At 41.9% G+C, this 527891-nt stretch overlaps 3 protein-coding genes across 6 annotated transcripts; 2 read left to right on the top strand and 1 right to left on the bottom strand.

The window, feature by feature from the left end:
• Window positions 1–74639: 74639 nt before the first annotated feature.
• On the top strand, window positions 74640–131334 carry TMTC4 (transmembrane O-mannosyltransferase targeting cadherins 4). Its single transcript, XM_054974964.1, has 18 exons — window positions 74640–74720; window positions 80018–80233; window positions 89186–89301; window positions 91464–91680; window positions 95090–95177; window positions 99798–99895; window positions 103356–103448; window positions 106805–106966; window positions 110124–110326; window positions 112322–112493; window positions 112574–112705; window positions 119010–119089; window positions 119912–120019; window positions 120128–120269; window positions 123144–123258; window positions 124608–124720; window positions 126457–126526; window positions 127051–131334. Exons 2-18 carry the CDS (start codon window positions 80072–80074, stop codon window positions 127194–127196), a joined length of 2217 nt encoding a protein of 738 aa, XP_054830939.1. The 5' UTR covers window positions 74640–74720; window positions 80018–80071; the 3' UTR covers window positions 127197–131334.
• Window positions 131335–141985: 10651 nt separating this feature from the next.
• Window positions 141986–169409, top strand: GGACT (gamma-glutamylamine cyclotransferase). 4 transcript variants are annotated; one of them, XM_054974229.1, is made up of 2 exons: window positions 141986–142078; window positions 167617–169409. In XM_054974229.1, the coding sequence occupies exon 2, from the start codon at window positions 167634–167636 to the stop codon at window positions 168117–168119; it is 486 nt and encodes a 161-aa protein (XP_054830204.1). In that variant the 5' UTR covers window positions 141986–142078; window positions 167617–167633; the 3' UTR covers window positions 168120–169409. The 4 variants fall into 4 exon arrangements, with proteins under 4 accessions (XP_054830204.1, XP_054830205.1, XP_054830207.1 ...); XM_054974230.1 differs by lacking the exon at window positions 141986–142078 and adding an exon at window positions 146135–146214; XM_054974232.1 differs by lacking the exon at window positions 141986–142078 and adding an exon at window positions 154132–154158.
• A 902-nt stretch (window positions 169410–170311) lies between these two features.
• Window positions 170312–494577, bottom strand: PCCA (propionyl-CoA carboxylase subunit alpha). Its single transcript, XM_054973482.1, has 24 exons — window positions 494451–494577; window positions 484323–484406; window positions 481521–481568; window positions 481352–481420; window positions 448640–448753; window positions 446667–446720; window positions 397924–398055; window positions 390726–390762; window positions 385186–385264; window positions 366134–366236; window positions 362514–362608; window positions 358568–358718; window positions 341565–341708; window positions 340245–340319; window positions 330257–330325; window positions 328673–328748; window positions 313381–313491; window positions 309111–309213; window positions 284961–285063; window positions 254320–254418; window positions 246828–246881; window positions 192084–192224; window positions 174303–174380; window positions 170312–172236 (listed from the first exon to the last, which is right to left on the bottom strand). Exons 1-24 carry the CDS (start codon window positions 494535–494537, stop codon window positions 172168–172170), a joined length of 2175 nt encoding a protein of 724 aa, XP_054829457.1. The 5' UTR covers window positions 494538–494577; the 3' UTR covers window positions 170312–172167.
• Between the last annotated feature and the right edge of the window lie 33314 nt (window positions 494578–527891).

Here is a 527891-nt window from a genome sequence, read left to right as displayed (position 1 = left end):
GATCAGTTATGGCAGTGATTCAGGATAAGGTGCCATTGTTTACTGACACCCATTCGCTTCTTCCTCAAAGCAAAGCCAATAGCTTTTCTCTACCTCATTGGAGCAGGAAATGCTTCAGAAAAACCTGGGAGATATCAGCTTCGTGTCTCTAGAAACATTTCCCAACATTTTGAGGAATCTTTCAATGTTTTGATTTGCCCTCAGCTTTCAACTGGCAGCCATTTTATGATTGGTCCCATCCACTGAAGCTGTTTTGTGCTGGTGCCTACAACTTGTTCTTAAAATTCCATAAGTGCCCACAAGCTCAAGTAAATTGATGTGTATCTTAATCACAACTGGGTTAATGGTTGGATCTGAGCCTGGGTGGCAGTAAAGAGTAGGGAACCCATTCTCCAGGTAGGGGCGGGGGATCCCTCACTGCCAGCCTCCGACCTCGTCATTCTTGGCATGATGAGGAAGTGCTCCAGAAGTAAGTCCTCCCAACATGCACCCCTCTAAAGCCCCCCTGCCCCCCCTGGTTTCAAGCCAAGGGGACCTGGGATCAGCTCCGGATCTAGGGTTGCCCATGCCCAGGGCAACCCTTTGCTGGCCACCTCGCGTGCGCAGCGCGCACTCCCCGCCCTGCGAGACGACGTCACTTCAATGATGTCATCACACAGGGCGTAATGGAGGCAGCGTGCGGGGCTGGGAAGCCACCCGCGCCATTCGCCTCCCCGCAGGCGAATGGCGCAGGCATTCTCGCAGCCCCCTGCGCTGCTTTCACCTGCCCCGCAGGACAGGGAGCAGCCGGCTTGGCGCGCACCCCCTGCCCTGCAGGGCAGGCAAAAGCAGCACGGGGGGCTGTGAGGCTGCCCACGCCATTCGCCTGTCCCGCATGACAGGGGGCGGCCGGCTTTCCGCACACCCCCTGCCCTACAGGGCAGGCAAAAGGCAGCACGGCCACCTGCACCTTTCGCCTACTCCGCAGCATGGGGCGGCCAGCCACCCCCTGTCCTGCGGGGCAGGCGAATGGTGCGGGCAGCCCCGTATCCCCCCATGCTGCTTTTGCCTGCCCTGCAGAGCAGGGGGTGCGCGGCAAGCTGGCTGCCCCCTGTCTTGCAGGGCAGGCGAAAGGCAGCGCGGGGGCTGCGAGGCTGCCTGCACTGCTGCCTGCACCCTCTGACAGCTGGCAGCTGCTCCCGGCGCCCCCTCCCTGGTGGCGCCGGGGGCAGACTACCCCCCTGCCCCCCCTCGATCCGGCCCTGCCTGGGATCCCTAGTCAAGAGTCAGCTGAGAGTGGGCTCCTTGGCTGCTCCATGAAAGGGAGAATCCCCACCCAAAGGACCTAGCAACAGGGCTGTTTGGTTTATTAGTTTGTGAAGGATGAATCAACCGCACTCCCAGGTTGCTGGGGACAGCAGGGAGGGCGCACACCTGTGGCATCTCTAAAGCCAGTCTCTTTTTTCCCAGGATCCCTGGTAGGGAAGTTGGATGTGAGGCAGGACTTGGTTCTCATCATGTGCTGCCCTGGTTAACGCTGAAAAGATTGCTGGGAGCTACACAAGAAAAATGTTGTGTTCTTGTTTTTGTCCAAATCCAGGTGTTGTGCTTTGTCTTTTCCTCCCTCTCCTTCCCTTACTGTCGGCACATTTCTATTTTGAATGCTTTTGACTAGTTTACCTGAAAGAGATGGTAGATTAATTGCTCTGTGATTTTCTGTATCCTCTTTAATACCATTATAAAAATTACTAGTCCTCCAGTAATGATGTCAATTTTAACAGTGTGGCATAGGGGGATTTGGGGGGGGCGGGGTTAAGAGATCAGCAGTTTCACTTTTGAGTTAAGAACTCTCAGGTGTATGCCATCTGGAACCATAAATTTATTTGTCTTTAATTTTACAATTAGTCCTGCAGTTTCTTTCAACTCACTTCAAACCTAAGCATACTAAGCCTATTGATTTCAGTGAACATGGAAAGGTGTAACTTTGCTTAGGATTGCTCTGTCAGTTTTTCTGAAGTCCTTCCTCCCCCCAAAAGTTGTGTCCAAGATCCTCTGAACGGAAGAACAAATGTAAGGAATTCCTTTAGTTTCTCTGCAAATTCTGTGACCATCCTTAAATGCTCCTTTCACCACTGGGTCGTACAATGGTCCTCCCCTTTCTCAGTTTAGAGACATTTTTATTAAACAATATGCTCCTCAAATTATTCTTTTGTTTGCTTTGTCAACCTACCATTGTTTTTCCAGAGTTTGTGCTCTTTTAAGTTCTCTTTGTTTAGGAAAGATTTTTACTTTTTAAAGAAAGCTTCTTGAGCTTTTAGCATCCTTTACTTGTTATCTATGCTGGTCTCTTCTTTGATTTGTTTGTAACTTTCCTACTTGGTGGTACATCTTCCATCTATTTCAGAAACGGGGAAGGGGTAAGAATTGACTAGTTTCATTCCACTATAAGAATTTCTATATTGCCCTGCAGCCATCTGAGAGGCCTGCAATCTGAGCTTGGCTGCATGCAAGAAAACAGAGCTGGGCTTTGGGATCAGAAACGGATTTGCTGTTATGCATCACCAAGGACAATATGTCAAGCAGCATATTTATCTGTGAAGTGGAAGAGAAAATAACAATTGCCGGAGCAAGTCACCCAGCATGTGTTCTCTGGAGCAATACAAATGACTGATGCCTTGCAGTAATTATTGAGCCAGATCTGCTCAGATAGGAAGTCACTAGCATATTCATTTTGGCTTGTTAACTGATTTGTTAGCTGTCCATAGTGCAGGACGCAGAACAGAGAGTTTGCTGCTGCTGCTGCTGCTGAAATTCCCTAACAAGCTTTCTGCAAGCCTCATAAACACAAAGTTGTCAAGATGCTGTACGTCACCTCACAGGCTCTATTCACAGTACTTTAATCTCAGGATGATAAAAAACGGTAATGCTTCAGCATGCTCTCACGGGTAACAGTGCATGTTTATAACCAACAGCTGATTAGGAAAGGCTGTATTTGCGAACTCGTTACCAAAGGTGGCAGTTGATTAATTTTCTTTGCTTCAGGAAAGCATGAATTCTGCACAAAACTTTATCTGCTTTGTTTTAAAGTCAATGTTGGCATTTTTGAACTCCTCCAGAACTTGAAATGACTGATAAAGGACTAGATAAAAGAGGAGCAACAAAGGAGACACTGTTATCTTACTTCATTACTTTATTTACACCCCAACAGCCTACTTCTGTTCCAGTCCTTTACCCAGAGAATTACACTTGAAAGATTTATGACGGGATTCACACCTAACCTCTCTCTGCCTCAACTCCTCCTCCCCTGCTTCTGTAATTTCCCCTACAGAATCCCTCCAAATGATCTTCTCTTCACATGTCTAAAGAAGAGAGCTCTGACTAGGACTGTCAGGTTCCCTTAACCCGCCCCCCGCCCCCCACAGGAGCAGGGGGACCCAGCACTCATCTTTTCTCTTTCCTTGTGCATACACTTTGTGCATGCACACTCCCAGTGCAGCACAATGACATCACTTCCAGGAGTGACGTCATTGCACAGGCAGGAACGCTCTTGGGGCTTGCACAATGATCTGACATTGTGGCACCACACTGGCAGAGCGTCCAGGAGGCCTGTTCTCCCACCACTCCCCCACCAGCTAATAATTACTAATAATTACTAATAACTAATAATTAGTAATTATTAATAATGAATATTTATAGCATACTTTCCCCAAGCAGTCAATAGATTTAATATGTGTTTCTTCATTATTTACCATTTGGTGGGGTCTTCTATATGGGTTATCTGCCCCGAGTTTAATACTTTGGGGAAATTGTTTTTTTTCCATGCTTCCCCACAGCATTGTGGTACATTTGTAGGGTTTCCCTGGCTTTTCTCCGATCCTTCTCAAACCTGCTTTGCTCTGACATTTTAGGAAAGTTCACAGTAAAGCCCAAGTGGCTGCTGTGTGGGTGGGTACATTTGGATTTTCTGGCTCACAGGGCAGCCATTTTCCATGACCCTGTCCCCACAACAGAGGAATATTGTTTTATCTATATACTATTGTAACAGTAAGTATAGCAGGTTCTCTGAATTCCCAGCTTTCATTTAAAAATAAGTCTCCACTCCCTTCTCTTGCAAAGGTATATGGGAAAAGGCATATCTTCACAAGGGGCTAGAGACTTACTTAAAAAAAAAAAAGCTGCTGGAAATTCTATGCTACATGTATCGTTACAATGGCATATTGATATAACAATATTCTTGAGCAGACTTTTTTTAATTGTAAAAGCCCTCAAAGCTCAAAGGAGGGGGTGGTCACTTCTGGGAGACTGAGACAGGGAAACTGTGGGGATACGTGCTATGTGGAAGCCCTCTTGCTGTTGCACCTTATCTGCACCATGAACAGGCAAACATTGGCCATTTCCACATGGTTTACCTTTTGCCGGGATGCAGCGTGTTCTTGCACGAAATCGTGTGATAACAGCATGATCTCACGCGAAATTGCACGATAACAGCATCTTCCTGGTGCAATTTCGCGCACGAAGACACTGTATCCTGACAAAAGGTAAGCCGTGTGGAAATGGCCAATGTTTGCCTGTTCTCTCTCCATGTGGATGCCACCTGTATGGTATACAAAATTATCTTTATATTACAGAAAGAAGGCTGAAACTGAGATTGAGGGAAAAATCCTAAGGCCATTTTTATTCAATGGGGCTTACTCCCAAGAAAGTGTTGTTAGGATTGCACCTGTTGTGTCATAGATTTTTAGTGTCTGAAGGTGGCCCAGTGTAAAAAAAACAACAACACCTAGTCACATGGGACCCCAAAATGTTCACTTTGTTTTAAAGGTCCCAGACAATTTTAAATAAGGTAAAAGAAATGTAACCCAAGATGGGACAAATGGTGACTTGGAGAGAGCTTTACTAAAGCAAAGCTTGGAATAACACAGTGAAACATGATTGTAATTTATGTCCATAAACCACATGTGTATATACCACACCTATGCAGTCTGCAGGGAATGTCCTTGGCAGACAAGATCAGGGTTTCAGTGGAGGGCAGACTATTATCTCTGCTTTTTGGATAACCAGCCTCTTTTGACACCAGCTAACAATACATGATTTTTGCATGACCTTAATTTTTAAATTGCGTATTTTATCCTGGAACTGCACATTCTGTGCCTAGCTGCATTTTTAAAGCCCTAGATTACGGGCTGCACCTATATAGACTGAACTAGCTTTAGTTGAAAATAGCTCTCTTCATGTCGTATGGGATGGAGTAAATAGGCCACAATTGGCAGCATTTTTGGAAGGAGAGGCAAAACCTGACTCTTTAAATAGATGATAATCCCAGTGATGTCCTTGAATACACATCTTTATTTTTTCATATAGAGTTGCATCCACAATGTGTTAGGTGGGTTTTCATCAAGAGAGATAGTATAGTGGGGAAGGAAAAGCAAAAAGAGCCACCAGGCCTCTTGGATTGGTGGAGAACATCCCACATGGCCCAGAAGTGATATCAGCACACAGAGGTGATGCTCTAGCCTTTGCTCCAAACTCTATGATTCTCTCTCTCTCTCTCTCTCTCTCTCTCTCTCTCTCTCACACACACACACACACACACACACACACTGCCAGTAAGTCTCCTGCTGGTTGCCAACTTTGATCTGGCACACTTCTGTGCTGTGTGTGGATCCTTATATGACCTCTTCTTTGCTATGATTATCACGATTTCTTAAAAATCCAACTGATAAAATTTTAGATTAAAATACATAGGAAAAGTAGTGGAATTGCTGTACAATACATTTGAAATCTAGTTAAATAAACAAGGATATTTTCCTGTATGTTTTAATTTTCAAAAATGCTTTCTGGAATTAATGAAAACAATTATCAAGGAAAGGTATTTTTAGAGTAAAAAAGAAATGAAATCGTTATGGTAACGTAGTTTATTTTAACATGATTTAATGCATATAGAAGTATTGAACAAATATTTTAATGAAGGCGCAAAATGGAAAAAATAAACATTACACATTTATTAATAAACATGGCAAGTTGGATTAATTATGAGACGCTAATAGTGCAATTTTATTACATTGCACAAGATAATGCAAATTTCATTCTCGCTCTTCAGGGCAGGCCCACATTGGGCAGGCTAGCAGTTTGGAACAGATTTAGCTAGCTCTCAGGGCCAAGCTACACATGACGAAAGGCACTTGCCTGGCAAGTGGATTGAGTGGAGGGCAAGTGAACAGGGAGAAATACACTTGCCATTCAAGTGTCATTTGTCACTTGTAGCTTGGCCCTAAGAGTGTTGGAGAGGGCACCTCTCCCCCTCAGAGCATGTGCTGAGCTGGTTTCATGTTGAAACAATCACATGATCTGAGGTGGCGGCATCCCCTCTTTCCCTTTTTTTTTTTTGCCAACATGAAGATCAGATCTCCTGATCTAGCTGCTGCTGTTTGTTCCTCTAAAGTAAACTTTTTTCCTCAGCGGTTTCCTCCTTGTCATTTTCTTCTTCATTTTAATTTTAATTTTATTACTTTTATGTCTTTGTAATCATGGCAGAGATGGCATTGTTTAAATAATGCAAAGAATATGGCACCAAAACGATTAAAAAACAGATGATCATTTGTTGTTGTGCCTTTTGTGCCTTGGTGAAGACTATAATGTCTCCTGTTATAAGCACTGTTAGCTGTTTACCCACGAGAAAGAGGGGTTAGAACCACCCAACTGAAGGCCTCCTTGGGGAAAAGCAATGTCCAGCTCCTCAGATCCAGCAGTTAAATTATCTGCCCCAGCAGAGCTCTCTGACTGGCTAAGTCAACTCCGAGAACCTTGAGTCCAGCTCCAGAAATGACTGAACATGTTCATGGGATGATGCGTTTGGCTCTGATGACTCCACTATTGGTTGAGATCCGAAATCAATCACAGCCTCGAGAGCCTTCCATTCCAACAGGGACTATGTCAGAGGCAGTGATCTCTTCTTCAATTCCAATCCATACTAAGTCATCAACTCCAATGGCACATTCCACTGGTGCCACTGACCCACAACCTATAAAACACAAAGACAAGTCAAAGCATAAGACCAGGTCAACTTGTCCATGCATGTTGGATCCATTCCGTCTCTCTGATTTGATTCCAGCATTGGGTCACCAGGTAGCAGTGGAGTTCCCTACGACCTCACTTCCATACTTGCTAGACTTTTCCAGTTCTGAGATCGTTTGTGGGTCACTTTTGCATATTCCTCCTCAACACCACTATTCTGGATTGGGTCGAGAATGAAGCATGCCTTACCATCATCACTATCATCTGCAAACTTGTTATTCTTGCTGCTATCACTGGACTGGGGGAGGTCTACCACCCCAGAATACCATCTCTCCCTGTTCTTCTTTGGTTCTGAAGAAGATGTGTCTAGGTCTTCTTCCTGGATGTCACCTCCACCAGCTCACCTCTCTGGATCTGATTGTGAGGTTGTGCTTGTCGGATCTGAGCATAGTGCCTTGCATTGGACCCTTCATCAGATGATGCAGGTGATGATCAAGAACCCATCTGTCCAACAGAGTACTTTCAACTATATTCTGAGGACATCTCCTCCTTGCAGCCTAAAGCAAAGGCTAACATCCTCAAACACCTTTATGCCAGCAATCCCCTCTTTGGTGTTTCGGGTTTTAAAAATTCATTCAGGACCTTTGTAAAAAAACGGCTTCTATTCCACCAACTTCTAGAAAGGCGGAGGAGTCTTTATAAAACCAAAGAAGATGCCAGCCATTTCTATTCATACATCCTCCAGCTTCCTCTCTCATTGCTAAGGAAATGCAGGCATGACATCAACAAGGCAGTCATTCTGCACCATTCTGCATTCTGTTGTGAGAGCAGGAAACTTGATGCTGAGAGACACAAAATTCTTCAGCTGCACTTAACATTAGAGTTGCCAACTACCTGTAAATCATGGGGGGTTATCAGATCTTCCTCTGGGATGGCTTGGAGCCCAATATGGATCTCTCCCTTGAGGGCAAAGTCATCCAAGAAGAGGCTTTGCTGCTGTATAAAAAAACAGCTAAATGCCAGCTGCCACCTCTTTGATGGCTCCACTAGAGCCCTCATGTCCTCTGTCATCCTTTGGAGACATACCTGGTTGTGATCCACTGCTCTTCCACTGGACACTTGAATGAAAATCAAAGATATGCCATTCAAGAGCTCACCTTTCTTCTCTGAGAAGATGGATGAGTACTTGTTCTAGAAAAAGAAGGACAAACACAGGACTTGTTTCAGGTTTTGGGGAGCCCTGGGCAGAGAGTGCTCAGGGCCCTCCCATGCTCAATACTAGGCTCTCCTCCTTGCCCTCCCACCCACTTGTGCATCCTTTGCACACTCACAAGCTCTCCCACCACCTACAGTCACGGTTGCCCATACTGCCTGCACACCCTTTTCCCAATGGTGCTGGCTGGTGGGGCCAGCTAGTAGTGGTAGACAGCAGCATAGCGAGTGTGATGATGTCACTTCCTCAAAGATCCCAGCAGTGCCAGTGGTAGCTCTAGGAATCACCAGACACTCTGTGGTAAAACCATAGTATTTCTGGTGATTCTTAGAGCTACCACTATTGCTTCCAGGTGTTCCCCAAAAGTGATGTAATCTAGCCACTAGCTCATGATGCTAGTGAGTTTTTAAATTATCTCCCTGCAGCCACATGGAATTATGGCAGGCAGAGGGGGCTCAGGCTAGGGGATCCCGGCCCCAACAGGGGGTTGGCAGGCCTATTTTTTATACATGCCCCTTTCACTCAGGATATTTAGGCATGCGTCTTCACACTCAGCAGGAGCAGTTATTTTCTCTTATGTCTGATCAATATGATTTTGAATTGTGTTTCTTGTGATTTATATTACTGTCACGTGATTTATATATTATCATCACATTTTTATCCTGACTACCTTCCAAGGACTTCAGGGTATATTGTTCTCCACTCTTCTTTTATTCTGAAGTAAGTTGTTAGTACATTGATTTTTGTAAACAACTTCATATTAGCACAGTGCATTTTCTTACATAGTTGCAGGTGATCCTCTTTTATTTCCTCCACTTACGTTTTGAGTAATTTTTCTCCCTTTCTACCTCTGTTCTCTGTCTTGTAGGGATTTTTTTCCAGGTAGGTGTATGTGTGTGAAAGATATTGGCTGAGTAGCAAGGGAGTTAATTATCTAGCAGCTTTCCTGGCTATGTTTCTCTTGCAGTTGAACAACATATTCAGGAGAATTTGGACAATCAATTACACTGGGAGGTTAGCTGTTGTATGAACTTCATTAAAAGATTTCTAAAATATTTTGAGGCATTTTTTTGGTTTGTTATGGATTCATTTGTTTAAAAGACTGTTCTATACATTTTGAGCCAATCCCTTATTTAAAGAGGATAAAATATGATCCCAAGGAAGCAAACCAACATGTATTCTCTCTGAAATGTCCTGTGGAATCTGAAATTGTAGTGCTTTCTTACTAATGATTATTTTCATCACAAGTTAACAAGATGACCTAAACTACTAGTCCATTTTCAGGGTGTATTGACTGAAACACTGCACTTCTTTCTGTTGAATATTAGTGTGAGTTCTCAACATTACATTTTAGAGAATTGATCCCTAAAGAAAGTAAAAGCACAAATCGTGCGAAGTTGCTAATTCTCCTGGCATTTCTACCCATGTTCAAAAAAGTGTACACAGATATGTCTTCTTCCTCTGGTTGAAGAGAGTCAATAGTATTAAAGAGAACTGAATGTGGCGTGGTAGGGCCATCATTAACTTTGACAGATATACTCATTTATTTCATTTTATTGTCATCTCTGATTAAACAATGGTTGTGAGTTTTGAAGCACTCCATCAGCCTGTTATGATTGAAGTATCATTTCCTGTGGTGTACACTGTTTTGGAGTGTTTGCAATAGGGGTGAGCATAATGGAAAAAATGAGCCAAAAATACACGCAGAAATCACTGGCTCAGCTTGTTAAAGCGGCTTCGGGAACACTGAACCAAATTCAGGGAACTAAATTATAATGAGTACCTCCCATCAAAATGTTTGTGAGTTTCATTTTGTTTCTTAACTTCCAGAAACAAATAGGCACTAGGCTCACCTGCAAGAGCAGCAGCTTGTATTCCTGAACAGCATTCACCAATCAGATCCCAAGGGGAGAGAGACTTTACCTTATTAATTAACTCTGTTGGAGGGAAGGAGAAATGAGACCAATATGTGCGAGTGCATCTTTCCACCCCCACTCCATCGCTCCCCGGGAATGGCATTTTCTCCCTTCCTGCCAATTGGGTTCTCGCAAAGGGAGACCCCTCCCCTCCAATCAGTTTTGGAAATGTTTGGAAGGGAGACTTTAATCATAGGCTGCAATTAGAAAGACACTTCCCTGGGGGTAAGCAATATTGAATTATATGAGACTTACATCTGAGTAGTCTTGTTTAGAATGGCTTCTGTAGTCTTGCAGGGCTCCCTCTTTTTCAGAGTTAAATAGCAAACGTACCTTTTCTGTCTTTCCAAAAAAAATCCTGCCTGCTCCCACAGCAAAAAAAAAACCTTACAGGGAAAACAGGTCTGTTTGAGTGGAGGGAGTGGATCAACCAATCATTCTGCCTGCCTGCCTGCCTACCTGCACTTGGACAATGGAGAAGACTGGCACAAAGAATGCCCTGTTTTGCAGCATCAAAAAGGATTTGGATTTGCCTCTCATTGTAGGAACAAAACTAAAAAGCACAAAGAAACATAGCAGCAACAGGCAAGTTATTGGCCTTATAGAAAAAGAAAAAAGTGGGTATGAAGCAGAATTGTTTTTAATGTTGCTACACTGCACTGGTTGGAATGCTCTCCTACTTGGGAGCAGACTGCTGCAGCGGCCCCACCCAAAAACACTCACCTTTTACGGGTCCATTGTTGAGTGTGTGTGTTATTGTGCTCAAGGAAATCCTCAGTGGATCAATGATTTAGGCTAGGAGGGGGACTAGTGTCCAATCAGACGTGATGCTGAGCAAAAGCCCCACCTGGCCCCACACATTTTCTAAAAAGCACTTGGTGGGAGTCAGGAATAGTGTCACTGGGCAACATGGTGACCATGGGTACCACGTTGTGGTCCCCTGTGGTATACCCCAGAGTCTAAGAGAAACAGAAGTCCCAGTGAACACCCCTCCCCTAAATCCTCTCCCTTTTCCAGGCAGCAACTCCAAATCTCCAGGAATTTCCCAAGGTAGAGTTGGCAACCCTAACTGACTGCATTGCCATCCCATAAGCACTCTGATTAAAGTGCAGGGGCGAACAAGGGTCCATGATTAATTGGGCTCCATAGCATTATGACAGTGGGTATCATTTCTCTCCTTGCTTGCTCTCTGTCTCCTTGTGGAGACAAACTCCCACTGCAGCTAGCTAATGGCTGGTCTATACACTGGCATACTCTGCTCTAGTGTGATTTTTTTATTACCTTTCTGGCGTGCAAAATGTGGTGCTTCCTCTATAAAACCCAACAATTGCTAGTAGGGTTGCTCTGTGGAATGTGTTTGTAAAATATTTGTAATCAGAATTGGTGATTAGTAACACTACCTATGGTTGCATGGATGTTTGAGTTTTTTCTTTCAAAAATAAAGTTTTAACATTTTTTCCCTAGTGGCCCTATTCACCTTTGTTGTATTAAGAACAATGTTTATTGCGTGCAGACAAAGGCCATCACAACCATCCCAACACTTGAGTGACTGAAATATTTTTAAGTAGCAAAGATGAAGAAGAACACCTCAATTTTTAGCTTGTGGGAGCAGCAGAAATAGGGCTTTGGGAGATTCTCCCTTCTTCTGACTGGTTTTTTCATCCAACTGAGGGGATCCACACAATCTTTTTATGATTTTTGGGGACCAGATCTGTTTTTGCAGTATACATCTCCCCTCAGGTACATGATGTTCTCAGATTAGCAAGGAAAAGGCTTTGGGTTCACAGCTGTGAGGTAAATTTTGTTGTGAGCAAGAACATGGTGAATAGTGAGGCAACAGTTGTATGTAAACAACAAAGAAGATTTATTTGTTTACAAGTTAATTTTAAAGAACATATCAACAGCACAGATCTCCGAGTCCTGACAATCAAAAGAGACACCTAGATGAGACATACACATTTAAGCAAGTTACGGCTTCAGAGTGTTGTTTGAATTCTTTTTAATGCTTGTAGGTACAAACAGGTTTTCAGTGACTAGTTACGAGGGTGGACTAACTGAACCACAGGATTTCTTCCATACCAGCCTGCCTTTTCCCAGGCGTCACAGTAAAATTTATTTATTTATTTATTTCTACCTTGCAGGAACTCACGGCAGCTTACAATATAAATAAAATAATCATCAAATGAAGAAAAACAAAATTTTAAAATACAGTATAAGACTGCCAATAAAAATAGAAACAAAGTGAATTAAATTCAGTCCTCAGTGACAACATCTTCAGCTACCACCTGAAGATCAACAATGAGGAAGCTAGGCACACCTCCCTGGGGATGCTATTGCATAATCGTGGCACTGCTACCAAAAAGGCCCACTCTCCTGTACCCACCAGATGAGCTTCTTTAGCTGATGGGGCAGTCAGGAAGGCCTCTCCCTGTGGGGGAAGATGGTTCTTCTGATACCCTAGTCCCAAGCAGAGATGGGTACAAACTTAAATACGAACCAAAAAACCCACGAACCAGCTCGGTTTGGGGTTCATGAACCAGGGTTCGTGGAAGCTCTTTTCCACAAACTTACACAAACTGGACTACTGGTTCATTTCGTTCGTATTAAAGGGCCAGTTTAAATGGCCATTTCCCCAGGGGAAATGGCCATTTAAACTTTTCCTGCCCCTTGCAAGCGGCAGGTCCCTTTAAAATATCAGCAGGCAGTCGGGAGGGGGAATCCCCCCTGCAGGGCCCTTTAAAGTGACAGGGCCCTTTAAACAGCCCAATCCCCAGCCCCAAAACTCCCAGCCCCAAACCCCATCCCAGCCCCGCCCCAACCCCAGCCCCTCACCCCCTCCCAAGCCCCAGCCCCAGCCCTCCACTTACCTTCCATCTGATGCTGGGGTGGTGGAGGACTCCTCTGCTGCCATGCAGGCCCATGCGGCAGCAGAGGAGGCGGAAAAGGGCCCTCCCACCACTCAAATGGCAGCCTGGGTGGGCCTGCAGGGCAGCAAAGGAGGCCTCCCCCACCCCAGCATCAGAGGGAAGGTAAGTGGGAGGCTGGGCCTGGGGGTTCAGGTTTGGGCCATTTAAAGGGCCCTGCCTTGCAAGTGGCAGGTTCCTTTAACCTATTAGGTGGCAGGCAGCAGGGGGTATTCTCCCACTTGCCATTTGATAGTTTAAAGGGTCCTGCCCCTTGCAAGTGGCAGGAAAGGGCCATTTAAACCTCACGAACCATGAACCACAAACTGGTTCGTAACTGGGCCAGTTCTGTGCCAGTTCGTGGTTCGTGAAAACCCCACGAACCATGAACCCCATGGTTCGGTTTTTTTCTGGTTCGTGCCCATGTATAGTCCCAAGCCATGTAGAGCTTTAAGGAGCAAAACCAACACCAGGTAGATTCTGGCCTTTACTGTCTGCCCTGTATACTCTCTGCTCTCTTGCTGAGGCAGTCTGAAACAACTTTGTCTGCCCTCAAGGCAGAACTGAATTCTTTCTCAAGCTAGCCTGCTTTGTCACAAAAGACAGATTCTGAGATTTCCAAAGTCTCCTGAGACAGGTTGTCTCTCAACTAATCTCAGGAGACACAAACCCTATCTGATCTGAGCTGACACTGTGTGACACCATTTTCTCTTTCACTCCCCCCTCCCATCTGGCTCCTCTATCCCTTCCAGCAATCCTGGCTGTATAATTAATATAATGCAAAAGATATAATATCTGATCAGGCAGAAAATCCTAAGGCAACAGCTGTTAATCAAAGAGTTAAAGTTTTTGCTATTTCTGCCGGTAATGATAAGACAGCTATGTTTACCAGTGGGATTGTCTAGCACACCAGTTAAAATTCCAATGTGTCCCAGAAGCCTGCAGTACAGAACTGAAGCAAATACTTGTTTTTGCCTTTCTGAAAATTAAGCAGTCTGTAACTTTCTGCATAAAGAGAGAGAAAGAAACCTTCCAGTACCTTTGATTACAGTCTCAGCAAAAGCGGTGTAAAAGGCGCTTCAATGAAGTCTGCCAGCAGATGACCTGCTTCCAGTCCAGAAATGGCACCAAAGTGAAATTGACACATACAGGAGCAGATGTTAGACCACTCGTGAATAAAAATGAGGTCCATCACAGTTTGAACCCTGATTCTTGGGAGACAGGCTTTACTTTCAGGCAGTGAAAACAAAGAACAGATAAAGATTCTCTCAGAACCTGCTAAATCTCTTTTAACACTTATTAGCACCATTTCAGGTGAGAGGGTAAGGAAGATAGCCACAACATCTCTATTATGATCCAGCTATTAAACCTGCAACACATCTTGAACTTTGTTAAAGCAAAGCATTACAGCTGCAATATGTGTGGATATGAGTATGTGTTCTCACTCTTCTGTCCTTTTTTATACTGCCTGTTTCTACCTCTAAAATATCCTCCATGGAAGGGACTGAAGAAGTTTCAACAAATGCTAGTGCAGAAAGCAAAGCTGAAATGCTTAGCCTTAGACCAAGGCATTTGTTTCCTGTAAAATCTTTTATTAATAAACATTAAATTTTCTTTACCTTTCAGTCCCCTACCTTGCTGATCCACACAATGGTCACCTCAAGATTTGACTACTTCAACTCACTCTATGCTGGGCTGTCCTTGTCCCTACTCCAGAACTGGTCCAGAATGTGGCAGCGCATCTTCTGATCGGGGCCCCATTCCAGTCACATATAGCATCGTTTTTGTGCCAGCTGCACTGGCTCTCCCAATGGAGATCTGGGTACTGGTCTTTAAAGCCCTTAGCAGACTGGGACCAGCATACCTGCAGGACTGTCTCTTGCCATATATTCCCCAGAGAGCCCTTTGTTCGGCAGATCAATATCTGCTGGTAGTCCCTGGCTTCAGGGAGGTTCGTCTCACCTCGACCAGGTCCAGGGCCTTTTCAGCCGTGACACCAACCTGGTGGAACTCTCTGTCTGTAGAGACTCAGACCCAGCATGATTTACTATCCACCAGGCCTGCAAGATGGAGTTGTTCCGCCTGCCATATGGTGGTTGAGACGAGTATCCTCCTCCCTCAATTAGCCTCCCACCAGCGGGGATATCCCCCCTGGTCTGCTGAACATCAAACAACTTGCCATCCCATGAATTTCTTGTATATAGAGGAATTGGGCAATAAGAATGCTGCAATGTTTTTACTGAAATGTTTTAATTATTACGCTGCCTGTTTTATATTTCCTGAGTGATCTACTCTGAGCCTGGTTTTCAGGGAGAGCAGATTACAAATGTAATTAAATAAATAAATAAATATAGCCATAAAAATTGGTTATATATCTATTCTTATATAACTATTTGCTCTATTGACATTGACTCACATTGATTGTATTTAAATAATCCAAAGAGGGCCCAAGAAGTGAGATCGGATAATTCAATTCAGTGTAGCACCAGAATAATCTTTAACCTACATTTTGTAAGGGTTTACTATTGATGAGGCCAGTGTTTTTTAAATGATAACATGGAAGACTGAACTTTTAATGGGGGGAGGGCAACTTTAAACATAAACACACCTACAGGAGGCCAGAACATGTTCTTCCTGCATGCTTCCAGTCATGGAGACTTTGTTCCCACTCATGTTGTAAACGTCAATCCCACCCATGAATAGAATATTCCAGGAATTGGTAAATATATGGGCAACAATAACCGTTAGTTGGATGAAGTTCCCTTATACTAAACTCAGGCTATTGGCCCACTGACCTCAGCAGTGTCTGTTCTAATTGGCTGTAATTCCCCAGAGCCTCAGGCAGAGAAAGGTTAAAGTAGTCAACTAGGGTTGCCAGGTCCCCTTACCCTCCCAGCAGGAGGGGGGACCTGGCACTTACCTTCTGCCTTCCATGTGTTTCTCTTTGCATGTGCACGAAGCATGCGGTCCCGGCACTTGCACGATGGCATCACTTCCAGGAAGTGATGTCATCACACCATTCACAGCTGTGCTTACATGCTTCATGCGGAGCTAATTCTAGCCTATTTGGGGCCAAAATTGGTCCCAGAGAAGCATAGCAGCACACCCACGGCCAGCATGAAGACATCACTACAGGAAGTGGCATTGTCACATCCCTGGAAACATGCAGATCGTGTGTGTTCCTGAGGTGCCTGTTAGTGGCAGGTGACCTCTTGGGGGCTAGCTGGCAGATTGGCAGGCAAAGGGGCAAACCCCCAGGAGTTTGCTCATCACTAGTGGGCACCTGGGAACCCTATTGTTAACCATTCCTGAGGTAAAAGTAGTCAGCATTGTTCTCAGGGACCATGTAAGGAGAACTTAAATTTAAGGTCTAAATCCTGGTAAGATGGCTGAACCTCAGTTCAGAGTTGTAAGTGCTGGTGGGATTCCAGCCTAGTTAAGAATGTGCTGGCTAAGCTAATTGAAGACACTCTCAGAGCAGACTCTGTTCCCTAGAGATTCAGCCTTGAGAGATTGTCTCACAGAGCCACTATTTATTTATTTGTTTGTTTGTTTTATTCAACTAATACCCCACCCTTCCCACAAGTGGGCTATCTACACCCCCAATTTCCCATACAGCTGGAACGCCAATTAACAGCTTTGCCCTGATTGGCTCTTGAGTGGTACGGTAAGCTTGTGTCTGGATTCATACACCGAGTGAACCCAGAGACTGAAAAGTCTCACAAACAAATGCACTCCTCTCCTCCCTAATTGCTATGAGTGATTGCTATCAGTGCCCAGAATCTGGAGGCTGAGGGTCCTGGTTCATGCACACTATTTATAAAGTAAATCGTGCATCTGGTGGGGAAGGGGGAGGAGTGCATGGATAAATGGATCATCCATTGGTAAAATGGGGCAAAGTATGGCACGGTAGGGAAGGTTTCCTTAAAGTAATTTAAAGTTACTTTATGAGTGCTGTTGTCCAAAATGTTGAATGTCTATCTCTCTGTCTATCTAGTACTGCTCCTGCGGCTATTGCCTTAAGCAGAAATTAAAACAGGAAGAACCTTACTTAGTAAATGTCAAATGTCAAGAGTAGGTTGCAGTGTAGTCCTAAAGGGAGTTATACCTTCTGAGCCCATTGGCTTCAACAAACAGAGTTGTATCTTCTGTGGATGGATTTAAAAGGATGTACTCTGTTTAGGATTACATTGTTAACTTCTTACAGGTAGAAGAGTACATTTTCAAAAATATCCCTAAAAATAAAAGGACTAGAGGGTTTTTTTAAAAAAACGAAACATTAAGATTTGGGGAAAGAATCTTGAATCTTCCAAAGAAGTCCAGGTCACTCCAGCCTCCTCCTTTGAGACTACCACCTTCATATATAATGCAAAAACAGCAAGCAGGATGAAATAAGCCCACAGTCTCAGCTAGCTGCAACTGAGGGCCAAGCTACACACGACGAATGACACTTGAACAGCAAGTGGATTGAGTGGAGGGCAAGTGAACAGGGAGAAATACACTTGCCGTTCAAGTGTCATTCGTCATGTGTAGCTTGGCCCTGAGATCTTGTATAAACAGTATTCACAGTCAGGACTTTTAAAAAAAAAAAAGATCAAACATTTTATTGAAACAAAAAATGCTTCATTCTTCAGAGAAACATACTAGTCTTGATCCAGAATAGTACATTCATCACACCTATGTGCGTATTCCTGGAACATTACTGCTCCCTTCCCCACAACAAGCTGCTTTTAATGCTTATTTTACTTTACTTAATTGTAGCGGGCAAAAATGCCCTTGAAATCAATAGGTCTTGCTTCCATTCTGTACACTATGTTTAGGACTGTGAGGTTAAGAATAACTAGACGGAGGGATATGGGAATAAGATATACTGCATTCTTTCAATGTAAAATCCATGGATATAGTAAGCCCGGTAGCCTAGAAATGCTCTTCTAATTGTAATTGTAATTTTGCAGAGTATATTAACCGAAAATAACCTATATTATCTGATTCATTCAATTCAGTGGACTTCTGCGGGCGATGGGCTATGTTGTACACGTGCATCCTTTCTTCCTTCACAGCGGCTTAATGTTGTGGTCACATATGCAGATCTGCCATGGAGAATTCTAAAGCTCTTTAGAGATGTGGATCTGGCATGTCTGTCTGGTGGCAGTCTGTCAAAGGGCTCACTTTCCTCTACAAAGCAGAGCCAAAGAGAGCCTTCTCTTACAATGTTGCTGTCAGACTAGAAGCCAAGTTATGATGGGCTTTAAGGATAAATGTGTTGAGGCAGCAGAGCAGGAATGTCTTTCCCTCAGAGCCAAGCTACAAGTGTCGCCTGACACAGGTTGGACACTTACTTCAAGTTTTGATGGGAAATGTAGGCATCCTGGTTTTACAGCTGGGCTCTGCATTACAGCTCCAAGACCAGGATGCCTACATTTCCCATCAAACCTTGAGGGAAGCTGACAAGTGTCCAACCCGTGTCAGGCGTCACTTGTAGCTTGGCTCTTAGTTCTCTTTCTACTGCCATAGAGGAGAGAGGTCTCCCCACCCCCAACTCTGATCTTGTGTTTTGCTCCATAGTTAGAAGAGAATAAAAGTTCTTTCTGTTTCTCTGCAGAGCCAAATTTATTGCCTATGTATCTATGCAATTATGGCTCCAAAAGCCTTATATTTAAAATATACCAATTGTGGGGCAAAATTCTCCCAGAACTTTGGGCTTTTTTTTAATACACAAAATCCAAACAAATGTTATAGGGAAAGTTACAGCGTTATCTGTAATAGAAACAGATTATGTGGTGTGAAATTAGGATTAAGCATTTGGCTAGTCAAAAAAAAACTGATATGGTTAATCAATCATATTTGACAATATTGTGAAATAACACTCAAGTATTTTAAAGCATTGTTTTTATTTCGGTCAGGCAGACAGACAGTTTAATCACATTAGGCTTGATATATATGCTAATTACAAAAACAAACTAGTTAGCAGCTGTTGTGAAACTTCCTTTTCTAAAAATTGTGACTAACGTTAGGTAGATCTGCATCTGAAGATACAGGGTTGCATCCATGGAAGTCTGTTTAGTCTTTAAAGATGCCATAATATTTCTGTTGATATTAGGTAATTTTTCTATAAATGTGACAATTCATTAAACAGCTCTTCTCTTCAGTTTTTCTTGTGAAATACCAAGGTCAATTAAAAAATTAAACCCTTACCCTTAGCTGTTGCAAGAGTACCTCCCCTCTGCCCTTGCTTACAAATTGACATCCTAATAAAATTAAAAACAATACGCTGACTTCTACACAGAGAACTTCTTAGCTTGATGGAATCTTTGACTGCAACTGCAGCTCAATAAAGGGGTTGATTGGTCAATTGGCAAACATGTTAGACCAAAGTGAAATAAAATATCCTTTGATACTGGTAAAGTTATTGTATTCATTTTGAAATTTTGATTGGGGAAGGAAAGCTTACTTGCCGATCAAACAATACCATCTGTTCAAATGTCCATGAGTATAAAACACGAATCAGATATTATGCTATGAGTACCAAGTAGGATCAGAGGAATGGGCAGGGTGGGGGGAGTACAAATGCAGTTTCAAAAATCAATTTCCTTTGCTTAATCACAGTTTTCACAACATTCTCTGAAAGAAGGGATCCTTGAGATCAAGCATCTGGTGTTTGAACTTCAGTAATGTAGTGCTAAGTGCTGTAATCTTCCGAGAATGTGTGAAACCTAGAATTAGTACCACTGAGCTGAGTGTAATCACAAACACTGAAAAACATCAGCCCTGCGCATAAATCAATATCCAATTTTCTCAACCATCTCACACAGCCTCACTTTGTTCTCACCACAGTCAGCTTGGGTACTCTGGAGAATAAACATCCACACAGAATCTTCTAGTATCTCAAATAATCTGAAGCCCTAAACTGCAGTTTACTTAGCTTGTGCATTAATCTAGCTTTGCTCTGAGAAGGAGATCTAGTGATCCATATACATGTGATATACGCAAAGGAAAGAGAGATGTCTCTATCTAATCTTGCAGATTTTGGTGACTTAGTTGGTACCTTACTTCAGTGGGGGGAAGGGTAGCCTTTTTCAGTCCTTGTGACTGTGGCATTCTTACCTTGGATTGTGGGAGAGAATTATACACATTATTCCTCTTGATATTTGTGTTCAACATTTTGTGAGAATAGGACAATATACATATCTTCCAGCTATGGTACATACACACTTGAAGCCTTAATGATCTGTGTTTCTCTGATCACATTCCTGAAGCTCAAAAATATCTCAGTTGTCCTAGGCACATGTTGTGGCAAGCATGCAAATGAAGAGGATTACAAAAAGCGCCCTCTCCCACTACATGAGAAAGGAGTACCAAAATTGTAAGAGGTGAAAAGCACTTTGTGGGTGGGAGAGAAAAAACCTCTAGAATGTTTTTGCTCAAAGCATTTTTAAACTGAATAATATCATGAAATGAGCCCCGTGGCGCAGACTGGTAAGCAGCAGTACTGCAGCCCAAGCTCTGCTTGCGACCTGAGTTCGATCCTGGCGGAAGCCAGGTTCAGGTAGCCGGCTCAAGGTTGACTCAGCCTTCCATCCTTCCGAGGTCAGTAAAATGAGTACCCAGTTTCCTGGAGGTATAGATGACTGGGGAAGGCAATGGCAAACCACCCCGTAAAAAGTCTGCCAAGAAAACGTCATGATGCGACGTCCCCCCATGGGTCAGTAATGACTTGGTGCTTGCACAGGGGACTACCTTTACCTTTTAATATCATAATGCCCCTCCCCCTTAAATCATTGACTGGTAAGGTAATAACAGAAATTATAGATACAAATCCATTTCTGAGCTTTTCAATAGAATGCCTTAGGCAATAGACAGACAAAGCCAACTGCTTGTGGAATGGGATAATTGGCCTTCAAGGTTAGGAAAGTGTGGTGAACAATAAAAGAGGGCCTTTTGTGGAGATTTGGCTTATTGAGATGTACAGAAGCAAGACCACTGAAATTAAACACTGAAATAATTCCTGTATTAGATCAGTCAGGCCTTCAGACTTTTAAAGCAAGTGTAGTGTTTTTTGTGGGGGGGGGTAGTGTAGCATGCCCCCAGCGCCTCCAGTTTTAATAGCAGAGCAGGAGAGAGAGCCATGCACGTCTCCACATTTTTCTTATTAGGCAAAGCAATAGTAATGCCACTGAAGTCCCACCCACCTACTTTCACAGTAAAGGCTGTGTTTGCACATTGCAGCTTTCTTGTGCCTTGGGGTATATGAAAGAAGAAAAGGTGTAATCACACCATTTCTGAATGGAGCATATTTAGATTTTTCTAAGCAGATTTCAGACAACTATGAACTCATTTGACATGATGATCAGGGATATTCAGCCTGCTTAATCTATTGCTAAGTAATAGCTGCCTTGAGGACCCCTTTGGTCAAAAAATGGTGAGATGAAAATATTTGGACTGTAAATGCATTCCCCAAACAGCACATTTGCCCAGCCCTGTGAAAGCCAACAGAAGAAAATTCTGTGGCAGCTGCTCCACACTGGGGAAGTCATAATGCCTTAAGAATTAATATACTGCCTTGTTTCCAAATTAACATGGAACATCAGCGTCCCCAGTGCATTTGGACCATGGGCTTCTTTTATCGGAGATGGCAAGTCTCCCCTTTTTTATAAGTGCAAATCCCTTGTGCATCTACTTGTCTTCTAAGAATCCTTACAGGTGCTGCATCTCAAGACTCAAACACCTTTCTACCACTCTTCCAACACCTCTGCTCCAATTGACAAGACAAGGACAGCGCATCTCACGCAGGTAAGCAAGGGAGAAGCTTTTCAATCTTAAAGTTTGAGGAATATGTCTTCCCTGCCACTCCCCCCTCCTGCAATATGTGGTTACTGTTTAAAGATATAGAAATCCTTCCTTCTTCAACAGCTGTAGTAGTACTCTCCCCTGCAAAGGGCAAGTATGTGCTGCATAGAAAGTGGGTGGCTGTAGCCCCACAGATACCTACATCAAGTCATCTTTCAAAGAAATCAATGGAGAACATTCCCAAGGAACTCAGCTGTGTAACATTTTCAGAGGCACTAAAGCACACACACACACACACACACACCCTTTGAGGCTAAGATGAAATCCAAAGCAAATCTGTTTTGAAAAACCATTTTTCCCCACTCAAATAAACTGAGACACTTCGCAAAGTGCATAACTCACAGGGAAAGCACCCACCTGTATATCCTCCCTCTTACAGACATGCTCATAGGAAAAATTGTTTACAATAGCAAGATTGTTTATAAAAGACAAACAAGCTTAGTAATTTCTAAAAAGTTGGCAGTAATTTCTAAAAGTTGGCAAGTCATATAAGGGGTGACATGTAACACCTCTTTGGCACCTCTCATTATCTGCTGGAAAACTAGAGGAGTACAATCCTGAAATGATAAACGAAGTGTTAACACAAACAAAGTCATAATATCCAAGGTTTTTTGAAGCTATATACCCCTTTGTCTCACTATCTTTATCTACGTTGCAATTTCCAGAGAGGGACAGTGAAATGAAAGTAGGTGAAAGGGTATATGGAATGAGTCAGCCAGACTCACTTCCATAATTCAGGGGAACCTAACTTACAAGAAACTAATAACTAAAACTATATGACTATAAAAATTGCCTAACATCCATATATCGGGCACTCCACCCATGGCTACTGCTTCATATATATGTGTGTATCATATATATGTGTGTGCTGTCAAGTTGTAACCAACTTATAATGATCCCCATTGAGGGATTTTCAAGGCAAGTGAACAGCAGAGGTGATTTGCCATTGCCTTCCTCAGCAGAGTCTTCCTCAGTAGTCTCTCAGTAGACTCTCAGACTGGAAGTAATACTAGAGGGGTGGGGGGATAGGAATGGAAGAGTGCCACATTCTCATTTACTTTTCTGTGCCACTTACTGAATGGTTGAGCCTATGCGCTGACTGCTGCTTATGCAACCGCTGCTTCCTTCCCCTGTGTTCACTCTGTCAAAGCAACCTTCCATTGAGTATAGATCAAGATGGGTAGCCATGTTAGTCTGTAGCAGTAGAAAAGAGCAAGAGTCTAGTAGCATCTATAAGACCTATAAGATATCTGGTATCTGAAGAAGTGAGCTGTGACTCACAGAAGCTCATACCCTGTCACAAATTTTGTTGGTTTTATAGGTGCTACTAGACTCTTGCTCTTTCCATTGGGTCCTGAGACGAAGATATTCCCCACTCCCAACACAAGGCAGACCTAGTACAGTTTTGGCCCTCCAGAATGGTCCCTAGTACAGCTCTGGCCCTCCAGAATGGTAGAAATGTATTGGTATCATCACTACATCAGCATCATGTAATGTCAGCATTGTGGTAATGTTGCACTGTTGTAGAGACCTCATTATTAGAATATCTACTTATGCTGACATAGAGATTTAGTCATTATCCCAGGCCCTTCTTCTGGCATAAATTGACTATCGTATTGCATTGTTAGGCTAGACATATTAAAGCTATCAACACGGTTGCTATTTCAACCTTAATGTATTGCTTCCAACCCCCCATAATCTTTCTATGCCCTATCTTTCTAAGCACCTTTGTAAGTGATAAGGTATTTTTAATATTTCATTTGGAGTCATTAAAAAGTATAATAACAGAATAAATGCCTCCGTCTAGTAGCATCCTAGAGACTAACAAAGTCCTAGAGTCCTAAAGACTAACTGGAATCAACTAGAGACTAACTGGAGACTAACTTGAGTCAAATTTCATTTTCTTGGATGCACAGAAGTAGACATATTGGACTGGTTTAATACCCAGAAGAAGGGCAGGGGTTGTTACAAACAGGCTGTGGTAAAACAAAATCCAATCAAAAGAGTAATCGGTTCACTTGGAGTAGGTGTGAGACATTCCCAACCAACAAAAGAAGAGTAGGGTAAATGTCAGCTCTAATGCCAGATGAAATTAGATAGTGGAACAAATTGACAAATGTAAGAAGTGAAATATATTAGATAGTGGCATGTATAGTGAGTTAAGAATCCATGGTCCCTGTTAAGCTGAGGGGGGCGGGGTAAATTGTCTTGAATTTTGAAATGAATTCCATACTTTTGTGTGCATCCTACCTGTGAGGTTATTTTGAAGGTGAATAATAACTTTTAAATCAGCATCCATAATAACCTAGGAGGTTATTTTATTTATTTCACTTCATTTATACCCTGCTTTTCTCCCCAACAGGAACCCGAAGCAGCTTACATCATTCTTCTCTTCTCCATTTTTTCCCTCATGACAAACCCTGTAGATAGGTTAGGCTGAGTGTGCGTGACTGGCCCATGATCACCCAGCGAGCTTCTGTGACAGAGCAGGAATCGAAACTGGGTCGCCCAGATCTTAGTCAATCACTCTAGCTACTAGTAAAATCTCTGGTTAAAATGTTCCTTAACTGGTTTGTGAACATTGTGATTTTTTTATAATGTCACATTTGTCTCCATCTATTCTTTTTTATAGGGATATTCCTGTTTATCCAATGCAGAGAGTAGAGGACATTGCTGATACAAGATGATATATATTAACCTGATGGATAAGCAAGTGGATGAGCCCAAACGGTATGGCTGGTGTTATTGGGTCCAGTAATAATATGTGGAGATGAAGTTGGTTTGTTGCAGAGTACGGTTTCTCGATTTGTGTCTCTGTGAAGTGAGCCAAGATCTTGGTGACCGGCTGTTTTAAGTTGGGAGGCTATGAGAGAGATGAATCGTTGTCCATTAGTAGTTTGGAAATCATTGATGATGCATTGAAATGTCTTGTGACAATCAGTGGCATTGTAATCCTAAGAATTCCTGTGGTAAATCTTTCAGGTGAGCGTCCACGTCTGAGGGACTGTCATCATAACATAGTGCTTGCCTGTAGACCCTGGACTATTTCATATGCTCTGAGTGATATGCTTCGAGCCAGGGCCTTTTTTCAGGGGGAACGCGGGGGAACGGAGTTCTGGAACCTCTTGAAAATGGTCACATGGCTGGTGGCCCTGCCCCCTGATCTCCAGACAGAGGGGAGTTTAGATCACCCTCCATGCCGCTAAGCAGCGCGGAGGGCGATCTAAACTCCCCTCTGTCTGGAGATCAGGGGGCGGGGCCACCAGCCATGTGACCATTTTCTCTGAGGGCAACCCACTGAGTTCCACCACCTCTTTTCCCAGAAAAAAAGCCCTGCTTCGAGCTGAGTAGCTTGAAGCATATCAGTTTGTGTGTCAGTTGTTGGGTTTATGATATTAAATGGTATTTATGTGGTGGTACTGAAAATGTACCTCATGTGTGGACTGGCCCATGCTCAGTGGAGTGAAAGTTATTGGTGAAATCACTCAAGAGCTTCCTTACCAAATGATGAAAATAACATCAATAAATCTCAAGTATAGAAGTTATTGGGAAGGAACTGAGGAATTATTGCTCTAAGCCAGCCTTGAACGTGTTTGCATATTGAGGTGCCACGCAGGTGCATATGGCAGTGCCATTAACTTGCAAATATTTAATTTGTAGCCAGATTTGAAGTAGTTGTGGTTAAGAACAAAGTGGCAAAGTCTGGTAGCAAGGTCAGCTGTGGTACTTTCAGAGATAATATTCCTGATGGCTTGTAGTCCAATACATGCCTGTATGCTTATAAATGCTTTATGGCTCAAGCAGCAAAAGAGAACCCCTAATTGATCCATATCCAGAATCCATTTCTCTAGTTCCTTCATCTCATCTTTTATTTTTGTCCAGAGACTTTTCTATGAGCTTGTTTATTATGGAGAAAATATGTCATACTAGTTCTACATCCTTGTTAAGGATTTTCTGTTATTGAATAAAGCTGATATTCAAGTTGAATATGGAGAGTTTCAAAATCAAATGCAGAATTTTGTTTATATAAGGTATATTAAAAAGCAAATATAGAAGACAATCTACATTATTTTAAAGTGGCTACTCTATTGCTGTATAAATTAATCGGCTATTTTGCTTGGGCTGAGGACTTCTCTTACATGATTGAAACAGGCTGTCAAATGAACCAAATGTTTGTCTGATGTTTTGTCCCCTGCTGAAAACTATATGTATTAATATTACTTAATAAGTTATTGAATAGGTGGTGGCTTATATTTGTTAAGCAAGTGACCAAGTCTAATTTTAATCTTTGATAGAAACAATTGTGATGCTAAAGGGCCTTGATTAACAATCACTTGTGGACTCTACCTAATATCCAACACTTCTGAGCAAGAATTTTATTATACATTTGCAACATTACAGGTTGTGTGATCCTGCACAACCCTTTCATTATCTTCTTAAATCGTTCCAAAGAGTTGGATATCTCCAAATCATGCAGGGGCCTCATTATTCTTTTTTTATTTGTGACAAAGTCTCAAACAGATATGCCATAAAAATCAAAGGGAGTGCCTTCTATTCAGGATTGGTTTTCAAGGATTTGGGACACTGCGATAATGGGTAAGATACGTGCACAAGCCCTTGCAGCTACAGGAGGCCTTCCTTCTAAAATCTATCTGGAACACTGGTTTCACGTTAATTCTTTCTGTAAAAATGGAATAGATTCATCAAAAAAAGAAAGAAAGGAAAAAAAAGAAAAATCCTGCAAAATGCTCCCTCAATTGTTGTTTGCAATACGTTTTAGCCTATTTTACTGAGATTTCAAGCATACTCTTTTTGTTTTGATATGTTATTGACATTTCATATTTGTGTGATATCTTTAATGTATAAAATATCTCTTTGATTTTCATCATATTTTCCACCCTTTCATTGTTTCAGGACTTTATTTTGCTGGTTGTCGCATGGAATGTTAATATCTTGTAAATCTAAGGCAGAGTTTTATATTCCAGTTCAAAAATATTAAAGAGCTGTTAAAATGTACAGGCAACATCTAGTGAAATACCAGGAACCAAAGGGATAATACTCAGTTAATAACTCAGTTAAGTTGCAAATGGACAAGGGAAGATGATCTTCACTAGTAGCACTGGGTTTAACAGAAAGCAGGGGCAGAAAACATTCTGAACTGCGCACATTTGCTCAGTTTGTAGACAACTGGTATCGCACAGTGACCGACTGGCATAGGATGTCCCCCAGTTCTAATCTTACCCCTTCTTCAAACTCTAGATAGCCGTAAGCAAGCCACTGCCTCTCAGTCCCACTGTCCACCTGCAATGCAGGGAATGACCTACTTTACAGGGATATTTTAAAGATTTCAACATGTTAATTCAATGTATTTATTTTGAGTACTTTATAGTCCCCCTTTCTGTCTTAAAAATATCCTGAAAGCAGTATACAATAGGTTGCCAGGTTCCCCCCCTCCATGTCAAAACCAGGGGGTGTGGGGAGGCCTGGTACTTCTTTAAAAATTGGTCCAAAACACTTTATTTTGAGCCAATTTTTAAAAAAATTAGCCCTGGCACAATCCATCACTTCCAGGTCACACTGGGAATGACATAATCACTGGGGGATGCAGGGGCAGGTGTCTGCCACCCTGCCTTCCCCATTCCCAGCCAGGTAAGCAGTAGCAGGGGGCAGGGGCTGGCAGGAGTGGAGGATCCCCCACTAAGGCGTGGAACCTGGCTTTTCATCTAGCATTACCAGTCCCCCAGTCCCCCCTAGCATTACCAGTTCCCGCCACCGCTCAGCTAGCTGGTACAGGGGTAAGCGTAGAAATGGGTCCGGGAGCTCAAATCAGCTCCCCTTGGGGGCCTTCCCTTCCTTGTTGCGCCAGAAATGACATCATTCCCAGTGTGACAAGGAAGAGCTTGGGGTTGGGGTTTGTGGGCTTTGGGCCGTTTAAAGTGCCCTGCTACTTGCAAGCGGCAGGAAAGGGCCGTTTAAACTATCAAATGGCCATTTCCCTGCCACTGCTAAGTGGCCAGAAAGGGGCATTTAAACCCCACAAACCACGAACTGGTTCGTGAACTTGCCTCAGTTCATGGGGGTTTCTGGTTCCTGGTTCGTGAAAATGCCATGAACCACGAACCCCATGTTTCGGGTTTTTTGTGGTTTGTGCCCATGTCTACTCTCCATCCCTTCTTTTCATACTTTTCTTGCCCTTTTGTGGCTTTATATTGTGCAGTAGCATACTCTTGTGCTGGCATATTGCAGCATAATTAGCTAATTTGCAAGAGGATACATATTGGGTTTTAGTTAAGGCATGTTAACTAAAACAAACTGCACACAGAAGTTCCCCTGGCAGGAAGACTGATAGCAGCCTATCTATCTAACTGACTCTATGGTTGTTGCCTTCCTTCTTCTCTGCTGGCAGTCCTAAAGGCCTGAGCAAGAGACATCGCCAGTCCCTTCTTCTAACAGATACACAGTGCAGATACACAGAATTACACTCTTCTAAGCTAATTAATTAATTAATTCCCTACAGTTCAGCCTGATTTGGGAGGATTAGCTGAAGGTAGGAAGACAGTGGGTTCAGTCCAGCCAGTTTTTCCTCTCGGGGTCCAATTAGATGATACATGAAACATGAGTTGGGTTGGGAGAAATTCAACTAGCATTTAATGTGTGGCCCAGGGCTCACCTTAAAAAAATACTGGGGGCAGGGGGAATTGGCTTCCAAACATGGTATGGTGGCAGGAGGGGCTTTAGAACTCCCTCCCTTCCACCCCTCTAGAAAAAAATGGTGGCAAGTGGGCTGCTTGTCCCTCTGCGAGTTCCATATGTCTCCCAAGCAGACACATTGACCTGGCAGCGAGACAAACAGCCCACCCACCACAGCCATTTTTTTCCTAGCAAAAGCAGTGTGGCGGAAGGAGAAGAATGCCCCTCCTGCTACCACACCTGGGAGCTGATTCGGCCCCCCACACACACTATTTTCCCAGGTCACACATGAAATGCAAGTTGGGTTGGCGTTTTTCTCAACCCAACTAGCATTTTGTGTGTCGTCTAAGAGGACCCTTGTCTCATCCAACCCTCTTCCTCACTACACCTATGTCCCACATGGATTTTGTCTATATAGGTCCCCCGTTTAGCCTTTGATCCCTCCTCAGTTTTTCACCAGCAGAAAAACTAGACAGATCTAACCCAGTGTCATTCCAACTGTGTGGCACAGGAGGAAACACCACTACCTTGGCTGTAAATAGAGAGTCACATCTACATTTTGAAGTCCTGTTTTTGCCAAACACTAAAACAAAACAATAATATGAAATACCCTAATTGCATATGATCCTTCAGTACTCCTCAGTGCTCACGCTGAAGGGCTGTGTGATACATTATGGGAAAAGAGATTTAATTTCTTGAAGTTGAATTGTTCACTGCACATAAAATTGGTAATTCATGACAGGTTCACCCAAACAAGCAAAAACAGGGAAGCCATTTAAACTGAAGTGCTATTTTTTGTTGTTGTCTGTTAGCTGTGATAAAACGCACACAGTCTTACAGTGAGAGGACTGAGGGGAAAGAAATGCAAAATAAAATGAATAGCTGGAAAGTTTACGCTGCATTCCCTATCAGTCGGTCAGAAGTTGGCATCCTGGGTTTGATTCCATGGCAACAGAAAATGTTTTTTTTCTCCTTTCCATTTTCTCCTGATATTTTTGTACAATGCAGAGTAAAAGTATTTTCTCCTACTTAAATTATAATGAAATGGTTTGACATAAAAATTGCCTCAGCAATAATAGGAGCCATTCAGCCACAACGCTATCATTGTACCATCCCTAATGCACATGTTTAAAACAGAATACATTGCTTATAATTGCTTAGTTATCCCTATTAAAATATTCATAATCTTTATATGAAACTGTAGACTATCCCATGTTTCACAGATGAAAATAGGGTCACTCATTTAACACCTATTTTTAAATCAAAGTTCATTCATTGATTCTGCAGCGAGCCTGGACTGTGTGGTTTTCTGAAGCACAGTGTATAAGTAAATAGATAGTTTCTTTTTATTTTTAACTAAATAATATTTAATAGAATGTTTAATTTTACCGTGACCTAGATAGGCTCATTATGGGATGGCTGCTGCTCCAACATACTCTGAATGCAATCCTAAGCAGAGTTGCATCTTTCTAGCCCCGCTGATTTTAACAGACCTAGAAAGGTATAACACTGTTTAGGACTGATGTCAGCGGGCTTAGAAGGGCGTGGCTCTGCTTAGGGTTGCATTTTCGGTAACGTTTTCCTAGATAAATGGCTGAGGATGTAAAAAGGAAACAGTGCAAGTCCTTTTTGGGTGAATCTCTCCAGCTGCAGTATATAAAAATGACAGGTTATGCACCATGGTGCCATTGAGCCCTGTAGATGTATACATATCCACTAGCTACGAAATACACATCTCCTCCCTCTATTAATGTGTAACAACAACAACATTTGATTTATATACCACCCTTCAGGACAACTTGATGCCCACTCAGAGCTGTGTACAAAGTATGGTATTTTCTAGTGATCCAAGACATTGGGATAAACATGAATGGCAAGTATAGTGTGTTTAAAGTTACCAGGTGTCTGGTTTTCCACCGGATAGTTCATTTTTTTATTGGACTGTTTGGGAGGAAAGTGGTTAAAATACTGAACATATAAGTGTTTGGTATTTTTTGCATGGGGGAGGAGCGCTTGGCAACAGGCCTGCAGGAGCTGGCAGCAGTGCCAGCAATCCTTCCTGTGCCACTGCCTCCCCTCCCCCCTGCTGAAGGGACTTCCTCAGGAATCCTCTGCCTACCCCACTTGCCAGGGCACCTGAATGGCACCACCCAGAAGGGGCTGGACGGCAGCCCACGCTGGAAGCAGGGTGGCATGATGATGTCACTCCAGAACTTTTTCAAAAGGTGCCTCCCCCTCCTCTCCTCGGGGTCCGGTATTTCTCCATACCTCATCTGGCATCCGTAAGTGTATTTGTATGCCCATATAAACTCTTTCTGAATGAGTTCTATGGGATCACATTAGGAACCAAACTTGCAAGATAAATGTAAGTGAAGAAATTTCTTTAAGTTGAAGCCTTTCAAAAGGCAGAACAATAGAACTAGGTTTTTATAACTAAACACATAGGTGTAACAGAGAACAGAATAATTCAAATAATGTCTTTGAATTTGGTTAAGCAACTGGTTATTGCTTGATAGAACTTTGTGGAGAGCAAAGTCCAACTTTTCTAGTCCACCCAAGTGCCAAAGTCTTTCAATGCAGTCCTCTCGGAACAAGAAGCAAACGGCATCAGAAAAACCAGGCTTCACGTTTCAACTTAGAAATTTCAGCCCTGCAATAATATTATTCCAGTAGTAATACCAAACTAAATTTAACTCTCTCCCCCTTTAGTCATTAATTTTCACATACATATTTCCAGTTATTCAAGATGATAAGAGCACAAAATTTTACCAAACACCCCAGCAAACAGCCTCTTTCTCAGCTGCTCTCCTCCTGCTCTACTGGGCTAAACCAACTAGCTTATGTGGGTTACACACAAACGAAACATTTGAAAGACTCTTCCCCAAATCTACCTGAAAGGCAGAACACAGACAAAATAAGGACAGTGATTTAGTACAGAAAATAAAGGCTGCTATAAAGTGACAACTGGAGTGCGTGAAAATGCATTTTTTTTCAGTGTATTCTATCCCTGAAAGTATGCCAGCACTAATATGAACAGTCTTCTAGAATTATGGTTTGTCCTCTTCTTCCACTGCCCCTGCTCTGTTGTGAACATTTCAATTGTAAAATGGACTGGAGGGGATATCTGGAGCTACTGTGAAGGACATGCTACAACAGTTTTGGAGTGAGTGGCAGCAACAACAAAGTCCCATAAAAAAAAGATGCCAAATACATCACATAGCTGGCTTCTAGTTTGCTTCATTGCCTGGTTTCAAGAAAGTGAATTTGTATCAGTCACCAAGTTGACCTTAGCTTGCCAAACAAACTAAATCATGAACACATTGTCCTTTCTGTCTCATGCTTTTCCATTCCTTTGGGGATAATGGCCTATATCCCATCATCAATTTCCAGCAATGGAAAGACACTTCTGTATTTTTTGAGGACATAATTTCTGCCAATTCCCCCTTATATTACAAACCTTCCACTTTGTCCTGCGCTGTTCATGAGTTTCTACTAGCACCCAGAACAAAATTGGCAGGAGAGGGGGTGCTCAGAGGGCTGCAACTCAAGAAGGAGGCAAGGAAGTCCCGTTCTGCAAGCTCTTCTCTGCTCACAATTCTCTAAGGATAAAGCCTAGTGAATTTTAGGGAGAAAGTCTTCATCTCCCATCCTTAACATAACCATTGCAACAATGTCAGAGTAGAAAATCATAATGTACAACACGAGAATCCATCATTTATTACAGTAAGTTTCTAAACAGAACACAGTCACAAATAATTTGACAGCTATGAAGTATATTCCTTCCATAAGTAATAAAAGAAAACTTTGCACAGTGTCAAAGTACAGTTAATAACATTACCTTATCCAATATAATATTATCCTCCTTTCATGAATGAACATTTGGGCGGCCAAGCACATTTACTGTGATAAAAGTAATGTAGTCTTCCCAAATTGTAATTATATGTATTACATCACTGCCATTTTTGGTATCCTAAATTGCTTGCCATTTTAGGCCTTCTTTTTTGTCTTTATGCAGCTGTGCACTGTTTATCAAAAAAGAATGAATGTCTGCCTAACAGCTGAATGCATACTGTCAAATTACGTATGCTATGTAAGTGTTGATTTATTACCAGTTAATGGGATTAAATCTAGTTGATTTGGTCTTTTGCAAAAGATAAATCTCATCCAGAAGAACTGATATGTTTAAGTGCTATTTGTGGTCAGGAGTTGGGGAATCAGCGCCCTGCCCCCCACAACAGCATGGGAGACTGCCTTGGAGTTAACCTGATGTCTGGATGTGTTTTTGCATAGCCCTCTATTCACATTGAGCAATGCCTACAGACTAACCTGTATAAATCGGAGTGTACAGATTGTGTGGATTGGATCTATCAACATTGAGCTCTGCGTGCACAAGCTGTTCTGCAAATATGACATCCAGTTCATGGATGTTGGGCAGACCCAGGGAAAAGGGCAAGTGCTGTTGTGAAGGGGAAGGTTCAAACAGGGAAACACAGAAACATAGAGCTGGAAGGAACCCCAAGTGTCATCTAGTCCAACTCCCTGCCCAATGCAGGAAATTCACAGCTACCCCCCCCCCCCACACACACACACTCCTAGTGACTGCTACTCTATACCCAGAAGAAGACAAAAACACCTTCAGGATCCCTGGACAATCTGGCCTGCAGGGAAATCCTTCCTGACCCCAAAGTGGCAATTGGCATTACCCTGGGCATATAAGAAAGAGCCACGAGAGCCAAGCACCAACTCATCCCTTCCTGTCCTCCCCCTCCCAATCTGCCTAAATTCATACTGAGTCATAGAATCAGCATTGCTGTCAGATGGCCATCTAGCCTCTGCTTAAAACCTCCAAGGAAGGAGAGCCCCCCATCTCCAGAGGAAGCTCGTTCCTCTGCTGAGGGACTGCTTTAACTGTCAGGAAGTTCTTCCTAATGTTTAGCTGAAAACTCTTTTGACTTAATTTTAACCTGTTGGTTCTGGTTCGACCCTCTGGTGCAACAGAAACAACTCCCCTCCATTCTCTCTATGGCAGTCTTTCAAATACTTAAAGAGGGCTATCATATCACCTCCCAATCATCTCCTCTCCAAGCTAAACATACCCAGCTCCTTCATCCTTTCCTCATAGGACTTGGTCTCATCTTTGTATGTCCTCCTTTGGACACATTCCAGCTTGTCGACATCATTCTTAAATTGTGGTGCCCAAAACTGAACTCAGTGCTCCAAGTGAGGTCTAACCAAAGCAGAGTAAAGTAATGCCATCACTTTGCGTGATCTAGGCACTATATTTCTGTAGATAAAGCCCCAAACTGCATTTGCCTTTTTAGCTATAGCCTCACACTACTGACTCGTTTGGCATATGATCTACTAAGTCCCTTAGATCCTTTTCACATGTATTACTGCCAAACAAGTCTTCTCCATCCTATAATTACGCCTTTGCTTTTTCCTACCTAAATGCAGAACTTTACATTTATCTCTGTTGAAATTCATTTTGTTGGTTTTAGCCGTTTTCCAGCCTGTCAAGATCATCCTGAATCTTGATTCTGTCTTCTATTTTATTTGCAATCATTCCCAGTTTGGTATCATATGGAAATTCCCCCAAGTCATTTATAAAGATGTTGAACAACACAGGGCTCAGGACCGATCCCTGAGGCACTCCACTTGTCATTCCTCTCCAAGAGGATGAGGAATCATTTACAAGCACTCTTTGGATGCGACCTGTCAACCAGTTACCAATTCACCTAACAACAGTAGGATCCAAACTACGTGTAATCGTGATAAACTAAATGGAATTCCCCAGATCCAACAAAGAAGTAGCTCTCTCAAAAGAAGAAATAATCACTATCAAATCAAATCAAATACTTTTTACTAATAATCTTAACCTTGTTGAAATCATTTTAACCTTTTTTCTTTTTTTGTGGTCTTTTATCTATGCTGGTCTTTGACCGTACAATAAAATTTGATTTCATTTCATTTCATTATCAGTAATATACAGCCATTAAACAAAACATACCAAGCAATTCTGAATCTATAAACTGGAGTAATATCAGCTCAAGTCAATTTAAGATTTTTAATTATACTTATAATGTGTAACATATATTACAGTTAATCACTAATGTGTATAATGCCAACTCTATACAGTATTGTACTTAATAAGAAAAATTGTACCTGTAAGATATATATCATATAACTTGTTTATCTGTATTAACAACATCTTGTATTTATGTTTGAAAAATAAAAATAAATTTTTTTAAAAAAAAAAAGAGGAGATAAGGTTAGTCTGACATGACTTGTTCTTGAGGAACCTGTGAGGAAATTAGGTGCATCCCACTTACTCTGGAAACCAGGGGGAAGCACCAAGGATTGTGGAAAGAACTGCATACTTTATTCTGTAAGGAAGTGCTAGTATTATACAGATGACAAGATAAACAGGAAAAACAAGATAGTATGTTAAAGACAAAAAGATTTCCAGGATATACACTTTTGCGAGCCGAGTTCCTGTGGAAATCTTGTAGGTCTTTAAGGTGCTGTTAGACTCTTATCTTGTTCTTATACTGCAGACCCACCACAAAGATAGCACGCGTTGCTTTTATGTCATCTTTCTTCCAGTTAGCAATTTGGAACACAATGAGTCAGGTCATCCCTCTATCAAGGTCAGCAATGTCTGCTCTGACTAGTAGTGGCCCTCTGGGGGGTCTCAGAGGTCTTTCACATCCCATACTGGAAATGCTGGGGACTGAACCTGGGACTTTCCCATGAAAAGCAGAGGCTCTACCAATGAGCGATGGCTGCTCCCCAAAGTCTGTCCTCCAAACAATGTTTCTCTTTTGCTGAAGCACAACAATGAAAATGTGGAAGGTGGGTGAAAAGCCCCTATGTTCCCTTTGTCCCTAAGCAGTGGATCTTAGAAATCATAATGGGGCAGACAGCAAGAGGCAGTTGCTAAAGAATGCAAAGTCTAAGCCACTGAGGACTTTATAATTTCTAGGAGCCTGGAACCTGTAGTGGCTGATACAGCCACTGATACAGCCACTACAGACCCACCACAAAGATAGCACACGTTGTTTTTATGTCATCTTTCTTCCAGTTAGCAATTTGGAACATAATGAGTCAGGTCATCTGTCTATCAAGGTCAGCAATGTCTGCTCTGACAGCCACTACAGAGTTAATGCAATGTACTTCAGCATCCCTGTTATGGAAAGACCATCACATTCTTCTCCAATATATTAGTCCATATTATATTTTACACTAATTAAAGTAAGTCACATTTAAAAATCAGGAATTGATTAATGTTTATAGGATGGCATTTAAGAAAAGTTAGGATACATTTCAGAGCTCTTTAAATCAATGGTAGTTTCATCATTAGTTTCAGTGCGATGACACTTTTGTTTCACATCCCATTAGCATGCAGATTTTAGGATGAAAATTTGCATACAAAAATGTCAGGACAAGTTAATGTTCAAAATAATCCTCTCCTGTTTTAAAACCTCCCAAATTAGATTTCTGCAGCATTTTCTATTACTTTTTCATAGCAATTTTACTGATTCTCAATGAGAAAAGCAGGCTATAAACACACACACAAATAAATAAATAAATACTATTGTCATCATAAATAGTTGTCATCTCAACAGTGGCAGCGTTTACTTTTCTTATTCACCTACCTCTAAGATTCAAGGCAAGTTACAAAGGAATAAACAAAACCAATAGCAAACTAGAAAACAATAAAACACAATAAACTATCATAAAATACCCTGAAAATAACTCAAATTTAAAGTGCTATGAGGCCGCATCAAATGCACAAAAGTGCCCAGACATCTGAAAAAAACCAACGACAGTAAATACAGATTAGACCAAACATTCTCAGATAAAAGGCAACAAAATTAGCCCTTGTTCTGTCCCCACATCCCTCTTCTTATTGGAAGCAGTCTGCATACTCCTTGAATATTTCGTGGCTATTTCGCTTCCTTAAAAAAACTGAAGTCTTATGTTTTGACTTGCTTATTGGCCTGAAAATGATATGTTAGATGCCCTACTGCCCTCTATATGTGCCTGGCCCTGAAATACTGTTTATCCTTTGCTGCCTGAAATAATTACAGCTTTTCTATATGAAAAACATGTATAGATTAGTGGAGATGCTAGGCTCCATTGTCAAGATCATAATTGGTAGATGTCTGATACAGCCTTGTTTTGACCCACAAACCTCTGCCAAGACATCTGCTGGGATAAAAAAAAAACCTCCCACATACTAGATTTCTTTGTTGGGTCTTTTGCTTGAGTGAAGCTCATTAATTTAATAGCAATACCCACGTTAGTCTATAAATCCACATTGTAAATTGTATTTATGCAACTTATGCTCAACATTTCCTGGACTAAATTAATGTATATGAATAAATGCAATGTTTAGACTTTATAATCGCTGGAAAATGTATTTTAACGTCATGAGCTTTTGATGGACAGAATGGGTGTTTAGAGGAATTTTCTAGCTGGAAAGGGGGTCCTTTCATTGCCAGTCTCCAGGTGGGACTTGAAGATCCCCCAGAATTGCAACTGATAACCAGATAAAAGAGATCGGTTTCCCTGGAGAAAATGGCTGCTTTGAAGGATGGACTGTATAGCATTATACCACCAGCAGCCCACTGAGGTCCCGCCTCTTCCTAACCCCCACCCTCCAGTCTCCACCCCCAAATCTCCAGAAATTTCTCAATCTGAAGTTGGCAACACTACGGGGTCCTTTTTAATGAAACCTTCCAGACCTCACATAGATTCACCACAATCAAATATTATTGTATCAATTAATCTTAAGAATGCAGGAATCACAAGCAGGATTTTTTTTAGTAAAAGAAGATATTGGAGAATGGAAAATTATGTGAATCTGTTCTTCTTTTCTATGAGGCTTTGTGCATTGGTCTTGTTTCTGGCATGCTAGAAGATGAATGTGATTATACTGGCAGGAAATCAATGATGATTGAGAGAAAATAAATTCTAAGTACTACCAACTGGCCCAATAGAAGACACTTATCTTGCAAATGGTCCCAAAGCAAGCCACATGAACACCTTAGCTTGATCACAAGAAAGCAATTCAGAATGATACTAACAATGGGATACATAGTTATGGGTGGGAAGACACTTTCTACTTGGTGCACAGAATAATAGATAGGGAGGAAAATATCCCTACTGAGACTTCAACACAAAAAAATGAGCCCAATGTGTTTATAGTACTAAATTCATAATGGAGACAAAAAAGAAGCCAAGTTTTCTATTGGCTCAGCCAGTAAAATAGTTGCTCATTACAACATACAGAGCTAAAGCAGTTTAAAGCCATTTTAAATTTAGATCAACTTTTGGTGAGTAGTACGGCCAAAACTCATATTATGCTCATAGCAGGGTGCCCCATGCTACATTGTATAGCATCTGCTCCAAGGCATTCTTCCAGCCAATAAGCAGTCATTTAGTAAATATGCAGAACACTCTGTAAGAGGGGTTCTTTTTTGTTTCGTTTTTGGGTAATGTTGTTTTCCTGAGATGTTTGTTCCACGTACAAAGCATGTTTCCACATTTCATACATGGGTTCAACTGAGCATAGATTTACCAGCTGTCAGGTGTAAATCTACCACAGTAATAAGAAGGAAAGGTAGAACTTATACACAGCTGTTAGGTGATACATTTGAGAGACCTTAACTTTCCCACTTTTTAAAATGTTATTTAGTTTTTGCATAAAAAATCTGTCCCACTATCAAGTACTTATCTCTCGTGGCCCAAGGCATTTTCTGGAGCACCTAGGAAAACTTGATCAACTGGTACAATCAGGGCCAGCGCTTCCATGGAGGCGGGTCCGGCAGCTGCCTTGAGTGCTGAAGCGCCAGAGGGGGCACTGGGGGTGGGGGCGCGCTCTGTGGAGCTGGCAGCGGCAGCACTTGGCAGCTGAGCGGGAGGGCTGGGAAGCTGCCTGCGCACCGTCCCTGCTGCCTGCTGTGCCTGGTCCACAGCTGCTGCACCCAGGCGGGAGCACGTGCTGGCGGCGGCAGCAAGGGCAGTCTGAGCAGGCAGTCTCCCAACCTTCCCGTTTAGTTGCCCCGTGCTGCCACCGCCTGCACACAGCTGTGGGCCAGGCGTGGCAGGCAGCCAGGGCGGCGCAGGGCAACTGAGCAGGAGGGCTGAGAAACTGCCTGCTCAGACTGCCCCATCCCAGCTGCCTGCCGTGCAAATGGGGCTGGCTCGCAGCAGCATGCTGCATGATGCTGCATCACATGCAGTGTTGTCATCACACAGTCTAGGTGTGTGCACGCATCTGGGGGCAGCAACAGCCCTGAAGCTGCCCCCGACCTCAGGCGCCAGAAACTCTGGCACCGGCCCTGGGTACAATCTCTCTCTGTTACATACTGTCCATTTTCCTGTACAGTTTTGCCTTTGATAACCCAGGTGCTTGATGGTTTGCAGCAAAGCTGTATGCACAGAGCAAATCCATGTGCATACAGCTTTGCCATTCACTTGAAATGGTGGCCATATGTATCAAGAGGGTTGCAGAACATGTTCTCATTGGGTTCCCAATATGCATGGTTGTACTATCTGAAAATTACCTGATTGACTGGCCAATGGTCACTAAATGAATTTCTCAACTGAGGGAATTTTAAACCGGGTGTCCCAGGTCCTAGTCTGACACACTACCACTACAGCACACTTTCTAGTTTTGGCCCTTACATGAGATTAGTTGAATTCTAAACCGCATAATTAGCATTCATGTATGATCTATGTCCTTAGAGAATCTCTTTGGGAAAGGCGGGATCCTCAAGAGAAAGGTAACAAGTCATGGTATCACAATATAGTTGTCCCAGCAATTTGTGACTCTACTTGTTAGTCAGTATGGTGGGAAGAAGCAGGCCAAGAGGCAGAGTGGCAAAATGGGCCCAAAGGTGCCCATGTTACCAGCCAATTACATCATTTCCTGTGAGACCTGGAAGCAACAGCTTTGCACCAGGGCCAACTCTTTAGAACTCAGCCCAAATTTGGGGGGCTGAGTTCTAGACAATCAGACCATGCATAATGTAATTGAACAGCACCACAGAGCACACCTGTGTGCATCAGAAATTGGACCTGTCAACCCTATATCGGAACCACCACCTCTGATACATGACACACTGTTTGCCTATCAGTGCACCTTCTATAAAGAAAATGTATAATGCTGTTACTCTGTAATGTCCTGGCGCAGAACAGTTTACATTAATCTTGGCAAAAATATGACACAGTAACATGACTCAGAGGGCTCTTCCCTGTTTGTGTTGCTTCTACAAATCTCAGGCTCATGTTCCTATCTTTCACTTCATCGTATGTCACTATGTTAAATGAAGAAACAGAAAACCTACCGATTTCCTTAATCCTCTGGCACTGAGTGACACACATGTGTTCCATTCTTTTGGCAGTTACTTCAGGGGCATATGCTGTACAAGGCCAGAGATAGCCGCCTCAGTGCCTCTAGCTGTCAACAGCGCTGGGCCACTGTTGCAATCGCCTTCTAGAAGTTCAGCTCTCCACATCAGCTTGAAGCCTAGTCTTACGGCCAAGCAGAAAGAAGCAGCGGACACGGAAATTCTGGTCAGTGTAGTCAAATGAAAATGAAAAATTATGTTAGGGTGACCTCCTGAGCACCTCAGTCTCTTTTCCTGGAAAGGCTCCAAGTCTGCAAAACAACCACAGGACATACGGGCACAGTGAAACATGCAGTACAAGACACAAAAGAGTTATTAAAGCTTGTTCCTCTCCAAGGGATTGTTTTAGAGCCAAGAAAGTCGAATGGAAACAATGGGAAAGGAGGCCAGAAAACTTTACAGAACTTCTAATCTATAAACCAGCAAAGAAAGGAGGACAAAACTAATGTCAGAAAGCTGCCAAGGATAAGGAGAGGAATCCCTCCTCATTTCAATATCTCACCGCTGTCGCTGAACATAAGCTTCAAGGACCAGCAACTGGTAGCCCCAGTCCCAATCTAATCTCCCCCCAACAGGAGCACCATCTGGCCCTCTCCCAGTTGCCAGTAGAAAATTAAGGAATGAAAGCCACTAACTGCACAAAATGCCGCCATGAAAACTTACTAAGTGAACATCAATATTCTCACAAACTATGCAAAAATGTTTTGTACGTGTTAAATGCAAATAAAAATAGAATTGCTATTAAAATATTATATATCTCCTAAACACATTCATCAGTAAAATACATAAGCATGAGTATCCCATGGAACTAACAAAAATTCATAAACAATTCTTTAGAAGGTATATTGAAAAAAGTGTCCAATGTTCTTCTCTGTATGAGCTAGAAATGGCCAATGATCTTCTCCTTAATTAAACATAGGTGAATATTGCTCGTTGCCCTGAAGGAGAAGTGTCCTTCCTGCAGAGAGCACAGTACTTTATATCCTTTGAATCGTACCAAGGGTAATTTATATCCCTTGCAATGCGCTAAGGAACTTTGTGGCTTCACTTAAAGAAAAAACGGCTTTCTGTTGCGCAGAATAAATTTTCCTGAGAGTGCACGAAGGAAAAACTTCTGACTCTGTTGCTGGCCGATTGAGCAGGAATCACAATAATATTTCCTAGAGATGCACTGAGGGAATCCTTACAGCCCCGTTTCAGAATTCACTTTCAAAGCAAGAATCACACAAACCAGTTCTTCTTTACCAAGGCACCCCTTCATCAAGCCATTCTCACAGTTTAGCCATTCTGTCTCTCTGAAGGTGGGCGCACTGAGAAAAGGCTCATGAAGAAGATCTTAGTGAACAGGATGGATAGAATGGGAGGAAGTGATTTTTAAAGTACCATGGCCCCAAGCCATACAGGGCCTTATGTCCTATACCATCACTTCAAATTATGCTCAGAAACTAGGGTTGTGGTTCCCCCAGTGGGGGTGGATGGTCCTACATTCTTTCCCCCCCCAACATTCACCTGGCTGGCAGGAGGGAAAGGTGGGAGAACAAGAATGACATCATTGTGTCACCCCAAGAGTGTTCCCATGCTTTGCAGTGGGCCAATTTGGCCCGCAAACAGGCCCAATCTGGCCCATTTGGGGCCCAAATTGGCCCAGTGAAAAGTCTGTGCATGCTTCCAGGACTGCGCAATGATGTCACTTCCTAGAAGAGGAAGAAAAAAAGTAAGGTGAGTGCCAGAACTTCCCTCCCTACCAACCCTACCCAAAACAGATGGACAGCCAGTGCAGATCTTTCAGCACAGAGATGATACAATTAAAGGCAGCCCCACGCAGAGGCCATTACAGTAATCTAACCTAGCCATGACCAGAGCACATATCACCATGGTCAGATCAAGGTTTTGGAAGAGGGACCATACCTGGTGTATTAGCTAATACTGACAAAAGGTGCTACACATCATGGAGGAGACCTGACTCTCCAACCATAGAACAGGATCCAGCAGCACTCCTAAGCTATGAACCTACACCTTCAGTAGGAACCTCAGACAGTCAGGATTACCAGGTCCCTGTACCTTGAAAACAAGGGGGCAGGTCATGCCATGGGGTTGCTCTCCTTGCATGCACATACACAAAGTGGGCACATGTGTTACCGGAAGTGGTCTCCTTGCAATAAATAAATTGTGGGGGGAATTAGCAAGCAAGGAGAATGGCTATACAAGAAGGGGTAACAAGCGGGAAATCTCCACCAATTTCTACCAGGTCCCTTCCCAAAGTAGCAAACGAGGCCGGTTCTTGAAGTCAAACAATAACTTTTATTAAGAACAAGTCTTCATGCACATACACACAAAGTTACTTGGGAGGAAATAATTACACACACACACACACAGAGAGAGAGAGAGAGAGAGAGAGAGAGAGAGAGAGAGAGAGAGAGAGAGAGAGTCCTAAGAAACTTAGCCAGAGATTGGGTATAGAGAGAGAGGGAGTAAGTATATCTACCTATCCTATAGAGTAGTACAGTCCACTGTGAGAGAGAGAGAGAGAGAAGCTTCAAACGTCCAGCATTCTCGGCCAAGAGAGCAGGAGGCTCAGAGCAAACCTCAAGGGAACGGCGCTTGTGGATCTGGAAATGTGTTCAATTTGAACGAGGCCAGAGCTCTACCTTTATAGGTAAAATGTGCCCTGAGGTGGAAGAGCCCACCTAGCCGTTAGAACAAAGACTCCAATGGTCAGTTCCTGGGTTTCACTAAAGATTTGATTGCCATGATAGGTAGCTGCCGGGGCATGTGAATACAAATGTAAAACTAGTTCTAGTGCTGCACAAAAAGGATAGTTTGCTGATGAAGTCCACCGGCGCTAAGTTAAGTACTTTTAGGGAGGGACTGTTCTTTCCCAGGAACGACTGTATATATTTATGAATGTCATTTGATTAGCTCCTCAATCATGGATAGGAGATCTCATCACGGGAGAAGGGAAAGGAATGTGTTAAGTGGGGATAACTCTGCAAGACCTTTGTTGCACTGGGCACCTTTGGGGCCAGAGGGACTGCAAGTCCAATCATTCCTTAATCACCCCGCATTCCTGAGTGGCATTCCATTCATGCCGGGGTCTCCCGGGTGGGACTCAGCAACTGTTAGAGGCTCTCTAGTGGCAATACAGCAGCCAGAGGCCTGAACACCTTTATTATCATAAGCAGCCATATCCAGGACTGCTTATTAAAATGGCGGAGGCCGGTCCAACCACTTACACATGCTCCACAGGGCTTCCAATGGCATCAGTTCCAATTCAGACAGGAAGGGCTGGGGCTCAGTGGCTGCTTTTTTAGGAATTGGCCCAAAATGTAGCATTTTCACTTTGTTTTGGGCCTATTCCCAAAGAATTGGCCCCACTGAGCCCCATTGCTTCTGGTGTGAACCAGAATTGATATCATCTGAAGCCCTGCAGAGCATATGCACGATTTATCTGAGTGCTCTAGCCAGACTCCTCACCCTTTTCACACTAGGGTTGCCAGGTCCCACTGGGCCCAAACCAGGGGATGGAGGGTCATGGGGGGGGCACACACTTATTTCTTGCGCGCTCAAAGTACACATACACTCCAGAAGACTTCCTTGTCGAGCCGAGGATGACATCATTGCCTGTGTGACAAGGAAAGGAAGGCCCCTGTGCAGGGCTGATTTGATCAAAATTGGCCCCCAACGCTAGCTTCATGAAATCGACCCTGCATGGGGGTCTTAACTTCTTTGTTGTTCTGGGAATGGCTTGCCATTCCTGGCATGACAAAGAAGTCTTCCAGAAATCGCAGGAGCATCCTCTGGAAGTCCCAGGCCCATTCCCCACATCTTTTCCCCCCTGCCGGCCAGGGGAAGTGGTGGCAGAAGGCAGTGGCTGTGAGGGAGGACCCCACCCCCACCCCACTTCACACAAACACACTCAGCCAGCTGAGTAGCAGTGAGAGCTGGACTCTCACTGGTCAGCAAGCAGGGAGCTGGCAATCCTACATCCAATTCAGGCCTACTGTTCAGGCCTTGGGCCGCTTAGTCATGGGCCAACAGCACCTCAGTCTTATTTGGATTCAGCTTCATTTTTTTGGCCTTCTTCTATCCCATTAACTTCTCCAGGCACCTGTTCAGGACTTCCACAGACCTTCCTGACTGAGGGCCAAGCTACACATGACGAATGACACTTGAACAGCAAGTGGATTGAGTGGAGGGCAAGTGAACAGGGAGAAATAAACTTGCCATTCAAGTGTCATTCGTCATGTGTAGCTTGGCCCTCAGCTGTTAAGGAGATACAGAGCTGAGCGTCGTCTGTCCCAGAGATTTCATGCAGAAGTTAAATATCATGAGGAACAACATCGACCCCTGTTTGACCCCATAGCATAAATGCCTTGGGGCAGAAACAGCATGGCCATTTCCATCTTGAACCTCAGCTGTATTTGGTAAGTCACTGTTGGAAACAAGGTGCAGGATTAAATGGACCTTTGGTCTGATTTAGCAGGGCTGGTCTTAAGACTATATTGCTTAGGATTTGATATGCAAATCAGAGCTCTTTACTGAAGCAGCCAACTCTTCTACCTACATGTTAGAAATAATAAACACAGCTAGGTTGCCGCACTAACTAAAATGCAGTGAGAAAAACATCAGGTAGAAAAATGTGTGTCTGTGGCAAGGGAGGAGGCAGCTGTTAAATTACTTCGAAAAATTTGGCCATAGAACAGTTAGCGATTTCTACTACTGACTTTATTGCCTGATAATATGCAATCTATTTGTCAGCAGATGCAATGGGAAGCAATCTCTTTTTCTGCATTAAAATTAATTTTAATTGTCTGTATTACAGAGAACATTGCATCATTATTAACAACACACATTTCCGAATATGCAAACAGTGCCACGTTGCCATAATTATCAGAAACAATGAACTTCAAACACTTCACATAGTGCTGGAATTCATTGATGGGAGACGGTACACAATGTTATTCTCCCCTCTGCTTGGCTCTGAGCAGTCAAGAATCATGCATAATGTAACAACGCAAGCTGTAGCTGCTAACAGCAGGCTGGCTCATGAGATATTTTACATTTGTTTTTATTATATGCGGAAGTGGCCTTTCATCTCCTCCCCAAAGAAAAAGCCAAAAGAGGAGATATTTTTAAAACATAATGGGGAATTAACAAATGTTTTCATCCTGTGATTCCAAATATGGAAGAATTGATGTACAGGCTACTGAACACAAACAATGGAAGGTTTTCCTATGGCATTGGCAAGCTTTGCAAAGAATAGGGACATTAAGAATGTGTGTGAAATGTGCAAAAAGAGGATGTTTATCTCCAGACAGTAGTTATACATGTTTATGGACTGGCACATTAGTGGAAAACATAATTAAGCAATGTCGGGGGAGGGGAGATTATATGATACTGCCATCTCTTACCCAAAGGAGCATGCTTGCCAGGTTTCAGATAGATAGGACAAAGGGTCCTGGTTTTATAGATGATTAAATCAAAGCATATTTCCAGCTGTAATATCTGTCTTTGTTTTCATCCAATTGGGATGCAATTTTCAGGGATTGGACCACTTATGCGGGGACTCGTGGCTGCCAAATTTCAGAGAGATCAAAGCTTGGTTCCTAGTTTATAGGTAATTAAATTCAAAGCACATACCAGAAATAAAATAACTGTTTTGCTCTTTTGAGTGTTTTCTAGATGTAAGGTTCATTGATAATTCATTTATCTGGTTCTCTCTGGATACTCTGTCTCACCTTCCACCTCACCACAAAAGCCAGAAATGTAACAGAGATTGCCTGGAGCTTACAAAAAAATGTGAGAAAGAGGAACTTCCAACCTCAAATTGGGATATTTCACCCTCCAAAATCCCCAAGATTCTGTAAACTCTCAGGGGCTTCAGCAAGTTAAATTCCTCCCACTCTTGACACTTAGCTGTATCAAACTTCTATGCTCCTGGAGCATATTAAAGTCAGGCATTAGGATCAGGTTTCTGCCATGTGAAATATAGAAATTTATGTTTAAATAAGCTTATTTTTTCATCAATCAATGACCATACAAGAAGGTTAATTACATTTCAACCTTCCTGTGCTTTATGTTTCTCTGCACGAGACATCTTATACGAGGACGCTCAAGTGTAGGGCGATGCAATGTTAGCCAGGAAGCGTAGTTTAAAATTTTTACCTCTCTACGCAGAGCTGGCAGCAATCCCTCCTCAGAAGGTTCATTAATTTCATTTTTGTCTTCCCAAAGGGGAGTGAAATTGACAGAGCCTGTGTGCACTTTACCTGGTTTGTGTGATTTCTGTCAAAGCTTGCAGTGTGAGCAGAGAGTAGTAGAGTCTGAGGAGCAAAGAGGCTGAAGGGGTGTAGTTCATGTGAGCACATGGTCTGTTTTTGGAAAGGAAAACAAGGAGGGGGTCTTGTGGTAGGAAATTTGTTTTACATCTCCTCTAGACTGGCTTGCCTGAGAAAGTGTGACAGGGACAAGATACACAATCCAGCATTTTTGTATAAAAGAAAAAGATATAGTTTGCCTTAGGCCACCTCTTAATTCTCTCCTTGACTGCTCTAATAATTGCCAAGAAGGAGAATGGCTCTCCTACTGAATAACAACAACAACAACGTTAGATTTATATACCGCCCTTCAGGACAACTTAATGCCCACTCAGAGCGGTTTACAAAGTATGTCATAATTATTCCCACAACAAACACCCTGTGAGGTGGGTGGGGCTGAGAGAGCTCCAGACAGTAGCCCAAGGTCACCCAGCTGGCTTCAAGTGGAGGAATGAGGAATTGAACCCGGCTCTCCAGATTAGAGTCCCACGCTCTTAACCACTACACCAAACTGGCTCTCACCAGTGCAGCACTGCAAAGGCCTGTCCTTTTCTGCAAAGATTCTTGAGCACTTGTTTCTAGCCTATTACCTACCACAGTTGTGCTTATTTGAACTGGCACAATACAACATTCGGGACTAGATCACATAACTTCAGTAGCAAACTTTTAAAAATATTTTGATTTATTGTGAATTAATTGCATTGGGACAATAAATGTAAACATGACCTCTCTGCAAAAATGTCCATTATGTTTATACAGAAACATGTATTTTAAAATTAATATGTCAAAAGCTCTTTCTCAGAGTCAGATCACATCAAATGGGCCTATCATTTGGCTGACATTATTGTATTATAAAGCCCTTTGTTTATTCATTAGGAAACAATACATCTCCTTTCCTCTATGAAAGGGGGTAGCATTCATGTCACAGGAGGAATAAGTAGGTTAAACACAACTGAGGAATAAACAGTATTTGCAGTACTGCTCCGAGGAAAAAATAGCACAATTCAAGCATATCCCAAGAAACAGGACAGAAAATAAGATGGAAAAAATAAGGAAATCATAAGACTCTCTTATTGCTGCTTCCTTGCTGCTGTTGATTTGAATCGGGTTTTTATTTGATTTGATACCAGTAGTATTGTTGTTTTAGAAATGCTGTGAACCTCTTTGAAAGCACAGTAAACCTGTAAAAATGGTATAGATATCTGGTTAAATAAACAAATACATATTTTATACAATTACTCAAAATTCTGCAGGTAATCGTGATTTTCGTTAGTTTTTCTTTATTTATCTCATCTTTTGCCACTTGACATGGCGTAAGACAGCTTTTTGCAGTAGACATTAGCAGCTGAACATCAGAGGCTGCCACCAACCAAGGCTACTTGCTACTGCCACCCTTCATTTTGTACCACATGCCCCAGGACTAGAGATGGGCACGAACAGAAGAAAAACGAACATGATGTTTGTTGTTCGTTGCCGTCCATGAACAGGGACTCATGAACAACCACGAACATGGCCCTGTTCACAAACATGTTCGTGGTTGGCTGTTTGTAGGGGCCAGCAGGCTCTCCTCCAGCCATCATCCAAATCAAGATCCCTACTGCACCACTCCCAGAAACCTTACCTGAGCAGGCAGCAGGAAAGGTATCAATTATAAATAATACCTCGGCCCAGAGCCTGGCAGCAGCCCTGGAACTTGAAGGGGTAGATCCCTATCCCACCACATACAAAGAAAATTCAAGCTCCAATGCACTCTCTCTGTCAAAATGCCAACAGCAACTGTCTCTCCACTGTCTGCAAAGTCAGAGCTGGGAGTCCCCCTCCCCCCTCGTCTTTGCTACCATGTTGTAACAAATTTGGAGCTCCACACTTGAAAGGAAGACCTGCCTATCAAGCTAAATTTGGCTTAGATTGGGGTTTCCAGGGCAACAGCAGAAGTTCAGACAGAGTTCAGACAACCCCTGCCTAAGTTGCCAAGGGAATTGATTGCAGGTGCCATACTGACTGGCTTGACGAACAGCAACGAACAGCAACAAATGAGGCTTGCAACAACCACCTGTTCATTTAGAATGGGGCCTCACGAACAGGTTGTTCGCGAACAGCCGATTGGGCTGTTCGTGGCTTTTTTTTTTATGGAATTGCTGTTCGTGCCCATCTCTACCCAGGACCAGAAGCATATAACATCATTCCTCATTATCTAGTCATCTTTAAAACACATGTTGCACATGCCCAGTAGGGCCTCCGAAACCCTCATATGTCATGACAATTCAGGAAGCCATGTTGCATATGGGTGGCTTGCTAAGATTTGTTTAGAAATGCCCAGAGAATGAAGAGAGAAGGAGCATTCCCTCTTTGCCATGGAAGCATGGTGGATGTCCTTGAGCCTCTCACATACTCTCAGCATAACCTTCCTTTACAGGGTAGTTGTGAATATAAAATGGTGAGCAATGTAAGTCGCTTTGGTTCCGCACAGGGGAGAAAGGCAGGGTAGAAATGAAGCAAATGCATGGGAGAACAAGAGGCTGATGCAAGAGTAGGAACAATGATTCTCAGATATAGGCTGATGGTTGTATCATATAACTCTGAGTTTGAAAGCTATGTGCATACACATAGTTGGGAATAAGTCCCATTGGATTCAGCTGGATTTATTTCCAAGTCACCTTGCATAGAAATGGACTGCAAATCACTACATTCATTCCTTAGAAAGGCTTTAGAGATGATCTGTGACTGAAGATACCACCAAAATGGGGGAGGGGTGCTGAATTTTGTGGGAACACAGAACTTATACTTAAATGACAGATATACCCAATTTTAAAATGTTATTGTCCTAGCTGCAAGTCTCTTATTTCTGTTTACAAGCACTTTTTAAGAAGACTAATCCCACAGTTAGTATCCAGAGGTCTTGGCCCAGCTGAAATCTGGAAAGCACTTAATTACATATTGTATTTCCTAGCAAACATCTTTCTCTGGCTGTAATAAATGGATAGCAGGAATGTGCAGCCAACCTGACCCTTAAAGCATGTGTTAAGCAAGCACCAATTAAATTTATTCTAGGCTGACTAAAAATCACCTAATTGTATTTCATCTTTGCATATGGAGTAAGGTTATGAGAAGAGAAACAAGGACCTTTCAACTTCTGGTCTGCAGATTTGTCTAACAACAGATTTTTTAAAAAACAAAGCACTTGAATAAAATGATGTTACATTTATATAGATGAACAAGCTGAGATAGAACTCATGTGCAACTTCTCAGGCTTATTCCACATAGTGCAAACACTACATATCCTTCCAACATGGGTTCTTTCTGCTGCCCTGTCTTTCGAAGCATTACCCCACCCCCATTATTGCAGTTGATGTCAGGCATTTGAACAACAGAAAAAGCAATTACAACTGTTTGCTTTCTTACTGGAGGTGATTTTACACATTCTTTGGTGAAAGGAATTTGGTAGTATGTTGGTACAGTAGGCTTTTTGTTCCCAATCCATCTTTATGAGGGAAGAATAAGAGTAAAACTGATTAGGAACCGGAAAGAACCGGAATGCAGGTGCCTTAGGATAGCTGGGGTGGGCAAGGGGCGGCGGGGGGGGGGTGGTACTTGGGAATTCTTTGTGAAAATACAAAGCCATCTAACCTGTTAGTACTTGGGATGGCATTGCTCAGTCACAGGAGTCATCTTTTTGTGAAGGTGTACCACATCGATTAGAAGCTCACAAATCACCCTGCCATCGCAACATTTGTGATCTCTGGAACTAAAATGCGCCAGCCAGATTGTGGAAGCTGCAACGGCTGACATGTTATATTGCTAATGTGAACAGATGGCTCCTGGGAGAAAAGAAAGCTTCCAGAAAGGGATGAAAGTTAATGCCTGAGGGCTCGTAAGGCAATTAGGTATTCCCCATTTCCCTCAACAGTGAGAAGTCTAGGGGTAGCTTTAGAGGGTTTTGTTTCTTTGGATGAGAGAATGCTGCAGCGTGCAGACTTATCTTTATAATGTCTGTTTTGTTTGCAAATATAGAAGCAGAGCCTATTGGAAGCAAGCAGACATTAAAAACCAGGCAGCAAAAGCATTGATTCCCAGTCAAATTCTGCATGAATCCTTGCAGCCTTTCAGGGTAGCTGCTGTACACCTAACTAGCTCTCCGTTCACTCTCTCCTCTGCTTGCATCCAAATTCAAACCCACTCTAAATCATTTCTCTATCTTTACTGCAGTTGGAGGGTGATGTATTCTGTAGAAAATGGAGAAACGGATGACGTCTTCAAGGCTATTACTATTCTATTATCAAGTCCCTGACTCTTCATCAGTTGTTCAGTGATATGACGAAGCTGAAGTTGGTTCCCAGTTCCTTATTTGCAGTTCCTAGTTCTTTATTTGCAGAGCAAAACACAAATATTGTGGGAAATTAAAAATCTCTGTACCCCCAAAATAAAGAATGTAGGAGCACATATCATAAAGCTCCATATTCAGTGGACTCTGTCCTCTAAGTGGACATATACTGGGTCCTCCTACAAAGCCTAGTTCCTGAGTTAACAGCTTCAAAATAGAATAAGCAATACAAGCCCGCTGTACCCTTGAACAATCTTTGGATGACCCCAGATCACACAGCCCTCCACTCATTAGACTGTCCCTTTCAACAATATATGTGTTGGTGCCAATCCAAGCACTGGTTCTGGAGCTATGACCTCCTGTTTCGGTTGCCTCCCGGAAGGTAGTGTTGGGAACAGCTGTGAATAAGGAACTGAAAGAGATACAAGCCCTTTGTACCCCCAAACAATCTTTGGATGTCCTCAGCTCACACAGCCCTGTACTTAGTAGACTGCCCCCTACAATAAGATATATTCTGGTGCTAATCTGGTTCCAGACCCAGGACCTCCTGTTTGGGTTTCCAGAGGAAACAGCAGTTTGAAGTTTGAAAAATTTGTGCTTGGAGTGTGATGTAGAAAAATACTCAATCTAGACTGATGCCCTTGAGAAAGTATCTTTATGAAATTAGTGGTTTAGATAGCTGGCCCCCCCATTGGGCTGGGGGCATGTGGACGTTCTCCTGGGCTCCCCGAGATTCTAGTCCCATCTGGAAAAGAAGAGACATCTATGTTACTATAAACTTACATTCTGATGACCCGTTTTCTGCTACTTACCTTTGTCTTGTGGATGGCTGCACGAGAGGTTCTTCTACAGAGCACCTAAAAGAAAAAAAGAGAATCAATGTCAACACATTATTGTACTTGATTAAATTATTGTGATAGATGGCCGGGGATTCTTGAATGCAGGAAATGCACTTTGAATATGCTGCTGTCTAAATGTATTTGGGAATGATTGTTATTGATGGAATGTTAACAGATTTTTGTATGGATTTTAGGAGTATTTATTATAGCTATTTATATTTGCACATAGTCACTTTGCAAGTAAGCGTTAAGCTATTTTGAAATATTTATAAATACCAGGGCTTTTTTTCAGGGGGAACGCAGGAGAACGGAGTTCCGGAACCTCTTGAAAATGGTCACGTGGCTGGTGGTCCCGCCCCCTGATCTCCAGACAGAGGGGAGTTTAGATTGACCTCCGTGCCGCTGAGTGACCATTTTCTCTGAGGGCAACCCACTAAGTTCCACCACCTCTTTTCCCAGAAAAAAAGCCCTGATAAATACCATATTTGGATAGCCCAATGAGTGACAGCAGGTGGCAGAGGCTGGAAGCAGGGAATCCCCCACCTCTATCAGAGGAACGGCAGCCCTAACCTAGGCCATCTCCAATTTGTATTTAGCCTGGTGTGTTTGCTGGGGGTGGGGAGTGGGGGTTGCAAAAGCTTGCTGCTCAAATTTTGGAAGTTGTTTGTTCAGTGGGGTTGAGTAGAGATTAGTGGCTCAAATGGAAGTTAAGTTGATTTTGGTATCCTGTTACAAGCTTTAAAGAAAAAGAAATGGAAGGGATGGGAATATTTCTGTCTTTGGCCCTTTTTTGTCTCTATGTCTATGTACTGCAGGGGGCAGAATATATAAAGCTGGTTCCTTAAATATGGAAACTGAGGTGATTCTGCTGTCCTGGACCCTACTTCAACCCAAAAAGTGCTCCCATACTTTCAGGCCAGGGTATCTGAGAAACCAGTACTTACTCTGGATTCTCAGATTCATATGCAGAATCAAAAAGAGTCCAGTAGCACCTTTAAGACTAACCAATTTTATTTTAGCATAAGCTTTCGAGAATCAAGTTCTCTTCTTCAGATGCCTGATATCAGGCATCTGAAGAAGAGAACTTGATTCTCGAAAGCTTATGCTAAAATAAAATTGGTTAGTCTTAAAGGTGCTACTGGACTCTTTTTGATTTTGCTACCACAGACTAACACGGCTAACTTCTCTGCATCAGATTCATATGGTGATTCAAACTGAGTATCTAGTATGTGAGTGGTTAAGGGTGTTGGTGATCTTGATTGCCGTCCCTGAAGAGGTGTTTCACATGAAACAACTGGCAACAGCTGGTCCAGGTTGTTGGGCGGGGTAGCACGAGCTTCGTGAATATTTACTTGATTGGAACTATACCTGTGGGAAAAGAAATCCAGGAATAATAATTTTGTGCCGTTTGGAACTCTTTACTTTTGGCTTTGACTGATCTACTTACCTCTGCATACTCCTACATCACAGTGGAGGACTGCACCTGTTGGACTGAAAACGCTTTGTGGGGCGGCTTGCCTGTGAATGTGACTCTTTAATGAATGTTTGTAAGTACAGTGTATGGTTAAGTGCTGTTGAATTTGTAACTGCTTATCATCGTAGATTTCTTGATTCTAATAGCTTTGTTGATTAATTTCCTTCTTCTTTTTTGCTCCCACTGGGGAACTGGCAGCCCTACTAGGAAACCACAACACTTTTGCCAACATTCCAGGTTTTGCTTTAGTCAGTAAAAGAAAGGGCAGGGCCCTTTCCAGGACTATTTTGGCCTTTGAGGGGACCAGGCCGAGCAGCAACCAGTAGGCAACGTGCTACCACTTGGCTTGCAAGACCCACCAAGGCCTGGCTGCTTTCTCCTGTTCAACAGCAGTCACCTCAGAAAAGCTAGTGGGATGTAGTGGTAACATTTTCAGAACAGAATCTCAAATCCCCATTCTGGCATGGAAAGTCACTCCGTTACCCTGGGCCAGTTACATATTCTCAGCCTAATTTACCTCACAGGCAGGGATAGATTGGCCAAGATACCTCCCAGTGGGCTGATGCTCTCCACCACCCCCACCCCCACCCCCACCTGGGCTCAGCCAGACTTGGAAATGGAGAAATTGACACCCCTGGGTTTCCATAGCATCCAAGGAGGTACGTACTAGCACTTAAAAGTCTCTTGCTGTGGGAGCCCAACCTGTGTTCTTCTGTGATAGAGATGTGTACATTTTTCTATGTGTGATTGTTGACTGTTGCCACGACCATTCAGCCTCCCTTTTGTTGGCATGTGTTACTGTCTCTTTTCCCACCCATTCTGCCAAGCTCAGGAAGGTCTGAAAAGCTCCTGTCTGGGAGTTGTTCCAGAGGGTATTTGCAGGAGAATAAACAGCAGGCCACTTCACACGTTTTAATATTCCTCAAGAAGAACAATGGCTAACTAGCTTGGTTACAAAAATGTATAGTCCTGGCACAAAGGAACAGCTCAGAGGGGGGAAAATGATCCAGTCAAGCCGTACCAACTCCACAGCTATTATTCTAAGTATTTCAATCAAATCAAGATGCCACTGAGCACAATACTCTGTTGTTTTTTGTGAACAAAAGAATCCCTAGTGGCCTCGTGACTTGATGAAGTTTACACCTCACTCATATCTAACCTCTCCCCTTTCTCTCCCCTTATTTGGGAAAGGTGCTGTAAAAGCCCCTCTCGGGCATGCCTCCTCTTGTGCCTCAAAACATCTCCCTGCCCTGATCGGAAAATTCTTCTGATTTCACCTGGACTTCTCCTCTCTCTCTCTCTCTCTCTCTCTCTCTCTCTCTCAGTCTGGGAAAATCAATTTTTTTGTTCCTTTTATTCTCTTGCTCAGCACTCCAAACTCTGCTCAACTTGGATCATGTTTTTATACCCTGAGCGTCTAGTTCACTTGCTGCTCCCAGAAGCTTTCCCTTCTGGATCACCTTTGGATTATTGCCCGAGCCATTGCCTGGATTCTCACTTGGCTCCCTTGTCAAGTGATCCCTCCAAGAACTCTGAACTTCTGAGTTTCTATATGTCCAAAGTCTGCTTGGATCTTTGGATACTTGAACACTTGTAAGCCACCACATATGACATCCTCACATTAAAAAGCGTATTTTAGTAATCTGTACTGGAACGCATTTGAATATTGCTTTGACTACATGTACTACATGTGCTCATTTAATTTGATTATTTTGATAAATTCTTGCTTCTTTCTTCCAAACCCCCTTCAAAGCTTTGTGTTTTGAAGATCTCTTAAGAGTCTCTCTATGTGAGACATCTGACACATGAAGAACACACGCCAGGAAAGATCGTTTAAAAAGACAGCGCTGGGGGCAAGGCAAAGGCTTTACTATACACTGGAGCTGTGTGAAGGGGCTGTAAAATGCCAGAAGGGAAACTTCAGCCCATTATAACCTCCCCAGGTCCAAGTGTAGCTCCGGAAGGCAGCTCCAGCCCATTTCTATTCCTCGCTGCCCTCTAGTTGCAATACCACACAGTTTTAGACTGGAGAAGTGAAACTGACACCTTCACCTCCAGCAAGGTGTGAAATTAACAAACCCTCTGATGAGCAATCTCCACTGGCTCTGTCTTTTAAAACTATGCTTCCTGGCTAACAATACATTTGACGAACACTTGCCAAGGTGTCTCATGTAGAGAGACACATAGAAATGCCTCTCTTATTTCCCTTATGTGAGATGACAAAACCTAAACATACAGCTCCTTTCAAACAGGAGTGAGAAGTAGTAGAACAGAAGTTTCTCTCTTTTGCTCGGCTTCCCTAGACTGAACTTGGATCCAAGTAGGCCTCATTTGTACAACTTCTAGTATGCACATATTTTCTCAAGCACACATGGTTAAACCCTTGACGTGCATGGGTGGGATTGTGGCAGCAAGGCCAGCCTTGAACCTTTGCATATTTATTGGAATGTAGAATAGGGGGCATGGAGCCCCATGGCACAGAGTGGTAAGTTGCAGTACTGCAGCCCAAGCTCTGCTCACGACCTGAGTTCTATCCTGGCGGAATCCAGGTTCAGATAGCCGGCTCAAGGTTGACTCAGCCTTCCATCCTTCTGAGGTCGGTAAAATGAGTACCCAGTTTCCCAGGGGTAAAGTGTAGATGACTGGGGAAGGCAATGGCAAACCACCTCGTAAAAAGTCTACCAAGAAAACATCTTGATGCGACATCCCCCCATGGGTCAGTAAAGACTCAGTGCTTGCACAGGGGACTACCTTTACCTTTAGAATAGGGGGCAAAGCTCAGTGATAGACCATCTGCTTTGCATGCAAAAGGTTCCAGGTTCAACCCCCGACATCCCTCGTTAAAAGGATCAGGTGGTAGACAATGTGAAAGATCTGTATCTGAACCCTGCAGAGAGAATACCAGAAAGAATAGAAAGTAAAGACCTTGATAAACCAATGATCTGATTAAGCAACTTCATGTTAATGTGTATTTATTTGCAAGTGTATGAACAGAGTGCTCTCTCCACTTAACTGAGAAGTCCAGACAAGAGAGACATACAACTGTATTATTGCATTTTTATTATATTTATTATTTTTATAATACTTTTAATCATCATCATAATTATTTAGATCCATGAAGGGTGGGTGCTTACACATCATGAAGGAACATGCTGCGTGTGTGTTTTTCTTCTGAAGGAAACAAAAACAGTACAATGTTATTCCTTTCCCCTCGAGCATTACCTCACTTTTTAAGGTCCCCTTTTGAATTTTTAAAAGTTTTTTTTTCTTCTTTGGAGGAGGCAGGTTCCTTCAGTTCATATCTTCTGCATTATTTCTTTTTTAAAAAACGTGAACAGCCTTTTCATGCATTGCATAGTGATGTCGGGCAGAAGCACATGCAATTGCACACACACATACACACATTCATTTGTACATAGCAGTGTTGCAGAATCATGCTAAAGGGAAATTAGCTCCTGCTTTCTGCCTAACAGAATTGCCTGTAGGAACTCTAAATTTGCCTTAGGGCAATTGAGGACGATGGCAATTGATTCTGAGAAGAAATACGGGAACAGAGCTGAATGTTGTGAAGGAAATGAATACCCATCCACTTCCTGGAACAGATGCAGACTTGTTCTGGCTTTGCTTCTGTAGGGCAATGGATCCTTAGGGGATGTTATGGAGAGCCTGTGAAGCTGCTAAGGGAAGTAGCTGAGGAAAAATATGTCACTAGGTGAGAGAGATGAGCCATCATCAGGCTAGTCATATAAATGCGTTCCTGTGATGATAAGCCATGCCTAGAGTGAGCGTGCATTTTTTTAAAAAGCTGTAAGATCCAGAGGAAATAATCCTCTGTGTGTAATAGACAAGAAACATTAAAAGATAATTCCAGTCAGAAGAGACACTACAGAAAATGAGCAGAAGGAAAGACAGCGGGAGAGTATGGGGGTGGCAAACAGGAGCGGGGAGAGAAGGCTAGAACTGGAACATGAAAACAGGTGACTAAACTGTGAGCTGGAGAATTTGGACTGTGAGGAAATAACAGTGTGATATAAGGAGTAAGTTATGTTAATGTACAAGTTAGGTAGACATCAATGAGATTGAAGAAAAAAAAAACCTAACGGAATTGTTACCAAAGTTCCAGCTATTGAAAAGGTTTCCCTGCATGGCTTTACCCATTATTTATCATTCATATATTTTTGCTGTAAGTACAATCCACTTTCTCCTTTCATACAGTGAATGACTCATTGATTCCTTTCCCTGGCAATGTAAATCTTTACAAGGTGGTAAAGTAAAGGCACCAATAAAGAATTTCTTCTCCCCAAACCAGAGTTTGCATGACATCATAATCAATGGGCCCGTAGTGATAAAATGCGAAGCCACAAGTATAAGTCTACAGCCTTGTTCACAGTTCCCCCTCAGTGGCAATCTGCCTTCATATGGCATTAACGCTGAAAAACAAGAAAAAAGCTGAAAATTTGTTGATTAAAGGACAAAAGTGAATTTGCTGTCATGATGATGATACTTCATGACATATTATACAGTGCTCAGAGCCAACATCAACACCTCTCTTTTTATTTATAAATTGTGCTGAATATTGACATATTTTTGGCACCCTATACCTTGACTAAGTGCAGAAGTACACAATTTGCCTTAGCCTCCCGCTTTCAGAATTGAGCTAGTTGCAGATCAGTACAGAATGTTGCCACCAAGCCTCCCTCTCGGGCACCCTTTCCCATTTTGAAGTGAGACCAGCTTCTTTCTGTTAATACTAGTAGACCAAGTAAACCAGTTTCTGCCCGTTATCACATCAGAAGATTGGGAGGTAGCAGAAGGAGTTGGTCCCTAATCTCATCACTGAATAAAATAACTGTTCTCGAGCAAAGCCTGGGCCTGAGCAATCAGACCATTAATCAAAGCCAAAAAAATAGCTATGCCCATATTAGAATTTTCCACAAACAGGAGAGACTATCACCTGTATTTCACCTGTATTTGTCCATTGACTTACATTCCAACTTGAATAGCCTGATGAAACCCCACGTAACCGAGTTCTCTTCTCCTAGCAGACACCCCCTCCCAGCCTCGAGACGCCCTATTTTCAGGACCTAATACCACACTCTTAATTTCCTTTGTTCATTCAATTGGTATATCCAAAGACCTACCTTGCACCCTCACCTCTATCAAAACATGGGAATAAAATTGCCTTTCATTTTTTACTCTACTGTTGTGCCCTATAACTGGAGCCAGAATATGTTTCAAAATTTCATGTTTGACCTGATCCAAATCACCTGTATTTGTCCATTGACTTACATTCCGATTTGCAACAGTTTCATGTGTCTCTTGCTCTTGCTTTTGGATCACTTTTCTGGGTTATTGGCTGCTGGGACACTTGGAACTGCCTACAGTATTAGATCCTTCCTAGGCCGGCATGGATAGCCAGTGTGGAGTAATGGTTACAGTGTCAGACTAGAACCAGGGAGGCCCAGGTTTGAATCTTACTCTGCCATGGAAACTCACTGGATGACCTTGGGCCAGTCACACCCTCTCAACCTAACCTACCTCACAGGATTGTTGTGAGGATAAAATGGGGGACAGGAGAACTATTGGAGCTGCTTTGGGAACCCACTGGGGAGAAAGGCAGGGTACAAATAAAGTAAATGAAAGTATAGCCAGGTCTTCTCTACCCTCTCACTCTACCTCATTGGTCTCTTGCCTCCCTTTTAAGGAACAGAGTAGCTTACACATGTGCTGTTGCATGGAATATTTAGTTCTTAATGTGGGCTATTATTGACATGTGCTTGATATCATTTGAGTCTGATTGTTTTCCAGACCAGTTGCCTGTTCCCCTCGATAAACTTGGTTTCTGTTCTGTTCAAATTCTCAGTATTCCTTCCAAGCTTGTAGAGGAGTTCACCACTCTGTCAACAGATGCCTTATAGCTGATTGAGTGGGTCACTGCCCAGATTGTGGAGTAAACCCACAGCACCTTTAGCACAGAAGTGAGATATGGTGGAAGAAGGCTATTTTGGTGTAGGTTTGAACCGCTATCATGTGTCTAGTGTACCTATGTCTCCCAGAACACCCACAATAGCAAGAAAAGGTAGAGTTTGAAGTGTGAAAACAGAGGGCCCTTCTGCCACTTAATTGTACTCCCACCCCACCCCCTTGAAGATGGGGCCCATTTTTTCATAGCAAAAATATGGTTAGCAGAGGAATTATTTACAGCTGAAGATATGAGCAAGAACAAGTAAGCTTGGATTCTGCAGACAAGTTCCATTTACACTAGATAGTCTCTGCTGTGGAGTGCTGTGGTCCTAGCTTATGATTAATTTACTAATGATCCAATTAAACTAATATTAAAATCAGAATGTATTGGTATGTATGTGTGTGCACAGCTGGCTTGTGGCTTTGCTTTTTGAAGCGAACTAGATACATGATAGTGTGAATGTGATCCAAAGCTACACCAAAAGAGCCTGAGGATAAGAAAGAACCACTTCTTCTGCCCCATCTCACTTCTATGCTAAAAGAGCTGCTGGTTTAGATTCTGTACCTGGCTAAAAGGAAGAAGAGAGATAAGCAAAGGGGTCCAGATGGAAGACAGAGGGAGAGAGAGAACATCATGTGGGAGGCTAATGGACTATTCACATTTGGGCAATCAGTTGCCAACTGAGAAATTTTGTGTGTGTGGGGGGGGGGTTCCTCAGCAAAGGGCCTTGGCCACTAAACTAATATACAGCCTAAAAGAAACAGCTCTCAGCCTAAATAGCAGGATGTGCTGACTAGTCAACTTTGAGTCTTGCTGAACCTCTCGTTTTGCATGGAAGCGTGCTGAAGTTTAGGCCTTGCAAAAATAAGCAAGAACAATGGGCAACTACCATAAAAGGAAACAAGGTCAGGACTATTTAGGAAAGGCAGCCATCAAGGAGCCAGTAATAATGCTGGACTGAGGTATATAGTTGTGCCATGTCCCCACTTTGACAGAGCCCAGCAGGGCAAGATGAAATGTGACAGTTGATTATCAGGAGGACTCCCACCTCCCAAGACATCTAATCACTTGTGCAATTTATCTTTAATTGTAATATAACCATTGATTAATTATTTTAAAAGTTAGGTAAATGCTATGGTCTCTGGGTTCCTTGTCTAAGGGACTCAGCAGTTCTAAACTGATAACCTTTATTTAAATAAAATAATAATAAATAATAATAATATTTGATTTATATACCACCCTTCAGGACAACTAAACATCTACTCAGAGTGGATTTCAAAGTATATTATTATCCCCACAACAAATACCCTGTGAGGTGGGTGGGGCTGAGAGAGCTCTGGAAGAGTTGTGACCGACCCAAGGTCACCCAGCTGGCTTCAAGCAGAGGAATGGGGAATCAAACCTGGTTCTCCAGATTAGAGTCCCGCCGCTCTTAACCGCTACACCAAACAAGGACAAGAGTTCATTTTCTTGTGTAGTAGTGTGGGATTAGCAAATTTATATTAATCATATAGCTGTGATATTAAGCTAGCAAGAAGCTTAGGATGGATTCTTTGTTTTAAGTACCTGGTCTCTGTCTTTTAGCCACCCCCACCCCCTTTCTCCCTGGTTGCACATGAGAAGAGAAAATCTGGCCTTGGACAGATAACTGAACATTCTTGGGATGCAGAGGCAGAGACAAAGGGAGAATTATAAGTTTCCCCTCCCTCCTTTTTGGAGGGAGAGAGTGTGTGTGAAAGTAACGAGTAACTACCATGGAGACAAGGAGGGTAATAAAGCTGTCGCGAGAGTGAGAAATGGAGAATAGCCTATCCATAGGTGTAAAGAGATCACAGGTTTTGTTTGAATGTGAGTTTCGTTTCTCCAAAATGATGTCATGAGCCCTTAAAAGAAGCATGTGCTCCTTTGTTCTCTGGTACATTCTAAGCTCATTTTGTAAGCTGGTACCCTATGTTTGCAAATATACTCTGTTACAACAGCCCTTGTCTGTCTCATCTCTCTTTTGCTCAGAAGATTGGAAGGGGCAAAGGGAAAGAGCACTTTTTTGTGCAACAGTAGCACGTCCATTTGTGCAAAATCTCACTGTGGCAGTGGGACAGGGGGCGGTGATGGGTTCCACTGCCCCACCTCCACCTGCTTCTCCTCCTCCCCACCTGCAGAGCTGGCCCATGGAGGAAGGGTGGCAGCTTCTACTCCTCCTCTCCCACTCTCCTCCGCTTCCTTGCCCACCTGCCTACCTGGTTGGCTGGCTTACCTATTGGCAGCAGAGAGAAGGCAGTGGTGGTGGTGCCCCCCTCCACCTTCATTTCTCTTCCTCACCTACCTGGCTCATGCAGTGGCGGGTAGCTGCTCCTCCCATCTCCAAAACAGAGCTTGCGACTTAGCGTCATGAGACTTCTGAATTTCCTAAAAATTTATTTTTTTCCTGCAAATTAGGGGTTCCCCCAGGTTGGTAAGATAATGTCTTCCCTGTGTGCCTGGCTCCATTCTTTGAGTTTTTCTGTGTGTAAAGGGGCCAGGTTCTAAATTAGAAATAGGAGATGGGATCACATAGAAAGAAATCACTAATGCCTCCCGGTGGCACAAAGGCAGTAGCACAGGCCGGAAGAGGCCTAACCATCCAGCTGAAGGGGGGAGCTGCTCCAGGAGAGGGGAGGGCACTGCTCAGGATGGCAGCAACAAAATGGCTCCATCAGGCTTGGAAGATCCTCCAGGGTCATCTAGTGCAGCCCCCAGAGAAATAAAAGGCAAGCATACAGAAAACGCACACACACACAGTGCTAACAAAGAAAACAGTGAGGAAATGGGAAAGTAGTTTCAGGGACGGCTATGGTTACCAGTCTTGAAGAGGAAGGATCCCTAGAAGCAGTGAAGACAACCAGCACTTCATAGAGAGAAGAGGGGAGGGCTCAGACATATCTGAGGGTACATGCATGGGTTCAGAACTCTCTCTCACACACACACACGCTCACACACACATTGCTACGGGTGAGGGCAGCCCAGTTATCGTGTAAAACGTACCCTGGGCAGAATTGTGTCTTCTGCCCCCAAAGCAATAGCTCAACAGCTGTGTCTGGAGGTAGACAACTTGGGAAAGGTCTGATTGTATATATCTGGGAGGAAGTAAAATAGTGGTTGATGTCCTCTGATTACTAGAAGGGAAGAGTTATCAGGTCCCTGAATAACTGATTAGGAAGGTGCATGAAAGACAGAAGGGTGTGGGTGAGATAACCTCAGAAAATTTTGTCTTAAATCTTTGCAATCTCTGGAGTATGGGGCAACTAGCCAGTCTTGCCTCATGACTCATGTTCCAGTAATTTTCCAACTCCAGCTGGGTTGGGAATCATCCTGCCTAGCCGGGGAGTATGACTTGTGCTCAGAGCACATGAAGAAAAGGGGTTCATGATATTGTCATATTCATAAGCTTTCCTTTCAGTGTGAGGGAGGGTCTGACTGCTAACACCCCACTGACCTCAGCTGTGTTTCAGCTGATAATTGTATAAATAAGCAGCAAGGAAAAACATTCAACCAGTGATTGAAAATATGTACTTTTTTTTTAAAGCCTCATTGTTTAGAGATCTGCTCAGGGCCATGTTATTGATGTTATTTCATATATATATATATATATTGACTTTGGCACAGCTTTAAGGGAAACATAGTCACCCCCCTTCCTTACGGTCATATTTAATTACCTGACCTGATCATTCATGATGACTCACCTACTGGGCAGATGCACAAGGCAAGGAATGAAACTCCATCATCACAGCTTGTACACATCTGCAAAGCTGTTTGACAGCTGTTTGAGATGGACAGGTGAACAGATGAGATAGTTAGCTCATGAGAGATCATGGCTGACAAACATGTTGTGACATGTAATGATATACTTTGTAAACCACTCTGAGTGGGCATTCAGTTGTCCTAAAGGGTGGTATATAAATCAAATGTTGTTTTTATTGTTGTTGTTATGTTCAACTATGTAACACGTTCTCCATTGAGTTTGTGGCATCTGTACTCCATGTATTCATCTGAAAGTTGGAACAGAGTGTATGTACAAATAATGTCTATGTGTGTACGCTTTATATATGCAATCAGGAATGCAATGTCTAGTGCCCAGAGTGAAGTTAGAGCAGAACCACAAGTGACAAAAGGCACAGATTGGACACTTGTCAGCTTCCCTCAAGTTTTGATGGGAAATGTAGGCAGCTTGGCGGAATGTTGGACAAGTGACAGTTGAAAAGTCCATTGGACAGCAGTCGGAGAGCCAAGCTGTGAGACTAGGATGCCTACATTTCCCATCAAAACTTGAGGGAAGCTGACAAGTGTCCAATCTGTGCCTTTTGTCACTTGTGGTTCTGCTCTGAGATGACCATTTAAAACAGGGAAAGAGCTGCCGCACAAGATGTCTTTCCATATCACATCTCCTATAAGTGCCTTTCCATGTGGGCAAATCTATATCGCAATCCAATTGTTTCGTCATAGGGAATTTCAGAAGAAAATCAGCCTCTGTTTTATAGATTACAGCAAAGCTTTTGCCTGTATGGATCATGAAAAGCTATGGAGAGTGTTAAAAGAAATGGAGGTGCCACAACATCTGGCCATTTTGATGCGCGACCTGTACTCTGGACAAGAGGCTACTGTCAGGACAGAATATAGGGGAACAGAATGGTTTCCAATTGGCAAAGGTGTCAGATAAGTATGCATATTATCTCCTAACCTGTTCATCCTCTATGCAGAGTATATCATAAGGAAAACTGGATTAGATCTAGAAGAAGGTGGAGTGAAAATTGGTGGAAAGAACATTAACAATTTGCGATATGCAGATGACACCACGTTACTGGCAGAAAATAGTGAAGACTTGAAATGACTACTGATGAAGGTTAAAGGAGAAAGTGCCAAAGCAGGATTACATCTGAACATCAAGAAGACAAAAGTCTTCTTGTGAGGAATTACACAATTTTAAAGTTGACAATGAGGAAATCGAAATTGTTCAAGATTTTCTATTCCTTGGCTCAATCAGCAACCAAAAGGGAGACTGCAATAAAGAAATCAGAAGAAGATTGAGACTTGGAAGAGCAGTTGTGAGGGAACTAGAGAAGATCCTTAAAGATAAAGATGTCTCTCTGAGAACCAAGATCAAGATAATTCAGACTATGGTATTCCCCATTACTATGTGTGGATGTGAAAGTTGGATAGTGAAGAAAGCTGACAGGAAGAAAATTGATCCATTTGAAATGTGCTGGAGGAGAGTTTTGCAGATACCATGAACAGCCAAAAAGACAAATAAGTGGGTACTAGATCAAATCAAGCCTGAATTCTAAAATGACAAAACTGAAGCCATCATACTTTGGTCACATCACAAGAAGACAAGATTCTCTGGAAAAGTCAATAATGCTAGGAAAAGTGGAAGGCAGAAAAACTCAAAAGTTTTCACCGCCACCAAAGGATTTTTCCTTTGACCTCCTTGATTTAACTTGCAATATAAGAAGGCTTGTTATAGATGGTAGTTTGACAGAACGGTCAGCACCCAAGGGTGGTTATGAGGTAAAAACTGTTTTTTTCTTAAACAAAAGTAAAATTTATTTTTAAGTACATACACTTGATGGTTGCAAAGTTTTGATAAGCATATTGGTTTCAGAATAGTTCTTAAGCTTGTTAGTTTTAAATTTAATTATATCTTCTTAAAGATATTTTCACAGACTCGGTCACACAGAAGAATTTTCCACACAGCTCTTCACTGACAAACTCCACACAGACAGATTCACTCATGCTTTTCTACATAGCTTGCCTGAACTAGATAAATCAATCTTTCACTTAGATAAACACAGAGACCCTCTCAGGAACACACACAATTTCCCTGACTTTGACAGAATATCTCAGGACATCACACAGATTAACTGAATTTGGCAAAATGAGACTCCTTTCCGGCTTCCACACAGGTTGCTTGCTTTACCACATTTTCTATCAGCAGAGACTAAAAACTGCACTTCACGCCCCACTAGGGTAAAGTGACAGTCCAATCAGATTACACTGCACTCACTCAACCATCTCCCCTCTTTCCTTCCTTAGAGGTCTATATTTAAACTCACCGCAACAACTTTTAAAACCTCACAATAGCAAGCAAAATCAAACACAAATTATATGCATTACATGCAAAACATTAGAACAGATCAGAAACTGGGTGATAATTGGCTCATCACTTTTGTCTTGGGATTTTTTTTGTAGCAGGCAGGCAGATATTTTTATGCCACCTCTCCAGAGTCCTGCTCAGCGTGGTTTACAATTAATACTATAATTTTTTGTTATAAAAACAAATATGCCATTAAAGCGAGCTAAGGGACCTAAAAATAGCCATAAAACAGACCTCAGACAAGAATCATACCATAAAATAGCTGGAAACATTAAAACTTCTAATTAAAAGCCTGGCTACAAAGTAGGGTTGCCAACTCCGAGTTGGGGAATTCCTGGAGATTTGGAGGTGGAGCCTGGGGAGGGGAGCAACCTCAGTGAGGTATAATACCATAGAGTCCACCCTCCAAACCAGCCATTTTCTCCAGGGCAACTTATCTCGTTTGGAGATCAGTTACAATTCTGGGAGGCCCCAGCCTCCACCTGGAAGTTGTCAGCCCTACTACAAAGAAATGTTTTGACCTAGTGCCTAAAGTACAGTAGGCACCAGGCAAGCCTCAAGGGGAAGGGTATTCCAAAGGTGGGGTGCCACTACAAAAAAATGCCCTGTCTTTTGCTGCCACTGGACTCACCTATGAAGGTGGAGGCACAAGAGTCAGGCTTGAGAAACAAGTCTTAACTGGTGGGCTGGACACTATAGGAGGAGATGGTTTTTCAGGTACCATGGCACTAGGTTGTTAGGGGCCTGAATTTTACCCAGAAACAGATGGGTTCATTGGCATACCTCTTGCTTTGCACATGAATAGGGCAGACCTGCATGGCAAGATGTGCCTCTGTTATCTTTACATGTTTTGTCACCCAGAGCCACAGTTCATATTAAGTCTTGTGTCTGCTAGAAAACTAAGGGTAATTTATGTACAGATTTCTTTTTCCATCCTGCTGAATTTCTCCCATCTTGCTTGAATATGGAAGAAAAATGGCCTCACTTCCCCTACCCAACAGCCTGCCAAAGAGCATCACTTCAGAGTGGCCATAATGCACCAACCATCATTTTACTGAATATAACTTGGTCTGCTCCTGGCTTAGATTTTCAGTCCATTTAATGGCTTAAAAGAGAGTAATCTTAAAATGACATCTTCAAGGAGAGTAATGGAGAAAATGAATATTTATGGCAGAATTTACAACTCTTGAAAATGCTTTTATTAGGAAGATTGCAAGTTTTTTCCATATAAAACATAACATTTCAAAAAATAATGTTAAGTAATGTAAAATGTGCTAGAATATTTGTTTTTGTTAAGTTTATTCTGGCTTTTGTCCAACCCTCACTAAAAACAATAGGAGACCTTGCTGCTGAATGTAATGGAAGTTGAATCCCGACTTTGGTTCATACCTTTGATAAATTTCATATGTACTGCTTGACGGAAATTTGGAAGAAAACCTGCAACGTCTTTGAAAAACGATTACAATGTTCCGTATTTCATTAAATCTTCTGCCCAGTCATCTTTTTCTATTGTGTCAAAGGCTGGTGATAAATTTCATTTCATTGACAAAGAAAAGTTGTAAAAATCTGATACCATGGTTTTTCAAAAATCAATGTTCCCTTCTTAATGTAGCTTGCTAAAAATCCTTTCCTAGCACAGCAGTTTACATGATAGAAATATTTAAATGTCTCTTCTGCATGCAACCCTGTCCCTGAATACAAAGAACATAAATATGTCCCCAGATAATGCCTTAAATGTTTTTTTCATGTCCATTTGAAACTGAATTCTATGCATGGTGAAAGGCTTTTTGATGACAACCACAAGTTGTAAAACCTAAACAATCCCTAAGAAGTTGACTATTGATAAAGCTGCCATACCAAAATTAGAGCATTGATCCCTACAGCTCAATATTGTCTACCCTGGCTGGAAGTGGCTTTCTGTGATCAGAGAAAGGTCTCTCTCTCTCTACACCCAGTACCTGATGTCATTTAACCACTAGTCCAGTTCGCGCTACGCTGAATGTATATACATGTACAGCGCACACCTGATTTTTCTTTACATGTGCATTGAGCAATTCTCATTCAATGTCTATACAGCTGAATGTGTGATTTAAACCCCACATTTATCCATACTGGTCCCTGACTTCATTTGTAAAGTTTGATTTGATTTATTAGATTTCTATCCTGCCCTCCCCGCAAACAGGCTCAGGGTGGATTACAGCATCAGAAACATCAATAAATACATAGACAACAATAAATATACTATAAAATACAATATAAAACAATAAAAACATAATAAACAACAACTTCCAAGATGCAGCTTTCAAAAGGCCAAGCAGATACATACAGGACTATCGTGGAATTCTTCCTTACAGTGAACACAAGTTGGCTCTTCCTTACAAACAGATGTTCAGAAGCACATGCTAGATGCATGTGTGTTTGCTGCAACATGTGAACAGGGCTACAGACGTAAGGAACTGAAAGTGAGAGCATATTTTTCATGTAGGAGATCTATCAGTGAGCCACTGCCCCATCCCATTATGATATAAATTGATTCCTCTTAAATCATAAATGCTTTCTAACAATGATCCATTATTAATAACTAGCAACAAAGCCCATTGTGGGGGAAAATACAACGGACTCTAGAAAGGGGAGGGTGGGCAGACAGGCATTTGCTCCTTCTCCATCACTGATTCTAGCTGGTAAAGGAGGGGGTGGGCATTGACATCTACTCCACGCCTGATCTCCCTGATCTCGGCCATGTGAAGGGGTGGTGGGCTTTGCTACCTGCTCTATGCCTGATACATGCTGGGTAAAGGGGGGCATTGCCTCCTGTTCTGCGCCTGACTACAGCTGGGTGAAGGGGAGCAGGCAATGCTGCCTGCTCCGAGCCTGATCCTACCTGAGTGAAGGGGGGTGGGCATTGCCACTTGCTCCACGCTGGGTGAAGGGAGGAACACCTGCACCTGATCCTGACAGTTGAAGGTGGATGGCGGGCTAAACTACCTGCTCTGCTCCTGATGCCAGCTGGGAGAAGGGGGTGCGGGCATTGCCACCTTCTCCACTCCTAATACCAGTTGTGTTAAGGCAGGGGGGCATTGTCACCTGCTCCACTCCTGATCCCAGCTGGGTGAAGGGGGGTGGGAATTGTCACCTGCTCTGCTCCTGTTCCCAGCTGGGTTAAGGTGGGGGGTGGGCATTGCCACCTTCTCCGCTCCTAATACCTGCTGGGTTAAGGCAATGGGTGGGCAAAGCCACTTTCTCTGCTTCTGATCCCAGCTGGGTGAAGGGGGTGGGCATTACCAAGTGCTCTGCTCCTAATAACAGCTGGGTTAAGGTGGTGCGAGGGCATTGCCTCCTGCTCTGCTCCTAATACCAGCTGGGTAAAGGAAGGAGTGGGCATTGCCACCTGCTCTGCTCCTGATCCCAACTGGGTTAAGTTGTATGGTGGGTATGGCTACCTGCTCTGCTTCTGATGCCAGCCGGGTGAACGGAGGAGGGTATTGCCACATGCTCCACTCCTAATACCAGCTGTGTTAAGGCGGGGGGGGGGCATTGTCATCTGCTCCACTCTTGATCCCAGTCAGGTGAAGGAGGCTGGGCATAGCCATCTGATCTGCTCCTGAGACAGCTGGGTGAAGGGGGGGGTGGAAATTGTCAACTGCTCTGCTCCTGTTCCCAGCTGGGTTATGGTGGGGGTGGGTGGGCATTGTCACCTGCTCCGCTCCTAATACCTGCTGAGTTAAGGCAGTGGGTGGGCAAAGCCACTTACTCTGCTTCTGATTCCATCTGGGTGAAGAGGGGGTGGGCATTGCCAAGTACTCCGCTCCTAATACCAGCTGGGTTAAGGTGGGGGTGGCATTGCCACCTGCTCTGCTCCTAAGAACAGCTGTGTTAAGGTGGGAGGGGAAATTCCACCTGCTCCACTCCCAATACCAGCTGGGTTAAGGCAGGGGTGGGCATTGCCATCTGCTCCGCTCCTAATACCAGCTAGATTAAGGCAGGGGGAGGGTATTAGCACCTACTCCACTCCTAATACCAGCTGGGTTAAGGTGGGGGTGGGCATTGCTACCTGCTCCGCTCCTTATACCAGCTGTATTAAGGTAGAGGGGGGGTACTGCCACCTGATCCTCCTCTAATACCAGCTGGGTTAAGACAGGGGGAAGACATTGCCACCTGCTCCATTCCTGATCCCAGCTTGCTGAAGGAGGAGTGGGCATTACCAGCTGCTCCGCTCCTAATACCGGTTGGATTAAGGCAGGGAGTGGGCACTGCCACCTGTTTGCTCCTAATACCACCTGGGTTAAGACGGGGGGTGGGCATTGCCACCTGCTCCGCTCCTAATACCAGCTGGGTTAAGACAGGGGGCTGGCATTGCCAACTGCTCCATCCCTAATACCAACTGGTTCAAAGGGGGGGCGGGCATTGCCACCTGTTCCGCTGCTGATACCAGCTGGGTTAATGCGGGGGTTAGGCATTTCCACCTGCTCCGCTCCTAATACCACCTGGGTTAAGGCAGGGGATGGGCATTGCCATCTGCTTTGCTCCTAATGCCAGCTAGGTTATGGTGGGCTGAAGGCATTGCCACCTGCTCTGTTCCTAATACCAAAACCACATGACATGCCTACTAACAACCACAATGATGTATTTAATCATACAAATACATAAACCACATTACACAGTAAAACACATATACAATAAAACGACTACTCATACAAATGATTCCACACCTCACATATGGAACACCATTAATACAGTTGCTAAAATACAGGTACCTGTAAGTAGTTTTTTTAAAATACAGTAGAAGAGAGGAGTGAGAAAGAGTAAAACCAGCACTGTGGTGGCAGCAGATGTCGAAACAATCTTATTTTAATCTGCATGATCTAACCAGATCTCCAGAGGCAAGGCAAAAGCCCTGCTGGGCAGGAGCCCCACCTGCTTCCTCAAAACCCTTGGCAGGTGCCAGGCGAGGGCTTGGAGGTCACCAGGGAGACCATGGCCATCTTGTTCTAACTGCTATACTGGCTGTCCAGGATCCTGCAAAAACTATTACTGATCTTTCTGATCTTAATCTGACAGTGTTAATTTTTTTTAAGTGAATATTTTCTTAGATATTTTAATATAGATGTGGGACTTGGGTGTTTATTGATTCATATGAATAGAGGAGCTCAACATCTTACTTTTACAGTGCAGTCCTAAATAGAAAGAGTAAATAGAAAGAGTATGCCATCTGACGAAGAGAGCTGTGGCTCTGAAAAGCTTATGCTACAATAAAGTTGGTTAGTCTTAAAGATGGTACTGGACTCTGCTATTTTGCTACTACAGACTAACACGGCTAACTCCTCTGGTCCTAAAGAGAGTTACACTCTTCTAAGTCCATTGACTTGTTACAGCACAGTGTTTTACGGTCGGCTAGAATGAATGAATGAATCTTACACTTTTCCTTTCTTTAGTCATTTATTTCCCACATCCTTGTTATCATGGCCTGTCTAGCAAGAAGAAACCACACGGGGCTGCTTTTTTTAGCAGTTAGGCCATACTCTACAAACTCAGCAAGTGCGTGTTAAATAAATAATGGCTTCACGTGTCATTTTGCTAAAGATACAAAAGTAAGCAGTCTTAATTTATGCATGAATCCTGAACCTATGCTTGTTAACTCTGAAATATGTCCCACTGTGTTCATGGGACTTACTCTGAAGTAAGCGTTTAGAGGGCAGCAGCTTTGCACAAACACATGGAAAGCTATTTAGGATTCTACAGAAGTAAATGGCAAAACTCCAATGCATTTTAATGAATCTGGATTCCAGCCATGTAAGGTAAAACTTAAGGAACTGGGCACAAAGCTCATTATGAGGATAAATAGGACAAGCGTAAGAGTACATAAAACTACCCATAACAACAGAACATGAACACCAAATGTGTACAGATTTGACTTTTTGCATTTTCAGACGTAATCTTTATTGAGATGCAGTAAGTTTCCAGAATATAATTCCTTCAAATTCCTCCTCAAAATCCATCTTTTTTGTGAAGTCTTTGGCTCAAGTTCTAAGTCCCCCTCTCCAAAGTACGTGTCAGTGAAAGGAATATTTTTTCTTCTCCTGTTTATCCCCAGCTCTAGCTTCCTCTCCTCTCTGTTTTCCTCATGTCAGATTTTAGAGAGTAACTTCCTTGGGGCAGGAACTTCTCCTTTCTTGTTACTCTATAAAGAAAGGGAAATCACCTTTCCCGCCCTTGCCCCTTTGGTTCCAGTTCTATTTCCCTCCCCTGGTTGGGTGTCATTTTGGGTTGCAAGTGAATATGCAACTCAGTGTTGATTGGGGGGAATGTCTCCATATGCACTGGTGTGGATCTTAACGCTTGGGGACCCTAATGTTTGGGGACCCATGGACCCGCCCACCCCCTTTTTGTTACAAACCACACTGTTCTGTAAACCTGAGGGTTCTACTTGGTTAGCAGCACTCTGTATTGTCAACTCTCAGTTCCTTACTCACAGGTGAATTAGCCAAGCAAACCAATAGTGTAGCTGGGTTGCCATGTCTGAGAGCACTTTGAGCCCCCTTCCCCAAACTTTTGAGAGGCCTGTGAGGAGAGTCTCTGACTGACATGGTTGTGTATTCTGGGCCAGCTAATGCTCATACTGGCCTTTTATTCAAGCAACCTCCTGCCATGTATTCAACTAGGAACTGAAAATCCAGAGCTCTTCTTATTACAGGACTAGCTTGATGCCTGTGCTTCGCTACGGTATTTAACTACTTTAAATCCAGTTATAATATTTATGGGTATGTAACATTTTTTGGTTGGGGGGGAGGGGGTTGAGTTGGTTTTGTAGTATAATAGCATAGTACCCGAGCTTCACAAAAGCGTTTGAATAAAATGGTGTGTTGATACCGAAAACTGATTAATTTCAAAAGGTAACATTCCTGCCACCTTCAGTGTCTGCCCCTGGGACGTGTTGATCGTCATAGCAAAGCAGGCCTTGAGGTGGAACTGCAGTCTCTTGAATTCGAAGGGGTTGTCTGATGGTATGCATGGTATGGACACTGACTCCTCCCCCATCCAAGCACTGCCGGTGATCAATGTGGCCTTGATGACATTCCTGTGGAGGGCTTTCAGTCACAGTCTGGTGCCATTGCAGAGTTGAGGTTCTGGAGCAGCATCACTGGAGCCCCCACTTTGAGAAGCTTGTGGGCTGGGAAGCCAGGAGGGTTGTGTGTGTTTAGGAACTCCATGGGGTAGTGGACCATCCATTTGCACCGAGTCCACAGATCTGTACTCCGTTTTGAGTGAGTTGTGTTTCATTAATGGTGGTAGCCTTGTCGTTCTTGGGGGTCAGAATGGCACACTTGCACAGCCAGTCCATGGACTTCTCCATGATGGTGGCAATATCTTGGCTGTTAGGTCTGCTAGGGTCGTCACTACTGTGCCCAGGCCTGCAGGGATGGTCACCTTTCCCTTGGACTCAGGACTTGCTGGTACTTGGCTACTGCTGCTCACTGCACCATAGGAGTATGATATGCATAATTCTTTGCTGCATCTCTAAGTTGCTTCTTACTTTTAGCATCGGTATATCTTGCACAACGTCTGCCAGGAGGCTTCTCGGGGACAGCAAGAGGTGATGGCTGCAAGAGGTGTGAGGTGGAGTTGGACTGAGGGAGGAGTGGTGTGGTGGGCAGGTTCATGTGACAGATTTGCATTGAAATGGCCCCTAGAAAGGTCGTGCACCATCTCCCCATGAACATTTAAAAACTCAGTTGCCATACTTTTACATAAAATCCCTTTTCAGAAGTCTTGTACTGCCTTTCTTCAATGGTCTGCAGTTTCCTTTACCTGATTTTTACCTCAGAACACAGAGTTCCACAGCTGACCCATCAGCCTGCCAGCCACACATGAAAGCCAGGCCCCACAGGGAGATTGGCAACCCTAGAGAGGAAGACTGGGAGGTGTATTTTTACCTCAGGACACCTTCAGTGACTACCAACAGCAACTGCATTCTCTTTAGAATTTCGGGGTGATGACCAATCAGGCCGCATATGCAAATGACCTCAAGGAAAAGTGGCTGAGTTGGCAGTTGGCAGGGGTGGGGAGAAGAAGCCTGCCAGCCATATAGGGAAGCTGTATCCCTATGGGAAAACACATTTTACCCCTTTTTACCCCCTTAGGGGGCGAATTTCTTAAAATCCCTTCTTAGTAAGCCTCTACATCACAAAAGGAACGTTCTCCCCAAATTTCACGTTTCTAGGTCCAGGGTTTGGGCTGGGCATTGATGAGTCAGTTAGGACACTTGTCTTTATACAGAGAGAAAAGGGGACAATGGAATACAGCATATTCATGGCCCTCCCCATAGGGTGATTTTTGGGTCTGACATGGACTTGACACACGAGTCATTTAACGCTTCTTAAAACTCCTTCATGTACTCACTCCTGTACTCACTTCAGGGCCGTTTCCAGACGGCCCCCCGCCTCGCGAAACGTCGCGCGTCGTCGCGCGTCGTTGCGCAGAAAACGCGAAATATCGCGTTTTCTCGCATGAGTTTTGCGCGACGTCGCGCAAAACTCGCGCAAGAAAACGTGATATTTCGCGTTTTCTGCGCAACGACGCGCGACGACGCGCGACGTTTCGCGAGGCGGGGGGCCATCTGGAAACGGCCCAGGACAGCCTACTGAGGGGTAAGATTGGGGTCCAATAACATCTTAAAGACCAAATAGATTTCCAAGGTATGAACTTTCGAGAGCTCATACCTTGAAAATCTAGTAGAGGGGTTTTGCTCTTCAAGGGCAGACTAACACTGCTGACCACCTGAAACTACATTTCCAGGGGATGAGCTTTCTAGTCAAAGCTCCCTTCTACAGATACATTTACAGTTCAATCCTAAAAACACTTTCCTAGAAGTAAGCCCCATTGAATAGGCCTGAATAGGATTCTGAGTAGATTTGCTTAAGATGGCACTGTTAGAAGAGGAAATGGATATGGTTTTCTCCAGCCAGATGATGGGAGGGGTATTCAAAGTAAGGGTGTAAGATATAAAGATGCCTTGGTAGGTATGTTTCCCGCCCCCCTGCCCCAGAAATCCCCCCTCCCCCCCCAGCATTAACGGAGAAAGTACAGGTTCTCATGCCTTAGGAATGGGAAGTACCCCCCCCCCCCCTTTTCCCTTGGCGCTTTAGCCGCTTCAGCTTTTCCGAGGAGGACGATGCCCCGAAGGGAGAAAGGCCCCTCCGGATGAATTTCTGCCTTCCATGCGCTGTTGAAGACACGGAGGAAGCAAAAACCAGGAGTCCACGTGAGCGGGAGGCACCCGAGCTCCATTCTCACGGAAGGGTTAGAGACTCTGACCCGGGTGCGCACGGTCCGAAGAAGCGCGCAAAGGGCTCCGCCTGCCCCCCAAAAAGGGCACCGCCGGACGCTAAGCGAGCCCTGCTGGGCTCGCTCTTTCTCGCTCTGCCCTCCGTCGCCTCCGCCCCCCGGCTGGCAGCGCTCCGCCTTGCTGACGTCGACTCGGTCTCGCCAATGAGCGGCCCCGCTCCCTCGAGGGGGCCGGGGAGGGAGAGGACGAGGAAGCGAGGCCAGCCAATGGGCGCGCAGGCTGCCCTGCCCGAGCGCCAGGCTAGGCAGCTCCTCCTCCCTCCTGCCGGCCCGTCCCCGCGGCTCCAGCAGGAGGGAGAGCGGGCAGAGTTGCGCGCTCGGGCGGGAGATGCCGCTCGGGCTCCTTCTAGCTGCAGGTAAAGGCGGGGCGGGGGCTGGAAGCAGCGGGGCGGGCGGGAGCGCGGCGAGGCGGGCTCCCCTCTGCCGGGCTGGGTCCCCGGGCTCCCCGAGGGCGCGCTCGATGCGGCAGGCGAGCTCTGGGCTTGCCCCGTCTCTGCCACACTCCCAAGACAAAAGGAGACGCGCCGGGCGCAACAAAAGGAGAGCGGGGCGGGGTGCCCATCCGGATCCGGCCCCCAGGACTTTGGGGAGACTTAGCCGCGGAGCTTCCCCTTCCCGCGGCTCCGAACTCCGTCGGAGTTGTGGCCGCTGCCCGATCGCTGGAGCGCGCCCAGTTCCTCTGTATTACCTGGCTTCCCGAGCCCGGAGCCTGGATTAGGAAACGAGCCCCATTGAACTTAGTGGGACTTGCTGGGGAGACGTGCCTCGGGTGTTGGGCTTGCCCGTTTCCTACGCGCGATGGGCCTGCGTGTATTCCTGTGGTCGTGTGGAGCCGTCTGTGCAAGACAGCATCGGCGCTTTTGTGTGCACGCACGATGCTGGGCGTCGTTCTTTTAAAATAAAGTCAGTTGGGTTCCTGGCAGGTCCACTGCTACAAATTCAAAGAGAGATACAAGTACCTGTGTTGCATTACGGGGAGACGTTAAAGTCGACTGTATGGATGGTTTTGAGACTTCACCACTTCCTGGGATGACAAAATCCTTTAAATGGCCTTCTTTCTTTCTTACCGGGGGGGGGGCGTTTAAATAATATTTTATGGGTTTTTGATGACACGCCGGGAAGCAGCAGAAAAAACCTGAATCGAAAATAGCATCACCAGACAGGCTGCAACACAACGCATGCTTTCCTGGGAGAAAGCTCCATAGAACTATTTGGAAATTGCTTCTGACTAGATGGCATCGGAGCGCCATGCGTGTAGTGTTCTTTTATCTGTGTTGTACCTAATAATGCAGTTTCTGAAAAGAAATTGACAGAAGTGTGTTCTTCTGTGTGTGTACCATTCTGCAGAACTTCTGCAAGTTCCAGTGAGGGAGGGTTAGTCTTCTACACATGCAGATATCTACATTCCCCTTTGTTTAGGAAGAGATGACATCTCCCCCAAATAATTTGAGAAGGAAGGATTAAAACTTAAGCAGGCCGATCTTTAAAAGCTATTCTGCGTGTTGATTTAAAAACAACAACAACAACTGTGTTTTATATTTTAACCGAGGGTGAGGGGGTGTGAAGAAATGCTAGGTTGGTTTTAAGTCATCAGGGAATTGGGGCATTAGCATACTAGTTGGAAGGTTCTTGTTAGCTGTTGTGTGTCTCTTCATGTATATTTTATAGGCACCTTTATAGGGGACATTGCTATAGTAACGCAGGCTCAGTCTTGGACTGAATTAATACTTGGGTCAGAGCATCTAGTCCGGTTGGTATTTCCAGGCAAGTCCATTGCTTTGGGTAGGCGGGGCCTGAGATCTTATAGATGATATCTCCCTTTCTCTTTTGGTTTTTGGAATACAAAAACCTTGTTTTGCAGCACACACAAATATTACGTTATAGTCTTGTGTATACATCCTGGAAGTTAGGGGGGTACCCTCTGACTTCTAACCTCTACACCCCTCCTAGTTTCAAATTCTAAAAAAGGTGATCCAGTTTGTGAACAAAAGTATAAGTCACAAAGAAGTATAAATGAATAAACAGCAGTCCAGTATCATTTTACAGACAAACAACATTTATTCCAGCATAACCTTCTGTGAACCGGACCTCACTTCATCAGATGCATGAAGTATACATCTGTTAGGCAGATGCATCTATACAAAGCTGCAAACGACTCCAAAGTGGGAGTGTGGGGGCATTCGAAAGAGACCGGTTTTGAGGGAAAGATCCAATAAAAATTTTAATCAATCCATTCAAAGTGGGCAAGTAACTGTTGATAAACAGGTAAAATTGGATTTAATTTACAGTGTAATCTAGGGAAGTGCGGAGTGAGACATGATAAGCAGATCCTGTTCAAAAGTTATAGGGCTATACTCAAACTAATAAATAGCTGCAAGGGGCAGGATATTCAAGATATTAGAACCTATAGTGAGCGAGGAATTCAAAGTCCTAGTTAAGACTTTGCTGGGAGAGGCAATTATAAGCTCAAGATGCTGTGGGATTTGGTCTTGGGATGGGTTTTCACTCTGTTGGAACACTTCACTATGGAAACTTGACACAGGCAGATAATTGGGCCAGAAGAAATTTTGGAAGATCTATAGCCAGGATTAATTCAACTATACATCACATGAGCAAAGCCGAGTCTGCTGTCTGTACTACAGTACTTGCTTATGAAACCCCAAACTAAAGCAGTGAATTAATGGGATAATGGAGTTCCTTACTGTACAAAGAACCTTCCTCTGACTGGCGTAGTTCGCAGCGCAGACAGTTTTCCGTTCTTGACAGATGTGCAATTTTTAAGGCTGTGTGAGATGGAAAAAGCTTACTGGCCATTGCTCCTTATGTTAGGGCTGTGCTTTCTGTGTACTGCTGCCGATGGCTTCTCACGGACTCCATAGCCCTTTCCCCACTGCTTACCTGCTCCCGAGCCATTGCGAAATATTGCGCAGAACGTTGCGACATCGCGTTTTGCCGTTGCGACATCGCGCAAAACTCTCGCGAGAAGACGCTATCTTCCACGTTGTTTGCACGATATTTCACAATGTCCCAGGAGCAGGTAAGCAGTGTGAAAAGGGGCCCGTATGAGCACCTGGCAAGTACATGAGGAATATTCTCAGGACTCAAGGTGGATTGTTTCACCTGCAGCGATCCTATGGAAAAAGGAGAAGGAGAAGGTGGAGCAGATCACCTCCCTGCCTTTTTCCTTGATGGACAGCACTCTGCACGCCCTCCAAAAAGTCTATGCTGAGGACTGGGGAGGGCAGTCATGAACAAGGGGCTGCAGTGAGAAAGGGAAATGGGGCAAAAATGCTGCCTCTCTTTCAGTTGCAGAGAGCTTTAGTGCCACTGGCATAGCAAGAGTATTTAACCTAATTTCTCCTTGTTACTGAAGTTTCCCTGTACTGAAGTGTATTTTGTTTATAAGAATTCTCTGGGCCCCAGTAGTGGATTTTCAGGGTGTAAAGGGCCTGTGGGAAACTGCGCTTTTCTGCAAGATCCTACTCCCAGTGTGCCTGGGGAAAAGTAAGCTCTCTAGGTGCCCATTGGCTCTGTGGCGCCCTCCAGCACCTTTTCCTGCAGCCTGCCAAGTGTTTTTAGAAACTGGGCAGAGTCAGGTGGGGCTTTTGCCCAGTAGGGCTTCTGATTGACCAATGGAGAACTGATTGGCTGTGCTGATTTTAAAAACAAACATGGTACAAGATCTCATTTCTTGACCGTTAAGCTGTGTATAAGCAAGAAAATATTTTTGTTCAGAAAGGCATCCTGTTGGCACACTGCACATATGGCATAGGACTTCTTTGAGGCAAGGAGGGTAGTGAGTGAGGTATTCATACCTGGTGATCCAGTTGTAGATGCTGTCATGTTCCTATGAGATACAGGTACGACTGTTGAGGACAAGGGTAACCTCATTCCTCACAATTCCCAGCATCGGTGGGCACACCACACATATGGCAGTATTGAGGGATTCTTCCCCAGAGGTGGCTTTCTTACAGCTAGAAATGTAGTTTTTCCTGACTGGTTAGTGATGCAAAGTGAGAGAGGAGAGTAGGGAGAGGTTACTTTTGTGATGGGAACACCCAGGGCTTTTTTTCTGGGAAAAGGGGTGGTGGAACTCAAGACCGCACAATGACGTCACTTTGGGTCAGCTGGAACAAGGGGGGAGTTTTTTGAAGTTTAAATTGCCCTCTGTGAAAATGGTCACATGGCTTGTGGCCCCGCCCCCTGATCTCCAGACAGAGGGGAGTTTAGATTGCCCTCCGCGCTGCTCGGCGGCGCGTAGGGCAATCTAAACTCGCCTCTGTCTGGAGATCAGGGGGTGGGGCCACTGGCCATGAGACCATTTTTAAGAGGTGCCGGAACTCTGTTCCACTGAAAAAAGCCCTGGGAACACCTGTGACAGAGGCTACTGGCACCAAAGATCCAGGTCTGTTTGAATATACCTAAGCCCTGGATGGTTTGGATGGAGTTTGCTGCTACCTCTGTAGTTAATGCATCTGTTCTCTAGTGATATTGTCAACCTCAAAAAACCTCTGTTCTGCTACAAAAGCAGGAACTGTATATTGCATAAATGGAACTATGCAATATAGATTGTTGAGGAAAGAGAAGAAAAGAATATGTTGAGGAAGCATGGGTTAGAGAGAGGATGGAGTTTCCTCAAGTGTTCTATATTCCTGCCCAGCAATTTAAGATCTGCCTCACAGGCCCTGGGCTCCTTCCACTTCTGTCAGTAGTGGATGAAAGATTGACTGCAACTAGAAGCAGAGCCTTTACAGTTGTGGCACCCCGACTTTGGAATGCCTTCTCCCCAGCTATTCACAATGTGCTGAATTTGGCAAGTTTCCAGTGGCAGGAGAAGGCAGTTTTGTTTAGTCTGGGCTTTTTGTTGTTTGAGTTATCTGATCATTTGTGGTTGACAACTTTTTGCTCTGTTTTCCTGCTGATGTTTAAATCATAAGTGTGGCTTCATTTTTCTGGGACTGTTTTTTTAATAGGTATGAATTTGATTTTCATGAGGACCTGTTGGGTAGTTTGAAGAAGGAATTGTGGCTTTGGTACTTCTATTGTCTCTTTTGCATTTTATTCCAAATAATTATACACATGCGCACATTCAGACACTATTATGTTGTAAGCTGCCGTGTGGTTGAGAGTCACGATACAAATTGTCCTATAAATAAATAAATTTACTGGTGGTTTCATGGATGTAGTTGAGACTGGGTAAAGAAGGACAGGACTTAATGGATTTTAAGAGCATGAGAGTTTTTGATTATTCTTGGGCTATTCTTCTTTTGATACAATGCTTTTTGTTGATTTTCTGTGCTATCCTAAGCAAAGATATACCATTCTAATCCCAATTACTTCAGTGGATTTAGAAGGGTGTGGCTGTTTAAAATTGTACTATTTGAGTTCTAAATGAGTTTACAGAATGCATGCAACTGCACAGTAAGCTGCCAAGTAGCAAGGAAAATTATACTCCACATTTGAACTTGCCAAAGAAGCTTTTATGTGTTGGGCAGAGTTTGGTTCTTTCACCTCCGCACTCTCTGACAGGCCGTCAGTGTCCCATAATTGACTAACTGCAGTCCGTGTAGACTGATGAGCTAGCAAAACTCGTAATAGGCTTCTGCTGATTTTATATGTGTTAGCTTTAAAATATATGTTTCGTTTATTTCAGATTTGCAACCAGCATAATGTTGGCATTCCAAATTTTGGACAAGTATTGTACAGAATGGGACAGACCGAAGATAACTTGGACCATGACATACCACTATGGCCCCTTCCATCATACTGGGCTAAAGTGGTTGTGGGACTCCTTTCCCTCATCTGTTTTGTTAACAGCTATGATGGGGACTTTGTCTTCGACGACTCTGAAGCTATCCTCAATAATAAGGTTGGTGCTGTTCTGTCTCGGATCTTTGTTTAGGCTTGTAAATATCCCCGTGCTTGCTTGACTGTGGAATGTAAGAGCAGAACCACAAGTGACAAAAGGCACAGATTGGACACTTGTCTGCTTCCCTCAAGTTTTGATGGGAAATGTAGGCATCCTGGTCTCGCAGCTTGGCTCTCTGACTGCTGTCCAATGGACTTTTCAACTGTCACTTGTCCAACATTCCGCCAAGCTGCCTACATTTCCCATCAAACCTTGAGGGAAGCAGACAAGTGTCCAATCTGTGCCTTTTGTCACTTGTGATTCTGCTCTAAGAATCTCCCCTAGGCTAGCAGTCAGGAAAGCTTTTGGAAAAGACATAAAAATTAGATTTGGTGAGTGTTGCTTTGACAAAACCACAGATTGCTTGTATGGTAGACAGGATGATAACACTTTTCAAGGGTTAGTAACATTTGCAGATTTATTAGCACCTCTGTCTCAGCATTACGAAATGTCCTGTAGTAAAATTAAGTCTTCATTAGAGGGAGAATAGGAGTAACTGCCTTTTCTTTTTCCATATTTATATGTTGTGACCCAGGCCCATAGCCAGCTCTTCCTGCTAACTGCCACATTCCATGGGGAAATTCAAATAATTGAATGGAAAATCAACGGCTCCTTCATTACTAACTGAAGCTTCTCGAACGCTCTTACTATCCCCAAGGGTCCATGTGCATGACTCTGCATGGATAGCATCTGAGATTCACAAGCTGAGTTGTGACTTTTAAGTTCAGGAGCTGCCACATATTTATAATGAACACTTCCTTCTCAAGGTTGCAATTGCTTCAAAGTTCCTTCTCCGCAAAAATCCTTCTCATAATGATGGCAAGCTATCTTGAAAAACCCACCAATGAGCCCAGGGAAATCTTGGGGGGGGGGAGAGCTTGGGGGGGTGTTACACATGATAGGAATCTGAACTGATGCTGCTGGGATCTAGTTTTATTAGTTTAGTTTTATTGGGGAGGGTGCAGACATTTCTTTGATGCTGATGTGAGAGACATAAATACCTTGAACAAGCTGAAGTGAACCTTGAATGTATGACCCATCCATTCATTCAGTCAATGGAGAGCAGGCACAAGTGTGCTGTCCCTGCCTCCTGCCTCTGCTCAATCACTGGCTCATCAGTGCTGTGCCTCTGTGTGGAGAAAGCATGTGTGTGTACATACACCATGATTAGGAATGTTGTTTACTGAATGTTGTCTGGGGCAATAGGGTGTAAACACACACACACACACACACACCTTGCCTGGCCATTCTTCACGGCCTCATGTAGACACAGGAGATTTGGCATAGTGTGGGGTAAAGCGACACTGTGATAGCTGACCTCAAGCAGTTTACTTGACACAGCTTCCTGTACTGAATTATAACTTCCTCAAGCAATTACTGAGCGATTCAGTCGTATTCCTGAAGATGAAACACATGGGAAGGATCAATATCATGCTGTGTCATGCATTTTCAGATTCCGAGAACAGTCATAAGGGGGGAAACACAAACAAAGGCATTGCTTTTTCAAAACACTCAGGTTGTCATATGCCAAGGTGGCAATAGGGAAACCTTGAACCTGCAAGTAGACCCAGTAATGATCGGAAGAATAAAGTTCTCAGTTAGGAGCCCTCCTTGATCCAGGTCTACTTATGGAGAACAGATAGTAAAGAGGAGGCCAGGGGTGTGTTTTGCCCCTTTCGGAAGAAGCCATGCTTTGGTCTGCCGGGAGCAATCATTTGCCCTCAGACGAAGATTTCCTTTGGCCCCCTTCCACGCCATCCAGACCATCCTAAAATCACACGACCGGACCAGCTTCTTGGCTTCTCTTTAGCCATGGTGGCTTGACCTTGGCGTGTTCTTCCTTGCGATGTCCTTGCAGTGTCTTTGCTCCTCACTTTCCAATATCTTCTTTAAACATTTTTCTATTTTGAAGGGCTTCATGGGGTTGGTTGGGCTTCTTGTTTGTGTGCTTTATGTTTTCTGTTGTTATGGGTTTTGTAGTAGCAACTCTTTATATTTTTGGCTAGTAGTATGATTTATAAAGGGGGGATACAAATGCATTTTTTGGTTACAATATCAAAAAAGCACAGAATCCTGGTTTTATGTTTTCATTTAACTACTACTCTCCTATAAACAAGAGCCATTGTTACTGCTTTACTCAAAAGGTGATAAAAATGTGGAATTCTCTGCCTGAGGATGTAGTGATGGCCACAGACATAGAGGATTAAACAGACTCACAGAGAATCAGCGGCTGCTGGGCATGGTTACTAAAGGGAACCTCCACATTCAGGAGTAGTAAACCTCTAAATACCAGTGCCAGGAGGCCACATCAGAGGAAGGCCTCGGCTGCTGTGCCTTATTGTTGGCCCTCCAGAGTAACTGGTTGGCCACTGTATGAGGCAGAACATTGGACTAGATGGGCCACTGATCTGCTCCACTGGGGCTCTGTGATGAGAAGGAGAAGATTCCGCCCTCTTCTCTACCTGTTCACGGACCAATTGGATTTGAAAGGCTGAAGTGAGAAAATCAAGAAGTTAACAATAAGCAACCAAAAGACAAAAAGGAGAATGGGAGGGAGAATGGATAGGAGACAGCATAACTAGGCAGGGAGTCTAGTAGAGATTATGCATGTGTCTTGTCAACACATGGTGATCCCATAGAGTTTTCAAGACAAGAAACGAACTGAGGTGATTTGCCATTATCTGACTTTGCATAGCGCCCCTGGACTTCCTTGGTGATCTCCCATCTAAATACTAACCAGGGTCGACCCTGCTTAGCTTCCAAGATCTGATGAAATCGGGCTAGCCTGGGCCATCCAGGTCAGGGAGGTTGGGACTGTAGTGAGTGATTTTAGACAGGCTTGGGATGCTGTTCCTTTATAAAAACAGTGAATTGCTCAAGATGGTAAAGTGGCATAAAATAAGATAGTAAAAGCCTGGATCAGGGGTTGAGGCAGGCCCTTCTTAAGTGATACAGTGAATGGAAGAATTGTTGCTTGGAGAGTTGGATAAGAAGGCCTGGGTTTCACTGTTCTTTCAGCCATGTTCATTGTTCTTTCAGACTAGCCTTAGGCAAGTTTCTTGCAGCCATTAGCTGCAAGGTGGAGCACAGACAACACGGATAGGATTCTCTTCTTTAATTGTCACAAGGCTACCAGATTTGTTGTCTTGCAGATGATCACTGTTCCCAGTGCATTACAGCTTGTTCTCAGTTCTTTAGCACAAGTGTTCACACAGCAGGCTCCTTATACATCTGTGATCCGTGCTGGAATACCCTTCCATAATCCATTTGGCTAGCCTGTTGCCATTTCCATGCATGCAGTTTCCTCCCCTTATCCCAACGCTTCTGGATTAGAGATATTAATGTTCCATTTATCTGCTTCTTCTTTCAAAAAATGCATTAAGATTCCAATTTTGCTCAAAGATCGCTGAATAAAATCAATTCGGAAAACAAACTGGTTCTTGTGCAGCCTGCATTTGAAAATGGGAGGACTTAATTTATTTTCATTTTTTTATCACTAAGTGTTCATCTTAAAACTGAATGCTGTGTTTTATTCCTGTTGAAGTGTCTCTTTATTTTCTAATTCTCCTTAATTAAAGCTACTTCCGGAAAAGGTAGTCAATAGATTGCCCCTGGAACAAGGAGGAATCCCAGACATAATGAAGATCGGCTTCATTGATAGCACATCATATTTCGTTCTTTTTCCATGAGCGTTCCAGCAGGTGAAGTCATTTTGTAGATCTATTGATTATGGCTGACCCAGTGATGGATGCCATACTGTGATCCTTTTATTAACTTTTTGTCCTCCTTTTATACCTCCAGTGAGTGTTACTCTTTGGCTGTTGGCACTCTGCCTACCATTGCAGAGAGCAGTCTGTTACTGGATTTTATTGGCGTTCAAGGCTGTTTTCCAGATGCTTTCTTGCCATTGCAAGCAGCTCTTTAAAAAGCTGTGTACAGCAATGATTTGTCTTTTGTGTGTTTAAGAAGGCAGACATTTGAACAAGTAAAGCATTTCAGGCAGAATGTCTCTCTGTTACATGTATTAATTAGAAAGGGCCTTTCTTAGAATGTTGCACCCGATGATGCAAAGGCTGCTGTTTAAAATCAAACACTTGAAATTAGATATTCTAAGCAATAGAGAAACATGTCTGAGTTTTTCAAATGTCTGCTTGTTAAAGTGGATGGGAAAATAGCATCCCTTTTTTGTGGTACAAATCTACAATAAAAGGCCTTTTTCTTGTTACACAGACAGCTTTCCTATGTTCTTAGCTTTCTCTTCTGGTTTGCTTTTTCGTTTGGCTAATCCACATAACCACTTTTGAGGGCATATGTTCCAACTGTTGCAAGATGCACAACATTTGTCGGCCCAGACTGAATGAGGAGGCAACGAAGCTGATGTCAGACAGCTCCACCGTGGGCCAGATGCCAATTTATCATGCCATGTTTTCAAGTTATTCTATGCAAGTTTCACTTCTATTGATCGAATGTTGCTGGTTTTGTTCTAGTTATATTCAAATGTGAAGCTGTCTTGAATGTCTTGCTCTGTTGGCTAAACAGAGACATTTCAGAACAAATTAATGTTTCGCAGGAAACAAGTCCTCCAGAGTTCACTAGAAGTTAGGGCTGGTCAATGCATTCCTCTTCTCAATATGCTGCTGCTGAAAAGAGTCTCTGTGGTTGGCTTTTCCACTTCTGACTGTAGCGTGAAGCAGCATTTGCTATGTGAGTTGGTGCCATCATATAGGGACTTTCTCTGACCCTGCTCTCTTTCATCGATGGCCCTTGTTTTCTGCGAGAGTGCGTGTGTCATCCCTGTTTCAGCCACTGTGCTTACGCAATCGTTAGCTAGGGTAGATTTGCTGTGAAGCTGCTGCTTTGGATTGTATTAACATAGCAAAAAATATTTGGTACTTTGAGCTAGCCTACAAGTATGCAAAGGATTACAGTTCTAAGATTGTTAGCGGTGTCTCTGTCAGTCAGCACTTGGGCCCAGGTTTGAGTGTTGGGATTGACCTTCACATTTGACCTAGTACATCTGTAACTTCTGATTTTCTGTCTAGGCTTAGGATATGGGGAATGGCCAACAAGTTCAGATGTCCCTCCCCACTACCCTTTCATGTATGGATTCTCCCTTCTCTTCTTGGAGCCCACTATAGTGAGCATTAGATGAATACCAGTTTTAATGCTAATCAGAGGCTCGCTTTGCCTAGAGTTTGAAATGGTATTTTGAGCTGGGTTTTCAAACTCTGATTTACCTAACTATGGATAGTGTTCAGATTAATCATTGCCAGTGCTTTTTTTCAGCAGGAACGCGGTGGAACAGAGTTCCGGCACCTCTTGAAAATGGTCACATGGCTGGTGGCCCCACCCCCTGCTGACAGAGGAGAGTTTAGATCGCCCTCCACACTGAAGCAGAGATCAGGGGGTGGGACCACCAGCCATGTGACCATTTTCACCGAGAGCAATTTAAACTTTAAAAACTCCCTCCTTGTTCCAGCTGACCCAAAGTGACGTCATTGTGAAGCCCTGGGAGCGTGTACACCCTTTGCGCATGCGCATGTGGTACCAGGGGAACTACCTCCTGCCAAGAGTTGCCCCCTGTGCTGGCAACCCACTGAGTTCCACCACCTCTTTTCCCAGAAAAAAAGCCCTGATCATAGCTGAAATTGGGGAAAGGGCAAGGAAAGGGGGCATATATATAAAAGGAAGGAGTGTTTGCATACTGTCTCCTAATGATATTAAGAAGTTCAATACGGCTACATCAGAACTAGGCAATTCAGTTCCCAGTGGCGAAAAATGGTCTTGGTGAAAACCGAGTAATGTATCAGATGAAGTGGGCTCTATCATTGGAAAGTCAATGCGACAATCAATTTATTAGTCTTTTAAGTTATCATAGGACACTTTGTTTTCACAGATGGAAAACAGCACAAATTAGCTCTTGTTTAGGCAGTGGGTGTGAAGGTGAAATCCAACTGCACTATAGGTGATTTGGTGACTGCGTAAGCCAATACAGTCTCGTTGCCATCTGCTTGGCTCAGTGGAGCTTAACTGGCAGAGGTGCTAATTGAATCACCAGCGCAGGGCAAAATCCTGCCGTCCATTAAATCAAATAAAAGCTTCAGCACTGACTTCCAGGAGGTCAATTTAATTCAAAGTGTTTCTGAATCTCTTGTTTGCTTTGCCTTATTTTCTTATTTATTGAAGTTTTTTTTTTAAAAAAGCCTATGGATATCAGCTGTGCAAATTATTTCTGTGCTATAATACTCTAGGCTCCATGCATGAGTAATTTTTATTATTTGCATTCTATTTTGTGAATGTAATGAGGTTGCCTGCCGTTTTCCATCATGGCTAAAGTTGCTGTTAGCATGGAACAAATGTGTTGATACTCTTGCTGCTGCAGAGGTACTGGGTGAAGAAAGCGTCCTTAAGACATGAAGGTCCTGTGCACACTTTCTTGTGAATAAGCCATATTAGATACAGTGGAACTAACTTCTGAGTAAACATGTATAGGATTTATATCCCCATGGCCTCATGGTTATGCCCTTTGTACATGAAAGTTATGGGGTCTTTCTCTGTGTTCCACATGCCCACTTCTCTCAGTCATGGATCTAATGCAGATGGCCCATATTGAAATTCACAGTTCCTGGAGGCTGTCCCAGCTTTCCTTTCAAAAGAAACTATATAGAAATAATGGACCCCCAGCAGATATGATCAAGAGCAGTGCCTGTTGTCATACTGGAAGGCTACAGTCTCCTTGGATGGATGGCGTTGAAAGTTGTGGAAGGAATCTCCATCAGGCTGGAGTTTTCTGCACAGATTTTTTAGTTTTCACTTTGGATTTTCCCTCCTCCCTTTTTTTCTGGTGGTTTTGAGACAACTTTTACCCCAATCTTTTTCCGGAAGCCGATTTTCAGTTGATTTTCCCCTCATGCATGTTTCTTTCAGTTTTGTTTGTCCTGCCTACTCCCACCCACCCCCAACTCATTTTTTGATTATTGGACATTTGTCATCATCAAACCTCTTCTCACTCCATTTTCCTTTCCCTGTTCCTGGTTTTGTTTTTGATTTTTTTTTAATTATGAGTTTCATGTCATGATAGTGACCTACCGCTGTAGTGATAGGTACAGCAGGTTCTCTGAATTCCCAACTTTCATTGTAAAAAAAAGTAAGTCTCTAGCCCCTCCCATTGCAGAGATATGACTTCTTCCTTATATCTCCACAAGGGAAAGGGCTAAAGACATGCTAAGAATGAGTATGCTGCTGAAGATGAGCCAGTACCAGAGGCCCCCCTGCCTGCAAGAGAAATCATGCCACCGGTCCATGATTTAGCTTCTAAGCCCCCAGGCAGGTCTCAAACCTGGGCCTCTAGCCCCCCAGGACCCTCTCCCATGCTGCAGGAGCAGGGGCAGCAGAAGGCCCAGGATGAGGTGGCATAAAGGAAGCAAAGTGCCAGACTGGATGTGCACCACCTCCCTGGAGATCCAGAGCAGAGTGCCGAGAGTGGAAATTCCTCACAGGAGCCTGGCCAGTGCCCAGCATAGCCTTTAGAGCTGCAACACTTTCTAGCAGGTGCAGCTGAGCCTGATTAACACCCAGCATTTTAAGACTGAGACTTAAGAAGGTTGTCTTGCTGGATCAACCAGTCCGCTAGGCACAAGCTTGGCGTTAATCAGCTCCGGCCCCAGAGTCAAGGGCCTGGCACCTCTTGAGGAAACTAGACTGCCCCTAACTTTAGAGAGCAAGACAGACTCTATGACACTATAACCTCCCCCGTTCAAGCTCTACCTCTTACTCTCTCCATGAATTTCCCAACCAAGAGTTGGCTACCAAAATAGCATTAGTTCATCAAGAGTCATCTTCACCAAGCTGTAGTTTAACCACTCTACTATTTCCATTAATCTATCCCTATCCAAATCTTCTCATATGCTTGTTTGAGAATTTCTTTACCCTGTACAGCAAGATTGTTACTGCATCACTGTAGAAAGTCCCATTTTTTACAGGGCTTTTGTGAGATATCATGGGTTCCCCCCGCCCTGCCCGCCCCACACTATGAAAACACAATGGAGTAAATTACTGCACATACCCAGCTCGATGGGCATCGTGGGGCCTCCAGAATTTTGTCTTTCTAGTATCCCCCTAATTTTTAGAAGATATCAGTGATCTAATTTTCACCATATATGGTATTGTTTAATAGAAAAAATCATTAAACAGTACCATTTTTTATTTAATATGATAAAACTGACTGTATATAAAAGTCTAATATTAGATATATATATTGCTTTGAATATTTGTTGTAATAGTAGTAGTAGTAGTAGTAGTAGTAGTAGTAGTAGTAGTAGTAGCACTTATATACCGCTTTTCTAGACAGATTAGTGTCTCACCCAGAGCGGTGAACAAGTTAGTGTTATTATTATCCCCACAATACAGCTGGGGAGCTGGGGCTGAGAGGAGTGGCTTACCCAAGGCCACCTACTGAGCTCATGGCAGTAGTGGGATTCGAACCAGTAGAGTGCTGATTTGCAGCCGAACCACTTAACCACTGGTATTATGGACACATTTAGAACAACATGTGCTACTTTTAATTTTCTGTGTCTGTTGTAACACTTGTAATCAGTATTCTGTCGTAAATTGATTATACATTGTTGTATAATCAATTTGAAAATCAAAGTTAAGAAGTGACTTTGATTTTCAGATTAGTTTTACTCTTTATTGCCCCATGATAGGCAAAATTCTCAAGGACTGGAAGTGGTCTGTCTAAGAAACAAGACCAGAGCTGGGTTTATGCACAAGCTAAGAAAGCCTCAAATTAGATAGGAATAACAAAAACTGTGGAAGGACCTACTTTTTACAGAATTGCTCTCTTGGTTACCTGGATCGAACTTCAGACTTTGGGTCATGATGATAACATTATAAAATTTGTGTTTATTGCAGGACCTCAGGGCAGAAACCCCACTTGGTGATCTATGGCATCATGACTTTTGGGGGAGCAAACTCAGTAGCAATACCAGCCACAAGTCTTACCGACCGCTTACTGTACTAACATTCAGGTAAGACCTAGTGGGCTGCACTTAAGGCTGTTTTTCCTTTGTAAAAGATCACTCAAAGAGACATTAAAAAGAGAAGTCAGATTTATTAAGGATCTCCCTTTATTATGGGTGGGTGTCTATAATCTTTTACAGCTGTAGGGTAAGATGCCTGTAAGCACACCCATACAACCGTGCATACTTCTGTAGGATCACATTTGTCCAGACGTTCTCTAAATGGACCATCCTTTTGTGCTTTTCCCCTGTTATTGGAACAGGGAGGAACATTTAGCCAATATCTAAAATAGCCGTGAATTTTTGTTGGGTTGTAAAGGCATCAGAATTGCTGCAAGTTGCTCTGAGGAGCTGCATGTCTCAGATATTCATGCTCCTCTCTCCCCCATGCATACTTTTTTAACACTGTTTTCACACAATGCAGGTCTCTCTTTTTCTGTATCACTGAAAAGGAAAATCTTACGAAAAGAAAGAACAGTTTTGAGAAAAATGAACCTGCTGGCACGAAGTAGTGATTTAATAATGTTCTCAAACTCAAGGGATTGCTTCTCAGTCCGTAGTCTGTCCCTCTCTTGTCACAAAGTCTCTGAAGTTTACTATCTCCCCCTAGATGCATAACATTCTTTATGAATGTGTCCCCCGCCCTGCTGTGCCGAGTTTAGCACTAAAATGTGAAAATGGAAAACAAAGCATGATTTTCTGGAAAAAACAGGGACGATGGTGGTGAAATATGCTGGAGGGTTGCACATTTTGTGCTTGTCTATCTTGTCCTCTCCCCTTAGATCAACAGATGGGAAGATCACTGCAGGTTGAGCTCATACTGTATGTATCTCACAGAGATCATGTTTGTTGAATGGGTTATGCAGGGGTCAGAACTGCAGGGACTCATTAGCATATCTCATTAGCATATGCCACACCCCCTGACATCACCAGAAGTGTGTCAGAAGGCACCATCCACCCCTCAGGCCCCTTTCCCCAAAAATCTCCAGGTATTTCCTTAAAGCAGAATGAACTCAAAGCAGCTTACCCTCCTCTGGAGAGCCAGCCCTGCTTGCACGCACGCACACATGCACTCACTCGCTCTCTTTCACAAGTCACAAATGAACATAAAGCAGCAGAATGAATTCAAAGTAGCTTAAATTCCTTTGGAGCCCAGCCCCACTCGGCTTGCACTCATTCACTCATTTTCTCTCCCTCTCTCTCACGAGTCACAAATGAAAATAAAGCAAGCAGAGCCTGCTGCTAAAGACGAGGACAGCCAGGAGGAAAAGGAATCACGTGGGCGGGGCCAAAACCCACATGGCCTCTTTTCAGAGCTACCGGAACGCTGTTCTGGTGTATTCCGCCTCCAAATGAGCCCTGAGGTTATGCAATTCTTTCCTCCACCATCTAAAGCCCCTTTCAAACAATTTAATGCCTATGAAACATAAGTAACATAGAGTTATTAGGTGAGAGGGAATAAAAGCTGGTTTACAACCATATTTTCTAGAAGCCAATTTGGAGAGAGACTGCTATGGTGACTAAAGGGTCACTAAGAAGAGACCTTATTCTCTCTAGGTCTGTCCTTCTTCCCTTCTCCATTTTCCTTCTGAGAAAGTGCCCACGCCTACAAGAAGGTCAGAATGCTTCTGTTATCAATGCTGTGATTGCTTAGTGCTGAGGGAAAGGCACCTTTGCATGTAGTCTTCTAGAGCTGAACCTTCACAGTTCTGGAGTGGTGCCTTGGGAAGCCCTGGCTCATGTGAAATCCAGTTTCCACGCAGCTGGAGAAGAGTAAAAGGATACACTAAGAAAGGGGAGATGAGCAAGCGAGAAATGGGAGATATGAAAACGCAAATATTGAGTAGGAAAAAAACAAGAAAAGAGAATTAAAGGGAGAAAAGAGGGCTAGAGGAGGGAGGAGAGAGAAACCCTGTCTCTTGGTCTCTTCCTTCACCCACCCAGGTGCTGTTTGCCATTCCTAGTTTTAAGGAGCATCCTTGCATATAACTTGTTTCTTCAGTTCTGTCTGTATAAATAAGGTGGAGATCTTTCTATGCCATCTCTATGCAAAGTTGGTACAAGCTGGGCTTCTAAAACGCCTGTTTTCCTTCAGGAACTAAAAAAAAAGTTAATTTAATCTAAATGTTTATCCCAATTTCTAACTGCTGGGGTTTTTTTTTCTGGTATAGGATTAATTATTTTTTAGCTGGCGGCTTCCATCCATTTGGCTTTCATATCATCAATATAATACTCCACTGTGCTATTTCTGTCATAATTGTTGACGTCTTCTCGATATTATTGGGTGGGCTGCAGTACACCAGTAAAGGAAGAAGATTAAACTTGGTCCCCAAATCGTCCCTGCTGGCTGCTTTACTATTTGCTGTTCATCCAGTTCACACTGAATGTGTAAGTACCTAATTACTCAAGGATTAAGAAGCACTTTGAAATGTCTGTGTTCCTTTAACACTATCTAATCTGCACCATCCTTGCCAGTGCCCCTTTTATATGCAATCCAGGTATGTTTTTCTATATATGTATATAATCATTCCTGACTCTTAAAATCTTTGTATTGATGTAACTTTTTTTTTTTGCAATGGAGTAATCCTTTGGAGACAAATTTCACTTGCAAATTATGGAAACCCATTAGAATTTTTGTTAAAATGGCTCTTTGTTGTTCAAGATGACACAGATTGAATCACTGGAATACGGTAACATTCTGGTGTATTTATGTTGTAAGGAACAGAACAAAATGGTTTATAGGGATCTGCATTTAAAATATGTATTTGGGTTTCAGGAAAACCATAAATATTGGTATTCCTGATATTTTGGTCCCCCCATACCAGTTTGGTATTCAGATCTGCGTTTTTTTAAAGGATTCTGAAATTAATCAGGTCCTGTATTCCCTAAGGGGAAATTTTGGTGGGGTGGGCTCAAGTGGCTGTATTTGAAGCTAGTCACCCAAATTACAGCAGAGAAGGGATGCCTGTCCACTAAAGATTCCCCATGTTTCAAGTAGATTGAATCAAGGGGTCCAGTTCTGTGGGCCCCTGAACAAGGTGTCCCGAGCTACTCGCCCTTGTTTCCTGTGGAAGTGGGGGGAACCAATGCTTTCTCCAGGGCACAGAAGACTTAGCCAAATACACAAGAGGCCACTGACCAAAAGCCTTCCAATGCAAAAGGAAGCAACAAAGCTCAACAAAACCCGAGAACCCCAGCAGAACCAACCTGGCACCAGAAGTAAGGTACAGAGCAGCCCACAGCACACACTCCGAAAAAATCTCTCCCTGAAGCTGCCTGCAGCCAGGCCAGCAATTCTGTGGGCTATGAGAGAATCATCATGATTGGACAGACAGTTGAGCTCCCACTAACGTGTGGTGCTATTTGCCTGTGAGAGTTGCCTTCTTCCCCCTCCCTTTTTTGCCCTGGAAACCTCTAAAAGCCAGAAAAACAGGCTGCTAGAGTGTTTAAAATGCCTGTTCTGGTTATTCCTGAATATTTGGGTGGGGAGGGGCTCAGTACTGGAATATCAGTATGTCTGAGAATATTGGATATAGGACCGGTTTGCTGAATATACCCAGAAAATATTGATAAGGTGTTTCTCAGGTATATTTTCAAACCAGAAATACCAAAGCACTCATCCTTACTGGTCTGTATACTTAGCAGAACAGTGGTGATCTTCTCATGGTGGAGATACATACCTACTCCCCTCCTCTTTTCCATGCACATAAGAGGGATGGGGGGTGACCTCCAATTTGAGGCCTATAACTGCATAAGCAGGTCTTCTGATCTCTGCATTGAAACCAGTTGGCGGTTTTAATTCCAGAAGCCTTGCGTTCTAAGGTTAACTTGGTCTTCAAATTTTAAGTGATGTAGCTGCCCATCAAAAATCCCTCTCCATGTAGCCATAATGTTTGTAACCATGGGAATTATGTGAATGCCAGCGGGGGGTGGGGGTTCATGGAAGCGTAGTGCTGATGTGGGGACTTGATATGTGATCCAGTTGCACCGTTGACTGATCTGATTGTGGCATGGTTGTTTAGAGTTGCCAACTCTGGATTAGGAAATACTTGCAGATTTGGGGGTAGCGCCTGGGGGAGGGGCCTCAGAAGGGCATAGTGCTATAGTCCACCCTCCAAAGCAGCCAGTTTCTCTAAGGGAACTGATTCAAGTAGGCCAGGGATCATTTTTAATTCAGGGATCTCTCCACGCCCCACCTGGAGGCTGGCAACCCTATACTTCACCATGCATGAAATTGTGATTTTAAAAACCTACTACAGTATGCTCATAAGATTTAAAGTTAGTCTAACACTCTTACTGCTACTCCATGCTGGTAGAAAGTAAAATTCTTAATAGTGAGACTTTGGTGCAGTTTTGTAAGTTCATTTACTTCCATTTTTCTGTTGGCAAAAGTATTTGGAATAAAACACTGGCTTTACTCATACAAGTAAGGCAATCTGCAGGGGGAAAATCTGTAACCCCACCTGACCAAAGATGACAGAGTTTTGCCTCTGCCATAGTTAATACTGATAATCATGGCATAATATTATTAGGATTCCTTTCATATTAGTTAACCATGTGCAAAAACACTATGCTCTGAATATCTATTTGCTTTTGAGATAACAAGAGAAGTTGTTTTCAAAGTAAACTGTATGTTTTGACAAGTAGTCATGAAAAAGAATCTGATTTCTTTTGTGCTGGTAGATATAAACACTAGGGATTTAACATGTAAAAATGCTATACAAGCGCTAGTCTTTGTATTATTTGTAGCTGATAATCATGGTTTGCATTTTAATTTTGCAAAGCACAGCTTCTTGGTAATTCTTTACTGTGGTTTAGTGGATATTGTATCTGACCTACATTGCAATCTTAAGCACATATGCTCAAAAGTAACTCCCGTTGTGTTCAATGGGATTTTAACCCCTAGAAAGTGAGTTTAGGAGTGTGGCCTTGGATTGGGGACACAGCTTCAGAATCCTTGTTTTGAAATCCACTGGATGACATTGGGCTAATTGTTGCTTGTGTGTGTGTTGTGTGTGTGTAAAACACATCCCAAAAACCCTTAAAACCAACAAAAAAAACCCCTTCAAAACAATTAAAATCAGAGCTAAACATTTTAAAAAACGTTGGGCAGGAAGGGGGGATTGGTGAGGGAATACTAAATGCAACAAAAGAAAGCAGATGGCAACAGAAAGGGGTAGACAAATCTCCCTTGGGAGAGAGTTCTAAAGTTTTGGTGCCACAACTGAGGAGATCCTTTCCTATTAGCCAGCTACCTAATCTCAAAAGGTGCGGGAGGCACCTGAAGCAGACCTTCAGAAGGTGGCCACAGTGGGTGGCTAAGTTCATAAGGAAGTAGGCAGTCCTGCAGGTATGATGGTCCTAAACGACACGGGGCTTCTGCTAGGTTTTCGCACCAGGATCCTGTTTCACTTTTTATAGGTGCGCATGGAACTTAACATACACATCCAGATTCACAGGTTGCTTATATATTGTGTGTCCTGTGCTGTGCTTTGACTCCTGGTACGGGAGATAACTCTGCATGCTTGCTGCTTCTTAGGATGTTCGCAACCTTGTCAAGAGTAATCTCTCTTTCCGCTTTATGTTGATAGGTATGAACTAAGATTACGCTGGTAAATTTTTCCCGTTGAAATCATTTGGACTTAGCCTAGCCTACAGTTCACAAATCCCGGATTTTCAGAAGCGGAAGACAGGGCAGTGCAATATTTTAAAAGGAACGGCTCTTTTGTGTGCCTTTGTTTTAAGGAAAACTTTTACTTTAGCAATTAAACACCACTTCTTTTTTTCCCTTTTCAAGATTGCAGGGATTGTTGGCCGAGCAGATCTGTTGTGTGCCCTGTTCTTTTTGTTGTCATTTCTTGGCTACTGCAAGGCGCTTAAAGAGAGTAAGTATGTATGGTTTCTGAATGGAGCTGTCTTTTAGATCATAGAAGTTAGGTAACATTTTAACTTCTAACAGATGGTGTTAGGCAAAAAGGGAACTTTATACCTTCAGGTTCTGTAATGTTCCTGGTTCTTCGCCTTGCACATCATTTTTTTCTTGTCTCGTGTCAGTGGTGGCCCTTCGTCTGCAACTGAATCGACCACTGCTTTTCTAGGCTGAAGTATCATGGAAGTCGGAGGGTACAAATAGTCCTGTGAGGACTTGTGGAGGAGGGGAAGTTCCCGCTTTTTCTGCTAGATCTGTCCCCCCTCCATCCCTCTGCTGCTGCTGGCTCCATTTCCCCTCTTCTCCATGATGTTTCTGTTTCCCCCTCCTTATCTTCGTTTCCCCCTCCTGGTGGCCAACAGCACTACCTCAGTGGTGGGCACCATTTGGATTTACTACACTTGAACTCCATTTTTTCTTAAATGTCTTTATATGTTCAGACACCACTGTCCGTGTTCTTGGGTGGTGGGATCTGAATTATTTTTAACAAATTGGATTTTCTTGCAAACCTAGAAGTTCCCAGGATTTTGTGACTGTAGTTTGGATTGTGTTGTAAGCCTCTTCAGGAAGCTGTGCTCAGGTGGGATGCAAATTTAATAGAGCATAAATATTTGCAACAGTGTATGTGCATGGAGGCTCACATCCTACTGTGTAGACAGGCTTTCTATATTTATCTATATGTAAAGTAGCTCTAAGAGAGATTGAGAAATGTGAGTTAGAAGAAATTGATGTGCAATTTGTTGAAAAGCCACACGAGAGGTAATAAATAATAGACTGGACATTGCTGTCCAAATCCTATACTATTCAGTATTTATCGCACCTGCTTAACCTGGTTCTTAAGAGGCAGTAAGGTGGGTTCAGGTTTTGTATCCTGCAAACAATTTCAGCTGTGTCAGTTGATGGCAAAGCATTAAGCTCTTCTGAAATGTCTTGTGTAACGTTCTTGTGCCCTTTTCATACCGTTGCCGTGTCTCATTTCAAATTTATATTGGCTTGCCAGAACATGTTCTTTTTTATTTCTTTAATCTGAGCAAGCTCCCACCTTTAAAGATTAAATGTTATTGCCTTGCAAACATTTAACAATGCTGGCTTTCTTTTAGACTCGTTCGGGGGTTTGCCTAATCTGTGTTGGGTGTTTTATATGAGCCTTTATTAGGCTTACTCAAATTGATACATATGTTGGAGCCCATAATAGGCAAAGCATCCTCAACACATGTAGGGTAAGCAGGGTAATTGTTTTGGGGCCAAGCAGTCCGATGTGTACCTGGGTCCCAATTTTGCACCGTACTCTGATCAGGGATAAAAATGCGGAAGAGATAAAAGGCTAACAAGATACAGGGCTAGAAAGCTGAAATGCAATGAAGAGCAAAAACATGAACGAACATTATTGTGATATGGTAACACAATCCTAGCAGTGCTATCCTTGGCTGTTGCTTGATTGAGGTGAATGAGGAATCTTAGGGGAAATGAAGGGTGAAAAAAAAACAGCCGTACATTATTAGCCAGCAGACATGAGTCAGTCTTAGCTGGAGTCCTCTGGCAATGAAGTCAGAGGGTCTTTTGGGGTGCACATATCCTTTAACCATGCAGCAATTTTTAAACAATCTTCTATTTTTTAAAATACAAAAAATTATAACACTATGGATGGTAGGAACGTCACAGAAGGGCAACTCTCCCTTCTCTCGCTCAGGTGAAATAAAGGCTGTTCTAAAATCTATGTGCATGCACCATCCTAAAAACAAACAAATTCTACCTCTTTCTCAGAAAAATTAATTTAGTCTCATTCAGGCTTATGCACATTCATTGAATTAAATTTATTGACTAAAACTCGTACATAAATTGGCTCAGATGTCTTTAATCATGGGACAGCCCTAATACATGAATTCAGTTTGACAGTATTGTGGGCACCGTTTCCAAGTCAAAGTCAAGGTAATTAATAAATTAATACACTAAACCAGGTTACATGGAATCAACTTAGTAAGATGAGTTCACATCTGGATGTTCAAGCAAGCCGGCAGTTCAAATAGATCTCCATCCCACAACGGCTTCATTGGAGCATGAGCTGTATGGCCTCACAATGTGAAGTTAATCTAGTTCTATAAACTAGATTCTCTTATGTAAAATGACAGAGACACTTGTGGGCATTTAGTCTTTGGAACAAGAATAAAATGCTTGCTGAAAGTCTTTGGCATACATTAAACTTGCGACCATCTGGTGGGGGTGGCAGAGTGCCTTTCCACAATATGGTGTACCACTTTAAACCAGAGTCAGGTGCCAACGAGAAATGAGTTCCATTCTCTGACAAGAGATCGTGGTGGGAAGCGACGTAGTCGCAGGGAGTGTGCTTCGTTAAACTGATTAACGTACTTGGCATGTGCATTTTTTTTAGTAATTGGCATGCATTTGTTGCTTTACGTTTTCAAAGTTGATTGGAATTTAAAAGCGAAATTGATTATTTGGCATTGCCAGAATGTATATTCCGTTTCTATAACTTTATGTGATACCTGTTTTTTGGGGAGGGTGGGGGGAGAACTGTGTTCAAGGTTTCTTTTTTCAAAAAAAATGGAAAGCTTCTCTCATCAAATCTTTATCATGTAAGCAAGACAGGCTTCTTCAGGGTGCCGATTTTGCTTGGGTTTATGATGTGCTTTGGAATAAAGAGAAATATTTGCTGAAGAAATGCAGTTACTTTTTGTGGTTTTATTCTCTAAAAGTGCTTCTGATTTTGATTGTGGGATTCTAATGAGTTTGTCTAGTTGATGTATCTGCTACAGGGATCAGTGCTTCCATTTCAGATCTCCCCCAGTCATATCATTGAGTACAGTCTGCTTGATTTGGAGCCCTCGTTGTAGTCAGTCGTCCTGAATCTGCTGGAATATACTACATAGCACTGAAAAATCAGGGTATCCACACTAACCGGAGAACCCAGTTTTTGTACAAGTAGCAGTACGATCTCAGGATCTCCTACAGCTGGTTGCTTCTGTGGCTTCCTAACACTATTTGGGTTAAGGTTTCTGTGATGAAGGAAGAAAAGGATATGAGAGACAGTCTCCATTCTTCATTAACCCCTTTGTTTTCCCTCGCTTCTCCTTCTTGCTACGTATCTTGTAAAATATCGCCCTTCTTTGGACACAACCTAGCCCTAATGTGTACAGGTCAGTAAGGGCCAGGGTGCACCTGGAGGTGTCTTACGGACCAAGGTTCCTTGCCCAAGGTTCCTCATCCCTGTTCTCTTTCTCTTATAGGCTTGACTCTCCACTTCCAAATCACTACTTCCTTACTTTGGACTACCCTTTTTCCTTCCTGTGTTCTTTCTCCTGCTGTTCATCCCAGTCACGTAGGTCTTCGCTAACTTAGGGCCAAACTAGATGTCACAGCATCCATGGGTCCAACCCGTGGACTCCTCTGCAATTTTAGGGCTGAACTTGGGCCATTTAAAAACACTGCAAGGGGCGTGGCAAGACTGTGAGCTCTTTGTTCCCCCGAGCACCTTTTCAAGTGCCGAAACAGCTCCCAGGGGTCTGTTTCAAGCATGATAGGGGGAAGACAAGAGTGCCTAGTACACTGCAGTGCAGGCCCTTGTAATGCGTTTAAATGGCCCAAGTTCAGCTGTAAAATGGCAGCACCGTCCAGAGATTAGACCCATGGATGCTGTCTTCATTTGGTCCTTAAAGTGCTAGATATTAATGTGGTTTTTGATCAAATTTTGACTGTTGAATGTGGAATAGTCTTAGGATATGCAGATTATGGCAATTTTATTGCAGGATGAATAGTCTGAGGACTATGTCTTACAAAACAAACTAGGGAAGTGTTAATTAGTATTGAGCTCATACACTTTAAGTAACGTTACTTGGGGATTATTCTTCCTATACATTTTATATCAGTATCAATACTTAATTAGCCCCTCCCAGGAGAGAAGGAAGAGCATGTGGCAGTCAGGAAAGCATGTTGAATAATCATTCCTCTCTTTCCTGCCAAAAGACCTATTTGCATTTTGGACTTCGTTATTCATCCCTTAGGATAGGATAGAAAGTGAGAATTATCCCGTTTCTGTGACCCTGAAATTGGTAGCACTAGAAGACTATGGACGGAATTCAGGCTATTAAAGGGTTAAGGGGAAAGAACATATTATATGAAAAGTTTTTAGAAAATCCCAAACTATCACTGGAATACACCCAGTTTTTCTTGCAATATTTTAGTTCATAAAGCTCATCTTGAACGGTCCGGGGGGTGTGTGGAATATTGTAATTACTTTAAAAACTGGTTCTGAATTCTCAAGCGTTGTAGAACTCTGTAATTTACTAACAGAACTAGTTGTGGATCGATATTAGACTGTAACTTATTAATGGAATGAAAATGCCTACACAAATCTCTCTTAATTGCACATTGTAAGCAAGAAGAACCACAACACTTTCTTCACTATAAACATTCCAACAGTAATTAGCAAAAAGATCACCCTGAAATTAAGATTTTTTTTATTCATTCCAACTCACTCTACCTCTGGCTTGAGTTAGTTCTCTGTAGGCTTTCATGCGGTGATAGTTTCTTTCTTTGTGTCCCATTTCTGCTCTGGTAGGTAAAGAAGGAACCCATATTTCTATAGCCTGGATCTTGCTGAGTGTTTTCCTAGGCGCTGTGGCCATGCTTTGCAAAGAGCAAGGGATTACAATACTGGTAAGCCTTTATCCTAACAGTTTGAATGTGTAGCTCTTTCAAATCGGCTAATGTCATGCAAAATAAATAAAATCTCTTGATCTCATCAGATGCATATTTTCTGTAGCTTTACTCATAGCTTGTTCAGATTTCTCTACGGAAATGGTGATAAACTTTCCTAAATTAAGTGCACGCACAATTCCTGGCAAACTTCCTGGTATTTTTTAGGCCCACGGTTTTTAATAATTTGTATCAGTCAGAGAATCCAGGTTCAAAAGGAGTACTGATGCTGATTTCATCGTGTGGCTTGTTAGCATTTTTACTGAGGAATAATTGTAAGATTATAGCCATACAATCTGTCAGAAAATCTGCAACGGCTGTTTGAATGACATTTCATCATAAAAGCAGTTACTGTTTTCCTCATATTCTTTCTTTAGGAGTTTAATCATTTATGTCTGTTAACATGGATCATAGTTCAGCCCAGTTTCGATAAAGGTAAAACATGCCTATATGTTACACTGGATACTAGTGCATAACACACACACACATACACACACACAAATAAGTGTGAATGAGTATTCTGAAAGCTTTCAGGTAACCAGGTGGTTTTACAGGCCTTTCAAAAGGCTAGCAGAGAGGGGTTCTAGTGCACCATTTCTAACAAGTCTAACAAGAGAGCCAGTTTGGTGTAGTGGTTAAGAGCGGTAGGACTCTAATCTGGAGAACCGGGTTTGCTTCCCCACTCCTCCACTTGAAGCCAGCTGGGTGACCTTGGGTCAGTCACAGCTTCTAGGAGCAATCTTGGCCCCACCCACCTCACAGGGTGATTGTTGATTGATAATAATAACATACTTTGTAAACCGCTCTATGTAGGTGTTAAGTCATCCTGAATGGTGGTATATAAATTGAATATTGATGTTGTTGTTGTTGTTATTCCATCAGCGGGAAGCACTGCTGGAGTAAATGTGGCTCTGGGGAGTTACTGGCCAGACTTCCCAAAAGGATAGTGTTGTTGGCAGATATTGATAGGCAAATCTGAGGAGGTGCATGCAGTCCATAATTAGCATTCTTGTTCGTTAAATATGGGTTACTAGCAACAAAGCCCGTTGTGGGAAAAATACAACGGGCTCTAGAAAGGGGAGGGTGGGCAGACAGGCATTTGCTCCTCCTCCATCACTGATTCTAGCTGGTGAAGGAGGGGGGTGGGCATTGACATCTACTCCACGCCTGATCTGCCTGATCTTGGCCATGTGAAGGGGTGGTGGGCTTTGCTACCTGCTCCATGCCTGATACATGCTGGATAAAGGGGGGCATTGCCTCCTGTTCTGCGCCTGACTACAGCTGGGTGAAGGGGGGCAGGCAATGCCGCCTTCTCCGAGCCTGACCCCACCTGAGTAAAGGGGGGTGGGCATTGCCACCTGCTCCACGCTGGGTGAAGGGAGGAACAGGTATTGCCTCCAGCTCTGCACCTGATCCTGAAAGTTGAAGGTGGACGGCGGGCATTGCCACCTGCTCTGCTCCTGATGCCAGCTGGGAGAAGGGGGTGCGGGCATTGCCACCTGCTCCACTCCTAATACCAGTTGTGTTAAGGCAGGGGGGCATTGTCACCTGCTCCACTCCTGATACCAGCTAGGTGAAGGGGGGTGGGAATTGTCACCTGCTCTGCTCCTGTTCCCAGCTGGGTAAAGGGGGGAGTGGGCAATGCCACCTGCTCTACTTCTGATCCCAGCCGGGTGAAGGTGGTTGGGCATTGCCATCTGATCTGCTCCTGATGCCAGCTGGGTGAAGGGGGTGGGTATTGTCACCTGCTCTGCTCCTGATCCCAGCTGGGTTAAATTGGGTGGTGGGCATGGCTACCTGCTCTGCTTCTGATGCCAGCTGGGTGAAGGGGGGAGAGTATTGCCACATGCTCCACTCCTAATATCAGCTGTGTTAAGGTGGGGGGCATTGTCATCTGCTCCACTCTTTATCCCAGTCGGATGAAGGAGGCTGGGCATAGCCATCTGATCTGCTCCTGAGACCAGCTGGGTGAAGGGGGTAGAAATTGTCAACTGCTCTGCTCCTGTTCCCAGCTGGGTTGAGGTGGGGGTGGGTGGGCATTGCCACCTGCTCCGCTCCTAATACCTGCTGAGTTAAGGCAGTGGGTGGGCAAAGCCACTTACTTTGCTTCTGATCCCATCTGGGTGAAGAGGGGGTGGCATTGCCAAGTGCTCCGCTCCTAATACCAGCTGGGTTAAGGTGGGGGTGACATTGCTACCTGCTTTGTTAAGGTGGGAGGGGAAATTCTACCTGCTCCACTCATACCAGCTGGGTTAAGGCAGGGTGGGCATTGCCATCTGTTCCACTCCTAATACCAGCTGGATTAAGGCAGGGGAAGGGTATTAGCACCTACTCCACTCCTAATACCAGCTGGGTTAAGGCGGGGGTGGGCATTGCTACCTGCTCCACTTCTTATACCAGCTGAATTAAGGTGGAGGGTGGGTACTGCCACCTGATCCGCCACTAATACCTGCTGGGTTAAGACAGGGGGCAGACATTGCCACCTGCTCCATTCCTGATCCCAGCTTGCTGAAGGAGGAGTGGGCATTACCACCTGCTCCGCCACTAATACCAGTTGGATTAAGGCAGGGAGTGGGCATTGCCACCTGTTCTGCTCCTAATACTAGCTGGGTTAAGGCAGGGGGTGGGCATTGCCAACTGCTTCACCCCTAATCCCAGCTGGTTCAAAGGGGGGCAGGCATTGCCACCTGTTCCACTGCTGATACCAGCTGGGTTAATGTGGGGGTTAGACATTTCCACTTGCTCCGCTCCTAATACCACCTGGGTTAAGGCAGTGGGTGGGCATTGCCACCTACTTTGCTCCTAATGCCAGCTGGGTTACAGTGGGCTGAGGGCATTGCCACCTGCTCTGTTCCTAATACCAGCTGTGTTAAGGTGGGAGTGGGCATTGCCACCTGCTCCACTCCTAATATCAACTGGGTGAAGGCGGGAGGTAGGCATTGCCACCTGCTCTGCTCCTTATACCAGCTGGGTTAAGGCGGGCAGTGTATTGCCACCTGCTCTGCTCCTAATACCAGCTGGGTTAAAGCGGGAGGTGGGTGGGCATCACCACCTGCTCCTCTCCTAATACCAGCTGCATTAAGGCATGGGGTGGGCATTGCCACCTGCTCCACTCCTAATATCAGCTAGGTGAAGGCGGGAGGTGGGCATTGCAATCTGCTCCCATCCTGCTCCCAGCCTGGGCTTCCCACCATGGCACATTTTCTGGAGGGACATGGTGCCTTGCCTAGACTGCCCTCCATCACAGTGCCCTCTGGTGGTGCACCAGGGTATAAAGTGAGTTGTCTGAAACACTCTTACTCAATTATATAGTAAGATATGGAAGTCACTCATAACTTGATTGCAGGTCTACTTTCTAATACAGAATCAAAAGTCAGCATTAAGATACACATTGTTATCTCTCTCTTTTTAATCCTCATAGGGTTTAAATGCTCTCTTTGATGCTGTGGTGATTAATAAGCTCAATATTTTGGAAGTTGTACTGAAGATTCTACGTAAGGATAAGTCAATGGAGGTGATTTCATTTAACTTTAGATTTAAAAGGAATGCCACACATTCATCTGTGTTCTGCTAATGGTTAATGTCTAAATGTCATTATCAGTATCATAACTCTCTAATCTAGGACATCTTTCCAGCAACATCAAAGACAAATGACAATACTGGAGGCTAAAGAGTATTTTTTAGAGAATGTATTTCTGATCTAAGCCTCACATGCTTCATCCAGACAAGCACTTTGGCTGATAGACTAGAGCATTGTTTTTCCTTCACAAAATTGTCTTCCAAAGTGGCTCATTTGAATGAAAAGCTATACATCCAAAAAGGTACCTCAAAGAGGAATCTCCAGGGAGCTGCATTCAGGTGGGATGGAATGTGCCTCTTGGCCGGAACATGGCCACTGACAGCCTCTGAGCCATCCTTTGGACTTCTCAGTGGCCCTCATATGAGTGATTTGTACTAAAACTAGTTCACCGCATCCTTCCAAATCTGCCTGCCCAATAGTGCACCATTAATATTTCTCTCTTCCCAGAAAAAATATGTGCAAATGAAACCGTTCTGGAAAGAATGCAACGAAAGTGTGTTGGGTGTCCTGCCTTTGAAATGGGAAGATAGATCAGGCCAGTTTTCAGACCTGACATCTAGATTTTTGGCCCACTTTTGTGTCTTTATAGTGCTGCCTCATGGCTGCCTAAACTTCTACAGCTCCCTTGTTTGCTGGCTTCCTTTCTTCCCATCACCAGTTGTTCCCTCAGGCTCCTGCCTTTCATGACGCTGTATTCTTCAGCTGCCATGCTAGCTTCCCTTCTTAACTCATTCCCTTAGATAGCTGTCCTGTTAACCCTCTATTGATTTATTCCTATGCTTGTTCTCATTAGTGCACTCACTTTCTGTCTGTGTGTCTTCTTTGCCCTTCGTTTTTCTGAGGTTGCCATTTTATTTCTTTAAGTCACCCTGTGTCTGGGCCTCCTGCCTTTGGGGAGTACTTCTTTCCACACCAAATCTCTTTCTGTCCATAAGCATGTTAGTTATATTAAGAGCAGGTTGGCTGTACTGGGGCCAAAGGGGATATCTAGGCTTGAAGCCCATGATAAATTTCTGTTGATGGAAGGGATTTCCTTCAGCAAAATAAGATTTTCTCACTCCCCCTGCCACAGCCCAAAAGTTGTCTTTGAAATGCTGCTCCTGGAGGAAAAGATATCCTCAAGAACAGCATGGGAAGTGGAGCTGGATGTCTGCAGCAAGAAGAGGGAATTCATAAAAATTTTTAAAAACTTTTCTGTTATTAGAACGTTTCTGGATGGATCCATCTCCATGTCTAAATATAAATCTTCAAAGAGCTAAATTAATTTTCAAAAATGTTCAAAATAGAGTAGAATGCCAGTTTTAGTTTCAAGTCTGACAAAAATTTGAAATGTGAGTGCTTTGACTTGTTGACTGTCTCTGTTATTGGGTGTATGTCAGTTAAAAAACGCAGATTACTGTCAGATCTCTTTGCCATTACACAACAGTTGTAAAATTTTACAGCATGTCCATTATCTCTTATAGCGTGATGGCTATCAAATACAGTAAAACACCAACTGTTAAATATAAAATGCTGCTGAAAAGATTGTAAAGCACTCATAACACTGTAACTTAAAGATGGTTAAAACTGTGAGATCAGTGATGTGTCCAAGTTGCTCAATAAAATACTCAGCTGTTTCAGGTTCTTTTTAGGTGGTGGTTTTGAGTTCCTGGCTATCATACACCTGACCAAAACGCCAATAGAATTATCCATCCTAAAGTGATTTCTGCTATTTTACCTTTTAGACCACTCCTAAGCATGGTTACTTGGAAGTAAATCACACTGGTTTCACCAGGACTTGAGTTTCAAATATGCATTCTATCAGGCACCATGAAGAGGAGGTCAGGCAGAAAGCGCATAACCCACAGATCATTTTGGTTGTAACCATAAAGATACAACAGGAGCATACTTCAAAATATTCTTGCTATGAGGCTGAATTCCATCCCTTCCTTGTACGGCAATGCAAGGAGAACCCATACTCTAAACACGGGCTGATTGACAACTAAGGCCACTGGGAGACATCAGTGTCTGGGGCCACTCTGCAAAACGTGGGCATGAGGTGGAGAGCCACTGCAAGCTGCTGCCCACCCCACATGAGGCTGATGCCCCACTGCAAGACAGTGGGCCCCACCTCATGGTAGCCTGTGCTGCCCCTCCCCCCCCCAAGATGGGCAGGTGTGAGGTGGGCTGGAGTCACAAAGAGCCTGCTCTTTCCCTCCCCTCTCTGCTCCAAGATTAATAGGTGCTTTGTGAGCAACATGCCACGTCTGATAGAGGACGTAGCAGTAATAGCTTAATGGGAGCTGTGACTTTTCTCAACATTTTGCTAATATGGTAAGAGGCACCTACCAATTTTTCCTGCCATTAAGAGTATGTAAACCCTCAGGGTCAGAAGAGAGAACCTGAAAGAGAGGTATCACAACTCTTGGTCTTCCTCTGTCTCAACCACCTCATTCCACCGTTTGCCTTTTGGGTTTCTGCCCTGCATTGTGTTTTATGAAGAACCAAAAGGGACTGAGAGTTTAAAACTTTTTATTTTTTTAACCCCTCAGATTTTGGATTTCTTTCCCCAGTAGAACCTGATCCCTTTTGCAAGCCAGAAAATCTGTGTGTGATGGACAGAGAAACAGAATTGCCTGAACTTATCTTCCCTACCTCTTATCTGTTGACCTGAAACATGGATAGGTTTTCTCTAGGCAGCCCATTCACACCCAAAGAACATGAGTAAAATAAATCCTTAATAGCTAGGCATAAATCCTAGAAAGTTCAGATAGCTGCAAAAAATCAGTAGACAGATAGCTTTAGGCAAAATACTAGAAAGAAGTATGAAAAAGCACCTCAACACTTCTAAGATTGGTTCCAAGACGGAGCATCCTGGCACAGCCTAACAGGTCCTGTCTATGATAACAAAGTCCAACACCAGTCCAGGCTTTGGGTAGATTTTTCCAGCAGTTTTACAGATTTTCCAGTACCTTTTTAACCCAATTAGAATTGAGGGGTGGAAGCTCAAAGTTTCCCTCCAAGCCTGCTCTTGATCAATCACTTCAAAAGTATGGATAACAGATTAAGGCACCCAGGGAGAGATTGAGGGGGAGGGGTGCAAATTGAAGCTGGGATTCAATTTCCTTTGATTAGCTCATAGAGTATTACATATCCTTCCTGGGATGTAAGTTTAGGATTTAATTGTCCCATCCCAGCAAATAAATCAGTGTTATTTATCCTTTCATAACCTGTGGTACCATGTTTCTCCTTTTCTCTTGCTTTCTGAGTGGGAAAAGTAATATCTGACATGCCTCCCCCTCCCTCCCTAGAGCCTGGTAGTGTTTCGAAATGGACTTCTCTTCAGGACAACTTTTCTGCTCTGTGGCGGAGCCACCATGCTGTATGTACGCTGGCGAATTATGGGCACGGGGCCACCTGCTTTTACTGAAGTGGATAACCCAGCTTCATTTGCAGATAGTCTGTTTGTGAGGGTAAGTTGTAAGCTTATGGCTTTTCTGAGTTAGACAAACTCGGCTGTTCAAAAGAAATGGAAACGGGTTGTAAAACAAATGCTTTTTATGCTGAAGAGCTCAATTGCTGACTGGGAGAGAAGAGTTTGCAAAGAATTTCAGCCAATTAGAGTAAACAATACTGAGATGGATGGGCCAGAGGTAAGACATAAGACAGCTTCACGTGTTCAATATAAGTTTACTTTAGAGCCCTCAAGGAATTACCCTTTTATTGGCTTCAGCTTTAAATCTTGTAATGATTACTCTGCATTTATTTATTTATTTATGTATTTATTTTTATGTATTTATGTATTTATTTATTTATTTATGTATTTATGTATTTATTTATTTATTTATGTATTTATTTTTTCGATTTATATACCGCCCATCCCCAGGGGCTCTGGGCGGTGAACAGTTAAAATTGATAAAAACAAGAACTAAAATCAATATACAAATAATAAAACAAATTAACAAAGTGCAGTGGTGGGGAGAACCCTCCCCCACCCCAAAGGTGGGAGGCCGACATGGCACCGCCCCCTTCAATCACCGAATGCCTGGCGGAACAGCTCTGTCTTACAGGCCCAGCGGAACGATAATATGTCCCGCTGGGCCCAGGTTTCCATTGACAGAGCGTTCCACCAGGCTGGGGCCAGGACTGAAAAGGCCCTGGCCCTGGTTGAAGCGAGGCGGGCTTCCTTAGGACCGGGGACCACAAGTAAATAATTATTCGCTGATCGAAGCGATCTCCGGGGAACGTACAGGGAGAGGCGGTCCCGAAGATATGCCGGTCCCAACCCGCTCAGGGCTTTAAAGGTAAGAACCAACACTTTGAACCTGATTCGGAATTCAACCGGAAGCCAGTGCAGCTGGCGCAGGACAGGTGTGATGTGTGACTGGTAAGGTATACCAGTCAGGACCCGTGCCGCCGCATTCTGGACCAGTTGTAGTTTCCGGATCAGGCCCAGGGGTAGCCCAGCGTAGAGTGAGTTACAGTAATCTAGCCTGGAGGTGACCGTTGCATGGATCACTGTAGCCAGGTCCTGGGGCGTCAGGTAGGGGGCAAGTTGCCTGATCTGACGAAGATGGAAAAATGCAGACTTGGCAACCGCCGTGACCTGGGCCTCCATCGATAGGGAGGCATCCAGGAGCACACCCAGACTCTTTACCACTGGCAAAGTTGCCAGTGGTGTCCCATCCAGGGCAGGGAGCTGGATCCCAACATCTGGCAGCCCCCGTCCCAGCTGCAGGACCTCTGTCTTCACTGGGTTCAATTTCAGCCTGCTCTGTTTCAAACATGCCGTCACAGCCTCCAGAGCTCTGGCCAGATTGTCTGTGGTCGTGTCTGGCCGGCCGTCCATCAACAGAAAAAGTTGGATGTCATCCGCGTATTGATGACAACCCAGCCCAAACCTCCGCACCAACTGGGTGAGGCGGCGCATATAGATGTTAAATAACATCGGGGAGAGTATCGCCCCTTGGGGAACCCCGCACACCAAAGGGTGACGGGGCGATATATCTCCGTCACCCTTTGGTGTGCATGAGGTGGAGTTACGGGGTCTATTCAGGAAATAAGAGGGATGTGTTATTGTTACGAGCCCCTTTTTCAGTTAGATTTTTCCTTTAACCCTCTTCTTACACCCACTGGGTAGATTGCTGCCACCAGGAATTATATTCCAAAATAAGTAATTTAAATTTCCCTTTTAATAACGTACCCAAGCGTCAGGCTTCTTCGTGTGACTATGTGGCCCTGAGGATAGGAATGGGATAAATAGGAATGACAGATACTCTGGGATTAAAAAAACTAATAATAATTTTTTATTTTTACAAGCGTATCAGTTTCACTCTAATACTTAAGCTTGATGGTTTCAAAGTTACTTCTCAGTTCTAAAGTATCCTCACATAGGCTTAGTCAAACAGATATACAAAAACTTTCCCTTTCAGGTGCACACACAGTTTGCCTGCTTCAGATATATCAATCACTCACTCAAATATACATAGACTTCCACTCTCAGGAAGTCTATGTATAGTTTGCCTGCTTTAAATAGAATGAATATTTACTCTCACAGACACACACAATTCAGGCTTCCACACAAGTTGCCTGTTTTGCCCAGACTGAATACTTTTCTCTCAGAAACACACAGTTCAGTCTTCACACAGAGTGCCTGACTGAACTAGCATGAGAATTCCCTCAGGCTTCCACACAGATTGTCTGCTGTGCCCAGACTGAATGTCGAGTGATTCCGCACATGTTGGATAATGCACTTCCAATCCTCTTTATAGATCATTTGGAACGGATTTTTTTGTGGGCGGAACAAAAAATCCACCTCAAACGATTGATAATGTGCATTGAAAGTGCATTATCCAACATGTGCGGAATCAGCTGTTCTTTCTCTGCTCAGTAACCAAAAACTTCAGTTCACTCTGCCCACTCTCAGTCATCTCACTCATTCATCCGTCTCTTTCACCCTCCACTCGTCATCTGTACCACACCAAGCATTTAAAGACACACACACACTTGAAAATCATCACAGTTATAGTCCACCTGGTGTGGCCTTGGGCTGCAATCCAGTGGGTTTTCCCAGTATTGTCAATAGAATGGCTTGTGCTCAGCATTCTTTGGCTTTTGCAGGCAGCAAAGGGAACTGGTGGTGTGTCCATTTCTCTTGGTCAAAACCTACATTGTGTCTGAGGCTCAAATGAAAAAAAAAATCCCTGACTGCTTCAGGTCAATATAGTGATTGATCCAAATGGCTCGTCGAAGATCCAGAACTTGCAGATCACTGAAGCTTTGATCGTTGGTGAATGTCATTCATGTTGATGTTGAAGAGTGTGGGAGGGACGCTCAAGAAGTTTAAGCCACGCAGACATTTGGATGTCATTCAAATTATGTGTAATAGGAACCAGCAATAGTAGTAGTGTGCGTGCTACAAGAGATAACATTAGCCTATATCCAGTAAGTCTGTAGAGAATTAGAGTTAGATATTTAATAAGTGTCCTTTTTATTAAAAGCTTAAACAAAGCTCTGTGGCTTGACAAAGAAGTTGTGAAATTTGGTTCTCTCCTCACCCCACCCCTTCCCTGCCTCAACATCCCTTCCGTTCAATATGAAGTAAATGTTTGTTTTTCTTTTGACTGACAGGCTATAAACTATAATTACTACTATTCCTTGAATGCTTGGTTGCTGCTGTGTCCCTGGTGGCTGTGTTTTGATTGGTCAATGGGCTGCGTGCCCCTTATTAAATCAGTCACTGACTGGAGAATAATTGCACTAGCAGTCCTTTGGTTCTGCCTAATTGCTCTGATATGCCAAGCCCTGTGCTCTGAAGACAGCCACAAGAGAAGGTAAGAGACATTGTTGAATTTCAAATTTCTCCCTGGGTTGCATGCATTATTTTCTTAAACCCAGCACTGTTCCATTTGTTCGGAGTTGGTGTTTTTTAACAAATCAGTGAAATCAATACTTTAGCAAATGCAGTACAGATAAATATTTATAACTATGACTTCACTCTCTTCCCAATTTGGTTCCATTTTTTACACTGGCTATAGGGAGACAAAACTTGTTAAAAAAAAGGGAGGTATGGGTGGCTGCTTTATCTTTTTGAATTGGCATTTTGAGATCCTTAACTCTATAGGGGGTAAAAAGTAATTTGTGGTCAGAATGAAGTGTAATTGATGTATGTTGTTTTCCTTCACCTCTTTTTTTCCCCCCAACAATGTTTCTTTTGTAAAAAATAATAAAAGAACTTAAGGAAGAACTTGTGGGGGGGAAATGTAGTGATTCTGGCTGTTGATTAAAAAAATAAAGTGCTTGTCCTAGAGTGATTACTCTTTATCAGGAGACAGATACAGAGAAAATAATGGATGGGAAAAAACTGTTATTTTTCAGAAATGAAAGTTGCTGTTAAGAATGTTGTGAGTAGTAAAAGTGTACCTTCTGAGAATACATGACAAATACATGACACCTTCTGGTGTCGTTGACTAGATTATATAATATTTAAATCAAAGAATTGCTTGTTCCTGTTTTTAAATGTGCAAATTTTTCAGATTGTAAAAGCAAAAAGCGCTTGGGGCATGTTGATTTCATTCCATTTTTTCCTCGTTTTAAATTTTTAATAGTGCGTTTTTAAGCTTTCAGGCATCTCATAAGCATTTTTTAGTAATCTCATAACAGTGTTTTAAGTAGGATTACCCCATATTGACAGTGGGGGGAAGACCAGAAGACTGTGCTCCTATAGGTCAGTGTGTCCCCCAGGAACAATGTGGCGGGGGGGGGGGGGGGTGAACACAAAGCAGGAGCCTGCAACCTAAGCTTTCCTAAGGGCACCTAGTGAGCTCACAGCCAAGGTATGATTTGAACTTCTGAGTTTGTAGGCCACATGATTAACCATTTCTCTACACTGGTTCCCATCTCCTTCTTAGGTGCTCTTCTCTTGATGCAACAGCAATTCCAAAGGAATGGAATTTCTGTTTGTGGAGCAGGGGATAGCTGTCATTCACTGCTTTCACACACGTTGGATAATGCTCTTTCAACGCACTTTATCAATCGTTTGAGGTGGATTTTTTGTTCCGCACACGAAAAAATCCGTTCCAAATGATCTGTAAAGAGGATTGGAAGTGCATTATCCAACATGTGCGGAATCACTCCGTGTGTGAAACAAAAAATCCACTTCCAAAGGATTGCTAAAGTGCATTATTCGATGTGTGTGGAAATATACATTGCTGATCCCCCCACCCCTCCTGTTTCAGAATCCCACTTTGGCCCCTTTTCTCTCCCCCAGTCTGTTTCTGAGAGTTTACTAATCGGCAGGCGCACAATTTCAGGGGGCACAGAAGGCCACAGTGGGAGGGGAGAGGTAGAGAAGTTGCTATCCTCTAGTGTGATTCCCCTCATGCAGCTGAACTGGGCTGGGAGGGCGGGAAATGCCTTTCATTAATGGAAAATTTAGCCTCGATCTAATCTATTTTTACCCCATTCTACTGGCAGAAGCATTTTGTGTCAGTAGAAAATGACCTTTTGATTCGACCCCAATTTTTTCCTTTCTTGCAGAAAAAAACAGGAAGAACATGTATGTTTAGGGCTCCACACATACACTTGAAGTTTATAGACTGAGACAGTTGTATTTAACCTGTGGTGATGGATGAGACTACCACATAACAAGCATAAGGACATGGCATACGCGCATATGCTCATTGGAATGGCATAGGCCCCCATCCAGCATTAACTTTTAGCAGCACTTGTACATTTGTAAAGGCTGTTTGATAATAAAATCCCAATTTATGAGATGAATCCTAGAGATTTTTGCAGCTAATCTTATAAATATATTTTCTGTTTTCTAGAATCCTTACTTTGGGATTGGGATTTCTCATGATCCCTTTTCTTCCGGCAAGCAACCTTTTCTTTCGAGTGGGATTTGTCATTGCAGAAAGAGTAACCTACCTCCCCAGCATTGGCTATTGCATGCTGGTAACATATGGATTCAGTCTGTTAAGCAAACAAGCTAATAGAAAGGTACTAACAAAATAATCTACATTATCGGACAGCCAAGGCTTTAAAAGGGTGGTCTTTAACATGTGTTTTCTTTCTCCAAGAAATTGCTTGTTGCTGCTCTGCTGGGCCTCTTGTTGATAAATGTATGGCGTTGTATTATCCGCAGTAATCAGTGGAGATCTGAGGAACAACTTTTTAGGAGCGCTTTGTCTGTGTGTCCGCTGAATGCCAAAGTAAGTATTTTTCTCTGACAATAATCTGCCATGGTTGTTGGGGGTTTTCCGGGCTGTATTGCCGTGGTCTTGGCATTGTAGTTCCTGACGTTTCGCCAGCAGCTGTGGCTGGCATCTTCAGAGGTGTAGCACCAAAAGACAGAGATCTCTCAGTGTCACAGTGTGGAAAAGATGTAGGTCATTTGTATCTACTCAGGAGGGGTGGGGTTGAGCTGAGTCATTCTGTAAGAGTTTCCCAGGGTGTGGAATGCTAATGGCGGGAGGCTTCACTGTGTCCTGAGGCGGTTCTTTTGCATATGGATTGGTGCTTGATGTGCTAATCTTCTCTGCAGGGCTATTGTCGGGTGTGGAGTGTTTTGTTGGCCTGGTGTTTTTCAGAACTGGAGCCCATGCTCTGTTCATTCTTAAGGTTTCTTCTTTCCTGTTGAAGTTTTGCTTATGCTTGTGAATTTCAATGGCTTCCCTGTGCAGTCTGACAAAGTAGTTGGAAGTGTTGTCCAGTATTTTGGTGTCCTGGAATAAGATACTGTGCCCTGTTTGAGTTAGGCTATGTTCAGCCACTGCTGATTTTTCAGGCTGTCCAAGTCTGCAGTGTCTTTCATGTTCTTTTATTCTTGTCTGGATGCTACGCTTTGTGGTCCCGATGTAAACTTGTCCACAGCTGCAGGGTATACGGTATACTCCTGCAGAGGTGAGGGGATCTCTGCTGTCTTTTGCTGATCGTAGCATCTGTTGTATTTTTCGGGTGGGTCTGAATACTGCTTGAAGGTTATGCTTTTTCATAAGCTTTCCCATCTGATCAGTAATTCCTTTGATATATGGCAAAAACACTTTTCCTGTGGGAGACTGTTTTTCTTTGGTTGTTTGATTCATCCTGGGTTTGATTGCTCTTCGGATTTCATTTCTGGAGTAGCCATTTGCCTGAAGTGCGTGGTTTAGATGAGTTTGGAGCCATGGGGAGGAAGAATTGATGGAGTTTTTGAATCATCTCAACAACATCCACCTGAACATACAATTCACAATGGAGAAAGAAAGTGAGGGAAAACTCTCATTCCTGGATACCTTGGTCATCCGCAAAGCAAACTTTCAGTTAGGTCACAAGGTCTACAGGAAACCAACTCACACTGATCGGTACTTACACAAAAACTCCAATCACCACCCCCGACAGAAAAGAGGCATAATGAAAACATTAGTGGATCGTGCAAGACGGATATGTGAGCCGCGCTTTCTCAATGAGGAAATTAATCATCTAAACCACGCACTTCAGGCAAATGGCTACTCCAGAAATGAAATCCGAAGAGCAATCAAACCCAGGATGAATCAAACAACCAAAGAAAAACAGTCTCCCACAGGAAAAGTGTTTTTGCCATATATCAAAGGAATTACTGATCAGATGGGAAAGCTTATGAAAAAGCATAACCTTCAAGCAGTATTCAGACCCACCCGAAAAATACAACAGATGCTACAATCAGCAAAAGACAGCAGAGATCCCCTCACCTCTGCAGGAGTATACCGTATACCCTGCAGCTGTGGACAAGTTTACATCGGGACCACAAAGCGTAGCATCCAGACAAGAATAAAAGAACATGAAAGACACTGCAGACTTGGACAGCCTGAAAAATCAGCAGTGGCTGAACATAGCCTAACTCAAACAGGGCACAGTATCTTATTCCAGGACACCAAAATACTGGACAACACTTCCAACTACTTTGTCAGACTGCACAGGGAAGCCATTGAAATTCACAAGCATAAGCAAAACTTCAACAGGAAAGAAGAAACCTTAAGAATGAACAGAGCATGGGCTCCAGTTCTGAAAAACACCAGGCCAACAAAACACTCCACACCCGACAATAGCCCTGCAGAGAAGATTAGCACATCAAGCACCAATCCATATGCAAAAGAACCGCCTCAGGACACAGTGAAGCCTCCCGCCATTAGCATTCCACACCCTGGGAAACTCTTACAGAATGACTCAGCTCAACCCCACCCCTCCTGAGTAGATACAAATGACCTACATCTTTTCCACACTGTGACACTGAGAGATCTCTGTCTTTTGGTGCTACACCTCTGAAGATGCCAGCCACAGCTGCTGGCGAAACGTCAGGAACTACAATGCCAAGACCACGGCAATACAGCCCGGAAAACCCCCAACAACCATCGTTCTCCGGCCGTGAAAGCCTTCGACAATACATCAATAATCTGCCACTTTACTTTTGCATCACATTAGTAACTAGCCTTTTAAAAAAACTTGTGATCGCTTTTTTAAAGAAAAGTATGATAGCTCCTTTTGTTAATCCCTTATCGGTCCAAATTCCATCCTTTTTAAGGAATGGACAATATAGTGCAGGCCGACCAGCTTACTCCACGGAAATTTGGTCCCTGTGTATTGAACAGTTGTAGTAAAGACTAAGTGCCAACTTAAGCAGAGTTAACACCTTTCCAAGACCACTGAAGTCAGTGGTCTGAGAAGTGCCAATCTTCTTAGGATTGCACTGTTAGTATCTTAAGGCTGGTGAGCCTGCATCTTCTTTGATGCTTTGCTCCCCGGTGAAATTGTTCTAATAATGCCCCATGACAAACAGAAGCACTCTGCCACCCCCTGCTTTGATTTTTGCTTTGGTCTTCTCTGGACAACAGCCTGTGTTCTGGGATGCTAGTTACACTTAGGATAGCATGTGATTGCTTCCCCTGGCCATGAAATACTTTGACAGGGAGGATAAGATTATGAGTTGGATCCAGCCAGATTTTTCACTCAGTTTCTCCTAATTCTCCTTCTTAGTACGGCCCCCGTTGCATACAGATCCCATAACCTACAACATAGCCTTCAGTAGATCTCCTATGGGACCCTGTAACCTCTTCACCAGCGGAAAAGCTGGTTGGATCCAACTCTGTAATTGTAATGGGTTTTAGTGAAAGCTGCTTTATACCATTTCCCGTGCATGCAGGATCTCAGCCTAAGAATGGCAATTCTCCATCAATTACATGGGTTATTTAGAGTCAGTGGGTCGATTGCAAGTGTAACTGTTAGCTATGCTGTATAAATTGCTTACCTTTTTAGTTTTTCCCATCTGTGTATCGAGTGGTTTTTGAACTGCTTGCTTGAGTAACATAAATATATTGCTATTTTAATTGTAGCCAACAAGCAGAATGACTAGCTTAATCAACTACCAACAGAACTACAACACTTTATTGCTAGGTTAGAAGAAGGGCGCCAAGCGAAATTTTACTGACCGGAGCAAATTTATGATGCAGACGCACCAATTAAAGCAGTCTCTTTATTGCGAAAAACGCCACAGACACGTTATCTGAATTTATAGCTCTGCTTTCAGGCGATATCATCAGGAACAGCAGTAATGAAATAGCACCATCAACAGGAGTGCCACTTCAGAAGTTCACATGCTTAAGTTCCTGGACAGAAATGAAACAATTACACATTGCAAACTATGACTTAGATCCAGGCAGCTTTTTTGCTCAATCCCACCAATCTTCCTCCATATAGTTACTGTCCCATACAGCTTTTTGACCGTGCTGGTCTCGTTATCCCTGAAATAGCTTATTTTCATGGTGGCACTGAATGAGATGAATGCAAATAAGAGGATCGCAAAGTATTTAAGGTCTTTAGCTTTTCTTGCATGCATAATGTTTCGCTGTAAAATCAGGTCAATTCCTGCTTTTATGTATTATTTAAAAGCAATCGCAGGATATAAAAACATTGACAAGAGTGTGTTGTATTCTTCTTGTTTAAGAGCTGAATTAGTTTTCAAACCTGCATGGCCAATCCTATCCTACTGTCATTACAATTACTTATAGAGGAAGATGGAAAAGCTGCATTATTCATTTTTTAGCCTGTTCTAGAACATGGCAAGCAGCAGGCAACTATATTTGCTTTGCAAAAATTTGCTTTGCAGAACCTGAATTGATGTGTTCTGTGAAATCCAAATGGAGTAGTACTAACAGTATTCTAAAAAGATCTTCTCAGAGCTGCAGTTCCCTCACAGAATTTCTTTTTGTAGGGTTCCTTATGGTGTAGGAGAGACATGACAATTTAACATGCTGTGGTTTTCTATTTTGTCATTGTTTGTAAAGACACAGGGAGGAACTAATCTTCATGTGAGAGACACCATGCCATTTTAAATTGGTTATGGGAAGCATTACACTCCCAAATGTAGATATTCAGCTTCTCTCTGACCCAGCTGCACACATCGGTTGGGCTCAGTGCTTTCCCTTCTGTTGAAGGAAGGGGTCTTTCTGCTGGAAAGAAGAAGGGAGCCTTCTTTCGATGGAAGTCTTGACGCTTTGCAAAAAGGAACCATTTGGATTCACACAGACTCGAATTCTTTCCTAGGCAGTCAGAATTAGACTGGTTGTAAGCCTTCAGAGCAGTTCCCAAAAGAAGTTGCTTCAGGAGCTGAAACCCAAGCTGGGTCTCTGTAGCAATATTTTTCTGATACTCACGCTCTTCATAGAAGTTGTAGGTACAGCTGTTGCTTCTGTGCTGTTGGTTGAAGTCTCCCCCACCCCCGCTTTTTTGTTTAATTCTGAACTCTTGTTAAATTGAATTGGCTATACGGGGTTTGGGTGGGAGGATAATTAAGTATCATTTCATAAGATGTTACTAGGTAATTCATTTTTAGCAAGAAAATGTGTCAGTAATGAAGATGGAACTATTTATCTTCTTTCTTATACACTCTTCAGCAATGGAAGGACATATTGGCTTGGCTCTCCTGGAGGATTTCCATGGATGGAGGGGGGGGGTTCATTTTTGCTGATTCTCTCCCTCCTCGTTCATCTCTGACCCCCATCACTGTCTAAGTACAGCATTTTGAGAGGTATTTGGGGTTGAAGTAGTGTAAAGGAAGGGAAGTTGTACTTCATGGACAGAAATCCTCTGTGGGATCCAAGCCATAAATATTTACTGGAAAGTAAAAGTGGGCAGATCTGGTTTTATCTGACCTGAAAATCTTTTGGCACACGAAGACAAATTAATTAGACCAACAAACTAGCAGACTTGGATAAAGCCTGAATGTACAGAATGGAGCTCTGAGGAGAAGAGGCAGTTTTCAGATCAATTTTGGACCTGTCATGGACTCTGTTAAGCTCCGCCTCACCAATTCTTCATGGCTAGAATCAGAATCCTTCAAAGATTTGGCAGAAGCCCTAGCAGTTAATAATTTCTCTGACACAAAATATTCCACAAATCTTTCTGTTGCACATTTAAAATCAAACAGCACGACTACATCAGGATAATATCATAGGGAATTTCTACTCTATAAAATTCAACTGTATTAAAATGTATTCTGTAATCTTCAGAAAGGCTGGAGATTTGCTGTTTTACTTGGGAACTTTGTTCTGTGATGATATTTTCCTTCACTCTATGGTCATTTTTTCCACCTATATATGCCCTGATTTTTAGCAGTCCTCATTCTTGGCAGCCCAGGTTGCTGCTGGAGCATGTCATGGCACTCTCTAGGCCTTAATGGAGTTCCTTTCAATAGCCCTTGCTACTGCCATTGCTGAAGAAAAGGGAAAATAGAAAAGGGTTGCATAGTGAGTTGCTGTGGCATAGTGGTTAAGTGGTTCGGCTGTGAATCAGCACTCTGCTGGTTCGAATCCCACTACTGCCATGAGCTCAGAAGATGGCCTTGGGTAAGCCACTCCTCTCAGCCCCAGCTCCCCAGCTGCATTGTGGGGATAATAACACTAACTTGTTCACCGCTCTGAGTGAGGCATTAATCTGTCTAGAAGAGCACAGTTGTTGTTTGTTGTTATTATGTGTTGAGCAAAGGAGTCTGCACTCAACATGGGTGGCATGTACGTGTTAAAAAATGTAAAGTACATATTTTGGTTCCCTCTTTTTTGCCAGTGCTGGATTCGCTGAACATAATCCATGGGTTGGATCCAGCCAGATTTTGTTTTGTGCACTCTCATCCGTTTCTCCTCTTTACCACAGTCCGAGTCGGATGTGGTTTTTCTCCACGCAGGTCCTGTGATTCCCCAGCATAGTCCTTCCACGTGGTCACGGGGGACTTCTCCCTGTTTCACCAGTGGAAATGCTGGTTGGATTCATCCTCATGTTATTCCAAGATGGCGATAATCACTATGGTCATCTGTATATAATAATATAAAATACAAAAGAAAGTTGTTTTGTGCAAGTTGTTTTACATATTTTTTACATAAAGAAAAGAATTGCTTTATTACAGTGAGCAATCTTTAAGCAATAAGGAGGGATAGAAATATTTTAATAAATATACAGTGATGTGAGAAACTACGATCAATTGTAACACGGCCCTGCATTTACTTTCAGGTTCATTATAATGTTGGCAAAAACTTGGCTGATAAAGGCAACCAAAGCGCTGCAATCAATTATTACAGGGAGGCTGTGAGGTATGAACCACTTTGTTTTTTTAAAAAATGAGCAGGAAGAAGATGCAGGAGGGCACAATATCCTGCGAGCAATTTGGTTTGGAGTAATGCTGACTTTTCTTACAGATTCAGGTAAAAACTCAGCTGTAAAAACTCAGCACCAACAATACAGAACACTACAAAGTACAATACCAGGCCAGCTTTTTCTCATGTTTGATCTTCTTGCTGTAATTGAAAAGTATAATACATCCAAAAAAAGTTGATCTAAGATTCTGAGACTTGTAAAACAATAGTGCAAACAGATAATTTAGAATGTGGTATGAAATCTGATTATTGTGACTAGAATGGCAATTGTATATTATTGGAAGTGGCATGAAATCCCAGAAGTATTTGAATGGTGTAGAAGAAATGTAGCAAACATGGCAAAGGGCTTGTTGAAAATAATCCTTCTGAAGGATTTGATAATAAGGAGCTGTGTTTATTTCTAACAGTTCAGCTTCTTAACAAAATATGGTGTCTCTTATAGCTAAAAGCACAGTACTCTTAATAAGCTGCTGGAAGCTAGCCCTGGCCTAACCATGAAGCAACATGAAAGCTATTGCTTTGGGCAACAGATACCCAAGAGGGCGCCATTTCCCTGCCTCTAGCTTCCCTTTGTCTGTTTTTTAAAAAGGCTCCACTCTGGGGTAGGGGGTGGTGGTTTGATTTGTGCCTAAGGCTGCCACAGGTTGATATAAAATGGTCGAGAGGGCTGAAAACTGGTGACTGTACTGTGAAGTTGAAAGAGAATGAGTAGAGTTACCTCTTTCCAGCAAATAATTCTTTTTATCTTTTCAATCCCAGACTGAATCCTAAATATGTGCACGCTATGAATAACTTGGGAAACATCTTGAAAGAAAGGAATGAACTCCATGAAGCTGAAGAGCTTCTCTCACTAGCTGTACAAATACAGTAAGTTTTTAACCCCCCACCCCACCCAAAAAGTTCAGTGGTTGCACAAATGATATAAAAAGAATTTTGCGCTCCATATACTAAGACAAATATGGCAATTTTGATTAGGCCTGATTTTGCAGCGGCATGGATGAATCTAGGAATAGTACAGAATAGTTTAAGAAGATACGAAGAAGCAGAGGAAAGCTATTGGACTGCAATCAGACATAGGAAAAAATATCCAGATTGTTACTACAATTTAGGACGCTTGGTAAGTAAATTTAGTTACAATTATGCTAATGATTCATAAGATATTTTAAGCTGAAATGGATTTTGAACAACAATTCTAGGGCAGTTTTAATTTTTCTAGGAAGTCCAGTTGTGTCCAATCATGCTTGCTTCTGTGTAAACAAATGTAGGGTTGCTTGTTGCAGTTTTAATATCATAAAGCCCAGGACTTGCTTTAGGGCATTGATATCCTGGTCCTTTGCCATCTACAAGACATCAGACTCTAGCACCTCTGTCAAAGCAATCTGAGGGCCAAGCTACACATGACGAATGACACTTGAACGGCAAGTGGATTGAGTGGAGGGCAAGTGAACAGGGAGAAATACACTTGCCGTTCAAGTGTCATTCGTCATGTGTAGCTTGGCCCTTAGACAGTTCCTCCATTCTAAAACCCAGTGGAATAAATGACTTCATTGGGCTAAGACTGGTGAAGCAAATCTGCATAGAATTGCATTGCTGAACTATTATAAATGTTCTCCGTTGAGGGGTGGGGCACATATATATTGTGCAGAAAGACCAGAACTCTAATTCCTGTTGTTATTTGTTATTTCCAGCGTCTATGCCAAGTGCTATACATAAATGAAAAACAGAGATGTGGACCCTACCTCAGACCACCAGTCTTAACAATGCAATCCTTTTGTTAGTCTTATAGGTGCTACTGGACGCTTGTTCTTTTCTAATGCAATCCTAAATATGTAGCAGGACTAGGGATTTGCCCAAGGACTTGAAACCAAACAGAATCTCAAGAAGGAAAATTTATTAAGCCGGCTCGCTCAGATGTGATATCAAATAGAGTTACACCCTTCTAAGCCCATTGACTTCAGAAGGGTGTAGCTTTACTTAGGATGACACTGTAAAGAATTCAGAAGAGGGAATGGATTGTTGATTGTTCTTCTTTAATTTGAATTTAAGTTCTTGCTCTGATCCTGGGCAGCAGCCCTAGTTTGCTTGCCTTTTGCTTGAATAAATCAAGCAAAAATCTGATGTGACTGGCATGCTGATACAAACTTTTATATGAACATAGATGGAACATTATATTGTGCGTGTATTTATTTTTCCTCTTGTATGTTCAATGCACAGCTATCTGTTGGCCACCTGTATCTGCTTTCCATCATGGGAGCTCCGTAGAGCAAACCCAGAAACAGTTCCGTGCCCCTCCTTCTACAGGCCGCAGCTGCCTGTTAGATTGCGACCACAGTTCCCAAGTTTCCCTTGCCTTTCCTAAAGGACTAATTTCATAGATTTAATATTTCTCAGGAAAGAGGAAGATAAGAGAGAGTCTGTTTCTCTGATAAGAGAACTTTGAAGAAACAGTGGGTGTGTCCAACCATCAGTGGACTTTGCAGAGAAAGACTTTCCCGTTCGGCTGCCTTCCGCTGAGTCCCATGAAATTTTTCCCCTGGAGTAAGCAGACCCTTTGTAACAGCATCAGGGACAAAATGGGGGTCTGCAGTGGGAGGGAGGAACTGATGGAAATAGCTGCCCCCTTCTGAAAATGTAAGTGCCATTAAGTCTGGTTACATGTTGGTAACTTAGGTCAGACTGTTTTATCACGACCGTATAGTCATTTCAGTGGGTAACCTGTGTCCTGTAGTGTTGCTGCTTATGGCTGGTTAACATATCTTGCTTGATTTCTCCATGTCTGATACTGTATGCTTCAGGCCTTGACAAATTTCCTTGACTCCAGAAGCCAGCCCAAAAATTTAGAAGCGAGACTCTGTTTTTGGTCTTCAGAGTTTTATATATTAATTAGTAATTACCACATTTTCTAATTATTGCCACCACAAAATCAAATCCTAACCTCTTGTAATGTTATTAAAATTACGACAAAACATGTTGTGTAATCATAAATATAGTTGTCACCGCTACAACAAAAAGCTAACTTAACTTCTGTCCTATTTCTGATAATTCCATTATTGCTTTAAACACTCCCTTTAATTGAATATTGGAGTCAGCATAGAAAGCAGCTGGCTAAGAAATGAATTGATCCACCACCACTGGATGGTGTAAGTTTAACATATAATCAAGCAATGACAAGACTCTTATGCACATGTATTTTTATGCCATACAACAAAACATTCTGATGTGAAAGTGAAGTTCCTAGGTGCCATGGCAACCTGGCACCGGGGATTTATAAAGCCCTGGTATACTTAATAACTGGCATTTGAATGTGTGACTCTTCTGAAAACCAGCATGTCTGAGGTGATAAGAAGGTTCTGTCGATAAAGTTATATCTGTGATGACCCATTCATACATGCTTCAGAAGTGCAGAGAAATGTGATGCTTTGCCATGCTAGAGAACCAGAGTGGTGTTGTGGTTAGAGTGTTGGACTGTGATCTGAGAGACCCAGGTTCAAATCTCTGATCTGCTGTAGAAGCTTGCTAGGTGACTGAGCCAGTCATACTCTCTCAGCCCAACCTACCTTGCAGGGTTGTTTTGGGGATAAAATGAAAGAGAGGACTCAAGCCACCTTGAGTCCTCATTGGGGAGAAAAGTGGGGTATAAACATAAATTATACAGGGGTGCCAAAATGGCCACCTTTTCATTAAACTTCCTAATATCAAGCCCTTGAGATGATGAATTAGCCAGCAGCTTACATTCTTCCCCCAGCATCTCTGACTAATATCAGTAAGAGAGAAATATGCAGTGTAAATAGTCCTGTCTTTCCCAACAGTGGCACTCATAAATTCTGCTTGAGAACTTACCTACAAAGTATATAGCTTCTCCCTGTTCTGGTTCATTCATATACCTGATTTTTATATTCTTTGCCAAGAGAAATATGAGTTGGGAATGGGATCTGAGTAAAGATCTAACATATTCAGGATTGCATTTATTTGCCAATGATTTTACTTTCAGTATGCTGATCTAAATCGCCATATAGATGCATTGAATGCATGGAGGAATGCCACCGTTCTGAAACCACAACACAGTTTGGCTTGGAACAACATGATTATACTGCTTGATAATACAGGTAGAGTATGAGATTTACACTTTATTATTCAAGTAATACAGACTAGCTTTGTTGTTCTCTCCCTCTATTGTTTGGTAGAGTAAATACTAGTATGCCATTTATATGAGGGGACGATTCAGAATAGCCACTAGTTCTCAAATAGAAGTTTTTTTCTGTATCACTCCGCAAACTGTCTTTGAACTCTTTTCTGACAATCTGCTATTCGGGAATGGGGAGAGAGTTGAGCTTCTGTACTGTGGCTTTCAATGATCGGTTGTTTCTTCGCATTCCAGGAAATAGTTCTTGCTATCTCACGCTTTTATTTCTCTCTTCTTCTAAGGAGCTTGGGGTAGCTTATATGGTTAAAATACCCCCATCACCATCATTAGTTGCAAGCTTTGGAATCAGTGCTAAAATAGGCCTTTGGCATTTTGAAAAACATCACTGACAATAAATTGAAAGACAATAATAAATTGATAGTTGTGGTTGAGCAACCCAATCCAGCAATTAGCTCTGGGCATAGTGCAGCTTCCCCGCCTGCAATAGTTGTCTTTACACTGAAGTCAATACGGTAGCCACGTTTCAAGAATTGAATGTGTGCAGTGGACAGGAACTAGATAACATCCAACCATAGGGATGAAGTCTTCATACAACAGCTCTTTTGACTTGGGAGCAATTACCTGTGTGACAGAAACTTAGATACCATCACATTGTATTGCATCATCTTCATGAAATGATAAATGTTGTTCTCTGACTATCATTAAACCATTGCCAGTTGATCAGTCACTCACAGTAAACCTTGACATAATTAGCTTCCACGTTTTGCTTCGTTTTATGTTTCAAATCGGCGCTGCTGGCAGTCATCCTGTGCCTTTTTGGATCTGGAGTGGAGACCCCAGGGTGCCATCCGGAACGGCTTGGTGCCTTGACTTTCAACATGAGCTCACTACTTCTTCCATACTTAGAAGGAATTTTGAATTATCCAAAACCGTTTCTGCGCTCACTGAAATCACAAATTAAAGTGAAGTTGTTTAAAATTGGTACACATATTTTGATTTCAATTTAAAGATATGTTTATTAGCTAGTAAATATTTCGATTCCTAACATGTTTTAAATATGGGGTGTTTCCTTTATGACATCATTGTGCCACAATCCTGTTTTCGTGGCGCGAAGACATCAGAAATCGCGCCAGGAGGATGCCCTTGTAACGTGAGTTTAGCGTTAGGCCAGGACGTGTGGAAATAACCGTGATGAAAAAATCTGTATGTTCAGTTATTAATTGTATATCATATATGCAAAGTAGCTAAGCTTTAGCGGTGTTAAAAATTACTATCCTCCTTTTCCCTCTCTTTCTGTATGTATGTTCCTAGGTAACTTGGCTCAAGCTGAAGCTGTTGGACGGGAGGCTCTGGAATTAATACCTAATGATCATTCTCTCATGTTTTCACTGGCAAATGTCTTGGGAAAATCACAGAAATATAAGGTACCAGAAGTATTTCTAATTATTTCCTTGGGGGACACCTCACACTAAATAAGACAAAGACATGAATGCCAATCTCTTGTTGGGGGGCTAGTGTAACTCCCTCCCCAGTTTCCATCAGTAAGACCACTGCTGTTCTCTCCACCTCCCACCATAGAACTGTTTGTTGGGGCTGGGTCAATTGGGACGGTCATCCAAAGTTATTTTATGATTGAACTGTGATATATGATTTTAATGAAAATTTTAATGTACCTTTAAATATATTGTTACCTGCTCTGAGCTTGTTCGCAGGGAGAGCGGACTAAAAGTCAAATCCAATCCAATCAAATATGATCACATTGCTCCACTGATAAACAGTGGCTTTTCCTCAAATAAGAGTAGACTCACTTCGGCATTTACTGTGGTATCGTAGAAGAACATCTAAAACTATGCTCTCAAGGTCGAAACAATGTTTGTTTGCTTCAGAAAATGTATATGCCACCTCTCCAGAGACCTGCTTGAGATGGCTTACAACTAAAATAATAAAACAGAGCCAAAATATCATTAAAAAGCCAGGGTATAAAATTTTATCGAGAAAACAGTTCTCAGGCCAGAAGCAGATCATAATACAAATTAAAAAGACAAAACCCCTTAATATAAAAGCCTGGGTAAAGATAAATATTTTTCCATGAAATCTAAAGGAAAAGTGAGCCTCGAGGGGTGGAGGGTATTCTGAAGGTGAAATGCCACCATTGAAAAGCCCTGACTTTTGTCACCACCCACCTTACCTATGCAGGTGGGAATGCAGGAAGCAGAGCTTCGGAAGAGGATCCTACTTGGTGGGCTGCACAATACGGAATGAGGCTGTCCTTCCATGAGATCACCTTTAAAAACTGTTAAATCCTTCAACTGTGTTGTTGACAACTTATGTATTTAGTCCTGATTTTTGTGTCAACATTTATAAATGTTGTTTGGGAGGGATATTGTTTGTGAAACTCTCCAGTGGTTTCAGTACTTCCAGGTTAAGGATTTTATTTTATTCAACTTAAGAATTGGAAAATTAAGTACAACTTTGACCAGATTTGAAACAAATAAAACAATATTGTAAAGCCTTTTGTAAAAAAAAAAAAAAAACTTTCTAGCCCAACATTCTCTGTAGGCAAGTTCTGTTCCAAGAATGGAGGAGGAGTAACTATTCCATTTGTTTAATATCTTTTAATATATTTCTGATATGTCTTAACTAATTAGATTTTATGACAGTATTTGTGAGTAACTTTGTGGGAAGCTGCTGCAAATATATATTGAAAGGCAGGGTGTATTTTTTAAAAATATATTTTTAAAAAATAAATTTAAAAAATCTCTGGCTGCAATTTGCCACTAATATACCTGCATTGATTCTTTTATTGGGAATAATTTCATTTAAGTGCAAGTATCTTGGTTGAAAGTGGCAATTTCTGTGAGCAACCAGTTTATAATGCCATCCACAAGTGTTTTTGTGTTCTTACTCAAACTAGAGTAATTACTCTTTAATTGACAGAAACTACGAGAGGACAGCTGGATCAGGCTGTGAATTATATTGTATGTATATCCTTTAGAGAAAAGTAGAAGTGTGAATGTGCCTGGAAAAAAAATACGGTGACATAATCATGTTAATAGACCACAAAGCATGAGGTAATTGATGGTGTTTGGTTGTACTTGACATTGTGTGCACTACAAAAAAATAGCTGGTCCTGTTGATCTCTTTTTTTTTAATTATTCAGGAATCGGAAGCTTTGTTCCACAAGGCAATTAAAGCCAATCCAAATGCAGCCAGTTACCATGGTAATTTGGGTAAGACACTTTACAGTTCCACTAGTGTAAACTTTAAAAAAAAAATCAGACACACTGCTTGTACTTCTTTTCATGACCATTGTCTTAAAAACTACTGTTTTTGAAAGCATTCTTCTGCCTGCTAGATTTCTATACTGATGACTTGCTAAACAAATTGCCAACAAGAGAATGAAGTTCCGAGAATGCAAAGGCTTACTTTCATTGTGCAATCGACCAACCAGGCAGTGCATTGCATCCCAGAGGTGGCTGCATGGCAGTGGTGGCAAATTGGCTCTTTTGTGCCGTGCTTGCAAACCGCCATGAGCTCTCCAGATAAAAACAGCAATTTATAGCTCTAGCACAATCCGCTCTTGTCATTCCTTGGCCTGCTCAGCTCCCAAACGTGTCTCTTCCAGCTGGCAACAGAGCAGGCTGCCATGGTGCTGACAGCCAACTGAATGTTTTAATGTTTTCTAAGTAATTGGCAAGATTGTCTATTCTTCCAACCATGTTGCTAACAAAAAACTCCTCTTTTGCTGTTTCAGCTGTGCTGTACCATCGCTGGGGAAATCTTGACTTAGCCAAGAAACACTATGAAGTCTCTCTGAAGCTTGACCCCACAGCAGCTGGGACCAGGGAAAACTATAGACTTTTAAAAAGGAAACTGGACCAACTGCAAAAAAAAGGGTGATGTGCGAGGCTTCTTCTCAGGCTTTGAATGCATACGGCACACCATTTATTGGTAATGTGGCTACTAATCACCAGAGGGAAGCTTTCACTCACTCCCTGTCATTTAAAAAACAAAAAGAACCTATAATTATAGCACCAGCAGTGGATACTCAAATGTTTCATGGAGGTTAGCTATCTGAAATAAATTTATTTTTTAATGTTGAGTTGGAGGATGCAAAGGAGGGTGTTTCTGCTTTAAAATGTATGGCCCAGTTTTAAAATATCTGTCAGACATTTTACAATGGGATCACTAGAGCCACCGGCTCTGCGAAAGGCCATGCTGAAATGAAGAGGGTTTTCTCCGAGAGAGGGGACATACTGAGGATGTATGTATCAGTGGCATAACGTGAGTGCAGCACAGTATGACCATTGAAGGATACCACTGAAGAGTCAGTTCGCTTTCACAAACACAGAATTCTGATTTAAAGGCATAGGAATTCTAATGCACTGTTGGTGTGATGGGTGGCCCTGTGATCGTGGCACCATCTTCAGCAACAAATGCTGGCTTGTCTATCTATGCAGAGAGATTGTTTGCTTCAGTAACATGAAGGAGGTTGTTTTTTGTTTTTTCTCATTGGGGTATTTTTTTTACCACTGCGTGCTACCAAGATAGAGCTAGAATACCAGTAAGAGTGGAACAGGTATTTTCCACTTCAAGTGAGAACTTCTGTTCCAATTCAGAATCGAGCTTTAGTTGTTGCAGTACCATCTGAAGGCAATGAGTGGGGCGGATTGCAAAGGACTGCTTGATGTCTAAGCAATAAGTTTCTGCTGTCATCTGGCAAATATATTACAGTGGTTAGCCAGAGTTTGTTGCATCTCAATTGGGGCTGAGATTATTTTTGAATCAGTGTGGCTTTTTGCTCTGATTTTGAGCTTCTGTCTTTTTGGCAGCTGCTCTTGAGGGGGTATGAGCCAAAATCTTCCTTTCATTTCATGGATGGGTAATAATAACATCAGAGTTATGTCTTGGTCAGCTTCAGTGTTCCATAGACTTGGTTCAGACGATCCAAAACTCTCAGGCACAATATCCTGGAGGATGCAGCTGTGTTTGGAAGTAATATCTGACCTTGCGTCCATAGAGGTGACTCACATGAAAAGTTTTAGTGTGTCTGAATTGGGCAGTTGTGACCTACAATAGTAGTAAGGAATGTGTCTGGAACTTTACATTTTTTTAAGGTAGAGGGTATAGATAAAATTCAATCACCTCAAAATCTTGACTGTATAAACCAGTCCCAGATACATCGATCTTTTTTATTTTGAGTTTTATTAAGAGGCTTATAAACCGCTCATCAAGACAGTGGGTTGGATCCAGCACAGTGTTTCCCTGGATGTAAGGAATTCTGCCCGTGGAGCATGATATTATTAGCTCTCTCGTTCTGCAGCAACTTGAAATGCTCCCTGAGATTCTGTACTGCAGGGGAATTCTGAGTTACCAGGGCGGAGGGTGAGGAAGTCCTTCAGTTCATGGAAATGCCGTACTGGATTCAACCCAGAATTTGCCTGAAGTCGGTGAGACCATAAAAAGTCTTCTCTTCCATTCTCAGTTTTGTTACTGGTGCAGTTTGAAGTTGCTGGTATGGAAGGCAAAATCAAAAGCTGCCTTTCTGTGCTGACCTGGATAGTGTAAGGCAAATTTTGCTGCCAGGACTGTGAGGATTCTCCCCCCCCCCTCCCATGTTAAAAGTCCAACCTAGAAGAGAAACATCTGAATTCAGTTTTAAAGAAAGAAAAAAAATATTACAGTGTGTGACAGCATCAGCTACCTTTATGGGAAGGGGGGCCTGGGATCAGCCCCTCCCAGCCCCCAACATGTGGTCACCACTGTCAAAGATAACAGTACTTATTATCTCTGCAGCACTGGATGTGCTAATTTAGCCCTGGGTGATGGAGGCAGGAATCCAGCTATGGTAATACTGCACACATGCTGGTTTGGAGCATGCAGCTGTTTCTGGGATGTTTATAAAAGCATCATGCTCCTGAAATGAAAACAATTTCAGCTGTTGTATTGCAAGTTGTTATGGGAGCAATCCTAAACTTGTTTGCTCAGAAATAAGTTCCATCTTTTTCAATGGAGCTTAGTCCCAAGAAGATGCTCTTAGGAGAGCAGCCTCTGTGTTTCATGCCATATGAATGACTTATAATACAAAATGTAAGATTGTATATAAGCACATCGCTCAAAACAAAACTGTGTAAACTAGAAGTACAGATTATTGCTGGGGTTGTAAAAGATTTTTAAAAAAGATTTTCCCCTAACATGTACCACTTGGAGATTTCCTCAGCTGGAATTTCAAATGTAAATTCAACTTGACTTTTGAAAACACCGTTTTAGTTGATAAAATTCCACATTTGAATACTGTGATGTCTGATGTAATTAACTATCTTACTCCTTATCCTTGCATCTGCAGTTTACATAGAACATATCCCCATTGGCCTGCACTATTAGTTCTGTGTTTACCCTGTAGAACAACATTTTACATAGAATGTGAAATTTATAAAGGAAAGCTTTAAAGTTATTTGCTCTTCTAACTTGAGCATTTTACTTTTTATACACTGAAAAATAATTTTGTTTTTTACACCATTTGTAAAATAGATGGATATTTTCCATACGGTATTCCAGTTTGTTTGGAGTTAAGTTGTATGTCCTCTTTCCCAGCACTGTCATGTGAATGTAGTCTATTTTGAATGTGTTGACTATGCAAATGTTTTGAATGGAAATCATGGATTAGATTTACAGGTCATTTAACATGTTATGTGGGAGCAAATCTGTGCTTGCCACCAACAGAACATTGAACAGAGAGCTGCAAACAATGTTGTCAGGGCATCACATGTAAACTGTGGTTGCCAATCTCCAGGTTGGGCCTGGAGATCTGGAATTACAGCTGATCTCCAGATGACAGAGATCAGTTCCCCTGGAGAAAATGGCTGCCTTGGAGGGTGGACTCTCTTGCTCTACTCTGCTGAGGCCCCTCCTTCCCCAAACACAGCCCTACACAGGCTTCTCCACCAAATCTCGAGGAATTTCCCAACCTTGAATTGGTACTGCAGAAGCATTTTTATTACATGCATACATTGTTGTTCTCTGAAGTGAAGACAGCTTTGTGCATCTAAAAATGTAATTTATATAAATTGAATATTATTATGTTGTTATTATTGAAGTAAATTACTTTTGAAAATAATTGTCATTCTATTATAATTCACTTTATGAATGGTTTTAATGTTTTTAGTAAAAGCTAAACAATGCAAAAATTACATTTTTTTTTGCCCTCTGCATAGCAACCCTGGACTTCTGTGGTGGTCTCCAGTCCAAGTACTAAGACAGACTTGACCTTACTTAGCTTCCAAGATCTTATGAGATCAGGCTAGCCTGGGCTTTCCAGGTAAGGGTATACTGGGCAGAAAATCTACATCCCTGCCTCCATATCTAAATAATGTTCTCTACTCTTTTTTAAAATCAAAATCCCTATAGTTCTGGATACTTTGGCCCTGACATTTTCTATCATAATACTTTACCATTGGTGGTGTTCATAATCCCATCAAAAGCATTATTGTGACTTCACAGCATGTTTTATAATTGGCCCAGTCCCTTGGAAGATCCAGATGGGAGGCTGGTCTTAAAAACTTTTGAAGATTTGTCCTGAATAGCGACTAAGTACTATTTTTATTTCTGAAAAGGCTTCTTTTATGACTTAGTACAAAATACTTGATTGTACGGAGCTGTTAGATACTGTCTAATGTCATGAATTTTTCCATTTATGTAATGCAAGGTGTGTCATAAACATTTGCATTTTTAAAAAACAGACACAAGAGAACCTTTATACGAGAGAACCAATTGTGTAAAAAGTTTGGTGATACATTCAATGTATGTCAGTCTATGATGTGTTATAAATTTATTCAGGGCTTATCAAACAGTGTATATTTGTACAGTAAAAAAGCATGAGGAGTTCTAAAACAGTAGCTTGCAACAGATACTTTCCAAATAGTCCTTGTTTAATGTTTGCAACAGTCTGAATAGTCATTGTTTAATGTTTTAATTTTAATAAATGCATTCCATTTTCTATTACTAATACAAAGTTTGAAGAAAAATTATTTGTAATAAAGCCTCATCTATAGTTTACCTATTTGTTTTTAATAAACAAATAAACAAATTTAATAATTTATATTATTTATAGTCCACCTTTCTCAATAAGACTCAGGGCAGATTACACAGTGTGAGGCAGTACAATCAATTTCAAAGACATTTCAATAAACAATGTAATAAGGCATATAAATGCAAATTTGCAAAGATTTAAAACCAGCAGAAATCTAATAAGAGTTGAAGAAATGATGAAACAGCATAAGCAATGCTAAGACTGACATATTAAACAACATAAAACTACACAGTAGGATCATACTTACAGCAACAGACAATACATAGTAGTAGTCTATGGTCCTGTCTCTTTACTGATGCATCTCTTTGAGACTACTTCCTTACAGTACAGCCCTCCTGAGTTAAAAAAAAACCTCTTGAATAATTCAGTTCTGCATAGTTTGTAGACATCCAGGAGAGTGCAAGCTTTCCTGACCTCTTCAGGTAGGCTGTTCCATAAGGTGGGAACCACCACAATAAATGTACATGTACAGGTAACTGTTGGTTTTGCCAGTGTGCAAAGTGGCACCTGCAGAAGGTCCTGTTTAGATGAGTGAGTCTGCTGTGATGGAACATAAAGAGGTGGTCCCATCGATATGCCAGACCAAGGCTGAGGAGAGCTTTGTATATTATAGAATTGAGCCTGGTAACTGATAGGTAGCCAGTGGAGTGACAGCAATATGGGAGTAATATTCAACCTTCTCCTAGCTCCTGATAATGACTAAGCTGCAGCGTTCTGCATAGGGGTGTGTAGCCCAAAAAGATTCGGGTTTCAAATTCAGAAATACCATAATTCTGAAGCGGCTTGGTATTTTACTCGCTTCGGTATGCTCCGTAAATATTCGGAGCATACTGAAGTGAGGGGGGCAACCCCTCCACCCCATCCCCCTGGGCCAACCCCTACACCCCCACCCACTTTCCTGGCCAGAGGGAGAGCGGGAGGGTCATCAGCTGGGCAGCGGGTCGCCGCCACTGCCACAGTGGTGGCAGCACAAGGCTTCGACGGCCTGGAGCTAGCTGGCTCCTCTGCCACTGCACTGCCTCCTGAGCCTGCAGGGCGGCAGGAAGGGCCGGGCCACTGTTGCTGCTGACTGCAAGGTAAGTGGTGGTGGGGGCCCGGTGTGGGGGTGGGTTGATGTTTAAAGGGCCCTGCTGCTGCTTGCAAACAGCGGCGGGGCCCTTTAAACTCATCCTTGAAGCTTTCCAAAGCATTATGGAAAGCTTTGATTTGGGATTTCTGAATCGGGGCCAGCACGATTCAGATATCCCGAATCTTTATGGATCAGGTCCAATTAGGATATTTTACACGAATCGGAAACCCGAAGCACACATCCCTAGTTCTGCACCAACTGGAATCTCCAAGTTAACTTTTAGAGGGAAGACCTATATATAGCATTAGAGTAGTCAAGTCTCGATTTTATGATGCCATGGATACAGGAGGACAGATAGTCCCCTACCTTGACACATCCTATCTTCCAGGCTAGACTGAGTTTGTAGAAAGCATTTTTTGCAGCTGCTTTAATTTGCTTTTCTAGCAGTAGCACTGGTTCCAGTATAACTTCTAGACTCTTAACTGAGTCTGCAAGGGTCAGATGAACTCCATCAAAAGTGGGGAGTGCAATGCCCTTCAAGATTTCTGCCTTCCCAATGAGAATAATTTCCATCTTGTCTGGGTTCAATTTCAATTTGTTTGCCTTCAGTTATTTGACCACAGCCATCAAGCAGTGACTCAAGATCTCTACTGCATCCAGCAGTGAGTGGAATATTAAGATATAGAGTCAGGTGAAGTACAAATTAAAAACACTCAATTGAAGAATACTGATAAATGTACAAAGGTTCAATAAGCCCAGTATATTAATGAAGTGAGGACACGAAAAGTGATACCCCTTCACTTGACAAATCTCGACTGTGAAGATTATATATATTCTTGTATATGTACGCCCACTTTTGTGGCAGAGTTGTCAGTAAATGGGAATTATTAACCACACTTGATAGTGTTAAAGTGACATTGATTTCTATGAGAGAGTTAAGTACATTCTTAGCTTTGTCACATAGAAATCTGTGCTAAGCAAATCAAATATTTTGCTTTGAGTTCCTGGCTTAAAACATCTAGTTCATCTTCGTTCTTCTGTGCCTCCACACATGGGGACTGCGCAGGCGCAGGCCAGCCGCCGGAGAATTTTCTAGAGCTTCCATGGCTCCGAAGGGGCCGTTTGTCGCGCGCCTCAGCGACCGTTTTCCCGCCCAAACGGTCACGTGATCCTCCAGCGACCAACGGCCCCTTCCCTCAGTTCTCTTCTTGCCGCCGCTTGGAGAGAACGTGAGCTTCGTTGCTCTGTGCTTTTGTGCTTCGTGCTTTATTCTGACTGATTGCTTGGCTTTTGACTTCGGACTTCGTGACCTCGACTATTCTTCGGATCTCGTTTGGACTTTGTTGTGGACTCGGTAATTTGACTCGGACTGTTTGTTGACCTTCCTTTTGCGTGCCCCTGAAGATGGCCTCAAAGGCTCTCTTCAAGCATTGCCTCCAATGCCACACTAAAATGGCCAAGACCGATGGCCATGAACTGTGCCTGTTCTGTTTGGGGGAGACCCATAATGTAACGGCCTGTAAGATTTGCCAGGGCTTCACCAGCAAGGCCCGACAGGAGCGCAAGGCCCGTCTTAACTCCTCCCTGTGGCAGAAGGTCATGTCCGGAGGCGCCCCGTTGCCCTCCTCCAAGGCCGGCCCTAGCCCCTCTGCCGAACGGCATTCCGGAGCTGGCTCAGTGGCCTCCGCGAGGTCGGGGTCGAAACCGCGTCCCCCGAGTGCCTCGGCGTCGAGAGCGGCCTCTCCAGCGCAGGGACCGGTGCGGCCGCCCCGTAGCGCATCTTCCACCAGGTCGGATCCGAGACCGACATCGGAACCGAGGATCCGTCTACCGAGTCCCCGATCGGAACCGACGACCGGGTCGATTCCAGTAAAATCTAAGAGATCGAGGCCGAGGTCCCCTTCGAAGGCGAGGAGCGCGTCGGTTCCGAGGTCTTCTTCGGAACCGGCGAAGAAGAAGAAGAAGACCAAACATCACCGGTCGCCGCATCCCGCTCCCCAGGAAGAGGTCATCGTGCTTCCTCACACGCCTTCCCCTCATCTGGATTCCCCGGAGCCAGAGGACATCTCCGTGCCGGTGCCGGATCCGATGGCCTTCGAGACGGTGCCCGCAGAATTCTCTTCGGGACCGGAGCCGAGCCCGCGCCGTCGGATCCGAACATCGCCTGCTCTTCGGTCGCCGAGGCTGGAACCGAGCCCGTCTCCTCGTCGGAGCCGTCCGTCGCCTGCCCGTCCGTCTCCACCAGCTGCCGGTCGTGAGCGACGTCGCTCTGGGGACAGTGTCCGATCGGTCCGGTCCACTGCGTCCCGACATCGACAGGCCTCCTACCTCCCCTCGCCATACCATTGCCAGTGGGAAGGGGCACCTGCAGGGTTCTCCGTGTCGGAACCGAGGCCTTCGACATCGAGGTCGACGTGGGCTCCCCCTCCGCACCAGGTTCCGGAATCCCAGCTCGGTTCCGATGAGGAGGATGTGGAGAGCTTTGGCGGCTACCAGTCGGAGTCCTGGTCCGAACCATCGCCAGCTGAAGAGCTTGTACCATCTGCGGACTCGCCATTCGAGGACCTCCGCATCTACGCCGACCAGATGGCGAGGATGGCCAAGGCTCTCGAGATGGACATCTCCTCGGCGGTTCCCCAGACCAAGGACAAGCTCCTCAAGCGCATTTATGGAGACAACCCGGCATATGTTGGCTTCCCCATGCTCGAGGGTCTTGAGGAAATCGTGGAGAAGGTGTGGCAGGTGCCCTGCGATCAACCTCCAACATCCAAGAGGATTGAGCAGCTCTACAAGATCAAGCAGGGTACCTGGCCGGCGCTGGTGAAACACCCTCCACCTTCCTCCTTGGTCACAGAGGAGTTCAACCCCAGGCGATCGGGTCACTCCTCGGTACCTGCCGATAAGGAGGGCAAGAAACTGGATGCCATGGGCAGGCGCCAATACATTGTTTCTTCCCTAGGTCTGAGGATTGCCAACTATCAGACCATCATGGCAGGGTACCAGCTGTACCTCTGGGAGAAGTTGGCATCCTATACGCGAGACCTCCCTCCTGAGCAGAAGGCTGTGGTGTCCCTGCTGCAGACAGAGGCTGTGAGGCTGTCTAAGCAGCAGATGAACGCTGGAAGCCACGCTGCTGACACTGCTGCTAGAGGAATGGCTTCGGCGGTGGTCCTCAGGCGCCACTCCTGGTTGCGGTCTACGGCCCTGTCCCAAGAGGTGCGTTCCAGAGTGGAGAGCATGCCATTTGAGGGGGACTCGCTCTTTTCCAAAGCGACCAACGAGACCCTGAAGAAAAAGAAAGAGGACCGGCAGACGGCGCGGTCTTTGGGCCTGGCTCCAGCGGACAAGCCCTCCTCCAGGTCACGGTACGCTCCCCGATCTGGTCCTTACCATTACCAGGGCAGATACCATCAACAGCGGCCAGGCTACCAGCAGTATCCTGCCTACCAACAGCGGCCTTACCCTCCCGCACAACAGCAGAGGAGGCGTCGGCCCTTCAAGCCTCGTCCGGCACAACAACCGGCCCAGCAGAAGGATCAGCAGGGCACCGGGAGGCAGTACTGACGGGTCACGCCAGCCGTATCCCCGAACTTTTCGGACAGACTTAGTCCACTCCTCTCTGAGTGGGAGTCAATAACATCTGACTCATGGGTCTTAACTATTGTTGAACTGGGATACGGGCTGGAGTTCGTTGAGCTGCCTAGATGCAGTTCACCCCTGACAGCTGTCAATAACACTATGGCCGAGCTGGATGCGGAGATCGTGTCGCTCTTGGCCAAAGGTGCTGTGGAAGAATTGCCCTATGAGGACTCTGTAAAGGGATTCTTCTCTAGGTTCTTCCTGGTCCCTAAGAAGGATGGGGGCTTACGTCCCATCTTAGATCTGAGGGGCCTTAATGCCTTCCTCAAGGTGACCAAATTCAAAATGGTAACGTTGGCGGCTGTGATCGCCTTGCTGAAACAGGGGGATTGGTTTGCGGTTCTTGACTTAAAAGACGCATACTTTCACGTGGGCATACGGAAGGAGCACAGGAAGTACCTGAGCTTTGTTTACCGGCAACGGGTTTTCCGGTATAAGGTGCTCCCCTTTGGCCTGTCCACTGCCCCACGAGTGTTCACTAAATGTGTGGCCCCTGTGGTTTCCTTCCTACGGGAAGAAGGCTGTACCATCTTTCCGTACCTCGATGACTGGCTCATCGTGGCTGAATCAGAGTCTAGGCTGGTGCAGGACATTGGCTTGGTACTTAGCACTTGCCAACGCCTGGGGCTCCTGGTGAACTTGGAGAAATCCAAACTGGTGCCCAACTGCAAGGTGTCCTACATTGGTGCACTGTTAGACTCTGTGGAGGGTAAGGCCCTGCTCCCCTTGGAGAGGGCTCGGTCCCTAAAGGGTCTAGTGGCCTTGTTTAAAAGGAACCGGTTCCAGTCTGTGCGCACTATCCAGTGCTTACTAGGGCATATGGCAGCGGCCACCTCTGTGGTGCCTTTCGCTAGGCTGCGTATGCGCCCTCTACAGAACTGGTTTGTGCGGAGGTATGATGCTCTACTGCACCCTCCGTCCCTCAAATTCTCTATCCCGAGGGTCATCCTCTCCTCCTTGGACTGGTGGCTGTCTGACGACAACTTGTTTAGAGGGACCCCTTTCGGGTATCAACACCATGACATCACGGTTACCACTGATGCCTCTCTGTTGGGATGGGGGGCTTACTGTGGTGATGTGTCGGTGCAAGATGTCTGGTCTGACAGGGAAAAGACCCTCCATATCAATGTGCTTGAACTAAGGGCCATTCGTTTCGCACTTGTGTCTCTTACAGCACTGCTGAGAAATCGTCATGTCTTGGTGCAGACGGACAACACGACTGCCATGTACTACGTGAATCAGCAGGGGGGCACAGTGTCCATGGCCCTGTGCCGGGAAGCCACACTCACTTGGCAGTGGGCTATCAAGAACGGCGTGTCGCTCCGTGCTATACACGTGGCTGGGTCGGACAATGCCCGGGCAGATGCCCTCAGCAGGGTCCCTTTACTGGAACACGAGTGGGAACTGAACGTAGAGTGCGTTGGGCCGATCTTCCAGATGTGGGGTCATCCAGTGATAGATGTGTTCGCCACTGCGGCGACCACCAAGGCCCACACGTTCTGTTCCAGGGCAGGGAGCAACCCCCTCTCTATTGGGGATGCCTTCCAGTTTACGTGGACGCAGGGCTTGCACTACATGTTTCCTCCGTTCCCCTTGATTCCCAGGGTCCTGTGCAAGATAGAGGAGGACGGGACGGACTGCATCCTAGTGGCCCCCTTCTGGCCACGGCAGGTTTGGTTCCCGAAGCTCCTGCGGATGTCCCAACGGACGTATGTGAGTCTGCCCCCTCGGCAAGACCTTCTCCTGAACGGGAGCCTAGTCCACCACGATCCCAGGAAGCTGCATCTAACGGCTTGGCGGATCGTTCCTCCCCGATAGGCTTTACTGACGAGGTACAGAGGGTCCTCCTGAATGCTCGTCGGCCATCCACTAGGCGCGCTTATGCGGCCAAGTGGCGCAGGTTTGAGCTCTGGGCACTTGCCAGAGGAGTGGTGCCTGACAACAGTCCCTTGGGGGTTGTGTTCGAGTATTTGTGCCACTTGCGTGGCCTGGGCTTGAAGGCTTCCTCCCTCAAGGTCCACCTGGCAGCGATATCAGCTGCTCACACCCGAGTTGAGGGTGCTACGGTGTTTTCTCACCCACAATCCCGCCAGTTCCTTAGGGGCATGTACAATCTTTACCCACCTGTGTCAGCGCCAGTGCCTCAGTGGTCGCTGTCCTTGGTGCTCTCACGTCTCATGTTGCCTCCATTTGAGCCGATGGCTACATGCCCCTTGGATATGCTATCCTATAAGGTAGCATTCTTGGTGGCCGTCACATCGGCCAGAAGGGTCAGTGAGCTGTCTGCACTGAGGTCTGACCCTCCCTTTCTTGTGTTTCACCCCAACAAGGTGGTCCTGCGTCCCTGCCTTGGGTTCCTGCCTAAGGTGGTGTCCGCCTTCCACCTCTCGCAGGATATCTCACTGCCTGCATTCTTTCCTCAACCCTCCTCTAAGGGGGAAAAGGCCCTCCATACCCTAGACTTGAAGAGGGCCCTAGCCTATTACCTGGATAGGACGAAGGGATTCCGCTCCAGTCCTCACCTGTTTGTATGTTTTGGGGCCAAGGACAAGGGTAACAGGGCTTCCTCACAGACCCTGTCTAGGTGGATTGTGACGGCCATTAGCAAGGCCTATTCCCTAGCAGGGGTGGCTTGCCCGCTTCATGTCAGAGCCCACTCCACGCGGTCCCAAGCATCCTCTTCGGCACTCCTCAGGGGGGTGCCCCTGGTTAACATTTGTAAAGCAGCCACATGGTCCTCTGCAGACACCTTTGTCAGGCATTACGCCGTTGATGTCAATGCGGAGCAGGATGTATCTGTGGCCAAGGCTGTCTTACACTCCCTTTTTTCCTGAGGGAGTTTTGGAATGACTTTCTTGGCGTACCTGTTGGGTACCCTTGAGTGAAAGTGTGTATATATGTACCTGGGGGTGTGTATATATGTAAATATTGAATATTTATGTGTCCTTACACAGTATTTTTACATAGATGTATATATGCATATCTATTTATTGTTGATCTTGTTTGCTTAATAAAATTGTGTTGGACTTCACCCCCGCCTTCCTTATTGTGTGAAGCTTGGTACACTCCCATGTGTGGAGGCACAGAAGAACGAAGATGAAAACAGGGTTAACATACCTGTAACTTATGTTCATCGAGTTCTTCTGTGCTGACACACAACCCTCCCTCCTACCCCGCTGTGAACTCCAATGCACAATACTGTGATGGCTGTAACGGATATTGGTGTTTTTAAGGTGTTACGGCTGAAGTGTGTTGGTCAAGCGGCGGCAAGGGAGAACTGAGGGAAGGGGCCGTTGGTCGCTGGAGGATCACGTGACCGTTTGGGCGGGAAAACGGTCGCTGAGGCGCGCGACAAACGGCCCCTTCGGAGCCATGGAAGCTCTAGAAAATTCTCCGGCGGCTGGCCTGCGCCTGCGCAGTCCCCATGTGTGTCAGCACAGAAGAACTCGATGAACATAAGTTACAGGTATGTTAACCCTGTTTTCCTACTTACTTTTCAAGAGATCCAAATGACCTCAAACATTGGTTTAATGACCCCTTTCAGTACTGGGAGCCTTGAGAGTGATTCCTGAGATAACTGGCCCAAATTTAAATCCAGTAAAGTTGTCAAGCAAGAGTGGATTATATCCAGAGTACAAATTAAGGTAGCCCAACTCTTTTACACTATTCCCTGCTTGCCTGTGTTGCTTTTGGAGAAAGTTGCAATGATGCAAACGTTGACGTTCATTGGGATGAAAAGCTAATTTTAGGTAATTTTCATGGGAGGATTAGCCTGGTGGAGATTAGCGTGCAGGCTAGGGGAATGTCTAAATTGTTCCTTCTCTGTTCTTCACCCAATTCCTCATAGAGCCCTAACTTGTTCTAATAGTTTTTGCTGTGGTCTTAAGTCTTTTTCATTGCAGGATGCCTGTAACCTTTTAACTGCATGGTGAGTAGAGATCCAACAGGTGCAGCTTTTTCCATGATTGCATTCCCATGCTGTATAAACAAAGCATTCCCCTCTTGAATATCCTGCAGCCCTTACAAGACGCAAGATACGTACTTGAAGAAGCTGAATGAAAGAAATATGTGGCTCTTCATGGTAGGCCCATGTTCCTCCCCCAGAGGATGAGGGTTGTCTACTGCTTAGAGAAAAAATGTCCTGTCCCTTTAAGGTTCAAGCCCAGTAGCACTTTACTGACCAACAAAGTTTCCAGGGTATAAGCTTTTGAGAGGCAAGCTCCTTTGTCAGATACAGAAACTCTTTGTTGGTTTTTAACATGCTACTGGACTTTGCTCATCTACTGCAGACCAATGCAGCTTCCCACCTGAAACTGTCCCTTTAAGGGAGGCTCCATAGGACACTGTTTATTTAGCTCCATGCTATGAAAAGTTTCAACAGTCTATTTTCCACACATTATGCTTAGATTAAAGGGCCAGAACTTTTTCCCCCCAGGCCTGGAGAAACAGGGACAGAGATATCCAGAAGGAGCAATGTTGGTCAGCCCGTTCTACCACTTGCGATCACTTCTGACAGCCAGTGTAGAAGTTATTTTATATATTTATTTATGCTACATCCCACCCTGCAGACAAAATCCCAGACTTCTCTCCCAGGCTCTTAAAAAGTGGTGAACAACAAATTCAACTCAAACCTAACAAGAAGTTGGCTGACAGTTTCTGTAAGGTACTGGTTGAATATGTTTTGAGTGCAACAGGGTGGCAGGGCAGGTTCTGGTCTCTCAATTCTTCAGGTGTCCTGTGTCATAGCCAAGAAACACCTTTCCGTTAAAATAAATACAAAATAAAACAAATGATAAATAATAGTCCTAAATCAATAGTAACCATGCCTGGTGCTACTTTTATATCTTAATTTTTCTTTTGGTGGGGGGGCATTTGACCATCATGCTGCATATTTGCGCAGTAGTAGATTGTAGGTTAAAATTAAGACAAGGTTATAAGAACCCTTCAGTGAAATCTTTCCAAAGTGGTGACTCTGAACAGAGAGGATTCACTTGTTGGATTTCTTGCAGGTTCCACTATTGCGATAAGCTCTGCAGGTGCCGCCCCCTGTGGCACTGCCAGGGAGACACTGGTAAGCATCTTCCCCTCCCTGCTGCCTCACAAACTGCTTTTTGCTAATTCCAGAGGGGCAGCCCTTTTCTGTCCCTAACAGCACAAATGAGAGGAAAGTCTTGTGGCACTTGGAAGACTAACACGCCGGGTTCTAGCCTAGGAATAAAATCATGTTAGACCTCTAAAGCACCACAGACTCCTGAAGAAGGGAGCTCTGGCTCTTGAAAACTTAGACCCTAAAATCTTGCTGGTCTCTCACATGCGGAAGGATTCAAATTCTGCTATTCTACTGCAGACCACCACGGCTACTCCCCTGAAACTGTTTTATTTTTTAGGCCCATTACTTCAACTGAATTGGGATTCAGTTACACGATATTAAGTGGGACTTGCTTCTGAGTAAATCATACCTAGGATGCTGCTGAAAATGTAGGTGACAGTATCTGTAGGCGTTATTTTTTAACTGCTTCTGTGTCTCTCGGGACTACCTAAACCTCTCATCAAGCATACCCTTACACGGAAGTAAGAGCCACTGAATTCCACGGGATCTACTCCCAAGGAGGAGACTGACAGATATTTATGACGCGACGGCTTTACGTCTCCTGCCGTCAAAGCAGAAGCCTCCGCTACAAACGACGCCTTGTTCCTATCAGCCCTTCGGGTGCCCCGCCCCCTCTATAGCGTAAGCGCGATGGTACCTCGCGCCCTCTTCTCGTTGCCTAGACGACGGCAGCAGCATCACCAGTTTCTTCCTCCTTCCGCTAACGTCATCAATTCTGAGATAAAGTTCGTTTTCTCCGGAAAAGGCAGGGATAGTAATCACTGAAACCCCACCCATTCTCCCGAGCCACTCCCAATCCGGATATGGTTTAATGGTGAAGTTCTCTGATTGACAGCGGTTTGGTGAGCGAAACGAACAAGCCGTTAAAGTGGCGGGTAAGTGTTGCTAACCGGATTAAAGGACTCTCTAAATAAACTGCGATGAAAAGGCGGTTCTTGATTGGGCAATTTTGTCTTGAGCATGATTGGTGTAGCGCTGTTATGGGATAGGACGAAGGGAGGAGGGGGGAAGAGGCGAAAGAAGTCATTTTCCGACCAATCACCTCCTTCCAAGAGAAGCCGTTTAAATGAGTGGCGCGTGGTTTAGGGGGTGTGGCACGTGATAGTGAAATACGGATCGGATTGGTTGAGAGCTTCAGTACCTTTCAAAAGACTGCGGAAGGCAGAGCTTGTCATGTTCCCTGTCAGTCTTCAGAGAAGTTGAACGGGTTTCTTTTCGGTAGTAAAAACAAACACACATACTTTGAATTTGAAACACAAAGTAGTAGTAGTTGTTTCTAAAGCCCCCCCCCCAAAAAAAACACGAGTCAACAAGTTTCAATTAGTAGAGATCAATATAGAGCACAAACCATTAAAATTAAACAGCTACATCGATTTCACGGGAAGAATGTTAAAGTCCGCCTAATTTTCTCAATTAAAAAACGTGGGATTTATGGAATGGTCAGTCTGCATAGTCGTGCCCATGAAAGATTAAATTTTGCTAAAAACTACAGAGAGTGATTCAAATATAGAACAAGAAGCCCTTCCCAGCTGCCAACTTCCAGGTGGGGTCTGAAGATCTCCCAGAATTACAAATGGTCTCTGGGTGACCGATCAGTTCGCTAGAGATGGCTGCTTTGGAAGGTGGACTCGATGCCATAATACCTCACCCCCACTGACTTCCCTCCCCTCCATAAATCTCACCCTTTCCAGGCTTCACCTCCAAATCTTAATTCATCTCTGTGCCAGTATAAACAGTTGCTAATAAAATTAAAATCTGAATGACAGAGAAATAAGGACTGCTATAAAATACAGTGTTCAAAACCATGTTGAAAATTCACAATTTAAGCAAAGGTCACTTTTGCAAAGTTTGGTGTGAATTCATTGTTACTAAAATTTTCCCCTTAACAGAAAAGGGGTGTGCTGCTTTATATTACTAGTTAGAAAAAGTGTAAGGCACACTTTTTTATTACTGAGTATCATAGTCTGATGTGTTCCGATTAGTTCATAGAGAGATGGAAAAGAAGACAGATCCTTCTTCCAAAGTCTTACAGCCTAGAAGTCAAATGTTATGGGCAAAGTAGAATATTATATATTTTCTTTATCTAAAAGACATTCCAGAGATGAAGGGGTGGGTAAATCATCCAGAGGGAAAGACAAGAATATTTAGGTAACAAGACAATGTAGGAGGACAGACAAAAACTTCAGCTGCTTGCAGGGGAGGGATCTCAGCAGAGTATAAGGCCATACAGTCTACTTTCCAAAGCCTCCATTTTATCCAGTGAAACTGATCCCTGTAGTCTGGAGATCAGTTTTAATTCTGGGAGGTCTCCAGGCCCCTCCTGGAGATTGGCAACCTTTCCTGTAGTTCAGAGTTCAGCATGGTCAGCAGATTGGTGGTCCAAAGTGGATCTGCCAGTGTAGAAGACTTGTGATAGGTAGGTGACACAGCAACCACAAATATCTTTTTACTTGCCATGCCATTCAACTATGGCTCTTGAATAGCATGGAAATAACATTATCACCATCACGTTAGCCTGGTATGTATGCCCCCCCAACCCTAGTTGGCAGGGTCTCTAAAATATTAAACCCATGTTACTTTAGTGACCATTCTATTAGGTATAGCAGTACAGATAACTGGTTTCCTTCGTTGAATAGAATTTTATAAAACTAGTTTTATATTATTGCAAAAAAAATTATCAGCAGTGAAATTTCTAGAAAAAATATTTCTCTAATGTTGTTACAAGTATTATTTGGTCAAGGAGACCTGTTGTTCCTTTACGGCTCTTAAGTAATAGAAAGTCTATATGTGCTGTATAATGAGATGTGCCAATCAGTTGAGTCATCCTTGATGAGTACATTGAGTTGTGGGATGGAAAGTTGTTTTTATGATTTTTTTTAAGGTCTGACAAGATGTAATTTGTAGAGAGCCTTTACAGGACTTCAGTTCCAGACCCTTCTCTCCATGATCACTTACAGTAAAATTTCACATGGGCAGCACTTGTGCTTGCATATTCTTATAAAAGCTCTAGCTGTCATACTATTGTACTGTGCATTGTATTTCTGTCTTATGGATACTTTTCCCCTTGACCTTCTAGCTGGAACAATAGTTCAAAGGTAACATAATCAGGAATGAATAAACCAAGACAAATATATCTTATGTCCCTCCACAGCAGCTTCGCTCATCTGAACAGTCTCTTGCAGGTACTGGCCTGCACATGGGCGAAATCAACAGCAGCCCACACGCGGACTTTCTCTGTGGTGGCCCCCATCCTATGGAACGGTCTGCCTAAGGAGTTCAGGAGAGCCCCCACTCTCCTGGATTTCCACAAATAACGCAAAACCGAATTATTCAAAAAGGATTTTTACTCAGATCAGAGGGAAGTATTATAGGGAGGGGTCTCAAATGCTTCACTAATGAGTTAGGGACCATAGACTTCACTGCTACGTTGCCTTGCATATTATCTGTTACTCAAATATGTACTCTTATACTACCTGTACTTCATGTTTTTCTAATGTCAGTCCTAGAATTGATTATGTTCTGCTTCTGCAATTCTTCAACTCTCTATTGAATCCTTGCTAATGCTACGTCTTTGTAAAATCCCATGACATGGTTGTGGAAATGTCCTTAACACTGTATAGAAATATCCTTGATACTGCATGTAAATGTTCCCGATACTGATTGTACTAATCTCACACTATGTAATCTGCCTTGAGTCTCAGTGAGAAAGGCAGACTATAAATGACATAAATAAATAAAATATCTGATTTCATTATCCTGCTGTTCTAACAAACACTGTCTTCCAGTATAGCTCATTTGGATTAAAATTAGGGTTGCCAGGTCCCCTTGCAAGGGGGGGGATTTACAGGATTACGGTGGGGGGGGGGGTTACAAGTGATGCACTGACATCACTCTTTGTGTGCCCAGAAATGACATTAACACATCACTGAGAGTGTTCTGGTGTTTGGGCAAAACTCTATGGTTTAACCATAGAGTTTTGCTCAAACATCACTACATGACCAGCTTCCCCCAGTGACATGCTGATGTCACTTCTGGACACACAGGGAGTGACATCAGTGAGCTGGGATGCTGCTGACATTTCCTGCCTGTTTCCTGCCATTTCCTCACTGGCAGCCCGGAATCCCCCGCCCTGACTGGGGGAATGGTAGCCTGATTCAAATGCAGTACACAAATGCTGCCATGGAATGTATATGTGTATGTACACAATGAAAATACAAGCAAGCCCTCAAGCTTAAAATACGTTTTTAAAAAGGACACAGAAGGGAAGTGGTGAAAAAGCTAGAGGAGGAAGATCAAGTTGACAATGCTAGAACAAAAAGGATGTTTTTAAATACATTTTTATATCCAGTTGAAAGCAGGCTATGCTCACTTTCCCTTGCTAGTAGTTTTTTCTGGGAGGAAATATAAGGACACTTATGTGCGGCAGTGGATGGGACTAGATGGAGGATAACCACTTGATACGGATACTGAGCCAAACAAGACAAAGCCAAACTGCCACAAGCAGATAGCAGGAACTAAATCTACATGCAAGGTTGTTCTGGATGATAAAAGCAGTGAGGAAATCAAATATTTATAATACTTCTATATGCACTATGCTGAATGCATACGTTTTAGAAGACATAGGTCCTATTTTACAGCTGAAAAACACTGGAGGCACAACTTTGGGCTACAATGAAATGCAAGTAACACAACTAAACATGGCCATACACATCCAGATCGTGTGTATTCCAGGCTGCCATCTGACAGAAAACAGCCTTGAAGCCTTTTGTTTTGGGCCATGGCTGTCCGTCACCTTTGAGCTAATTGTTGTTGTGTTACATAGAGTGACCTCAATGTACAAGTGTATGAGAGCGAACAAAGTAAAGCTTAATCCAAGCAAGACGAAGGTGATGCTGCTTGGGAAGGCAAAGTGTTTAGCTGGTAATGATTACCACCCGTAGAGGAGGTTTAGCTCTCTATAGATCAAGTTCAGAGTGCTATTGGACCCCAGCCTTGTCCACAGAGAAATAAGGTAAGTACTGTTGCTAGAAGCACCTTCCTTCCACTACATCTGGCTTGTAAGCTGACTCTGTTAACCTAACATTGCTGATGATTAGGGTTGCCAAAGTAGAACAGTAAGCAGAGGACTGTTCTAGGTCCTTCTTCTTGTTGTTCTAGCTTTCTTTTTCCACTGAGAGGGATGTGTGTATTAATTTTTTTAAGCAAAATTTAAAATGGTACCCCCCTTCAGTCTGTAGTGATATTGTCTGTGTTGTGAACACGTTCGACTGCATGCATAGATTCTAATAATTAAAACAAAAGTGCGTGTGACAGATCACTGCATTTGTCAGATATCTCCAGGCATTTCAGGAAAGAGAGAAGTTAGGACGGTGCCTGGATTGACGTGATTAGGCTGAGATTCTGCTTTCCTATCCTGTTTCTTTCTTTCCCATCCCTGCTGTGCACTACTCCATAACAGCCATTTTGTAGCAGCACTCAGTCTAGGGTTGCCAGCCTCCAGGTAGTGGCTGGAGATCTCCCGGAATTACAACTGGTCTCCAGGCGACAGAAATCAGTTCACCTGGAGAAAATGGCTACTTTGGGGGGTAGACTCTGTGGAATTATGCCATGCCAAGGTCCTTTCCCTCCCCAAACCCCTCTTTCTCCAGGTTTCTCCCAGTTTCACTCCCCAGATCTCCAGAAATTTTCCAACTTGGAGCTGGCAACCCTAACTCAGTCACTAACCATTCTCAAAATTCCCACAAGGTCAACAAGGTTGGGGACCGTGATCTTCATCTTTAGCTGAACTCCTTAAGTTTCTTGGTGGGTGGAATGTAAATGTGATTATCTGGAAACAATAGAAAACACTATTTTTAAAACCATGCTTAAGAGGGGGCGGGGGCTGTGGTAATGATTCCTCCTTCAAACTGCTTCCACCTCTCTGAAAGAAAATAGTGCCTGATTCCTTCCTAAGTAATCTACCAGTAAATCTGGATTTTGAATTAACTGTTGTAGTAATCAGGCGGGTAGCTGTGCTGGTCTATAACAGAACAAGCTTGGGGCTCAGTAGCACCTTAAAGACCAACTAGATTTCGAGGGTGTGAGTTTTGGGGAGCTGAAGCTCCCTTCACCAGATACTTGATGTCTCTCTCTGTTTCTCTAATCAGCATGTGTATCAATAGCTCCCAGTTCTAAACTTTCATTTTTCTCTGGATGGACTTCAAACAACATAAAATCTGTACAGATTAGGCAAAAGTCTAACCTGGCAAAAGGATTAGGAAATCATAATGTATGCAGTAGATAGGAATTATAATTTCCTGATATTGTGGCTTGTAGTTGCTATAAAGTATTTTGAGAGTGTAAAGGGTGGTAAGAGGTAAAGGTAAAGGTTGCCCCTTGGACAAGCACTGAGTCATTACTGACCCATTACTGATATCGCATCACAACGTTTTCTTGGCAGACTTTTGTTACAGGGTAGTTTGCCATTGCCTCCCCCAGACCGAAACAATATTTAAAAACCTTTAATATTTTAAAACTTTGCATTTCTATCAGTTATTCTAATTTCCCCTAAATTTCCACTTTTGTGTTGAAGGGAGAAATGAGGAGTCCTCCCCACCATTACTTTTCCAAATTGTCAGATGTCAAGCTACAGCCAAACTAAATGGTGATCACTATCTTTCCAAGAAGTATTTTTCCCCGGGCATAACACAGCAAATAAGCCTTTTAATGCTGGATTGGCCAGAGTTGGGATTGGGGTGGAGGATAAGGGGGAGGAAGAGAAATAACCAGTTTGTAAAGTTTGGGACAGCTTTACAGATATTGCCCAGTGGTATCATACCAGTCGTTCTAACACTGTTTGTTTTCACAAACCAGGACTTGATCGTTTAGGAGCAGACAACTGCTGAGAGGAGACCATAACCTCTTGATTTCAAAGGGGCCGTGGCTTCCACTGGTGCCTTGCTGGCTAATGTAAGAAAGGTGTTTTGCCATAAAGAGTTTTGAGGTATTTGGTGAGGTTGGAGAGGGGTCGGCCCAAGCAGGAAGCCTGTGTCTGCCCCGTAAAGAAAATAGTAAGTTACAAAATGAAAGCATCAAAGAGCCAACAGGATGCAGTCCCTGGAGTCTGTTCTGGCATGTTGGTCCTTCTTGAAAGTTAGCACTGAGTGAAGTGTGACCTTAAAACTTACTTTATTCAAACAGACTGAGCTCAGGTTTAAAGTTCAAGGCATTTTGTTTTTTCACCTGTTTCCTACAGTTTTTTGAAACTTCTGAAGAATTAATGTGTAACTATATCTGGTCACTGAGCCAACCGAGGATTTTGTTTCCTCATGGGAAAATGATGTTACTGTATAGAAAAGGAAGCTATATTGCGTTACATTAAAAATTTTCAATGCCAGTATCTCTACCACCACCTAAATAGCACATATAGAATTCAATAATGATCTAATATTATGACACCAGAGTGGATTGTCAGAAAGATTCTATTTGGAGACAGAATGTAGTACTCATTTACTGTAGAAGAGGAAGGGAGGGGATATGGCTTGCTGCTAGAGAATCTGCTTTGCTTGCATAAAGTCTCAGGTTCAATCCTGAGCAGGGCTTTTTTGCTGGGAAAAGAGGTGGTGGAACTCAGTGGGTTGCCCTTGGCGAAAATGGTCACATGGCTGGTGGCCCCACCCCCTGATCGCCAGACAGAGGGGAATTTAGATTGCCCTCCAGCAATCTCAGCTCCCCTCTGTCTGGAGATCAGGGGGTGGGGCCACCAGCCATGTGACCATTTTCAAGAGGTTCCGGAACTCCGTTCCCCCACGTTCCCCCTGAAAAAAAGCCCTGATCCTGAGTATCTCCAATGGGAGGGGGGGGAGGATCAGATAGTAGTGAAAGACCTCTAGCACGGACCCTGGAGTCAGATTAGACAACGCTTACCTTGACAGACCTATTGTCTGACACAGTCTAAGAGCCAGACTACATGTTACAGCGGCCATAGGTCCAACCGGTGGCAGTTGACGCCATTATAGATGAGCATTTAGCAGTTTAAAAATTGATGCAAAGGCCCAAAATAACCCCCCATGACTGTTTCTGCACTTGAAAAGTTGGGGAGGGGACAAGATCACATTGTGCTATCATCCTACGAGTGATCGGGTCTCTGCACCAATTTTTATACTGCTAAATGGTCTTCTAAAAGGTGTTGGTGGCCATACGTTGGACCTGTGGCTGCCATAATGTGTAATTTGGCTTTAAGGCAGCTACATATATAGTCAAAAGCCCAGAACAATCTGAGATGGTTTGATCTGCAGTTATAGTGTTAGGTGATAATGCCCTGGAGATCTGTTCCATGATTTATCTATCTCAATAGTAGAGCTGCCAGTCCCCCAGTGGGGGCAGGGGATCACCTGCTCACAGCCTTTGCTTCCTGCCATCACTTACCTGGCCGGCGGTGGGGAAGGCCCCAGGGAACGGGCCCAGGAAGCAAAAAACCTCCCAGGCTGAAGCCAGTGCATAGTTGGCGTACTTCCCATGGGGGCAAGGATGTCACTTCCAAGAGGGATGTCATTGCACTTGGCGGCAGGCATGGTCCCGCCCTTCACAGGGGCCCAAATTGGCAGAAATTGGCCCATGTGAAGTGCAGGAGCATGCCCACCATCAGATGTAATGATCTCACTCCCAGAGGTGATGTCATTGCACTGCCTGGGGAACACGTGTGCGTTTTGTGCACACGCAAGCAGTCTGGAAAGATGAGTGCTGGATCCCTCCCACTCCCACTGGGAGGGCGAGGGGACCTGGCAACCCTACTCTATAAATAGATAAGCCACTTTTTGCACAAGAAACCAGTTCCAGGATTAAGTTAAGCAGGTTCATGCAGGATTGATCCTTGTCAACTCATATTACTAGGATCACCCCATTGGTTTTCCTGAAGTATACTTTTCTAACTGACTGGCTGGAAAAGTCTAGTACTGCATTGGGTAAAACCTGTACTGCATCTGTTATACTTGGTGGCCTGTTCTTCACTGATGAGGATTTTGTGAAGTGTACAGAAAGTTACAGAACCGTGCTTTTTGCATGCGCACAAGCAGTCTGGAAAGATGATTTCTGAGTCCCTCTGCCTCCCACTGGGGTCCAGTCTCTCCCTTGGCACACATTCTCCAGTTGTAGTAATGACAGACATTTGCTGGTGTGTATATAATCCAGTTTCTACTCTTGTATTACCCTATAGCAGGGACAAGTAATAGTACTGAGGGCAGAGTTTGTTTTTTGTGCCTCTCATTGAGTTCTCTGGAACACGGGCGGGGGGGACATGCTTGTCCAAATACTGGGATTAGGGTTCCCAATCCCCTGGTGGGACTGGGGGATTCCCTACTCCCAGCCTTTGCCCCCTGTCGCCTCTTATCTGTTTGGTGGGGGGAAAGATGCAGGTAACGCACACTCCAGAGCTTTTGTTGTTGCTCCTGGAATGATATAATTCCTGGTACAACAACGAAGGGGAGCATCCTCCCCCCGCAGAGGTATTTTCCTTAAAATCAAGCTGGAGCATGCGGCGCCCCCCCCCCCAAAGATACCCCTAGTCCCCAGTTTGGACCCCGAGGGACCTGGTAACTATAACTGGGGTCAATAGATCTCAGGGATAGATTTAGCCACTGTCAGTGCTGTCTCTGAGTGCACCTCTTTACTTTAATGGCTGCCACATTCATACCAGGCACACATTATTTAATTGCCTTGCTATAATACAAAAAAAAATCCCTTTGCAATACTGCAGTCCATCATAATGACAGGCATTTTATTAATAATATTGAGTGTCTAGGGTTTTTTTTCCAACACAGCCCTATATATGTTTCTCTCTCTATGCTTCACCACAGCATCTTCACTCATCTGCACGCAGCAGGTGCCACCCTGCAAATAGACAAAATCAACAGTTGCCCAAACACCTGCATTCACTGTGGTGGCCACCAGTGGTACAGTAGGGTTGCCAGGTACCCTTACCCCCCCCCCCAATGGGTGGTGGGAACACCCGGTGGGGTAATCTTTGAGCACGTCCGCTCCCAGCCTGAAGTGACATCATCGTGCTTCACTTTTAGAATTGGCCTGTTTGGGGCCCAAATTGGCCCCTGTGGAGCACAGGAGAACTCTCGCATGAAGCTTGATGACATCACTTCAAGAAGGGGCATCGTTGCGCCCCACTGGAAGCTCGCCCACCACGTACTTGCCTCGGTTGCCTGCTGGTGGTAGGCAGTGAGGCAAACCACGGGGAATTTGTCCACCACTGGTGGGCACCTGGAAACCCTATGGAACAGGGTTAACCTGAAGAGGTTAGGGAAAGCTTCTACTTTCCTGACTTTATACAAACTATGTAAAACTGAATTTATTCAGGAGTGCCTTTTTACATACTGTACTGTATCATTCAGAAAGATGCTTTGATAAAGGGAAAGAGACTGTAGACTATACTACATAGAGTCTCTTGCTGTAATTATGCTCCTACTAGGTAATTTTTGCACTGTCTAACATGTCATGTTTAAGTACTTGGGCTTTATTTCAGCATTGTTATAACTCTGTACCAGGTTTCTACTTGTTTTCAAAATTTTAGGATTCAAACCCAATTGCATGGTTTATTGGAAATCCCCACTGTTCATCGTATTGACTTATACCATGTAATCTGCTTTGAGTATCAGTAAGAGAGGCGGACTATAAAATGACGTAAATAAATAAAATAAATAAAATATCGTAAGTTCTGTTGTGTTCAGTGGCGCTCCTCTTAAGTAAATTTGTGCTGGTCTTTGACCGTAATAAATAAATAATTTCCTCTCAAGTTAGGTTAATAGGATAACAGCTTTTGAATGCTCTCAGCATCTTTGTAATCCTGACAACTACCCTGTGCATTATTGTTGCAACGTGGGGGTGAGGCAGAACGCTGCAGAGGTTCTTGTGATTTACAGAAGGCCACTGAGTACGTCCATGGCAACAATTCACAGTTCACAATATTAGCCATTGTGCTATGCCTGTCCCAGGCATAGCACAAAATGCCACTCCCACCAATAAATCACTATTCGGCAAGTAATGATTGAATTACTAGCTTGAAATCAATGCACAGTTTTGAAACGTGGTCACAGTTGATTTGGTGGGGGCTCCTTCCCAGCTTCTAGCTGACTGGGTTCTCAGCTGTCTTCTTCTCCCGTCTCACAATGTGCTTTTTATTTTCTGTCATTTTTGTTTTCCCCTTCTGAAATACAGTCCTAGCTAGGCAAATAAGCTGCACCAACAATTGGATAAGCTGTCAGTTGTAGTTAAAAGAAATTGCTTGAAGAGATGACATACAGATTTCACTCATTTCCCCAGGATATTAAACTTTAATGACTGTAGTATGAATATTTCATGAAAGTATTTTTTTAAATAGGGTTGTTTTGTCCTGGAGGATATTGTACATTATAAGGCCTGATTTCTGCCTGGGCAAGGTTGAAGAAGAATGGCTCATCAAGTTTGTTTCCTTGATTGGAAGGAAAAATAAATTTCCGTTCTCTCACTGGTATTCTACTTAAATAGATTAGTGTTGCTCAGGGCTTTTTTTCAGAGGGAACACAGTGGAACGGAGTTCCAGAACCTCTTGAAAATGGTCACATGGCTGGTGGCCCCGCCCCCTGATCTCCAGACAGAGGGGAGTTTAGATTGCTCTCCCCGCCACTCGGCAGTGCAGAGTGCAATCTAAATTCCCCTCTGTCTGGAGATCAGGGGGCGGGGCCACCAGCCATGTGACCATTTTCTCCAAGGGCAACCCACTGAGTTCCACCACCTCTTTTCCCAGAAAAAAAGCCCTGGTGTTGCTATTTGAAAGCTTGTTGTATGAAGCTATGCATCAAAAGCTACTCTTTAATTTTGCCACAAGGTGGCTAAATAACCTTTGAAAGGAGGTGAAAGGTTTTATACACAGGATTTTAAGAGCAAGATGTTTCAAACCAATAGTTTGACCAGCAGTTTTGCATTCATCATTTGCTGCCCAAGAGTGCAAACTTGTACGGTTTGGGCTAAGAAAAACATTGCACTTTTTAAAGAGAGAGACTTTTATATTCAAAGGTGCCTTTTCATATCTTCCACCACCAAAGAAGTGTGATTGTCCCATGGCCGAAAGGTCAAAGTTTACGAGTTCTAACTTGCCAGTTTTTATTCACGAGTGCGCTAATGACCATAGTCACAGCCACCAGTCTTGAGTTAAGCTTCAATTTCCTCATTGGTCTTTTCTTTCTATTAAACAGCATGTCAGCAACTAGGAGTCGTAATGGAAACCATATTCCTAAATGTTAAGCAGAGTACATGCACTGCTTTGAAGGTCTCCCCCTAGTATTAGTTGTAACAAAACGCCCCAAACCTCAGCTCTCTTGGTAGATGAAGATATGAGGAGGAGCATTCTGATTTGAGTTTTGTGAAGAATTCTCCAACGTCCCGTCCCCCCCGCCCCATGTCATTCAATACGTGCAGTCAAGAAATTGCTTAATGTAAATGAAGCATATCTGTTGCGGACAGATGCTCTACTTAGTGATGGAGATTTTAATGTGCATTTTTATTTCCCTTTTTCTTTTTTAACTTATTAACTCTGACATGTAACCTCTTGGTTGTGAACAATTTAATTCACAATTCATTTTTTCTGATTCAAAGTGAACATGAGTGCCCTAATCCCCTAATGGGAATTAATTGCATGTTTCAGTGCTTAACTCTGATCCTTTCTCAATCCCCACTGGGACAAGTTTCTTCCTGAAGGATGTGTTTGTTATTCAAAACACAATCTGAAAGGTAATGATTTTTTTTCTTCTAAAAGAGGAACCGGAGCAACCGAATATTAATGTTCTTTGCTTTGCTGAGTGAACAAGTTGTAGCCTCAAACCCATTTTATATCATGAAAAGTAAACATACAAAGTAAACTGTTGACAGAACAACACACGTATCACTTATGGCATTCTGAAAAGACAGCCTGCAAAAAAGAGAGAGAGAGCATGTGAGTTTGAGGGGAGTTTTGTGTGAATTGAGGGAAAACGGCATTCAGCTCTTCTGTGAGGTAAATAACCAAGACTTTGGTCAATGGCCAGCTGTAGTTTTCAAAGTGGCAGACTGTTCTTCTGGCTCAAAGGTTTCTCTCTCTGTGAGTTTACTAGTGCTTTTTCAGTGTGGAAAATGCATCACAGAGATTCCTCAGTACACTGGAGACCTGTTCGGTATACCACATTATTGAAGGGGTGGGGTGGGGGGTTGAAAAAGGGAAGGTCACGTGAGGCTATCTAGTGAGTTCATGGTTGGGGTGATATTTGAACTGTGAACCAGGAGCTTGTGCTTTTAGCTGCTGTTGCGCTAGTAATGGCAAATTCTGTACTGCCAGATAACTGCTATTGTGCCTGAGGTGGGGGGTGGGGGTGGAAAGACCTGTGTGAGCCCAGAATTACCTTCCCCTGTATATTTACACACAAAGGTTTTCCCACTGCAGCTCTGCATTCTTCCAGTCTTTGCAACTGGCATGGTTAGGTCATTCTATTATTCTTGTATGACGAGTGCCCTTTCCCACACCCTACCACCCACTGAAAACCTCTCTTCACAGGTGTGGGGCTTTCCAGGCAGTAAAGGGCAGTCATCAGACTCTACCTGTCTAACCTCTCATTTTTAGGCAGTGAGCCCTGACCCAAATCTTCATTATTTACAAGTTAGAACATAGGAGTGAACGTTTTCAAAACTTATATATATTGTGGCTAAACAGGAAATGATTACTATCTAACAGAACAGATTAATGCCAGTTTCTTGCTGCCTGCCTTAGCAGTATCCAAAACCCTTCTCCCCATCCTCTCTATCCAACAGACTCCAACTGTCCTCGGCCCAACATTCCTCCTGCTCTCATGGGTGGTCTCTCAGGAGAGGCAGAGCTGGAGCCAATCCTGTCCAACGCTCACTCCTCCCCCAGAGGCTTTCCCCTCCTTTTACACACACACACACAGAGAGAGAGAGAGAGAGAGAAAGAAATATGTACCATAAGATATAAATTTCACTCTCTTATATATATGTGCATATCCCAGTTAAACACATACTATAAAAACATGTTCATTATCTTACATCTACAAACATTACAACTGTTAAAAATCACATTAGACACACATTAAAGTTTATAACCTACTTACATCCTCTTCCATATTGACCCTCTTTGTCTCCACAGCTACACTGCTTATGTTAGCCCCTGGCTCCAATAGAATATCATATTTCATTCCCTTAACTCTCCCATCAGGTGAGTTTGGGTTATCCCATGGGGATAACAGCAGTTATTCCTGCCTCTTTTCCAAACATGCACCAAGGATCAGCCATGTCCTGGTAAAATATGACTTTAACAGGGAACCATATCTAACCCTTTCTTGGTCCATGCAGGTATACTTTATAAAGTTTTTATTAGGCTGTCCCTCCTCACTCCTGGTTGCTTCCTCTCCAGTATCTTGCAGCCTGGCTCTTCTCTCAGGATCCAACCCAACAACCTTATCTTCCCGGGACACTTGATGTTGCACACAGATGTTTTGCCATCTCTTTTGGTCCTGTGTGGTTGTGTCCTTTGCCGAGTGTGGCCTTTCTCCTTTCTCTCAGGAACAAACTGTAAGTTTGACCTCTCTTTTCATGCTGCTCAGGAAGATCTAATGTGGTCTTGGGAACCATCTCTCTAGCATTTCCTTTAAGTGTGCTAGAGAGCATTCCATTGCTATGTAGTGTCTTGGAGTCCCCCATGTCATCTTGCCCAAGTGCTGCAAGAGCTTCAGTAGCCACTTTCCTATATCTCCCATAGAAGGATGCATTTGTTGTTTTGAAATGCTCACATTCAAGATTCACTTTTTCCTTTTCCTCTTATTCTGTCATACTTGGTTCACAGTCTGTCATTAGAATATTTTGAGGTTCTTTATTATTGAATTTTAGTTGTTGCTGTGCATGTGCTCTGGTGCTAAGGACTGAAGGGTGATTCACTTGAGATTTACTGTGAGATGTTGCACTAAACTTTTTTACTGTTAGTCTTGCTTTCTTCTATCTTATTTTGGAGCAATCGAAAATTTGAGCCTGCTTGCTATAAATTGTGCCCACATGGAGGTGACTAGCAAATGGGCGTGCATGTGCCACCCTTAGCAAGTCCATCCTATATCTTTTTTGTATCATGAATTGCTTATGTGATTTAGATGTAATTTGTTTCCTTTTCTTATGGGACTCTGTACGATTTCCCGAGTTTGCCTGTAGAACTCTCTGGTTGTTCAAGTGACATGTGGGCATGATTTGTGTTAGCTATGTCTCTTAAGGATTCTAATATGTCATCTTGTTGATTTTCTGATATAAGCGGATCCTTGTTTCCCCTTTTGAATTACACTCTTCATCGTTGTTCTTCTGTGCAGGCATACATTGGGACTGCGTTGATGCAGGTTGGCTTTGGAGAGAGATTTTGGAGCTCTAAAAATCTGAAAGGGGGCACTCCGCCTCTACTGTGCATGCACTCGGCTTTTCCCACCCAAGACGGGTAGATAGGTGGAGCACCCCTATTTCCCTCAGTTCTTCTTTTGTCACCTCAAGAGAGGTTCTTCCTAGCTCCTTCATCACATGCACCTTTCAGTCTTCTCCTGTTCATGGGCCCTTATTTTTGAATACTTGCTGTCACTTCAAAAACAAGGGTTATTCATCGCCTCCATTAAAGTCCACTTAACTACTATCTCAGCTTTTCATGAGAGGGTTGATGGCAAGACAGTTTTTTCCCACCACATTTCTAAACAGTTTCTTAAAGGTATCTTTAATACCTTTCCCCCGGGAACATCGCCAGTCCCTCAATGTAACCTGTCCTTGGTTCTCTCTTAACTCACGCTACCACCCTTTGAATCCATGTGTTTTTTCCCCCTTTCCCTGTTATCTTGGAAGGTATCACTCCTGGTTTCTATGACTTGGACTAAATGGATGGGAGAACTGACGGGCCTTCGGGTCGACCCTCCATTTACTCAATTTTTTCCTGAGAAAGTTGTTTTACATACCAGCCTTGAATTCCTACCCAAGGTGGTATCAAAATTTCACTTACAACAAAAGGTTACATTACCTGTTTTTTCCCAACCCAACTTTTGAATCAGAATGTGCGTTACACAAATTGGATGTGAAGAGGACTTTATTGTATTACTTACACAGAACAGAGGATATTTGCAAATCCAAATCTATGTGTGTGTGTTATTTTGGACTTTGTAAGGGTCTTGCAACATCCTCCCAAACTTTATCTAGATGGATAGTGGCAGCCATTAGACTCTGTTACAGGAGGCAGGGGTCCTATGCCCCATGGTGATCAAGGCACACTCAACTAAGGCACAATCTTCGTCAGCAGTGTTTCTGCAAGGAGTCCCTTTTTGAGACATCTGCCAGGCGGCCACATGGTCTTCAACTGACACCTTTATAAAGCACTACTCTGTCGATACAAATGCCAGAAGAGAGCCAGCAGTGGGAATGGCTATCCTGGATTCATTGTTCGGCTGATCCACGCATACTTTCCCCCATTGGTGAGTAGCTTGCTATATTCCCAATGTGGAACTGCACAGAAGAACGACAACGAAAACAGGGTTGCACTTATCGGTAACTGTTGTATGTTGAGTGTCTTCTGTGCAGGCACATATTCTCTCCCTTCTGCCCCAATGTGCGTGCACTTTTTTGCTTCCAGCAAGTCAGGAGAACTGAGGAAAATTGAGGCACTCCACCTGTTTACCCATTTTTGGTGGGAAAAGTCTAATGCATGCACAGTAGAGGCAGAGTGCCCCCTTTTAGATTTCTACAGCTACAAAATCTCTCTCCAAGGCCAGCCTGAATCTGTGCAGTCCCAATGTGTGCCTGCACAAAAGGCACTTGACAAACAACAGTTACGAGTAAGTGCAACCCTGTTTTCTCCTTCAAATAATCCTGTTCTTTGATTCCCTCAGAGGTTTCTTTATCTTGTGAGATTTTATGGGTACCCACCCCTTTTTCTTCTGGAGATGCACCTCGTTGTATTTATATTTGTAGGCACCTGTTCACATCTTCCTTTTCCACGTGCTTGGCCAAGTCATTACTTAGGATCATGAAAACAGGGATCTCTGTGGGTGGTTCCATACGAGGTGATAGATCCGAGAGCTGTTGATAATGAACAACAATGTTTAACGTACAAAGAAATAACTAAAACTGAAGTATCTAAACTTAGAATAAAGACGCAAGAGGAACTATCACCTAACTATGATTGGTTCCAGTATAGACAGATTAGAGACTTATACAATTCGGACTCTGCAAAGGGGGGCATACGAACAGAGAATTCGGAACTAGAGCAGACCCTTCTTAAAGAAGACAAGAAAAGAATATCCAAGGTATACCAAGTACTGTTGAAATGGTATACTGAGGACGAGATAGTTAAAACACAGATGGTGAAATGGGCTATAAATTTCAATAAAGAAATAACAATGGAGGCATGGGAACACTTGTGGAAAACTACAATGAAGATAACGACATGTACTAATATTAAAGAGAACATTTACAAAATGATTTATCGTTGGTACATGACACCAAAGAAGATTGCGCTAGGGAACTTGAATACTTCTAATAAATGCTGGAAATGTAAGAAACATGAGGGCTCCCTCTATCACATGTGGTGGTCGTGTGAGATAGCTAGGCAGTACTGGGGGGAAATAATAAGAGAAATGAGTGAAATTTTACAGTTTCAAATAAATAAGAACCCAGAACTCCTGCTACTAAACTTGGGAATGGAGGGAATTCCAGCCCATCATAGGACGTTGATATTTTATATGACAGCAGCAGCTAGACTTTTGTATGCGCAAAAATGGAAAGTACAAGAAGTGCCAACTATTGAAGATTGGATCTACAAATTGCTGTACATGGCAGAAATGGACAAGATGACAAGAAAACTGAGAAATCTGGACTCAGGGCAGTTTAACACAGACTGGGAGAAGCTGAAACAATATCTGGAGAAGAAATGGGAGGTGGGAGGAAAACTGTTGCAGTTTGAGAACTACTGAAGTATAATAAAAGTCTAAAAGAGAGGGGTGACTTTACCGGGGGAGGAAGAGATAAATGTGAATTTATAAGCAGTTAGATTAACAGATTGATATATATATAGATATATATAGGTTAACAGATAGAATATGGATAGAAAATAATTAATGATAAGGTTTAAATACGAGGATTGAATAATCAACAATATTTTCTTTCTTTGATAAGATTTATATGCACCAAACTGAATGTACAGAAGAGTCAAATTGATTGACTAGGTGATGAGCTATATAGAATTACCATAAAAAGATAGAATGAGTAATATATAGAGAACAAGTCAAGTTGTTTGATTTAAATGTAAGATTTTTATGGTTTATGATATATAGGTATATGATATATAGAAATATTTAAAACTGGAAAATGGGATAAATTGTTTATCCAAGATGGAAACAAAGACTTACAGTTTGGGTGTATAACAAGAAAAGTAGTTAAGGATGTACTGCTTAATATAATGGAGAATGTATATCTGTTTTAGACAGAAGAATTTAATAGAAGCAAGGGAAAAGGGACAAAGGGTGGGAAAGCTGTTGGAAGTCAACAAAAGGGGGGGAAAGGGAGGGGGTTAGAAATGAAAAATTTTGGGAAAATTGAATGTAATGTAAAAATAACGGATTCTAACCCAATAAAAATTTTTTCAAAAAAAAAAGAAAACAGGGATCTCATCCAGCACACCTACTTTCCAAAGTCCTTGGCAGTCTTTGTATTGTATATTCACTTTGGCAACAGGCACCAGGAAAGCAGGACCTTTCAAGGTTTCCCCCTCAACTTTCTGATTTAACCACGTGGGGTTTAATAACACACACTTCAAACATGAATCTCTCCATGCCAACGCTCGGGAATCTATTCCCTACCACAGGTTCACTGTAATCAGGATCCATGCCTCCTCTCAGGGTTAATATCACATACACACTGGCATGTCCTATACTTGAAATGGTTTTAGAAATAATATGGAACTGATACGCTTCTTATAAAAAATAGTTTACTTTGTTTTTTTTTAATATCCCAGAGTATCTGTCATTCCTATATCCCATTCCTTTCCTCAGGGCCACATAGTACCACGAAAAAGCCTGATACTTGGGCATGTTACTAAAAGGATAAATTTAAGTTGTTCTGGAATTTAATTCCTGGTGGCAGCAATCTACCAAGAGGGGGCAAGAATAAAAAGGCTTAAAGATCAAATCTACCCAAGAGAAAGAAAGGGTCATAACAGGCTTTTTTATAAAATGTGTCATAATCATTTACCTCATCATCCCCTATTTCACTGGACACTTCACTCAGACCACCAGGGATTTGAGATCTTATGTAGATGATTCTGTGGTCATCAGGGATATTAAACTCTTTGCAGGCTCTATCAAAACTTACAAAATAAGCCTCAAAATTAGTCCCCTTTTGAAATCTGGGAATTCTTTCCATATCTACTCTTAAGTAGTTGTCTTCTTGACCCCTATGGGCTGAATTAGCTCCCCCCAGTTCAACTTCTCTCAATATAAGCTTTTGCAATTGTATTGCTGACTCTTTCTCCAGTTTGATCTTTTCCAATTCTTGTTGCATTTTGCATTTCTTCATTTCTTGTTTCCTTTTGGCTAATTCAAGTTCTCCAGCCTTCTGTCTTTCTTTAGCTGCTAATTCAAGTTATTCCTTGTTTCTCAGCATTTCTGAAGGATTTTGCTATCTCTCAACTTCATTGTCACTGCTACTCAACATTTCAGCATCTTCCTTTTTTCTCTGTAGCTGGCTATATTTTCTTAAGTAGCATTTTCGTGATGACTCCTTACATTTTACTCTTTATGATTTACCTCAGGAGTATCAAATCCTTTTGGAACACCTGTTCTGTTTCTTTTAAAGGCTCTGAGTTCATTATTGCTGCTTCTCCTTATATTACCTCAGAACGTTTACCTCAGAAGGCAACCCCTTTTGCCAAACCTGTCGGTTCTGTTAAACTGCTTAGGGTTTCTATTACAGCTTCTCCTTACTTTTTTACCATAAACTGTTACCTCAGGAGGGCAACCCCCTATTTATCAAATCAATCCTTTTCTTAATTCACTCTGTGATCCTCTCTACAACATCTTCTTACAATTACCTTTAATTTTTACCTCGAAAGGGCTTTTTGATCACGCTGAATTTCTTTACACACATGCGCAGCTTAAGGTTTCTCTACCTTTCTCAGGTGTTTACCTCAAGAACATCTTTGCTTTGGGGGTTGAATCCCACAGCTGCTACACTATATGATGAGCCCATTTCCCCACACCCTGCCACCTACCCTAAACCTCCACAGGTTTGGTGCTTTCCAGGCAGTAAAGGGCAGTCACCAGATACTACTTTAATTTTTAGGCAGAGAGCCTGACCCATATCCTCATAGGGTCCCCTCTCTCATCTCCCAGAAGCTCCTCCAGACAAGCAGTCCCATTCCCTATATTTAGTTCCCTTCACTCAGCTGTTGCCCAGAGCTGTTGGGGAAAGGGAACTTGGTGTTTACATTCCCTTGTATACACTGCCACTATTTACATTAACTATATTGGCCCATTTAACATGACCAGAGTGTCTGAGGTTTGTGTGTCTGTTTTAATTCCCCTCAGTCAACAACTACACTTCAGCCAGGGTTAAAACAGACCCTCTCCCTTTTATTTACAAGATGTTTTCAGAAGACATATATTGTGGTTAAACAGGGAATGATTACTATCTAATAGAACTGATTAACAAGTTAGCTTTTTGCTGCCTCCCTTAGCAGCATCCAAAACCCTTCTCCCCCTTTTCTCACTGTGTCAACAGACTCCAACTGTCCTTGGCCTAGCATTTTGCCCACTCTCATGGGTAGTTTCTCAGGAGAGGTGGAGCTGGAGACAGTCCTGTCCATCATATCTTGCTGCAGCAAGACAACAGAATTAGCTCACCTTAGAGAATTTTTTTAGTTGCAGCCTTGCATGAATCACTGTTCCGGACTTTCCAATCAAGGAGATATTTTTAGATCAATGACTAATTTGGAAACACAACTTCAGTTCCTCAGAGACTGGAGATTATTCTTATTCTTATCTGCTTTCAAAGTAAATGAAAGTAAATGAAAAATTAAAGCAACCTAAGGTAGGTGCCTATTGTACCATTTAATGAACCTCTGCTTAAAACAAGGGCCAGGTGTCCCACCCACTTTCTGAAGACTCTTTACATCTGGCAATTGGAGATCAAAGTGCTGTGCTGGGTAAAAAAACAGACACCACCTTTCGTAGAAGTTTGGTGACCGACAGCAAAATTTGGGGAAGTGTCAGATGCTCTGGGCTTTAGGAAGGCAGAAGGATCATGAGGGAGGAGGCAGGTGCAGATGGGAAGCAGAAATTTTTGAACAATAGCCAAGGAGGAAGCCATAAACCTTTTTCATTCCTTTAGTAAACAGTTTAGTTTAGGAAGGCCGTTTCCTAAAATGGAACATCAAAAGAAGAGCCAGATGCATGGTACAGACTAATGCCCCACTTATGATGAAAGCTAGAGTCCTATTTTGTGACAGACATCCCTGATGAGGAACATTAGATGTATTCATTCATTCATTCACTTCACATTAATTTGCTCATCTTCCCACGTTATATATGCCATGAAGTGCCTACAGCATTCTTCCACTTTCTAGATTGGATAAACAGGACATGAATTTGACATTAAAAATCACAACACTTAGAAAACCATGGGAGAATATTTTAATCTTCCAGGATGATACTCCATTGCTGAGCTAAGAGTGGCTGTTCTCAAACAGAGCAACTTCAAAGGAATGTTATGACTGATGTAAGAAGGCTGAAATTGAGTTCATTCACAAATTCAAAACAATGCCACCCCCCAAGGGCTGAATAGGGACATAGGAGTCTTCTCTCACTACAGATGCTAATTTTCTGCATTTCCTCCCCCACGCTAATCGAGCGAATTACATTTCACATTTCACAGTTACATTTACCTTCACATCCAGTCTTACTGCTTTGCACCCACCTTCCCTCTGACTGGGATAAAAGGACTCAGATCTAAATTCCTATGACAAAGCTTGACTCTTGAAAGAGGTGAGAACACCAACTCTTGTTGGTGTTTTTGGATTTGAACCTTGCTCATCAGAGACATTAAAAATTATATGATGGAACGAGGACCAGACATTCAGCAGCAAGAGCAGTAGTACCTATGGTGCAAGCCATGCTAAGGTTAATCAACTTGACTTCAGGGAAGCTGAAATTCAGCCCCTGCTTTAAAACTAAGGGATTCCAAGAATCAATGTAAGCAAAAATGGTAAGTTTGGATTGTCATCTTCAGGAATAAATAGGGAGCCAGTAATTGATCTGGGAAAAGTCATATTACACAAAATTCATTTCTAACATCAACACCATCTTAAAACTTAGTGCAAAAGACATGGAGGTGAGTGCTCCACCCCCTTGGTGGGTATAAAATCTTCCTATATTGAACTCTTTTTTTAAAAAAAAGACCTAAGTCTGTAGAGATGTTATTGTATGATGGCTTGCAAAACTTACTAACAGGAGCAGAACTTGCAAGTTGCAAGTGTGTGCTTTCCTCTTTGGCTTTCCATTCTTGTAATTTGTATTAACATTCTTAAATATGGATTCAGGAAGCTGATGTTACAAACATGCTTGAGTATATTACATGGAATAGCCCCATGTCGTGTTCTTTTTGCCAACAGCAATTAAGCAACTCTAAGTTTGTGTGATTTCCTCTGTGTTCAAAGATGGTGGCAGAGCACATATATGAGGAATCCTTTTATGGTTTCTACTTTTCTAATGCCTGCTTCTTTCCCCTTCCCTTGTGATTTCTATGCTGCTCTCTGCACTAGAGGGCAGGAGGGTGTTTTTCACGATTACCCTGAGGTGTGTAATGAAAAATGCTCCCACATCCCTATTTGAGATTAGACTACTGTAATCGGCTTTAACATGGGGCTGCTCTTAAAGGGTATGAAAACTACATTACTGTGGTTCCCAAGCCAAAGACAGCCAGTTTGGTGTAGTGGTTAAGAGCGCGGGACTCTAATCTGGAGAGCCGGGTATGATTCCCCACTCCTCCACTTGAAGCCAGCTGGGTGACCTTGGGCTAGTCATGGCTAGAGATGGGCATGGTTGGCATTACGATAGAAAAATACCCACAATAATGGCGTTCGCGCGAGTGGGACCCGGGGGATCGGTGCCAACCACGGCGACCAATCCAGCGTTCGGGGGGGGGGCTTCATCAGGGCTTGATTCAGGCCATTGGGATCTGATCAGAGATGCAGACAATCAGGCACCAGTAATCTATTCCCGGGGCAACGGAGCCAGGGGAATGCCTGAGCTGTGTTTGCCCTCCTTCCGTCGCCCTGGAAACCCGAATGGAAGCCCAGCTTTCCTTGATTAGCAGGGCTTCCTTCCAACCATGGAGCAGCAACGCACTCACCAGTTGGGAGAAGACAGCCAGGGGAGGGAGGGGGAAGGGGGTGTTCTGTAGCCATGGGCCCTCCAAGCGTTTTTTGCTTTTTAAAAAAACGGGGCTTTGTAGGAGGAATGGCTGTTTTTCTGTCTGTCACTCTCTGTTTTTAACCTGCTTTTAAAACACTGTATTTTGTGGGAAAACCTCATTCACGGCTCTGTGTGTGTGTTTAAAATATGCTTTTGTAAGACTGGCTGCTTGCTTTTAAAATCAGGTGGGAAGGAATGGAGGATTCTGTCCCTGCTTTTTTTTTAAAGCTGGCTGAAACATGTTGACGGGGTGTCTCTCTCTCTCTAGTTGGAGAGGCAGGGATGGGTTAAAATCTTTTTTCCCCCTCTGCTCTAAGTGTGTGTGTGTGTGTGTGTGTGTGTGTGTGTGTGTGTGTGTGTGTGTGTGTGTGTGTGTGTGTGTGTGTGTGTGTGTGTGAGTGTGTGTGTGAACATCCCCTCCCTGAGGGGAGGCTGCTCGTCACCGAGTTTAAAAACTTCCCCCCGTGCTCTAAGTGTGTGTGTGTGTGTGTGTGTGTGTGTGTGTCAACGTCCCCTCCCTGAGGCGAGGCGGCTCGTCGCCGGGTTAAAAACTCCCCCCCTCTGCTCTAAGTGTTTGTGAACGTCCCCTCCCTGAGGGGAGGCAGCTCATCGCCGCCTTGCTCTAAGTGTATGTGAACGTCCCCTCCCTGAGGGGAGGAGGCTCGTCGCTGGGTTAAAAACTTCCCCCCCTCTGCTCTAAGTGTGTGTGTGTGTGTGTGAACATCCCCTCTCTGAGGGGAGGCGGCTCATCGCTGCCTCCCCGTGCCCGCCGGGCCTGGCGGTTGCCACCACCACCCACCTTCCCACATAGCTGGGAACAGCGGGGCGCCCCTCCACTTTGGCCTCCCCGATCCGATCCATGGATCGGAAATGGGAGATGATCGGTGTGGATCGGTGATTTGGGGTCGTTGCCAGCGCCTATCCCCGATCAGCTTGATTGGTAATTTTTTTGGATCGTGCCCCCCTCTAGTCACGGCTCTCTGGAGCTCTCTCAGCCCCACCCACCTCACAGGGTGTTTTGTTGTGGGAATAATAATGACATACTTTCTAAACCACTCTGAGTGGGCATTAAGTTGTCCTGAAGGGCAGTATATAAATCAAATGTTGTTGTTACTACTACTACTACTACTACTACTACTACTACTACTACTACTACTACTACTACTACTACTACTACTACTATGTTTTTTGGGGGAAAGATGCTAGTTCTGACCCTTTTAAATGCCTCAAAGTACTTTAAAGAGCATTTACTTCTTTATGAATTTTCTTGTTCTTTAAGATCTATCAGAATTCTATCACAGATTGGCACAAGGCAAACCTCCACTGGGATGTCTTTTGTTTGATTTTTATCTTGTGAATCAGTTCATGAAGCAACCATTTAAATGATTGTATAAAAATGTTTTACGTAGTCATTCACTGCTTATCTGTATATGTAGCTTCACAACTGAACAGAACATGAACCAGGAAGAACTTGCCAGTTTGTGATCAAAGCTACTGGGAAGAAGTACAACTGTGGTCATGAAAGTGGCTGCTAGCTCCCCAATATTACAGTCCATACACTGAGGAAAGTGGCCTGCTTTATAATAGGGTTGCCAGCTCCCCTTACCTGAAAAGCAGGGGACAAGGGCGAGGTCAACAGGTGAGGGCCCATTTCATACTCCTTGTGTGCACTCTGGAGGTCCCAGTAATACCACTTCTAGTTGAAAACTGGAAACTACAAGGTCTCAGCAAGGCCAAAATTGGCACCAAATGTATAGGGCCGATTTGGCACCACTAAGACCACATAAGTTCCGATTTTCAATCAGAGGTGCATCATCAGGGCCTCTGGAGTGCACACGTGATTTCATCACATGCACCAGTGACTTCCAGCCTGCTTTCTCCCCCCTTTCTCTCTTGCCATTCAAATAGGCAGGGCTGGGAGAGGGGTGGAAGGCGGGGTTGGGGGATCCCCCACCAAGGGGTTGACATCCCTGAAAAATGGCAGCTTTGGAGGCTGAACTCTGTGGCACTTTATCCCAATCCTGCCTTCTCAGGCTCCACCCCCAAATATCTTGGGATTTCCCAACACAAGAGTTGGCAACGCTGCTTCACACTGTCTTCGTTGCAGTCATGGTGTCCAGGCATACAATTGCATGGAGTGATCTGATGGTAATGACTCCCTCCCTGGTAACTGTGGAAGTAGTCACTTCTAGGACCAACATATCTGTGGGATTGCCTCTTGCCATATATTCCCCGGAGGGTGCTTCAGCTGATAAAACATCTACTGGTGATCCTTGGCCCTAAGGATGTTTACCTAGCCTTTTCAGCCCTGGCCCCAGCCTGGTGGAACTCTCTCTCTGTGGAAACCATGGCTCACCGTGACTTAGTATCATTCCCCTGTGCCTGCAAGACAGAGATGTTCCGCCAGGCTTATGGTGGTTGAGGCAGGCAGATTATCCAGATGGCCTCCTGTTTGGGGGTCACTGATCTCCCCTCCTGTTGTTGTTTACTCCTTACAGTTCACCATCCCTCCCCCCGTCTACGGGGTCTGAATGAAAGGGGTGTGCAATACTGAGCGCCGCATAGTGATTTTATTGTATTTGTATCTATAATGATGATGAATTTTATTTTATATTGTTGTTGAACGATGTTGTTTCCCACTCTGAGCTTGTTTGTGGGAAGAGCGGGCTTTAAATTTAATCAAATCAAATCAATACGTAACATTACATAGCAAAATGAGATGTCAAACAAGAACCATATTTATTTTTATTTATATTTATTTTTGCAGTGGTCACACTTTTGCCTTTAGACTGTCATAGGGAGATTACTTAGTGTCTTAAACTGTATAGCTTCTTTTTAAAAAATAAATTTGCAAAGTTTGCTATGCAAAAAGCTTAGTGGGGGGGGGGAAGTATTGCAACAGTTTAGTAATGCTTATTTTTATTTTTAAGTTTCCTCTGTCGGAAGAATGGCCCGTGTCTTTGTCTACGGAACCCTTAAGAAAGGGCAGCCAAACTACCCGTATATGAAAGACAGGACTCATGGAATAGCCAAGTTCCAGGGCAGAGGAATCACAGTGGAAAAATACCCCCTGGTGATTGCAGGAAAATACAACATTCCTTTTTTGCTGAACACCCCAGGAACTGGGCACCGTATTGCCGGAGAGATTTATTCTGTCGATGACCAGATGTTGCAATTCCTTGATGAATTTGAAGACTGCCCAGACATGTATCAGCGTACTCCAATGAGAATTGAAATAGTTGAATGGGAAGGTACAAGCCGGGCACCTGAAGAGAGGCCAGCTGTCAACAGCACTCTGGAATGCTACGTGTACAGCACTACAGCTTACCAGCCCGAGTGGCTAAATCTCCCTTATTATGACAACTATGATTCCTTTGGGAAACATGGACTCTTATACGTACTAAGGGAAAGCAGGGTGGATAAAAGTCAATGATTTAAAAAGTAATCAGATTTTTTTTTGATAAAATGCTTTTTGAGGAGAAAACATCTGAAAGATAATTTTAATTGATAGTTTAATTATAGCTCAAAGGAATAGGGATTATAAATTCTAATTCTATAGTATGAGATAAGGTATTCATAACATTTAAGAAAAGTTTTGTAAACGAGTTTAAAACTGGAAGATAAACCGCTTATGTTGATCAAAGACACTGAATAAAATATGTAGCGCTCTGTGGTGAAAGGAAAACGAACGAGCTGGATCCAAACTTCCACCGGCAGACAGAAACTGGCAGAGCAGGACTCCCTGCCACCTGCCGCTCACCGAGCTCCCCCATGAAATTCTGCTCCTGGAGGGGGCAAGGGAGGAACCCTCAGGAGCCGTGTGAGGGCACAGTGTAGGTGAGCTCTGGGAGGGAGGCATCAGTAGGAACTTCCTTCCTCTCCTCTGTCAATGTAAGCTGGCAGAGGCAACTATTTGGATCCAACCCATGGATTCTGACCAGGAGACAGCTGATTTCAAACTACTGTGGTCAGGCTTGCAAACTTTTTTACTTGCCTAATCAAATGACAGATGAGATGTTTTAACTGTAGTTCTCGGTTTACAACTTTAGCCAGCTTTTTCTTTTTTTTCTGCTGTATTGGCAGTTTACTAGGGGAGGGCGGGGGAGACCACTCAAGCTCAGTCTAAACTTTTTTTCATTACTGCACAGACTTCACACAAGCCACAAAATTGTTCTTGGAAGAAACCCTTTAATCAAGTGCTGAGGCATGAACGAGTTCATGAAAGGGACCAAGCCACCAACAAAGATGTGTTCAGTAAACTCCCAAAGTCCAAGCCTCTGGGTTTCAGTACCTGACAGTGAGCCAAGATGGGCAGGCAACATTACCCATGGACCAGCCTTTCATGGCACGGCATTGTTCTGCTGTGGAGTAACGATCATTGCTCCAGAAATGTAAATAGAGTTGATGCGCTGCCAAGGAGTTCAGTCACTACAGATGCTAGCAGCAACAGAGGCGTGAGTAAAGAAGGAATGCATGTTCTCATGAGTGCTACTCAAATGGTGTTTCTGCTCCCATGGAGGCCTCCTTACTACTTCCTTCACTGGCTCCTTTCTTGGTCAGATTAGGTTTCTTTACCATTATGCTCTTTAGTCTATTTAGCTCCGTAGGTAACAACTGTACTTCGGCAGCATGGTTAACCATAGATTTCATTGCAAAATATACCTTGGTTGTTGTCAGGGCTTTTTTTCTGGGGAAAGAGGTGGTGGAACTCAGTGGGTTGCCCTCGGAGAAAATGGTCACATGGCTGGTGGCCCCGCCCCCTGATCTCCAGACAGAGGGGAGATCAGGGGGTGGGGCCACCAGCCATGTGACCATTTTCAAGAGGTTCCAGAACTCTGTTCCCCCGCATTCCCCCTGAAAAAAAGCCCTGGTTGTTGTTATTATTCCTGTTGATCGGGAGGTAGCATTTTGAAGTAGGATTCATCTTGGAGCTCAGCATTTCTAAACATACACATGGGTGCCAGAGTAAAGACTGGTGATTTGGCTACTGCTGCAACAAAGGCTCCATGTTCCCTGAAGGTAAACCGTTTTCTGTGTCTTTTTAAAAATGCAGACCTCAAGTGATCCCTTACAGTACCCATCAAGCACAGAAAAGCCCGTGAATGCTCACAAAGAATCCCTTCTCCTTGTGACATGGGACTATTTTCATGAATGGGATAAATTGTAGAAATTTGTACGCATGCAATTGCATTGGCACAGTTTATTTTACCCTTTCTTTCATCTTTGCTGTTCTGTCTGTATTCTGTATTTAACTTCCAATCTTTTAAATAAGGAGGATTTTAATTGCATTTGGGTAGCGATAAATGCTATTTTGACAAAATCCAGAATTTTATTAAAGTGTTACGGTAAGCTGTACTGAAACTTCTGGAGTTATTTTAATTAATTTTATGCTCAGGGATTTGTTTAAATGTAGCTGGCTGGCATACTACAAGAGATTAATCAGGGCTATGCCAATGTTACGCACAGATAAATATTAAATTAAAGTCTCTAAGCAGCCTTTGCTGGAATGTTCCATCTTTTGTAAAAAATATACACAGGTAGGGAGGCAGGAAAATGGCATCCCTTTCTCCTCGCCCCTTTCTGAAATCTTCTGGAAGCCTTTTTTTTTAGGGAAGGCTTGCCCTGGCAAAGTTCAGTATTCTTATGGTCTTGACAGAGTTTGGTAACACAGGAAGTGGGCGTTATCAGTGGAGTGTGATCTCAATGGTACAGAAGCGGCAGGGTGGGAAGCATCAACTTGTGATGGAAATAGTAATGTGGCCCTACAGCTGGGGCTAGACTGCATTTGTTGAACCTGTCTGTCAAACCTTCACACACACACACACACACACTTCTGTTGCTTACTATTCCCAGATCCTCACCACATTGGTATTGCTCTTTTGTGTTTAAAAAAAATGGCAAAAATGGACAAAAGAAAGGGCTCCTCCCCTTTTATATCCTGAAATGTGGCATAGTTCATGCAGCAAAAGTCAAAGAGCTATTCTGTAAAAAAACCCACGTATTTTTAAGAAAGGCATTGAAGCGGAATACCTTTATGTGGCAACACTGGTGTTTAATGTACAAGTGAACTGAGTTACACAGAATGGCTGGACAGTCAAGGAAGAAAAGAGATACTGCTGGTCCTAGGCTATCCTGGCCTGCTGACCATTCCATCTTACAAGTAAAGGAGGGAGTTCAGGTTGAGGTAGGCCATTTAAGAGAGTTTTAGGTGACACTGAGGCTCCCTGCAGTACCTGCTGCTGTTGAATATATTTTCTAAGAATTATGTTAAGGCATTCCTAGGTCTACCAGTATTCAATTATTAAGAGACTTGGAGCTCAGACTACAAGATGCAAAAAACAATCAGCTCTAAAAACACACTGTATAGTAAGGGTTGGCAATATCCATTGATTTCCCCCTTCTTGCAGCAGCCACACCACCACCACCCCGCCATTTCTCAGCTTCTCCCATTCCCCAGGAACAGCATCTTCTGGAATTGTGGGCTGCAGTGGTGATGCACAGGGGAGGAAAGTTCCATTATAGCACTGGAAAATTTAGTCTGGATCCAATTCGAGGTGAAGAGAAGCAAAATATGGTTAATGATGCGCCCCTTATGCCAGAAGTACAGATGTGGCAGAATGCTGCAGTAGAGACCTGAGAGGATGAAATGGACTATACCACATCAGACTGCAGGTGAGGAATACTGTTTTCTTAAAAGCCCTACTTTGAAAGTAGAAGCTTAGCACACAAGCGAGAGAATTTAAGCCCATCTTTCACCCTGCAGTGATATACTTAAGAGGAAATTTTTATTTAGGAGGACAGTTCAAAAACTGTGCCCCTCACCTGCAGTCTGAAGTTCATTTGATGTCTCATTCCACTGCATAGCTACAGGGTGCTTTAAAACTAAAGTGTCAATGTTGTGAAGGAGTCAGATGACGCATACAGTGTTTATATTCAAATGTATTGTTTTAATGATTGTTTGATACCAGTAGAACTGTGGACAGATGTACAGATATTTAGAAAAGGAGTGAAGTCGGAGAACCAGGGCAAATTTATTGCTGTCTTTTGCAGGGTTTGCCATACGGCCCGTAATCCTTTGTGCAATACAGATTTAAAGAACCCATGTCCTAGCAATGATTAAGTCACAATTCTCTAGTTACATTGGGACTCATTTGATTTTGAGAGTGGTGATATTTGGCAGCATGTCCCTCCCGTTTGTCATGATGTCCAAATACAGGATCCTAAAGCGAAGCTTGTTCCCACCCAGACAGGATTCTAAAGTTTGGATAAACCCTAACTTAGAACTGGAGCTTGATCAAACTGGGAAGAGTTGAATCATGTTCTGCCTAAGACACAAAGAGGGAACAGCAAGGGAAGGGTGAACACAGCAAACAGGCTGTGATCAGCCCTATGCCAGAAAACCTCTGTTTTAAATAGAATGTGTTGTGTTCTCTAAACACAGCCACAAAGTCCCATTGTGACGTGACATGAAAGAAATGGTTTCATTCTAGTTCCACAAGCTCGTCTCCTTCCCCAACAGTTTCACCAGCCTTGCAGTGCACAGCTTTCACCTGAAGAATAAAGGAAGAAATAATTAAATCTGTTCTGAAAACAGGGCCAGGCATGTTTCTTTTTTTCTTTTTCTCTTTTAATGCTGTTGGTTGTACACTACAAAAAGAATAAATGACAGATTCCCATTTACAAGATCTATGAATGCATGAAACGACTCAAGTCCAAAAGCATCTTCTGGAATGTAATCAAGCGCATTGTTCATGTCTTTGTACTCTGCTTCCATTCCTATCCAAACACTGAAATGAGGCTTCTTTTAACATCCCCCTCCACAACCCCCTCTTTTAACATTTCCCTCCCCCAACTCTCAAAGCAGTTACATACTACACATAAAGCAGGAGTGACAATGTGTTAATTTAGATTTGGAGCCTTAAAAGTTGAAATGTTCTGTTTCTTGGTTATCTTTGCTGCAGTTGCTTTAAAGCAGCAGAAATAAAAATGCAAATTGCCTTGGGTTGGGTGTCTTGCACAGAGAAATTGCAAAAAATTGGGATAACAGATTTCCTCCAAAATCAAGTCTAGAGTCTGATTCTTCTTGGAACGATTAGCCCTGTACTGGAGGCAGGAACTACACAGAGATGTTTACGCTACACCTATGCAAAAATCTGGGGTGCTGCACCAGTGCTTGTTTGTATGGGATGTGAGCACCCGCAAGCTGTCCAGCCAACGCAGATGCACTTGAAGCCCTGTGTTCAGAAGTTCCAGATTCAAATATAAACAATACTGATAAGCAACTCATAGTCTTCTCTGCCAAAGAGCAATTGCCTACTTTGACCTGTTTTGCATCATATAAACTTTTTCCACAAAGACCATAACTGCAAGGAAACAAACGGCTAACAAAGTTTCTTCCCACCAATAACAATATCATACAGTAATAATGAGTCGTGAGTGAGCTTCTTACTTCTGAAAGCATGTTCAGACTTTTAGGCCAGGAGTGGGGCACACTAGGTTCAAAGCCCCACATAGTCATGAAGTTCTGTAGCCTGACCCTCATTCTCAGCCTAACCTACCTCACAGGGTTATTGTAAGAATAAAATGGAAGATAGGAGATCTATATATGCTGCCCTGAGTTCCTTGGACAAAGGCCAGGTGAAGATGCAATAAGCAGGCAGCAATCATGCTTCTAAGTACTTCTCAGTATCATAGTGTTCATCTTTTAAGTAGCTCCGCAGATGGAGTTTCACTCTGCTCCTAACACATAAGCCTTGAACAGATGACATTACATGCATGTGTAAATCAATGCAAGGAGAGAGACAGGGCACCAACAAAGCAGTCTGCCCAACTGTCTACAAGCAACTGCCAGCTAGTGAGCATGAAGTCTCCATGCACAGGCTCTGTCCCTGTCTCCATGGCTAGGAATGCTCTGGAAAGTGGCATTCCAGACTGTGGGAGTGGAGCTTGTGAGTGGCTCGTGCTGGTGACCCTACACATAGATGGAGAGCGAGTCCAGCATGCTCTTCCCCTCAATACATGTTGATTTCAACATGCATAATGTTGTCTGCAGAGGGACATACACACACATATACAAGCCATGACCCAAATGATAAATGGGAAGGAGCCACAAGCTGCAGTTCTCTGAGGGAAAAAGCATTCCAAAGAAAGTCTGGTTATGTGCAAGTCCTTGGCCATGTGCTCTCTATTGTGGGTAACAGGTCCAATTGCGCATGACACATTTTGGGAGTTTCTAGTACATAAATGAAAACAGCTGAACTGTAGTCAAATTCTGAAATGAGGCAAATTATGGTTTTCTAGGGCCACATTCCAACTTGAAGTTAGTGTGCTTAAATGCTCTTAACTCATATGTTGGATTGTGGCCTAGGCCCAAATCTGAAAAGACGGGTTGCAGCCAAGACTAATTCGTTTTGAACAACTGATAAACATTTCTAAATCCAATGCCTGGTGTGCCACCACAGTTCCAGAACGATACCATGCAGTTCAAGACTGATGCCAATATTAAAAGATTTCAGAAGAATAATTGCATCTATATTTATCTCCTCCCCCCAAAAACGCAACCTGTCTTCAACATAGCAAGTACCCCGAAAGGTTTCAATCATATAATGAAGCATACCTTGCCAGTTTTAGCAGCAACCAGACAGTTCTGCATTTTCATAGCTTCAATCACACAGATCTCCTGCCCTTCCACAACCTGGTTAAAAACAGAAAAGAGGTTAAAATTCTGTCAAACATTGCCTAAAATTCGGTGTGTGTGTGTGGGGGGGGGGGTAACTAGTTAAGACTAGATCATTTTATTCTCACAGAGTACCTAAAGCCAACAGGAAAATGTCCAAATTAATAATAATAATAATAATAATAATAGTAGTAGTAGTAGTAGTAGTAGTATTTGATTTATATACTGCCCTTCAGGATGACTTTAACACCCACTTAGAGTGGTTTACAAAGTATGTTGTTATTATCCACACAACTACGAAGAAAGAAAGAAGAAATCCAAAAGTCGAATATCGTCCTTTTAGAGTTACCAATTAGTACTTGAGACGTCCCCTACTGGGATGGATGCCCAGCCCTTGAGACGCTAAAGACAAGCCCACCCTTAGGATCCTCCATTCTCCATCCCGCTGAACTACACACCCAATAGGCTTTAGAGCCTTTGGGTACCCTTCTTTCTTGGGGGGGGGAGTTCTCGCCTTTAAAACCTGTCTCTCTTGGACTCCGCAATGAGCTGGCCCCTTGTCACATAACCCATGTCTCTTATGCCTCTGGTTTTATGATGGTACCATAGCAACGTAGCTTGACATTTCTTGATCCGTCCCAGGATGTCAGTTAGACCAAATGGTGTTTATTGCCCTGTCCGCTCTGCTTTCCCAGAACTGGAATTGATATAAAAGGCCTGCAGATCTTATCATGACATTACCATGCCCTTATCATGACATGGCTGATTCGCACAAGCATATGGACTCTATTTAATCATAAGCATAGGAATCCTTGAAATTTCTGGAACCCTGGAAGTGAATGTGATAATTTCCACTACTGAAAAGTGTTCTGTTTGGACTTGACAACAGGTCATGTGAAAATTCTGTCAGTGGTAATGAATCTAAGAAAAATCGAAGGAAGAACTATGCAAGCCACCCTGAGCTTCTTGCAGGTAGAACGAGAGAATATTAATAATACTGATCATTAAAACTGATAATTTTTGGTGGCAATTTGTATGGTTTCATTTTGTGAACTGCCCCAAGCAGATCTTTAGAGAGGTAGCATACTCCTTTCCTAAACAAAGAAAATTTAACAATGTAATAAAATGTATAAATAAAATGTATAAAATGCCATTGTTGATTTGCCATTTCATAAGTTCAAAAGATATATCCTATCCCACATGCAGGATCTATAGTCAAGAGTTCAAACACCACATCAAAACACGATGCATTCAACTTTGGTGAAGATACAAGCTCAGAGCCAACAGATATTTAGAAGCTAATTTTAGATTCTTGAGATCTACAGAGTTGCAAACCTGAAGTCTACTGAACTTTATTGGGCTTCAAAGGGTGTAGCTCCTAATTAGGATGGCACTGTAAGGTGCCTTAAGATCATCCAATTTACATCATATGTAAAATATAAACTCTGGTTATGATCAGGGCTATGCATATTCCACAGTTACATGCAAGTGCATATTTTGTCACAGAATTCAGCATCCCGAGATTGATTCTCTTTAAAAGCATGGTTCAAGTTCTTCTAGCTGTGTGGAAAAGCTGGAAATCATGCACACGAAACTACCTGATTACATCTCCCAAGCCAGAGAAGAACTTCAGTCTGCCAGTCATCAAAGAGACTGCTCTCACACAATATTTTTTTTTTACTTTAAAAAAAAGTTACACCTTTTCAAATGGAAAATTGGTCTGTATTCCTATTTATATAATTTTTTTTCTTTTAAAAAAGGGCAGTGTTTCAGAGTCCTCTGTAGCACTTCACAGTTCTCCTTTGAGGTATGCATTCCTGAAGAGCTAGTTCTCCCCGCATGCGCTCTGATGGTCCTTAACAAGAAGGCTCGCGCTCTCTTCCTCTGCTCCTTAAAGGAGGCGAGACTTGTGACTGCCAGGGCAAGCATGTTTCCTGTGGCAGCTGCATCCCTGTACAATGGGCCGCCCGTTGAAACAAAGACAACCCTCCTCTCTTACCTCCATTCACAGGGCAGTTCAAGGCTGTATCTTTCAGGCAGGCTTTAGCCTGACTTGGCTGTAATTGTTTGGTCTGGGGATACTTTGGCTATTGTTTTAACAGGCCAGGTTCTAGATGGCTTTTAAACTGCTTAATATTATTATAAACCAAGCAACAAGGAAGAGTGAAGCAGAAATACAGTAATTAAATTAAAGCAGGATGACACAAGCCAAATCTTGGCATCATTTGTAAAGGCCACATATTACAGCTTCGCTTGGTGCAAAATCTGGCTGCTTTTTTATCCTGTTTTGGTGCAGACTACAGAGAGAGACAGAGACAGAGAGATGACATCAGCCCACAGTATCTCTCAGCTTTAGAGGAAGACACCAATTTGTGCCCGTTAGGAAAGTCTTATGCCACCAAAGCAAACACTCTCGTCTCAGTACTATTTCAGAGTCGCACACTCGCTTCCTGTTTCTGACTGTTTGAACTCTACTAACAGATGTACACAAGCTCAGGGTAGCCAGCAACCCAATGGGAAGCTCCATGGATTTCCAATAAAATTCCTCTAGAACCAGATGGCGTGGGGTAGGCACAGGTCCATCTTGTGCTGACAAGATATTTCTACCTGATAGGACATGCAGCTTTTCAGGAAGACGGGCAATTTGTTTCCTTGCGGAGAAGATCATTTTCCCAACAAAGTCAAACAGCACAATTTACAGGTGGTGTATATTATTTCTCCCCATATCAGATCTGAAATTAACTGTTCATTTTAAAAGCGGGGATGCATGCCGCCCCATGCAGGAACAGCAAGACCCTGAGGACAGAGAAAGAGAAAAACATACAGAAGCGCCCCACTTCCTTTGGAGACTTTATACTATTCCAAAGCCAGAGACGGTAGCAATATGAGATGCTTCCTCTAAGTGGTCTGATATATATTTGGTACAGAAACTAAATAATAGATATGTATAATTGTCACTGTGAAATTCGATCTTCAAGATTATACCACCCACTTATGCAATTTTATCACTGGAAGCACCATATTAAATGACAATGACAGAACGGATCTATTGCATGAATAAATGTATTTGTTACTCTAATTCTCATCATCACCACCAGACTTTTGTCTCTCCCCCAGCACACCTGCTGCCTTTATCCAGCAGCACTAAGTTGGAGTCTTTGTACACCTATTCTTTGTTGCCCCACCAACTGTTCCTAACTTCTTTCATCTTTTCTTGGCACCTTCCTGCATCTGATACCAAGTTGCAAAAACTATTCAAATTCATCTTCTCTTTCACTTCCCATCTCTCTAGACAATGTAGATATGTGACACTGTGTATGAAAAAATAAATTATGGGGATATGTGACACTTGTGTATAAAAAAATAAATTGTGGAAAGAAACCAGATTCTGTGACCCATGAGAGAAGAAAAACATTCACTGCAAGTGTAATGGAGTTCTAAGTTTAGAAAAAGGAACAACATTTAGCCTTGGGCCTTGATACATTTATTTATGCCTTGCATTTCTCCCTTATGGGGACTCAAAGCAGCTTATAAGACCGCTCTCACCTCCTCCGTTTTATCCTCACAACCTCAGCCCTGTGAGGCTGAGAGTGACTGGCCCAAGTAACCCAGTGGGCTTCCTTGACAGACTGGAGATTTGAGCCTGGGGGTCCCAAATACTAGTCTGATGGCACAGTGATAAAAGTGTTCTGTATTCAAGCTGTTATACATATTCCCAGGGCTTTTTTCCTGGGAAAAGAGGTGGTGGAATTCAGTGGGTTGCCCTTGGAGAAAATGGTCACATGGCTGGTGGCCCCACCTCCTGATCTCCCGTGGCGCGGAGGGCAATCTAAACTCCCCTCTGTCTGGAGATCAGGGGGCGGGGCCACCAGCTGTGTGACCATTTTCAAGAGGTTCCAGAACTCCGTTCCACCACGTTCCAGCTGAAAAAAAAACCCCTGAGTATTCCTCAGAGTGAGCTGGTGGAATTCTACACCAATCCCCACCCCCACTCCTAGTGCTGATAACCCCCTCAGGTAACCTTTAATTAATTAAACTAAAGGCTGAACTAGATGTGATGGATGATCCTTGTGTACCTTGTTCACACGTTTAAAAAAAGTGAGTGCATGTGTCTGTTTTCCAACAGCAAATGCAGGCTGTGCCTTGCTGCGTTCAGTTTCTTATAATGTTTTCCTCCCAACCAGGCTTACTTCGAATCTCAAAGCTGGGCTTGGAAGCATATTTTTAAGCACCAAATTTCAGTGAAATAAGGTGTGGAAAGTGGTAGGGTTCAATGCCCTTCATCCAGTAGGTTCCATTTTTGTTTTAAAATAGGCTCCCTTACCCTAAGTTTATGAATGGGTGGACTGTTTGTATGTTGGGTGTATTATTTGTGCTTACTGCCTATTTGCTTAAGTTACCGTGAACTTTTGTGTCTGCCCTGTGAGTGAGAATTTTAATTGCATACAAAACAGGGAAGCTTTTTCCTATCTGCCTGAAATTGAACAGGGGGAATCCTAAGGGAGATGGGTGCAGTTCCTGAGAATTTTATCCCAGATGGGTGGGGTAAAAAGTTATTGCAGGACAATTATTGGGGAGGGGCTGTGGCCCAGTGGTAGAGCATTTGCTTGGTCTGCAGAAGATCCAATTTTCAATCCCTGGTATCTCCAGTTAAAGGGATCAAGTAATAGGGGATGAAAAAGACCTCCATCTGGACCCTGGAGAGCTGCTGCCAGTCTGAGTAAATACTGAACTTGATGGACCACAGGTTTGATTCGGAGTAAGGCAGCTTCATGAGTTCAACTGTGTTTCCAGTTGGTATCAGTCGTAATTAATAAAAACTATAATCGAGAAAATTAAAATGTTTGTTAATATTTTTTAAAGAAACTAAAATGAACACGAATGAAAGTTTAATCACTCCTTTAGGGATCACCAAGGATGATCAGGAGTGCTTAACTTGAAATATGCTTCTTTAAACATAACTTTGAAACACTGACAGTAGTGGAGGTCAGGGGATCTTCTGTTTGATTCCCAGAACTAAATACTGGGAAATGTTCAAAGTTTGGACTTTCTACAGATAAACAATCCACATCTTCTGTCAGTACTGTGAGAATCAGCTAGTTCCTTTGAAATCAGTGGATCTTAAGTTGCCAGTGAATGTTTTTGGAACAAGATACCAAATTGTTTTCCTGTTTGAGTGAGAAAAGTTCACTTTCTTTCCTAGACTTTAGGCAGAATCTTAGACCTCAACTCCAAATAAAACAAAGCACAGTCATATTTAGCTATCTGCCCACATATCTCCTTCCTGTATTTTCTCTTCTTTAAAAACCGGGGCAGCAGTCTCTTTTTCTTGTGCTGCTTTGTAAAGAGCCAAAGAACAGTAACAATGCTCAACCAATATTAAGTCTGTGCAGAACACTGTATCTCATGCCTACATGGTAATGTGTAATGAACACGTACTGGACATGCATGACAATGGAAACCCACCCGTTTCCTACTGTACATACATGTACATACATGCAACGAAGCCAACACGCTGGGATGCATCAAATATCATGGTGAATACACAGTTTCATACATGAAAAAGATATCCGTATAGAATATTTTTCATGTGCGGACTTAAGAACACTTCCTGAGCAGCAATTTAACTCAGCCCAGGATACATATGAAAACACCACCGTATAGTCATCTCCCTCTGAAATACTGCTGCTCTTTTCTTTGAGATGAACCCATGTGGTTGGAGGCTGTGTGTGAATGATACAACCAAGAGGGCAGAGTCAGTGGATCTTACATACTGAACTGGCATCATACTCCCAAAATGGATGGGTTTAAGCATGCTGAACTGTGCATGCAGTAGAAAAGATTTTAGATTTACAGAAAATTGCAAAAGAGAGTACAAAAGATTTTAGGTTTAGTTAGGGATGCCAGGTTTCCTGCTGGGCAGCATGGGGAGAATGCTGGAGAAAATGGGGAGGGGCATCAGCATCATGCCAATGCTCTAACATTCATCCCGAATGCTATTGTTAAAGCACAGAGTTTGGGGCAAATGCTAGAGTGTCACGCAATGTGATCTCACTTCCAGGCCATGGTGGAAATTATGTCACCATGTCGTCAATGATCTTGTGAAGTTGCCAATAACAGCTCCTGCCCCCTAGACAAGTCTCCCACTGGTTGCAGGCCTCAGAGCAACCCTAGATTAAGTGATAGGCAACCTCCCTCACCCCATCTTAATTTGGAATGGCCTTGGTCTTTCTGAGATCTCTCAGAGAATTTACAGTGAAAGCTCAAGCTGTTTCTAAAAACCATGGAAGACTAGGCCTAGGGAGGCCCTTTCTATCACTGATCTTCCTGCTGCCTGTTTCTGCTGCCTGTTTCACAAATGCTGAATTGCCAACGTAATTGTTTTCAAAATTTCTACCCTCCCCAATAGTTGTCCAGTGATTCCCTGGGCTCTGTACATGACCTCACAATGTTTTTTTAAAAAATCACACACACACAGACAGGGGCCTGTAAGATGGGCTTCCCATGAAGTGCAGGGACCCCATCTGTATCCCCTTTAGTGTCACCGGCCTGCAGTCATATATAGTTTACACACACAAATGTCATTCTTTAGAGAGAAATTATCCAGTGGACTTCTGCAGAAAAAGTAACCTAGTTAGGAGAAAACTTGTATTTCCATAGATACTCAATGTTTAAGTACTGTGGCATTACTTCTAATAATAGCCAATTTGTTTAAAATGGCTCTAGTGGAAAGTGTCACTTAAGCACTCACATTTAATAATTGTTCTTTATGTCAATCCTTTGTAGCTCTCTTTCCCCACTGTGTTGCAAAGCAGCAAATCCTAAAATTAGCCCCCAATATCTCCCTTTCCTCTTTCATTCATTCTCTTGGGCTTTGTTCAGTTTCTTTCACTGCATAATTGTTTGTATCTTTTTGCCTGCTAGTATTATTTAAGCCGGAAAATGAATATCTTAGAGATCTCTAAAATATCCCCTTTCCTCATTTAAGGATTAAGGCTTTTTAAAATTCAATAACTTTTCTACACGTTTTTAAAAGATATTGATCAAAAGTAAAAGCACAAAACTCACGTTCTATAGTACAGTGTGCAACAATAAAATTCTATTCTGATTAAAAAATCTCTTTACATTTCAATTGTGGTTTTAGTGGTGACCTAAAATGGTAAAATAAAAGTTAAAAATCAAATCCTCAGAATTGTTGTTCATATGAGGTGATTATAACTGATTTCATTCCTAATTTTTCCTGACTTCTAGGAAAGTCATACTGAAAACACAAAACAGATACAGATATTCATCTAAAGAGGTTTACTTTTCAGGAGAAATAAAATCAAAACTGCTGGAGTTAAATGATCATTAAAAATATTTAATTTCATTGTTAACTGACTAGGAACAAAACTATATTTCATCCCCAAAAGAATCAACTGAACAATTTCCTGCATCAAAATTCTCTAGATTCCTGTTTATTTATTTACTTTTTAAAAACATATTGGGGAAAATTACAGGGGAATGAAATTTGGGATTAAGAATACAGTAACTGGTGGATTAGATCATTGACTTTAGGATTTATACAGTATTGAATGTTACAAGGTACTAAAGGAAGAGTCGCCAAGGCTTCGCTCCATTCCTAGAAAATGGAAGAGGAATGTGGTGAAGTCACTTTCTTACTACATGCAAGTCAGTAAGTAGCAGGAGTGTTAATTGTCCTCCTTTTTTACATTCAGAGGCACAAGGACGAGGGCTCTCCTGTGAGGGCAGAGCTGAAGAAATTTTTGTGAGTCCAGCTCACTTCCCGGAGACTTTTTGTGAATCATCTGATAAAGACTGAATGGTTGTGACAGGATGTCTTCAATGTTAGGCTTACAAAACAGTCACAAGCCCAGCCAGTCTTTTTGATAAACCCAATCGGCACTGATGTATTTCTCCACTCTGTCTAATTGGTGTAAAGTTTGCAGATCTGAGTCTCATATCTTTCACCCAGCTTGCTGCGTCCTCTCCTTTGACACCAGGTCAAGGTTCACATTCGCATCCGATTATCAAAGTGGCATTCATTAAAGCAGTGGCCTGCTTTGCACCAAAACGAGTTAGCTTGAAGGAAAGCTCGGCCCATTTACTCAGCAGATTTTAGCATTTTAAGGAGGCCCAAATGTCACACAGCATTGCTACGTTCTGAAGAGTTTCAGACATCTCCAGCTGATGATTAATTGTGAGTGATGGGAAATAAAATCCAGTAAAGCCAGCTGCTTGCCATGGTCGGCAAAATTACTATAATGGATATAGGCTGCCAATTTTCCAGTTTTACTGGCAAGTCTTCCAAGTGTAATTAAGGGAAGTTATAAATGATATGGAAATCTATCAAGTCCCATTTATTTTCAGAGGACTCTTTCCCCGGGGACTTTTATCTTCAAGCTTATAGTTTGCTTTGTTGTGCTAATGATTTCAACCACTTCTTATTTTCTATTAAATCCCCCAATATCCCACCATAAGAAATCAGATCCACTTCTTTCACAAAGCAACAGAACTCTCTTGGTCATTTGCCTTTCTTTTCTTTTTCTTTTTTTTTGTAAGCCAAGTTGGGGCCTTGTTCGCTTTGTGGAAACTCTAATTTCAAAAATGCTGTAGTGGGGTAGGGACACCCCCTCAGCAAACCAACAATAACCTTGAAGAAATTACTAACGTTTTGACAGAAGGGGGTGGTTCCTCCACCCCAGAAGAAAAGAAATAAAATGTCAGCATTGTAAAAAAAAAAAAAAGTAGCCTTGATGCTAGACATTTAAGCTGAGGGTCGTGTTGCTCACTAATGTCGTCTGATTTGGAATAAAAGCATGAAAATGATGTGCAAGGGTCTAAAATTGGAGAGGTAAAGGATGAGTGCACCGTATTCCATTTCTCAATTTCATCCTTCAGAACCACAAAATGGGGGGTTATACAGTTACTGGATGAGATTTACGGTAACAGCTGTGGTCCTCCCACACAAGGGAGGACCTTCTAATGGGGTAAGGTCTGTTTTGAACAGACGGGGAGTTACAAAACAAGGTTCCCTATTAAGGATGAGCTCTAATATCCCTAGATAAAGAACATGAGAGCAATAGTCAGATTGCCTTTGAGAAATTTGAAACCCCGTATTTCGTTGCTCAACACACACATACATACAAAAAAAACAACAACCTGGAGGTATTTTAGAAAGTGCAAAGTGTTCATAAATGACAGGATGCAAATGCAAGAGAATTTTTCTACCCTCTACTCTCTAGCCACTGCAAAGAATGAACAGGAAACTGTGCCAGTGGCATATGGCTTTCTACTGTGCTAAACATTCATACAAAAGACAGGTTCATCAGTCATTGGCGTATCTGGATAAAAAAAAAAAGCTCCTGATGGATGTTATTTAGCGCTTACCTGCTGCTAATACATTACCAAGGCTGGAAACCCACATGACATTGGAACGGCAGACCATGAAATACAGCACGTGCAAGAAACATACCATGTTTGCCAGCTTATCCAAAATAATAAATAAGCTATTTAAACCCTGTGCCTAACATTGGGCCCGCTGCAAGGAACCCTGGGTCAGTCCTACACAGGCCAATTAATGCACAGCATCTGCTGCACAGAAGCAGCGCACGAAGCACTTCCGAATGATTTCAGCAATTAAAAGAAAACTGTTTCCTGCCTGTTCTGACAGCAACTGTTTCAATGCAAGAGTGAGCATCAAATCATTGTGTGCAGCTGAAAAAAATTAAGCCTCTTTGGGGGCGGGGGGGCTTGAAGGGAGAGAGGAGGAAGAGGGTGGAGATGGAAATTTCTTACGGTATGGGATCATTCTTTTGTTGTCCTGCATTGTGTTTTTCTGCCAAATTAGACAGAAGGCTTGGAGGACTTGCAGGGCCTTCTCCTGTATCACCTTCTGGTGCACTGGGGCTCCCTAAAAAGATGGATCAATATCAACCCTGCTGACTCGTCTGCAAAAGTGAACACCCTTCAATTACATTTTTTAGACCTTTATATTTTAAAGCACAGGTGCTTGAATAGAATACATTTGAAAAGCTCATGCGGATGGGGGGCAAAGAAAGTCTCACACTTAACTCTTAAGCAAAACACAAAACATAACAAATTGGAGGGGATTAAAAAAAAAACACCCTACATCTCTGAGCCACTCAAAAGCAGCTCAAAAGCACAGTTAGAATCTTATTTTAATGCCACCTTCTTTCTGAACTAGAAGGCGAGTGCATTGAAAGGAAAGTCCACGATACCCACATATTCCTGTATTTAGCTACTCCAGGAGGGGTGGGGATAGATTGCCAGAACCCACCTGCATGTAAACTGTAAGAATTGCAAAAAATGATGGCAAACTTGTGTTACGAGGACATTGTATACGACATGGAAAATGCCTGCACTGTGTATAACCTGAGCAGGGCAACAGCAGTAGAAAAGGTATGAAATCAACGTCTGTGGTCTTTAGAAAAGAGTCCTGCCCAGTATTTTTTTTAACATTATCTCCTTGGGCAAACACTGCTCCTTGAGGTTCTCCCTATTTCTGTGACTGGCATAAGATGCCAATGCAAAGAACAAAATCACTATAGACCGGGCAAGCTCTGATTGAATTCCATGACATCGTCCAAATCTGGATAAAATAATTAATGCCATTTCCCCCTTTCCATCCAAATTAATTTTGAAACAGGAGCTATCAAGTTGAAAATATAATTAGCAACAATTAACAGTGCTTGACAGATGATTATTAAACTTTTTACGCCACTCTCCCTTAAAGAATGAATTCCGGCAGAGCGCATCTCAGATTTTCTGACCCTTGATTAACCAGAGGTCAGTGATGTTCCCCTGACAGCAATAATCACCAATCATGGTACCCCCACTTATCTCAAACACATGTCCTCCCAAAGGTTCTAGAAATGTCCACATGTCCCTTTATCTTGACAGTCAAAGGTACAGAATAGTTCCTTCTGAAGAAATATTTTGAGTGCTGAAAAATATTTATGACTGCGAGGAACATTAGAATGAAAACCTATTTATATTAAATAGGAGAAATGTTTTCCCTTGGGAAAGATAATTCATTTATGGTTTTTGTTCTTTCCCTGCCATATACTGCAGGATTTGAATTTAAAAACAAGCCATTTCGAATCTAGGCGTTTACAGAGGAATCTCTGGGTTAAATCCAGCTATGCAGCTAGACTCTCTCTGGTCAATTTTACGTATTGCATAAGATCAGGGCTGAAGAAAGCACCTCCTGTTCCCAGGCTCTGGCATAAAAGGCAGCAGTACCCAGAACTGAAAACCCATTTCCACTTTCTAGGTACCAGCACCACAGGGTGGCCTGGTCATTTGTTTTATATGGCATTGCATAAAGTTAACACCAATGCATCTCATTGGAAATGCTAGTCCTTTCTGAACAAAGAACTACAGTCAAGGAAACGAAAGGGTGCTGGGCTACTTTGGAGGGACAAGTGCAGCTAATCAATATTTGGTGCCCGTTAAATTATATCACAAAGCTATGTAAAAGGTATTTTTTTAAAGCGGCGGCTTAATTAACCATCTGATGCCTAGGCCTTCCCCTGCAGTCATTGTTTTGGCTTGTTGTACAAAGCTCTGCTAATTAGCCAGGGCCCAAAGCATTTATTTCAGACTTTAAGAGCTCTACAGCAAGCAAGGCGTTAAAAGAAACAGGGAAGCAGTTACAAGCAACAAGTAGTATATTAAAAAAATATACAACCTAACATTTTACAAGAAATTCACAGTCTCCTGGGGTGTGCTTAGTGAAGTGAGGGAAAGAGAGGAGATTGTAAGGTGTTTTTCGGTTTGTTGCATTTGAACATTTTGAAAGACAGAACGATGGCTGGACATTATCTGTAATCTCAGCAAGACATATTTTTTCCTAGGCTTTTTAAATTGAGTGTTATGGAGCAGAATAGCACTGGTCTAAAATTAAATAAGTCTGAAACCCTGCATTTACCATTTGACTTAGGAAAATATTTCAATACTCCTTCAACATAACAGAACAAATTCCCATGTGTTACTTTGTCAAGTCAGCATTTCAGGCTATCTTAAGTAAAACTTCGATTCAGAATTGACTTTGGTAAAATTTATCTGCACAACAGTGCTTTATTTTTTAAAAATTCCCGGATGGTAGTAGGTATCCTTTATGTTGCTGAAGAGTATACAGGCATTCTTTTAAACAAGTAAGTATGCATAGATACACCATTTTCAAATGTAAATTAGAACTTCAGTTTAAAAGCTCATTTGACCTGACCACCTTGTAATAGAAATGTAAACATTCTTTCCAGATTGGATCCATTAATAACTTTGGGCTTTCATTATTTGTAAAGCAATATGTAAATAGATGCAATAGACACAGACTCTTAACCTGTTTCAAACTCTGCAATGTGCAGCTGTTTGCATATTGATTTAACATCAGCTATACTGCTGTGGCCAGACCACTCAAAAGTTCCAAAATCCCTCCAGAAAATGTAAAAGTAACATAAATTAATCTGAACAATGTAAATTGAACACGAAATGGATAAAGACACTCCCTTACACAATCCATGCTTCCAGAATTCAGTTCTATGCTCCCAATCTTGAGAGCGCCATTGCATCTGGGATATGCACAAAGGGCTTTTGACCAACCTTCCCATGGTTAAAGTAAAACAGCATGGGCTGGTTCAGGTGGCCAAACTGGTACCTTCAAACTTTTGCTTTGGGCATGTCCCACCCCCAAGACAGTCCTCCTGATAAGATGTTTAAGCTATTTTCAGCTTCCTCCCTCCCTATCTCTGCTATCACGCCATGTGGCAAGCAGCTTTTTCAGCTCAAGTTTATTTTCAAAGCCTCCACCAATGCATTGTCAAAAGAGGGTTTCCAGTTGGAAAAACCTGCATCATGCTCCCATCTTCATGTATGATTTGACGGAGACTAATAAGTTACAAATCTTTTAACATCTGACTCTAGAACCATGACAATCGTCAACAAACTACCCTAAAGTGAATGGTTATTTAATTCTATGCAGTCTCCCCTCACCCTGACCTGGACAGCCCAAGCAAGCCTGACCTCATCAGATCTTGAAAGCTAAGCAGGCTTGCCCTTGGTTAGTAATTGGATGGGAGACTTCCAAAGAAGACTAGGGTTGCAGAGCCAGGCAATGGCAAACCACCTCTGTTAGTCTCTTGCCTTGAAAACCCCAGCAGAGGTCAACATAAATCAGCTGTGACATGACAGCACTTTCCACCTCCAATCTCCCCTCAAATACCATCACTTCTATTCCCTTTGACACAAATGAAATTTCTGTTAAAATGGAGTTTCACTGTAAATACAATTCAAAATGTGGAACATCTGGCCCAATGCCATAAATGGGAAAAAATTGAATATTAGGGGAGCAGAGAGCTAAACGTTACCATGAAGAAATATTCTCAGTACACAGGAGTGGTTAGATGGCTTCTGTACAACTAAAAGTGACTCTGACATGGGAATGCTGGGTGAAACACAAACTAAGGTTATCTAGTCATATATGGAACTGCTGTTTATCATTACAGTTTTACAATCACAGATCATCTGCCTTCCTAGACTGTGTTCCAGCTCTGATTTGTGCTATTAGTCATGTGCAATGACTAATGGCCACAGATGAGAAAGCACATCCTATCAGAAGGTGCATCCAGGTAGATGGACACACAGATATGGACCTGTTTCCTTGTGGACACATTTCCTGTTCTGCACTGGTTCATGGCTTCTGTTCTCCAGATTTTGTCAATAACAAACCCTGAATCTTGCCCATTAAATAAGTACTTAAGTACTCCTTAGGCTTTCTGAAAAGTAGGGGAGGGGGACACAAAATCGGGACACATTCAAACAGTGGGACAAAAACCCCAGTGTGTAAGAGTTCCCGTCCCTTGTACTTCAGAGCTTTGAAAAGCTACAATGAATAAATATATTCAATAACAAGGATTAAGTTCAGCCTTCCAGCACCTTAACCCTAAACATATTGGCCAGGATACACAACTGGAACTTGAGGGAGCCTTGAGTTATTCTCATAATAGCTACTCCTCCTATTCCATGGCATACTGCTTTTGAAACTCAGGGATGTCCAAAAACAGTTTGCAATACACCAAGCAACTCTGAACAGTTATTTTCAAAGAAAGTCAAACTTTCCTCTGGGTACATCTAAAGAGCTCTATGGATTCTTGTAATTTCAATGTTATCTCTATGCAGTGGTTGCATTCTGTTCTTAAATTATGCACATGTAAGTCGCTTTGATTTCAGTGGGCCCAATCAGTGTATAACTGAGAGCAGAATTACTCCTCCCTCCAGGAGACATGTATTTTGCATTAAAGTTTCTGGAGGTAGCTCGTATTTTCTCCCCCTTAGAGAACCTTCAAGGAACTGGAAAGCAAGGTTGAATTGTAAAGCCCCTCAATTCAGCAGTTCCAGAAGTTACTCCCCCTCCCCCCGCTGCCACCCCATTGCTGCTATGCAAACAATATTTTCACAAAATGGGATTTTTTTAAATATTAAAGTCATATAGAGAATGGGCAAGTAAACAGCAGTTTTTCACACAGACTTCAGATTGGTAACCAAAAAAGCATATGACTAAACAAAGGTCAGTTTCAAATGTTCAAAAACAAAGGCAGAGATTCTCTATAGCTCAAAGAGGACACCTGTAAAACCTTTAAAAATTGGCAAGCAAAGATAGTTACTCATCCTTCCTCACACTCTCCTGAGGTGGTATTTTTCAGTTTGATCTTTAATATTAAATGTATTTTAGTGGCAAAGTTCAGGTCCTTTTAGTGTGCGTACTGAATATACAGAAGCCTCCTTGTGAGACACTATATAGCAATGCCTCTAACCAAAAATATCTTCAGGCGGTCATATTTAGCAGAGTTCACATAGAGAAAATTTGTGGAAATGCTGTTCATGGCTCATGGCAGTATTAGTATAACACTTAAATGAAAACAATTTTTTTCCATTTCACACCTCATTATATTATTAACTGGTAAATACTTCTAGAAAATAAAAAGGGTACTTAAGTACTCCTTAGGCTTTCTGAAAAGTAGGGGAGGGGGGACACAAAATCGGGACACATTCAAACAGTGGGACAAAAACCCCAGTGTGTAAGAGTTCCCGTCCCTTGTACTTCAGAGCTTTGAAAAGCTACAATGAATGATCCTTGTCCTGATGGACAGCCAAAACATGTAAGCTGAATCGCGCCATCTCGCCGCTTATTCAGTCTGGATAGCTGATACAACCTCATCTCCTTTCAAAAAAACTTTTTGACACCAGTCCTGGAAAGGAAGGATTTACGCTAAACTCCCCTTTTCAATGCTGCAAACGTGTTTTCGCAATTAAAGCTGCACAATTACCATTGACAAGCCCAAGTCGGCAGAACATAAGCCCGTGCTGTTCAAATGCGCCTGCCTCTCAGTGCCTCCAGCAAAAACCCACAAGCGGGGGGGGGGGGAGAAGGGGGGAATGAAAGAAAGAACGCTCCCCTCATTATTTAACAACTTGTTTGGTATTGCACTGCACTTCTTTTGGAATGTTTGATTGTATGGGAAGAATGTTTTCCCCATTTTAATTTCCTGGCTGGAGGCCCATCCTCTCATGGTTTTGCTTCCATGTATACAAAATATGCACTAGGCACGAACATAAAAATAATGATACTACACAGCATCCCATTTTTGAAAAAACCAGTCTATTTTCCTAACTCATAAACCATGTCTAGTAACAATGTAGGGGACACTGCAAATATTTTAACTCTTATACATAGATGTATGCGCTTCATGTCTCATCCCTTGTATACTTGTACTGCTTGTGCTCATAAGAGAAACAGTGAAATTCATACTCTACATGGCAAGGAGAGGAGAGCAGTTCAGTTTTTTAACAACCAATCAGAAAACCATTAATTAGTAAAACCTGACTCTGTGTGTGTGTGTGTGTGTGTGTGTGTGTGTGTTTGATATGCCCCCTTCTTGAATACTCGTCTTCATGCATTGTGAAAACGCACCTGAAGATTCCTGCAGGTTCTTTGTTTCACGCAGACCACTTATCCAGCTATAATCAGAAATAACAAAATCTGTAACACCCCCCCCCCCCGCCCCATGCACACACACACCTGATTCCAGTTAGTTCCTTTCATACATAAAAATGCCACTTGGGATTTTAACTGAACTTTAGGGTCTTTAGTGTCATAGGGACAAGTAGTGCTTTTTTTTAAAAGTAAATACTAACTTGTTCTTTAATATATATATGATATTGCTCAAATGGGATCCAAGAAGAAACTTTAAAAAACATATCTGTATACAAGGAAAGGGTTCTCTCCAGATGTATAAAGTACACTATGGGAGAAAAGAAGAAAAGCTACTTCATGGAAGCTTGGAAAATAGCTCAGTGTTTAGGTTTATAAATAAATATCACTAACAAAAGGCCTCAGCTTTTAATTTCTGTCTCTTTCTTTTTTAAACAGCTGAACAGTAAACTGTCCACAAATAATTTTTAAAAATAGCCAACACACATAAACATTTTAAAGATACAGCACAACAAGAAATATGGAAATGGAATATTAAATGTTGCATTGAAAGCATGATATCCATGGTGCCTATAGTTTTTAGCTTTGGATCAGACTGTAAAATCAATGGCCTCTCAGTTTCTACTTTGTTTTGTACTGAAAGCCCTTGGGTTGAAAAAGACACATTAAACATCAAACATACCTCATCACCTGAGGAGCGCTATTCAGGCCTATGGCTTCTAATGCCCCATATGCCAGTCCTTTATTTACTCAGAGGTAACTACTAGCTCTTCAAACTTTCACCTGTTTCTTCACTTCATTTGTTGGATTGCGTATCAGTGATAAAATGTCTGTTTTAATCAGTGCACCTGAGTGCTAATTGCCCACTTGTATGTTTTTAGTCTGTTTCAATTCTCCCATACGTCTATTAAATGGAACAAAAAAAATTAAAGCTGGCATTTTTAACATTAACACAAAGTGATAATGTAATGCTGTATTTCCCCCAAAGGAAGACACCCCCAAGGTTATACACATTTTAAAATAACTTTAGTGTATGCAAATTAAAAACAGCCCACGTGAGGGAAAAAAACTAGGTTTCCTTTCAGATAGATAGGAGTAGTTAACATTTAAGACATCAAGTCAGAGGACCAAACTATTTTGTTTTGGTATAACCTGTGGCAATTGGCTACTCAATGGTTCAGTGCTTTGGTGTGGGGGGGCAGAATTAAGTGTTCTTTACTATGAACAGAAATTGTCTTCTTACTTAGTTCTATACCATAAAACAATATACAATTGAAATAAATTTATCTTCTGCCTGGTCAGGAAGGCCGCTCAACAACCCTGCAATAATTTTAGCTATCATTTTTCTGAAAATGGCTTCTGTGAACTTTCTAAACTATAGTTGTGCCATAACAGACTAAAGGAGGAATACATATGCTTTCAAGAGAAACCAGAAGGGCCTTTCAGACATTACAGTAAGGCAAACCCAGATCTGTCACTAAGCATTCATGTGACAGGAAGTTACAGTCAGTTGGAACTCTGTAACAACTGCACCCATACTGTGGGCATAGTTGACAACACAAGCCTGCCATATGCCAACAGTATACATATTTAAGTGTATGCCAGAAGTGTCTTTAGCATATACCTAATACACATACATACATGAAATGGCCCTTGCGCTCCAGAGAGAAATGTTCACAAATGGATATGAGGAAGAGGAAGCCACTCACCATATCTCCAGGCTTTACAGAAACGGCCACCACTGCTCCAGGCATGGGGGATCTCAGGATGCTACTGCTGTCCTCCACCACTTTCTCGGGCATGAATTTGCTCAGCTCTGCGGCAAGCTTGGTCAGGATACGTAACTTGTACTATGGAGGCAAGGGAGAAGAAAATAGTCACAAACATTGTAAGAGCAAGCAAGAGCAAAGAGGATATGAAATAATATAAGGGAGAAGAATTTCACCTCTCCCCCCAAAAAACTTAACAGGACCATTTATATTTACAATCTGATCTATATATGAAAACTATTATTTAAAAATATTGGGAGAAAGATGAACATATTTGGAAGAACTGAGTTGTTATTTTAAAAGCTCTGCAGATGGAATAAAGTTGGTTAGTCTTAAAGATGCTTTAAGACTAACCAACTTTATTGTAGCATAAGCTTTCGAGAACCATCGTTCTCTTTGTCAGATACTTATGCTACCATAAAGTTGGTTAGTCTTAAAGATGCTACTGGACTCTTTACTATTTTGCAACTACAGACTAACACGGCTAACTCTTCTGGAATGGTGAACCATGTTTTTCTTTTTAAAAATTAAAATTAAAATGCACTTCGTATTGAAGGTTTTATGAAACACACTCCAGCATCAGTAACTTTGAGTGGGCTCAGAAAGTAGAGCAAACTGGACCAAATCTAGCCTTTTGAAATTTTCTACAATTGGGAAGTATTTTGTAATTTCTCCACCTACTTCCATCCTTTCCTTCTTCCCTCTATGCCACACAACTTAACTAAAATGATTCGATATTATAATAGTACCAATTATACACTGTGGTTGACTTTTGGGAAAGCATTTTACAGGGAATATCTCCACCTGCTGCCAGTCATGCTTTTGAAATTATACTGATGTAAATGCAGAGCTATTGATGGAATCGATCCAAAATTTAAACCACAGAAAATGCGCGTAAGTCAAATTGTAGCTCCAGGTGAAAGGCTTTGCTTTAGCTTATTTTTTAAAAGTGCAAGGAATTTTAAGTTTGATCTTCCACAAGCACCCCATTGTTCGTAAGTGGAAACAACCTCCATCCAAATTGCCTGTAAATCTCCCACACACTCCCTCCCCTTCTCAGCTCTTGTGTGTTGGAGACACCCAAAAATATGAAAGCTGGGGGAGAAGCAATCTGAAAAAGTAAGTTCAATTTCCTAGTATAGTCCTCTGTTCATACAAAGCTGTCCACTTTGTCCAAGACCCTTCTGCGCTCTCATTCCTAAACAGTACATACCAACAACAATATTTATTTATCTAAGCCCTTTGCCTTTAAAAAGAAAGCTTATCAGCAATAGTGCTACAGATTCATCTGTGGTTTAAGGTTTCTCTGAAGTTTTTTTTTTTAAATCTGAAAATATGGACTTTGTAGCCATGTCAGGTTTTTTTGTTTTTAATTTGTATTTTGCAAAATCTACCTACAAAAAGAGACAGTGCATTGATATACCCAGTAGATGGCAGCAGGTCTCTGTGAGAAACTTTTTTGCCTTCAGTGGGCAAAAAGAAGAACAAAAGTATTTCAATCACTAGCTTAATCAACAGTGTTGATAATAAATGTTGCCACTAGAGCTGCATTTAATAATCCAATTTGCAATAAGCAATGGGCTTCAACATCTCAGCTTTCAGGGTTTTAAGGAATGCAATCTTGGAGCAAATTTCTAGCCCTCGATGCTAATGCAGTTAAAGCCTCATCACTAGATTCGATATATGGCTGTGAAGTTCAAATTTCCTATCCACGGGGAAGTTTTCCAATTGATCCACCTGCAATGAAATCCTTATACATGGCAAAGGATTCAAGGATAAGTTCTAAAGTGCACTCTTGGGGCCAATTTTAAAACTTTTTGTATTTGGAAATGCATACCCTCTACACACACACCCATGATCCAATGTAAAACATTCAATTCGTGTGCGGGTTGATGAAGCCTAACTGTGCAAATCAAGAGGGCACCCAAGAACCTGTCCAACCATCTGTGTAGCAGCTGTACATTGTAAGGGAATTATGAATGAGCTGCCTTTCAGGCAGCTTCTCCCTCATGTTCTGTCTTTTTATTGCAGAACCACTGAACAGTACAAAAAACTGTAGGCTTATAATGAACAACAAGATAATGCAACTATCAGACTAAATCAGACTAAATTATCTCTGGTTCCCCAATCCAATGGGATCACAAACAACACATTCATCCTGTGATGCCTGGTGAAGGCAGCATCCAAAGAGGGCAAATGGAAATTAAATCAAGCCTGGTCGACTGTCCTAACTATTTGGAGCAACTCCACTCCCTCTGGAAAGAATGTTAGGTGGATGAGCATATAGCAACACCTTTATAAAATTTCCATTCATTTTAGTGACCTTCACAAATCGATTATATGTTGCCTTATGTGTTGGATCAAGTCTGCCGTGCATTTTATACGCCATTTCTAAAACTAAACTCAGTGATCTTCAAAAATTCACAACTGAGCCAGTAATAGCATGCACAATTTCTTGCTGAAAAAGCACTAGAAAGCCCTCCAAGTCTAAAGAGAAACAAAGTTGTAGAATACAACTTTCCAAATAGCAATCATGGGCCATAATAACCTTTTGCAAAGCTATCTAATAGTCCAAAGTTGATTAATAGTCCAGTAAGTTGATTATTGCGATTACACCCACTCAGGTAAAGTGAAGGCCACTGGTGAAATATGTATGTCAATTTATTTCATTGACCGGAGGGAGGGGGGGAGCATCTTGGTCAGGGCACCCCCTGACCACTACTGTGCTGTAAGGAAATGGCTCAGAGCCAAGCTACAAGCGACGCCTGACACGAGTTGGACACTTGTCAGCTTCCCTCAAGTTTTGAGGGGAAATGTAGGTGTCCTGGTCTTACAGCTTGGCTCTCCATTTAATTGAAGTTTACAGAAACCCCCCCACCCCATCCAGCAGAGGGGAAGGGGGGCACCCAGCAAGAACCCGATGCCTGCACTCCCTTCCCGACCGCATATTCTCCCTCCCATAGACTGCCGCTCTGTAGACTTCAAATAAATGGAGAGCCAAGCTGCAAAACCAGGACGCCTACATTTCCCCTCAAAACTTGAGGGAAGCTGACAAGTGTCCAACCTGTGTCAGGCATCACTTGTAGCTTGACTCTCAGAGAGATCACTATACTCTCCTGCTATATATAGTACATATACTACTATATAGACTATACTACTGTATACTGTCTGTTGGTGAAGTATGCTTCTATTGAATAGTTTCCGCCTCTTGTCAATTTTGTTTCACACCATTTTCAGCTCTATATCATTTTTCTGCCTTTTTTTCTGTACTCCTTATTCTGTTGTATTGTTTATTGAATGTTGCTGCCGTTGACTGTATCAACCTACACTGTGTAATCCTTCTTGAGTCTCAGTGAGAAAGGCAGACTATAAATAATGCAAACAAATAAACGTACATTAATTTTAAAATTCACCAGTGATCCAACCCTATCTCCCAAGATAGGATTTTTTTTTTGGCACAAGCTGTACACCAGGATTTCCCCAAGAGGTGATATGGGAAGCATGTTTGGGGCACATACAAGAGGTGAGGCACTCGAATCAGCTGGTCAAAGAGGCAGAAAAGAATGTTACAAGTCACCTAAACAGTCAAGAAAAGTCTGGAAAGTCAGCTCTAACCCACCATTTTGATTTCCAATAACTATCATCTTCAGATTCCCAACCCGATCTGCTTGTCAGTTAAAATAACTTACATAAGGGAATCTAATTCCCACAGCAAAGATGGCACAAGAGCCTAGAAGGAACAGGATCCTACGGGGGGGGGGGTATGCTTGAAGCTTAGGGAGGAGGACAAGGTGCTGGAGATTATTTGAGAGCACAAGTTGCCAGCAGAATTGCCATACTCTGTGACAGGCCAAATAACAACATCTTCTGCTTGTTTCTTTGCTCCTGTCTGTGTGTTTTGCAGTCAAGATGTACAAATGTCTGCCAGCTTTTGAAGGATGTGATCTTTAAGTGAAATTACAGTGCAAATAAAAAGCTTTTTGTTCCTATTAAAATTTGTCAGAGTCATGTGGGAAAGCAAAAAAAAAAAAGCTTGCAGAGTACATTCTGCTGTCAATCTAATAAACATTCTGTGCAGAGGGACTATTTATCAAAAGATAAATTGTAGTTAAAAGTCATTCATTAAACCTATGGGGGGGAATATAATTACATCAAATTGTACAGTTTCAGTATCCATGGTAAAATGTCTGCCTTCTGCTTCTACTTTGAAAATAATTTTAAAAAATAAATAAACCAGCTTTGTAGTGGAAGAAACAAAAATCGCACTAAGCTCTCTAAACAGATACAATGTATTTCAAATGGGGTTTATGTTGAGCTTCTGCTTAGCTTGCCAGACAAGCTAAGGCTCACCTTTAAAACTTAGACCTTGTCCATTCAAAGATCAAGTTGTGTGTACCAAGCATAAAATGGTTCAAGTTTTCCAGAACTAGCCCACAACCTGGAGCAGGGAGCGGGATGGGGGGTGGGGTTGAAGTTTATTGGCAAGGAAATAGTTCCCAATTGTTGTGCTGTAAAAACATTGCTTCTCTCCATCACAGGCCCTACCAAGCATTCTGCTTTTACTATTTTAATATTTCCCTATCTTCTAGATTCCTTTCTCTGCAGGGCTTCTGCTTGGCTTGGAATGAGATGTGAGAGTCAGTAAGCTAAAAGCTTTCAAATGCAAGCCTTTGTTATTGATGAGCTGTTCCCTTTCCTTTTGTATTTGTTTATTGTTCTTTAGTCTGTTTTTTTGGAGGGGGGGATTAGCTATTGTAATCAAAAAGCCAAAAAAAAAAAAAGTCCAGAAGACTTCTTAAGAAAGGTCTTTTTGGGGCACAGTTGGGGACAAATGACCTTTGTGAATGTCGGATGGCCGAAGTAGCTCAGAGTAGGTTTCTCCTTTTTTAAAGTTCTATCCCATGTGTTTCTACAGTCAGCTGAATCCTAGTAAATATCCTCCAGCCAAAAAAAGCATTCCTATGTAAAATACTTTCTCAGCATTCACAAACAGCCTAACCAAGGGTGCCTGTGAGGATGTTAACATGTAGACTGGTTTGATGAGGAGTGGAAAGGAGTTTAAAAGACCAAAACAATTGAACAATGCCTGGCTCAGGAACAAAGATAACCAAAATCTTACAGATATCACCAAATGCACTTTTACTTTCTCTGAAAGGTAAGGTAATGAAGACCTTACACTGGAATTTAGTAATTCTTTTTATTTTGTGTTGGTGAGTGAGTGTGAGTGTGAGTGAGAGAATGAGTGTGTGTGTGTGTAAAAGCAAAGAGATCCACTGCAACTATTGTAAGGGGCTATGCCACAAAATGAAACAGGAGGTATAAACTGAATACAAGGGAAAATCTATAGAGATCACAAGTAAAATCATGGTACAGTAGAAAAAGTAATTTTGCCACAATCAGATCTCTTCTGGGCACCTTAACAGTGTCCCTCACTCATATCTCCAGCTTACATTATTGCAGAGGTTCAATCTGACAGTAAAAGGCAAGTTAAGAAGATGACTAGAAAGTAACTATGCAGGGTCTTATGGGTTAAGTAACAGAGACCTTTTGGCTACCTCCAGTGTAAAATGTAGCTGGACATAGAGATTCTATTTAAGGAAAAACATGAACCAGCCAAGATCTCTTGGTAAAATAAAAAACTGCTTATTTCTGATTCTGGAGGAGCCAATTGTCAAAATCCAGCACAAACTTATGCATGCTTAGGTTCAATGAAGCTGAAATGTGCGTAACGTTGTTAGAGGATGAACACTGTTCACATGAGCCATTCCACTTTGTGATCATGCCACCATGAGGCGAAACCCTAATTATATACTAGAAGATCCAGAGCAGAGGAGGGTTTTGATTCTTTGGCTGTAGATGGAATTCTCCACTCTGAATTCTTATAATATCAAGAACACCTACAGTGCAATCCTAAACTGAGTTACGCCCTTCTAAGCCCTTTGACTTCTAAGGTCTTTGAAGGGTGTAACTCTGCTTAGACTGCATTGCTAACAGCCTGTTTCTAAAGTGTATATTTTATGAACAGACCAAAATCATACACAGTATGGAACACAGAAGCTCATCCAAGATTCTATATTTTCTTCTTTACCTACAAAAAGAGTTCTAAAAACAACTGCACACTGGAAAGGGGGAGAGAGAAAAATACAAAAAGTCACTGAAAGCGCTATTGATCGAATTGCTAATTGAAAGTATATTTTCAAAAATAATGCTTAGATCATGTGTAACAGACAGAGAAGTGTATGATGGGAAAAGATGAGATTTGAAGAAAAAGAACTGCAGGTATGTGGAATTTGAAGATACCACACAAAGCCTCCCTTCTTAGTGGGAAAAGAGGTGCAGGGCTCAGGGGCCATTTAGCTAGATCTTCAAATGTCATCTGCCTAACTCATGAGCCTGGAGACAACAAAATCTTTTCAGAGTTAGTGTCTAAGAACACCTGCAACTTTAGGGATCTGGGGAGTTTTCACTAGATGTGGTTTCTTTTGCATGGATTTGGTGCACATATTTATAAAGAAATGTTCACCAACTTTCAGGAAAGACGGTAATAATTCCTACGTTTCTTTACTTTGAACTAAGAAACCTCCACCATTATTATTTTCAAACAAGTTACAAGGCAAGGTTTAGAGTGATCACTGTTTCAAAGGACACCCACTGCTGTCTGCCCAGATCATTCTGGTCCAGTTAAATATACTAAAGTCCATAACCAACTAGGCATGGCAAGTAGTACATTAAATTCTCAGAAAACAGTTCTCTTTACCTTTCAGTCCTGATGGTACATCTGCTTAATTGGCATGGCCCCTACATACCAATATAAATAGAACAACATATTTATGTGATTCATCATGGAGGAGAGGAAGTACCATAATCTTTGGAAGAGACTTTAAGGGTTAGGTATTGTCTCCATGCATCCCAAGGCTCTTCGCATTCACTTTTTCTCAGGGGAGATGCCTGCAATCGTGGCAGCTGAAAAATTAGCTACCACAACAGAATGTGCGATGGAGAAACGCATTGGTTTTATCCCTGGATATCTCAATTCATAGGAGACATTCTTTGAGTAAACATCCCTATAAAATATCATCTGGAAAAAACTGACTGCCCAAATGGTTTCCCAAGCCTCATCTGCAGTGAACCTTCAGAGCAAATTTCTATCTAAAGTATGGTAGTGTAATTATCTCACAAGAAATCCTTAGTTTGCATTGGGGGAAGCCAACCTCTCGCATAATGAAGAATTACTTAGTATAAAAGGAGCTACTAAAAACTGGGCTGCTATTTAATGGAGGCAGTCAGAATGACACTATTACTATGTAGTACTGGTCTCAGCAAAAAAAAAAAAAAACCCAACCCTTTAATTAAAATAGCAATTAATTTTGCTCACCCTTTGCACCTCTCAAACCACCATGTAATACAGTCTAGAGGGACACCCCCCTCTCCAAATCAGGATTAAAACCTCACAAAACAGAATCCTTCCAGTTTAGGTTAAGGTTGAGCAGTCAGAGTCAAAAGCATACAGGAATAAAGCTTGTAGCTGTCCTTCGTGTATGGAGTTACAACACAGCCGGACAAGGTAAAGTGAACAGATAGCAGTGAGAAAGCTGTCTTGAATAGCAGAGCTCTGTACAGTCTGCAGTCACTGGAGCAGCCCTGTTAGCATTCTGCTTTGACAACTCCATCAGCACAGTCTCAAGGTAGCTGTCAATCAGGATGCATCATTTAATACAACAGCACTCGGAGGATTTTCCTCCTGTAAGCCACATGACAGCACAACTACAGCTCTATTTACACCAGGCGCCTACTTCTGTTTACAAGGCTCTCGTAATTAGAAAGCATGCAACAGGCAGCAATATTATTCGAATCCCCATTTTTTGCCAGCCTCGCCATGCAATGTGTGATCTTGCTTCACAGAGTCATGCTAAATGACAAAAGCGCTATTTTTCTTCAGCCTCTGTGCTCAGACAGCACTTCATTTGCAGCTATCTATAATTAGATTAATGGTGTAGTGCGGCACAAAGCAGGCCCACTTCACATCAAGATAGCATATGAATTAGGACAAACACTTATTTCAATTCCAGGCAGAGAAAGCAGTGACTGGGGTATTTAGCATACCCTTTATGGTGGAATGAGATGTTAATTGTGTACCATTTACCTCTAAACTGCTTGCTTGTTGTATAAATCACTGGGCTAATTGATGCAGAGATAGAAACGTAGCCACAGGCAAGAAAGCAAGGGAATGAGAGCAGAAAGATGGCGGATAAAGGATTATCCAGCAAAACCATATGGAGATGAGGTTCTTTTGAAACTTGCTCATGAGCTGAAGACTTCTTGAAAAACTACCAAGAAAAGTGCCACACTGATGTGTTGAGAAAGAGTTTACCTCATGGCATAGGAGCAGTATCTTCAAAAGAGGGATTGTGCAGGGAGGGGGGCTTCAGTAAAAAAAAACACCCCAAATTTAAAAAAAAGTGTTAAATGAATTTCAGAGGGGTAGCCATGTTGTAGCAAACACAACAAAGAGCCCCAGTGGCAATTTTAATGATTTTATTGTGGTATAAGCTTTTTGTGGATTAGAACCCATTTCATGATTCGCATAAAGTGAGCTCTGTCAGCGTATGGTACAATAAAATTGTTAGTCTTTAAAGTGCCTCAGGACTCTGTATTGTATATTCAGTGAATACGTGTCTGAGAAATTAGGCAAGACACAGACTGGCAGGGTATAATGGGCAAAACTGAGTTTGGGTTAGTAAAGAGAAGGGTTCAACATAACATCTAAGTTGTACTTACAAAGTAAAAAAAAGTTTTCTAAATAGAAACACTAATTCCTGTTGGCAAACGTAGACTAAAAAAAATCATTAAAATATAAAATCCTTGAAGCAAAAATATTCTAGGAACTTTTCTTAATAAAGAACAAGTCAGGGATAGGATACTACGAATACTTAACAGAGAAACAAGCGGAGTGCTGGTACCAGAACTTTGGCATACCACACCAAAAAGTTCTCCTACCGAAAGATTGCCAGTCAGGTTTCCTATCATTAGCTGTCTACTCATTGGTCTTAACGTTGAAAGGGCTTTACATATTATATTGGTTGTTCATGGAGTAATCTCTCTACTGAAGAAAGTGCAGTTATCATAATGAGTGATACTTCCAGCCAAACGTGTTCCAGCTGGAGAGTTAAACCAGAACATGGAAGAATAAGATTTAAATTCCCACACTGCCATGAAGCTCCACTGGGTCAACCGTCATCTCTTAGCCCAACCTATTTCACAGGGGTGTTGAGAGGGCAAAACCGAGGAAGGTATGTGACCCTGAGATTCTTAGAGGAAAGGCAGGATAAAAATGTGATGAGCATTTGTCTGCCTAATCTGGAGAAATGGTGGTGAAATACTTTCACCTTTGGAGATTATGACATAATGAGTCCTCAAGTTTTGTCAGTATGAGGAGGCTCCAAGCAACAACAAGAATACCACCACCACCACCACATTTTATTGTTCTCAAAGAAAGGACCCTAAAACTCTTTCTTCTTATTTATAGGTCCTAATCTTTAAACTGTACACAATATACCAATAAATCCAGCTCCACTTGCACCACATTTCACATCACATTAAATATAATTTTTTTATCACAACCACAAGAAAAGCACACTAAGAAAAACAATTTCAACATCCCTCCGAATAACACTCCTATGGGACACTTATGAAGAGCAAATTTCAGCTTCAGCTTGCTTTAGAAAGTGTGGGGAATACGTTGTGTTATGCCGTAACACCCTTTCTTTGAAAGATTCATTACGTGGGTGACGGCATCGTATCTCAGCTGCACTCCTCCCTTTTATTGCATATGAACACAGAAATAGTGAAAGTGTTGGAAAGTTTCTACACAAAGTGCCCTCCCCTTTAAGGATCTGTCCAAGGGTCTATGTAGTCCAGCATCTTGTTTCACATGAACACATGAAGCTGTCTCATACTGAGTTAGACCGTTGGTCTGTTAAAATCAATACTGCCAAATCTGACTGGCAGCGGCTCTCCGTGATCTCAGGCAGAGGTCTTTCACATCATCTACTACCTGATCCTCTGAAGAAAACTGGGAGATACCAGGGACTTGTGTGCCAAGCAAATCCTCTACCAGTAATCCATGGCCCTTCCCCCAGAAAATGATAACTAAATTGTTTCCAGTCAGATACTTCCAGGAAGCCTACAAGCAGGGCATCAAGGAAACAATCTTATCCTACTGTTTGCCCCCCCCCTTTCCGGCACAACTCCCATGCCACCTCTGAATGCAGAAGTTTCATTTAGCTATAATGTTATTTATTTGCTTTAAAAAATTGTCTAGCCTTTCTGCCATACAAATCAGCTAACTTTTGGGGGGGGGGCAATAAAAATAAATGCAGCAATTCCAATTTAAACACATTCAGCAATTAAAACCATCAACAGTTACTAAAAAAGTTTTCTCATGATTGATACGTGATTAAAACTGTGAGTAAATAACACATTTTAAAATGCCAGGCAAATTTGCCTAGCAAGGGAGTTCCACAGCTGGGGTGCCACCCTCTGGAAGCCATCTGTCTAACTTTTCAAAGTGAAGGCATTTCAAAGCCTTTGATACAGATTCTGCAGGACCAGGGTTGGCCTCGGATAGTAATTAGATGGAGAACTTCCATGAAAGACCAGAGTCACCATGCAGAGGCAGACAATGGCAAACCACTCTGTTAGTCTCTTGCCCTGAAAACCCCAGCAGGGTTCCACCACCAAGCAGTTTTTAAGATATCTTGGTCCCAAATCATTTTGGCTGATATAGGTGAATACCAACAGTTTGAATTGGGCCAGGAAACAAAACAATGCCTCTTCAAAATGGGGGGGGGGAGAGAAATGTTCCCTTGACCAGTTTTGGTTAATCATTTGTCTGCCAAATTCTGTTGCAGCTGAAGTTTCTGAACAATCTTCAACAGCAATCTTCACATAGAACTCAGATCACTACTCAAGCTTGTTATCCAGAGCATGGATAATTGTGGCAAGGTAATTTTCACCTAGGCAGAGCTAAAGATAGTGCACATCCTGCAGCTGCTGGAAGATGCTTCATCCAATGGACGCTCCTTCAGTATCCAGCTGTAACACAAATCAAAAACCACTCTGTGTCATGCATGACCTTCAAGTAGAATGCATCTCTGCCCAGAAAAGGGTAAACTCCACCTTCAATGGATATTTGATCATTTACCAACAGCACTTCCATCTCGTCTGATTTAAAGCTTTTATTTATCAGCTCTCACCCAGCCCACTCTGGGCTCAATTCTACTTCTTCACTGATATATCAGCGATACTTCTACTCCAGATTTCCAACCTTACCCAGCAGTTTCATGAAGACTTTAAACAGCATGGAAAACAATGAAAGTCCTTGAGAAATCATATAGCATAAATGCTACAGGATGGGAAAAAAACCAGTCCACTAGGCAAGAGTGGAGCCATGATGCCTCCAGTTCCCAAATGGAGAGTCAGATGAATACCATGGAATAGAGATGGGCATGAACCGAAATACAAACCAAAATTCGGCACGAACCAGGCAGGTTCGTGGTTCATGAACCAGCAGTTCGTCAGAGCCCATTTCTGACAAACCGCCACGAACTTTATGGCGGTTCATTTGGTTCATTTTTCAGTTCGTCACTGCAGACAGCTTGGTGCCGATCAATCAGTTTCCTAGGCAATGAGGGATGGGCTTTCTGCAGACCTTCTGCTGACCCGTAAGTGACCTTCTGCTGACCCGGAAGAGGTGATTTGCTGGTCCAGAAGTGACATTTTCCCGAAACAAATGAACCAGTTCGCGAACCGGGGCAGGTTCCTGAAAGTTTGTGAAATGTGATGAACCACAAACCGCATGGTTTGCTTTTTTTCTGGTTCGTGCCCATCTCTACCACGGAATACTATGGCCTGAAAGCTGCCAAGAGACCAAAGAAAATCTACAATCACAGTCCTCCTCATCTCTCTCTCTCTCAGTACAGGATCTCCATCAGGATGATCAATTTCAGTTCCATAACCAGGCCAGGAGCTATATTGAAACAGGTATTGCAGCCAGAAGGGACTGGAGCTACCCTACCACCACTTGTTTTTGAGTACTTGGTGTAAGAAAGGACAATTTTCCACTAGATGGTAACTGGATAAATGGCTAAAGTCCACGGATGACTTTTCATAGACACCTTCTTTAACATTTGTGTTTTAAACCTGCTCCTCCTCCTCACATTACCTTAATCTTTTACATCAGGAGGGCCCTGGTTTCAACTAACACTCCTTTTATTTTCACTCATACAGAGCTTCTGGTGTTCTCTACTTTATCCAGGGTTGTACCTTGAGAACACCTTTCCTTTGGGATTTAAACCTCAATGCTAGTACAACCCATGGTGTTTTGCCGTCTTATGTGACCTATATATTGCTGCTTCCCAGGAGACCTTTGCCTTTGATTTTTTCTGCTTAACTGGTATTTTAGGAAGGCTTGTAGTATGTGTCACGGTCAGGGAAGGGGTTCCTGCTTGGGCACTGGGCTGAGCGGGAGGGAGAGAGCGAGAGTCCAAAGCACGCTGGGGTCGAGAGCCAGAAAGTCAGTCAGTCAGGGGAGCAAGCAGATGAGAGTCAGAAAGCCGAGCCGAGGTCTGAAAGCCGAGTCGTCAGTTCCACACAGAGACAAGCAAGGGGTGGTTGAGGACAAAGCCGAGGTCAGGACACAGGAGGTCTATCCAAGCGAGGGCAGGGTACAAGGCAGAGGTGAAGCTTCCAGGAGCTGAGCTGCTGGGCGCAAGGAGCGGTGAACAACGTTATAAATTCAGGACGGCATAAGAGGACGAGGGCCAGGTGTTTCTCATTCACTTGATTGCCCCGTCTCATCCTCGGCGTTCAGCTCCGCCGATCGCTGCGCTTGCAGGTGCGCACTCTTCCGCCGTTCCCAAACTGCCTCTCTTGCTCGAGCCCTCCACCTTGCTGCTGGCTCACAAGGCTTGGCTCTTGGTTTCTCCTCCTCTCTGCACAACCCCTCTTCTTCGCTATCTTGCACCGAGGGGCCGGGTTGCTGGTCGCTGGATGGCTCTTCAGGGACTGCAGGTGGGTCTCCCGCTGGCTCTTCCAGCCCCTCCTCTGAGGAGGAAGAATTGTCAGCAGGAAGAGAGCCTAGCCAACGCGGGTCTCTGAGAGTATGACAGAATGGTCAGTGTATGGAGGTAGCTGTAAGGTTAAAAAAGGGATCCTTTCTTGCTTAATCATAAGTAGAATTTATGTACATAAGCATAATGGCTGCAGAGTTTTGATAAGCATATTGCTTTCATAATAATTCTTAAACCTGGTGGTTTCAAAATCTTCTTACAGGTATATTCACAGACCCAGTCACAAAGACTAAATTTCCACACAGACTTTCACTAACAGAACAAATATTTCTCTCATCTACTCAGACACAGATTCACTCAGCCCTTTCCATATAGCTTGCCTGACCTAGAAAGAATGAGACCCATTCAGACTTCACACAGTTTGCCTGACTTAGCCAGAATAAACACTTTTCTCTCAGCACTCTGACTAAAAAAACAGAGTTGCACTTACCTGTAACTTCTGTTTATTGAGGTCTTCTGTGCAGGCACACTTGGTACTGCACATGCACAGGCCTGCCAGGCACATGCACATGCATTTCCCGCCAAAAATGCCCGCCTTCTGGGAGGACGATGCCCCAATGCCCTCAGTTCCTCCAGAGCCGCTGCCCCTTGAGGAAGTAAGGAGAGAACCTAGTGGGGTTGGAGGGAGGGCATGTGTGCCTGCACAGAAGACCTCAATGAACAGAAATTACAGGTAAGTGCAAGTCTGTTTTCATTGTTGGTCTTCTAGTGCAGTCCCACATGGGAGATTAACAAGCCACTTACCTAGGATGGTGGGTAGGTTCTCATCTGAAGAGAGATTGGAGCACTGCTTGGCCCACTGCAGCCTCTTTCCTGTTAGTGACATCCAGTGTATAGTGTTTGACGAAGGTATCTAGAGATGCCCATGTGGCTGCTCTGCAGATGTCTTGAAGAGGGACCCATCTGAGGAGTGCTGCCAAGGTTATCTGCGACCTCGTTGAGTGTGGGTGGATATTCAAAGGACAAGGTAAGTTAGAGGTTTTGTAATAGAGTTGTATGGCATGAATGACCCATTTGGAAATAGTTTGAGACATAGCTGCTTTCCCTTTTTTAGGTCCAGCATGACATACGAACATGTGTTCGTCCATCTGAAATGACGAGGTACGGTGCAAGTAGAAGTGGAGCGCTCTGCGGAAGTCTAAGGTATGTAACCTTTTTTCAGGTTCCGAATCAAAGGATGGGAAGAATACTAGCAAAACTATTGCCTGTGACAAATGAAAGTTAGTAACAACTTTGGGAAGGAATTATAAACTGGTCTCAACACCACTTTTTCTTTAAATATTTAAAGGAAGGACAGATTGATATGCAGGGCAGCCAATTCGTTAACTCTTCTAGCAGAAGTGATGGCTACAAGAAATGCTAGTTTCATCATCAGGAATCATAGATGGCATGAAGCCAGTGGTTCGAAAGGTGGAAGCATTAATTTAGCCAGGATGAGGTATAGGGACCATTGGGGTACTACAGGTGTCAGTCTGGGAAAAATGTTTAGCAGACCTTTAAGTTTGGCTGCGTGATGGGAGAATATCAGTGGGAGCATGAAATGCCGATATCGCTGCCAAATAAACCTTGATGGAGGAGACAAGCCCTCGTGCTTTAAATGTAGCAAGAATTCTAAAACGTGCATGAAGGGGCAATTGTAAGGGTCTATGTTCTTTTTGGCAGCCCAGTCTGCAAACTTGTCCCATTCGTAAGCACAGGATTTTCTAGTTGTCTGTTTCCTAGTTTTAAAAGGACCTCTACCACTCCCTCCAAAAAGGTGCCTGTTGGATGATCAACCAGGCAGGCAGTTTGAGTCTATGCAATCGTGATGATGCACAACTCGGAAAACTAGGAGGTCGGGAACTAGAGGTAAGTGTCTGAAGGTGTCCCTGGATAGATGAACGTCGGTGGAACCATGGTTGGTGCGGCCAGAAGGGAGTGACTACTATGGCATTGGTTCCGCCTGTCTGAATTTTACTTATAGTTCTCGCGATAAGTGGGATAGGAGGGAAGGCATAAAAGAGACTACCTATCCACGTGAGCTGGAAAGCATCTCCTAGAGAGGTGGTGTCTAGGCCTCCTTTGGAGCAAAAAGCAGGTGCCTTCCGATTTTCCTCCTTTGTCTGCATCAGGAAAGCCCCACATCTGAAAGACTTTGTGTATGTACTGGTCCTGCAGGGACCACTCGTAGTTGGGTGATGCCAGTCTGCTTAGCCTGTCGGCAATGACATTGTCTGTCCCTGGAATATGCACCACCTGCAGGGTAATGTGTCTGTTGCTGGCCCATTCCCACAGGTGAATAGCCTCCTTTTAAAGCTCCTGGACATTGTTCCACCCTGTTGGTTCACATTGAACATTGCCGTCAAGTTGTCGGTGAGGACAAGAACGTTCTTTCCTGTGACCGTATCTGAGAACGAGGTAAGGGCATAGCGAATGACTCTTAGCTCTAACACATTAATGTGCGATCTCTTTTCATCTGATTGCCACAGCCCGTGCATGAGACTGTTGCCACAGGATGCACCCCAACCTACCATGGAAGCTTCTGTCATGATGGTGACATCTATACTTGGTGACTCAAAGCTTTCCCTGGCAAAAAGGTGGTCATCCTGAAGCCACCATGTCAGGGCTCTAACCACTGATCTAGGTATGGTGAACCTCTTACTATGGGAATGTAAGAGAGGCTTATAAATAGAAAGAAATCATAGTTGAAGGGTCCTCATGTGTAGTCTCGCTAATGGAACTACGGCCATGGTGGCCGCCATGAGCCCCAGAAGGGTCAGAATAGCGATGACTGGCTGAAATCTAGTTCTGCATATAACTCGAACCATATCTTGTATTCTTTTAGCTCTATCTGGAGGTAGGAAGGCCCTATTGAAAGACTCATCAAAGATGGCCCCTATGAATTGGACCCTCCTGCTTGGCTCAAGGTGAGACTTTTTTAGGTTCAGAACTGGTCCAAAGTTCTGGCGTTGCTGCATAGTAAGTTGTACATGGGATTGGAGCTGGGCCTCAGAAGCTGGTGCTATGAGCCAGTCATCTAAATAAAGGTAGATGGAGCAACCCCGAGTCCTCAAGTAGGCAACAAAAGGTACCAAATATTTGGTGAACACTCTGGGTGCCATAGCAAGTCCGAAGGGTAACACCTGGTACCGGTAAATATGTCCCTCGAGGATGAACCTCAGGAACTTCCTATAAGAGGGGTGAATAAGGATATGAAAGTAAACATCTTTTAAGTCGATCACTGCAAACCAGGAATCTGGTAGTAGTAATTGCATGATTGTGTGGAGGGTAACCATTCGAAATCTACGGACAGAGATGTAGGTGTTTAGATCGCTGAGGTCCAGAATAGGTCTAAGACCTCCATCCCTCTTTTGAACCAGGAAGAATCTGGAATAAAAGCCCCAAGGGCTGTCATCTAGGGGAACACATTGGACTGCCCTTTTTCCAACAGTATTGCTAACTCCCATGTCAATTCTGAGAAGGACCCTTGAGTAGAGTGATGAGGGAGACTCAGAGGCGGGAAAGAATTCAACTTTACAACCAGATAAAACTATATCCAAAACCCAAATGTCAGAAGTAACTTTAAGCCATTCGGCCAAAAAGAATGATAGCCTGTCCCCAAATACAACGGGGTACCACAATTCTAGTCAGAATTGTTTGCTATGTTGGTTAGAATCCTTGTTTGAGGAGGAGTTGTAGCCTTGTCTTTGTTTTTGGTTAGACCTCTGTCTTTGATAGGTGCCCTGTTGGGCAGGACTCTGTTGGTTCTGTGGATACTGGTAAGGCTGGTATCTGTAATAACGACTTTGATAAGGTTGTTGCTTATATTGTTGTCTGTACGGCTGGTACTGCGCTGACTGCTGTCGTGGCGGCAAAACTCCATACAAGTGGGCAGTCTGCCTATCTCTTTTCTGGGACAAGTAGTCATCCGTTTTTGGGGAGAAGAAAGTCTGACCCTCAAAGGGGAGATCCTCAACTTTGGATCTGATTTCAAATGGCAGAGTGGTGGATCTCAGCCATGCGTGTCACCTGAGGACAATCTCAGATGCTAAACTTCTGGTGGAGGATTAATACTCTGGCCAGTATTAATCTGTTGGGTGGAAAGTCGTAAGGCCCCCTCCTGCAGGACCCGAGCAAGTGACCATTGGTCTTCAGGTAGACTATTAAGAAACGGTGTTATCTTATTCCATAGAAAAATCAGATAAGCTCCTATAATGGCAATGTAATTGGCTGTCTTTATGTTGAGGGCTGAAGAAGTACAAATCTTCCTGCTCAGACCATCTAACTTCTTGTCCTCTTTGTCAGTAGAGGTTAAATGGGAACCTTGGCGATGCTTCAATTGGAGTTCTTCCGTCACCAGGGAAGAAGGGGGTGGGTGTGAGAAGAGGAAGGGGCAGACATTCTCTCTAGTTTTATACCACCCTTCTATCTTCTCTGAGGTAGCAGGTAAGGAGGCTGGCTTCTCACATAATGAGATCAGTTCAGTAAAGCCTTCGATAATAGGGAAGGCTATGGTGGATGGGGTATAGGTATTGCAATATCTTGTCCTTAGGCTTTGGTTCCGAGGCCAAAATATCAAGGTCTAAGCACTTAGCCATACGAACCAATTGCTCGGAATAAAGGCGAAAATCATCACTTGAACAGAATGGTTGATCAGATATTAGTGCTTCATCCGCTTCCTGTTCCGAGGGTGTGCTTGGGCTTTTATCCTGTTGTGGGTCTGGTAGTCGAAATGACATAGAAGACTTAGGGAGGTAGTAAGGGTTTCTGTGTCTCTTAGGTGGAGAGGGTTCCTCATAAGCAGAGGATGGTGAGTTCTGTACGGCTCTCCTGTGTCAATGACGTAAGCAGAAGTGGTATGCTGGTGAAACCAGGGATTACTGGTATGTGAATAGGAAGGACAGAGAAGACTCTGGACCGTGGTCACAGCTCAGTCTGTCAGATGGCAGACTGGGTAATTCACCCTTCTCCACAGATGAGTAAGGGGAGCAAGATGCCAAGTGTACCAATGGGGTTCTCGGTGTTTGAGTAAGATGCGGTTCCGGTAGGAGAACCTTAGTGGCTGTAGACTTAGTCACTTGCGAGGTCTTGTGAGTATGAGACTTGGATTTGGCCTTCTTCTTAGGCAGTTCACTGGCTTGAAGGTCCGGTTCTGACAATGGATCTGGGAGTATCGTGGCCAGTGGTGTCAGTTCGTACTGACATGTTGAACCTGAGCGATGCTTGCACTTTTTAGCCTTAGTCAGATCCGAGGAGCTTCATGAAGGCAAGGCTGATCGGGATTGCCAGTTCACTGGTCTGCCATGTGGGCTTTAGATTTGATGGATCCATGGGATGTTGCGTGGCAGATGAAGTTGGTGCACTTGGAGTTGGGTGTTTATGACTCCTGTGCCCAGTTGGATCCAAGATCGCATCTGCAGATGTCTTCGATGGTTCCGATGGAATTGGATCTGAATGCATGGCTAGCTCTGACAAAGTGGAGGATTTTGCCACTTCAGTAGCAGGATCTGTTCCAGAGCGACACTTTAAGTCTCGCTTCCCTCTCTGTCCATGCTTTAGATGTAAATTTTTGGCAGTGCTTACATGCAGGCACATTATGGCCCTCTCCTAGGCCGAGGAGGCATAAATTGTGACCATCTGTTCGGGTCATCTTGGTAGAGCACTTCGTGCAGCGTTTAAACAAAGCCTTTTCTGCTATTATTTTGCAGATGAAGGTCGTTCTCATTCTAAAAGAAGATGACGATGGGAACGCAAGCTGTTCAGAACCACTTCGTTCAGCAGTGAAAGAGGAACTGAGGGCGTTGGGACGTCGTCCTCCCAGAAGGTGGGCATTTTCGGCAGGAGATGCACCTGGGAGGATGGACACCCCCTTCATGTTTTTTAAAAAATTATACAAACCTCATCATTTGGCAGGCCTGCGCATGCGCAGTCCCATGTGGGACTGCACTAGAAGACCGACAATGAACTGCAGTTCACTCCACCCCCCCCCAGGGTACAGCCACTATCCTATCACAGCACACTCCCCTGCTTCTTACTTCAGAAGCCTACATTTAAACCCACAGTAAACAAATATTAAAAACTTCACATTAACCAGAAGAAATAAAACTAACAAACGTAATTACATGCAAAACATTACACCTCCTTTCAAGGTAGCTGATATTACTCCCTCATGCAAGAAAGCATTAACCTTCCTAGACCCAACCAACCACTCCACTTCTTCTTAATGCAATAAGCCAAGGCAGGCGAGGATTAAGCATGCAGGTAGCAGGCTATACCACTCTTATCACCATGTCCATATCCTCAAAGTTGCAGTCACTAAGTCATCTAACAAAGTGTGAAGTCCCTTGAAACAGATGAGGAATTTTATCTGCAAAGTGCTAAGCAAACAAGTTGTAGCAGGCTACCAAGGATTCAATTTGATTTTTCTAGTTCTATAAATAAAGAAACACCATGTCATCCAGAAAAGGTCTGCTAGACGGCCTTGAGGATTCAGTCTTCTTTGCCGCCATCACCACAGCAGGCTTTCAAATGGGCTCTCGTTTGTGTTTGGGCTTGCCCTGAATTATTATTATTCATCAGTGATTTAAACTAACATTCTCTCTGCTTTATCATCATGGCTAATCCCTGTTGATAGATCTGTCCTCCATGAATCCATCTAACTCCTTTGAAAACCATCTAAGCTTTTGTCCATCACCACATCCTCTTATGCCTTATGTGAAATACAGGTTGGGCCTGTCGGAATCTTTGGTCCACCAATTTCATTTGGTGACCCTGGAATCTAATGCAAGGAATAGGGATCTCTGTAAAAGTGGGTGGGAAACCTCGTAATATCTCTCAGCAACGATGTCTGCTGTCCTTTTCAGAACCTTTTCTGGTTTTACACATGCTCTTTTTGAGACAGGATAACAACGGTACTCAGCATTTCGACTGTGGCAACACCATGAAGTTCTGTAATGGAACTATGATAATGACCATTTTGTTTTCAACCTATTTCCTAAGAGCCCATTAAAAAGGAGCTTGCCTTTTTCACTGCTGCACATTGAGCTGATATGTATAAGCATGATATGCACCATGAACTCCAGTATCTCTCTTGTATAGACACAGCAAGCTCCATTCTCATCAGGACTCCTGGCCTTAGGACCCTAGCCTAGAGTTGGCAGGAAGATCTGCTTGGAGTGGGGGGAGTGCTTCTATCCCCACCTTCACCTGTTTTGTCTGTTTTTATTGTATTTTTGTAGATCTTTATTATAAGCAGGAAGAAAAGAAGGATATGAAGGAAAGCGCAAAGTTGGGATATTGGGGGGGGGGGGTAACAATATACACCGCATTACATTTAAGCTTAATCTTATTCTGTTGCCCAGTTACCTGGTTTGGAGCATCTCATCATTTGTTTGGGTTTTGATCATCTTTGCTGTCTGCAAAGCTCAGCTACCTCACTACTGTCCCCAACCGTAAAAACCTTATGAAAGACCCAATTGTTTACTACCTTCCACTGAGAAACCCAATTACTCCTACCTCTGTTCTTTAACTAGTTCCATAAGACACCCATCTTTGTCCCATAATTGCTAAATGTTAATCAGGTGAAGGCCTTTGCTGAAAGTTTTTTGGGGATGAAGCATATAACGTCTACTGGATCACCTCTGTCTATATGCTTCTTGGCGCTCTCAAAGAATTCTAAAAGTCTGAATGAGCCAGTCTGTGAGTAAACAGAGATATGAAGTTTGGTAACAAAAGGGCACTAATGTGTATTAGTCCGCATGCTGTCTATGCAAATTTTTGATGCACAGCAATGATCATTGCTATTACAAGATGACAGGTTAATAGTTAAGTAATTTCAGTAGCTCCTCCCAAATGTATCACACAGCCCCAGTGCTGCTGTGCAATAAAGAAAGGAATTCCCTTGTGTCTGCAACAACACTCAAGTTCAGCAGCTGAGATTGTGGTCACTAGGCTAATAAAAGCTTGGTACATAATCCTCTTTTTATCATTAGCGAAACTGACGACTCCCAAAGAAATGCAAGCTAGATCTGGACCAGCAAGAGGGACTCATGAAATGGAAACAAATAGTTGCAGAAATAAACTATGTTATCTACTTGAAAATAACACCTCCCAAGCGTGCAGCTAGTTGATGAGAATGGAAATGCATGGAGAAAAAAGAGCTGTGAAGCCGTGTAACAGCCCTGTTCCTAATCATTAATCACTTTTTTCCCCCATGACCATTTAAACTAGCCCATTACAGCCTGCAGCAATAGGATAACACTCCCATCACTTGCATGTCAGCGATGCTGGTGTTAACAGGAGAAAATATATGGTTTGTTCACTTAGGCTCAGGTCCCACAGCATTTGCTACCTTTAATTGAAAAAGGCAGTTAAACATGAAGTAAATCATTCCATTAGCTTAAGCTATTTGATAATATCCAATTGATAGTGTCAATATGTTATGCTGACACAATCCATCACTTTAATCGCTCTTGGGCCCATGTATGGAGACTATCCATTAGTTTTAAAAAAGCCCTGGTTTTCTGTCTCTTACTGAGCAACAACAGAAGTCAATGAAGATTACTACTACAATAACCGCCAATATAATCAGTAACAATTTTTATTATTTTGGAAATGTATACCTCTCTTTGTAAAAAGTAAAAAAAGTTGAAGGTCACCATACACAAAGTAATGTAAAATCAATACAAGGTCAATTAAAACTTCACAAGCCATCACTAAGAGCAAAACTTGAACTAAACAAATTCCCATTTTGTAGACTTGGTCCCTGAGGGAAAGGAGTGCCATCCATTCAGAAATGGAAGAATATAATCTCAATAATCAATTACATTGTCTATCAACTGCACTTATATCTTGTCTGGATTGAGTTTTAGTTTATTCATTCTTATTTATCCTAGTACTGTTACAGTGCACCCACTGTTGGAGTAGAGATGGGCATGAACCAGGGGGAAAATGAACTGTGCGGTTCATAGTTCATTGTGTTTAACTAACCACAAACTTGTCCCGGTTCATGAACCGGTTCATTTGGTTTGTGAAAATGTCACTTCCGGGGTAGCAGCAGTTCACTTCCAGAGCTGCAGAAAGCCCCCCCCCCACGTTGCCTAGGATACTGATTGATTGGCCCCAGACTGCCTGCATTGACAAACCAAAAAACCAAGCCAAACAAATTGGCCTAAAAGATCATGGCAGTTCATCAGAAATGGGCTCTGATGAACCGCTGGTTTGTGAACCACGAACTGGCCCAGTTTGTGACGAATTGTGGGTTGTATTTCAGTCCATGCTCATCTCTAGTCTGGAGCAGAGAAAAAGGAAAAATAGGGCTGGGTTTCTTTACATATACTGATGAAATTTCATTCTACATTCCTGGTCATCCTCCCCCAAAGTAGTTTTATGTAAACAACATGAGACAAGATGGAATCTTATGGCATAGATGCCATGGGTCTAAGCAATAATATCACAACATTACTGATAGAAGCTATCTAGATAGACAGGATCAGAACTAACACAGAGTTCTAAACCCCAACCTAGCCAAACCCCACAACACAAAGAATTCTAGGGTAGCACTGTCAGCACTGTCAGGATAGCACTGTCAGCACTGTCAGGAAGAGGGCAGATCGATGTGATAAGTTGCTTTGGGTCCCCACATGGGAGAAAATCAGGATATAAAAAATAAATAAAACAGAATTAATGTAAGTACATATGCTACATACAGATGATTGGTTGGTGTGAGCAGCACTTGCAGCATTGCTAACTAGCACCCGTGCACACAAGGCTCACAGAAAGAACATGGGCATCTAGGTTTGACCAGAACCGCAGGTGACAGTGAAGTTTTGCTTTCGAGGAAACACTGAGTTTTAAAAGCTCTCAAGAAAAGGGGGGGAAATCATGACATCTGTTAAGGCAACAGTTTGTGCTGATATTACTTCATTTAATTAAAAGCTTAAAAATCGTTCAATGAAACAGCAAACTTCATTTGAAAGTCATATATGATTAGGAACACAAGACAACCAGACTGTCATATAAAACCAGCCCCACCCCATAATTCTTCAAGTTAGCACAACAAGGCATACCCAATTGTGTAGCTGGGTAAGTCATCTGTGTAATTCTGTTATCCTCACGTAACATCCTACTTAGTTGCTAACAGATTCACAGTGCAATCCTAAACAGAGCTACTCCAGTCTAAGCCCACTGACAAATAAGCGTGTGTTATACGCCCTTTCTAAACATTTCTTGCCTTGATACAAAGAAAAGGACCTTTTTTATCATCTCTTGTTAGACAGCACTCAGCAGAAAAACTTTGTAAAACTATGGAATAGGGATTCAGAGTTCTGGATATCAGCACTGAAAATTGACTTGAATTTTTCAATAAATCTTATGGCTAAAGAGAATATGATTAAAATGTTTTACCTGTGGCATTTAATGCCTCTTAAATTCACTAAACTTAGTCAAAGGGCTAAAGATAATTATTGGATTTCTGGAGTTGCTGATGCAAATTTTATACATATGTGGAAACTAAAGGAATGTGTACAGTTTAGTAAACTTACCTGTATATTGCATACTAAAAAGTTATAAATTTGATAAATCAAATGCTATTTTGACCAAGATGGTAAATTCAATTGAATAACACCAGTATGATTTGTTTATAGAATTGTATATGAATTTTAAAACTTCGTATCCAACTTTGTTTTACTGAATATTTTTTATTTAAAATAAAATAGAAAGCAACTCCACATTTGAATCACACAGGCTCTTCCATTTTGGATTCCACATTCCAATGTGGTAGTTGTTTTGTAACACACAAAAAGAGAGTCCTGTGACACTTTAAAGATTAACAAGTTTAAAGTGCTTTTGTGAGTTAGAGTCCACTTCATTGTAGCAAAGTTTATACTACGATAAATTTGTTAGTCTTTAAGGACCCCCCCCCCCACACACACCCTTTGGGATCAAAAGTTTCTCCAATGGCTCTATATTCAATGAGTAAAAACATGACTAGCCAATGAAGACAAGGGTAGAAAACAAGCCAATCATAGAAATGTAGGCAAAAACGTTTTCAAAACTCATACAAACACAGTGACAGAGCTCTCACTGAGCTATATAAGGCAGACTACATATTCTGTTAACTATATGAGACAGGAGTTCTTCACAAGAAACTGAAGGCACAGACTACCTGAGAAAAGGAGATGTTTAGGGACCTTAGAAACAGAGCTAGAGACAAGTTAGTTGTTCAGTGATTAGAAATGTATCCATGATAGGCCATTCCCAGAACAAGGAGCCTAGAGTATGAATGGGAGGCCTCAGCACTGCTGAAAGCAACAGAAAGCATACACGTAAGGATATGCACAGATGAATTCCTCTGCTTTAAAGAGCAGACTCCCATGCCATAGCACACATTTTTGGAAACTTCCACCAGGTTCAAAAGAAAATCCAATATGTAGAGATGAGGGCCATTGCTTGAAAAAAATCCAAAGTTCCTTCTGGCATACAAAATTAGGTAGGGATTTCTTGAGAACCTGTGGCTCAGTGATAGGGCGTCTGCTTTGCATACAGAAGGTCCCAGCCTCAAAGCTTGCTATTTCTTTGGAGAGCAGATAATATTGAGCTAGCAATCTGACTTTGTATGAGGCAGCTTAATTTGTGTTCAGGTCATTATACGGAACCTGTATTCTCTGTGGGACAAGCCTTTCCACATCCCATTCGTAAGAATAAAACAGCATAAAACAGCACACCATAAACAATACTTCAAGAGCCTCTGGGAGGAGTTGATGTTGCACAGCAGAGAAGACACGCTAGAGCGGAAGAGTAGCAAGATCTGAACATGATCACCTCAGTTCGGAACTGTAAATCCGTAGTGTAGTTAGTCTTTTGCATTCCAAAGTGCCTACTCTTGTCTTCCCTTCTTGTATACCAAAGTGATTTGATTTAATAATGACACTGTATTAAAAGCGAGAGCAATACACAGAAGATGAAATCCAGGGTGGCCACTAACACTGAATCAATAAACAACACTTGTGGCAACTGGCAACTCTTGACTAAAGCAGGATTGTTTATCATTCCGCTTCTTCTGTTTCTTCTTCTTTTCTTAGCAAAGTTATCCTGCTTTTCTGCTCCAAATAGAATATCCAGGGTGGCTTACAGTAAAACAAATAAAATATGAAAAAGGAAGATGAAACAATCAACAATGAGCAGAAATGGCCATAACTAGCAATGAAAAATATCAGTTTCCAGACACAAATTTGTTAAACATCTGAGTTTAAAAATTCTGAATTTTAAGATTCTGTTAAAATTCTGTTAAAACCCAAACACTTGGCTAGAAAAACAAAAAGTACTATTCCTTTAACAAAAGTAAAAAAGAACTTCTCTGGGGATTCTTGTTTGGCAGCAAGCCACCAAGTTCTTCATAAATTTCTTCATAAATGTAGTATTTGCACAACTATATTTAAATCCATGGAAAGAAAACATACAGATCTGAATTCTTACTATATTGGGGTAGGGTGGGAGAGAGAGCCTAATTAATAATAAACTTTTCCTCTTGTAGCCTTCAGCATGCCTCTGAATCCCTCCCTGAACCCACCCACCCTTACTACTTCACCCTTGCCCCAGGCACAGAGACACTGTCGGAGGTCTTCTCTACCCTTGTCTGTACACACACTATCTGAGATTCAGTGGGAGATCACAAGGCACAGTGGCTTCACAACTGTGGCTTCATGTCTTTGGAACCGGGCATCATCTCGTCTTTGTTTCCCTGTAAACTGCCTTCGGGATCTAACAAGATGAAAAGGCAGCTATAAATGTTTTTAATAATTTTATTATTTTATATTTTATAAAATTATTAAAAACTATAACAATTCAGATGTACGATTTGATGCTACCTCTGACTCAGACCAATACGAAGAGAAACAAAAATGCTGATGGCTGGATCACGTTAGAGAGGCGAGTGTAGCACACAGGAACATTTCTGTCAAATACTACCTAGGGGGCACAACATGGGTTCTTTCTCATGTAATCCTCGATATATATCTTTCAAGGTTTTAAATTTTCATAAATTGTTAGAATTTGGTTCATATTAGAAGTATTTAATTGGGGGGGGATTATGTAAAGTTGCAAATGTAAGTACGTTTGTAACACGAGAGTTTTCAACTCTTCCTTCCCTGCTGAGTCAGTCTCCAAATTGAAGCTCTTTCTGCCAAGCATTTCACATTAAATTATGGAGTTTTCTCAAGGGCTAAAGAAAACAGTTATTAAGAGTGTGAGCTTTGGCCGTTATTTCACAATTGAGTTAACCTCTATCTTCAGGGCAATATTTTGCAGCTGTTGTTTGAAGTGAGTCAGATTTTTGTTTTTGTTTTCCAATTAGACTTAATTTTAGTGTATAACAGAGTGCATAGATAAGTTGCCCATTTTCAGGAAGTCATCTTTTTGCCAGGTAATTGTAAAATTATACCTGATCGTATGACACTGACTTGGTCAAACAAAAGTGGAAATGAGAGGGAGGACAGAAGAGAGAAGTCTGGCTTTTCAGTTCTTGATTGCAGGGTAGATATGATTTATGTAGTCTGAACCCAACAAACAATGGTAAAGGGCCAAGAATCAGCTCTGATTTAAACATTGATGCTTTTCTAATGCATTTATTATTTGTTTTACTGTATAGTATTTTACCATGTGCTTATGTGCATATTTTGTAAGATTTTACATAAATGACATGCTATCAATTTTTAAATCTTTCACAGTTCAGCTGACTGATAAATTTAGGAAGCAATAACAAACTGAGGCTGGACATTAAGAATCTTAGCACTGAGCAGGCCAGGCACTACCAAAAAAAGAACATGTGAATCTCTCAAAGCAAGAATCTTCAAACCAGAGCCCTCTAGAACACTCAGCAAGAGAAGTCACACATTAACAGGCAGGTAATTGGGTGGAACATCTCAGTAGCATGACTAGTAATGCCACAAAACGCTACCAAATATTAGAAAAAGAATGATGAACACTTTTATTTTCAGATAAAAAAGAGTAGCTTGAAAGACTAGCATTTGCCTCTTAGAATCAAATGATTTCGTGACTGCTGCTGTTTACACAATCAATGGAATATAATTAAACACACTTCTCAAAACTAATTAAGTTATCCTCTGCTCTGCTTAGTTGAAAGATGGAGTCAATGTTATTTACTCTACCTGATAAACCTGTCTCTGCGCTTCACACAAGATTGATTCCATACCAGCAGGTAGTTATCAATGAGTGCATTTTCAGTGGAAAATGAACAGAATCAATATGCAAAAAAAGAGTATTCTTGGTAGTTTGTGAATGGTTACTGAAATGAGAACTGAGTTTCACTCAAAGTATCTCCTTCTATTAAATTTACTGACCGTTTGCACTATTGTCCATTGCACAATAACAAGGCATAACAACAAGGTCATTATGGAAGTAAACTGGAGAGCCAATGTAGCATAGTTGTAACAGTGTGTCACTAGAACAGAGGAGATCCAAGCTCCCCTACATAGCTCACAGGATGACCTTGGACCAGTCAGCAGCTTTCAATTTAACTTATCTCTAGTAATTTTTGTGAGGACAAAGGTGGGGAGATGGTCTGTGTATACTTCCTTAAATGCCTTGGAGGAAGGGCGGGATAAAATACATATATACCCTCCTCCCAACTTACAGCCTTCATATTGAAATCCAACCAACCACTGCTACCACAGGAATTAGAAAGGGACAGAAAATACCACCACCTCTTTTACAAAATCCTCCACAGAGCTTGAAAAAGTACAAAGCTCGGTGGCTTCCCTCCCGTCCCCTGCCAGCATTCCCACTTTGTTGCTGACAATCTCGGGATCCTCAAGAGTAGCTTTTCAGAGGGTGCAACAGACTGCAGGGAGAGAGATCTACTCTATTTATTACTTCTGTTCACAGTTCATAGTATCCAACTCATGAGGTTAGTAGCCTGAAATCTTCTTACCCCTCTGATATAAACAGCCTAGCAAGACCCCTTTAATAATCAGTTCCACGACAAATTAAATACTTCCTTGTATAATTTATCTAAATATGCAATGGAAAAAAAAATTCAGCAGAAGTGTTATTAAAAGTGTTCCCAGCTTGAAAATTACTCAGGTGGCAATCCTACAAAGTATTTATAAGAGAACCCTGAAGAGGTTACTGAAGCATTGAAAGTTCTCATGCCACGGGTATCCCCTTTCCCTTTGGAACTCTCTTTCTTGATCTTTCATAGGACAAGCTAATATAGCTCTTGATTCATATAGCCAAGATAGTCTTGAGGGGAAAAACCTATGTAAGCCTGCAGAAAGTTCAGACTCTGATTCTCTTGAGACAACTCTTAGAGAGACTGTTGCATTCCTCTTCGAGTTATAGCCTAGGTCAGGGCAGAAGAATGATAGGACTTATTCTTTTTTTTTTTTCAGAACAAAGAGGGGTACAGAAAGAAGGGGGGGGGACAACGGGGCCAAAGGAACAGTAAGATTTTGCACTACAAGAGTTATTAAAATACAGAGTACACACAACATATCTTAATCAGAGTTCATCAGCCTGATAGGACTTATTCTGATGGGCAGTGGGAAAGGGAGCTGCTTTGAGGAGCAAAGTCTGTATCTGCATGAAGAACCCACGTTATCTAGACTGCTGTGGGAGGAAAAGGTAGGAAGGGCCTACCATGGCACTGAGGGGCAAGAACAACAATGGTCTGTAGAGAGAGGAGCTGGAGCTATTCCCATCATAGGGGTGCTAAGGATGCCTCCCTTCCTCCACATTGTGAAGCCACGTAGACCAAGGTGGCGCAAGAAAGCTCTAACCTGCAAAGGGCAAAGTAGGAGAGAACGTGGGTTATATCATGTCAGAGGACACTAGCTGAAAGAGAACAGGCACTCTTGGTGGGGGGGGGGAGCCGGGGTGATCAGATTATAATCAATGATGTTCACTACAAGTGTGCCTTTTGCCACAAAAATAAACAGGAATCTTATTAAGACCCTGTTCATTTTTTTTCCTGCAACCATCTAACTCAGCTGGAGTTTTTGCCCCCAAAGGTTTTTCCCTGTCACTATTAGCATGTCCCTTGCTGTATACAGAAATCATAAACGCTTCCTGGCACAGTCTCCTCTAATTTTTTTTACTTTTTTCATTATAGCTTGATACAGAAATACGCTCCCTTTTGTCATCAAGTCTAGAAAGAAAAGTATCTTTTATTGCTGTATCCTTCCTACTTGCCCTGTACCTGGGAAAAGAAATCCCTGCAAAGAGCATTTATTCCTACATATTCTCTTTGGTACTGCATGTTGCCTGAGAGCTGACTAAAACCCTGTTTGGTGTAGCATCCTTTGTTTCAGATCTTCTTCTGGATGCTCTCTCCGTCTGTCTCTCAGGGATAGTCTTAGCCATGGGGCCTCCGGGGCAGTTGCCCAGGGCTGAGTCAGCCTCTGACTCCTTATGAAGAAGCAGTTGGTCACTGTTGTTCCATGTGACCCCTATGCAGCTCAGGTAGCCAGCCACTATGCATGTCAGCAATGCATGTCCATTGCCTCCTCGGGGGTTTGTGCTGGGCGGCAGCTGGGCAGCTCAGCACTTACCTTACACATACATCTGCCTGTCCAGAAGCTGGCCGGTATGCAAACACATCCACTTACTCCCTGAGGGTCTTGGGCTGCTACTGTTCAGCTCAGCAGCTGCCTGCCCCTTTTGGGACCTGGGTAGCAGCTGGCATCCTAAGTGCCTTTACTGCAGCTACCCTCAAGGGGTCAGGCAGTGGCTGACATGCACACCCACTTGGTGGGTCCAGACAAGGGGTATTGATTCTGGGGGCCCACCCTAGACCATGCCCATGGCTCCAGAATCACTAAGATGGACCCTGCTTTCTCTCCCTCCATGCTCTCATACACATACACGCTCTCTCTTTTCCTGTCTGTTTGGAGTCACTTGTTCATGTTTTCTGTGGTTGATACTACCATCTCATCCAGATCTGCTGTTCTCCCCACCAGCGTTGAAGGACCCCCCTCAATAAATTAGCCTTCAGGAGGAGGAATTCCCTTTTCCAGAATGTCTAACCAATATCCGAAGAAAGGTCCGGTCTGGAACTTGACTGATACAACAAACAGGATCAGGAAGTGTGGCACAGTGGAAAGAGTAAGACTTTATTAGAAATTTCATAGGGTTTTAGTATGTTCACACTATTACTAATTGTAAAGGGTTAGTAAAAAGATTAGTGTAACTAACTCAAAGGAATAAAAATAACACAAGGTAAGGTACCTGAGTGTTCACTATCTCAGTATTATTCAACTTCCACTTGACCTGCTTTACTTCACACTGGATCAATTCACCCGACCTGTACATTACTGGTCAGTTATGTATTAATATGTTCATGAATCTGAGCCATTTGGGTTTATTAAAGAAAATCAATATAGGCATTTTCATCAACTGCTCAGCCTTACTGCAACAAGAGCAGAATTCAAAAGTTAATTCCTAACAGTGTACAGTGCAGTACACTTACACCATAATTGTTTAAACTGAACCACCACTCAGTAAGTCCAAGCAACATGGCTATGATTTTTTTTAGCAAACCAATATACCTGAATATTATGACAACTCAGTCATTGAACTCTCACCTCTGTGCTTCCCTGTATCATATTTACCATCTTCAATGCACACATGAAATACCATCAATCAATTCCTAGAGTGAACTGACGTCACTTCTGGGTTTCCCCCGTCAGTAATGTAACTCTGTCAGCTGACGCTGCCCTCCCTGTGTCCCAATCCTCCCCAGACTCCAGGCAACCACTGGGACTCTCGAGGGACGAGGACATGTCAGTTGATGCCATTACATTACTTCTGGCAGTCCATTGGCAACTGTACCGGGGAGGGTAGAGTTTGGTGACGAGAAAGAGCTCAGCTGGGATGTGATGCCCTCCAAAGCTGCTATTTTCTCCAGGGGAATTCATCTCTGTAGTCTGGAGATCAGTTGTAATTATGGGAGAACTCCAAGCCCCATATCGAGGTTGGTAATCTCACCAGTGGTGCAATATGTTTGCAACATGGTCCTCATTGGAGAAAAAAATGAGACATAAATATTTAAATATATAATTTGCCATCTCAACTTGATATCTAAAAGGGCATCTCATATCTGCACGTTCGATTTCCCTGGCAGGAATGTTTACAATTCCTTAAAGGGAGGGGAGCATTTTTATCACAGGAGAATCAATCGCTTTTTCACTTTTTTTTAGATAAGATGACCCTATTTGGCAGGCAAATTAATTCTGTTCATTGTTCCTTATGAGTCAAAATGGCAAGACTTTATATGAGAACTTCAACAGACTCTTGAAATAAATTGTGAATTTGCTAATAATGTAACAAGCTGCCAAGGCTCTTTAAAGCTGTAGCTTTGCTTTTACAAACGAAAGCAAGCCACCTGAGACCTGAGAGGACAGGATATGAGCTACTTATAGCTACCAGTGAACAAGAATAGCAGGAAGGCTGCTTATTTTGTTGTGGCAAAGGCTTTGAAGCAAACAATTTATTAAACATCATAATACTCGAAACAAAATCTTTGAAGGCAGGTTATCCTCCTCGACACCATGTCCCGTTGTGAGAGAATTGCTTCCTTTTCCTTTTGGGATTTTTTTCATATGTGACACTGACACTCAAATTGTTTTCCTGAGCAACTTGGGTGAGCCACTTCTTCAGACATTAACAGGAATAATTGAGCCATCAAAGAAGAAAATATTAAAAAATATTTATAGTTTTAACTGTTTCAGCATCACAGTGATATTATTAACCATGCTGGTTTTTTCCCAGCAACTGGGATATAATTTCAATAAATAAGTCCCTTCTTAGTTGGAAAGTCAATGTTAATAATGTAATGCCACAGTGAGAGCATTTCACGGAGGAGAAGGACAATTTCATTTTTCACATTTTAATTAAAAAACTTACCATAACACCTCTAATTTACTAGTAGACATAATTCTTCTTTGTTCTGCTGATTAAAAACGTTTCTGCTTTTGCCACCTATCTCTTGGTTAAAGTCACCTTCTTTAACAATGCCATCAGTATAGCAAGTCTTAAAAATAAACTTGTAAGGAATTGTTTTTGATGCAAAAATGAATTAAGGGTGATGTCTTAAAATGGCCATCCAATATTTCGACATAATGTATAGGCAAGACAGCAGTTGTACATAAAGCCTACCCATCTACTGGAAAGTATTCGGGGCAAATGCTGCCTTGAATCGCTATGTTCAGAAATAGTCAAAAGCAATTCAACCCAGAGGAATTCTTTTTTTGGGGGGTGGAGGGGCAACCTGGTATGCTTAATATATTTATCTACTACTTCTGTCTACCATCCTTTCCCCAAGCTCAGATACCAAGTACATGGTGCTCGTCTTCTTTATCTTATCCTCACAACAACACTGTAAGGTTGGCTGACTAAGAGAGAGTGTCTGGTCTAAGGTCATCCATATTACCATCCTAAGGAGAGCTGCACCCTTCTTAAACCATGGAAGTCAATGAACTTTGAAAGCTGTAGCTCAGCCTAGGATGATACAGCCAGTGAGCTTTGTAGTTTTAGTGGAGATTTGAACCTGAGTCTCACCAATTCTAGTTCACCAGTCTAACCACTGCACTGCAGTCATCAGTGGAAGATCTTGTTCGCCGAGACAGATGAGAATCGTTCTCAGAATTAACCCCAATCCCTACCCCAAAATTAGGAAAAGGAGGTCATACCAGAATCTATGATCACAACAGAAACACAGAATAGGGTTTTTTTTAAAAAAAATGGCATTTGGGTTAGCTCTTATGAATGTGAGTTCACTCATCCACACAGGTAAACAACACTGGTATTATCCATCATATTAGTAGTATATTCACAGCTGTGAACTTTTGCTCCACCCACAAAAAAGGTAAGGATTGCAGAAGGGCAAAGCTCTTTGCATTATCTTTCTGTATCATTTTAGTTTACATAATTATTAACATTACAAATTGTAATTGTTAGTTCACCACAGAATGTTTTGATCAGAAATTGGAACTTCAACATTCCTCAAAAAGTATGTGAGGGGGAAGATATTTGGGCTCAGGGGCTTCCTGCAAATACAACTTGTTAGCTGTAATTAAGAGAATTAACCTTTTAAAAGTTACAGCAATTTTGCTCCAAAACAGATTTATGCATTTGTGTTACTTATAGGCTGTCTTTCTCACCGAGACTCAAGGCAGATTACAAAATATAAGTCAATGTAATCAATAGGATAATACATCTAACACGCAGAATTTTGAAATGGAGCTGTCAATTAAACCCTAACCCTAAAGTATTAAGTATTAAACAAGACATGTTAAACAATGTAGAAGACAGTATTATATCAAAAGAAACAGAGATCATTTCCCTGGAACAATATGTTATGATGTAGCCCTCCTGAACAACTCTGTTTTACATGGTTTCTGAAATGCCAGGAAAAAAAAGAGGCTTCCTCACTTTCTCAAGCAGGCCATTCCATAGGGTGTGGGCCAGAACAGCGGAGGTACACGTACAAGCAGCGGGTGATCTTGCCCATCTGCAGGGCAAGATCACCAGTGTTTGCAGCAGGACATAGGTCGAGAGGTGATCTTGCAGCTAGCTATGATGGTCCAAAGCCATGTAGGGCTTTGTATATGATAAGCTAATGCTTTGACTTGAGTTCAGTAGCCAATGGGCACCCAAAGGAATGATTGCAGAATGGGTGTAATACGCACGCTCTGACTAGCTTCTGATAATTACCAAGCTGAAGCATTCTGCACCAAATAGAATCTCCAAGTTGATTTTGAGAAGTACTTATGTAGTTTAGTCTCAGTGTTACTGTGGCATGCAACCAGGTGGTCAGATCAGCCAAGTCAAGGTACAGGGCCATTTTCTGGGCTAAACTAAGTTGGGAAAAAAATCATTTTTTGTGGTTGAATTAACTTGCTTCTCCAGCAGTAATGCTGGATTCAGTATAACCCCTAGGTTCTTAATCAAGTCAGCAAGGGTCAGCTGATCCCAATCAAAATGGGAAGCATGATGTCATTTAGGACCTCGGGCTTCCCAACCAGCATTGTCTGTCTTATCTGGGTTCAGTTTCAATTTGTTCACTTTCAGCCATTTTAACTACAGAAGTCAGCTAGTGGCTCAAAACCTCTACCCCATCACCAGGGGATTTGGATAGAGAGTTGGGTGTCAACAGCATACTGAAGACATCCAATTCCAAAGCTACAAATGATTTCTCAAGGCTTTACATAAAAACTGAATAACATGAAATGAGACTGCACCTTGTAGAGCCCCACAAAATTCCCACCCTGAAAATAGCTGGTGGGAAATAGGAGTCAGCAGATGCTGGTCTCCAACAACAACTTTTTGAGTCTGACCAATGAACAAATGGAGATCGTCAACTAAAGCCACTGGGGCTGTCTCTGTCCTATAGCCTGGCATGAAACTGGGCGGAAAAGGGTCAAGAGCACTTGAATCATCCAAGAAGACTTGGAGTTGGTCTGCTATTGTTCTCAATCACTTTACCTGGAAAGGGCAGATTAAAAACTGAGCGATAACAGGTCACATTATTATGGGGATGGTTTTTAGAGCAGCGGACAAATAACTGTCTCTTTGAGTGGCTGAGGCAAGATGCCATGACTGATTTATGGTGGACATCAAGGGATGGACGTATACAAGCAGCCTCAACAGAGTACCTGTCTGGAATTCTAAAATCCTCCAGAACATTCTGGAATCCAATAGGATCTGCATGGGCAGATAATTTTAACTGCCCTATCTTTATAGGGTGTTGGGCACCAAAGCAAATTCTTCTGCTGAAGATGATGTTTGTAATGAACAACACAAGGGAAACGCCCGGATAGTAAGAACGCAAGCAAACAACGATTCCGGGAATCAACAGTTAATAATAATTCATTTTCATTTTATAGTGCAAAAGTGCCAATGTGCAAAGTGCAAAGATGCAGAACAATAAATATAATAAATACAATGAGATCTTATGTTTCTCGTGTCCAATCAATCATGGAGTAATGATGTCCAAGAAGGGAATAACATGGAAACCCACACAGGGGCTGAACATAGAGTCACAATATGGGATAAGAGATGACCCCAGTCCAAATTGGAATAAAATCCAAGCGTGCCGACGGGATTATGCGAGCATCTTATACAATTCCCGTTTCGTATAGATGATACTTCTTCCTGGGCACAGTTAATTCTGGACTGTAACAAAAATATAATCTCTTCTTAAAATTGTGAAAACTCTTTTTAAAATTGTGAAAACTCTTTGAAACATTCAACAACAATTTATCACAATACATACTTACTGGTCACCATATGAATAAATACACCGATGTGACAGTACATATGTTCATCCCAACTTCAATACTTCAATACATCACAACAATGAGCAGTAACATGGACATGAAACATACAGGAAAAGGGAACCTCCTAAATACATAATTGACAAATTGTTTAATGAATTGATTAATAGGTCCTGTCCTCAGAGACCGCAAAACTTACAACAATCATACAGCCATCAGATAGTAAAACTTACAGATAGTAAAACTTACACACAGCTAACAAGTAAACCCATCATATCTATGTATCTGGACTGGTTAACTAGTTGGGCTTATACTACTGTGCAAGGAGAAGTGGAAGGATTACTAGGAAAGTGGAAGGAAATTACAATGTTACCCCAAAAAACAAGAATAGTCAATTTCATTATTAAGCCCGCCCGGGGCCAGGCTCCGCAATTTGAAAATCCACCTCGTTTCCAATTGCAATAGTCTCCTAGGACTATCCTCAGTGAATGGTTCTTTAATCATGTCGACCACTGTAACCCTAAGGTCCCCCAAGCTATGATGATAACTCAAATAATGCAAGACCAGAGGTGCCTCCCTAACTTGGTTCCTTATCCTGGACACATGCTCCTGGACTCTGATTTTGAGCGGACGCGTAGTACTGCCCACATAATACAGTGGGCAGCTGCATTGGATGACATAAACCACGTATGAAGACCTGCATGTGGTAAAGCCGCGGCAATATTCCTGTCTATCCCTGATTATTTCTTCGAATTTAACCATATATGGGCAGACATTACAATCCCCGCATCTAAAATGTCCCTTGGGAGCCGTTCCACCACGATTCTGAGAAGGATCGTGACGTTCAAACTCAGAACGTGTTAATATATCTTTAAGAGATTTAGTTCTACGGAGGCCAATGGCTGGACTGACCTCACACCCAGGGATATTATCTATTAAGTGCCAATGCTTCCGAATAATGCGGGAAATCGGGGTAGCCAAAGTTGTGTAATTAAGAGCCCATTTTAAACGGTTATTGCCTGTGCGGGATTTTGGAACCAGTAATTGTTCCCGTGGCGTACCCACAGCTCGATTTTTTGCCGAGCTGATCGCTGGCAGTGGGTAACCCCTGCTAAAAAATGCCCGTTCTAATTGGGTGCAACTGGTCCCAAAGTCCCCTATATCGGAGGAATTTCGCTTCAGCCTCAGGAACTGGCCCACTGGGATATTGTATTTCAAGCGGTGCGGGTGGAAGGAGGAAAAATGGAGGTATGAGCACCTATCTGTGCCTTTCTTAAAGGGCCGCACGCCAAGTTTCCTGTCGTTAATTTTATAGACACTAACGTCCAAGTAGTTGATGCATGCACAACTACCCTGCCAGGTAAACTTGATATCAGGGCTGATGGTATTTACCCATCTGCCAAACTGCTCTCCAATCTCCCGAGTCCTAATAATGGCCATGATGTCATCAATATAACGACAATAATATACAATATTGTCCTTAAGAGGGTTATTGTCCCTATTCAAAATATAATCTCTCTCCAGTTGGGCCATAAAAAGGTTGGCGATGCTGGGAGCGGCAGCACACCCCATCGCCACCCCCTTTAATTTGATAATAGAACACCCCATCAAACTTGAAATAATTCCTCTCTAGTATAATATCTAAGATGTTAAGAAGAAATGGAGTAGAGGGGCTTTGATTAGGTCTAGTAAGTAAAGATGTTTCTTTACATACATAAATAAAGCTCCCCAGCACTGCTTTTTTGATGACACTGGATGTGGTCTCATTATATACCTCTATCCCCCACGACGGGGCGAGGGCTGTGGTAGAAACATCTTTACTTACTAGACCTAATCAAAGCCCCTCTACTCCATTTCTTCTTAACATCTTAGATATTATACTAGAGAGGAATTATTTCAAGTTTGATGGGGTGTTCTATTATCAAATTAAAGGGGGTGGCGATGGGGTGTGCTGCCGCTCCCAGCATCGCCAACCTTTTTATGGCCCAACTGGAGAGAGATTATATTTTGAATAGGGACAATAACCCTCTTAAGGACAATATTGTATATTATTGTCGTTATATTGATGACATCATGGCCATTATTAGGACTCGGGAGATTGGAGAGCAGTTTGGCAGATGGGTAAATACCATCAGCCCTGATATCAAGTTTACCTGGCAGGGTAGTTGTGCATGCATCAACTACTTGGACGTTAGTGTCTATAAAATTAACGACAGGAAACTTGGCGTGCGGCCCTTTAAGAAAGGCACAGATAGGTGCTCATACCTCCATTTTTCCTCCTTCCACCCGCACCGCTTGAAATACAATATCCCAGTGGGCCAGTTCCTGAGGCTGAAGCGAAATTCCTCCGATATAGGGGACTTTGGGACCAGTTGCACCCAATTAGAACGGGCATTTTTTAGCAGGGGTTACCCACTGCCAGCGATCAGCTCGGCAAAAAATCGAGCTGTGGGTACGCCACGGGAACAATTACTGGTTCCAAAATCCCGCACAGGCAATAACCGTTTAAAATGGGCTCTTAATTACACAACTTTGGCTACCCCGATTTCCCGCATTATTCGGAAGCATTGGCACTTAATAGATAATATCCCTGGGTGTGAGGTCAGTCCAGCCATTGGCCTCCGTAGAACTAAATCTCTTAAAGATATATTAACACGTTCTGAGTTTGAACGTCACGATCCTTCTCAGAATCGTGGTGGAACGGCTCCCAAGGGACATTTTAGATGCGGGGATTGTAATGTCTGCCCATATATGGTTAAATTCGAAGAAATAATCAGGGATAGACAGGAATATTGCCGCGGCTTTACCACATGCAGGTCTTCATACGTGGTTTATGTCATCCAATGCAGCTGCCCACTGTATTATGTGGGCAGTACTACGCGTCCGCTCAAAATCAGAGTCCAGGAGCATGTGTCCAGGATAAGGAACCAAGTTAGGGAGGCACCTCTGGTCTTGCATTATTTGAGTTATCATCATAGCTTGGGGGACCTTAGGGTTACAGTGGTCGACATGATTAAAGAACCATTCACTGAGGATAGTCCTAGGAGACTATTGCAATTGGAAACGAGGTGGATTTTCAAATTGCGGAGCCTGGCCCCGGGCGGGCTTAATAATGAAATTGACTATTCTTGTTTTTTGGGGTAACATTGTAATTTCCTTCCACTTTCCTAGTAATCCTTCCACTTCTCCTTGCACAGTAGTATAAGCCCAACTAGTTAACCAGTCCAGATACATAGATATGATGGGTTTACTTGTTAGCTGTGTGTAAGTTTTACTATCTGTAAGTTTTACTATCTGATGGCTGTATGATTGTTGTAAGTTTTGCGGTCTCTGAGGACAGGACCTATTAATCAATTCATTAAACAATTTGTCAATTATGTATTTAGGAGGTTCCCTTTTCCTGTATGTTTCATGTCCATGTTACTGCTCATTGTTGTGATGTATTGAAGTATTGAAGTTGGGATGAACATATGTACTGTCACATCGGTGTATTTATTCATATGGTGACCAGTAAGTATGTATTGTGATAAATTGTTGTTGAATGTTTCAAAGAGTTTTCACAATTTTAAAAAGAGTTTTCACAATTTTAAGAAGAGATTATATTTTTGTTACAGTCCAGAATTAACTGTGCCCAGGAAGAAGTATCATCTATACGAAACGGGAATTGTATAAGATGCTCGCATAATCCCGTCGGCACGCTTGGATTTTATTCCAATTTGGACTGGGGTCATCTCTTATCCCATATTGTGACTCTATGTTCAGCCCCTGTGTGGGTTTCCATGTTATTCCCTTCTTGGACATCATTACTCCATGATTGATTGGACACGAGAAACATAAGATCTCATTGTATTTATTATATTTATTGTTCTGCATCTTTGCACTTTGCACATTGGCACTTTTGCACTATAAAATGAAAATGAATTATTATTAACTGTTGATTCCCGAAGATGATGTTTGGGCAGGGACTCCGGGTAGCCAAACCTACCTCACAGGATTGTTGTGGGGGTAAACTGGAGAAGTATGTAAGCCACCTTGGGTCCCCATTGGAGAGAAAGATGGGGTATACATAAATAAAATAAATGTGGAAAAGAGAGGGGAAATCCCATACAAATGCACCTAGATTCTTCATAAAAACTGAGTGAATGACAACTAGTGAATAGCCAACTCTGTTCTAGAGAAGGGTAGATAACTGTTTTCTTAGCTCCATGAAGAGGTATCTTAAGGCAGCAATGAGTTTTGTTAGTGGCTTGCTCAGTATTGTATGTGTAGTCTCTCAATAAGCCAGTCAGGAGGACAAGGCAGGATAGATCTACCCAGATGAAGTGACTCTTCAAGGGCAGGGTACAGTTCACATGATAATACTGCAGAGTCAAGGGGCCACATTCCTTTATTTACTCAGTGGCTGGTCAGGAGAATATAATTGGTCATTAGATGGTACAATGGTAGCTCTGATAGACTATCAACACTAAAGCTGCTATTAGCTGGAAACAGAATTGAAACTGTACTTCCATACAGCACTTAATCTCTCATCATATTAACCAAAAGCACACACACAAACACCCGTGCACAAAACCCTTACTGTATATCTATGCAGAAATAAATCCCATTCAAAAAGATTCTGCTTTCCCCTTTATTATTTTATGTTCAGCATAACGAATTACAAGCTATTCTCTCAGATGGTTCTCAGTCTTTCAAATACCTGTTCTTTAATTCAGAGCTGACTGGTTCTTTATCAACATTCATGAATCAATGGGTTTAATCAATTAGTCCATGTTGTCTGGGTATGTGTATGTTCTGTTTTTCAACTCTGCATCCATCCAATGCCACTTTTGTATTTTATTGATGTAATGGCTCATTTACAAAGTAACTATATACAAATAAATTTAAATGAGCAGTGACTCTGGGTGTAGAAGAAACTTATCTCAGAATTTCCTCACACATGCTCTGAGGCACACAAGCAGGTAGTCGAAAGATGCTTTGCTATGTGATCATTTCATAAGAACCAAACTATATTGTGCCTAATAAAAAGGTTTCTTCCTCTTATTGCCTACTATGAATTGAAATAGGCCTTTCTTTTTTATGCAACCATTCACAGTAGTTGTATGAGTTTCAAACAGAGGACAAGGGTTGACTTTTTAAAAAGAACTGGGAAAGATGGCTCTCAGTCCTTCAAATACCTATCCTTTAATTCACTTTAAAAATAATACCAAGAAAGAAACCCAGATTTTGATACCTGGCTAAGACTACAGCAGATTTTATACCAATTAAAGAATGGAAACACATTTACTTTACTCAATCAAAATAGCTTATGAACTCACCTAAAAACAACTGAAAAGTTGCTGTGCAAACTTACGCACAGTGGTACCTAACACCGAAGAAAATTGCGCTGGGGAACGCTAAGATGTCAGATAAGTGCTGGAAATGCAAAAAACACGAAGGATCATTATACCATATGTGGTGGACTTGTGAAGTAGCGAAGCAGTACTGGGGAGATATGATAGAAGTAATTAATGAGGTGTTACAAACCCAAATAAATAAGAACCCAGAACTGCTGCTACTAAATTTGGGAATGGAGAATGTTCCAGCGCAAAATAGAACATTGTTATTTTATATGACAGCTGCAGCAAGATTACTGTATGCGCAGAAATGGAAAGTGCAAGAAGTACCTACTGTAGAGGACTGGATTTACAAATTGTTGTACATGGCAGAGATGGATAAAATGACAAGAAAACTTAAAGACCTAGATCCGGGACAGTATTTGGCGGACTGGGCGAAACTGAAACAATTTTTGGAAAAAAAATGGGATGTGAAAGGAGAACTGTGGCAGTTTGAGAACTTTTGAAATAAGATATTTCAAACAGAAGAGAGAAGTGACTTTACCATTAAGAATTTATATCTATTTTAATCTAAGCTTGGGTTATAATATAGCAGAAGAGGGATGAAATTTAGAACTGATTCTTTAAAGAATAAGATAGGGAGGTTATGATAAGTAATATTTTTATCAGAGTATATGAATAAGGGAATAGTTAAACAAATATACTGATGGGGCATACTATATATACTATTATGTTGGTAGATTAGATTGTATATTATATAATGAATGTGCAGTATGGTGCTGTGTGCGGTGCCACATTGGTGGCAGGGTGCACAGTAGGGGTGTTAATACATATTATAATGACAATAGTATATTTGATAGAATATATGTTTAAAAGAAATAGAATATGTTTAAACTAAGACTTTTGTTATATATTATATTATATTATATTATATTATATTATATTATATTATATTATATTATATTATATTATATTATATTATATCATATCATATCATATCATATCATATCATATCATATCATATCATATCATACTGGTTTATATTGAGGAGTATAAGATTTATACTATATTGATAGTATAATTGATAGATGTATATTACACTGATAGAATATTTGATAGTATAATTGATAGAAGTATGCTATATTGATAGGATATTTGATATATATGATAGAATACCTGGGGGAAAATTAGAATGTGCTTAGACTAAGGGAATTATCAAGTAATAAGAGGGGGTAAGGGTTGGAAATCTGTTGGAAGTCGATAGAGAGGAGGGAGGGAAAGGGTGGGGGATAGGGTTAATTAGATATTGAGGGAATATATGTATTGAATTTGAAAAGTATACTCACCAATAAAAATTTTATAAAAAAAAAAACAAACAAACTTACGCACAGTTACTCCAATCAAACCCCACTGAAATCAATAGGCTAAGAGTGGAGTAACTCCACATAGGATTCCACTGTTAATACTGTCATACTCTATCAACAAAATTCTCTTTTTCTGGTTTTCCAGATTCACGCACTTATGAGATGGAAGGGGGGGGAATCATGCCCTACAAGATTAAGCAGGTGCTTCAGTTGTTGTTTTTTGGGGGGGGGGGTTGTTGCTGCTTTTAATATTTCCTGGCTAATTCCCTTTTTCTTCTTCCCTTCTACTCATTCATCTTTTAACAGCCAAATGCCAAACTCGTTAAGCCAGACACCTTGTTTCTGTGCAGAAACATTCCAATAAAAATCCATACAATCCATTAATGTTCAATTAGTCCCACATGTTTACATTTTAGAAGGTAAAAAGTCCTCCAAAATGGTCTTGAACATTCTCCTATGCCAAATAACGAAAATCAGTTCAGCCTTCAGTTCTACAATAATCACTGGCCCTAACAGGAAATAAGAAAAATTATCAGTACATTGTGCACAGACTGAAGCATTAACTTACAACACTTCTGGATCTCCTAACCTCAGAGGATAGGAATGGGAGGAGTATTTTGTTTCTGTGTTTTTACAGCTGGGATCTATTACCTGTAATACCAACATATCCCTTAAGCTGTATGAAACAAGTAGTTTGGACAAATATAAATAGATGTGGCTATGCAGTAGGTTCCCCACTCCCCTTTTTTTTACACAGACAAATATTCTACACCCTTTGGTCTGATATTTGTATTAGGTACACTTTCAAACAGAAATGCCTCTTCGTACTGAAGGATCCCGTGAAGTAGCTGTCCAGCACACTGCAACAAATTATTTCAAGCGTTCATTTGGAATGAATCTCAACACATTCCAGGAACCCCATAAACAAAGACAACATGTACAATGTTAACTTTCTCTTTTATGCTGACAGTCCCCCCCTCCCTCCCCCGGAATAATGACCTTCCTGCGCAGTGTGTGTTGCCATAAAAAGAAACAGAGCCCCGTAAAATTAGAGGAACTGTTTAATATCATATCGTTTTATCTAAGGAAGACACCAACTCCAAGGTAAACACCAAAGAAAAGGCACAAGAATTAGAAATATTTGTTTTTTGCTGCTGATTCTTTGATTTTACGCTGTTCAAATAAACCCAGAGACCATTCGCTGTGTCTTCTTGAGAAGGAAACGTTAGTTCAGAAAATGTTTCCAAGTTGCACACCTTTGCATTTCACAAACAAACAAAAAGTATTTCAGTACTTTTGAAAGGCACACACCAAGAGACTAAAACAAAGCCAAAACAGCAAGTGAACAGAAAATGGTGGACTGGCACTGCTACCATCAAGCATATGGCAAATTAATTGCCCCAAAAGAAATGATGGCATTTTACAGGCAATGTTAAAGGGAAAATGGCTCAAGATTTTGACTTTTTCGGTTGAATATAGTATAGGAGGATGGATATAATTGCACTTTATTATATGCGCCACAGATGAGCATTAACCTAGAAATCAGCATAGCGAGTGACTTAGTACATGCATCCAATAATTTATTAAAAGAACAGGTTTATTCAAGCTAATAAAAACAGAACCCTCTTTAAGTCATAGCTTGCACAGTTTTACCAACACTGACTAATGTTGAACTAAAGGAAGGGACAGAAATCCCACGTTCAATAGCAAACACACAGCAGCTTCCCCCATAACAGCTGGTATACAATGCAGCATTGAGAAGCTAACAGGAAAAAAAACCCACTAAAAATAGTACACTAGAGTTTTGGTAACACAATTAAAGCCTTCAAATCTTACAAAGAAAATTTTAAATCGAATGTGACATGTGGAAGTTGCATGCACAGTACCCAAGCATTAAGGGCGCACAGTCAAAACGGATATGGCTTCATTCAGTCACAAAACCAGAAAGAAGCCTGTGGTCCAGCCAGAGAGAAACGGGTACTCAATCCATTGTTTTGGGGAAGGATAGTCAAACAGGATAATGCTTCTGTTATCCAACACCCCACCCCCTCACACACGAGAAATTCCAAACATTAATGTAGATCCATCTAAGTGGTCAAATAAGCAGGACAGCTCATGATGATTTTTTGAATGGGTCAGGGAGGGAGAGGGGAGCACTTTTCAAGAAACCACAGAATAGTGCACCCCCCCCCAAAAAACCACCTATATTCTCAGCAACTCTAGCAACAGTACTTCTGGCTCCAGCATCCATGGGGACTAAACGACAGCTCTGTGATGTCAGTAGGACTGGATTGAATCACTCAGCTAAGTTTTCCTGAGCTGGATAGAAACCCGAGAGGAGGAAACAAGAGTGATTATGTACAGCTGAGCAAGCACAGCACTGAGAGCACTAACTCCGTGATATGGTGCTCACCGCTGGTGTTCTGCAGTAAAAATGTTTACCATCTGTGTCAGTCCTAAGCTGCTATGGAGCCTCTACAGTATTTTTTTTTAAAGGAGAAGTCAAAGAAGAAAAGGAAAGGACCATTTCCGAACCAAAATGTTTTTCAAATGCAGTCCTTTGACACAGCACATGAAAAAACCCTAGTACCAAACAAAACCAGCTCTGACCTAGTCCCCTGTTGGGTTTCATTCAAGTTATCCATGGACATATTCACATGGCATTTAGCTCCTGATCCAGTAATAACTCTGAGTGTGATGAAAACAGTCGATGCAGAGAGCACACATAAAATGCCATTAGCATATTAATGAGCCCCTTCTACTAAAGACAGACATGATCACATACTGATTCAATATCCATACATGAGTAAAATTAGGTATTTCACATTGCAGATCTACTCATGCCATTTTGTCAGAGTTGGAAGAAGTCTCCCACACAACATAAGGAAGTATTTTTTTGACTAAAGAAAGACACTGAATACTCTGTCACTGATTATAAAGTTGCTGCATAGTTTTCTGTTATTTTCCAAACTGCATACCAAGAGAAGACACTGGCTGTTCTGCCTATCCGGTACCAGCAAACATCTAGCTAACAATACCCATGAGTTTAACCAAACAAAACTGAAGCCCACGGATCTGGTGTCAAGTTCATCAAGCCATACTGTATGGAACCAATACCACGTTGTTAGCATCCCAGGTGAGGAGAACATACAATAGAAGACGCTCAGAATATACCAGTACAATTCTCCAAGCTGAATGCAACATGGTAGCCATGAATGGCTGCCTAGAGTGTTAGAATAAACCTCCTAGTTTTGCTATCTGCCTACACAAACAGGGAAATCATCAAAAACCCAGCAGACCATAATGTACGGTAAGCAGTCAGCATGCAAAGTTGGATGGGGTGCGGTGGGGTCACAAGCTGCGCAGGTCTATCCCAGAACTTATTATGTCATTCTTAGCCAGTTACAGCAAGACATGAAAGGAAGGGAACATTCTTTCTCAGGCACCAGGGTGTGATCCCTCACTTTTCAAGACAACTATCACTGACCACAACAAATACGGAAGCTAACTTATTACAGCTCAGTGGTCCTGTTGATTATGAATGTGACGCCAGCTGTCAATAAAAGTGCCTTGCTAAATAGGGATGCAATGTCCAGCATTCATTGGGTTTGCTGCTTTCAGATGCATCAAGTTCTCTAATCCTCAAAGTCTCAATTAACTTCAGCCAGGAAGAAATACTGCTTATACATTTCCCAGTGTCTAAAGTAGCATAAAGCAAATTCAGTCCATAATAAACTTGCAGAACAAAGGGTGTTAAACTTAACCCAAAAATTGCTTAATTTTAATGTTGACCTATATTCTTAGGCATCTTACTACTGACATCCAATCATCTGACAATATTGTTGTGCAAAGCTCACACCATTAATTGGTTCATTAATTGCCCGCTGCATTTTCTAGAAGACTTATGAAACACATGTTGTTGTTTCCATTACTGAGCACCTGCTACAGTGAACTACAATATATGTAATGGATTGGTGACACTCATCTCAAAATAAGCTCCCGCCACTCAATCCTGTTACCTATGGTGGTAGAAGTAATGAGTTCCGTCAGTAAAGCTACTGTGACATTCTGACCTAGCAGGGAAGACAAAAGTGTTCAGTTCCTGGCAAACCCATCTTGCCATCTGCAGGTGCTAGAGTACACGAACTGGCTTTCATAGCTCCAAGAAGACCCAAAGGTAACATATAATGCCATGAAAAGGTTCCCAATCCTTCTTGTTTTTGCACAATTGCCCTTCCATAGCACTTTTATGCATTTTCAGAGGGAAATACCATGACTGGAGTCCCATTGTAAGTTGTAGGTTCATCCTGGGAAGAAAACTACTCATACAACCAGGCTGAAAATCTAGCGACTAACAAAACGTTGGGTCACTTTTCCCTAGGAAGTCATGGAGAACTCATCTGTCTAGGAAAGGTGACAGTATAATCTCAGGGAGTACTTCTATAAGCAAAAAGTTATTATAAACTCTGTCCCCTTCTATTTGAACTGGTTGTTCCGGTAACTCCACTCACTGGAAAAATTGCATCTCCTTCAGCTGTATCCTGGAGACCACCATCGTTAAGCTTTCTTCAGACCCCAAGACTCTCCTCGCTTCAGTCTGCAGGACCTTTTTTTGTTTGTTTGGTTACCCTGTGTGGGAGTAGCAATGGAGCTGTAATCTTGGTTGTCACCAGAGCTGTCGCTCCGCTTCGATATCATCAGTTGATTAGTGAATAGTACCACCCAATGACTGTCAGCTCATGCCACAAGATTCCCCTTATGTGTTTTTATTTATTTTCTGAAGGAGCATTTGAAATTACTGTTCCTATTAGTGAGTGCGTTAATGCATGCCTGTCAAACAGACAGTCCCCAGGCTGTCAAACAATGTGTTAGGCAGCAAAACAAGGAATTTATCACACATCTGGTAGGCTGCTGCATATGGCTGGTGGACTATATATGGTTCTAAGAGCCATGAGTTTGACAATTCATTTTTGTAACATTTTAATTATTTAATTAGAAGATCACTATTACCTATACATTCAGTTAAGGGAAAACAACTTTCTCCTTTCACAGGTCACAGAGGACACAATTCCAAATCAGTATTTGGGGGAAACTTGCTTGCCATTTTTCATATGGATCCCACAGAATCAATGCATTGGCACTATAGTTCTTTATTTCTTTAGGAGAAAGCTGATAGAACATACACACACATCAGGAATTTAGTCATCTTTGATGCTAATCTGTGCTTAACCTTCTCTACAGCTTCCATCATCCCCTTCCAGCTGGATTTTGACAGGTTAAGAAGAATCAGCCTGCCACAGTTTTTCGTTCTGAATTGTATGCACAATTTCCCCCCATCTCTTCTCAGATAGGAACAAAAAATTGAAATTTCTAAAATTTAAGGTTGCCTTGACAAGCCATTCAAAGTCCTTGTAAAATTGTAATCTCCCAGCTTCCTCCTATGCCCTCCGATTCTTTATACTATTCAAGATGACCTCCAGTGACATATGGAGAATATTGCAGCCTGTACTTTATACCGCTTTCCAAATCTATAGGAGATTAAAAAGCACCCAGCTCCCTATAGGAAAGCACAAGGTGCTTCAAAACTTCCATGATCACTTTTTTTTTGTTTTGGATCTTTTTATGCTCGTCAGAAAGTTATCTAGCACATCTTACCATGTAAGGACTCTTGCTAGATGATGCTAAAGAGTCCTTTTAAAAAAATCTGCTCCTTTAAAATTTCCTCATGTAGTCAAGAATTGGGGTAATTAAAGCATGTTTTTCCCCCAATTGTTATCACTGATTTTCTTGTGTAACCTTGTTACCTCTTCTTTCAAATCAAGCAAGGAGCAGGAGATACACAGGAAGAGCCTTGTATGAATCCGTTACTCACATTACAATTTGTTATGCTAATGTTTGATGTCTTTGGGACTGATGTTTGGGAGATGGGCCACACATATATGATACTTCCTATGTTAATCAGGACCTACCACAAGAGCTTTGCTTTTTACTTCCTTAGAAAAACAATGAATTGTAAGACAATGTTCAATAAATATGGAAAGGCAACTGAAGAGATGGATGGGATTTTTAAAGCCAGCCATTGCTCAAGGACAGCCTGCTCTTCCTGTGACAGACACACAACTGTTTTTCAGATAGCTGTTGCTTCAAAATGTCCCACAAGGCAGCTCTGACAAGGTAGGCAGTTAGATCTCTCTCTAGGTAGGATCTAGCCATGTGTGTACAAAACGTAAACATATGGACAACTTCTAGAACATTCCACAGTATTAGCTACAAAATAAAATTTCATTAAGAGGCAAACTACATGCTATGTTGGAGATCTCATAATGTATTTTTTTTTTAAACTTAAAAATGTATGTTTGGGGGAGTATTGATTGAAACGGCTACTCTGGGCTACAATTAACCCAGAGAAGTGAAGAAAGCATGTATCCTATTCTTTTCCTACTAGAGCTAATTACAGCAGAATCCAGAAGATTGGTGCTGAGTCGGAAAATGACATGGAGAGGGTGGGGAGGTAAACAGCCCCCACCGTGCCCAGTGCTGTGGCTGTGATGGTGATGATTGTTGTTCAGCTTTTTATGGATGTGATTACAGACCTCCAATCCAGCATGTAGGTTTTCCCTCAAATTGTCTTCCCCTACAAAAATGCAACACATAATTTTTTTCTGAAGTCTCATGAGATTAGAAACCCAGCCTGAGTCTTTATGTGATAGATGGTGTTTTAAAGGCTTATTCCAGTCCAGCCTTCACATGAGCCAGGACAGTCCCACCCCCAGGTAGGAGAGTAACATAGGCTTTGATTGGTCACCTTTTGGGGGTGGGGCTAAAAAGGAGGGGGATTTTTTTTGTCAATCCTGACTGGCTGTTGGCCTAGTAGGTACTTTGTCTTCCTTGAAATATTCCTTCTTCCATGTAAAGATTTTGCATTTTCTTATTTGGTGGAATTTGGCTGTTAATTGCTTCCCCACATTTTCATTACTACTTTGGCAGCCAGATTACTATGGATTTGGAAAAAGACATCATCATTAGTGAGAAAGCACCTAGGAGTAACATCTTGAATGGGATGGAGAATAGCTGGATGCTGACATAACTGGAACGGTTCAAGAAAACTATGCTGGTTATGGTAGTGAAGCTCCACAGCTGTGTAGGGGCAGTATATTTGAATAAAACAAATCCTTTTCTCACTGCACCATTGTTTTTTGTTCTTTGCTGATAAACATCTGCCATATGTTTTAACGCACGTGTAACATGCTATCATGCCAGCTACTGAACAGCTCTTGCAACTGGGACACTCACAGTCCTGAAAAATGTATCACTCTGCGATGATGTCGTGAGAGGCTTTGCTCTTATCCCAAGCCTGTAATATAGCAAAACACTCAAACAACTGGTAACCTCACCACATAAAATAGCCTGAACAAAGTGGCTTTACATAACAGTTTTCACATCAAACTGTTTTTCCAAATCTACTACTGCTCATTTGAATTCAATCAGATCCTCCAGTTTATCCTTGCCGTTAAAGGGACACATCAGTCTCACTGTCTCTCAAGACTATAACATCCTTGCACAAGAAGTATAAAATAAAATATCTTAATGGATTATAAATACACAGGAAAAAATAGCCTTGTAGCCAGCCACTCCACTAAGCAAGTTTAATGCCTCCTCCAACTGAAGTAGTTCTTCTTCCAACAGAACAGCTACTTAAGTTAGAGGAGGGCACTATGTTGGAGGAACCTCCAGCCCACAGTAGGATACAGCCTGTGGTTTGAAATTCATGGTCTATTATTATAGTCCATTTCTTTACACACTGGCCTTTTTCATACTGCTTCGCCGATCGTGCAAAACTCCCGTAACGACACTCCTTCCTGACGCGACTTCCCGTGGTATCTCCGGTTATCGTGGGAAATCGCGCCAGGAAGGTGCGTCGTTCCAGTTTTGCGTGATTGGTACGCAGTGTGAAAATGGCCACTATTGAGAATTCAAAATTTTGAGAGCAGAGACCTGCCTTTGCCTCACTAAATTTTCATTTATGCTCTTAGAGCATCATATTCTACTGAAGTAAATTGGGGGAAAAATAAATAGAACATTTTTTTTCAAAAAGCAGCTAAGTTTTGAAAGACTTACAGTGCAATCACAAATGTGTTTTCTCAGAAGTAAGTTCCATTGAATTGAATGGTATTTGCTTCTTAGTTAGTGTGTGTAGAACTGCAGCCTAAAACTTATTGGCCAGGTGGATGGGCTTAGATCTGAAAATAAAACTTATTAGTCAGGTGGATGGGAGTAACTATGCAGAGGAGTGAACTGTTACTGTACTGTTTTGATATATTTTGTATGGTGTCTTGAAGATATTTGAATCTATTTGTATTATAAATTAATAAATGCAGATACCTGTCCTGTTGAATTTTCATGCTGCCAATCATTATATCTCAGGTAAATCCAAGAGATTTTGAAATACACTCCTGAAAAAGATGGTATTTCTAATGTCCTAGCATCAGTAACAGCAATGCTTAGGAAAAGAAATACCATCAGGGATATATTTCAGGAGAGTGAGGACACAGCAACACTGGTCTACCCAAAACAATTATTACTTCACCCTTGGCTATTAACAAGAGATAATCATATTAAAGCTACTTATAATTGCTACATACTAAAATGCATTTCCTGTTCTAGTGTCAAATATTATGCATTACTATATTCATAAGCATCCCCTAAGGAAACTCAATCGCAAATGCAATCTCAGTTCAAACACATGCTGCCTACTGGACAATGTGGTCAAACTCATTTCCTATCCAAAGGGGGAGGGGACGGGGGGGGGGAGCTGTGCAACTAGAACAGAGCCACAGGGCAGATGGCCACTTTTATTAATCTGACCTTATTTGTCCAAGACCAGATCAAGAGAACTGTTAAATGCACTGATGCTCCTAAATAATCCATAAGCCCTGCAAATCTTAGATTTACATATTTAAGATACAAACTCTAAGCAGATCTGGTATTTACAAATGATTTCTAATTATTTCCAAGTGGTGTAAGATCTATAATTTATCCAAAGAGAACTTCAAAAGTCTTGTATATACCTAAGAACATCTACTTCAAGGGGTTGGGAACTTTTCATTCACTATACTTAACAACTGTATGGAAACATGTGGCAAAAGCAGAGTCTTTGTGTATCATCCCCCATGATCTCAAATGACAAGATGCAGCACAAGCTTCATCTCTTGCTAATTAAACGAATCAATTAAGAGACTATTGTTGCAACTGTGTAACTGCTGTTCTATAGTGGCAATAACAACCCCACAGGGAGGTCTTTTACTACATTAAAATGCTGTCCTCCACAACTCCATCTGATATTATTAGAAACAGTTATTTGCGTCTTGCTGTCATATTAGTAGCAGCAGCAAATTATGGAAATATGCAGACCAGAATGGTCCCAGTATGAGATCAGGTTTGGTTTTCAGCCTCCGAGGGAACAAATGCTGAAAATTCCAAAGTTCCCCAAAGTTCATTAATGGAACTGATAAATTTATCAGCACAGCAGCCATTTAGATGCTAGGTAAGGGTCACACATTTGCATACTTTCCTGCTAAGCTGATACAATTCAACTAGATAAATTATCATATTAAGTTTACCCTCCTGAGTTAAACTGATGGAGTTCAAAATTGTTTTCGATGGTTGTCATTAATCGCTGTTACATCTTAAATGCTCGCTTTGAAATCTAATTGTGGTGGTGTGCCAAGGGTCATATTAATAGCATTCTTATTGCTAAAGCTTTATAAAAACATGTTTATTTTACTGATATTCTCACTGAAGCTTAAAAAAGTAATGAGAAATGAAGTATATTTATTATCAATAAAAACTTAATTTAAAATGTAGTTTGAGAGATTTAAATTAGGTTTATCTACTTCATTCAGGATTTTGTTTCATTAAGATTTGTGGTTAAGCCAGATCCATATAAATTAATGTTCTCCTACAAGTACTTGGGAAATACTGAAGCTGCAGTTGTAAATATACTGTGTAAAATAATGAGAACTTGCACAATTCTCTTTTAGGCAGTAGAATCCTTCGCTGATGAGAGATCCAAGTTTGTCATACTCTTAATGATTGGTGGTGGAGAGTGCCCTTAAGTCATAGTTGACTTATGGCAACCCCTGGTGGGGTTTTCATGGCAAGAGACTAACAGAGGTGGTTTGCCATTGCTTGCCTCTGCAACCCTAGTCTTCCTTGGAGGTCTCCCATCTAATTACTAAACAGCTCTGCTTAGCTTCTAAGATCTGACGAGATCAGGCTCACCTGGGCTATACAGGTCAGGGCATTCTTAATTATTAAAGCTTTAGAAAATGCTGGAATCATACAGTATGTTGGCAAAACCCACTCCTCAACCAAAAGGGCAGAGCTACATGTTATATGCTAGCAAGTGTAAATGGGTCACTTCACCTTGGTAAAAACAGCTTTGGGAATGGGTAGTTCAGAACAAAGTGGGAGCCGTTAATCCTTTTCCTGCTTACTGTTTTGTGCCCTGGAACCCACCCACCCCAGTATCATTTCACAGATTAAAACAGGGACAAGCTAATGACAAGGATCACTGCCCAAGATCCCTCTCCCATTATGGAAAAGATCTTGCTGCAGTTATTCATACCTTATTAACATCTAGGCTAACCTACTGTAATATGCTACACATGAAGTTGCCTTTGAAGAAACTTTAAAAGTTTCAATTGGTACAAATATGTTGGCTAGTATGTATGTATGTATGTATGTATGTATGTATGTATGTATGTATGTATGTATGTATGTATGTATGTATGTATGTATGTATGTATGTATGTCATTTATAGTCCGCCTTTCTCACTGAGACTCAAGGCGGATTACATAGTGTGAGGTTAATACCATCAGTAACAAGGATATTTCCATACAGTATCAAGGACATTTCCATAAACAATGTCATAGGATTTTACAAAGACATAGCATTAGCAAGGATCCAATATGGAGTTGAAGAACTACTGAAACAGAACATAATCAATTCTAGGACTGACATTATATAACATGAAGCACAAGTAGTATATAGCAGTACATATTCAAAGCAACAGATAATATGCAAGACAACATAATGGTGAAGTCTATGGTCCCTAACTCATTAGTGAAGCATCTGAAACCCCTTCCCTACAATACTGACCTCCTATCTGAGTAAAAAGCCTTTTTGAATAATTCGGTTTTGCATCATTTGCAGAAAGCCAGGAGAGTGGGGGCTCTCCTGACCGCCTCAGGCAGGCTGTTCCACAGGGAAGGGGCCACCACAGAGAAAGCCTGTGTATGAGCTGCTGTTGATTTCTCCCATGCACAGGGTGGCACCTGCAAGAGACCCTGTTCAGATGAGCAAAGCTGCCATGGAGAGACATAGGGAGGGAGGCGATCCCGTAGGTATGATGGGCCAAGGCTGTGAAGAGCTTTATATATAATTACCAATACCTTGAACTGAGCATGGTAACTGATAGGTAGCCAATGGAGTGACTGTAGGATGGGAGTGATGTTCACACTCCTACTTGCTCCTGCTAACAGTCAAGCTGCAGCATTTTCCACCAACTAGAGCCTCCTAGTTAACTTTCATGGGAGACCAATCTATAATGAATTACAATAGTCAAGTTTTGATGTTACCATAGCATGGATACAGATGGCCAGATCAGCCGTCTCGAGGTAAGAAGCCATCTTCCAGGCCAGAGTGAGATTGCAGTAAGCATTTTTTGTGGCCTCCTTAACTTGGTTTTTCTAATAGTAGTGCTGGATCCAGTATAACCCCAGGCTCTTAACTGAGTCTGCAAAGGTCAGATGAACTCCATCGAAAGTGGGGAGTACAATGTCTTTCAAGATCTCTGCCTTCTTAACAAGCATCACTTCAGTGTTGTCTGGGTTCAATTTCAATTTGTTATTTTCAGCCATTTCACCATGGCTGTCAGGCAACAATCTAAGATTTCTACTGCATCCTGTGGGAACCTGGATAGCGAGATATAGAGTTGGGTGTCATCTGCATATTGCTGACATCCCTCTCCCCTTTAAACAGCCCAGCCCCCAGCCCCTCACCCGGCAAATGGGCAAAATCAACAACTGCCTGCACATGCACATTCTCTACTGTGGCCCCCTACTTGTGGAATGGGCTGCCTGACGAGGTTAGGAAGGCTCCCACCCTCCTGGCTTTCTGCAAACTATGACTTTTTTCAGTACACACATCCTACATGCTCACTAGATTTTTATATCTGTGTGCGCACACGGTTGGATCTTAAATATTGTCTTCTGTCACTGGGAAGAGGGAGGGATTTTTGTCAAGACCCTGCTCTCATTACAGATCTCCAGTTTGCCATTCATGCTGTTCCTGACAGTCCCCTCCCCCCTCCCGCCCCACCAGGAACAGGATTTCGGGGAAGTCAACAGGCTGCAGCAGGAGGGGGAAGGAACCAAAAAAGGGGGAAGGGGCTTGCCAAACATACATGAATTCTACTGTTCTGAAATAACAACCAAAAAAAACCCCAGCACAAGTAAAGTCATTATGTTCTTCATTTTTAAGATTATTTCTAACAAAGAATGAAAAGCAGCTTTTACTACTCACCACTGTACCAAGGAACTGAATGCTAAAGTTTCCACTGGCATCCCGTGAAAGGCACTGAAATAAATAGGTATAGCAGTCGTTAAATTACACTTTATAAATAGCAGAAGCAATTTTTTTCTGAGAATGGCTGCAAATTATCATATTATGATAGAAAGAGTTGGGTGACAGGTTAATAATCAAGTCAAAATGTGGTTCATTAAAACAGGTGTGGTTAAAGCATAATGGTCTGCGTTCTTCAACAACACAACATGGATCGCCCTGTGTCTGACAGACTCCAGTTTCATATTCACAATAGTTGGTTCAAAGCCTCCTTAGATTAATCACTGAACAAAATGAGGCAATTTTTTTTCTAAAAAACTGTGGTAAAAAATCCAGAATCAATTACTGCTTTAACTTGCCTAGCTTTGTTTTTTCCTACTGAACCAGGACTCTAAAGCAGGTCTATACCGAAAGTGTTACCAGTAAACTCAGTAGCGTTTTGTGACAATGATGCACAGGTCAAAATCAAGAAGCCAGGCATTTCTGTTATCATCTGTTAAAGCTCTTCTTCTGCCTTCTTAAGCAACTGCCATACAGAGAGGCCCTATTGTGTACTAGCTTACCATATTATTGCCCTCTCCACAAATTGCTTGCCTGACACCTTAAGTCTTAGTGAAGTAAAATAATTTCTATTTACTCGTGCATTTGGTTGACTGTCATCCTGTTCTGTTTGTGTGAAGCTGAACCCCCCCCCCTTTTTTTTTTTGGAAATGGGTGTTTTTTTAGTCCTGTTGTGCTGATTCTATGGCTGTGTTGGTTCCCCCCGCCCAACCCTGCCCTCCCCCATGCCAGTTTAACATTACGCCAGTAACAATGTTGCATAAGTTTAAATTGTTTCATAGACTATTTTAAATTTTTATATTCGGAGCCTGGCAGTTCAAGGGCAGAATATACTATTAACACAATAATAAATAATACTTAGGCCCTGTAAAGAGAGACATCAAATATAATAACAGTAAACCAGACAAGGAAATTTATAATGCAGTAATTCTCTTTTGGAATTCCTGGCATGTCTCTTTATTGTAAGGTTATTTCACCCTTCTCCAAGGAACTAGTGGTGTTTTGCCTCACAGGAACCTTATGAGGCAGTTTATGCTGTAAGACAGTAACTTGCCCAAGGTCACTGGGTGACCTTTGCAATGAAGCAGTATTTGGAATCGGAATGTCCCACTCCCATCCCGAGGTTGATAATGAGTGCTAAAACACAATGAACTTGGCAATATTAAATAAAATACTAATAAAACCTTGATCTTTTACTGCTGTTTATGAGGTAATGAGGTAAGCTACCACAGATTCATAGGCATGAAACTTAAGAAGTTTTATATAGAGAAAAAATATTATATACAATATACATGCCCCTTTGTAGTAACTCCAAACATGTTAAAGTTGTGTGAAACAGACAAAACACTACACAACCCCCTCCCCCCAAACACTTTACTGGTATCAAGTACCCCTTCTAGATAACCTTTATAACTACATGTTATAAAGGTTATAAAGATGCAGCGCTATCATTGAACCATCCCCTCTCTCTGAGCTAACGGGTCATTCAGTAGCATTCCATTTTCTAAAGCCTCAGGAAAACAAAGGAGATGTGCCAAGATTTGACATATTTCAACAAAAATGATTAATGGAATGGAAAATGTGGAAAATAAAATTTCATACAAAAATCCTGACGTTTACTTTTAAAAAGGAAACAGGAATATACACTTTTCCCCATAGACTGGGAAAAAAACAATCAAGTTTTGGAAACTGGAATGAAGAACAAAGTACCAGCTGCCTACAATTAATCAGAGTAAGCCAAAGTAAACAGGTAAAGACTACTTGATAAGCTGTCAAATTGGTAAAGTGAAACAAAAATCAAGGACTTAATTCTTTTAACTGGAATGTACTGCACCCTCATTAGCATCCTGTCAATTAGTGATATATTTAAGAATAAGCCATTTTAATCCCTAACAAAATGTGTACACACACAGAAGGAGACAGGGAGAATGTGCGTGAACATTTTTAAAGAGTCTTCACATCAAATACAGTACAGATCTCATTGTTGTGGAAAGTTTTACCTTAAAGATTGCATTTTTAAAAAATCTGATACTGAAAAAGAAATAAATTCAAAACTGTTCATTAAAAAGGCTGAATCAACCAAATTACGCACACCAGTGGTTACTACAGAAAGAAGTAGACTCATCAAGACTAAGACTTACAGAGCAATCCTAAACCCTATTTTCCAGGGTTAAAGATGTCAGCCAGGAATACCTTAAGGAGCATGGCTTTGGCAGAGTGGGGCTTTGTCGGCTTCCAAAGCCTCTTTAGCCTCAGTCATCCCCTCAATGCTGGCATAATGTTATGTTAAGCATACATTTATAAAACCCTCTAGAACTCACTGTGTGAAAATACAAACTCCCAAGCTCACTTTTCTACCCTGCCCACAAGCCTCGAGATATCTCAGACTTTCTGCAACTTGGTATTGGTTTTTTTCTTTTCTCTGCTGGGCAAGCACAGAATACTGACTAGCTGTGCCAACGATGTCAGTGATGAGCCACTACTGGGGTCTTGGGATTTGGCTGCCAGTTACATGCAAGGCTGCTCACAAATGTGCTGTTGCAAGGTTCAGAGTGCAAACCCTAGTCTGAATCCTGCCAATCTGAAAACTAAAAAGCAGTAGGATAAAATGATTCTGGCGCTAAATTCAAATACGGTTTTATCATCCAAAGTTGTCTTTCATGAATACAAAGATTTCACCTACACTGTCATTCATAAAAGAACTTGAACCGTTACTTAAATGCATACAGTAATAAAACAGAAGTTTCAGGCCTACTAATATTTCACTCTCTGCATAGGGTTGCCAGCCTCCAGATAGTGGCTGGAGATCTCCCGGAATCACAACTGGTCTCCAGGCCACAGAGATCAGTTCACCTGGAGAAAATGGCTACTTTTGGGGGTAGACTGTATGGAATTATGCCATGCCAAGGTCCTTTCCCTCCCCAAACCCCACTTTCTCCAGGTTTCACCCCCTAGATCTCCAGGAATTTCCCAACTTGAAGCTGGCAACCCTATCTCTGCACTAAATTATCCGATGGTAAGGGACAAACCAGACATGACAGCAACTAGTCTGTGTGTTTCAAAACGGAGAATTACAGCTTGGGAAGGTATCACCTGAGGAGAGGAACCCTGGGAAGGCACAGCCTGGGGAAAGGTAGTGAGGGAGGGTCCTGCATTTCTCATAACCAGTTTTGAACTTTTAAAACTGCTGATATGACATCTAATCTGATCTTGGAAAAGCAAAAAAAAAAAAACTTTAAAACTACAGAGGAGGAAAAAGCAGAATCAATTTTTTCCTCCTAGACTTATTAAGAACAGACACATAAAGCAGAGACAAATAACAATCCTGAAGACGGGGGACAGCCAAGCTTTTCAGTACTGCTATACAAAAGCCAACACATTTAATCATAATTAATATCTCAAATTACCGTTGTCAATAAATACCAACAATTAAATGTTAATTTATTAAAAAGGAGTTATTTCAGAAATTTACACATTTAATTGTAAATATGATTGGCAACTAGGGAAATAAAATATGATTAACAATTGCTCTTTCCCCCTATTTATAAAAACAAATATATTTAATATTTGTTATTTATTTCATATTTTAGACATAAATAACAAATATGAAATCAAAAATAAATTCCATATTTTAGACATATTTTACATACCATAATGCTATACATAATAATTCCTTGTGTACATTTAGCAATAACACAGAATTAAAAATATTTATTAGCATATTTATTTCATGAGAAGAAATAAAGTTACAGAGCATATTTCTGCCATTCTGATTTCAGCAATCTTTTTCTTTCTTTCTTTCTTTCTTTCTTTCTTTCTTTCTTTCTTTCTTTCTTTCTTTCTTTCTTTCTTTCTTTCTTACTGAGACTCAAGGCGGGTTACACAGTATGAGATTAGTACAATCAGTATCAAGCACATTTCAGCACAGTATCAAGGACATTTCCATGAACAATGTCATAGGGTAAATAGATACAAGTTTAAAAGACATGATAATAGCAAGAATCCAATACAGAGTAGAAAAAATACTGAAGCAGAACATAACCAATTCTAGGACGGACATTAGACAACATGGAGCACTGGTGGTACATAGGAGTACATATTTAAAGCAGCTGATAATATGTAAGGCAATATAGTGATGAAGTCTATGGTCCGTAACTCATTAGTGAAGCATCCCTACAATACAGCCCTCCCATTTGAGTAAAAATCCTTTTTGAATAGTTCAGTTTTGCATTTTTTACGAAAAGTCAGGAGAGTGGGGGCTCTTCTGACTTCCTCAGGCAGGACATTCCACAGGATAGGGGCCACCACAGAGAAAGCCTGTGTACAGCTTTCACATCCATGCATAGTAAAGGGAAAAAGCATAGTATGAGCCATATTAATACAGTGAAATGTAAAAGTCAGCATCCCCCTGAATCACTTAAAAGGGGATGACAAAATTCACAGAACAATTATTATACAGCCACAGAGCATGCGTCTCTATTATGTTGCACACAGGCACAGTTTCTGTGCTTGTTTAAGGCACGGGAAGACACACACACACACACACAAAATATACAGCAAGGAAGCTCTTCCCATTATAAATGGGACTGACAAAATTTCATTACAGAGGCAAGCCCTTGCGCTTTCTGGGGTGCCTCTGGAAGTCCTTCCAATGTTGGGTGGAGTGGGGTTTCAGAGATCGCCCCTGTTGTGGATGACAAAACAGTATCTTCTAGCAGGAACCAATTCCGCTTATCCATGTCATGCCAGAACAACTGCAGAAATCCCCCAAAACTTCTCCTTTACTGCAACACTGATAAAAGTTGGAAACCTGCTATAACTGGTACAGTTAACACCAAAAGCATAGCAACTTTTTAAAAAAAAACATGTTTAATAGACAGGAAGAAAGGACTTCACCCAAATTCTATTTATTCCAACTTATGTATAGGTTTTATATTTTCTAAGTTTTGTACACAGTAACGGTTCCATTTCAACTGAAATGATGAAATCTCTAAAACTGCTGAGCAGTGTAACCAACATACATTATCTGAAATTTTAAAAAGAGCCATACATCAAAATGCTAACAGACACATATGATGTATTAAAGGAATATACACATGAATCAACTGTATTACCAGGAACTTTGGTGCTAATTAGACCTTTGAAGCAATGGGGCATTATTTTTACAAAAATTAAAACTGAAACTAAATCGGGCACAAAGTGAAGCAAATTCCTGAAATGAGCCAATGAAATAAATCAAACCACAAAAGGAAGAAGCAAAACAAAACCTTTTTTTTTTTTTGCATACTCCTGCACTCCAGCCTCATGGAGGAGGGGTTCCTGTTCATCAGAAACATCCTATCCTCAAACTCCAATCACTCCTTCAATAAACAAGCTGAAGGGTTACCCAATAGCCAGATGAATACAAACACAGCCAAATTAGATCACTCCACCCGCCTGTTTCTTCAGCTGTGCAAATGGCTACCCCAAGTTGTCCCATTGTATACCTCTATGCTTCCAACCCCCCATTTTGCCAATTCCCTATAAAGCCACAGAGCATTGTACAGTACCTCTTTTATTTATGAAAACATGCACACCCCACTTATCTTTCCATGTGGTTCAAGGCTACTTACAATAATAGTGAAAAGACATTTCCAGTTTAAAACCAAAATAAGTAAAATAGAAACCCCAAGTCTCTGAGGTCTGTATCATGATTTTCAAGACCCTGAAAGCCCTATCAAGAATGGTCTATTCCACCAGAAAGGAGAAAGCACTGCTGCTGACTCCTTCCATGCCACCAACAAAGTAGGCTGAAAGCAAAGCTGCAAGAGACGAATTACACGAGGACATGCACGTGAAGGGAGTCGCAATGTTAGCTGGGAAGCTGAGTTTTAAAAGCAATGAGAAGGCTTTGTCAATTTCCTCTCTCTACAGAGCCAGGGAAGATCACTCCTCAGAGGGTTTGTCAATTTCCTCTTTCCCTCCTAGAAGAGGAGGTGAAACTGACAGAGCCTTGGGGAGGCAAAGAGGAAATTAACAAACCCTCTGTGGAGCATCTTCCCTGGCTCTGTAGAAAGAGGAAATTGACAAAGCCTTCTAATCTCTTTTAAAACTCAGCTTCCTGGCTAACATTGTGACTCTCTTCATGTGCATGTCCTCATGTAATTCGTCTCTTCTAGCTTGGCTCTGAGTGGCAATGCAGGAACTGAGCTGCTGTAGCCATGCCACCATTGAGCCTTGTTCCTGGTCTGGGGAAGAAAAATGCCAGTCCCTCATAAACTGTAGCTGCATTCAGGGTTAACAACCTCAAAGCAGAGTCTGGATTTCTCCCAGAATTACAAATGACCTCCAAATCAGTTCCCCTGGAGGAAATGGCAGGTTCAGAGGTCAGACTTTATGGTAGAGTATAAAGTCTAGAAGAAAAGCAATCTAGAGTGATGTCAAATCCCCACTGAGCTCCATCCCCTCCCCAAACTCTGCTCTCTGGAAACACCACCTCCAAATCTCCAGGAACTGCCCAAATCATAGGTGGCAGCTGTAACTGCATTCCCAGCTGCCCCTGCAGCCTTTTGACAATAGCCTCTCCTGACCATGAAATCATGGGTAAAGAGGAGAGGGGGCATTCCCAAAGTGTCCTCTTTTTTCCAATTTAGGTGTGCAAGCCTTCTGGTTCTCCTGCATTCTAACTACAATGGGGAAGAGAGGAAAAGAAAAAAAACCTCCATGCCTGGTGTCCAGTAGGAACTCAGCAGACAGATCTAGAAGATTTCAAGAAAGCCCCTCCTCTTTGTGTCTTTAGTATGAAGACCCTGCCTCTTACCAAGAGGCGGAGTCTCCCCAAGGGTCAAGACCACACCAGGTACCATTAAAGTGTTGGAATTATTTGGAGAGAGGCCATGCTTGCTGTCAAGAACATTAGAATACAGAACTGTCCTAAACAGGTGTTGTTCATTTCAGCCCACCTCAAACACAAAATCAAATTTTGTTAAACATCCATTTCTCTGGAATAGTCTATAAAAGGACAGAAACATGGCAAGGAGGCAAAGAAACATTCAGGGAGCTCTGGGAAAGACAACAGGAATTTTGAGCCTCCCCTATCTCCTTCTGACAGAGGTCATCTAATTTCTTTGCAAGACATACCTAAAGCTTGAGCGAAATTCAAAAGTAACCTACAATACAGCCTCAGGATCTTCAAGCAGGAAGGGGGAGAAAAGTGGAGAAATCCTAGCAAGTTTGAGTATGCCTTATAAGGCTCTTTAGACTCCCAGCTAACATCCACATCACTAGCTGGCAGCTGTGCAAGCTCTTCCCTATTGCCTTCAATGGAAGGTTGAGCATTTGCAAATACAGTCTGAAGTGCAGCCAATCTTTGTAGAGCTATACCGGTGCAAGAAAGAAGCAGTAGAGTATTTACCTGTACAGTTCTCTGAATGCCATCCACAGAAACAGGCAAGAGGGCTGAAGCCAAGTTCCACTCACCAGTCACGCTAAGTTTTATCCCATCAACTTCCACCTGTTGTGACACCAAAGGAAAAATCTGTTAGTATAAAGCCAGACAAGAAACAGAACTCAAGTTCATTGCTGCATACAAAGGAGCAACCATCTTAAAAAAACAGATGGCTCCCAAGCAACCTGTCATGTTTACTGCCTCTGACACAAAAGACAGGGTCTAAGAACAGAGTCTTTTGAGCATCTCTAGGGAAGAACTGAAGGACCTGTGAACAGCTGCCTATGGAGGGTTTTAAGTAATTTCCACCAAGTAGCAAACAGCCATCCAACTTTTAAACTGTATCTGGACATACAACATTTACTGTAATTAGACAAGCAATGCATATGAATCCCAGTGACACTTGGCAACCCACACAACAGGCCTTGCATATAAAATGCTCTCCAAGGACCAACAAAGAACTTTTTGTATGATTTAATGAACAGCTTTTCTACATTGTCATATTAATAAGACAGTAATTAATCTCAAAGTCCAGTCAAACTTTGCAGTTTCTGTCTTGCTTTTCCTCCCTCAATCAACTACTAATTTAAAAAATGTATTTTTCCATAATCTATGAAAAAGTCAATAATAGTGGTTTCTTTGGCAACAAGGAAAATAAATAAATTTGACAGAAAGCACTTATAAAAAATGAAGTTTTCTCTGTGCTCCATGCCTTTTTAAAAAAAGACTTGACCTCCCTAAACTTACTGTAACTATAAAACAATTTGCATAAAAATCTATGGCTACAAAATTTTAAAAACATGGACACATTTCAACTCTGACTTTAAAAAAACAATTTTTTCAAAATACAAAACAGGTTTAACGTTCTGATTCTAACTCAAAAAAGACCCCCAAAATCCATCATTTACAGTGAAATCCTAAGAGGAGTTTCAGTGGGCTCAGACTGGAGTAACTCTGCTTAGGATTTCACTGTTAATCACAAATGAGATCCGGTAAACTCAACCTGTTACCTTTTCTTTCCCATTATAATTTAGAAGTAATCAATACTGTAGTAAAAAGTCCAGTAGCACCTTTAAGACTAACCAACTTTACTGAGGCATAACCTTTCGAGAATTACATCTCTCTTTGTCAGAGCTGTGATTCTCGAAAGCGTATGCCTTAATAAAGCTGGTTAGTCTGAAAGGTGCTACTGGACTTTTTACTATTTTGCCACTACAGACTAACATGGCTAACTCCTCTGGATCTGTAAACTTCTTGTCAGGCTAAGAGAACAATCTCGTGGATATTTTCTTGGAGGTCAATCCCGGTTGGTTAATGGGATTCATTTGCAGTACATGGTTAAATGGTTTGAAAGAAAAAATGCCTGAAGAAGCACCCCCATGCGCTGTGCTACACTCAATAAGACCAGCAAAGGCAACAAGGAGGGAGCGCCCTATCATGCAAAGTTCAGTCTGGAACTGAGAACTGTTTGTATAGCATCATGAGAGTGGTAAACTGCATTTTATTTTGTTGACAAAAACGTAACGCTTTCACACAAAGGGTCACACATTTCTTACAGCTTTAAATAGCTTTGAAGTGAGTATTGGTATAGCCTTAAAAGGAAGTTCAAGTACATAGGATTTCAGTCTCATTAAAAGAGAAACTTTTTTAAAAGACCCCGAGAGAGAGACCTGGTCTATATGTTAACATATCCTAAGGAAAGCTCAGTTACCTATTTATAGATCTTGACCTTTTGAACCAAACGAAACCGTACATTTTATTCAGTACATGATGGCAGAAGAGGAGCTCATGTGGTCCTAGGGTTGTCAAGGCAGCCTTTTCCCTAATACAAATGAGGGCTGAAGATTTTTGCATTGCAGGGTTTCTGCCTCAAACGTTCCTTTTCATTATTATAGGAAGGATCAGTATTGCTTTTTAAAAAGCTTTTACCACTTACAGACCCATAACTGCTAATGCATCTGTATCTTGCACATGAAACAGCCAGAAACACACATGATGTATCTGTGTAGCAACACAATGGTAACACAGACACACACAGAAGAACTTGTAACACTTGGAAGTACTTCTTAATGCTGTAAAACAGGAGAATCCTGACTTCAGTTGACTTAGAAAGGTGTATAGGTTTACACTGAGAATCTCTTTGTCCCAACAAAACTGGAATCACCTTCAGAATGCAGTAAAAATATTCACTCTCTTACTGTACCTCATGTAAATTGTAGCTACCCTTTGAATTTCAGCCAACCTGAAATGCTTGAGAGAGTTAAAGCAACGTATCAGTGCCAGCTAACCTACTTTGCTGCTCGTTTGTGCAAGCAGTTCAAGGAGTATATGGATTGCCTTGATTTTAAGACAAGTGAATTAGTTCTTCCAGAAGTTGTATCTGGATTTCTTTTTTCATGAAATACATTCAAATTTTGAAACAACATTTTTTGCAAAAGCTTCTTGAGTTACTTACTTTTAACAGGTCCTAGTATCAAATGTATTTTTGGTGTGGCAGTAAGCTTCTTTTGGAAAAGTAGCAATGTAAATGCACCAGTTGGAAAATAAGTTCAATATGTTGTTTCAATAAATTAAAAAGAAGGCAGTATCTAACATTGTAATGGCTGAGTTTCAAGTGCCTGATAAAAGAACTCAACATTCTTTTTCACCTTCTATGAAAATAACAGTCTTTTCTTAAAGAGATTGTCTTTGGAAAAACACCTTTTTCCAACAAGTATTTCCCATTGTTCTGCATGCTTTATTAAGGGAGTAAATATTTATTAACAACCAAAAATATTTATTAACAGCCAAAAAGTTTCGAATAGCTCTACTTGACTAAAATGAAGAGGGTTCAAACAGATGTCAACTGTAGTGTTCTAGAACACTAGCGACATTGTCATAGCCATATATCATCAAGGCTCTTCAACAAGGAAATGGTCTGTGTTTAATGTTAATGGAAATAGGTAACTCCACGTGAATGCCAAACTCTTCCAGGGTGTGCACACTGCCTTTTCCTCTGCAATTTACGCAAGCTGGAAAACGCAGTGTTCCAAAGAGTGTATGGAAACATTTCCACATTTGCTCTTTATCTACTACTTCTATAATAAAATATATTGAAGGTTAAACACATCAGAGTATCAGGATGAACTGACATTGCTGGCTGCTTTTATCTAATATGAAAGGGGAGAACATCAATGGCAAATGACTGAAACCTGGCTAATCTTTTCCTTATTAAGGTCATGAAACAAGGTGACTAAAGGACAATTATTCATTACAAAATGCTCCATATACCAACTGATACAAAACAATGAGGAAAGTGCATTGTATAAACTTTCCCTGATCGTCACCCTCCTGTCCTGAAGGGAAAACCAAACTGATGGTGGGTTCTGATGAATTCGTTAAGCCAAAAACAATCTGAAACAGACTCACGATCCTTGCAGCTGCCACTATGTTGGGAGGTATATCAGACAACAGAGCCTTAAACATGGATGTCCTCCAGAATTAAATCCAAAGAACCTCCACTATCACCTCCAAGATTATCCCTTTCAGTACAGCTGGGTAGATGGTAATACCTAACAGCCCAGGACCAGACAGAAATACCCAAGTATGGGGAATGTTAGACAGAACACCTGGCTGGAGGAAGGGAACTGTGCTGCACACTGCAGTTACCCGGCCTGCAAGGCTTCGTCTGTTGGAAATGATCAAATGTACCAATGTAGCTCACACAGGTCACTGCAGTACAGGCCTGCTCATCCAAGATTAAACTCTGAATGACAACAGATGTTCCTTTTGCAGACCTGGCATTAATCAGCAGCACAGTCAGCCCACACAGGAGAGCGGAACAGCAACTGGGAACTCTTCTGACAGGTATAGAAACTTGTAGGGAGAACAGACTGTGCCTTGGCTAATTACTCCTTACCTGACTCATCTTTCTCCTATCACTACCTTTATTTCTAATCTATACATATCTGAGAGTGGCCCTCCACACCCATCCCTCTGTTGCTCCCCCTTCCAAATACCTCAGCTCCCCCTGTCCACACACAAAGGCAAGAAACACTCCCTTCTATCTAGGGTTGCTAGATCCCTATACCCTCCTGGCAGGAGGGGGGGGAACCTAGCACTCCCCTTGCACCCCTCTGAATCTCCTCTTTGCACACACGCACGCAAAGCATGCACTCACTCCCAGTGTTTGTGCAATGATGTCACTTCCAGGAAGTGACATCAACATGCCAGTCATGGGTGTGCTCGCAGGCTTTGCATGGGGCCATTTCATCCTGCTTGGGGCCAACAGGATGGGAGCGCTAGGGTCACACCTGGTGCACACTTTCCCAGGTTGCTGGAGGGTTTGCCACCTGCCGCCGATTGCCAGCGATCAGTGGTCAATGGGGCAAACCACTGGGAGGTTGCCTGCCACTCACGGGCACCTGTAAAGCCTACATATAACCATGACAACTCAAAGGCACATGAGCCCAAGGACAAAAGCACAAGGATAAATAATAGAAGCCTCTCCCTTCCTCAACACTCAGATAAGGTCCAGAGCTTTCAGTACAATGCTATTTTCAACTTTGGTGATTCCTATCAGCTCTCACATGAATAAGATTTACACTTCCTTCACTGGAAAAGGGAAGTCAAATCACCAAAATCTACATATCTAGAAAGAGGCATAAAGAACAGACATTCCCACTGTGATACCTGGAAGCAAAACCTCCAGAGAAAAGTCTATTAGAGTAACCATCATTGGGATTAACTTTCCAGGAATATATCATCTTCAGAAATGGCTACTGAGGTTCACAGACAATGATCTTAAGGGCAGCTGGGATGGGGTGGGGAGGGGGCCCTCTTCCATGCTGTGACAGATCAAAAGAGGCTCTACAGGCGAAACATTAAGAAGAAAGCCAAGGGCTATGGTTATAAATTCTCCATTCCCCAGCAGCATGATGTTCTTTCTGCTTGTCCTGCTAAAAACTTCTTCTTCCAACCTGAAATAATGGCTTCAGAAATGGTCTTTTCATTGTCAAAGCAAATATCAAGTTCAACTGACCCTAGAATAGGAGATCTTGTGTGCATCAGCTTTTAGTGTGTTCTACAGAGAAATGTAAACAATACAGTCACTATGGAGATTAAGTAACGATTAAGCAAGTAAGTGACATGGGCTTATCACCCTGTATGACATAGCAGGAGGGCGTAACTTATGAATCTATCAATTATCCATTACAGATCCAAAACACAATTCCCACACCAATGAAGAACTACTGAGATGTTGCTCTGGATACCATCTGCTCAAGACAAATTTTCTGCTGCACAGGACAGGCTCTTCCCAATGGTGGTGTCTCAGTTACGGAACGCTTACTCAAGTAAGGTTAGTAAACTCTCTACCTTTAGAAGACAGATTAAAATATATAGAGAAAACAGGCAGCCAGGGTTTGATCTATTTTTGATAATTTTGCTCAAGTAAGTTTGTGTGTGCATCTGCATGTGCGAGTGCGTGCGTGTGTGTGAGAAAGAGACCTTATTCCTTCCAGTAAGGTACCTTGAGTCATAATTTCAGAACAAAAAAAGGGAGTATAAATGGCACAGACAATAAATGACTCAGCCCATAATTCCTACAGGAGTGCTTCCTGCAGAGAAGAGGGTAGTAGAGTTCCTGGATTGCTTACAAGAATGGTTAGATGTTGCGCTTACTCACAACGACCAAAGATGGCAAGTTTCTGCCACAGGGAAGGATACAAACACCTTCTGTCTCCAAAGTACTCTTATAGCACTATACTAAACAGGAAATGGGATTTTGCCACCTATACAATCCTGCTCCAGGAAGACTTTCAGCTTCCCAGGGACAAGTACATTCGGGGTTATCAGTAGGGGGTCCCTGGGGATAGTCACCTGAATTTCCTCCCCTTCATTTCTCCATGGTTGTTCTGTAGGTATAGTTTATTTGTCATTGCACGTATCCATCACATCCATCTAGGAACTAGGAGATGTCAACTCATAGTGTCATAGTTGTCTTACTGGCAGGCAATGAGTACAAACAGTGCTGAGTGGATGGTGGGATCCTGGCACATATGCTGGCACTCCACTACCATGCTGTTAGCATGGTATCATGCTAGTGCAACCTCCTCCCGACAAGTGGGGGATGGAGGAAGTACAACCGCAGCCCGCAGTGATTTCCAGTCACTGCATCCCAACCTCTGCAACTGCTGGCCAAACACCTATGATACCTGTTGCCTTACAGTATCAGAGCTCCATGTGACCCTAGCAGCAGCACACACACAGTTCCAATGAAATTCTGTACAAGGGGCAGGGTATAGGATATGTTATGTCCCTCAACAAAGGAAGCATCCACACAGGAAACCCCAAGGTGAGGAGGGGCTGTGGGTTCAGCTAGAGCACCGTGTGTGAACCGCTCTTTGCTGCTGCTATAGAACATTATTCATTATAGACTTACGTCTCTTTGAATTTCTTGAGGCAGGCAGCCAGCCATCAAGGAGAAGAGGTCAGGAAGGGCCCCAATTCCAGTTTGACAACTATCCACTGCACCTACAACATGACAAACTGCTGCAGTGACCAACTTGCACTGCTCTGTTGTGGGGTTGTCAGCTCTCTTGTTTTAGTTTAACATCTGGAGCATTACAAGCAGCTTAACTGACTTTTTCAGACTACCACAGTGGTGACTTTCATGGGCAATAACTGGGACCCCACCACCTGTGACTCTGCAGTCCATCACCTCAACTCACAAAGCCACAGGGGGCTTGCCAGCATGGGAGAGTTGGCAACCCCATCTCCCCAACTTGCTTTCAGCGTTCATGATGCTGTTCCGTAAATGTGTGGAGTACCACGTGGCTGCATCTCTGCTTGACTGGGGTTTGGCAGACTACGTCGGGACCCTTCTCCCCAGTCATTACTAACCACATCAACATGCAACTCACACTGGGAGGGGACTGAGGGAGTGGTCCGATGGATAGGTATGTCTTTGCAAGGGAGAGGGGGAAGGCTCCCTGAGTTCCACACTCTCCTGATCACTGCTGGCATCTGATAAGCTGTCCCACTTGCATGAAGGGGGCAGGAGCAGGGATGGACAAAGCACAAAGGTTTCTTGGGCAATGGGGAGCAGGTGGGGGAGCCTTTGGTATGCTTTCCCTGTGCAATTTGACTGCTGCATCATGTATTTCTCTGTGGTCTTTCTTGCTTGCTCTATGGGGCTAGTATTGACAGCAGGGCTCCCAGGGGGTGCCTTATGTCCTGTCCTGTGCATCCAGTTGGGTAAGTGATTAAAAAACTACTCCTGAGTAGGTGAGACCTGTGTTCTGGTCTCACCTCTTCCTCCTGTTTTGCTGATCATCAACCTGTGGCTGGTGATCGCTCTGGACTGTTGTCTGTCCCCCACTTAGAGGAGGGTTATCATGCTGACAATATGTTATTAGAGTGCCAGCATAACTGCCACAACCCCCCGCCACCCCCAGTACTGCTCATACTTACTGCCAGCTGCAGTTGTGGAAGGCAAGTTTTTTGAAGCAATACAAGAGCAGGTATAAGGGATGACATAATGGGCAGTTGCAGAACTCCCAGTTTGAGGTAGGGGCTTCACCTCCATTGTTTAGTTGTGTGGGGTACACTGTCCTTGCGCCCCCCAGTTGCGAGTAGAGCCTCCCCTTTGGCACCTGTGTTCTGAGATGGAGCACCAGTAAGGGTTCTGCGCAGAACGGTGTTAGACAAATGAGTTTGCTTGGCAAAAGGTGAGATTGGCCTTTTTGCCAGCATCCACCTTGGTAACTAAAAAGCCTCCTATTTGCCAAATGGATGCTGTTCCCTGGGTGGGCTATTGGGAGATTGACAGGACTGCCCTTTGTGAAGGTGCAGTTGCTTGTTCTCATGTTGTTGTCCCAGTGTCTGCAATTTTAAAATGTTTATTATGCTATTTATATTGTAAGCCACGTTGAGTTCTGCAAGGTGGGAAGGCAGCTGAAAATGTTTTAAATAAATAAATACATTTTCCTGGTCCAGCAAAAGGCTGGTGCTCCTGTGCCCAACCCTGTTCAAGACTCAAATGAGTGAACCAAAGGCACAAGACAGTACTGTTATATGCCCCTGGGAAAAGCGAGGTTGGCTTCAGGTGCGTCATAAGGGAGCCAGTTTGGTGTAGTGGTTAAGAGCAGTAGGACTCTAATCTGGAGAACCGGGTTTGATTCCCCACTCCTCCACTTGAAGCCAGCTGGGTGACCTTGGGTCAGTCACAGCTCTCTCAGAGCTCTCTCAGCCCCACCCATCTCACAGGGTGATTGTTGTGGGGATAATAACAACATACTTTGTAAACCGCTCTGAGAGTGGCATTAAATTGTCCTGAAGGGTGGTATGTAAATCAAATGTTGTGGTGATGATGATGATGATGATGATGGTGACGACAATGACAATGGTGGCAGCTGTGGAGTTCCCCAAAAAATATTCACACCAGGACTCCCATGGGTCATAGTAGGCTACTACTTCCAGTAAGGGTGCTGCGTTCCCTTTATTCCCTTATTTATCTCACTCTCTGTAGGGTCAGCAACTGTCTAACATTATGGGGCCATAGCCACATCAGCTGTGTCAGTAGGGTGCGTCCATCTGCCCATCCCAAGAACGTTGGTGAAACACTGCTCTTTGTTTGGTGGGTGTCAGCAGGGCTGCTATGGACATTCGTTCAGTCATGATACTTTCCAGCTTGTCAAGGGCTGTTTGTGTCACTTAGTTTCTTGTGGAGGAGTGAGCGTACAATACTGACTGACTAGCAGCACCTATTCATCACAGGTGTTTGGGTCTTACGCTAGGGCTGTGAAACACTGAACTCCTTATTGGTAGAGGCTGGAAGGAACTTGATATTGGGAACTGTTAACATTAAACTGTTCAAAGCAGTAATAGCTTCATACGGTTAAACACATACATCGGTTACATTACTAAGAATAACTGACACTGGAAATGTGTTCAGCTTAATAGCATTATACTTTACTAGGTTTTGTTCACGCTCATTTCTCCGAGCATTAAGCAGCTGGAGGTCACTTGGCTTTGGCTCTCTCTACACTTAAGCGTTTTTAAACACAAAACATTTGTAAGGAAGTATGTTGTATAGTGACCAAAGGACACAGAATGTTGTACATGATGAAATTCTACAAAGCCTGCCCCCTACTAAAACGTCCCAAATTTATACCTTACTATTTTACATGTCAAAAAGCAAACCACTCACCATTTGAAACTGAGCAATTTCTGCCTTCAACAAAGATTAATTTTGTTACATGTAGAAGTCACTATGGTACTGACAGTATCCGTTCATTAACTGAGCACAAGAATTACAGTTATTAAATGGTTAAGTAAGGGGACCAGAGCTCAAGAAATGCTTCCCTTGAAGAGCTGCTCCTTGCCCCATGCCACAAGTAAACTTCTTTTGACACTGATGGGAGTGGCTTGTAGCAAGATGTATGTGTGTCTTTGTGTGTGTGTCCTATTCAAAGAAATTTATGAGCCAGAGATACTAGACATACTGGATTGTTTTCACATTACACTCTCTTCTCCAAGCAATTGAAAATAGTAAACATAAGATTCTGAGGCACCATACCACACAGTTACTAGGTCTTTTCCATGCAAGCTTGTTTGTCAGTTCTGGCCCCATAGTGAATCCATTTATCTCCAGAGTTCTGCATGTATGGTCAAAATATCCCAATTCAGATTCCAAACTGCTTCCCAGACTTTTTCATGTTCTGCATAGAGAAAGGTTGCATCTACCACAGAATCGATCTTTCCCCGGCTGTTCTATGGCTTTTCTCCATGAGCACATACCCCGATTTTTTTCCAGTGAAGTCAAACCAGGAATTTTTTTAGGAAATGCAGAATGCTTTTTTTTTTTTATGTGAGGCCTGGCACTCACCTGACATTTTGCTCTCCCTTTTTATCCTCCTACATCGGGATTGGTTGAACAGCAACCAATCCAGTTTTGTTTTGTTTTAGAATTTTTTTTAACAACAACATTGCAACCTTGGTGCCTTAAAAACAAACAAAAAACTGACTGGAAAAAATGCTGCAATATGGCTAACATAAAAATGGGGCATTTTTTTAGTACATACAAAAATAAACACACCACTTTGGTTCAACTCCCTGAAGTGTGGAACTACAGAGGCCCAAAGCAGGTTGAATATCCAGAAAACCCGATGTAACTATGCATGTGGAAGACACCCTAGTATCTTCTTAGCTTCAGCAATGGAATGATAAATGGTGTATTCCAAGTGTATTCTGAGCTATTGTACTACTGGGATTTAAACATGTAAAACATTTTCCAACCTAGAACCCCTCTCCTCCTCAAATAAAGTGCCTGTCTTATTTCTCAGCTACTGTGATCAGTTTTGTAGACATATCAGTATGTCTACAGCACAAAATTAAGACAGCAGCACTGGCAACCAAGCCCAATAATGGTTGACTTGTAAGTTTCTTTGCTTTGGGGTGGGTGTGTTTCATATTTTCCAAACCATATGCCACAGTTTCCACTTAACCAAGGGGTTCTTTTGCCTGTAGTTAAACATTTCCAGATAAAGCTTGCTACTTTAGGAGAAGAATTCTCCTGTCATGGAACACAGCACTAATTCATACATTCTTTCCCTTCATTTTACACATTCCATCCCACCAGGATGTATGTATTCAACCAGAACATATTCAGTGGGCACAATAAATTACATTGCTTCCAAGCAGACAATGCAAGTTGCTGCAGTCTAGCAAATGGAATTAAAGCATCTAAGCCCAAGATGCTGTGCTTCAAGTGTCCTTCAGCAGCCATGCTGGCATTACCAAATGTGGTTTATAAAACTCAGTTTCATGTCATCTTCAGTAAAATGAAAATGACTGCATACTCTACACAGTTGCGGCAAAAAGAATGAAGCCATTCCCATTAAATGGTGCTGAGAAATGCTTTAACAGTTGGAAGAGTCCACCAGACTTTGAGGCGACATGCATAAATATGAAAACTACCTGAAGCACCCCATGGAAAATTGACAAGCCAAGCCATAGCCAAATTCTGGATTTCATGTGACCCTCAAAAATCAGTGTTATTTCCATCTTGAACCACCCTGAAGCACTTTTCCTCTATTTCTTTTCCCCTGACCCATAAAAAAATCACTACTTATGTTAATCCTCCACTTACTATCTACTCTATCATTTGTCTCCTTTGCTTTCATCTTCTCCACATTAATTCTTCGCGTCTCTTTTGATCTAGTCTATTTGTTACCTTTTTTGTGCTACCAATTTCTCCTGATAACAAATTTGCAACCATAGTGATAAATTTAAGGCTGCAGGATGGTATTTTATTGATTCACTACTCTCCCCTTTCTTGCTTCTGCATAATGATGAATATCATAATGGGTATATCATAGAACGAACTCATCTGCAAGTTACATTCTGTTTTTTACACTGATGCAGCCAAAGGTAAAATGCTTCATTTGTAGGTAATGCTTCTCACTTAATATTGCTGCAAACACCATCTGCAATCATGCTTGTTGTTTGACAGCTCAAGATAATTTTTCTTTCCAATAGCAATGCTCTCTCCAGCAGGTCAAGAATATGCAATTTTTATTACCAATTTTTTAAAAAAATATTTCAGTGACAATGCTGTGAAACACTGCTAAGTTATAGAAGAAAGTGATTCATTTATTTTGCTCAGAAAAATCTTGGAAGAACTGAACAAGTTTTTAGTTGTTAACTAGAATTGTAGAGACTGGGACTGGCCAATTTTTATGTTCTTCCCAAGGCAACTGAGAGCCAAAAGCATATTTTGCCATAAAAACTGGCTTCCTTTTGGATGCTCAGGCTTCGTACAAACGGCCTCTATGAAAAAGCTGGGACACTAAATCCAAAATTGAAAGAGAAATGCTACATTAAAAAGAGAATTCTGGCTTGGGTGGAGATCAGCGTTTCTGTGGGCATGAGGATTTCTACCCACAGTGTGCAATTTTCTCACCTGTTCCCCCCACAGAAGACCAAATGTTTGCCAGGAACAAGATTTCAGGACTCATCTGGCTGCTGGAGGAGGGGGAAGGAGAGAAAATTCCACACCAAGTATCTTGGATCTAATGATGTACAGACAAAAACATACATGGATTCTGCACAGTTCTTCTTGTGCAAGATCTTGTGCAACACCTAATGCTTTCCATTCTCTATATATCACAGCGCCCAGAAACTGGTTACACAATATCTTGTGCATGTAGAAATGCAAGTGGGGATATAATAAGTCTGACCTAGTGCAAGCAGCTACTGCGGTCTCTTTCGTGCACTTCTGCTTGCACAAGAGCTCTAGACTAAGTAGAAATTTTGTAATGGATCCAACACCATTGACAGAAATCTTTGCATTTGTGAAAATAGTATTCTGGATCCAAACCTCTGGTTCTTAAAACTTGCATCCACAAAATGTATTGCTTGTGCTACAGAAGAGGACAGATGCACAACATGACTTTGTACATGTGGTTTTGCAAGTGAACATATGGCTTTAGGTATAATCTTTAGTACAGTCCTCCATACATATAGCATCTAGAGTTACATAACTGGCCTCAAGTGTAGTTCCTCCACACTACAAACTTTAGCATAACTGAACTCCAGAAGACTGACAATCCCACATCAAATGAAGTTTTACTGTTTAACAGTCAAACACTATGGTCATTACCAACCTGAGAGTGTCATTATGAACCTAAGAGGTCAGACTGAGAGTGTGTAACTGCTCGTCCAGCAAATTTCCATGACCAAGTGGGAATTCGAATCTGGGTCTCCCACATCCTAGTCCAACACTAACCACAACACCACTGCTTACTGACAATGTATAGTTTTGAAAAGAAGATTTATATTAGACATCAATTAAAATAGTCACAATATTTCCCTTTTGATTTAGTATATCTGGTCTAGAATAATGCATAATGGCACAGATTTTCAACTAATATGCTCCACAAATGCAAAACATTCTGTGGAAATTTTAAGATGTCTCACCAAGCACCATGAAAGCAGTGTATGAAACCATAGCAGTTGTTTTGCCACTTAATGTCAAACCAGTAAGCTAATTCTCCAAAGCATGTTGTTCTGGATGATACTGGTCAGGCCGGATTCAAATATTGGCACACGCTTAAGAAGCCCTAGGCATCTAATTAGCTTTTCTATAGCAGATCATTTAATTTCTGAAAAGAGGAACACCTCAACAACACTTTAGGTTTGTTGTGGGTCTCGTACATAAGTGATACTATTAGAGAATCTCTGCTGCCATTTTAATATTTTATTAAAATGTAACTATATTGTATTTTTAAAAGACATGGGCATGAACTGAAATATGAATGAAATTTCGTGATGAATTGGGCCGATTCATATATCACGGAAATGCGTTTCATGGGGCTGCGTTTGTCACGAAAGCCATGACTTTTGGGGCGAATTTGTTCGATTCGTGAATGCTTTGTTATGCCAGACAGGCTGGCGACAATCCATTGATTCCCTAGGCAACATGGGCCCAGAATGTCTGCAGACCTTTTATTGCCGTGGAAACTCCAATTTTAGCCCACATAACCTTGAAAGGCAGCTCTCCCTACCAACCTGAGAACTCCCATTCTGTTCTATGAGAGCAACAAGCAGGGGAGAGATGGGTCTTCTATAGCCATAGGAACACCAATCTCATCCCTCCAAACCCTGTTAGGCAGGTCTGTCTGCCAACCAGAGAGCTCCTGTTCTGCGTTTCTTAGATTTATGCAATCTGAAGAGACAGACCTTTCAGCTCCAGTAGACAGAGGGAGAGGAAGGAGCCGTTGCTGGGATTTGGAGTGAGAGAGAGTAGATTTGGGAGCTTTGGGCTGGATTTGCTTCAAAAGAGACTCTTTCTTATTTCCTGCTTTTGTCCTTGCTGGGCAGGTTGTTGGGTGAGGTGCATTTTTCCTCCACCCCACCCCACCCCAGTCTCAGAGCATTGCCTGGCTCTGAGGCCTAGCTTGACACAGGCCACCCCCCACCCCCGTGGCACCCAGGGGGACAGAAGGGAGGCAGTCTCCCAGTCAACATATTGCAATCTTCACCAAACTTGGAGGGTGGCTGGAGGAGAGCCTGCTGAAGTCTCCCTGTGAGTTTGGCATCCCTGAGTATGCAGGGAGCCATTTTAGGGCCCCGGGATCTGACAAATCACAAACCTAACTAATCGTTTCACGAAACGGGACAATTTTGTGAAAGTTCGTGGTTCTTTTTTCCTGTTTCATGCCCATCTCTAATTTTTAACGTTGACTAACTCTACAGAAAATTCTGTCCTCTTTTACAGCTACACACATAATTAAAGGAGAGCAATGACATGAGTCCATAAAAGTCTTATCCAAAGACAAGAAGGTCACAAGCAAGGAGACCCTTCTGAGAAGAGGCTCCAAATCAGTTCAGCTTCCCATATTGAAGGTTTTTTAAAAAATCATCTCCTAAATATAGCTAGCTGTCTCACTTGGTAAGGGTGCACATTTTTGGTTAACTAGTTATCTTGTAAGTTCAAACATAATATGAAGTTATCTATACTTAAAAAATATAATAATTGTTAGGTTGTTTTGCGTTTTTTAATCTTAACAAGTCTATTTAAAATAGTGGTTACCAATTTCTTATACGTATGACTATCTTTTGGACTTCAACCAATACACTCCACCTTTGAAGTATATCTTCACTTCCATGAAGCAGAGCATTCTTCCCATTCACAGATGCTTCTGCAACTGGGCCCCAACACATAATACCTAAAAATAATCTATTAATAGATTGCTTCTAATCTATACAAGGCTGTATAATTATGTTACTTCTTTGTTTCATGCCCTTCACCACGGCTATTCTGTTCCAAGTCTCTAAATTCCCTTTCGGCTTGTTTAGCTGAGAGACTAGGGTAGCTCAGTCTCTGGTGAGCAGCAACATCTTCCATTATCTTTTGGTCAAGTACAAGGGATCCCCTATCTTCCTGACCATATCTATGACAATGCCATTTTTAAGTAACAAAGTTAAGGAGAAAATAGTGAATTCTGCGTTATCTCTATATCTTGTTGAAAACTCCTTTTCAGCTAATTTTTTTTTGTACCTTATCCACATCTGAATACCTCAGATTGTGAGCACTTAAATTCCAGGAGGTATTTGTCCCAGTTTTGCACTAGATTACCTAACTGTTCTGATTTAGATCCTTTACCTATTCCACATGAAGAATGTATACTCTAGATAACAGTAAATCCATAGAGATGGCCCAAGAGTGGAACTGCTCCTCATCGCAGTGCTGGCCTCAGTGGCAGCCCAACATCCATACTCCCAGGAGAGACCTGCAGCCCCTCACCCAGTGACTGAGGGACAGAAAGGGCTTACTCGGCCGCTGAAAGGGCCTCTGGAGGCAGCCACGGAGTGTGGCGAGGTCAGGGCAGCAGAGTTGCTACTGGTCCAGGCACTTGGTGGGGCCCTGGGAGTGGGGTCCCAGGGGGTGGTATTGGTAATGGGTGGAGGAATAAAAGGGAGCTCCAGAATCTGGGCTGGAAAGAAGATGCTGGGGAGGTGTTAGCCTGCTGCCAGAAAGGCAACACTCATCATGGGCGGAGGTTGGGTCAGAGGTAACTAGGGATGTCCACTCTTATATCTGAGGTCCAGGGGAGCCCCATTGAAGATGGAGCAGGTGAGACAAGAGGTTAATCAGTGGGCTTAGAATGGAGTAGCCCTGCATAGAATTGCACTGTAAACCTGAGAATAGAGACAGTATGTCAATTGCTCGGGAAACAACAATGGAAGAGCACTGCTGATTCTAATGTTTGCCTTGTTTGTGGGCTTTCCAGAAGCATCTGGATGGCTACAAAGGGGGACAGCATGCTGGACTAGCTGTATCTTTGGTATGCTCTTGCAAAGGCCAGATACTGATGTTTTAAAATAGGAGAATCAAATCAAAGATATCAAGAATACATGAATACTAAGCAAGTCAAGAATTATTTTCAGAATTTAAAGAAGTTATACTGTTAGTTTTGGGGGGAAACTCACAGTTAGAGACAGTTTTCTACTTAATACTAATTGTTGGGGAACACAGAACATACTGGGGGAACATACTGCACCAAATGACTGTGGGTCTCATACCCAGTTTTCTGACAGTAATCTGGGAAAGCATTGTTGGAAACAGAATGTAGGACTAGGTAGGCCTTGATCTAATCCACGGGTGTTTATGTCACTTATATTGTCTGTTGAGGCAGGAGAGAGGGGGGCAGTTTATATAGCTAATGGAAATGAATGCTTAAGGACCAAAGTGGAAGAACATTTCAACTACAAGGAATCTTATCAGTTAATAACCCCAAGGGTGTTTTTTAAAATGTGGACATTTGCCCATACTGCAGCTTTGTAGCTCTTGTTAAATGTACATCTTTCTAGACCAATAAAACTGACACTGAATTGTTCTAAGAGAATAAACTTGGATGCTTTAAAGAAAGTGGGATTTCTAGCCTTCTCAAGGATTAAGATAAAGACTTTCTGACATCTCACTGTTGCTTTTTACTCTGCACAGTTAGATAATTTAAAACAAAAAGTACAATATTTATCAAACTTCTCTGATCCTTTTGAGATGCACTATATTTCACTTCTAATTTGTAAAATGTCCCTTCCTATGTTTAGCATACAGGAAGCACTACATCTTAAAAGAAGGTAAGAATTAATTTCTGGCAAGGATGCAACAAACATGAAGCAGATTTATACTAGACTAGAAACAATGCCTATTATGTGAAAAAATACAACGGGCTCTAGAAAACTGATTTGGCGGGCCCCCTCCTGGCGGCAAGCGGGCACTTCACAGTGGCCTCGAGGCCAAAGTCATCGGCAATGTGCCTGTGTGAAGATAAAAAGTGAGTCGTCGCCCATATGGTTTACCTTTTATATAGTAGGATGCAATGAAGGTAATGTGAAAAGCAGCAGCATTTGGCTCAAGCTGTTTGGACCAATGGGGCCTCTGCAAGGATGCTTTTTACTGGAGTCAAGTGAGTTAAATGGCCACTGCTATCCCATCAGGTATTAAGAGGAGAAATACTACTGCAGTTTTTTCCTGTACTGACATTTTCTTGCTATCATTTGTCTTCAAAGAGTGCCCCCTATTGGGGCACCAAGGCCTCTTAATTAAAGATCCACCATGGGCATAGCATCTGACATTCAGACCCAAATGACACATGATAGCAGCAGGTCTGTTTCTTCAAACACAGATCTGCCCATGCAAAGTAAGTGCAGGTTGGTGCAATTTTAAAAGGCCGGAGGGTTAAGGAGGCAATGACACTGAACTTTCTGCATTCTTCCCAGCCTCCACTTCTAGGTGCTTTACTATCAGCCAGTTCTGGAATCACAGGCCAGAGAGGGAAAAGAATAATGAGAAAGGGAGACAGTATACCACACCAAGTCCACATATGTTCTGGGATCTTTAAATTGAGCTGTTTGAGAATGAGGAAGATCCAAGTTTAGAGGCACGGATCTGTCACTATCATATGTAGGCTGAGCCTATGCTTATGGTGCTAGATATATGAGTTATTTCCAAGCAACCAAATGCTTAGAGTTAGGGCCTCAATTATGAATAATCTAACAGCAAAATTCTCCTTTGCTGACATTATGGCATAGGAAGAACCTCTAATGTTTAGAAATCAGGGATTAAATAAAATTTGGGCACTGAACAGTATATTCAAGGGGATGGGAAACACACATTTTTGAATCCATGGTTTTCACAATGAACAGCAACAACTGAAGCCGGTTACCTTGCTCAGGAACCCAGCAATGTACTGTCATGAAATTCCATGCTGATGGCTGTGAAATATTTGCCCAAATCACAGAAACTATGATATCTGTATGAAATTGTGAAAATTTGGAATTAGTAGAACCTCATACTAAAACAGAATTTTATATAGTGTTCAGTGTGTTTTATACACATTATCAAAGTAATCCTTTGCTAGCATGTAAGGTAAATTATCTGGAATTAGGCAGACGTACTAAACATGGCTTTAAAATTGGTCAAGCTATTTCTTTTGGATGTAAAGACGAGATGAGAAACAAAGCAGTATCTGGTCAAATACATGCATACATTTAAATGTTTAGTCTGCCCCAGACATGATAATCAAGAACCAGAATGTGACAATGTAGGGGCAGGCTTGATTCTCAGTCTAGAATCACTTTCCCATGAACAGAGAAACAAGGTATCCTTCAAGGGCCTCGCAGCTGACAAACCCTCTCCTCTACACATTCTCCGGCTGTCATAAATGGCAGGCATGTTGCTGACTTTATACATTAAAAGCAGCCACACTCATCGAGATAAATGGCATTTTGTTTCAGGTATATGTTTCATACAAGCAGCTGTCTGTAGTAAACATGTTCTGTACAGCACGTCTTCCCCTCCCTTGATAGTAGGAACTCTGTGTCTTTATGAGTTCCATGAATTCAACAACCTTCCACTGCATGCCAATAAATGCTAACGGAATACTAAATGTGTCCATTACACACAAATGAAAAGATGTTGTCCAGAAAGGCCCATACAGGTGCCTGCTGTTAGTAGGGGTATAAACTAAAAATCGTATTTTTCAGATTTAGGTATTTGGAATACCATATATATTCAGTATTCCCAATATTAAGGTCCAAAAATACCAGAACAGTATTCAGATTCAGATTTTATTTGGAATTCTGAATATATTTGTCTCCATTATTCCCTATGGGGATTTTTTTAGGGATGTGGAGGGGCCATTTTTCAAGCAAAATGCACCAATATTGCAGGAAAACTAGACGTGCCTGTCCACTAAAGACTCTCCCCCTCCTCATGTTTCAAGCAAATTGGACCAAGGGTTCAGTTCTACAGGCCACTGAACAGCTACTCTCCATGTTTCCTATGGGGAGGGGGGAACCCAAGGCTTTTCCCAGGACACAGGAAGTCTTCGCCAAACACACAACAGCAACCACTGACCAAAAGCCTCCCAATGCAAAGAGAACCAACAAAGCCCAGCAGAAACAACAACAGACTGGAGAATCCCAGTACAACCAATGCAAAACCGCAGAATCCCAGCACAACCTACACCAAACTAGAAAACCCCAGCAGAATCAAACTGAACGAAGGGACATTATTACAAGTCCAAGAGAACCAGTATTACTCATAGATACCAGGCAGAACTCAGGGTCAATGCAAACCCAACAGAATCAACAGCAGAACAGAGAATCCTAGCACTCGACTAGCCAGACCTAGCAATGGCATAGGACAAACAAGCAACACAGACACATACACACAAACAGTAATTTTGCTTCCCTCCCTTCTTTATTGTACAAGTACAAGAGAAGTCCTCCAGTTCACTATCAGAAATCCAAACTACAACTTTTTCTGAAAACTGCACACCAGCAATTGAGAGGTGCTAGCAACAGTAAGTGCTAGCAACAGTAGCACCACTGAAGCAAGCCCATGATACTGTTTCTACAGGCTGCATAAACCTCATAATCTGTGCTGTTTAATCTTTTCTTTCATCTTGCTATCAGAAAAGCTCTCATCTTTCTAATAAAGAGGCTTACTGTATGAGGTACATGCAACTGACCCTCACAGTTTAGTGTGAGCAAGTTCTCTCACTTTTACCATCAGCCAAATACTGATACAAAACGAATTCTCCTGAACAAAGCTATGTTTTCTTAATAACAACAGTTGTATAAACATAAGGTCTTCTCCGTTAAAGGGAAACAGACATCAAAAAGTAGGGAAAACATGGAACCCTAAACTTCTCTTTTCTTTGAAGAAATGTGTTTGAAGCGAGGTGTTTCTAGTTATGGGTGAATGAAATGAGATTTCAGCTGCAACAAACGGGCATCCAGCCTCTCTGAAGGACTAATTAGATCCATCTGAGAAGTCGAGTCTACTCTGCTTTGCACAATTCAAAAAGGAAGCTCTGGTCTAGCCCTTTGAAAAGGCTACATCAAAACCGTTAGTCACAGCTGACACACATCTAGCCACTACAACGGCATTATTTTTTGTAAGACACTAAGGGCTACATTAAAGTCATGTTTATAAGCCCATTTTCTTCTTGCCCTGAGAAAGGCAATGAAATTTGGAGCCACCGTAAGCAAGCCAGCCTGGGTGGCAGCAACTTCTACACCCCTCCCCTCAAAATTTATCTGAATTTCAGAGAAGCAGCAAGAAGTAAATCTGCACATCCGATGTGCTCTAGCTAACAAAAGAGTTAAACCAGAACTTGTAGGGTTAACTACTGCTTTTTGTTGAATCACGCCCAGCCCCTCAACTCTATGTGGAATGTGCTAGCACATACAACCACTGCTATTAAACCAGCAGGAGGAGCTCACAGTTATTATGTCTTTAGTCTTAAAATAAATGGGCACAATCCAACGAGAGGGTGCAGCTCTCCCTCATTTCAATGAAGCTTGTACAGGAGGGCCTTCAGAGTGAATTGTGCCCAGTTTGTACATTCTGGAATCTGGATCTTTTTATTTTCCTGCTTTTGTGATTGTTTCTGTTCGCCAGACTGTGCATACCTTGAGCAGCAGGCATGCTATGCACCTGTATTATTCCCGGTTCTCCACACTTAGATGGTGATCAAAGACTGCATGCCGATAAGAAACCCCCCTCAGGATGAGTATCAAGTTATTTTGCAGTCAAAAATGACCTAGAAACATTCTTTGGTACCTACCATCGTTTCCAAATACTGCATCAGAAATTTCAAAGCATTTTGATGCAAGATAATTTACCACACAATAGCGTTTTCATTTGCCCAGAGCTACAGCACCTCACAAAGCATCATCATAATCTGCCCAGAGGGGGCTTTTAGCATCTTATTGGCCAGCAGTGCCTGTGGGCTATACTCACTAGAATGGGAATCTGTGTGTTCTGTGCGGTGGTTCTAATAGTTACAGTAGAGGAGCAGCATCTAGGGGCTACAGTGGTAGGGGAGGTAATAACATTTTGTTCCACTGACAAAAGTTCCTAGCGCATGCCACAAACTTAGTCTGGATTCAACCCTGTGACTGGGAAGTAAGGGTTATATAATACGAAACTGAAAAATCTGTTCACTGTCTGTACAAATTCCTGATATAGTTAAACAATGGGATGGCTGAAAATGATACAAAATCATGATTCCACATGTCTGTGATATGTTTCACACATTAATCTACATCACAGAGGCACATCATTAGATGACATTGCTCAGCTGGCAATGCGGGCACCATGCACTGCAAATTCTGAGGTAATGCCAGTACTACAAGACACAACAAGGACCACGTTTGTGACTTTTCACAGATGAAAATTATCACTGCACAATGCGGTCATGATACATAACAAAAATAATAAAGTACATTTGTACAAATGGCTTTTTTTTCTGGGAAAAGAGCTGGGGGAACTCTCGCAACTACCATGTGCATGCGTGCGTGTGCACACCGCGCGCGTGCTCCTGGAACAGCATGATGATGTCACTTCTGGGAAGTGACATCATCATGCAGGCGGTGGCCGCCCTGGGGGAGCTCCCACGCTCCACAGGGGGCCCAATTTGGCCCAGATCAGGCCTGAATCGGCCCTTAATGGGCACTCCCTCACCCGGCAGCAACCAGTTCCAGGCTGTATTGGGCCAAAATGGGCCAGGAATGGAACAGGCCGCTGCCGGTTGGAGCAACCATCTTCCGCCCAGCAGCAGCCTGATCCTGGCCATTTCAGGCCTGATCCTGGTAGTTTTGGATCCTCTCCTGGCCCCTTCGGCCCCTAAATGGGCCCAAAATGACCAAAAGGGGCCCAAAAGGGGCCAAATCGGCCTGGAACGGGCCGCTGCCAGGTGGGGGAATCCTCCGACCCAGGCCCAAATGGGCTCAAAATGCCCAAGGCATTGTAAAAATACCCGCACGATGTGGGTATTTTTAGAGGTGCCAGAACACCATTCAAGAGCGTTCCAGCTCAAAAAAAGCCCTGTGTACAAATAAAATACATTTCACTTTAAACGCTGGTTTCTGAACCAAAAAAAAATAAAATGGATTATTTTTTAAATGTCTTCTTATTCACTGTTCTTTGTTTGAGTGCTTAAGTGAATTTAAAGACATTCAAACATCTTTCTAAAAAGGGAAAAAATGAAGTAAACTGAATTTGACTCAGAATAATGTGTTGTTTCTTACCAAGTTAGTTAAAAAATATGTAGCATTATGACAGCAGGTTTAGCACAGTGGTTAAGTAACCGGGCTGAGATGCAGCACTTCACTAATGTGAATCTTACTACTGCCATGAACTCAACAGGAGTGGTAAGCCACTCCTCTAAGCCCCAGGTGCATTTTGGTGACAGTAACACTGATTTTGTTCACTAATCTGTTCAGAAGAGCAGTATACAAGTGAATTATTCTTGTTATTATTATTATTACTTAGAAAACACCAAAGCATGAAGTTGGGAATAAACTCAGAAGCTCTCAGAAGCTCGGTGAGTTTCCACAGGATTCCTGGGTGAGGTGAGCTCCACAACAGGGCTGGCTGGCACCCTGCTGTCTCGTCTTCATCTGGGCCGAACTGTGGCAATAGCCCTGGACCCACTGAAACAGGGCAAAAGGTAATAAACCTCCCTTGTTGTTTGCATCAGAATCTGGTAATGAGGTAGACCATCTTGATACAGCTAATAGCTATTATTAGACTTCCTCCATGATTCTTTTTTAATAGAAATGTAAGTATGTGGCCATAACTTCATTTGTGGCACAGAAAACCATAAGTAAATTGTGGATTTCATGAAGTCTTTTGGACAGGTAAATCTATAATAGGGCAACTTCCAAGGTGTTCCAGAGATTTATGAAAAATGGGTAAAAGTTTGTATCTCCTTTTTTCATATCAGACATAAAAGTTTATAAACCTTTATCACATCCCATATTAATCACACTTTTCTAGACAAAAAATCCTAAAATATGTTGTCTTTTTCACACTGTGATACATTATTTTGGCCTTTTGGTAGTTGTAGTTACCTATTCTACACCTTTCTGAGCTCTGTAATTTTGAGGTGGGATAAAACAGGGTTGACATACCTGTAACTTTTGTTCATCGAGTTCTTCTGTGCTGACACACATGGGACTGCGCAGTCGCAGGCCAGCCGCCAGAAAATTCTTTACCACTTTCTTGAGCTCTGAAGGGGCCGTTGGTCGCGAGCCTACAGTGACCGTTTCCCGCCCAAACGGTCACGTGTCCTAACGGCGAGCAACGGCCCCTTCCCTCAGTTCTCCCTTGCCGCCGCCACCCAGCATGGTAGGCAATATTTCTGGAGATCACAGCGGGGCAGGAGGGAGGGATGTGTGTCAGCACAGAAGAACTCGATGAACAAAAGTTACAGGTATGTCAACCCTGTTTTCATCGTCGTTCTTCTGTGCCTCCACACATGGGAGAGTACCAAGCTTTAGACAATAAGGAGGCAGGGTGAAGTCCAACTCTATTTTATTAGACAGAAAAAAACCCAAACATGACAGCCATCTATAACAATGATGACAAGACAAAGTAACATGTTTAATAACTCACACATCAACAGAGTACCAATCTCAATTATAGAAGAAAAAAACTCTTTTCTTTCTTTCTTTCTTTCTTTCCTTTTTTTTTTTTTAAGGAAAACAAGGAGTGAAGGACAGCCTTTGCCACTGCAACATCCTGCTCTGCGTTGACATCCATAGCATAATGCTTTACAAATGTTTCAGCAGATGACCACGTTGCCGCTCTGCAAATGCTACTAAGTGGAACAACTTTAAGAAAGGCTGACGATGTTGCTTGAGACCGTGTGGAATGGGCTTTGACCTCCAATGGACAGTCTACCCTGGCCACAGCATAAGCTTTACTAATGGCTGAAACTATCCATCGGGACACCATCTGCAGAGATGCCCTGTGACCCTTGTCCTTATCCCCAAAACAGACAAACAGATGCGGACTATTACGGAAACCTTTGTCCTGTCCAAATAAAAGGCTAAAGCCCTTCTCAAATCCAACGTGTGAAGAGCTTTTTCTCCTTTAGTTGACGCTTTTGGGAAGAATACAGGTAATGTGATCTCTTGTGAAAGGTGGAAAGCAGATACCACTTTAGGCAGAAACTTAAGGCATGGCCGCAAAACCACTCTATTAGAATGAAACCTCAGAAATGGAGGGTCAGCCCGAAGTGCTGTTAACTCGCTAACCCTCCTAGCCGATGTTACAGCTATCAGAAAGGCCACCTTATAAGACATTCCAAAGAGAATGTGGCTAACGGTTCAAAAGGCGGTAGCATCAACCTTGACAATACCAGGGACAGGGACCATTGAGGCACTGGTGGTGACACAGGTGGGTAGAGATTAAACATTCCCTTCAAAAACTGATGGGATTTACAGTGAGAAAACACTATATGGCCTTCAATATGTTCATGAAACGCGGAAATAGCCGCAAGATGCACCTTTAAGGACGTGATCATAAGTCCTTGATCCTTCAACTGGCATAGATAATCAAAGATCAAATTTAAAGGGCGCCTAGAAGGCACTACATTCCTTGTTACTGCCCAGGTTTCAAACCTAAGCCACTTAGCATTGTAGGACCATCTCGTGGAGGGTTTCCTTGCATTTAATAAAACCTCCTCTACTCGCTTAGAACAATCTACAGGCGGGATCGTATCCGCCAAACAGTCAGGTGCAATGTCCTGGGCTCGTGATGAAACAGGCTCCCGTTCACCAGGAGATCCTGTTGGGGAGGTAAGCGCACATATGTCTGTCTGGACAGCTGCAACAGCTTTGGGAACCACACCTGCCTCGGCCAGAAGGGTGCCACCAGAATGCAATCAGTGTTGTCATTTTCTATTTTGCATAACACCCTTGGTACTAACAGGAACGGTGGGAGCATATAGTGTAACTTGTGGGTCCAGACAAACTGGAAAGCATCCCCAATGGACAGAGGGTCACTCCCTGCCCTTGAACAAAATATATGGGCCTTGGCATTTGCTGAAGTAGCAAACACATCTATGTCTGGTAGACCCCACAACCGAAAGATCGGTCCAATGTACTTTATGTTTAGCGCCCACTCGTGGTCCAACAGAAGTACTCTTCTGAGCGTATCCGCCCGAGCATTGTCGGATCCCGCTACGTGTATAACACGAAGCGTCACACCATTCTGAATTGCCTGTTGCCAAATGAGTGTGGCCTCCCTGCAGAGAGTCAGAGATGCGGTGCCCCCTTGTTGGTTTACGTAATACATGGCAGTCGTGTTGTCCGTCTGTACCAACACCTGACGATTCTGGAGAAGTGCTGCAAAGGACACAAGTGCAAAATGTATTGCTCTTAATTCTAGTACATTAATGTGCAAACTTCTTTTCCTTTCTGAGTTGAGTTGAGTGGTTTAATTGTATATGGCCAAAGGCCGTCACAATACAAAGTTAAAAACAGTAAAAATAGAAAAAATGCAGGGGAAGCGGGAGATGGCCGCCTAGAAGGCCTTTGCTGGGTCCGACAATGGGTAGCCGGACTCGGTTCCGGTGACAGAAAACGCTGTCCCCCAGAGACAAGCACAGTAACTCCCGGATCGGGCGCTTCCTCGTCAGGAACAGAACGGTCCGGGGAATCCAAATGAGGTGAAGGTGTACGTGGCGAAACCAACACCACCTCATCAGCAGACCAACGCCGCAGGGACCAAGAATGCCGATGCTTAGCCTTCTTCGCCTTCTTCAGAGGCGGTTCTGAACTGGCTCTCGGATCCGAAGACCTCTTAGCAGTTGACTTCTTTCCAGTAGTCTCTGACCTCGGAGTTCATGACCCATTGGATCCAATGCCGGAGTCACCTCCGATAGCGGGCCCGCCTTGCCCTTCGGATCCGATGCCGGAACCGAGTCTTTCCTCGGATCCGATTTCAATGCCGACCTCTCCTTCAGATCCGATTTCGACGCTGACTTCACCTTCGGATCCGATCTCGACGACGCCATTTCCTTTGGCCCTGTGCTCGGCACTGACTTAGTTGCCGACTGCAATCTCGAAACAGCCTTGAAGAAACCATTGACCCCGCTCTGGAACGTCTGTCAGCAGGAGTGGAACTGTGGCCAGCCTTCGGGGAAGACAACGGCATTTTCCCTGCCACTGAAGGGGGCCTCGGAACTTCCTCACCATCCAGAACCTTCTGCCATAGCAACGCCCTCAACCGCTGAGACCTCTCATGTCTCGCTTTGGGGGTGAAATTCTGACAGATTTTACACGCCGGCACATTATGACCTTCCCTGAGGCAGATCAAGCAAAGATCATGCCCATCAGTATGGGTCATCTTTGTCTGGCACTGGGCACAGTGTTTAAAGAGGGCCTTAGAAGCCATCAGGGGGTTCAGCAATACGCGTTGTCAAAACAAGCCGAGTCAATACACACCAAGTCACGAATCAGTCCAAATCAGTTGGAAGAAGCATAAGCCAAGTCCGAAATCCAAATCAGTACCAAAATAGTCAAGAAAAATACGATCAATCACGGAGCTGTGAAGCGTACGTTCAACTTCTAGCAGTGGCAAGAAGAGAACTGAGGGAAGGGGCCGTTGCTCGCCGTTAGGACACGTGACCGTTTGGGCGGGAAATGATCGCTGTAGGCTCGCGACCAACGGCCCCTTCAGAGGTCAAAAAAGTGGTAAAGAATTTTCCGGTGACTGGCCTGCGACTGCGCACAGTCCCATGTATGGAGGCACAGAAGAACGACGATGAACTAGAGTTGAATACAGTATTCTAGATATGGCCTTATTGAACCAATCATTTAAACTAGCCCCTCCACTAAAGCATCTTCCATTGCTTCTCCTTGCTCATGTATCATGGTGGTAGTTGGTAAGGCTGACATTCAAATACTAGGGAAACAATCACACAGCAGCACTGATGAGGACTGTCTTCTTTTTCAGGGATAATGTGGTCGAGGTTTGTGTGTGTATTGTTGCTTTCCATATAACTCGCTGAAACTCTGCATACCTATGTATCATCTTAATGTGAACAAAGGTTAAGTTAGATTTCCATTCATTTTTAAATGAATGATAGAAAAAAGAGCAGATATGATTGGAATGTATCCTAGTCAAAAAGCTCATCACCACAACACATAGGAAGACCAAAGTTTCCAAAACAAAATGGAAAGCATGAAAGAAGAGAAAGAGAGGTGAGTCAATTCAATAAAAAATATTTTGCAGCCCTATGAATATTGATGTGGTGTGAAACTTGCAAAGCATTGGGCATTGCTGGGTACAGACACATAACTTGTGAAAAAATATGCAGATGATAAATAAAAGGCATCATCAGTGGGTCATCTTTAGCAGAAAATAGGTGAGGATCTCATGATTACCTTCAGTGATACTCAACTGTATTTTAAAGTTGCTGCTTAGCATATGCAGTGAATGCATATAAAGTGCACCCAATGCAGTGAAGTGGAGATAGTACACAAAACTTTTCCCACAACGTTTATCCTCAAGCTAACTGCTTCCAAAATAGTTGTGTACTGCTCTCATTCAAGCTTATTTTGGTTCCTAAACTAAATAGCAAATTAAATCTTAGTGAAAAGGAACCTAATTGGTGAAATGACAGCTTCTTCTTTCCACTCTGGAACATACCTGGTGAGCTTGAAGGCCACGTGAAAAGACAACACCATCAGTAAAAAAGCAGCCTGAATTCTAAACTAAAAACATTTGACATTCAAGCTGTCGGAAGTAGGATACACAGAGCTAAAAATCTCTATCCCTTTTATCCCTGAGACTTTTAACATCAGGGGATACCAAAATGAGTATGCTTTCTAGTTTCTCAATTCGGAGATATTCACAGCAGAAAGGAGCATAAACCCAATAAATATTGAAATATTGGCTACAGAAAGCAAGCACAATTGTTTATTTTTCACTCTTTGTTCCTCATTCAATATTCCCCATCTTTGTGACAGAAAAATTATATAGTAGAAAATGTGATCAAAAGAAGCTTGTGCGATTTTAAGCTACTATATGTAGATTCACCATTGTTAATACTTCTACAGTTTTTTCTATCTTCTGCTATTATGCTTCTTACTATAAATGTAACATTATTTTGATCTGCAAAGCATCACAGGAGAGGGTTGGTGTGAGAGATGATCACTGTAAGATCGTTCTGTTATACTGCCCTTCTTTGAAGTCATCTAGACATCACAAGGGGCATTGCTTCCTGCAAGATTCTCTCAAGAAACATTAAACTGGGTCTCAAATATATTTGGTTCTTGGAAACCAGTGGGAGTGCTGACCCATGAATGGAGCTAGAAAGTGTTAAACATTGTGGACTGCCCCACTAAGACATGGACGATAGTACTTACACCAAACTACTTTCTATACCTTCTTTCAGATAAGCAGACAAGTGAAGATCACTACAATTATGCACTGGGTAAAAGAACAGCAATCCAAAAATAAATGGGAAAAGAGACCCAAGGAGCTCAGCTGCAGACATAGCCCAGCTCCTAAGATCCCATTTCCCATTTATTTTTGAAGAGAAGGAAAGAGAGCAGTTCTGCCAGACAGAAATCTTCCCCACCCCTTCCCAGCAAACTTCTTGCATAACACCAAGGTTCTTATACACTAGGTAAGTCTGGTGTCACGGGATAAGTAGTCCCATCCCTTGAAAGAATCAGCAACTTTTTTGACCTTGCCTCCTAATATAAATAGAAGACGTTTCCCCAAGATGCAAGAGGTTCCTCCAGATACTACGTCATACCATATCTATCTATCCATTTTACCCCATCCTGTCTTCAATGAGCTCAGCGCAGCATATACTTGCTGGCACGTCTCAGCACTTATTCTTCTGCTTCATTACTGCATCCTATGGGCAGAGGCACACTGGCAGCTGGCTTTAACAGGAAAAATCCTGGTGGGCCACTGTGGTACCACCTGATCCCTGGCCCCAAAGTGGTGAGGAGGAGCACCGGCAGAGCAGCATCCAGCTTCATGCTGTGCCCATCCAGGTATGACACAGTTAATGAAGAGGAACACGGCAATGTCTCCTTTCTCTCCAGCTGGCTTTTAGCCCCCTCCCCCACCATCAAGTGAGAAGGGAGTAGTAGTCAGAGGGGATGGTGCCCTTTTCCTGGGCCATTTGGGTCTCCCAGTCCATCCCTATGTGTTTAGTCGGCAAAGCATTAAAAAACCCTTAAAATGAAATTTTAAAACAAACTTTATTGACACTGGAGAAGATAGGATACTTAGCTTGTCATGCTCTAATTACACATCATGTGCATGTCAGTGTTATACACTAAGTGCCCATAGGAATTAGGCAGCAATCACAAAAACAGCAGACTGGTATGCCAGTGTTGATATCAGATACGTATTAACTACACACCGTTATGTAAACCAAAGACCTTGTAGGAAAACTGCCTGTATTCACAAGGGCTGAGGGGCAAGAGCATGGCTGTGACATCAGATGTAATTCCAGATCTGAAGATTTCCAGTCTCAGGATAACAGTGCAATCCATTGAAATCAAAGGGCTTAGCCTGGAGTAACTGCAAATTACTGCACTGTAAGTCTCCTAAATTTACAGAATCAGGATCAATAGACTTCTTGATGATTAATGACAGACTAATTTCTTGTCCAAATAACAGGCAGAATAACCAGTTGCTGCCTGTAGCCTTCATCTCTGTTCTCTGACTCATTAGGCATTTCCTAGCACTAGTCTACTCTGCTATTTCTTTTTATACGCTTAAGTACTGAAACATATGACCAGGAATCAAATGGACTCCCTATATTCCATCTTGGGAACTTGCTCTTGAGTGCTCTTCTGCACAAAGAATGCTTTGCACATAGAAAACTAACTGGCCCAGTAGGGTAAGACTAAAGTCCTACTTTCTGACTTGCTATTTTTGTAAATGTGAGGGAGAAGCATCCAATTATGTAGTCCCTCACTTATAGTCTAAGATGATACAAACCCACCAAGATATGCATCACACAACACTCTAATACATATAATATTCTCTGCCTACTTGGTTTACTTATAACAGCCTATCCTTTACTTCTCCCTCCAATCTAACAATGAGAGAAGCAACATTCAGTTATAGGAGATGCATAACAGAACTGAAATGTTAATTCACTATATATTTCTTCTAGCTAGTCACATGATAGCTGTAACCCACCAGTGCAGCTCATATTACTTCCCATAAAACAGATTCTACCTGAGAAAGTCTTTTCCATCTCTTCCCCATACTTCTGGAGTTCATCCATGAACCTATGATAGTTATACTTGGTATAGCCATGTATATGCAAAACACAAAAGTATATCTGCAAAGTCAGGAAGTTCTCCCCTCCCCAGTACTCTAAAAAAATGCCCAAACCTCAGAATTAGAATCAACAATAAGGCATACCACATGTTTTATTCACACATGAAAACAGTAAAAAATTGCATTACAGTCCATAACTTAGCTTAATGGGTTTTGCTCACTAGTCTTCATCAGCTGTAGTGATTTCCAAATTTGAATAGTTATATTCAAGAAGTGGATTAAGCCCAACAGTAAAAATGCATTCAATTTCTATATATGGACTAATTTTAAGGTATGATTGTAAACAGCTTTTAGAAGATTTCAATTGCACATGAAAGTGCACTGAGGTATTTATTGTCTTTAGGAAATGTGTATGTATAATAATTTATTATTGTGTTTTGGACCAAAATCAAGAATATTTACAACTTATAAAAGTTGTTGCTTGTGAGCAAACACTTACCAAGAATGTTGACCCTTGACATGAAGCTATAACTGAGTGAGTTGCATCTCCCAGTTGGACTGACAGCTCCCAGTTACTTGCATCAGGTTTAACTACAGATGCCCTATATCAGCAAAAGAAAAAGGTGGGGAAGAACCCGATTTTATTCCATATTTTCTCATAGGTTACTACAAAGTTAATGTTTCATTATAGGTTTTTTAATTTAACCGATACCAAAGATTTAAAACATTTATTCCCCTCCCCACCTTGCAGGTTGCAATAAAATGGCAACCCTAAAATTTGGGGGGATATTCCCTTCCAGCCACATTGAGCGCTCAAGACAGCTCTGGTTTGGACTCTGTTCAGTTTACTGACCACTTTTAGTCCAATCAGTTTTCAAGGACTAGGTAATACTGTGTCCAAATATTCTTACAGTTTTGGTTGGAGACCCTTGGCTTGAGTTTTATGAAAATTCTAAAACGCTGGGTCGGATCCAGAAATCCATAAGTGGAAGGTGCTGGTAGTTACAGACCTCCCCAGTTCTTTATGGTCTTTTCCAAACCTAGGAAAGTTTATTGTCGAAGGCTTTCTCGGCCGGAGAACGATGGCTGTTGTGGATTTTCCGGGCTGTATAGCCGTGGTCTTGGCATGACCTGCCAACATCTTTTCCACACTGTGACACTGAGAGATCTCTGTCTTTTGGTGCTACACCTCTGAAGATGCCAGCCACAGCTGCTGGCGAAACGTCAGGAACTACAATGCCAAGACCACGGCTATACAGCCCGGAAAATCCACAACAACCATCTAGGAAAGTTTATTCAAGGGTTGTGGGACCCACATGGAGCAACAGAAATTGCAGGTCATGAGGCTGCAGTGCAGAAATGCAACAGGGCAAAATTGTTCCCTCCTTCCTTATCCATAAGCAAAGGTCATTGTGCTGGATCCAACCCAAAGTCATGTGTACCCAAAGTCATGCGTACTGTTACCAGGTGCAACAATCCCAATAGATTTTTGTATATACACTAGCTGGGACAACCACAGAGCACACGAGATCAACTGCCATGTACAATTTCCATATGCCAGTCACACATTTTCCTATCACTTCAGGGCAGTAACCTGCTCAAATGTTCATTTCAGATACCATGGTTATTTGGTATCAAACATCTGCAAAGAGGGATGGGTTTAATATATACCACCTCCCCTTTCCCCTAACCATAAACTTGAACATTATGTAAAAATCCATCATTCATTTCTCCATCACTGTTGCTGGCACTAAAAGAGCTGTAATTTACAGTGGCCAAGTCCAATTTTATAAATCTCAGTCATGAACAGTTTCCCATACAATCACTGTTTGGTTTACTATGGTTTGTATTGAATGTTGTACTATTTTGTATAATGTTAGGTTTTTTTTAGTTTTATCCTGACCTGAATAGCCCAGTCTAACTTGATCTCATCAGATCTTAGAAACTAAGCAGGGCCAGCCCTGTTTAGTACTTGGATGGGAGACCTCCAAGTCTAGGGTTGCCCCACAGAGGCATGCAATGGCAAACCTTGAAAACCCTATGGGGTTGCCGTAAGTTTGCTGCAACTTGATGGCCAAAAAAAAAAAATTTCTTAGTTGCTCTGAACATGTCAATGGAAAGGTGGAATGTTACAAAATAAGCTTTCTAGCCTAAGAGGGATTTCAAAGAAGTATATAAGCATACTCACTGAGGGCATCTCTTAACATGCTTGAACATTTATTTGCTTTCATATTACTGGTAAAAGAAGCAAGAGGAAGACAAAATGTAGAATTCTTAGACGGGGGAAATGCTTTCCAATGCCTGTTTCAAAGGCCATTTTTTTGCTATAGCATTATACTTCTTCCAGCCTTCCTAATCACATCTTATTGCAAAAATAGATTTGAGAGAGATGTCAAGATGAAAACTTCAGAGGACAGGAACAGTCTCTGAACACATCTATGGAAAACATGTGAATGAAAGCCAACTACAGAAGAGCAGACCACCATACCAAACCAGTAATGACACAATTTGTCTTAGTGAAAAGTTTAAGGAAAATGATCGTTTACTATACAACCTGTATAACTTTTCAACAACTCCCTGGAGAAATGCACAGCCTAACTGGTTTGTCCTTTCAGACTGTCCTTAAACTGCATTCTGCTGTGATGTTTCCGACATTTGACAATAGTTAGACTGTGCCAGCTGCTTACTGTGCTCATCAAAATTTCACATGGTTGCCCTGTGCTCTCTCCCCCTTCCTTTTCACTTGGCTACCTGTTCATTACCATAATTGGCCCACTTTTCTCCTTGAGTTCTTCCCCTGTGGTCGTATGCCCCCGTTATCACTGAACATATGCTTATTGGTTTCATTACAACTGAAATCTATTTGTCTCTTGCTTTCTATATACTTCAAATAATCTCTAAATATAACATTGCCTTCTTGAAAAGGAGAACCTAAATTAAGACCAATAAGATGAAGGAAAATATTATGAAGATCTCATGTCTTTGGCAGAAGAACATTCAAGTTGTTCAGCATACACAAATTATTAGATAGATATGAACCCCCAAATAAGAGATGGGCAGGCTCGTCGACAGCCGCATCACACAAATATGAGACACAAATGTTTAACGGAGACTGATAGCAGCTTCACTGCCTTATGTGTGACAATTCACTAAGCCTAGACTGGGTCAGCAGTCGGTAAAAACGAATACAACTGAAGTAGTCAGTAAGGTGTAATATGTTCAAAAACTGGTGTGGAATCAAATCCAAACTGTCCTGAACCTGCGTTATACTGCGCATGTGGAGCAGTGACAGGAAAGCTGATACGTCAGTGTACAATACATGCTCTGCTAAGGTTTAATCTCTGGCATCCTCCATTTTTTAACAAAGATCTCAGGTAGCTGGAAAAACGTCTGCCTGAGAACTTGTGAAACCACTGCCAGTCAAAGTAAATAATACTGAGATACATGATTCAAGACAAACACTATTTAAAAATCCCCAAATGTCTGCCAAAGCACCAAGAACTTACACAAAAGTGTAAGTGTGTGAGGAAAGGTGTTTCTTCAGAATGTGCAAGACCTGAAGTTGTCCCCAGACAAAACCCACCTAAGATCAGAAAGATGCTGAGTTGAATTAATTTGCTTTTATTGTTTCCCTGTGCCAAAATTACATTTTAAGATGATACGGAGGTGAAAGGATAGACCAACAACCTACTGAGTTTTTCACTACCTAGGAGCAGGTACTTATTTCACAGAGGATGAATGAGTTTTTTTTGGTGGATTTCAAGAAAATAAACAGCCTGCTTTCCTTCACACTCAGAAGCCTTTTGTTTGCTAGCAAACTTTTGAGGAAGATACTTTGAAGAAGGTACAGCTTGAAGAGTGCAAGAATGTTGCATGGTGTCTTCTTTGGAGCAGCAGTTTCACCTGTTTATCTACTTTCACCTATTTATCTACTTATCCATCTACTGTATTTGGTTTGCCATCAGCCTTTTTTATTTTCAAATGCTTATGTGCTGTTACAGATCTCTAGTTGCAGAGTACAGAAAAGTTCTCTCTCGCTCGCTTTTTATTCTTGTTTGATTCTTAGTTCATCAGTGTGCACTGCTTTGGTAGAAGGATATATAGTCCCTTTTTCTTCATATCTGCATGGTGACCTACAGCTACCACACAGTTTGGATATAAGGCAACCACACTAATATGCCTGCGCATACAATCCAGGCCTAAAAACCATAGCAGTGGGAAAGCGCCACCTAAGCTTTTAAGTCAAGCACATTAATTCGAGTACATTTCCACACATACCACAAGGCAAGGAATGTTTATTAATATCTTTGGGTTGGATCCAATGGCTCTCTCTTACTAAGTGAGAAATATTCTTTTGCCACAGCAAGGCTTCTCGTTTAGCAAAAGAGAGTCATTGGATCCAACACAATTAACTGACATACAGAGGTAAACGTCAGAACAAATTTGAGGAAGATCTTCGGTCTCTTTTTTTCAAGATATTAAACAATATTAATCAAGATATTAAACAAGATATTAAACTTAGCGGTTCTACGGGTAGCAAACAATAGTTTATGAAAATGCCTTTTAGACCACAATCCCAGCAATGCTTACTATACATGGCACCTAATAGGTGCTGTAACATAACAACCAAGGGCAAACAGACTCCAATGGAGGTAATCATGCAGTGTGACCTATGAAGACATAGTTAAGGTGTATTGTGCATGGATAAAAAGTAGCCAACACATTGTTTCACTTCTAAATCAAATAAATCAGATGTCCATTCAAAGGAGGATAATGTATCCACAATTCTTACTTTTATAAATATCCACAGAAACTTCTACTGCTGTCATGAGAATTCCCATTTCCTTGGTAGTGTCTGGTCTTTACTTTAAAAAAAAAAAAAAGAACTTGTGGGTTCAGATGTGTGGTGCACCAAACAAAATCAGTTACATGATGTCCCACTTTATTCTGTTTTACTTAACATCACTAACATTTGTACAGGACTTCCAGATATTCAAAGTTCTTCATATGCGCAAGCTTTGGAAAACACACTTACGTGCCTTCCCTTGCTTGCAATTTATGCCTGCCATTAATGGCGAAAACCTATACCGCTACAACTGTTAGACAGAGCAGATATCTATAGCATAATTTTATAGTAATCCAGATTAATGATCCATTAATGTTGCTTTCGGGACTTTCAATCCAGATAAGTGTTCTGTGAAAGAGGTGGTAATCAAGGCTGGAAGATACTGCTATAGTGGGAAGAAAGGATAATGAGATAAAAGAAGAGAACAGAGGTGAGGGAAAGAGAATCTTCCATTTTGGAGGAAGAAGACTAACGGAAGTAGAGCTTAAAGTAGAAGAGCTGTTTTAATAATGGTATACTCAATCACTCCATGAGATAGAAAAATAACTAAGGTACCAGTTACAATGAAGGAATGGAATGAGATATGATATAATGGCCAAGTTGAAAAGAGTTACAAAACATTTGTTCGTACAAGCACTGTTAGAGGTGAAGAAGACAGAGCCTATTTTCTGAGATAGAATATTTGGTACATTAAAAAAATACCCAAAAAATATCAGCTGATGTGGATGTCAACTTAGAAACAATACCTACAAAGAACAATAATTCCTGCCTCCCTGCTGAAGAGTTTGGTTGCTGCTGTATATACAGCTTTCACAGCTTGTATTTGCCATGCTGAAATAGATTTGCTGCTAGGGAACCCTGAAGAATGGCCGAAATAAGACGTCTGGCGGGGCGGGGAAAACAGGTATCGCCATAGTTAACTAGACCCTCTAGTCAAAAGTAATCATTTGAAGATTCATTAGTATGAACCAGACCTCTCCCTCCCCACACAAAAAACCCACCTCTGCTATTGGGGCTTTAATTGTTAGCAACCAATCAGAATGTAAGATCTGAATCAAATTACAATATGTAACTTTCAGGAAATAGGCGCCTTTTCTGCCTCCACTTGCAACTATTGAAGTTAATGCATTATAGCCAGGAATAATAAAAAAGTATAGATTACTTTATTAAAATTGAAAATATCCAAAGCATGACTATAAAAAAAAACGCCTACATTAAAATGTCATTTGTCTTCAATAAAATCTCTCAAGGAAGCTCTAAGAGAATCAGAACTCAACCAACAAAACTCTCTAGCTTTCAAACACCAGCATTATAAAAATTGCATTACACAGCACTCTATAAATGTTTTCCCTCCCATTGCACAATTACCTATTTTGGCAGCTACATAAAAGTGATCTATTGTCTTAAAATAATATTAATGGTCAAAGAATAATTAAGAACTCCTTCATCATAACTTTCACCTTAGGAGAGCCTGTAAGATGATCAAGAATAATGTGCCGGATTCTTTAGCCACCGAGGTCAATTCCTGCATACAAATCTTTACAGCAGAGGGGAGGGGGGCTTCAGAAAGTGGGCCATTCATCTGAACCAAGCTCAGAGAATTTCCAGCACTGTGAAAAGATATGTTATGCAAGCACATAGATGTATTCAGTGGGGGTAGACTGAACCAGCTACATGGAGACTACAAAGAAGCCCTCCCATGGCTCATGAATAAGTCGAGGAAATGATCAGAAAAAAATAGAGAGATGTTTAGACAGATGGCCCACTTAAAATGCCTGGGACAGGGCATAAGCAATTTTAATGAAACTTTAGATCTAGCACAGAAATTGTGGTTTTCTTCCAAAAGGAAGGGGAGAAAGGGGGGGAATCAAGAAAGGCAAATAGAAATTTAACAGTTCACACAACAGTTCATTTTATGGTGCAAAAAAAAAAGCATTTTTCAGCATTATTTGTTTAATAAGTTCATATAAAAGAAAGATCCTTCATAGTGCCTTCAGCGATGGAGAGGAGTATAAAAGCATGGAATAGAGAGATTAAAGGAATTTTTAAAAGAAACTGACTGCCAAACATAACAAAACAAAACAAAAAATGAATCTTTACTATTCAAGCGCTTTCAACATCTTCCAGTATAAAAATTCATAACAGTACAAAAAAAAGGATAAAAGCAGCACTTTCATTTTAAAAAAAACACTAATATATGTAAAATATTCTGCTCATTTATTTATAATATATTATCACACGCAGACACACCCAACTTCCTTTTCAGTCCTGTACACAAACTACTCTCCATACATCTTGTATGTAAAGAAAGAAAAGTACACTACAATGCATTTTTTGAGAAGATCACAGGGTATGGCATCCTTGATGTTATCTCAGAACTACCTTAATAAACTCTTTATTCAACAGCGCCTGCCAAACAAGTTTTATAGTTGCTTTTGTATAAAACTAGCAGAGTTCCTATCAGTAGAATATCCAGTAATTTATTTTCTCCCATACTAGTCAACAGGTGTTAATTACCTTTATTAGAAAAGATGAATGAGCTGCAAACACGAACACAATTAATAAGAGGATAGAACCTGTCCTGCCTTCAGGCAACAGGGACCCCAGTCTTCCGAGGGTAGGTGTGGTTTTGCCCTTCCTCCAATAGCAAGTCCAAGCAGAGCTCTGCCAAGAGACAACATGGAGCACCCCGAGACAGAAATTCCTACCGAGCTCCCCCCATCCTTTCCTGATCCAACTAGAACAAAGCTGGAAAACAAATCCTCAAAATTTAGAGGTGGAGGCCTGGAGAGGGGTTTCAGCAGGGTATAATGTCATATAGTTAGGCTTACCATTCTCCTGGTACTGCAGGAGATCCCCTGCTGCCAGCCAGCACTTCCCACCGCCACTCAGCTGGCCAGTGGAGGGTATAGCAGTAAACCAGGGGGAGAATGGGCAGTGTTCTGACATGCTGATGTCACTCTCTGTGCACCCAGAAATGACACCTGCATGTTGTAAGGGATACTCTGGTATCTGGGCAAAACTCACTCTGGTATTTTACCAGATACCAGAGCATTTCCGGTGACATGCTGACATCACTCCTAGCTCACAGGGAGTAACACTGATGCATCGCTGGCAATGCATGATATATTCCATCATGCCGCCCCCCATTACCTGGTAAATCCCTCCCACCCCCTTGCCAGTTGCCGGAGGGGACCTGGCAACCCTTCATAAAGTCCACCCTTAGAGCCAGTCATGTTCTCCAGGAGAACTGATCTCTGCAACCTGAAGATCAGTTATAATTCCAGGAGATCTCAAGGCCCTTACTGGAGGCTGGCAACCCTACGTTCAACCGTGCCTTGGTCTTCATCTTGGGTTCCATCTTCCATCTTTTTCCCCATTTCCTGAAGTCTTTGCAACTGTTGGGGTCAAACCTTGTCAAATTTAAGAACTGGGCACCCATCAATCATATAGCATCCTCTGTCAGACAGGGAAAGCTTTCGATCTTGGGTTTTCAAACTGTTTTCTAAGGAAAGGTGGGCTTTCTCAAGGAACAGATCAGCAGCAGCTGAGCCCTCTGACACCTTTTATTAATTAATGCAACCTAAAAGAAAGCTACAACTAATCTTCTTCTGCAAGGAGAAGAGTTCAGTGTGAGCAAGAATCAGTAGCAGAGAGTGATGTTGCACAATAAAAACCAGAGAGATGAACAAATTCCTGAAGCATCAAGATGTCACTTCCAGGTACAAACCAAAGTGATGCACAAGATCATTCCCCACCTCCCAAAGTATCCACTGCTTGCCAATACTATATTGGTAACCCTAGCAGGCACACTCAGAGCCTTGCTACAAGTGACATTTTACACGTGAAGGATAAAGGATCATTTTCGCAAGTCTTTCTGGGAAATGAAGTTCCTCTCCCCCACCCCTCTTCCTTTCGTTCCTTCCCCTCGCTGCCTGAAGAGACAGAGAAAGCCTGCGGCAACAGCAACTTTTGCAAATCGTTTCTCCAGTCACAAGCCTGCTGTCAATGATCTTTGGGGCAGGCAGCTGCAACTTTCTCAGCTTTCTCTGGAGCATTCCCCCCCCCCTGCAAAACGATTTGCAAAAGCTGATGTTGCCGTAGGCTCTCTCTGTCTCTTCAGGCAGCGAGGGGAAGGAACAGAAGGAAAAGGGGTGGGGGAGAGGAACTTCAGTTCCCAGAAAGACTTGCGAAAATTATCCTTTATCCTTCACGTGTAAAATATCACTTGTAGCAAGGCTCTCAAGTTCACATAAAGGTACAATGAAGTACAACGTAGGTATTGCTAGTGCCCTGTATGAACTGAACACACATGTTAGAACGTATTCTAGAAGAGACATGGGCACGAACAGCATTACGAACGGAAAAAACCCACGAACAAACAAGCCATTCGTGAGGCCTCATTCTAAACAAACAAGTGGTCATTGCAATCCAGCCGTTCGTCAAGCCAGACAATCCAGCACCTGCAATCAATTCCCTTGGCAACCCGGAGGCAGGGACTGAACTCTGTCTGAACTCCTTCTGGCTTAACTTCTGGCTTTAACCCTTCAAGTACTTCCAGCAGAGAGTCCCATTTTTGCCACTGTCCCTGGGACTTTCACCCCCAGAGGCTATTCCATCTTATTGCTATTCTTTAAAGATTCCAGCCCAATGCAGAGCCTTCACATTGGCTAGACTTAACTCCTTCCCCTCTAAAGTGCTTTCTGGTCGTTTCTCTGGACTCTCTTATTCTGAACGAGTTTGTGACTGTGGACAAGGAAAGTTAGAGACCTTGGATCATATAATAGTTTTTTGCCCTAAGTGGAGTAAGGAAAGAGAGAGATTTATTATTCCTATTATGTTAAAAGAAAAGCTTCCCTTCCTTCCTTGGGCAATCTCAGTGTTATTGTCTGATAACTTTCCTGACAATCAAACCTCTGTTATAGTGGCTTCCTTTTTAGCCACGGTGATAAAGAAACAAAATCTTCAGGAGTTTTGATAGTTTAAAGTGATAATGACGAGTTATGTCTGTGTGAATTGGGTATGTTCAAGTGTACAGTTCATATTTTGTTGGTGTTTGTATGGCTTATGGCTTCGGCCGGAAAAGCAATAAACATATTATTATTATTATTATTATTATTATTATTATTATTATTATTGCCACTGTGAAGAGAAAATGACAGCAAAAAGGGGGACCCATGGATCATGCCTTTCCCAGGGTGCAATCTCTCTGAAACTTGGGGGATTCTTCAGAGGACAGTGAGGACTATGTCCCCTGCAAATGTGGTGGGTATTGGATGTTGGGAAGGTCAGTTTGTAACCCCTCAAAGTAGCTTCCAGCAGAGAGCCCCGTTTTTGCCACTGGGAAGAAAAAATGACAACAAAGGGGGAGACCTGTGCATCATGCCTTTCCCGGGGTGCAATCTCTCTGAAACTTGGGGGGTCTTTGGAGAACAGTGAGAACTATGTCCCCTGCAAATTTGGTGGGTGTTGGACATTGGGAAGGTCAGTTTGTGGGGTGTTTAAAGGGCCCTGCTCCTTGCACGTGGCAGGAAAGGGCCCTTTAAACTATCAGCTGGCAGGCGGCAGGGGGGAATCCCACCTGTCAGCTTATAGTTTAAAGGGATCTTTAAAGGGCCACAAACAATGAACAAACATGTTTGTGAACAGGGTCATGTCCGTTACTGTTCGTTGTTCGTGAATGGCAATGAACAACAAACAGCTTGTTCGGGGTTTTTTTTTCTGTTCATGCCCATGTCTATTCCAGAATCCTCTTTCACATAGGGTACTTCTGTGGAAAATTATCATGGGACAAGAGTGTTCTTTGGCAGAGAAATCTATAGAGAAAGCAATCGGTAAGGAGGAGCTGTAAAAAACACTGCTTTAGACAAAAGGCAACGGGGGGGGGGAAGTCTCAAGTAATACATAGTGCTACAGACTTAATGCTCCTGTGATTTCTTTTAGTATTTTCGAGGAAATAAAACTTTGCACTGGGGCTAATTGTCTATATCCAATTCACAACCCATCAAGTCATCCTAATGCACTTAGAACTAACTGTATTCCTCTCAAAAGTAGATTATATTGTCAGAATACAATATTCTTAAAATTAAAGTGCATAATACAATAGATCTACTCAGTTTGTATAATTATATCCATCCAGAAGAGTCAGCTATTCAGAGTGAAGATTGCTTCCCTCTCTGATAATCCAAGATAAGGTTATTTTAAATTAATTGTTGAGGGTCCATTCGCTCTAAATTTGAATCTGATTATTTCATTTTGCAACACACTCATTCCAGATAATATGGCAGGATAGAAATATAAAAATAAAAATTTGGCTAGGAAAAATAAATGTAAAAGTTCAGGGATTAATGTTGAGACAATAATAACTGCAAATAATGTCAGAATGTTTTAAAGGGATGTGATACAATTAGAGCTGCTACACAACTGATCAAGATGACTACCAATCATATCACTGAGAGGGGAAAGGATTTCTGATTACAATCCATTTTATCACATTTACTTTTTAATTTAAAAAACAAGCTAACAAGCAGTTGCTTGTTCACAAGCATCCATTTTAAAAAGAGAATTAAACCAATGATGTGCCCTTTTTTGGGGAAGCAATTCAATCATGTGTTTCTTTAGTTAATAAGGACAACTATAACTGAACATATGTCGACTTCAATCCTGGCATATCAAATTTCAAACTAGTAGCTCTTTCAGTTAGAACAGGTTAGATTAAAATATAATATGCGCTCAGGAAGAGTTCTCATGAGGGTAGAACCACCAGTAAATTAACTGTTACCATATGTTTGACTCTCTTTAGCCAAATTCATTCAAAAAACCTTGCCAAACCACTTTCTGGCAGAGAACAGACTAAAGTAGCTTCTATTCTGACTTAAACAACAGAACTTGAAAGAGAGCTTGAAAATTAACAGAAGAAACTGCTTTTAAACGCTACTATTAATAGAACAGTGCTTACAAAAAATAATTCTAATTTCAGCCAGTAAATATGTCCGGCTGGATCTATAAAACAACTGGATCATCAAAAGAAAATCACTTTCACAAATGAATAGTGAAAAGCTAGCACAATAACTAAAACAAACTCATACTGCAATATCAGGCATGTTATTTTTCCAAGGCAGATAGGTCTTCTAAAAGAATGTTTTTAATGATGTTAGCAATGTAAACTTTCAGAACTATACTACAATATCAATTTTCTTGTTGCTGTAGATACGATTTTTATCTAGATAGGCAGAAACGATCATTGTCACAACCTCAGTCAAGAGATAAAACCTGAAGCTGAAAATGTAACTCTCTTATTTGACAAAACTGAAAAGAATGCTTTCAGAAATCCAGGATATTTTGGAAAAACTAAACACGATGAAAGAATTCTTGACCGTTTCTATAGCAGAATCATAACATTTACTTTTATAAACATAATACATTTGTATTCAAGGATAATTGTTATATGCAGTATTATTATTCAACTTTAATGTAACAATCTGTAAGATTTTTTAAACCTACATTATAGAAGTGCTCACAATTAAATCTCCAAAGCTCGTGGCCCATTCACAGGGATTTCAGTATAAATTTGAGGTGAACAAATTCAATTATCTGGGAGATTTTTCTTTTACAGGAGAGTCTGCTTTCTGTTTGGCCATTTTAGATTTTACTCATAATCATTTTCTTATCAGATTAATTAAACAATTTGTTTACTAGGCTTGAGACTAGAATGAAACACTTCATTTCTTTGCTAAACATACCCACAGTTTAAAGGGGTTAAACAAAAATGCAAACATTTAATGCAACATTAAGCATGTGAAATAAAAACCTGATTGCCTAGAGGAAGCATGCTATGCTGTTACCCTAGTGACAGGTTAAAAAAAAAAGGACTGCAAGCTGAATGGCTGTATGATATGAAATTAAAATGTTTCACATTGAACAATCCAAAATGAATTGGGAAAGGTTAGAGCAGAGGAGGGAGAAATCAATTCTCCAATGGCAATGGTGAATAGAAGAGAAGTATGAATAGGATTTGCCAGTGGGGTGCAACAGCTGCCAAATATCCTGCAGCCAAAGAACTACAATAATACTGATGAAGTGTGCAAGAGGCAAGAGCTTTCGGAATCACTGCAGAGAAGAGAGGAGTGCTCCAACAATAATGCTGCCATTCTGGCCCATACAGCAGAACCAAAGGAAAGATGCATCTTCAAAACTGCAATTCCCAACTACAAATACGTACATGTACAAGACTCACATCCCAAATGATAAGGATCCAGGGTCTAAAGAACATAAGTGCAAGGGAATTTTAGACTTCTTTCCCCCCTCTCCAACTGCAGTCCCTTGTGCCACATGGCAAACTGCTTTTGAAAGGCAAAGGCACTTCAGAAACACTTTCCAGTATGACATTACATGGGGGTCAACTGTAGAAGGAGGAAACTCCATTAGGCATGCGCAAGTTCTTGGGCAAACCTTGAATGCCTCTTTAGCTGCCGGTCAAATGCATCAAGTATACTACAGAACAGAAATCAATATTTGCTCTTGTAAAACACCTGCAAACCAGTTATTCTGCACTCTTTTCCCTTCCTTTTTTTCAAGTAAGTACAAAACGACCTATGTACAAGACTAGCTATCCTGGGATAACCATCTCTGAACAAATTACAGGTACAAATGGTAAACATGAGACCAAAAAACATGTTCTCCTGGCCAAGTCCAGCTCACCTTTCTCTCTTCCCAAAATGGGACTATGCAAACACCACAGTTGTTAATGCTTGCCATGCAGAGGGGGATAGAACATTCCTAGATGCATTCCCCTGCACACAGAGGCCACTAAACAGCTCAAGGGAGTCTGCAAAAGTATTATTCGAAAGCAGCTCTCATCTAATCTAACAGGGACTACCACCGTGTAAGAACAGTCATGAGGCAAACTCTAAAACGGGCCAAAATATGACAGTGTAAGTACACTCTATTGATACCGTAATTCAGAAGGACCCACACAGAACTTGTACAGCACAATTCACTAGTTCACTCTGCTAATCCATGAGCATTTTATTCAAGCATCTCAACTCACTAAAGCAACTTCAACAGACAAACTGGATTTACTGTTTCTACTGGTTCCATCTCATGTAACAGTTTCTTAAAAATATCACTTCCACACAGGCTGGGGCAGGGGGAGGGGGATGTCACAGAGAATATACAACTTTTTGCATAAAAGTGTAGGAAATTATCATGTACAGAAACATTTAACAATAAAACATTAAAATAAACATGGTTGATACAATTTTAACCTGTACAAAATCAGAGTTCAACAGAGGGAAGAGTACAGGTAAGAGGCAGAAATGAACCAAAGAGATAATGGACCCATTTCAAACCTAGGCAGCTAACTATAGCTTTAAAATATGCACAAAACTGAAAGCTCTGCCAGAGTAGCCTGGAATTTCCCTTCTATAACTTATGGAAATTAACCAATAGCTACCCAATATAGTGTAGAAGTAGTAAAAGAGAAATCCCTTGAGTCTCAGTTATAAATCTACTAGCTTGATACCGGTGCTTCGCTATGGTATTTAACTACTTTAAACCCAGTTACAATACTTACGGGTATGTAAAAAATTTTGGTCTGTGTTTTGTTTTGGGGTTTTTTTGAGTTGGCAACCCTAGTGAACTTTTAGGGGAAGACGAGGAGATGCATTTTATCTCAGGACACATTCAATTACTCCCAATAACAACTGCATACTGTTTAGAATATGAGGGGTGAGGACTAGAGATGGGCACGAAAAGCAATATGAACTAAAAAAAGCCACAAACAGCCCAATCAGCTGTTCGCGAACAAGCTGTTTGTGAGTACATTTCCTGCTGCCTGCTCAGTTAGGGTTTCTGGGAGTGGTGTGGTAGGGATCTTGATGGCTAGAGAAGAGCCTGCTGGCCCCACGAACAACGAACATGTTCATGAACAGGTCATGTTCGTCAATGTTCATAGTTCGTTGATGGCAACGAACACCATGTTCGGGTTTTTTTCTGTTCGTGCCTATGTCTAGTGAGGGTCAATCAGTCCACGTACGCAAATGACATCTGTGTTCCAATTGTCTGGGGGGGGGATGAGGTGTGGAATGTTGTGAGCCCCCATCAGCCCGCATATGCAAATGACCTTGAAAGGCTGGCCCAATCAGGGAAGACCAGCCAAGCTAGCAGTGGGCGGGGGCGCAAGCAGGATGCAGCCTGCCTGCCACACAGGGAAGCTATATCCCATTGGGAAAACACATTTTATCCCTCTTTACCCCCTTATGGGGCAAATTTCTTAAAATCCCTTCTTAGTGGGTGTTTATATCATGAAAAGAATGTTCTTCCCAAATTTCATGTTTCTAGGCCCAGGGGTTTGGGCTGGGCATTGATGAGTCAGTCAGGACACTTGTCTTTATATAGATAGATAAAGCAACCTTGTTCCCTCTTCCACTCCCCATTTTTTTTAAGCTATGGAAGGCAATTGAGAAGGAAAGCGGCATGGTATAGCTCAATCTTGTCAGATCTTGGAAGCTATGCAGGGTTTTTACTTGGATGGGAGACAACCAAGGAAGACTCTGCAAAGGAAGGCAATGGCAAACCATTTCTGCTTCTCACTTGCCTTGAAAGCCCCATATTGGAATCACTATACATTAGTTGAGAGTAGACTTGACAGCACATACATATGTACATATGGAAGACAATATTGGCCCACCTCACAGAGCTGTTTTAAGAACTACTGAGATAATAGATGTGAAGCAGTAAATACATTATTTTTAAAGTAATTAAACTAGTATAAAATGATGATGATGATGAACCTTCTTGCAGTTTTGCATCATTTATTATGAGCATAATTTGAGCACACAATTCCATGCTGCCTCTTTCTTTTCTCTTTATATTCCACTAACATTCAAAGACACTGTTACAAAATATGTATTATTTTCCCTTCCTTTCCTGACCTATTTGATATTTTCCATAATCACCATTCATTAAAAAATCATCTGAAAGCTTAATCATTTTAAATAAAAAAGTAAAACAGTCTTGCGTAACAGTTAATGGTCAGTCTAAAAAATTTCTGATTAACTCATTTAGGCGTCATGGATTCTATAAAGATAAACTTCATAGAGTGTTTGTATTTTATCCCACCCTTCCTCCAAAGAGCTCAGAGTAATATACAAGAAATTAGGAAAATAAATTTAGCAGCCAACACAAGCAACACAACATCCTCTTGAGGTAGGTTAGGCTAAAAGAGACCAACTGGCTTAACATTACTCAGAGAGCTTCAAAGGAGAAGAATAATTTAAACCCAGGATTCTCTAATCCAGTGTTTGACCCACTAGAGCACACTGGCTCTCCACTTTCAGAGAAGACACTGAGAAACAATTTCAGAAATATTAGGTATTTGAAAAAACTTTTACATTTAATTGTGTTTTTTTTCATTTATTACATCCCCTCTATCAGATGTTTTAGAAGCAATTTATGAACCTGAAAGAACCTGTAGATGGAGCATTTTTAATACAGATAAGCATCTATTAGCTCTATTTCACAGTGTAAGAAAGTATGAGACAGTCTGGTTACAAAACTCATGTAGTATTATGTAGAAGGAATGCAAGCAGCATAGACAAGATCTACCAACCAGCAGTTCCTTTGTCTTATCCCTACTTCGACTGAGAAAATGTCTGCTGCTTCCTAGAAAAATAACATGTCCTTATTTTAAGACACAGCCAACCTTTTCCCACATGTTCTACCATGGGGTAAGAGAGGTATGCAGTGAACGATGAATTTTTCCAAGCCATGAATGATGGGAGGCCAAAACCAATAGAGAAATTAGGAAAATAAATTTAGCAGCCAACACAAGCAACACATAGGAAGTGCTGTAGGCAATTGAGTCTAGAAGTGTAAACATTACATTAGTAGACCCATGAGAAAGCATGATACAGCCACACCTGGAGCACTACTCCCCTATTCCCCTGTCCAAACTACTAATGAAAATAAGACTACAGCCAATACATCAGTTGAACATCAGTTTTGGTTTGCAAGGGCCTCCGCTACATCAAACAAGCTGGATTCACTTAAGCTAAAATGTTTCCACTGGAAACTGGATCATATTCTATCATGACAACTTCAGGGTTTCTTTTTTTCAAATGGGATAATGTAAAACTGATCTGCAGCAATGGGTGGTACCCACTTGACGGCAAGCCAGCCTACTGAATAAATAGGGAAAATAGGTTAAAACACCAAACAATAAAAAACAATCATCCACCATTCACAGCTACTTCCTGTAGGAAATCTGTGCGCCTATTATCTGAAAAGCACATTAGCAATTTGACCCTCCTGATATTGAACATTTAGATAATTAGCTTGGGGAAAGAAAGAAATGTTGCAGTTTCCCCTACGAAAGCTGTTTGAAGAATTACTAGGAAGATAAGAGTTTTTTTTTAAAAAAAATCAAATTTAAACTCCATAGGGGAAAGCCAAAATGCACACACTGTACGTAGTAACAGCAGAACCGCCTTACCATACATCACTATTATATTATATATTCATTACACTTTTATCTGACCTCCCTACCAAGGAGTTCAAGGTGATATATATCGTTTTCCCTGCTGTTTATCCTCATGACAATCCTATGAGGGAAGTTAGGATGTAGTGACTAGCACAAGGTCACTCAACCTGCTTCATGGCTTAGCTGCCACGAATCTACGTTTCCCCAAGCCCTAATAAATGATATAAAAATACTGCCAGCTTCCTCACATGAACATAGAAAATTACAGCATAGTCCAGATCTGCTGTCTCAAAAGCATGCATCTGCAGAGACGTTCCACTCAGAAGGACTTGGGGAGGCCACAGTTATGCTTTGGCCTGCTAACTTATTCAGCACAAAAGCAATTGTCCTTCTTTGACTCTTCCCAATTGTTAGGGGTAGGCAGAGAATAGAAGGTATGCAGAATCAGAGAAATAGGAAGAAGTAAGGAAATGAACACACAACTTCCTATATCACCAGGGGCACATCTTGCAGCCACTTGCTCGAGCTTCTACCCAATCGAGCCTGATCCCTAGCCCCTCTTTCTCTCTACTACCCACAACCATCTTTCATCCTATGCAAGCACAAAAATCACTGTGCCTGTAATACTATCACGGCAAAGACTAGGTGGTATGAAGTTCAGCCTAAGAGAAACACAACTGTACAAAGCTACAAGCACAGCATACATCTGCAGCTCTTACTCCATCTCACAATGCCCCCTCTGAAAGTAACCAAGGGCCTTTTCAAAGGGCTTAAACCTAATCAGGTTTTCAGGCAATAGAGAAAAAAAGGACAGAGAAGATGGAGATCCTGGGTAATCACAGGGAAAAATGCATTACAGCACTGGCAGAGAACATGTGGATAGGTTCCTGACGGAGCTTGGGCTATTACCCGAGGTGCTGGCTCATGCCCCGGCCGAAGAGCTGGTGGCTGCCTGGGATAGGGCGGCCACTGGAGCTTTGGACCGTGTCGTGCCTTTGCGGCCTCTGACCCAGTGCCGATCCCGAGTGGCCCTCTGGTTCTCTGAGGAGCTGAGGGAGATGAAACGCCGGAAAAGATGCCTAGAGAGTGGTTGGAGGGCCAGCCGTTCTGATTCTGACCGAACACTGGTACGGTCTTATATCAAGACCTACCTAGGGGCGATAAAAGCAGCGAAATCCAATTATTTTTCCGCTTTGATCGCGTCTGCAGATAATCGCCCGGCCGCCCTGTTTAGGGTGACCCGCTCCCTACTTCACCAGGGAACGCAGGAAGACCCTTTGCAGGGCAGGGCTGAGGATTTTGTCCAATATCTGCACGACAAGATCGCTCAGATTCGGGAGGGTCTGGACTCTGACTGGGTGGGTATCGATGGGGGGGCAGAGGCGGGTCTTGTGAATGTCATCTGGGAAGAGTTTGACCCTGTGACTCCCGAGGACATGGACAGGATACTGGGTAGGCTTAGCGCTGCTACTTGTTTATTGGACCCGTGTCCCTCCTGGCTGGTGGTGGCCTCCCGGGAGGTCACACGAGGCTGGCTCCAGGGAATTATTAACGCTTCTTTGTGAGAGGGTTTCTTTCCAGCGGCGCTAAAAGAGGCGTTGGTGAGGCCCCTCCTCAAGAAGCCTTCCCTGGATCCGGTGGTATTAGCGAACTATCGTCCAGTCTCCAACCTTCATTTTGTGGCGAAGGTTGTTGAGAGTGTGGTGGCGCAACAACTTCCCCAGCACCTGGAGGAAGATGTCTATCTGGATCTGTATCAGTCGGGCTTCAGGCCTGGGCACAGTACGGAAACGGCATTGGTTGCATTGGTTGATGATCTCTGGAGGGCTCAGGACAGGGGTTGCTCCTCTGTCCTGGTCCTATTAGACTTCTCAGCGGCTTTTGACACCATTGACCATGGTATCATGCTGCGGCGGTTGGAGGGGTTGGGAGTGGGGGGCACTGTGTTGCGATGGTTCTCCTCCTTCCTCTCCGACTGCTCGCAGTTTGTGCTGACAGGGGGGCAGAGGTCGACCCGGAGGCACCTCACTTGTGGGGTGCCACAGGGGTCGGTCCTCTCGCCCCTTCTGTTTAACATCTATGTGAAGCCGCTGGGTGAAATCATCCGTGGTTTTGGGGTAAAGTACCATCAGTATGCCAATGACACTCAGTTGTACATCTCTATCCTGGATCACCCCAATGATGCCCTTAACGTGATGTCCCGGTGCCTGGAGGCCGTACGGATCTGGATGGGGAGAAGCAGGCTCAGACTCAACCCTTCCAAGACCAAGTGGCTGTGGTTTCCGGCGCCCTGTTATAGCCAGCTAGTTCCATCGCTGACTATTGGGGGTGAGATTTTGGCCCCCATAGAGAGGGCTCGCAACTTGGGTGTCCTCCTGGATGCACGGCTGTCATTAGAAGATCATGTGTCGGCCGTGGCCAGGGGAGCTTTTTATCAGGTTCACCTGGTTCACCAGTTGCGTCCCTTTCTGGATCGGGACGCCTTGCGCACAGTCACCCATGCCCTCGTTTCCTCCCGTCTGGACTACTGTAACGCTCTCTACATGGGGCTCCCCTTGAGGACCACCCGGAGGCTACAATTAGTTCAGAATGCGGCCGCGCAGGCGATTATGGGAGCGACACGGCGCGCCCATGTAACACCTCTCCTGCGCGAGCTACACTGGCTTCCGGTGGTCTTCCGGGTGCGCTTCAAGGTGCTGGTTACCATCTTTGGAGCGTTCCATGGCTTAGGGCCTAGGTATTTACGAGACCGCCTGCTGCTACTGATAGCCTCCCACAGGCCGGTACGCTCCCACAGAGAGGGCCTCCTCAGGGTGCTGTCGGTCAAATAATGTCGGCTGGTGACCCCCAGGGGGAGAGCCTTCTCTGTCGGGGCACCTGCCCTCTGGAATGAATTGCCCCCGGAGATACGTATGGTCCCTGACCTACACACCTTTCGCTGTGCCCTTAAGACGTTATTATTCCAACAAGTGGGGCTGGCCTAAATGTGTTTTAATTGAGTTGTCCTGTTCTGAGTTAAATTATCCAACATGTTTATATTTTATATTCTTACTGTTTTATATTTGTATGTTTTATTTTGGCTGTACACCGCCCTGAGTCCTTCGGGAGATGGGCGGTATAAAAATTCAATTAAAGTTAATACTGGGGCAGGTGATCCCATTTAGAGATCGAGATTATACCTCTCAACTGCTTTGGTCCTGCTCTCAAACCTTGCCCTCAGTGAGCCTACCTAAACAATGACAAGCAGTATTTGCGTCTCTCCAAATCGTGTATAACTTAATGCACAGGTGTACAATTGTGTACTACAGAGCAGTAAGAAGTACAAATATATCTTAAACATAAAAGGTTGGCAGAGACCGATCTTAATTCACTGCAGGTCAAACATATACACTGTTTGATCAAGTGATTAATTTTTGACCAATTTAATGAGGTGCTCCAATTAACCAGGTTGTATTTTTTTTAACACAAATAGTTATAAAACATGCAAATGAAAGGTCTAACCTCAGAAGAGGCATTCCCCTCCCCTCACACAATGAATGCCTCTTCTAAAATGGTACCTGCACAGCAGGTATGAGAATAATGTAAAAACAAAAAGTGTATGTTTTAGCTTCATATTCACAGGCAAATGTATACAGATGCAATTAGGACCTATGTGAGAACAATCTTCAGTTAGCTAACAAATGGATATGCACAAAAAGTAGGACCCTGTGGCAGCATAGGACCCACTAAGTTGCATGCCTGTGACAGGAAGTAATGAAATATCAGAGTCAGGTGGCAGGAAGAAGGGGGGGCAGTATTCTGATCTCATCAATGGCAAGGCAAGGGCTATGGGCAACAGACTAAGAGAGCCTAGGCCAGAAAACACAAGTTGAGCACCAGGAGATTTATCTTACTCAAAAGAACAAGCCCAGGTCAGAGCTTTGAAGGAATCCCTTAGGTGGCCCTATGAGGACAAAAAGCAGGGGGGATATCTGACAAATAAATAAACAAATCTATTCTGTTGCTCAATGACTAGCCTCACCATCCTGCTGCTCTTTGGAGTATGTATGCAAAGAAAATCAGAAGCATGGCAACAGCAGCAAACATTTTCAAAAATCAGCCAAAAAACCATCTAGTGGCTCTGTAGAAATTTGCTATCCAGCTAGCAGTGCTCTGCAAAGCCACCTGAGGGTCCTGTTCCATGGGTTGAAGACCACTGCATCAAGTCCATTGTTGAGTTAATTGTGACTATAGTTTCCCATATCAGAATCCAGGTGTTTGGGATGATGTGAATTTCGGGGGGGGGGGGGGTTAATAGGGAAAGAAGGGGTTGGATCCAGCTAACTTTTGCATTCTATCTCAATGAATTCTCCTCTTTACTACAGTCTCTATTCCACACAGCTTTTGTCCCAGCAGATGCCATGATCCCCAGTGCAGCCTTTTTGAGTGGTCAACCCCCCCCCCACCTCTATCTACTTTTACCACTGGAAAAGCAAACTGGACCCAACCCAAGGACTTTTGCAGGTAACCAAGAAATTGGTTTCACTGGGCAAGACATTGTAAAGTGGGCTAATACAGGAACATTATCAAGAACATTATCATTTATTCTTAAGAAATTACTGGATGAAGCACAGAAAGCTGCTTAGACTTTCAAAGCTTACAGACATTTTCTCCCACTCCAAAACAGAAATATGACATGGCACAGGACTTGATAAAGTTACCGTTACAGGTATCTTTTTGTAAAACAAACTGCTCAGCCAGTTATCTGTATTTGTATTTTTATTGCAATATTTTTTTATAAAATTTTATAAAAGAAGCCTATAAGGAACATGAAATCTTATTAGTCTCATTATGACCACTGAAGTAAAGCTAGCTGAGTTTAAATAGAACAGAGAAAGATATGGGCTATTTATTAGCAATTATTTAACTATAAAAGTAAAATGGAATGAAATTACAAAAGGAAGTAACAGAGCACGATATGCTTTTAACTGAGTTATATCTAAGCTGTCAAAAAGGACTTAGATATAAGCTTTTTTTCTGGCACAAAAGTGTTAAAATGACAATCCTGGCATTCCTAAGGTTTTGTCCCACTAACATGCTTTCATAGGCACCACTACAGCAAAAGATAATGGATTCGCAGAGCTTTTTCAACAACAATTAAGCCAGTGGCTCTAATTCATCACTGTGTAAATGTTTGCTGCACAAGGATATGAACCAACAACTCTCTCATACTGGACAATAAACAACATTATACCATAGGCACACAAAATACCTTTACTGCCTTGATCCTACCTCTTTATGGGGCAATGCTGTGCTTTGCTCAGAACTAAAGCTGCCATGCCCAGCTGAAAGAGAAAGCTGAAGGGTCAGAGAATCAGCTAAGTTCACGATTTCTGACACAACTTCAGGGAGATAAAGTGACCCAATAGAGACTTAAATAACCTCTTCATGGCGCCCAACAAAGAGTAAAATAAAGGTTTTGTCTTCCCTTTTGCCTTGGACACTCCTACATGTAGAGAGGTCATGCACTCTGCTCATTTGCTCTGTGGTATGGGGAACATAATAGGGGCCAAATAGAGATGAGGTGCTTTATTTTTCATCATCCCCTAGAGAACCTGCCTCATAAAATGTTGTGTATTTCAGATTCCAACACACTTGTTGATAGTCACGTCTGACAAGCGCGCAATGATGTTTGCCAAACAAATGTTTTTCTTAAATGATAAAAAAATTTCAGCCTGTTTTGTTAAACCATAATTAAAGTGCCCCAGGATATAACCTGAAGGCTCATGATGGTAAAACCTTGTAGAAACCAGGCACGCTTGTGTCTGCGCCATGTCTACATGGGAGACTGCCTGAGATCCCTGTGTGGTGGTAGTGGCGGCGATATAAAGTAATGAAGTTAATTAGCATTTTAAAATCTTGTACAATTCCTTTTGCTTTGAATACTTTTGAGCTCAAATATGATAGCATGATCATATCAATCTACCTTATTAGAGAAAAAATAAATCAAAACTTAAATTTTACACTGCTCCAACCCTAGCCTTAACATTTCAAGGATTCACAGGCCATCATTCTTTAAAACATCTGCAGTGTTTTGACACAGCACAGGAAAGTTTTGAAATATTTCAGTTTAATAGAGCCGTATTTTATAACTGGGGAAAACTGACCCTCCAAACAAACCAAAGGAATTTATAATTTAGTAAAGGTAGGGACTTTATTAGGTTAGGAACCTAAACATGGGCCGATTCCAGACGGCCCTCCCCATCCCGAAACATTGCGCGTCGTCGCGCGGAAAACGCAAAATATCGCATTTTCTCACGCGAGTTTTGCGCGACGTCGGGCAAAACTCGCGCGAGAAAACGCGATATTTTGCGTTTTATGCACGACGCCGCGCAATGTTTCGGGATGGGGAGGGCCGTCTGGAATCGGCCATGATTTCTGATCTCCCGTAACTATTCTGAAAAGGACAAACCATGAAAACTGGCACTAAGCTGTTACCATCCAAGTTATACTGAAAAAAGTTACACATAGCAAAGTAGGACTCAAACAGTGCAAGCCTATGCAGAGTTACACCCTTTTAAGTTCATTTATTTCAGTGGACTTCGAAGGGTCTGCTTAGGACTGCGCTGTTAATCAGAAAGTGTTTAAAAGTGAAATATGGTTTACATCTCCAAGTTGCAAAGAAGAGACAATGGTATACTTGAGCCTAATCCCTTGTTCCTATTCGTACAAGAACAAAACCATACACTGTTCCTACCTAGGTGACTTACATCCAAGAATATGCCTGTTAATTTTATCATGACTCATTCCACTTAAGTGGTACATTAAACAAGCAAGTTTACATTATGAATTTATACTATGAGATTTTGAAGATTTAATTTTGCCCCTAGTGTCAGACTCCACAGAACTATTTTGGGCATGTCCAGGGCTTGTGGGTTTCTAGAGAAATTTGCAACTTTTTAATGTCAACACAACAGGAGATTTTCCTCATAAATCATGAACTACTTCCACAATTCTGAATTTCAGGTACAGTAGGACACTTGGTGGCAGGAAGGGACTACTCTTAGAAGCAACGTATCTGTTGGATAAGCAGAACTAGATGAGTGGGGTCCTATGGCTCCTCACTTTTGTCTTCTTCACAGCTCAGGTCACTTTAGGCAGAGGTTATTCACCCATTCCAAGAAATCTGGGTAGTGGCAATGCTGAGTTCGTAGCTATCAAAAAAGCCTGCCTCTTCTAAGTACTATAAATGAATGCAGAGAATATTAAGAGTTGTATCAATTCTCAAGAGTGCTTCTGATACATATGTAAATTAATTAAAGAGGTCAAAACAACGAGCTTACCTTGGAATCCCTAGAAATCTCTGCGATCTACGCTGTTCAGCCACATACAAAGATGCCGCTGTTACTAAGAGTTCCCTTTTTTCTGAATCTGTCAACTGATGTCCTGGATTAAAAAAAAATGTTACATGTATCAGAGGTGCCAAAAAGGAAGTGCCTTCCTTGTTTATTCACTATTGTCCTTGCTTCCATAGCCTCCCATTGCCCAATCTCTCCACTCCATCCAGCCAAATTAATATTTAAAATCCCACCAGAAACACAAATTGTATCTCATCTAAACTACAGAACAGTCTGCAATATAATCCACCTAATGGAATTTCAAAACCTGAAATTCAGGAATGATTTCATACTTTCATCTAACACTGTCCACTTTCGCTAAAAATAATCCAAAAATGGAAGAAATGAAATGAAACTACAGCATCGTATGACATACTGTGACTCATTCTGGTAGTAAATTCTTGTGGGCATTTGAATTCGTTCGAACAGCATGTGTTTCAGTTCTTCATTTCCTAAAGCAAGGGTGGCCAACTTGTTCACAGTGGGAGACCATATGTCCAAGCAGTTGTTCAGGGCCCAATCCAGACGACTGGTGAGGGGAGACACATAAAGAGGTTCCCCATACTGTCACAAAAAGCCTCTGGACTGCACTGTTACCTTTTGTGCAGCAGGATGCTAGCTAGATCACAGGCATCATCCAAACCTCTCCTGTGCTATTTGGAGGATGGACAGCACATATCCCTATGCAAAGAAAGGCTGAAAGTGGCACTGCTCAAGCAAAAAAGCCTTAGAAATCTGTATTGTGCCTGCAATTTCGGGTTTTTTGCCCTGCCTAGGAGGAAGTCTCAGGCAGAAAAAAAATTATCTGGATACTGCGCCTGTAATGGTGAGACCAATCAGTTCTTGCAGAAAAGTCTATGTCAGTTCACCTGTTCTGTTTATGGTGACTGTCTCTTTCTGACAGCATTAAACTGTCAGAAAGTTTACAGCAGCAAGACTATTGCTGCAGGAAATCAACAACTGTAAATTAGAAGGACACCTCCCCCCCCCTTATTGTATCATTAGTTCTAAACCTGAAGCATTTCAAAAAGTCAGGATGTTTGACTTGATTCATGCAGATGCATTCTGGGAACTCTGCAGAACGAAAATGCCGTATCTCAGGAATCAGATTTGTTTCCTAGTGACACAGTGATTTAAACTTGCCTTTTCCCCCATATATAAGCAGACTATGCAAAGTTTACATTTGAATCAATGAACATTTTTAAATGGGGACCGTCCATCACAAGATTTTTTTAACCAGGCTCATTACTAGATCTTACCGCCTATATCTCATCTCTCATTAACTGGGTATAGCTTTATACAAGACAGAACAAAAAAAGGCAAACTGCTTTCAGAGCTATGGAGACTGGTACCACGCCTTACTTCTTATGATAATACAGAACTGTGTAAAAAGATCCTTGGCTTGATTCATAGTTGCTTCACCAAAGGCTATGGGCACCCTTTGTCCCAAATACATGATTTTTTTTTTAATTCTCCTCCCTAGGCACCAGCAATAGTACAATTAGTAATATTGTGTTTGGCATTCTAGAAAGAAAAGCCGTTAAGGCAAAAACTTCTTCCCCCATTTCAAGGGTGTGAAACTAGGATCTTACTACTAAGTTCAGGAAGTACAGTCATACAGGAACACTGATGCCTTCAGAAAGCCCATCACTAAAGTATGCAAAGGACAAGGAGCGAATGCCTTTTTTAAAAAGCTGCTTTGTCTTGATGAAAGCTGACACATGAGGAACATATATACCAGAAAATTAGCCTGAACATGTGTCAAGTACTCCACTCCAAGTAAAAATTTAATTAAAAGTTGCCAGCTGGGGTTAATAGGAAATCTGTCAGGATATTTCTTAGAATTAAGAGAAGTTGTTAAAACTGTTTATTTTATTGATCCCTGAATTCAAAAATCTTATTCTACTCTAACACATGGGTACGTTGCCTAAAACAAACCCATTAGTAAAATCATCATTTTTCAGACATCCTGTTTGGAACATGAAAGGGATGGCTGATCTTAGAGATCTTAGCTTAATTTTTTTAAAGGAAAATTGTCTAAAATTGACAACATAGCTCCACTTACTTAACTAGGATTTTGCTTGCATAGAACTTGGTGGGTACAGAGCCTTGGGTTTTTTACCTATTCTGCTTCTTCCTCCCATTCTCAGTCTTGATATACACTTGAGCATCTCGAGGCTTAAATTTGATATAAAACATCTCAGTCTTGATATAAACTTAAGCATCTCAGGGCTTAAGGGCCAGTTCACGCAGTCTTTTCTCCAAGTGATATATCACTATATGCACAATTGCTTGAGGAAAATACCATGAGACTGGAAATACAGTCAGATAGACAATGATTCCCACATTTATAATGACAACAACATTACAGCCATGATTATGGAAATAACAGCTGAAGTTTATCCATTCACTAAATGGTGGCCACAATACTGTCTCTATGTAAAGGTAAGCACACACCTATTTCACATGGATTTGGTCATGAAAATAATAAACACACAAGGTGTGGCTGTTTTACAAAGTACTTAATAAACATTATTATATAAACCAGTCTTCTGATTTACACTCTTTTTGATATAAAAGTTTTTCAGTTACAGATTTTTCTTAAGATGTTCTGAAATTATAAACATTATTAAAATTTTGTTCAATCATTAGCCTAACCATTAAATGTTGACAATTTTATTATAGCCTGCTTATAAGGTTGATTAAATGTCTTTCTATTTTCTTCTATACATTATTACCATTGTAAATTATTATCATTTGTAAATCATTGCTCAGGAATCATTACTGATTATCATCATTGCTGTTTTATTGAGTGAACTGTTTCTTGTGTTTTGGTTTCATCTGCTTTTTTAAAATGATGATTAAATTTATTAATGACTAAAAAAATTACAAATCAATGACTTTAAAAGATTAATTTGTAATCTACTGCAAATGTTTAATCTGTTATACTGTGGAAAGGAAAAGCCAATAAACGTGTTAAAAACTTATAAAGTGCTATAAATCTAATTAATGTTGTCAAGCTACAAGAACTGCCAGTTTCATTTCAAAATCTGAACAAATTATGTAACAGATTAAATACAATCTCTCTAGAACATGCCTTGGATCCATTACCATGCACAATTATGCAAATTAAAGTGTAGATAAAAAGTTACAATTTCTTTTTTGGTTATCACCATCTCTCTATCAACTAAATAGCTCAACTTTCAATTTTGCAGACACGCTGTAAGGGAGAAAAGATTTCTGGAACGTAGCCCTGGACTTTACGCAAGTAAAGAAGAAGCATCTCTCTACAGCCGAGCTGATGGTTACAACATACAGCAGACCTTTTACCATTCGAGTCGTCATGACTCATGATTTCACTTATTTGTGGGGTCTCATCATGTGATGCAGTCTTCGACCTGTTTTCACCCTCACCATGCTATCATCATAATCATTACATTGTTACTAAATTTTGTAAGAAAACTGGTTGCTTTGGCAAATGGAGGTAGCAGAAGTTTGTCTCCCTGTAATTTGTGGATTTTGCCATTCACAGTGTTATGAGGAATGGATCCTCCACAAACCACAACCGCTGCCAATGTTTGGTAGCTAATGAAGGGTTGTACCAAGAGCTGCACTAATACAGCATCACAAGCCATGAGGTTTGTTAATTTATTTATTTACTTCATTTATATCTTGACTTTCTTCCCAATGGGGACTCATCAATGGGGACTCAAAGCGGCTTATATTGTTCTCTTCTCCTCCACTTTATCCTCACAACAACCCTATGAAGTAGGTTAGGCTCACAGTATAGGAGTCTGTGACAAGTCACCCAGCTGAATTCCATAGCAGGGGAGGGAGTCAAACCTGGGTCTCTGATATCCTAGTCTAAACCACTACATCATGTTGATTAGATGGGCATTTGGGAGAAGTTGCATCAGTAGAAACATTTAGAATTAAAACTGCCAGAGACACATGGCCTTAATTCAGTAACTCCTGCTACCAAAATAATCAGTTTCTCTCTAGAGTTTAACTTCTCAATCTGACAATTAAAAGCCAACTTGCATTACAGCTGTCCTTAAAATTGAAGATAATCATTTCAATTTTGCAAGATACTTTAAAAAAATAAAATGATGTGGGCTGAGATTCGTTCAAAAAATGAGAACTATTTCAGTAGCCCAGAGAAATTAAAATCTTATAAACATTTTCATCAGAAATAATATTTCCATTGAGGACTAACCTTTAAAGCCATCTGGATACACATCAGGCAGAAACTTAGTGCTGATGTCTCCTTGGACAAAGCGTGGATGGGTTATCACTTCCCGTAGTAAAGCAATATTATGGGCTACACCTAGAAGTAAAGTAATGTTTAAGTCATGTTACAGTCGTATATCCTGGAAGAGACAACAAAACCCAGAATAGAATGGATATGCTAGGCAGATATATTTGGAGGTACTGATGCTTGCTGTGGGGAGAAAGCTAGAAGCACTCAAGTGTACAGAAGATCCAGATGTAAAAAATCTGATGAGATTTTATAGTACTACACAATCGTTCATTTTGAAAGCCAGTCAACATAACCAGACAAGAAAAATCTCAAGTGAAGTCAAACTTCACAACACTTTAAATAGACAACGTTTTCCTGTAAAAGAGACAATATTACTGGAAAATTCCGCAGGAGAGAGGAGATTTTTAAAGGTTAAAATGGACATTCTCTTTTTCTATTATTTCACTTTGGATCTAGACACTGACATCATTCTTCATGTATGGTGATGACCTGAAACAATTCAAAGACTACATTTTGGACTATAGTGGAAATATTTTGCCTTTTTGAGCCAGTACCAAGCTCCTCATAATATAAAGAGCCAGCCTACTACTGATTAAAGACCACTTCTTAGAGTGACTCTGTGTTCTGGAGAAGAGGGTTCTTTGGGAAAGAAGCCAACAGTGCCAGAAAATAAACTAGTGGGAGACAAAGTGCCCACGGGCACCACTTTGGGGGTCACAGATATATAAAAAGTATTTTTAACCAAACATAATCCTCATTTAGTGGAACAAAGAAACATAGAAACACATTTAAGGAAGCAATATTTAAAGCTTTCTTCTTGTGAATAAGAAAAACCACCTGAAAATAAAATAAGAATCTGTAGCATGGCTAGTAGAAATTCTGAGGTTTCACTTACACACATGCACACACTGAGACCTGAATGAGTACAAATATACTTAATAAGTAAACTGTCTGGCCCTGTGGTCACGATAAATACCATAGACACAAGCACCCTGTACTTGGCACTCACCAAACCATGATCTGAATAGCCCAGGCAAGCTCGATCTTGCCAGATTTTGGAAGCAAAGCAGGGGAGACCTTGGTTAGTAAACCAGGATTGGCCCTCGCTAGTGCTTGGATGGAAGACCTCCAAAAAAGACCAGGGTCACCATGCAGAGTCAAGTAATGGCAAACCACCTCTGTTAACTCTCTTGCCTTGAAAACCCAAGCAGGGTCACCATAAGTTGGCTATGACTTGACAGCACTCTCCACGACTACAATTAACAAAAACCACCACCACTCAAAATGGCTTGATGAGGACTAAAAAACTCCAGAAGGGGCAATTTCTTGAGAACAGCAGCAAGCCACTTAAAGGGAAAAGGGGTAGGAGAGAAAATGGGTCTTCTCAAGTCCCTAAAAGTTTAGAGAATTCCAGAAGGACAGCTGCATAAGGGAGTGGATATCAAAATTGTTCATCCTCCACTAAACCAGCAATTTTTCATGGCCTTCAGCTTGTAATATTACAGTACTATAAAATACCAGATAAAATATGAAACACCAGATCAAACCTGCTATTCAGTCCTTAATGAGCTAACACTGCCAGTTGTTGACAGGGATCTGTTTGTGTTTACTGATTGCCCCCAAGAGCTAAAATCAAATAGTATTTTAATTCGGTCCAAGCTATGTGCAAAAAGGAATCAAGTCAGAGACTCCAGCCCTTTCAGTCTTGAAAGTCTGTTTGTAGAGTTCAAAGAAAAAAAGGAAGCACATGGTATTCAGATAGCAAGATCAAGAAAACACTACATATGTAAATCGCATTCTAAACATTTATTTTCTCTCTGCTGCCAGAACTTATAAGACTATCTTAAACTATTCCTAAAATCAAACAAAAGTGTATTAATAACTACAGTTCTGAAACCTCAACAACAAGACATTTAGTACCCTAAGACTTAAGAAATTTCAAAGTATGATTTGCAGTTTACCATGACCTCAGTGAAAGTTCACAAGGTATTCCTCATCTGTCTGAATAACTATGAGGCTACAGAAATCTGGACCCCAAAGGAGTTTACTCCTGCTACCTGCTGCTTCCAAAACACCAGCCAGACATTAACCCCACATTCTCACAGGATCAAACGGAGGCCAGCCTGCATGCGCACTGAACTATATATTACATTCATCCCACAATGATATTTCCTTCTGCACCAACTAAAAAAAAAAATCACACTTTGTAATCCAAGCAACTGAGACAAACTACAAAACTCGAAGAATAATCACCTCTATTTTTTATTCACAATTGGGGGCGGGGGTGGGGGGAGGACTCGGTTACAAAAACAGGAATAATGGTGCAGAGTTGTTCTAAGTTCCAGGAGAAGAAACACAAAGGTTAACACGATAAGTAAATCTTTTATTCTGCTCTGGTTTTCAGAACAGAAAAGGAAAGTAAAATGGAACATCTTTTAAAAAATATTTAGCCTTTATTGAGTTTTAACAATTCTATGGAAATTACAGAACTCTTTGGATTAATGCCCCTAAATTCTGGAGACCTTTTTAAAAAATGTATCCCTCTGAGCTAGTCATTTTGTTAAGGTTTCTAAATCACCAGTATCACCACGACAACCATCAACAGCAAACCTTCCTCAAAAGGACTTCAATGCAGCCAACAAAATGGGATTTTCCTATTTTATCCTTACAACACTTCTGTGAGGTAGGTTAGGCCGAGGCAATGACTGGCCCAAGGACACCTAGTGAGACTGAAACACAAGTCTCTCTAGTCAGAAATCCAACACATTATCATTGTAATTCAACAACTTCTCCACTGGATTCCTGTGGTGAGTAAATCTCTTCCAGGTGATCAGTCAGAGAAACCTTTCAATTTTCAAAAGAAGTTGGACTCCTGCCCCACAGCAGACGGTCTACAGATTGAGGGCTTTCAAAGAATTACTAAGGGATGAGGAGATAAATGGTTGAGAGATTTCCTTTCCTGCTATAGTGAGTGATCTCCAGGTCTAAATGAGGAGCTTCCTGTATATCTGAACTTCAGCATTCTAGCACAATTGCTATAGTCCAAAGTTTATCTTTTCTCCCCCAACATGAGAAGTATAATGCATAGAGTGGTCCATTAGGGTATATGGGGCAATGCCCTTCCCCATTCCCTTCCCGCCTGCCACCTTACTATTCTCACCAGAGAGACCAGATGACAGGCTGTCAGCGATGTAGACAGCCAGACAGTAACTGACCACTAAAAGACCCTCACTACAAAGGGACACCCCCACACACACCTGGCCCATCCAAATGACTACACTAGTTTATTGAGAAGCAATAGCTGTCATTATGGTTCCCACTGATTGGTCAATAGATCTATAAGAATCCATGGACCAGGTCAATCTTTTTTCTTTCCACAGAGAGAAGGGGGAGGATAAGGGGGGAAAAGACCAGTCAAGTCATTCTCCTCTGATTTGATGGCTACCAAGGCCCAAACAAACCACAGTACTTCAGAGTCAGGCCTATACAATGGAATGGATCTAGGCTGGGTTTTTGTTTTTGTTGCCCCTAACACTCAGGACATTTAGCCCTGCCTCTTCAAAATAAGCAGGAGGCAGCCATTTTCTGTTACTAAAGGGTAAAGCCAGGCACAGAGGATTCACACAGCTATTTGTCTCACAATGAAATCTTGCTGCTGCGTGATGAAGAGATATGCTTCTTTCAGTGTGGAGAGAAAATACCTTTATCCCTTTCTTTGACTCTGAGAAGCTGAAAGAGAAATGTAGTGGAAGGTAACTCCTTCAGTAACTCATAGGTTTGCCAGGCTGTCCACTTTGGTGGGCAACGCTCCACCAGTTCTCCCCTGCTCTCGCAGCAGGAGAAAATGGGATGGTGTTGCAGGTGTGGCAATGTTCCTTTCCACCATGATGTCTTCAACGCTATAGGAATTTTCCCAATGTCTATGATCTTTACCACAGATACTGGGGAATTTCTTAGAGCAGTGCAATGAGTAGCAATGTCACTTTTGGGTGATCTGAAAGCAATTTCACTGCAGCAACGACGGTCCTCTTCCCCCTCTCTGGTAAGGCAACCCTAATAACTCAAGTTGTTATAACTCTTCCTTTCCAAGATGCTGCTCTTTGCCCAAAGAAAACCAAATCTCCAGTCTGCAATGCTATAAACACTCATTTGAAAGTGAATCTTATTAAATACAGGAGGACCTAATTCTAGTTAAACATGGATGGATTGTACAATTAGTGATAATTTAATGGCACTGCACATATTCTCAATAATTTTACCAGAACTTCTGGAAAAAGTTATATACTGCAAAAAAGGTTCAAAGGTTGTCGAAAGTCTCTTTTCCAGAACCAGCAGCTCATAATCTGTCTTCAGCTTCTACACACGACCAAAGGCCTCCAAGCTTTGTGTTATTTTACAACAAGGAAAATGAGTCTTTCAGCTATGATATTCATGAATTCTGGATCAAACTGAGACTATTTCATAAACTTTATTTTCTGAGTGATGGGCTTTAAGAGGGAGGAGAATCTGGTAGGATTTTTCTGCTGTACTGGCTAGCCTACTAAGACTACAAACACTGTAGTAAAATCAGAGTTTGCGTTAGGTTGGCACCTGCAAAGATATCCTTTTGTATAATTGTCCTCCTTTTGTTTCTAGAAAGACTTTTACATGCGGTTTCTTTCTTCTGCAGTGCTGCAAAGAAGGAGGATGGGAATAAAACTATAATTGGCTCCGCTTCCTACTGAATACTCTGCATTCTGCCCCAATGTCCCCAATAGGTTCCAACTGCCAGTGATTTGGTGAAATTCTGATAACTAGTAACTTTCATGCATTTATTTGCAAAGCTGGATTTGTTAGTGGAAACTTTCACATGTAATACCAAATCGCTGAATAATATCTTTTCTTGTAAAATCCTAGTGGATAAATATTAAGATCAATATATATTTCTAATGACCTGACTTGGATTGCCCAGACTAGCCTGATCTTGTCAGATCAGGGAAGTTAAGCAGGGTTGGCCTTGGTTAATAATTGGATGGGAAACCACCAAGAAAGACCTGCTATGCAAAGGCAGGCAATGGCAAGCCTTCTCAGTTAATCTTTTGCCTTAAAAATCTCACAGAGGTTGTCGTAAATTGGCTATGACTTGATGGAACCACACTTTTAACTGTTATATGCGCATAATTATTCCAAAGCTAGCATGTAAAATACTTCTGAATGTTATAACAGTTATGAAATGGGAAGTCTTAAATATCAAGGGCAAATCTCACACCGAAACAGCAACTATTGTATCATAGTTTCTAAAAAAAACACCCTACTTTTATTCAATTTAAAATAATCAGCTATGGTTACATCAATGTGTAGGGTTCCAGAAACTAAGTTTCAAGACAACTGGATTCACTTAGATTTCCTGACTGATTCCCAAGTGCTCTGGGTGGCTTATGTAAGCTGGTAAAGGATATTTTAGGTAGGTGATGTGAATATCTCACACTGGAGGACAATGAGAAATGAGCCTTTGAAGGCAGGAATGGTATTTATTTGTTCTGGTAACAGGCTTGCTCCCTGACAAGGATAGTCCAGGCAAGCCTCATCTCAGAAGCTAAGCAGAGTCGGCCTTGGTTAGTAATTAGATGGGAGACCTCCAAGGAAGACAAGGATCACTAGGCAGGCAGGCAATGGAAAACAACCTGTGTTAGTCTCTTTCCTTGAAAACCCCAGTAGGGGTCACCATAAGTCAGCTATGACTTGATGGTACTCTCCATCTCCACAATAGCTTTGTCCAAATACAGGGTTTGGTACCCATTTACCCAAAGCAATTAAGTTATTCATGGTAAATTAGTTCTTGAGTACGGACTTCAACATTCTGCCCACTGCACCACAATTTCAGAGTACTTGCATACAAGATTTTAGTAGTCAACATTCCTTCCTCACCCCACCCCAGCCCAGTTATTACTTCTTCAAAACTGCCATCCATATGAAAAAGGGAAGAAATAAAATCTAGACTCCCCAGCCAGTGTAATCTTCAAGATGGATTTCCATACTCTTGTACAGGATTTAAGCATGTTGAATTACAAAAAAAATTATACTTACCCCTTTAATATTTAGGAAGAAAAACCTGTACAGACTTACCCACCTGTCTTTTCTCCCAAAATATCAGTGTCATGAGGTATAAAATCAGGGCTTTTTTTCAGTGGGAACGCAGTGGAACAGAGTTCCAGCACCTCTTGAAAATGGCGCGGCGGCGCGGAGGGCAATCTAAACTCCCCTCTGTCTGGAGATCAGAGGGTGGGGCCACCAGCCATGTGACTACTTTTGCAGAGGGCGATTTAAACTTTTAAAAACTCCCCCCTTGTTCCAGCTGACCCAGTGACATCATTGTGCAGTCCTGAGTTCCACCACTGAGTTCCACCACCTCTTTTCCCAGAAAAAAGCCCTGTATAAAATTATACAGAAATTGTATGAACACGGCAATCTACGAGTCATAGACTTTAATTAGTAAAACTTAGAATAAGCTGTTGTACTTCATCATTCATGGGAAACATTCTTCAGAATAAATATTTACTAACACTAAACATATTCTGTGTTGATTAGCCCTTTTTACAGTATTAAGCTTCTGTCAACTTGACATTCAAAAACACAAATCTGCATTTATCTATGTAAACTTAATTGGTGTCCTACATGTCTCTCCATAGATAAACAATTCAATATATTTAACTTGCTGAGAATTTTAATTGTGTTAAGTGGAATGGAAAGAACTTTATTTGCATAGTTACAAGTTGCAAATGCATTGCATTCATTTTTATGAGAGATTTGAACTGCATAATGATAATTGAGCATCATTATTGTAGAAGACTATCTTAAAAATGTACTTTACACATTAGACATGTAATAAGTGCTTTTTTTAATTAAAAAATTGAGGTGGAGGGAGACTATTTGGTGTACTCGGCTTCAAAATGCACCTTCTAAAAAGCACTAATAATGAACAGGGAGAACATTGCTCACTCCCTATCAACAGAAATCCACAGTCACTTAAAATGTTTCACATTTCTGACAACACTGTATAAAGTACAAATATGCATTCCAATAGATGATTGATTCCTCCCATTATCAAGTAAATAAATGCCTGCAATCTGGATTATGGTCCTCACCTAATTCTAGGTAAGGCTGCAGGTCTTTAAAAGTGCCATACGTGGTGTCATGGGCTGGGCTCGCCCAAGCTGATAGTCCAAAGTCCGAGCACTAACATGAAGCCAAGGGGGAGTACAAGGTTCAAAAGCCAAGTCCAGTCTGCAGTCAGAGCACGAGGTAAACGCCAGGAGTGTGTCCAGAATCCAAAAGCCAGGTCAAGTTCAATCCAAGGTCAGTTACCGAAGTGTCAGGTCTAGATGCAGGCACGAGTAAGGTATCAGCAAGGTACACGGAGTGGTTGCAGGTAGTTAATACTTTGCTTCCATGCCTGACAGTTTCTCCAGCCAGGCTTTTATAGCCAGGTATGGTTTGCAGCCAGCTGTTGGGGCTCCATCCTGACGTTACTCATCACCGCTCTCCAGCAGCTGGCGTCGGCTCAGGAGACGAATGCTGCGCCGTCTCTCCTGCAGTTCCAATCTCTGCCATTGTCTGCGGCACTCTTTGGGCGTGGGTGAACTGGGGGGATGGAAGTCCCTGGCTGGGCTTCACCTGTGGCGTTGGGGCTGGAGGATGCTGGTGCCTCTGCCTCAGCTGCTGGCTGTAAATTCTGATCAGCCAACAGCTGTTGTTCCTGATCACCAGCTTCTGCTGAGTCAGGGCTAGGGTTGGCTACACAGACCTCCTCTTCTCCTGAGGAGTCCTGAGGTTGCATAAGGCTCCTCTCCTCTGGAGGAGTCCTCGCTTTCATCGAGTCCAGACAGGGCCACGACACATGGCAAGTAACTGCACATTTTTGTGACATATGAACAGATCACTTCTCCCATTATCAGTTCAAAGATGGATACAACTTCCTGTCTGAATGGCATATCATTATATCTGAACCACAGAAATATTTTCGAGGTTTCATACTTTACAGGCTTCTGCCTCCTTCCAATGGTTATTGTGACAGACCCTTTCATGGAAATGAGGGGGATCTACTCTGCTACTTATGAATTTGAGATATATCCCTTCCCTTCAATTACAAAATGCACTTTAAGTAGCAAGTGTAAAGACTTTGGTTTGCTGCAAGGTAAGTTTTGTATTGAGTGCAAAGATTTCAGAGATCATTTAAGTAGGAGATTTAATGAAACAAAGATTTATTTAAGTACATGTTATGTAGTAAATTCTCATTAAAGCTTGAAGTTACCAGGTCTGCTTATCTCTAGAGACTGGCCTCACAACTCTGTCCTCTCCCAGAAGTGGAGTTAAACTACTCTGTCACATCACCAGGCAGAGCTACACATGAAATTGTCTGCCCTCTTCTTTGGGCTATTCACCATTCCCCCGTCTGCACTCTCCCAGAGACAGAACAGAACTTTTTTTCAAAGCCTACTTTGTCACAAAAGACAGGTTGTGTGATTTCCAAAGTCTCCTGAGACAGGTTCTTTCCCAACTAAATCTGGAGACACAAACCCTATCTGACCTGAGTTGACCAGTTTCCTATAAGGTGTGGTGGTGGTAGTGGTAGTGGTAGTAGGTGTGTGACTACCGATTAAGTAAATCAAATCTACATGGCTGACTCAGAATGATTCCTGCCATTCTTTTACTTCTGGTCAATATGTTAGTCATATTTGGTCAATATATTAGTTATATTATTCAGCACATGAATTAACAACATTGCCATGTCTCACAACCGTACTGCAAAAATCCATCCAAAATACTGCATCGATGCCTGGTCGTTAAAACTAATGTCTCTATACCACAGCAACAGAATGGGACAGTAGGGGTTTGAGAAAACACCAACCACACTATAACAACAAATCAAACGTGGAAATCTGCAAAGGAGCACTTAAAATGAGGAAACTTTCCCTATATTTTCAGCATACGATGGTTCTATTTGTTAGATGAATAAATAGTTCAGAATTGCCACTGGTGTCTTGTCTTTATTTTGTTAAGCATTATACATCATTGAAGGTGCTCATTGATAAAAACAGCAGAAGTGTCCAGGATTCAAAACTACAATGACATGGGGAGCAGGGCACATATTAGTTGCAACTATGTCAAATGGTGAAGGACCCAAAAAAGTAGCTACTATATTTCTGCTGTATGTTTTCCTTCTACTCAACCAACAAAGATCGACATGGCTAATGGAAAATGGAGTAACTGAAATACAGGCACAGGACATGCTATAGCCCGTTGTTGGGGACATGGATAGGAAAGGTTCCTGCCTCATTTAGCATCAATGGCTGCTGAAGAGATTTTAGAATCTTAATCAGGAAACAAGAAGTATCTCTTTTGGTTTTCTTGAAAGCGTCAGACTCAAAAATGTGAAAAATGGGATGCCTAATAAATTTATTAAAATAAGCAATTAAGAGAGAAATTAGGTTGTTAAAGGAACTCTGCTTCAGAAAATGATCTTCGTTAGTCTTCAGTTCCTTCTCCTGCTGTTTTTCTCCCAAACCATTTTCCTGTACTTTCCATGCTGCTCCCACTACCCACAGCTCCTCTTTGTTTCTATTTAATCTACCCTGGGTCGGGTTCAACCTTACTTTATATCTCTTTCTCTTTCTTCCTACTGTTAACCTTCCCTGGCCCCTGAGCTTCTGTTCTTTGAAATTTCTGTTTTTGTCTCCTCTTGTTCTTTTCTTCCCTATGCCCTCTAATAATAATTCCTGAACTGCACCCCAATTGTTTTCAGTGCAGCTTCTATTCCATCATCTGTGGCTGACTCAAGAGGAAAAGAAAGAGAGAGGTTGCTTTGATTTACCCCAGGGTCTATATTCCACAGTGATCTAATGAAGACATTGCTGTGTAGAGTTTGTGATCATGGGTGGGGAAAGTATAAACTTTTCTTACTCGTTTTTGAACACAGTCATAAAATGGCCTTGAAGTTGAGGCTATGATCTCTACAGCACCTGCAGATTCTGTGAACTATATGTTTGTAAACAACATCAGAATTGCACTCTCTAGGTCTATTATGACATGTAGTGCTCTTATTTTCAAGTTGGTTCTAGACTGGCATTTGTCACAGCTTTTCATTCCAGTTTTTTCAGTAATTATCTGACAGAGAGAGGACTAGTTCATACAAATTGCAACCATGCACTAAACATGTTTCCAAAATGTAGTGAAACTTTTGCTCAAAGAAAGAGAGTTACTGAGGAAACCTACACAAATTCTTTGTAGCCTAGATTTGGGGTCTCCAATCTTTTTGAGCCTGTGGGAACCTTTGGAATTCTGACACACAGTGGATGCAACCACAAAATGGTTGCTTCCTTAGGCAGAACCAACCACAATATGTCAAGGATTGAGGTTATGCATAACTCAGACAGTAACACCTCAATATTTCAAGGAGAAACTCTGTTTAGCAGAATGCCTTTTAAAATGAACATATGGTTTAACAATATTTTCTTGCATACACACAGTTTATCTTCAGTAACACACTGAAGATACTTGCATTGTGGTGGCAGCACACCTGGCCCCACCCACTTCCTAAAAACACTTGGCAAGCACTAGGAACACTGTCAGTGGTTCACACGTGTGCTCAGTCATAGCACTCACAAAAACATAGTGTTTGGGGCCAATTTTTAGAGAATTGACCCCTGGCGCAACCCATCACTTCTGCATTGCTCTGGAAATGACATCATTTGTTGGTACTTCAGGTGGGCATGCACACTTTGTGCATGTACCTCTGGCCTGGCTCCCCCATTTCCCAATGCCTCTCCCCCCACCAGCCAGGTAAGCAGAGGCGGAAGCATGGGATGGAGGTGGCCATGGCAGCCCTGGAAAGAAACAGCTACACTGAGAGGAATAAGAGGCAAATCTATTACATGCTCATCACCTAGTGAGTTCAGGGGTCAGAGGGGAGAAGCTGCGAAGCTTTTAATTATGAGCCCTCCACTGCATATTGTGGCAACATCACTAACAGGTTTCTCTATTATTTGTGTAAAAGCATGATGCTGACAAGGTAAGAAATTATTATTTTCTGAAAAAGTAAATTTATGAAGAACCACAAAGAATAAAGAAAATGTTCTGTTTTCTACTTGAGACATTTAATAGCATAGGTTAACAAACTGTATGTATACATGAATGCAAGCACATAAATGTGTACTTGGGAGCAATGAAATCTGAAGGTACATTGTTATACTTATGCATATATGTATATACAGGGCTTTTTTCTGGGAAAAGAGGTGGTGGAACTCAAGACCGCACAATGATGTTACTTTGGGTCAGCTGGAACAAGGGGGGAGTTTAAATCACCCTAGGCAAAAATGGTCACATGGCCGATGGCCCCACCCCCTGATCTCTAGACAGAGGGGAGTTTAGACTGAACGCAGCAAGGCACAGCCTGTATTTGCTGTTTTTGTTGGAAAACAGACACATGCACTCACTTTTTTTAAACATGTGAACAAGGTACACAAGGATCATCCATCACATCTAGTTCAGCCTTTAATTAATTAAAGGTTACCTGTGGGGGTTATCAGCACTAGGAGTGGGGGTGGAGATTGGTGTAGAATTCCACCAGCTCACTCTGAGGAATACGCAGGGCTTTTTTTCAGCTGGAACGCGGTGGAATGGAGTTCCGGAACCTCTTGAAAATGGTCACATGGCTGGTGGCCCCGCCCCCTGATCTCTAGACAGAGGGGAGTTTAGACTGCCCTCGCAGAGAGCAATCTAAACTCCCCTCTGTCTGGAGATCAGGGGGTGGGGCCACTGGCCATGTGACCATTTTTAAGAGGTGCCGGAACTCCATTCCACCGCGTTCCCACTGAAAAAAAGCCCCATGTATATAAATACATGTACAATTATGCATATATATATATATATATATATATATATATATATATATATATATATATATATATATATATATATACACATATATACACAAATGCATATGTTTCTATGTTTCTGTAATTGCTTTTCATTACCTTTGATATAAGTCCCTGAGAATATCTTGCAAATAAATGTTTGTTTGTTGACATTATTGATGAGTTTCAATTAGATTTTTCCCCTTACTGACTTAAAATTTTTAAGACTTGAACAGTTTGACAAGTTTTAATTGCTCTAACAAAACATAGGCAAACCCTAAATCAACTTCGGGACAGTCTTCCACAAATTGTTCGTTTGGCACCCTTTTTCAGGGAGCCCCGTGGCGCAGAGTGTTAAGCTGCAGTACTGCAGCCTAAGCTCTGCTCACAACCTGAGTTTGATCCTGGTGGAATCCGGATTCAAGTAACTGGCTCAAGGTTGACTCAGCCTTCCATCCTTCCGAGGTCAGTAAAATGAGTCCTGGGGGGTAAAGTGTAGATGACTGGGGAAGGCAATGACAAACTACCCCGTAGCAAATAGTCTGCCAAGAAAACATCGTGATGCAACATCTCCCCATGGGTCAGTAATGACTTGGTGCTTGCACAGGGGACTACCTTTACCTTCTTGGTCATGCCATTTGAGATTCAGGGAAAGATGATTCTATCTCATTCTGCTTTTGAAAATTAGCCCTAAAACTCATTTCTTGCTGATCAGTCATCTAGTCTGAAGGCTTGTTTTTGGTATTTCAGTTGCAATCATAGTATTTTTTAGTCTGTAATTTAAGATGTTACGTGCAATTGTTTTGTATGTTGCTGTTAGAGTGAGAACTGAAAACTGATTTAGAAACAAAGAAAATAAATATTTTCTTTAAAAAATATATCTCTTGCCTTTACTGATGGTTCTAGGAAGCTTACAAATCATGATAAAAAAATTACAATTTAAAAGCAACAAACTAAAAACTCCATATAACTCCTCCCCCTCAAAAGACTCTTGCAACTATCTTCCATTAACATTTCTGGCAAATAAAATAGCCTTGCAGCAGCTCCTAAATATTTCTAAAGATGATGCTCTTTGGCTGCTCAGGGAGCCCACTCCATGGAATGGGAGCAACGATGGAGAAGGCACAGGCTCTGACTGATGTAAGGCAGGCTACCTTATGCGAAAGAACTGCCAATATGTGGAGCTTGAAGCCTGCAATAAGCACATGGGAATATATGAGAGGAGATGATGGGAATTCAGATATATGGGCCCTAGGACATGAAGAGTATTAAAGGTCACAACGAGCACCTTGAATTGGACCTGAAAACAAACTAGCAGCCCATATAGTTGTTTCAAGATAGGTTCCCACTGGCTAGCCCCTGACAATAATCAGTGAGCCACATTATGAAGCAGCCGAAGTTTCTAGGTTGTCTTCAAGAACAACCCAACATAGCAAGCATTACAGTAGTCCAACAGCAAAGTTACAAATATATGGATCGGGCTTCTCCACACTAGTTTTTGCTCTAGCCTGACTCCTTAACGTCATTGAATTTTCTCCTCCCTTACATATTTTACCAGTACTGCTCTCCCAGTTTTTCATAGTTTTCTATTTTTTCAGATCGCTTTAGAGCAGTGGTCTGAAAAAAAAAGAAAAGCTTTAAATGGGGGGGGGAGACAAACAACCAATTCCTTTAAGAAGCCAAGCTGGATCAAAAACCCAGTGCAGAAAAGCCCCAGATGTTACATATACTTTAGACATCTATGCTGCCAACCATGATATGCTAAACCAAGAAGTTCCACAAGATACTTCTTAATCCGTGTCTACAAGCACTGAATACTTAGCAAGTACAGGCTTCCTGTTCACTGCAGTGTCAGATATCGCTGGGTACACAAAATGGGAGTGCTGCAAAAAAGGAGGAACTCCTTAACTGTACTCAAGTATCAAGGCAAGTGTATGCTTTATACTGGCACTGAATATAAAGGTGGTTATTATTTTACAGTCCTTTTCACTGGTTAAACGCACTCTCATGCCACTGAGCCATTAGGGCTTGGCTATCAAAGAATCAGCAATACCAACATTCCAATCAAACCTCATGTCTATTGCAGATCCTGACCAAAAAAAGCCCCATATTTATAGAACTAAGCAAACATTCATGCGCTACATTAGAAAAGCAACCAGGAAGAGAGTTATCATTCTACCATGTCTCAAGGTTTTTCAGTTCTTGGATGGATTTCTACACAGAGAGACATATGCTGAAGCTCTCAAGTTACTACTTTATGTGAAGAAGAGGTCACATGGGCAGTGGAGCAGCAGAGAAAAAACTTTCTGCGTAGCTCTCTTTTAATGCACTGATTTATCGGAGTTTAGCAATGGGGGTTAGGTGGAAAGACATCAAGCAATTGGAAATCCTGCCGTGTTGGAATTAGACGGCTATCTCTAAAAGATAAAAGTAGACTCAAAAGAGAAAACTTATTTTGGGAGAGAAGGGAAAAAATCAAATAACTCTGCTACTAAAGTTTATGAGCCACAGTCTCTTCCACTAGTATACAACTAAAAATAAATGTGTATCAAAAATATGAAGGAGAAAATACACTTTTTTGTTACTCTTAAGACTAGTGCTCTGTACAGAAGCTAAGTGACATTTGCTAAGCACCTACAGACATCACACTATCACTTACAAGTGTCTGGCCTGAAGCCTGGCCCCTGCGGTTTTGCCATACAATGTTTGAGCTCTTTAAATATTTTTATTAGAAAATACCCATTCTCAAACCTCTAGTTTATTACTAAAATGCCAATGCAAAGCACCAGACTTTCCCACGAAGACATGTTGACATACTCGTTACAAAACATGCTGGTCGCCTTATATTTAAATTAAAAAATTGATTTGGAAAACAGATGAACCATTTTTTTAAAAAAATGGCATGTAGGGGGGAAACCCTCATGTAACCAATACGTACAGACAGGAAAAGCTGTATGCAGCTGCCTATAAGGGAATAAAAAGGCAAGAGAGCTTTGGAAGATTAGAGGATTTTAGATCAGGAGAACCAAACTCTGATGCAAGAGAAAAGGAGGTGCATTTTTGTGTATCGATTGAGCTAATCTCTCAAATATTTGGCTACAGGTATCTACTGCTACGGAATTTACAAACTCACAATAAATTGTTTACTTTGTAAGATAAACAAGATCCTATTGTCAGTTTGTTATAATCTAAGGACTGAAGTTTAACTAAATTTCATTCATTATATCCAAGTGGATGTGCCGCATAAAACAATTTTCTTCTCCTAATTTAACATGTTTCCCTAAGTTTGCAAATTATTACATTTTGAAGCTTTTATTGTGCACTATTGCATCAGCAAACCACATTTTTATAATTACCTCTTATTACGTAATTGTCCAAGGCTTCTTCCATCCGTTGCAGAGCTTCAGCTCTATTCGATCCGTAGGTGATCAGCTGAAACAAAAAGTATCTAAAAGTTATATTTAGCATCCAAGATTAATCCTTTCCAAGTTTTCCAAAGCTTAATTCAAGCTGCCATTTCAGTGAATAATGTGAACAGTGATGTTTTGCTCTACTGAGTAAAATTAGAAGTTTTTCTCCAGCCTCCATGGGAGGATGAGCCACTTAAGTTGGAGGAAGGCTTCTTAGGCTGTAGGAAGGCTCCTTGAAGGATGGCTGGATCCATACCACTGAATAAGGTATCTTCTATTCAGTCCCCCCACCAACTATTATGCTTCTCTAAGCTTAAAACACCAAATATTTAGTTATATCCAGGGTAGACATGGGTACGAATCGAAATACAAATCAAATTTTGTGACGAATTGGGCTGATTTGTGTATCGCAAAAATGCGTTTCGTGGGGCCGTATTTTTCCATGACTTTGGGGGCCGATTCGTTCAATTTGTGAATGGTTCGTAATGCCAGACAGGCTGGCACCAATCCATTGATTCCCTAGGCAACATAGGCCCGGAATGTATGCAGATCTTTTGTTGCCGTAGAAACTCCAATCTTAACCCACATAACCTTGATAGGCAGCTCTCCCTGCCAACCTGAGATCTCCCATTCTGTTCTATGAGAGTAACGAGCAGGGAGGAGATGGGCTTTCTGTAGTCATGGGAACATCAATCTCAGCCCTCCAAACCCTGTTAGGCAGATCTGTCTGCCAGCCAGAGACCTCCTGTTCTGCTCTATGTGAGCGTTTCTTATATAAGGCTCCTCTGTGCCTCCTGCTTTCAGTTCCAGTAGACAGAGGGAGAGGGAGGAGCTGCTGCTGAGATTTGGAATAAGAGAGAGTGTTGGGAGCTTTTGGCTGGATTTGCTGCTGCTTCGAAAGAGACTGAAAAGACTCTTTTTTGTTTTCTGCTCTTGTCCTTGCTGGGAAGGTTGTTGAGTGAGGGTTCCTTTGAAGTCTCCCTGTGAGGTCTCCCTGTGAGTTTGGCATCTCTGAGTATGAAGGGGGCTGTTGTAGGGAACCCCGGATCTGACAAATCACGAACTTAACAAATAGTTTTATGAAATGGGACAATTTCTTGAAAGTTCGTGGTTCGTGGAACGCAACAAATCACGAAACTCAAGGTTCGTTTTTTCCGTTTTGTTCCCATCCGTAATCCAGGGCCCTTTTTATGAAGCAAGCAAGATGCCATAGTCACAATGTCCTATCATATGTTACTTATATTTCCAATGATGAAATATGACACTACGAACCAGGCTTTGGGTTACAGGGATTATTAATTTGATGAGCTACTTTGCATATGAAACTATTTTGCTCTAGAAGTCTGACATGCACATTCTAGCTAAACATTAGTGCCAATAAAACAAAAGGAATGTCTACAGCTTACCATTAAGAATAACATTTATGCTTTTTCATATGTATTGTCCTTTACAAGATTTCTTTATCAGTGTTTAAAAAATTAAGTTAGAATTCATATTTTACTGGATTTTAAAAAATCCCTAAAACCTTACCTTTGAAATCATGGGATCATAGTAAATGCTGATTTCACTTCCTTGTTGTATGCCACTGTCAACACGAACCTTTGAAAGAGTGAAAGACAGTTGCTTTACCATAAGTAAAAGGTATCTCAGAAAAAAAGAGTTGTATCAGCATACTGAACCCAATTAACTACAATTAATTGCTGAACCACTGCTTAGAATTATTGTCAATTTTATCACTGCTATTAAACTTAAGAGTTTACCAATTTTATTATTGTATTATTTCTATTTTTAACAAATGTCTCAAGAACCTCAGTTATGGGCCAGTCTATAACTGTCATAAATAAATAAATGACAACTGATCTTACACAGAAGTTCTCAGTAGATTGTGTTTTGCTGTTCTCAGATTTAGAACTCTGTGTTGTCAAGTTCTGAATAAATCACTGTCACAAAATACACATAATTATTGCTGTAACTGATACCTGGCATCATGTAATTGCTCCCACTATGCCCCACTGTACCCAATATCCAAGAGCTCCAGTAGAGATACAACTGAAGTATGTTTAGCAAGACTCATGGAATTCTACTTACCAACTCTATAGAAATACTGATTATCTAGCTTTTATGTCTGAGACACTCCTTTTCTGCCTCACTCTCATCTAGAGCCTAGTTTTTTTTTTTACAATGCCATTCTCCTGAGGCTTGAATGTTTACATACCTTTTTCCATGGCTTTGCTTTATAAGAATATAGCCACAGTTAAATTTCTGACTCTGCAACATGGGGCACGGGGAAAACGTTCAGATATTTCTTTTGAAGACCCTGATAGCCATTAGCCAACAAAACTTAATATCTTCGCTGATCTCCATTTTCATCTGTTGGTTTGGTTTTTGCCATCGCAACACTGAGGTTATCCATACAAAAATTTTAAATGACTACTTCTTGAATAAATATTTGTTAAGACTACTGCTATACTACTCACAACAAAGTAATTCAACAGACTAAGGTCCTGGAAATCTGAAGGAGAAAAGCCAAAGGCAGAAGATAAAGAATACTGTGCTTGGGAGTGGTACAGAAGGGAGAAAGGACTAAGAAACTTCCCTTCAATCTTCACCTGAGGGGGGGGGGAACCCTTGTAATAAAACAGCTCATCTGTCTGCAGCAAGGCAGAAAGAGGTCAACCCAACGGCTGTTAGGCTTTTAGATTTTAATTTAGGCAATTATCAAGGGGCCAGATGTAGAACCTCTTGTCTACAGTATCCACATGAGGTCACAGTGATGACTTTATTATCCAAATGACATGTCCTAATAGGCTTTATTCTCTGCAATGGAAACTACATCACATTTTTTCCAGTGGAAAAAAAAATTAACTATGGCTTTACAATAGTACAATTACAAGTTCATTAATGCAGGCTTCATAACTGCAATGGCAGCTGTCTAGCAGTTTTATTAGAAAAATGTCAAGGTGCCTTAGATGCACTAACTTCAGCTATCAGCAAGATACTTTTTGTTAACCCTACTCCAAATAGGACAAGAAAAATTGGAAGCAGAAAGTCATAAAAATATTATTGCATGCAGCCAAAGGCCATCACAATTGAGCTTATAAAACTGAAAGCTTTACAAAGTCATGACTAACTTGTTAGAGAAGTGGTGAAGAGCAAGAGTTCAGTAGCACCTATAAGACTAACAAAATTAGTGGTACGGTATAAGCTTTCATGAGCCACAGTTCACTTCTTTAGGTGAAGAAGGGAGCTGTGGCTCACAAAAGCTCATACCCTACCACTAATTTTGTTAGTCTTATAGGTGCTATTGGACTCTTACTCTTTTACACTGCTACAGACAGACTAATACAGCTACCCATCTTGGTAGAGAAGGACAGTTTGAAAGCTTGGCTACCAGTTGTGCAATACCTTTATGATGAAATCTCTCCCATTAACAAAAATAGACAAGGCAGAAACAAATTCATCTTTCTGTAACCAGCACACTATTTGTTATCATCGACCTTCCCTCAACCAAATTTCCAAACTAGAAATAGGAGGAAAAATCCAAGCAATTTCCAATAGAACCAGGCATAATTGCCCATGATATACATGATTAACGTCTTGTTATGGTTTCTGAAGCAAAATCCATCCACCTTTGGCTACTATGCAAGTTTGGTGCTTCAAATGCCAAAATATCCAATACTATCTGACAACCGATAAACTTGGTTATATTTATACCCTACTTCAGAATTCAGGAGCAGATCTGCTGCATGTTTTCTAACAATGCTGAGTTATAAAACAATTTTGAAGAATAGTCTTGGATACAGTAAGAGGCATGAAAGGATATAATTTAGCATCTGATCCTAAAGTCCTTTTTGTTGGGTTTTCTTCAAAACATTGTCTCATATGATGACTTGGAAACCATACTAGGTCTAATAATTAGTACTCGCATATGTAGTGCTATGTAAGGAAGAAAACAAATCTTCTCCTTATCTGTAGATTTGTACAAGCATATATGGAACTTTCCATTAATGTCTAAACTAACACATGATGGTAAATTAATATCTAGTCTTGATGGTAATATATTTATTGAGAAATTGGCATTATTTTATTATTTATTTATGCATTGAAATGATAGTTTTTAACATGAAATGATAACAAAACACAACCTTATGTCCTCTTGCTTTGGTGTAATAAGAACGTTAAAAAGAAATTTCCAGAGAAAAGCATTAAATATTTAGCTGCCAAGTATTATGTTTTATTTAATTTCTTTGGATTTCTATTCCGCCCTCTCCATGAAGGGCTTAGGGTGGATTACAACATATTAAAACACATCAATTTATACAGTTAAAAACCACAAATAGACTGATAAAAAACATAGTATATTATAACATATTTCATACAGAAAAATATAAAAATATATATTCAGATATATATTTGGATGGTGGCAATCAATAGCAGCAGATACAACTTGACACGATAAGGTGGTGGACAACCTTAGTAGGAAGGGATTCAGATTATATTTTCATCATTTCCTCCATTTTTCAGCCAGTGGAGGCCAAGCCTGACCTCTACCATATGCCTGGCGGAACATCTCTGTCTTACAGGCCCAGTGAAATGGTAACACATCCTGCTGGGCCCTGGTCTCAGTAGACAGAGAGTTCCACCAGGCTGGAGCCAGGACCGAGAAAGTCCTGGCTCTGGTTGAAGCCAGGCGAGCCTCTTTGGGGCCAGGGACCACTAATAGGTGTTTCTCTCTAGATTGGAGAGCCCTCTGGGGCACATATAGGGAGAGGAGGTCTCGCAGATATGCTGGTTCCAGCCCGCATAGGGCTTTATAGGTTAATACCAAAACCTTGAACCTGATCTGGTACTCCACTGGCAGCCAATGCAGCTGGCGCAGTATAGGTGTTATATGCACTCCAACTGGCACTCCCACAATAACACGCGCCGCTGCATTTTGAACCAGCTGCAGTTTCTGGGTCAGGCTCAAGGGAAGCCCCATGTAGAGCGAGTGACACTAGTCCAGCCTAGAGATGACTGTTGCCTAGATCACTGTAGTTAAGTCGCTGACTAAGAGGTACGGGACAAGCTGCTTGGTCCGTCGTAGGTGGAAAAAAGAGGACCTGGCAACCGCTGCAACCTGAGCCTCCATTTTCAAGGAGGCATCCAGAATCACCCCCAGACTCCTAACTGACGACACTGGCGTAAGCAGCGCTCCATCGAGGGTCGTGAGTTGGAGTCCAGCACCTAACTCCCCACGACTCAAATACAGGACCTCCATCTTCATAAGATTTCATTTCAGTCGACTCTGTTTCAACCAACAAGTCACAGCATCAAAGGCACGCTCCAGGACATTCAGGGCGGAGTCAGGCTGGCCATTCATCATCAAGTATGGCTGGGTGTCATTTGCATATTGATGACAACCAAGTCCAAAGCTCCGCACCAACTGGGCAAGGGGGCGCATATAGATGTTAAACAGCAATGGGGAGAGTATTGACCCCTGTGGGACACCGCACACCATAGGTTGGCGGGATGACAATCTCTTCCCAAGTGCCACCCTTTGTCCCCAACCGTGGAGAAAGGAGACCAGCCACTGCAAGGCAACTCCACGTATACCCATGGTGGCGAGGCAGTGAGTAAGAAGTTCATAATCAACTGTATTGAACACTGCCGACAAATCCAATAATATCAGAAGCCGATCCACCTCGATCCAGGTGTCTGCGAAGATCATCTATGAGGGCAACCAGCAGTTTCTTCATTCCATGCCCCGGGCGGAAACCGCACTGGAAGGGATCTAGGGCTGAGATTTAATTCAGGAACCCCTACAGCTGTTCCGCCACCGCCCGCTCAATCACCTTACCCAGGAACAGGAGGTTCGAAACTGGGCAGTAACTGGCTGGGTCAGTGGGGTCCAAAGATGGCTTCTTTAAGAGAGGCCTCACCATGGCCTCCTTTAGTGCCCCAGGGAAAACTCCAGAGCTCAGGGACAAGCTGACAATGGCCTCCAAATGACTCCATACTCCATCGGCACTGGCCTTTACCAGCCACGACGGACATGGGTCCAGGAGGTACATGGTGAGTCTCACAGCTTGCAGGGTCCTGTCAATCCCATCCCCACAGAGTGGACTGAAATGATCAAATGTTAGCCCAGAAGACGGTCAAGGGGTCTCTAGTTCACATACTGTATTAACTGTAGCTGGCAAATCACGGCGAAGAGACAAGATTTTATCAGCAAAGAAGCTCCCAAAAGCCTCATAGCTTACATCTGAATTCAAAATCTGACGATCTCCATCTATCAAGGAGGTCAAGGAACAAACCACATTAAATAATTTTGCTGGGCGTGAGCTAGCTGACGCGATAGAGGCTGCATAGAATTTCTTCTTTACAGCCTTCACCACCACCTCATAGGATTTCATAAGCATCCTATAAGATGATCTTGCTTCCTCGTCACAGGATCGCCACCACACTCACTCAAGCCATCTTAGCTCCCGCTTCTTCCAGCATAGCTCCTCTGTATACTATGGAGCCCATCAGACCCGAGAGCAAAGAGGGTGACAGGAAGCAATCTCATCAATGGCTTTGGAAAGCCAGCCTTGCCAGTCCTCCACCAGCTCATCCAACAAACCGCTGTGGAGCATTGGATCCCACAGAGCATTCTGGAAGCCAATTGGATCCATGAGTCTCCGCGGGTGAGCATAAATCAGCTCACTGCCCTTGAGAGGGGGGGGGCAGATCCAGCCAAGCCTTCAGGGCCGAGTGGTCTGACCATGGCATGGCTTCTACCTCTTCCAGCACCACATGTATCCCCATCCTGAAAATCAAATCTATAGTGTGGCCCACTTGATGTGTAGGAGCTGATACAACTTGGGAGAGTGCCAGTACTGCCATGGACGACTCTAGGTCCGCAGCCTGCATAGAGCTGGCATCATCGACATGGACACTGAAATCCCCCAGCACCACCAATCTAGGGTACTCCCAATCTAGGGTACACCCAGCTATAACTTCAAGAAGATGTGACAGGGTATCTGCTTGTGTGCTAGGCGGTCGGTACACCAGATAGATAACCAAACTCTCTTCGGCACCCCACACTAGGCCTACACAATCAATGCCAGAGATTTCACGGATGGGGAGTGGCCTGAAGGAAGAAGACTCTCTGGCAAGTATTGCTATCCCTCCCCCCCGACCTCCAGTTTGGGACTGATGAAGGACGGAATATCCTAGGGGGGGTTAGTTCTTTCAAGGCAACTGTCTCACCCTCCCTTACCCAGGTTTCGGTCACGCCTACCAGGTCTATATCATTTCCTGCAATAAAGTTTTGCAGTGTTGCAGTTTTATTATTTATGGACCTGGCATTGCACAACATCAGTGTCCAAGTGGGGCTAATTCTCCTAGCTCCATCACCAGCGTGTCTCAGGATGGGACGTAGGTTAGAAGGCCGTCAAGCCATACCATATCTCCGCGGCCTTCTCCACTTAGACCAGGTCCCACCGCCATACCTCCCTCGTCCCCAGAGAACTGGGATCCCTAGCTCCATATAAATTTATATGTACAATAAATTATGTATAAGTAAATATTTGTAAAAGGTTTGAAGACCAAAATAAGGAAACTGAAAACGTTCTTGATTATATCTATTGTGGGTCAGAACGTAAGGCTGGCTAGTTGATAGTTTTATGGGGTTATGAAACAGCTGTTGGAGAAGGGCCACTGTTACTAGTCGTATCATTTTCAGTATAACTAGTAGTGTTGTTCTGTTCTGTTTTCGTTTTTCATGAAAATGGTCATTTAATGGTATGTAATACTTCATATAAAATGGTCAGGGTTTTTTTGAACCTGCTGTTTATTGCCTAATAATTTTTTTAGAGTTAAGTGAAAGCTTTGTCCACAGGAACAAACCAAAACTGAGAGTTAAAAGGTAAATGATGAACTAAACTGGATTGTTATTGGAAATCTTCCAATTTTACTGTCACAGAAAGGCCAATACACCATATTACACTTGGGTCATCAGACAGCACTATTCAAAAACCATCTAGATGTTCCATGCTAGCTAGTAAAGAAACTGGAAGGCCAAGACAGTCTACAAACTGCACATATCAGATGAGAGGATCCATCTCTGCCACTCTATTTATCACATTTATGCAGGGGCCAGAAAGAAATTTCTGTTGCCACTTCTTTTTAAAAAAATTCATTTAGTCTTTACCACCCAACATTGCACACTGCTTCTGACAAAGAAGCACTGAAACAGTGGCTTCTTTTGTATTAGCTCCACAAAAAGATAGAGACAAATGCCAAAGTAAGCCAAAAGTAATGTAACTGAAACAAAGAACTATATAGCCAGTTAACATAATTCCCCTTCCCCCCACCCCCGAGGTATAATCGGACTATGGTATTTCATCATATTTTTGGCTTAGTTCTCTATGGTGTGGTAAACCAGTATGTGAGTGTACCACTACAGACTGTGGATGGGGACTCACTTAACTTAATGCTTCTCCATAAGACAAAAAAAGTACCTGCACATAGAAAGCTATGATTTGGACCATAAAACCAGACAGAGAGCTACCTGCACACAAACCTGCCCACCAAAGAAGCCTTGAAAGAATGGAAATGTTGGAAATAGCATAGTGCTTGGGCTGTAGTGGGAACTGGAAGAATGTGCAAACACCTCAAGAGCTTGCATGATGAGGGAAGGTGGTTTCTATCCATTTTCTTCTTCTCACTGAAGCATTCCATTCTCACTGAAGCATTTCCCATTCCATTCCAAAGAGTCCACAACCCTCAGGAGTGACTTGAGATTGGAGTGCAGATGACTTAAATAAGAAAGGGATGGCAGCAATAATCTCTTCTGCCAACTCCATTCCATTCACAAGTCTTAGGACTGAAATCAACTTAAGGGGGAATGAAATGGATACAACCAAGATACAAGTTAACCATCTTGATGGGAAAAAGAGCACCAAAAAAAAAGATCTTGTTTTCTGCTATGGCTGTTGGTTGATGCAAGCGCTGTATAAAATTTGGAGATCAGTAGCGCAAATGTAGCATATTCCTACCATAACTGCATGATATGATATTCAATACAATTTGTCTATTCACTGAAGTTGACAGTGTAAGAGTAACCATAGTAGCTATTATCTGATTTCCACTGTCTGTCTGAAGTAGACAGCTCTGTTTATAGTAAACCAAGCTCACAGTGCAGTCTTAAACTCAATTACATTTGTCTAAAGCAGCCTTCAATGGACTTAGAAGAGTGCAACTCTACTTACTCTAGTACTATTTAGTTGCAAACTTAAGTAAGCCCCATTGAATAAGACGGGAGTTACTTCTGTGTGTGAACATGCATAGGGTTGCACTTTGTCACAGAAACATGAAGACTAGATGAAGATAGTCAATAGTAAAGCAAAATCAGACTTTTCTTTTTAATCTTTTCTTTTTTATTACTTCATATGCACCAGGGCTGAACTCTGCCAATAGTCATGCTACATTATACTCTCAGGTATGTTACCAAAACCATTTAATACCACGGTGTAACTAACACAATTTAAAGGAATGGCCAGTACCAAAATTATTTCTAATATATTTCTTCCTTCCACTACATTCTATCCTGTCTAAAACAAGACAACCAGCATTTTGTAAATCAAAGGTATTCATGAAAAACAACACTCCTATATCAATAGGAAGACTGAGCCAAACAATAACAACATACTTATTTCTTACTACATATTTTGTCATATGGGAAATGCTAAAACACGACTAACTCCCAACTTGTCAAATTAATCTCTCAGTTTTCCAGAGTTTCCACCACTGTAAACAGAAAAAAACAAGCAAACCCTGTTTGCTCAATAAAAATAGCTGCTCTATTTTTAACAAGACAGTGGGAGTCCACAGAACGGTAACCGCCCAGCCACTCTGTATGTGATCCTCAAAACCACTGTTCTTAAGCTTCCAGCATAATTAAAATTTCTTCTTTCAGTACCACGATGGGCCACGTGAATCTCTCTCCCACCCTTCATTTTCAATTCACCTCTCCCCCTAAGCACAACTCCCAACCCGCCATGTCTACCTGACAAGTGACAGCCCAATCTGATTAAATGCTTGCAAAGGAGGGGACTCGTGGGCCTCCACGACAGGCCAAAAGTGATCACCATGGAGATACATAATTACAGCTGTCAACGCATCTACTGTCCTGCTGGCATCAATTTGATTGCTCCCAGCAATAATGATAGACAAAGCTTAGTATGCACTCCCTTGCACCCAATCACTTTATCTATTCCGTGGTCCATTTAGCTGACATGCAACACTCGCACAAGCAAATAACAGCAGTAAGCAGAACATTTAAAGCATTTTAATTGTTTTTTCTTTCTCTGGATGGCTCACAAGTGCAAATGTTATTACATAAAACTCCTGCTGCAGCATTAATTGAAGAAAGATTTGGTGGGACAAAGACTGTAGGGGGTACAGTTTGTCCATTATCACTCGTACTTTCAACAGGTTTCATGTTTAGAAAATTGCAAATTGCAAAAACTTACAAGGGCAAAATATTTGACATCCTGTTAGCTATTATAACATGGTGAAAAACCTCAACCTGCCCCTGGAGTAATTACTGAAAATTCTTCCTTAGTTCATTTGGGTTTCATTAAATATGCTTACGATACATTCTCTAGGTAATAACTGCCTCTTCCCCCGCCCCTTCTTGCATTCAACATCACATAGTGCCTGCTAAATCTTGACAATTTGTATTTCTGCTTTAAGCTTTGAACACAGCATGAAGCCTTAAAGCCCTAGAAAGGGTCAGGTCCTCTCTAGGAAGCATATGGGCAAAAACAATTTAAGAAGTGAAATAAATCCTATATCCAATAACATCACCAAATTTAGGATTTGGCCTGTAATTTTTCACCATTTTTTTCATGCAAGCAATCAGGGTAAATAATCACATACACAGATGGTATTGGCTTGTCATTTCACAATGCCGACACCATGCCATATATACACACTTATTACTTTGACTACCTTGATTATACAGAAGAGATGCCCTTGTCCTTTTTTGTACTGGTTGTTAAACAACCACTCTAAAGAGACAGTCTACAACACTGAGATGTGTAATAATCACTTTTCATCAACTGTAGCAAATGGCATTTGACTTTAAAAGCTTGAAAGCCAAACAAATAGGACTGCTTCTTACCGGAGCATTTAGTAGCTTACAGTGCTGGTGAATCTGACATTGCCTACATTTTCTTTTTCGCAGTGGTGCTCCTGGTATTAACTGCTAATATTATTTTCAAAACAGGATTACATAATACGTACCCAAAACTAGAAAGAATATGCAAGATGCTCAATAGGTTTTTAAAAACCCAAAGTCCATATATCTTGTTTCCAATTTACTGCAAGCTAATAATATTAACTTCCTCTTCCTTAGTTTAACATAAGCATTTTAAGGTGACTGGTTTAGAGGGCGCTGAACACCTATGACTGCTATTGAACTCCACGAGACCTGTGGTTTTTTAGCATCTGTGAAAAAAAGGAAGAAGGAAACATCAGAATTACTTACATGGGGCACATGCAGCGGCTCTTTGTACTGAGACAACCTACCAATAGATGGCAGTCCAAAAGATTTGTAGGGATCCTGAAATGAAATTCAAATGCAGGGTGGTATTAACTTAGTAAGACAAAGCACAGGAAGCAAGGTTAAGTCACTGGGAAGCCAGCAGTTTCCTCCACTTTAAATTTTGAACCAACTATATTTTGTTTTCAAAATGACTTATTTTGGGGGGATATGAATTTGCTTCTTCCATTCAAGCCAAGGAAGGTTTGTTAAAGCTAAAACCTTCCTGCTGTGCCTTTATTAAACCAAGGGCAATCTTTCTAAGAGAGGACACAATAGTAAGGGCACGGACAGAGAACAAAAACACACAACACAAAAAGAAACCACCCCCCTCCCCAAAGAAAGAAACCAGACAAGTAGTTGTGGAGTTTTACTCAAGCTCCAATGCTTCTAGGAACACGTCCCAAATATTCACTAACACATGGCATAACTGTTTTGCAGTGCTGAGTGTAAAAGTGCTGGATTCTACTACAAATTAAAAATCCTGGAAGAATTTACGGGAAGAATTTTTAGAAGACAACTATATTGCCCATGGAATTAAGACAAGAAATACCAAAACTACTGGCAATATGCAAAAATCATCATGTATTGTTTGAATGTCATTCCTTTTTAACTAATCTTGAGATGTTGCGACTGTGCTATAAATGCTAAGGATCTCTATACACACACACACACACACACACACACACACACACACACACACACACAAAAAGCTGGTGCCAGAGTGAGACAGGCAACACAGTTCCAAGAAGGGAAGGACTACAAGTCACTAATCAGGGAGAAAAAACGCAGCATTAACCAGATTGACGATTACTGCCCACAACAGCAGCATTCCTATTCAGAAATGAAAGTGGAAAATAGTTTATACAAAGTAGGCTTCATTTCAGATCTCAACTGAAGAGCAAGAGCTCCATCAATTCTAATTAAAAAGAGTTCAAAAAAATAGCAGCAATTGTTTGTCATTTCCAGACCAGTTTAAACAAAAAAAAAATCAAAGCAAATGTGAGATCATAAAAAAATCGCAGTTCAAACTATGGAACTGTGCTAAAACATGAAATAGCCAAATACTATTCTTTCAAATGCGTGTTATTTTTCCAATGTAAAAATGTTTGCATAATGTGGAGGGGAAAGGCTTTTTGAAAACCTCTGTCATTTACGTCCCATGCAACAGCTCATGCTCAAAGCAAAATCCTGGTATTTTCTTATACCTGGCATTTACAGGTTCTTACACAGCTATTCACCCATCCCACTGTTAACAGTTTTTACCTCAGCATATACTCGACATTCAACAGCCCAGCCGTTGATGGGAATATCAGCCTGTTTGTGCCTGAGAGGGTAACCCTTAGCAACACGGATCATTTCTTGGACTAGGTCCAGACCGGTAATGCATTCTGTGATGGGATGTTCAACCTGTAAGGTCAAAAACTGTCAGTCAGTAGGTAACACAAACAACTAAATCCCCCTCCCCCAATTCTCGGCCAATAAACAAAAATACTAAAAAGTCAAAAGGGCTGATTTACAATAATGGTTTATTCTTGTTGGCGTAAAGAACAGAACAAACCCAAGTTCCAAGACATAAGGCAAAAACAATGAATCAAAGCAAAATAAAACAGCAACCTAATTGATGATGTTTTATATATTAAACCATTGATATCTAATTAAAGGTTAACTTGTTTCAAAGTGTTTGGAGGAGGGACTTAAAAACACTAAGAGACAAACTAGAAACACAAAATATTTTAACTGAAATCTCAAAGTAGCTGGCTAATAATCAACCCATTTCTGCTACACTTAACATGGCATGTACAGGAGCAGCCTACACTCTCCTACAGAACCAGACTAGCCGAAGTCTCACCCACACGCCTGCTTTCACTAACCTGTCCTGACAAGCAACCAGATTAGCGTAATCTTACATCAGTGCAGTGTAGCAGAAATGAGCAGATGGATCCTTCAGGTTTTTTTCCCCCTCCAGACTTATCTGTGTAGTGCTTAGCATGCACAATAGCTGATCTGGACCAGTAGAATCACGGCATGCTCTCAGCAAATAGTTGCTAACAGCTCAGGATGCTGCTGCCATGGGAATACCCCCCTCATTCACTGTGAAACCAAGAATGATGAGCACGAATGCACAAGTCTCTCTTGTTAGATTGTTAAAACAGGATTTATACACATGTGTATTTAACTTAGCAAATGCAACTTAATCAGCATGGAGGAACTATGAAATAAGCGCACCTCCCACCAAAGGATCAAGTTCAGGAACTTTGTAGCAAAAGTTCTATAACATGAGCGCACCAGCCATCTGTATGCGTTTTCAATAGAGAACTATGCTACCATTGTTGGGGTCCGAGGCTAGAATGATGTGTCAGAAGAAACCTTCGTGAAATGAGGTTTCTCTATCAAGAGATGTCGTACCACATATATATGGTGACACAGGAAAAGGTAATTGAATCAGGTATATTCCTTCAACTACATTAAATTTAAGGAGAACGTTTTGTCTGTCGTAATATCCTTGCAGTGGGTCTTGATAAAAAATTAGTAAAAATAAACAGATGGCACCCATAATTAGCCCTCTGTGCATTTGGAGTTTGTTTACAGCACCATATTTTAAGACAGCCTGACAACTGTAATGACATCACTGAAATCAGCATCTTCAAAAAAAAAAAAAGGAGAAACGTCATCTAGAAACGGGGATTTGATTGTGCTGTTTAAGAAGCTACTTCTGGGATCATTTCATTTTGCCTCAAACATGATACACTTCAGTATGTCGCTTAATCACAGTACTCAGAGATCAGAATTCTGCATCTTCCCTGCATTTTTAATGTAAGCAATTCATTTTCTTTTAACAACTTCTCAAATACCAACTCTTCAAGAAAAGTAGTTTATTTGTTCAAGACAATGATTTGTTATTGCTGTTTCTGAAGCACCTTTAAGATAACTACACCCTCAAAACTATGTTTTGGGAAATGAGAGAAATCTCTGTGAAAGCATTTTAATTATTTAGTTTTGCCATCCTTTTTCCATGAATCATCATCCCAATGTGAAATACAATACTCCATTGTGGAGTCAACTTTTATTGTTAACAATAAGACTAGGATGAAACTCCTCCAGAAAGCAAAATATTTGCACAATTTACTCTCAAAACACTTACAAACATTTATTTAATCAATTCTTCAAAAGAAATCTTTGTCTTCATAAACACTGTCTATTGCGTCAATATACTTCCTTTGTACAAAATATGTGGGGGGGAAGGAAGACAGGAGGCAAAGAAGACAGGCCATAACAACAAAGAATGCCATCTTAACTAACAAGGCGTTCATATTCTCCTGAAACTGTATTTATGCATTCTCATCTTAGTGACTGTTTTACTGAAGTTTTAATTAATTTAATGAAATAAACTATTCAAATTACCAATTAAACACTTAAGATTTTCTTTTCAGTATTAATTCTGTGTCTGGTAAGATATTATCCACACTTCTTGTTTTATGCATTTTTATCTATTTCAGCACAATCTGAGGCAGAGGTGTAGTAACAATAAGATTATGCTCAGATAATGGACAGCTTAAGCTCTTCCAAAAGATAGGCACTAACTGCAAAAAATTGACGTACATTACAATTAAGGAATAGTTAATTAAGATTTTGGAAATTACTGAAATGGATAAACTCAAAGATAAAGTTTGGCAGCAAAACAGGATATTTACGAGAGATGTACACTGAGAAAATTTCTGTTTCAGTTACAGTTCTGGGGGTTCCAGAATAATTATGTTCCATTACTGTTTGTTCCAGCTGGGGCAGTGCCAGCTCAGAACTGATCCATTTGGGTTTTTTTTTTTCATTTTCATGAGTTTCAGCCCACTGCATGCTCATTGACCGCGCATGTGCAAATGTACACTTTTCTTTTCGGGGAGGGAGCAAGGCTCTGAGGCATGCAATGGCACCAAAATTGCACAGAACAGTCTTCCCTCTAAACCATCAACCCTCTAACTTTGAGAGCACACCAAGGAATGCTTGAGAAATGCATGCACCAAGGCAAGTGTTACGCAAATGTGCAATGTGCATTCACACAGTGCTCTTTCAAGCAAAGGGAGTTGGGGAAACTCTATTCATGCTTAACCAAAACCTGCATCGTCAAAAAACCCATCAATCCAATTAATTTCTTCTTGAGCACATGAAATCTCACACAACAGTGGACCCCAAAGAAAGTGAATGTTGGCAGGCACACACAATGGTGGCAAACTTACTGGCAAAGTGGCACCACCACAGCACGCCGACAGTACGCAAGCAAGAAAGCGCTCCATTTCCAACCAGTACAGTGCACCAAATAAAAATAACATTGCTTCTTTATGATTGCATAGCCAATATATTACCTTTAAGTCCTGCTAGTATCCCATGTTTCCCTGTGCCTTGCAGTTTCGTTTCCACAATAAAGGTTGGGTGAATCCTCCTCACCCTAATCTGCTTTGTAGCAGCATGGGACCCCCTGTTTAAACCTTTCGGCTGCTGGCCTGTCCTTGCACTGTGCAGAAAAGCTCACAGATAGGGAGGGCTAGATGTTGGTTTCTCCGTCACAGGAAAGGAAGTAGAGGGAAGATGGCCCTCTTTTCTTCCTATTTTTTCCTAGTAAAAGTGGGAGACTGGACAGGTTGCTGGCTGCTCATCTCCCTTTCCATCTAAAACCAGTTACCCAGAGTTGAATGAAGAAGAATACAAAGTGGTGAGCAGAACTGAACAGGTCCCCCAGATCAGTCCTTCCATGTAAAATGCTGATCTGGAAAGACTTGGGGGTGCATGCATGTGTGAGCGTGCAATACATGCTGCTACCTCCCCAACATTTAATGCTGGATTAACAGTTTTAATTAGAAAAGCCCAAAGAGCCAGAAGGCTTCCTGGACAGGATGAAATTCCTCCTGCTGCTCCTTGATTCACTATCTTTGGAGGACCTCTTAAGTTACAGTGGGTGGCCCCGGCACCACGGCACCTAAGCAAAGGACAGCACCAGCAGAAGGCTACTAAATGGGCAGCAACCAGCTCCACATACCTGGGAAGGACTCCTCAGTGAGGTTCTCCCTTAATAATTGCTTTTTCTTTCCAGTTTTAATCCTAATCTGCATAACATGAGCCTTTGTGGCAGCTGGGGGCTCAGGGGTGGATGGAGACCTCACCCAACGTTGATGTTGCCAGGCCAGCCTTTCCTTGCATTGTGCATATAAACACATAGAAAGAGATGGTGATGGCGACACAGGGGCCGACAGCACCTTGCCATCTGCTCCTCCCCTCCCGTTTTGCATTTTGATCCCTACAAGCCACTCAATGCCAATGCCATTGCCCAGGAAGCGATGAAGCAAAAATTCACTCATGCGAGCTGCGCACATCCCCTTCCCGCCAATGGAGTTAATGCTAAGGGCTCAGTCTCTCCCCTTTGGGTACATTTGGTTACATGATGAGTATATACTTGCTATCAAGGAAAAAGCGATGCTGCTGGGTGAGGCCCAACCCACCGCCTGGCCTGCCTGTGCGGCCTCTGCGTGGTAAGAACTTACGTGAAAGACACGAACTTTTTGATAAATGTATCATCCACAAACCGGAACCATACACTAGGTTTGTGGGGTGCTGATTCTAGAGCTGTTTTTTCAAAATGTTCCATGTAGAAGTTTGCTATAACTGGGCTGAGAGGGCTCCCCATGGCCACCCCATACATTTATCATTTGGGGCCATGGGGAGGAAGAATTGATGGGGTTTTTGAATCATCTCAACAACATCCACCTGAACATACAATTCACAATGGAGAAAGAAATCGAGGGAAAACTCCCATTTCTGGATACCTTGGTCATCCGCAAAGCAAACTCTCAGTTAGGTCACAAGGTCTACAGGAAACCAACTCACACTGATCGGTACTTACACAAAAACTCCAATCACCACCCCCGACAGAAAAGAGGCATAATGAAAACATTAGTGGATCGCGCAAGACGGATATGTGAGCCGCACTTTCTCAATGAGGAAATTAATCATCTAAACCACGCACTTCAGGCAAATGGCTACTCCAGAAATGAAATCCGAAGAGCAATCAAACCCAGGATGAATCAAACAACCAAGGAAAAACAGTCTCCTACAGGAAAAGTGTTTTTGCGACTTCCGGTTTGGGATTCATGGAGGTCTAACGCAGCTCCACTTGCGGAGCTGACCGGACTGCCGTTTTAAGCGGCCGGCGGGGTGAAAATAGCCCGCGGCCGACTGCTCTCAGGCGGAGAGCAGGCAAAGAACGCTCAAGACCCTAGGGTGAGTTAGATCTCGGACGAGGGGGGGCTCTGCGCAACGGGTCCCCTCCCGATCCTTGAGGTCCCACCCTGCGACGGGTCGGCTACAATCTCTGCGGCAGTTTTGGGGCCAATTCGGCTGGCATAAGACCTACATACCCAAGCTTCGATTGGGGGAAGAAGCTGAGAGGAGAACTTAAAATCGAAACAGCGATTACAACCCGAGAAAAGTGAAGGGAAGGTAAAGATCACTATCTTCCGATACGGGACAGATTGATAAAAACAGAGAGGAAAAAAAGTAGATTTTTAAACTGCAACAGACTAGTGAAAAGGAGGGGAAGACTCGGCAGGAGTTGTATTTGAAAAGAGACTAAGTTTAAAGAAGTTATTAAAGAAATTGGACTATTGTTTTGAATACCTGTGGCTTTGGAGCTGTGAGAAAAAGACACCATCGCGAGATCTGCTGTGGGAAGACGGGAGACAGGAAGTGCGTAATAACAATAGAGCGGCTGGAGAGAAGCGGCCCTTGCTGGAGGGTAGGAAGAAGGGAATCGCCATCTTTGAGAGGGGAAGGGTCGCGGCCTCAGCGGAAAAGGAAGTAGGCCATTTTGGATTACAAAATCATAGAGAAACCATAGAGAAAAGACGCCCGACATTTTGGACCCTTTAAAAATTAATTAATGCAAGAAGACCGGGATATTTGAAATAAAAAAGGAACTAAATTTAACGCCACGGAGTTAAGGAAGAGAGCGGACTCGTGGGAGCGAGCTAAAGCAAGCCCCACGATGTCGAAAAAAGAGTGGCAATCGGCAATAGAAAACCTGGACAAAAAACTTTTAGAGGTGATCAAGGAATTTAAAGACATGAAATTGGAGCTGATTAAAGAGGTTAAACAGACAGTAAAATCGGAGCTGTCAGAAGTAAAATCGGAGCTGTCAGAAGTGAAGAAAGGTATGGAAACAATACAAAATGAATTACAAGGGACGCAGCAGAGAGTTAAAACAGTAGAAGACGCGATGGAGAACTTAGCAGACACGCAACAAACAGAGATGAGACTGATGAGGGGGAGAATGTCAGTTGCAGAAACTAAACACATGGAGAAGCAGTTACGTTTTCGCGGCTTGCCAGAAGTGGAAGGAAAGTCAGCGCAAGAACAGATGACTGAGGTGTTAGCTGAATACCTGGGGAAGGAGGAGGAGGAAGTTGTGGCTATCCTAGATGTGGCATATCGTGTGAACTCGAGAATTGCAACCCAGAGGAAAGTACCAAGAGACGTGATTGTACAATTTACAACACGAAACATGAAAGAGAAGATTGTGACTAAACAGTTTCAAGATCCATTGGAGATCGATGGCAAGACAATCATCATAATGAAGGAATTACCCAGATCAGTGTTACTAGATCGGAAAAAATATAAAACGCTAATCCAGATGTTGAAGGACATGAAAATTAGGTACAGATGGGAGCTTCCAGAGGGTTTGTCCTTTGAATTTGGAGGTGCCAAAAAGCGTATCAGATCTGAGAGGGAAATGGAGCGATTTATAAGGGACAATGAAAAAGACTTACCAACAAGATTATGAGTATGGAGTGTAAAGTATTATCTTGGAATGTAAATGGACTAAATTCACCGAATAAGAGGAAAAATATCTTCCACTGGCTATTAAAACAAAAATGTGATATTGTTTGTTTGCAAGAGACTCATATTCGAAAACAGGATGTAAAATATTTAAAATTGGGAAAATTGGGCAAGGACTTTGTAGCGGCCTCAAGTAAGAAAAAAAGAGGAGTGGTGTTGTATGTAAAAGAGGAGCTACAACCAAAATTCATAATGAAAGATGTGGAAGCCAGATTTGTAGCAGTGGAATGTACTTGGAATTTTAAGAGAGTGTTGGTAGTCGGAATTTACGCACCTAATGGTGCAAAAGAAAGCTTCTTTGAGGATTTGAGGAAGTATTTAGACGATCTTTCATATGACCAGATAATTCTTGCTGGAGACTTCAATGGAGTGACAGACTTGGAACTGGATAAAAAGACTACAACGGCACAAAAGAAAAGAGGATTATTACCAAAGCTCTTTTTTGAGTTGATTCAACAAGAGACTCTTGAAGATGTATGGAGGAGAGAATATCCTAAAAGCAGACAGTTTACTTTTTATTCTGCAAGGCACTCTACACTATCAAGAATTGACATGATCTGGGCCTCAAAAGACTTGGCGTTATGGACTAAGGAGGTAGAAATAATGCCGATGGTAGGCTCAGATCACAACCCAATTATGTGGAAACTAGGGAAAAGGAGAAAAAGGAAAGCATGGAGAATAAATGAGGATTTGCTACAGGAAAGAGAGAACATGGAAATATTGAGAAGAGAGACAAAGTTTTTCATACAATACAACGTGAATAAAGAAGTACCAACTGATAAAGTTTGGGATGCTTATAAGGCGGTTGTAAGGGGCATACTAATGGACTTAAATGGTAGAGCAAGAAAGAAGAAAGAGGAGAAGAGACAAGAGATTGAGGAGAAAATAAAAGCCAAGGAAATACAGCTAAAAAAGAGACCAGGGAAAAAGAAATTATATCAGGAAATTAAAATACTTCAAGAACAGCTAACAGCAATGAGTAATAAAGAACTGGAGTGGAACCTTAAAAGGCTGAATCAGAAAGCGTTTGAGGGCGCAAATAAACCTGGGAAGTACCTGGCATGGCAATTGAAGAAGAGAAGGGAAAAGAAAACAATAAATAAAATCTGTGAAGATGACAAAACGTATTTGGAACAGACTACCATTAGTAGAGCCTTTTATAAATTCTACGCTAAGCTGTACAATAAGAAAGAAGTAAATAAAGATTCAATAGCGTCATATTTGGAGAAAATGAAACTTCCAGAAATCTCGGATGCTTGGAGAAATAAATTGAACAGTGAAGTAACGGATGAGGAAATAAGTAAGGCAATACAATCTGCAAATCTAGGAAAGGCGCCAGGGCCAGATGGACTTACAGCTAAATTTTACAAGACTATGGCCAATGAGCTGGCACCACTCCTAAAGGAGGTGATCAATGGAGTTCTAAGGGATCAAAGGATTCCAGACACTTGGTCTGAAGCGAACATATTATTGATCCCAAAAGAGGGCCAAGATTTGACTAATGTGAAAAATTACAGACCTATATCGTTACTTAACAATGACTATAAAATCTTTGCGAAGATACTGGCGGAGAGACTGAAGGGGTGGCTCTCGGAAGCTATAGAGGAGGAGCAAGCAGGCTTTTTGCCAGATAGACAAATAAGAGACAATTTAAGGACAGTGATTGATGCTATTGAATATTATGATAAGCGTTGTGATAAAGAGGTTGGTTTCTTCTTTGTTGACGCTGAAAAGGCATTTGACAATTTAAACTGGGACTTTATGTTTGCCACTATGGAAAAGCTACAATTGGGAGAAAGATTCATCAGAGCAATTAAGGAAATTTACAGAGACCAGACTGCAGCAATTGTGGTGAACGATGAACTCACTAAGAAATTGACTATAAGTAAAGGAACAAGACAAGGTTGCCCGTTGTCTCCACTGTTGTTCATTTTAGTACTGGAGATTCTGATGATACAAATACGACAAGACGAGGAAATCCGAGGAATAAAAATAAAGGACTATTCATACAAGGTCAGAGCATTTGCGGATGATATAATGTTAATCGTAGAGGACCCATTGGAGAACATGCCAAAAGTGATAGATAAGATCAAGGAGTTTGGAGACTTGGCAGGTTTTTATATTAATAAAAAGAAGTCAAAGATATTATGTAAAAATATGACTAAGCAGAAACAACAATTGTTAATGGAAACAACGGACTGTGAAGTAACAAGTAAGGTGAAATATTTGGGAATTGAACTGACTGCAAAGAATATAGATTTATTTAAGAACAATTACGAAAAATTATGGACTCAGATAGAGAGAGACTTGATTAAATGGAATAGGCTCAATCTGTCATGGTTGGGTAGGATTGCAGCAGTTAAAATGAATGTGTTACCAAGAGTGATGTTTTTGCTACAGACAATACCAATCATCAGAGACTCTAAACAATTTGAAAAATGGCAGAGGAAAATATCAGACTTTGTATGGGCAGGCAAGAAGCCTCGAGTGAAAATGAAAGTTTTACAAGATGCAAAGGAAAGAGGCGGAATGCAACTGCCCAATCTGAGACTTTACCATGATGCAATCTGCCTAGTTTGGCTGAAAGAGTGGATGACATTAAAGAACAAGAAATTACTAGCCCTAGAGGGATATAAAAAAATATTTGGATGGCACGCATACCTATGGCACGACAAAGTAAAGGTCAACTCGATGTTCCTGCACCATTTTGTACGGAGAAGTCTATACATAATCTGGAAGAAGTACAGAATTTATTTACAAGAAGGAACTCCCTTGTGGGTGGTTCCATATGAGGTGATAGACCCGAGAGCTGTTGATAATGAACAACAATGTTTAACTTACAAAGAAATAACTAAAACTGAAGCATTTAAACTTAGAATAAAGACGCAAGAGGAACTATCACCTAATTACGACTGGTTCCAGTATAGACAGATCAGAGACTTATATAACTCGGACTCTGTAAAGGGAGGTATACGAATAGAGAATTCGGAACTAGAGCAGACCCTTCTTAAAGAGGATAAGAAAAGAATATCCAAGGTATACCAAGTACTGTTGAAATGGTATACCGAGGATGAGACAGTTAAAACACAAATGGTGAAATGGGCTATAAATTTTAACAAAGAAATAACAATGGAGGCATGGGAATACTTGTGGAAAACTACAATGAAGACAACGACATGTACTAATATTAAAGAGAACATTTACAAAATGATCTATCGTTGGTACATGACACCAAAGAAGATTGCGCTAGGGAATTTGAATACTTCTAATAAATGCTGGAAATGCAAGAAGCATGAGGGCTCCCTCTATCATATGTGGTGGTCGTGTGAGGTAGCTAGGCAGTACTGGGGGGAAATAATAAGAGAAATGAGTGAAATTTTACAATTTCAAATCAATAAGAACCCAGAACTCCTGCTACTGAACTTGGGAATGGAGGGAATTCCAGCCCAACACAGGACGTTGACATTTTACATGACAGCAGCAGCTAGACTTTTGTATGCGCAAAAATGGAAAGTACAAGAAGTGCCAACTATTGAAGATTGGATCTACAAATTGCTGTACATGGCTGAAATGGATAAGATGACAAGAAAACTGAGAGATCTGGACTCAGGGCAGTTTAACACAGACTGGGAGAAGCTGAAACAATACCTGGAGAAGAAATGGGAGGTGGGAGGAAAACTGTGGCAGTTTGAGAACTACTGAAGTACTGAAGTAGAGGGGGGTGACTTTACCGGGGGGAGAAGAGATAAATGTGAATTAATAAGCAGTTAGATTAACAGATTGACATATATATAGATATATATAGGTTAATAAACAGAATATCGATAGAAAATAATTAACTATAAGGATTAAATATAAGGATTGATTAACCAACAATATTTTCTTTCTTTGGTAAGATTTGTACAATGCACCAAACTGAATGTCTGAAGATATAGATGAGTCAAATTGATTGACTATGTGACGAGAGTTATACAGAATTATTATAAAAAGACAGAATGAGCAATATATAGAGAATAAGTCAAATTGTTTGATTTAAATGAATGTATGATTTACATGGTTTATGATATATAGAAATATTTGAAATTGGAAAATGGGATAAATTGTTTATCTAAGATGGAAACAAAGACTTACAGTTTGGGTACATAATGTTAAAAATAGTTAAGGATGTACTGCTTAGAATAATGGAGAATATATATTTGTTTTAGATAGAGGAATCTAATAGAAGTAAGGGAAAGGGGACAAGGGGTCGGAAAGCTGTTGGAAGTCAACAAAAGGGGGGGAAAGGGAGGGGGTTAGAAATGGAAAATTGGGGAAAATTGAATGTAAATTTGAAAATAATGGATTCTAACCCAATAAAAATTTTAAAAAAAAAAAAGTGTTTTTGCCATATATCAAAGGAATTACTGATCAGATGGGAAAGCTTATGAAAAAGCATAACCTTCAAGCAGTATTCAGACCCACCTGAAAAATACAACAGATGCTACGATCAGCACAGTAGAGACCCCCTCACCTCTGCAGGAGTATACCGTATACCCTGCAGCTGTGGACAAGTTTACATCGGGACCACAAAGCGTAGCATCCAGACAAGAATAAAAGAACATGAAAGACACTGCAGACTTGGACAACCTGAAAAATCAGCAGTGGCTGAACATAGCCTAACTCAAACAGGGCACAGTATCTTATTCCAGGACACCAAAATACTGGACAACACTTCCAACTACTTTGTCAGACTGCACAGGGAAGCCATTGAAATTCACAAGCATAAGCAAAACTTCAACAGGAAAGAAGAAACCTTAAGAATGAACAGAGCATGGTTTCCAGTTCTGAAAAACACTAGGCTAACAAAACACTCTATACTCGACAATAGCCCTGCAGAGAAGATTAGCACATCAAGCACCAATCCATATGCAAAAGAACCTCCTCAGGATACAGTGAAGCCTCCCGCCATTAGCATTCCACACCCTGGGAAACTCTTACAGGATGACTCAGCTCAACCCCACCCCTCCTGAGTAGATACAAATGACCTGCCAACATCTTTTCCACACTGTGACACTGAGAGATCTCTGTCTTTTGGTGCTACACCTCTGAAGATGCCAGCCACAGCTGCTGGCGAAACGTCAGGAACTACAATGCCAAGACCATGGCAATACAGCCCGGAAAACCCACAACAACCATCACAGAGCAAGCTTATTCACACACTGAGAGCTAAACCACATGAGAAGAATTACACAAAGACGCTCAGGTGAAGAGAGACGCAATGTTAGACGGGAAGCATGGTTTGAATTTTACCTCTCTCTACATAGCCAGCTAGATGGCTCTTAGGAGGGTTTGTTAATAATTGACAGAGCCTTCCGGCCATCTGAAGAGCGATCTTTGCTGGATCTGTTGAGAGGTGAAATTAACAAACCCTCTGATGAGTGATCTAGCTGGCTCTATAGAGAGAGGGTCTGCAGATGCAGGCTTTAATCAGATGTTAGATTCAATATCCAGTAGACTCTGTAGAAGTAGAAAAGCTATAGGACCTGTGTCTGCATTGTATAACACCTTCAGTATCGGATCTGATGGTTTGGGATATGACACAGCAATATCTAATTTTACAGATTTCACCATCCGTATAAGTTGTTCCCCATACAATCTGAGATGCTCTGAGGGTGAGATCAGTAGATGATCCTCCCACCATTTCATTGAGTGATGAATCGGAGGCTACGTCGGATCCAAGGTCAGATCTGGGAGCGTCTGGTTTTCCTTCTGAATGTGATCTAGGTCTAAGATCTGGTTCCAAAGAACAGGCTCGCGTAGAGTGTGGACACGCAGCAACTTCAGGGCCAAGGGGCTGTGCCTCTATAGCCTGAGGTAGTATAGGCTGCATAAAGGGGCTGTCGGTTCCATTAGCCCCATTATGGATAAAACATCGAGGATGGGGCTTGAAGACAGGGAAACCACTGAGGTTGTTGAGGACCCCATAGAATAGGAACTGACTGCCCAGGACCATAACCTTGACTAGCATTTTCTTTATCTGGTCTGCTATGTCCCTTACCTGCCCAATGCAATGGCAGAAAATCATGAGGAACATGCCCTCGGATCCGCCTGTTGGGAACCCCCTGTTGGATCCATGGCTCTGGGGAGGTGATCTACGACTGGATGAAGCTTTGCTTCACTTTTTTCTTTGCCTTCTTAGGCAGTGGTTCCGACCTAGTCAATGGAAACAATGAAGATCTCAGCTCCAAGGGAGATCCAGATCTGACAACTGAACCAAGGGCACTGGAGCCGATGGAGGTCAGGGCCTTCTATCTGGTTCAGATGGGCACTTTTGAGGCTGTCTCTCTGGAGCCCCAACAGCCTTTTCATACAGGGCTGCTTTGAAAGTCGCTGCCCGTTCATTACATGCCTTAGCATGTAAATTGCCAGCACACTTTACAGGATGTCACATTATGGCCCTCTCCAAGACAAATGAGGCAAATGAGTCATGTGCCATCTTTGTACTGCACTCAGTGCATTTTTTAAAGAAGGGCCACTGGCTTAAGAAGTTTCAGTCACGGAACTCACAAAAGTGAAGCGTTTTCTCTGTAAAGCTGGTGGTGAAGAGAGGATTGAGGAAGGAGCGCTCCCTCTCCCTAAGTCACTTGCCTTTGGGGCGGGAAAATATCAGCGTGAAACAGAGGTAAAGGGAACACTTCAAAGCTTCAGAAGGATCTAGAAATCTTGAACTTTTCACCTCCACAGCTGGCCTGCACCTGTGCAGTCCCATGTGGAACTGCACAGAAGCCACAGAGATGAACCATTCTCTTTTCTATTTCCACCAAACTAAAGTTTGTTACCTTCCTTACAAACCCTGGTTTTAGCGCAACAATAAAACTAGCCCATGCATGAGAATAAGACATTTATGCAAGGATATGGACACAATTTCCCAGTTTCATTCTCCAGTTGCAACCCTCCCATGCCATGCCCCGCACCATTCCCAAGGGTTCCACAACCGTTTTTCAGATAAGGCTGAAAAAGTGTGAGATGTGGAACAGGAGGTACTGCAACAAGAAGCTGAAGGCAGGAAAGACCTGTCCCACAATTACAGCCCTACTCATTCTTTGTATCCAACCCAATGTTCCTACCAAATGAACTAGTTTAAAAGATTAGCATCCACAAAAGTCCTTTATGCTTTGACATATGAAGCATAAGGCTAAGATCCACTGAAAACTCGTGTGAATTGAGACTGCCATTAATTAAACAAAGTATAGAACATTGTAAGAAGGCTTCCTTTACTAACAATGCAAAAGGTTACAGAAAAGGCAAAAGGCAGGCCTTTCTCAGCACTGTGAAGGAACTGCAAGTGAATGGATTGTCCAGATATTTTACTTCCCTCAAAACACATATTACAAAAGGCAATCAAGATACACCATTTAAAGTGACTACAAATACAAAGACATCTGCAGACTCTCCTGATTCTAAAGTTAAATTTGGAAAGAGCATCATTAGAATCATTAAAGCTTGGCTCTTAATAAAAGGAAGGAAAACCTAGATGGCTAGTTACAAGTCCGCTAATAGACATCAAAGTTTGAGGGCTGGAGAAAAGTGACAGATCAACTGGAAATGCCTGAGGATGAAACCCATAAAATTACTACTCACCAGACTCAAACTGAAACACTAATTAGGGACAATACACAGCCAAGCTAGAGAAATTAGAGCAATGTACCTAACATACATTTTAATTAATGGTTAGTAAATTTCCGATAAAGTTGGAAAGGATGGATTTGCTACTACAGAAGGGAAGTCTTTCTCAAACTGCCTTAAAGAGTGTTTAAAATAAGTCTTCTAAACCTTCCAACAATCATGGTCCTTCCATCTGGAAATCTTTTTGTTGCAGCCTTAGCAATTTCCACAGTGCATGTAATTGTTGTACATAGAGCTCAGACTCTTTGTGCCAGAAAACAAAATCTACAGAGAAGTTTCAGGGTTATTCTTCTCATTTCCAAAATTTCAGTCATCTTTGCATGAACTTATTTTTATATTCCATTGGTTCCCAAAGAAAAGAAAATCACACTTCTGGCTGCAGCTTAAAGGTAAAGGTAGTCCCCTGTGCAAGCACCCAGTCATTACTGACCCATGGGGGGACATCGCATCACAACGTTTTCTTGGCAGACTTTTGTTACGGGGTGGTTTGCCATTGCCTTCCATTGCTGCATCTTAACTACTTGATTTTCCAACCAATTTGGATCAAATTAGCAAGGATCAACGTGGTGCCAACCATACAGGCAATTAGAACCCTTGTTTGCACAGGGCACAGAGGGAGACATTTAACCCCAGACAGCAGGTATCATTACAAATAGGTGCAGGGAGGCATTTGGCAGAACGGGAACAATAGGCAGAATTGCACAGTAGACACAGAGGTTTGCAGATGACACCCCCAAGGAAACAGGCAGAGTTGGAAGAAGATGCGTGTGGCACTCCAAAAAAGACAATGGTGCAGCAGAGCCAATATCCATGTCTTGGTCTTCACGCAACTCCTGGCTCTTGCAGATTGTAATTCATATGAGTATAAATGTTTGGTGGAAACCAAACACTGGAAACATAGTGCTAAGTGGAAATCACTTTTGAGTATCTGCATAGTGATTATAACAAGTGGCATCTGAACAGACAGATAAACCCTTTAACGTGTATGCATTTAGCCTCAGTAACACACAGCAAGCAGTTTGTGGTCTAATTTCATTCCTATGGGAAACTAACCCTACTCCATTTTAAAGGGTTATTCAGATACCTACACATGATAAATAGGATCTAAACTGAAAAGGCTATATTAGGAATGCTCCAGCGCCACCATAATGAGAGAGAACAGCACATTTCTTTACCTAGGCACTACTGAATAAGCCACAAATAGGCCCAAATAGCTGCAAACATACACATATCTATTGCAATAATGACAGTCATACTTCTCAAAGCCTGATTTGGCTTTTCCAGTATATGTCTAGGAATGCTACTAGAGGTGTGCACCAAGAAAAAATTCATTATACTTTCACATCCAGGATTCAGGGGGCAGACCTTTTTTCTTGTAATCGCTTGTGTTTGTGTAGGGCATTGCCATTTTGGGATTCAAATCTGTGTGGTTTTTTGGGTTCTGGCCCTTCAGGAACATTACTTTCCATGGAGAATCTACTGGAGGGTCTGGGGCAGCTGTCTACAAAGATAATGGCACCAAATTTGCACAGAACATAGTCCTCTCACTAATCTAAATACTCCTAAGTTACAAGCAGAATGAGTGAAAAGGTTAGACTCTACACACCGCTAAAGTAGATGCCGCTCTGTCCAACTGCACTTCTCTCTACTGATTCCTAAAATGGCAGACAAATGGCAGCCTAGGAGAGCTCCGGCTGACCACCGGCATTAAAAAAAACTCTCCACATTCATTTCACTTTCCTATTCTTATACTGCTATAACACCACAGCCATTGAAGGGAAACCTTGGCAACTATGCTTTAAGCCTTCATTCATTTTAAAACAGTAACAATATTTCCTAAAGTAGGATGCTGCACAAGTCTTAGCATCGAGGGTGGTGGTGGACAATGCCTTCAAGTCATAGCTGACTTACAGTGACCCCAGTGGGGTTTTCATGGCAAGAGACAGGGTATATATGAGACAGTCTAGAAGGGGTCAGATACTTGCAGTTCAGTTTTCACAAAGTTTTCTCTTAAGTTAGCTGAAATAAGCATTTGCTGTAAATGTATTCATAATCATTCCCAAATATCCTTTGGTATTTCTAAAGATAACATTTTATTCCAATTTTCACCAAATCTAAGATCAGAAGAAATTCTAAGTACACTGCAAAACCGCTAACCAGCAAAGACAAAATATGCAAACCTGCTTCCATTTATAGGCACTGGGAAGAATTTTTATGGGTGAGTTTACTAGTGTATGGAGTGCTTTCCCAAGACCCACTTCAATCACCATTTAATTTCCTGGATCTTTATGGTGACATCATTGTGACCTAACCTATATATGTTCAGATGTTAACTTTTTAACATTTTCAGCTAAGACATCCCCCCTTTTTTAAATATAGCCCAAGAGGACAATCTACATGTCTCATTTCTCTACTGGAAATACAATAAACGGTGAACACTAATATACATCTATCATACAATTTAAGTGAAACAGCTATCTTTCCAAGAGCTGTCATTTTAACTATAAAGTATGGTTTCTGACACAGCATATCAAACATCGACAAATCTGTCTAAACAAAGAGGTCTCTTAACGTTACTTGACTATGAATTTGAAGCAGCTAGATGAAAAACACGCAAGATGAAAAACATGCAAAGCATATTATACTAAACAATCCTTACACACATTTAAAGTAAAGGACTCTTCCCTCCCCTCCACCATCACCTTCCCCACATGCAGTACCTGAAGTCTAGTGTTCATTTCCAAGAAATAGAAATTCTTTTTTGAGTCTACCAGGAATTCAACTGTTCCAGCAGATGAGTATTTTACAGCTTTGGCAAGAGCTACGGCTTGTTCTCCCATTGCTCTACGTGTAGCAGGATCCAAAAAAGTGCTACATTGGTAGAAAAAAAGTTTTTAAACTTTGATATCAGACTATTTTATACCTTTGAGACCAAAATATAAGTGTGGGAGTGGGGAGTAACATAAAGTAACTAGTGTTCACATCAGATACATGGGGTTGGATCCTATCACACTCTTCCACTATGTCTTCTTTCAAAAGAAAAAGACTTTCTCCAATAGATGATTCCTTTTTCTGATGGTAAAATGCTTCCTCTGAGGAAGAAAATTCTTTCTTTGTTGAAGGAATTCTCTCTCTGTTGGAAGAAAACTTGGGGGTACGGAGTCATAGGTTCCAATCCTTAAAACGCAGCCTAGCACATAAACACATTGTTCTATTATGGATCAAAAACAACTTTTGTGATGTTCACTCACTTAATAAACACTATTAATGTTAGAATTAAGAGGACTCTTTCTAATTGCATAGGCCAGTTTCTAATGTGCAAATAGATAAAACATTTGTTGATTTTAGGCCTCCCCCTCCCCTAAGTTTTTCCACACAATAATTTAGTAACAGGTTCAGTGGTTAAGACCTCTGTGAAACACCCATTTGGGAAACTAGGGTGCCAAGTACCTCAGACTGATTTCAATATTGTTTTTAACAAGCAGATCCTTACCTTACACCCTTAACATGCAAGAAGTAAGTTAAGCCACAAGATAAATGCACCACCAGCACAATTAACATGTACACTAATTCCACTCTCAGCATAAGTTAGTACAGTATCTTGAAGACAAAAATGTAACATACTGTCATGGACAGGAATTATTCCAGCTCTGCCTCTCCCAGGTAACACCCAATGAGAGCTGGTGGAAGGCTGGGGCTTGAGGCTGTTTAAATAAGTTAAGGCAGTTAGTGAGGGGGATAGGTTTTGGTGGCTGAGAGGATAAGAGCAGAGAAAGCTTCCTGATGACATCTGTTATATTGTAACCAACCACTGATTTTGAGAGAATGAAGTTATAAGTTATATTTAAAGAACATAGTAAACAATTATTTGGAATCACTCCATTCAGTGTTGTACATCTTGCAAATAAAAATTATTTTGGTTTCTCTCTTAACCCTGGCTGGCCCGAAGTTGTTGGCTGAGGGGAACTAAAACACACTTGAGCATCAAGCATTCTGATCATGACCAATGGGCCTAATTCAACCAAATGGTGGCAGCATACAGAGGGAGTAAACACTGAGCTCCCATTCCCCAAATAGCTCTGGGCAGTAGCTGGGTGAGGGGTAGTGAATATAGGAAGTGGGCTGCCTGTCTGGTGGAGCCTCTGGGAATAGGAGAGAGAGGACCCAGTGTGGCTTTGGATCAGGGCTCTCTACCTGATAAACAGAGGTTAGACAGGTGGCATGTTGTGACTACCCTTAACTACTTGTGAAGCCCTGAACCTGTATGGGGAGGTTTATGGCTGGTGCCAGTGTGTAAGGGAGTCACACATACATACTCAAATGTATGTGTTTGCATATGTACATTTTCACAATCACAGCTCCTCAATTAAACAAAATACATTATTAACATTTTTCAAAACTCAAGTTAATGATTTCATACATGTAATTATGCAAAAATACCATTTGTAGTGTTTTTGTTTCCATAGAAAACAAATTAGTGATGGAGGGGTTGGATATGTCAGTGGAAAAAAATCTTGAAATGAGAACTTGAAAAGCTTCACACTGAACTGCCTTGCTGTTTCAACTCTCGCCTATAATACAGAATGTGACATCCAATGACAGTAACAGCTTGGAACTTAAATTGTTCTCTCAACTTTACCCTTAAAGTTGAAAGTTTTAATTTTCTGTTTTTCTTACTTGATTCATCTGTTTCACACAGCAAGGTGCCCCCCTCTTCCACCTGGAGCACAGCTGTTTCTTCTTCCCAAGAACGTGGAAACACTTTTGGGAACTTCTGTGAAAACTGCTCCCTAGCCAGTGAGTTTCCTCACTACAGGACACTAAATATATCATCTTCTAGAAGCCAGAGGCTCAGAAAACATGGGGGGAGAGAGACATATATTCTGGCCATATTTCTTTACACTATTCAGATGACGCTTCTATACTACACGTTCAGATTTATATTTGACCTTTGCAAACATGTGTGAGCTTTACCTATCAAAGTATGGAGGAGTTTGCTCCCGTACTCACGCTGAGAAACTGATCTGGGTACTCAAGCATATACAGAATTTTTAAAACTGAAATTTGACAATCTGTCTCTCTTCCCATCTATCCCACTTAGAAAGCAAAGACCAACAAGTATTTTATCACACTTCTCATATTAGAGTGGTAAATCAAACAAATGTAATAATCCCAACAGCAGGGGAGTCAGAGAATCAGAATTCTAACAGAACTCTACAACAGAAGACGTTTCCTGTGCACAAAATGGTTGAAAATCTGTGTTTATTAAGCGCCTAAAAAGTAACTAGGTGCTGTACAGGAATCAAACATAAATAAAGACAATCTGCTAGCTCACAGTCAAGGACAGCAAGACACACTACAGAAGGGAGGAGGAGGAGGAGGAGGAGGAAGAGGAGTGAGATGGCACAGAGATAAGGGAGAAGAATCTATTCTATTTCCACACTGAAGGAACTGCAGACTTCACAAATACTTACTGAAAGACTCAGCTTCAGGTTTCAAATCAAAACCATAACACAAAAACCTTTTTCAGTAAACATGTTGGGTAATCATGGCAATGGGCCCAGTCCAATGATAACCCCCCCCCCACACACACACACACCTCTACTTGCAGTGACATTAGAGGAGAATCTCTGAATCACATCTCCTCCTCCCATCACACTCATAATCTTAGATCCAGAGAAGCCAATGCACATATGCACGAGGGCAGACAATTTGAGCATCCAGCAGCTTTTTCTTATGCCATACAAGGTGCTGCTTCAGAAAGCTCCCAGGTATCCAGGAGGCTTTTTAGGAGAAAAGACAAAATACACAAGCAGAAACAACCTTGCACTTCTCTCAGCCCACATCATCGAAAGTAGTGCTTACAGTCTGTTTATGTGCGAACGTGGGAACTCCCAGCCCGTGCAGCAGTCCACACCCTGCTTGAAATCTCACCACTCATACAAGTTCCAGGGAGAGGGTATCATCTCAACAGGCACAATGTCTGTTATTGTCTGGAGATTCAGACCTTAAAAATCTAGCATGCGTGTAATGCTACACTTTTAACAGACAGGTATTCTGTTAGCTAAGGCAGCTCTGAGTCATTCCACACATTGCTACTGCCCATCTGTTTATTTTCTAAAGGTGTTCTAGCACTTTGGAGTTTGAAATGCCAAACTATAATTCTTTGACTCTAAACAGAGCAGATTTCAAAAGCCCATGTTTCTCAGTAGAGAATTATGCATGGCACAAAATATCATTGCAAAGTAATAATGGAACAAATCAGAATTTTGTTACCATCTTCTGTCAGTTTCTGTGTTAAGAAATGTGGGTTAGAACCGAAGAGCAAGGAGTGGTGCAGAGCTCATGATGCAGATTTCCCACCTCACTAATGTGTACTCCCAAAAAAGTCACTACTAAGGGGTGCTCTCAGTGCAGGATGCAGCACAAAGGGCTACAGCTAAAAGGTGGGGGCGATTCTGCAGAAATTCCCACCCTTCCCCAAGGTATCTGCTTCTGCATGTGTTGGGGGGGAATCCATATGAGTTTGTCCAACCCCATAAAAGGAACTTTGACACAAGAAAAACTGATGCACTCTTACTCATTTCTCTGCTACATCTGTACTGAACAGTTTATGCAATTAAAATCAAAAAGTTTCATGTATTCATGGAAAGTGCCAGTACTTACCTTGGTGCTTCTTCAATCACTTTCTGATTTCTTCTCTGAATGGAACATTCTCTTTCATTCAGCCATAATGCATTGTTATGCTTATCAGCCAACACCTAGTAAAAGGTCATTTTTAATCAATAAATGCACTGCTTTTCTCTCTCTCAATACCAGCAACATCATTGAAAATATTTAATTATCATCACAAAATTAATTACATAAGAACTAACCAAGGCTGCCTTTTTAAAACACACACACTATTCAGAGACTCCCAAGAACACGCTTGGTCTTTGATTCAAGGGAGGATTCTCGGGAGCTTAGATGCCCACCCACCCCCCTCGGAAATAAACAACATGTAAACTGGACTGGACTGTATGTATTTGAACATCTCTCTCTTAGACAACAGAAAGAATAGGGGTTTGGATCAGGTGGCGAAAGAGAGGCTGCAGTCAAGTAATTGTGACGTTAATGGTGACAGAATCGCCCTGTTCATTCATCTCTTTCATGCTGAAAGGAACGGAGAGACGGGTTCCTGCTCTCTACTCTTTACAGGTTGAGAATTTCCCCTAGAATCTGAGCAGGACCTCACTCTCTTTTGCTGATTAGATTCATGGCGGCCGGACTACTCAAACCAAAACCTAACCTCTTCCTTGGAAAGCTGGTCTCTAAGGATTTCTATGGGCAAAACTAGCTTGCAATTTTTTAAGCAGTCCATCTTGACAATGAAGTTCGCCTAAGTAATAAACATAAATCCTTTTACTTTAGTATCATGATCCAACGTACTGTATTATAAGCAGCAAATGAATCCAGTAGAAAATATACTGAAAAGTGTGTTAACCTCATAGTTTTGTTCCTCTTGAGGCCTCTTCTTACTAACAAGGAGATCTGAAAGATCATTCTGCAACTATAGTTACACAATACCTCTTCCAACAGAGTATATGAAAATAAATGACTAATACTAACCTATATAAAAAAAACTAACTAAACAGACACAGCCCAGGGCATCCTACCCCTGGAAGAGAAGAGGTGGAGTGGGGACACAGCCCTAAGGAGGGTAGTAACCCAGTGGCAGAGCTGAGAAGAGAACCAGGTGGGGTGGCAACAGCAAGGGAGGGGCAGCCAGAAGGAAGGTTCACTAGTACTAGGTCCCGGAGGAGCAAAGGCCTCCTTGAGAGGATGAGCTAGCTGTGGAGCAGGGAATTAGGAACTAAGAGTGGCCAGGGGAAGAAGGACAAAAGGCTCCAGCTGAAGGATATAAGGAGACAGCTGACTGAAGACTGTGGATACACTTGGAGCCTTTGAAGGCAGAAAAATATCATGCTTCCTGAAGCATCAAGAAGGCAGCAGCCCTGGCCCAAAGGAGCCAGGAGGAGCTTTTCCCACCTCATCCAGGCAGACAGCTACCCCCCTGGTTTAATCCTGCAGGAAGGATGCAGCAGCCAGGACAGGAAACGAAGGAACTGAGCAGTCCTAGCTGTAAGGTCTAAACAGGAGGTGGTGAGGAAGCTATGCCTCAGGGGGCTGGGGTAGTTAACCTCTGGAATTGGCGGCATAAATGAACCAAGCCATTAAAGTGCAAATGACACACTTCTGGTGTGCTGCCTCATCTCTGACCATGTGGAGAAAGGATGGACCCTTCCCAGGGGACATGGCCCCTGGCCCTGGGGACTCCACAAAAAAAAAGGCCTTAAAGTTGCCACAATGTTAGCTGAAGGCACTTGTGAGGTGAGTTCTTCCTTTCCTTCCCCTCTACATCTCCATACTCTGGAAGGTTCTTCCAATCCTCTGGTGAGGAGACTAAATATGGAAGGAGAAAATAAGCAACATCAACCCTACAGGACTGGGAACGCTATTTGCTCAGCCAGCAGAATCTTTACACCCAAGATGCTTATTTTAGGAGAAGGGGATTAAAAAGTTAATATCAAATCTTAAATCAAGTATTTTAAAACAACACTTCCACTCTAAGTCACATACAAAATCTAATTAAGGGCCTGTTATAGCCTGGGAACATTTGACTTTTTCCTAAGTCTTATAAAAATTATTTGATAGCTAGACAAAAAATGTTTTAACATTGTTTGTTAGTTTGCTTTTTAACTTAGAAGCTAAAATTCTATGGCCAGGATTCATAGACATACTTTATGCATTCCCCAAGAGGCTTACATTCTGTGGGACTTCTCAGTTTTTATTCTTCGAATAGCCACCTCCATACCATATAACAAACTGTTTTTGCAATTTACCATGCAGCCTTGGGTGCTGCTGAAAATAAAATAAAATAGAGCAAGCAAGCCCAAAGTTCTCTTGGGGACATACAATAAGGATACAGCCAAGAGACACCACTTTATGAAACAATTTTAAATATGGAAAATTGCAGCAAAGAAGAACTTTTGTTAAACTGTTTTCTAACATTTGTCAAGGTCTTCAGCACAAGGGAGGTAGGGAGAGGGGCTGTGGCTCAGAGCATCTGCTTGGCATGAAGAAGGTCCCAGGTTCAATCTCCAGCATCTTGACTTAAAGGATCAGGTAACAGGTGATGTGATTGACCTCTACTGGAGACCCTAGAGAGCCACTGCTAGCTGAAGTAGACAGTACTGTACTTGATGGACCAATGGTCAGATGCATTATTTGTGTGTGCCCGGTCCTGTCCAGATCTTTTTTTTTTAGGAGGTGGGGCAGGGAAGAGATCTAAATGGTTACAACACGAATTTTGCCCATTCCCAGTGAATGTTAAGTGAACTGTTAAGCAAAATGGTAAACTGCTTTGGAAGCCCTGTTCCCATTTCAAAAGTGGGGTTTATACACCTTGTGAAGGTACTGTTTACAAACACAAGACCAAAAGTACCCTTGACCACACAAGACAGGCTGCCCAGTTCTTTGGATTCTGACCACTGCATTTAGAATGTGGATGTTACAATATTCTAAGAAAGATTGGGTTATAATGCTACATGACTGCAAGGACTGGGTTATAAGTTTTCAATTATTTAAGTTCAGCTCTCCATGAGTAAAGAACGATTTATATAATATAATATAATATAATATAATATAATATAATATAATATAATATAATATAATATAATATAATATAATATAATATAATATAATATAATATAATATAATATAATATAATATAATATAATATAATATAATATAATATAATATAATATAATATAATATAATATAATATAATATAATATAATATACGATATAGATAAACTGAAAAGCAAATATTCAGAGGTTAAAGCTAAATCTTTGTTCCCAATTACTCAAAAATCAGTTCTAACGTATTACTTAGTAAAACTGAAAAATAATAACAACAACAACAACAACAACAACAACCAATTTATATACCGCCCTTCAGGACAACTTAATGCCCACTCACAGAGGTTTACAAAGTATGTCATTATTATCCCCACAACAAAACACCCTGTGGGGCTGAGAGAGCTCCAGAGAGCCGTGACTAGCCCAAGGTCACCCAGCTGGCTTCAAGTGGAGGAGTGGAGAATCAAACTCAGCTTTCCAGATTAGAGTCCCGCACTCTTAACCACTACACCAAACTGGCACTACACCAAACAGTGGACAAATTAATTCAATCATCAACTGTGACAAACATACTTAATACATACGGGGGGGGGGGGAATACCAACCTGAATTTCTATGTGACGAGGGTTATCAATAAACTTTTCTATTAACAATCGATCATCGCCAAAACTTGAAGCAGCTTCCTGAGATGAAAACCTAAAACCTTCCCTTTAAGACAAACAAATTAGAGACTTAGAAAAACAGAAACCAGGATATTAAATTTTTTATCCAATGATTAGACACGGGTAGGCAACTTTTTTTGCCCAAGAGCCCCCCCCCCAAATCCCTACAGTGTCCATCTGTGAAGATGTTGCTGGGGGAGGGGGGTAGACAAAGGCTGTTCTTGGCCAGCCCCAGTAGAAGCAAGCTGAGCCCCAGTAGTGCTGCTACTGCCTCAGGGGTCACTTTGGTCTCTTAGGTAGACAACCATCCATGCATGTAAAGTAAAATGTTCTAAGCTTCCTGCTGTTCAACACCCACATCATGGCTGCCTGACCCTTGCTTAGTTCAAAGAGTCACACAGGAAGCTCTGTATGTATAGCTGAAGTTCTAGAACCTCACTTTCGGCCGTAGCTCCATGTACTGCTGGCCGTGCTTCTCTCAAACCTCAAGGGAATGGCGGCGGCAGCAGCCTTTAAAACAAAGCAAAGAAACTGCAGTGGGCACAAAGTGAGGATGAGGAAGCTGACGAAGGACTTCTACCTGGCTATGGAACACTTTAGAACAGTGATTCTTAACCTTTAATCCACATCTACCACCAAGTAAACAACACAATTGTTAAATGCCCCTAACCAACATGTAAAAAAAAAATTTAAGCATTATAAGGAGACTTCAATACATCTAATTCTCAGCATTGTCAAATCTGTGGATACTTACATCCAAATTGGAGCCATGGAAAGACAAGACTAATTTTTCTACAAACCTGAGTAAAAGGCTCAGGTTTGTAGAAAAAAATCTGAAACGTTAAAAAAAAACATAATTGAAGCAGCATTTGTGCCCTGAAAAAACAAAAGTCTTGTGCAGTGGCCATTGCAGGGGTAAGTAGGCAACCATAACAGTACTGCCACGCTTCAAGCCTCAATTTCTGACAGTAAAAGGCAGAGGGAGGGGGCAAATCTCTATATAAAGCTACTTTGGCCTTTGACAGAAGATGCATCTGGTCCAGGCCTGACAACAATCACAGGCGACTTGGTATCACATAACTTGCATGACTCATCAAGGCCAGGCTGCTTGCTACTGTTCGACAGCAGCCAACCAGGGTGGATAAAAATCAATGATTTTTTAAAAAAAAATCAAAAAAATCAGATTTTTTTAAATTTAAATCGGATTTTTTTAATTTAAATCGGATTTTTTTAATTTAAATCGGAGGAAAAACCCGGGCCCAGCGGGACATATTATCGTTCCGCCGGGCCTGTAAGACAGAGCTGTTCCGCCAGGCGTTTGGTGATTGAAGGGGGCAGTGCCATGTCGGCCTCCCACCTTTGGGGTGGGGAAGGTTCTCCCCACCACTGCACCTTGTTAATTTGTTTTATTATTTGTATATTGATTTTAGTTTTTGTTTTTATCAATTTTAACTGTTCACCGCCCAGAGCCCCTGGGATGGGCGGTATATAAATTGAATAAATAAATAAATAAATAAAATAATAAATAAAATGCTTTTTGAGGAAAATATATTACCATCCAAAGGTTATTCCATCATGAAATAAAGATTAGTTTTTAATTATGTAGAATAAGGCTGTATACGTTTATTTTTTTTGGTAAATAAATTCCATTAATCCATTCACAATGTCATGCTCTTCCAGAGGTTTTTGTAAGATTATTGGGCAGTTTCTCTGCCTACATGATATTATCACAGATGCTTGGTTTTGCAGTTCTCAAAACTGAATTTGTGTCAGCTCAGCAGAGATCACATGCCTCTTCTTCACAGCAAAAATGTTATAACATGAACAGAGTTGAGAAAAAGACCTTAATCCTATTGTTCTACAAACCTATGAAGACAGAATCAACCCCTTCAGTGCTAAGTTTCAAGAAGTTCAGTGAATAGAAACAATATTTTTCTGATTGTTTGGAGTGGAATAGATCTGCACAAGAAGAAACTAAGTGTGAGGAGGGAGGGGCAAGCAGTACAAAATGAAAGTGAAACTTTTTGAGCACAATACTGCACAAGTCTTTGGATCTTTTGTGTGTATGACCTGAGGTTTATCACATTCTTTCCTTGGAGGAAAAATCCTATAATGGCAGCAGGCCGTAAAAGAGACCCAGTTTGGGAATACTTTAATGAAGTTCCTTTACCTATTGGTAAGGCAGGCATGCGTGCAAAATGCAAACACTGCAACAAAGAAATGCAAGGCCTGGTGGCCCGAATGAGGCAACATCATGAGAAGTGCTGTGATGAAGATGACCAAAGAAACACATTTGAACAGGCAGGATCTTCAGGTTGGTAAACATTTTTATTGAATCATATTTCTAAAGACTGCCTTGAACTGTCATGTTTGAGCAAAATTATATTTCTTATTATTACTGCATGTTACTGTCATTTGGTACAGTTATGAAGAAAAGCAAATATTCCTTTTGGGGCAGTGCTGTACAATAAGCAGAAATTGTATAAACAATAAAATAACAGCACTGACTTTTTTGTTTAGGGGAATTAATCGTCAACATTAAGGATTCTGGAAACTATCCACCTTCAAGATCACCATCCTCCTGTTCTACAGTTTCAGAGTTATCCATCCCGGATAGTGCTTCATTTGCATCATCATCAGACACCCACAGTATATCACCTAAAAGAAAGAAAAAAACCCTTCCCTCCTGGAACCACCATAGATAAGTTTGTGATAAAAACTAGCAGATTAGAAAAAGAGTTAATTGATGAAAAAATTGCCCAGTTTGTTTATGCAACGAACTCTTCTTTCCGTCTGACTGAGAACCCACATTTCATTAATGTGGTTCAGTCACTGAGACCAGGATACAGTCCACCCTGCAGAGCAGATGTTGCAGGGAAACTGCTGGATAAAGTGTATGACAGAGAAATGGAGCAATGTGCAACAGCTCTGGAGGGTAGAATTGTTAACCTAAGTATTGATGGGTGGAGTAATGTCCACAATGACCCTGTTGTATGTGCTTGTATAACAACAGAAGAAGGGAAAGTCTTCCTTGCACAAACAATTGATACGTCAGGAAATGCACACACAGCAGAATACTTACAAGAAGTGGCAGTAAAAGCTATAATAACATGTGAACAAAAATTCAAATGTCTAGTACGCAGTTTGGTCACAGACAATGCTGCAAATGTATCCAAGATGAGAAGAAATTTAGAAGAGCCGGAAGGGAATACAAAGCTAATAACATATGGTTGCAGTGCTCATTTGCTGCACCTCTTAGCCAAAGACTTAAGTGTTCCAGAAATAAAGACTAATGTTGTTGAAACTGCTAAATACTTCCGTAACAATCATTTTGCTGCAGCAGCTCGGAAAAGGATGGGTGGAACCAAGCTAACGCTCCCACAAGATGTTAGATGGAACTCTGTGGTGGATTGTTTTGAGCAGTATATCAAGAACTGGCCTATTCTGATGACAGTTTGTGAACAAAATCGAGATAAAATAGATGGCACTGTCACGGCCAAAATCCTCAACATTGGGCTTAAGAGAAATGTTGAACATATGCTGAGCATCCTGAAACCCATCTCTGAAGCTTTAAACAATACACAGAAAAATAGCTGTTTTATTGCTGATGCTGTTGAAATTTGGAAGGAACTGAGTGAACACTTAAAAACAGAACTATACATGGACAGAATTAAATTACAAGCATTAAAAAAACGAATGGGACAAGCACTGTCTCCAGCTCATTTTTTGGCAAATATTGTCAATATCCAGTACCAGGGTCAAAACTTAAGTGCTGAGGAAGAAGAGTTAGCTATGACATGGGTATCCAGCAATCATCCATCTGTAATGCCAACTATAATAAACTTCAGAGCTAAGGGGGAACCATTCAAGAAATATATGTTTGCTGAAGATATTTTAAAGAAAGTCACACCAGTGAATTGGTGGAAGTCACTTAAGCACTTGGATTTAGAGACTGTTCAAGTAATGATTTCACTTTTAACAGCAGTAGCTTCTTCTGCAGGCGTTGAAAGAATATTCTCTTCCTTTGGACTCATTCATTCTAAATTGAGAAATCGTTTGGGACCCGATAAAGCAGGAAAGCTTGTTTTTCTTTTCCAGATTATGAACAAAGAAGATGAAGATGACGAGTGAGCTACAGAGGACAGTATTTAAGTTTTTCATGTGTAGGCTGGGCTGACAGTCTAAGTTTCTTAAAATATATATATTTTGTTTAGTCAAATTAGTTAACAAACATGGATGTTTGTTTAAGCAAATAACATATGCTGTAATGTTATTGTTTCAGTTGAATAAATAAAACTATTTAAATTGTTATTATTAAGGTAATGATTATTTTTCTCCTTCCAATAAAGTACAACAGAAAAGTTGTCCAAATATGAATGATTAACCTAAACTGGGGATAATTCATCTCACAATAAATTAACTATAATGTGTTTCTAATAGTATTAAAATCAGTATTTTATACAACTGTAAAACTAATATGAAAAGTTGTTATTCTAAAAATCTTCATCTACTTGCATATTAAAGTTATACCAGCAAGAATTAGTCTTTATGTAGAAAACTATGGTTTAAATCAAGCCTTACTGACTAGTGATTTAAATAGTGATTTAAATCGTGATTTAAATCAGTTTGATTTAAATCAAATCCACTCTGCAGCCAACCCATATATAAGTGTGGTGTAGTGGTCAGAGTTTCAGATTAGGATCTGGGAGATCCAGCTTTGAACCACCACGCTGCTGTGAAAGCTCATTAGGTGCTTTTGAACCAATTAAACATTCTCAGCCTAGCCTACCTCACAGGGCTGTTGTGAGGATAAACTAGAATAGAAGAGAATGGTGTAAGCTGCTTTGGGTCCCCATTGTGAAGAAAGGCATAGTATAAATGAAATAAATTAAGTAGTATATATAGCTGAAGATGGGCAGCAGATAAAAGACAGGTGTGTGGGTAGCAGAAAAGGAAGATATGAAAGGTTGCCAGAAGGAGCAAAAAAAGAAATAGCGTAGGGACGTGGATACAGAGGAAAGTGAGGTGCCCCTTGCAAGTCCCTGCAGGTTCACCATGCAACTGGAACAAACAGGTAGCTGGCACTGCACAACTGGGCCCAGTCTGGCAGATTTTCCCCAGTAAAGGCTGTCATGGGAAGGAAAGGAGGGAAAGCTGAAGACGGGGTAGCAAAAGTTAGGTTGTCGGGCGAGGAAGAAGGAGAAAAGGAAGCAAGAAAGGGGGAGAGATCATAGGGGCTTTCAGGGAAGGGAAAGAAGAAATAGTGGGGGGAGGGGGGAATTTAATGCCTCGTGAAAGTCCTTGCTGGTACTCTGGTTGTAAAGGTCTGTTTATTATACAAACACACAGATCTCAAGCATACATTCAGTGACACCCATATGCCAGACGGCCGGCAGCCAACTCCTCAGTTTTTGGTTTGATTCCTATTCTGCAAGTGATTGCCTAAAACCACAAACATCACCCAAAGTTCTGGATGTCTCCCAAGATTTGTAGATCACCCTTGGAGGCCATATAGCCACTATTAAGAATCACTGCTTTAGATGTCAGTTATAACTTCCAATAATGCAAAGATTTAATGTTATAGCATATACAACAATATTCAAACAGAGATAATAATTAGATCTATATTTTGTATCTCTCCCCATATGCCACCTACAGACTATGATATTCTAAAAAATCATAGCTTGTCTTTTCTCCCGTCTTTTTGTTCAACAGTAATTATTTAGCCTTTGTGATTATGAAGGAAATATTTAACACGAATATACTGCTCAAAAAAGACTACCTGGTCTCTCAGTAGTTATATAACTTCTGTTGGTTCAATTTAGGATTTGTATCTCACCAAATATGGCTCCACAAAACCATCAGAGCACCTAACAGTATAATTACAAAATATTAATTTGAAAATTAACAAATGATCAAAAGAAAAAAAGTTCAACAGATTAAAATAACAAAACCTATGCCAGTGTATGCAGTCATAAACTGCTGGGGTCTGGCCCCCAGCAAAATCTAGTTGGCTTACACTTCTATAAATAAAGATGAAAGTGGCTCACAATGGATTTCTTTTTGGAGGATGTTCCTTAATAAAAGTTCCACTTCAAAAGAGGATCTCCTGTTTGTTGCAATCAGTCTAGTACCTAACACAGATGCAGCTCCTAAGCATGGGTCACTCAGATGATGTCAGTGTAGATGAAGGACTGAAAGGGAGGAGGTATTTTCCGAAGTTAAACTGGCCCAAGGACGTTCAAAGCTTTAAACCTGTCCTCAGAAATCCAGCGCCCATTGGTATGTGTAGCACTGTAAGCAGTCGGCCCCGGCCGCCGCCATTTTTAATAGCTGTTTGATAGCTGTCAGTGATATATAAATCACAAGGCCCCTGGATTAATGCAGCCTGATCTGCAGCAGGGGAATTCCAGCCAGCGTTGCTGAGTCCCACCTGGGAAATTAAGCCATGAATGGGATGTTCATGCAAGATGCTGAGGATCAAGGTGATTAAATTTACTATCCCACCAGCTGCAGGTGGAGCCGTGACAAGAAAGGGTCTCCCTGAGTCACCCCACTTAACACATTCCGATATCCTCCTTCCGTTATTAGATCCCCACCCCAAGATCGAGAGTCATCAGTCTGCACCAATAAGTTTCTAATTTGTCCCTGGGAAAATACCATCCCTATCTAAATTGGTCAACTTAGCTCCAGGAACATTAATTAGCAAACTGCCTCTTTACAAACCACCAGAACACTCGGCATTTCCTTTATCACGCCCAAGCAGCACCAATCAAAGGTAATCAAACCTTTATCATTCCAACGGCTGAGGGGACTCCCCAGCCTCAGGACATGTTTTGCCCTATAAGAACCAAGGCTTTGCCCCATTCAAACTGTGCAGATCCGAGCATTGTACCCTTAGGGACACTTTTCCTAAGACTCTCTCTCTCTCTCTCCTGGCCGAGAATGTGGGACATTTAAAGCTCTCTTCCTTCACGGACCATGCTGCTCCTCTGATCAGTAAATATACTCCCTCCCTCATTCTGGCTAATTTCTTAGGAGAGAGAGCGAGAGCGCGCGCGCGAGAGAGAGAGAGAGAGAGAGAGAGAGAGTGTGTGTGTGTGTGTGTGTGTGTACACCCAAACTGTTTTTATTTGCCTCTTGTGTATACGTTGGTTGAAATACAATTTAAATAAAAATACTTCTTCATTTAAGCACCCAGTCTCGTCTGCTGCCTTGGGGAGGGGACGCCGTAAATATTGGTGGAGTTGTTACCCCTCTCGCATAGCCTTACTCCTTGCCGTTAATTCCCCCCTCTTACTTGCAAGGAGTGCCATCCAGGTAACAGCATGTGCTCCTCCTGGAAAGAACTATAAGGCATCCCATCTGGAATATTATGACCTTTTATTCTGCTATATCTTTTTAGTATGATATACACAGTAAACCACCTTGGGTCCTGCTTTGTAAGAGAAAGGTAGAGTAAAATCATTTTAGAATAAGTAAAGTTAAATCACCCACAGCCTAAGCCTGTGGCCACTGCCCACCCAGGCTCATTCTGACTATTCCACCAACTGTTTGGGCAGCCAAGAGAGAGGGAGAGAATCAGCTCCACTGCCTCCCTGCAGGTACATTGTCTGTAACAGTACATGAGGAAGATAAAAAATTTTATGTATATAAGCAAAGTTGGCTAATATATATGTATGTAATATAAACAAAATAACCAAAAAAGGTAAACATATAAAATTTAAATCTGGTTTGCATTACATTAGGTTGGCGCTGAAAGGGAGAGATTCATTGGGTTTGTGGGAGGGGAGCTTTTTTCAGATGATATTATAAAATAAAGTATTTCACTGATTATGTCTGCAGCTGCAAGAACTGCCTGCCTTCCCTTCCTTTCTGCATTCAGAAGCATATGAAATTGCAACCCATCTGCATTTACACCTTAGTTGCATATAGTCTGGTTACTCTTTGTCATTTAAGCTCTTGATTTCGTCCTTTAAGTTCTTCGTCTTTGTATATATGCAAAAACGAAGCTCTCTGTAAGAATAGCAAAGTATTCATTTTTATCATTTGGGGTTTCTTACACTGACATAGTTCAAAATTTTGTTTATACTAGTTGAAATCTTAACAGTAGTTAGGTCTACAGCCCTTTTTGTCTGGGTCTTCAAAGTGTGAGATGACCCATTCAACAAAGACAGGTATTGATAAGAAGAGAACAGCGTGTAATAATGTCCAAATTGTCTATGGTTTTATTGGGCCATAAGAACTGACTTGATTCCTGCATAAGAAGAAAAGCACATTGACACTGAGAGATCTCTGTCTTTCAGTGCTACACATCTGAAGATGCCAGTCACAGCTGCTGGCAAAACGTCAGGAACTACCCTGCCGAGACCACGGTCATACAGCCCAGAAAATCTACAACAAGAAACACCCTGCTGGATCAGACCAATGGTCCATCAAGTCCAGTGTCCTGTCTCACATCCCTGTTATACAATCAGACAATAAGAGGAAACATTTCTTGGCTATTAGCATTAACTAATAACACACAGGACAAAAGGACCATCTCTCTTCCTGCTTACTATCCCCCCCCCAACCCATCTCAAGAATGTTCTGCAGCAACTCGACTATCTATAGGCTACTCTTCCTCCTTGGAAGGGAGTATTATTAGAAGGCAGTTGAGAATAATTTGACCAAGACCACTGAGTAAGCGTCACACCCAAATATGAATTTGAAAATAAACCCAGAAATCTATCCATTGGATCAAGCTTGCCCCATGGATATTCTCATGCCATAAATTTGGTACTTAATAAAATTAAACAACTAATAAATTAAAAATTAAATGAATAACAACAAAACTAAATGAATAAAATTAAAGAAATTAAAGAAAGGTTACCATAGCATAGACTTTACCACAGAACAGGGTATTTCTCAATGGTAAGACTACAGTCATAAATACCTTATTGGATAACAAGCAGGGGATGATTTCCACTGATCCCTCTCCCCCACTGCAGACTTCCAATACACCCTTCATGCTCTGACTTGGCAGTCCCTTATCCCCCAGGAGTACTTTCCAGGGGCATTTGAAGCTGCAAGGGGAAGTGGGTGGTGAAAAAATCACTCTCCGCTGCTGGATATCCTTCTGCCAGGGAGCCATGCCCATATTTATAAAGCAGTAGAATAAAATTTATGGCACTAATCCCAAAGGACATTGTAGAATACTTTAAGAGGTTGAACAGAGGCACTGTCAGTATAGCAAAGCGAGTATAACACCAGCAAGATGACCATCTGGTACAAAATGGATATAAGCTGAATAACGTTCTTGAGGCCTTTCACAAACAAGGGAAATATCACCAGCTGTTTATCCTGTACCTGCCTGATGCTTTAGATAAAACAAAAAGCCTAACACAGGCAATTTAAAATATGGTAATCATGACTTGCATTACTGTGCTTATTTTGGTTTCCTAATAACTGCAAAACCAAAATCCATGTAACATTTTTTGTTTAATAAAAGGTATTTCATGCCTTTTGTTTTACACCAATAAGGCTACCTACAACCTCTGATAAAAGCAATACTTTTCAGTGTTTTAAGGTCTCTTAGCAACCTAGTTCTCATAAAAAAATAGTGATTAATTGGATATTTATATCTAATTTTGTCATCACCAATGGGAATTATACTACCTTTTCTCTATTTTTCAGATCAACATTATTTAGATAAATTAAAAAATTATGATCCAAGCCTCCCCCCACATTTCTGATCCTCCATATTTCTGATCCCTGTCCCACACAAAGAGATATCCTTCCATGTCAGATAAAAACTGGATAAAAAGAGCACTGCACATGCCCAATGGAGCGCGCAGGAGACAATTACTAAATTAATTGGAAAATGGATTTAATACATTTGTACACTTTTGCTCATCTCTTGCCTTGAAAATTGTTGCCAAGCAGGCCCCCTCCCCTGCTTTAAAGCCTGCCATGGACTGTGTTAAAGTTTCCTGCATTGCTGTTTTACTGCTACACCAAAGATTGCTTTACACGTGTGTGTGTGTTAATACACGTGTCAGTTTCCTGCCTGCGTGTCAATTACCTTGCTGCTGCAATAGACTGTGTAGTTTACTGACTCCATGTTTGGTTAACTGCACAAAGGACTCTATTTCTGGGCAGCCCTGCCCTGACCTGTATCTGGACTTCCTAGTGTGCGTTTGGACTGTGTTACAAGTGTGCCCCGTGCCTGCATTGCCATCTGCCACGGACCGTGCCTGTTCCCTGCCTTGGACTGTGTTTTAAAGTGCTGTTCCCCCTGCCTCCATGGAAGCCGGCCTCATATGGGCCCAAGCCGCTGCTAGCAGCCGGGCGCCTGCCGGGGAAACCTCCAGCGAGCCTGGCTAGGCGCTCCCTGGTCAGTTCCCGCCTGGAGCCTCCCGCGGGCCGGTCCCCGAGCTTGCCCTCGCTACCGTGCAACCTGCAAACCAGCCCCAGCTATGCCCAGCCGGCATCCATGTTCTCAGGCCGCCAGAAGACCCTGAGAGGAAGACTGCTTTGGGAAGCCATTTCGGCGAAGCGGGCACACCACGTCCGCAGCGAGAGCCCCTCGCCCCGCTCTGCATATCTTAGGAGCCGCCCCGGAGAAGGAACTAAGTGCCGACCATCCCAAGCACTTAGAGAATGCATCTCAAAGAAACCTCCGCATTCCAGAAGCTGATGACATCAGGACAAGCCCTGTCCGCTGGAACATCCTTTCAGCCCACTTGGATTTCCCCCTCCCTCTTTTGTCCCCTCTTCCTGAGGTGTCACTTATCACAATCTGATTACCAAAGTGGCCCCTCCAAGCCATTCAGTAGCCCATTAGACCCTTTGTTTTAATCTGTGAGAACCACCAAGTACAGCACCAGCCCCAGGGTACGTTTTGGGGTATTTAAGCTGGTCTCCCAGACCACTCGGTGCTTAGGCCATTCCTATCCAGACTTCCTTGCTGTCCGTCTGTGGTCCCAGTGCTGGCATTGGGCCACCCTCGCTGTTGTGTCTCTGCTTCGCTCCAGGATAAGTGAGTATTCCCCCTATCATCGTTGGGAACCAGCTAATGCGAACGTCTCTGTATTTCATACTCTGTATTTCCTAGATCTTGTGTGTTTCTTGTATGATTGTGCAAGTTAGGCTTACGCCACACTAAATACACGTGTTTGGAACCTATTTGTAGTCTGACTCTTTTTCACTAGAGTGTCTGGGATCGGGACCTCCGTATACATAGGTTATGATCCGCGCTTAATTTTAAGTTACAGACTGCTATAGCTAATTCCCCATTATAATAAAGAGCAGTTCTGGTAACAAAATGCCATGATAGGTCATCGTAAGTCAGTTGCAACTTAATGGCACTCAATTACTGTGCCCTGTCCTGAACATATGGTTGCCAGTAGGCTTCCCAGTAGCCCACCAGAGGCGGCAATCTCCTGGGGGTTTGCCCTGTTGCCCGCCAATTGCTAGTGATTGCACCTCCTGTAGGTGCATGACACCACTTCCTGAAATGATATTGTCATGCTGGTCGCCGGTGTGCTTCCATGCTTCGCTCTGGCCCAAATGAGTTGAATTTGTCCCATGCAAAGCATGAAAGCATGCCTCTAGCCAGCATGATGTCATTGCGTAAGTTGCCAGGTCCCCTGAGCTTGAAACTGGGGGACAGGGAGGTTTGGGGGGACGGGCCACGAGGAGTTACCTAGAGTGTAATATGAGAATTGCTTTCGTGTGTAAAAAACACTACTCAAGACAGGAGTTCCTAGGTGACTCGGGGTGGCATTTTGCAAGCAAAATGGACCAAACCTTCAAGGGACCCTCTCCCACCCTCCTCTCATGACCACCCAAGTTTCAGAAAGATTGGACTTCAGGGGACCATGTTATGGCCACACCCAAAGAAGGTGCCCCTATCTACCACTGATCTCCATTGTTCCCTATGAGGAAAATTGAGGGGGGTTCTAGGTGGCTGGGGGTGGCATTTTGCAAGCAAAATGCACCAAATTTGCAGGGGACCTACTCCTACCTGTCCTCTCAAGACCCCCCTAATTTTCAGGGAGATTGGGCTTTGAGGGCCATGTTATGGCCCCCTCAAAGAAGGTCCCCCTAAATATTTCTTACTTTTGTATTCCTGATCCTGCTTTGGCACTTTCTCCTTTAATTCTCATCAGTATTTGTTTCAAGTCTTCACTATTTTCTGCTAGGAATGTGGTGTCATCAGCATATCGCAAATTGTTAATGTTCCTTCCACCATTTTATACTAGAAAGGGGGAAAGTAGCATGGAGTTACTTTACAAATGGATCCCAAAAAGTAGAGCAAACTTTGAAGCAGGTCCTACTTCAAAAAGTTTGAGAACCACTGGCTTCAACAAATTCAAGAGGGTAAGTCTTAGTCATGATCACTAGGCAGACTCTCCTTTTCTAGAGACACTGTACCTCTGAATGCCAGGAACAAAAATAGGGGAGGGCTGTTGTGTTTGCCTGGGAGCATCTGGTGGCCACTCTTGGGATACAGAATGCTGGACAAGATGGACCTTTGTTCTGCTCTAGCAAGGCTTTTCTTAAGGGTGTGTCATCAATTAAAGTCACTGGACCGAAAATGACCACTTGCACACCACAGGAAGAAAACATCTGAAATTTTCAAGTTGACACCTTGATTAAAAGATCAGCATTGAAAATATTGTATTGCCTTGAATATCAACACAATTCAAAATATATTCAGCAAAAAATTTAGAAATCTAAGATATATGCATTTAATTGTTTTGTCCCTGGATGATTCAAGAAAGTACCTTAAACACTACAAAAAATTACTTTATACTGACAAAAGATACATAGACGGTATTTTGTTCTTCTTGTTTTTTTTTTAAAGTACACACTAGCAATGATTAAAGAATCAGGAAAATATCTTATCTTATTTTGTAACACTACAGCACGTTATTTAATTTCATTTGCAATCAAAATGCATACACACAAGTCGGCTTCCGGTTTGGGATTCATGGAGGTCTAACGCAGCTCAGGGAGCTGGGCTGTCCGTGCCGCTGTTTGTGGAGGCTGGAGGGGTGCCAACTGCCCGCAGCCCCCTGTTCTCAGGCGGAGAACAGGCAAGTACGCTTAAGAACCTGAGGGCACGTTGATCTCAGGTGTGAGGGGGGTTCTACACAACAAGCCCCCGTCCACTCGTGAGGTCCCACCCGAAGAAAGGTTGCCAAAATCTCTGCAGCGGCTCTGGAGTCAGTTTCTGGCATAAGACCTACATACCCAAGTTTCAGTAAACCGAAAAGGGAATAAGAATTAATTGGATACTTGAAGCAGCGATTACAACCCAAGAGAAACGTCTAAGAAGGTAAAGATTGCTATCTCTTAATACGGGGCAGATTACAAAAAGGAATAAAGTGATAAAGAGAATCTAAAAACTGCAAGAGACTTGTTATGTAAAGGAGGAAGTTCCGGCAAATTAAATTTTAAAAAGTAACACTGTAAAGAGAAGTTAATGCGGAAAATTGACTATTATTTACATGCCTGCGGCTAGGAAGAGATAGCAGACTGTGAGAAAGTTTTAATATCACGAGAACTGCTGTGAAGAGGAACAGGAAGTGCGTCAGAATCATAAAGAGACTGGCAAGAAGCGGCTTGTTAACAACGGAAGCGGAAGGTCGCCATTTTGAAACAGGGCAAAGCTGTGACTTCAAGGAAAACGGAAGTAGGCCATCTTTGGTGAAGGTAAGGGCGATTGCTTCAATACTAAACCACAGAGAAAAAACGCCCGACATTTTGGACTATGCAAATTCTTTTTTCTGAAAAATAAATTGAATCTGGACTTTTAAAAATAACAGAAAGCAACAAACTAGCGCCACGGAGTTGAGGAAAAGAGCGGAAACGTAGGAGCGAAGCAGAGCTAGCCCCACGATGTCGAAGAAGGAGTGGCAAAGCGCGCTGGAGAATTTGGATAAAAAAGTTTCAGAAGGAAATAAAGAGCTTAAAGAAATGATGCAGGAGAATTTTAAGGACTTTAAAGAGGCACTAAAATCGGAGATGGCAGAACTTACAAAAAAAATGGATCAAGTACAAAATGACTTGCAAGCTACACAGCAGAGAGTTAATGTAGTAGAGAACACGGTTGACACCTTAACAGACGTGCAGAGAACGGAGATGCGAGGAATGAAGGGAAGAATGGCCATAGCTGAATGTAAACAAATGGAAAAGCAACTTAGATTTCGCGGGATTCTGGAGATTGTGGAAAAAACAGCCCAAGAGCAGATTACCGAAATTTTGGCGGGCTACCTGGGGAAAGAAGAAGAGGAGGTTGCAGCTCTTCTGGACGTGGCATACAGAATTAATTCAAAATTTGCAGCTCAGAAGAAGTTACCAAGGGATATGATCGTGCAATTTACGACCAGAAACATAAGAGAGTCAATCGTAAGCAAACAATTTCAGTAACCATTAGAAGTCGATGGGAAGGTGGTGAGAGTTATGAAAGAAATGCCCAGAGCGGTGTTGTTGGAGCGGAAAAAATACAGAGAGCTTGTCCAGATGTTAAAGGATTTGAAAATTAGGTACAGATGGGAAATACCAGAAGGAGTGGCATTTGAATTTGGTGGAGTAAGGAGAAATATCAGGTCGGGTCACGAGATGGTAAACTTTATTAGGGACAATGAAAAGGACTTACCAAAAAGTACAAGAATGTGATCATGGAGTGTAAAATAATATCTTGGAATGTAAATGGACTAAATTCACCTTGTAAGCGCAAGGCTATTTTCCACTGGCTTTTAAAACAAAAATGTAATATAGTATGTCTTCAAGAGACACATATTAGAAAGCAGGATTTAAAGTATTTGAAATTTGTAAAGCTTGGAAATGAATTTGCTGCAGCCTCCAAAAAGAAGAAGAGGGGAGTTGCGTTGTATATAAAGGAGGAACTGCAGCCAAAATTAATTTTAAGTGATGCAGAAGCTAGATATTTAGCAGTGGAAATAATTTGGAACTCGAAGAAGACATTGGTGATTGGAATTTATGCACCTAATGGCGCGAAAGAAAATTTTTTCAAGGATTTACAAAAACAACTCGATGAGCTGACCTATGATCAAATAATTCTGGCAGGCGACTTCAATGGAGTTACAAATTTGGAAGAAGATAAGAAATCTAAAATTGCACACAAAAAAAGAGGACTTTTGCCAAAGTCGTTTTTTGCGATTAAGGAACAGGAAAGTCTGGAATATGTATGGAGGAGACAAAATCCAAAAAACAGACAATATACTTTTTATTCTGCGAGGCATGCTACTTTATCAAGAATTGATATGATCTGGGCTTCCAAAGAACTAATGTTGTGGACTAGAGATGTGGAGATAATGCCTAAGGTAGGCTCAGATCATAATCCTATCATGTGGAGATTTGGAAAAAATATTAAAAGAAGAGGATGGAGAATAAATGAAGACTTGCTGCAGATAGAGGATAACATGGCGTTGCTACGAAAGGAGACCAAGTTCTTTATACAATACAATTTAAATAAGGATGTGTCAATTCATAAGGTATGGGACACTTACAAAGCTGTAATAAGGGGAATATTGATGGACTTGAATGCAAGGGACAGAAGGAGAAAAGAAGAAAAAAGAAAGGAAATAACCGAACAAATTAAAGCCAAAGAGATACAACTTAAGAAAAGACCAGGGAAGAAACGTATATATCAGGATATAAAAATATTGCAGGAGCAATTGACGGCAATGAATAATGAAGAGTTGGAGTGGAACTTGAAAAAAATGAATCAAAAAACATTTGAAGGTGCAAATAAACCTGGCAAATATCTAGCTTGGCAATTAAAAAAGAAAAAAGAGAAGAAAACCATAATTAAAATACGAGAGGAAGACAGAACATTATTGGACCAACCAGCTATTAGTAGAGCTTTTTATAAATTTTATGCAAAACTGTACCAGAAAAAAGAAGTGAATAGAGATTCAATAGCGGAGTATTTGGAAAGAATGAAACTTCCAACGATGTCAGAGGAATGGAAAGAAAAATTAAATAGGGAAGTGACGGAGGAAGAAATAAAAGAGGCCATCCAATCCACGAAATTAGGGAAAGCACCAGGACCGGACGGACTGACGGCAAAGTTCTACAAAATGATGGCTAGCGAATTGGCACCTTTTTTGAGAGAGGTAATGAATGAAGTTATGCAAGGCCATAAGATTCCCGATTCATGGAACGAAGCTAACATATCACTGATTCCGAAAGATGGACAGGATCCGACCAAAAAATTATCGGCCAATTTCGTTGCTGAACAATGATTATAAAATATTTGCAAAAGTTTTGGCGGAAAGGATAAAGGGATGGCTGTTGGAATTTATTGCAGAAGAGCAGGCCGGATTTTTACCTAATAGACAAATTAAAGACAATTTAAGGACAGTAATAAACACTATTGAATATTATGATAAGCACTGTGATAGGGAGGTTAGTTTCTTTTTCGTGGACGCAGAAAAAGCATTTGACAATCTGAACTGGAACTTTATGTTTGCCACTATGGAAAAGCTGCAAATGGGAGCAAAGTTCATAAAAGCAGTTAAAGAAATTTATAGAGACCAAAGTGCAGCGATTGTAGTGAATGACGACTTAACTAAAAAGTTGAAAATAAGCAAAAGTACAAGACAGGGCTGCCCTCTGTCTCCATTGTTCTTCATTTTGATCTTGGAAATACTGATGATTCAAATACGAGAGGATGATACAATTCGAGGCATAAAAATAAAGGAATTTTCCTACAAGGTCAGAGCATTTGCGGATGACATAATGTTAATAGTAGACGATCCAATTGAGAATATGCCTAAAATAATAGACAAAATAAAGGAGTTCGGAGATTTAGCTGGATTTTATGTGAATAAAAAGAAGTCGAAGATACTATGTAAAAACATGACCAAGCAGAAGCAGCAAGAACTAATGGAGATAACGGATTGTGAGGTAACTAATAAAGTAAAATATCTTGGTATTGAACTGACTGCGAAAAACATAGATCTATTTAAAAATAACTATGAGAAATTGTGGATACAAATAGAGAGAGACTTGATAAAATGGAATAAACTGAATTTATCATGGTTGGGAAGAAAGCAGCAGTAAAGATGAATGTTCTACCACGTGTGATGTTCTTGCTGCAAACAATCCCAATTATCCGAGACTCTAAACAATTTGACAAATGGCAAAGGAAAATTTCAGACTTTGTGTGGGCAGGCAAAAAACCACGTGTGAAAATGAAAGTATTACAGGATGCAAAGGAAAGAGGTTGTCTGCAACTGCCCAATATAAGACTATACTATGAAGCAATTTGTCTGGCATGGTTAAAAGATTGGATAACATTAAAAAACCGTAAATTGCTGGCTTTGGAGGGACACAAAAAGTTGTTTGGATGGCATGCCTATTTGTGGTATGATAAAGTTAAAGCAGACTATGTTTTTGCACCACTATATTCGAAGAAGCCTCTTCACAATCTGGAAAAAGTACAAGGTTTATTTGGAAGATGGAATTCCCTCATGGGTGGTTCCGTATGAAGTAATAGATCCAAGAACTGTCGACAATGAACAGCAACGTTTGATTTACAAGGAGATAACACAAATACAATATTCAACAATAAGAATAAAGACAGAAGAAGAGCTGTCTCCTTGTTATGGATGGTTTCAATATAGACAGATCAGAGATCTTTTCAATTCGGACTGTTTAAAAGGAGGAATAAGAATGGAAAACTCAGAATTAGAAGAAGTGATATTACAAGAAGGCAAAAAAGAAATTTCAAAGATCTATAAAGTACTTCTAAAATGGCATACGGAGGATGAAATAGTAAAAGTCCAGATGGTGAAATGGGCAGTAAATTTCAGTAAAGAAATAACAATCGAGGCGTGGGAGCACCTGTGGAAAAACACATTGAAGATTTCAACTTGTACAAATATTAAAGAGAATGTATACAAAATGATCTATAGATGGTATTTAACACCAAAGAAGATTGCGCTAGGAAACACTAATATGTCAGATAAATGTTGGAAATGCAAAAAGCACGAAGGGTCATTATATCATATGTGGTGGACTAGTGAGGTAGCTAAGCAATACTGGGGAGATATAATTGAAGCAATTAATGAAATTTTACAAATCCAAATAAATAAGAACCCAGAATTGTTGCTACTGAACTTGGGAATGGAAGGTGTTCCAGTGCAGTACAGAACATTGTTATTTTATATGACCACAGCGGCAAGACTTTTGTACGCGCAGAAATGGAAAATACAAGAAATACCAACTATAGAAGATTGGATTTATAAATTGCTGTACATGGTGGAGATGGACAAAATGACAAGAAAACTTAAAGATCTTGATCCAGGACAATTTATTGCTGACTGGGGGAAATTGAAACAATATTTAGAAAAAAAATGGGATGTGAAGGGAGAACTGTGGCAGTTTGAGAACTATTAAAATGTGATGTTGTAAACAGAAGAGATAAGCGACTTTACCATTAAGGGGGAATTTAATTATTATAATCTAAGCTAGTATTATGTTTAAGCAAATCTTACTTAGAATATAGAGTTTAAGCAAGGAAGAGTAAAATGGATATATTGGTGGATTAGTGATTTTAATATAGTATATATATAAAACAATTTGAATATGCTTGGAGTAAGAGATATTACGATATATGTGTTATAGAAGAATTTAAGTGAAGTTAAGTTAAGCAATAAGAAGGGTTAAGGGTTGGAAAGCTGTTGGAAGTCGATAAGGAGGGGGGAGGAAAGGGTGGGCGTTAGAGTAAATTAGATATGATGGGAATGTATGTATTAAATATGAAATATAAACTCACCAATAATTTTTTTTTAAAAAAATGCATACACACAAAAATTCAGTAATTAAACAAGTGCAAAGATATGCTCGAGTGATACAAGGAAAAAGTCTTCCATTTCCATCTGCTGTTTAATATTGGTTTGATAACAGTTCAGTGCTTTAACGGGACTTTGAAGAGAGCTGCATTCATCAATAATAGTTTTTGGACAGCATCTCACCTGGTCTCTTCATCATCCCATGCGATTCTCATGCCTTTCCCACCACCACCAGCTGAAGCCTTGATCATGACAGGATAGCCTAGCAGGAGGGAACCATTAAACAGAAGTTCAGACTTTGATCAGGAAGTTATATGAACACAAAACCTGACCACATGTCCAATAACATAATAGACAATGTTTTTTAAAAAAAACCTGGGGGGACCTTTTAAACCTACAATATATATGAAACCCATCTTCTGAATTTCAGATTAACTGAACCTAATATGATAGAATATCAAAGGGATAATTGCTAACAAGTCCTTTAGCTCACAGTCATTACTTAATTGTATTATTATATTACAGTAATTGTATATTACCACAACGATTGTTTTCCTATATATTGATTAAGAATCTATATATTAATGTAAATGTGTCCTAGAAATAAGTGCCAAAAACTTAAAATAGCAGCAAAAACCCATAAAATATTTGGACAATAGTAAACACAAATGCTACAAACACCTAGCAAAAATGGTAACCAGTATGCCACGTGACCCAGCGTGGACAGTGTGCTGGGTGTAGATTTGCAAGTTCAAGATTATTTATTCTTATTATTTATTAACAAAATGTTTACCCTGCCCTTCCCCCCTCACAAGGTCACCAAGGCAGCTAACAAATCAAAACATACACATTAAAGTATTATCTTAAAGCTATTACAACTAATACATAAATACATAATTTAAACAATTTAAAACCAGAATTTAAAATAAATTAAAAAAACCAAAAACAACAGTTCAAATATTGGGGCAAGAAGAGGAGGGATCGCTGAGGAAATACCAAGTGAAACAAAAAAGTCTTCACTTGCTGGCAGAAGATGGCAACAGAAGGGGACAAGTGAATCTCCCTGGGAAGAGAGAGGTCCAAAGTTTTTTTTATATATTAAATTTTTATTGGGCTTTTATAGTAAACAGGGAGGGGTTACAACAAGTCATAAACGTTCAGCATTCATATACAAGACACATATCCATCCGTCCAGATACAAAAAGCCACTATATATGTAATTAGCACCCCATATACCTTCAAAATTCCCTTTTATTTTCTATAGTCTTTATTTAATTTAGTTCCAAAGTTTTTGTGTCACTACTGAGAAGCCCCTCTCCCAGGTTGCTACTCGCCTAATCACAGATGGCAAGGGCACCTGAAGCAGGACCTCTGAAGATGACCACAGAGGTCAGGTGAGTTCATCAGGGAGTAGGCAGTCCTTTAGGTATGTTGGTCCCAAATCATATAGGGCTTCAAAGGTCAGCACCAGCACCTTGAATTGTACCAGGATACAAATTGGGAGCCATTGTAGATGAGGCAAGACTGGAGTGATACGTTCCCTGCAACACACTGCAATTAACATCCTGGTTGCAGCATTCAGGACCACTTGAAGTTTCCAATCACTTTTCAAGGGCAGCCCCATGTAGAATGCATTGGATTAATCTAATCAAGATGTAACCAAGGCATGCACCACAGTGGCCAGATCTTTTCTGTCCAGGAAAGGTCATAGCTGGTTAGCCGGTCAAAGCCAATAAAAGGCATGCCTGGCCACAGCTGCCACCTGCTTATCCAGCAGTAGGATCAAAGAACATCACCAAACTACAGACCTGATCCTTCAAGGGAAGCACAACCTCATCCAGAACAAGTGATCCTGGGTTACACTTTCCGTTTACCAGTAGGACTTCCATCTTGTCGGGATTAAGTTTCAGTTTACTAGACCACATCCACTCAAAAACTGCTTCCAGATACCAGTTCAAGGTTTCTATAGCCTCCCTGGGATCAGCTGGAAGTGCGAGATAGAGCTGAAGGTCATCTGAGTATTAGTGACAACTCAGCCCAAATTACTGAATGATCTCTCAACCAGCAGTTTCATGGAGATTTTTAAAAGCAAGGGGGACAGAATGGAGCTTTCTAGGACCCTATTGGCCAACAGCCAAGGTTCTGAGTAGCAATACCCAGTATCACCTTCTGAAGCCTACCCTGTAGGTAGGACTGGAACCACTGCATAGCAGTGCCTCCCAATCCCAGCCCGGAAATGCAGTCCAGAAGAATACCATGATCAATGGTATCGAAAGCTGCTAAGAGGTTCAGAAGAAACAATAAAGTCACATTCCCCTCTGTCCATTTCCCAGCATAGGTCATGGACCAGGGTCCCATAGCCAGGCCTAAAAACCAGACTAGAAAGGAAAAGCTAAGAAGTTGTCCAGCCACCACCCCTGCAATCATTTTGTTCAAGAATGGAACATTTGAGACTGGTCAACAAGCAAGCAGACAAGTCAGCACCCTGGCACCATCTGACCTTGTCACTGCAAATGTAGAATCCAAGAGAAAACTGGAACAGAAGCCAAACCTGGATTCTCCTTCAAGCACAAGCTACAATGCCCCTTTATTCAGTAGTGTTAAGCGCTATTTAGATAGCTCAGGTGAAGTGTTACCAATAATCCTATTAGGAAGGCACAGGCACAGACATTCGTTAAATTGTATTTTATAACCATATTGCATTATTTTCAGAACCAGAGGGTCTCTCCCCAAAGACTACTGGTTGTGTCTCCTACAGTCAGAAGACGTGCTTCTGAGTCTGGTTCTGCTCCTTGGAAGGGCTGTCTCGTTGGCCCTGCCTTGGCTTGTGGGTGGCTTTCCTCCTGTGTTGTAGAGGATGTGGGGCTTGGAAGGATCAATGAGGTTATGATTGGTGACATAGCTGATACCTAAATTGTCTGCCTCTGCACTGTTCATATTTCCAACATGATCTGGATCCAGATGATTGTTGAGCTGGGAGTAGAATCCCATAGGATCTGGCAGTCTCCTCTTTTGGGACAGGTACTCAGTCTTTTCAGAAAACAACATCTGGCCCTCCAAAGGCATATCTTCTAACCTGTTCCTTGTCTCTGGTGGAAATGCTGTACAGCTTAGCCAGACATGTCTCCTCAGGAGGACCACCAAAGATGCTAGTGCCCTTGTGGAAGAATCAGCAACATGGCGACCAGCGTTAATCTACTGTTTCAATAGGTGTTTTGCCTCCTCCTGTATCATTTTCGCAAGGATACTTATTCATCAGGTAAGTAGTCCTTACATGACATCTTATTCCATAAAAAAATTGGTAAGTCCCCATTATTGCTATACACTTTGCAATTTTTATGTTGCGCACCAAAGAGGAGTATATCTTCTTGCCCATGGTGATCAACTTCTTGCCCTCTTTATCAACTGGGATTGAAGGCACCCCTTGATGTTGTTTTGATTGCATTTCTTCTGTGATGAGAGATGACATGGGAGGATTTTGAAACAGGAAGGTACATTTATCTTTCTTGATTTTATAGAACCCTTCTGCTTTTCTCAACCTCGACAGAATCAAGGCAGGCTTCCCACATAGGTTTAACATCATGTTAACAAACCACTCTATGACTGGGAACATAATTGTTGAAAGATTCCCTAAGTACAGATGCTGTAGTATCTTATCTTTAGATTTGGGCTCAGAGGAGGAGACATCTATATCTAAGGATTTTACCATCCCATTCAGTGCTGATCGTGAAGTCATCTGTCAGAGAGATAGGCTATCTCCTACAGGTGCTATAGATGCTTTCCTTCGACTGGCAGCAGAAAAACTGAGGGTTGAAGCACCGCCCTGCCCAGAGTGCAGGCTGTTCAGATGGGAAAGCTGCACAGGTGCTCTGGGAGGGCAGCGCACCCCCTTTACACTCTTAAAGCTACAGAAACCTGCTGATCATGTGGGACTGCACAGAAGACTGACAATGAACCTAGGTTTCTTAGAACATGGATCTGGCTAATATATAAAGTGACTGGGGGTAATATTTGACCTCACAAAAAGTTTAAAAATAGGAGAATATATGAAAAATTGATTAAAAAATTAACTAAACTGTAGGTTATAGATCAGATATGCTTAACAGAGTATTAAGTTTGTAACTTCTGTCTTTCAATAAAGGATATTTCAAAATCATGGTTGGTGACTCTTCTCTAAGAATTAATGGAAAAGTTTTAATGCATGTTTCTATTCAACAGCGTTCAGATAATTTAACCATATACTGGCTAGATGCCCAGACCAACAAATACTTTGTACTAAGGACTAGACTCTACCTGATGTTTTAAAACCTTAAGTGCAAACATGCAGAACATAGTATATTAATCAGACCTAATCAAACTAGAAACACCACATAGTTTATTAGCCCTTGTCTAAAGTGAAGAAGACTAAAGCCAATACAAGTTTTTATAATGAGTTTAAGTTTACAAAACAACCATTCTGGAGGAGGGTGGCACCTACTGTGGCAATACTATGAATATGTATGGGGGGAAGCCAGACTTAGGCGAATAAAAACATAACAAATAATAAGATCTTGCTAGTTGTCAGGATGCAATCATTGAACAACCATTCCATGTTCAATGAAAACGGGGACTACAGATAACTCCCGTAACCTGCATATGGAAAGGGGAAACAGTTGCAGTGCCTAATACCCTCCCATGTTATTTCCAGGCAGCACTAACTTTACACAGTTGCATTTTAAGAGTCAAACCAAGAGTCAAGTTGCATGTGAATTAAACTAAAGCATTATTTATATGAATGGCTCCAGTAATTCTAAACATGCAGTAATAAACCAACAAAAAGCCAGTTTTAAAAAATGGATCCCCCCGCCCCAACACACCTTTTACATTTACTTATTGTCATGGATCACCTTTGCTTCCTTTCTCCAGGAGTTTAGATCATCATACAAGGTAGTTACTCCATTTTATCCTCACAAAAAAACCAAAAAAGGAGATTAGTTGGGCTAAGAGAGGGCAACTGGCAAAAGGCCATTCAATAAGCTTCAGAACTGGCACTTGCCATGAAACTGGGCTAAATGTCAGTTCCCCCAGCTATCTCCTAAGCTCATCAAATAAAGAGAAATTGTTATATTTCCAAAAATTGTAGACCAATTTCTGATGAGCTTCCTACATTCCCTGTGGAACTTTTAACTTTTTTCCGCTGAAACGTTGACATCTTTCACTTCCAGAACAAAACCTGTTTTCTCAAACATTCATTAGTTTCAAAGTGGTTGGATTTGTATCATGTTTGAGAAAAACGAGACCAAAGACTATTGCAAGAGGAGGGCAGAATAAGTTGTGCGGTTTGCTCGTCTTCGAATAGAAACAGTATATCCAAACAGTGATTAAGAGAAGCATAATTTTGTTTGTGTCATCTTTCTGTTAAAAGCAGAGCCACCTTGTCTTCGTACCTTAAGCACAAAGACCCCTTTTCCCTTTTGTGAAAATATCACTCTGCTTTTAAGAAGATCATGATTACCACCTCTTATGTCCCATATGCAATCGGAGTTTGAAGCCTGCTTATATGCCTTAAAAAATTAAGATTTAAAGAGACTTAATGCTCAGATTCTTCCAGTCCTGAAGGTAACCGAGAATGTAACAACATTAAAACACTTGTTCCATAGGGACCCCTTATTACTCAGTTAATTTAGTCCACAGTGTCTCCTGAAAAGCATACAAATCTCAGCATAGCCAATTTAAGAACTTACCAATTTCCCTCGCAATCCTGACAGCTTCATCTGCATCCTGTAAAGGCAGGAAATTAGACCCAACATTAATCCCATCAGCAACTGCATTATGTCTCTAGGGCAGCCGTATATTGCCGTACTGTCTCCTTCGATTCATTTAATGTTTGATTTTACAACCTTCTGACCCACTTCATTTGGAGGAATGTAAAATTAATACCATAAGTGGAATGTAAAATTTACCTCATCATTGCATAATACTTAGGCTCTAAGCAGTGAAGAATCAACTGACAGGGAAAAAATGTGCCGGACTACAGAAAGATTTCTCAAGGTGCTAGAATTTAGGTTACAGAATTTAAATGGTTTCATGAAGTGGTACATATCAGAACAGTGTAGCACTTCAACTGCCAGTTTACTCCTGTCTCCTCAGGTACACGTGTGTTGTGCTTTCCTGGATACAGTCAGCAGGGGGAGTTGATTCTCTATTGTTTGGCTAAGCTTCAGGGTCAGCACAATTCTTACAGAATTCACTGAACAATCCAAATGTAGTATTCACAGTTTTGTTTTGGTTTTTTGAGGCATAAAAGAATTTCAACAAATATTAGATTCCACCACAACACTTCAAACACATACGATTTGCAGAATGCATTTGATATTTTTAATGGCAGGAAGCAAATTACTACAATCACTCACCTATTATACAAGGTAACTATCATGAAGCTTTACAGGGGTACACGGGTGAGAAAATGTATTAGTATGGCTACAGCAAGCATGAACAGCACAGCCATCTTATGCCAACCTTCATATAAACTGGGACAACATATTATACCAAAAAAAAGCTACGGGGGAGGGGGGGGAATCGTCCAGATTGCATGCTTTGCAGGAAGATCCAAGATTTAACCTCTGACACAGAAGATGAAAAGACCATAGATTGCAGGGAAGGGGAAAACCACAGCCTGAGACCCTGTAGAATGACTTTCCATCACAGCTGAGTTAATTTTCAGATAGTATACGCCAGCTTCATATATTCACCTTAGAAAAATACCTGCAGTACTCTAAGCAACCACATTTTGGTAGAGGAAGACACTGCAGCTCACACTTTTCCAGCTGATTAGTCAATGAAAGATTGACATAAAGCAGTTGTTCAAAACTAAGTTAACTTTCCCTTCACCCACATGCTACATTTCCATTTTGCAATACTAAATCATATTCAGTTTTGAAAGTCCATCCAAAATGCATTAGTAGTTACATTACTCTTGACTCTTTTTAATGTTATGTATATAGCAATAATGTCTAAAAAACCTACTGCTAAGTGTGACCAAATCTATGAGGGCTAAACTTAGGAACATTAAAATGAAAACTAATATTTTTAAGCATCCACCCCACCGCACTCCACAATTCAAGCCAGAGGTTTCCCTTATCTAAGACAGCAAATCAAAAACACCGAAGGTTTTCATACCTGGGTAACTTTTTTTGCCCAACAATAAAACAAAATCCTCTTAGTACCTACTAAGAACCCAATGAAGAATAAGGAAGCTGGTACAGGAAGTTGTCAGAAAATTTAATTTCCTTTCATTAGCTAGTCTGCTCCACAAATCGGTGCTTGTTAAGTTCAAAGCGACCCTGAAAGCAACATCAGTTTTAAGTCTTTTTACTTGAAGCAGGCACATCTGTTAATGAGATTTTCCAAGCAAGAATTGTTTTTAAGGCAAAGATAAGTCTACAAAAAAGGGAGGAGAAAGGAGAAAGAATAAGAATCAGGGGTTTATTGTTTTATTACACCTCTTTGCTTTCCACAACCTTGCAACCAACACACCCTCCAAGTTTTTGCTCAGAGGGATAAAAAATGCATGAAAAGGGTCATTTAAGAATGTTAGTGGTTTCCACACATTGAGTCTGAAGGTCCTTTGTTCCTGTCTGTGACAGTTATGCGAGAATACTTCCCCTTAATAGCCTCTCTGTCAGGAAGTGTTAAACCTGCCAAATGCAGACAATTAGAGCCTCTTGAATAAAATGCAGGAAGAGTGATGACTGACGAAGAGCCTCGATTAGAAGCAAGGAGGAAACTTTTACATTTCTTTTTTCTTGCAAATGCAGGCAGATATTTGCTAAACAGAATTTTAATATAAAAGCAACAAAGGAGGTCATTTTCCCTCCATTTAGTTACCTGCAAACAAGTGGGTAACTAGTGCATGCCGCAAGCCCATAAGAAAGCGAGCTGCAAATTATCCAAGGCAGCTGACATAGCGCTGTGCTTTCTGAACCGCCCCCTCCTCCCAAAAAAGTACTTTTAAAAAGCATGTGGTATACAATTTTTGCTGCCTTGAAAAAGTATCAAAAGCTAATGGAGATGCACTTAAGGAAGTTGTTCTTACTTGGGCATCACATGCATTCACTTTTTCAGAATTATAAAGGCCATCCTGTCTTCTATCAAAAGCGTATGCATGACAGTGAACACTATGCTGGCTTCTATGTATGTGACAATAAACCTGTGTCAACAGGACACAGTTATGTGACAAAACAGTCACATGCCACCAGTGCCAAGGAAACAACATAGGTGGTAAGTGCTTAAAACCACCAATTATTTCTGTATGAAATTCTAAAAGAATCCATACTATTTGGAAAAACAGTAAATGCTCCACTGATAATATCAGTGCGCACACATCCAATACTGCTAGTATCTATTTGTTACTATATTTTTGACCCTTTAAAGGCTTTTAAACCAAGTTGCTTAATTCTCTCCAATTTGTTTTAATATTCAGACAGATTCAAAGGATATTTTCGATGAACAGTTATTTCAGTTATAGCCTATATCTGGGATTCAAATCATCATTTTATTTATTTACTTTATTCATCTACTTGCGTTATTTATAGTCTACCTTTTCCCCTGAGACTTAAGGCAGATTACACAGCGAAATGTAATATAATCAACAGCCAGGACATTCGATAAACAATACAATAAGGTATAAGTTGCAGAAATTTGAATTTAAAAAACCCCAGAAATCTGATACAGAGCTGAAACAATGTTGAAATATACATGAAAAAATCTGACATAACATATTAAACGACATAGAAGGAAGCAACCCAGTAGTAACATACTTTAGAGTAACAGATAGTGCACAATACTAGCCTACCTACAGTCCCTATCCTTAAGCAAAGTATCTCTTGGAATCATTTTCAATTTCCCCAACTCGGCTTCTGACCATTCCATCGAGGTCCTGAGCACCCTCTCGAAGGAGGAGATGGCCTATTACCTGTGTAAGAAAGCCCTCCTGAACAATTCAGTTTCACACATTTTCCAGAAAGCAAGGAGAGTAAGAGCTTTCCTAATGTCTGGAGGCAGTTTGTTCCCTAAGGCAGAGGCTGCAACAGAGAATGTGCATGTACGGACAGCTGCTGATTTTGCCCATGTGCAGGGTGATACCAGCAAAAGGCCCATTTCAGATGTGCCCAAAGACTTGGCTTAATTCCAAATGCAAATTCTGACTGCATCTTCTACCAGGAAAACTGGTCCCTGTGTTAAAGTACAAACTGAGACTGTCTTCAGCTTCCAAAATCAGTCTCCCATGCAAAATGGGTGGATGGTGTTTAAGAAACAGAAGCCCAAAGAAACCTGAGATACAATGCAGTAACTGTCTACCTTGAATCCTGACTCAAATATACATTTGCGTTTCAACAGTTAAGTGGTCTTAGGCTGCAATCTTAAGCACATTTTCTAGGGAGTAAGTCCCCCTGAACTCAGGGAGACTTACTTCTGTGTGCGTATATACATACGCTTGACAGGAAACACACTGGATGTGGTCTATTATACTGCTGAAGAGAATGATCTGGAGGTGGGGGAATCATGGACAGATCATTACCTGGTAGAGTTTAGACTTGCTGCTCCCTTTCCTCAGGGGCATATTGGATTCCAATGGTTTCTTGCCCATGTTTAGGGATTTCGGCATCTTGGATTCTGACAATTCTACTGAGGCCCTGACTAGAGACAGGGAGATGGTCCAGGATGTCGATCCAATCACCCCTAAGGGTCCTCTCTCACCAGTTTACTGGGGAATTGAAGACAACAAAATGGGAGGGACAAAGCGGGCAGAAAATTCGAAGTGAGGCCAATCGAACACAGCATAGAGCCCATAGGAGAACCTCTTCTGTGGCAGTGATGGTGGTGAAAAGGCAATATTTCTCCACCACCATTGCATCTGCTCATAATCATCCAGCTGAGTTGTTCCTTGATTCTTGGAAGAGACTGGTTTTCTGGAACCATTTCAATCTGGCTTCAGACAAGGATTTGGAACAAAGACTGCGCTGGTCACTTTAGTTGATGATCTTTACCGAAAACTAGAGAGGGGTGACCCTGGTACTCCTGCTGGACTGCTCAGCTGCCTTTGATACCATCAACCATGTTATCCTTCTGAGTCGCCTCTCAGCATTGGGACTAAGGGGCACCGTGTTACTGTGGTTCAAGTCCTGTCTGGGAGATGGGTCTCAGAAGATTGTACTGGGGAATTCCTGATCTATCCCTGTGGAGATATTCTGATCATTGGCTTGTGGGGTTTCATAAGGTTCAATCTTATTCCCCATACTATTTGATATCTGTATGAAGCCACTGGGAGAGCTCATCAGAAGGTTTGGGCTGCAGTGTCATCAATATGCAGATGATACCCAGAGCCACCTTTCTTTTCCATTTAATTCCAAGAATCCTCTTGATGTTCTGAACTGCTGCCTGGAGTCAGTAATGGGCAGGATAAGAGTGAACAAGCCGAAACTGAATCCTGACAAGATAGCTATTCCTTGAGTTAGTAGGAAAGACCAGGAACTTGAGATGTCTCCTGTCTTGTATGGGGCTATATTTCCCTTGTAAAGGCAGCTTGTAAGTGCTGCTTGACACAGCTGTCACCTTGGAAAACCAGGGGGCTGCACCGGTTGGAAGTGCTTTGTCCAGCTTCGGCTGGTGCGTCAGTTGTGCCTATTTCAGGTTCAGTCAGATCTAGCCACAGTGATCCATGGCTTAGTTACATCTAGACTGGACTATTGCAATGTGCCCTGCTTGGGGCAATGCCTGAAGAAGGTTCAGAAGCGGCAGCTGGAAAGCCCTCTGTTACTTGGGACCAGTGTATCTGAAGAACCGTCTTCTTCCATATGTTCTTGTCTAGGAATTAAGATCACAAGGAGAGGTCCTCCTGACTGTCCCATCAGCTAAAGAAACTCATTTGGTGGGTACACAAGAGAAGGCCTTTTTGGTGGCAGTCCCACAATTATGCAACAGCATCCCCAGGGAAATGCGCCTGGCTCCTTCACTATTGATATCCGGAAGACAGCTGAAGACATTTTCATTTAGGACTGTTTTTACTTAACTTTGTTTTTATGTTACTGACAGTCCTAAACTACTAGTTTGAATTTTACTTTTATCTGTAATTGTTTTTATTGATATTGTAAGCTGCCTTGGTTGCAAAATGGCCAACAAATGTTTTGAATAAATAAATAAATAGCTTCTAGGGAAAATTCAGGCTTGATTTGAACTAGATCTCACTTATTTGAGGGCCCATTTAGATTCACATTTTCCCTATACTTGTTCACTTTTCAGTTCAAAAATACTGAACTAGCTTTCTTGAGGACACCATTTACGCAGCTTGATGATTTCCACTGTTCTTACTTTGTACTGTGATCCTCATTTATTTATTTATGTCATCTATAGTCCACCTTTCTCACTGAGACTCACTTGCTCCATCCAAAGCCATGTCTAGTTCCTTGTCTTTTCCAGTTATATTCCTCCCACATACCATTTTTAACACTTCAAATATTGTGAGGTGGAAAATGGGTGTTATTGGCAACAGGCAAATAAACCTTCCTAGATATGTGACTGCAGATAGATGTATGCTGAGAAACATTTTAATTAATGAATGCTGTCTGCAACAAAGAATAAAATCCCACCCTAACAACCCCCAAAAGGAGAAGAAAATAGCAAGTTTAGAAATGCCATCACTTGTCTCAAAATGCACTGGGACTAATAGAAGAAGACACTTGGAAATATGTCTTCTCACCAAAATGCAGTAACCTAAAATTCCATCAAACAAAACAAACAAAGCTTATAGCGCAGACATAATTCTAAGAACATACTATAAATCTTGCAAGGAGATAAAAAAAGTCTCCTTGGCAGTATAGTGTGCTGACTCAGCAGTATGATAAAATATATTAGCAGCAAATAGTGAAGATGACATAGAAATACATTTGAATTTCCAAATTCAGCTTTTTAGACAGGTTAAGAATTAAGAAATCTCTCAGACCTTTAGGCAATTGTATGGTGAGGAAGATATTCAACCTTATACCAAGAGTCAAAGACATTTTGCCCAGATGTAGGTATCAAAATCTTCCATCCTGCTCTCCTTATGTTTCAGGTACAGTTGTCAACTCCGCGTTAAGAAATTCCTGGAGATTTGTGGAGTAGAGCCTGGGGAGGGTAGGACCTAAGCAGGATAGTGTGCTATCTTCCAAAGCAGCCATTTTCTCCAGGGCAACTGATCTCGGTAGACTGGAGATGTAGTTTCAGGAGATTGCCAGGCCCCATCTAGAGGCTGAAAACCTTTAAGTTTAGGGCGAGCACATCACAGAACCCAAAAGCAAGCTAAGCAGGAAGGAGAAGACTTAATACTGAAAGATCACTCAAGACATAGTCGAGCAAGCTGAACTTCCTTACTTCATCCTAATATTGTCCTTGAATAACTTTACTTTATCTCATGACAGTGACTGGCATTTACTTCTAGAAAGAAATGAACTACTGCAAGGAGAGAACTGTTGCAATGAAGGCAAAGACCAGTGTCAATGACAAGGTTCCAGCTGAGGATGTTACAAGGTTACCAACCTGAAGGTGGGGCTGCAGTTCTCCTGAAATTACAACTGATATCCATATTATAGAGATCAGTCCCCCTTAAGAAAATGGAAGATTTGGATGGCACACTCTATGGTATACCACTGAGTCTAGGAGAAATGGAAGTGCCTTCTCCCCATATATCTCCCAAATCTCCAGAAATTTCCCAAACCAGAACTAGCAACTGTACTTGCAGAGCACAGAGAAATGCACTGCACTGCTCCAAAATCTTTGAAATATACGAACATGCTAGCTATTCAAATCCTAGCTACCAAAATACTGGGCATTTTGCTAATTCATAATAATGCTCAAAATGTGTTCTTTAAAAAATGGAAAAGAAAACAGGAATAAGTTTCTTACCTTGACCACCCCATCAAAACCAGGTATTGTGTTGACCTTTGCATTCTTGGCTAAGAGTTTGCTTTCTATCTTGTCCCCCATCGCTTGGATAGCATGCATGTCTGGTCCAATGAAAGCAACACCTTCGAATTCCTAAAGGGATAGAGAAGGCAGAAGGGTTTACTCACGTTAACAATGAAATACTATGATGAAATTTCATTCAGGAAATACCCCAAATTTATGCAAGCAACATAACTCAAGCCACTACATTAAAGATGTATATGAGCTTGTTAAGCCTGTATGGAACACAAGCTCAAAGCTCCTATAATTACTGTTTGTATAAATCAAAGCCAGACCAAGGCACAATAGCCAAGAGTCATAAAGTATTTCAACTAGAACATTTGCCGGATCCCTTGAGTGAGAGACCGCCAGTTAACTCATGACTCAAAGAGCCACAAGTGACTTACAAAGGTATGTTCACTAATGTATAACGCAGTTCAGGATTTCATTTTCCATTCTTTAAAACATAAGCCTCACACAAAAAGGAAATGAAATTCCTCATAAAGGCATTCAAGACGTACAAGATGGACTTTTAAAATATTCCGGTACCACATACGTAATAAAAGGCATATCTGGAGTCCATCTTTCAGATGAGACACACTCAGTAATGGACTCTTGCATATTTCACCTCAGGACAGCATAATATACTGAAGTGATGCTTTTTTAAAAGAAAAAGTCATTTCCTTGCAACAATTGACTTGGTATTACATCACAGTTTATAAGCTATTATCATTCTCATTAAACCTTTTCATTATCTCTCTTTTTAAAAAGATCTCACTTCTCACCCAACAGTAAACTCCTCCTGTTCCAATATGCATGGGTTATTAAAAATGAAAAACAGTAGTGAGTCTATTACAAATATTCAAAATTTTATGTGGCAGGAAAGGGATAGTAAGAGCAGTCATGTTTGATTACATGTATTTTCTTTTCAATTTTATTTATTTATATCCTTCATTTATAGCCCACCTTTCTCAATAAGACTCAAGGTGGATTGGTGGTAGAAAGTGCTATATCACATTATAGCTGACTTATGGCAACCCTATAGGGTTTTCAAGGCAAGAGACATTTAGAGGTGATTTACCATTGCCTGCCTCTTTGTAATGACCGTGGACTTCAGACTGGGCTAGCCTGGGCCATCCACGGTGGACTACAAAGTATAAAAAACAAAGTAATCAGTCAGCATAAGACATGACAGGATTAGAAAACAAGGCAAACAGAAAACTGTCTAAGCAGATTAAAAAGATAGAAGACAGTGCTGTCTCAAGTTTTTTAACTAATCAAATAATAAAACCACTAGCCACACTTTGGCATCATCCAGTATTATCATTAAGCTGAACACTGGCAAAAATAAAGTGCCAGCTGTAATATCCATGATTTTACCCATTACCAGTTCTTTACACACTGTTGAATGCTGAGAAGCCTTGCATTTGAGATAATAAATTCCTTTTCTATTTTGATTTGTCATTCATAAATGCCACAACACTGGAGCCATCTATCAAGTGATTAACACTAGAGAAGGGCACAAACAGCAATACGAACAAAAAAAAGCCACAAACAGCCCCATCTGCTGTTCGTGAACAAGCTGTTCATGAGGCCCCATTCTAAACGAACAGGTGGTCGTTGCAAGCCTTGTTCGTTGCTGTTCGTCAAGCCAGTCAACTTAGGCAGGGATTGTCTGAACTCTGCCTGAACTCCTGCTGTTGCCCTGGAAACCCCAATCTAAGCCCAATTTAGCTTGATAGGCAGGTCTTCCTTCCAAGTGTGGAGCTCCAAATTTGTTACAACAAGAGAGCAAAGGCCAGGGGGGGAGGGAGGCTCCCAGCTCTGACTTTGCAGACAGTGGAGAGATAGTTCCTGTTGGCATGTTGATAGAGTGCATTGGAGCTTGAATTTTCTGTATGTGTGGTGGGATAGGGATCTACCCCTTCAAGTTCCAGGGCTGATGCCAGGCTCTGGGACAAGCTATTATTTATTATTGGTACCTTTGCAGTAGAGATCTTGACTTGGATGACGGCTGGAGGAGAGCCTGCTGGCCCCCACGAACAGCCAACCATGAACATGTTCGTAAACAGGGACATGTTTGTGGTTGTTCATGAGTCCCTGTTCGTGGCCGGCAACGAACAACAAACATCATGTTCGGGTTTTTTTCTGTTCATGCCTCTCTCTAATTAACATGCACATGACTATAGCAACATGTCTATATCAACCCTTAGCACTTTTATTTAATTATTTCATTTATGCCCTGCTTTTGTAGCATACTGGTTAAGTGGTTGTTTAATCCCAGTACTGCCATGAGCTCAATAGGTGGCCTTGGGTAAGCCACTCCTCTTAACCCCAGCTTCCCAGATATATTGTGGAGATAGTAACACTGAATTTGTTTACTGCTCTAAGAGTCTCTCTACACAAGATACCTCTGTGTGTGTTTGTCAAGTGTAAGGAGACACAATGTTAGCCGGGAAGTGTAGTTTAAAAAGACAGAGCCAGCCCGGAAGGCTTTGTCAATTTCATTTCTCCAGTCTAAAACTGTGTGGAATCACAACCAGAGGGCAGTGAGAAATGGAAATGGGCTGGAGCTGCCTTCAGAGCTGGACTTGGACCTGGAGAAGTCATAATGGGCTGAAGTTTCCCTTCTGGCATTTCATAGGCTCTTCACACAGCTCCACCTTTTAATAATAATAATAATAATAACAACATTTGATTTATATACCGCCCTTCAGGACAACTTAATGCCCACTCAGAGCGGTTTACAAAGTGTTATTATTACCCCATAACAATCACCCTGTGAGGTGGGTGGGGCTGAGAGAGTTCCAGAGAACTGTGACTCGCCCAAGGTCACCCAGCTGGCTTCAAGTGGAGGAGTGGGGAATCAAACCCGGCTCTTCAGATTAGAGTCCCATGCTCTTAACCACTACACCAAACTGACCTTTGCCCTGCCCCCTGTTCTGTCTTTTTAAACTACCCTTCCCTGCTAACATTGCACCTCCCAACATGTGTTCTTCACATCAGACGTTTCGTGTAGAGAGACTCTAAAGTGGAGCACTAAGCTGTCTAGAAGAGTGATATATTAGAATAGCAGTTATTATTTTGTCCCCAGTGGAGACCCAACACAATTTACATAGTTCTACTCTCCAATTAATCCTCATAACAAGCCCCAGGTCATCCTGCAAGCTTCTATGGCAGAGTGGGCATTTGAACTTGGATCTCCTAGGTCTTAGTCTGACATTCTAGCCACTACAACATCCTGGCTCTTTTATTTGGGGGCGGGGCAAATTTGCTATGAAATATTGTCAGATGAAGCAGTTTATTATTGTTTGTTTATTGCATTTGGATGCTGCCTTTCCACTGAATAGGGTCCCCAAGGCAACGAATATTTAAAATTGAAAACATTTAAAAACCTATTTCAATTTTAAACATTTTAATAGTACTCTTGTAAAATTATCCATCTTGTGTGAAAACAGCAACCAAAAAATGAAGTAAATAAATAAGGAATGAACAAGAAATGGTGGAATCTTTTCAAATGGCAGTGAACAGCTTCAAAGCAAGTCTATATAAAGGATATCCAATAAGAGCAATAGGTTTTATTTGAAACTAACTTCTTATTAAAGTGAAGGAGAGAGCTGGCTTAAGCCATAAACATGTTCTAGTAATTAGAATCTACAGAATCCAACATTGACTAAGTGGTTTTCACACCTCTCAGTTTGTGAATCAGCTTGCCTGACAAATAATTATTCCACATCTACCTAAGATTCTAGAAGCAGAGTGGTAAGCTGCAGTAGTGCAGCCCAAACTCTGCTCATGACCTGAGTTCAATCCTGGCAGAAGCCTGGTTCAAGTAGCCGGCTCAAGGTTGACTCAGCCTTCCATCCTTCCAAGGTCGGTAAAATGAGTGCCCAGGTTCCTGGGGGTAAAGCGTAGATGACTGGGGAAGGCAGTGGCAAACCACCCCATAACAGAAGTCTGCCAAGAAAACTTCGCGATGCGACATCCCCTCATGGGTCAGTAATGACTCGGTGCTTGCACAGAGGACTACCTTTACCTTTACGTACCTAAGATTCTAGGAAGTGCTTTAAAATGCATACACAAGAACAGGGCACACACTCAGTTTATGCAGCATGGTAAATAGGCTGCTGGTCCTCACCATGCTTCCACATGAACTCCCAGTACACCCCACAGCTGTTTGGTTTCAAGGAATGGGCAGAAGAGATGAGAGCCCTCTTTCAGGGAAACATGTCTGCCATGCCGTAATCTACTCATTAGGAAAACTGGAATATGTTTTTCAGAACCACAGTATTAACAGATTATCATGAACATGTTATTTAAATGTATTGTCGAAGGCTTTCACGGCCGGAGAACGATGGTTGTTGGGGGTTTTCCGGGCTGTATTGCCATGGTCTTGGCATTGTAGTTCCTGACGTTTCGCCAGCAGCTGTGGCTGGCATCTTCAGAGGTGTAGCACCAAAAGATGGAGATCTCTCAGTGTCACAGTGTGAAAAAGATGTAGGTCATTTGTATCTACTCAGGAGGGGTGGGGTTGAGCTGAGTCATTCTGTAAGAGTTTCCCAGGGTGTGGAATGCTAATGGCGGGAGGCTTCACTGAATCCTGAGGAGGTTCTTTTGCATATGGATTGGTGCTTGATGTGCTAATCTTCTCTGCAGGGCTATTGTCGGGTGTGGAGTGTTTTGTTGGCCTGGTGTTTTTCAGAACTGGAGTCCATGCTCTGTTCATTCTTAAGGTTTCTTCTTTCCTGTTGAAGTTTTGCTTATGCTTGTGAATTTCAATGGCTTCCCTGTGCAGTCTGACAAAGTAGTTGGAAGTGTTGTCCAGTATTTTGGTGTCCTGGAATAAGATACTGTGCCCTGTTTGAGTTAGGCTATGTTCAGCCACTGCTGATTTTTCAGGCTGTCCAAGTCTGCAGTGTCTTTCATGTTCTTTTATTCTTGTCTGGATGCTACGCTTTGTGGTCCCGATGTAAACTTGTCCACAGCTGCAGGGTATACGGTATACTCCTGCAGAGGTGAGGGGGTCTCTGCTGTCTTTTGCTGATCGTAGCATCTGTTGTATTTTTCGGGTGGGTCTGAATACTGCTTGAAGGTTATGCTTTTCCATAAGCTTTCCCATCTGATCAGTAATTCCTTTGATATATGGCAAAAACACTTTTCCTGTAGGTGACTGTTTTTCCTTGGTTGTTTGATTCATCCTGGGTTTGATTGCTCTTCGGATTTCATTTCTGGAGTAGCCATTTGCCTGAAGTGCGTGGTTTAGATGATTAATTTCCTCATTGAGAAAGCGCGGCTCACATATCCGTCTTGCACGATCCACTAATGTTTTCATTATGCCTCTTTTCTGTCGGGGGTGGTGATTGGAGTTTTTGTGTAAGTAACGATCAGTGTGAGTTGGTTTCCTGTAGACCTTGTGACCTAACTGAAAGTTTGCTTTGCGGATGACCAAGGTATCCAGGAATGAGAGTTTTCCCTCACTTTCTTTCTCCATTGTGAATTGTATGTTCAGGTGGATGTTGTTGAGATGATTCAAAAACTCCCTCAATTCTTCCTCCCCATGGCTCCAAATGATGAATGTATCATCCACAAACCGGAACCATACACTGGGTTTGTGGGGTGCTGATTCTAGAGCTGTTTTTTCAAAATGTTCCATGTAGAAGTTTGCTATAACTGGGCTGAGTGGGCTCCCCATGGCCACCCCATCCATCTGTTCATAGAATTCGTTGTCCCATTGGAAGTAACTGGTTGTCAGACAATGATGGAATAAGGCTGTTACATCCTCTGGGAAAATCTGATTAATCAGTGCAATAGTGTCTTTTACTGGAACCTTGGTAAACAGGGATACAACATCAAAACTGACAAGTATGTCTTGTGGATTGAGTTTCAGAGAACTGATTTTGTTGATGAAATCTGCTGAATCTTTGATGTAAGACGAGGTTTTCCCGATGTGGTCCTGCAGGAGATCTGCCAGATGTCTAGCTAATTCATATGTCGGTGAACCAATGGCACTCACAATGGGTCGGAGTGGGACTGAATCTTTATGTATTTTGGGGAGTCCATATAGTCTAGGTGGCTGTGCTTCAGTCTTGCATAGTTTTCTGTGCGTGTCGGGATGTAGTGAGGAATTCTTGATCAGCGCATTTGTTAGCCTGGTGATTTTGCAAGTGGGATCTCGTTTTAGTTTTTTGTAGGTGGAGGGGTCCAGGAGTTCCTTAATCTTCTTTTTGTATTCCTCCGTTTTCATGATCACTGTAGCATTGCCTTTATCAGCTGGTAGAATGATGATGTCTGGATCTGCATTGAGGGTCTTGATGGCATTTCTCTCCTTGCGTGTTAAATTGCTGGTGGGAAGCTTTGCCTTTCGTAGAATCCTGGCTGTCTCTCCTCTTATTTCCTCAGCTTCCTCTTCCGGTAGATGACGGATGGCAGCTTCTACATTTGCAATGATGTCTTCCACAGGAATTCTAGTGGGGGTGACCGCAAAGTTTCCTCCCTTTGCCAAGATGGAGGTTTCTTCTGGTGAGAGTTGACGGTCTGTCAGATTGATGACAATGCGTGCATTGTCGAGCATTGGGCTTGTCTGTCTTTTTTCCTGTAGTTTGTTAAACTTCTGCTTCTGTCTGGATGTGTGGTTGGTAAACACTTGTTCCATCTTCCTGTAGGTGAGATTATCGACCTTGTCCCAATCCTGACTTCTCATTTTATGGCTGGTGTTGATATGCAAGCAAAATAGCTCCTTGTCTGTGGCAGCAAGTTCTCTGCGGGTAGTGTGGATTCTCTCACGTAAGAGGGCCTGTTCTAGACGGTCATAAATGCGGTTCGCCTGTGTGGTTTTGAAGATTCTTTTAGTTGTGAGAAAAGATGGAATGGTTCTTGTGTCCCTGCAGCGTAGAAGAAAGGTCAAAGAACAGAGTAGATGTGCTTTCTTGTTCCGAAGTGTTTCCAATCTTCGGGTCTGTTGGAATGTTTCCTCCCCGTAGAGGTGTTCGATGTATTGTCGAAGGCTTTCACGGCCGGAGAACGATGGTTGTTGGGGGTTTTCCGGGCTGTATTGCCGTGGTCTTGGCATTGTAGTTCCTGACGTTTCGCCAGCAGCTGTGGCTGGCATCTTCAGAGGTGTAGCACCAAAAGATGGAGATCTCTCAGTGTCACAGTGTGAAAAAGATGTAGGTCATTTGTATCTACTCAGGAGGGGTGGGGTTGAGCTGAGTCATTCTGTAAGAGTTTCCCAGGGTGTGGAATGCTAATGGCGGGAGGCTTCACTGAATCCTGAGGAGGTTCTTTTGCATATGGATTGGTGCTTGATGTGCTAATCTTCTCTGCAGGGCTATTGTCGGGTGTGGAGTGTTTTGTTGGCCTGGTGTTTTTCAGAACTGGAGTCCATGCTCTGTTCATTCTTAAGGTTTCTTCTTTCCTGTTGAAGTTTTGCTTATGCTTGTGAATTTCAATGGCTTCCCTGTGCAGTCTGACAAAGTAGTTGGAAGTGTTGTCCAGTATTTTGGTGTCCTGGAATAAGATACTGTGCCCTGAAAAACACCAGGCCAACAAAACACTCCACACCCGACAATAGCCCTGCAGAGAAGATTAGCACATCAAGCACCAATCCATATGCAAAAGAACCTCCTCAGGATTCAGTGAAGCCTCCCGCCATTAGCATTCCACACCCTGGGAAACTCTTACAGAATGACTCAGCTCAACCCCACCCCTCCTGAGTAGATACAAATGACCTACATCTTTTTCACACTGTGACACTGAGAGATCTCCATCTTTTGGTGCTACACCTCTGAAGATGCCAGCCACAGCTGCTGGCGAAACGTCAGGAACTACAATGCCAAGACCACGGCAATACAGCCCGGAAAACCCCCAACAACCATCGTTCTCCGGCCGTGAAAGCCTTCGACAATACATCGAACACCTCTACGGGGAGGAAACATTCCAACAGACCCGAAGATTGGAAACACTTCGGAACAAGAAAGCACATCTACTCTGTTCTTTGACCTTTCTTCTACGCTGCAGGGACACAAGAACCATTCCATCTTTTCTCACAACTAAAAGAATCTTCAAAACCACACAGGCGAACCGCATTTATGACCGTCTAGAACAGGCCCTCTTACGTGAGAGAATCCACACTACCCGCAGAGAACTTGCTGCCACAGACAAGGAGCTATTTTGCTTGCATATCAACACCAGCCATAAAATGAGAAGTCAGGATTGGGACAAGGTCGATAATCTCACCTACAGGAAGATGGAACAAGTGTTTACCAACCACACATCCAGACAGAAGCAGAAGTTTAACAAACTACAGGAAAAAAGACAGACAAGCCCAATGCTCGACAATGCACGCATTGTCATCAATCTGACAGACCGTCAACTCTCACCAGAAGAAACCTCCATCTTGGCAAAGGGAGGAAACTTTGCGGTCACCCCCACTAGAATTCCTGTGGAAGACATCATTGCAAATGTAGAAGCTGCCATCCGTCATCTACCGGAAGAGGAAGCTGAGGAAATAAGAGGAGAGACAGCCAGGATTCTACGAAAGGCAAAGCTTCCCACCAGCAATTTAACACGCAAGGAGAGAAATGCCATCAAGACCCTCAATGCAGATCCAGACATCATCATTCTACCAGCTGATAAAGGCAATGCTACAGTGATCATGAAAACGGAGGAATACAAAAAGAAGATTAAGGAACTCCTGGACCCCTCCACCTACAAAAAACTAAAACGAGATCCCACTTGCAAAATCACCAGGCTAACAAATGCGCTGATCAAGAATTCCTCACTACATCCCGACACGCACAGAAAACTATGCAAGACTGAAGCACAGCCACCTAGACTATATGGACTCCCCAAAATACATAAAGATTCAGTCCCACTCCGACCCATTGTGAGTGCCATTGGTTCACCGACATATGAATTAGCTAGACATCTGGCAGATCTCCTGCAGGACCACATCGGGAAAACCTCGTCTTACATCAAAGATTCAGCAGATTTCATCAACAAAATCAGTTCTCTGAAACTCAATCCACAAGACATACTTGTCAGTTTTGATGTTGTATCCCTGTTTACCAAGGTTCCAGTAAAAGACACTATTGCACTGATTAATCAGATTTTCCCAGAGGATGTAACAGCCTTATTCCATCATTGTCTGACAACCAGTTACTTCCAATGGGACAACGAATTCTATGAACAGATGGATGGGGTGGCCATGGGGAGCCCACTCAGCCCAGTTATAGCAAACTTCTACATGGAACATTTTGAAAAAACAGCTCTAGAATCAGCACCCCACAAACCCAGTGTATGGTTCCGGTTTGTGGATGATACATTCATCATTTGGAGCCATGGGGAGGAAGAATTGAGGGAGTTTTTGAATCATCTCAACAACATCCACCTGAACATACAATTCACAATGGAGAAAGAAAGTGAGGGAAAACTCTCATTCCTGGATACCTTGGTCATCCGCAAAGCAAACTTTCAGTTAGGTCACAAGGTCTACAGGAAACCAACTCACACTGATCGTTACTTACACAAAAACTCCAATCACCACCCCCGACAGAAAAAAGGCATAATGAAAACATTAGTGGATCGTGCAAGACGGATATGTGAGCCGCGCTTTCTCAATGAGGAAATTAATCATCTAAACCACGCACTTCAGGCAAATGGCTACTCCAGAAATGAAATCCGAAGAGCAATCAAACCCAGGATGAATCAAACAACCAAGGAAAAACAGTCACCTACAGGAAAAGTGTTTTTGCCATATATCAAAGGAATTACTGATCAGATGGGAAAGCTTATGGAAAAGCATAACCTTCAAGCAGTATTCAGACCCACCCGAAAAATACAACAGATGCTACGATCAGCAAAAGACAGCAGAGACCCCCTCACCTCTGCAGGAGTATACCGTATACCCTGCAGCTGTGGACAAGTTTACATCGGGACCACAAAGCGTAGCATCCAGACAAGAATAAAAGAACATGAAAGACACTGCAGACTTGGACAGCCTGAAAAATCAGCAGTGGCTGAACATAGCCTAACTCAAACAGGGCACAGTATCTTATTCCAGGACACCAAAATACTGGACAACACTTCCAACTACTTTGTCAGACTGCACAGGGAAGCCATTGAAATTCACAAGCATAAGCAAAACTTCAACAGGAAAGAAGAAACCTTAAGAATGAACAGAGCATGGACTCCAGTTCTGAAAAACACCAGGCCAACAAAACACTCCACACCCGACAATAGCCCTGCAGAGAAGATTAGCACATCAAGCACCAATCCATATGCAAAAGAACCTCCTCAGGATTCAGTGAAGCCTCCCGCCATTAGCATTCCACACCCTGGGAAACTCTTACAGAATGACTCAGCTCAACCCCACCCCTCCTGAGTAGATACAAATGACCTACATCTTTTTCACACTGTGACACTGAGAGATCTCCATCTTTTGGTGCTACACCTCTGAAGATGCCAGCCACAGCTGCTGGCGAAACGTCAGGAACTACAATGCCAAGACCACGGCAATACAGCCCGGAAAACCCCCAACAACCATGTTATTTAAACTTCTAAAATATTGATTTTGTATACAATTTAGTAGCATTTTTTAAAGTCTACTATTTTGTTCTTAGGGGAAAATGTACATGCACAAGTAACATACTGAATCTGCAGGAAATAGTATTTTGATATCATTTTTAACAAATCCTGACATTTGTACATTGCAACAAAGAATCTAAATTCAATGCTGCCAAGCACTTGAAAAAGCCAGTGCTGAAACACCAATACAAAACTTTACCTCTGAACACGATGAACTAGGAACAGAACTATGAATGTGAAAGTGTGTACTTTTTCTGAAGATTTCAATTACACATAACTCCAGACTAAAGAACATACAAAATATCTAGAAAGTACATTAAAATATGCCAAACAAAAGGGAGATTCCATTGAACAAACTAGACCATAAAATGCGTGCAGTTCTTTCCCAAGACATCTTGAAAAGTGCCTCTAAATTAGTATGAAACACTATGGACTGAAAAAGTACTTGTTAAGTAATAAATTTCTTAGTGGTTTTATGTAGAAACAAAGTGAAACATGTTAAGAATTTTCTATAGATGTTTTTTTCCATATAGCATTTCTTCAGTTAGTGGCATTGAAATCAGCCACAGGTTTTACATGAGAAAAGAAATCTGTGGAACTAATCCTAGAAACCTCTTCTGTTTTCCTGCATAACACCTCCAGGCGACAGTGGAAACAAAATGCTTCATTTGCATCCTTAAACATTAGAAACAGAGAATGAACCTTTTCATCTGCAAATGTTGTTGCATCTCGCCATCTACATTTCCAGAAGAGGGAAGGGCGGGGAGGGAGAGAGGGAAGGTTAAACAGTCTACTCAGGTTTATGTTAACTCATCTCTTTTTAGTACTACTGATCAATACAAAGAGAAGAGAATGCAAAAGCTTGAGAGGCTCAACCCTTTTCTTCTGAACTGTACAGCTGTAGTTGGGAAGGGGACAGAACTGTTTGATTACATGAAAATAAAGAGAGGAAGTCAGGTACACACTAAAGGAAATAGCAAATAGTCCCAGTTTTTCCAGTCTTCAGGTTTAGAGTAGCTGTTCTTCGTTTATGCAGATAAAAAACTAAAGCAAAGCTGAAGCTCATTTTGCTTTCTCTTTGTAGAGCACATTAATGGCTATAATATATACACAAGATTCACTACAGTAGATCTCCATGCTCTGTTCACAGTCAAGTTAGATTATTATAATGTGCTCTATGTAGTGCTGAATTGAAAACTGACAGAAAAATTCAGCTGGTCCAAAACATGACAGCCAGGCTACTGTCCGGGGCTGGATATAAGAATCGTACCACCAGATCTACACTCGCTGCCCATCTGTTTCCAGGCACAATTCAAAGTGCTGGTGAGGGCCTTTAAGATACTAAATTATTGGGGCCCCTGATACTTGAATGACTGCCCCTCCTGTACTGTCCAGCACCAGCCTGCCAGTTAAGATCTTCCGGACATGGCTTGCTGTTTGTGCCCCTGCCTGCAAAGCTGAAGTAGTTGGTAATCAAAGACAGGACTTATCTAGTGATGGCACCTTGCCTATGGAAGGCCCCTTCGCTTGAGGCTTGACTGATGTCTACCCTATTATCTTTTATGTGCCTGACCAAACTATTCCCTTTTACCTGTGCTTTTAACACTCTCTCTCTCTCTCTCTCTGTAAGTGAGTGAGTGAGTGAGTGAGTGAGTGAGTGAGCGAGCGAGCGAGCGAGCGAGCGAGCGACGGGGAGGTTAACTGTTTCTTCTAACCCAAGGAATATTATGAGGACTATTTAGGCTGATAAATGTTTTATGCTCTGGGTTTTCAGGCTCTTTTAATGATCATTTTAATGATTTTATGTTTATGTAATAATTTTTATGCTATTAAGATTTTATCATATTTTATTTGCAAGTCACCTTTAGCAGGTTCCGTAAGTAGCACAGAAATTTTTAAAACAAATATTGAGATGGCAATCCTTGTAACAACACAGAATAATTACATTGCATAAAATGTAATTATTCTGTATTGCTCTGTGAACCAAAAATTCAGAGAGATGAGCAAGTACAAAGAGTGGATTCTACTGTGCAAGTCGGAGTAGGTGTTTATGGGCAGCAAATTTATCTTGCTAGGATGCCTGTCAGTGGAATCCAACACAAAATGTATTCACACAGTACAAAATATTTATACAATACAATATAATACATATGTGTGTGTGTGTGTGTAATATATGTGTATATATATATATATATAATATATGTATATTTGTATAAAATGCAACATATTTATCCAATTAAAAATATATTTATATTTAAGGTATTTATACCCCATTCCTGTAAAACAGTCCTGCAATGGTTGTCTTTAAAAAATACAAAAGTATTTAAAACAGTATCTAAACTCTGCAACAGATTAAAGCAAAGTATCAGAGACTACTAAATTCTCTCCAGCAGTGATAGTGGTCAGCAAAGAAACCTTGGTCAACGAAGAGCAACTTGACAGGTTGGCTCAGCACCAAAGACAATGCCAGAGATAGTGGCATTGTGCCAACACACTATGGCTGCTGCAATGTATCCTGCCCTTGAATACTTATGTGCTGATGCAGCTCCAGAACTAAGATGCTGAGTAAGGTACTAAAGAAACTTCCTTTTCTGTACAGTAAGAAACTGTTTTTCCTTGGGACAACATCGCCAATCTCCCCCAACTCTCCTCCTTAATCCAGCCTCTATCCCATATGGCTTTGTCCATGTAGGTCCCATAATCCCCAGCACAGCCTTTCTGTGACCAAAAGGAGGATATCGCCTCCTTTTTTACCAAAAGAAAAGCTAATGCTTTTACTTAATGCTACTTACTTAATGCTTGTAAAGGCCAGCAGAAACATAGGGGAAGGGCTGAGAAACCTCAATACCCCACCTGTAGTTGAAGGCAAGCAAATTGTAAGGGCTGATTTACTTATTTTGGAGAGCACAGGTTGCATTGGAGGTCTGTGTAATGGTCAGATGAGAGGGGTACAGTGGCCAATTTGACAGGGACTGCAGTGGGTGCAGACCTGAAATGGCCCAGAGGGTATTATTTGGCCCATTAGGAGAACCCGGTGTAATGCCCATGTGAGGAGAACTCTCAGACTATGTCTGGCTGTTACATAGAGTAGAATCCCCAGACCCAAAATGTGAAGTTTATTTCAACAGGACTCTATTAGATTAACAGTCACCAAGCAGAGTGTGGGCTTGCAACTATGCTCTGCCCTTGTGCTGCCAGAGTTCTGTGGCTGAGTAAAAACAGAACAAATGGGTAGCCAGTTTTCTCCCTGTTTGGAGAGGGGGTTGTCCCTCTTGGTAAGGCCAAAGGGGAAGGTTGGATATTTCTGCATGCCTGTCCCTGGCCTTCTGGTGCTGTTTCCAGCATTAAGGTTGGCAAGTCCACTATGAGAAAGGTGTAGGTTGATAACTGTTAAGGGGTTTGGTTTTTGCTCACTCTGTGCCCATTCCACCTTCAGCTTTCAATGCTTATTTCTTCTGCCCCATCTACGAGACAAAAAAATCTGCATCAAAACAGCGGCAATATGATAAAAACTGTTAGGCACATAATGCTCATATCAGAAAGTAGAGGGCTATCCTATCCAATCATATCAGCAACATTGCTATAAATTTAAAGATTATATCACCCTCTCAAAAGCAAGAACCTTCAATCTTCTATTAATGTGGCCAATATCACCACTGACACTAATTAAGAGAAACTGGTTCAAGGTTAAGATGCGACCACAAAACAGGACTGTGAACCACAGCTTAAACACTGTTTACAGGGAAGAGTGAAAGTCATAGCCTGTGGTTCAAAAATAAAAACTATCATTTTATTTGGTTGCAGAAAACTTCAATTATGGAGCCATGCATGAGGGAAACAGCGTGCACCTGAAGAACTCACACACTTGCTATATAAAGACAATTCACGGCTTGTCAGCTAGTAAGTAGAGCTCTACAGCTTACTGCAGCTCAAAGATATAGAGTATTCTGAGGGTAAAACAAAGTTCTGGTTGTTCACAAGTCTGGTAATGATATTTGACAATTTAGCTTCAAAAGGCTTGTTTCATTAGAGTTGAAATCCAAGTTCTTAGAGAGTTCGGAGCTCATGGCACAACTGACAATGGGTTCCAGGAATCTCCCTAAATTTCCCCCTCGTTTCCCAACCCACTTTCTGCCATGCTAATCAAAGCCAGAGGAATTCAGACACTGAATTGCAGTTCCCTTCACAGCTGCAGGACAGGATCTTTTAAAAAATTATTTATTTTTAAGCTAGCCAGGGGACATCAGATACATAAACATTTGCTCCGAATCCATACAGTAAATCACATTCTCAGTAGAGACATACTGAAGAAACTTGCTCTGCCTAGAATTTTCCACTAGATTGAATGGGTGGGGTCTGATCTGCATAACAGAATGATTATTTTGTGAGTAAACTCCAGGAGAGCATCCTCAAAGGTTCAGAGAGGAAGAAAGGGCTGTTTTTCTTATGGCTCTTCATCTGGCTGGGGAGGAGATATAAGGATGTGAAACTAAAGAAAACATGGCTTCAAGAGACAACTTGCACAGAGCCAGCACAAAGAGATGGAAACAAATCGAGCAATCAAGATTATTTCACCAGTCTCTTGTATGCAACGCCAGAGAGAGGAAAGACTGTTTTTATCACACTATTTTTCTTTTGCTCAGTAGTTAAGATTATTTTGGTCAGTATTTTTCTCCTCCTTTAATCAATTGCTTTAATTAATGGTGATGTTAAACTTAACTTTTTATGACACTCATAATAGTCATTCTGCACCACATGAAAGTCTAATTTCAGCACAGTTTTCCAAAGTTCAAAAAGAAAGTAGGAACATTCCTGCTTGAATTTGAATGATTGTAGCAAGTCATGCCTCTCCTAAAACTGTTCCTATGCTGACAGGTAGATTTGAATAGGTAATAAGCAGAACACATATGATTGTGGTAAAGAATATACAAAGAATGATAACAGTTAATAAAGAGTTAATGATTAAGGGAAAGGTCATCTGCCTCCAGATGGTGTCTGGGGGGAAGAAGGTGGTGGTGGTGGTGAAGATTGTGGACTGGAATTGTTGCCCCTAGGGCCAAGTTGTATGATAGGTAAATAAACCTTAGAGTTCTATCACAAGTGGCTGGGATCCCTTCTTTGGGGAACCTGGAGGATCTTCTTAGGTTTTCATTCTAACCGTGATCATTACATGGAAGTCCTTGGTTTTTGGTCTATTTCTTGTGTTGAGCAGCAGGATTTGACTCCAGGGGCACTTTAGAAACCAACACCATTTTCAGGGTGTAAACGTTCAAGAATCAGAGCTTCCTTCTTCCAAATCCCGCTTAAATATGTCATATAATTGCTGGAAGTGTGAGAAGATACCGGGATCTTATTATCATATGTGGTGGACATGCAAAAAAGCAGTGGAGTTCTGGAAGATGGTACATATAATGCTACAGCAGATACTTATGACTCCACTACCTTTGAAACCAGAACTTTTCTTATTAAACCACATATCGGTCTCGGTCAATAAAGAGCAAAAGCATCTGATGTTGAATATAATTACAACAGCTAGGATTGCATATGCGAGACTTTGGAAAATGACAACTATCCCAACACAAGAAAACCTGGTCGAAAAAATACTTGAGATGGCTGAAATGGACAAATTGTCGAGTTTACTGAAAGAATTGGACACTAAAACCTATAATAACATTTGGGAGCCTTTTTACAAATGGATACAAGATAAGTTTGGAGAAATTTAATTTTGAACTAAGATGTGGTCCTTTATGGACATTATAGAAGATAAATGGAAAAATTTGCAAATAGAGAGCTGATTAGCAGAATATTAAGACATGTATTAGAGTGAATGGTGCAATGTAATAGATATGCAATTTCTTTTTTTGTTCTTTCTTTTCTTTCTATCCCCCCCTTTACTTTTTATTCCCTATTCTCTATTTTAAAAAATAAAAAACTTTATATTATAATAAGAATCAGAGCTGCCTTCTTCAGACACAGATCCCTGTATCTGAAGAAGAGAACACTGACTCTTGAAAGCCTACACCTTGAAAATCTTGCTGGTTTCTAAGGTGCCACTGGATTCAAATCCTGCTGTTTTTCTGCAAACAAACACACCTATGTGACGGACTGCACTTGAAAGCAGGTTTCCTAAGTGCAGTGATCAGAGGGCTGGGAGTGAAAGAGTTAACGCTTGTTTGGAATAGAGAACTTAAGTGACAGGCTGCTCCCTCTTCTCTGATTGGTTGGTTAGAGAGCCAGCCTTCGGGCTGACAGTGGATTTTTGACAAGATTTGGGAGAGTGTGTGAGTTTGACAGGGAAGGTCGGACAGGTTCCCCTCTGGAGTGAGGAAAGAGAAAATTTGTGCCTTAACCGTAACCTCACTGTCCTGAAGAAGAATTCTATTTAAGAATTCTTAGTATAAGTGTCAGCAGAAGCTGAAGCCCACTTGACACAATCAGCATTGAACTGGGAGTATGCTTTGGCAAAAGTAGGGTAGTAGGGTTGAGACTCCCTTTCAAGCCAAAAAAGGAAAAGTTATATCTTCTTAGGAGAAGATTAATTCCTGCCCAGTTTCTAAAAAGGATTTGGCTCTGAGGAGGACCCCGGGTCTGTTCTGAAGGGAAAACATCTTTTAAACTAACTCCAGGAAAGTATGGTGTATTCCATACTACCAACAAAAATTTACCTCAGCAATTTCGTTCAATCCCTGTCTGTTAAATAAAATCATTTCTTTTGAACATTATACAATCTCTGATGCCATTTCCAAAAAGGAGGAAGAGGGCTTCTACTTCTCCCCATCAAGTTCCTGGGCTGGGCTAAAAAGCCAAAAGTATATCGGACTGTCAGAGTGGGACAAAACAGACTTTCAAACCACAAAGACTAACATGCTACTTGGGGGCTGCTCAACCACAGCAGGCAAACTGAATTTTGAAAACCTGCCTCACAGTGAGGGAAAGAAGGGTGGTCCCATCTACCAGAAACTTTCTCCTGTTGGTGGCAGCTGCTAAATTATTTACTTCTGTGGGGGGTAGGGTTGAGCTTGATCAACACCTCAGCAACATCTAGACATTTGGGATCTGGGCCAGCTCTGTAAATTCCACATCCACTTCACACAACTGAAGAACTTACAGAATCTACCTCATCCATTGCAACCTACTATAAGAGTTTCACTCTGTAATTTCAAGAGACTCCGCTCCAGAGTTTATGACTGGAATAGTTTCTTTTAAAGGTTCAGGAACACAGAACAAATATACATTAAGAACAGTTTGCAATAGGGGAAAAAGCTTTAATTTAAAGCAGCATTGCATATGGCTACATTCTACTTTTTAAAATCAGTAACAATGACTAAAAAGTCTTTTAACTTTTTGATTATAATCCTTTATAAAAAAAACAAATACTGTCATTTGAAGAAAATTCAATTTTAAAAACTAAATAAAATTGTGAAACTAGTAGATAACCACACTTAAATTTCTTTCCGCAGAAGAGGAACCTTCTTAAAAGCTTCTGGCAAATCTTTAGAAATAAATGAAGCAAACACACTACAGGAAACCAAACACAAATCTGTTTTCAAGGGAATCTTGAGCTTTTGCTGTACAACTGTTTGAACCTCCATCCTGTTAATTGTGGAGACTACTTACAAAATTCTGTGTCAGCAATCAGGGCCAAGAATGAAGGCATAACTATAGTAGTCCACTTTTAAAAATTCTTGAAAACCCATTTAAGAATGTCAGTAGGGGGTAAATTAAAGCAGTATGCATTAAGAAGCTAATAATTTGAAAAATGTACAGGAGCAATGAACCTTGAAGTTTATCAAGCACTGAAATGACTATTAAAACGTGTTTTGTGTAGCTCAAATGCCAGTCTAAATATGTAGGTTCAAAACTTCAACAATCTAAATCTGAACATTAGGTATTTCAGTGGTAACATCTAAACTTGGAAAATTCTAGTACTCATTCATTAAAGGATCATTTTGAATGCAATATTTTACCTGTATGAAGTCTTCAAACAATACAGGGCTGGACCATATTACACTTTTATCAAAACTTGACTTTGTAACATGCATAGTATATAATACCTAAGTACCTACTGTAAGAGCGATTAAACTAAGAATAAATACTGTGTTTACAATGCAGTGGATTAATTCAATCATTTCTCCCCAGCTTTAGGTTTAGAGTTTTAGTTTTCTGCCATTCTCACAGATCATGACCTGTTGTTCAACTCACATGATTATATTTTTGCACACTGACACCCACAGAAGCAAAACAAGTACACAACACAAGGATACTATAGGAGAAACACAGGTACACAGAAAATAAAATCCTGCTGGGTAAAATATTTCTGTATACAAAAAAAAGTAGAACTGAAAGGAGAAGAAAAGGCAAAAGGGCATGCAAAAGATGACACCCATACCTTACATTATCATGCTAAATTATTACCACTAGACCACCATAATTCTCTACTTCAAATCAGAGCCATTTCAGACCTGCTTATACAGTGATTAGTGGAGACCATATCAATATATAAAATGATACACAGATGTTGTGATGGCCAGTGTCTTCCATATTTCTAATATAACAACAACATGCTGTGTCCCACTCAGAGCGGTAAACAGTGTTATTACCCCCACAATACAGCTGAGGAGCTGGGGATCAGAGGAGTGGCTTACCCAAGGCCACCTGCAGAGTTCATGACAGTAGTGGGAATCAAACTAGCAGAGTGCTGATTCGCAACTTGGCCACTTAACCATGATGCTATAGCAGCTCTCATACATGCATACATACAAACATACATATATACAATCCTCCTTTCCTGCCATTTATGTTTTCAGTCAGGTTCAATACCAATAAAAATCATCACAGGAGAGAGTTGGCATACTCCCTCACAGATCACAGCAACAGGTTTGGAAGCCGCCTTCTCTCTATGGAGGTAAATTTGTCTCTGGGCTGTTTCTCTGCAGACTATGGGAGGTGTCACATGACAGAATGTGCCTCCATTAAAAACAAAGTATAGATACCGAAAACAAAGCACATCAATGAGAAGGCTCAGCTAGACTTGTACTGCCATCCATGTTTCCTATTGGAAAGTTTCTATATGGAGATGCATTCAGTCATATGATTTTTCAAGAACAAAGGATACCTACAAAGCCCAAAATATAGATCAGCAACTTAAAACCATCAGCACTGTCACCATTAAGTAAAGTAGAAAAATGGAGGAGCTACAACGTACGAAGCGGGAGCTGACACAGCTTCAGCAAGTGTGGCATCGATGTAGAGAAAAGAACTTCTCATAGAACATTTATGACAGCCTATGAGATGGTGGTGAAAGCAGCAAAAAATGGATTTCTGTACTGCTTCCATTGCGTCCACAAGCTCATGTCCAGTGCAATTGTTTAGGGTAATCCAGTCCTTGGTCTCCTTATCATAGGGAGATCACCAAATTGCGAATTCGATGATTAACTATGAGGCTTTTGGGAGTATTTTGTGGATAAAATCTTGTCTCTCCACCGCGACCTGCCGGCCACAGTTGATACAGTACATAAACAGCTGATGATGATAAACATGATAAACAGTTGCTGGGGGTCACCTGGCCTCGGCCAGGACCAGGGCTAGGTCCTTTTCGGCCCTTGTGGAACTCTCGGTCTGTGGAAACAATGCCCTGCAGGATTTGCTATCTTTCCACTGGGCCCGTAAGACAAAGATGTTCCACCAGGCATACGGTTGTAGTTGAGGCACAGGCGAGCCATCCAGCCAGCCTCCTGTTAGAGGGGGGGACTGGATCCCCCCCCGGTTTCTGCCACCTTATTTAATATAGCTTATCATTTCTCACCTCATAGGATGTGTATGCATGGGTTGGGTAGTACTGGGCTGCCGCACTGAGGTGTCATTTTACCAAACTTGAGATTGTGGCTGTATTTTATGCTTATTAATGTGATTTTATATTTATATATGTTGTTATCTGCTTTGAGTCTGCTTGTGGGGAGAGCAGACTATAAATCTAATAAAATAAATAAATAATAAAAACCAACACCAGATCATTCAACCACCTCTTTTTTTTAATTTCAAAATATAAACAATGATACAATTTAATCACAAACATTTTAAACACCAATAACAAAATTACATTGTTTCATAGAAACTGGAAGATTTAATGTCACCTGGCCCCTTACCTTCTGTCACACCAGTCAGTGGTTATGCTTTGGGTAACATATTAGAAAAAGCTGGGTTTGTACTTAAGAGGAAGAAAAGTGTCTTAGAACCACATTCACACCTCTGTAGAGATGGGCCACAAAAATCCTGCATCTCAGGAAGGGAAAAGCAAGTTTATGGTTATCTATGGGCTAACTAAAGGAAATGGGAAGTCCATTTCATTTTGCCATAGTTGTCAGAGGAGGCAAGGTGGATAAGATTTAATTTCCCATCTTGGTGCACTAAAACTTTAACCAAACTTTTGAGATGACAGGCCAACATCAGGCTTGGGAGGAACCTTTTAGCCCGCCCATCCCAAATATGACCGAATTAACAAGATCCTCCCAGACTGCAGGAGAATCAACAGGAGAGAGTCAGTTTGGTGTAGTGGTTAAGAGCACAGGACTCTAATCTAGAGAACTGGGTTTGATTCCCCACTCCTCCACTTGAAGCCAGCTGGGTGACTTTGAGTCAGTCACAGCTTCATGGAGCTCTCTCAGCCCCACCCACCTCACAGGATGATTGTTGTGGGGATAATAATAGCATACTTTGTAAACCAGTCTGAGTGGGCATTAAGTTGTCCTGAAGGGCGATATATAAATTGAATGTTGTTATTATTATTATTAATAACACAGTGTAGCACAGTGGTTAAGTGGTTCGGCTGCATACATACATATGTGAATCAGCACTCTACTGGTTCGAATCCCCTTAGGTAAGCCACTCCTCTCAGCCCCAGCTCCCTGGCTGTATTGTGGGGATAATAATAACACTAACTTGTTCATTGCTCTGGGTGGGACACTAATCTGTCTAGAAGAGCGATATATAAGTGCAGTTTTTATTACTGTTGTTGTTAGCCTGGGTTGGAGTTCTAGAACCACAGGCGACAGATCTAACTAGTACATGCTGATATCTAAGACAAGCCCTACCAGGCTGTGCCAGGATGCTTCATCATGCATCCATTCCCAGGAGAGAAATGCACCCACGCAGTCTAAACATTCCCACACAGACCACAGCCAGCCTGCTGCTGGAGGAACAGAGCTGGCTGAGTGACAAAGATGAGCAGAAGAGTAGGGTGAGAAACTGCCAGCACCTTTACTACTCTCTCTCTCTCTCTCTATACACACATACACACCATAGATCCTCCTGGGATCCAACAGCGCAGGTGGAGGGAACAGAAAGGGAGAAGGTTTTACTGTTGATAGTGGTAGAGATCCATTGGATGATTTAGGTCCCAGACCTGGAAGGTTAAGACATGTTTTTTTAAAGAACAACGACAACATAAACCTCTTTGGTCTCTTGGACAGCCCCAAATGGGAACAGGAGGGGGGGAAGTGAGAGATTTATGACAGACTTTACATGTGGGAAATCCAAGTTCAGACCCCTGCACTGCCACGAAGTTTGAGGTCTTTACAAAAATGAGAGGTTTAGTTAGGAAGAGGCCGAAAGGGAAACACAAGAGAGTCAAATCCCTAGAGGCTACTTGGAAGCTATTTAAACCATACTAATTGAGGCTCAGATAGAATGCATCCCCCAAAGTAAGAAAGGTACTGTCAAGTCTCAAAGGATGCTTGCACCGTTAACAACCCAAGTCAAGGAAGCCATAAAAAGCAAAAAGTCTTCTTTTAAAAAGTGGAAGGTCTGCCCTAATGAAATGAATGTAAAGGAGCACAGAGTCTGGCAAAAGAAATACAAGTTAATGACTAGAAGCAGACTGCTAAAAGCACCAAGACAAACAATAAGCATTTATTTAAATATATCCAGAGCAGGAAACCAGCCAAAGAAGCAGGATTGCTAAAGGAAGACTGGGAGATGACAGAGAAGCTAAATAAATTCTTTCCATCTGTGTTCACTGTGGAAAGTGAAGGGCATGATCCTAGGCCACAGCCAGTGTTTTCAGGAGAACTGAGTCAAAATGAGGTGATGGGAGATGAAGTTCTAGTCTCACCAATGATTGTTCTACTAACTAGTATATATAACCTGTCAATAAAATCAGCCACTGTACCAGAAGACGGGAGAGTAGCAAATGTTACACTGATTTTTAAAACAGGATCCAGAAATTGCAGGAAATTTCAGGCTAGTTAGCCTAACATCTATTCCAGGTAAATTAGTAGAACCAGTTATCAAATACAGAATTAATAGGCACACAGAAGAACAAGCCTTTATGTATGTCTTCTACAAAGGAAAGTCCTGTATCATCAACCTTTTGGAGTTGAGCAAACATGTAGATAACAGTGACTCAGTAGACATCTTATATTTGCACTTTCAAAAGACTTTTGACAAGGAACCTCACCAACCTCCTGAATAAGCTTAACAGTCATGGGATAAGAGAACAGGTTCTCTTATGAATTAAAAATCGGTTAATTGAAAGGAAGCAGGCGTAGGAATAAATGGACAGTTCTCACAATGCAGCTAAGTAAACAGTAGAATCCCACAAGGACTGTCTTTGGGGCTAGTGCTATTTAATTTGTTCATAGATGATTTGGAACTAGGGGTAAGCAATGAAGTGGCCAAGTTTGCAGATGACACAAAATAATTCAGGATGGTGAAAACCAGCACACCCAGCTATTTACGGGACACCACTGACTTCCTCAGGAAAATACAGTCCATTGACAACCTACCAGATGACACCATCCTAGCAACCATGGATGTGGAGGCTCTATACACCAATATCCCACATGCAGATGGACTGCTAGCCATAGGGAATACTATCCCGGACAAAACCACAGCACACCTCGCCACTGAACTTTGCCACTTCGTACTCACTCACAATTACTTCAAATTTGGTGATAGCTTATATCTACAGGTTAATGGCACAGCCATGGGCACACGCATGGCACCACAATATGCTAACATATTCATGGCGGACTTGGAGCAACGCTTCCTCAGCTCCCATCCACTGAAACCACTACTATACTTAAGATTCTTGGATGACATCTTCATCATTTGGACCCATGAGAAGGAAGCCCTTGAGAGATTTCATCAGGACTTCAACAACTTTCACCCTACTATCAACCTGAGCCTGGACCACTCTACACAACAGGTACACTTCCTGGACACCACTGTACAACTGTACACTGTACAACTACATAATGGACGGATAAATACCACCTTATACCAGAAACCCACAGACCGATACTCATATCTACATGCCTCCAGCTACTACCCTAAACATACCACTCGGTCAACTGTCTACAGCCAAGCCTTACATTACAATCGCATCTGCTCCAATGCTCTTGATCGGGACTCCCACTTAAGAGATTTACAACAAGCATTTTTAGGACTACAGTACCCACCAAATGAAGTGAGGAAACAAATCGACCGGGCCAGGCTAGTACCCAGAAACAGCCTGCTCCAGGACAAACCTAAAGGAACTAACAACAGAACACCACTGGTTGTCACCTATAGTTCCCAGCTCAAACCCATCTAACGTATCATCAGTGATCTACAACCCATCCTGGAAAATGATGCATCTCTCTCAGAAGCCCTGGGTGGAAGACCTCTCCTTGCCTACGGACAGCCTCCCAACCTGAAATGACTTCTCACTTACAATCATGAATCGGCTAGCAGAGTCACCAGCACAGGTACCAGGCCCCGCAACAGACCCAGATGCCAGCTCTGCCCTACAGGACCCAATGGCGTCAACTACACTGTCTCTGGCTCTTACAACTGCTCATCCTCATTAGAAGAAAAAATGGGACAGAAAATTCCTTGGTTCTCCTACTTCCAATTAAGTCTATTTTTCAAAAGATATCAAGCTGAAAGAAATAATGAATAAACCAAAAACTGAGTTTGAACATTTTATTGCCACTCAAGAATTCATAAGAAAAGGTTTAACTTCTAAAATTTACAACTTACTAATACACTTATCAAGCACACCCAATACTTGGTTGTTGTGGGTTTTCCGGGCTGTATTGCCGTGGTCTTGGCATTGTAGTTCCTGGCGTTTCGCCAGCAGCTGTGGCTGGCATCTTCAGAGGTCTAGCACCAAAAGACAGAGATCTCTCAGTGTCACAGTGTGGAAAAGATGTTGGCAGGTCATTTGTATCTACTCAGGAGGGGTGGGGTTGAGCTGAGTCATCCTGTAAGAGTTTCCCAGGGTGTGGAATGCTAATGGCGGGAGGCTTCACTGTATCCTGAGGAGGTTCTTTTGCATATGGATTGGGGCTTGATGTGCTAATCTTCTCTGCAGGGCTATTGTCGAGTATAGAGTGTTTTGTTAGCCTGGTGTTTTTCAGAACTGGAAACCATGCTCTGTTCATTCTTAAGGTTTCTTCTTTCCTGTTGAAGTTTTGCTTATGCTTGTGAATTTCAATGGCTTCCCTGTGCAGTCTGACAAAGTAGTTGGAAGTGTTGTCCAGTATTTTGGTGTCCTGGAATAAGATACTGTGCCCTGTTTGAGTTAGGCTATGTTCAGCCACTGCTGATTTTTCAGGTTGTCCAAGTCTGCAGTGTCTTTCATGTTCTTTTATTCTTGTCTGGATGCTACGCTTTGTGGTCCCGATGTAAACTTGTCCACAGCTGCAGGGTATACGGTATACTCCTGCAGAGGTGAGGGGGTCTCTACTGTCTTTTGCTGATCGTAGCATCTGTTGTATTTTTCGGGTGGGTCTGAATACTGCTTGAAGGTTATGCTTTCATAAGCTTTCCCATCTGATCAGTAATTCCTTTGATATATGGCAAAAACACTTTTCCTGTAGGAGACTGTTTTTCCTTGGTTGTTTGATTCATCCTGGGTTTGATTGCTCTTCGGATTTCATTTCTGGAGTAGCCATTTGCCTGAAGTGCGTGGTTTAGATGATTAATTTCCTCATTGAGAAAGTGCGGCTCACATCTCCGTCTTGCACGATCCACTAATGTTTTCATTATGCCTCTTTTCTGTCGGGGGTGGTGATTGGAGTTTTTGTGTAAGTACCGATCAGCGTGAGTTGGTTTCCTGTAGACCTTGTTGTCAGACTGTGGCTAGATAAGGCACTCTCTGCAAGGTTCCCTTTAGAAGCAAGAATAAGTCCAGTGTCTGGCAAAGGAAGTTTTATTGCAGAAAAGGTCCATTATAGTCCACTGTCCTGAATAGGAGACTCAGGATGGTACATGATCATTGTTACCAATGAAGAGCAAGCATAGGATACAGAGTAACAATACCCATCTGGAACAGCCTCCCCCCACAGTTCTCAAAACAACATCTTTCAGTCCTGGGAAGCTGCTCTCCTTCAAGGCCAATGCTTGGTGGAACGGTGTTAGACACAACAATCTCCTCTGGTGGGAATGCTGCCTGGGAACTGGTGCACCTGGGGAAAAAGCACTTAAACACTAGAAGCATTAGAAAATGGAGTCAGTACAGTTTATATACATACTGGACCTGACATTCTGCCCCCCTTAAAATAGATCCCCCCCTGGCTTATATGGATAGCGAGTATGAAAAGCTTTGGTTAATCTAGGAGCATGAACATGTGCAGAGTTCACCCATTCATCGTAACCAGAATCAAAGTCCTTCCAGCGAATGAGGTAGAAAAGCTGGTTTCGCTTGAGCTTAGAGTCCAAGATTTGTTGTACCTCATAGTGTATTTGGTCGTCAATCAAAGTTGGAATGGGTGGAGCTTTGATGTGCCATTTGTTGTCGGTGGGAGCTCTCTTTAGAAGGCTGACGTGAAACGTATCATGCACATGGCGCAGGTTTTTGGGCAAAGTTACAGCAACAGTTACTTTATTTATTATTTTGCGCACAGGAAAAGGTCCCAGGAATTTTAGAGCGAGTTTGCGGCTGGTTTGAGCTAGCTTTAGGTTCTTTGTGGAAATGTACACATGATCTCCAGGTTGTAATTCCCATTCGGCCACACGATGGCGATCTGCGTATTTTTTGTAATCCAGTTTGGCTTTTTCAAGGTGTTTCTTAATAAGAGTCCACTGCTGCGCCGCCTCCCCCCACCATGAAGATACATCTGGCAGTTTAGAGGAATGGAGAGGGGGTGCGTCTAACGGGAAGGGATCGAAGTGAGTCCCGTACACAATTTTGAATGGAGCCTCTCCCGTTGAAGCGTGTACACTGTTGTTATAGGAGAATTCGGCTAGGGGGAGAAGGTCCACCCAATTATCTTGTTGAAAATTAATGTAGCAACGAAGGAATTGTTCTAAAATTTGGTTAGTTTTTTCGGATTGTCCGTCGGTTTGTGGGTGGTGGCTTGAACTGATGCCTTGTTCAATATTCAACATTTTCAAAAGCTCCCGCCAGAAGTTGGCAACGAACTGTCCGCCGCGATCCGAAATCACCTTGGACGGAAAAGAATGTAATTTCACGATGTGTTTTAAAAACAGATCCGCTAGCTTTCGCGCGGAGGGTATAGCAGTACAGGGGATAAAATGTGCTTGTTTGGAGAACAGATCTACCACCACTAAAATACAATTATGTCCTTTTGAGATAGGTAGATCAGTAATAAAATCCATGGATATTACGTCCCAGGGTCTGTTTGGCGTTTCCAATGGTTGTAGGAGACCCGGAGGCTTCCCTTTCCTGGTTTTGGCGCTGAGGCAAACGGGACAGGAACTAACGTATTGGGAAATGTCTTTGCGCATGCCCGGCCACCAGAATTGTCTTTGGACGAGATGCAAAGTTTTTAGATACCCATAATGTCCAGCAGTGGGAGCATCATGACAGCGTTGCAAAATTTCCAGTTTGAGGCTGTCTGGGACATACAACTTGCCCCCGGCCAACCAATCCCCTTGTGGGGATTGGGTCAGTTTGCTCCGCGGAGCTCTATCCCCCTCCTTCTCTATTTCAGCTTTAAGTTTCGATTTCCATTCCTGGTTGGCTGGGAGGGGCTGCTTGGCGCGGCTGCGAGTAGTCACCACGCCCCCAAGTTGCTTAGGCGAGAAGACCGTGTCGACCGTCTCCGCCCGTTTGCTCCTATGTTGGGGCATGCGCGATAGGGCGTCCGCCAAAAAGTTAGTTTTGCCCGGGAGATAATTTAGAGTGAAGTTGAATTTTGAAAAGAATTCCGCCCACCGCAATTGCTTGGCATTCAGTCTGCGTGGGCTCCGGAGGGCCTCCAAATTTTTATGATCTGTCCAGACCTCAAAAGGGTATCGCGCCCCCTCCAGCCAATGTCTCCAGTTAGTAAGGGCTGCTTTTACTGCAAAGGCCTCCTTCTCCCACACATTCCAATTCCTTTCCGCGGCAGAAAATTTTCTAGACAAGAACGCACAAGGACGCAATTTTCCATCCTCCCCCTTCTGTAGCAAAACCCCCCCTATCGCCGTATCGCTGGCGTCGACCTGTACTATGAAGGGGGATTGTTCGTTGGGGTGGGAGAGGATGGGTTCTGTTACAAATTGCTCTTTTAGGCAGTCGAAAGCCGTTTGGCAATCGGGGGTCCATTGTAATTTGGAAGAGGGCTTCTTAGCTTGGTCCCCTTTATCTTTGGTTTTCAGCAGTTCTGTTAAGGGGAGCGTGATTTGGGCGAAATTTGCTATGAAGTCTCTATAAAAGTTGGCAAAACCCAGGAAGGATTGCAGTTCTCTGCGGGTGGTGGGCGTTTGCCAATCTTGTATCGCCTGTATTTTGGCTGGATCCATTTTCAGACCCTCTTGGGAGATACAATACCCAAGGTAAGTGAGTTCTGTTTTATGGAATTCACATTTGGACAATTTGATGGGCAGTTTATTCCTCATCAAGGTGGCTAGGACCTTTTGTACCATTTGAACATGTTCTTCCTCGGTGTCCGAATAAATTAAAACATCATCAAGGTACACCACCACCCCTTTGTACAGAAATTCGTGTAGAACTTCGTTTATCATGGACATGAATACAGACGGGGCTCCCGTCAATCCAAAAGGCATAACTAAGTATTCATATTGTCCGAGGGGGGTATTAAACGCGGTTTTCCACTCATCCCCTGCCTTGATACGAACGTGGAAGTAGGCATCTTTTAGATCTAATTTCGTAAAGATCTTACCTTGGGCCACGACGTTGAGAAGGTCTCGGATGAGCGGTAGAGGATAGGCGTTGTTGGTGGACACTGCGTTCAGTCCCCGGAAATCTGTGCAGAGTCTGAGTCCCCCATCCTTCTTTTTTACGAAGAGGACCGGAGCGGCGTGGGGGCTAGAGGCTGGGCGGATGAACCCACGTTGAAGGTTAGTGTCGATGAATTTCCGGAGCTCTTCGCGTTCATGGAGACTCATGGGGTAGAGTCGTCCTTTGGGTAGCGAGGCTCCTGGTAAGATTTCCACCGCACAGTCCGTTCGTCGATGCGGGGGTAGAGTGTCCGCTTCCTCCTCCGAGAAAGCGTTTAGAAAAGGCCAGTAAGGTTCGGGTATTTGGTTGACTTCTTCTTGGGTAAGGAGGGCCTTTTCTTTCTGAGTAGGGTCTTCGCCCCAGTTTTGATTCCAACGGTGATTTTCACAGTTGGCGTGACTGAAGGTAATGCATCCCTGTGCCCAGTCTATGTAGGGGTTGTGATCACATAGCCATTTGCTGCCTAGGATTAACGGGTACTTGGCAGTAGAGCTGATGACAAAGGACCTCTTCTCCCAATGTTGTCCCATGCCTGTGATCACCGGGATGGTTTCAGTTGTAACAGGATTCATGTTGGTACCATCCATTTGTTCAAAGATTACTGGATTTTGTAAATCCCGAGTTGGTAAAACCAGTCCATTAACTAGAGCAGGGGCTATGATGTCTCTTGAGCAGCCCGAGTCAATTAGAGCTTGCACCCGAATGTGCATTTTTCTCTCTGGGTTGATCAGAGTCACGGGCATGAATAAAATGGACCCAGGTGGCCGGTTCGGTGCAGGAACGGGCTTGGGGCGGATCTGTCGTTTGGGCCCTTTTACGACAGATCCATCTCGTTTCCCGACTGGGGGCTCTCTGGGTTGACTTCTGCGTTTGGGGAAGCGGGGTCGTATTCCATAACTTCTTCCGCTTCTAGTCCCCTCTCTGAGGCGGGCCTTTGGGAAGCGCCGCGGCCTCTGTTCGCTCGAGGTGCGGGAATCGGGCGTTGGAGAGTAGGAAATGGAGCAAGGGTTGGCCGCCTTAGTTGAAGCGGAGGTCTTTGCACAGGCCGGTAGGGGCATTGTGCTGCAAAGTGACCGGCTTGTCCGCATTGCAAACACAGCCCTTGTTGCCATCTAGCATCTCTCGCTCCACGGGTGGCGTACCCAGCTCCCCGTCCTCCCTTCTGCAAAGTCAAGGGTCTTCTTTGCCCCGTTTGTTGTTGTTGTTCAACCAAACGGACTTCCAAAATGCGATTCTCAACTTCGCATGCAAGTTGAATCCAACCCAACAAGGTAGGGGGATTGTCCTGCATGAGAGCTCTGTCCAAAAGTCTCGGGTTTAGCCCTTGCTTGAACAGGATGATTTTGGTGGACTCCTCACACCTAGGGCATTTGGCAGCCAATTGTCGGAATTTCGTGATATAGTCTCTCGCTGACATGCTGCCCTGTTTAATGGCTTGCAATTCTGTTCGGGCCCTGGTTTCCTCTAAGGGGTCTTCGTATTGTGCTCGAATAGCATCTACCAACCCCTGGAGAGTATCGAGTTCTGGGGCCCCGATATTATATAGTCCTACGTACCAGTCCGCTGCTTTCCCTTGTAAGCGGGAGCCGAGATGTTCAATCTGGCTGGCCTCACTGCCGAAGAGGTGTCCCCACCGGTTGAAGAATTGCACGACTTGTACTAGAAAAAAGCCCAGTTTGGAGGGGTCCCCATCAAAAGTGGCTTCCAGTTTCACCCAACCCATTGGGAGGTCTTGCCTCGGAGCCGGTGCTGGGTAGAAGTCCGCCGGAAGCATCAATGGCATTTGAGGTATGGGGGGACCCGGTTGTGCTATCGGTGCTGGTTGTGCTGGCGGCGGCATCACCGGTTGAGCCGGGGGTAGCGGCCTCGGCTGGGCTGGCGGTGGTGCTCTCGGCTGGGCTGGCGGTGGTGCTCTCGGCTGGGCTGGTGGCGGCAGTCTGGGTCGAGCAGGCGGCTGCAATCTCGGTCTGGCTGGTGGCAATGCAGGAGGTGCTGGCCGTAGCGGTTGAGGTGTTTGCAGTTGAGGTCGGTGCGGCGGAGTAATGATCGGCCGCTGAGGGGTGGGTTGGTGGGGTCGTAGTGGTGTAGGCCCCATCGGTTGGTTCGGAGGTGGTCTTACGGGCTGCTCCAGTGGCAAACGTATCGGCTGCAGCGGCGGGGTTAGTTGTGGTCGAAGCGGAAGGGGCCGCAGCGGCGAAGGCTTAATGGGTGGTAGGCCGCGCGGGCTTGCCCCTCTTGGTGTCGTGTCTCTGGGACGCACAGGCTGGTCTTGAGGCGCCGGTAGATCTTCTCCCGGGGTTTGCTGATTAGGAACCACTTCTAGCGGTCGCTGCGGTAATTCCTCCTCAGCAGGGGCCGGGAGTTCTTCCGTCTGACCCGGCCGAACTGTTGTTGGAGAGGCGGGAGGGTGTATCACTGTCGTCTCGGTTGGACGGGTTGGTCCCTCTCCTTCTCTTGGCTCCTCCGCTGGAGTCTCCTCGGGAGACGGATCCCCGTCCAATTTAGGGGTTTCCGTTGGAGTCTCTCCGGGCACCTCAGCTGGAGTATCCCCGCTCGGCGGAGTTTCGTTTAGTCCAGGGTGTTCCGCGGGCGATTCTCCCGGTTCTTCAGGGTAGGATTCCTCCTCCCCCGAAGGTAGCGGCTGCTGCAGGTCGACCTCCACTGGATAGGACATGACACTTTGAAGGGTGGCAATTTGTATCGCCATTTCTTCAGGCGAGATCCTCTCTCCTGCCCCCATTGACGAGATTAGGTGAATGGCATGAGCCAAACTTTCCTCCATATCGATCAGCCTAGCTTCCAACTGTTGCATTCGGCTAGGACCCGGTTGCCCCATCACGGAACCTCCTTCAGTTGTACTCACCGGGGAAAACGGCCCCCAGGGCGGAGGATCACCTTGATCGACTCGCGATCTCGCTGCTAGAATTCCTTTGGCTAGGCCCGTCACGGCCGAGATGCCGGAGTCTACAGCATGGGTACGGCTTTGTATTTGCACCCAACTTTGCTCAGGAACTTCCGTTGGCTCTTTCCACGGGGCAAGTTCCGAATAATCCCAACTCAGGGCGCCGCGGTGAGATGTATTCCCGTCCGTCCGTTCGGTCGTCCGGTTCCAAAACAGCCACGGTTGGCTGCTGTCCAGCTCAGGGACCGTCTCTAGGCTTCGGCGCCCGTCCATCGAAACTCTTGGATGTAGCCCTCCGGCCCGGCGCTCCCGTGTTTCTCGGGGTCGGGCTCCCCACTCCGACGGGGTGGGTAGCGAGAGCAAGGGAAGAGCTGTAGCCCTCGGCCTTTTCCCCTCACTGCTGAGGTCGATGAGAGGCGGTGTAGGCGTCGAAGCACCAGCCCCGGCTGGCACCTGCGATTCTTGGGGTTGCACTGTTTGACTGTCGGGGGACGCATACGGATCAAACAAAGGATCCCTGTCCGGGACTGCCTTGGAATCCGCTGGGCCCGACTCAGGCATGATTGGTAACAAAATGTCAGACTGTGGCTAGATAAGGCACTCTCTGCAAGGTTCCCTTTAGAAGCAAGAATAAGTCCAGTGTCTGGCAAAGGAAGTTTTATTGCAGAAAAGGTCCATTATAGTCCACTGTCCTGAATAGGAGACTCAGGATGGTACATGATCATTGTTACCAATGAAGAGCAAGCATAGGATACAGAGTAACAATACCCATCTGGAACAGCCTCCCCCCACAGTTCTCAAAACAACATCTTTCAGTCCTGGGAAGCTGCTCTCCTTCAAGGCCAATGCTTGGTGGAACGGTGTTAGACACAACAATCTCCTCTGGTGGGAATGCTGCCTGGGAACTGGTGCACCTGGGGAAAAAGCACTTAAACACTAGAAGCATTAGAAAATGGAGTCAGTACAGTTTATATACATACTGGACCTGACACTTGTGACCTAACTGAAAGTTTGCTTTGCGGATGACCAAGGTATCCAGAAATGGGAGTTTTCCCTCCATTTCTTTCTCCATTGTGAATTGTATGTTCAGGTGGATGTTGTTGAGATGATTCAAAAACCCCATCAATTCTTCCTCCCCATGGCTCCAAATGATAAATGTATCATCCACAAACCGGAACCATACATTAGGTTTGTGGGGTGCTGATTCTAGAGCTGTTTTTTCAAAATGTTCCATGTAGAAGTTTGCTATAACTGGGCTGAGAGGGCTCCCCATGGCCTGAAAAATCAGCAGTGGTTGAACATAGCCTAACTCAAACAGGGCACAGTATCCTATTCCAAGACACCAAAATACTGGACAACACTTCCAACTACTTTGTCAGACTGCACAGGGAAGCCATTGAAATTCACAAGCATAAGCAAAACTTCAACAGGAAAGAAGAAACCTTAAGAATGAATAGAGCATGGTTTCCAGTTCTGAAAAACACCAGGCTAACAAAACAGTCTATACTCAACAATAGCCCTGCAGAGAAGATTAGTACATCAAGCCCCAATCCATATGCAAAAGAACCTCCTCAGGATACAGTGAAGCCTCCCGCCATTAGCATTCCACACCCTGGGAAACTCTTACAGGATGACTCAGCTCAACCCCACCCCTCCTGAGTAGATACAAATGACCTGCCAACATCTTTTCCACACTGTGACACTGAGAGATCTCTGTCTTTTGGTGCTACACCTCTGAAGATGCCAGCCACAGCTGCTGGAGAAACGTCAGGAACTACAATGCCAAGACCACAGCAATGCAGCCCAGAAAACCCACAACAACCATCGTTCTCCAGCCGTGAAAGCCTTCGACAATACAACACCCAATACTAATCTATATTTCAGATGGCAAAAAGATTGGGAAATCAATATTTCAAATACTGATTGGGAACGAATTTGGGTTTCTAATTCATTTAATACACAAATGATCAATCTTTATTTACAATCATACAAAATTATTAATTACTGGTACCTCACACCCTGTAAGTTGTCAAAAATCTATTCAAAAAGTTCCCCCCTATGTTGGAAACAATGTGGGGAACTAGGTAATTATGTAAATTGTTGGTGGAACTTCAAGTATGTAAAAGAATTTTGGAAAACGATTTTACATCAAGTTGTTACCAGAACTGCTCTTATTAATGGGGGAAATTAGCTTTGGCAGTCTGTAACTAAAATTAGCGCGGATCTTAACCTATGTTTACGGAGGTCCCGATCCCAGACACTCTAGTGAAAAAGAGGCAGACTACAAATAGGTTCAAACACGTGTATTTTCTAATAGTGTGGCGTAAGCCTGAACTTGCACATACATACAAGAGAACATCCAAGAACTAAGAAGTACAGAGTAGGAAATATAGAGACATTCGCATTAGCGGGTTCCCAACGATGGTAAGGGAAATACTCACAATCCTGAAGCGAAGCAGAGACACAACAGCGAGGTGGCCCAATGCCAGCAATGGAACCACGGAAGGACAGCAAGGGGTTCTGGATAGGAATGGCCTGAGCACCGAGTGGTCTGGGAGACCAGCTTAAATACCCCAAAACGTACCCTGGGGCAGGTGCTGTACTTGGTGGTTCTCACAGATTAAAACAAAGGTTCTAATGGGTTACTGAATGGCTTGGATGGGCCACTTTGGTAATCTGATCGTGATAAGTGACACCTCAGGAAGAGGGGACAAAAGAGGGAGGGGGAAATCCAAGTGGGCTGAAAGGATGTTCCAGCGGACAGGGCTTGTCCTGATGTCATCAGTTCTGGAATGCGGAGGTTTCTTTGAGATGCATTCTCTAAGTGCTTGGGATGGTCGGCACTTAGTTCCTTCTCCGGGGCGGCTCCTAAGATATGCAGAGCGGGGCGAGGTACTCTCGCTGCGGACGTGGTGTGCCCGCTTCGCCGAAATGGCTTCTCAAAGCAGTCTTCTTCCCTGGGTCTTCTGGCTGCCTGAGAACATGGATGCCGGCTGGGCATAGCTGGGGCTGGTTTGCAGGTTGCCCGGTAGCGGGGGCAAGCTCGGGGACCGGCTCGCGGGAGGCTCCAGGCGGGAACTGACCAGGGAGCGCCTAGCCAGGCTCGCTGGAGGTTTCCCTGGCAGGCGCCCGACTGCTAGCAGCGGCTTGGGCCCATATGAGGCAGGCTTCCATGGAGGCAGGGGGAACAGCACGTAAAACACAGTCCAAAGCAGGGAACAGGCACGGTCCGTGGCAGATGGCAGTGCAGGCACGGGGCACACTTGTAATAAAGTCCAAACACACACTGGGAAGTCCAGATACAGGTCAGGGCAGGGTTGCCCAGGAAAAGAGTCCTTTGTGCAGTTATCCAAACATGGAGCCAGGGAACTACACAGTCTATTGCAGCAGCAAGGTAATTAACACGCAGGCAGGAAACTGACACGTGTACCAGAACACACACGTGCAGAGCAGTCTTTGGTGCAGCAGTAAAACAGCAATGCAGGAAACTTTAACACAGTTCATGGCAGGCCTTAAAGCAGGAGAGGGGGCCTACTTGGCAACAAAGTAGATCTTATAACTTCATATAAGATTCCTCTAAAGCCAGAAATCTTTTTTTTGATAATTGGGAAAATCTAAATATTCCTTCTGTTAGAAGGGATTTAATAACTATATTATTTCATGCAGCTAAATCCTCACCAGCTTCATAAATGCCCTCAGAAGATTCCTTGCCATACGGGGACCTGTCAAGCTACTGAGGTCTGACCATGGCACGAACTTCGTTGGCGCCTGCAAGGAGCTGGGAATCAATGGAAGCACAGATCTTGATCCAACCCTCAGCAGCTACCTGAGTGACCAGAATTGTAAATGGATCTTCAATCCTCCCCATGCCTCTCATATGGGAGGAGTGTGGGAACGCATGATTGGCTTTGCGCACAGAATATTAGACTCTATGCTAGCAGGGAAACCTTCTCTCACTCATGAGACCTTGGCTACCCTCCTGGCAGAGGTGTCCGCTATCATCAATGCCAGACCTTTAGTTCCAGTATCCTCTGATCCTGAGAACCCTACCATCTTAACACCAGCCACCTTGCTGACACAGAAGACAGGCACCTGGCCTGCACCTCAGGGAGACTTCAGCTCTAAGTATATGTTCAAGCAGCAACGGAGGCAAGTTCAACTCCTTGCTAACACCTTTTGGAAGCGATGGAAACAAGAGTACCTCCCAACTCTGCAATGCCGCCGCAAGTGAGAGAAGTCTGAGCCCAACCTACGAGAAGGTGATGTCATCCTCCTGAAAGACAAGGATGCTCCTAGGAACTCTACCCAGCGCGGACGGGTTGGTCCGCAAGATTGATGTTCGTGTAGCCAGACACGACGGCCCGAAGATTTTCACCAGACCAGTCACTGAAGTGATCCTGCTTGTTCGGAAGACTGATCTTGAAGACTGAAGCTCAAGCTTTGCATGCCATTTGTTGCTTATATGCTATATTTAGCCTTTATTGCCTAGTTATGAGAATAGTGTAGCATGACATATATGCTTAGACTTGTTAGGATACTCCACTAGCTTGCATGTTGGGGTGGAATCCATAGGATCCCAGGCGGGGAGTGTACTGTAACCACAGCTTAGAAAGCCTCAGTATCTGTGTAGTCAGAACTATGTACTGTCCCTTTAACAATTGGTACTCATGGGAATTGTAGTCCCCCCTCCAATATAGAAGTTTATTGTAGGCTTCCTGTGAAGGTGTTAAAACTTGATGGTCCTCTTCCTCCCTTTGTTGGGATGCTTCTCCTCAAGCAAGGATGCGACAGTTATAACGAATTTACCGCTTGTCTACAACAAATCTGGACCAATAAAGATGTATCTTGAATATGTGTGAACCATGCCTCGTTCACTGGCTAAAACTGTGAGTAAGGATCCCTTTTACAATCTGGGTTGAGAAAGGCAGCGCATTGAACTATCTGGAAGCCAGCATCTTTCCCAGCTGCTTCCAGAATAGAGACCCAAAACAGACTTTGAAAACATACTCAATATAAACAAAGGTGCCATGAGAGGTTTGCAGTCAATTATTTACAAAATCCTGCTTAAAGAAGATGCAGTTAAGGTTCCTAAATATCAAAAGACCTGGCAGAATATGTGTTCCATAGATCTGACAGAACATTGGAATCACACCTGGAAATGATTTTCAAGGAAGGCCTTTCCTATTCGATTGCAAGCATTCAAAATTTTGACAAACTGGTACCTCACTCCCCAAAAATTACACTATGCAGATAAATCCAGATCTCCCTTACGCTGGAAGAATTGTAGAAACCCTGGCACGTATGCTCACTGTTGGTGGGCTTGCCCAAAAGTAAGTTCTGGGAGGAAATTATAAAAAAAATTCATGAAATAGTTGGGTGTTCCTTACCAAATTCATCAGAATCACTGCTGCTCACCTACTTCTAAAATATGTTGGGATCTTACATACGACTGGTAAGCTAAACACTTCTGATGTTTTTGTAACGTAGTCTATCTCCCATGTTAGTTTCTTCTAGCACGGTTATGTTCAATTATTATATTGCATTGATATTCTTGTAAACTGAATTATCTATTGCAATCTCTGTATTATGAACTTTTTAAGAAAGTCAATAAAGGCATTTGAAAATGGGGGGGGGGCAACAGTGACACAAAGCGGCTTACATCATTCTCCTTGCCATTACTGGTATCTAGACAGCCAGTGGTTGTTTCTGGGCCTGGCCCCAATGAGTCCTCCCTCATAGGTCCAAAAAGCGCTGGAAGGGGCCCTGTCCCCTCCCCCTGCCTTTTATTGACAGAAAGCAACCTGGAATACTGGTGCTGAACTATTATGGTTGACTAGTAACAGTCACTGAAGGTATCTGGTTAAAGATACAGGTTTGCCTTTTATCATTCTGAGGTCTCTTTTTAAACCCCAATGTATTTTTTTTTAAGATTTCTGATTTTTCTGCAAACCAGTGGTATTTTTCAGGTGTGTAGGAAGATGTATCTTGTCCATTCATGGCTCCATTCTCCAGATTTAAGTATTCTCAGGTCACGGCCACTGAGCTATTAGCATATAACAGGCATGGAGGAGAGAGACTGGACAAAAACAACTTTTTCTCCTTCTTCCAAAATATTAGAACTCAAGAGTATCCAGTGAAGCTGATGGGCAAGAGATTGTAGGACAGACAAAAGGAAATACTTATTTACAGAATGAGTGACTTAAATGTGGACTTCAGTGCTAGAGGAACTAGTGATGGCCACGGGCATGGACAGTTTTATAAGGAGTTTAGACATGTTGAGTTATGGGAACCTCCACATTCAGAGGCTGTAAACCTCTGAATACCAGTGCCAAGAGGCAACATCCAGGGAAGATCTCGGCCTCTCTGTCCTCTCCAGAGTAACTGACTGGCAACCGTGTGAGACAAGATGTTAGACTATCAGTGCAATCCCAAACAGAGTTACTCCAGTCTAAGCCCATTATGTTCTTATAACGAGCTACATGTTTCTTTGAGCATGTGATTTCCAATAATCCAATCTCCCACTCCCATCTCCCCAACAATATTTCATAAAAGAAACGGACCCATTCCTGAAGCAACTAATCAGTTGTTGTTTGCAAGGATTGGAGAAAAAGTAAGCTTAAGGATGACTCAAATTTGTTTTACCAAATTTTATCAGGAAGGAAGAATATGAATAGGTAGCAATAAATGTCCCCTTAACACGCTATTCAATTCTCACTGGCAGAATTTGGGTAAGTCACTCTGCCTCAGCCGAAACTTGCATACAATCTTTCTGCAAGAATAAAATAGAGGCGTCTCACATCCACCCTAAGCAATTTGAGCAATAAATCTGGCAAATACATTTTTGTTTTATTCTGGCTTGGTTTGGGGTGCAAGGGGAAAAGACAAGAGCCGCTCATCTCCCTGCACTGCAGGATCTGGCACCTGTGGCATTTGGCAAGGTAAAAAGTACAGGATGTAAAATGGTTCCACACTGACGTGGTGAACTTGAGGACACAGTAGTACCATCTAGTTTGGCCCTAAGGAATCGATCAAAGCAGCACCAATAAGACAAACTTAAATACACAACCTACAATGCCCATGAATCCAGTCACATACTCAGGGCCCTGACTTTCTGAATAACCTCCTTTAAGTGTAGCAAGTGTAGCACCTCCTAATGACTAGCTAGTATGAAATAGTCTTATATCTTCTCAGTTCCCCTTCTGTGTAGCAATATGTTCACAGTATTTGCAGGGTGGATCCTTCATGGCGTGATCTGATTCTAAATTTAAAAAGTACTCTCCATCTCTCCTGTGCAGTCACAGCCTGAGGAGCTCCTCTGATGAGAATAAAAAGACACTACAAATTAATACATAGGAATCTGATGATGCCACCCCACAATCGTCAGTGATACAAGAATTTTAAAAGCAATAGTTTCCTGTGCATCTGAGTATAATGCCATTCTTCATATATAGTTATTTTCTTTCTGAATCTCAACAAGCTAAAGATTCAACCCTGGGGAGCACTTACAAGTAGAAACAAAGTGTTCCTGAAGAGCAGGGCTCATTTCAAGGGGGAACGCACCAGTCCGGTAGTTCCCCCAAGTCAGGTGGCCCCGCTCACCTGACTTTTAAAGGTTTTGGGCCGTTTAGGCGTCTATTGGGGCCAAAACAGCCACAATCGGGGCCAAAACAACCCTGATCGGGTCGGTGCCCGGTGGGGGAAGCATCCCCCCGACACGATCCCGGCCATTTCGGCCCCAATCCGGGCTGGAACAGGTCAAAAATGGCCAAAATGGCAGCAGCCGAATCCTGGCCATTTTGGCTTCCAATACAGACATCCATATGAAGAAATCAGTCCCAAATTTGTTTGGGTTTTTTGCATGCTGATTGACCCAGTCCTAAACCATAGGGAATTCTCTGTTTTACTCAGAATGGCAGCATTTTTTACTGGATGAAAACATGCAGATGTTTGCCACAAATAGCAATAAGAGGTATGCACTAAAAAAAATGGTATTATTTGGATTCAGGTATTCAGAATGCCATATATATTCAGGTATTCTGAATATTCAGGTCCAAAAATACCAGTAATGTATTCGGATTTTATTCAGAATTCCATAAATATTTGACTCCATTATTTCCTATGGGGAAATATTTCCAGGGGGCTGGAGGGGCCATTTAAGCATACTACACCAAAATTGCAGGGACTCTAGTCCAGCTGTCAACTAGAGACCTCCACCCCCAACTTCTGACTTAACTAAATGGTTTAATTTTATAGCCCCTTGAACAAGCTGCCCCCAGCCACTTTCCAATGTTTCCTATGGGGAGGAAATCCAAGGCTTTCTTCTAGGTTACAGGAAGCCTTAGACAAACACACAACATCAACCAATGACCAAAAGGCTCACAATGAAAACAGAACCAAAAAACCCAATGTCAAACTAGAGAATCCTAGCAGAACCAAACTGAAGCAAGGGACACTCTTACAAGCCCAGCAGAACCAGTGGCATTCAAAGATGCCTGGCAGAACCCAAGGCCAATGCAAGCCCATCCAACCTAGCAAGACAGTAATACCAAGGCAGCAGCCTGACCTGGCAATGGCACGTGGTAAGCAAGCACACACGCACACGCACACATACATACAGTAATGTCACACAGTAATGCTACCTCCCTCCCTGCTCCTCCTGTTGCCTGGGAAACTGCAACCTTTACAATGAGATTCCAGGATATCCCCAAATATATCCATATTAAAAATTACATATATTATTAATTATTAATTATTAAATATTGAATATATTATATATTAAATATATACCAGTTCATCCAAATACACCCAAATAAGCTGGATATATCCACATACACCTGAATAATACCAAATAGGGTATATATTTGGTTCAGGAATACCAAATCACACACCCCTAATAACAACATCGGCAGATCAGCAACTGGCATGCTTTGATCATCATTTCTGTGTCATGCTGCCCTTACATTTCTCTAAACTCATGCTATTCTTCTTTCACATGGTGTGTGTTTCTTCAGATTAAGGACATGACAACAAGCTGGTACCAGTCAGGAAGTGGAGGGGAAATGAGTCCCAGAGCAAGAATTTATATGAACTGTATGTTTTATAACTTGATCCCAGAGAGCAGCAAGGCTATCAAATCCTTTGTTTCCTCCACCCTCATAACAATCAGACTTTGCTTAATAGTTCAGATGGGGGAAAGAGACTAAGGAGCCTGGTACTCAGTATAATGTTCTCTTGCTTCATCTCTAATATGGTGTAGTTTCATATTAAGAAAACCTGGCAGGAGAGATGAATATAGGGATGGTGGTGGTAAAGGAAGCAACAAAAGGAGACTTAAAATAGGATAGACTACCTGTGATAATTTTTATAGGCCTCATCTTTTTATTTTCATACTGCTCCATGCATTGCTAATCAGTGATCTACTGGAAACTTCAGAACTGGCTGAAAAGCCTGGCAGGGTACTTGGCTTTCAATTCTTCTACTCTGTTTATTCCCAATACAAGTATGTTCAACAGCCTTAGAAAGAGCCCTTGAACAGGAGCAGTCACTTAGCAATGAAATGTAAATTACTGACATGGGCTAAAACCTGGACTTGCCACTGCTAATGAGCACATTAAAAAGGGAAAATGTTCACTAGATTACTATAACCTTTTCACTTAACCCTGTGTGTACTGAAAGCCACAATTCAGCATTATATCAAAGAACTTATAATAGAAGTGCTACACAGTGGCTTTTTAAACTATCAACTCAAGGTTAACCTGAGAAGCATAAGAAAATTGTTGGGTGTTGACTGAAGTGGAGGTTCAGATCCAACTACACCATTCTTGTAAAAACACATAATTAAGTTTTATGTGGCTACTAAGAAAGCTTCTATTTAAGAACGCGAGACCTGCTATGCTGGGTTATACCTACTGTCCATCCATAGCAGCTTTCTGGTCTCCCAATGGCAGACAGACACATGCCTTGGGAGTTTACAAGAAGGAAGAAATGGCAGCATCCTTAGACTCCCAATAATATCCTTTATGGCTTCCACACAATAGTATCTTCTGGATTCTGCACCATCTTGATTTGTATTCTACTTGGCCTCCTCTTATTAAACACCCACAATATCCAAAGACACTGGACTCTGCTTAGTCGGTTATTGTTTTGACTTTGAGATCACTTCACTTTTGAAAATTTTCTCTTTGTAAAGCCAAAATCTAACATGGGAGTTATTTAAAAGCCTTAGAAGCTCAACTGCACTTTCTCCTATCGCCAGGGATTGTTAATAATCTCCCATTGTAGGCTGCAAAAACTAATCTGTCCATAATTGCTTCATATCCTAAACATTTATCCATTCAACTGGAATGTAGCCCGAATGACAGCATATCCCAAATACTATTCAGGTTTGTTTGTTTTTTAAGTTTCATATTTCTAACTGGTGTGGCATAGTGACTGAAAATGAGCTGTGATCCAAGAAATCACTTAGAAGAACAAGAACTCATTGCATGGCCTTTGGCAAACCATACTCTCTCATCTTCAATCCACTCCCCATCCCCGTAATATACAAACCATAATACTAGCCTACCTATCTGGACTGCTGGCAAAATGACAAGATAGGAAGCATTTGAAGACTAACGCGCTATCTAATGCTAAGTATTATTTTATTGTCCTCATCCAGAGGCCATCACATCTTGAGGTTCAGAAACATTTTATTCTTGACATAAGAGACAGAGCTCCATATTGCATCCCAAGATTGCCTATTATTTAGAAATGCTTCAGCAACAACTGTCACCACAGCACAAGGATCTTCACTGTATGACTGAAGATTAGCTGCGTGTGCTCAATAAAATATTATTAAATAATATGCTCATTTAAAAAGGCTTCCTGTTAAACAGAGTTTCTACATGAAACACTGAAGAGTTAATACTAAAGTTATGCATGACCTCACTCCCTGGGATCTTGTGGTTGGCTCCGCCTCTTGTGGCAGCCATTTTGTGGTTGTGCCCACCATCCAGTGTTAGAATTTCAAGGGTGCCCAGAGGGTCAAAAAGGTTGGGGATCTCTGCACTATAGCAATTAAAGCCACATTTCTGCTTGTTTGTTTTTTAAAGCAATAACTATCTTAATGAAGTGTGGAGAAAAGTTAACTACAGAGACTTCTGAGCAGAATACTTCTGAAAGGATGCACAAATGCCATGTATCTTCAGGTTTCATTTTGGTTTGGTAGGATTGTTTGCTTTTTTTTAAATTAACAGTGTTCATGCTTTCAGCCCTGAAGCACTTCCATAACTGCATTTTATTCTATCAATGCATGAAAATTACTGAAAATTAATATGTTTAGTGGCAACTATTTTCACGTTGTGTTTTTCTGTGAATCATTTAATAATCAAGAAAACAACATGCTGTTGCGAGACTGAAAGGTTCATAAAAATCAGAAATTGTTCATGGTTACAGAAGAAAAAAAGGAGCACAAAATTTACATTTATTATAAAGCAATAAAGAAATATCTTACCCATCATGGGGAATAATACTGACTATAAAAATTATTTAAAGACTGACATGCCGGTTTGTGCCTTCACAAGTTTCTCACATTATATTTCAATGACAGACACTTCACAAACAAACCTGAATTTGTATGTAGGAAACATATAAAAAGTTTCCATGGAGGAATTCACGTAATTTTCTCTATGGAAACTGCATGTGCAAAGGAAGTTCATCTGGTGTGAACTGGACCTAACACTTAAGACCAAAAAGTAAGTTTTTGAAAGCTGTGATTTTTTCACAATTTGGATAGAAATGAAAAATATTAACATATATTGTTTGTTAGAATATGTACTTTAAGATAAAAATGAATATCCAAGAATAAAACTAATTCTGTACGCATTACAATAAATTCAGCCAACAATATTGTCATTGATCCCATAATCCAACCCCCCCCCAACCCACCAGATTGCTAGGAATTGAGCCCAGAGTAGAATAATGATTGTGAAATTGCCAAGTTTGGCAGCCAAACAGCAACATAATAGCTTAACAACAACATGAACAAATGCTTTTGTTTCATTGTTTTATATTTAGTGAATCTGCCAAGTAATGCCAGTTCTGGAACAGCCCAGTAGGAAAATTATTTGCTTGCGAATAAAGTGTACCTTCTATTAAAGATGAAAGTATCCAGCTACATTCCTCCTTTCCTTAAAGAGAAGCAGCCCAAGACTTATTTTAATTAATAAATTAATTAATAATTTAAATAAAGACTATACAATTCATTAGATTGACAAGCTACTGCTAGAACCAAATTGAACACAACAATTATTCCCACCAACTTCAGCAAGAAAGAGAAAAGGCTCAGTATCATTTTAAAAGGACTGCGTACCTACAAAAATTAGACTCTTGTTTGGTTTATCTGAATACTATATAATAAAGGTTTCCAGCTTCATTAACAAACAACTTGAAGGTGACATTAAAACTTTGCTGACAAAGGCAAGCAGGCACACACCTCCAGCATCTAGTACACTAAACAAAGGGCCTACAGGCCAGATTACATAGGAGAAGCCAAACAACTGAATTCCAATAAATTGACACTCTTTTATACCTGTTAATTGTATTTGAACTCCACATATAAGCCCCAAGAAAATAGTGCCTCTAATAATTATGCTACAGGAATCAGCATCTGTTACCAAATATATCATTTAAGTTTGCTTTTTTAACTTATATACTAAGCTATTTGGGGTAGTTTTTGTATCAACACACTTAAGCACACCTAACAATAAGGGAAGGGATATAAATAACAGATGGACTAATATGTCAGAGATGGGACCATGGCTCAGTGTTAAAGCACCTGCTTTGCATGCAAAAGGTCCCAGGTTCGGTCCAAGGAATCTTCAGTTAAAAAGGACAGAAAGGAATATGAAAGACCTCTGCCTGAGACCAGAGCCCCTGCCAGTCGGAGTAGATGATAAGGCAGCTTCATGTGTCTTAATGAGAACTGCTTATTTGTATTACAAAATACGGACCAACAAGCCCCTGTGTTGGGCTGATATCAAGATTAACATGACAGACATGAACATTAGCTTGTTATTGACCCACTTTCTTTTTTTCCCTCAATCCCACTAGGTGGACAGATCAAAGAATATTCTGGACATGTTATTTATTTATTTTATTTATTATTACATTTGTATTCTACTCTCTCAGAGAACCAGGCTCAGAGTGGATTACAGAAATAGATATAAAATAGGCAGCGTAACAATTAAAACATTTCAGTAAAACACTGCAGCATTCTTACTGCACAATCCCTCTATATACAAGAACTCCCTTGGGGGTGGGTAGCAAGCTGTTTGATGTTCGGCAGACCAGGGGGGGATCCTGGGAGGCCAACTTGAAGGGGGGAGGCCAATTTGAAGGGGGGAGGGCACTTGCCTCAACCACCATACTCCTGGAGGAACAACATAATATCATGGATAAAAATTCTTCCAACTAAACAAGCATCCCACATACATCAAAATGCTTACTTATAAGCTGTTTTGTTTTGCATATTATGTATCTGTAAACCAGTCTAAACTCTCTTTCCTCACACACAGGTAGTATGTTCTCTTTAATGTCCTCTAAAATAAATCTACTTGCAAATGTGAGTATGCAAACACAGCAACTAACAGAAGATCTCTTCTAGTATGCAATAAAGCAAAGAGTACAAACTATTTACTTGATTTTTATACCGCCTCTCTTCAGTTAAAAACTCAAAGCGGTTCATATCAATAATCAATTATATCAGTTAAAATCAACAAAATGTAATAAAAATCCAATAAAACCCAAACAAAATATACAACACAATAATACACAAAACCACATTAATCCCACGCCCTGGACTACAAAACCCTCCAGATACTAGAGGAGTATAAAATTTAAATAGCATTTTGAATTTTACAAAAAGCTCCTAAGATACACGTATACTTATTTGATGACACTTGGCTTTGGACACAGACTGCTCTGGAAACATGCGTGCCTTTGGAGTCACCTTTGCACAAGGGATGGGAGTCACAGAACATCTCTCCGCTAAGAGTGTCTTCCCCGTTTTGCAAGTCTCCTTGCCACTGCAATACTGTCACTAACAAGAAAGTGGCCAAAGCGTTCCAAAAGTTGTATGCGCTAAAAGCACTATCAAGTGACTTAGTTTTGATACTTTTCAAAGGTTTATGCTTGCAAAGTCAATACTCCAGAGGTCTGGCACAAGATCACAAAATGAGAATAACAGAGCTTAAGAAGTCCACTTTGCTGACTGACAGGAGGGCTGGATTCTGCCCCTTCCGTTCCCCCATCACCAAGCTAATTAATAAAGAGGAACACAGTAGGGGGAAATGAGTGGGGGGTGGGGGAATCCACTGCTGAATTGGGGCATATGGGAAGGTGATGACTGGATGATGATAATGAGATGAGGGAGACCATGACCAAGCTAGAGTTGGAATTAACGAAGGCAATGAGAGAAATGAAGCACCTCAGAGAAATGCTAGGCTAGAAGGCAAGAGTTGTAAGGGAAGCAGGGCACACAAGGAAGGAAATGCTAGAGCCCACCCAGGTCAGAAGCCATGTATGAGGTAAGAAACACTGGAATTAAGGAACAGAAATAAGGCTTAGAATGATGAAAATGGGTACTAAAGGGGACCAAAAGGAAAGAGAATCAAAAGAGAGGTTTTGGGGGTCTGTGTCTTAGGCCAAAACACTCACCACCAATATTCTGTAAAGTCTGAGGGAGGGAAATAACTTGTTAATGCATACATGTAATTACGCTGAACTATGAAGCACAAGCTAGGTTTTACGAAATGGTCAGTAAAATATTGCTTTAATATATTTTACAGCCTTTCGATAAAATTGTTTCTTCACAGATGAATCCTCATCTTAATACTCACCTGGGACTTCTATGGCAGCATGCAGGCCTTTTTCAAGGGTATTTTCCTGCATCTCTGGGATACAGAAATGTCCCTCATGGTTATAGCTGGTCCTGCTTTGGTACCTTACTGATTGGCATCCAGCCACTTCAGAAATAGAGGGGAAAGGGCCAGGCTAAATTAGTTGCAAGTACCTTAATGATACAACTGGAAATCAGTGCCTGGAAGAAAATTTCTGAAATGGCATCAGACACTGAAATTATATGGAAAATCAGAATACTGTGGGACTGGTCAAATCCAATTTACTTTGTAAGAACTTATGAAGGAACCAGAGTGGATTAAAAGGAAATTCTCCTTTTTTTGTAAAATGTCTATTACATTATGTAATGCCTACAATATTGCATAACTCTTTTATAATACTGGATTAAAATGAAATCTGAATACAAACATGTTTGGTTCTTCACATTCCACAAAAATGAATGACCTTCTGACAAACATACTGAATTAAAGCCTGCTGGTCAACATAAAAGAGAAAAAAAATGAAAAAATATTTAGCCTCGGAGGCAACCATTTTAAATATGATACAGCAGGTTTATTATTAGAACAATTTATAAGCGTTTATATATAATTATCAAATAGCATTCGGATTATTCACATAGGCAGTACAGTTACTTAGTTTTAAACAAGTATGTTTTTAATTGTCATGGGAACTGATTCATTAATATTTCCTGAAACTGGGTTCAGACTAAAGCCAATGATATAAATTAAGCTCCAACTTTTGCCATTCACATCTGTTTTTCTTGCTGATTAAAATTATGATTCCAAAATACATCCCCAATGAAGAGTCTTTGGAAATTCCGTTCCTATCAAATGGACCATGTTTGTAAATTATGTAACCATTTCTCTCAACGTCTTGATTTTATATCGTCTTTTTGTGATGCTATTACTTCTGTACATTTACTACGTCTTGAAAAACTGAATGAAAAAGTATAAAACTTCTGCTCTTTACTATTTTAAAGTTTGAGCACTTTCCATGCTGTACCACTCACAGCCAGGATCCAGGTAACTTTAGATGTACATAGAAAACACTTCATCTTATGGTGTGAAAGCTTCCCAATTTTCCTTTCCAACTATAGCAATCAGTGAATTCTGCCCCAGAGAGTCTCTCGAGTTTGGGAGCAGTTTTTCAGAGCACTAGAGCCTAAGGGGGGGAAAGGGTGGCCACAACTGCGGCTCACTTTATACCCTCTGTATGTTGGCTATAACATAATGGTAGACACCAACAAGACTATTTTCATATCATAGCCATTATAAATTTATTGCTAAAATCAACTATAGATTAATACCAAATATGCTATAACAATGCTGAGCTTTAACTATTCAGACATACCTTCTTAAAAGGATTGTTAATTGATTTTAAAAGCTAATGAATGCATGGCTTTAAAGCAATTCATTAAAGTTAAATGAATGTATACAAAACAAAATTTACTCAATATTTATAGACTGCCTTTCAATCAAATCTGCACCTCAGATGACAAGTCACAGTCAACACAAATACATTTTATTGTAATATAAGACAAAATAAAAACTAAAATCCCAAAAGTGTCTTTAGGAAGATCCTGAAGGAAGCAATAACTTCCTATTCACAGTGGAAGATAAATTTCCACTTCTAAAACCCATTCACTACTATAAGGGCATGTTTCATGGTTTCTTTTATAAAAAAATAAATTTGTCTTACAGAAACATACAGTACATTCAAGGGCAAAATTACTTCTACAGTGAAATATTTAAAAGACATACTGATTCTTTTTAATTGCTCTATATCATTTCCAACCCTTACTGTTATAGAAAGTATCACAGAACTTCACCAAATATCCAACACAGTTTTGGTTATACATTTATACACATTGGAAAGAAAAGTCTATTTTAAGCTTTTCTTCATCGAGCTTGGCAAACGGAAAACAAGTCAGCGGCCTACACTGCAACAGGGCCTTCAAGGACCTTAATAAATTCTTGTGTTCCTGTTCTTTTTGTTATTACTACTAATTAACTGGGAAAAGGAATTTTAATGTGTATTTAAAGCTTAAATAAATAAGACTGGTTAATTGTTGAAGCTTTGTAGGCAACATACTACAATACACCAAATCACACTCTCCTCAGGAGAAAAGAATTTTAAAAACAAAACAAAACTTACCAGACGCCTTGAAAATTCTTTATTTTCTGAAAGAAATCCATATCCTGGGTGGACCTTTAAAAACAAAAGGCAGAGACTTCAAACATCTGCAAATAGGATTCACACAATATCCTATCAGGTAATTAAATATGAAGGCAACATATTTGCTTGTACTTATAATAAGCAAGTATATCAACCTGAGTCACTCTCTTCCTAGTTCATCTGACTGTCACAGATAAAGGATCATATTTGACTGGGTCAATTTCTGCTGGAGTTGCAAGTTTTGAGTTATCTTTCCATTGCCTTATGAAGAGTTCTGCATGACTAAAGAGCATGCAGCTACTGCACTAAACACAACATATACTACTTCAGCTCTTCTTCATCTCCAGTCCTGGTTTAAACATGAAGGTTTTTTAAAAATTGAATTTCAAACAAAAACAGCTTTAGTATTGCAGGGCTCCACATGCTCTAAGTCATAAATAAGCCAGGTTGCTGGCACATGAGCTTGCCAATGTCAGGTGCTTCTAAGACCACAGATCTCTGGTATGTTGATACTGCCCACATATGTGGTGCTGAGCATGCTCTCTCTGGAACTAACTCAACTCATATAAACCAGCCCAATTAAGGAGAATATTCGAGAAAAAGAAGGCTGTTTCATTTCTTTTCTCCCCGCTTTTGGTTTCTCTTCTATTAACATCGAACAAAACATTTCAGAAGCTTTTCCATGTCATATTTCTCTTGCAGTAAGCTACATTCCACCCTTTTTCAATTCTTCTTTTCCTAACCATTCATGCTTAACACTGAAATGTTCGCCTGACACAGAGTATGTCAACACAGCTAGTAGTACTGCCGTAGCTAATGTACAGACCCCAATTTATATGGAAAAGAATATAATCACTGGTCCAGGGGAAAAGAACTCATAAGCCCAACAAAAAATAATGCATCCAATATTTAATTCCATTCTACAGATAACATAGTATATAATTATACAATACAGTAATGTGGAAGGGGGTCAGTTTCATCATTTGTAATCTCATGGGAACTCTAAAGAACTATACATGGCAAACTAAAGATGAAAGCCTGAACTATTTTTATCTCAAGTCTTTTAAACTAACAATGTAAACATCTGCAGTGTCTGTTAGTTAATTAATGTTGTTTACCATTTTTCTCCTCCTTTTCTCTCCCTTCCCCCCTCTAAATGCACCACACTGAAACATTTATTTCAAAAGAAATGATAATGCTAATTGAGATACTCCAGGGTAATTGCTGGTGTTGATCAACTCCCATCCATCGAATTTTATTTAAAGATGATTTTGCATTCAGCAGTTCTGAACACCGCATTTGCATTCACTGATGCAGCCCCCCACCCCCCACCCCCAAAAAGCATTCTTTTCATCATTTTCTTTTAAACAGTAATCAATTATTTTAAAACCACAAATCTCTGATCTAATCTGAGAAGAGGAGGAAAACAATTTATCTAAACTGAGGTATATTTTGCCAGCAACACGAAACATTGAAAAATAATTACTGGGTGTACCATTTACCTTTATGTAAGTATTCATTGTGTGCATAAACACACATTAATTAAAAACAAAAACTAGATGTAAAAGCAAACACAAAAACAAATATCTCTAGATTATAAAAGACCTCTAGAAAAAGAGGCTATGGCATAGAAAGGGTTAGTGCTCTAAACTAATTGGGATTTTTTTCCCCCAGCAAATTTGGAAATGAACTGAAGCTGCTCCCTGGTGTGAAAGCTGAATCCAGCAGCCACCTGCAGGATCAGCGACCGGCACTGCCAGATGCTACAAAAGCCTTTGATTTCCAGTAGCGATTTCGGCCACATTTAACTCATGTGACATGAACTAAACTGGAATAGCATATTCAATCATTTCCCCCCTCTTCGCTTTTTTTTTTATCTTTAAATACAAACTCTAGCTTCTCTGCTTTCTATATATGAAACAGCTGCAGAGGAGAGACTCATTCAGACTCACAGCTTGGGCCCGGGTTTTTTTAATGGCTTCCATGATAGCATCCATGTTGAGGTAGCTTTTACTAGTGGGAGCTGGGCCAACACAGACTGCTTCGTCCGCCATTTTCACATGGACCTGAAAAGACAAAATGTCTACGTTTTAAACACATACGCGCCCAGCAAATGTTGATCAGCGCCACCTCCTCCTCTTCAGAAAATAAATCCCAACATACCATAATAAAAATGATTCCTGCATTACAACCACTTCTAAAATAGTATTTAGGTGTAAATAAATGCAGATATAATCCTATAATGAAAATAAACTCCTCTTTCTGTCTCTTTATTTTTGTAGCATATAATGAACAGACAGTGTATACGTGAACCTACCAATGTTAAAATTTCGTTTTATACTCAGCTGCGGTTTGTATTTGCACAAATAAATGCAAAGAGATAACAAATCCAAGTGTACTACACTGATAATCTATATGTAAATTCAGAACCTAAAACTACTTTGTTAAATGTAACCAGGGTAGCCTAATATCTTAGTACTTAACAACAAACATTCACGGCCTGTTCCATCTAAGCAAGCTCCCCAGGAAGTTGGTGATAATTAGAGTGAATTGAATGAAGGGATGCAGCCAGCGTCCCTACACAGCATCAGGTCAGCACCACGCACAAATTAAAGCCTATGACTGAAGAGTTCAGTATCACTACACGTGAACCAGAAAATCTTGAGAATTATTTAACCAGGCTTAGGTTTCATTTCCCGATTCATTCTTAGACTTATTCACATGAGCAACTGTCAAACACACAGTTATTGTTTTTTTAACAGCAAGTTCCGAGCAATAGCTGGAGAAAGTCTCTGCCCACAATTCAGAATCAATTTTGAGTGGCACATGTTCTAGAGATAGAATCTAAAAGACCTAAGCTTGGCAAAGTTTAAAGAAGCTTAGTTAATCTATATTTTCAATGACAAAAATTATTCAGGAAAGAGCTGGCATTTTAATAATTAGAAAAATCATTTTTATTTTATCAAATACATACTATTTAATAATATATATGCACACACACACTTTTAAAAAAAAATCAGGCATCTGTAACATAGCTGTTTCCTTTTTCCACAGCAGTAGTCCAAGACAAACAGTAGTAAAATAAATAGATGCAGTCAAGATGACGCTTAACAGCAAGTTCTTTTGAAGTATTTGTTACAGTCTTGGGTAGAAATAAGTCAAACTCTGAAAGATAGCAAAATATTTAGAAACAGAAACAAAGCAAAGACAGAAATAGTTCTGTATTCAGAATTTAAAAATTAAGAAGAAATGTAGGCACAGTATTTTGACGCATCTTTTTCTCCATTCTGGGTGTTAAAGGCAAATCACACCTAAAACAGAATTTAAACGTTATAAAACTTTGTAAGAGTTCATCAAATATACAACTACCGTAGGCATTAGGATCCATTTAATTAAAATTTAAATATTCAAGAGGCCTTGCATGAGATTTTACATTGCAACTGATTCTGAATTCCACCGCCTACTTTGAAATGGGGTGGGGGGACCACAGGTAATGTTGGTCTTTAAACCTGAAATACAGGCTGCTGTCATGAACGTGCATACCAAACTTTCATGGTAAAGTTGGAGTCTTCAAGGGAAATCTGTAAAACATACCACAATCTACCCTTTCCTAGACTCTCTGAAAAAAAGGGAGGAGTGAACTGGAGCCAGATTGTATGTATTTACACACACACACACACACACACACAAACACACACACAGAGTCATATAAAGTTTCTTCATCTTCACCATTTGGGATACCAGAGATGTCAGAATACTATTTTTAAGTAAGCAACTTCCAATGTAGTATTTATCATTTTAGAACAAAATAAAATTCCATATGAATTGTACATACAGAAGGAATATACAATTAACGTGCTAGACTGATTTTAACCAAAACATAGGCATAAAGATATATATTTCTTAAATCTTTATATGCTTACCGGAAACTAGTTATTAACTAGATAATGTTAACTAGTTACTATCTTATCAAGTAGCCAGGGATGAAATAACTTTTTTTACCAGTACTTGTATATTGCCACAACTCATACATCCCAGCCTGTCCAGTTCTCTTGCTGACCTGCCAGATCTCTGTACAAGATAGGGGGAGGGATAAAGTTACCAACTTTTTTTTTAAAGCTGCTCCTGTGTCCTTTTACAGTTGGCTGAGTTAAGGAAGTGCTTTACATGACACTGGGGAAGAGTGATGAGAAAAGCTGTACCTGCTTAATATTTTTATGTCAGACAGTGAAGAAGGAAGGTCAGGAAAAAAATGTGAATAACTGTAAGCAACAGACACAGCATTATACTTCCTCAACACACCTCGGCTTTTTAATGGATAGGTAAATCTCTGCATTGATACTTGGCAATCCTAGGAACCGTTATGAAGTTTAATTAAATGTCACCTCAAACATCCAAAAATGTGTTATTTAATTAGCAAATCAGCTGACTAATTGGACAGAACGGAGATAATCATCTTTTAAAAACACAGTCATTCCTCTGCACTAGTATTTGTGACTGCCCCCTTCACCAACCACCCCTGGTTGCCAGTGGGATCTTCAGCCAGTGTTGTGTGATTGTGCCTCATGCCCCAAATGAAGGCAAGCTCCTTTTCCCAAACCTTTCTACATCAGGGTAGAAACACAAGCATCCTGCATGTGGAAAAGCAAACTAGCATGTCTAAAATACCAAGAAATATCTGGAGTCACTTGGGCTTCCTCATTCTCTTAGAAATCCTTGAGTAAGCAGCACTCTACTCTGGGTATCAGATTCCTGGGGACAGAAACAAGCCCCTGGACTGGGAGACCAGGATACTGGTTGGGAGCTTCAGCCACCCTGTAGTCATCCCCCCCGCCAGGACGGCAGAAGTCTCTGGCAAGGTCTGCTTTCCTCTTTCATACTAATCAATATGGAGGAGCTTCTGCCAACCCCATCTAGGGCCAGGCTAGTGGTACCAGTGCTGAGGCATTTTCCCTACTGCCCATCAGTCTGCAACAGTCCATGGTCCTGCTGCCATATTTGCTCCCAAAACAGCATATTCTGTTTTAGTATACATAACAATCTGCAATCATCATGTGCAGCAAGATACAGATAATGTAATGTCATTCTTAGTAATTTAATTATACTTACTACTTAATTATACTTATTTTAAAAACTTATCATACGTATTAATTTTAAAAATTGGGAAACATTTCCACCTTACCCTATTTGTCTTCTGTTTATCGGTTGCTCTCTCTGACCAACAAACCAATAAAGACCTAATAATGCACTTCATTTAACACTCCTAATAGCAAACTTGATGGTTTCAGTGAATGGGAGCCACCTACAGACAGGCAGGAGATTCTGTATATGTGGGAAGCACCCCATGAGTGGTAGTGGTGGAGAGTGCCCTCAAGTCATCGTTGACTTATGGCGACCCCTGGTGGGGTTTTCAAGGCAAGAGACTAACAGAGGTGGTTTGCCATTGCCTGCCTCTGCAACCCTGGTCTTCATTGGAGGTCTTCCCCATGGGGAACTCCACAAGTCAAAAATGTTAGTGAGGCCCTGTGGTGAACTTGGAGGCGCTGTAACATCTAGTTTATCCCTGACTGCCAGTATTTGATCATCATTCTACTATCTATAGATTCAGAACTAGAGATGGGCACGAACAGCAATATGAATTTTAAAAACCCATGAACAACCCAATCTGCTGTTCGCGAACAAGCTGTTCACGAGGTCCCATTCTAAACAACAGGTGGTTGTTGCAAGCCTCATTCATTGCTGTTCATTGATGTTCATCAAGCCAGACAGTCTGGCACCTGCAATCAATTCCCATGGCAACTCAGGCAGGGATTGTCTGAACTCTGTCTGAACTCCTGCTGTTGCCCTGGAAACCCCAATCTAAGCCCAATTTAGCTTGATAGGCAGGTCTTCCTTCCAAGTGTGGACTGGAGCTCCAAATTTGTTACAAGAGGAAAAGACGAGGGGGGAGGGGGGCTCCCAGCTCTGGCTTTCAGGGAGAGTCAGCTGCTGTTAGAGAGACAGGGTGAGTGCATTGGAGCTTGAATTTTCTTTGTGTGTGTTGGAATAGGGATCTACCCCTTCAGGTTCCAGGGCTGCTGCCAGGCTCTGGGGCCAAGCTATTATTTATTATTGTTACCTTTCCTGCTGCCTGCTCAGGTAGGGTTTCTGGGAGTGGTGCGGTAAGCATCTACCCCTTCAAGTTCCAGGGCTGCTGCCAGGTTCTGGGGCCAAGCTATTATTTATTATTGGTACATTTCCTGCTGCCTGCTCAGGTAGGGTTTCTCGGAGTGGTGCAGTAGGGATCTTGATTGCTGGAAGAGAGCCTGCTGGCCCCCACAAACAATGACCATGTTCGTGAACAGGATCATGTTCGTCAATGTTTGTTGTTCATTGTTCATGGATGGCAACGAACGTGTTCAGGGTTTTTTTCTGTTCGTGCCCATGTCTGTTTAGAACTAGCTTCTGTCATCTCTGAGTCCCAAACAGCAACAAGTAGGAGGACAAGCAAATGGGACACAGCCATGTAAGAACAGAAGGCCAACCTTAGCTCACTACTCTCAGACCTATCCCACTGCCACTTGGTGCAAGATGAATTCCAGAGGAGGTTACAACAATGCTAGGACACATCTCTCAGTCAGCAGCCATACGAGAAGAAGAGACTTGCCTCACTGCTGTCCCTATACCAAGCAAGCACCACTGAGACTTGTCTGGCTCTCAGGAAGTGGCCTGGAAGGAAGAGACCAGCATCACCTCTCAGACCTTCAATTTGGCAACCATGCTTAGGATACTAAAGTACTTTGAAGTTGTCCTGAAAGAGAGCTGTGGCAAGAACATGACCGTCTCAGTAACTGCCCCAGAAGTCTAACAAAGCAGGTCTTTGCTAGTATCCCAGGGGGCTAGAAGACCCACCTTTTCAGGAGGAGTTGAGGACAACAGGGCTACTGAATAGCACTATCACCACCACCAACTGTATGGGTTTTATGAGATTTTTTTGTTTTTTGTTTGCTTTTACTAGATCACCAAGATCCTAGTGCAACATTAACTGCTACACAAACAGATGCTGTATTCTTTAAAAATTAAAAAATGTTGTTTATAATCTACAAAGAAGCAGCAAAAATCAAGCACATCATCTCGAATCATCCTTCATTTTGTTTCTAAAAAAAAGGAAGAATCAAATTCCCAAAATTTTAAGTGAAATTAGGAGTACAGGGGGGATAAATCCATAATGGTACTGGTGCTAGAACTGCGACTGAAAAGTGAGGGGAAAAGGCAGTGTTGACCAATCTTTTTTTTTTTTAATAAACTTTTTATTAACTTTAATTGACCAATCTTTTTGACGTGTGTATCAAAAGCAAAATGTAAATATGACTCAGTGCCACTCTAGGGCACACCACAGTACATACACACATCTCTGTGCCTTGGAATGTTCTGATCTAAGCAGAGTTATGCCCTTCAAACTCCACTGGAGTTAATGGATTTAAACGATATAACTTATTACAGTGACGCTACCAAGCTCAATTTGGGAATACTGAAACTCCCCCCTCCCCCCCCCCCACCACCACCGCATCTCCGTTCTGTAATTGTCCTTATTTTCTCTTCACAGCATCTGAAGAAGAGAGTTCTGGAATACATCTTTAAGGTACCACTGGATTTCTCTTGGTTTAGGAGCAAGATTGATAAGTTTATTGGGCAAAACTATAACAAGAAAAGCCTCTTGACCTCCTACAGTTCAAGAGGGTCACAAAATCCTGCTTGTTCATAGTGTGAAAAGAACAGTAATAAGCACAGTCTTCACATACAGGAATGCCAATTCAAATTGCAAGGATCTGCTCTGGATGCACAACTAAGTATCTTTGCAGCAGGCACACAGAGAAAGGAGATAGGATTTAGAGACAGCATTATTCAATGAAGAACCAAATGCATCTTGGGATAACTTCAGTCTACACCACAGAATTGACAAGTCATATATTCTTCCAAAATCATAAACATCTGCAACTAGATCAGCAATACAAGGACCAGATGTTAAACGAAAAGTATAATCCTGTTTACTGACACATTAACAGACGTACTTCCACCCTACAAAGTCTAAAATAAGTTTTTAACCTTGAACATGATGCAAAGGGGTTCTGTGCTTGAATGTAATTTAAAGATGTGCTCCTATAGAAAGTCCTTATACTATATGATAGAGACTGCTTTTTAATTAAACCTTAATCTCTGCAGAGACAAGGTAAAAAACGAAATTAAAATAAGTATTTCTAACACTGTCTTTTATTTAAAAGCTCTGCAGTACACCAAACCATTTTGCCAAAATAAGTTCTATTGTTGGCTCCAGGAAAAGAGAGAAAATCTTGGATGCCCCCTACAAACAACTCTTCTTACCAAGTCACCGCAAGATGGAAACAAAACCTGATCAGCTGCCTACTCTATGTTGCCACAGCCACCCACCTGCACTGTTTTCATAGCGCCTTTTTGTACTTTCAACAGCTGAGGATGTTTTCCATTTAGCAGATACCACTTACGTGAATGTAAATGCCTAATTAAAAGCAAACACACAACACAGCACACCAGTCCCTCAGGAGAGATGAACGTCTGGGATCACCCACCGTCCTAGTTATGCGGAGTAGGTCAACCCTTAACATGCTTAGGGTCTTCCGTCAGAGATTCTGATGTCGCCGCAGGACACAGTCACACTCCATACAACCCTCTTCTTCCATTTTCATTTCCCAGTTCATCTTCCAAAATCTACTGCATCACTTGCTTTACACTGTGTGCAGTAAGCCTGTTTTGAACATTAGCAGAGATCTTGAGCTTTTAGACAAAAGAAACCTAATCAAACTTGCCATCCTTCTTTTTTGTTCAAATCAATATTATCAGCATCGTGAATGATTTCAGTGTAAAGTGGATTCACTCAATTGACCCAAACAGTGTAACACTGCTCAGCAAGACAAACTATAATTAGCTTGTCCCATAAAATGAGGGTAATGAGTAAATCCTTTCTAAGGTTGTTTCCCCCTTGCACACACAAAAGCATGGCAAAGTCCTGAATTAAAAATCAATTGAATTCAAATTAGCTTTGAATCCATGGTTTACTGTTTAACAAAGGAAAGAGGAACCACTACCAAGCCTAGTACAGTCCAGCAAATTTAAATATATTTAAGAATACAATGTATAGGAGTTGAGAACATCAGCCTTCATGGACAGTGTCACTGCATGGTGGTGTTAACTCCCAACATGTGTTCATGGGAAATTTCTCATAACAGCAAGAAACACAACTGGAAAAAAAACTAACTAGTGCATAAGTACCTTCAACATTTAACATACCATGATTCCACAATCATTAACATGCAATTATTATATATAACAAACAGGTACCACATGGGAAAAACATGATCAATAAATGAAACATCTCCCACCAAATTAAATGGGATGTGCATTATTACATGTATGTGGTCATTACAAAATAACGCAAGAGGAAGATTCCTGCTCCAAAGAGCTAACAACCTAGATTTCGACAGAGAAAAAACAGAAGGAAGGGGATAAGTGAAGGAAGAGAGAGGTAACAGAGATCTTTCTCGTCGATAGAAATAAAACCCATGAGGTTAAAAAACAAAAGTGTTGCAGAAAAGATTAGTTTTGAATTGGGTTCAAAGAAAGATGTATTCAGAGAATCTTTATTTATTTACTGAATTTGTACCCTGCCTTTTCCCCCAGTGGGTACTCAAAGCCTCCATTTTATCCTCACAATGACCCTGTGACGGACGTTAGGCTGACAGAGTGGGACTGGCCGAAGATCACCCAGGGAGCTTCCACGACAAAGCAGGGATTTGGTCTCCCAGATTCTAGTCCAAATCATCACCATTCCACTATGTCCATCACATCCTGATTTGCACTCTAGAATGCATACACCAGAATATTCTTATCAGCCATTTCTCCATGAAGAAAGTATATGAGACAAAGTTTACTTCAGGAACTACAACACAGAGACCCAGGGTGCTGTCATAGTTAAGAATGTCAGGCTAGGATCTGGGAGACCCATGATTAAACCTCGACCCTGCCACAGAAATTTACTTGAGTGACTTTGAGCTGGTCACACATCTTAGAATAACCTCCCTCACAGGGTTGTTGTGAGGATAAATGGAGGAGAGGAGAATGATATAAGTCACTCTGCGTCCGCACTGGGACCCAAATAAATAAAACAGAAAAGAATTTTATATTTAATTGGAGAGACAGCTTTTCAGGTATGTGACTGCAGAAAGGAAAAAAACATGAAATCTTTTGTTGGAGTGAACAGCCACAACCCTAACTGCACAGCAACTACTAATTCAACAATAAAGCAGTAAATCAATTTCAAAAAAGAGCATCTGCGCCAAAACTCATGTTGGTCAGTCTACAGCCAGATGTAGCTCATGAGAAACCGGCGACAGCAGCTCTAGATTACAGTGCTACATCTTGAATCATACATTTTATCTAAGTCTTTATCTGCTAGTTGCAGAGGCCATACTTCACATCCATACCCAGTAGTTATTATTACTGTTATGAATATGGCACCAACAATATGCATGATGCTTTAAAAACTAGTAAAAGACAGGTATCCATCCCAAAGAGCTTAACAGTTTAAAACTTTCCAAAGGGAAAGACAGCAACGTGGAAACGAGAGAAAACATGGGGACAATCCAGTTCCAGTACTTCAGACTTGGGCTTAGTTTCAGGAGGTAATGAAGACCACAGAACAAGGTGGGTACTAAGGAAGAGAAGTGGCATACAGATGTTCTGGGACAGAATTCCTGGTGTAAAAGACAGCAAAAGAGAAGGTCATAGAAATACAACAGGGAAATACCCGCTGGGATTAGATGAGGTCATTCAAGGACACAGTGCAAAGAGTCAGAGAGCACCCCAGGGTTCAGAATAGAAACTTCGGAGGTTCCAACAGAGACAGGGAAAGCAAAGGGAACTTTATCCTATGAATATATTCAATGGCCAATACCAGTTGGACAACCATGGAAATCTAGAACACAAGGGAAGTCAAGGAGAACAAACGTGACTAAGACAGAAGCAGAATAAAGGAAGATGAGAACAGAACAACAGTCTTTGGATTTGGCAATGTGAAGATGGTCAGTAATTCTGATGAAGGAAGTTTTAGTGAAGTGCAGATAAGAGAAACCAGACCTTTAGTGAGTCAAGAGAGAGGAGAGAAAGCAAGCAGTGTATAGCCTAGAAGTGTGGAGGTTAAGTGTGTGTGTGGGGGGGGAGACAGTCATTAGTAAAGCAAGGATTGCTTAAAGGGGGGAAACAGTGACATGCTTGAATACTGTAAGGAAAAAGGCACAGAAGAAGGATCCACTGATGTTGTACCATTATTTCTACAGGAGCAACTTTATTCTCAAAACGAAAATGCTTTTCACATTCCCAGCTTTATATGGACAATAGACTGATGAACCAGATGATAACATATTCTTGTGATTGAAGCAATAAGCAGTTTTCAACAGAAAAACCCTTCAGATTAAAGCAAAGATGTGTTTATCTGAAAACGAGAGTGTTATATCTCTGACTCCCAAATCAAACAGCTAGCTAAAGAAGGAATTTGGAGGAGGGGAGAGATGCCTGGCAAACAAATGCAAATTTTTGATCTGCAAAATATCAGTCATTCAGAGCTTGAGTCTGCTCACGGTAAAAGGTGGGAAAGAAAGGTTTTTAATAAACAAGCTGGTCCTTTCATAGCCTAGCTTGTAGTACTGGGAGGGAAATCTTGTAAAACCAAGCAAATTTGTGCCAAGAGTCACTGAACCGCAGTGAAACAAGGAACCCCATGATGTTACCTTTAAAATAAAAGTTTTCAGAGCAGAACCACACTCAAGTGTGGACTTAAAACAGCAGAGAGTTGGCATGGAACAGCAACTGGGGGAGAGTGACAAAAAGAGTATTTGGTGACTACTAACCGCCCCTCTGTAAAGTCCACTAACAAGCTCAAGAGTTCAGCATTCTAATGAAAGTGAATGCTTCGAACTGCCAGCTGAAAATTAATTACTGTGACTGACTACAGCTGTGGCTCAGAATTATATTAATATCAGCAATACAACATCACGACGTGCTAAGCAAGTCCCTCTAGGTATTTCAATATCCCTATTGCAATGGGCTCTAGTTAGGGTCCCATCTCTGTGCTTTTCAATCTTCTCAGACCTGGGACCTGTTGGACATGAGATCCACCAGGCTGCAAGCACATGAGAAGATGGGACGGAGTTATGACCTCACTGGGATCAGAATCATGACCAGCAGAGCAGAGAGTTGGAGATAGGAAGCATAAGCCAAGAGACAGGTGCTCCATGGTGAGAAACAAGTAAATGGTCAGAGCCAGAGAGGAACCTCTCCTATACTTACAAGTGCAATCCTTGAGCAGAAGTATGCCATTCTAAGTCCACCGACATCAAGAAGGGTGTAACTCTGCTTAGGACTGCACTCTAAGAGACCTTGAGTCACCATTCTGTTACTCCTCTGAGCATGCATGCAAAATGAGAAAGAAAGCATGGCACCCTTGCTGTCTATGCATGTGCATGATCATCATGAACTTTCCAAGAAGCAGCAAAAGAATGGCAGTTCTGAAGGGGCCCCATGACCAACTGGGTGGGTCTCCATGACCACCTGAGAGCCCTGAAAAGAGTTCTAACTAGGAGCTAGTTAGAGAATGAGATACAGATCAGGAAGCCTGCCATTCAAATATCTCCTCAGCCCTGAATTCAGCTGAGCACTTTAAACAAGATCCTTTCTCTCAACCTCCATTTCCCATAATATTGGTCTACCTCACATAGCTGCTGTAATGATTACCAGAGTTTGAAATTTTCTCCAACAGTTTATGTTCATTTTATCTATATTATATATTTTACATATATTATATCTATATTATATATTTTCTCCAGCAGTTTTATGTTCATTTTATCTATATTATGATTTCTTTTAAACCAAGCAAAATAGCTACAGCCAATGGAAACAAAACACAACACAGTATGCTGTTTTAAAAAAAAAAAACCTCAATTTTGATGCTGACATTTAAGGATACAGATTAAACTTTGGAATTAAATAGAAAAGTAAGCACCATTTAAGTAAAAATGGCCTTCACATTGGCCTTTCATTACTGGAAAGGGACATCAGCTTACTCTAGCTTTATTTACTTTCATGTGTGTCACACACGAAATAATTCGCTTCTCCAGTATGTAATTTAAATTGTATGTAACTTAGGATGCATTTAATAGGGTAGACTTCTGCTAATGGAAAGCAGTACCCTGTCCTTGCATTTATTGCATGGTTTGATGTAATTCAATTTAATGCTGACTCATCACCTCACCAATGTGTGGATATGAGGGATGGCCTTACAGTGGCTTGTCTACTTTCTCCATGGTCAGGGACAGAGACTGGCACTTGGGGAGAAGCTATCGGCACACCACCCGCTGGTGTGTGGTGTCCCGCAAGGGACGATTCTTTTCCCTCTCCTATTCAATCTTTATATGAGTCCTCTTGCCCAGTTGGTGCAAAGTTTCGGACTTTGGAGGCCATGGCTGGATGGATGAAGCAGAGTCGACAGAAGCTGAATCCTACAAAGACAGAGGTCCTGTACTTAGGCCATGGGCCACTGGGGTTGGGGATCCGACTCCCAACCTTTGATGGGGAGCCACTTGTGCCTGTGCCAGCAGTCAGGAGCCTTAGAGTGACGCTGGATACCTCCCTATCCATGGAGACCCAGGTCATGGTAGTTTCCCAGTCTTTTTTTCCATCTCCAGCAGGTCAGGCAGCTTGCCCCCTACCTTTCAACCCATGACCTAACTACAGTGATTCATGCAACAGTCACCTCCAGGTTAAACTACTATAACTCACTCTACACTGGGCTTCCCTTGGGTCTGATCCAGAAATTACAGCAAGTCCAGAATGATGCTGCACGTGTTCTAACTGAAACTCCATATAGGCACACATTATTTCCATCTTGCAGCAGCTACACTGGCTCCCCGGAGAGTTCTGGATCAGATTCGAGGTGTTGGTTTTGACCTATAAAGCCCTGAGCGGACTGGGACTAGCATACATACAGGACTGCCTCTCACTGTATGTACCCCGGAGAGCACTTACTGTGGTCAAACTGTGGACAAACATCTGCGGGTGGTTCCTAGCCCCAGGGAGGCTCAACTGGCCTCGACCAGAGCCACGGCCTTCTCAGTCCTGGCTCCTACCTGTTGGAACTCTGTCTGTTGGCACAGGGGCCTGCCAAGGCCCTCTATCTTTTCGGTTGGCCTATAAGACAAAAGATGTTCCGACAGGCATATGGCTGAAGCCATTTTTAGGTCATCTGTTGAATCTCTCCACCAATCCCCTATTGAATGCTGCTTCCCCCTTTTCCCTCCCCTCCCCTTTGTGTGTTGGTGAGGGGACAATCATGGATACAGATGAAAACAGTCCCTGTTTTCCTGTATCCAACAGTTACAGGAATTGCTGCCAGCTATTTGGGATTGTCCTGTTCTCATGTTGTTATTGTCAGAGAAGTACATCCAGAAGCACTGGAGGACCAATTAAATTTTTTTTAAAATCAACAATGGCTGCCACCCAACCATGCATTTAAGGAAGGCATGCAGAATCTTCCTACATTCCTCTCTTTTATGGCAGCCCCTCCTGACCCCCCCCCCCATTATTCCTAGTCTCGCAGGACTTGTGCAGAAAAACAGCCACAGTTGCTGGGGCACTGTACTAAGGAGGAGGAGAAAGGGAGTGAAATCACCACTCCTCTCTCTTCCATCAGCAGAGGTGCACTTGAGAAGTCACAGAAGGAAGGATATAATATCGCACCCTCTGCTCCTTGCAGTACTCTGACCCCTGCAGTTATTCTTCCAACATGGGTCCCACAAGCCTAAGAATAATCTTTCTGGGGTTGGAAAAGGTTGCAATAACAGAGAGGACGGTGGTGTTGGGAATCAGCGTTCCATGCAGGCATGGTAGGATACAGGCTGATGACTTGGATGACCCTTATTTCACAGAAAGCAATCTGAGAAAAGACTTTCCAAATTATAGACACAGAAAAAGTTCGCGTGTGTAGACAGATATATTTTTAGCATGGCACACATGACAATTTCAACTAAATCCTCTTTCCTGTTAGCAATTAATTTTTCCTTGCCTGCTAAATAAAGTCATATTCCCTGCTGATGGCGAATGATTGGTTTACCTATAGCTCCAGGGGGCTTGACTATCAGTCCCTTTAAAAAGCTTTGACAGTTTGACCTGCTGGGCTCACAGCACCCAAGGGAGGGCCTTGCTTGCAGTTTTACTTCTGATGCTGCTGACCAGTAACACTGACTCCACAGATAATGGATTTCAATAACAACCTCCTACAGGTTAGCACTTCTGAGTAGCATCCATGACACTCCTTTAATTAAGTTAACCCATGAAAGTCACAGTTTGGTAGGAAGTTTTTTTAAAAATAAATTTGGCAGTGCTTCCAATAACAAAAATGTGTATGCTCATCTGTACAGTAAATTCCAAGATAAGTTTACCTACAGATATAATCCTGTCTGCTTGTGGGATTTATGAAACATTTCATTTAAAAAATGAACTCAGTTTATTAGTTCTGCTTCCTAGAATCATGCACATTTCTAGCATTACTGATACTTTCATGACGGACAGGAAATGTATGGTGCTGTCCATGCTGGGCACTGAATGGGTTTACGTAAACATGTAAGCAACCCTAATCCCACCACTAAGGTTGAGAAATTTTGACAATGCAAAAGATGGTTTGATTTGACTGCAGATATGTTTTAATGTTTTAATATTAAATAGGTTGCCAACACAAACTAGTTTACGTTTTAAAAGAGGCAATTCATAACTGCGCATCCAGTACTAGTAGAAAACAGACGTTTAAAGAACAAGCAGGTTCTAAAGCCGGACTCAAATAGTCACTTTTCCTCCCTTCACACGTAAACAAAAGGGCCTTTTCCCCCCTAAAAAGTTTAACGCATTACCTACAAATACATATATAAAACTAAACAGAAAAGGCATTTTACCTCATAATTCAACCCTCGGACAGAGAGTACACAGGCTAGTAAGAAAGCAGCACGGGGGCTATTTAATATACTTCTTGATTAACTCGTTGCCTGTCCACTTCTCCCACAGACATGTGCTAACATGTCATAATCGTCATAATTCCCATCATCCCTACAGCTAACACACAAGCTCCTTGATTAGCGCACAACTCCCAGACGAGCCGTTGCTAATGCTAAATAATTCCCTCCAGCCTCCTGCTACTATACCACAGGCTCTCCAATTAAACATAATGTCTCTGATTAGCCATATTAGTCTGGACAAATTTCTGCCGGGGATTCTGCTCTACTTAATCTCACCAAAAAAGGGGGATGAGGGGGGACCACAGAAAGGAAAACATTCATAATACAATAGAGTGGTGTATTTAAAATCAAAGCCAGTATAAAGATTTAACAATGAAGTTTAATAAAGGTAATATGTGAAAAAAATAAAGCCGACTCTTTAAGAACAATTGTCAGTTCCATTTGAATCGTTTTGTTATTTTATATACTTGCTACTGATATTCATTATTCAACACTATGTCTGAAGGTTTGCTAATGCTAGTAGCAGGATAACATGCCTGTCCCATAGCCATGCATGCTGGCTTCCCCAATCTCTTAATCCATGCATGAATTCTTTCCACACCACTTAACCATGGATCATTACTGTTCGTACCAATGCTAACCACAAGAAACAGGCTACAAATTCTAGGTTAGAAACCAGTCTGGTTAGCATTAACTGTACTTTGTCACATCATAGTCAAAAGTAGCAAATGAACAGTGAAGAGAACTCATGTATGTTTTTCTTCTTTATTTATTTCCAAAAGGGAAAAAAACAGACAATAGGGAGCATGTTATCCTACAGCTTAAGGTTACCTAACTAAGCACAGGGATGGGAAACTTTATATCTATACCAGACAACTTTGAACTTGCATCAAAAGATTTGGGCCATTGTAATAAAATAAATGTAAAATTTTCTTCACTCTGCTTACTTAGCTCCTGAATCTCAACCTTGTCAGTCAATGCTTCCAACAACCAGACAAACTAAATTTCTGTTTTACAACCTTCCTAACAGTTGCACTGATTTTGTTAACATTTTATACCATGGAATGGCACCAAAATAAAGGAAGGAGAGACTTGAAACTAGCCCCCAAAAGAGCGAAAACAAAAAAAGTTGTATATTACATAAGCACCGAACTATAAATCCAAAAACTTCTAAACATACAAATTATGATGGTTTTCAACAAACTGATGTTTTATTTCGTGCATGCCAACTGCATGTTGTATCTGTATTTTCAACATACAGATACAACTGCATGTTGTATGTGTATTTTCAACATAATTTCAGCTGTATACTTTCAAAATAATTTTCAAGGTTGACCAATGATGAAGCTATCTTTGTCCAAACATGCTTGGTCTTTTATCTTCTGGAAGTTTTATAAGTTATGATTTTTTTGCTATACTTATTAAAGGATATTTAGGTATTTGGTTTAGAGGTTTTTGTATTTGCAGTGTCATGTTTATATACACATGCACCTCAACTACTTTTTGTTTTTGAACATTTTATAACCCAGAATTCTTCATCAGTCACTGAATGTAGGTTATGTACCATCAAGTCACTTCTGACTTATGGACACTCTATGAATTAACAACCTCCAAAACATCGTTTCACTGACATCCTTGCTCAGGTCTTGCAAATAGAAGGCCAGGGCATCAGTAATTAGAAACAGAATATTCTACAATATCCAAGCACAAAAGACAACAGAATAAATGCATTTTTTTAGTTAATTTGGATAGATTGTGAGATAGATTTTTGGTTAATTTTAATTACTATTTTTATTTATTTTATCATTTTATGTTTCTCTTGTAGGCCACCCTGCATGTTTTTAAACAAAAAGATGGAATATAAATGTTAAATGATCTCATCTATTTCACACAAATAAGTATGCTTACATTTTTTATGAAGTTCACTTACAAATCATTCCTTTGTAATTTTAAATTATGCCTAACTCAAGTCCAATTTTCTTTGGCAAGAAAGAATAAATCACACAGTAAAAAAAAAGATGCAATGGTAAGACAGAACTGGAATAATCGAAGACGTACTCATATATGGAATTGTAGAGGTATGGGGAAAATACTCTTATAATAGGAGTAATTTCAAGCAGTTCTCATGATTTATTCTTGTAAGCAGGGCAGGCACAGGAAGATCACTACGAGGAGCCACAACTTTTCTTTCCGTGACGTATTCTCCCCGCTATTCCAGCAACACACATTTATTTTAAATTATGTGTATTAAGAAACCACAAATGCAACTAATACGCTCTTGGGAATTTTTAAAGCTTTAAAATATATTAATAATTTGGTGGTTCTAGCAGTTTAACTAAATTGAACGTCATGAATGTACAGTAGATAGTGCTATAAAGCATTTACCTCAGACAATGTCTATTAATAGCAAATGAATATAAAGGAACAATTAGAACATACAAGACAGTTAAAAAAAACTATGAAATTTTGATAAGCTCTTCCCAGAGGTCCTCTCACCTTTGTCTACTTTAATGCATTCCATCTTAATTTACCTGATCATTAGCTTCCAGTTTGTTCAGCTGGAAACCAAAAACAAACACTAATTACTTTGACATCATGAAGTCATAGCTGTCCTCACTACCTCCCCAGACAGCAGGGATAAATTATAAAGGGTAGACATGATAATATCTTGATAAATGATGAGTCACATCACCTCTTTGTCAATCATCTATGAGGGCTCACACAAGTTAACACTCAGTCTCATTACAGAATCCTAGGGCTAGAAAGACAATATACACCAGGAGTCATATTTCAAACAGCAGGTCACCACAATAAGATACATCTCAGTAGATGGTCGATGAGTTCCCATTGGTTCCCCCCCGCCCGATATAAATGTCAAATATTTATAGTTTTAAGAAGTATGCAGGTATTAAAAGAAGATAGAGAAAGCCACAGATCATATCCTCAAACAAACAAGAATGTAAGGTGTTAACAAATAAGTACAAAAGCACCATCCAAAATACCAAAGCTCAGTACTTAAAAGGCAACAATTTTGAACAAAAAGTATCAACGATATTCACTTTTTTGAAGGAAACATAGTCAAGAATTTGATACATCATATGTCCAAGAAGAAAAAAAAATCAAGAAATCTCAAATTCATTATTATCTAGGTCAATGTTTTTTCAAACTTTCTACCTTCGAGGATCCCTTTCTCTGGTTCATCTACCCTGGAAAAACATAGTTTGCATTACTGCAGAAGATTCTAAGAATGAATATCTTGAGTTCATGTAAGAGCTCTGACTTGGCCAGTGACTTCAACTGCTGCCCAGGCAAACTAAAAATTATCTACAAAACACTTCACTATGCCACTGTAGCTAATTCCTAGGGGAGATTGACAATGGTTGGCCAAAAGACTTTCAAGAAAACTTACCCACCATTACTTTAAAGACAAAGGGAGCTTGGAAATTCTACTTGGTTTTTAAAGTACTATTGGACTCGGAACGCTCGTCGACTGCAGACCAACATGTCTACCCATGTGAAACTACCACTATTTCTTTTATTTCCACTGAGGAAACCTGGTAAGTTTAAGAAACCTTGAGATTCTGGGAAACACATTTAGACAGTCACTGGCTTAGATTACTAGAGGATTTTTTTTTAAATGAGAGAGAAGGCCACACTGTAATTTGCCACATTAGTATACATCTAATTCCCAAATAAAAGATCAGAAAAGGGTGCACGCCTACTGCCGCCCTTAGAGCTCCACTCTCTCAACCAAAAATGACTCTTCTCCAGACACTCAATCTTTTAATTCTTAGACAAAACTTTCATTTAATTCCTGAACAAAGCATCAAACAAACTCTCAACAGAGTTGACAAATACTTGAAGAACTCATGAAAACTGCCAGAATGCAAACCAGAACAAGAACCCTAATCCTTCCCCACTCACTTCACAGCCTAGATCTTCTTTCATTCCTTTTATTCAGTTGTTCATAATACCTCATTGAGAAGATGGCTACTATGTTTTGTTAAAAAAAATCCTAACAAGATCACGAATGAGTATCATTTCCTGGAAGGCTTGCTGCTCACTCTGCTGCCATCCGACCATGTACAATGGTGAAATACATTCTCCATCAAAAAGAAAAGTACTATAATTATTTTCATCACTGACACCACACAACAGGAGGCCATTGCACTAATAAGAGGCAGGATACACAGAGACTGGATAAGATGTCTGCCAACAAGGCAATTCAAGTTGTTCAACAATTGGCTACTGAAAGACAAATAGTGTGCCTTTTTAAAGTGGAAGTTGTATTTTCACTTCTAGCACTTGATGTCAAGTAGTATTCTACTTTTTAATTATTGTGAGCTAATAAGCGAGGAGGATAACCTACTGCAACGAGATACCATTTGGGGCAAACAGCAACACTGCTCCCAAGTAACAGAGACACTGTTGCATTCTTGTGTGGGGGGCAGCACATATACTGCATGGCTATTATAAAAAATCAGGAAGCACACATGCAAATAATCTCTGGATGGGCTCAAAAGAGTTGTGATCCACAATGAGTTTTGGACAAGTATCTCAAAATCTGTACCCAAAATACTTCAGGTGGAAGATGATGATGATGATGAGATATAATAATAAATACATTTGATTTATATACCACCCTTCAGGATAACTTTACACCTACTCAGTGGTTTACAAAGTACGTTATTATTATCTCTACAACAACAATCATCCTGTGAGGTGGGTGGGGCTGAGAGAGCTCTAGAAGAGATGAGGGGAATGAAATTAAAGTAGCTTAGTATTATTACGAGTACAAGATACGCTATCAAAAATATTCTCTCATGGGTTTCAACACAGCTATCCCATACCAAGAAAGCTTAAGAAGTTATTTCCCCTCTCCTCCCCACGCAATCTCACTCTGCATCTAATCTCACTGGGAGAGAGACCAGGGTGGGCATTCGGCTTGCATCTTGAGGCCTGCTTCTGTAATTTTACAGAGAAACAAAAAACTAAGTAGAATATCAGGCAGTTATTTTAATGCAGGATCACTCCTTAACCAACATTAAATCATTTCTGAAAGTAAAAAAAGGTCACCAATTCAATAACACCAGGCTTTCCTAAGTCATTCACGTCTCATCCATATGAAGTTGTATTATATTAAATAAGACCATTGGTCCATCAATATCAGTATTGTCTACTCAGAATAGCAGCATCTCTCCGGGGTCTCAGGCTGGGATCTTTCACATCATCTATCACCTGACTAACCTGGGACCTTCTGCATGCCAAGCAGATGCTCTACCTCTGAGCCACAGCATCTTAATATCACAGCTCTGTGATAGCCAGAGCTGAAATGGGTGGGGAAAAGAGCACAGGACCCCAAGGCCAATTTCTGAATTTTCTCTGGTTACAACTCCGGGATAAAAAAAAAACCAAACAACCCTAACCTGTTATTTTATCTGGTGGCCATTATGAGAGCTGCTCCCTTCTGGTCTGTGACTGTTATTATACAGTTTGAGATACGTCCAAGAAACACCACAGCATCATATTCCAGCATAAGCATAGTTTCTGTTCTTGAAACTTTTCCATCTGTGCTTCTTAATCACTAGAATTAAAGCTCATCACCAAATGTTCTTAAAGGGAGGTTTTCTTTCTCCTCTATGTCCACATGGTAATTCCAGCTGCACAGTATTTTCTCCCTATCAAAACAAACAAGAATCCAGGCACAGGAAACTGGAAAAGTCCTCAATTTTTCAGAGAAAAATTTCAAATATGACTACATAACATGGCATTCCTCAAACTAGTCTAGACAATACATTCTGCTCCGATTTCCATGTTCCAGCCTTTGCCAGGGCTGGTTGTCAAAATGTTAGCTATTTAAGCCTCCCTTTTAAAAACTACACTGAAAGCCAACAAGCAACACTTGGAAAGAATCAAAGAGTTTCCACCAGCAGCTGCTACGAAGGACACGTTGACGAGTATTCTAAAACATCACTACAAGGATATTTTCTTTGCCACATTTGTATACCACCCTTCTTCCAAGTAGCTAGGAGTGGACTGCATGGGATGTGTCACATTCTGTCTTTACAACAACCCTCTAAAGTAGGTAAGGGCTGGTTTTACCAGTGAGCTACAAAGAGAGGGGATGGAATGCTACAGTATGTTGATCACCAGCATTATGGCCTTCAGTTCAAATATATCTGAATATTCTTCTGGTACACAGAATGTAACACAGGAGTCAGGGCTGAGCTTGTTTGTCTGTTTTCTTTGGTTAAAGTGAGAGTTGCATATCTGTAAACAATCATACGCAAACAATCATACACAAGGTAATGTACGTGGGCAGTCCACAAACAGGACTTTCTAAAAGCTCTGGAAGACCAGGAATCTTTTATTATTTTTTCCTCAGCATTCCTTGCACATTATGCAAGAAATAGGAGATGATTAGTAAGTGATAATCAGTAAGAGATAATCAACTGAAAACACCATTAAAGAAAGTTCTGCTAAAACTGGCTTCCTGCCTTACCTTCTGCCAATATCTTACTGATTAGTTAAAGCTGAAGACATGGATCAGGTAGTAACACTTCAGATAACAGTAATGGGTAACCCTCTAGTGAATACAGAACAAATTGTCACAGTCCTGGTAAAATGAGCAAAGACTGAATCCTCCCTGCATTGTATAACATGGAAAAACTTTCCTTTAAAAGCCAACAATAGAATTGAAAAAGATGGGGTGGGGGTTCCCTTTTGTGGGATCACCATAAAATGGTAGAAGATCCCATGCATAACAAGAATGCAATGCCAAATCTCTGTCAGAATTCAAAAAAGAAAAAAAAGTAATGCCCAGGTCTGTAGAAAACAAGGTTGCTGTTTTATCTGACCTTTTTTGAACAGCCAGCTGACGTGCTTGACTGAGACTTGGGTTGGATGACTTTGACAATTTATTTATTTATTTATTTAATCACATTTCTAGACCACCCTCCCCATCAGACGGGCTCAGGACGGTTCAACAACAGCTTAAAACAGTAAAAACATTATAAAAACATTAAAACATCATATCAAAACAATTAAAATTGGCGGGTACAAAATATTAAAATACAGCATTGCCTGCATGGGTGGTGGAAGGTCTTCAGTGGTATGGCCGGCAAGAGGACAGCCTAGCCCCCACCAAATGCCTGGTGGAACATCTCCGTCTTGCAGGCCCGGCGGAAAGATAACAAAATGTTACTCCATCTTAGTTGAACCCAGTTGGGTATGTAGTTCGTCATCAACCTCAGACGAGAGCCAGTTTGGTGTAGTGGTTAAGAGCACGGGACTCTAATCTGGAGAGCCGGGTTTGATTCTCCACTCTTCCACTTGAAGCCAGCTGGGTGACCATGGGTCAGTCACAGCTCTCTTAGAGCTCTCTCAGCCCCACCCACCTCACAGGGTGTTTGTTGTGGGGATAATAATAACATACTTTGTAAACCGCTCTGAATGGGCATTAAGTTGTCCTGAAGGGTGGTATATAAATCGAATGTTATTATTATTATTAGACAGAGGGTCAAGGGAGCAGTTGTCTCTGACAGTCTCTCTCCTTCCACAGACTCCCAGCACAGACTGCTGTTAGCATTGTTTGTTCTGCATGCTGGTCACTAGGGATAGATTGAGTGACCTTTTGCTTTGTTAGTTTGCCACTGGATAACCTGTCTGAGCTGATAGAGGTGGTCTCTTGCTTGCTGCTGGAATCTCCTAAACGTTCTGGAGAATTTCAGAATTCATGCAGAGTTTGCTTTGTCAGGATTGGCTCAGGACTTCCATGGCCACCATGGGGCTATCCCAATTTGCAGTGGGCTCAGCACATGAGAAAAGACTGCTTCTAATAGTAGAGTTGGTGGAGTGACATCTAAAGATCCTTCAAGATTCTTTTGTACATTTTTTCTCACTACAGAAACATGTTCTGTATAGAAAATACACTCTGCGATCCTAAAAATATTTGGACTTTGGTTACACATACACCTTTGATTACAAGGTCCCAGTGCCTGGTCTAGGACGATGTATGTGGTTAGAATGAACATATATTGAGGTAAACACTAATAATCTTTTACTAAACCAAATTCCTGTAATTACTTTCCCATAGAATTTTCCTAGTCATTTATAGTTCATTACATTCTAAGGCTACAGAATCCCTGCTGTGTTAAAAATGCCAAATAAAATTATCCCTCATTCACTGCTTTATTCTATAACTTCTTTTGTTCCTGTTCAATTAGTGTTAGCCTGTTCTTCATTTATTATAAAAATTTTAACCACATGTACATTAGACATTAAAAGAAATGCTAAAGACCTATTGTATACAACTGCACTTCTGACACCGTAGTCATGTTTGAGGAAATGTTTTCATCTTGAAGACTCGGTTTTCGTAGAACAGATGAAGCACCTGCTTTTTATACCTACAAAACCAATTCAGAGGCGTGCTGTCCGTTTAAAATTATTAAAGCATATCAGCTTAATTTTGCCAGACTCCACTTTTTTTTTTTAATGCAAGATCTTTTATTCCCAGTTACAGAGATCAGGAGATATTTCAACCAGGAAGTTGCTGGTACAATCTCCACATTTCACCACTCCTCAAGATACGTGTCCCTTGTATATACTTGTATAAAGTATATGCTTGAGATGTACTTTATGATGACAGCCAAGAAGTTAAAAAGAAATTATTCCTTTCACAATAGAAAATACAGCCATTATCCTTTCCCTTTGTTTTTGATACCTCCATTCTACAGAGATTCATTAGATGAAAAAGTCTTCCTTTCATAAAAAATTTTCAGTCATAAATCTCTGTACCATGTTCAAAGCAACATCTGTGAAAAAGGAAAAAAACCTTCCCACCAAGACTGAAGTCTAATTGATCAAGCTTCATTTTAACTAACTTCTGATATATCACCTTTTCTTTTATATTAAACATAACTTCTAAAATGTTATTAATTTTTTTAAAGAGAGAGAATTAAAACAGGAAAGGGGAGAAGAGAGGGGAAATGTTACCGGGTAGAATATAAGGAAGGGTAAAGTGTGGGATATACACAGACATAGACAAAGCAGAATATGGGGGAGGGGAAAGATGTGGGTTAACTTTATATACATAATATCATATAGCACTTCTCCTAACATTCCCAATTCTCTTCTGGTTAGCAATAGTAAATTTAACACTTCCACAACCTGAGCAAATATTAATATGTATCAAACATTTTCTTCTTCAAGCATACATAAGGGTGTCCACATATTCTTGTAGCACTCTTAACTTTGACTTTTAAACATCACAGACTCATGCTTAACAATTCTCCCACCCGCTGGTGGTGAAGGATTTTACAGTTTTGCAAAACAAAAACAAAATTATTATCATTACTAGCTACAAGAGCGTCTCAGAATCTACTTGGTCTCTTCCAAGGTCAGTGCCCAAACTCTTGGCACATTTCCAAGTAGTAAGATGTATGCTGAAAAGGTACATGAAGTCTCTAAATCCAAATTACTAGCACGCAGCCAGTCAGGACTATTTTCCTTCCACTGAGGTGCCTCCCCTACTTAAGGGACTCTCCCCAACCTGAAAATGACATACAAGCAGCAGAAACCCAGTTCAAGCTTATTATTTGCTTGCAATCTGGAGCATGCTGAATTTTGCCCCCATCCCTGTAGGGTACTTTTAATACCTACCGCTACAGAACTCATGGGCCCAATACATGCATGTATAGGACTAAGAAAATGAAGGTGCACATCAGGGTCTGCACTTTCTCCATTTAAATTCTGAAATTTTAAAAACTGCAAATCTGGCACTTCAAACTGACAACTTCATGCTTTAGTTCCAAGAGGGTAGCCATCACAGGCACTGTGCTATACTTTGTGTAACCAACAAGCACTGAGTATTCTTTTAGGATTTGTGCAACATATGAGAACTAATTTTCAGTGAAACAGACTTGCAATGAAACAGAAGACATGAGACACAACTTCTTACCATTCTGCTTACAGATGTTTAGTACTTGTTGTATAATTCCTCTTAAAAGCTGAGTCACACACAGTACAAGTGCATAAACAAAGTATATAATAAATGACTTATCCCAGTCAATGCCGGTATATTATAGATTATGCAGGCTACATGATGTGGGAGAGACAGAAAACAAGGGTTATTTGAATGTATGGAGCAGGCATCCATCATGAACTTCATGAACGCAGTTGAAGGCTAGGAAAGGGTGAAGTAAAAAAAAATTAAGTTGTGTCACCGTGCCTTCTGTTTCAGTAGTCCTGGGGCATTCCTTATTTTAAGGGTCACTGAGGTCTCATCAGTAGACAAACCCACAGCAGCATGAGAGCCACTTCCTCCTGGTACAGACTCCAGCTACTTGCAAATAACACAATACAGGCGGTAACAAAGAATGCTTGCCCTCTTAGTTCCTTCATTCACACTTCTCAGAGGATTCAGACCACAAAGAAACATCTTCCACATATAAGAACAGCTTTGCTGGATCAGATCAATGGACCCTTTAGTCCAGCATCTGTGTACACTGTGGTCAACCAGGTGGCCCTAAAAGGCCTACAAAGCAGTGTACAGATACCAAAATCTCGTCATTAGGCACTCACCCCAAAGCACTGGTATGCAAAAGATTATGTTCATTTAGGTGCCATAGTCAAAGCCATTGATTGGTCTCTTACTGTTAAGAATGTAACCAGGCCTTTGTGTTAGACACAGGGTTGCCAGCTCCAAGTTGGGAAATTTCTGGAGATCTGGAGGTGAAACCTGGAGAAAGTGGGTTTGGGGGAGGGAAAGGACCTTGCCATGGCATAATTCCACAGAGTCCACCCCCCAAAGTAGCCATTTTCTCCAGGTGAATTGATCTCTGTGGCCTGGAGACCAGTTGTAATTCTGGGAGATCTCCAGCCACTACCTGGAGGCTGGCAACGCTAGTTAGACATAAATTTTTGTACAAGCTATTTTGTCATTGGAAGCTCCCAAAGCTTTTGAAAAAATTTAAGTAGCTCCTGAAATCCTGAAGTTTGCCCTCCCTTGTCATAACAACCTATATAAAGGTCAGCATAAGTCTGGAATCAGATTATGTATTTTTGAGCCGTGTCATGAGTTCAAGGGTGTTAAAGTCATGCTACATGATCCACAACTCATGCAACTGTAGACATTGCTATCAGGCCATCTGAGGAAAGTCATATCATTTGCAACTCAACGAAAGGAAAAAAAAATTATATGGCTGTAGCAGTGTGTATATCCCTCTCTGAGCCTAAAGAAACCATAAAAGGAGCTGTCTTGTCCTCTTCTGGACTGTAGTAGCCTGGCATGGGAAATGGGATGAAATTACATTTCTCAGTCCCAACTCTCCCCATAACAGAAGACAGTTGCTATTAAAACATAAACAGCTGTACCATATATGCTAGAGGAGGCTAGTACTATCACAACCTTTTCAAAGACTTATATAAACTGACTCAAGCTTGGCCCACATTTTTACGTGCATTACCACCATTTCCTGTTCTCATGTATGTGCCAGAACGCAAGCTTTGTAACAGGCCGAGAAATGTGGAAAATTGTATCTTCCTTCCATTAAAGGAATCTTCATCTTTTAAAATAAAGACCTTCCATTTGTGTTTCCTATGCAAATATCTCTATAGCACCTGTCATTTACCACATTTAAGGTAAAGTGTATTTATTATTCCCCAGAGAGAAAACACTGACTTTCAGTCTATGCCTGCTTTAATCAACTACAAGAGTTCTGTTTATTTGGACCATGCAGGAAATATCTGGTACAAAGGTAATTTCCTTTCAGTTTTCTACCATCCTAATTTCCACTGGGTAAACATGCTGCGATCAGGGACGGCCTCCAGGGCCCGAGCTTTGGAAAAAAACATATAATACTGTCAATAACAAAGATAAGGCCAAAGATTTTTCTGATGCTTGTTGGTCAGAAAAAAATATTCCTTGTTTATGTATAAATAAAATATTCTTGAATAGTAGTGGATAAGAACCCCCATTACTGCTCTAACAGAGGTGAAATGATTCAAGAGATAACTGAACCTACTTTCTACATCAGTTGGCATCAAGTTGAACCTTATCAGAGAAAGAGCTTTTGTAAGACAGCAGTAACAGGAGTTGAATAAGAGAATCTTGCCCTCGGTGTTAGCATTTAAACATGCATTGTGCTCCTCCCTTTTGATGGGAAGCAGCTGAACCTAGATGATTCAGTTACAAGCCTAGTTATACCGGGTCCAATGCTACTGCTGGAGAAGCAAGTTAATGCAGCAGCAAAAAACACTTTCTTCCAACTCAGTCCAGCTCAGAAGACAGTCCCCTGCTTTGATACAGCCAATATGGTCACCTGGATCCACGCTACAGTAACTGTGAGTTCAGACCACCGTAATGTACTCTACATAGGTTTCCCTTTAAGTTAACTCAAGAGACTCCAGTTTGTGCAGAACATTACAGCTTGGTTACTATTAACAGCAGGCAGGGCATTAATAAATGCTTGTGCAGGTGCCTTGTCTCTTGTGGCCCCCACCTTATGGAATGGCCTACCTGATGAGGTTAGGAAAGTTTCTGCTCTCCTGCCTTTCGGCAAACTATGCAAAATTGAATGCCAAGACCCAGACACCACTACTCCTGTTCTCGGGGGCTGAAACGCGGCCCCTCCAGGACCCCTAGGAGCTTCCTGAGGGCTCCGGTCCTGTTTATCAGAGGCTCCTCAGCTCCTGGGTTCTCACTGAGGACATGCACACACGTAGCAAATAACTCTGGACACAAGCAGGTAAAACATACTTATATTTTATTAAAGATAAATTATAAGGAGCATATGCTAAGCAGGAACCGCTCTTCAACACAAGCACAAAACAAATAAGGCGTAGCTATTTCTAAATACAAACTAACTGAATAAAATACTTCAAGCTGGCTATCTAGCAGTCTCTGAATTGCCTTCCATGGCTGGAAGTTCCTACCCAGGGCTTTAGAATAGGAGACCAGTCCATGCCAGGCAACTCTAGACATCTCGGGAGTGTAGCATGGAAGCGAGAACCTCTCTCTCGCATGCTGGTAGACAGATACTAACTAGAGAAGTTTTACAATAGAATCAAATGGCCATTTTCAGTCCTAGCCACGTCTACCTACCAAAGCCATGAGGCAATGAGGACTCAGATACTTAATTGACAGTGCCAGGATGAGAAATATGGGGAGTACTGATGGGAACTGGTTGCAGCTACATTCCACCAGGGTTCCCAAAGCCAGCTCTCAAGAGACCAGCAAAGACTTGCAGGTGTGCCTGATTAGCAAGACAGGAGATTTTTTTTCTCAAAACAGATTTTTGTTTAGAGCCTACACAGACTTAGATCCTACCCCAAAGTGATGACTATAAACCTGAGAGCCTGATGGGAGATTTTCCTTACACTGAAATATTCAAGAGGGCTTTTTTACACAGGTAGAAGGGCTGTTCTGTAAGGAAATGGTTCAGAAAGATTCTTTGGTAAAGGGATAGGGACTGCAGACTATACTACTGCACACTGTCTGCTGCTGAGAATCTGCTCCTACTAGGTAATTTCTGCATTGTTAACAGGTCAACAATACTTTCTTTCAGCATTGTTTTAGTTCTGTATCAGATTTCTGTTTATCTTCAAATTTTCTGTGTTTATTGGATGCCCCAGCTATAGATCATATTGACTTAACACTACTGCAATCCAACTTCAGTCTCAGTGAGAAATAATGAAAATAACAAACACTATTTCTCCCATTCTGCAGTCACTCCATTGACTGCCCATCAGTTACCCGGCTCAATAGGTATTGGCTATCAAATACAAAGCCCTTCAGGGCCTTGCTCCCTCCTATCAGCAGCACCACCTCTCCACTACAATAACTTTGCTTACTGAGCAGGGCCTTCTGCAGGTGCCAACAACTGCCCATACATGTGCATTCTCTGTTGTGGCCCCCCCTTAAGGAATGGTCTGCCTGATGTCAAGGGGACTCCCACTAACTGGTTTTCTGCAAACTATGAAAAACTGGTATTTTTTAATATACAGGTAACAGAGCTGTAATAAAATGTTTCTGAAAGATGTTCGGGTAAAGGGCTAAGGACTATAGTCTATACTCCTGTGTATAACTCATAGTGTCTGTTGGTGTAAGTAGGATCCTACTATAATTTTTGCACTTTTTAATGTATTATGTTAGTGTTTGTTTTGTTTCAGCTCTATTCAGATTTCTGCTTGGTTCCAGATTTCTGCAATCCAAATCCTATCTGATTGCTTACTCAATGTTCCATCCTATTGGGTGTGTTAATTTACACTACATAATCTGCCTTGAGTTTATTAAGAAGGACTATAAATGACAAATCAGTTGTACTGCCACCTCCCAAAGCCATGGCACACTGGACAGAAATATTAAGCTCTTCCTTTAAATCCTCACTTAGCCTGATTTGTCTTTAGAATGAGGAAACAAGTCTTGGAAAATCCATAGCATGGCAACATGTGAAACAAACTCTTGATACCCAAGTTGGCCAATGTAAGAAAGGGATATCATTTCTAAAAGGCATAATTTGGGAAACCTACTTTCAGTTTCAAAAGAAATTTTACCCAATAATTTTAAAAGTACACATTTAGTTTAGCACCAACTGCAAACACATGTCTGTTCTTTTAAAAAAAAAACTTTGGGGAGCGCTCTGTGGGATTCCAAAGTCTTATTTTGGAGTATTTCCAATGCACTAACTCTTTAAAAGCTCCTAACCTTTCCCTGTATAGTAGTTGTGGTGCAGCTTTTTCTCTAAAATTTGTTTACCTGCACACAGCTTGCAAAGGGAAAGCATCTCTGCTACAGCTCCCTTTAACCTCAGTTTAACCATAATTGTTGTTTGTTCACCCTTAAGAGCAGGAAAAGATGATGTCCAGGTATGTAAAGCTTCATCACTTATTTTTTATTTTACTTGTTTAACAAAATTTATATCCCACCTTTCTGCCCTCATAAGGGCCACCAAGGCAGCTAACCAATTAAAGCATACATAATCGAAATCACAACATAAAACCGTCAAAATTGACAGAAGCACATCGTTAGAACAGTTAAGACAGAGCTTTAAAACATGCAAAGGAAAATCAATTAAAAATTTAAAACAGTTAAAACACTGGGCATGAAGGAGAGATCACTGAGAATATGCCAAACAAAACAAAGAAGTCTTGACCCACTGGCAGAAGATGGCAACAGAAGGAGACAGACTAATCTCCTTGGAGAGAGAGTTCCAGAGACTTGGTGCCACAACTGAGAAGGCCCTCTCTCAGGTTGCCACTCATCTAATCTAAAGAGGGAACAACCAAAGAAGGGCCTCCAAAAATGATCACAGTGGTCAGGTAGGTTCTTAAAGGAGCAGGCAGTCCTTCAGAAATGTTGGTCCCAAACCATATAGGGCTTTAAAGATCAACACAGGCACCTTGAATTGTGCCTGGAAAAAAATCAGGAGACAGTATAGAATAGATGGTTCAAGACTGGAGTGATATGGTCCCTGCGACCCATTCCAGTCAACCCCCTCTGGCTACAGCATTCAATTGAAGTTTCAAAACACTTTTCAAGAACTGATGATATACCACAAATATGGTTCTCTAGTAGGGCCTGAAGTTCTCCTAGAGTTACTAATGATTTCCAGATGACAGAGATCCATTCCCCCGGAGACAGCTTGGGCGTTTATGAGATCACATCCCTGCTGAGCTCCCTCCGTTGCCCAGGCACTTCCCTCATACCTCCAGCAATTTCTCAAACTGGAACTGGCAACCCTACTGTCCACTCATCCATTTCAACAGAATTTAACTATTCCACAGAGGTCACTGGGGCACCTCAGTTTCACTGTCATCCTTTGCAATACCACTTTAACTAGTTGTTAGCTCCATGTTAGATTAATTACTACAAAATCCCTTCTAACGTATGAGAGAAGACATAAATAAGAACGCCAATTTTTATTTGACCTCATGGCCAAAGTTAATCAGGCAAATTCTTAACTTTTTTTTTAATTTGGATTTATTTGTGGCGTTAGTCTCCCCTTCACCACCACCCACATTTAACAAATTAAGGAAATAGATACATACTCTGACACACAACTTGCAGGGCCACTGAGAAGGAGAGATAAAAATTCAAAATGCCCAAGTCAGCTCGAGGGCCTGTGAAGCCAGTTATGCTGCATTCAGCAAAAGCATTTCAATCTTTTACTCTTAATGCAGTTCTGCACTGCAGCCACTAGGGGCTCAGGGAGGCAGAGCTCTCACCATCAGCTGGCTTTTCCTTTCTGCAAAACACTTGCCTGTCCTTAGAAGCTGCTGAGCCCATCAACCCAGTCTGCACTGGAGCACGGCAAGGCAGCTGTTGGCCTGCTACAGTAATTGTCAGGCTGCAGCCTCCTAACAAGGACATCTCCAGAAGTCAATGATTCACACTTCCATTTGTTCCACTCTGCTCCACAGTTTTGCCTCCCCAGCCAGATAGTGCAAAGGCAGCCCCGTTAGTGCATTGTAGCAAAACAAAATTTCTTTTCCACACTTTTCTCCTCCTTTATTTTTCTCTCTTCCCTCCATCATGTGCTTTCATTTCTTATCCACATCTAATTTTTCTGTGTGTCCTCCCCCCACCCCACACACACACACTTTATTTATCAGTCTTGGTCTCAGGTCCTTTTCATCCCTACTTTGACTGGCAATTTAGAACATATTTGATAGCAGTAATATCACAGCAGGCCTTTGTTAATATTAAGAAAGGGGAGGGTCGAGTTAACATTTCCACATATCTGTCAAATTAGTAAAAGGATGCTTTTTCTCCTCATCCACCATTTACATGAATAGTTGGAATGTTAATCTGCCTTAGTGGTTATAAATGTGCAACAAAAGTTAGAAGTCCTTTCTTTCCAATTCCTTAATTACTTTTTAAACACTGCTATATTAAATGTTAAACACTGTTCAAGCAGTGGGTTATTATTGTATTGGTGGGATATCTACTATCCCTTTGTAAATATTACTTTGCTACTATAGGCATTAATCTTCATGATGTATGACAAGCAACAACCTTTTTACAGAAAAATCAATCCCAGTGATCCCAGTAGTACAATACTTCTCCTCCAGCACTAATAACCCATTTGGCCCCTGCTTTTGAGCTAGGTGAAGGTATAAGGTAAAATAAAACAGATTTCTTATGGATTTATTTACTAAAGATTTACTGTAATATTAAGTTTTTGGGAAAAAGGGACCCCTTCATCAGGGGTGGGTGGGTGGGTGTGCATGAGTGCATGCACACACATACATACGCACACTGGCCTGGATAGCCCAAGCTAGCCCAGCCTCAGGATCAATAAGCAGAGGCAGGCAATAGAGAGCCACCTATGTTAGTCACTTGCCTTGGCCACAGCAGCAGTCACAGTTAAGTCGGCTACAACTTGACGGCACCACCACCAAATACAAAACACAAAGCTATAGAGATAAATATTGAGAGGCACAGGCTGTGCAAGCTGAATAATAAAGAGGGCATTTCTGGCAGGGACAGTCTGGCTGGAATAGGGGAGAAAAACTGTTCCTGCTTTTTCCCCATAATTTTGATAAATTCTATAGATACTGGGGGCCTCCCCACAATCACTGCTTTTGCAACAGTTACTGAATGAGCAGTTCTTCCTCTTGCTAAAAGTGTCGCAGCAATACATCATGAAGCAACAGCAAGCGTGATTATCCTTTTTGGTGAACTACAGGCAAAATCAGATTTATAACAAATATCATACCCTGACTCTCTCTCCAGTGGGTGCCTAAAACAGCTTTCAATATTCTCCTAGCCTCCATTTCATCCTCACAACAGGTCACTGCTTGTATTTATTTATTTATTTATTTATTTATGTCATTTAGAGTCTGCCTTTCTCACTGAGACTCAAGGCGGATTACATAGTGTGAGATTAGTAGAGTCAATATCTAGGAGATTTCAATAAACAATGCCATAGGGTAAATAAATGCATGTTTACAAAGACACAACATTAGCAAAATATCCAATACAGAGTTGAAGACATGCTGAAACAGAGCATAAGCAATTCTAGGACTGACGTTAGACAACATAGAACTACCCAATAGGGTCATACGTAAAGCAACAGGCAGTACATAGGAGCACATACTTAGAAGCAACAGATAGTACATAACGCAACACAGTGGTAAAGTCTATGGTCCCTAACTCATTAGTGAAGCATCTCTTTGAGACTACCTCCCTATAATACAGCCCTCCTATATGAGTAAAAAGCCCTTTTGAATAATTCAGTTTTGCAGCATTTGCGGAAGCCAAGAAAGTGGAGGTTCTCCTGACTTCCTCGGGCAGGCTGTTCTATAGGGCAGGGGCGACCAAAAAGAATGCACGTGTACAGGCAGCTGTTGATTTCGCCCATGCATCTAGTGCACACTTGACTTCTATTTTTACTTTTCAGTTGAAACGCTTAAATCATCCCCTATTATAGAAGTACTTGTTGCTGCAAGACAATATTGTATATCATTTAGAAATTTTAAGAAATATTTAAGTATATAATTAGATAAAATGAGGAAAATCCATCACTTTAATGTTTGGATCTAAGCGCCAAGAAACAACCATACAATAAAAAATTGTACATGAATGGTACTTACAGCATTGGAATCAACATCGCTGTGTATAGCAACTGTTTTAATTCCCATCTTCTTGCAGGTTTTAATTACCTAGTAATTAGGGAAGCAGGGGGGAAAAAAAGATGGGTTTTAAACTAAATCACAAAAGTGGTAAAATTGAAGAGACAATTGTTTTTGAAGTTTTACTTACTCTACAGGCAATTTCTCCCCTGTTGGCAATAAGAAGTTTCTCAAAGGTCTGAAAGAAGGGAAAAGGGAAAAGATAACTCCTATAATTGTAACACAAAACATTGACACATATTTAGCCTATGGAGTTGGAGTTTCTAAACATATTAAAATCGTTTATTAGATTAGCACTTGCCCTTCTGTGTACAGATTGCCAGTGGCCACATAATAAAGAATCACTTAACCATCTGGAACACAGAACTGTATACTGTCTCTGGTCATAGCTTTGGTTTAAGGATATGTTGACACCATAATACTGAGGAAAACTACTGCACAGGTATTATTTAACATAATCTGAATGGAGTGGCATGAGGCTCCTTCACACTTCAATGTCATGAATAATTAGTGATTAGCAGTTACCTTCAGAGCATTTTGGAGTACAGAAAAAAAAAAGTGTGGACCATACTGAAAGATATAGATTTCCAACATAATACTAGGTAAAGCAATTTAAAATTAGATGTTACGAATTGATGTATCAAAGAAATCAACAGGGTTACTTCCCAAGAACTTGTATAATTAACACTATACCAGAAACCAAACACACACAACTGGTTTCCCACTGAATCAGTGGCCACTAACGCTTGGCTGAACATCCCTGAACACAACACTGCTCAATGGTACAGACAGCAGGAAAGATGAAGCCCAAGAATGTGCCATCTTTAAAGGCACAATTTGGCTACTCTTTACCAAAGCATGGCAGGTTGGATCACTGCAATATGCTAATACCTACGGCTAATTTTGAAGACTGTCAAGAAATTTCAACTGGTTCAAAATGCAGGATGGATGATGCTGGCAGCAATAGTCTATAGTGACCAGATTTTGCCAGTTTCAAGAGATCTCCCGCTGGCTGCTGGTTTGCTTCTGGACACAATCCAAAATCCTGAGTACCCATGAAGTCTTACAAAGTCTGGGGACAGGGTATCTTTCCCAATAGGAGCCTTCTTACTAGTTTAGATTGTTGTTTTCCCCCACTAGGATGCCTAAATTGTACGGACACCAGAACAGAGCCTTCTAAGTACTCCAAGAAGTTTGCCTAATGTTAAGTCTGCAGCCCTTCACACATCTTTGCCCAATTTCTCCTCCAAACCTTGGTCTGTCCACTCATGTGTTTTATCTGAAATCTCTTCTCTTTTGACTCAGACCAAGGGGTTTGATCAGAGGTCTCTTACAATTGTCTTTGACTGCAGCAGATTTTAAAGGTATTAAAACCACTGTAAGATACTACTGCTTTTATGAACATTGGTCTTATATATGGGTTTAAAAGGGTGTGCTGCTGTTCGGTATCTTGTTATACATTTGTTGTTTTAATATTGCAACGTGCCTCGTTCGTTTCTTATGGGGAGTGAAGGATATAAATATATTAAATATTTAAAAGCCTAAAGGGCCAGGTTCTAGCTGAAAAGTTGGCTCTGATAAAAACTATTTCAAAGCAATAAGGTACCTTCAGTAGTGCCTTCAAACTACTGGAGCTTCCAAGGCATATCACAGTACCTTATAATTAAATTAAAAGTATTAATATTGGCACAAAGGCCAAAATACACAGCCCCTACAACAAATTAGAAAAACATCTTCATGGTTTTGCAGAAAATATAAGTTATGACACAATACAGTATTTATTAATACGGTCTAGGACCAGCACAGAACATCCAAAACTGGTCCTCTGAATAAAACACAAAAAATTACCACTTTCATCCAATTGTTTATCCTGTCTTTTTCTTCTGAAATCTTCAATTTGCACACTTCATTTAGTTAATACTGGCTCCTGTTTTATCCCCACACCCTTTTGATAATCGCCTGTAACCTGTCATAGCTATGCAAATTTTCTTTCCAAAACATCCGGTTTCCAACATCTCAGTTTTTATTGATTATATTCTACCTACCAATTTCAACCAAACTCTTATTTTAATCCTCCTCAACTGTTGATGTAGCATTTCCACAGCTGTCAATATTTTGAAGTTGATGTAAAAAAAAATCAGACCAAGCAGACATTTTAACAGATGTACAAATCAAGCTAAAAGAATAGTTAAGTTTTATGATCCTCTTTTATTCTCTGTTGCTAGTTTAAATGGGCAAGTTTAATTTCTTTACAAACCAATTCACAATGGTCATTCATCTACATTTACTAACAGAATTCAATCCAAAACAGAAAATATCAATTCACATCATATTCATTAAGAAAGGTGCAAACAGGACTGTATCATCCTATAACCTGTTGCTATTATAAACCTGTCAGTTAGTAAAGATATAGAAATCAACCAAAACAACCAGAATGATATATTCCACTACACCTGAGGGCCATTCCAGGAGGATTTCTAGTGGTTCCTGTAGCATAAAAGCTGCATCCCACACCAAGCTTTTAAATGCTAGGATTGGAAACAGGAAAAGGTATCACCTCAGAAAACTGCTGAATTTGTTCCTACGTAGTTTACTGATACAAACATTAAAAATGCTTGGCATTTAGTTCCAAAATGCCCGTGAGAACAAAGCACAGCCTTGGAATGAACAGACAGACAGACATCCCCCTGAAGAGAAGCCAGATAGAGGTTCCTCATGTATATACTGCTCATCAAAAAGTTACTGTATTTGAAGTCAGGCAACACAAGAGAAATAAAGTTCTGAAGCTAATGGATGAACTGGAACAGAAAATAAAATGTATCTATAGAAGGATTTCTGAACCAATCATCTTCAGATTTTGCTAGTAAGAATAGTTTTTCTTGTATCTTCCGGCACTCAAGAAATAAGCAACAAGCTAGCATAAAGAACTTACTTTTTCATTAGGATCATATACAGTTGAGTGCAAGCCACAAGATGTAATAAGGCACCATCTCCATCTTGAAACCCGTGAAACACACTATTTAAAAAAAGAGAGAAATATGGATGATGAATTATATAACATAAGTCCTTTCAAAGATGTTTAGAAGCACTTTTTTTAACCAGAAGACAAATTTTTAAAATTTGCACTCTTGAAAAAAGTAAAGTAAAAATGAAATATTTAAGCGCGCGCGCACACACAAAATCAACATGACGTTAAGCCTAAAATTCATCAAAAAGATTTTCTGATTACATTTTAAAAGACTCAGATACATTTCAGCACAACATTTTCAAGCAAGACAAGCGAGCAGTTTTTTGTAAGGCTCCGTTTTAAGACTGTTGGTTTGTGTATCAAAAAAAGAAGGGGAAATGTGCTTTTGTTTTAATAAACTCTTGAATAAACAGATGACCAAGCTAGAGGAATCATCATCAACAAGCCTCATAGACACATCTTCCTACAGGCAGGTCAGAGCCAATCTCAGCACAGACAGCTTAACATTCTCTGAAGAAACTGGGGCAAGTTTCATATGTGCACAGAAAAATTAGGCGTCTGTATAGTAAGCACATATCAACAAGGACCCACCAACAAAGGACAAGATTTCAAATACCTGAGCAAAATTCTAACTATATTTCAGATACCCATTTGTTTTCCCTCCCACCCACCAACTGTTTCTCAAATAGTGAAATCATTACGGCTCTCCTCAGTTTGTTTAAAGTGATCAATTATTTATATTCAGGGACTTTTACAGAGGAAAAATACAGCAGAAAAATGTTTCCATACCTTATTTGATGTGAGAATAAACTATAATTTTAATGATCGTCAAAAAGAAATTTGGAAGACCCCAATACACTATTTTTATCAGCCATCCATAAACATGCTTAGATGCATCCCTGTTGCTCCTAGTTCCCTTACCACCATTTCCCCCAAAAAATATTTTCTAGGACACACAGAGTCACTACTATTCTTTTTTAAAAGACAGCTGCATGGAGTTTTCAATAAAACGGTAAGCCTGCAAACAGATATAAGCTGTACACTTCAGGAAATACTATATCTGTAATACTGTAATGGCCCCTCATGCCATAATTCTTGATGAAGATAATTAGATGATTACCATAAGAGTACAACAAGGTATGTGGATGAGAACTATAAAAAGAATTAACTAATTGCCCAAGAGATAATGAGATATACATTAACCACATTTGCCATGAAAAAATATACAGGCAATCAAGACTTGAAAAAGGCAATAAAGAAAAGTTACGTTGGACAAGCAGCAAGAGACTACAAACTGAAAGTCCAGTTGACAAACGATCATATACAACAGATGGCAAAGTACATCTCACAGATGATGTAAATCCCTGAAATTTCTGTATATTTATGGGACTGTTTTAAAAGATGTGGGGCATCAGTGTGGGTGGGCTCTAAAAAGTACCTCATCTGCACAGAGCAGTAAGCAAAGATTTAGTATTAATTCTTGCTGAAATACAGTAAATACTCCAAAGCTACTTCCAAGGTAACTTCATGCTACTCTTCCATTCCCAAATATAAAATTACAAGAATTTCAAATCAGTTGACAACATTTATAAAGATTAATCACGGAACAAGTTATAAAGCTTTGGCATTACTGAGAAACAGGCTGCATGCATTTCATCGCTTTTTCACATATTATGCAGTGGCAAAACTGAATTAATCTCCAAGTCTCCCAAAGCCTCCTCTCCCAGCTCACCCTGTTCCTCCTCCTCACCCACTCCTGACCCACCTGCAAATTTCAACCCACTTTTAGATTCTGATGGTTGCTTGAAAAACAATCAGACTAAGGTCAATGCAACAACTCAAATCTACTTCCCAAGGAAGAATGTTTAGAGTTCAGAGAATCATTCTATATTACCACCAAATACGGGAACTAGAAAAAAAAATTAAACCTTGGCATTTTAGTCAGACAGCCATAAAGAACAATGAGTAAAGATGAAATGCCATATACACAGAACCCCCATTACATATTCCCCTTGCAGCCTTCCAAACTCCCCAATGTTTCAGCTACTTTAAAATCTTCAAAGAAAGTATAAAAACAGTTTCTCACCATGCCTCTGAAGGAGCTTGCTTATTCTTTGCAGTGAAAAGGTTACAATGAATTTACCATATCATAAAATAACAAGACCAAAGGATGGTTTACACAAACAGGTAAAAAGTATTCCTTTGAGTGACACAAGAGAGGAGGAAGAATGAAAGACAGTAAGCTTCTTTGATGGCAGTAGTTAAAGGAAAACCTACTGTAGAGCACTTTTACTTATGCTAAATATGATGGCTAGCAACACAATATAATGTTGAGACTCAAAAGTTGTATGAATTTCAGTTTCAATATGTCTGAAGAAACAACACAGCCACATTTCCAAAGTTGAAAGCTAATAATTAAAAGCACACTTTTTAGTCTGTTCTCCCTTCCAGTTTATCCATGAAGATTGTAAGAATTTTTAATTTACCCTGGTTCTTAGCATGACAATCTTTTAAACATCTATATATCATCTTGCCAACTTCTGCAATTCCTCCCTTCCAGTTATGGTTTTATCACAACTTTCTATTTTGCAATCACTTACAGTATGAACCCTGATCTTAAAAAAAATGTCCTAAAATTCTCTTGCCAAAAGGCTAGAAAAACTCCCCAATCCAAAAAGACCAAGGAATGTGCAACAGACAAAAACCTTGACTTTACTAAGTCAAAGAAGTATTAGCTTGACCACCTTAGCAATACAGTTTTTTCATTAAAGCTCTATGTCCGACTTGCAGCTCAATAGTACTAAACATGCAGCGATCTGTCACAGCATGTTATTCTTCATTTACTGCTTACGCTAAACCCTATATTAAAAATGTAATAAGGAGCACAAATTAATAGGGATCAAGTTAAAAATAATCCATAACATTTTGTGTAGATTCCCACTGGTAGGACAATAAACTGTTGCACTGCTGTTTATAAGTCAGAAAATAAGTAGGTTTTTCTTTTTATCTCCAAAGTGCTGAAATTCATTCCCATAGTGAAACTGCCCTGCTAGGCTGGGATCAGAGAGCAGGAAAGGGGATCTCTCTCAGTGTGCCTCCCCCAAACATCAGTCCCATTGGGCAGTTTCTCTGTGTGACAAAATTTCAAAATTCCTGGATTTCATAAGCAAACTTGCTGTTTTTGAGGCTCAAAGTAACAACTTAGATCCATAAATGTTGAAATTCTGCCCCACAATGAAACTGTCCAAAGAGGCCATGGGATAGAAGATGGGAAAGAAGACTGCACTTCACCGTACTCTTCCGTCTATAGAAATTCATCCTTTGTGGAGATGAATTTCATTCTTTATCGATTTAAAGGATTATGCTGTTGTTGCATGCTACAAAAACATCGGTAACAAAACCAACCACAAAAAGACCAGGGACCAGTACAGTGAATAAAATTATGTGTTTTGGAAGATCTACCCTTATGCAGACTGAAAATGCCCTGTATCTAGTTACCACATGTCTCACATCTGAACAGACAACAGGGCTCAGGAGGCAGATCTTAATAGGCAGGCTAGACAGTGTGGGAGGAGACCATCTTTCAGAGCATTGTTGCGCACCAAACAACTAGCTGATGTACATTAATCCCTACAACCAGAAAAGGAAAGGTTGCAAGTCTGCAGCGAAGACTGTATTACTATCAAATATCACATAATTTCGAAGACATTTTATTTTAGTTGCATTTTCTTTTTTTACTTTGAAGATTTGCCATTTGACTCCAGAAACGTTTTTCATCCTTGCAAGCGAGCCTTGTATAGAAAAAGAGAAAGACTCCCTGCATCAGAAAAAAGAGACATCCTTAACAGATTTGGAACTTGATGAGAACTGTTCTGTTTATAAAGTTTGAAATTACTGAATTCTCAGGTTACAGCATTTGTTTATATTACTAGGCACACACATCTGTGCAGGATTTGGATTTAGTCTTAATAGCATTCTAATGATCCAGCACAGACTTCTCAATTCATAATATAAACAGCTCAAATTACCAAAACAACTCTCCAAATCTTTTCAGCCAGTTTGCAGTTTTGGTTATCCAGGGTCTCTTTTTCTCCCTCGAGTCTTTGATTTATTCTACAATACTGTAAAGCAAAGAATGGGTCAGGTGGATTTGCACATTCCATTATGCCTCAGCCCTCAAGTTTTCCTAGGCCCCAAACATACAGGTGAACATACAAACAATTGACTTCCAACAATGCTGAAAAGCAGCTTCTCAGCATGCTCCCAGAAATTAGCTCCTTGCCTGTTGCTGTAGTCTAATGAGGCAAAAAGATACCCGTAACAAAAACAGTAAAAACCGCAGGTTTGGTGTATTCAAGACATGTGCAAAGCTCCCCTCTGATCAGGTTGTCATTGTTGCAATAACGAAAGTGAACATAAACCCAACAGTCTTGATAAATATTCTAATCTTATTCCTTGATCCATGAAACTAGTCATGACAATTGTGTGTAAATATATTAATATTTAAGTTATATAGGTTAAGTCAGCCAACAGTTTGTACCTCCCCATAATTTACCACATCTGTAAATGTCCAATCAACCAGAAAAAAAACTTACAAGTAAACACTAACCCAGAAGAGGTTCCAAACATAAGGTGGTTCCTAATGTAGAGGCCACACTATGCTAAACAGGTTAACTTGTTAAATTACAGTCCCATTCAAATAAGACAGGATTTGGAGTCAATTCTATGACAAAACTGTCATTTTTCAAAATAAGCTTTAGTAGGTGTTGATAACATGTACAGTAAATATTAAACCAGTTTAACTTGTTCCTTGTAATCTTTTTGAGCTTTCTGGGATGCTCCCAGTGACCTCCATCCATGCACTGATCTGAGCCACCTGTGTTTTTATTCGCATAAAGTATTCGCATAAAGTATTCGCATACTTTCAACTAAGCTACTCTCACTCAGACAAAATATCCCTGATCGATATCATCTCTTATTAAAATATTCATACTGCATCTTTCCTCTTGGCTCAGGGCAACTTGCAGGTGGCGATTAAAACTTAGCCGCCTTAAGCTTCCTTGTAATTACCAAATTTCTGGCACCTCGCTAACCTCCTTTGTATACCAGTACAGTATTGCATCACCCCTGCATAAATAACGTTGCCTAGTTTAACTTTGCACTGTTTTAAAAAAACTTTTATCGCCACTTATGTTATGCACTGAGAAGGCACATTCAATTCAGCACGCTCATAAACTTTTACCAAATTTAATTTTTAACCAATCCTCATAAAGAGTTCAGTATATTCAGTATCTATAACTTAAAACTAAACTTCAACAGAAAACTGTCCACCAATAGAAAGTCCCAAATGTTCTATAATATGCTACACCACCAGAGCAACTTCTGAAGATTCAAGACAAACATTAAAGATTCTTCATTTGGGCTGCTTTTTCTGGGCTGCAGAAGTGGGGGAAAGCACACGCAAACATTTTCTATTGAAGCCATCAGCCAAAACTTTTTCTCAGGTGTACTAAGGCGATGAAAGTGAAGAGGTGTGTGTGCGTGCACGCACGTGCACTTACAAGCAAAAGCATGTACAACTACATACCTTCTTCATCACAAAGTTTAAACTAAAACTATTAATCAGTTAATAAATATTTAAATAAATATTAGGAAAAAAACTTAAGCATAGGGAAAGCCAAGAGAAATATGTATTAGTCATGAAACTCCTATCACTGCAGTTGTTAATTAATGTTTTCACATGATATTAAAATAAAAGATCAACAGAATTCAGACACTCAAACTCTAGCTTAAAACTATTAATTTCACAGCAATTTCCTATCACATTACTGTGCCCAAGATAGGTTTCCTCCTCCTTTTATAGTGAAACAACCCTGTGAGGTAGATCAGACAAAGAAACAATGACTGGACAAAAGCCACACAGTTTAGAATCAGAAATGGGTTTCCTCATTTCAAATGGAACATTTAAGCTCTCCTTTATAATTTTTCTGGGTATGCAGCTTTTAAAGAACAAAAAATCTAGGAAGTGCAAAGCCAAAATCTTAACCCAGTTTAGAAAATTATCTATCTAATACTAGTGTATATGGCACCTTACATGGGCAAAAACATGCTAGAATAAACTATAGGAAGGAGAGAAGTGACAGAAAAGGCTGGGAGGGATGAATGGGGGAAAATGCATTTGCATATATTTTAAGCTTAGTGACAGCTGTATTGTTAGGAAGACAAGCCAAAGCTTATATTTAGTTTATTCAATATTTAACCCATCCTCGCTGCAAGCAGGCTCAGGGCGGGGTACAAAAATAATAAAATATAATTTCACAATCAATTATTATCTACAATAAAATTCACCAATTAAAATCAGTATATACACAGAATCGTAAGATGGTCGCTTACACGTTCCTTACGTATTCCTGCCCCCCCAGCACACAGAGAGGGAGGAAAACGGACAGATGAGATGTTACGGATACATACATGGGCAATTCACAAAAACGCTAAACAGCCCCGCCACACACACTTTACAGGAGACCAGTGGGAGGCTCAATGATGCCCTAATGCCAGCCTCAACCATATGCCTGGTGGAACATCTGTCTTGCAGGCCTGCCAAAATGATGCAAGATCTTGGCGGGCCCAGGTGTCTTCAGACAGAGTTCCACCAGGTTGAGGCCAGGACGGAAAAGGCCCGGGCCCTGGTGAAGCAAGCCTCCCTGAAGCTAGGAATTACTAGTAACTGCTTGCCTGCTGAATGAAGTGCTCTCCAGGGCACATACGGGGAGAGAGAGTCCCTCAGGTATGCTGGTCCCAGACCATTTAGGGCTTTAAAGGTCAAAACCAACACCTTGAATCGGATCCAGAATTCCACAAGGAGCCAGTGAAGCGGCTGTAAAATTGGTGTAATATATGTCCTGAATGGAATGCCCATCAGGACACGTGCGGCAGAATTCTGGACCCGCTGCAATCTCCGGATCAGACCCAAGGGAAGCCCTGCGCAGAGCGAGTTACAGTAATACAGCCTGGAGGTGACTGTTGCATGGATCCCTGTCATTAGGCCCTGGCTGAGAGATAGGGGGCGAGTTGCCTGGCTTGCCAAAGATGAAAGAAGGCAGTCTGGGCAACAACTGCGACCTGGACCTCCATAGATAGAGAGGAATCCAAGATCATGGCAAGACTCCTGACCAATGGAATGGGCACCGATTGAGCCCCCACAAAGGCCAGAAGATGGATCCTCGCATCCGATAGCCCAGCTCCATCTTCACAGGGTTCAACTTCAGTTCTGCTTCACCCAACCAAACACTGATGGCACTGATACTCACTCAGAGGCTTGGGAGGCACATGTGGCTCTTTGATCTGCTGCCAGTGACTGTTTTGATCACCATTCTCCAATATGGCACCTACCCCATGTTTCAGGAAAGTGGGCAAGTAGCAGGTGGTTCCCACCTTGAAACAGCCACTACTAGAGGAACAGATTAGCTCCAAGCCTCCCTCAGGTGCAGGCCTCATTCCAGGAATAGAAGTCAATGCGACTCTTTTGGTTGATGATAACTGTAAAAAGTGGCTCTCCACAAGCAGAGTGAGTACCACTTCCATACAGAAAGAATGGGTTTGGGGGGAGAGGTTTGAAGGGAGAAGAGGTAACACCACACACATGTTCAGGAAGGGAATCCAACATACTGGGGTCAGCAAGGAAGAAGGTCATTTTTGATATTAAACCTTTAGACAGCCCTCAGGCCTGCAGCAAAACATCTAGCTTCTTTTTTTTTTTATCCAAGGAGGACTCCCCTTCAATCCCAACAGCCTTTTTTTTTTAGGCCTTGACGGATCCTACCCAGGTGTTGAATGACCACATGACCTCAATCATCACATCTGTTATTTCTCTGCAGCATGATAGTGGGAAGGCAGTTGACAATAAACAGGACAACGCCCAACAAACAAGTAAATAAAATAGCTGGTGGATACAGGAACAGCATGAGACAGGATTTCTCTAGACCAATTTACCTGCTGATAAAACCACATCTCATGCTTACAGGCAGACAGGCATAGATATAAGGGCTAATTTTAACAAGACCTTACTCTGTGAAGGATCAATTAAATGAATGCTGATTTGTATTTGGAGTGAAGCTCTTCACAGTCAAGTCTAGAGACTAACTGAACCATGACAGCAACATTTATTTACTTCATTTATACCCTGCCTTCCTCACCAATGGGATCCCAAACTGGCATCTATTGTTCTCCTATCCTGCATTTATCCTCACAACAACCCTAAGAGGGAGGTTAGGCTGACAGTATATGACTGGCCCAATGTCACCTAGCGAGCTTCAAAGGAAGAATGGGGATTTGAACCAGATCCTACTCTCCCGGATCCTATCCGAAACTAACCACTATACACAGCTGCTTAGAATGGGGCATACTGGAGTAAGCAGAGATTCTCGTCTAAGCTCATTGAAATCAATGGGCTTAGACTGGAGTAACTCTACTTAAGACTGCACTGTCTGAATCCAAGGGCAAGACAATGAGAAACTCCTTCCTGCTATGTGTACAAAGAAATCACAGTGATTATCATCCCATAATTTCTTTATTTCATCTTCCTTTAGGAAACTGGAATAAAGGTCTCTGTAGACACACACATACAATTTTCTAAATAAATACCAACAACAAACAGCATCTGGTTAATTAGCCATTCATATATTCATTTTACTGAACAAATTAAACAGAGAAAATATATAGTGTCTGGGGGCAAATTTGTGTTTCACAGAGATGACATACTGATGCTGAGTTTCCTATCACTTGTCAGGTAACACCTCACTAGGATTTCCTTACAACACAGAGCTAGTTGATCACATGGATATCACAGTTCCAAAAGGAGGGGTGGTGGTGTGTTCAAAAACCCTGGAAAAAAATAAGGGGAGGAGGTCCTAAATACATATTGACTAAATTAATCCATATTGGATAAGATTTAGTCAATATATATTACATAGCTGTAAGCAAGGGGGGCACCTATTGGGCTTCATTCAGCACTGTGCACAACTAGCCAGAGAGGCTCTTGGTCACCCCTGCACAAACCGGTACCAGGATACGTCCAATATGCAGCAGGATTCAAGTTCAGGGACACCTTAGAGCCCAACAAGATGTTCAGGGCATCAGCTTTCAAGAGTTAAAGCTCTCTTCTTCAGATACACAATTCAATACACATATAGCCTTCCCATGCATTATGCCACATAGCTGTAGTTATACTAGCACCTTCTCATATTTAGATACGTCCATAAATGAAGGTAAGATAATGGGGGGAAATGAAACACAACTTACTACATATGCTGTTTCAACAGGCACTTATAACCAAGTACAGATCACAGGTCAGAGACAAACGTGCCCCATGAAAAACACTGACATTCAGCAGAGTACTTATCTTACATAAGATCTTCTCTTTCTGAAACAGCTTGTACTAGACACCGGAGAATGAACCTCGGGGTGAGGTTCTGCTATTTAGTGGGTGCTGTTCTCAAATGCAGGGCGAGAAGCAGCCATAGAGGACATCCACATCCTTAAGCAAAGGTGATGGGGTGAGCAGACCACCCTCTCGACTGCTCAGGACAAGGCACGCTTTTTCACCCAAGCCTACCTCACAGGGATGTTGTGAGAATAACGTCGGGGGCTGGAAGCTTACCGCGCCAGCCTGAGCCTCCGTAGAAGAAGGGTGGAATTTTTAAAGCGTGCTAATACACCTAACGGATACAGAGGCCCCTTCATACAAGCTATTGCACGCGCAGCGCATCCACACGATGCCTACGACCCGTACCTGCAGAAGACAGGCTGTCGACTTTCATGTAAGGGCTGCCGCAAGCCCACGAGGCAAAAAGCCGCGCAGACACACGTCACGCCGGCTGCACTGGACACTAGTCTAGCATATCCCTCCCCAGCACGTGCAAAGCCCTCCGGACTTACAGGCGGCGCGGACACGCCTGACAGACCGGGGCAAAGGAATTCTCTTGCGGGCAAGGCAGCTGCTGCCTTACTGCCGGCTGAAAGGGGCTGCGTCCGACTCCGGGGAGAGAACCCCTCAAGCCCACTCGGAGACTGTTCCTCTCAAGCGCCCCTCACCTTCCGCGCCACGGAGAGTCGCTCCAGGACGCCCGGCTGCAACGGCTGCCAAGCCCCCGCCCGGCGCAGAAAGGCCGTCGCCGCCATCGCCTCACAGCAGCCGCAAGGCTCTCTTCGGCAGCCTAGGCCGCCCTTTCACCTCACCTCTTGCGGACCAATCAGAAGCCGCGCCTTCCCCGCGACAGACACACGCCCCCTCTCCCCCCGCCCGTCTGCCCCGGGCGGCCGCCTCTGCTCAATGAGACGCGGAGAGTTTCCAGGATTTTGTCTCCTAACGTGGAAGGGAGGGGCTTAGCGGAGTGGGCGTGGCCGGAGAGGGCTAGAAGGAGTCGCGCGGCAGGAGCGGCGCAATCGCAGTCAGCAAGACAATGAAAAACTGTTGAGCCGCGGGGAAAGCAGCGACTGACGCGTACGTGAGCATTTAGTACTAAGGTTGCCAATCTCCAGGTGGAGCAAGGAGATCTCACGGAATTACAACTGATCTCCAGGCAACAGAGATCAGTTCCTCTGGAGAAAATGGCAGCTTCTGTGGGTAAACTCTATGACGCTATGTCCCACTTGTAGTCTACTTGTGGTGCCTGGAGATCTCGTAGATTTCAGCTTATTTTCAGGCGACAGAGATCAGGTCCCTTGGAGAAAATGGCTGTTTTGGATCGTGGGTTGTAGGTAGGGTTACCAACCTCCTCAGGGTGGCTGGAGATCTCTGGAATTACAACTGATCTCTAGAAGTAACAGAGATCAGTTTCCATGGGAGAAATGGCTACTTCGGAGAACTGAGGTCCCTTCCCAAACTCCACCCACCCGACTTCACCCGAAAAATTTCCCGCTCCAACCTGGAGCTGGCAACCTTAGTGCAAGTAAATGCAGAGGATAGGGTTGCAAACATAAAGCTAGAGGTAAACCCTATTGAAAGCCAAAAACAAACAAAACTCACATTAATATATTTTTTATTAAGAACAACCGAAATAAAACAACACAGTGTGCAAGATTTGGAGTTCTGAACTCTTCATCAACCAGCCTGGATGAAAAGTTCTGGAGGACTCACACGCTGGTGCACAGCGTTGTGTTATTTCGGTGGTTCTGTTTAGAAAAGGAACATGGTGGCTTTTGTCTTTGGATTTTTCTGTGGACCAGTGCAGCTGCCTGCATTCTTTTTGTCTGCTGAAAGTCAAGGGAATACTGAAAAAAATGCTTAGAATTGTAGTTTCCCAGTACAAGAGAGCTAAATAAACCCCTGCTGATTACTTTATTTATTAAAAAATTTGCAACGCAGCTTTCCATGTTAACGTACTGTCAAGGCAGATTACGAAAATACAAATACAACTAATATAAATCCAGCGGAAGCAGTAAAAGCTATGAGCAAAGATGGCTTTAAAGGGGGATTAGATAGGTTAATGAAAGATAGGTCCACCAGTGACTGCTAGCCATGATGACCAAAGGGAACTTCCATAGTCATCAGGCAGCAAAACTGAACACAGTGCTAGAAAGCCACATCAAAGGAAGGGCTTGGCCATTGTGCCCTCCTTTTTGGCCCTCCAGGGCAACTGGTTGGCTGCCATGTAAACCAGGATGCTGGCCTCATGGACCACTGGTCTGATCCCACAGAGCTTCTGTTCTTCCTTTCATCAGTAAAACCAAACTCAACTACATCCAGCTCAAAATCTATAGTTCTCAGATGTTTCGCTAATGAGTTAGGGACCATAGATTTCACCACTATGTTGCCTTACATATTATCTGTTGCTTTAAATATGTACTCCTGTATACTACCTGTGCTTCCTGTTGTCTAATGTCAGTCCTAGAACTGATTATGTTTTGTTTCAGCATTTCTTCAACTCTGTATTGGATCCTTGCTAATGCTATGTCTTTGTAAACTTGTATTTATTTACCCTATGGCATTGTTTATGGAAATGTCCTTGACACTGTATGGAAATGTCCTTGATATTGATTGTAGTAATCTCACATTATGTAATCTGCCTTGAGTCTCAGTGAGAAAGCCAGACTATAAATGACATACATACATACATACATACATACATACATACATACATACATACATACATACATACATACATACATACATTCATACATAAATTAGCAAAGATCCTGTTTGATTCTGGGCTATATTCACAACTCAATCACAATTGAGTTGCATAGAAATTCTTTGGTTACTGTTAACCACTGTGGTAAGTCTCTAAAATAGGTTTCAGACACATTCCTGCCACTTTAATGTGAAAGCATTATCTCTTAATTCCTGTAGAGAGCTGTAATTCTTCCGTAATGACAAGGAAATGTACTCGACACATGTTCAGGTGACTCTTATTTATTGTTCTTTTGTACAGCTGAAGATACATTCCCTACAATTTGAAACAGGCTTGAGGGTGCACCTAGCTAAAATTATGCATTGGAAACTCTGAGGTAACAATTGGGCATATCTGGAAAACTTGCCCTTGTATGCATGCTGTAAACGCATGCATTTTATTCACGCATGCCACATCTTGATAAAATTTAATAAATGATTGTTTTCATGGCCTTAGCTTAACCTTACGGTTACAGCAAAATTTAATAATCTTTAAACTGTAATGTAGATGCCACCCATGCCTGCTCCATGGATGGTCTTTTGAAGCCAGTGCAGCACTTTACTTACATCTGAGTACTTCCTTATTGGTAACTTGTAGATCAGATCCATAGATTTTTTCCCTTCCATTATCCATCATCTTCCTTTTGGCCCAAAGCATCTCTTATCTGATAAGGGAGCTGTTGTTTTCTCCACCTGTCCTTCCTGACAGCCAAGATTGCTCTGGAACTCCCACCACACAGATGAATCTTCCAGGACAGTCATCTTACTTGCAGGGTAAACTGAGGGAGAAAGTTGAAGACAGTTCTCAGCCTGAATACCAAAGAAGTATATTTGTTTTAGCTTCAAAAGGTCACTCAGACAAAGACTCTGCAGTTCCCTGACAGGATCAAGCATCTGGATGCAGAAGACAGAGAAAGAAGAATCATCTCTCTCGTTCCCATTCTTTCCAACTGACACAAACACAGGCCTGCATCCTTATGTTACACTAACAGCTCAGTCCTAAGGCCTGACTCAGCACCCCCGCCTATGTGTCAACGTAAAAGCCGCGCTGCTCCGCCACTCCCTATGGACTGCTGCAGGAGAGCTATGCTGGCGCCAGAGTCAGTGAGATGCAGACGCCACCAAGAGCACCCGCCTGCCATTCCCCTGACAACTCCGCCCACACCAGCCAATGGCCGCACCACTCCCCTGACAGGCAGGCGAGGGGCAAGCCAGTGGGGAGGCTGTGATCCCCACTGCCCACCAACACACACACCCCATCATGGAGCAGGCATCCCTGCTGGAGGGTGGGGTGCACAGGTAACATTGAAGGTGCAGATAGGGTGCCCACCCTCTTGCCCATCCAATGAGGGCTAGGCTGGTGGCTGCAGCTCTGCATATCTGCAAATCCCCACCACCACCGCTGCCGCCACCACAAAAAGTAGGTTCCACCTCCCTGAAAAGTGGGGCCACAAAAGGTGGCAGGACCCAGCGAGGGTTGCATTCACTGCCTGCAGCACTTGGGATCAGCCCCCACATTCCAAAGAGGCAGTGGGCAGGGGGAGTTCTATGAGTGACAGGAATGCCCATTGGAAACCATGTGAAAGGCCAGAAGGCCCATTGGAAGTGATGGGAGTGAAAAGCGCCCACAGACTTGTGGCAGCGCAATTTGAACACATCACTGCATCACAAAGATGTGAGGAGAATGTGGGTTGGACCTCAAGAGCCATGCTCCAGTCCTGGGGTGATGCTCTCGCATAGTGGACTGACAGCCTGCAAGAACAGAGCAACTGTTCCGAGGGCTGTCATCCATCCCCTCCCTGTGCCAGATTTCCCAAGTTTCCCTGCCTCTGCAAACAGTAAAAAGGAGGGTGGTCCATCTTCCCGGTGGAGGAGCTCCGGAGATCCCAAGATCTCACTTGGAAGGTGGCTGAAGGAGAGCCTGCTAAAGTCTTCTTGTGAGTTTAGCATCTCTGGGTATGAAGGGGGCCATTGTAGGGCCCCGGGATCTGACAAATCATGAACCTAATGAATTATTTCGCAAAACAGGACAATTTCGTGAAAGTTCGTGTTTCGTTGAACATGACAAACCACAAAACTCGGGGGTCGTTTTTCCCCCATTTCTTGCCCATCTCTACTTTAAAGACCAACAAAGAATTTCCAAGAGTCAAGCTTCCTTTGTCACATATGAATACTGCTCATATCTAATGAAGGGAGCTTGAAAACTTGTACCCTGAAACTCTTGTTGGTCTTTTTGGTGCTACTGGTTGAACCTTGTTACATTTAGAGTATTTCTTTAATAGGCAAAGAATACTTTCACAATCAACAAATTTGCAGAGAACAATACAACACAAACACCTTTTCAGAACTGGAAATTCAACATGGTGTGTCCTGATAGAATTCCACCTCCTGCCAGCGCAGTAGTTTGCAACTCACTGTGTATCTCTAACTATTCATTTACTAAATAGGAATGCTGTGAGTCAACTACTAAAGAGAAATACCAAAGAAAATATTTTGTATGTGTGCAAGTCATGATATGTACTCTGTGCTGAAATCAAAGTGTTTTATCCACCAAGTAAATGCATTTTAGAGTTATGCACTTTAAGGTTAATGCCTGAAAGGGAAACAGCATTCAGGCAGTAAACCACTTTCTCAGCACATGGTCTCTTGACCTGACGTTGAGTCAATATTTTTAAAAGGGCAAACAGGCTGACCCTGTGCAACTGGCCTGCTTTCAGGGCATTCAAGGACAAAAAATGCAGGACTCAAAGAGGAAAGGGATACAAATTTAGTTTTGATTTAATTTACCTTTCAGATTTGACCTGTACAGTCAATTAGTTCAAACGGCAATGTGCTAAGCTAACATTTAGTATTTTGAATTAAAAGACATATCTTCTAGTTTTCTAACACTATGATTTTTAAGAAACAAGGTCCACAATACACATTTTGCTTACGGGAGCTTGCTTATGCAAGCTAGGCCAACAGGCCAATCCTGTGCCGAGCTACTTCAGTCCAAGTCCATTGAAATCAGTGGGCTTAGACTGGAGTAACTTTGAGGAGGAGTGCACTGCAAATGACCTAAAGCAGTAGATTTCAACCCGTTGGTCAAAATCTTCCTGAGGTGGATCCTGGAGTCCCACCTCCTGGTTTGCAGGCCGCTGTAGATCTATCCATTCTTTTGCTGCTTCTTGGAAGGGCCTGCTGCTAGTGCACATATGCAGAGAGTAATGGAGCTTCACCTCCTGCCTCTTTGTATGCACCATGATGGTAAGACAAGGCCACTCAGTAGTGGAGAGGATTCCTCCATGACACTAACCCTTGACTTGTTCCTCACTATAGAACATCTCCTCACACTTACGCTTCCTGTTCCTGTTTCTCTTGTTCTGCTGGCCTTGAGATCTCAACTCTGACTCCTCCTCCTCTTGTCACAAGATCGTAGTATGAAGTGTTTGCAGTTTACTGGGTCCCATATTCCTTCTTGGGGATTAAAGTGGGGTTCTGGGTCTGGAAAGATTGGAGACCACTAACCTAAAATGATATATGTGCTATATTGTTCTACTTCAGCTACTGCCTAGAATAAATATCTCTGTTCATCGTTCATCTCTTCCGTTACCCTTCTTCTCTCCAATTGCTTTCCTCCCTTTTTTACACTTGCAATTTGTTAATCTCTTTCTGAAATCTCTGTCAATATACATTTAGTTTAACAGTGATGTTCTGTAAATCAGGATAAGTTCAGAAAAGCTGTGTAATTTTCAGAAATATTCGGATTCCATGCAATGTGTAATGTTAAAACGTGTGACAAATTTATTTTCCTTTTGTCATTCTCTTTCAAAGATTAAAGATGAAACCAGTATACATTTATCACAACTCCCACCTCCATCTCCAATAGGCATAACCATTTTTCAGGTTGTAAATATAAGTTTTTAGTGGATAGGTTATTTCCCATAAATTCACAGATGCTGTCTTGCCAAAATGCAGTTCCACGTGCACTTTCAGTAGAGAGATGAGCAATTATATCTGGAAATCACTTACCATTTATGTAGCAATGGCTCACTGGGTGAGTTGCAGCAAATATTCCAGCTCCTGCCAAGTGCCACTGAATGGGGTTGGATATTCCCTACAGACCTCAGAGAATGGAAGGTTGGAGAGAGAGGAGGAAAAGAGAGACAGCAAGGAAAGCAGACGGAGATACTGCCTGTTCTTTGATATGTGGGGATCATCTAGGTTGGCTGGTGAGTATTCAGATGGTCCAGGCAGTCCTCAGACCTACCCAAGCCTAGAGAGTCGGGCCGAGTTCCGGGGGGGGGGGGGGGTTTGCTTGGTAAGGATGCCAAGCAGGAATCCAGGCAGCAATTCAGGCAATAAGGAAAGGAGATTTAAAAAACAATGTGGGGCAGGACTGGGATTAACAAAGGATCTAGACTCTCAGGAAGGCTCATGATCCAGACAGAGCGGAAGGCTGAAAAGGTCCTATATTTACAGTTCTTTCCCCCCCCCCCAAAAAAAAAAGAATAAAAGGACCACACATTTGATTTTCCATGGCTGATGAAAGAAGTGGGGGAAGTCCAGGAGACTGAGGCAGGAGAGGGTTTTTTTGGTGGAGAGGTGAGAAAGAGGTTTTCATTGTAGAATGTTTTCCAAATAAGGGCAGCAGAAAGGGGGAAGTGTTCGAGAAAAAAGAGGTGTCAACTTTGAAAGTAAATCTCATCAAATGGGAAGCTTGAAGTCACTGAAGTTTCTGGTGGTGGTGGTGGAGAGTGCCCTCAAGTCATTCTACTTTTTGGCAAAACAACAAGAAGCACGGTTAGCCATGTCAGTAGAAAGCTCACCAAGTCCTCTCAGTAATCTGTTCAGATCCATCAGCTTTTCAGGTGGGCCATCTTAATAGACTGCCCACCACTACATGGGTTATGAGCCACTCCCAGGCTACACTTCATCAGGTGAAGCGTCATGGTATGGGCATTGTAGAAACCTTCAATGATCTATCAAAACATTTCACTCTGCCAAAGGTTTGTTGTTTGTGCACTCATGGCAGGTAAACCTTGCTGTTAGACCAACCATCAAGAAACTGTGTAGTAAAAGAAAAAATGGCTAGAAATTGGGCTTCATAGTGATACTCTAGGAGTATCCCCATGTCTTTATGATCTTTATCCCTATGGATCAGAGGAAATTCCTCGAGCATCACTGAGAAGTGACATCGCATCATCTCCAAACTCTCCTCATGCACTGCCCTCAGCTTCTCCTGGTATTTGCCAAGACGGTGCTGGCAACCCTACTCTGCCGTAGTATAGAAAACCAAATTGTATGTATGACCGATGACATGAGTTGAGCCCTAGATCTTTTGGGACAGTCCCATTTTTTCACTGCCTATGTGTTTCTCATTTACTCGGGCTTTGTGTGCAAGTACACCTTGATGGGAGTGCTTGACATTGTGGTTGTGTGCACAGAACACTGGATATTTTGCTATCACACTACAACAATCATTTGCTACTGCATTCTTCTGCACAGACAAGCCAGTTAGAAATGATTACTGCAGTGCAAGCATAGCACAATATTTATTTATTTATGTCATTTATAGTTTGCCTTTCTCACACAGACTCAAGGCGGATTACATAGTGTGAAATTAGTACAATCAGTGTCAGGACGTTTCCATAAACAATGTCATAGGATTTTACAAAGTTATAGCATTAACAAGGATCCAATACAAAGTTGAAGAATTGCTGAATCAATATAATCAATTCTAGGACTGACATTAGATAACATGAAGCACAGGTAGTATAATAGGAGTACATATTCACAGCAACAAGTAATATGCAAGGCAACATAGTGGTAAAGTCTATGGTCCCTGATTCATTAGTGAAGCATCTGAGACCTCCCTACAATACTTCCCTTCTGAGTAAAAAACCTTTTTGAATAATTTGATTTTGCATTGTTTGCGGAAAGCCAGGTACTTTTCTGACCTCCTCAGGCAGGCCATTCCACAGGGTAGGGGCCATCACAGAGAAAGCCCATGTACAGGCTGCTGTTGATTTCGCCCAAGTGCAGGCTGACACCTGCAAGAGACCCTGTTCAGATGAGTGAAGCTGCCGTGGAGGGATATAGGGAGGGAGGCGGTCCTGTAGGTATGCTGAGCCAAGGCCATGAAGAGCTTTTTATGTAATAACCAATAACCAACAAAGTATGGAGGCAGCATGTGGCTCAGGGGTTTGAGTGCCCTCAAGATGTGTGGTTCACCTCTTGACTTTTAAAGGGACAATTACTGACACATAGTCACAGACATTTTTGAGGCCAGTGAGAATAAACCAACAATAGATTGCTCATCTTTTTGATGTAATTTATTTTTTAAAAAATTACACATGCTTGTTCAAGCTGCAGGACCGCACAGTGGTAAGAATAACCCAAGCCAAAAGAAATGTTTATCCTCTAATGCCAACTCATACTGTAACTCATTAATGTCAAAACCAATTGGGACCGATGAAGAATCCCACACAAATTGTGACTAGCTTTCCCTCCTCCTGCTGAACATTAATATATCTTAACTCTGTTGGTAGAGAAGAGAAGATCACAACCGGATGATACATCTCTGCCCTTTCTGTACAGAGTTATTACATTACACAACAAAATCCTTAGGCATTGACGTCAGTTCCTCCCAGAACATAAAGCACAGAGGCACAACGGCATCATCCGTGTGTTTTCATTTGCTCTGCAGAAGGGTTTCTGTTTGCAGGCCCCATTTTATGCATAGGCAACCACCCGCAGGGAGACATCAAAGGAAGCACCCCACTGTGGCCACGGGAAACTGACTAGGATTACAGAGACAGAGAGAGAAGGCTACAACTGGGATGTCTGCAGCCAGCTGGATGGGAGAGTAAAGAGTTTGATGCCGAAGGAAACTGTCTGACCCAAGTCATTTTTGCTCCCTTGCAAAAGAATTAAGGCACTTTACGCATGGAAGGAGCTCATTAAGGCTGAAAGGAGGAGGAAGAAAATATTACACCCCAACCTTCCAAACAACGGCAGACACGATAGTCCCTTCGGGCACAATCCTGCTCTCAGTTATGGGCCCCTAAATCCCATTGAAATCAATGAGACTTAAGGAGGCTTAAATAGGACTGAGACTGCAGCCAAAGTAAATAAAGTTGAGTCATTTGGCATGATTAGGTCACCATCAGAGATGTATTTGCCATGTCAAAAAAAAAAAAGATTTGTACCCAAGGTACTTCAGAGAAACACATACATTTACCAGGTTTTTGTTTTATTTCTTAATTTTTATATTTAGGGAAGACGTTTCTGCAGTGATTACGAAAAGCAGCACACAGCCCCAGAGGAAACAAGATTAATAAAATTATATGGTTTTCTGGAAATACTGGTTCATTGCTGAAGGAGAACATAAGAAGAACCCTGCAGGATCGGATCAGTGGCTCACCTAGTCTAGCAATCTGTTTCATGCAGCAGCTGACCAGTTACCCTGGAAGGCCATATAGGCCTAGACCTTCTGCTGCTGTTGCCTCCTAGCACTGGTAAGAGAAGGCACCTCCCTTACACAGACTGCCTTGATGGATGGTTGTATTCCTTTAGCTACGTTGAAATGATCTTGCAAAGCACCCTGTGTTCAAGTGGTGTCACAGGAAAATGCTGAGCCCTAACATTTTATAAAATAAAAAATAAAATGAAACTTGTAAAGATTTACCAAATGGTGCAAGCAAGGTAGGGGAGGAGATCTGACCCTTGTAGAAACCTGATAGGACAATCCTAAGAGCACTTTAGCGAAAGTAAAGCTAGTGTAGTGCAGTGGTTAGAGTGTCAGACTAGAATCTGGGCGACCCAGATTTGAATTCCCACTCTGCCATGGAAGCTTGCGGGATGACCTTGGGGCAGTCACACACACTCAGCCTAACCTACCATACATGTTTGTTGTGAGGATAAAACAGAGGAGAATAATATAAGCTGGTCTGAGTCCCCACTGGGGACAACGGTGTGGTATAAATAAAATAAATAAGCCATATTGAATGACTTATTGAATTGAACATACATTGAATATTGTACTTCTGAGTACACTAGCTTATGATCATCCCCTAATAGTGTTATCCTAAGCAGAGTTACTCCAGTCAAATATCAATCAAAGATTTATTACGGTCGTAAGACCAGCCAAGTCAAGTACAGATAAAAAGAACGGTTTTTAAGTACTTAAAATGGACAAATACATAAAAGATGATCATATATATATATATACATCTAACTATAAAACTCACTTCATTAATTCACTTCCCAGCAATTGATGTTTCCTTCGTTAAGTGATTCCGCCTCCTGAGTACTGTCACACAGAATTTTGCAACTGCGTAAGATACACTTCTATGACTATCCTCTAAAAGATATACCCTAAGGGTTTCAGGACTAAAATCCATGTAATACTGTGATGGTTTGAATCTAAGAAGTAGTGGAATAATTAATTGTATCCTATCTTCTTGATAGAATTCGCAGTGCAAAAATATGGGTGTGATATTTTCAACCATTTTATTCGAACAGGGACAACAACGCTGTTGCAAAGGCAGGTGAGAGAATCTCCCATACAAAACTGCAGAGGGGGATGCATCAAATCGTGCTCTAGAGTCTAATATCATTGATTTCAATGGGCTTAACTCTGTTTAGGATCGTGCTGAAAAGTCACTTAGCCACATCTCGCATTGCATTCAAGGTTGCAGTACAGATCTAGCTGTGGGAAAAAACATGGTGTAATGAATTGCTTTGGAAATAACAATCGTCATCCAATAGAAGCACTGTGATGAGGAAAGGCATCTGGTGCATACAGGAGAGAGGTACACGCCCACTACAGATGCCAGGGACGTGAAGGGCGGGGACAAGGTCTTGTCCACAAAATCCTCCCTCCAGCCTTGTTCTTCGTATTCCTCTCCCTCCTCGCATTTCTAAGTTCCATGCTTTCTCATGGCTCCTTATATGTGGCCCTCATTGCTGTGGAGATTGATTTGGTCTCTCTGTTGAGATATTATTAAAACCCATCTTCTTTCAATTTGTAGTTCCCTTCTGACGTAATTCTATTTCGATCCTTTAGATCTGTGTACTCCAGTTCTTCCCCCCCACAAAAAATGATTTAAACTTTTAAACAGCAGTACTCAAACACTGAATAATAATGAATAACATTTAACAGAAGAAGAAAGCGCTAAACAGTAATGTGTTTCTTAATCAAAGAAAGAAGAAAAGAACAATAAAAAGGCTATGCGTAAAGGGTTTTATTTAGTCATCACTTTATCAATGTTGAAGAAAACGATGACAAAGAAGATGAAGAAGACATATACAGCTCTTCTAGACAGATGAGTGCTCCACTCAGAGCAGTGAAGAAAGTAAGTGTTATTGTCTCCACAATACAGCTGGGGAGCTGAGGCTGAGAAGAGTGGCGTACCCAGGGCCACCTACTGAGCTTATGGCAGTAGTGGAATTCAAACCGGCAGAATGCTAATTCACAGTCCAATCACTTAACTGTCTTTTTGAAAAGACCATTTTCCAAAAACGTGATACAAGAGAACCATCATTTGAAATACACTTAAGGTGAGAGGCTCACATTGTCCTGAGGATGAGCAGAGATCTCAGCAGATCCCATAATCTGGTGAACCAGGAACGCCCTTCTTCTGCCACTATGGTTGTCAACCTCCAAGTCATGGCTGGAGATCTGGAATTTGAACTGATCTCCAGGCCACAGAGATCAGTTCCCCTGGAGACAATGGCTGTTTTTGAAGGTGGAATCTGTGGCATTATACACCACTGAGGTCCCTCCTATCCCCAAATACTGCCCTTCCCAGGCTCCACCCCCAAAGTCTCCTGGAATTTCCCAGCCCAGAGCTGGCAACCCTATCTACCACTGCAGTGGAAAGTTAGTCTTTGCAGCTGAAAGAGGAAAGATGATTTGCTCTCTTTGCCAGTAATATGCATTCCTGCTAGTAACTTGGTTCGTTAAAACAACCATTGGCTGCATGGGGATTATATACTTGTCATATCCTTTACAGAAAGTACTAAAAGTGTTGAATTTGGAGACATAGACAGGATCACTTTTGACTGCATTACCAGTGCCATTCTAAACTGAGTTGTGCCCCTTTAAGCTCTTTGACTTCAATAGAAATAGAAGGATGTCAATCTATTTAGGACTGCACTGTTCTTCAATTGAAGCCTATTTCTTGTTGCTTGTAACCTTGCTGGTGTTAAGTGCCGTGCAAAAAGCAGCCTACAAACTTGGTTTCTAATAACCATTTTAAAGAGAGTAAAAATCAGACACTGGACCAAACAGTCATTCAGATGCTGGTTGAAATCCAGACCCCATGTACTCTTTTAGGGAAGGGACCATGCCCAAGTAAGATAACCAACCATTTATTAAAAGAAAAAAAAGAAATAGCTCTTTTGAAATTATAACAATGATTTTTGATTGTAGTCTCAAAGCTCATCAGCTGTTTTGCAATCTGAGATTTTACCGAGTTACTGGAAAGAAAATTATATACTTGTAAATAATTTAGCTATGGGGGGGGGGAGGATTTGACATTTTCCTTTAGCCCTTCTATTCAGTGAGCACAGACCCATCTAAATAAATGACAACATTTGCAAAGTTTAGACTTCTTAAACCTCCTAGCTCTGGATGAAATAGGAAATGAACAGACAAATTTGGGGAGCAGTGGAGCTTAACTTTCCATCTAATCTGTAATGGAAAATGGCACATGAAGGGATTTTGTTGTCTTTGATTTTACCTGTGATTTAGGTAGCCCTATAGCATCTTCTACCATGCCATTTTCTAAAACTATTTTTCTGTGTTATGCTATTTACAGGCTCTGAGCGGTGTAGTGGTTGAATGTTGAACCAAGATGGGGCAGACCAAGGCTCAAATCCTCACTTGCCATGGAGCCAATTAGGTTATCAGTAATTCTGTATCAGTCTAGGTTGCATCGTAAGATTTTTCTGAAGATAAAAGAGAGGGGGGACAGTCATATATGCTGCCCCCAGCTCCTTGAAGAAAGAGCAGGCTTAACATCCACTAAAATCATAAAATAATATAGGATGGCTGTCAGCATGGATGTTGCATGATAAAGCTTCAAGATAGGCATTCCTAACCCTTTTCTACGTGTCAGATACAGCATGCATACTATAATAGCGCTGGCACCCGCGCACCCACATACCTGCAGCAGTGCTCTTGTGCTCCCGAAGGACTTCCATGAGATAGCATGAGATGGCGCATGCCCCATTGTTCCCCTGACAACCACACCAGCATCCCCCAATGACCGTGTTGCCCCATGATAGGTGCACGAGTGGCAAGCAAAGGCTCAGCCAATGTGTGGGCCATGATCCCTGTTACCTGTCAACACCTCCATCCCCCTTGCCAGAAAGCAGGCAAATAGAGGCCACGTGCCCTCTGCAGTCACGGCAACCAGATGGAGACACACCAGTGGGGGGAGCTGCCTGGCAAAGGATGTGCAGCCCGTGGTGAGGGGGTGTGTGGCAACTGCCCCACCACAGGGGAGGGATTGACTGAGATGTCCTGGTCGGGGCAGCACTGGAGCCTCCTGTGGGAGGAGCCAGTGGACACAACCTCCCCTACTGGACAAGGAGAGGGCTGGACCCCAGCTGCCCACCTGCATTATAGAGGGGATGACCCTGCGGTATGCCCTGGGCCACTCCTGCAGGCAGCGAGATGGGAGGAGGGCTGATGGGAGACCATGAGCCACAGCTGTGGGCTGCCCAAGCAGCCTCTACAAGGGTGTCTGGCCCTTGGGTGTGACAGCTAGCAGATCCCCCCAAGTGCTCAGGGGCCACTAATGCAGCCAGGCCAGCCATGCACTCTCTCCGCTCATAGCATATCTCTAGCTGCTTCCTCTCGGTCACTGCCCACCTGGTGGAGAGGGTAGGGGGGATGCACTGCGCAGGGTGAGGGGCTCAGGCCACCAGCAGATGCTTTGTATCTCCCAAGTCTCCCTCTTATCCAGAGCCCACGGCACTCACCCCTGGTCTGCCCATCCCACTAGCCAACTATCCCTCTCCAAGCCCCCCACTGGTGTTGCCCTGCCTCCTCAGAGGATATGGAGTCTGCCTACATCATAGGGTCCCCTGTGGTTGCCAGCTCTGGGGACCCACCGATGCTGAGAGTTGGAAGGACAGCCACCACAGCCCTTCACGAGGGGGTCATGATTTGAAGATGTGCCACTACTTCAGCAGAGATCACCAGCGTGGAGGCCCCTGTGGGGGAGAAACCAGGTGTTCAGGCCAGGGTGTCTGGGCCTTGGGCATACTACCCAGGCCCAGGATGTCTCCCTTGCCCCCTCCCCTCTGTCACCTCCCCCAACAATAGGCTTGTCCGCCATGTTGCCCAGCCCCAGCTCCCCTGGCTCCCCCCTTGGTCCATGGGGCTAAGCTTAGGGCCCATAATGGGGTGGCCCCTCCTTTGCACCTCCTCATCTGTGGCACCCAACAGCTCGGGAGTGACATCCATGCAGAATGGTTCACCTGCACTAGTGGCCTGCAAGGAGGGGCTAAGCCCCATCCCCAACCCCTGTCGGCGCTGACCTGCACTGCTCTCCCTGGTTATGAGCTCCCTGGTCGGGATCTTGATGCCAAGGCTGTTTATGAGTTGCTTTTAAATTTATGAGTTGCTTTTAAAACCCACAATCATGAAAGTATGTCTTAGAAGAGGGGGAGGGATCAACCTGTTTGTCATCTTAGTTGCAAGCAAATGGTTTACAGCAAACCAAGTTAAAAATCAAGAGAAAGCAGAGATTATTTGTTAGAAGTAGGATTGCAAAAGAGTTGTCAAATGCCTTGAGAGAGAAGAAAAAATGTTCTGTTCCTTTAATAGAGGCTTTAATGGGATGTTATTGAGCAGGTGATATCATTTTTCCCCCATACTATGAAGAGCTTCAGCTGCCCACATATTAAGTCTCTATAAAAAAAGGGACAGGATTGTTAAAGCTATTTCCAAGCTTGGTTGTTGGGGGTTTTCCGGGCTGTATTGCCGTGGTCTTGGCATTGTAGTTCCTGACGTTTCGCCAGCAGCTGTGGCTGGCATCTTCAGAGGTGTAGCACCAAAAGACAGAGATCTCTCAGTGTCACAGTGTGGAAAAGATGTAGGTCATTTGTATCTACTCAGGAGGGGTGGGGTTGAGCTGAGTCATTCTGTAAGAGTTTCCCAGGGTGTGGAATGCTAATGGCGGGAGGCTTCACTGTAACCTGAGGAGGTTCTTTTGCATCTGGATTGGTGCTTGATGTGCTAATCTTCTCTGCAGGGCTATTGTCGGGTGTGGAGTGTTTTGTTGGCCTGGTGTTTTTCAGAACTGGAGCCCATGCTCTGTTCATTCTTAAGGTTTCTTCTTTCCTGTTGAAGTTTTGCTTATGCTTGTGAATTTCAATGGCTTCCCTGTGCAGTCTGACAAAGTAGTTGGAAGTGTTGTCCAGTATTTTGGTGTCCTGGAATAAGATACTGTGCCCTGTTTGAGTTAGGCTATGTTCAGCCACTGCTGATTTTTCAGGCTGTCCAAGTCTGCAGTGTCTTTCATGTTCTTTTATTCTTGTCTGGATGCTACGCTTTGTGGTCCCGATGTAAACTTATCCACAGCTGCAGGGTATACGGTATACTCCTGCAGAGGTGAGGGGGTCTCTGCTGTCTTTTGCTGATCGTAGCATCTGTTGTATTTTTCGGGTGGGTCTGAATACTGCTTGAAGGTTATGCTTTTCCATAAGCTTTCCCATCTGATCAGTAATTCCTTTGATATATGGCAAAAACACTTTTCCTGTAGGTGACTGTTTTTCCTTGGTTGTTTGATTCATCCTGGGTTTGATTGCTCTTCGGATTTCATTTCTGGAGTAGCCATTTGCCTGAAGTGCGTGGTTTAGATGATTAATTTCCTCATTGAGAAAGCGCGGCTCACATCTCCGTCTTGCACGATCCGCTAATGTTTTCATTATGCCTCTTTTCTGTCGGGGGTGGTGATTGGAGTTTTTGTGTAAGTACCGATCAGTGTGAGTTGGTTTCCTGTAGACCTTGTGACCTAACTGAAAGTTTGCTTTGCGGATGACCAAGGTATCCAGGAATGAGAGTTTTCCCTCACTTTCTTTCTCCATTGTGAATTGTATGTTCAGGTGGATGTTGTTGAGATGATTCAAAAACTCCCTCAATTCTTCCTCCCCATGGCTCCAAATGATGAATGTATCATCCACAAACCGGAACCATACACTGGGTTTGTGGGGTGCTGATTCTAGAGCTGTTTTTTCAAAATGTTCCATGTAGAAGTTTGCTATAACTGGGCTGAGTGGGCTCCCCATGGCCACCCCATCCATCTGTTCATAGAATTCGTTGTCCCATTGGAAGTAACTGGTTGTCAGACAATGATGGAATAAGGCTGTTACATCCTCTGGGAAAATCTGATTAATCAGTGCAATAGTGTCTTTTACTGGAACCTTGGTAAACAGGGATACAACATCAAAACTGACAAGTATGTCTTGTGGATTGAGTTTCAGAGAACTGATTTTGTTGATGAAATCTGCTGAATCTTTGATGTAAGACGAGGTTTTCCCGATGTGGTCCTGCAGGAGATCTGCCAGATGTCTAGCTAATTCATATGTCGGTGAACCAATGGCACTCACAATGGGTCGGAGTGGGACTGAATCTTTATGTATTTTGGGGAGTCCATATAGTCTAGGTGGCTGTGCTTCAGTCTTGCATAGTTTTCTGTGCGTGTCGGGATGTAGTGAGGAATTCTTGATCAGCGCATTTGTTAGCCTGGTGATTTTGCAAGTGGGATCTCGTTTTAGTTTTTTGTAGGTGGAGGGGTCCAGGAGTTCCTTAATCTTCTTTTTGTATTCCTCCGTTTTCATGATCACTGTAGCATTGCCTTTATCAGCTGGTAGAATGATGATGTCTGGATCTGCATTGAGGGTCTTGATGGCATTTCTCTCCTTGTGTGTTATATTGCTGGTGGGAAGCTTTGCCTTTCGTAGAATCCTGGCTGTCTCTCCTCTTATTTCCTCAGCTTCCTCTTCAGGTAGATGACGGATGGCAGCTTCTACATTTGCAATGATGTCTTCCACAGGAATTCTGGTGGGGGTGACTGCAAAGTTTCCTCCCTTTGCCAAGATGGAGGTTTCTTCTGGTGAGAGTTGACGGTCTGTCAGGTTGATGACAATGCGTGCATTGTCGAGCATTGGGCTTGTCTGTCTTTTTTCCTGTAGTTTGTTAAACTTCTGCTTCTGTCTGGATGTGTGGTTGGTAAACACTTGTTCCATCTTCCTGTAGGTGAGATTATCGACCTTGTCCCAATCCTGACTTCTCATTTTATGGCTGGTGTTGATATGCAAGCAAAATAGCTCCTTGTCTGTGGCAGCAAGTTCTCTGCGGGTAGTGTGGATTCTCTCACGTAAGAGGGCCTGTTCTAGACGGTCATAAATGCGGTTCGCCTGTGTGGTTTTGAAGATTCTTTTAGTTGTGAGAAAAGATGGAATGGTTCTTGTGTCCCTGCAGCGTAGAAGAAAGGTCAAAGAACAGAGTAGATGTGCTTTCTTGTTCCGAAGTGTTTCCAATCTTCGGGTCTGTTGGAATGTTTCCTCCCCGTAGAGGTGTTCGATGTATTGTCGAAGGCTTTCACGGCCGGAGAACGATGGTTGTTGGGGGTTTTCCGGGCTGTATTGCCGTGGTCTTGGCATTGTAGTTCCTGACGTTTCGCCAGCAGCTGTGGCTGGCATCTTCAGAGGTGTAGCACCAAAAGACAGAGATCTCTCAGTGTCACAGTGTGGAAAAGATGTAGGTCATGACCTACATCTTTTCCACACTGTGACACTGAGAGATCTCTGTCTTTTGGTGCTACACCTCTGAAGATGCCAGCCACAGCTGCTGGCGAAACGTCAGGAACTACAATGCCAAGACCACGGCAATACAGCCCGGAAAACCCCCAACAACCATCGTTCTCCGGCCGTGAAAGCCTTCGACAATACATATTTCCAAGCTTCCTCAATGGGTCTTCAGTTGGCTTCAGAAATTCTGCAGTTGGCCCACCTTGCCAACTTCTGGCCAGTATCTCGTGACTTAGCACAGGTTCTGATGATACCCGATGTTCATCAAACTTGATTATCTTTTGTCTGATCGGAATCACCAGACAACACGTCAAGTAGCAAGATTCTGTGCCCAGGTCTACAAGCAACGTAAATCACATAAGGCAGACTGAATGTATTTTACCTTTTAAACAACTAATTTATGATGATCTTATTTTTTTACTCTTATATTATTCATCGTTCTTCCCCTGTATCCAGTCTCAACTGTTTTTAAACTGATTCGCTAATGGCTTTATATGTACTGGTCGCAGACTGTAATAATAAACTTGACTTGACTTGACTACCCGATGTTCGAGTTGTAGTGGCTTATCTGGCACCACTTTGAAACTGAAGATTAAACAACTTGTTAGACCAGAAGAAACATACTAGACAAGACTCGTGTTATTGTTTTAGTATTTTATTGTTTATTTATTTACTTCATGTACATGCCATCTTTCTCCTCAGTGGAGGATCAAAGGGGCTTAGATCTCCACTATTTTATCCTCACAACAACCGCTATGAGGTATGTATTTATTTATTCTTGCTCACAAGATTTTTACCCTGCCTTTCTGCCCTCACGGAGCCACCAAGGCAGCTAGGCAGGTTAGGTTGAGCGTGTGATTTGCCCAAGGTCACCCAACAAGTTTCCATGACTGAGCAGAGATTCCAGCCTGGGACTCCTACATCCTAGTCTGGCACTCTAACCACTACACCACATCGGCTCTCAACCATGTAAGGAAGGACAGTTTGAAATAGTGATTGGCCCAAGATTATCCAGCAAAATTCCATAGCGAAGCAGGGATTCAAACTGTCACCACTACCCCATGCTGGCTGTTATGGGGAAACCAATTTGCATTGATCTACAATGCCATGTATACATCTTTGTTCTGTTTGCAGAATTAAAGCCACAACCCTTTATTAAACCTGCTCTTGCTGTTTAAAATATGCTGGGCGGTTTCTAGCCAAACAAGAAAAACATGTTAGAGCAAAAAAAAAATGCAATACAAATAAAATAAATGAGATACATTTATATTTCCAAGTTTGATTTCCTCAAATCAACTGAAACAGAATAAAAACTGGAGCATAAGTTTTTAAAAAGTAATGCAGTCACTAGACAGATAACAGCATACCTGAAAAAAATGCAGGCATGTAGGCTTCATGATCGTTATTTAATTTGTTTAAGCAGAAAAAACCTGTTTCTACAGCGGAATACAAATTAGGGTAATTATGTTGTGATGGAGCGCTGCATGTTTAAGATGAAAGGTTTCCTTTACAAAAGCTCCTTCATCACTTCAGTAGACGAATATCAAATCCCACTTAAACAACATGGTATTTTCCATATTTCCATCTCATCAAAAAGCTTGTTAATCTGTCGTTTTTTAATTGTATGGTTAAAGCAAGGGGTTTTTCTTCCTTTAAAAGACCTTTCATCATTTAAACAATTAACACAGATGCAAATGTGTACACGAATATGGGCAGGAATTGACATTTTAAAGTGTCAGTTGTGTAATGTGTAATAAAATGCAGAAGGCTCTTTATACTGCATTACATCAAAGAACTTTGGACCACAATCTAGAGGGCTGTAAGCCAAAGGGGGGGGGGTTACATGCATTCCTCATGGAGATGTGCATGCAAATGTAGAAGGATTTGCACAGCTCTTTAGACAGCAAGAAGACTCCACTTGCTGAAAAGATACTCTAGGCGTAGCTTGATTTTCTCTGTGCAAAGTTGATTGCCAAAGAAAGTCATTGCTCCATGTACAGAGGCCTGATTGTGGCTGCAAAAGAGGAGCTTTGGTCTGCAGACTTGGAATTTACTCTGACCGTGCCGAACTGGCACTGTGAAAAGCTGTCGTGTGTATATCCATTTAGGTGGAGCTCAGGGACCTCAATGAGTTTTTAGGATGTCCGCTTTATTGTATTCGATGCATCTTTGTCGCAGTTCCTAAATCACTTAAGGATACTTCTCACATGACAATGTTCCTCCGTCAAAGGAGTTCCAATATAATCATATTCTCTTTTCTGAAGTACTCAGAGCATTTCATTAATTCCTATGACAACACTGTAAGGTAAGCCAGTCCTATTGTCTTACAGATGGGTGCAAGGCTGAGACAGTGGCTGGCTTTTTCTCAGTCCACCTTCTGAATTCCTGGCTGAGAACAACTGTTAAATTAGGGAGCCTCCAGGTCATGATATAAAATGCCACATTATGCCAGCTGTCCACTCTGTTCTGTCAGTTGTACTGAAGAAATTAACACGTTGCTTGAATGTCTGTTGCCTTGCATAAATCTCCTACACCCACAAGCAAAGCACAGTACCAAACCCATGGGAACAATACAGTTTCCTAAATGGCAGTGTTTTCGGTGTGAAAATGTAAATGGTCCAGCATACTTCATTGAAATCTCCTGTAGACCTCCCGCCCTCTTCAACCTGGCTATATCATTCATTATATTTTATTTATTTCAGCATAGATGCCACTTTTACTCCCCAACAGGAACCCAAAGCAGGTTACAATATAAAAATACGATGTAAACCAACAGGAAATGAAGGAGGCGAAAGGTCTCTGAGGGCCTGTCTCCGTCCAGATCAGCTGGTCACTCTCATACACACTCAGACCTTTCTCCCAGGCTAAGAGCTAAAGACACCTTGGTTCACTCCTGTAGGCCAGATAAGGTTTTTAAAAGGTTATTTGCAAGACATGAGTGAGGCAGAGGCTCAGCTTCAAGGTAGCACAGCAGCAGGCTGCTATCCCAAATCTCTCCCCTTCTCCAATCATTAGTCACTTCTAAATGGCCAAATGTTGGTGTCATCCTTGGACTCTATTCAGAAGAATATTTGGACTCACTAAGATCTGAGTTTGATAGTTCTTGCACAGCTTTGACAAGTTTTATTGCTTATGTGGCTGCAGCTTCACACACTCCTCTTTGGGCACATTAGTTCTGTACCTGATCTGTGGCAAGTGGCAAGGCAAAGGAAAAATACTTGCCCTAATAGGTTGTGCTGAACTCCCCGAACCATCTTGCAGAGCTCCTTGTCAGCTGCTATCAAGGATAAATTCTAAGTATATCTGCAGGGATCTGATGAAATGAATAGTAGTACATCATTATCTAAGTGGTAAGAGTATGCCCTGCTTAAATACATGGACCAATAAACCTATTCAACTGGATAAAGTTTGCTGGGTTTAACTACCCATTAACTGAAGAGGCAAGAAAATCAATTTTCTAGTTTGGAATAACCAAACTGTGATTAAGCAAATATTTCCAGAACCACAAATTCTTTCCTTCATGCTCAAATATTTTAAAAATCAATATTTGATGTTTGGAGGGCAAAATATATTAATAAGGATTACTTTAAATGCTGGCAATGTAACAGGAGGCAATTTAATTACCCAGGAACCAGATCAAAGCACGTATTTAAAACAGGCATATTTATAATGAATTATCTAGGAAGATGCAGCTTAACAAAGAGCAAATAGGGAAAGTATTTCAACTTCCCCTCACCGACCCACCCAGAGAGATGAAAAGACTCTTTTACTGAGGATGCCCTCCCTACACCAAAGAAAAGAAACAGGTTTGTTAGGCTGAGCAAATGCACCCAAAAGGAAACTGAGCCAAAGCATCCTCAAGCATACTTCTAGAAACAAAGATTATTTGTAGTTCTTTATAGATGTTTGTGTTAAGTGAGATCCCAGCAGGCTTACATATTGTTAGCAAAGTACCATGAAATGAAACTGAAAGGCTGATTTTAACCAGCTTCCAAAATGACCATGCCAAACTGATTAAATGTTATATTCAAACAAAGGAATAACATTGTCAAAATGCACTTGGGGATACCGTCTGCCTAGAAATATCTACACAATAGTTTTGGTTTTTTAAAAACTTTGGACTAGTTCACTCACACCAGCACTTCACTCAGTTACTCTTTACTTGGTGACTTGCAACTGAATTTGAATACCGATTCCACTGAAAAATAGTGTTTATGGATAGATTTGCATGATATAGAAGTTCAGTGCATGACATTGGAGCTCTGAAGACTCATTCATGTCATTTATTTATTTATTTCAAACATGTCTTGATTTCAAACCCTTGCCTTTATTTCAAACTCTTGGATGATCAAGACAGCTGACATAAAATCGTTAAAGCATCATTAATACAAAACTATAAAAACCAGGCTCCAATACTATTCATCACATACACAAATCATCAAAAGAAGTGGCTGCTATCCAATATGTGCATATGGCAGCCTTTGGCCCCAAACCTTAAGTGGTGCACCATGGATGCATATAAGTAGCATTTCAGAAGAGGTTCAGATAACACAGGATTTTGCGGCACATGATAGGAACTGTGGATCACAAGAGACTTGCCTTCTCAAGAAGCAGCCTTGGATCAGTAAACTGTGCACGCCGCAATCATGGTCATTAATCATTATCCTACCACTCTCTGAGTACTAGGTGTAGCTTTCCTGCATCCTCCTCTGTTGCTTGTCCTGACCTATGGAGGAGCAGTTCTGCAATTATAGGACCCACATAGAGGAAAGCTGCATGGATTGTGGAGGGGAGGGGGCAATATCATCCCATTCTCCCTCCTCCTTGCTCCAGTTTCTTTGTGTGGGTCCTGTGACCTCAGGAGTAACCTATCCAGGATTTGCAAGGGGGTGCAGCAACAGAGGGGAACATGGGAAGACTCTGTGTGTCTTCTGCACATAGATGGTAGGATACTGCCCATTATACCATAGTGCAGGTAGAGCAGGGATAGTCCAATGAGTAGAGCTGTGCCAGGACCTATATTTAGCTCCAGTATTCAACCATGAAGAACAGTGCACCAACCACAGCTTCTGCACATAGATGGTAGGATACTGCCCATTATACCATAGTGCAGGTAGAGCAGGGATAGTCCAATGAGTAGAGCTGTGCCAGGACCTATATTTAGCTCCAGTATTCAACCATGAAGAACAGTGCACCAACCACAGCTCATTCACATGCGGATTTAAGAGAGCAGGTCTTCCATGGGCAGAGGGTGCAAATTCCAAGCAGGCCTTTTAATTTATTTATGTTATTTATAGTCCATCTTTCTCATAAGGGCTTAAGATGGATTCCACAGAGTAAGTCAATAGAATCAACAGGATGGGACAGCCAATAAACAGTGCAATAGGATTTGTATTGTGGAAATCTGGAACCGCCCAGAAATCTGGAAACAATGAAGGAAAGCATAAGTATTAGCACGATGCATTAAATAATGCAAAAATTACGTGATAGGATCCTACATACAACAACAGGCCATATGAGCTATATACAATAGTAAAGCCTACAGTCCCGAAACATCTACGCAAGTAGCTTTCTAAACAATTCTGTACAGTACAACCCTATTAACTGCATAGAAAATCCCTCTTGAATAAGTTTTCAGAAAGACAAAAGAAAAAGAGCCAAATCCAAACAAAAACAAGAATCCCCCACAGCGATATAATCATCAGCAGTGTGACTGCAATACACATATCAATTGTGATTCAAAAACACTCTTGATACAAATGGATAATTAAATCCAATTCACAGCTTCCAAAAGTAAATATAGATATTTATATCATCACTCTCATGACCTACTGTAAAGTGATATGTGCAGCATGTCAGGGCTTGCCGCGGCTGCCGCTGGGCGTGGCACTGGGCGGTCAGCTCCTGACATCACAGGGGGGCCAGGGATTCTGCAGGACCCTGCTCTGTGGAAGGAGGGGCAGTATACCTCACCCTGACTCCCTCTCAATCCACTCGCTGGCCTGCTCAACCTGGCCTGCTTACCCACTACATCTTCCACCATCTCTTCCTCCCAGGCCTCTCCTTCAAGCCTCCACTCTCCTTCTTGCCTTTTCCTTGGCTTCTCTCCACTCCATCACTCCCACTCAAACCCACCACCCCAGAGCTCTTCCCAGCCACCCTTTATAGGGTTTCCTCTCTCCGCCCCGCCCTCCTTCCAGGTTTGTTCCTTCTCCTGACCGGGCCCAGCTGTGCGTTCCTCCAGGTGTTTCCCTCCAACCACTAATCCCTCCTGGGCTCCTTTGCCTTGCTGGTAAGGTGGGGTTGAGTGCGAGCCATCCGCAGCTGAGGGCTCCTTGGCCTTGCTCAAGAGGAGCTGCCCCAGCCAGCCTCTGTGCTATTGAGCTTGCCTGGCCTTGCTCATGAGGAGCTGCCACAGCCAGCCTCTGTGCTATTGGGCTTGCCTGGCCTTGCTCATGAGGTGCTGCCTTAGCCAGCTTCTGCGCTGCCTGCTCAGCAATGCTGGGCGGGGCTACCCATCTCCTCCCCCAGAATGCCTGTGGCAGCCCCCCCTGGAGAGGTTTGGCTTCTAGCAACTCCTGAGCCAGGCTGCTGTCTTCTAGCCATGGTGTGGCTCTGGGCTGTAGAGGCTGCTTCCTCTCCCTGCCAGGTAAGGGCTCTGCTTGGGCTGCTGCTGGACCCACCATCCCCCTGCTGTGGCCCTTTCCCTCTGGCCTGCTTAGCCCCCTTTCTTCCCCCTGGAAGGTGGGACTGGCTGGTTTCTCCTTGCCCCCTCCACCCCTCTGAGGTTCTGGCCTTTTACCCCTTCCCCCTGGAGTAGGTAGGTTCTGGCCCTGGTTGCCGGCTTGGGGGGTGGGGTTGCTGCCACCCTTTTGTCCCCTGCTGTTCCCTCTTGTCAAGTCTGGGGACTGGGGCTCAGACCCCGGACACAGCAAGCCAGAATAATGATAAATACATAAGCAAAGTCGTAAGTATTCAAAAGATCTAGTCAAAATTGATCAGGGTGATGTACACTCAAAGAATCCACCCTTCACATAAAGTTTCAAAATCAGAAAGTTGAAATAGCTAACTGTCAAAAGTCCAGTGTAAACAGGTAAGCCATAGTCCTTAAAGTGCTGTAGTGCAGAAGAAAACTTTTTACATTTTTTTCTTTTTAATTTTTCTTTTTCTAGAAAACCTTCCAGTATTGCAGATGGTATTTCCACAGTTTGCCCAACAAGGGGGTTGGCTTGTTTGAAACCTCATTTCAACTGTTTTCCTCAGGGATATACTGCACCAGTACCACTTAAAAGGCTGCAAAATTAATTATAACAACCGCACAATACTATATCAATAAAAGTGGATTAACAAAAATTAAAACTTACATGTATGGTTCAATTCTAAAGTTTAGTATTTCCTGCAAAGTGCATATCTCAAGGACCACCTGGGTGACTAGTTGGAAGCTACAGATTACTTAAGTAGATATAAAGTATCTGTTTGTATCCAACTGTAAAGGGACAGTCATAAAACTGGCAGGCATCAATTCAAAGAAAACATGCATAATCAATTACTGAGTTCAAGCCTATCAGAGCAAGGGTATCCAATGAAATATCCAAAATACTTCTTTTTGTGGATCAATACAATTGCCCAAATATTGATTGTGGGCGTAGTCTACAGTTAACCTGTTAAATCAAATATGTGATGCAGCTAGAAACCCGCAAATGGCAACGGACATCTAGTCTTCCTTACTAAGGGTCACGTATATCTACCAGGCAGGCAATGATTCCTCTCTCTGGACCATCTTCAGAAGAACTATTTATGTACATTTAATTTATCTGTGGTTACCCAGCAGGAGGAATAGGTGAAAACTGATTGATATGATTTAGTGCATGTTTATCCTGCCCTTCCTCCAAGGAGCTGAGAACAGCACACATCATTTCCCCCTCTTCCATTTTATCACAACCACCATATGAGGTAAGTTAGGCTGAGAGGCGCTGGCTGGCCCAACATCGGGAACAGGATTTAGGGGGTAATAGCAGACTGTTGGGGAAGGGGAGGAGTTAGGAGAATTCTGCTGTACAGGCACAAGGACTTGCGCCTATGGAAATGCTTATTTGAACCCAAGCCAATGTCTTGCTTTCCAAGTGGGATGGCAGAAAAGAATGTGCTGTCTTCAAGTGTGGATGGGACAACAAGGAAGAGAAAGGAGTTGCTAAGGATTCTTTCAGGGACATTTTCAGTTAGGAGGAGGTAATTTCAGGGAGATTGATGTCTGCCTGGAACAAAATGGAGAAGATGATTCGCTCATTTGAAAAGCTGCAGAAGGCCTTTGAAATCAAACCTTTGAAAGAAAATGGTATGTGATAAGGTCCTCTTGCAGTAGAATAATTAATTCATTAGATAGTGTCAAGTAGATAGCCATGTTGGTCTGCAGGAGAATAGCAAGATTTAAGTCCAGTGGCATGCAGCAACTCTTGGTTGGAGCACATGAGATTCAAGCTGCCTAGCTATGTATAGGATTGCTGATGTGGGCGTAACGTCTTCTCTAATGAATTGAGTCCAGTGGCACTTCACACACCAACAAGATTTTCAGAATATAAGTTTCCACCATCTCCACTTTGACTCGCGAAAGCTTACACCTTGAAAATCTTTTTGGTCTCCGTGGTGCCACTGGACTTAATTCCTTAGAGAAGAAAATTACACCAGTATCAGCCCTCCTATGCATAGATAGGCAGCTTGAATCTCATGCACACCAAACAAGAATTTGCTAGAAACTGACAACATACACATGAAACCAATGGAAAGCAATATAAGCAATTAAAGTGTCAGATAAAAGACAGACACAATAAAGGACATTCAAAGGGTGACAGAATATACAGTGTTTATATGCAAATGCTAGAAGCCCAGAGCCAAGATGGGTGGATTAGAATGTCTAGTTATTAAAAGAGAGAGTAGATATAAACATATTCAGACACCTGCTGGAACAATGAAAATAAATAGGATATTGTCAGGTCTGTGCATAAAACATATAAAAAGACAAAGTGTGGACTAAAGGCACGGTAATGCTTTTTTTCAAAGAATCAAAAAGGGTCTAAAAAAAATCAAACGTCAGACATCTGAAACAACCCTACTATGGAATTACCGCGGGTTGAAATGCTCCTGAAAAAAGAATGTTATTTGGCAATAATAGTTGTTGAAGTGAGATGCAGCATTTGTTTGGAATCTTGGAAATGTCATGTTTGAATACTTTTTAGCCCAATAGTGACAAATCTTTTGGGGAAAGTGTGCCATAAAGCAAATCCAACATACCACTTCAGTGTGGCCTACGGAACATAGGCAAATGTTCCATGACTTGGAGTGGTCCTGTCTCTAGTCTACAGAAGCAAAACACATGTCAAAGTGACCAAGGGGCGCAGGTGGGAATGGAGGCCTGGCTGTATCCCATAGCTTGGCCCACAGGCTTCCATGCTCCTCTCCACAGATGCTACAAACTAAAGCAGCCTATGCCACTTGTGGAACTTGATATCCCACGTATGACAGACCCCCCCCTTTACTCCCCCATTGTGAGGAAGATTTTCCCGCCAAAATTCAGTTTACCTACTTTTGCTGAGCAGCCCCAAGTAGCTTTCTGGTTTGAAAGTCTGTTTGTCTCACCCTGACAGTCAGATATAATGTTGGCTTTTAGCCCAGCCCAGGATCTTGATGGGGAGAAGCAGGAGAACTGTTTTACCTCCACAACAGATCCGGTATCCTCCTCAGAGCCAACCTCCCCTTTAGAAACTGGGCAGGTCTCCTAAGAAGATGTAACCCTTCTTCTTTTGACTTGAAAGAGAGTTTAACCTACTACCCAATCACTCTTGCCAAAACACTCTCCAAGTTCTATGGTCTCTGTGTCAAGCAGGCTTCAGCTTCTGCTGACACCTATACTAAGAATTCTTAAATAGAATTCTTCTTTAGGACAATTAAGGCAAAAGTTTCCTCTTCTCTCACTCAAAAAGGGAACTTGTCTGGCCTTCCCTGTCAGACTCACTCACAAATGCTCTCTCTGAACAATCCTCTCAGAGCCAAACTACAAGTGACGTCTTACACAGGTTGGACACTAGTCGGCTTCCCTCAAGTTTTGATGGGAAATGTAGGCGCCCTGGTTTTACAGCTTGGCTCTCCATTACAGCTGCAAGACCAGGATGCCTACATTTCTCATCAAAACTTGAGGGAAGCCGACTAGTGTCCAACCTGTGTAAGACGTCACTTTTAGTTTGGCTCTCAGAAACCAACTGTCATCCCTTCAGCCAGGTTCTAACTGACCAATAAGAGAGGAGGGAGCAGCCTGTCACTCAAGCTCCATTCCAAGCAAAAGTTAACTCTTTCACTCCCAGCTCTCTGATTGCATCACTTAGAAAACTTGCTTTCATGTGCAGTCCATCACACCTTTTATTAGATCAGGAGACAGAGGAGCATTAGAAACATTACCTCCAACTTCAATACAACATTATTACCATGTACAATACAAATGTTAAATTAGAATTGTTGGTTTTCCATTATAAACATGTGTTCACAATTTCTAAACAGACATCCTTCTTAGGCATTAGGCAAATTCATGGGGGAGGGTATCATTAAAAAGAAGGATTTCCCAAGGAGTGATGTGTGAAGAAAGAGGCACATCTAATTTGTAGTTCCTTTTAAAGTTTGTATAAGGTGTATTTACATAAAGATAGAACTGTTAAGGAACTATTGAGAGTGGACTGTGAAGGAGTAGTACTTTGTCTACTTACCAGTTTTCTCTGAAAATTTTTTTTACATACTGGCTTGTTCCTTTAGTGACAAAATGGTTCTGGCTTATTATTAGCGGCTTGTTTTAATGGCTTTTTACTGTTCTGCTGTAAGCTGCCTCCAGAAGGTCTCTGGAGAGGCGGCATATAAATTTTCGATTAAACAAAATAAATAAATATATAGGAAGGGTTAAAGTTGGAAAACAACAGCTGAAGGGGACAGTGTTAAAGTAGGTCTCATGCTGGCTAATGGGAAGATAAAGAACAGTAAGAGTGGAAATGTGGGAGAGAAGAGAAAATGTGAAGGGGAAAGAATGTGTTAATTGACAGATAAGTCGGATTTAAGATTGTCATTTTCCCTCCATTTACTACCATGTATCAGCTGGAAATATATTTGTCTACAGAATGCACCATTGATATCTGACAGATTAATGGGTTCTTATAGTACTTCATGAAGACATTCTATTAGAAACATCCGAAATCTAAAAAGCAAATAAATGCACCAAGTTCTTGCTTCTGTGTTCAACACTGTAGCTTAAACTGAGTGTCCTAGCTTGGAAGGAGAGTAGGGTGAAACGGTGGAGAAAGTGGCTTATATGACACTTTTCCTCCTTCACTACAAACTGGGCAGAGAAACAAACATTGCTCTCTCTTTGAGTTGGGTAGATCGGCTTGTTTGATTCCAAAAGTCAAACTAGAATGCAGTTCTGCAAGTACTAAATGTAAGCGGAGTAAAAGCTACTCTGAGGAGCTCCATCTACATTCCCCTTGTCTCTTGACAGGAAATCCCATCGGTAGCTGTGAGACTAATTATTTTGGAACCTAAGGAAAATGCAGCTGAAATAAGAGAGTGAACTGCAGTTAAGGATCAAGAAGCCAGCTAATGGCTTGTTAGAGGAGAAGGGACAACTCCAATATGTTAATAAAACATATCTCAAGTCCAGCATTTCAGGGACCAGACTGAATGCTGCATGAGATGAACAGAAGCAAAGGTAGAAGTTTTGATGGCCAAATTACTGTATACAGTAGCCAGTTTTGGGAGTTTTATAATGAATGTATACCAGTGAAAGTTGGAGCTCTTCACAGTTTTCAAATAAACATGACATTTATGCAAGCGCAGGAATAGCAAACGGGGCTCAGGCAAACCTCAGTGTTGGCTCCCAAGCAAACTATGGCAGGTATATCAAGAATCAGCCTCAGGAACATGTGCTCCTTACCCCTCATGGTAAAAATTGTACCTCCTTCTATGGGCTACCTTAGGCATTGCTTTGTATTATATGTGTATTTATTCTATCCTTGGCTAGAGATCACCCCATTCTCTTCTAAAACCAGGTTTTACTAGCTCTTTTCAAACCCTGGTTTCAAATTCTGGTTAGCATGACAACCCTGGTTAATACCAATCCTGATTAGGACCAGCACACATGGAATGTAAAACCATGCTTAACCATGCATGTGAGAGACTGTGAAATGTAAATAGCTATTATAAAGTAAAAAATGTAGTCCCATAAAATAAAGACCTGATTGCCCATGAATTCATGATATAAGTCCTTCCAGGCATTACATCCACATGTACTGGGAAACTGGCAAATGCTCACATCAGGAGCATACACTGTCCACAAACCTCCAATGTATGATGTGACCTCCAGGTTTTCTGAACAGGGACAATGCAGGTATTTTACAAGCACGTACAGCTTCAGAACGCACAAACCAGAAAAATCCAGTGATCAGTTCATACATACCAAAGCTGCACAGGCATCCAAAATACCTACGTTGCCTCCCCGCTCAAACCACTAGGCAACCAAATGAATCAGGAGAATCCTCATGGATATAATTATCTGAAAAGGACTAAAGTAACACTTTTATGGTTCAAGCTCAACTGAAGTTTTTGTCCTCCAAATTTTGCTGCTGAGAAATTCCTGATTAGCTGGGAAGCTGAAAAAGCCAATCCTCTTAATCCACTTGAAATTGTAGTCAATCCTACCCTTTAATAAAAATCAAAACACACAACATGCCAGGCCATACGACAACAACAAACATCCCAAAAGTATTAATTGATTAAGTGTCTAAAATGTCTCCCTTTTGCAGCTTTTGAAGTTGATTCCAATCATTTAAATTACAATTAAAAAGCACAGTAATGAAAAACGGCACTAGCAACACATCTATATAACAACAACAACAAAGTTTATTAGCCAGAGGCCATCACATTCTTGAAATCCATTCAAAATTACGTGATTGACACATCTACATATTTAAAAGGAAGATGGGCCATATGGAACAGAACTCTGCAAAAAGCAATGGTGAGCAGAAAGGTATCCAATGAAAACCTAAAACTAGATGGGCCAAGACCCAGGTGATCAGCTACGGGGAGCAGTATTAGAGGCCGTGAGGCACAACAGAAAAACACTTGTCCCTAGTCATCACCCATCTTATCACCAAATAGAAAAAAATCCAGTAGCACCTTTAAGACTAACCAACTTTATTGTAGCATAAGCTTTCGAGAACCACAGTTCTCTTCGTCAGATGCATCTGTGGTTCTCGAAAGCTTATGCTGCAATAAAGTTGGTTAGTCTTAAAGGTGCTACTGGGCTCTTTACTGTTTTGCAGCTACAGACTAACTCCTCTGGATCTTATCACCAAAGTTGATATGCAGAGCAGAGTGTGCAGAGAGGGGCTCTCCTAAGCTAATAGTAGTTTCTATTCCTGCTACTCAGGAATAGCTGTATTCTGTCAGGTGAAACTTTCTGGGCTTCTGCAGTTGCAATGCCTCACCCCTCCTTCTCTGAGTCTTAAAAGGATCTTCCCTTGTTTTTATTATAAGGGTTGTAATAGGACCAGAGAACATTTTCCCTTTGAAAACAGTATGCATCTCAAACCAGAAAGCTTGAGAGAATGCATTCATCTTCATGGACCTTTTAAAAGGGCATAGTTGCTTTTTCCCTCTGTTCTCCTTTCTCTCCTTTCTCTCCTTCCTATTAATGTGGTGTTAACCTATTAATGTGTTGCTAACCCAACTATTGTTAACCTAAGGGCCAGAGATTTACAGCACAAAGTCAGTGGCCCTTGAAGGGTATAACTACGTTTAGGATAGTAAAGAGTCCAGTGGTACCTTTAAGACTAACCAACTTTATTGTAGCATAAGCTTTCAAGAACCACAGCTCTCTTCGTCAGATGCATGCTCTGGATCGATGCTTAGGATGGCAATGTTAAACTAGTAGATTAATCAGCAAAAGGGGACCAGTTCTTAATTAGTGAGTTTGAGAGCTAAGGATTATGTTGGTTGACTGTAATAGGGAATGAAAAAGAAAAAAAAAATTATAAACAGCCTGTCTAACAATGAATAAATTAATGAATAGATGAAATAACTTATAGTTCTTAATTTCTTCAGTATCTCACAGTAGTGAGGTTTTGTACACCCATTTGTTTAAATGTAATTTAGCAAGTCATTTACTGTAATTCATTATCAGTAACTCAAAATTAAGTAGTTGATCGGAAGCCCTAATTAACATTCATGTATCAGCAAATGTTTAGATTAGGTATTTGCATGTGAACTTGTACATATTGCCAGGTACCTTTATTCTTATACATATAACCATGTATTTCTTCTCAGGCAACTCTAGGCAACTCATAAAATAGACTGTTATTTGGTTAAGCCAAACCTAATGAACATTGTTCCAATGCCACATAAGGTTCTGTATTTTTACAGATGAATCTGGCTATTCATCTAAAATTGGTATTCTTCTGTGTTTTGCAAGAACTGGCAATTTGGCAAAATGTAGGGATGTGAAACGTAAGAATGGAACCAAGAGACTGCTTGTTCATTCTCCGTCTCCAACCACAACTGGCTCTTGTCAAAATAGTCCCAAGGTCACTGTTGTATCTGTCCACCCAGCCACAGATGCTGTCTAAACTGGGTCATGACCTGACTCTTGCTTGACCTCCACCATGTCCATTAGTTCAGCTGCAGAGCAAAAGAGACTTTCAATGTTATTCACTCCTCCTGATTCAAAGACATGGAGGCATACATTGGACTGTCTCCTTCACCCCCAGCCTTTACCCAATAGAAAAGTTCAATAGAAAAAAGGCAAGGGGCTGATTACCAGAAATGGAAAGGTATCTATGACTGTATGTTGTTACACCTAAAGCAATGGTACATGTCTACTACATTCTACTAGAACTTACAGATCTGCATTGTTGTCTACTATACAGCCATGCAATTAAACTCCCAAATTGCTGTTTTGTCCAAAGAACTACGAGTTACAATTAAATCAATATTATTTTCTTTGTAACTGAAACATTATTTTAATGGTGTAGGATGTTCATGCATTACAAATTCTAGCAGGATTTTGACAAAGCCACATGGTATCTCTGAAGTTTTCAGATCTCATGTTTAAAAATAAAAATAAAGGAATGCCATAAAATTCCTCTGCAGGATACTAAAGCAGCACTATGAATCTGCCAAAGACAAAACACATTTATTCTTGTATGCAATGTTTTAAATACCACTTAGAATGTAGCATATTAAGAAATCTTATATATTAATAGTCAAGTAGCCCTGATCTGTGGATACTTATTTGGAGACTGGAACCATGAATGGACAGGGAAGATCTTCCTACACACTTGAAATACCCTAGGTTTGCAGAAAGAATCAGAAACCTAAAAAAATGCATTGAGGGATAAAAACAACCAAAATGATAAAAGGAATGCCTGTAGCTTTAACTAGATGCTCTCAGGGGCTGTTGCTGGGCAACCATAACGATTTAACCAGTATTCCAGGTTGGGTTCTGTCAGTAAAAGGCAGCAGGAGGG

The sequence above is a fragment of the Eublepharis macularius genome, chromosome 3, assembly GCF_028583425.1.
Source record: "Eublepharis macularius isolate TG4126 chromosome 3, MPM_Emac_v1.0, whole genome shotgun sequence".
Classification (NCBI taxonomy): Eukaryota; Metazoa; Chordata; class Lepidosauria; order Squamata; family Eublepharidae; genus Eublepharis; species Eublepharis macularius.
This window is presented reverse-complemented; position numbering and strand designations above follow the sequence as displayed.

Excerpts from the sequence above, each read along its gene's own strand:
- TMTC4 (XM_054974964.1), top strand. The coding sequence starts at position 80,072 with ATGGGACAGACCGAAGATAACTTGGACCATGACATACCACTATGGCCC. Across the intron at positions 119,090-119,911 it reads TATTACAGGGAGGCTGTGAG|ACTGAATCCTAAATATGTGC; the intron begins GTATGAACCACT and ends TTTCAATCCCAG. Across the intron at positions 126,527-127,050 it reads CAGTTACCATGGTAATTTGG|CTGTGCTGTACCATCGCTGG; the intron begins GTAAGACACTTT and ends TTGCTGTTTCAG.
- GGACT (XM_054974229.1), top strand. The coding sequence starts at position 167,634 with ATGGCCCGTGTCTTTGTCTACGGAACCCTTAAGAAAGGGCAGCCAAAC.
- PCCA (XM_054973482.1), bottom strand. The coding sequence starts at position 494,537 with ATGGCGGCGACGGCCTTTCTGCGCCGGGCGGGGGCTTGGCAGCCGTTG. Across the intron at positions 340,320-341,564 it reads AATGTCGAGTATATGCTGAG|GATCCCTACAAATCTTTTGG; the intron begins GTAAAAACTGTT and ends ATTTCATTTCAG. Across the intron at positions 192,225-246,827 it reads TTCAGTTCCTTGGTACAGTG|TACAAGTTACGTATCCTGAC; the intron begins GTGAGTAGTAAA and ends TTGCCTCCATAG.